At 45.2% G+C, this 576716-nt stretch overlaps 1 protein-coding gene across 1 annotated transcript; it reads left to right on the plus strand.

The window, feature by feature from the left end:
- The first annotated feature begins 9891 nt into the window (after positions 1-9891).
- On the plus strand, positions 9892-447287 carry GPR78 (G protein-coupled receptor 78). The gene is made up of 3 exons (XM_069632029.1): positions 9892-11249; positions 18015-18128; positions 441684-447287. Exons 1-3 carry the CDS (start codon positions 10582-10584, stop codon positions 441919-441921), a joined length of 1020 nt encoding a protein of 339 aa, XP_069488130.1. The 5' UTR covers positions 9892-10581; the 3' UTR covers positions 441922-447287.
- Positions 447288-576716: the final 129429 nt, after the last annotated feature.

A 576716-nucleotide genomic window follows, 5' to 3' on the forward strand; every position in this document is an offset into this window, starting at 1 on the left:
CAAATTCCTAGGGAGTGGAGGCGGTCCAGGAGGATTGAGTGATTGATTGTGTCAAAGGCGGCGGATAGGTCAAGCAGGATTAGCGCTGCGCATCCCGCAGAGTCTGCTGTCCTTTTAAGGTCATCCCAGATTGAGGTTAGGGTGGTTTCAGTTCCGTGACGGGCTCTGAAACCTGATTGTGCGGGCTGTAGGAGATTGTTGGCTTCGACTAAGGCATTTATTTGGGAGTAGGCGGTTCGGTCAATGAGTTTGACAAGGAACCTACTGGTTGAGATGGGGCGGTAGTTTTTGGGCTTGAAAGGGTCGAGGGAAGGTTTTTTAATAAGAGGTTTGACATGGACTGTTTTGAATGCTTTGGGAAAGATACCGGAGGAAAGGGAGGCATTTATGATGGATCTTGCGTGTTCTCCTGCGCAGGTGGAAGCGAAAATATCTTTGAGGGTTGTTGCTGGGCAAGGGTCTAGCGGAGAGCCAGATGGTTTGCGGGTGGATAGAAGTTTGAGAAATTGCTCTAGTGATATTGGACTAAAGGATTCGAACGTTGGTTGCATAGCGGTTGCAGCTGGTTGGCAGTTCAGTATAGGGGGAGTATTGCCTGGTGGATGTAGGAGCGTCAGTTTGGTAGCTAAAGTATTTGGTCTTTCGGGAGCTGTGGTGTAAAAGTGGAGGGAGAGTGAGTCACACAGTGATTGAGAGGGGGTCGGGACGGTCATGGTGCAAGCTGGTTTGGTGAACTCAGAGATGATTTTGTGGAGTTCTTTGCTCGGGTTTTTGCAGTTTAGGATGCAGGAGTTGTAGTGGGCTTTTTTTTGCTTTGCAGATTTCTGCCTTGTACTGATAAAGGTGTCGGGCCAAGGTGGCCCGGCTTTCCTGGGTTTTGTCTTTCTGCCATTTGCGTTCTAGGTATTTATATAGTTGTTTAGCGGTCTTCAACTCAGGGGTGGACCATTTGGGGTAGAAGCCACAGCGGGTTGATGGTTTGCAAGAGGGTGTGAGCCGCATCAGAGATGCGTTGAGCCGAGAGTCAAAGGCGTCAGGAGTAAGTTGTTTACTGAGTTGGCAAGTAGGTGGGGGAGACTGGAGGAGCACGTCAGCTAAGTCTGGGACGATAATTAGTTTTTTCCAGCATTTGCGTAGACTCAGAGGTTCGGATTCAAGTACGGGAAGGGGGACGGGTGAGCGAATGGCGAACGAGAGAATGAAGTGATCGGACCAGATGATAGGGGTGCAGGGTTTAGATGAATCCAGGTGTTGGAGCTAAGGATGGCATCCAGAGTGTGCCCTTTATAGTGAGTCGGGCCATTTATGTGGGGTTGGAGGTTAATGGCGTCTAGACCGTCAACCAGAGAGTGTGTCATAGGGTTGGTGGGAATGTCGAGCCATATGTTGAAATCTCCAAGAAGTGTGAGGTTGGGATGGATTAGTTGAAGGGTGGCAATTGAGTCTCAGAGGTTGTTTGTGAATTGCCTATCGTAGCCAGGGGGTCTGTAGATTATTAGGAAGCTGAGTGAGAACGAGGCAGAGAGGGATAGTTTAACGAGGAGGGATTTGCAGGAAGGAATGGAAGGTTGGTTGTCGATGATGGAGGCGTGGAAGAGAGTCTTGAAGACGAATGCCACTCCCCCTCCTCTGGAGGGACGGTTCAGTGGGATGAGGGAGTAGTCAGTGGGGAAGGCTTCACTAGCGATTGGGGTGAAGTCGTCAGAGAACCGAGTGTTGGTGATGAAAACCAGGTCTGGTTTGTCAGAGGTGAGGAGATCAAAGATGCAACGTCAGTTTTTTGCTATGGATCAGGCATTAAATAGGATGCAGTTGACATCGGCAGGCGAGGTTGGTCTTGGAGCTGGAGAGGAAGTGGGTGGTGGTGGAGAGAGCGGACGGTGGAGAGGAAGAGGGGTAGGGAGGGTGATGATCGATGGGAATAGTGGGCGAGCAGAAGTATTGGCAGGCTTCGTGTGTAAGGATGATCAGGTCTGGCTTGGGGGATTTGAAGGTGGGGTGAGAGCGGTTGGGAGTTTCAGTTGCAGTTGATGAGAAATCGAGGGAGAGGGGTTTCAGGAAGGGTGAAGCCACGGGGAAGGAGGAGAGTGGGGGAATGCAGTGGTGGGTCAAGACAGGAGAGGCGAAGAGTGCTGAGAGATTGTGGGGGACCAGGTGTGTTTCCTCTTTAGCTTCTTTGTTGCGATTGGAGTGTGAGAGAGTGTAGGGGGGTCAGAGGGCGTGAGGGATGCAGCTTTGGTTCTTGCTAGGGCTAGGCATGCAGGTTTTAGGTAGGGAAAAGGGTGCGGTCGGGGGGGAAGGTGGCCGGCGTTTGAGGACAAGGCGGCGGGTGGATGCTTGCAGGGCGTGGTGTGCCAGGTATGGTAGTGAGGGGGGCAGGCATGGTTAATGTTGGCTGGTCGCTGGTAGGGTTCAGGGGAGGAGTGGTCTTAGGCTGGTTGGCTCACCATCGTGCCCTTCTGGCTTGGTGTTTGGAGAGATGAATGGCGGGGAGTGCGAAGGAGTGTGGGGTGATTTGGGAAGGCGGGGACGGGAGGGAAGGCAGATCAGGGAGTGGGGCGGTCCACGGTAGTCGTTTCCGACAAACTGTGGGTTTGTGGGTACACTCATGCTTGCTTGGTATAAGCTTTTAGGTGGATTCAGGAGGGCTTTCTGATTGTAGTTCTAACTTCAGGTACACTTCCATGTTTAGATTGCTCAGAGATGATATTAGGCTATTAGGTACTATTAGGTACACATCTAGGTTCAACTGTACACAGAGATATTAGGTCTAGCTCTGGATTCAATTTTGTATAGAGGGGATATTAGGTTATTGGCACAGTCCTAGATTCAACGTGACACAGATATACTATTAGGTATACTAATATGATCAATTAGGGTATTTAGGTATGCTTCTTAACTTCAATGCTGCCGTGGACACTTCTAATTTGAACTAGGCGCAGAGAGACTATTCTGGACACTAGTCAGTTCAATCATGGCACGCTAATAGGTGCACTTCTGCCACTTCAACTTTATACAGGGGGGGTATTAGGTGTGAATCTAACTCAACTTTGCACAGAGAGGTTATTAGGGGGATTAGACGGTTCCGCCCGCATGGTATTAGAATATTAGGATAATGGGCATACTTCAAAATTCAACTTTCGCAGAGAGGCTATTGGGAACAATTCTAAATGCAATTTTCACAGAGAGGCTACTGGGTGCCTCCTACATTTAGTTTTCGCTCAGAAGTTATTGGGCACACTTCTAAATTTGACTTTCACAGTGAGGCTATTGGGAACAGTTCTAAATGTAACTTTCATAGAGAGGCTATTGGGCACACCTCTAATTGCAACTTTCACAGAGAGGCTGTTGGGAACAATTCTAAATTCCCAGAGAGGTTCTTGGGCACATTTCTAAATGCAACTTTCACAGGGAGGCTATTGGGCACACTTCTAAATGCAACTTTCACAGAGAGGCTATTGGGCACACTTCTAAATGAAAATTTCACTGCAAACGTTGAAGCTTTGTTAGATGAGTGGTTGGGTAGTATGGAGTGATTGCCACTGGCCCTGCCCTTCCCATACATACTTTATTGTTGGCTTCTTGCTTCTCCTGCGGATACCTGCAGATACGACCTGGAGTTGTCTCTGTAAGCGTCGTTCTTTGCCTCGGGTCCTTAGCCGCAGGGGCTGCATGGGCAGAGGGCTGCCCTGGGAGGGTTGGTATTGGCGTGACCCCACGGGCACCAGGCCAATCAGGGCACGAAGGGCAGGTTGGGGGGTGGGAGGGAGTGACTCAGGAAGTAGGCCTGGTGTTTAGATCCTCAGCACCAATCACACGCAAAGCAGGGACCGTGAACAGCCTATGGGGAGGGAGTGAGGGCGGGATCAGGATAAACAAGGAAGTGGGTCGGGTTGAGGGAGGAGGACTGCACGGGGCTCAAGGGGGCATGTGGGGACCTCAGGCAACGCGAAAAGGTGCAAGATGGCGCTCGGGCACTCAACAAGGGGGCAAACACTCACTTGAAAGCAGGTTTTCAAATGCCATGGGTGAGTGCAGCGCGGGCCGGTAGGCCTGGTGTTTAGATCCTCAGCACCAATCACATGCGGTGCAGGGACTGTGAACAGCCTATGGGGAGGGAGGGAGGGAGAGCGGGATCAGGAGATACAGCAAGGGGGCAAACACTCACCTGAGAGCGGGTTATGATGCTCAAGGTGTATCCCCAACGCAAAGGCAACTCACAGTGCTTTGTGCTGAACGGTGTGTTGCAGGGGACACATACACAGCACAAGGTTTTGGGATTTGCGGATTTGGATTGCCCAATGTGCATACCAACAGGCATTCTGTCTTTTGTTGATGGTGCCGCTGGTGGCATGCATTTGTGTATGACTTTGTATGTGTGGGACGTTGTTGGTCAGTCATTTCATCTGATTCCATGTCAGGTGTAATTGTCTCAGGCCTGTTTCCATTTATCACGTGGCACTTCATGACAATTTTGTCATGTGTTGTGCATTTGGTTTGCTCTTTTGCTGCTGCATGCCATGTCATGGTGTGGACGACGAGGGTCATCGGTGTTGGGAGCGTTTGGGTGATATACCAGTGATTTGCATGGCCTTTTTTTGCAGGGGGGTGGTGCGATATGCACCTTGCATGTGTTCCTTTTGGTCACACGGGATTGGTTATGTTTAAGTAGCTAGGGATGCACACAATGTAGCACTTCCATGGAAATATTCTCAGGGTGGTAATGTTGTGACAGTTGACTGTCCCTTTGTCATCGATTGTCACCTGGTATGTGCCATGCCTGTGTGCACTCCGCAGGGGTGGGAGTTTAGGGGCAAAATGTGGCCACAAGCTGGGTCCGGACTGCCTCACCACATGCCCTTTCCCCTCCCATGCGCACCGCCTGTTCCTGTGTTTGGGGATGTGGGGGCACCACCATGTCCACAGGTATGCCCCGCTGTGTTGAAACATTGTGCAGGACACATGCTGTCACAATGATCCTGCACACTAATGGGGGTGCATATAGTAGCTGCCCGCCAGAGCAGTCGAGGGATCAGAAGCGTGACTTGAGCACTCTGAATGTGCGCTCCACTATGGCCCTGGTTGCAATATGGGCTGCGTTGTATCTTAACAGGGGTGGTGTGGTGGGGTTTCGTATTGGCATCAACATGTGCGTGCTCAGAGGGTAGGCACTGTCCCCTGGGGAGGTGATGATGGTTGTCATTAGTTGGGTTTGTGTATTTGTCTGTGTGTGAGATGCATGCATGTGCACATTCATTTGTACTCACCAATGAGCCATGTGTTCCCATGCTTCCCAGCTTTCAGGGCCCTGCTCAGGGCAGATATTCTGTATATAAAACTGTCATGGGTAGACCCAGGATAGTTTGCATAGACAGAGCTGATGATTCCTTGGGCATCACATGCAACCTGTACGTTCGTGGAATGCCAGTGCTTGCGGTTGCAGTAGATGTTCTCAGTGGCCCTGGGTGGACGTAGGGCCACATGTGTGCAATCTATGGCACCGAACACTTTGTGAAAGTGTGCCACCCTGTAAAAGTCCTGGACCATGGCCTGCCCTTCTTCGGGTGTCCTGGGCATGTATATGTGCCTGCGGACTGAGGGGCGCGCAGTCATGATTGCCAACACCTGGTGTAGGCAGTGTGACTGCGTGGCCTGTGAGACACTGCCAACTATGACAGTTGTCCGCTGAAATGACCCAGTGGCCATAAAATGCAGGACATTGAGCACCTTTTCCAAGGAGCTCAGTGGTTGGGAGCACAAGGTGGGTGATGTGAGGTCATCCTCCCACTTATTGACCAGGTCTAGGATGATATGAGGTGGAAACCTATGCCTGCCGTAGACCTGGTCATCAAGCATCCCAAAAAGGCTGGTCCTGGGCAAATAAATGTGGGGCCTGGCTATTCTCCTCCTGCTGCGGTGTCCCACGATCACTGCTGCATGAAATGGGACATTCATCATAGCTTAGGTTGTGTTGTTACCCAATCAGTATTATAATTAGTCTTTTAGTTCTTTAGTTATAGGTCAAAAACGCACCACAACATTTAGATATTTTTCCCAATAACCCTGTTAGGCAGAATCCTGTGCAGTGCCCTTAGGGACCACTACACACAATTAAGACTACAGGTGGCAATACAAGTTTTACCTTTGGTACAAGCCCATACTACTATGTTAAAGTGGTAGCAGTAGCGGAGCAGCCAGGCTTATCTCAAGAGCATATGAGCAGTAGCAGAGATTACACAAAGGGACCACAATAACTGTGACTCAAGCAAACACTGACTCAAGGTCTGAGGTAAAAAATATAAGTACATTTATTTTTAAACCGTTTGTTATAAACACAACACTTCTATTAATTCAAAATCACACGTAAAATACACTAAAACCAACCAATTCACTTTGGTACACTCTAACTCAAGGTAAGTACTTTATGTTTTAATTGACCGGTGTTGTGAAACAAAAGACGTTACCAGGAATACGTATGCGATCACTTTTTGGCAGTAATGACAGTTCGGTCTTACTAAAGAAATCCGTATCCGCAGCAAGAAATGTTACCGGGGGGAAAACACACTTAGAACCTGAGTTAACCAGAGAGGGTTGAGGGAAAAAATCATAGGCAATACTTTTGTCAAGGCAGACAGAATCAGAGATCTCTCGTTGACAGAAATTCAAGAGTCAATAGGCCGGAGCCAGTGTCAAGTGGAACCGGGTTCCTGTTGTCGAGGATCACACTGTCGGACGGTTCAAGGTTCAACATTGCCAGGATTACTTAGATATTGTCAACTGAGGAAGCAAAAGTTATAAGAAGGAGGTGAAGAAAAGGGATTCACCATAATTCCTCAAGCAGAACACAGTACCTTATTCAATGAAGAAGCTGGTGCCACGGCAGTTGTTCCTGGTAGTTTCCTGCAGACCCACGGTTCCTGGAGCTTCGGTACGAAGGAGGACGTCTGGAGGGGTCTGCACCACACAGGAATGAGGTCGGCAGTATCGACAGTGAATAAAAGGTGCACTCCTTAAAAACAGGAGAGGCTCTTCAGATGGCTATCCGGACCACTACAGCAGTGTGCAGAGGTTTCGACCAAAAAGAGGATCCTCTGTCTGTGGAAGAAGACTCCGGACTGGATCTTCTCTGGTCGTCGAAGGGTAGATAGCTCAGGACTGCAGCAGGGCTTCACCGGGACGGGGTAGTTGCAGCAGCTGTCTTCTTCTCTGCTACTGTTCGGTTCCTTGTAGTTCCAGTGGTGACTCTGACTTCTAGCCCAAGAGACATGCCTTTTAATGCGAAAGTACCCCATTCACACAGACTAACTGTCAATCACGCAGCAGGGGGTTTGTCCAGCCCGGACAACCACCTCAGCCAATCATGGCAAAGTGTGATTACACCCCTCCCTCACATTCAGCCCACCTAGACACCCAGGCGCCTGGAGGAGGGCTTCTTGGCAGAAGCGTGCCAAAAGACAGTGAACAAAGAAGACAAACCTGGTTTGCTGCGCAAAGTAAAACACAAGAAGGACTTTAACAAAAAGAAATGGTGAATAAACCCGACCGGAGCCAAAAGAAAAAGTATTTGGTCAAACGGGTTTAAGTTCAAGGCTAATATTATAGCCTAAAACAATACCACGTTTATATAGTATAATCGCGGTAGAAAAGTTAGGATAGATACCACTGCTACTAGCCAAGTCTAAATGTTAAAAGAGCGAAACAATGCTCTAGGAGGTACAGATAAAAGGGCTAAGGATTAACCCTTTCCAGTACTTCATGTAAGATGGGGTGTACTGGATCTGTGGTTAAATGACTAAGTAAAGTTATTGGCAACTTTACCCTTTTCTGGGGGACAGTAGTCAGCCTCAGAAATGGAGTCGTGGGAAGTCTAAAAGACAACCCTGTGTCACTGCACTGAAGGTGCTGTGTAACACACAAAAGAAAGGGGCTACTGAAGTGGTGTACTCCAGAGTCCACAATCACAAAATCAGATGAAATACACATGGCAAAAACACAGGTAAGAGTGGGAAAAAGAGGCACACTCTTACCAAGTGAAAAAAATAACTCCAGAAATCCAGCAAAGCTGCTGGGGGACTCACTAGGTGAGGGGAATTAGCCATAAAATGAGAATTCTCCCTAACAAACCCAAACACAGCTAATAAACTAAACCCATCCCTCTATTAAGTGTTTAAGTGTGCATCTACACCAACTCACAAAGCCATTCACAATTCCCACAACCACACAAACACCCTCTCACATTCCTCCTTCCACTCACAAAGCAAACCATCCACAGGAACACACGGAAACACCCATACATCCCCATTAGACACAAGAACTGTGTATGTACTTGTGTTGTGTGTATGGGCAAGTTCATTGCTAAATGAATCAGTAGGTTTGTGTGTGCACGTTTTGTGGGATGATGGAAGAATGCAGCCATCAATTCACAACACACACTTTACTTTACTTTATTTGCTTTATTTAATTTATATAGCGCACCTGGCGACCCAAAGGCTTAAGGACGCTAACAAAACAGACAACATAAATACAAACAGGAAACTAAAACCAAATATACTACATTCAGTATAAGAAATTCAAAATTAGTTCAGGAAGTTTCAACAAACTCAAAAAACTGAGATTCAAAAGTCCATAGCTTTGATGGTAGGCAAGGAGAGCACAGAGGTGCACCCTAACGTGCATCAGAGGATCAATTTACAGATCGAGGGCCCTCTACGGAAATATTTACAACAACTGAGAAACGCAGGTAGGGTGCTGTCCCCACAACCCACTTAAACACAGTCGCTGTTAGGCTGAGAACACCAGTCACTCTGGTCCATTCTGCGCAGGATTTTTAAATCAGTGAGTCTAACCACACCAGGACCAGATCTCTGCCGCAACCAAGCAAGGACCTTATTGCACAGACCATCTCTAGTCTCTTTTCCTTCTATTTTCCGAATGTTGGTTATAACAAAGTTTCTTTGGTCCATGATGAAATCATGCATATTCGTGTCCTTTATTGTTGGCATTTGTGACTTTTTTAGGGGAACGTTCCATGTGGGTATAGTCTCACATTTAGCTTTCCTCGTTGTGGGAAGTTTGGTTGTTTTTTTATCAGATTTCTGCTCAGGGAGCAATGAGGGGAGCGTTTTATCCTGTATTAGGCTCTTGGAGGCCAAATTGGGAATTGTTATTTTCTCCCTGCTGTCCAATACAGACATGGTGGAGTTACGTTTAGTTTGTACAGCTTGATCTCTTATCACCTTTGAAATATGGACTTGACAGGCATTGTTGACCTTTAATATCTGAGGAGGGGCTAGAAGACTGGACAGCCCGTCTGTCTGTGAAGCAGTATTCACTTTAGGCGGTCACATGTCCGCCACCCAATTATTAAGGGTGTCAGCCAGTAAACCAAGGTTGAAAGGATCCTTACATAAAAGTAACTATTTGGCTATACTGCCATGAGAGCAGACCATTGTGAGGGGTCAATGTGCTCAAATTGAACTAAAATAGGCCTGACCCGGCCTTGGGGGACCTGGACTGGATTATTCCCAGTGTGGTTCATACATTTTCCCAGGCATGGGGATTTGACTGAGGTTAATAATGGCACCACGTAGCACAATTCCATGAATAAGGGTTCGTGTCAGTGCAAAGTCACTTTTCAGTAGTGCAGAGTCACTTACAGCCTTGCAGAAAATGCCATGAATCGGGCCTTGAGTCTGTTATGTACCATTGTCTGAAGGGCAAGCAGGTGCTTACTCGAGGTGTATTTAATGTTTTTAATGTAGTGGGTCTGACTGCCAGTAGTTACCATTGACAATGGTTTCGCATTACACTCACTACTACTAACATTGCAGCTCCATAAAATGACTTGGCACGATTTTTGCGTTTCCATTCAGTGCCGTAAAACCGGCAAAGGCTTTGTCATTAACTTTCATCTCGTGCTGTCTCACTCTGTGCGGATACAAAGGCCAACTTTCTTGCTGACGAGTTGCTGCCGGAATCCGAGCGAAAAGTAGGTCATGTGCCTCCGTCTTGATGCTTCACGAAACGCATTTCTTCCCGGTACGCACCCGCTGAGCTCCGTTCTCCCGCGTGTGCAGTATGGTGGGGAGTCATTGGAAAAAACCAGCGCAACGGAATGGTCAGAAAAGGCTTGGGTCTCCTACAGTCGCCTCTTCACACACGCATCTCCATTTGCGCATGAGTCATGGCTGGAAGCTGAGATGAAGGTGTGCCTGTTTCAGCCTCTGCACAGACCTGGAGAATGAGCAGAGAGCAACATTGCAGCCAGCCCAGTTCAGGCATCGTCCGTGTCTGCAGGAAGAGAGCAGGAGGCGCCGTGAGAGACTCTTTCCGTGAAACGCAGAGGCGCATGTCTCCTCGGATGCTGGCATGTCCAGCAAGGGTTGGCTGGAGGACCAAAGTTTCAGCACTCTGGACAGCTACCTGGCGCTACTCAGAAAGCACGATTCCCCGAATCTTGGACTGAAAGATGCGCACGGCGCTAGGCTGCCCAAACTGTCCCACACGAGCGCTGGAATTTCCAAATTCTTCCCTGAAGCCTACACTGGTGTGACCAAGGGGCTCATGGATACCTGTTAAGAGATGCACCTGGCGGAAATCCTGTTGGCGCTGTTCCTCGGTCTGGTTCTGATCGTGTCCCTTCTCTCCAACCTGCTGGTGCTGGTATGTTTTATTTACAGCGCCGACCTCCGCAAGCAGGTGCCGGGAGTGTTCTTGGTGAACCTGTCCTTCTGTAACTTGCTGCTGACCATCCTGAACATGCCGTCCACCCTTCTGGGCATCCTGCGCGGCCAGCAGGCTTTCGGGGACTGCGTCTGCAGGGCGCTGGGCTTCTTGGAAACTTTTCTGACTTCCAACGCCATGCTCAGCATGGCGGCGCTCAGCATAGACAAATGGATCGCCGTGGTCTTTCCCCTAAGCTACGCCAGCAAGATGCGCTACAAGGACGCCGTGCTCATGATGGGCTACTCCTGGGCGCACTCCCTGACTTTCCCCTTGGTCTCCCTCTTCCTCTCCTGGGTGGAGTACAGCAGCGTGTACGCCTCGTGCACCCTGCACACGAAGGAGGAGACGGAGAAGAAGCGCTTCACTGCCTTCACCATCATCTTCCACGCCTCCAGCTTCATGCTCTCCCTGTTCATCTTGTGCTTCACCTACCTGAAGGTGCTCAAGGTGGCCCGGTTCCACTGCCGGAGGATCGACATCATCACCATGCAGACGCTGGTGCTCCTGGTGGACATCCACCCCAGGTAACGCACCTGTGCACTCGGCATGCTGCATGCTGCTCACACGTGGTGCAGTGCGTTGGAGTGCATGGGCATCATATGCATTCAATGCCTTGCTTTTGAGTACCTGGCCTTGGGATGGTGCTAAATGGGAATATGATGGCAATAGCTGGTATGCTAGGGGGATGGCAAGGCGTGTAATAGCTGCTGTCAGTGTGTGTGTTGGCTTGTGAATAAGGTATGTTGTCAACATTTGCCCTGCATGACCATATTATGCCACCATCTGACGCGTGAGTGAAACCCTTGCAGTATGAGGGGGCTACGTGGGCATGTGCAGGTACTGGGTAACAGGGCGCCAATTATTTACACATTAAGAATACCTAATCATGCACTATGATATGGCTACCCGGGCATGTGTAGGGGAATGCAGGTAACATAAAGCAATTCTGTATATCTTCAGAATACCTCATCCGGCACAATGATGTCGCTACTTGGGCATATGTGGGGGAAAGTCAGGTAGCAGAATGGAAATTCTTCACATGTTCGTAATAACTAATCATGCACTATGATATGGCTTCCCGGGCATGTGTAGGGGAATGCAGGTAACATAAAGCAATTCTGTATATCTTCAGAATACCTCATCCGGCACAATGCTGTCGCTACTTGCGCATATGTGGGGGAAAGCCAGGTAGTAGAATGCCAATTCTTCACATGTTCATAATAACTAATCATGCACTATGATATGGCTTCCCGGGCATGTATAGGGGAATGCAGGTAACATAAAGCAATTCTGTATATCTTCAGAATACCTCATCCGGCACAATGCTGTCGCTACTTGCGCATATGTGGGGGAAAGCCAGGTAGTAGAATGCCAATTCTTCACATGTTCATAATAACTAATCATGCACTATGATATGCTACCTGGGCATGTGTAGGGGAATGCCAGGTAACAAAAAGCAATTCTGTATATCTTCAGAATACCTCATCCGGCACAATGATGTGGCTTCTTGGGCATATGTGGGGGAAAGCCAGGTAGCAGAATGCCAATTCTTCACATGTTCATAATAACTAATCATGCACTATGATATGGCTACCTGGGCATGTGTAGGGGAATGCCAGGTAACAATCTTCAGAATACCTCATCCGGCACAATGATGTGGCTTCTTGGGCATATGTGGGGGAAAGCCAGGTGGCAGAATGCCAATTCTTCACATGTTCATAGTAACTAATCATGCACTATGATATGGCTACCCGGGCATGTATAGGGGAATGCAGGTAACATAAAGCAATTCTGTATATCTTCAGAATACCTCATCCGGCACAATGCTGTCGCTACTTGCGCATATGTGGGGGAAAGCCAGGTAGTAGAATGCCAATTCTTCACATGTTCATAATAACTAATCATGCACTATGATATGCTACCTGGGCATGTGTAGGGGAATGCCAGGTAACAAAAAGCAATTCTGTATATCTTCAGAATACCTCATCCGGCACAATGATGTGGCTTCTTGGGCATATGTGGGGGAAAGCCAGGTAGCAGAATGCCAATTCTTCACATGTTCATAATAACTAATCATGCACTATGATATGGCTACCTGGGCATGTGTAGGGGAATGCCAGGTAACAATCTTCAGAATACCTCATCCGGCACAATGATGTGGCTTCTTGGGCATATGTGGGGGAAAGCCAGGTGGCAGAATGCCAATTCTTCACATGTTCATACTAACTAATCATGCACTATGATATGGCTACCCGGGCATGTATAGGGGAATGCAGGTAACATAAAGCAATTCTGTATATCTTCAGAATACCTCATCCGGCACAATGCTGTCGCTACTTGCGCATATGTGGGGGAAAGCCAGGTAGTAGAATGCCAATTCTTCACATGTTCATAATAACTAATCATGCACTATGATATGCTACCTGGGCATGTGTAGGGGAATGCCAGGTAACAAAAAGCAATTCTGTATATCTTCAGAATACCTCATCCGGCACAATGATGTGGCTTCTTGGGCATATGTGGGGGAAAGCCAGGTAGCAGAATGCCAATTCTTCACATGTTCATAATAACTAATCATGCACTATGATATGGCTACCTGGGCATGTGTAGGGGAATGCCAGGTAACAATCTTCAGAATACCTCATCCGGCACAATGATGTGGCTTCTTGGGCATATGTGGGGGAAAGCCAGGTGGCAGAATGCCAATTCTTCACATGTTCATAGTAACTAATCATGCACTATGATATGGCTACCCGGGCATGTATAGGGGAATGCAGGTAACATAAAGCAATTCTGTATATCTTCAGAATACCTCATCCGGCACAATGCTGTCGCTACTTGCGCATATGTGGGGGAAAGCCAGGTAGTAGAATGCCAATTCTTCACATGTTCATAATAACTAATCATGCACTATGATATGCTACCTGGGCATGTGTAGGGGAATGCCAGGTAACAAAAAGCAATTCTGTGTATCTTCAGAATACCTCATCCGGCACAATGATGTGGCTTCTTGGGCATATGTGGGGGAAAGCCAGGTAGCAGAATGCCAATTCTTCACATGTTCATAATAACTAATCATGCACTATGATATGGCTACCTGGGCATGTGTAGGGGAATGCCAGGTAACAATCTTCAGAATACCTCATCCGGCACAATGATGTGGCTTCTTGGGCATATGTGGGGGAAAGCCAGGTGGCAGAATGCCAATTCTTCACATGTTCATAGTAACTAATCATGCACTATGATATGGCTACCCGGGTATGTATAGGGGAATGCAGGTAACATAAAGCAATTCTGTATATCTTCAGAATACCTCATCCGGCACAATGCTGTCGCTACTTGCGCATATGTGGGGGAAAGCCAGGTAGTAGAATGCCAATTCTTCACATGTTCATAATAACTAATCATGCACTATGATATGCTACCTGGGCATGTGTAGGGGAATGCCAGGTAACAAAAAGCAATTCTGTATATCTTCAGAATACCTCATCCGGCACAATGATGTGGCTTCTTGGGCATATGTGGGGGAAAGCCAGGTAGCAGAATGCCAATTCTTCACATGTTCATAATAACTAATCATGCACTATGATATGGCTACCTGGGCATGTGTAGGGGAATGCCAGGTAACAATCTTCAGAATACCTCATCCGGCACAATGATGTGGCTTCTTGGGCATATGTGGGGGAAAGCCAGGTGGCAGAATGCCAATTCTTCACATGTTCATAGTAACTAATCATGCACTATGATATGGCTACCCGGGCATGTATAGGGGAATGCAGGTAACATAAAGCAATTCTGTATATCTTCAGAATACCTCATCCGGCACAATGCTGTCGCTACTTGCGCATATGTGGGGGAAAGCCAGGTAGTAGAATGCCAATTCTTCACATGTTCATAATAACTAATCATGCACTATGATATGCTACCTGGGCATGTGTAGGGGAATGCCAGGTAACAAAAAGCAATTCTGTATATCTTCAGAATACCTCATCCGGCACAATGATGTGGCTTCTTGGGCATATGTGGGGGAAAGCCAGGTAGCAGAATGCCAATTCTTCACATGTTCATAATAACTAATCATGCACTATGATATGGCTACCTGGGCATGTGTAGGGGAATGCCAGGTAACAATCTTCAGAATACCTCATCCGGCACAATGATGTGGCTTCTTGGGCATATGTGGGGGAAAGCCAGGTGGCAGAATGCCAATTCTTCACATGTTCATACTAACTAATCATGCACTATGATATGGCTACCCGGGCATGTATAGGGGAATGCAGGTAACATAAAGCAATTCTGTATATCTTCAGAATACCTCATCCGGCACAATGCTGTCGCTACTTGCGCATATGTGGGGGAAAGCCAGGTAGTAGAATGCCAATTCTTCACATGTTCATAATAACTAATCATGCACTATGATATGCTACCTGGGCATGTGTAGGGGAATGCCAGGTAACAAAAAGCAATTCTGTATATCTTCAGAATACCTCATCCGGCACAATGATGTGGCTTCTTGGGCATATGTGGGGGAAAGCCAGGTAGCAGAATGCCAATTCTTCACATGTTCATAATAACTAATCATGCACTATGATATGGCTACCTGGGCATGTGTAGGGGAATGCCAGGTAACAATCTTCAGAATACCTCATCCGGCACAATGATGTGGCTTCTTGGGCATATGTGGGGGAAAGCCAGGTGGCAGAATGCCAATTCTTCACATGTTCATAGTAACTAATCATGCACTATGATATGGCTACCCGGGCATGTATAGGGGAATGCAGGTAACATAAAGCAATTCTGTATATCTTCAGAATACCTCATCCGGCACAATGCTGTCGCTACTTGCGCATATGTGGGGGAAAGCCAGGTAGTAGAATGCCAATTCTTCACATGTTCATAATAACTAATCATGCACTATGATATGCTACCTGGGCATGTGTAGGGGAATGCCAGGTAACAAAAAGCAATTCTGTATATCTTCAGAATACCTCATCCGGCACAATGATGTGGCTTCTTGGGCATATGTGGGGGAAAGCCAGGTAGCAGAATGCCAATTCTTCACATGTTCATAATAACTAATCATGCACTATGATATGGCTACCTGGGCATGTGTAGGGGAATGCCAGGTAACAATCTTCAGAATACCTCATCCGGCACAATGATGTGGCTTCTTGGGCATATGTGGGGGAAAGCCAGGTGGCAGAATGCCAATTCTTCACATGTTCATAGTAACTAATCATGCACTATGATATGGCTACCCGGGTATGTATAGGGGAATGCAGGTAACATAAAGCAATTCTGTATATCTTCAGAATACCTCATCCGGCACAATGCTGTCGCTACTTGCGCATATGTGGGGGAAAGCCAGGTAGTAGAATGCCAATTCTTCACATGTTCATAATAACTAATCATGCACTATGATATGCTACCTGGGCATGTGTAGGGGAATGCCAGGTAACAAAAAGCAATTCTGTATATCTTCAGAATACCTCATCCGGCACAATGATGTGGCTTCTTGGGCATATGTGGGGGAAAGCCAGGTAGCAGAATGCCAATTCTTCACATGTTCATAATAACTAATCATGCACTATGATATGGCTACCTGGGCATGTGTAGGGGAATGCCAGGTAACAATCTTCAGAATACCTCATCCGGCACAATGATGTGGCTTCTTGGGCATATGTGGGGGAAAGCCAGGTGGCAGAATGCCAATTCTTCACATGTTCATAGTAACTAATCATGCACTATGATATGGCTACCCGGGCATGTATAGGGGAATGCAGGTAACATAAAGCAATTCTGTATATCTTCAGAATACCTCATCCGGCACAATGCTGTCGCTACTTGCGCATATGTGGGGGAAAGCCAGGTAGTAGAATGCCAATTCTTCACATGTTCATAATAACTAATCATGCACTATGATATGCTACCTGGGCATGTGTAGGGGAATGCCAGGTAACAAAAAGCAATTCTGTATATCTTCAGAATACCTCGTCCGGCACAATGCTGTCGCTACTTGCGCATATGTGGGGGAAAGCCAGGTAGTAGAATGCCAATTCTTCACATGTTCATAATAACTAATCATGCACTATGATATGCTACCTGGGCATGTGTAGGGGAATGCCAGGTAACAAAAAGCAATTCTGTATATCTTCAGAATACCTCATCCGGCACAATGATGTGGCTTCTTGGGCATATGTGGGGGAAAGCCAGGTAGCAGAATGCCAATTCTTCACATGTTCATAATAACTAATCATGCACTACAATATGGCTACCTGGGCATATGGGGGGAATGGCACTGTGCAATACTCTACATGTTCCGAATACCAAATCATGCACCCTATTGGGGCTCACTGCGTAGATGTGGGGCATAGCAGGTAACAGAAGGCCAATTGTTCACATGCCCAGAACATCTCATTATATTTTAGGGATACATGACTCCTACGTTATGAAGCACTTAGCTGACATGCGTGTGAAGCACCTGGCCATACGATGGCACTACTCAAGCCTACCTCGGAATTATGACATAGCAATATCTGCTGAGTCCACTATGGAACACTCCTGCCATACTCGTATGCACTCGCACATGCAGAAATCGTGCATACAAAAAACTCTGTGCCCACAAGAAACACGGTCATACGAGTTTATATCCCAGAATACACGACCATCGACTTGATTAGAATTTTTAGACTACGTATTAAAAAATTGAAAGGTTGATTAATTTAACCAAATCAATAAAAAAAAGAAAAAAATACTAGTGCTTGCTTTATGTAGTCAATATGGGTTGCATTGCGTTTCTTACCTCAAAATGATGGCTAAGACAAGAACATATGAAACCTTAATTGTAGATGCGTTCAAAGTAGATTTTGCGATAGGAAGAGATGCTTCTCTGGTGTGCCTCGCGCAGCGATGCATTGCCATACAGCTTACAATAACAGTCACGTGATAACATGGGTGATATTGTTACCCAGCCACTGCGAATACAGCTCAACAATGGTTTAAGAATGAACGTGCAAGACGTTCGTATTGTTCTGGCATTACGGCTCGCGTGGGGTGTGTTTGCTGTCCACACGGCGAGCCGTGCCGTGTTCCCGCAGAAGCCGTGCTCCAGATTGCTCCACTACAGAGTGCCTTGTAAGCACTCAAGTCCTTTCTTCTCATATCTGCCTTTACCCGTACGCTTTGAGTCCAGTGGTGTAAACTCTGTGGTTGTGTATTATTATTTCCAGTTTGTAAAGCCTTCTCTCTGCACTTTTCCCTGAACTCACCTCTCTGCCTTTCACTTTCAGCGTGAGGCAGCGGTGCCTCAGTGAGCAGAAACGGAGGCGTCAGCGTGCCACCAAGAAAATCAGCGTGTTTATAGGCTCGTTCGTGGTCTGCTTTGCTCCATATATCATCACAAGGTCAGTGTCACGCAGTAAAGATCTCCTCGTTGCTTTGCACAGTTTTCTGGACAAATGCACGCTACCAGAGAGGCAATGTATGGCCCGCATATGCAAATACGCGCCCTTCCAATCGGGAGCTGGGGCAGTGCTTTTCCAGGCTTGCCATACCTAGTTTACCTTTGCATTCTAGGACTTGTAATTGTGGATTTGTGATGGGAAATCCAGGACTACAAGTCCCAGAATACAAAGCAAAAAAAACATTTCTGGCCAAACACCACCTAATGGAATAGGGCTTGTTGGCATGTATGCAATCCTGTTTTTAGAGGTTGGGGTTTACAACCGTGTGTTCATAAGAAGACCCGAATTGAGTGAAAAGTCTGTCGATCAAAGGATGCCTGATCACGTGATCAGGACGATGTATGCATCACCTCTTTCTCTGGTCATTAGTTGAGCATTAAAAAGTGCATGCATTGATATGTGTTTGAATGGCTGAGATTGATAGCGTTTAGCGTGGTTTTCTGGTGTCTGGATACAGAATGTTCAAATATATATAATCCCCCACACCACCCCTCTCGGTGGATAGATACCATTTCCATCATAGGTGCTTATTGCTATTTAGGACTTGCAAGGGTTAAAGTGCATTAACGCAGAGGCAGCACTCGTAGGGACCACATTTTGGTCAATCAGATGCGAGTGCTCCAGTGTGTTGTCTTAACACGTCACAGCGAAGTGCAAACACCTGTCAGCACACCATGTATGTGGGCAATGCGAGGGCCACGCCTACTCCGCCACTTCTCTGCGCATGTTCTCTGCACATGCGCTGGTGCGTGTCTCCTCGTGAGGCACGCTCTGCTTCAAGGGGTGCGAGGGGAGCATCTTGTGGGACTCGCGGATTCTGGTCCGGAGGGGGCCCTTTCTTGTCGCGGTGGTATTAAGGTTTGGAGGCACTAGTTCAGGTTTCCCCATCGGAAGAGCAGCAGCACACGGGGGTGTATGTAGATCCGATGAGGGGCACCGGTGCTCTGCATTACATTTTTAAAAATGCAGATTTTAACCTGAATCTGTCATATAGCTCGCAGCCGCTCCAGGGATGTTCCTGGCTGCACGTTGCTTTCGAGGACAGTATCCCCATGCCCGCTGTAAGCGCGTGTATCCTGCTCGTGTCTATCAGTACTCACGCTTTTTTGTGGAACGTTGTATATACTCTTTTTGGGCACGGTTATTAAGCCCTGGCTACTTAGCAACCACTGTCTCGGGCCAGCCATTTGTACATCTGCCACCTACACTGGGGGCATACATTTAGGTGTAGTCGAAAGTACATTTAAACAATGAGAAAGTCATTTGCGCATGCTCTGCTACTAGTGGCAAAGACTCCATTATGCCGCAGGCGTCGAAGGTTGGTCTAATAGTAATGGCAGTGGCAAATTACGGACAGAAAGTGAAGCTCACGGCCATTGGCCAAATATTAGATGCCCACTTTCCACTCTAGGGACAAGAGCCCAGGTGCCTTCAATCACAATGTGTTTTTTTGTTTTTGTTTTAATAGATGGCACAACCTTACATGTGAAGCAGTGAAGCACTGTAACATGGTATAGGGTGATATGATACACTAATATTGATATAATTACAAGGATAGACTATTCAGAGTGCCATTTTATTATTATTATTATTATTATTATTCGTTTATTTGTTGATCGGAGACCTAGCTTGGAGAAGCAAACGAGTGCTTAACAACCATAGGGAAAAGAACATGGGGAGGGGAGCAGAGAAACAGCAGAAGGTGGGGAGCTAGCAACAAGGGAGGAGGAAGGTGGACAATTTGTCAGCAAGGGATCTACAAGCAAACAGGGAAGAAAACCGTGGGGATCAGATCACACAGACCTAGGTAGGGTGGGTAGTTGAGTTTGGGAGGACCCATTCCTTGAAAATGAGAGAGGGTCCTGAGGTCCTTCCTGAGGTCCTACCTGAACTATAGAGGCGAGGGGGCGAGTCTGATATTGACAGGCAGGAGATTCCAGAGTCTTGGGGTATAGACAGAGATGGTTCTTTCTTTGATGCACCGGCCGAGTTCAATTCTGCACATGTCCTTAAATCTGGATAATCGCAGGCCTCCAGCTTTGGGACTTCAGGCTAACAGCCTTGTAAATGATGCAGCTGGATTTTAAGATGACACTGCCAGTGCGCTCGATGCAGGTTGTGGTGAAGTGGTCAAATTTGAGGAATCATTTGCAGCATGAGGACACACCTCAGGCGCCCCACGGTAGTTATCGGAAAATACCTTTGAAAGGACATTGCCACCATCCAGGTGGGAGAGGACCAAAGGCTTGAACAGCAGATCTGAAGCTGTTTTCTGAGATTAAGGGCTTGAATTTCCACAGAAGATAAAGTTATTACCAAGCTGTTTGTGCCATCCTTTAGATGTGCTGTTTAAGGAGAGGTGACTGTCACTGTCAAACTGAAGGGACATGTCATATGTAGCTATCTGGGGTTATAAAGCCCTCAATGTGTATACCAGCGAGCCAGGTGTGGATGTCAGGGTGTTTGTGTTATTGGTCAGGAGTCGAAATACAGTCTTGGAGAGGTTGGGCTTCAGGCATGCACTGGACATCGATGACTGGATCAATGAGAGATAGGACTTGAGGCAGAGGTGTGTGTCATCTGCGTGTTGGTGGATGTGGATGTTGTGTGGAGCAAGGAGGGTTGCAAGTGATTTAAAATAAAGTTTGAAGATCCACAGGGTAGGGGTAGAGTTGGTGATCAAGAGGAATCCATTAGTACAAGCTGGTAGCGATTAGTATGGTGTGGTGTGAACCAGCTGAGGACTAACTCGAGGATCTATATGCAGCGATGTAGATTGTTGGTGGGTGCTTGGTGGTCTACTCTGTCAAATGTTGCTGAGAGGTCAAGGAGAAGCAGAGGGGCAATGATGGGCATCATCAAGGATTGTAAGGGCATGTTGATGCCTTAATGGTAGCTGTTTCTGTTCTGCATCTGGGCCTGAATCCACATTGGTAGGACTGAAGGAGGTTGTTGGCTTCTATGTGTGGAGTAGTTGCATGGCTACTGCTTTCTTAAGGGTCTTAAGTAGGAAGGGAAGATGGGTGATTGGGTGGTAGTATCAGAGATAGTAAGAGTTAAGTTTTGGTTTCTCAAGAGACAGGAGGATTTGTCCAGTCTAAAGGTCGAAAGGTTCCTTGGGTCAGGGAGCTCTTGAGGACTGTTAGGTAAGGGATGAAGTGCTTCACTAGGAAAGGTCTTAAGTATGAAACCACAGAGAATGACAACCCCCATATGATGTGGCCTTGAGGGATGCTAGGGTGGCAATAAGGTCTTCCATATTGTGTGTCTTGAAAGTTGTCTGGGTAGTTGTGGTTTTGCGAGATGGTTTGTGTAGTGTGCTGTCATTTGTAGCATTTTTGCCTATGTGTTGATGAAGACAACATTGATGGTGGATTCTTCGATGGAGTGTGGTACGGGTGAGTTGGGCAAATGGTTGATGCAGAGCTTGATGGCTTTGAGGTGTGCTCTGCTTTCATTATTGGAATTGGCTATAATATTTTAGTAGTAGTTGGCCTTGGGAATGGTGATCAGTCATCTGCGTGTAGCACAGAGTTCCTTGAGCAGGGCAAGGTAGGAAAAACTGTAGGATTTCTTCAAAGTTGTTTCTTAAATTTGATGATTTGTCTATTGAAATTCAGTTCTTGATTATACCAGGGTGTGGATGGTTTAGGCTTCAGGGTACATTGTTTTCCTGTGGTATGGCGGTTGAGGTTGCTTGTGAAGGTCATGTTAGGTTCTTGGAGAAACGAGTTGCAGTCCTGGTTCGTCAGAGGTAGATCAGCTGATGTGAAGTAGAGTTTGACAAGACTTTTGTGAGAGCCTCCATTGGCAATTTCTTGAAGGAGCTGAATGCTTGCTTTCCTGGATTCCAATAGGATTGCTTGACTGGTGTAGTGTGACTAATGTCAAAGGGGGATTGCCAGATGGTCTGACCAGTTGTTTGGGATTGGAGAGCTGTGATGGAGGGTGGCCAGGGCACTGATGAAGAGGTTGAGGCTATTAACATTCCTGTGAGTTGGGTCTTAGGTGTGCTGTGTGAGGATCAGAGTGCCGAGAAGGCAGTGGAGATCTTCCTTCATTGTCTTGGTTGCTTGAGCATGAAAATAAGTACAAGTGGCACTACTTAACAACTGCAAGGCTTTTGTGAAATAGCTAAACCGTTGTAGCAAGATGCATGTAAGTAGATGTTTTTAGGTTGGGAATCAATTGAAGGTAATGCGCATAGGACATACTGGTTGAGGCATGAATCAGGGGCATTGAGTGCATTTACTGAAAGTCTGTTGGAGGATTATTGGCACATGTGGAAGGAAGCGCATCACAAAGTTGCAAATTGATGTATTACGTACATGAAACATTCAGGGGAACATGACAAATGTGTAAGAGTATTTCAATATGTACATTTGCACAGTTTTTTCAAGTGTATCAATACTGTCAATAATAATCTTTTATTCTATGGAGGTTGATTAATTATATTGAATGGCTGCATTTGACAACTCGAGTTATTGTAATAACATTATAGTATATTGAACACAGTAAAACTACATATTTTAATTGAAAGTTATGCTCTCGTTAATAGGTAGATATAGGTGTGCATTTGCAATTGCAAACAATGTTAATAACAATGAGTGATGTTGACATGAATAATGGAGTTGATCAAGCCGGAAGGAGTAAACATTTGGAGGAGTTGAGAGTGATTAAGTAGAAAATCTATGCAATAGATGGGTGGATGAATGGCTAGATAGGCCGACCTGCTCATAGATTGATGGCTAGTTAGGTGATAGATGGGCAGATAGATTAATACCCTTGTCTTGAGTGGTCAACAAGTGACGCTTCCTGATTTGTTGAGCAAATTGTGATCGTGGTTGATTTCAGGTTTCTGTGCATGCGTATCAATTTCCAGGTTGACATCTTCAAGGAGGAAAAAAGGAAGCTGGTTGTAAATGTTCTCAGGAATAGGCCCTGAAAGAATGTCTATTTTTGATTTTAACATAGTCAATAAAAAGTACAAGTGATCTACTGTAAATGGAATGGAATAGTAAAAATATGTAAATGCTGAAGGAAGGAAATTACCACACTGATTGGCTTAACAGTTGAAATATTCAGGACATCATTGAAGATCCCGTCATGGGTTAACAAGGCTATACCTGACAGATGTCTGCTGGGGGGACTGTGAGTTTGTGGGCAGGTTACATTCGATGCACTCAGCACAGGGTGCTGTGTGCATGTGTACGTAAGGACGGCCAGTGAGCGTGAGCCTGCTGAGTCTGGTGAGCCTTTTGCTTGGCATGGTGGCTCTTCCTGGTTGTCTTCAGTCCGGTTCTGGTATATCTGAGAGTCAGGTTTGTTAGAAGCTCACGCTTATCTTGCTCTGTTGTGTGCTTCATATTCCGTGGTATGTTTTCCCTATTAAAGCCTTCAAAGACTTCCTTTTTATTTTAATAGGAAGCAATAACCCGCATCTCTAAACCATCCTACTATCTGTCCCTGCAGACCTTGGATTGACTGAAAGCAGGATATACACTGTAAAATTATTTTAATTCATCCATATAGGTGTTTTCATTGGTGGATGTAAGTGGGGCTCCTTTTCTCTCACCTCTCTGTCTACGTGTGACCTAGTTCGCTGCACTCAGGAGATCTTGAGAGAATGCCTATTACTAGAGCCTATGTGTCGAAAATCAGGTTTGCACATGTAGCTGGTCGCGTCCCTCTACCTAAGGTCACTGAAGATGGGACAACTAAGGGTCTTGTATACAAAGATTCTAAAGTGGGGACTTTGGAGCAGGACTCTTGTGAGCAGGCTAGTCCCAGTATGCCCATAAAGCTGAGTGATAGTCATTGTCAGGGGTCCTGGTCAGAAGTGCCTGAAGAAGACTTCTAACCGTATTGAATTGTTCATGTTGCCTATTGTTAGCTGTTTTTATTGTTTTTGTGTAGCACTCAGAGGCCTTTGAGCGAGTTGGTGGTTTATAAAAAATAAATTCAATTCCATTCAACAGATATTCACATAGAAAACAAATCACATTAAAATAACCTTTTGTGACATCCACTTAGCACTAAATGGGTAAATTGATGACTGAGTTGGAATTAATCCTAAGAATAATATATGGAGACAATTTTGATATGTTTCAAGTGCTGCAGGAAAGCCTTGTTAACTTGACCACTTAAGTTGTAGATATTAGAAACCTGGGTGGGTGAATATGCCTTTCCCATTGGTCAATTTGCAGGCTATAAGAAGCAGTATGGCTCACAGTTTTCTGACAGCCAGCACATTTGTACTTTTCTTTCTTTTTCTCCAAAATCTGTGCACTATAATAGTGCTACACCCACCTCTAGTGGCCTTATTTAAAATGGCATTTTCCTATAACTACTGTCTTTTTTGTTTTGGCACTTTGGCAGCATAAGCCACTTAATCGCTAAACCATTGGTACTGTAAATGTAAAAATAAAAACAAGGAGAAAGGGGAGCTCAAGAGGAGTGTATTGCATTGGCATGGCAACTGGCCGATGCTGGCAATGAAATGGCCGAAGCACCAGCCGGGCCTTCACCCTCTAGCTTGAGTTGGCAGGCCTGCTGCTGTTGTCGGGGAGCTGTTTGTGCTACCAAATTAGGAGAAAAATGACAGAACTTAACTAGATGCACATTAGATTTTCATTTCTATGCACCAATGCTTTTTGTCAGATGAACTCCTGTCAGACTATGTTTAAAGTCTAAGCGGAGTGATCTGTTGGCAGACGGAGACTGAGGCAGCCAGGCAAGCCTCTGATTTACGAGGCAGGCGAGCTGCCTTTGTTGTCTTTTGCATAGCTGTGAAGTTGAATTGAAAGCAGGATTATTCTATCCCGTGGAAGCAGGCATGCTGCAAAGGGTGCTTTTTGGGGTTGTTTAGATTTTCTGGTTTTAAAGCCACATTCCTCTTTCTCCTCGGAACTGCAGCAACCATGTTGCACTGGGAGTTGATCTCTGTGCTACCTGACTCCTTGAGGGATGGTTTTCAAAGTGAAGTAGAAAGTAGGTCCTGCATTAAAACAACACCTCATTAAAACCGCCTGTGCTTCCTCGTCTCCAGGACATTCGCACGTTTCAGCATTGAGCTAGTGCTTCAGTGTTGACACTTGCAGTGGCTGGAAACGGATTGCAGCCCTCCCTGCCTTGCCACCATAGAGGAATTTGAGCAAAGAAATACAAATCTAATGAAGGAGTTGTGTTTATTTTTAGTCAGCCCGATTTTCTCTTGCTTCAGAGAGGAGGGTAGCCTGTTCCATCAGGTCATTTACAAGGCTCTAGCTTTAATTTACTGGAAAGTAAAGGGTTCCAGCTCACCATGCAAGCAGTATCTCTCCGGAGCAGTTTCATATAAATGACCTCCAATCAGATCAACCCCTATCCACGGTGGCACTCTATAAGGCACAGTGAGGTAAAGTCACACAATAATAATAATAATACATTAGCATTTACATAGTGCTACGAACCCTCAGGTATCTGCACTTTGCTTTTTATTATGCATGGTGCAGGGGGCTCATTTATCGACCTTGGAAGGATGAAATGCTGAGTTTGGCCCTGCTGGGATTCAAACCTGCATCAGCAGGCTCTGCACAGATGTCAAAGCGTGCGCGCTACTCACTGTGCTATCCAACCGACAATATCCCATTAATTTTTAAGTCGCCTCTCACCACCGCTGCAGACTCAAATCCTTGGAGATGCCACACACCTCCTCCTGCTGTATTATTACCTGTAAAACATTCAAAAGTAATGTTATCATTGCATTGGATCAACCTGCACTTTAGATGTTTTTTGATGTGGAATCCTGCAAAGGACCAAGTGCTGAAATAACAATTTCTATCCCACTCTCTGTACCCCACCCAACCTACCCCGACTCTCTCTATCATACCGCCACTCGCTTAACCACAACCACCCTACCCCCACTGATCCACCCTACCATTATTCTCTCTATGCACCAACCCACCCTACCCCACTCTCTCTAGAACCTCACCCACCCTTCTCCCACTCTCACTACTACCCCCACTCTATACAATACCCCACCACCACTCCCTCTACCCCCACCCACCCGAATCCACCCCTACTCACTCTACCAGTACCCACCCACTGTACTCCCACTCTATCTACACCATCCGCTATATCCCCTATTCTCTTTACCAACACCCATCCTACCCCCACTGTCTCTATTCTCACCCACCCACCATATCCCCACTCTCTCTACCCCCACTGCCCCTACTCCAGCCCCACTCTCTCTACCCCATCCACCCACCCCACCCCCACTCTCTCGACCAGCACTCACCCACCATTCCCCCACACTCTCTACCAGCACCCACCTATCCTTTCCCAACTCTATACACCAAATACCACCCTACTCCTACTCTCTCTACCCCCGCCTAACCACTCTACCACTACTCTCTGTTCCCCATCCACTCTATCCCCACTTGCTCTACCCCATCCACCATCCCTACCCCCACTCTCACTACCATCAAATGCCCCACTCACTGTACCCCCACCTTCCCACCTTATCCCCACTCTCTCTACCCACACCCACCCTACCCCACTCTCTCCACTGCCACCCACCCTACCCCACTTCCTCTACCCCCACAAAACCCTACCTTACCGCTACTCTCTCTACCCCACACCCAACCCTCACTCTTTCTACCCCCACCTATCCCCACCTTACCCCATGCACTCTACACCCACCCACCCTACCCCCATACACTCTACCCCCACCCACTCATCCTACCACCACCCACCCTGGCAACCCCCTCCCACACTACCCCGACTCACCCTCACTACCCCCAACAACCCTAACCACACTCACCCACTCTACCCCCACTCACCCTCACTCAGCCTCCCTATTTCCACCCACTCACACTCTCTACTGCCACCCACCCACTCTTGCCCCCACTCTATCTACACCCATCCACCCACCCTACCTCCACTCTCTCTACACCCACCCACCCTACCCCCACTCTCTCTACCCCTACCCCCACTCTCTCTACCCCTATACACCCACCCGAGCCCCACCTCTCTACCCAAAACACCCACTCTCTCGTCCTGGACCCACCCACCCCACCTATTCTACCCAGACTCACCCACGCTACCCCCACTCTCTGTACCCTCACTCACCTACTCGACCCCCACTTTCTACACCCAGCAATCCACCAGACCCCCACTCTCTACAAACCCCCACTCTCTCTTCATGCACAACAGACCCCCACTCTCTCTACCTACCCACTCTACCCCCAATTTCTCTACCCCAACCCACCATACCCCCACTCACTATAATCGCACACAGGTACATTCTGTTCAAGTCCCATGTTCCTATGAGCTTGGGTTCAGAAATGACAACTTATTCGCACTTTTGGTGGCTTTCTCAATATTGGTTCTGCACCAAATTTTACACAGACATGCACACCCTCTCTGAGCATATTACTGTAAGTTCTTATGTTCATAGCAACAACACAGCTGCAATATTAATAAATCCCAGAGTTTGGTCTCAGAACATCACCCAGTGTCCAGCTTAGTCTTAAATTGTGAGCGAATTTGTCATTTTAAGAATCCCAAAGTTTCATATTTTTGTCAGCTTGTTACAATATTTTAGAACCATTTTCCTTAAACATATATTTGGTGCAATGTTAAATCCACATCCCAGTCTGGTCTGCCCCCAGAGCTGGGTGAGTCAGATGGTCACATGGCCTGCCTTCCAGCTAGAGCAGTTGTTGACCAGGCACACCCAAATCAGCATATCCCTACTCTCTCTACCCACACCCATCCCTACTCTCTCTACCCCACTCACCCACTCTAACCCCACTCTATTTACCCCACCCTACCCCCACTCTCTCCACCCCACCACCCACCCTACCCCCACTCTCTCTACCCCATCACCCACCCTACCCCTATTCTCTTTACCCACACCCACTCAAGCCCTACTTGCTATAGCCTCATCCACCCCAACCCCCACTCGCTCTACCCCACTCACCCCATACCCTTGCTCTCTACCCCCCACCCTGCCCCACTCTCTCTCTACCCACACCCACCCTCTCCAATCTATCTACCCCCACACACCCTAACCCCACTCTCTCTACTCCTGCCAACCCTACCCCCACTCTCTCAACCCCCACCCAACCCCTGCTCTCTATCCCCACACATCCTACCCCCGCTCTCTACCCCCCACCCCAGCCCACCCAAGGAACCCTACTCTTTCCACGCCATCCACCTATCCGACCCCACTATCTGTATTCTATCTACTCAACTCCACTATCTCCACCCCACCAACCCTACCACACCCAACTCTCTTTAAATACCCATCTCTCTCTACCCATACCCCATCCAACCTACAAACCCTCTCTACCCCCACCCACCCAATCTACCAACTCTCTCTACCCCCACCCACCCTCACTCTCACCCTTTCTCGCTCATATTTCCTCTTGCTCAGCATCAATAGCACCCTTTATGCATGGCCTCCTCCTTTTCTCTGTTCTCGTTCTCATTCTATTACACACCTGTACCCTTTATGACATCCCCCTTTTTTAAAATGTGCACTATCCTCCTTGCACCCTGGTGCCTATAAATGCAAAATGCAAAGAGCTACAGTAAACGCCAAAGCTATTGGCATTGCCAATGCGTGTTTCCTTTTTTAAATTAAATTAGTGAAAAGAATAATTTACTAAAGATTAATTTACTATAAATCATCAGGACTCACATTTTTGTCATGTTAGTTTTACATGTTGTTTTTAAGGTTACGTATTCCACATGGAATATTTAAGTCCCAAGAAACAATATCATAATCAAACAAATATGTTTCCATGAAATAGATTCTGTTTGGCCATGGTTTCTGATAGCTTTATAGACCTCGCCCTCATGCCGTACCATCGTTATGAGCCCTCAAACCTTGTTAAAAGCCCACTCTGTCTTTAGTACACATAACTCCCACATAGTTCTATAACGCTATAGTAGACACCCCTACAGAATGTCTTTGCATTTAGGGTACTAAAAGCACAAACACATTCAGGTGTCCATGCACTCTAGGAGACTACTAGAGGTTTCTAACACAATGTAGAGTATTAGATGTTTCTATCACAAAGCAGAGTACTGAACAATGAGAACAGTTGAATCAAGACACATTATATGCTAGAAAGAAAAAAAAAAACCTTAAGAGATTTGTATTCTTAATCAAGCTGTGACAGACTCAGTGTAAACAATATTGTGACTGGTATAGAATGCAGAGACAACTTGCTCCTCAGATTCAGTAAGGTTACAATAGTCAGTGTGCTTTTAAAAATGAGAATAGGGCAATTCGTTGAATGTTGTAAATATATAATAAATGCATTGCACTTGTTCAATATATAAATATATATTCTTATCAAATGAATAAAACGAATGCCCTCTTTTTGGGATGACAGCACAGAAAGCCTATTGCATCTCTTGTGCATGTACTATGTGTGTACCATGTGGTAATTTGCCAGCACTGCCCGTCCTAATGTGTGTGGGAAATTAGCCACCATGGACTGAGTTTAGCGTACAGTATTCTTCTTCCCCGATGGTGACTGAGGAGGGATCTTGCCAGCTCACTGTCTCCCCAGGTATGTGTTAAATTATTCCCAGATGACTTCAAGCATGCCATGCCTCCTCAGGACTCAGTTTACCAAAATGCATTGCCACAAGATCTAGCTGCTGCTAAGGACGTGGTTTACCAGGCAGCAGTAATATAAGCACATAGCTACTCCTTAGACCTCAATTTACCGGAATGCATCACCAAGGGCTATAGCATCTCCTGGAAAAGAATGGCTGGTTTTTACAGCAGAAGGAACTCAAAAGTGTTAAACCCCAGATTTCACGGACACCTGGGAAAGAATATTTCCAATTTACCAGACGTAACATGAGTTAAAGAGTCATCCAAAAACCTGTGTTCATTCACACAGACCCTCGTCCAGCAGACTGGGAATGGGAGAGACCACAGATGCCACAGAGCTACTCCCAGCAGTAGAAGTGATTTCAAGAATGTGTTGCATGGTGCAGATGACTTTCAAGCCTTGCGACCCTGTGTTAACCATCAGATAGACCTTTCAGGTAATTAACCAATGCGATGAATGGGCTAATGATAACATGATGAATGAAGTGAGATATCTTCAATGGATTAACCAGTCACCAAACAGAATTAAAAAAAGAAGGGAGAATAACCTATCTGGTGAACGGTATGAGAAATCTCTTCAACCCAGAGTAAATTATAGGCGTTAGGAGAGACCATACAGTGAGAAGATGGTCCTGTAGAGTGGAGTCATACTGGATGCTGCTCTTTTGATATAAGGGGCTAAAGCCGAGGAGATGAATGTGCATCTGGCCTCTCCTGAAGGCCTGTACTCAAGGACTAACTCCCTCTCTACCACTCTACGCCGAGACCGCATGACCCCGAGTTGCAGTGAACATGATACACTCAAAAGCGTACATCTTCTCCCATGATGAAGGTAAGCCAGTCTCCATTCACACAACTAATGGCTCTGTTTTAATACAAATGCCTGCCTCTGTCGCTTGCATATCTATCTGCCTTACTTGTACCTCTGTGATCCTGCTCCCGGCTCCAAGCACCTTCCAGCCTTCCTGTCCGCATAAGTCTGCAAGTTCCACCCCCACCTATCTGGCTGCACCCTACCCTGAGACCAGCATCCAGTGCACCCCCTGCCCATCCCATTAGTGACAGTGACACATGCTGCCCAGGCGCATTCCAAAACCAGACAAACATGCACAGACTGGTCCTAGGTGACCAGCACTCCTCAGCGCTGGTTACCCATATCCACCAGCAACCCCTTACATCAAACGCACAGCCGCCAGCCAAACAACTCTGTGCAAGCCCGATAGATCTAAACTGTCGCCGCACACGACCACCAAGCTAGGTTGCCCCTCTAGCACCAAGACATACTGCATTCTACAGGAAGCATTTAACGTGGGCCTCTCCACATCAGCTCATACCACCCTCAGAAACAACAGTCTACGCCAGAGAACTTGCTGCCTGCCCCCCATTTACATGGGCAAGAAGAAACACCTGACTAAGAGCACACAAAGGTGCTACCCCAGCAGGCACCTTATCTGCCGCCCACCCATTAATGCCACCTAGAAGACCACCATCAATAAGTATGCCTTGTACAAGAGACCACGACTGTGAACAAGAGAGATTGCTACCCTGCCCAAAGCACTGCACTGCCTTCCAATGAGGATACTGAAACTAGCCAACCCACACCCGGTGAGCCAGCCATACATGATGCTCGCTCCCCCACCCCATCCACCAGTAGATTACCCAAAACGTCTCTGCCACCACTAAAATGGGCACTGATTAATGCTAGATCCATTCTGGTGCATATCCTGGACATTAAGGACCTCAGCACGACAATGGACTTAGACATACTTGCCATCACTAACACGTGGCCACATGCAGCCTCCGGCCCAGCTCTGTCCCTAGCAATTCCTGCAGGATTCACTTATTCAGATGTGACAGCCCTGATGTCAGAGGAAGAGGTTTTGCAATGACTACAAAATACTCCCTTCCTATAAGATGATACAATATTGCAATGGAGGGAACTGTGAATTTCTATCTGGCAAAGTTGCAACCTCGTCTACAGAATCCATGTCCATCCATGTGGTATATCGCCCAACAGTCCACCCTCCACCTTCGAGGAGAACCTCCTACACACCATAGGCTGCAACATGAAGCCTGCCACTAAAACCATTCTCTGAGGGGACTTTGACCTGGGCCTCAATGACCCATCTGACCTTAACGCTACCTCAGTGGCAAACTCACTCAGTGCCTTAGGCTTTGAACATTCTGTCAGTGTCCCAACCCACACCAAAGGTCATACCCTTGACTGGATAGCTAACCTTAACTTTCTCAACTCTACCCTCCCGCCTGTGGTCTGACCACCACATTGTGTCATTCAAAACTTCAACCTCCATGCCCACCTCCTATTCTTCTCCCCCTCTGCCACCCACTTGGGCCAACAGCTTCTGTAAACTCACTAAAGATTGTATTTCCGCCCTGCTGACGGCATTCCATTCAGAACACCTTGACTCGAATAACGCCAGTACATTGGCCGACCTCTACTTAAAGATGCTGACAGTAGCAGTAGACACCATTGCCCCACTAGTACCCTCAAAGTCAAACCTTCTGGTCACATCAACTTCTGGTTCACACCTGACCTCCAAGAGCTTAGAGCTAAAAAGCAGTAGGCAGAATTAAACTGGAAAAAAGGCACCCTTGAGACCAGGAAGGTGCTGTTGTTGACGGCCTCCAAGCAATACAAACGAGCCATCATCCTGGAAAAATCCACATCCTACATTTCTAGAATTACCAAGTCCAACACCTGAGAGATATTCTCAATTCTTAGGGAGCTAGAAATTCCTGTCACCCCGGCTTACTATTACTAGAGACAAGGTGTGGTGCACAAATATTCAAAATGCCATGCTTGATAAAATTGACTCCATACACAAGAAAATCCTCCTCACACAATATCTACTCAAAACCCTGCAGCATCTAGCCCCCCCCATACCACTAGAGGCCACTGACCAGGACACTCTGGTGTTTCACTTCTGCAAGATCTCAGAAACCGAGGCTGCAGCCATCCTTAAGAGCCTAAAACCATTGAGGTGTAAATGCAAAATTTGCCCAGCCTCCCTAATCAAGGACTGGTCCAATGCTCTGGTCCCGTTCATAACCCAATGTATTAACGCCTTCCTCTCCTCAAGGGTAGTCCCTAACAGTCTTAAGGAAGCCTGGGTACTGCCACTGATTAAAAAACCTGCTTTAGTCCCCTCAGTCCCCAGCAAGCTTCCAGCAAGGCCATTGAACCGAATTGACCCTGCTGGATTTGAAGAACCGGCTAAATGATATCAGAGATGCAGGGAAGCCTGCCCTTCTTCTTCTCTTGGATCTCTCAGCTCTGTTTGACTTAGTTAATCATACAATTCTATGGTACCATCTGACCTCTGCTGCAAAATTTCTCACCTGACACCACTACTTGGGTAACATCCTTTCTAGAGAACAGATCAAAAAGTGTTTGCTGAGACTGCCTGTGTTCCTCCAGCACACATCTTGTGTGGTGTGCCAGAAGGGTACTGTGTATCCCTGACCCTCTACAATGTATTTACCAAACCTCTATTTGATTCGATTTACTAGACTCCATCAGCATATTTTACACTAACTATGCAGATGACACCCAAATCCTCCTTCCCCTCTCTTGTAACCACACTAAGACTCAAACTGTAAGTGACTTCAATCCAGCAATCCAACTAAGTCAATGCCTAGGATGGGATGCCCAATGGAAGCCCTTATTTATATATTTTTATGTCAAAGTTCGTTAAATCTGGATGATGAACCCTTATATAACGCCCCTCTATTTGAATCCCCCTGATCTCACTGAGCCAAGAAGTAGGTTTGCTTTGCAAATTAAAAGATTTATTTGAAGAATTAAACAATATATACATCACACTTTATGAACCAAATAATATTTGAATAGCACACTTATGAAAATGGACGGTAATCAACAATGAGTAATATTACAAAATTGACACTCTCTTTAATCACTTAGGAGTATGACTATGAAGGATACTGTAGCAGAGAATACCTTATATGATTCAATAAAATGCAATAATGGGAAATAATGCAACACAGGAATAAACTTGATATGATTTCAACAAAAGATAATATGATCACTTTTTCCCCTGTGACTACTCACTCCCCCCCTATGCAATATGAATAGGTGGAAATGAGGGCACACAGGTCTCATGAATACAATCAAGAATGCAGTTCAATTCCAGTTCCCCCCAGCAAGCTTAGAGAAAACATGTATGATTTTAAAACAGGCAAAAACGCTTAAGAAAGTGATTGCAATGGATGGGAAAATCTGCTAAATTGTTTTTAATTTACTAAAAGAGATTCAGGATGAGTGATAGTTACTTGAGATTGGTTCAGGTCAACACTAGCAATGATTCATTAATGATTATTGTAAGAGGATTCAATTCAACACTACAGCTAAGTCAATGCCTAGTCTGGGATACTCAATGGAAACCCTTATTGATATATCTGTATGTCCAGTTCATGAGTTCTGGATGACTACCCCTATATAACACCCCTCTCTTGGAATCCCCCTGACCCCACTGAGCCAAGAAGTAGTTCTGTTTTGCAAGTTAAAAGTTTTATTTGAGAATTTAAACAATATATATATATATATATATCACACTTTATAATAAATTAATAATTGAATATCACACTTAATCTGAGCAGTAATCAATAATGGATAGTCTGGCACTAGCACACTTCTTTATAATCAATGATGAGTGGTTGTAGGATGGATAAGATAGCAACAATACTTTTATGGTTTCAAATAGATGCAAGGTGGAATGAAAATGCAGTACAGAAAATAACTTGATAGGGTTTCAGCAAAAGACAATGTAATCACTTTCTTGGACAATTCACCCCCCTGTAAGGATCTGTTCTTCTCCTGCATCCTAGTGGAATCTGGAGTGAGTGCTATGAGTGACATTGGAATGTTACTGGATGGAATGTTTGTGTATGACTGGTGTTCTCTGGAGGGGAGTTGAAGATGTAAGCCTGAGAGAGAGGATGCCGGTGCTTGCCTATGTGAACTGGAATCTACTATCTGATTAATATGACTCTAGAAACTGGATGTTAGGCTTGGAAACATAATAAAGAAGTCACTCATCCATACCATGATGTCAGAGTCATTCTACATGAACCCAAATTTCCACATTGGCGACGAGGATGCTGGCTGTGCTGGGGGGACAGCACAGAAGAAGAGACAAGCACCGCCCCCCAAACCATGGAAGACCCTCTCTCTCAGGTAGGAAGAGCGCTTAATGCTATAGGGGCAGAAGCGCCCAGCGCAAAGGGCACAGGCGCAGAAAATCAGGAAATATGCCAAAGCAAGGGGGCCAGCTGGTCTGTCAGTAGTTAGACAGGTCAAGCACAGAGAGAGTCAAGAGACTTTGGCAGTGCTGAGGGCCCAAAGACTGTTTTAAGGGGTTGGTAACCCAAGCTGCGACATGGAGGGCTTGGTGCCCAAGGCAGTAGCGATTTGAAGAGGCCTGGGGGTCTAAGTTACGCCTAGATTATTAGGAAGCCATGCTGCGCAGCTGGGGGCTTGGAGCCCAGGGCAGCAGTATTAGAAGAGTTTGGGAACCTAAGCTGCGCCTAGAAGTGACAGAGAAGTTGGATGAAGAAGCTGAAGAAACTTGTGGCTCATGTGCAAGGCGCCTGCAGCAGAGGAGGGTCCTGATGGCCATTCCAGCGCTTGGAGGGGTTTGGAGCCTGTGAATGGGCTTATAAAAGGGCTCGGAGCCCATTTGCAGCAACACCATAATGAGTTGGAGCCCACAACAGTAGCGTCTTGTGGGGCTGGGAGCCTGTGCAAGTGGGTTTGAAGGAGCTTGAAGTTTTTTGCTACGTTCTGCTGGCATTGTGAATTCGTGGTTCAGCACCTGTGAGCTTTGATTGGACTTGAAGAGAGCTTGGAGTTTGTGATGTGCCTAGGAGGGGCATGGTGTCTCTTGCCAGATAGCAGAGGGGCAGTGTCTTTGCCTATGGTGGAGAACTGTGTGCTTATTGTTTTGGGAACTGCGTTATACAAGAATCCCCAGAGGTACTTTTGACTGTAAAAGATGCTGCCACGAGGAACAGTAAAAGAAGAAAATTGAGTTTTGCTTTTGATGATTTTGGTTTAAGCAGTCAATTTTAGTTGTTGATTTATATGTCATTGTCATGTGAGGCTTGTTGATTAATTGGTCATTTCTGTGTGAATGAATTGGATAAAATGGAGTGAAGGTAGAGTGCATGTAGTAGCCGCTGTGCTTTTAATCGGTATTTAGCAAAATTATGATTCTAGGTCATTGGCGTGTATAACAAATTGTTTTTCACACAGATGGTCTCAAAAGTGAATTACAGTGTTGATTGACCAGGATGATAGAGATACCTGGCTCAAGTTGATATGACACGTGTTTGCTGCACTAATAATTTTCTTTTCCAGGATGGACATTTTAGTTGAGAGTGGAAAACACTGATGTTTTAAATTCAAATGCTATGACTTGACTAATATTTTAATATTTCAGGTGGATCGGTTTATACATGCTAGAGTTTTAAGAGTTTTAAAGTAGTGTTACAATGTTGTTATTAAGTGCAATGTTAGGAACATTATATGTGAAGATTAGGTAATGAGTATAACATGAGGGATTCTAGTGATATGTGATACACTAGTGGTATGTATGTAGTGTAGTACTCCCGGAGTTAGGTTTTTGTGTGAAGAGAACTTTCAACACGGGCAAATGAGGGGTAGTGGGGTCACTGAGTTTGTGAAGTAGTTACCCGAGTATTAGATATACTCAGCCTGGTTGGAAGTGGTGTGTGTTTAGGCACACCTGGGTCTTGTGATTGTAGGGTGTAAGGGAGTTAAGTGTGTGTTCTATTGTGGGATGTTGGAGTTAGGATTGGTATGAGAGATGTGGGTGCCTCTATGTGTGGAAAGTTTAGTTATGGTATTTCAGTAGTCGGAGGTGCCTCTTCTTCACTTAGCAGAAAGGGGAAGGGGCATTGTTTTAAAGTGTGTCCCACGGCTGTGAGGACGTTCATTGGTGTTGGAAAGTTGTTAGCAGAATGTCCTTGTTTGGTGAGATGATGCATGTGCATTAAACGTGTAGGTGTCTGTGTGTGTGGGTGTTTTATATAGCTGTCATGCTGAGTTAGCTGGTCGTGTTTATGATATCTCTAAGGAGGGGAGATATGTAAGGATCTGTTCTTCTCCTGCATCCTAGTGGAATCTGGAGTGAGTGCTATGAGTGACATTGGAATGTTACTGGATGGAATGTTTGTGTATGACTGGTGTTCTCTGGAGGGGAGTTGAAGATGTAAGCCTGAGAGAGAGGATGCCGGTGCTTGCCTATGTGAACTGGAATCTACTATCTGATTAATATGACTCTAGAAACTGGATGTTAGGCTTGGAAACATAATAAAGAAGTCACTCATCCATACCATGATGTCAGAGTCATTCTACCTGAACCCAGATTTCCACACCCCCCTTTTATGCAATGTAAGGAGATGAAGATGAAGATGACACAGTTCTTAGCAATGCAATCAAATAGAATTCAGTTCAATTCCCCCCCAGCAGCTTATACAACAGATAGGAGTTTTGAAACACAGGTAAAATGCTTTGAATATGGTGACAATGCAGTGAGAAATATGCTGAAAATGCTTTTAATTCCCTTCAGGAGGTTCAGGGTAGTGGTATCTAGTTAATATGAGTTCAGGCTCACTCTAGCAATGATTCAGGGATGGTTCTTAAGAGGCAAACGAAATTTAGCAGTTCAGGCAAAAGCAGCTATCTTTTTACAAGTAAAGAAATCGGGCCAAATCGCAAATCGCGGCAAAATTCGTGAGTGTGAGAATCGTGATTACGGCAAAAGTATAAGGAGTAGCAAGTCGGTTCTAAGCGTATTGAAAAGCTGAGATTCGAAGCTTTCCGAGGAAAGTTAAACCAAGTTCCTAGCACAAACGGTTCCAGAGATACGGACGATTAAATAAAGGTAATTTTTCGGATTTGAAATTTTAAAAGTTCAAAGCGACAGGTTACAGCTTGCAGCTAGAAAATGACAGGTGACAGCTTTGCAAATGACAGGTGACAGTTAGGAGGCAGTTCTGGTTAGATTAAAATAGATTGAATTATATTATTTTAACTAAGGGATTGGTTCTGCACAGTTCTGCTAGGTACTCACAATATATTTTGAAATAGGCCTCCCCACGGATCTGGTCAGGTTTTGGACTGGACTCCGGTTCTGGTCTCGGCACTTCACAGTGATCTGGGTCAGCTCTCTGGTTCTGCTAACAGCGGTCTGGGTCACTCTGGATCTCTGGCCTCTGGTTCTGGATACTGCTCTGCTTTCTCTGGGTACAGCACTGCTTCTGAATCTTTCTGCACAGCTTTCTCTGGACCCAGCGCTGATCTGCACGGCTCCTGGATGCTGCTACCGCTGTTAGGTTTGCTGGATGCTGAGACCTACTGAGAAGAGTTCTCAGTTTGTGGGTTTAGGCCCTTGCTTTGAGTTCTGAATCAAGTTCTTTGGAGTTTTAAAGTCTAAGTGTTGAATCTGGTATCTTTTGGATGTTGTATGGTCCGGCAGAGCGCGTTGCAGCAACTGGTCTTGAATGTCCCTACCTGTCCCAGCAGTGTCTTTTTATGTGTTTTGAAAGTGGGTGTGTGTGCAGCATCACTAGCCAGCCCCTCTCTCAACTGCCCATTGGTCAAGCTTTCCGCACTGCTATGATTGGGGGAAGGAAATGTGTGTCATGGTGATGCTGTAGGTTTTATGGGTCAGAGGATCCTTTCCTGGTCAGTTTGCCCACAAATCTATATTTGACCAAAATACACATTTCTCAAATACATAGTGGTTTGTCATTGCATGTACATATTACCTATCACATGAGGTATACTCTGTTCAAACTCTGCTCTTCCTGAGGGCTTGCATTCAAAAATGGCAACTTATTTTCGATTTTAGTGGGTTATGCAACCTTGGTTCTTCATTAAAAATTATACAAATATACACGGCCTGTCCATACATACTCCAGTAAATTCCCATATCTCTAGTTTAAACACAGAGTCGGTAGTATCAATAAATGGCGGGGTTTTGCCCCAGAACATCACACAAATTGGAGTTTGGGCTTGAATCGAAGGTACATTTTTTAAATTAAGGCTCTCAAAGTTATACATTCCTGTCATTTGATTACAAATTTTATATATTTATATATATATTTGTATTTTTATAAACTATATATTTTGCTTTCAATTCAGTTCTCAGAGTGATGGAGTCCACCTCCAAGACTTGGGTGGGACAGTGACCATGCCTCTGCTGGCAGGCAGGCCTTTGTTGACAGGAAACAGTCAAAATCAACATATTCTATTCAAGTGCAAGAGCCTATTGTGTGGTCTCCAGGAGGCTGCCAGCCAGTCTGCCTTCTATCAATCAAGAGGTCATGTGAGATTCTGACCCCTGGTGTGAATCTCTGGACGTGAGAGGTTTCCCAGCCTTTGGCCTGTTAATTAAATCAGATTGACTTCTAGGAACAGCATGTGGTTAAGATTTTAATTAACTCCCAGCCTTTGATGTAAAGGCCTCTCCTGCAACTCCTGACATGCAGTTTCCCTGTCAGAGTTTAGACCGCTAGCGCCACCCTCAGTCAAAAAGCGGGTACTGCATGCAATTTTTTTTATCAGTCTTGAATTCAAGCATTTCAAACAAGAAATATTACATGGAAGTATAACAAATGGCATTGGTGTAGTTCTGCAGTAAAATAATTTTGTGCCCATAAATTAGCCATGTTTGACCTGAAGAAAACGAATTCCCACCAGTTATGGGTTGCTTTTGGCAATCAGCATTGCCCCTTTTACAATGGTTTTAGGCTCTGTGCCCTTCTGTGCTCACAGCATAGGCAAAAATGGGTGGCAGCCTATTCTTCCTGCATTTGCCTGTGCATTTTCTGGGAAGTTCTGGCCATCATGATGTTTTCCATGCCACTACTGCACAGTTTTTGTGGTAGGGCTCGGATGCATGGGTAAAAACATCCCACATTATCAAATTGGTAACGAAATTCAGCAGTGGAAAGCAAGAAGCTATATTTACAAGTGGTGAAATTGAGCTAAATTGCAATTTTCTGCAATTTTTCCGCGTGCGTAAATCGTGATTATGGAAAACTATAATGAATGGGAATGTCGTTTTGGGTTTGTTGGAAAGCTTAGGATCTTAGCTCTAAAATGATAGTTACATTTCGCTTATAGGACCTGCGGTTCAAAAGATACAGATGTTTTTGTGAAGGTAGATTTTCAGAAATAAAGTCAAGATTTCAAAATGACAGATGGCGCTTTACAGATTTGAAATCAACATGATGAACACAGGATTCTATAATGCAGTTCTGGATAGGTTGAAATGAATGAAAGAGGATTACTTTAAATTGAGAGATTGGTTCTGTACAGTTCTAGACTAGATACTCACTCCTAGTTTTGGAATGGAATGCGCCTCGTCAAAGATCTGGTCAAGGGGTTTGGCTTCACTCTCGCCACCGGACAGGTCTCAAGCCCTCTGGGTTCTGCTCTCAGCACTGCACGGCGGTCTGGGTCTCTTGAACTGGATCTGATGGGTCTGGATAGAGCACTGCTCTCTCTGGTTCCGGATCTGGGTTCTAGCACAGGGTCCTTAGCTAGAAGCAAACAGCACGGCCTGGCTGTTGACTGGTTTGGTTAGGCCCCGTGGAAGTTTAGGGGTTAGAATCAGGTTGCAAAAGATTCTGAAGGCCTGCTGTGAAGGATTCAGCTTGTGAATTAAGTCTTTGCTTCAGGGTTCTAGAGCTTGGTTCTAGAGTCTGGATTCTAAGTTTTGGTCTCTGGATCTAGATCTTGAGTCTCTATCTGGATATTGTCTGGATCTGGTCCGGCGGAGTGCTTCACAGGAATCGCCGAGTAGTGGAAAAAATGAGTCCCATATCTGCCCTAGGCAGTCTCTTTTTATGTGTTTTCAAAGTGGGTGTGGAGGCTGATTCTACATGCCCAACCCCCTAAGGATTTGATAGGTCAGAAAATCTCCTGTCCCCTGACTGGTGAAAAGAGTAGTGTGTCATCCTGTGTCATCAGGTGTCATGTTTATGGCTTAAGGAAAGAACACTCCCCTTTGCTTTTACTTAGAAAATCAATTTTTCATAACAAACATATTTCCCAGATACACAAGTTGTTCCTAATACATACACACATCACATATTACTTAAGGTACATTCTGTTCAAGTCCCATGTTCCTATGAGCTTGGGTTCAGAAATGACAACTTATTCGCGCTGTTGGTGGCTTTCTCAATATTGGTTCTGCACCAAATTTTACACAGACATGCACACCCTCTCTGAGCATATTACTGTAAGTTCTTATGTTCATAGCAACAACAATACAGCTGCAATATTAATAAATCCCAGAGTTTGGTCTCAGAACATCACCCAGTGTCCAGCTTAGTCTTAAATTGTGAGTGAATTTGTCATTTTAAGAATCCCAAAGTTTCATATTTTTGTCAGCTTGTTACAATATTTTAGAACCATTTTCCTTAAACATATATCTGGTGCAATGTTAAATCCACATCCCAGTCTGGTCTGCCCCCAGAGCTGGGTGAGTCAGATGGTCACATGGCCTGCCTTCCAGCTAGAGCAGTTGTTGACCAGGCACACCCAAATCAGCATATTCTATTCAGTTGAAAGAGTCTATTGTCTCTTTCCTCCTGCCAGCAGGGGAAATCTCCTCCTCTCACAACAGCCGTAATTAACATTTCCATGCGATATCCTCTCCTGTTGGTAGGAAGGCCGGCTGTGAAGGATTCCCATGGACAGAAGGCCTCTTGAAGTTTTAATAAAATCAGACTACCTTCTGATCAATTGCACAGAGTTCCTTGTGAAAAAAAAACATACATTTATAAACTTAAAATAAGCAATATATCTTTAAATCAAGTCTTTTTCAGAATGAAATCACTGTGTGGCACTCTATATGGCATTTTGATGGAATTCTCTTGCAGTAGAATAATGTGGAACACCCAACAAGGAGGTTCGATCTTTATGGTGATTTGGGCGCTATGATTTTAGCACATTTTGACAATCAAGAAAATGAATTCCCAAACAGCTCTGTATTTCTTTTGGCAATCAGTATTTCTATTTCCAAGTGGTTTCAGTCTGCTTTGTGGATGGCCCAATGGTGGTGTTAGGCAGTGATCTCCTGTGCTCCCTAAAATAGGCAAAAGTGATGGCAGCCTATCTTTCAGATTTTTACTGCGCATTTTTGGCTGGTTTTGAGCGAGCAGCAAGCTTTCCAGTGGCCATTCTGATGTTTCTGCTGCCAGCAATGCCTAATGATGTTGCAGGGCTTGGATAAGTGGGTTAAGACATCCCACAAAACACCTTAAAAACGGTCTACATGATGATCCAAGCCTGTATGGCCACACATCGCCTCTAGCTGAATGATGAAAAAACAAAGACCTTGCTGGTAGGGCCCCCAGCAGTGATTAAGAAGCTCAATTCCCAATACGCTGACTTCAACACTGATCCTCAGTGATGACCCTGGGTGTCCACTTTGATGCCACCCACTCACGCACCAGATGAATGCCATTGCCTCATTGGTGGCCTACAGTACAAAGCTGATTAATGCATCCAGACCATTCTCATACACAAACAGCTGCTTCACTATTGGCCGAACCGTCATTGGGTGAAGGCTTGATTGATGTAATGCCCTCTTTGCTGGCACCTCATCACACAACATATGCAAGATGCAGTTGATCCGAACAATGCCCTCTGTGAGGCCCTCAATATTCCTAAACAAAATCATATCTCAGCTGCAAGAAGAGATGCCTACTGTCTCCCGATTTGAGAAATAATAATTTTTAAAACTCTATACATTAGCCACCGATGCCTCCCCAACTCAGCTTCTGCCTACTTCGCAAAAAAATCATGAAATCTCACTCTTCCAGGCCAATGAGAGTGGCTTACGCAATCGACTGGTCCAGCCTAAATTCAAACGAGGCTCAAGCTTCCCCACTGTGGCCGCAAACCAAAGGAATGCTCTGCCACCCACCTTGAAAGCTGAGCAATCATACTGTGCCTTCAGAAAAACCCTGAAAACATGGCTTTTTGCTTAATGCCACGTGGGTCTTCCCAAGTTCATGGACTTCAGATGCAGTTGATCCGAACAATGCCCTCTGTGAGGCCCTCAATATTCCTAAACAAGATCATATCTCAGCTGCAAGAAGAGATGCCTACGGTCTCCCGATTTGAGAAATAATAATTTTTAAAAATCTATACATTAGCCACTGATGCCTCCCCAACTCAGCTTCTGCCTACTTAATGCCACGTGGGTCTTCCCAAGTTCATGGACTCCTTCTTGACATTTCTTGTGTGTAATTAGGTTTTGCAAACATGTCTTGATGCTATAGGGCTTGGCACTCTTTATAAATGAAAAAATACATTAAATAAATATTTATTTTAATAATTAATATTTTGCATGCCTGGCAAAAGGCTGAGTTGTCGAACATCCTTAAGAAGACTAACCTGAAAAGTGTGTTGGAGGACATAGAAAGTTGCAAGTCAATGGAAGACCTGAAGTGATGGACTTTCCTGAGGTACACCTAGGTACCTCCAGAAACACTGTGGGAATTTGTAAGGCACACACTAAGACCTCTCACAAGCAAACCCTGGGAAAATTGTAAGAGAAACCTGACCCATGGCAGAAGAGTGGCATAATTTTGACTCCTGAAAAGGACACTGAATGTGAGGTGCAGTAATATCCATTAGCCTGTGGTCAATCCTGAGTTAACCCCAAGGTCCAGGTGGAACCTGTTGTCAATTCTAATATAACCCCAAGGTCCAGGAGGGACCTGTCGGGAACTCCAAGAGTTTCAAATGCCCACAAGAGAATTATTGTGAGAATTGAGCAACCCAGGGCCTAGGTAAAACATTCCAAGAATCCTAAAAAACTGAGAGTGGAAACACACTTTAAGTGAGCATTTCCAACTGTAGAAATGTCTAAATGAGAGAACTGTTGCACACCTGGAGGTGACCTAGAACATGCAGTGAAGAAAGAGAGGAAGAAAGTCCAGTCTGTTAGTAACGTCTGAAGGAGCCCTCACATGCACTGTTTTTTGTTTTGTTGTGATTGGCTTAGGAATTGGCTTGAGAATAAAATGTGAGAATTGTTTTGTTAGCCTTCCTTTGGAACATCTGTGTTGGTGACTTAGGATAGCCAGGCCACTTAAAGGCTTGCTAAGATTCGTTTTGAGACTTTTTCTGTTGGGCCATCCTTTGGAAGATTGACAAGCCTTTATTGCTTGACTTGATAGCCGGGTTCATCCATAGAAGAAATTAATTGAATCTGCTTGAACCCCCAAGGCCTCCACTGAGATGGCTCAGAAGTTGAATGGATGAATCTCTGATTCGGCTGAAATTGGATGACTCAATTCAAGCCATTTGTCACTTTTAAAATCCATGTGGATTTTATAAAATGATGGGGCAGATTCTCATTTTTTTCCGGATCATGTAACGGCCTGCATTTGCGCATCTCATTGCTTGCACCAAATATGCCTTACACTCTATTCTCTTTACACCCTTTTGCACATTTGCATTTCAAAGCACACCCAAAATCCACAAATGGAATGCTCTTTGAAATGAGTAGAACATAGTCACATTCCCCTGCAACTATTTATATGTGCAAGACATTGCACAATCATTACTGACCCTGTCCCACACTTTCTGCTTCTTTTTTAAACTCTGTTTAATTTTCAACAGCCAAGATGCAAGTTGAGAAAACCCCCCTTCAATTTTGTAAAACATTACCAATTCCCCTCCCTTCCCTGTCCCACTCCCCTCAACTCCTTCTCTCCCCCTGCAGGCAGTTACAAACATGCAATCTTGAAGAATTATAGGAGAGTCCCAGCATACCGCTTACCTTTAGTCTAGCAATCTACGGCAAAGAGGGCACCATTGGGCTCGAAAGTCCTTGAGAAAGGTGAGGATTTGTTTCCCAGTCTGAAGCGAAGCGTGTTAAGTTATTGTTCTTTGCATACGTTGCCCACTCAAGTGCCACAAACTCCCAGACTTTTGTTAGTTAGTTTTGCACAGTGGTAGTGTCTGCCCTCTTCCATCTCTGCACTATCAGGAGAATTACCGCCAAGGTAAGACCTGTTCTGTCCTTCCTCTGACCCCTGGATCCCCTCTTCATCTACTCCCAGTATTACTTCCTTTGGGGGCACCCTTGTCTCACCAAAAATTCCCTCCATAGCCTCCCGTACCTCCCTCCAGAATGAATCAATTTCAGGGCATCTACACCATATGTGGGATCAGGAACCACCCCCAGTTTGTACCAACAGTCCTGTAGTTGAGAGGCCTTGACCACCTTGGGAACCAGTGACCACAACCTTTTCCAGTCGCTCCTACCCAGCATCCTCCTGATCATCTTCTCCCAACGTCCCATGTAGGGCCACACAGCACGTGGGGTGGTCGCTACCAATACTATGTAAAGACTCGAGATAAGGCCCCTTTCCCTGTCATGTGTTGTTAGATATTTCTGAAGCTGGGCGAACGGGTGCGTCGCTGCCTCCTTCATCACTGGGTCTAGCAGCCAATACCTCAACTGGAAGTATGGCAGCCTTTCGCTTTGCCCCTCCCCAATCATTGTTTTAAATAGAACAGCAACAATATAAACCACTGCTATCACATTTGTATTTGTAATCCACAAACAAAGATATCAATTTTTGTTTATTCAACATTTCAAAATGACCAACACTTTGAGGGCCTGTTATTGTGGAATGCTCTCCCAGCTTCCACATGGGTGATGGGAATCTGTTAGAGTATCCTGGCTTGCAACATTATGTGTTACTACTGACTTCTGCAATTGTATTCGCTCTCCACTCTTGCTTCTCCACTTTTTTTGACTGCTCACTCTCTTTTCTCTCCTCCTTTCGCTTCTCCCTTTTCCTATCTCCTCCCCTTACTTTCTACTATGCACTTACTCTATCAGAATTGTCCCTGGACCTAATATGATAGTAACCTCGTCTGTTTCCTACACCCTCCCATTACTGTTTTTTTCCTCCCCACCACTCCTCCAGCACTATCTGAAATGTCGCCAGGCCTAGTATGATAGTCGCTTGTTTTGGTCCTCACCTCCCTTTCTGCACCCCTCTCCCTCACCTTTTGTTTTTCTCCGGTTCTACCAGAAATGTTGTCAGGCCTAGTACGGTAGTCGCCTGTCTGTTTCCATTTCCTTCCCACTCTCCCCATCCCTTCCTTATCTATGTCTTAGCTCTTGCACTATCTGAAATGTCGTCAGGCCGAGTACGATAGTTAATTTCACATCCTTACTGTTCATGGCCTGTAAGAATGTGGTTGTATTTTGCCTTGTTCCCTCCCTTGCCTTGAAGCGCTTTGAAACACGTTGTGTATAGGCGCTATATAAATAAACAATCATATCAGAGATTAGCAAGGGTAGGGCTCGTGCATCATTTCTGTTGTTCCCCCCACCCACTGAAATGTGCAGATCAGCTTTGTAGATATATAATGAATGCAAATGCAAGAAATAAATCCTCTAGATTTTTCTATTTACATGTATTTCTATGTCCCTAGTGTATCATTTGCTTAGCCACCAGTAATACTGAATTCTAAGAATGGGCCATGTTGAACCATGAAATACTCGTAACTATATGAGCAGCTCCACTCTGGTTTCAAACTTTCGGAACATTTCTCAGCTCTAAATGGTTCAAATGTTTTGAGGCGAGTCGAACCCCATTGTTAAGATAGGCTCAAATATGTTTCGTGCCATATGATTCAGAATAGTGGATTACTAAGTTGTTGAACATGAAGAGAGGCCCCACTTTTGATTGATGCCTCCTTGGCACTGTTTGGCCTTAGAAATGCGTTTTGGTTCTAGAGAAAACCCTTAGACCCTGTAGGCATTTGGCCCAGCGCCTCCTTAAGGAATTAATAATAAAGTCCCCTTTGGTGAAACACCATAAACGTTGTGTCAAGTGTTTCCTGCCACAACCTACCGCAATCGGTACATACTGTGGGAACTTAACCAGTGCTTCCTTGCGAGACATTCAGTAATCCTGTACCCCACGATGAAATCATTCATTCATACAACCGAAGAAGCTCCACAAAACATGCAGTTGCTCTATTTTCTTATTACCTTTACATTGTCATGACCCCAAATCTGATCGAATAGGGACCCCCAAATAATATGTCTGACTATTATTTATCTGCATATGACATCCATTGGCCTGACCACGTTAGATATATACTAGCCAACGATGCATTAACTGTTTTTATATTACAGTAACATTCCCGCCAAGTACACCGTAGCCCCGAAGTCATCATTATTTATCACACCATCTACTCATTGTGTGAAAAATTAGAAATATTCGCGAATGCAGTTGCTGAATTATGTATTACCATCTGTCATGTGCACTCGGCCTGCCTACATTTGAATCCGCTGAATTAAATATATGCAGAAAATGTGCTTCCACGAAGAAAGGCCTTGACTAACATGCACAAATACCCAATGAAATGCAAGGGAAGTAATTGCTCGTGAAGTATGTCTTCCAAATGTCAGTGTAGAGACTGAATAGAATACAGTATGTGCCACTGCAAGAGATTATTTTTCTAAGAAATCTGGCAGAGTAATTGTTTGGGTAAATTAAGGTAAAATGCAGGGTGAAGAAAATCAGTGTCAACAATCACTGTCATACTGTTATGTTCTCAGTTTTCGAATGGCCTCGTGGAGTACACGTTCTCCAATGTAAAAGAACACAGCATATATTTGAATAGCAGGAGGTGAAATTAAAGTGTGCTTTGTGAATGATGAGATGTACAATCTGAGGTGCTTTCGTTCTTTTTCATCCTCTCTGGATCAAGCCATTGTCATGTGTTCCATATAAAGTTTTGTGGTTTATGTTATGCCCCCTTTTCCTGCAATGGGCCTCATTACGAGGTTGGCGGTCCGGGAATAACGGAGCCAATAGGGCAATACCATTACCGGGCCATAGTATTATGACCCTAGACGTCGGTCCTACCGGCATCGACAAGGACCCGCTTTGGCCGTGCACCACCGTACCGGCATGCAAGCAAGGAAGAGGACATCACGAGTCGCACGGACATGCACATACCGGCATCCGGTAAGAAGGGCCACCTTGATGCCGTCAATACCGGCATCGCGGATCACCCGTTAATAGGAAACAGCTGTGCATCCAACTGCCACAGGTGCACACAATCAGCACAGGTAGAGGCAATGGAGCCAGGCCCTGCACAAAAGGAGCACACCCACACACCACACCTCTTCCAAGACCAAAATGATACCATTTGCACTTACCACACTGGAGCTGGAGAACATGCCTGCACTGCTACTCCTTGAGAGGGCAGTACAACAGGCAACACAGAAGAGACGCAGGAGGAGGAGGAGGGTGAGACCGGCCCAGCAAATCCCACCAGTGCAGGCAGTTGTTCCCCACAGACAGCCATCAATTCCACGTGTAAGGGCCAATCCATTTGACTTAACCCCAGCACAGATCCACACCCTGTACCGCCTGGACAGGGACACCATCACCACCATAGTGGAATTAATACAGAAAGACTTGGTCAGCATGATCAACATCCGCACAGCCATCCCCCCTCTGCTGAAGGTGGCATCTGTGCTCCACTTCCTGGCCACAGGCACCTACCAGCACACAGTGGGCCAAATGCATGGTGTGTCACAACCATGCTTCTCTGTTGTGCTAAACCAAATGCTGGATACACTACTAAAGCATGCAAGGGCCTACATAGCTCTACCACGGACACCACAGGAGGCGAATGCCATCAAAATAGCATTTCATGCACTGGCAGGCATGCCCAATGTCATTGGTGCCTTCGACGGCACCCATGTAGAGTTGGTAGTCCCACATGTCGTGGAGGTGGTGTTCCGCAATCGGAAGCTATAACACTCCATCAATGTGCAGATGGTGTGTGATGCCAGTAAGATGATAACACATTGCTGTGCCAGATACCCAGGATCCACTCATGATACCATGGTGCTGCGGAACTCCTTGCTACCCAGCTACCTGGAAGGAGTCGTCGTACGATGTGGCTGGCTGTTGGGTGAGTCTGCCCTCTGGGCCATGGGAGGAGAGGGTTGGGGGGGCTACATGCATATCCAAGGGGATTGCCCTCTCGGCCATGGGAGGAGAGGGTTGGGGGGCCTCCATGCATACGCAAGAGTAATGCCCTCTAGGCCATGGGAGGAGAGGGTTGTGGGGGTATATGGGCACAGTGCACTATAAAGCAATACATTTACACACACCAAAGAAGCAATGTCCACTCATGTGAGGTTTTTACACAATGGGTGTATTCAAGTGATGGTTTGTACAAAATGATTTAACACTCCACGCCCCCCAAGCATCCCTTCTCCTTCCCCCGACACCCCCCACACACCCCCTACACAACTACCAACCCCCCACACACCCCACACTCCCCCTAATACCCCAAGACATCAATGGCACAACATCTGTCCGGATGCGGTGCAAATCAAAATGTGCAGGGTGGCCCTGCTACTGTGGACCCCCCTTCGGAGGTGGGGGTTGCATCCCTGAGTGCTGCACTCTGCACAGGGACTTGCGCATGGGGCTGGTCTGTGTGGAACTTGTTGGTGTGGTAGATGCAGATGAGGCAGATGGTTGTGTCCCGAAGCCGCTGTTTGCAGCTGTTCCATACTGTCTGCAATCCTGGTGAGAATCTGGCCCACAGCAATGGATCCATCGTGGACACGCTTTGTGTTACAAATTGATGGCCTTGATAACGGCCGCAGTAGTGTCACGTATTACACGGCGTGTTGCCTCGTCTTCTGCTAGGTACTGTTTTACATAGACATGCATCTCCTCCTGCCGGCCCTCCATCCTGGACAGACGTCCTTTGAGGTCCAGTATTGCAGTGGTGGTGGTGGATGGTGGGTTTGGTGGTCTGTTTGCAGCCAATACGGGGCTGTGCAATATTGGAGACCACTCTCCATGGTTGCCCTGTCCTACTGAATCCTGGTGAGGGGTGCTGTGTGAGGTGACCTGCGGGCTTGGGCTTTGACCTACATCCTCTGAGTGGAGGACTCCTGCATTAGTGTTGTCCTCATGGACCCCGTCCTCGTCGCAACTATGCTGTGCCGATGCAGCCGTCTCCCCTATTGGGCTTGTGGCAGCGGACTGTGAGCCCTCATTCTCAATATCAGCATATGTGGCGTCACCCTGTGTGGGTTGTGTCTCCAGGGGTGCAGGGGCAGGTGTCTGCTGGTCCTGTGTAGGTGGCTGCATGACTGGTTGGGCACTGGTTGATGTCTTGTGTGCCGATCGGACCATCCTTGCTCCCCTCAATGTAGATGGCCTGGTGCCATCATCTTGGCCCCTGGGCCTTATGGCTGGTGTCGTGGCTTGGGCACTTCCATCAGGTTCCTCAGTGTTTGCATCCATACCTGTGGGGGACAAAGAGTGGCAGGGCATCAGTGATGGTGGTGCTTGCATCATGCATGCATTGGTCTTTGTGCAGTTGGCGCCATGTGATCAGTTGTATGCCTGGTTTTGTGGTGGGCTGGGTACGTGCAAGGTTGGGGGGTGAGTATTGCAATCCCTCAGGTGATCACATGTTCACCATGGTGTCTGCTGTGGAGCCTACATGTGTGTTGTGTCTTGCGTGGTGTGTGACACATGCAGGTCATCTGTGTGTCGGGTGTGTATTTGTGTATGGGAGCGGCATGCAGCATGCATTTGGATGTGATAGTGGTTTGCCCAGCCTGTGGACAGGGATATGTGTGTATGATGGGCCATGTCTTGGCTTTCATCGCTGTCACATTTGGTGGTCAACTGTGATGAATGGTTGTCAGGTGTTTGTAGGGACACTCATCTTCATCTGCCGATGATGGCACTCCAAACCCCGCTCCACTGACTCTTTCAATGGACTCCACATCTATCAATGTGCTGCAAGATTCCTCCCATCTAGCCAATTTGATAGGTGAGTGAGGTCCGCCACCTGTTGCCAGCCCCTGGCTCCGATTGGCCGACAAGATATTCCTCACTCTCAGCCTCAGATCATCCCAGCGCTTTTTGAAAATTGGGCACTGTGCGTGCGGTGGTGCCAACTGCACTTACTTACCTTGCCACTTCCTCCCAGATAGCCTTCTTTCTGAGCTGTGCTGGACACCTGAGGTCACTACAGAAAACCACATCTGCATTCTCTACAAGGGTATCTGCGAGCATGTTGAGCTCCTCATCCTTAAATCTTGGTTTCCGCAGGCGGGCAGTGCCTTTCTGGGTACCCTTTCACATGTTGTCCGTGGTGTGCTTGGAGTTTTGACTGTGAAGGTCCAGTCTGTGGAGGACGGCAATGGATTGTGTTTTTAAAGATGGCCGCCAATGCATTTCCTGTTCCGGCGCCTTGACGTTACTTCCAGGTCCAGTAATGACGGGCCCGTTCTTACCACTATGTTAATAGCGGTACCGCTATTTGGGTTTGCCGATGGCGGAGGTGTTATGTGTGCATTTGATGATGCCACTATCTGGTGGTTTAAGGGTTGTTACTGCCATGCCGGTATGGCTGTTACCGTCATGCAGGGGTGCGGGTGCTCGCACTCTCGTGATCAACCAATGTTTGCGTGATCAATCCTACACAAACATGTTATTACAGGCATGCCGGTAATGTGAGAATTTTAGCGCCATTCTCGTAATGAGGCCCAATGCGACTACTCTCCAGCTAGGCCATGCTGCTGTATTTCACTTGCTTTCAATCATTTTACAGTATCTATTAGCTTCACATATAGTGAGGGGGAGGGAGCCAGACTTACTCAAAACAATAAGCGAAATCAGACACACATTAGGAGCAAGTGGTCAGCTCATGAAAACAGCATTCTAAATCAAGTTTACTTCAATGTTAAAGATCCTTAGCAAAACCACAATATTATTCAATTTCCCCAAAGAAACACCACCGAGAGTCATCCCAAAAAAACGTTCCTGAGCAATTTTGTTATGTTATGTTACTTTGCATTTATATAGTGCCTTATGTATCATTGGTATGGTCTCAAGGCGCTGGTAGCTTGAGCGCCCTCGGTAGCCGAAGTTCAAGTCAGTAGAGAAAATAGAGAGAGTCAAAGGTGCATGTGAGTACCGGATATGTGTGCAGCTGGTGTGGCATTCGTGTGATAGCTGCTTCTTAGCGGTAGCTGTGGTGTTTGAGAGATCAAGAGTATGTGTTCGTTCTGGTAGGTTTTTATCCAGACCAATTCTGGCTGCGTTAGGCCTGAGGAGAACGCCTAGGCTGGAGGGTGTGTTACCAGCAGTGTTTAGTTAGGGTGATGGGGAGTATGAGGCAAAATGATGGTATGAGAACAGCTATACCGAATGGTGTCATAGTATCGCTATGTTCTAGTTGAGTGGTGATGTAAAGAAGAGAGTAAGCGTGGAGATGTGATATGGTGATTTATCTTAGGTGTTTGAGATCACGCTCACTCCAATAGTTCCATGTACTCCGTCTGTTCCATGTACTCTGCCTGTTCCATGCATTACAAACGTTTCAAGTACTCAACACAGTTCCTTTCAATGCTCTTTCAAATGTTCCATGCACTCCAAACCATTCCATGTAAGTCACGCCATTCTATGCACTCCAATCTGTTCCATGCACTCCAATCTGGTCCATTCACTCCAGTCCGTTCCATGCACTCCAATCCGTTCCATGCACTCCAATCCGTTCTGTGCACTCCAATCCGTTCCGTGCACTCCAATCCGTTCCGTGAACTCCAATCCGTTCCATGCACTCCAATCAGTTCCATGCACTCCAATCCGTTCCATGCACTCCAGTCAGTTCCATGCACTCCAGTCCGTTCCATGCACTCCAGTCCATTCCATGTACTCAAAGCCATTTTATGCACTCCAACCATTTTATGCACTCCAACCATTTTATGCACTGCTCCTTTCATTCGTTCTGACACGATATCCTTTCTCCATGCATCATCCATCCACATACGTCATCTTCACACGTTCCATCCACTTCACTGGTTCCACCCATTTCACATGTTCCATCCACTTCACCCATTCTACCAATTCACCCGTTCCGACCTACTTCACCATCCTACACCCGTTCATCTGTTCCATCCACATACTTCATCCGTTCCTTCTACATATCCATCCACATACTTCACCCGTTCCATCCACATACTTCACCCGTTCCATCCTCATACTTCATCCGTTCCGCCCTGTTCATCCGTTCCGCCTTGTTCATCCGTTCCACCCAGTTCATCCATTTTCTCCCATATACTTCACCCGTTCCAACCCCATACTACCTCTGTTCCAACCACATTTTTCACTTGATCGATCCACTTCACCCGTTCCATCCACATACTTCAATCGTTCTATTCAATATATTTGACCCATTTTGTCCACATACTTCACCCGTTACTTCCTCATACTTTACCCATCTCATCTATATACATCACCCGTTCTTCCAGATCCATCCTCCGCTCCTACCACCCACTTCACCCGTTTCTTCCCCTTCGTTCATTCATCCTGCATTATTGGTGTAGCCCATGTCACTTGTCGTACGCACTCGAACCGTTCCGTGGTCTCCATCTGTCCCATGCACTACACCCATCTCATGCACCGCACTCGAATCGGCTATTCTGTACTTTCCAATTATACCATGCACTCCTACATTCCATGCCATCTATCTGTGCACTCATCCATCTCCTGTATTCATCTTTCCATCAATTTTGGTGAGAAATGCCAAATCCACCTCCAGTAGTGATTATAGAAGTAGTAAAACAATAAATTGAGTGCAAGGTAATTACCAGTGGTCTCCCAGGTGCTATGACAAACAACATAGATATACATAATCATGTATCAAATATATTAGAAAAGTACTAATGTCAAAATATGCAATACAGAATAAGACAATGGGGGTCATTACAAGTTTGCCGGTCCTGGAACTTCAGTACTGGTAAGCTTGCCGGTACCGTAGTTCCCGGTACGGCAAACTACGAACTTTGCTTGCGGGTGCCATTACGGCCATCAGGTCTGTCTTGGCGGCCGTACCGGCACCCGCGAGCAGAGCATGTCGGATGTACCGGCACCATTCAGAATGGTGCTGGTGCCTCCAACCTCCCCATTCCCATTGAGCCCCATGGGGCTCTATGGGAATGGGGAGTAAAGATTTACGGCCCCTGGCAATGGGGAAATACAGGGTCCACTAGGGTCGTAATGTCCCTGTATTTCTGCATTGCCAGAGGCCGGTCAAATTTGCAAGTTTGGAAGCAGCCTGCCGGTTTTAACGGCAAGGATTCCGCCAAACTTGTAATTTAGCCCTATATGTCTTACTTTAACATAAGAAACAGGCATCCCCTACACATGTACTGCTCTAAGGAACACTGGTAGGACCAAGCACATCTCGTACATTACTTTTTATCAGCATTTGCTATCTTGATCAACACACAATACCTATCCTGTTGCTTAGCATTAGACACTTCTGTTCGCAGTAACACAATGTTTATTTACCTTTGTGAATAAAAAGAGAAATGCAGTATTGTGACCAAGAAAGGGAGGGTTCTAGTGTTAACTGTGCAGATTGCTCTGTGCTTGGCATGTGGGCTGGTGCCATCTTCATGAGGGACACTCCACATCTGAATGGCAAAGCCTGGTGAAGGTTGCCATTTGTCTTGAGCCACGGGAACTGCTCACTTAGGCAAGCATTTTCAATGAAGAAAGAGAGCATATTTCCAAATGCTGCTCTAAATTACACAACATGCCAACATGCTCCCTGTCATTCAGTAGGTGTTCATCCAGGTCTGGGCTTTTCTTTAGTCCTCGATTTAGAATGGAAACATAAACATTCCAATAGTGTTAAAATAAATAGGACTGGATGAACATATTCTAAAAGTCATGGGGCATGTTGCCATTCATGAACCCTTGCACCTCATAACAATTCTCATTTTCAATGAGAGCCATACCACTACCTACCACCTAGCTAAAGATGTTCTCAACACATGCAGTTCAAACACTTCACCATTGAATTCAGGCTGAGGGTAAGCACATTCTGAGCTTACACTTTTCAGCTCCTACTTCAGAACAAGCTGTTTGATTATGGAACTGTGGGCTGGAATGGCATGCGCAGGTTTGTCTTGTGTAGAAGTAACAATTGCATGGTCTAATTGCTCAGTCTAATGTCATGTGCATTTCCTGATCTCTGCCAAGAATACAGGACAATAATATGTGGCCTATAATACCTACTGGTAATAGAAGATGTGGTTTAACTGGTGCAGTTTCCACCTTGTGATAGTTACATTTGACACTTACGCTGGTTGCTAGCATGGATGAACACTATTTTGCTTGCAAGGGTAAATCTCTGGAATGCGGTTCATACCATTTGCTCTTAGTATTGCTCGCTTTCACACATAGTTATTTTTTTGTGGTATGTTTTCATACTTTTTGCCGGGCCATCAAAACAAATTCAGCAATTTAGTTGCACATAACTGTTTATAATTATACTGGTTCCTTCAATACATATGTGAGCAGTGATGAGGAGGTATACTTATATGACAGAACTTCTTAAATGTGCAATTATTAGCTATACATTACTGTATAGCTAATATAGAAATAGTGGTCTATAAGACAACTAGCCTATTGCCCACTTTCCTACAAAGACCATTCTACCTAAGTGCAAACTGCTTCATTGCTGGCCAAGTGAAGTAGCCTATGCTAATAGAACACAAACTACTTACTTTACCATCCATGTATAGCATTGAGCTCCTACTTGTGAAAACATCACAACCTAACTAACTTCACGTGCACTATATACGCCTCTGCCTTACAGTCCATCACACAGTGGGTCCTACTGGCACTAGTACTAGACTTCATAGACCCATATAATACTCCTGCTCTTGACCTTATCACTATTAGTACCATGACAGTTACCTTAGATGATACCTGTACCCCATTGGCACCTAGCAACCGTGGCCAACGACAATTGCCACTCATTGCTAATCGCACCCAGAACCCACTTAGAACTAATATACCCTGCCACTTCTCGTCCAGAAACAGTAGACTCTGTTCCAGACTAACAAAATTGTTCGAACCCCCTGCCAGTGCAATAACCAACAGTGGCCTTATGAAAAAATGCCATAGTAAACAGGGGTCAAGCCGGCGGAAAAGGAAAGAAAAGGTTCACTCAAAGGACAACGTCCAACCGTGAAGAAAGGGAGAAAGTCCCCTAAACTGCAGTTCAGATCACCATACATGAAACAAGCAATAGTTTAAAATACTATATTTATTTATTTCAATTTTAAATCTTTTAAAAAAAATATTAAATCATCTAAAGTGCTGATACAACATACAAAAATATATATCACACAACTATAAAAGAGTGCATACTGTGTTAAAGTGCTAGTTTCAAATATTGGCTGCTACAGGAAATCACACAAGGATGAATCACATTAATCCTAAAAGTTAATCTGGGCATGCCGTAAGGGGTGCCTCAAGCGAGTGAAGGGGATCACTCTAATGAGGAAACCCCCAGTTGCCCTGACCAAACTAAATATATAGCAAACAAATTGTATATCAATGGCATAACCTGAACAATATTAATGACCAAGGAAACACCAAAATAGTATTGATATTAATAATTCCAATAGTCAATTTAGAAGCAGACAATAAACTAGAAAAGAATTCATATTAATTCAAAGGAAAACAGTAGAGCACACACACTAAAATAAAACTATGGGATGCTGTGCTGTTCAGGTTATGCCATTGATATACAATTTGTTTGCTATATATTTAGTTTGGTCAGGGCAACTGGGGGTTTCCTCATTAGAGTGATCCCCTTCACTCGCTTGAGGCGCCCCTTACGGCATGCCCAGATTAACTTTTAGGATTAATGTGATTCATCCTTTTGTGATTTCCTGTAGCAGCCAATATTTGAAACTAGCACTTTAACACAGTATGCACTCTTTTATAGTTGTGTGATATATATTTTTGTATGTTGTATCAGCACTTTAGATGATTTAATATTTTTTTTAAAAGATTTAAAATTGAAATAAATAAATATAGTATTTTAAACTATTGCTTGTTTCATGTATGGTGATCTGAACTGCAGCTAAGGGGACTTTCTCCCTTTCTTCACGGTTGGACGTTGTCCTTTGAGTGAACCTTTTCTTTCCTTTTTCGCCGGCTTGACCCCTGTTTACTATTGTTTGTTGCTTCCCTTCAGCCAGCGAAGTAGGGGAAACCCATCCATTGTTCTGTTGTTATGAAAAAATGCCACCACAACAAGTATATTACCTTAACCAATAATATGATTCCCAACTCCCTATCTACGCCTAAGATTAACAAACCCCCCCATAGAAAATACAATCAGAACAAACTCCACTTAATCACAACGACGGATGAAGTCAACAACTGCACCTCACCTGTACCCTTATCCGGGAGCCATGTTCCAAACCTTAAGGGGACCCTATTAAACTCCAGTTCCTTGGTTGCTCGTGCAACTGAGATAGTTGACTTAATCCAGGCAGAAAACTTTGACCTTCTTGCCATTACTGAATCCTAGCTACATGCAGCAGCATGCCCTGCCCTTATCCTCGCAATACCAGCCAACTACACCATTGTTAGAGCAGACAGAACTAAGACTCGAGGAGGAGGCATAGCTCTCATAGCTAAATCTAACCTAGCCTTGAGACTAGTACCCTTCCCCAGACGTTAAATCCTGTGAATCACTCACTGCCAAACTCCCCATCTCTGACTCCCAAACGCTCACCATTCACCTAATTTACAGACCACCAGGCACCATTGCTGCATTCTAGGAGGATATCACCTCCGTTCTCTCCGACAACCTAAAAAATACCTTGCAAGTTCTCCTACTTGGGGACCTCAACCAGGGAATGACCCCAAAGACCAGCAAGGAGCAGTAATAGCCAATGTCCTCTCTGAACTCGGCTTCACTCAGAAAGTAAAACTACCAGCCCATAACAAAGGTAGAACACTTGACTGGGTGGCAGATTACAATTGTAATGCCTCAATCACTGCCACAACCCCACCAATATGGACAGACCACCATCTGATAGCATTCACACTAGATGCTAAAACACCTCTAACCAAAAACAACCTAATCGCTCCCCCACCTCAACTAAGAATAAAAAGAGCATTACCTCAGACAAACTCCTACCCCTAATACTACCAATACTCAACTCTCTGCCAGATACCTCTGACCCCACCACCCTAGTTAATGAATGCAATAAAACTATGATGCAAGCTTTACACAGGATTTCCCCTCTAAAAATGAGAAAAAGTCAAACCCAGAGCACATCTGAACTCTTGGTTCACCCCACACCTCAAAATCCTAAGAAAGGAAAAAAGAAAATGCAAAGGCATCTGGAGGCAGACACCTTCTGACGCTAATAAAGCGAACCTTAAATACTCTGCACCAAGCAGGAAACCTACAATAACAGGATCTTGCAAGCCAAATCAAGTACAAAGGAACTTTCTATCATCCTAAAAGAACTTGAAGCCCCAATCCCTGTGCCTGACAACTGTGTAAACGACAAAACATGGTGCTCTGATATACAGAAGGCCCTAACTAACAGAATTGCCACTCTTCAGGACAAAATGACCAATAAAAACTCAACATACCTATCAGGACTACTTAGGTTAGCACCTCGTTGCCACCAACTAAACCAGCACAACGCTTTAGATTCACTAAAGTCTGAATCTTAGAGGTTGAAAAAATCATCCTCTCTCTCAAACCGTCTAACTGCCAGGGAGATATATGCCCAGGCCAAATCATTAAAGATGCAGCCAGAGACGTGGCGCCCTTCATTTTGAAGTTAATCCATGCTTCATTCACTACCGGCACTATCCCAAGCAATCTAAAGGAGTCCTGGGTACTGCCACTCCTCAAAAAACAGTAATTAGATCCTACTATACCCACCAACTATAGGCCTATACCAACAGGGCCATTCCTACTAAAAATCCTAGATAGGGTGGCATATCTCCAAATACAGGATTACCTGGAGACCAACCAACTACTAGGAGCCCGGCAATCAGGATTCAGGCCCCAACATGGCACAGAGACTGCACTGATTGACCTCAAGGCCCAGATAAACGAGCTGAGAGATGGAGGGAAATCAGCCTTACTGCTTCTCCTCGATCTCCCGGCAGTGTTCGACCTGGTGGATCACAAGGTCCGATGTGATCACCTTGACTCAGCAGCGCACTTCTCCCAGAAAGGCCATAGTCTGGACCCAGTCCTTTTTAAGCAACAGGACTATGAGAGTCTTCTCACTAACAGCAGCAGCAGACCCTATTCCCATCACTTGTGGAGTGCCTAAGGGCTCATGTGTGTCACACACAATGTATAACATATTCACTAAGCCCCTTTTCGATGATCTGGATTGTCTTGGTATCACCTACACTAACTATGCAGATGATACCCAGATTCTCATTTCACTTACTGGGGATTATGATAAGGATTTGGCCTTGGTAAATAAAATGTACCTCATCATCCAGGTATGGATGGCGGTCCACGGTCTATGCCTAAATGATGACAAAACTGAACTCATCATTCTGGGAACCAAATCCAATTTCAATAAACTTGGCCACAAATATACCTCCTTTAATATCGATGGCAATACTATCAAGGTCGCCAAAGAGGTAAAAACATTAGGTTTTTGCATAGACTCTACCCTAACATGTTAACTCCATGGCCTCTGCTTCAGGTTATACGTGCAAGTTGAAGAGAGCGGGCAAACCATTTCTTTCCACTAACAGCTGTACCATACTGGCTCAAGCTCTGGTGCTGTCCAAATTGGACTACTGTAGCGCCCTATACATAGGAACCAATAAGTATAGCGTCAGAAAAATCCAGACTCTTCACAATAACACTCTCAGAGCAGCACTAGGTATGGCTAGGAAAGAGCACATCTCCGTAGTAAGAAGACATAACAATTGGCTCTCCACTAGCGACAAAATGCAGCTCAAAACGCCTCACTAACTCACAAGTGCATAACCAACGCTGCACCCTGCTATCTCATAGAGAGATTTAATAGAGCATCCTCCATCTGGCCTGCCAGAACTGCCAACACAAACTGCCTGATCGTACCAAGGTTCAAACTGACAAAAGCTGGAGGAAGCAGCTTCCCAGTCAAAGCCGGACAACTTTGGAATTCCCTGCCCCCTGCTTTGAGGGCGGATCAAACCTACTCGAACCAACATCATCAACTGGTTCAAAGAAAATGACCACTAAATCCACTTCAGTCACCATCCTAATACCCCCATCCCTTTGAAATGTAAATAGACACCACTAGGCATACAACCTTTTTATGTATTTACTATGTTTCTGTGTGTATATAATCTGCTACTGTTTTTGAACCTCTGAATGTATCATATTTGTGTATTTGTATTATATGTATGTAACCATGCAACTCTGTAACCATAAGCCGAAAATATTCCTGTACCCGGTGCCCTGATACCCTCGGGTCTGGCGCGCATTAGAAATAAAGAAAGAAACAAACAAACAAACAATTCAGGGCAACTGCTTTCACATTTTGGAGACATGAATCACAAAAATGTGTTACACTGTAGCAACGTCTTAGTGCCACAAAAAAGTATTACACCACATGTCAATTTATAAAGAAAAATTGTTGCTAAACTAAACAGTGCAAAGTAAAATGTTTAGCGCTGTAAACTCCCACAATGCTCTCCAGTACACCCAACACTGTGCCAGGGATCCAGATTGTCACCCAACAATTGAGCTAAGCAGGCAAAGGCAGTCAATAAGTGGTGCCATCATATTCAAGGTCTCAACTCACAACATTCCAACACAGGCCAACAAAGCCACTGAGGGCCTCTTACTGGGTGCACCTGACTCAAAATGAACGGTTGTGCTCTTCTAAACTTTGACTTATCTGGGAGTATACGCCTTCGTCCCAGGAATTGCTATCTCGTGCCTTCTCTGCAACATTATGACCCTCCCCTAATTCACAGTAACCGTGGCTTTGGTTACTAACTTCTGCCTGGCCCCTGCACAGGTCTGTATTTCTGTGGTTCTAGCATGTTGTGTTATCTTGAAGCCTTGAGGCCTTTGTCTATCTGAAAGCATGCTGTAGCTTCCATTTGGGAAAGATGGCTATTCATTACTCTCTTGTTTCTATGTCAGTGAGCCATATTCACATGCCGTTTATGTTGCATTCATTTTATAATTAAAATTATACATTATTTATATTAGTATTCTTCATGTTTTATGGATGCTGTGTTAATATTCTTCATGTATAAGAGCATATATTACCTAGTGTTCATGTTCTTCATGTTGAGAGCACGTTTGCTTCGTTTCTCATGCATGCACATATATTGCACAACATTAGTTTGCTTATCCTTGCCATCTTCATCCTAAATTATGTCTATTTCTAGCTGTACCTGCCTGGGATAAGGGTAGTACAGTTGTCTTAGTGAGTTTCTTACTTTTACGACATTGGGCCAGGGGAGAGACAGAGGCGATGGATGACAAATTCATCTGACACTAAACACTCCACTCTCTGGTCAAGTCCTCGCCCACACTCTCCTTTCTGCTCTCCACACATAGTGCTCTTGGGTTATCCAAATCTTAGTCCCCCCATCCCAAACATCCTGTGTGTCTAACTTGTTTGTCCACACTCCAGGTCATATAGCAGCATTCCCCATTGGAATCACAATATACCCAGTGGTCGGTGTAATTGTGAGGGTCCTGAGGGCAAATACATTTAGATCCTGAGGGTCAATAGGGCTTTCCATTCCTCAGGGAGGTTATCTGTTTGGGCATACTCATGTACGTGAGCATCCACGTTTATTACTTTTTTAACTCCTACAGCTTTTTCGGCAGTCATTTTGCATTGATGTATTGCAATGTTTAGAACACAGAAGGAGCATATTACTAGTACTTTAGTACTGGCCGTCAGTACTTTGAACATATGAGCCAACCAGAAGGGGATCCATGAGACCAGGTAATTAAACCATCATCATCGGCAATATATTGTCTAGCTCCTCCACCATTCTTGTGTGTATGTTTGTCAAGGTAGCTATTGCTTCCATGATGGTGTCATTCTCCACATAGTGGGCGGGTATGTACTTGTATTAGGAAGCACCAATTTCTGTGCACATGCCACCCTCCATGGCTGATTTCAAATCAAGAATGTACCTGTCCTGGAGGGTCATGTGTCTTATGGCCTACAGCTCTTCTCATGGCGATAAAGACTTTCACAGTTGTATTTATCTGCAATAGATCCCATAGGGTACTTGCAGACATTTTGCATTCATATTTGTTTGCAATCCAGGAGTAAAGCGGGATGTAAAGAACATCTCTATTCTACTAAACAATGTAAGCTCATCTGGTATGTTGTCATATGCACTTGCTATCTTTTCCAAGTTATAATTCCTTATTCTTGTGCGCTTAAGTGTAAGGGACCTCTTAAATCTTCTTTGGGAGTGTTCATTGTGGGGAAATTGCCAATCTGTACTTCTCTGTGGGGTACTACCAAGGCTGGCGTACTGATTGTCACTAGGGAGCACACTCCTCCCCAATTTGGAAGGAGCTACATAGAAGCCGTTGAACCACAGGCCAAATAGTGGTCCATTAATATGGTGGTGCCTATTTTCATATCTGGCACATCAAAATGCATTTCCATCCTTTTTTTGCCCGCTACTTTCCCTGAGCCAGTATTCCTGAAAGCTAATGTGGCATTTTTCACACATAGTATCGATAGGGGACTTGCATTCTTTGAGACTTATATCATTTGCATTTTTCACCAAATCTACTGGTACTGTCAGGAGTGCTTGTGCTTTGCATCCCATAATCTCTTAACAAAGCCTTCTGAGGTAAATACCTGTCTGTATATTAGTAACTAGGGTCTTTCCAAGCACACATGCATATCCTTCCCTGTGGCATTCATGCATTGTAATAACTTATGGTCCATTATGTTAACTTCTCCTCTATTCGGGCCCTCTAATGTATATTGCACCACTTTGTTTTTACTTCAGGATCATCCATCATAGCCTTTTGTTTTATGTAGCTATCTCATAAGGGAACGTCTTGTGGGTCATACATCTCAAGGTGGCCCATCTTCCTCGGAATTGACCCTTAGTTGCACAAAGTGCTAAATGCATTAGGCAGTGTCCTCTATGTGCAAATATTTCTGTAGCCACGAATGCTTGGGAATCGCTCATGGAGTAGGGAATGAGGGAACACACATAACAGCTCTCTTCAGTCATTTCTCTCCCTAATTTTCTCATGTGCTGCTGGTACCACAAATTGTTAGTGCTATGGGCAGAATCAGCAATATATTTGCCTCGGGGCCTAGAGTCATCCTGCACTCATGTTTACTGGTCTAGCAGTATTATAAACGCTAATATATCTTGCTGTGATAGAAATAATTATATAAAGACTACACAATGTTAAAAAAAATTGCTTTTGTCAATATTGCTAGGGTATCTACCTTATGCTAATATCTGCTAGTAAATTCTCTTCTAGATGCTACAAGTGAATACCTTATATTATTCAACATTTGCATTCTTGTATCAGGAAAAGCGTTTCTTTTTTATCCTTAAAAAACAAGTGTTCACAAGGAAAACCTTGTCAAAATTGAAGGAAAGTTCCTTTCCAACACTATTTAAGTCTTTAGATTGAATGTAATACGGTAATGCAATTGTTTCATGCTCCTTAAAGGGATATGTGTGCATGATAAAGGATAAGACCAAGACAAATAAAATTGCTATAGGAAACATCTGTTATTTTGGCTTCACTGCAGAAGTATCACGCTTTATTCTAGGTGAACATCATTGAAAAAATAATGTGTGTTTTATTCTTCATGCTGCTGATTGGTTCTCATGGACCTTGTTTGGGTTCTTCTTCAATTTTGTGCACAATGTTGGCAGACAGAGGGGAGTCTCTCCGTTGTAGAGTTTGATGTCGCTGAGGTGTAACCAGGTACGCCTTCCTTGGACCCACCTCACAGCAGAAGATGGTCCAGGTGCATGGTGCCAGCCTCCAACATGGCGGCCTAGCGTTAAACCTAGCAGAACCGTCGAATATCCAGCTGACCATGGCTTCAGTGGCTAAATGCACTTTGGAGGTGCAGGGAGAAATGGCCTGTTGGGATCGCTGAGATCAGAGATCGCAAATCACCGGCCGCTTGCAGGAGGAAGAAGAACGGATTTCTATGCTTGAATGTAGAGTGGAAGGTCTTGAGCATCTACGAGGCAGAGTCTTTGAGATGAAATGAGTTTAAATGAGTTGGAAGACAGAAATAGGAGGAATAAAATTCAAATTCTTGCCATCCCTGAAGTTACAGAAGGCTCTGATGTGGTGGTGTGGCTGCAGTGCTGGCTTCCAACCTTTTTAAATAGGACCCTCTCCCCATCATTGGAGCTACAACAAGCACATAGAGTGCGACCCCTGGAGCCTGCCCTTTAATCCCCTCATTTCCTGCCTACTACATCATAACCAACTTGTCCAAGTTCTTGGCACAGTGATAAAACCCGGTGGAAAACTGTCCCTGTAGAACCATCCCATCTTTATAGCACATTACTTCTCCAAGCAAACAATGGCTAAGAGGAGGTGGTTTCTAGAGTTCCATCCAGAGCTGAGACAAAGAACCTTCAGATATGGTCTACGTTCCCCAGCAAGAATAAGAATCTCCAACGTGGCAGGGCTAGCCACATTTATTGATGGCCCTGTGGATTTGGATTTGTACCAAAAACCAAAATGGACGTGGTTACCACTAGTTATGAGAAGATCGCCCTCACTTTTTCTGAATATTATAAAACATGATACATGCCTGAATCGCCTCCATCAACAAGCCAAATGGAATTTTATGTGATCAGTACTCCACATCCCAAGAAGGGAAACAATCCAGCATCTGCAGATCTGTGTTGGGAGAGTTCACTCAATGAGATTAAATTGGCTATGACCAAATTAAAACCGGGGAATGCCACTGGCCCAGATGGACTGCTGTAGACGTCTTTTGCACCTTTATAGATATATTAGCCCCCAAATTGGTGGAAGCCTTTCTGAAATTGCACTCAGGATGAGAACTCTCGGGGGAAAATGTTTTGAGGCCATGATACATGTGATACAGAAGCCGGGCAAGGTTCCCTCATTGGTGAAGAATTACCGGCCTATTTCGTTAATCAATGAAGACGCAAACATTTTCCCAAAAGTCCTGGCTATTTATCGATGTTGATCCATAAAGATCAGTCTGAATTTGTTAAAGGTAGACTAGCAGCTGCAAATACTCTCCAGTTATGTGACATAATTTACTTGGAGGAGAAAACAGAAAGGCTCTGATCGGCGGTTAAGTTAGATGCTGATAAGGCCTTTGACCAGATAGGGTGGGCATTCCTGGCAGTGGCTCTGAAATGGCATGGATTTGACGCCAAGTTTTGATCCTTGGTTTTCACCTTATATCAGCAACCCAGATTGGCTTTATTTGTCAACGGCACTCTCTCCATTTTTCCCACTATATCAGGGCACAAAACAAGGTTGTCCTTTATCACCCCTCCTTTTCATTCTCACACTAGCACCCCTGCCTGTGCTCCAATGAATCAGGGTTAATGAGGTGATTAGAGGCATGTGTCTTGACCACTGAGAGGGGGCACAAGTTGTGCCACAAGCAGGCTCCCACAGAACCCTGAGGGCCTTAAAACCATTGCAAAAGGGCTCCTGGAGCCAGTCCTGGCGCCTTTGGCAGCAGGCTCATATGTAAGAAGGAAGGGCTGTTCAAACTAGGTCCCATTTATGTACATGGGCCTTTAAATCCAACATGGAAGCACCCACAGAGCCTAGTTCTAAGAACCAAGCCATGCGGTCTAGTGTTTTGGGTGTGGCAGGCCTGGAACTACTTTCCCTGGTACTACTTTACCTGGGCTATATAAACTACATCCTGACTGCAGAACATGCTTCGTGTTATTCTGCAACCAGCAGCGTGACGCTCACCGTGTCCAGCTCCTGGCCTTCAGAATCTTCCTGTAATCCTGCAAGAACAAGAACAAGATTATTCTGTTTTACCTGAGAAAACACCATCCAGCACTCAGCATCTCAACTGGGCTGCAATCTGTGGAAACCGAGAGAAGAAGAAACATCACTCACCTGTGAGTACTAGCTTAAGGACTGCCGGTGAACTGCTACCACAGCTGCTGTTCGAACATTGCGACCTGCAATAACGAGAAAGAGAAAAACAATATTAGAACGCATGCTTCCAAAACATCGAATTCCATCAGTCTTACGTGAATTCCATCGCGCTACACCACGCTTCCATCCGGAGCACCACAGCAACATCTGCAAAGGAAAAGAGACATATTCAGGTTCGCTTTCAATATTAAACAACCGCAAAGTGCTGTACTTACCTTAACAGATTTCGGGGGCCTGTTTTTCATCGCGCTCTCATCCACTCGCAGCATCACAGCGGCCTGTGAGGACAAGAAGAAGAAAACACAGGTTAGCTTCAAAAGACAATAAAGGCGCTGCGCTTCACGCTTTCTCTTGCCTAGAAACGTGCCTCTCCTCCTGCACGCCAGCATCAAGACCTTCGCACCCGAAAAGAAGGAGATAAAGACATTAATGAATTCACACCATAAACAGAACAATAACTTACAATTAACAAACCTACCTGCCTACCAGCAGATTCGGGGTCACAGCAGGCCTGGGCCCAAGGAAGGCGTACTGCACCAGTGAAGCAACTCGGGCAGCTCGCCAACAAACGTCAAGCGCCCCTACACAAGAAACACAGGACGGATAGCTCACCCTACAAATAACTAAGGTGAGAAAAGAACCCAGTGGGAAGGAAATCGGTCAGAGGGAGGTGGGAGATTCACCCATTAGAGACTTTTATCACAAATCTTCCCTTCTGTAATTGCAGATTCATTATTCAGCACTGGGCAACTACGCATCCAGGGTTCCAGATCTCAGAGGCTTCCAGACGCCCCCGGGGATATCAGGTGAGCGTAACAGCATGGGGACCTGCAATTCAAAGATCAAGGCGGTTGCATACACATATGCCATTTTAGCCTTACTTGAAGATCTGAATAGGTCCTTAACCCATTTTCTGTGCAATACTCTGCAGTCTCTACATTCAAATTGAATGCGGACAAGACATAACTCACGCCGTTGAATACATTTTGTTTTAGAGCACAGTGGGATGAGTCTGGTTTCCTTTTTAAACCACACAGGATTAAATATCTGGGTATCAATTTTTCAAATTACATCCATAACATCGTACAAGTCCACGCTGATGCAATCATATCAAATGTGGAACCCCTGCTCTCTAAATTGACCACACTCCATCTATTGCGGTGGGGTAGGTTTGAAACAATCGAAATGTTGATTTCCCGAATGATTATGTATGCTGCCCCATAGAATACTTTTTCAATTCTTATGGGGTAAAAAAGAAGTCCAGAAAGTTTCTACTCAGGCTCACAATGCATCTCTCGCAAGGGGGAGTCAGCTTCCCACCGTTCTTGATTTATCTTGATGTATTAGACCAAGGCACGGATTTGCTTGTTTCTCTGTTCCTACCCAGCATAACGCACCTAGGTGGCTGGAGGTGGCGGTGGACCTGGCTGCTGCCTTCTCATCTTATGACATCCAGTATTTGACTGCTAAGCCAGCACTACAGAACATGTCCACAATTATCAATACCTGCAAGAACTACAAACTTTGGTTAAAACTGCTACATGGCCCCAGGGAGCAGATCCCCCCAAAGCCAATAAGGTATAATGATGATATAAAGGTGAAAAGCAAATAAATATATTGGCCGACATGGGTCTCTGCGGGATATTAGGTGATAAAGCCTGAGTGGTTAGGTAATATGCACTTACTCTTGATTTCAAAAGATCACTAATGCAAAGGTATCCTTATACCATGTGTGGTTATCATTGTTGTGCATTCATCATATATACATGTTTTACGTATACCCTCCAAAGTATCTCATATATACTTGTTTAGTAAATTGCCTTCAAAGTGCCCTACATGCATCCCATATGCATATGCATGTTTGGAGTGCATCCGCAATAAATATTATGCATCCGCAATAAATATTAGTAACACTCTGGTTAGTACGAATTAATTTGTTTATTGTTGGTGTTTTTCTTGGCTGGTTCATTTCATAGATACATGTGTTTTAAGAAACACTATTTTGAACTTGGTGTGCATTGCATTTTAGAGCACACTTTTAAAAAAAAAAATGGGTAAAAAGCCAAACAGTTTGCAATTGGCGCTGGGGGGAAGAGGGGGCAGGCTTGACATTCTTTACTGGACATCTATGACAGATGTCCAGTAAAAAGATACCATACCTGTCCCCTAAGACCCATAGTGCCTAACACAATCAACATGATTATGTGTGCATGGAAGGCGCTGGGGGGCCCAGGGGGAAAGCATGATATTTTTGACTGGACATCTATGATAGATGTCCAGTGAAAAAACACCACCCCTGCCCACTGGGCTCCACAGCGCCTCAGAAGGAGAGCTGATTTTGGCAGGTGGGTAGGGGGATTGTGCAACAAAGGCATTTTTAAAATCACTTTTTTGTACAACCCTCCTTCCCCCCAATTGCCACAATCAGCTCCACGGACCAACACAAACACACACACACACATTCACACAGCATTCATGCAGCAAGCACTTTAATATTCACAAGAGCACCCATCATCGTACACTCACTCATAACACAAGCATACATGCATCCATTCATTTATTTAAATATAAAATAAAGGAAGATAAACTTAACTCCTGCCCCCGTCCGTTTCATCCCCAGCGCTCTATCTCCTGCATCATGAACAGGAATCTGGAAGCAAGAGCTTCCCGGTTCCTGCACATGCATGCAGGGGCATGCACGTGGTTGTTGGAATGCCCCACTCCAGGCTACTCTGTCAGTATGTGAGAGGAGGTGCAGGATCTCCCCTACAGCCATACAGACATGCAGTTCCCCAGCCAGCATGTCCAATGAGCTATGCAAGGCTTGCGAAGCAAAACGCCAATGAGCATGTGCTGCTGGGGAACTAAACTGTCAAAGGAAAACAGTATTTTCCTTTTTCAGTTCAGCCAGCCCAGGAGCAATCTCTAAGCTGGCAAAATCAGCTGTGGGAGTGCTCAGTGTTTCACTGGGCTAGCTCCTTGACTCCTCCATAATGGGTGAGGGGGCCACTGAGTCAACGCCCTCTCGCCCACTAAGGATGAGCCACCAGGCTCGGGCTGTCCTGTAGGGCAATAGGGAAATGCCCAAACCAAAAATGAAAAAGGCTAGTGTGGGACAATTTTTTTGTTCTAAATAGGACACTTTTTTGGCCATTGTATGCCAGTTTGATGAGTTACTTCACTACGCAGCTAGTAGTTTTGACGATTGTTGCTGAATAAATATTCCTTAAATATCAGAATTTGCTTACATTTTAGCAAAAAACACTACCTTGGGTACTGTTCACACAGTCTGTCACGAAAAGGAATCAAGTGCAATTTGCAACTGTGGACCACTTTTTCATTGGTCCCCAAGACAGTTTTATGCTCCAGTCCGACCCTGTGAGCAGCCCCTGCCCATTTCTTCCCTTAAAAAAGGGTTGTTTTTCTTTTTCTTTCTTTTTTTCTTTATTACAGGGTGGGGACTCACACCACCCAACCCCCAGGAATGCGGTCATGCCCCACAGTTTGAAGACCTCTGCTTTAAGTTTTTGTTTGGTCTAAATATCTGTCATTATTTGTTCACATTATTTATAGAAATCTAAGCTAAATACCTGGCGGGGTTCTTAATATTGTGCAGCATCTTTCACAAATTGATTCTTTAATGGTGGTCCAGCAAAAAAATATAGTTCGTAGTTGTGAAAAATTGGATGTTTGATGTGCTGTCAGTTGTGTTGTTGGCGACCCTGTGCTGGTGGACTCAGATATCTTGTACAAGATTAAAGATTTGATGTTGTTAGTTTTGTAGTCGGAGTATGGTATGAGTCAGTTGCAGAATGGCATGATGCTATGCCTGACTTTCTTTACTTGTTGGTCTTGGACATGTTGATTTGGCAGTATTTAGGTCAATCAGTGGTAATGAGTTGAAGTCATGGCGCAAGGTGTTGTTGGGGTGAGTGAGAGATATTGCAATGATCGAGTATTTAAAGCCTATAATGAAAGGGTAGTTGGGCTTGGGTGTTCATTAGATGATGTTGTAGCTGATCGAGTCCTTTTGCTGAGAACGGGAAGTGGTGGGGGAGTAGTTTTAAAGGGACAATTGTGGGGATGTACATTTGGGTGCATTTACATGCAGCTATGTGACTGATGGGTAGGAATCTTTCATTTTGCTTGAACATGCTCTTAATAAAATTCTGTATGATTTGGGGATGAGGACATCTCAGATATGGGTGAAGGTGAATGTCATACAGGTCTAAGTCATGAAGATGGTGGACAGGGTGTGTGTGTCATTGTTATATTTGATGTGGGCTGTGTGGACGGTTGCTGAGTGGACATTTTGGAACATCACTTATCATGTAGTGGTGTATGTTTCATTACAGCTGGGGCATCTGGTGATGTGTGTGATGTGGTAGTGATGCAATGTCCATGATGTTGTCTGTGAGTGCTGTTATTGCCAATTAGTGGAAATGGTGTTTTTGGAATGGAGGGCGACATATGTGTGGAAATAACTGTTACAATGAGCCCACCTGATGTTTGAGAATCATGGGTCTGGTATTAAGTCCTCCTGGTACAAAGCGGTAAACAGAGGAATTGTCCTAACCTTTGAAGTTCCTTCAGTGAAATGCCTGGTGATCTAATGGTTAAAAAAGGGGCTGATGTAGGTGGCAGAGTCAGGTGACAAATTTGTGGGGTACTCTGCCTGGCTACCACCTGCTTGAGACTGGTCAGAGGGTCTTCTCTGTTTCTGATTTGATTGGTTAGTGGGAGGTGTATTTTTAGGTCCCCCATTTCTAGGTCCAAAATGGGGGTAACTTTCACCTCTGCCACCTTGGCAGCACCGGCGGTGTTGGTTTGTTTGGGGTTTTTGGGAGGGTTGTTATTTTCTACTGGTTTTTGCACCTCATAGATCCGGGCAGTTTGCTCTATTACCCAGTCCAGGGTCCTTTCATCGTGGAAGCCCCTAACAAATTATATTATGTTATAATGTATTTATGAAGTGCATGGAAATAGGTAGTGATGAACTCCCTATTGTTCGTGCGCACCCGCCTAGTGGTTTGTTCAAATGCCCGCTTCAATTCTGAACAAATTCTCTCAGGGTCTGATCCTCTACGCACTGCAGGTTGTGGGCCTCCTTGCGAGATACCGAAGGGTTTCTGTGCGTGGAGAAGTGCTTCAAGATGGCTGCCTTATAGGTAGACCACCTTGAATGGTTTTGATCCTCCAGTCCAGCAAAGAAGCTGGAGTATTCTGCGGAGAATGTCCATTTGGCAAACTCCATAGAATTCTGATAATTTTTAATGCCAAATGATGTCATCATCTGGTCATACATTTCCAGATGCTGCCTGACTGAGTACTTGGCGTTTTTGTGGTAGAGGGTCATGAAACCTCTAATGGCCTTGATCTCTTTTTTTTGGCAGCCTTCTTTTTCCGCTGCACTTCCATTAACCCTCAGACTCAGAGCTGCTGCTATTTGAGGTCCCATCCCTATTCTCTAGGAGCTCCCTGATTTTTTGAGCCTGGGTGTCTCTCCCAGAATGATGGGGCCTAGTCTCTTCTCCCCTGTTGTATTGTGGGCTCTCTCAGTCACTTCCCTTGGACTCCCTCTTTTGCACAGGGGAGTAGTCATCTGACTGCTCCCTTCTTCTGGGGTTGTTGGAGAACTCCTGCCACCTCTCTGTATGGGTGTAGGTTTTCAGGATGCTGTTTTGGGGCCTAGACTCCTTTTTACCTGCAAAGTGGACCAGGTGGTTCCTTTGTAGTTTATGTTTCTGCCAGCCTAGCTCCCTGATTTTCTCTTCATAGGAGTCTTCCTGGTCAGATAAATGGGCCACAATATTGTTTAACCTGAACAGGGATGCATGTACACCAATATCTGATGGACGCTGGCCTGCCGGCTCAATCATGCTCGGCCTACTTGAGTCTGGCTACCTCATGGTTTCTGGTACTTGTGAACCTGTGGACATGAAGTTAGCAGCACCTTGTGCATATAGGGTGGTAAATTGGCTTGAGGCCCTTGTTACAGATGGCATCACACTGTGATCAGGGGTTTCCCCACCACTCTCTAACTGTTCGGGGTTCCTCAATCCTTATTTGACCTAGCACACTCTTTTTCTAACCTCTCACATTTCTGTTTCCCAGTCCCTATTTCTTGATAGTATGCAAAGGCCTGAACCTTGTGCTCTGCTGTCAGGGCTTGATTGGCCTTTCTGACCTTCCCTTATGCTGCTACTTGGCTCTGGAGTCCCCTGTTTTCATCACCAAGGTCTTCATTTTCTTTCTGGGCCTTTTATTTTGTCTGGGAGTACTCAGACCATTTCTGCTGCAGGAATATATCTTCTCACTCTGAGCATTTTGTGTCCGTATTTTCTGATCCAGATCATGTTCTATTTGCCTTATGTTCCCCATTAACTTTTCATTCTCTACCTTTAGGTTAGTCAGTTCCTGAAAACATGACTCACTTCTCTCCAGGTCTGTCTTTAATTTGCACACTTCCTGACCAATTGCATCCTTTTCTTGATACAGGGTGCCAATCTGTTCTGTCATGTTATCTCTCTATTGTTTTATAGTTCAGAGCTGCTGGCGTTCCTGGTCAAAATCTGTTTCGGAATGGACCTCTTTTATGATTAACTTACTATTCTCCTCTTCCAATTGCTTAATCTGATTTTGTAATCAATCATATCCTCTAGCAGGTTATATTGTATACCACTTGTTGGTTCAATTTTAGTTGACTCTCTTTAAGGGAATAAACATTTTCCTGACACCCCTCTTTCAGTGCAGACAATTGGGCCACCTGCTTTGAATTATTTTGTTGCTGAGTTGCCAACTCATTCTTTAGCTGCTGAATGGTATTTCCTAAATCTAACTCAGAGTTCTGGTTATCTTGCATTTTCTCCTCTGCCTGCATTAACTCACTCTGTATTTGATTTAAAAGCTCAGATTCATTTTACACAGAGGTTACACTTTCTTGGTATTTTTCTTCCATGACTATCATGTGGAAGTACATATACGCAGTGAGTTGGACCATCTTAATCTGCTCATCTTTGATGTTCTGAGTCATATATAACTCAGTCGCGGCTTGATGTAATAGGCCACTGCCACGCCACACATTCATGCTCATTGAGGTCACCTGTTACATCATACCAGATATCCAGGTTTCATGTTTTTGTTCTGCCTATTCCCCTCCAATGAATAATTTGAACAGAAGGTGCTGCCTAGCCATATTAATTTCCACTGTGCTCATTATGAAGAGTGTCCTTGCTTTGGTTATCTATGCAAGCACAACATCTCTACCCTGCTCTTGCCTAGCTTAGGTTACACATTTTATTTTGAGACACAGGCTTCATACCGAGGGTACAAGTTTTTGGATGGCGCCTTACAGTGTAACTCAGTTTACTAGCCACTAAGAGTAACACTACCTTCAATGGGTTAGTCTGCTGTGTTGGACTGTCATGGGTGAAAACCGTAACCTCAATCATGGCACAAGCCCCCACTTTGTGACGGTTTTATAACACAGCACACTCTAGCCAGGGACTCCATACCCAACAATGAACGTGGCGCACAATAAAAAAGCTTTTTATCTTTAATAAACCACAGATCTGTTTTGAATAGACCTCCTACCCGTCTTGCACCTACCTTCACCAACACCCTGTGTCACAATGGACTAGGAACCAGGCCGGTGTGCATAAATAAGATATTTATTAATGTATTATTTAATGGAAAAAGGAAAAATATTCAAAATACTATTTTACAATAGCCACCAATGTTGTGGCAACACAAAAGCAATGATGCCTACAGAACAATGGGTTCAAAAATTCTAACACAGTACACATGTACCTTTAATAACAAAACAGGAAAAATAGTTCTGACACAAGAGATAGCACCAAGGGTAAGCACTATTCCTGCAACACTCACCCTCAAACATCAGCTAACTTAATTCCCTTTGAATGGAAGGCAGTGGCAAGGAGTAAGGATAGGAAGAGAAAATCGAATTTTGAATACAATCCACCACCCCAAAATGGGAAGCCAGAAAATAAAGTGGAAACCCTTTTTTGGAGCAAAATGGCAGAATCGGATTTGCTTATTACTCGCACGGTCACTCACAACTGCTAGGGACAGCTAGAAAAGACATTCGGGTTGCTACGCTTGAAGAGATAAGGAAGCCTAAAGACTACTAATCAGCACACCTGAGCAATGTGGCAACAAGGTAGGAAAATCGATTTTGGAGAGAAAGTAAATGCAAAAGAAAAATACACACAGCAAAAGGAAATTCGTTTTACACAGCTTCTGTAATGACAGGTGGCTAAGGAAAGGGATTAGAGGTCAAACTCGGTTTTAAGGACAAGGACAGAGGCAACTAACAGATAGGATTCTAACAGAATGGGATTGCTCTCAATGGGACTATGGTTTGGTTTTTTTCAATGGGAAATATGCAAATTAGGAATTCGTAGGAATGCACACAATACACAGACACATTCGGTTTTCAGTGCCAAGGAGACTAACTCTGTTGAGGCTATACTTTAATGACTATAGTTAGTAAAGGCACTCAACAGAATTGTTGATTTCGAATGGCAACAATATTGAACGTGAACTTCAAGAGGGGAATTAATTGATTTATTTCAAAATTATGCTAAGGACTTATACAGACAACTGAAAGATGTATCAAAGGGATACATTAACATACACAGGCTAATACAGATTCTTCTATGGAAATGTGAATGAATTATACTAGCACTTTGGGACTTTCAATGGCATTTTCACTGGGATTTTCTGTGGGATTTTCTATGGGATTTATGTTACAAAAGGAGAGGTTTATGCAATTTGGGACTGGGTTTTTTTCTACTTACAAAGTAAGCCGTGGTTTGGGATTCTGGACAGTCAACTGGATCTCAGTACCCTCTGGACAGCTAGGCAAGGGTCTGGTCTCTGCACTCTCTTCGATGGGATCAGCTAGGCAAGTGTCTGGTCTCTGCACCCTCTTGGATGGGATCAGCTGGCTCTGTCCTCTTTCTCCTGTCACCCTGGATTATTGTCTGTGTGTGCGTCTGTCTAGTACAGTCCCCCCTTACATAGCCCATATGACATCATTAACTTTACAATCTGGGGGAAGAACCATAGAATTACTCCAACCCAGGGATAGTACAGCCTACCATTCTTCCCTCCACCCCCTGGCGTCAATGGTTCAAGGGAGGGAGCACCATCTGTCTATTCGGCATTTATGTCACGCTCACCTGATTCCCACGGAGGCGCAGGTCTGGCTTCGAGTGCTGATGCTTCTTCAATGGTGAAGCGCAGGACTCTGAAGATGGACAGGTAGGGCCCCTCTACTCTGGCTTCTCTGGCTCGTAGGAATATTCCCCTGTGCGTGAAAAGGGAGTATTACCTACTGACGGAATAATGCTCAAGCCTCCCACTTCCTTCCAACCCTCCACGATACCCTTCCACGATTCCCCGTGAAGTCTCACCTTAGGGTCTAGAAGCATGAGTTCTCCATCCTGCTTCTGATGCAGGGGCGCGTTGAAACCCAGTTACTTCACTGGATTGAGGTTTGATGGAAGTTGCTATATAAGCTTGACTATTCAGGTAAGGCGCTGTAAGAGTTCTGTTGCAAGTTCAAAAGTTCAAGCTTAATAATAATGTTCATTGTCTTATTGCAGCAAGCGCTAACGCTTATGTCTTTTTCCCCTTAGGGGCCGGGGTTCGGAATGCCGGAGATATGGCGCCGACCCGAAGTGAAACGTGCAGTTCCAATAAATGACAGGTAAGTTCTGGATGAGCGTTCGGGTAATGTCTCTGCATTCGCTCATTCAATGTCTTTGTCTTTTTTCCCCATAGGGGCCGGGGTCCGGAATGCCAGGAAGCGCCAGGACCCGAAATGAAATGGGAATGACCCAACTGGTAAGTCTTAGAAGGAAACTGAGCTTTTCCTATTCCCTTCCTTCCCTCACCTTGTGTTCTTGTCGTTTTCTCTGTAGGCACTGGGAAGTGGCTGCGGATCCGGATGATCGCTGCTGAAGATGGAGGTGCCCAGGAAAGGTGAGTAAAATGCAGCGCTGCAGCGATCGAAACGAAATGCTTTTAAAAATGATGTCTTCTCTTTCAGGATTGTCGGTGTGATGTCTCCGTGATACAGCTTTAGCAGGTAAGGTCTTCTTTCTCACCAATTCTCTCTTATCTCCCTTTGCAGGTGACCCAGGATGCTGACAGGCGTGGCTGAAGTCCAGATGCAGGAGCTGACACGGTGAGCGTCCAGCTGCGAGGAGCAGGACAACGCGAAGCAAGAGTTGCTGATCGGGCGTGGTTTAAATAGCTTTGGAAGAAGTTCCAGGTATGTATCCTTCCACCGATCAGGTATGTATCCTTCCCCGACCACACCCAGGTGGAAAGTAGTCCCACAGGTAAAGCAGTTCCATTCAGGCCTCAAGAGGGCCTGGATGTAGCAGCATGGTCTGCCTCAGGTAAGTGCACATTGAAAGACTTGAACACATGTCTAGCTTTATGAGCCTGGCGCCTTAGGTGCCAGGACAGGGGTCCAACATGAGCTTGGGCCCGCTGGCACTTCCCTGGGGGGAATGATGCCTGCCTCTGGGGTTGCTGGGTCGGACTCGGCTCCTTGGAGGTAGGCATCATGACAATTTATGACAGTTCTTTGTTCTCCTAGCCAACTTTTTAGCAAAACTGAGTTATGTATCATAACTTTCAACTTATACTAGACACCACCATAAGAAATAGATAGGTGGTTTCAGGGGTTCATAGGGAATTAGGCAAGCCGATCGCTGAATCTGTGCGAGGTAGCATGGCCCCTTGGCACCTTTTTGTCCTTTCAGGAAATGCATAATAGTTATCACTCTGCAATTGATTAAGCATTTTCATAATGTAGATCTCCATCTTTCCACCAACTGTCATATTTGTCCCATTTTAAAATCAGCCAGAAACAAGTCTTGACTGGCCATTTCATTTTACAAAGTCCTAGTAACATGCATTTAGTCTCTAAAAATCTGCCTGGAAATCACATGGAAAATATCATAACACAAAAAAGATTTCTTATTCTGAGTGCTGGGGAAAAATGCCTAAAATGCATAAACGTGTTACTGTCAATTTGGAGGACCTGTCACATATGGGAGGGTGGTGCTTCCCCCCCCACAGACAAATGTCTCCCCTTGGCTAAGGTGGCAATGAAAGAATTTTAATGCACCCCTTGAAGTTTGTCAGTTTGTCCTTGGGAGTGGGTGCAAAAGGAACTTGCACTTCTTAGTCAAGCACTAGCCACACTTGCTTCCTTTGTCTTTTCTGCCAGTACTGCCTTCTAGTCTGGCAGAACAGATGATCATCACGCCCTCCGCCACATCACATATCATTGTGGAATGGTTCACTTATTAATATAACTTCCAGTGGTAGGCCAGGCTATCAATTGAGTTTTATGCCTGAGCCCGAAAACTGGTTTTACTGGTACTCTGGGTCTTTTCCCAAGGTGACTGCAATCTTGTGGGGACAAACAAAATGTACATTGTGCAGCTAACTCCCCACCCACACACTGACATTTCTGTGCAAGCAAAAGCCACCGTCTCACATTGGCTTTTAAATGTAATTTGTCTTTATTTTCTTTCCCACGTGTGCAAGACGTATTTCATTTAATGTTTGAAATGCGGTTTTGAAGGTCATGGGATTTTCTTTTAGTTTGACCTTTTGAGTGGGTTTGCATTACTGTTGGTTCATGGACACAGAGGGATACGGCACAGGGTTCTTTGATGTGACATGAAATGAAAAGGAAAAGCCAGGCTGTTGTTTCCATTTGCAGTGTTTTGAGCACTGTGGTTTACATGAAAGGGAAAACAACATCTGTGTCGGGTTGCATTTTGGATGAAATCCTTGCCCCTCATGTGAATTAACTGTCAGACAAGGCTGTTTTCTGATGTAGTGCATAACTTTTTGTGATGCAGATTAAATAACTCAGGGCCATTTTTCAATGTAGTGCATAACTTCTTGGTATGCCAATGAAAGAGAAGCAACCATCCAGATGAACTACATCAAACGCAGGGCCATTCTTCAATGCCTGGTTCAAATGCTTGCCACACATGTGCCAGGGAACAAAGCACAGCCATTTTTGGTGCAATGTCTAATGTGTTTCAGGTGACAGGGATTTCTTTTAGGGACTGTAAATGCACCCCACAGGATATGTATAAATACCCTCAGCTTTCTAAACTACATACAATGACATCCTTTGAGAAATGCCCAAGAGCTAAAATTGGGAGACAATCCTGACCAAACATGTGACATGCTAGTATACATGTAGGTGTGCCAAAGGCAAATCTACACATTTACCAACACCATTTGCCATGTGTCATAGACACCACTAACTAAAATATGTGCATGCCTCCAGCACAACACGCACTATCACAGTGTGTCTGCAGAGCAACAGCTGCATAGGCACATCATTTTGCCAAGGAAAACTCACAAAACAAAACAGTACATGTGGCTCTGCCCGAACCCCTCAACATATGTAATTACACCCTGTCACATGGCACATGCATATTATCTGAGTTATCGCAACTTAATAGAAGCATGAACATGCAGATGACAATCCACAGTGTCTAGATCAAATGATGCATGACATATTCTAAACCATGTGACCTGCATCGCAGGTATGTAGCCACTAGCATGAATATGTAATAGAAATGCTGTGCCAGGAACTACACTGAACATTAGTTCAAAGTCATGCAAAACACATTTTATGAAGAACAAAACAAGCACCTGCAGGAAGCACACAATGATGCATGGACACATACTTGAGTGCAGCACAAATTGTGGCTGAAACATCTACATACGAACATAAAAGAGTACCTCATAAAAGTGGCATGATTGAGCCCAGCATGTTTGTATCTTTTGCATGTAAGGGGTGTATCAATGTTTAGCAAAGATTTATAAACTCATGCTGAGACAAAGCCATTGCATCACATGCCAAGCTGAACCAGCGGTTACTAATGTCTCAAACTGCCTCAACTCCTGATCTTACACTGTGTACCATCTGAAATGCATAATTCAAATGCTGCACTTGCGCCGCACCAAGCACTTGATTCAACCCGACTAGAAGGCAGCTCCGCACTTGACTCAGCACTGCTTGCGGCACCCAAACCTGGTTTGACCCTCACTGCAGCACAGCTCCAATCCTATATCGATACTGTGAAACACCAAAGAACAGCAGAAAGGTACTATTAATGCATAACTGCCCCCTGATCCCTCTTTGGGCCATAGAGACTGGCCCGGTCACTTTTGCACGATTTTTCACTGAGAGACATGGGCCTCATCACGAGTTGGGCGGTATACGGGCAGTAAATATGTTGGGATACCGCTAAACGCTATTAGCGTTACTGCAACTCAGTCCAATGCAATTTCACCAGATACTGTGTTGCGATGGCACTGTTAATCCCCATTTCTATTCAGTCTATAGGACTCTATGGGGCTTTTCAGCAGTATTACCACCAGCGGTAATAGCACTGGTTGTAATAGCGCCGAAAACTCAGGATTGGGCAGAGTGGTAATGCAGCGGTAAAAACGTTACTGCTGCATTTTGACGGCTTTGCCCAACCCCTGATGAGGCCCATATTCTTTTATTCATTGTGGTTGCTTCTTGCCTTTTTCCCAGTTTCGTTGACTAAAGTATAGCTATATGGAGTGTTGAGTAAACCACTGGTCATTCTTAGCAGAACAATCAAGGCAGGAGATTCCATGGATTACCTGCTGTTATTATATGAAAGGAGAAGGATTCTGGCAATTGACGAAGGACTGGAGGAGGGGACTGGTTACTGGGGGTCTCCCTTTCCTATGCCTGTTTACCTGCCTGAAAACCTTAACAAGGCAACTGTTATCACTGTGCCTCATCTGTCTCACAGGTATTAAGTATTTATATTTCATATAACCTTGACTGTACATTCCTTTTATTTTGAACTGTTTGTACTTTGCTGTTTGGGTTGCTACAGAATCACATATATACCCCTTATGAGAGTCTAGCCTTCCCTCTGCCTGTGCAACCACAAAAGGTGAAGGAGGTATAACTCTTGGCTGTATCTGTTTTAACGTATGATTGGGATTGCTGTTAGTTTATAGACGCATGGGCGCTGTGTAGGCAACTTAGACACTACCCATCCGTATACTCCTGTAGAGCAAAAGTCATTTTGTCACACTCCTTCCCACCATCAGTGTCATTGCCTTTCTCCCAGCTTCTCCTCTCTTCTTCTGCACATGATATTGGAGTTCATCTTGCTCCTTTCTATCTTTTTCTGTATTTCCAAGATTGGTCCATCATGCAACTTTCGTTTATATAACATTATCAAAGTAGCACCTTGTAATCATGTCATGCTGCGAAGCTGCACAGATCCTCAATATTGTTTCTCTTCTTGACTATTGATCAGCCCCTCCACTTGGTCTCATAGCTGTGTCACTAGGCCTTCTCTATTCTATCTAGAACTCCTCTCCCTACATGTTTGTCTTTCTCCTAAAGATTTTGTTTCCACCTCTTCTGCCTCACTACATTGGCTTCCCTCCGAGTCCCATCTAGTCTTCATCTTTCTCTATATCATCTGTGCGTACATTAATGGCCAGGCTCATCTTTACCCCACTTCTGGTTATTCTCCAGCCTACTCTTTACTGTCTGAATCCCATATTTTTCTCACTCCTCCAAAGCCTCCTTGGTCTCAGTCTCTGTGTATTTCTCTTTTGTAGCCTAAGCATTGGAATCAATTACTGCTAGATCCTTAGCATCAGTCTCAATCGTTCGTTCATGACTAAAAGAGCACTACATTTCACTCTTAGTTTGTTAGATTATTGTAAGCTTGTATCCTGACTCTGCTTTTGAACCAATTTGGTTTGTTCAGAGTCGTGGCATAAGCACTATACAAACTCAATAACACAAATACAATAACGTGTTTTGGCATCTGACACAATGGAGTCATGCAGATTAGTCCTTAGTGGGCACTTGGGCATGCCTCTCTGGAAATCATGTATACGTATAGATCAGCTAAAAGGATGACAGTCTTCGGATCCCTTTTTTTCAGAGTATCATTGCAATATGTGCTGATACCGGCAGGAGAGCTTTTGTCAACATTGCGATTGCTGCAAATCGCGTTTATAGCAGACACTGGGGCACCCAAGAGATGTTCGACCAAAAGGAACGAACATTAGAGAGATTCATGTTACTTCTGCTCTGCTTTTCGTTTTCTCAGGGCTTGATTGCTCATACTTGGCAGGGGTGATAAGGAAAAACAAATATCAGGGAATTAAAACGGTGTACCTATTTTGTTCCTATAATAACACCTAGCGTGATTATGGTCTGAGCATAGGTGGCTAGTTGTAACTCTGGCTAAAAGAGAGTTGGCACAGAAAACGCTTTGGGCCCACTGTTTTAATTCATGATCAGAAATATAACAGTGTTAAAAGCAAATAAAATATAGGTCAATTTGTGTTCAACCACCATGTCTCTCATGCTGGAAATGTAATGCTCCTGTCAGGTCAAAAACAGTCACTTAGCAGGCGCACCTGATTGCACTTGTCCAGTGTTCCTGATAAACAGGAGAGTGCATCATTTGAGATGCAGGTGGTCCTTTTTGTTGTTAGAGAAGGGACTAAAAAGGCCATTCTCTAACATGGAATGTTTGTCCATTGCCTTTTCGGGCAGGTATACTTTATTGGGATGTTCTCTTCTTTGCACAGGAGCATACCCTTTTCAGATGAGGGAAACTGATTTTCTGTGTACATGCATCGAAAACGAAACCATGCACACAGGCGAACAAGCCTACAGATGGTACACACTCATTGCGCAGCCTCAGCAGTATTCTCTTTAATGGGAACAGAAGGACTCTATGGTGACGCCATGGAGTTTGGGGATTTGCATAACAGCTTTCTTTCTTTAAAACCGGCTTTACTTCCTAATTTGACCCTCAATAACGTACTGTCAAATTTAATGAGAGTCAGAGTTACTCTGCAGGGTTTAATTAAGCTGTGCTGCTCTCGAGTGCTGTATTTGCACTTGGGTGCCACTTTTAATTTGGATAATGTCTTCTAGAAACACAGCCAAATGCAACTGAGACGTTTTAAATTCGGCTGCTGGTGCAAACATCACAATGCATTTTGCAGTAGTCGAAGTGGGTGGGAGAGTTTGGGAGCGGTACGCCTCTACTTTCATTATTGTTTTAATGTTTTAGTGTTCCAATACTTTTATTTTAAAAAGAAACCATTCCATTTAAAATAAAAGTGTATGAGGAAGTTGAAACTTGTACTTCAGTGCACTGCATTTAACATTCCCTTAAACAGCAGGTGTGTTTGTTTGCGGGTTTGTATTGTGCGTGGAAGGGGGTGACGCGATGGAGATTGTGCGGGCCTGGGGGCAGGCCAGCAGGTAACATAGTTCCACTACTTCTTTTCTTACTCTCTGATCACAGGAAATGAGGGTTAGAACGAAAATAATATTTAGGAGCAGATAGCCTGCAAGGTATTCTAGTCTAAACTGCTAGACTCATGTTAAGATACATTGGCGCTCATGTTCTGTAATGAGTAACATAAAATGAATGTGTAAAAATAATGCATACACATTTTACAAATACAGGAGGCCCGGATAGTAATGTAAAATCTTCTCCAACATCCAAATACTCCAGCATTTACGGCAGCATGAATTTTGCTCACTGGCTTAAACGCTGTGGATTCCCATTGAATATGCTTACTTTTTACACCAGCAAAAAACAGGCAGACTCCATAGAATCCCATTGTAAACACTGCCTAAGATGTAAACCGCAGCGAGTGTTTAATCACTGTGCCGTGTGGACTGCAAAAGGCGGGGGTAAAAGGCAGTTATCGTCTTCGCTTTACATCCTTTTTTTGCACTCCACAGTGCAGTCGATAAAAATGACTGGCGGGGACATGTTTGCATCGAAATGCAAACGTATACAGTCCCCTCCTCGTAATCTTTTGGAATTTCAGAAATGACCCCCGCTGCGTTTCAGCAAGTGGGAACAATCGATCAGAATTTGGACCAATAATCAATTCCTTTTTTCCGTCCAATGAATTACAGACTTTATTTGTAATTAATGTGGGAATTACAGTTTATTTGCATGAACGAGTTGAAATATAAGCTTTTAAATACATGCTGTAATTGATGCATTGCACCTAATATATAAAGAACATTGGTAAGACGCTCAGGGGACATTTATCATAAAGTGGAACATGAAAGGAAAGTGTAAAAGCAATTCACGGTTTACTTTTAAGCCTTGTTTCGTTATTCATCCGCCCTGAGGCGTAAGAGAGCAGCAAAGCGGAGACAGCATCTGCACTTTGCTTGCATCTATCGTCACAGGAGGGCTCTTCATTTTACGATTCACATGCAGGCGTAAACCGAATGGTTTCCAATGGAATATCCCTCATATTAGCACCTGCTAATGAGCAGGCAGATTCCATTGATATCCATCATAAAACACCACCTGCAAAGAGTAAAAGTAAAGAGTAAAGCCAATTTTGCCTCGCTTTACCTTTTACTATTACATTCCCCTTCAGTCTGTTAAAAGCTGTATGCAACACGCAAGTGCAAGTGTTGTTAGTCCCCAGTCTGCAATTACCATTTCATTTAAAATGGCTCCACGGTGTTTTGGTTAAAATAAAAAGTCAAAGAGACAGTTGTTTGAAAATCTCCATGTGGATAAATAACCCATATATCTGGAAGCATCTTGTTATATAGATCCCAAAAAACCATTCGTGTTGCCACATAGTGAGCTGTGGATATGGCCACTTAAAAGAATAATTGGTTGATTGAAGGACAACATCATCTTCCATAAGGGTTCAAAGGCACAAGGCTGCTGGACCTTAAATTCCCTAGGAATGTCCCCCAAAGAAGAGGAGGTCATCTGAAAGGGTGCTTATAAGAAGAATAATTGAAATCATCCAAAATGCTAAGAACTTCTCCATGGACATGCTCTGTCATAGTTCCTGGAGAGGGTGAATTACTGGCCAGCCAGATACATAAGATAGTCCCCGACATTCCACAATGCAATCCTGCTTTGATAAAATCCAGAATTTCAAACCCACATTGCTCCCAATTATACCTCTCAAAGTGCAACTTGTTTCGAAGCATGGCCAAGGGAGAGAAATTCATTCACATGCGGAAGATCGCTGTCCTGGCAAACCTTCTTCAATATACATCATAAAAAGACCCTCAATGTATTCATGTAGAATCGTTTTCATTTGCATATACAGATGTATGTGTATATACATTAATGTCAGCAATTATTTGATCATTCTTTCTTCTCTTAGCTTCCTGGGCAGTTTTCCTTATTTTCTTAGGTTGTTCAATGTAGGCATTGTTTTAAGTATCTTCTGAGTATTCGGTTTCACTTTATAAGATTGCAGCACATTGTTACATGCACTCAGTACTTTATTGATTACATTGTTATGCAGTCATTCCGATAATTTATTTATATATGCCATTAACTTAGAGATATTTTTGTTTTCTCAAGTGCACCATGCAATTCACATGTGTGTATAGGTGTTTTCTATTATTTCAATGTTGCACAGCAAATAGCACAAGTAAGCAATTTATCGGATGCAATTGTTCATGTTTTTACATGACTTGATTTCAATTTAGTGGGGTTTTGTGATACCTTAGAAGTACATCTTGCACTATGCGCTTTATCTTGAGGTATAGCCATTTTACATATTGTATTTGAATATTTTTTACACTTCGCATTTTTGCACAGATCCTATTTACTCAATGGGTTTCAACCTTTACTTTAATATCTAACTGTCCATTGGTTGCTAATGTTTACTAAGCGTCAGAAGTTTGTGCGCATGGTATGGTATTGTTTATTTATAAAGTGCCTATACACAGGCAAGTGTTTCAAAGCGCTCAAGCGGGGTGGGAACAGGGGGGAAAAACTGTCGCATAGAGCCCTTGAAATTCTGAGACGATAATAGTCTACACAGGCAGAGTAAGTGCGTAAATACATTTAACAGTTTGAGATACAGCAAATAGGCCTGACAGCGATTCTGCAGTTTTACCAGTGCAATTAAGGGGTGAAGACAAGGGAGAACAGACAGCCAATCTTCGGCACAGTGTGTACGGATCGTGGAAATGCACACAGTCACTGGGAGGGGGAGGTCCAAGTGCACCCGGTCGGTGGAGACTAGGGTAAGTGCAGAGAGAGCCACTCACTTGGGTTAATTTGCAAGTGCAGTGAGTGTGGGTGGGGTGTAGGGCCCTGAGGCAAGTCCGAAAGAGGACTGGCGGGGGTACCAGGGCCTGTGAGACTCTGAGGTACGCCAGGCAGCCAGTCCGCAAGCTGTAAGGAAGAGGAGGGAGAGGGGGAAAGAGCAGCAAACTAGGTTAGCAGGGTAGAGGGAAAGAGAAGGAAGAGGAGAAGAGGAAGGTCTTGAGGAGTTTCCGGAACTTAAGAAAACCAGTCTCAAGGTTGAGGGCAACAGAGAGGCCATTCCAAAGGGAGGCACCTGCTAAGGATAGGGATCTCCCTCCAAATCTCTGCTTGGAGAACGGACTCACTCACTGAAGTTTGGAGGTAGATGAGGGGAGGGCTCATGAGGGACAGTATTTAGGTAGGCAGTGTTGCAGATAAGTAGTTCCCAGGCCCCAGAAAGCCTTGTGAATAATGCAGTGGGTCTTCAACTTGATCCTTGAAGCCACGAGGAGCCAGTGAAGGGATTTCAGCGCCAGAGAGATGCGGTGCCTGGGCTTGAGGCCAAGCATAAGTCTTGCTGTTCTTTTCTGGATGAACTGCAGAGGGTGCAGGTCAGAAGAAGGGAGGTAGAGGAAGAGGCTGTTGCAATAGTCCAGCCTAGAGAGAACCAGGACTCTGGAGACCGATTGAGGTTTACTCATTAAAAATGGCTGCTTTATTTGTGTATGTTTAGAGGCGGGCCATCTGGATGGATGTGATGTCTTGTTTGGGCCAGACATGGAGGCAAGCATTAAGGTTCCACAGGAAATATTCAGAGGTGTGTGATCTGTCAACCAGTGTGGGTGCGAAACGTGTTACCTTTTCTCCTCTCTCACAGCCTATGAGCGTTTTAGCAGTAAACCTCATGTGTTGGACTGCGATCATCTACACCTTGGCATTATTTTTGAAGTGCAGGAGAGTGTGATCCCAACACCATGAGTACAGTTTTGGTGTTCTTTATATATATTTATATTCAAAACAAATACTTGAGATGCAAGGAAGGTGAGAACTTAATGCAACAAAATCCTGGAAATTCAGCTAAATCCACCTTAACTTCACGGCACCTGTTGCATAAACTATGACCACAATGATGACATCACAGAACACATATAATGGGAATCAGGCCACACTTTAAAAAAAAAAAAGCTTTACAAAACTTTGCAGTCTGGGGGGCACAGACATTTAATCACTTTCGAAATTACAGACAAATAGGTTACTCGAATCAAAAGTTATTAACAATAGAATGTGGAGGGGTTCTTATGGGCCTGGTTGACAAAAGCATTTTACAATGGTGATTTTCCCATTGGAAAAGGCTCTGTGAATCAGGCCCCATGTGTGTCCAACTCACCTTAACTATAGGGCGACTATCACTGCCCTATAATAATTTTATATATATTACATACATTTCATAAATTACTCACAGTTATCGTATTTTGGTAGGTGCAGAGTATTGTACTTCTTGTTTTCGAAGTTTGAAAAAAGGGATGTCGACTGACCGTGTTTGTAATATTATCCCTAGTGTACCCCTGATCCTTCACGTGTCAAGGTCCCTCTGATTATTTATTTGTTTCTGACCAGAGGGAGATAAGTGCATGCATGGAGATTAGGTACGTTTTGATGAGGTGTGAAACATCTGTGATTTACCCAAGAACCTTTAACTCCAAGAGGGGATGAAGGGTGGTGCTGTGAATCTAAGCAGATACAAGCATAAGAAATACAATAACAGTGAGTAATGTATGCCTTCTGAGGCTTGTGGATCTGCTTCAAATCACATGCTTTCCATAGATTAGCGAGCAGTACTTGGAGAAGGAGGCAGGCTATTTGAAGGTAGTGCAGTAAAATATGTTTTAACACCGCCTGACCCACCCGTGTGTCACCTTTAGAATGGGTATCTAAACAGTAATGTTGTGTGAAAGCATGAACAGAACTCCAAGTGGCAGCTTTGCAAATGGAATCCAAAGGTACATGTGCTATGAAAGCTAGAGTGGCCCCTGTTCCCCATGTTGAGTGTGCTCTGGGCTTGAATGTTAATGTTCTTTTGGCAAGAGAATATCAAAGTTGTATGCATCTGCCAATCCATTTAGAGATAACCGATTTGGAGATTGGATCACCCTCTCTTCCTGTGGCTAGAGATTCAAAAAAAGTTCTGTTTTTCTAAGAGGTTTATTCTTTTAAAGATAATACATGACAACCCTTTGAAATCTGGGTTATATAGGCTTCTCTCTGCTGCATTTTTGGGGACTTGGAAGAAAGCAGGAAGTCCTATAGACGGATTTACACAGAACTTGGAGATGAACGGTGGAGAGAAGAAAAGATGTGCTCAGTACCACCTTGTCCTTGTAAATAATGACAAAAGGATCTTACACTGAAAATGCTTTTAATTCACTTACTCTAATAGAAGTAATAGCAACAACGACAGCAGTCTTATAAGTTTGATGTTTAAGACTGGCTTTTTGCATTGGTCCTAAAGTGGGCATCCATGCGCCTTGTAAGAACAATATTCAAGTCCCAACCGGGAATTGGATTTGAAATTGGCGTGTATAGCCTCTTATCACCTTCCATTAATGCTTTAACCACATGCACACACCACCACAAAACATTATTCTGTGATGTGTTATAGGCTCAGAGAGCAGTTAGGTGTACTCATAAAGAACTGAAGACTAAGCCTGAGTCTAGAAGATGTAGTAGATGGTGTAATATATGTGAAGGTGGACTGATGGTACAAAAGACAACACGTTTCCATTTGTTGAAGTAACTGTGTCTTGTATTTGGCTTCCGTGCTTCCTTAAGGGTCTCCACACATGTTTGGTCTAGGTTCAAATGGCGAAACTCTATGATCTCAGGAGCAAGCCTGCTAAGTTCAACGTCTGAGGGCATAGGTGGAGTGTTGTTCCCTGGTTCTATGACAACATGTTCTATGGGTATGGTAGTTTCATTGGAGGACAAAGAGACATCATTTGTAGGTGTGAAAACCATGTTTGTCGCACCCACATAGAAGTTTCTAGGATAAGGGTTAGTTATTCCTGGTGTAGCTTGTGGACTATCCTGTTGAGAAGTGGTGTTGAGGGAAATACATACGCATACGCATATGACCAATTCATTAACAGAGTGTTTCCCTTGGGTTCTGTCTGGGGAAACATGTAATTGTAATTGTTTATTTGTAAAGCACTTATACACAAGTGAAGTGTTTAAAGCGATTGATGCAAAGTCTTGGCATTGTGTGTTCTGTTGCACAGAAAAGAGTTCTAAGTCTGGAAACCCCCAGTTTGAGAGGACATTGTATATGATATCAGCATGTAACTGCCATTCGTTGTGTTTTGGTGCCCACAGTCAAATGTTCTGTGCTAATCTGGACAGCCCTGGAGAGTGTGTCCCTCCCTGTTTGTTTAAGTAGAACATGGCTGTAGTACTATCTGTTAGTATGATCACTCTCTTTTGTACTAGCTGTCGTTTGAATGCTCGAAGAGCTTTCAACACTGGTAGCAGCTTCAGAAGTTTTAAATGTGTTTTTGTTAATGCTTGTGTCCACACCCTGTGCATAGTTTGATGGAGAAAATGAGCTCCCCATCCTGTTTAGCGATTCGTCTGTAGTGAGAGTGACCTCTATAGCTGGGGTGTTGAAGGATTTTCCGTTTTGAAGGTTTTCCTTGGTCCACCACTGCAGAGATAGAAACAGAAGATGTGAAACCACCACTAGATCATCCCAGAGACAGCTTGCTTGTAACCATTAAGGGTACACTGGGATGGACCGCCTTTTCAGGTGTGAGGCTACTACCTCAAGTACCTTTGTCAACACTCAAGGTGCTGAGGCAATAGTAGCACTTTGAAATGGTAGTGTTCCCCACTTTGAATCGTAGGTATTTTATGTGTGCTGACAACACTGAAATATGAAAGTATGCATCTTTCATGTCTAATGTTATGATATGATATGGTATTTTATTTGTATCGCGCTCACACACAAGTGTTGTCATTTAATCCCCCTGTTTTAGCAGAGGAATTGACTCCTGGAGCATTGTCATCCTGAATTCTTGTGTTTGCAGGGTGCAAGTCCAAGACTGGGCATACTGTTAGATCTTTCTTTGGAACAAGGAAGTACACTGAATAAATACCTTGGTTCTCTTCTATATTTACAACATGTTCTATTGCACCTTTTTGTAATAGTATGAGAATTTCTTCTTGTAGACTCAAGTGATGCTCTGGCAACATTCTTCTTGATTGAGGAGGATGGCGGTGAAGTGATTCTATGAATTTGATCGAGTAGCCTTTTTCTAAGGTTGTCAGCACCCCATGATCCAAGGTTATTCCCTCCCATGTGTGGGTGAAAGATGTTATGTGACACCCCTACTGGGGATGCATGGGAGGACGCCTGAAGTAGAGTGTCATTTGCTGGTGGGGGAAGCTGTGCCCTTAGAGGCTGTAGCTGTGCCCCAACCTTTTCCTCTTCAAAATCCTCTTTGCTGGATAGACTGAAAAGAAGATGTTTGTCCTCGTGGGTTATAGAGGAAGAGGAGGATGCTCTGAACCCAGACTGCAAGGCATTTGAGAAACCTTGGCTGCGAATAGACTGTTCTGTGTTGAAGGTGCCTGGATGGACAAATGGCTTATTTGTAATTTGTCCTAAAATGTTCAATTTCAATCCTTCCTTTAGTCATCACTAAGTGTTTGTCAACTGCTTTACCAAAAAGTACTGCATCTTCAATCGGCATATTGATTAAAGTTGCCTGAGGCTCCGGTTTAAATCCTGAGTCCCTGAGTCAAACATGACGTTTGAGCAGGGTGCCCTCAGCTATTACTCTCCCAGAGGTGTCAGCTGAAATCTAAAGTATTATTTAGGATATCCTGGGAAACATGTTTGCCTGCAGTAGAGATTTTAAGAAGGTGGGACATAACTGGCTCTGGGACAGAGTCTAGATGGTTTTGTATCTTGTCCCACTGTGTGTTGTTATATCTTGCAAGCAGAGTTGTTTTGTTTTGCAATGCATGTTAAATCGGCCCTAGAGGTGGTTACTCTCTTCCGCAGGGTATACAATCTCTTACACTTCTTATTGGAAGGTGCCTCAGCACTAGAGACATGCCCTTTTTCAAGTGGTGGTGACCACAAGAGAATCTGGCTTTACATGTCCTCTAATATAAAGGCAGGAGATAGCTTAGAGACTATTTCAAACATATGTTTAGCTATATCGAATAAGCAGTTTGCTGTTTGATTTCTGTATAAACACACATTGACAATTTAAATAGGTATTATAGATTTATGTAATGTTGTGAATATGTTTGGGTTTATGTATAATCCTGGTCGGTAAGATATGAACATAAGTGAGAGTATGAATGAATAATGTATTGAATGGTGGTGTATGGATGTAGATGTAGTAAATAATCTTTTGCATAAAAAAGACATGGTGCATGAAAAAATATTGCAAATGTGTATAGAAATAAATATATGTTTTTGATACTGACAATATTTATGTTTTCCATTTGAAGAAAGGTTCGTATCTCATTTGCCAAGGTCCACTATATTGTTGTTTGATATATATAGCCTAAAGGATCTGTGGTTGATCGGGCACCCTTATTTTTGACACTGGGGTTGACTGCCCAAGTTAGTGAAGGTTTAGTGAGGGATGGGGAGACTATTTTATTTATATATTGTAAGAGTGGGACGGCCTGACTGATGGATTTCTTCTCTTTCAAGATATCCTCAACAAAATCTGTGCCCCCACCGTTTATTTATTTACTTCTAGCACACCAAAATCCCCCAGGCATCGGGGCGCAACACATACACATAAGAACAGAACATGAAGAAACTGTTTCTTGAGTGTGAATTTTGAAGTGATTGGCAGCCTTTTGAATAAGTCTTTGAATAACATCTGGTTATCAGTAGGGAATGTGAGCAATCTTTGGTGTAACAAAATCTGTAGAGTCTATAATGGAAACATCAGTGTCATCCTTATCAAATTCGTCTCGGTTATCCTCAGGATAATTTTGACCGTCATACCACACAACTTCATCTGCTTCCTCTTCGTCCTGGAAAGAGTCATGAGAGATGTCCACAATAATGTGTGTGGAAGATTGTTGACATCTTGGTGATTTTAATAAAGATTGCCCTATCTCCAGACGTTGCCCCTTTCCAAATCTAAAGTTTTTTGCCTGATTGTGTATTTCTCCATTAATGGAACAAAGGAGGAGACTTTGTCCATTGTTTCTTAAAACCATTCCCTAGACCAAGTACCTGCCTTGGGTGTTTCAGGCCGCAGGAATACAATAGCCGCTGGGTCTTCACTCTAGGCCTCTTTTTGTGAAGAGACTGGAATAAAGAGCAGTTGAGATCTTTGGCTTTTTTATGGTGTTACTCCCCGCTCTACTGTTTTTTTTTTCCAGCATTTATTTTGGTGTATTGGAAAACTCCCATTGAGGGACTTTAAAGCATACCTGGTGGTGCTTGTTTTTCTTTCTTGCCTTGCGCTAAACGTGGATGCAGAGGCACAGTGGCCTTTAGGTGCAGTGGATCAGTAGGCTGCAAGGTGCCATATGCCTGTGTACAGCCTTCTTTCGATGCATCCGTTGAAAGAACGTCACAGGGTTGTTGTTTTCTGTGTTTGCATGTGTGCCCTTGTCGCCAGCAGTTTTCCCCATAGCAGCATGCTGCGACTGCTTTTCAGGGCTAGGGACCAATGTGTGGGAGCCAGAAGGTTCTTATGAAAAGTCTTTGGCCTTCGTAGCCGAGCCTTCGCTGTCTTGGCCTTCCTCGTCCGACTCAAAGGTACAGGTAGGGATTTCAGAATCGGCCATCATAACTTGGGCCACCCACCATTTGGTGCATCATTCTTTTGGGGTTTTGGGACGAAATAATTTACACAATGCACAACGTCCCTCTGGGTGGTCTTGGGGAAGGCAGTGGTTGCACACTCATTGGGTGTCTTTCCATGGATAGTTTCTGTTTCAGTTGGGACAGAATTTAAATGGAGTTCTCTCCATGGTTCCTGAAGATAGTAAAGGGAGCTAGTCAAGGGTAGTATGTATAGGTAGTGGAGGTATGTATTCTCTGATAAGGGTAAATTAATCAGTCCCCCCCACTCTCCCCACTGCAAGGCCAAGGCCTGGTGTAAGCCGAAAGCCTGTCGCTGATTCAGAGGTTCATCTGATTGGCAGTCGTTAGGTCTTGAAGCTGTCTGTCGATAATGTGTGTTGAACAGCGACTGTCGAAGAAGTTAGTCAAATTCATAGCTATGAAAATATAGCAGCGCTACAGACTCCGCGTAATACCTCCAAGCATGATAGCAGAAAGAAATAATCTGAGGGACCTCAACGCGTGCTGGATTATGGGAACAATAGATGTCACACTAGGGATAATATTACAAACACGCCCAGTCGCCAACCCTTTTCGAACTTCGAAAAAACAAGATGTGCAGCACTCTGCGTCTGCCACTAGATGTCGGCCTATATAAAGTATTTGATTCTAAGCAGATCCGCAAGCCTCAGGAATATATTTATTGATTCAGACATTTATAGTTTCTGCACCTTATTAAAATGTGACACAGAAGCATCAATTTCTGTTCAGTATTTTGCTGGATAATACAGTAGATATACAGTTCTAGATGTTTAACTGATGAAAGTTCATCTGTGCTCCTAAACATTTGTATTTAATCTCACAGATTTTCAGCGTTCGTTTCATGTCTACACGTTAGAACTATTGAATAATGAGGAGGGAACAGTTGCACCTCAAAGCCCATAACTATAACTGTCTGGGATAGAACCATGAGCCTAATACATAAGCAAATCAAAGAGTATACCCACTCAACAAAATACAATTAATGTCCTTGCTTATCAAAACACTATTTCTGCATGCAAAGGCTGCTGGTATAGTGAACAGGATATTGAAACATCTGCAACATCTAAGTACACCTGTTTTGCGGTAGCTAAGATTGCAGCGGTTTTTTGTTTGTCCTGCTTTCAATATTGGGACCGTTTAAAATAGGAAAATTCACAGATCTGATTGAGGGTTTGTAGATAGCAGGAGGGATTATTTTCCATACATTCCGGCAAGGAAAGTTCTGCAGTATGCGGTTCAGGGTATTTGAACTATCCCCTCAAGGAGGAAGTTGAAACACAAATACTACGGAGACGCTTGAAGATTGTTGCACTCGCACACCTCAAAGATGCATGGTGCCCTGTTGTTCCCTTTGTCCACTCTTTATGTGTGCAACAGTGGGACCTAGAGCCAAGGCAAACCTTTAGCGGACAATAGGCAACATCAAATCCAATATTGGAGGGTATTCAGGAAGGTTCAAATCCACATCCAGCCTCTCTGTGTTTAGGCAAACGTGAGAGATGAAGAGAGTTTTATTTGCAAGTTGTTGGGAAACAATCATTATCTTCCCTATAAACTGTAGTCAGGCCATTTCAAAATGTGGTTTCAGCAGCGTGGGAGTTCACGGTACAGATGGGGAGGGTTATCACTCCAAACATAGCACATAAGAAATAAAGGTAGTCCCTGTGATGAGCCAAACTCTCTTCTGTGCTTATATTTTTTAAATTGTAGCAAAGGTTCATATATTGTGCTATTTTGCGTTTTAAATATTTTAAATATTTATTACTAAGATTCTATTTGCGTTCTCAATTTGGATACAATGGACCTGATTCACAGAACGTTTTTAAAAGGGGATTTAGCCATTTTATTTTTTATTTTTTTATTTACTTGATTTAATTGCATCATAGACAATGTTTACAAGAAATCCTATTCGTCATAAAGTTCCAGTTAAAATAATGTTTTCGATCATTCGCTGCCAAATTTATTGAAGTTCAACAAGTTGTTTTCAAAGAAAAGTTAAGTTTCGTTCTCAGTTCATTCAGGTATGAGTTTTTGCTCATGTTTCCTGTTCCAAGCCGATGTTCTGAAGAATCAGGGCTGCAGCTATGACCAGAGATGGTTTATTGCTGCTTATTATTTTAGGCCACCAAACTTCTTCCTCGTGGATGTAGGCGACCCGCAGATAGTGGCCCAGGTAGGTACTTCTTATTTTGGCTATGCCCGGGCACGCCAATAGCAGGTGTCAGATTGTTTCTACCTGTTCTTTTTTTTTGCAATGTCGACAGTTGTTAGAAGTTGATGTTCACCGGATTGCTAAAATCTCATTCGTTTTTAAAACGTTCAGACAAGCTTTTCAGAATGTAGAACGCATTGTTCTGTCAGGGAATTTTGGCAAGTTGTCATCACTTGATTTACTCTTTGAGTCTTTGGTGGTAAATGTGTGGTTAACATGTTCTTTGACGCTGCTTCAAGAGACTGTGGGCCTCATTACGGGTTTGGAGGTAGCCATGGTGCTATTAGCCGAGGTCTGTGAATGAGGAATTACCGGGTAACTCCAACCTTGGAGGACCAGGTAATTCCTCATTCACAAAACCATTCCCCATTCCCATTCGAGCCCCCATAGGGCTCACTGGGAATGGGGATGGAGCTAATAACAGGCCCGTTAAAAACCGGCCCGTTATTAGCTCCTTGGTCCCCGTGTGGGACCCGCAATGGACTTCTGGTCTGACCAGATGTTCTGTGCCGGACCCGCAAGGGAACCTCGTAATAGGGCGGAATGGGTTTCCCGGCACTGGCACCATTACCGGTGCCAGTAAACCCATTCCGCCAACCCCGTAATGAGATGTCTTTCCCCAGGTAATATGCTTTAACAATGATGCAGACATCCACTCCATTATCTGTGATCTAAGCGGGAGCACAAGCACATACATGCAATGTTTTACCATAGTGGTTTGTGTGACTGGAGGATCGTTTGAACATTTTTCAAGACGTTGGTCTTGCGAAATGTGTAAAAAGCCTGAGGGGATTTTCTGAAATGACTTTTCAGTAGCAGACTAATTACCAGTTCTTCACTTACACTTCCCACAATATTTGTGTGACAAAATCCTCATAACGCCTGCAGTTAGAGAGTCTGTCTTCCTGACAAAGGCATTCATTCAAAGCACGTTGAAAGTATAGTTTTGTAGCGACATTGCAGACCTCTACACGAATTTGAAGCTTGATATTTTGAAAAAAATTATTAACTTATTTGGATGACTCTAGATAGCTGTAGAGTAGATCTATTTTAATTAATTATTATTTGTTTCTCTGTTGGAAATATCTGTTAAATTAAAATGTATTATTGATTGTGTTTTGAATATTGATCGTCTCATTAGTTTTGAATTCCTTAAACAAGGATTATGTATTAACTATTATGATGATTAGTGTTATGAATTATTAATATACTGTCTTTGAATTTTGATGTACAATGTCCGTCTTTTTTTTTTGAGAGACCAGCATCTTGGCTGCAACACACTTTCCAAAGATATGTCTGGAGGACCTTGCCAAACAAATCATCCTAATGACAGAAGAAGTAAAAGGGGATGCAAAAGGCCTGTGTGAACTATGCTTAAACTTTAGCAATAACTTGGCATAGAGGTTTTTTATTCTTAAAGTGTAAACAGTTCAAAGGATTTAGCACACCTACGTTGGTAACAAGGGCATGGTTAGACAATACCTAAAGAGATGTGATTTGGTAGCAACGGTTTTCAAACAATACGGTAACTACCAAAATAACAAGTATGATCAAGCGAGGCTCTACAAAAATAGCAATATTAAAGTTAGGAAACACACAAATTAAATACCTCTTTAAAGGAAAAGCGTACAGGAATATAGTGTGGTGAAGTGATATCACCAGTTTAAGTGGACACATTGCATACTGTCACACCTGTTTTACCTCTGTTGAGCAAGTGGAAAATCAAGGGAACAATGTTGAGCGAAGAGTAGCCTTAGGAAGACGTGAAACAAAATGTTAAGCTGGAGGTAGATGAAAACAACATGAAAGACCATTACATGGCTGAATCCATGAAACTACAAATTAAGCTACCAGGCCTAGGGGCAGGAGCTCAAATATGCCAGCTGTACTGCATGTAGAGAGTAATATCTGAAAGTTCGTTTTTCCTGAGAAGATGAAGCCCCTACATTATTGTACACTTCAGCATGGAACATTCGATCCTACCACACACTTCGGGCCTCATTGCGAGGTAGGTGGTAAGGGATTACTGGCACCGGTAAGGACACCGGTGCACATAATCCCTTACCACCCTATTCCGAGGTCCCTTAGTGGGTCCCTTCCTTAACACCTGGTCTGACCAGGTTTTTAAGGATGGGACCCGTTAAGGGACTTCAGAGCTAATAACTGTACCACAAATTGCGGTACCGTTATTAGCTCCATCCCCATTCCCATTGAGCCCTATGGGGGCTCGAATGGGAATGGGGAATGGTTCCCGGAATGGGGACTTACAGGGTCCTCCAAGGTTGGAATGACCCGGTTAGTCCCTATTTCGGGAACTCTGACCCAGAATGCGGTAAGGGGGTAGCAATGGTGCTGTTAGCTCCTACCTAGTAATGAGGCCTTTAATCAGTTAAGAACAGTTCGCAAATCTCATTTGTTGCAATCTGATTTTTCTTAAACCTTGTTCCTAGCTAAAAACAATTGATTTGTGAGCTATTTTCGAGGTTCAGGCCAGTGCCTCTTTTATTATTGTTGTGCAATACATTCCTTTGTTCAATGCATTTGATAAACGAGTTACATAAGTAATGTAATAACATCAAATTAAAATAAAGAATCAGAGAGTGAGGATCAGCATGCAGGCAGCTCTGAGAAACAGAGAGAGTGATGCCAAGAGAGCATTGCATACTAAGTTGCAGTTTAGAAGGAGACATGTATGGTGCAGAGAACTCAAGTAATTTATATACTGAGAGTTCCACAGTCAAACATGGGCCAAGAAAGAGAAATAAAACCTGTGATAGTGGCTTATTGGGCATTGTGGTTCCAACAGTTCACATGCCAAAATATATGGTTTTTGAAAATCTCAAAGCAAAATGTTTGCAGGAAATGCTGAAGGAGAGAAATTAAACAAATGTGGACGTATGCTTTGAACACTGCACAAAACAGAGTGGGCCTCATTACGACCCTGGCGGAAATCGTGGCGCAATATGCACCATGGAGCACGGCGGAAAGCTGCCGATAGCGCCATGGGGGTTGGCGGATTTACCGCCCCATTCCGACCTTGGCGGGGCGGTAAATCCCCATTCCCCATTTTACCCTTCCCCATTCCCATTTTTGCCCCATAGGGTATAATGGGAGTGGGGAAGGCGTTAATTGCGCCACCGTAAAATACGGTGGCGTAATTAACAACAAGGTCCCGTAGCGCCATGGATTTCTCCGCCCGGAAAAACCAGGCGGAAAACGCTCCATGGCGCTACGGGAACTCGTAGTAGGGCGGACGGGTCCGCCGCGAATAACGCTGGCGTAAACCCACTCCGCCAGGGTCGTAATGAGGCCCAGTGTGTGTGACTGTAAACTCTAAATGTAACCAAAGTGCAATATGTTCACCAGTCACTCCCGAACATTGCTCGAGAGTTGCAGAGAATGAACGATCAGTCATGTGTAAGGAAGGCATGGTATCAACAGTGAGACAGGCACAAGTGAGCACAGTTCAAGGGTATTTATTGAACTTCGAAAAGGGTTTGAAAAACACCTATCTAATCCTAAATCTAAAGATGGGACCAAGCTCCTACCATCAAATAATAATAACACAGGCCTAGTGGTGTCTGTCAAAATAAAAGGGCCTATACTAAAAATAACTTTTGCCAATCTTTATCTCTAAATACAAAAAGTGTGGGAAACAATGTTATGTAAAAGAAAGAAGTGTTCAAGAAATGATATGTCAGGATTTTAAGGCCAATGGCCTCCCTTCTCCATGTTTTCAGCACGCGACATGGCGGCACAGTAGAGCTTAGCACATTCTCTGGCTTCTCTAGAACAACGGTGCAGTTCAAACATTAGCATAGGGCCGTCTGTGCCAAAGTCTCTTTGCCTTTCAAAGTCTCTTATTTCAGAGGGCCTGTTGCGACAAACAAATGATAAGCTATATTCCTCTCAGGATTTCACATGTACCCAATTTCTCATGTGATTTACTATTCACCTCAGATCCTCCTCAGGCAGACTCAGACCCGTTTTAACACAATGGGCCTCATTACGACCCAGGCGGAAAACCATGGTGCTAATAGCACCATGGTCCATGCTGGAAACTTACCGACTCCGCCATGGAGAAAGGGGGAATTACCACCCCATTACAAGGTTGGCGGGGCGGTAATTTCCCCTTCCTCCATGGCCCTTCCCCATTCCCATTTTTGCCCCATAGGGCTCAATGGGAATGGGGAAGGTGCTAAGTACGGTACCGCAAATTGCAGTACCATACTTAGCACTAAGGTCCCTTTGCGGGTCCCTACTTTAAAGGCTGGTGTAGACCAGCCATTAAGGTCGGATCCCGCAAAGGGACCTCATTGTAAGGCGCTAATGGGTTAACGGTGCCGCAGCCTTTTACGGCGACGTTAACCCATTAGCGCCAGGGTCGTAATGAGGCCCAATGTTCAATCAGACTCCCTCTGCCGACCTCAGACCAAATTAATTCACTCTAACACAAACTTGTTTTAAACCAAAAGCTTTTAATTGATCTCCCTCTTTCGGGATTCGATCAACTTTATCTACTTTATCATCAACTTCCAGGCAGTATCAACATCAAAGACTTTTGATTGTGCACAGGTTTTTGCTTGACCCCTTGCAGGACCACTTTGATGAACAGTTCTATGCCACTCTTTCACCTTTTTCAAATCTCAGTTGGATACCTTACAGAGACCTTTCGAATGAGCATGCAGGCGATGCTGCACCACCTTGTCAAAGGTATTTTATCATGGTTTCAAAGCTGAATCACACATTAATTTAACTAATGGTGGTTATCACACGTGTTTCATACTCTGGTCACCTCAGTGCTCTGCATACAATGTTGCCACTTGCAATCTTGGCTTCAACACAGACCGGTCTGGTATTGGTCTCCCCAACTCACCTATTGTGTTGATTTCACTGGCACTGCTTTGTTGTAGGAGCTAAGGACAGTATTACGGCAGCAGGCGATTCTCCACGACTTTATTATCGATACAGGAGGGCCCTGGATACCTCCGACACACAATGCAGGATTCCTCAGCCTCGTTTCCTGGTCTTACACTTTCTGTTCTTGAGGTTTCATGAAAGTAATGGTTCCTCGTCGAAAATTTCAAGGGCATTTCCCTCCTTGCGACCCCCTTCTGTTTCGCTGTCTTTCTCCTCATGTTAAACTGCCATCTTGGGACTGCTGCATCCTCGTGTGCTTTACCTCACTCTGAGTATGCGCTCGTGCTCTATCTTTTATCCATGTGTGTCAGTGGAATGGATGTCAGGTGTGTGTGATGGTAAGTAATTACCTGACCCTGGCTGACCATTGTATTCAGACATGTCAGCTATACGGCTCAGGTGTTAGTCCATTTTCTGTTGTGTTTGTGTTGTGAAGGGGCAGGGGTTAAGTTCCTAAGTATCCTACTTGGTAGGATGGGCTAAAGGTGGTACAGGGAAGGGGATCTCGTGTCTCGCCATCCGGTGTCCCACTCCCACTCTCCGAAGACCCCTTACCCAGGTCTATCCCCAGGAACTGGATTCAAAAGTGAAGGCAGTGTCCTGGCTACCTGCATGACATATCCCTGGGGACCAGCGGGTGAGCCACCTCAGGTTTCTCACACATGTCACAACACAGTGAAAAAGAAAAGAGAAATCCAATATCTAAAGCAGATGCAGCGTGAATGGTAGGTAACCTATAATGATAGATATTTATAGAAAAGTCCAGCTGAATGACAGATTCAGAAAAGTAAGACAGATAACAGGAGTCCCAAGGAGAACAAAGGTACACCCTTATTGTATCCCAAAGAAAATGCAAGTTTTAATTGTATATATGTGATGTGTGCCATCATCATTGGATAGCTACAGTAGGTACTTAAAGCGGTATGATTAACTGAGAATTGCACTTTAGTTAACATGAATAAATAGACAAAATGTATAAAGAACGAAAAAACAAAGTAACTCATAAGTCTCAGCTTAGGTATGAAATAGGGACCAGCCAAGGTTTTCATGCCCCATGTAACACTAGGCGGTCAGGGCGCCTATAATGCTTTTCAAGGACACCTAGTTACAAAGTTCTCTACCTTAGAATCTTGAGAATTCTCAACACACTTGAGCTTGTTTTCTAAGCTCCTCCTGCCGGTTTGAGCTGTGGATTAAAAGTGTCAAGCGTACTCTATGGTATTTGAGCATTGTTCAGTGCTGATTGTGTGTTGCTTAGGAATTGTGGCTAAACCCTTAACGCCTGATTCACACTTTAACGCCTGCTTTTTGCAGGCGTTAAAGTCCAAGGCGCTAAGCGACCTTGGTGCTAATTACGGCACCGTAATTTACGGTGTCGTAATTAGCGCCTTCCCCATCCCCATTATGCCCTATGGGGCAAAAATGGGAATGGGGAAGGGCAAATGGTGAATGGGGAATTACCGCCTGACTTGTAATGAGGGCCTATGTCTCTGAGCAGGCATGGTTTGTTAGCCTAAACAGGAATTTCGATCGGGGGGGGGGGGGGAAGAATGCTTGATACAAATGTCTTGAAGTTGGTAAATGGTTCAAAGATGCTTGATGCAAGCATGGGCATCTTTAAACAAGGATGGCTGAGATGACTTCTCAGCAACTCAGCAAGCATAGCAGTAGCTTGATGCTCAGATGGTGGTTATGCACATGCAAAATATAGCAGCTTGTTTAAAGTTTGCCATAGATTTACAGCTCAAAATAAACTGGAAGTGCTATATTTGTGTACTGAGCTACAACATTTGCCAGAGTTAATGCTTCTGGACTGATATCTCCTTCAGATACAGAGATGCAGAGGTCACTGAATGTAGTTTATCGTGGTGTATGTGTATGTTAAGGGGCGACTGTTGCATTGGGCCTTTTGCCCCCATGTCCCCTGATTTTTATTCCATTGAACTATCATGTCAAATGTCTTTTTTAGAGAGGGTTGTGTGACCTTGCAGAATCGTAGCTGTGGCTGCTTTTTGAGTGCCATTTACCAACAATTCAAAACAATAGATTCTGGAATGTTCACCTGAGTAGCAGCAGCTTGAGAAGGGAGCTCCTCTTCACCACCCTGGTTGACCATTGGGCATTCAAAAACATACTGCAATGTCAGACAAAAAGAAGGTTGAAACCTATGACACCCTTTCCTCCAACAAACCCAACAGCTCCAAGATGACTTGGATGCTACTGGGGAGGCGCCCAGCCCGTCAGATGTTTTTACCCTTCTAAAGCAAGTTGCCAGCAATGTAGTGGATGTTAAAGCTACCCTCTATGACTTATCTGGTAAGGTTCACAATCTGGAGGGACGGGTATTGGATGTTGAGACCAAAGCTTATAATTTGGAGGGAGAGGCTTCTGGTAGCTAAAAAGCCTACAAGCATCTGAAGGATGAAACGTCCAGACTTCACTTCAAAAATACACAGGTTGAAATGATGGAAAGAACTAACCTGCGCCTCCTGGGGATACCTGAAAATCTGGATGGTGATCTGATTGAACTCAATTTCCAAATTCTGAAAGGTTGCCTGCTTGATGATGAGCTGCAAAAGCGCGATATAGATGTGGCGTTTGGGGCTGGCAGATTGGATACTGGCAAACCAGGGCAAATCATTATCACTTTCGTGAAGACTTCTAATAAGGAGGCCATGCTACAAATATCCATAAAAATGGGGTCCTTGTACTGGCGTGGAAATGAGGCTCAAGTCTACCCTGACTTTCCCAAAGAAGTGACTGCAAAAAGAAGAGCCTTTGGTATGCAAAACGTCTGGCAAAAGAGCATGGAATTAGAGTTTCCCTGATGAAACCTGCTTCGCTTATGGTACACCTACCTAATGGAGTGAGGATCACACAGGACCCTGTACAAACGTGTGACTGGCTTCATGGATGTCCTATTCTGTCCAAAAACTGATTCACTGACCCAGTTTCAACATCAGAAGACTAATTATATTGTAGCGGTGTGTGCTGAGATTGAGATCAATATTCATATTGTGCCTGTATAGTGCCTACGCTGCTTGTTTGTTGTGCTTTTATACATTGCAGTTCATTGCTTGTTATGACAAATAAAGCCTGTGGTAGGGTTCGGTGAACAAGATTAAATAGACAAGAAGGATGGTAAAACCGATGAACTGTGCAATCAGGGGTTCATTATGGCCCATTGCTTGATTGGCCCCCAAAGTAACTAAGTCAATGAGCATTGTGGGTCTGTGCATATACTTTTAGTGGATACACATCGGTAGTTGGTGAGTATGTGAACTGAGGATAACTTAAGTGCAGATTTGTGCCCTTGAACATTTTTGCTAAGTTGGCGTACAGAGGGAGTTAATGGGTTACAGCTCAGCAGCGAAAAGACATCTGGTATCAGCCATGGCTGAAACCTGTACTCTGGTAACCCTGGTATCATTCCAAGCAGGAATCAATGCTTGTTTATTGAGTCTGCACTTACCTGGCCGTGTGGCCTCAACCTCTTTGAATAAACATCTGGATGGCACTGCTGGCATTTGTGGCCCTATCTCGGTTCGCTTGTTGCCCTCTTAATAAGGCAATTATCTGGCACACATGCATGCTAGTTCCAATGGAAGTCATTGTGACTTGCCGTGAGTAAGCTATTAGCTTCTGGGCAAGCTCAGTTGCTCCTTGTGTTCCTTGAGACACTGTTCCTATGAACATACATCTGCAGGGGAACTCATGGTGTTCACCCTTTTTACGGGTTGCAAGAAAATCATATATACTGCTCCTATTTGTATAATTCTGTGTAGAGCATGATTTTAAGTCTCGCCACCATGTGGGACTGTTTGGATGCAATGCATGGCTGAAAGATAGGGGGAATTATGATCTTAATTGTAGTGCATGCTGGTGGAGCAAAGAGAGTTGCATCTTGGGAGTTGGAGTCCACATTATAGGGTGGAATTGCTTACTTGAAATCCAGATGGCTGGTGGGGAGGCATGATGGTGCAAATTATAAGCGAGGACCGGATAGTTGGCAGGGTTCCGTTTGCACAGCAGAAAGAACCCTCAGATTAGGGTGCTTGCCTGATCCTGAAGGGTGGTGAGAAGGCTTGCTGGCATAGATTGATAAGCTGGAGCCTGGCCATCTCCAGGGGTCTGGGTACATTGCTTGGCGGTTGTACATGTGACGTTTGCCTGGTCAGGTAATGTTAGATAACGTAGGTCCTCAGGTTTCCCTCAGGTACGGTAGGTTCAATCCAAGGTCGGACTTGGCATGCTGGGGATGGACGTATGGAGTCTGGTGTGTGCTAGTGGCTTGGTCTGGCTCATGGTGTGAACCATGTGGGTAGTTCAAGAAGTAGGGAATCTTTCTTTGGTCAGGTGAAGCTAGGGTTGGAATGGAGGTCCATGTGGTGGCTAGTATCATGTGGGATGTTTTTACCCATGCATCCAAGCCCTACCATAAAACTGTCCAGTACTGGCATGGAAAACATCATGATGGCCAGAACTCCCCAGAGAGTGCACAGGGAAAACATGAAGAATAGGCTGCCACCCATTTTTGCCTATGTTGTGAGCACAGGAGGGCACTGCCTAAAAAAACCAGTGGGCTACACACACAGTAGCCTGAAACCATTGGGAATGGCAATGCTGATTGCCAAAAAAGCAACTCAGAACTGTGGCAAATTAATTTTCTTAATCTCAAAAATGGTTGCATTACCAGTACTCACCACTATCAGAAAGCCGGCGTTTTAAAACCACCAGACTTTTGTGTAAAACTGCACAAATTAAACAAAACCAGACCAAGGAAAGACTTGCTAAGAGGTGGATACAATGTAAAACTATATTCTGAAATGACGTGAAGGAAGTAATTATTTGATGTATATGTAAACATTGTCAGTTTGATTTGAATGTAGAAAACTGGGAACAAAAAGTGACATTTAGCTGAAACCTGGCTTAATGAAACTGGATTCTGCCTGACAACTACCCCCGACAGGAGTTGAAACCTGTTCAGCCACTCCCCTTGCCAAAAGGAGTTGTCAACTCTCTGATTAGATTAGGGGTGGAGCAGCTGGGGACTAAAGGGAGTTGAACAAAGGGCTGTCCTGGACTCAGGCAAATGTTATATTGGGGGGCCGTAAAGTGGCTTCCTCTTCGGGGAAACTGGGAGGGGCAGTGCCTCTGCTAGCAGCTGAGCTTGGGGGAAGTGGATAAACCAGTTATTTCACCCTGTGATGTGGGAAGCCACACCCCTTTTTGACTAGGGCATAATTTTAAAAAGATAGATAACTCATAGTGCAGACTTGTCAGAATTATATAAGTAATATCATTATTTTTGTGATTTTTCTGTGAACATTTTGAGAGGCGTTAGGACCCTGTGGTGTATTCTGGGGGGTTGCTAGCGGAAAATAGGGTCTCACTCCAAATGTCTGCATGTTAAAAATCTGACACTTCATCAATTAATGTCCATACTCCTTGCGCACATGTGTGTATTTTTGGGTAAATGTCCGATATTGCAAAACCAGTTAAAAAGTGCAAAATGTTGTCATTTTTAAATGCAAGCCCCCAGGAAGATCAGAGGCGGACAAACATGGACCATAAGGAATATATAATGTGCACATGTAATTTCAACAAATTGTATATCTGGGAAGGATGTATTTGAATCAAATATAGCTTTGTGGGCAAACTGACCAGGGGAGGATCCTCTGACCCATAAACAGACTTCATCACTCTGACTCACATTTCCTTCCCCCAATCATGGGAGAGGGGAGGATTGGGCCAATGACAAGTGAGAGGGGCAGGTTTAGTTATGACTAACGCACACACCCACTTTCCAAAACACATAAAAAGAGACTGCTGGGACAAGTAGAGACATTCAATTCCATTTGCTGCGGAGCATGCTGACCAACGACTTCACATCCAGAGATCCAGACTTCAAATCCATCAATCTCCAGAACCTGTAGCAGTACCCAGAAAGCAGTGTTACATCCAGAATCCAGAGAGGCTAGACCACTGTGAGCAGAACCAGAGAGCTGACCCAGATCACTGTGAAGTGCCGAGACCAGAACTGGAGTCCAGTCCAAAACCTGACCAGATCCGTGGCAAGGCCTATTTCAAATTTATATTGTGAGTACCTAGCAGAACTGTGCAGAACAAATCTCTTAGTTAAAATAATCTAATCCAAACTATTTTAACCTAAGTACAAAAGCCTCCTAGAAATCGTGTCATATGTCATTTGTAAAGCTGCACAACTGTCACCTGTCAATTCTGAAGCTGCAAGCTGTCATCTGTCATTTTGAGTTTACTTTAAATCCGAAAAACTACCTTTATTTAATCGTCCATATCTCTAGAACCGTTTGCTACTCCTTATCCTTTTGCCGTAATCACGATTCACGCACTCACGAATTTTGCCGCGATTTGCGATTTGGCCTGATTTCTTTACCTGTAAAAAGATAGCAGCTTTTTGCTTTCCTTTGCTAAAAATTTGTTTGCCTCTTAATAACCATCCCTGTATCATTGCTAAAGTGAGCCTGAGCTCATCCCAAGTATCTCTCACTCACCCTGAACCTCCTAAAGGGAATTAAACACATTTTCAATATATTTCTCACTTCACTGCCACCATATTCAAAGCACTTGGGCCTGTGTTTTAAAACTCATACCTGTTTTCTCTAAGCTTGCTGGGGTGGGAACTGAATTTCGTTTTGTATTTGATTGCATTCCTGAGAACTGTGTGCTCCTCTTTCCATCTCCTTCCATTTCTTACATTGCATAGGGGAGGGGGGTGAATTGCCAGAGAAAAAATGAATATCTTATCTTTTGCTAAAATCATATCAAGTATTTCTGTACTGCATTTTATTCCTCATTGCTTTTCCCTTGAAATCATAAAAGTATTTTTGCTACTTTATCCATCCTATACTAACTCCTCATTGATTGTAAAGAAGTGAGCTAGTGCCAGATTACCCATTGTTGATCAACATCATATGTCTAAGTGTACTATCAGATATTAATTTAGTATAAAGTGTGATATCTATATATTGTTTACATTCTCAAATAAACCTTTTAATTTGCAAAACAAACCTACTTCTTGGCTCAGTGTGGTCAGGGGGATTCTAAGAGGGGGGTGTTATACAAGGGTTGTCATCCAGAATACTGAACTGAATATAAAAATAAATCAATAAGGGTTTTCCTCAGCATCCCAGACTGGGCATTGACTTAGCTGATTGAATATCGCTTACAAAAGTGGGGGCTCGAGCCGGCATATTCTGGGTTAGATTTACCACTTGTGCAGATTAATACAGTGTGCCAACTGACCAGATAAACATATCCGGTTAGATCACCACGCTGTTTACACTTGGAAAGCATCCCTCAAAGGAACGCTCTAAGGAAACGGTCTGTTTTGCAAAATAAAATACAAACTTCTGTAAGTCAGGAAGGAACTCAAATTCCAGAATGACGACCTTGGTAGATATGAAAATAGCCAGAGAGCACTTCTTACATAAGCTATTTGTGAGAAGTGAGTGGACTCATCAGGACCAAACGGTCTGGTTGCAGGCAATCGCGCAACAGGTCACTGAAACAGGGTCAGATATATGGGGAGATCAGGGTCCCCTACATGTGGCCCTGAGTGAACTATATATGGCCCCTAAAGCCAAAGATGAACATAATTAGATTGCCAGGATAGCGGCATATTTGTATCTATATATGGGAGCCATGCAGGACAAATGTGCTGAAGGCCAAGATCTGGCAAATAGGCAACAGATGGCGTTAGAGAAGGCCCAATCTGATCTGGACTCTTCTGAGTAGAGGCTGCAGAGGAGCCAGGAGTCAGAAAATGATAGCAGACAGTACATCACTAAAATAAAAGAGGACATGGATAGACTGCAACAGGAGAAGGCTGACCAGGATACCAGATTTCTGGCCTTGCAGAAGGAGTACCAAGAAGGTTTGGACTCCCTTCTGCAGAGCCAGAAAAAGCTGGAGCAACAACTGGACTTCAACAGGGCATGCACATAGCAGGTAGCCACCCTGCAAATTCGATTAGACAGAGAGAAAGAGGAAAGCAATACATTGATTCTGAAAGACCTGGATACCCAGGCAGAGTTTGATCAGGAGCGCCAGAAAGCTGGTGCCTTCCAAAGGCAAAGGGACCTCCTGGCGGCACAGATGCAGGCTCTTAGTCAGGAAAGGGATACCTTAGGCCAGGAAGTCTGCCACTTAAAAAGGAAAATGGAAGAAAATCACCTGGCCCTCCAGGGACTGGGTGACCTCCAAAAAGAACACCAGAACTTGTTAGAGCACACCAGGAGGGTGGAGGATGCTCTGGCAAGAAAGGAGCAGGCCAATAGGGACACAGCTCAGGAGGTAACCCTCCTGCAGCAGAGACTGGCCCAGTACTCCAGGACCAATCAGGAGGCAGAGAGAGAAAATGAGGCTCTCTGTCAGCACAATGATAGGCTCCAGCAACAGGTAGCGATGAAGGAGAGACTAATAGAGTCTAGTAAGGCCTTAACTGAGGAACTGAAAGCGCAGGCTCTTGCATTGCAACAGGAAGCAGGGGCGGATAGAGATGAGGTTCGCTGGGAAAGAGAAACTCCTGAGCATAACCTCAGGAGCCCTAGTACCAGAGGCCTTCATCTCTCCCAGTCCCTGGACTCTGCCACCCCCATGTCCCCTCGCGCACATGAGCCCAGCGTCACGGAGATGGCAGATTACTATCCAGCTAGAAGTATGGGGCTCATAGGCCAGTACCTCCCAGGAATCGATGGGCGGGCATCCGGGTATCGGCACCCAAGCACAGTGCAATTTAGTGGGGAACCCCAGGAGAGTAGGCCCATTAAGGGCAATCTGAAAACCTCTGCCCAGTTAGGTCAGTGGGTGGGGGGGTACCCATCAAATCCTGGCATCAAGGAGGGATCTGAAGACTCCTCTGAGCATTACAGGACACAGGAGACCAGTTCCCCACATTCTGCCAGCCATTCCCAGGCTCGCAGAATCCGGGAAAACCTGGAAGATCAGACGGGCACCTCTGGGAGCAGTGCTTCTGAGTCAGAGGATGAATGGACCAGGGTTACCCAAACCAAAAAGGCCAATAGGCAAAAAGGGCCTTGCTTAAGGACCCATTGAAACAAATAAAGGCAATAAGGAGTGTCATCACGCCTTATCATAAGAACGCCAAGTATTCTGTTTGGGAACACTTGGAGCTCTATGAGCAAATGATGGAGACTTTCCATTTGAAGGACAGCCAAAGCTGCATCCAGTACGTCAAATGGACATTCTCCCCAGAATACTCCAGTTTCTTTGCGGGGCTGGAGGACCAAAATCTTTTAAGATGGTCCACCTACAAGGCGGCCATCTTGAAACATTTTTCTGTTCACAGAAATCCTCAAGAAGCTCGCAAGGCAGCCTACAATTTGCAATGTGGGGAGGATCAGGCCCCACAAGAGTTTGTGCAAGAATTAAAACGTGCTTTTGCGCAGACCACCAGAAGGGTGCGCACGGATAGCAGAGAATTTATCAATACGTTTTTCCATGCCTTACCCAAATACATAATGACCCAGCTTGTGAGAGATTTTCATGAGAAAAGATCTTTAGACTGGGTAATTGAACAGGCTACCCGGATCTATGAGGTGCAGAAGCCCGTCGAAAATAAAAATAATGTGCCGAAAAACCCCAAAACCAACAGCACCCCTGCTGCTGCCAAGGTGGCAGAGGTAAAGGTTGCCCCTGTTTTAGATTTGGAGATGGGGGGGCCTAAAAACCTGCCTGCACCAAATAATTCACAGCCCAGAAGGCCCTCGGGCCAGTCACAGACAGGGAGTCGAGGAGGTAGTCCCACAATTGGGGTTCCCCGCTCCCCTGACTATGTAAGCCCCCGCTACAAGGGAAACCAACCAATCCTGGGTTATGTGTGGACTCCTCCAGCCCAAGGGGGGGGATCCAGCCAAGCACCTGACCTGGGGAACTTCCCTCCTAACTTCCCCCAGGAGGGCAGAAATTCTCCAAATCCTGGGCAGAACTTTTTACCCAGGTATCCGCCCAATTTCCAGCCCCAAAATCATCCATCCTTCTTTCCCCAATTCCCTGAGCCCAGACAACCGAATCCGGGAGAGGGGAGGCCAAGGGTGGAGGGGTACCAAAATCTTCCCAACCAGGGGTACTACCAGAGAAGGGATAGATACCCTTCCCGGGATCAGCCCAGGGGAGAAAATAGAGCCCTGTATCAGCCTGAGCGGGTTTCACAACTTGAGCGCCAGGTCCAAAATATGGCACGAGATCTGGGTCACATACTGAGGGCTCAAAAGAACCCTCAGATGAGCATGCCACCGCAGAATGCCCCAAACTCTGGACCTGGTGCTCCAGAACAATGACGGGGGCAGCACCCCGATAACCCACCGGTTCCCAGGGAGGAGGCACAAGGGGAAGGGGTGTGTAAAGCCTTGGAGGAAGCTTCCTTCCCAACTTGTAAACAGCCCCTGGAAAACCAGGAACCGGAAACAAAATCTCCTACCCCTGAAAGTCTGCCACCCAAGGAGCAGAGAGGAGGTAGGAGAAACCAAGTACCCAAACAGACCCAGTTTGTGGAGGAGGTACAGATCTTCCAATTTGAGGGAGAGGGATTTAGAGATGGGGGAACTCCTCCCAAGGAAAAATGGGTCCCAAGGGACGCCAATTCAGACTGGGGAGATGTGGAGACTGAGCTACCGCCGCCCATCATCTCATCCCAGAACCCACAATACCGAAAACCCCTGGTTCAAACCCATCCTGGTGACTGCCTCCAAAAAGGGGGGGGGGCCCAGAACCGGAAACAGGGGAACCCACAATGGCTCTGATCTCCAGTTGCCAACTTTTTCTTTCAGATTCCCAAGACTCTCCACAGAATTTTGCCCAAATCTCTTCTCTCGCCATGTCCAAAACCAGAAAGTTAGCCCACCAGTTGTCAAAAAATGTGCATTATCTGTGCCCCCTTGAGGAGAAGGAGGGAAGATACTATGCCCCGGTACAAGTACAGGGGCAGGGTACAATTTTGGCACTGGTGGACACTGGATCCCAAGCTACCCTTCTGTCCAAAAGGGCCTTTGAGGAACTAAATGCAGGAAGGGGGGAGAATTACCGAATTCCTCTCACCTCCCTTCCTGGACAACTGCAGAACTTTGATGGGAAGGAAATTCCCGTTGAGGGGACTGCAGACTTGGACATTAAAATTGGGCGACACAAGGTGAAACACCCGGTCATAGTAATGACTCCAGAGGGCGCCTCTTGTTTACTAGGGAATGACCTCCTGAGAAGGTTGTCACCCCTAATAGATTGTGTAAATAAGGTCCTCTGGACCCAGACTAGCCAACCAATAAAATTAAAACAGAGTGTCAACCATGTTAGTTTAAACGGCACCTGCCACATGGTTGAACAAAAATCTGACCAAGTAGAATTTCACTTCCAGAACAACCAAACTCCAGACGTGACAGTAATAGCAGTAGGACACCAGACTGGTGATGGGGGGTCCTCTCTATTTCTGAAAATCAACCTTCCTTCCAGTTTAAGGTGGTATTACACACTGGAAGGAAACACCCTGAAATTCTTTACTAATCCACAATCAGAAACTCCCACTCCTATAGTCCAGAAAGATGTGAAATCAGCTCAGAGCCTGGCTGATATTCAGAAAATTGGAGAGCAGTTGTTCATCCCTGTTCAGTTAAATGATGGGAAGGACTCTGTTCTCGCTCGAGTGTGTGTGAACAACGGTAAGAGCTTCATCAGCGAAGCCATGTTCCGCCAACTCCCAAAAGATCCAGCCATTCCCACATTCAAACTGATAGACAAATGGGAAATGGACCTGGAAGCACCTAATTCCAAACATCTCCTGCCAAGCAGGTGTATGCTCAAAATCTCCATTGGCAACAAGAGCATAGTCCATAATTGTTGGGTCGTGCGAGACGTCACTGCCGCCTTTTACTTAGGCAGTGACATTCTCAATCGCTTTGCCATTAGTTTGGACCTAATAAACTTCAAAGCTTGGTCCCGATTAGCGGATAATCCCATGGGCTTTGATGATCCAGAAAAAGCATTTAGGTCAGCTCAATTGCTACCTTATGCAGTTGAAATTCAGATTAAAGAGGAAGTCACCATCCCAGAAAGGACCCAGACAATTCTCCCTGGGAGTGAAAGCTAAAAAAGGACAAAAATTGAAAAAACCCTGATGCTTATATTCATCTAAATGCTTCTCTCCAACAGCAAGGGTTGGGGGTAAACCCAACACCATTAGTCAACATAGAACATGACACCATTCCAATAGAGGTGGATAACAGCGACTTAAAGAGTATTACTCTAGCCGCAGGCACCATTATTGGAATGGCGGTTGATGACCGACATTTCTCCATTGATTTAGGAAATTAACTGTTAGGGCCAATCCCCAAGGACTGTTTTGACAGTGACAGTGATGACGACACAACACCAGACAGGATTTTCACCCGGCATGGGGGGAACTTCCTGGTGTACACTTCTTGCCCTTATGGTAAGGAAGATGTGACTTGTGACTTCAGGAGGGATGAGGTGATTTTCCAGGTCCATGAGGACTGCCTTTCCCACCTGAAGTCTCCAGTCCAAATCAGCACTCTGACCAGGGACTTCTCCACCCAGCTAGAGGAGGCCGCTGAGATAGCCAAACCAGAAGTCGTTCCAGGCTTCAGGCAGATGGTGGAAGAGAGAGTCAACCTAGCTGATGCCTGTGTGACTCTGGAACAGAAGCAAAAGTTGAAACAAGTTTTCTTGGATTTCCAAGATCTCTTTGCGGTAGACTCATATGACTGTGATCGCACCGACATCCACACAACAACAATTCCCACGTACCCTGGAATGACTCCAGTGTTTGTGAAGCAATATCGTTTGCCTCCCGCATCCATGGAGTCCCTTACTGAAATAATTAAGAACCTTGAGTCCCGGGGAATAATCCGTCCAGTCCACAGCACTTTCAATAATCTGGTGCTGGGAATATTGAAGCCAAACGGCCAGTGGAGACTCTGCGCTGACCTTAGGGAGCTCAACAAACGGGTCCATACTTCCCGATGGCCTCTGCCCTACATTGACCAAGGGCTGGCCCAGATTCAGGGGTCACAGGTATTCACAGCAATAGACCTGACCAATGGATACTGGACCATGCCTGTCAGTAGGGAGGACCAATATAAACTGGCTTTTACCTTTGGGGTCCAGCAGTACACCTGGACCCGGACTCCCTTCAGATTCCTCAACTCCTGCAATGAATTCAACATTTTCCTACATAAGGCCATGCCCGACCTGGGTGCGAGGTGTAACCTGGTTTATGTAGATGATGTCCTCATCAACAGTTCATCTGTGGAGGAACACATAGCGGAGATCCGTTATGTTCTGACACAGTTGAGGACCGCCGGAGCAAAACTTTCATTTCAGAAAGCACAGTGATGTAGAACCTGTGTTAATTTCTTGGGGCATGAGATTACTCCTCAGGGTCTCTGTCCCCAAGAAAAGAAAGTGGAAGCACTCCAGAAACTGAAAGACCCCACAACTCTGCGGGAACTAAGGAGCCTCCTTGGACTGATTAATTACAGCAGAAAGTTCATTGAAGGCTACGCAGAGATCACTAGACCCCTGATTCATCTCTTGAAGGGGGGGTCAAGTGGGAATGGGGTCCAGAACAATCCGAGGCAGTAAGCCAACTCAAAAGAAGCCTCTCACAAGCGCCTTGCCTAGCTTACCCTGTCAGAAACAAGGAGTTCTTCCTGGAGACAGGGTTCTCTAATACGTGCTTGACGGCAGTATTATACCAAAAGCATGACAAGGTCAATAAAGTAATCTCCTATTCGAGCAAAACTTTATCCTCTGTGGAGGAAAAATTCAACGATTGTGAGAAGGCACTCCTGGCAACGGTGTGGGCATTGAACAATTACCGCCCGTTTATCCAGGGGGAACACATCATAGTGGAGACTCCACACCAGCCTCTGCAATATCTCCAAAGTGACAGTATCCGGGCCGGAAATGTGAGTAATTCCCAAATTACTTCCTGGATTCTGTCAATGCAAGGCTTTCCTGTGGAGGTCAAATATGGCCAAAACAAGAAGAGTCCCGTCGCGCAAGGTCTGGCTGACTTGCATGATTGTGCCAGAGAAAACTGTCTTGAGGACGAAAGTCTAAAAATCAAGGACAACATGGAGGCATAACTTAATTCCCCACACAAAGTCTTTGAAGAAGACAAGTGTGAGGGAATGCCCACTGTCTATGTGGATGGATGCTCTTACCATGTTGACAACGACGGGGAGAAAGAACGGGTGGCTGGCATAGGGAATGCATGGGTGAAGGAGTTCCCAGAACCCTCCGCTGGATACAAAATTGGTCCCCGAAGTAGTCAGGTGGCAGAATTGATGGCTGTGCATCAGGCCATCCTCACTGCTGTCCAGCATCAACTGCACAAACTGGTCATAATCACAGATTCGGATTATGTACGGAACCGGTTTGTGGAGCACCTGGTCAATTGGAAAACCAGAGGCATGTTATGTGCTAATAACAAACCCTTGAAACATGGGAAGTTACTCCAAAACATTGATGATCTGGTCACATCGAATGGGATGACCATCTACTGGAAAAAGATCAAGGGTCATTCCAAAGTAGAGGGACCAGACACAACTGGAAATGACTTAGCTGATCAGCTGGCCAAGACCGGGGCCATCCAAGGGGATCTAATCGAAATAGAGTCCCTGTTGGGGGAAATCCAGGTCACCGCTATCACTAGGTCCCAGACAAATGCTCACAATGATCTTTCAACTGCACAATGAAGTAAGGAGACCCCTGATGCTGATTTAATTACAGCTCAGATGGGGGATCCAATTATTGGTAGGTTTTACCAACACCTTGAGGACCCTGAGAACTTTCCCCTGACAGATACCGATTACATTGGGAAAGAGGACCTAAGAGTGTTGATGAAATGTCCAAAAATGTTCCTAATCCAAGACGGTTTGTTGGTAAGGAAATCCCAAGCTTGCCATGATCAGTGGGTGGTTCCTACCTCATTCCGAAGCCTGATGTTAAGTCACGCCCATGATGCGGCCACCGCCTGTCATAGGGGGTTTCACACAACACTGGAAATCTTAAGAGAGGTTGCATACTGGCCACACATGGGGCAGGACCTCGACCAATACTTGAAGGGGTGTCTTGTGTGTGCACAATTTCAGCCATCATCCCTCACACACCATGCACCTCTCCAAAAGAAGGGGATGACACTGCCATGGTCAGATTTGCAAATCGACTTTGTAGGCCCTGTGATTCGCTCGTCTAGAGGAAACAAGTACATGTTGACCGTTACATGCTTGTTTACCAAGTGGGTGGAATGTCTCCCAGCCCCAAACTGCAAGGCAGAAACAGCAGCTACCCTGATGATTAACCACATCTTTTCCCATTTTGGTCTACCTCAAAGGATTGAGTCAGACAGGGGTAGCCACTTCACCAGTGAAGTAATGACAAAGATGTGGGAGATACTGGGGGTCAAAAGAAAGCTACATATTGCTTACCGGCCAGCTTCTTCTGGAGCAGTAGAGAGATATAACCGTACCATTGTGAGCATCTTAAAAAAGTTTGTGGCAGATTCTGGGCCAAGTTGGGATATCCGATTACCTCTGGTCCTAATGGCCATCAGATCTACCCCTTCATCTGCAACCAAAATGTCACCATTTGAGTTGATGACGGGACGCAAGATGGTGCTTCCCCAGCATTTGCTCTACAGGACCCAAGAGCAGACACTTATAAATGCCTCCACAACTCATGAGTATATGGAGAATTTAAGGAAACACCTTCAACCTGCTTTTGCCTATGCTCAGCGGAATCTAGAAAGATCAGCCGAGAGCATGAAGACCCACTATGATTTAAAAACTACCCGAAAGGAATATAATGTGGGTGATCGTGTCTATCTAGACAATTTCCAAAGGAGCCAGGCCAAACAGCAAAAATTCTTGCCTACATGGAAGGGACCGTTTGAAATTATAGACAAGATCTCCCCTGTTGCATACAAGATCCTCATCCCCAAAGGCAGTTTGGCGGAAGGGGAAGACAAGTGGGTACATATAAATCAGCTAAAGTGTTGCCATCCCAGGCACACTCTGCAACAACTGGAGGAATCCACTGGATTCCCAGAGGGGGCCGCTCCAGAGTAATTCAGTTCCAACCCTAAAATATTCCACATATAGCATATAAAATTCTGTGATCCGTGTATATATACATGTTCTTGTTTCATAATTGAAAAAGGAAAATGCATATGTTCATATCTTCTGATTCATAAAATGTATATATTCGCCACACCATTAATAGTGGTGAAGAAATGTCTACGAATAGGTATTGCCGCTTTGCTTTATCATCCTAGGAGAGATGAAACCTGGAGACTGGCCAAGGAGGACGATCCGGAGACCAGGAGCAGAGACCCAAGGGGCCCAGGGTACTGCCCAATATTCCCATCAGGACCGGCGAGGAGAACCGATCGATCCAACCGGAGGGAGGAAAAGATGCTGAACTGTGCCATCCATGGAATTGGAAGAAGAGGAGGCGAACATCCCAGATCTTGCGAGTTCCATCAGCGAAAGGACAGAATGGCCATCGCAAGAGGGGGGGCTTGTGGGATGTTTTTACCCATGCATCCAAGCCCTACCATAAAACTGTCCAGTACTGGCATGGAAAACATCATGATGGCCAGAACTCCCCAGAGAGTTCACAGGGAAAACATGAAGAATAGGCTGCCATCCATTTTTGCCTATGTTGTGAGCACAGGAGGGCACTGCCTAAAACCACCAGTGGGCTACACACACAGTAGCCTGAAACCATTGGGAATGGCAATGCTGATTGCCAAAAAAGCAACTCAGAACTGTGGGGAATTCATTTTCTTAATCCCAAAAATGGTTGCATTACCAGTACTCACCACTATCAGAAAGCCAGCGTTTTAAAACCACCAGACTTTTGTGTAAAACTGCACAAATTAAACAAAACCAGACCAAGGAAAGACTTGCTAAGAGGTGGATACAATGTAAAACTATATTCTGAAATGACTTGAAGGAAGTAATTATTTAATGTATATGTAAAAATTGTCAGTTTGATTTGAATATAGAAAACTGGGAACAAAAAGTGACATTTAGCTGAAACCTGGCTTAATGAAACTGGATTCTGCCTGACAACTACCCCCAACAGGAGTTGAAACCTGTTCAGCCACTCCCCTTGCCAAAAGGAGTTGTCACCTCTCTGATTAGATTAGGGGTGGAGCAGCTGAGGACTACAGGGAGTTGAACAAAGGCCTGTCCTGGACTCAGGCAAATGTTATATTGGGGGGCCGTAAACTGGCTTCCTCTTAGGGGAAACTGGGAGGGGCAGTGCCTCTGCTAGCAGCTGAAACCAGTTATTTCACCCTGTGATGTGGGAAGCCACACCCCTTTTTGACCAGGGCATAATTTTAAAAAAGATAGATAACTCATAGTGCGGACTTGTCAGAATGATATAAGTAATATCATTATTTTTGTGATTTTTCTGTGAACATTTTGAGAGGCGTTAGGACCCCCTGGTGTATTCTGGGGGGTTGCTAGCGGAAAATAGGGTCTCACTCCAAATGTCTGCATGTTAAAAATCTGACACTTCATCAATTAATGTCCATACTCCTTGCGCACATGTGTGTAATTTTGGGTAAATGTCCGATATTGCAAAACCAGTTAAAAAGCGCAAAATGTTGTCATTTTTTAATGCAAGCCCCCAGGAAGATCAGAGGCGGACAAGCATGGACCATAAGGAATATATAATGTGCACATGTAATTTCAACAAATTGTATATCTGGGAAGGATGTATTTGAATCAAATATAGATTTGTGGGCAAACTGACCAGGGGAGGATCCTCTGACCCATAAACAGACTTCATCACTCTGACTCACATTTCCTTCCCCCAACCATGGGAGAGGGGAGAATTGTGCCAATGACAAGTGAGAGGGGCAGGTTTAGTTATGACCAACACACACACCCACTTTCCAAAACACATAAAAAGAGACTGCTGGGACAAGTAGAGACATTCAATTCCATTTGCTGTGGAGTATGCTGACCAACGACTTCACATCCAGAGATCCAGACTTCAAATCCATCAATCTCCAGAACCTGTAGCAGTACCCAGAAAGCAGTGTTACATCCAGAATCCAGAGAGGCTAGACCGCTGTGAGCAGAACCAGAGAGCTGACACAGATCACTGTGAAATGCCGAGACCAGAACCGGAGTCCAGTCCAAAACCTGACCAGATCCGTTGCAAGGCCTATTTCAAATTTATATTGTGAGTACCTAGCAGAACTGTGCAGAACCAATCTCTTAGTTAAAATAATCTAATCCAAACTATTTTAACCTAAGTAGAACAGCCTCCTAGAAATCGTGTCATCTGTCATTTGTAAAGCTGCACAACTGTCACCTGTAAATTCTGAAGCTGCAAGCTGTCATCTGTCATTTTGAGTTTACTTTAAATCCGAAAAACAACCTTTATTTAATCGTCCATATCTCTGGAACCGTTTGGGCTAGGAACGAGATTTCCAAAGAACCTAGAACCGACTTGCTGTAATCACGATTCACGCCCTCGCGAATTTGGCCACGATTTGCGATTTGGCCTGATTTCTTTACCTGTAAAAAGATAGCAGCTTTTTGCTTTCCTTTGCTAAAAATTTGTTTGCCTCTTAATAACCATCCCTGTATCATTGCTAAAGTGAGCCTGAGCTCATCCCAAGTATCTCTCACTCACCCTGAACCTCCTAAAGGGAATTAAAAGCATTTTCAGCATATTTCTCACTTCACTGCCACCACATTCAAAGCACTTGGGCCAGTGTTTTAAAACTCATACCTGTTTTCTCTAAGCTTGCTGGGGTGGGAACCGAATTTCGTATTGTATTTGATTGCATTCCTGAGAACTGTGTGCTCCTCTTTCCATCTCCTTCCATTTCTTACATTGCATAGGGGAGGGGGGTGAATTGCCAGAGATAAAGTAATTATCTTATCTTTTGCTAAAATCATATCAAATATTTCTGTACTGCATTTTATTCCTCATTGCTTTTCCCTTGAAATCATAAAAGTATTTTTGCTACTTTTTTCATCCTATACTAACTCCTCATTGATTGTAAAGAAGTGTGCTAGTGCCAGATTACCCATTGTTGATCAACATCATATGTCTAAGTGTACTATCAGATATTAATTTAGTATAAAGTGTGATATCTATATATTGTTTAAATTCTCAAATAAACCTTTTAATTTGCAAAACAAACCTACTTCTTGGCTCAGTGGGGTCAGGGGGATACTAAGAGGGGGGTGTTATACAAGGGTTGTCATCCAGAATACTGAACTGAATATAAAAATAAATCATTAAGGGTTTTCCTCAGCATCCCAGACTGGGCATTGACTTAGCTGATTGAATATCGCTTACAATCATTGGGGCAGGGGAATCATGTCAGATCTAGCAATTCATGACATGCTGAGTTTTTATCCATTGCACATTGCAGGTTGCAGATATTTGTTTTTTTAAACAAAGACATTTAGTTCATAGTCTGTGTTAAGACCATTGGTGAGGTTTCGGAAGCGGCAGATAAATCTTGCTTCTTGCTGTCTCAGTTTCAGTTTGTGGTTTCTGCCTCTTGTGCTGCACATTGCTGTTTGCAGTCCAATACATCTTATATTCTTCATTTCACCCATTTGGTGTTGAGTTTGCTTGTGAAGAGACAGTGGCAGTTTTGGCTCTTGTGATTCTATGATATCTTCGGTGTTCTCTGATCCGTACACGGAGCTCTCCGATTGTGCTGCCTGAGTTGGCCACTGTGGATTTTCAATAGGGTTCATTTATAATTTTCTCATCTGAAACCTGTATGGTAAGGTCCAGGAATTATATCTTTGTTAAACTTGCATGACTCTTGAGTTCAATGCCAACGTTGTTATTGTTTATGCAGTTAACACATTTTTCCAGTTGGTCTTTGGTTCCCTGTCATATTAGGATTATGTCATAAATAAATCGGTGCCAGTGTTTGATGGTCTCCTTGAAGCATTCATTAGTTAATGGTGTGATGTCTTATAAAGGTGCATAAAGCTATTTGTCAACGCTGAGGCATAGGTAGCTCCCCTTGCTATTCCCTTTGTTTGGTGGCAATAATCTTCTTTGAACAGAAAGATGTTGTTGTGCAGTGAAAAATGTAACTTTTTTTTATCATCTCCAGGTGGCAATAGTGTGAAGCTGATTTTCTTTTTAAAATATGTTGTGAATGCTGTCCAGGCCTACTTGGTGGTCAATTGAATTGTATAGTGCTTTTACATCAAGTGTCGTGAGTAGGTAGTCTGATTCCCACTTGATATCTTGCAACATTTGCAATGCGTGATTGGTGTCACAAAGGTAGGCTGGTATGTTGGATACCTCTTTCTGAATTACATTGTTTATGTATTTTGATATGGGTTCCGTTAATTCCCCTATTCCACTCATAATTGGTCGCCCCTCCAGTTCAAAGTTCTTGTGTACCTTTGGTAGAAAGTAATTGTTGGCATAATGGGGTGTGCCATGCTTACAAATTTAGTTTCTTCATCCATCAGCATCCTTTTGCTAGAGAAATTTTTCAGTGTCATATTGTAATCCGCTAATATGGTCTTTGTGGGATTGGAGCTTAGTCTACTATAGCATCATGGTGTACTTAAATGATGAGTTGTCATTTGGATATATTCTTTTTTGTTTATCAATACAATATTGCCTCCCTTATCAGCTTTGCTTTCTTATTAGGTCCAGGTCTTTCTGTAGGTTTTGAAGGGCTAGTAGTTCAGGTTTGTTGAGGTTGTCCCTAGTACCTTGCTATGGTGTCCTTGTATTTTCTAATTTATGGAGGTCGTATATCACTGCTTGCTGGGTGTACATTTGAATTTCATTCTGAGTTCATGGATCTTCATTGGTACTTCCTCAATATCTGGATGGGCCATCGCATCTTATCTGCTGATCAAAGTTGGGTCTTTCAATGATACTAGTAGATGTGTATCAAACTGATTTTGTAATGTAATGCTGCTTGGAGTTGATACTTGTGGCGTTTTCCTATAGTTATTGGGTTTGGTAGCAAAGAATGTTTTGAGTTTGCATCTCTGTGTGAATTCGAATAGAGATCTATTTGCTAGTTCACAAAGTTGTTAGTGCTTGTCAGGGAGAACGATAGTCCACTGTTGAGTAGGTTGATTTCTGCATTGGTGAGTTCCTTTGATGAGAGATTCATTACGAGGTTTGGGAGTTCAATTGTTCCATTTATTTCTGTGAATGTGATACTGTCATTCTTTTTGCTCTTTCTTTTTCTAGTTCGTTGTTGCTGTTTTCCAGCTCTCTGGCCTCTCCCTTGCCGTGTCTCGTTGACGTACTGGTTAGGTGGTCTAAAAAGTATACATGTTTTGTTTATTTTGCATGGTTTGCCATCTTGTGCCGTGGCATTTGTTCTAAAAAACAGAATTTAGCTTGTTTGGTTGTACCACTGCCTGTAGAGGTAGTTGTGTTTCAGGTTCACTGTTGACAACCAAGCTTTCAGGTGAATTGTTTGGTATTCTTTCTCTGGATCGTGTTGCATCATATTTCTATTGAACCTGTAGACTCCATCATCTCAATAAACCTGATCGTCCCTGAAGAATTTGCATAATTTTCTAATTTTTACTTCATCTTGTTGATCCTTCATAATCCGATAAATGGTTCTGTAGTTCTTTTCCTTAGTTGCGCTTGGGGCATCGTATTCCTCAATTTCAGTTTTCATTGGTCAATCTGTAATATCAATTGATTGTGTGCCCTTTCTGCATGTTCTACCAAACGTGTTTGTACTAGGTCTGTATCTTTTATATCATCAAAATCGGGCAATATCAGTATGCGTAAACCTCTTGATTTTTTTTCCTGATCTGCCTATTATCGCATTGTTTTTTTCCCCAGAATGTATTTATCTCCTTGTTGAGACTTTCTCCAGTTTCATATATTTGTGTCTTAAGTCCACCTTTATTTTTGTCATAGGTTTAAAGGCATGATCCGTGGAACCTCTCAGGGGAAAAAAGTGCATGGATGTCATCTTATCTAGATAATAGGTATTCTGCATATTGGTTTTGAGTGTCCAGCACAGGGATTCACTAGAAAATTACTAGATGAAGTGTTTGGACACTAGGGTTTTGAGTCCACTTGCGCTACACTGGGGTACTTTATGGTTTATTTATTTTGAAATATTGATTTTGTATTTTTACTAAATCAATACCTTCAAATATACACATCAAGAAGTACCGTACTGTTGCACAAGTGGATTCAAATCCCTAGTGCCCAAACACTTCTACTAACTCACTATAACTAGTAAACAGCTAGAAGATTTAAAATCAGGGGTCTCATCTATATTTGTTCTGTGTTTTTCAACATGCAGAAGCTTTACTTAATCAGAAGGGGGCTAGAGGTTGATGCCCTGGCTGTAGGATTTGTTTTGATTTACATATTCATATATGGGTTTCACACAATAATTCTGAGCAAGAAAACAAGTGTTATGCACAAAAAGCCATTTTGTTTTAATAGTTGATTTATAGGTGATCCCCAAACTTAACTCTGGGGAATTAACCATAATGTTACATACTAACAAGAATGTTGGCCACAGAAAATGAAACTACCCTGCATACATGAATCTCATTGTTTCTCACACATGCATCAATTTCCATTATCCTTTATATACAACTTAAGACATTCTAGTTTCAGTTACAAAATAATCAAATAACTTTGCTTTCCCAAATAACATTATAGAATTATAGAATATGAGAACTGTTGCATATCTCCCACTTCCCATGTAGACTTGAGCTGTGGGTTGCTACCTTGTGTGCAGTTTAAATAGGTTTACAATAACTTGCGCTAGCATTCGCCAAGGTTTGGTTCAGGGAAGTAGTGTTATTGCACAGAATTCACTGATTTTCAGTTCTACAACCCAACCTGAAAGAGTGCTTTTAGAATTCTATTACACATGTACATGTACCTCACTGATATAGCCCACTGTTCAGTTGTATGAATGAGGAGTATGCAGGATTTACATTTGTATATTCTTTATCAGAGCAGACATTACTCAATTAAACTTGCTCTAATCTTAGCTTATTAAATAGCTATGGCATTCATAGAATACACACTATCAAAACACTATCAAACATATGTTATTACGCTCAAAGTCCAATGTTAATTACTTATGTAAAAACGATTTGTGTACAAATTATTGAGATCTTTTTTTTTTAAAGGGTGGCACACCAATCCTTCAGATGTGCTATTGATATCATTGTGCACACAAATAAGAAAGGTATTTTAAGTTGGATTGAATTGACATCTCTTTTAATTTTAAATACAGTGAGATTGCACTGTTTATTTCCATTTAAATCAATGTATTTTGATAGCACCTTCCCAAACCACTGACCTTTCGGGACATATAAGGACAATACTTCTTTTGGGGAAATCTCATACTAGTCCTTCGAGGCATGAAGCCATGAGAAATTCTCATGTGTTCCCAGGGGAGAATCAGTCATCATCATGTTCCTTTCTGCAGGTTCCCTTGTGGACAGGAATCATACCCTGGAACATGAGCATTCCCTTATGCAGTCCTTAAATTGGTCTTTCTTGAATACATATAATAGGAGCAGATGGTGATTTTGTCTGCATCTCTTCCTAGTGTCAGTAAGCTCTCCTCACACTATATTTAAAGTGCCCAAAATTCCCACACATGTGTCATAATTATGGCACACTGCATGAATGACCAATTTCTTCCAATGACCTACCCCATAGTTAGAGACTACTATTGAATACATGCCCCAATCTTCATTGAATGATTAACATTTTTATACTTGTCATCAAAAAATGGCGGGGACCAAAACTACTCCTAAATACTTTACATGCTAAATTGTTTTTCTAACATAATTCAGGGTAGCAAATGTGAACTCAACGCATCAAAGATTATTGGAGTCTGTGCTTGGAGACCCAATCTTGGACATGTGACATTACAATTTGGCATATTACTTCATATGGTTATGATTTTTTCTCATTTTAATAATTCCTGATTAAGGTATAAAGTTAAAACTTGGAGGAACATTAACAGAGAGATTATGATCTTTGGAACACAATAACTGTCATGTTCCTAGGTCTTGCAGTCCCAGAATTATGAATGATATTCACTTTTAGAGTTAACAGTATATAACAACTGGTGTTTACAACAAGGGAAATGTACATGCCTAGACTTGCCCTGTAATCCAACTTGGAGTGCCATGGCCAGCATGGCAGTTATATAAACAGTTATTGGTGAGGCCTTGATTAATTATTAATATGATTCAGTTGACAGGCCTCTTTAGTTCTGATCACATTAGACTACATATATGGGTTTCATTATGATGGATGCTTCAACAAGTCATGTAAAGTGCAATGAAAATGTTTGACGCTGGCAATAAAAACACACAGATATTTACCAGAAGATGATAATCTCTAAAACTGTAATTTCTATTTTCCTTGAATGTTAGAGTATGTATTTAACACTCTCCCATGGCAGATTCCCAAAGGTGTGAAGTCTAGCTGGCTCTGATTTGAAACCTAGTTCAACTTGAACTCAGCACACTATAAGGCTGAATCAAACACACATGCATCTCTCCTTTTTTACATATTCATACCACAGAATATTAAGTCCACTACATTATTCTAAATTGTGTACAATAATCTGACTGTTGAAAAATAATACATTACATTATTATATACTCTGAAAGGATGATGATTCCTATTCTTAATTTTGATTCCCAGTAAGAATTCATGCACATCCAATTAAAAACAACTTCCCACTGGAATTTTATTATGTTAAACTTTATGTTTCATAGACCATGTTCTCCAGTTTACTGGATTATATTTTCCAAAAGATGTGGGCATTTTCATAACTTTTGAAATAAAGTTCCATTTTAAACTGGTACATTCTGCATCTTCTGTGTTCACTTGACATTGTTAGCAACCCAGTATTTTTGTGGAATATACTTGAATTCCCAGTGTATTGAGTGTGATCTCTCAGGTGCACAGGTGATTGATTACCTGCTTCTGACAGGAGCACACTTGTCATTGTAGAAAGTAAGATACAGAACTCATAAATAATATGATGCATTTGTATGTTGTCTCTCTTACTTAAACTTGAAACAGCCACAATTGTTCTTTTATTCTCCCTACACTGAGTCATCTGTCTCACACTTTATAAGGATTAGCATAGCTCACAGTTTTTGGGCATCAGTTTGCTTTGAGGAAACAGTCCTGGGTTCCATTTACTTTGACACACTGGCAGCCACCAACTTCCTCAAACCCTCTTAATGAATGATATTTTAAGTAACATGAAAACGCACTGGGCTTCCAGGGTAAACCGTGTCCTTCATGATAAGGCCTCCTAATGATACGGTTAATGGTAGGGCAGTGGGTTCTAGTGGTGCAGGCAAGTAGAAAGATAAAGTAGAAGTCAGAGGAGGCACAGAGAGGGAATGGAATGGTGAGATTGAGTGCAAAGGAGGATCCGAGGGTATGAAATGGTGAGTAAACTGAGGTACAATATGATGGGCACTGACGAGTAAGACCATTGATAGATTTGTAGACTAGGAAAAGGAACTTGAAAAGGGAGTTGCTGTACATGCAGAGCCAACAAGCAGGTTGTTGGTAGGTAAAAGTGTGAAGCTTCTGGGTAGGCTGTTGAAAGTGGGGGTAGCAAATTTGAGGATTTTGTCTAGAGGGAGGAATGAGTAGAGAGGTAAGCCAAAGAGTAGGGTTGAGTATTAGTCCAGTTTGCTGAGCACAAGAGTAGAGGTTAGATTTTTTGTAATGTGGTTAGTAAGAAAACGAAAATGTTTCAGAATATTGAGGAGGTTGACACAAGCCGCAGAGTCAGTGGTAGTGATGAATGGTTGCAGTCCTAGGTAATTAGCAAAGAGGACTCCAAGATTGTGAGCCTTGGATGAGGGAGCAAGAAGGTCTGGTGGGAATGAGAAGGGAGGGTAGGGATGAAGTTTGGAGATTGGAGAAAGATGATGAAGTGCAGTGAGACTGAGTTTGTAACCATACCAAGATAGCTAGAGTGAAGGCAGGAAAGAAGAATATATTTGAGAGTCATCAGCAAAAAGGTGATAGCAAAAGCTAAAGAATGATATGTCTTTATAGGGCACAGGAATAGAGGGTGAAGACCAGAGGTCCAAGGACTGATTTTTAGGAGACGTTGACAGGTAGAGGGTTGGAGTTAGAGCTTTGGGAGTTTCAAGACATTGGAAAGGACCAACCTCCCAGGTCGAATGATATCCAGGCAAGAGAAAATGTGCAAAACCCTAGATCTTATAGAGAGAGGAGTAGAGAGGAGTGGTTCACAGTGTGAAATGCAGCAGCAAGGTTCAAAGGGATGAGAATAGAAGGGAGTTTGGAGTGGTAAGATTTAAAAAAAAGTTGGAGACATGCATGAGTGCATACTCACTGAAGTGATTACTATGGAAGCCACATTGATGTGTATTTCCAATGCCATTGTCCTCAAGGTACTTAGTGATTTGGTCATAGACCACCCACTCAAGGACTTTTGAATAATTTATTTATTTATTTATTTGTATATGTTTGTATAAACCTTTACAAAAGTAGAATCACAAGATAAAAAAAACACAATATACAGCATAAAAAGCATTTTAAAATCAAAAACAGTTCATTATCATCACAATTCATCTAAATTCGTATATATGCAGATAACTAAGGTTTTAAGATCTCGTACTAAACATTTCATTCCAAAACACAAAAGTTCTTTAAAAAGGCAATAATTCTTATTTTCAAGACCGTGGAGCTGTTGTGACGTATCTGAAACTACATCATTTCCGTATTAACAGAGTGTAGATGTACAATAAATTGCTCGAAGTATAAAATACGTTCTTTCAATAAAGCTGGGCACAGCAAGATAAGGTGCATGAGGGTGTCTTCCACCCCTTCTTTCTTGCAAAACCTACACCAGCCCCAAGCATCTTTTAACATATTCCATCTTTTCAAGACATGATTTGTTAAAGCGGAATCTCATAAAAGAGTTTCTAAATTTTTGTGAAGGGTATTTTTCCAAGTAGAATTCCAACAGTGGTTTAAATTTCCAGCACGAATAGGCTTGACTCACAGTTTTGGATTGTGCAACTGCATTAAGAGTTTGTTGCCAGTCATTACATTTCAGTATGTGTTTCACTTTTAAAGGATTGGTTGATAACATCTCTGGCGAAATGCCTGCTTTCCCCAAAATCACATCAATGTACACTTTCAGTTTCATACAAAAATCATTAGATGGTTCTTTGCCAGCTATTGTGTATAATGATTTAGAATCGTTGACCAGACATTTACTCCACACCAACATTTTATTCCAGATAATAATAGATCTCAACGATTGTAGACCAAATTTGTATCTGATTACTTCTATTGGTGTATTCTTCGGAATGAAATATAAGACACCTTTCCATATTACACTTTCCAGTTTTTTCATAAAACCAATATTGTCAAGCTCATAAAATTCCAAGCCGTATACCAATTTAGGGATACATGACATCGTGTAAAATTGTTTCAACGGAATCGCGCTGAATCTACCAAGTTTGCTGTCGATTTTGCACATCTGTCTCCGTAACATGTCAGCTTTAACCCCTAGCTGTATTTTCATAATCACAACAGAACCATTACCTGAAAAATGCTACCCTAGATATTTAAAAGTTTCTTGGCAGATAATTCTTTTCCCTTGACAAACCCAAGTTAGCCGAGATTGATTTCTCATGGTCTTCCCTAGACGTATTATAGTGGTTTTGTCTGGGTTGATTTTTAAATGTATGCTAGATATAAAAACTACAAAAGCATTTATTAGTCTCTGCAGCCCCACCTTAGTGCAGTCTAAAAGTAAAAAGTCGTCAGCGTATGCTAGCCATACTATCGGAATTCCCCCCAATTTCGGTGCGACCAAACCTTTACCTTTCATCTCCTTGCCCGCATTACAAACATATAAATTAAATAACATAGCAGCTAACTTGCATCCTTGTCTCAGACCATTTGGAACTAACTGTTCCGATGTAAGACGTCCTTCGGAATTAAGTCTGATTTTGATTTTATTATTAGAGTATAAATCAATAATCATTTCAAGAAGATGGCTAGGGATCGATAAGTCTCTTAATATTCCCCATAAAGTGCGATGATCGACCAGATCAAAGGCTTTGGAAAGGTCCATCGCTGCCACAAAAATTGCAGAACCTTGTTTCAGGAGGACCTTAGATTGCAAGCAGAACAAGACCTCTGCAATCAGTGCCCAACTTTTTCTTAAATCCGATTTGTTTAAGATCGAGGGCATCACGACTACTGATCCAGTTGTCCAGTTCTTTAAGAATAATAGACGTGAACATTTTATAATCAGGGTCAGATATTGCAATAGGTCTGTAGCTTTCTGCTGCAGACCTATGGCCTTTTTTTATATCGGAATCACGATGGCTAACCTCCACGAATCTGGTATCAATTTGTTCACAAGTATGTCGGCAAACAGCATGTGTAAAATATTTCCCCACAGAATAGCATCAGTTTCAGGATTAAGTTTGATAAGTTGCTAGGACCTGGACCTGCAGACTTTTTAGATTTCACAATCAGACTGGTTATATTGCTAGGGGAGAGATCCAAGTCCCAGTTACATTTTTGGAAGAGTTTCTTATACACATCATTAAGAAAGGAAGAAGAGAAACTGGGTATTAGTTCACTGGGATTTTAAGTCAGCAGAGAGTTTCTTCAATAGGGAAAAAGATAGTTCCAGATTTGAAGGAAGCAGGAAAGAGTCCTGCGGAGGGAGAAATGTTGAAGAGCTCAGAGAGATATGGGCAAGTGATTGAGTCAAAGTGCCTGATTTGTAGAATTGTTTGCTTGCTGAAAAGTGACTTTGCACACTTATCAGCAGACAAAAACCCTTACATCAATTCACAGAGGTGTCTTTGCATGCTGTTCTGGGAACTTGCAGGGATTTTGCGCAGGCCATCACATATTTGCGTATAGTCAGGCACTCTGAGCAACACTCCACGCAAAGTGTGGGACGGGTTTATGCAAGGAAATAAATAGGGGATAGAACATGCATATTCCCTGTTCCCGACGTTGAACGAGATAGGACAATGAATTACGTGGGCATGGCAGGGATGGCCTACGCAAAGAAATTGCACACCCAGCAGTGAGCAAACACAAGCATATTCGTGGATCTGACCGCCCATTGTCATGTCAGGTGAGGAATCATGCAAAACCTGCGATGGGCCGGCAAAGTACCAATCGCATTGGAACCAACTTGCAAAGGTAAGGTGGGATCAAGAATGTAGGTGTGCATGCACACAGTTGGGGTGCCGATTTTAGTTAGGGGTGTTGATATGCAGGCTAGCGGGGTTCAGCCTTGATTTACAGGGGTTTGCTTATGAGCAATGGTACGCATATTGTCGGGGTGCAGTTAGGAGTTACGGGGGACCCTATGCAGTGTCACAGAGGTGCTGCCTTGGATGCGGGGGGAATGGGCCACAGTATTGCTGAGGAACATGATGCTGCAGTTGTGGAAAGCGAAAATGTCGGAATATGTGGCTGGATTTCTTTTGTGTGGGGGCATGTTGTGGGCATTCCATGGGAAAATCGAATTTCTTTGGGCATTGGGTTATTATGCGCCTCCATGAATACGTGGATCATGCAAAGAAAACTGTGCATGGAGGGACGTGCAAAGTCAATTTTGGCACAGGGTCTTTGCAGGATTTTTGAACATTTTCTATATATCAGGCCCAATGTCTTTGACCATTTGGGGAAAAAAGAGTCGATAGGAGTGCAAGATGCTTTGGCACTCTGAAGCGTGCATGTTTATTCAATTTGAGAGGTAGAGGAGAAGTAGTCAAGTGTAGAGGAGGTGTGAGAGAGGTGGTGGAGAGACGGTTTGCTGGGGAGGGAAAGAGAGGAAGGTTGTGAGTGTCATTAATTATTTTGAAAACACGTAGTGAGCAAAATCATTAGCATAAAGGGAGGAGGCAATGCAGATTACGTGGTAAGTATGAGCAAAGATTGGAGGGTAGATGAAGGGTTGTGGCAGTGATTGGGAAGGAAGGAGAATATGTTTGTGAAGTCGGATGATTTCCAGTGCCGCCAGCAAATCTTTGTTGGGGTAGGCATAGGGAAGGTATCTATAATTTGCGCCAGTGTTGTATGTCACTGTGCATTTTTTTTTGAGGGTCTGAATTTCAAAGGTGATTCAGTGCTGAGGCTGGGGTTGTGTGAATGTGTGTGCAGGATAGTGTTGTTCAGATTAAGTCATAAGTGCATAGTCAAAGTCTGAGAATAGCATGGTCAATGGATGAGGCATGAATAGGGGAAGACACAGGAGAGAGTTCCTCACATCATCAATGTAAGGGGCAAGAGATTCCTGCCTGAATTTCCTCTAATTAATTTGAAGAGGGGAGATGAGGTGTAGAAGCTGGAGAGTCCATGGTATTAAAATGAATAATGATGTGATCAGAGGGAGAGAGGTCAATTGAGAGGTCAGAGGAGTAAAGTAATTGGAGAGACAAGACAATGTCAAGAGAGTTGCCACCAGAGTGAGTGGGCTGGTTATGGAGAGGGTTGAGGGAAGGGCATATAGGAGGGATTTAAGTTCAATGCAGGTGACTGCAGAGAACTTGGGAAGGTTAAAATCCTGAAGCATGGCAACAGTGATGTTGGTAGGAAGTGACTCAAGGAGAACGATCAGTGAAGGAGTTCAGAGAAACCGGGGTTCAATAGCGAGCCATAACAATGAGAGGAGAAGGTGGGAAGAATTGAATAGTGGCATATTCAAAAGAGAAAGATTTGATGTCAGAGGGGAGAGGCAGTGTTGAGGGCCATATTGATGAAAAATCCCACAATGCCGCACTTCACAACAGGTCTGGGAGAGTGGCAGAAGGTAGCAGAATCAGTGTGGGAGCTTCTAGTGTAGCACAGCCATACAGTGAGATCCAGGTTTATGTGATAGCAAGAACTGAAAGTTGAGGGTGATGAGAGTCAAAGTGGCCAGTGATGTTGGAAGACTTGTTTCAGGGGGCTTGTCCATTCCAGAGGTCAAGTGAAGGAGTGACAGACTGTGGGGTGAGGGGCAGGTGTTGTGCGATAGGCAGGGAGGATAAATGAGGCTGGATGTCCTGGGAACACGACAGCCTCTTAAATGAGGGTTGCAGATGTAGCAGGGAAGGTGAAAGATTGGGAGGTTGGAGACTGATACAGATATTACACCACGTTCAGGCTGACTGCTATGAGAGAAGGAACGCAAAAGAGTTAGTATAACAAAGGGTACTGCTGAAGAAAAAGGGAGAGCAGGTGGGTAAGCAGCCAGGGAAGGGGTGAATGGCTGGCTGAAAAGGTGTGAATTCTAAGTTGGCCTTGAATGTGGTTATAGGTAACCAAATTGCAGTTAACAGACTCAAAAAATCAGTTTTCCTTGGAGCAGAGTGGAGCCAAAATGCAAAACTACTTTGTCCTTTTTGTTTGTGGTTTTTCGCCCATCTAGCAAACTGTTCTACTATTGTCGGAGCTCTTGTCGTATAGGTCAATTGTCTATTATTGTCACGTCCCTCTCTGTCTCATCTGCTTGTACCCATCTGTGTGTCCTCCTCTAGTGTCTTCCCCCCTCCCACCCCATCTTCCTCTCTCCTCTCCCCCACCTACTCTATGGTGCTCTCTGTTTCTCCTATCTTTTCTTATTGCCTCTTTATCAATAATCCTGCCCTTCTCACTAAGTCTGGTAGGAAGAAGTTTAAAAAGGACATCCTTGTCTCCAACCCAGGCTTCCCTACTGCAGACACCTATACCAATGCTTCCTACAGACAAACCCTCACTGACATCCTCTTTGACATTCCCTCGCCAGACCTATGGACTCTTCATATGGTCTCTGTGCTTGTTCCTTTCTCTTCTTCTCCCATTAATGTTGGCACTCGGTGGAAGAGTCTCCTGGCCCCCTTCCACTCCTCTAAGTTAATCATTAATGTTTACCTGAATGGTACCGTCCTGGTCCAAGGCTCTCAGGACAACCTTCTCCTCTTTGATAGACGCTTCCCGTGCCTTATCAATTTCCTTTCTTCTCCTGCTCTCCCTTCTCTCCCTTCCACGGCTTCCTTGCTGCCACCCTCTGTCTCCTCCTTGGCTGCCTTGCCCTCTCCTCCGTCCTTTTCGGCCCCCACCCCTTCTATACCTCCACAGGGAGTATCTCAACTATCGCCCATGCTGTCAAACACTCCTCTGACATTTGCCGGCTCTTGGAAGAACTTGACCTCAATGTCCTTGGCCTCACCGAGACATGGTTCATGGCCAGCTCTGTCACAAGCTTTGACACTCTCCTCCCTGATGGCTACACGATGCTCTCCACTCCAGGATCCAACTGTTCCAGAAGGGGTGTAGCACTGATCTTCCCAGAGTGCATTCCTGCCTCTGTCATTCCTACGCAGGCCTGCTCCTTTTTCAAATGCCTTTTCTGCAGGCTTTTTCTCTCTCTCTTGGGCACTCTCTTACTGTGGCTACCATCTATCGGCCACCTGGTCAGATCTCCTCCTTCCTCTCTGAGTGGGAAGTCCTCTCCTTCTCCCTCCTGGCCTCAACCACTGAACTCCTCCTTCTTGGAGACTTTAACATCCACCTGGATGCTTCCTGTCCTTCCTCTGGAATCTTGTGCGACCTGTGTGACTCCCTCTCTCTTTATTTTCTCCCCTCCAGGCCTACTCACTCTGCAGAGCACACTCTGGATGTTCTGATCTCTTCACACCTTCCCCTCTCTATCCCTCTCACGACTCCTCTCTCCTGGAGTGATCACCTTCTCCTTTCCTCCCATCTCACGTTCTCTACCCCTCAGGTCAAGCCAACTCCAGCACTACCACCTACCATCTTGGTTATCCCACATATTAAGCAAGTTTCAGTAGAGGGTTTCGCTGCCACTTTCTCACCCCCTCCTCCTCCTCTGGCTGACTCACATCCTGACACAGCCTTTCCATGCTCCACTCTGCTATCTATGATACTCTTGATGGTCTTGCCCCTATCATGAGGATCCACTTGGAGCCCGAAGCCAAGTGCAACTCCTGATGTGACTCAGACCACATCACCCTTAAACGCTAGTGCAGGGTAGCTGAGAGGAAATTACATATTTCCTGTGCATTCTCTGACAAACTGGCCTGCCGCCTGCTCCAAAGGCTCTCTGTCAGTACCAAGAAGAGAGCCCACATCCAAGCCTGCGTCTCTGCAGCATCCAACAACTCAGCCGGACTCTTTGAAATCTGCAAGGAGCTGGCCAATCCTGCTGCAGTCTCTAGCTCTCCTGTCCACTCCCAGGCCCTCTGCACGGCCCTAGCTTCTCATTGCATCTCTAAAACTCAGGACATCCTGTCCTCTCTCTCGTCCTCTGCCCCTCCTCCCTCTACTCTCTGCTCTTCCGCTGGCTCCCCTGTGGCCACCTCTCTTCCCTCCTTCAGACTTGTCTAGAAACCTTGTCGGGGTAGAACAGAGGAAAAGCAGATCCTCTGTTCTCCCCTGACAACGTTTTTAGACAAGTCTGATCCTTGAAAGTCTTGTCAAAACAGGTTCTCCCTTGTTCTTCCAAAATCATCAAGGACCACATTTCCACCCTTGCTCCTGCCCTGTCTGACTTCTGCAACCACTCCTTCACCACTGGAGCCTTACCCCCCCCTGAAACACTCTCTTGTGCACCCTCTTCTTAAGAAAACCCTCAGCCGACCCCTCCTGCCTGGCTAGCTATCTCCCAATCCCCATCATTCCTTTCCTGGGCAAACTCCTAGAAAAGGTGGCCATCTCCCAGGTTAATCTTGAAACTGAATCTGTTGGTTGTCTCCATGACCATCAGTCTGGCTTCAGAGCAGCCAGAAGCACAGAAATTCCTCTCCTGAACATCCATGAAGACCTGCTCTCCAACCTCGAGTCTAATAACCCCTCTGTCCTCATCTTACTCCATCTCTCTTCTGCCTTTGGCACGGTCAACCATGCCACCCTGCTCAACCAGCTCCTTGATAACCTTGGTATCACTGATCAGGCCCTAGCCTGGCTGAGCTCTTTCCTCTCCAATCAAACCATCCAGGTCCAAGTAGGGTCCTTCTTCTCCTCTCTCTCTCGCTCTACCTGTGGTGTTCCCCAGGGGTCTAACCTCTCTCCCTGTTCAGCCAATACCTGGCACCTCTTGCTGACTGCAATGCTGCTCTCTGCCCCAACTTTCAGTGCTAATGCGGATGGCACTCAGCTCGTTTTCATGCTCTCTTCTGCCACCTCTTCTCCTTCTCTCATCTCTGACTGTCTGCTATCCAGGAGTGGTGTGCCGCCAATGATCTCTGCCTCAATGCCAGTAAGACAGAGATTCTCCTTCTCAGCACACCTACTCCCTCCTTTTTGGTCACTCTCTGGCCGTCCTCCCTTGACCCTCTTCGTGCTCGCACATTTGAGGCTAAGAACCTTAAGGTCATCTTCAACTCCACACTCACCTTTTCTCCTCATATCTCTCACATCTATAGGAAGTCAAACTACCAACTGCACCTCTTCAGAGGTATTCTTCCTTTCCTCTCCTTACCCCAGAAGCTCACAGTCTCCAGAGCTATGGTTCTCTCTAGGCTGTACTACTGCAACAGCCTCTTTCAAAATCTGCCTGCGTCTGCTCTTCGCCCTCTGCGCCTCATCCTGAACAGGACTGAAAGACCTGTCTTTGGCCTCAAGCCCAGGTGAAATCTCTGCAATGGCTCCCAGTGGCTGCGAGGATTAAGTTCAAGACCCTCTGCATTGTCCACAAGGCCTTGTGGAGCCTGGGACCTCAATACCTCCAACTCTCTCTTCGTAAATATCTTCCTACTCAAGCTCTTTGCTCCTCCACCTCTAACTCCCTCGGGGTCAGTTGGTGGTATATCTTTTTCTTCTGCTGGGGCCTCCCTCTGGAACAGCCTCCCTGCCTCTCTGAAACTTGAGCAGAACCATCTCCGGTTCCGGAAGCACCTCAAGGCTTTCCTCTTTGCTTCTGCCTTCTCTCTTCCTCTCCCCTGCTGAATTCCTGGCAGAAACTGAAACTGCACTGGTCACCTGGCTACCCTCTGACCTCAGGCCCAAGTCCCCTCCCCACAAGTTACACACCTGCACTGCCCTCTGGCAACCTTTGAACTTGGGTCTGTATTGTAACCCTACAGTCCCCCTAACTGCACTTTGGACACCTGCTGTCTGCACTTACCCTTGCACTTGCCACCAGCTGGCCGCATTTCTTTTATTGTTTGATCCCATGTACTGCACTGTCCCCTCTCCTTTGACGCACTGTACTGGTGGACTCTGTGTTCACGGCACTTTGAACAAAAGCACTGGTGCTGGTTGCTGCACTACTCCACCACGTTGATTATTGCATGCATTATTGCATGCATCCTCCACCAGCTCAGCACTGCATCATAACCCAGCCAAAGCTTGTCACATGGTAGTCCTGAAGTGTCTGATTATTGCCGAAACCCAAACCACATAATGGAGAGTCACATACCAACTCTAACCACAGCTCAGTCTAGCAAGTCCTTGAACTGCCACCTCACTTATCGCACATGGACACACCCAAGATCACCACTTTGATGACAATCGTCTGGCAACTCGAACCATTGGAGCAAAACTCATCAACCCCTCCCAGCGGCTAAAGCCTGGCCAACTGTGAAATGTTCCTGGGACTGTCCGACCTGCAAATTTGGCAGTTGCCCTTCTACCACACAGAACACACCTTCTACACATGTTCACCCCTACTCAATGCCCATTTTCTGTTTAGGCCTCCACGATTCGACTTGCCCAAATTGACTGTCAGAGAACCAAGAACTGAAACCAGGTACTGTTGACTCTGAACTGCCCCCTCAGTCAACTTGGTCTCTAGAGAATGGTTATGTCATGATCGCTCCTGTTTTCACCAACATATCCTTTTTTGTGGTTAATATTTTACCTGCCACCCCTGGAATTACGCTCAGAGTGTTACTTTCTCCAGTCCGTCTCATCTTCTCTGTTCTTTGGGTTGAATGTTTGTATTGCATTATCTATTCATTCTATGTACAGATGGTATGTTTAATTAAAGTGTTTATATTGTTTTTAAAACCTTGACTGGACATTTCCATTGTTTTGGATTGTGTTACTGTGTTGTTTGGGTCACTACTGGTTCACCTTCATCCTCCTCTTGAGAGTATAGACTTCCCTCAGCCCGCACTACCAGAAAAGGTGAAGGAGGTATCATCCTAACTCTTAAGAATAATTCACAACCCATCCCTCATCCAGACAAGTTCATTGACCAGTTTGGCACTGCCAAGTAATGAGTACCTTTTAACCTTACAGCATGGTACTGGCAGGTCAACCTAACCAATCATACAAGAGAGAGGTCTGCATTCTCGACCACAGATGGGTATTACCACATCACTGTTATGCCTTTCGGATTAAAGAATCCCCCTGCCACCTTCCAGAGGATGGTGAACCAGATCCTAAAGGGGTTGGAAGACTTCATTTTCGCCTACCTAGACAACGTGGCAGTATTAAGCAAGACCATGTATCCCATCTGGAACAGGTGCTTTAAGCCATGAGGAAGGCTGGCTTGATTATTAGACATCCAAGTGCCAGACAGCACAGGGTACTGTGACTTACCTGGGTCAACAAGTAGGTGGCAGTACGAAACAGCATCTCCATGCTATAGTCTAAGCGGTGAAAGATTGGGATATCTCCACCACACAGACACAATTGAGGGCCTACCTTGGCATCACAGGTTGATACCAGCCTTTTATTAAGGGGTGTGGAGCCCTATCCCTTGCCTTAAACAATGCCACATAAAAGAAACTGCCCAAGAAGGTCACCTGGACTGCTGCCTGTCAGTCGTCTTTCCAGAGCTCAAAGGAATGCCTATGTCAGGCCCCAGTTATATAGATCCTGGATTTTGGGCAAGAGTTTATTATCCAGACAGATGGTTGTGAATTTGGCATCAGTGCAGTATATGAGCAACTGAACTCTGAATGGGTTTAATCACCTTGTGCGTACTCAAGTAGGAGCTTGACCAACCGAGAGCGCAACTGGGCAACCATCAGGATTTATTATAGTTTGGGAAGTATGCAAGTTGAAACATACATATTTGAATCTCACTTCACTATCCAAACCAGCCAAATACCTCTACGGTGGTATAGTTACTGTGTTGGGCCATAGCCCTATATGGATTGGACATGGACATTCTAAACAAATAAGGGTCACATCACTCCAATGCAGATGGCCTAAGTCAGTAATTTCACCAGGAGGATGAACCAGACCCCTACAAGGGTACGACTCGACCTTTGTGGCTTGGTGGCAAGAGGGTATGAGGGATTGCCATCAGGCAAGGATGCAAAGCCTTGGCTTTTTTTTTTATTGACAAATTGAATAATGAGGGTAATTTTGTCTCCGAAACGGTTAATATGCCACCAGATTCCCCTTTTATGCCGACACCATGCCAGACGCAAAGTGCCCTACGCCCTACCCTATCAGTTGCCTGATTCACTGTACCTGCTCTACTTGTGGCCCAGAGCAGGGTCAAAGGTCAGAAGATGCCCACTTGACAATCACAAAGACAGGCCAAGTCATTGCAGCGCAGAGGTGGAATTTAAGGCATATACCCCTGTACCCAAAACAATGATGATCATGAGTCACCTATGCTTATGGCAGAGTAAACTTTAAATAAAAGCTATGCCTACATTTAGGCATAGCGCATGGTGCTACATATGCTCATTAATGCCACATCCCAATTTATATTTCACATGTGTCAGCTCCTGTGGGTTAGCTCCACTCTGGAAGCTGATGTGTATTCTGGTCTGCAGCCCACCAAATGGTGGGCTGAGAACATGGAGGGCCGCGCCTCATCGTTTACCTCTTTGTGAGAGTAGGTAACACCCTCGCCTGAAACAGCTGCACAGCAGGCAGCTGTCCTAGACCCGGGAATCAAGGCAGTATGCACATTCAAAAGATGTTGCCTCACACAGTGGTATGGCATCTTTAAAGGCCTTTGTTCTCAGTAAGAAGGGAAGTGGGCAGGATTATGATAAGCAGGATGCAAAGCCTTGGCTTTTTTTTATTGACAAATTGAATAATGAGGGTAATTTTGTCTCCGAAAGGGTTAATATGCCACAAGATTCCCCTTTTATGCCGACGCCATGCCAAACTCAAAATGCCCTTAGCCCTACCCTATCAGTAGCCTGATCCACTGTACCTGCTCTACTTGTGGCCCAGAGCAGGGTCAAAGCTCAGAAGATGCCCACTTGACAATCACAAAGACAGGCCAAGTCACTGCAGCGCAGAGGCGACATTTAAGGCATATACCCGTGTACCCAAAACAATGATGATCATGAGTCTCCCATGCTTGTGGCAGAGTAAACTTTAAATAAAAGCTATGCCTACATTTAGGTATAGCGCATGGTGCTACATATACTCATGAATGCCACATTCCAATTTATATTTCACATGTGTCAGCACCTGTGGGTTAGCTCCACTCTGGAAGCTGATGTGTATTCTAGTCCGTAGCCCACCAAATGGTGGGCTGAGAACATGGAGGGCCGCGCCTCATCGTTTACCTCTTTGTGAGAGTAGGTAACACCCTCTGCTTGAAACAGCTGCACAGCAGACAACTGTCCTAGACCCGGGAATCAAGGCAGTATGCACATTCAAAAGGTGTTGCCTCACACAGTGGTATGGCATCTTTAAAGTCCTTTGTTCTCAATAAGAAGAGAAGAGGGCAGGATTATGATAGGCAGGATAGCTCTGGCCAAGGGAAGGAGGCTTCCAGCGTCTCGATTATCACAGTCTCTCTCTCTTTCCTATCCCCTCCACTTCCTCTGGAGCAACACACTTTGGGTGTCACATCAACAGTATAAAGCCCACTCCATTCCCGAACAGGGATTGGACCACTAAGGCAAGCTAACTTTAGTCCACTCACCTGAGGAGTGAAGCCTATAAAAGAATTCATTTTCCATCCCTTCAACAGATTCGCTCAGTTCCTCTTGGATCATTTAGGCCACAGATTTATTCTAAAGATCTCACTGGAATTCTTTGGGAGAGGTGCACTTTCCCAATCCCTCCGTCTGAGGTGAAGAAGGAATCATCCAAGACAGAGGGACGATCTGTTCCCTTGCACACCCAGGGCACACCAGAAGTAACAGCATATCCTGAGCTGGGAGAGCAGACCCTGAATGAAACCATCATATACTCAAGTACAGTTGAGTGAACTTTACAGCAACTGGAGGTCCAATGCACCCGAAGCTCCCTGTCACTGCACTGAACTGGTTTCTCTGTATTCTGTGCACCTGAAATAAGTCAGTGCGCTGGTTGATGTGCTCCTCCACTAAATTGAACATTGCCTGCATCTTCAACCTGCTCGACTTTTATATTGTGTCCCAGCCAAAGCTTGTCACCTGGTAGGCCTGAAGCGACTGCTCAACATCAAAACCAAATCACCTGAGAGTCAGAAGACAGCTCTAACAGAGTGTTACAAACATGGCTCACATCAGCTATCTCTTGATCTGCCGCCTCATTGATTGTACATCAACGCACCCAAGATCACCATTTTGATGACCATTGCCCACAGACTAAACTGCTGGAGTGTCAATCATCGACCCCTCCTGAGGGTTAAAGCCCATCTCAGCCTCACCAACTGTGAAGAATTCCAGGGAACGCCCTAACCCATATCTTTGAGAACCACCCTTCTAGCACACAAAGCACCCGCATTCGCCTCTACTTAACACCGCTTGCTATTGGGGCCTCCACGATCCTATGTGCCCGAACTGAGCCTGATCAGCTTGCACCTATGTTCAACACAAGGTCTGACTGTGTCAGCCCACTAAGAACTGAATCCAGGTACTGTTGACTCTGAAATGCGCCCTCAGTCCACTTGGACGCTTGATACTGGTTAGGTCACGATCGCTCCTGTTCTGACCAAAATATTCTTGTTGTGGTTAGTACTTTATCTGCCACCCTTGTACCAACAGTAAGAGGGATGCTTTCTCCAGTCTGTAACATCTTATCTGTCCTTCCTTTGTGGTGGGTTTTTGAACTGCATTCTCTATTTGTTCTATGTGCAGATGGTGTGTTTATTTAAAGTGGTTTTATTTAAACAGAACCGTGCTTGGGAATTCCCTTTATTGTGTACTCTGATACTGTGCTGTTTGGGTCAATACTGGTTCACCTTCACACCTCTCTTGAGAGTACAGCCTTCCCTTTGCCCACGTTACTACGAAAGGAGAAGGAGGTATATCTCTTAACTGTCCCTTTTTAACTTTATCATTGGTTCGTGTTCTGGTTTAGAGAAGTGTGAGGGGTGAGTGGACCATTTTTCCCCTACTCATCGTTGTACTACTGTGGGGCAGAATCCAATTCCTCACAATAATACACTGAATGAGTGTGCGAATATGCCAGATGCTGTGGACATATTACCAGTAGAGTATTGTGATCATCCCTTACCAAATGATTGAGATTTGAATTCAAAGTGGCGTTGGGTACTAAACTGCTCATATAATAAAAAAGCTATAAAGGTAAATAGATTGAAATATGAACTAATATCATGGATATTGTTCACTGTATTACTCTCTGCTTAATGTATTGAACATACAGCTACTGAAGAGGAAATATACTGTAGGATAGCTGTTTAAATAGAATATTATTTAGAATATCAGAAACCAATAAGGAGCTATGTGTGAGTGCTAAAGCTAATGTTAAGGCTTGAGAAAAGGGTAGTGTGTATTTAAATAAACAGTGCCAATGATATAGAAAGCCCTACATTTACAACTGAAAAACAAGAATGTAAAGTCCAATAAATGGCTTCCGGAGATCACTAATCATACTTTCACGAGATCCAGGTACTCGTTCAAACTCTCCTATCTTGCATGAAGTAAGACGAACGCAGAATTCCTCGATTTCCATCACAGCCAAAACACTGTTGACTTTATCACCGGTGTTAATGAGGCTCTCTCAAGGTCTTATTTGTATGTTGTTTTTTTGGAATCTGGTTTCCCATTTTAAACGAGGATTGCATTGAATAAGCAATGCATGGTGCAGCATCATTTGAAAACAATTTTAGAACACTTACATATGACAAGCTTCGAAAATGTAGTGTCTTTGCCATTTGTATGGGTTGTGGAAAAATACAGATACATCGTTTATATATTTAGGTAGGCATTGATAGAATACAGGTAAAGGGCATGCAGCTTTGAAATTACATTATTTTCTGTTCAATGCAAATCATTATCTTGTTTCAATTAGTTCATGGATTTGGGCACTTCAAGAGAAAGATATGCGTGTCGTGTTGGGTGTTCTGACCCACGTTTGGACTATTATGCTACAACATTTGGTGCTGTGGGCTTAGGAAATCCAAGATGGCCGAAAAAGCCCACATGTGCGCCAAAATCTATGAAAACCGCGCAGTTTGTGCGCACACCAAAATGGTCGCCTGACTTGCCAACCCCCGGTGCGGGTGTGCTGGGTCAGAAGAGCCATGAGTGAAATGGGGTGCCAAAGAGAAAAACAGCAGTGCCTGTTCGCTAGAAAGCACTTTAAAAATCACCCTTTGTTTCTCTGAAGGCAAGCTCAGAATGCCCATTTCAAACCTTGCAGAATATCCAACAATCTCACTGAACACCAGCAGACATTTGACAGAATAAAGTCTTGTGGGCATACAAAATCTGGAAAGAGGATGAGCCTAAAATAATGTTCATAGTAAAACTGGCTGAGCTGTGGATTTCAGCAGTTTAAGTACATTTGGACTGAAAGACACTAAAAATCTAAATGTTTAAAAGAAATGAATGACCTACTTTTGAGTGTCACATAGGTTTCAATTGTTTAAATGTCATAGTTTTAAACTTAGAATCAGCATTCTAGCTGCATGCGTAAAAATTGGAAGTTTGATTTGGACAGGAAAACTGGCAGCCAAAGAGACATTTAGCTGAGGCCTGGCTTAAAAAGAGAGGGAATTTGGCCCACCAGCTACCCCCGACAGACAGGAGTTGAGACTTGCACAACAGCTGTGTCCCCAGGCATAGCTGCCTTTTGCTGTTCCCACCAAAAGGGATATGACACTTCTCTGATTGAATTACCTGGGCTCTGCAGGAAATTGAACAAAGCCCTGTCCTGACTCAGGCAAATGTTTTATTGGGGGGGGGGGTCGTAAAAGTGGCTTCCTCCTGGAAGGAAAGGGGAGGAGCACTGCCTGTGAGAGCAAGCTGGCTTGGCAGAACTGGAAAAACCAGACATTCACCCTTGTGCTGGGGGGAAACCACACCCCTTTGGGGCCAGAACATAAATCTAAAAAGATGGATCATTCATAGAGTGGACTTGTGAACATTTTATAAGTGATATCATTATTCTTGTGATTTTTCTGTGCACATTTGAAGACGTGTTAGGACCCGGTGATATGTTCAGGGGGGTTTTTAGCGGAAAAGAGGATATTACTCTAAATGTATGTATGTTAAAAATCTGACACTCCACCACCTAATGCCCACATGCTTTGCGAACATTTGTGTAAATGCGGGGACAAATCCAATATTGGTAACCCGACCAAAAAGTGAAATATGTTGCCATTTTTGAACCCAAGCTCCTAGAAACGACAGAATTGGAACAGGGGCTACCATCAGTAAATGCATGATGTGTATATGCAATGCCAAACAACTGTTTATCGGGGAAGTATGTATTTGGATCAGATATAGATTGTGTGCAAAGTTGACAGGGGTGGGTTCTCTGTATCATAAACAGACCTCATCATGATGACACTTCATTTCATTCCCCCAATCAAGGGGAAGAGGAGGAAGTGGCCAATGACAAGTGGAGAGGGGTAGGGCCTAGAAAAAAGCTAGCCTCTCCACCCACTTTCAAAACACATAAAAGCAGACAGTCAGGACAGATAGGGACATTCTATTCCATCTGCTGCGGGACGCTCTGCCGGGAAAATCCATACTTTACCTCCATCAACCTCCAGAGAGCCAACACAGAGACTCCAATCTATCCACCTTCAGAGACCAAGACTTTACTTCAGAATTGGTAGCAGAGAGGTCAACTACAAGCTAAATCCCTCTTTTGCAGGCCTCAAATCATTGTAAACTATTCACAGCCAGGCGAGCTGTTTTGAATTCTTTGCAAGAACTCTTGCCATTTGCCAGAAAGCAGTGTTGTATCCAGAGAAAGCTGTGCAGAAAGATCCAGAAGCAGTGCTGTACCCAGAGAAAGCAGTGCAGTATCCAGAACCAGAGGCCAGAGATCCAGAGTGACCCAGACCGCTGTTAGCAGAACCAGAGAGCTGACTCAGATCACTGTGAAGTGCCGAGACCAGAACCGGAGTCCAGTCCGAAAACCTGACCAGATCCGTGGCGAGGCCTATTTCTAAATATATTGTGAGTACCTAGCAGAACTGTGCAGAACCAATCTCTTAGTTAAAATAATATAATTCAATCTATTTTAATCTAACCAGAACTGCCTCTTAACTGTCACCTGTCATTTGCAAAGCTGTCACTTGTCATATTCTAGCTGCAAGCTGTAACCTGTCGCTTTGAACTTTTAAAATTTCAAATCCGAAAAACTACCTTTATTTAATCGTCCGTATCTCTGGAACCGTTTGGGCTAGGAACTTGGTTTAACTTTTGGAAGCTTAGAATCTCAGCTTTTCAACTAGCCTAGAACCGACTTACTACTCCTCATACATTTGCCGTAATCACGATTCTCGCACTCGCGAATTTTACCGCGATTTGCAATTTGGTTAAAAATCCAGCCACGTGTGAAAACAGCAGCTTCATTGCTTTCCTTTGCCAAAAATTCGTTTAACCTGCTAGTTACTCCTAGATCCTTGCTAAAGTGAGCCTGAACTCATCCCAAGTATATTTCACTCACCCTGAACCTCCTAAAGGGAATTAAAACCATTTTCAGCATATTTCTCACTGCATTGTCACCATATTCAAAGCATTTTGCAAGTGTTTCAAAACTCCTATCTGTTGTATAAGCTGCTGGGGGGGAATTGAACTGAATTCTATTTGATTGCATTCCTAAGAACTGTGTCATCTTCATCTCCTTACATTGCATTAAGGGGGGGGGGGCTGAAATCCTATCAAGTTATTTTCTGTACTGCATTTCATTCCACATTGCATCCATTTGAAACCATAAAAGTATTGTTGCTATCGTATCCATCCTATAACCACTCATCATTGATTATAAAGAAGTGTGCTAGTGCCGGACTATCCATTATTGATTACTGCTCAGATTAAGTGTGATATTCCATTATTAATTTATTATAAAGTGTGATATATATATATATATTGTTTAATTTATCAAATAAACCATGTAAACTTGCAAAACAGAACTACTTCGTGGCTCAGTGGGGTCAGGGGGATTCCAAGAGAGGGGTGTTATATGGGGGTAGTCATCCAGAACGCATGAACTGGACGTAAAGATATATCAATAAGGGTTTCCATTCAGTATCCCAGACTAGGCATTGACTTAGCTGTAGTGTTGAATTGAATCCTCTTACAGTCGCCATTTATAGAAGTGTCAGATACACTAATAATAATAGTAATAATAATAATAATAATAATTATAATAATAATTATAATAATAATAATAATACTGATACAATTATGAAGACGATGATACCAATTATATTAATACACTGCTTGACCAATATCAGTCGCAATCTATCCAAAACATGACGGAGGTGAATCGCCAACACAAACATGACTTGTAGATATGTGATTCAGTTCTCATTTACATGTATGAACCTACAAATGCAAGCTATGCACAGCCATCTGAATCGCACCAGCAAATTTGATTTAAAACATGTTTGAAATACCTACTTCCAGATAAAAAACAGGCACATGAAAAGTGGACACACTATGTAAGACAGAGGGACGCCTAGAAAGTCACATGTTTCAATCAAAGCCAGCATTAAAAATGCATAATAAAGTAAAACAAAGAGTCAATGCAAAGAGCGTTATCTGATGTTAGAGAAAGAGCTGCAGGATCCATCTTGTAATGTGTGGTACATGCTAGTAAGTACTACAACACATCCTACTAGGTAATTAAAACTCATATAGCAGATGCAATTTCACTGACCTGTTTTCTACTTATTTATTGTCCAAACACAAGCATAACATACGTAAGTGGAAATAAAGTTTGGGATTCGAAGACCTAGACCGTTTACTTTGATTCTTTAATTCACTTATAACAAAAGCCAAAGTGTTGGATATAGGAGCCAAAACACGATTATATTATCTGCTTTCCTTCAACAGAAATATAGCTACTCTGCTTTTAGAAGATTGCTAAAGGGATCATGTATTTATGTATATATTGGTTATTTATAATGTGCCTATACACAATATGTTTCAAGACGCAAGAGTAAGAGGGGGGAACAGGGATGACAAGACAAAAAATGATCCTAATAGTCCTTGTTACATTCGGATTGTGCAAGTGCAGTAACGAGAGATGCAGGGGAGAGCAGGGGGGAGAAGTGCTAGACAGGGCGTAGGGGCTTAAGAGTTAAGTGCCAGAGGAGGCCATGTGGACAGAGCCAGGGAAGGCAGAGAGTGCAGGGCAAGTGGTCCACAAGCAAGTGCAGGGAGAAGGGCTGGAAGGGCTAAGGGGTGGAGGCGCATCCAGGCTAGTGCAGGGGGAAGGGGCCTGGTAGGGAAAGTGCAGGAAGGGGGTGGGGGTTCAGGAGAGATCAAGTGCAGGGATAGACCGGTCAAGAAGGCGCTGGTGCATTGTAAGAGTCTGAAGGAAGCAGGCAGTGGGAAATTAGCAGGGGAGAGTGAGAGGGAAGGAGTAAGAACAAAGGAGGGCCTTGAGAAGCTTCTGGAACTTAAGGAGATCTGGCTCAAGTCTGAAAGAGGCAGGGAAGCCATTCCAGAGGGAAGCACCTGCAGAAGAGAGAGATCTACCCCCCACTCCCTTCTTCTGATCTGCAGAGAGTTGGAACTAAAAGATTGAAGGGCTCTAGCAGGGAGGTATTAAGGGAGAGTGAGTTGGATGTAGCGGGGTCGGAGGCCTCAGAAAGCATTGTAGATGATGCAGAGGCTCTTGAACTTGATCCTCGCAGCAACCGGGAGCCTGTGGAGAGATTTTAGGGCTGGAGACATGTGGCCCCTGGGCTTGAGGCCAAAGATAAGTCTTGCAGTTCTATCCGGGATTAGTTGAAGCGGCTGAAGGAGGATTTAGGCAGATTGAGGAGGGGCTTTTATGAGAGAGAGAAGTTGGAGATGACACCAAGGTTTTTTTCCCCACCGGAGGGTGAGGGGAGGGTGCCAATGGAGTGTGGCCTGGGTGAAGGTGGGAAGGGGGGAGCCTGGGACTCAATGAGAAGTCTCTCAGTCTTACTGGCATTAAGGCAGACATTGTTAGCAGTGCACCATGCCTGAATAGCAGACAGACAGTCAGGATTGAGAGAGGGAGAGGAGGAGACAGAGGAGGGAGGCTTGAATGAGAGCTGAGTTGCATCTGCATAACACTGGAAGTTAGGAGAGGAGACAGAGATCAAATGGGCTAGAGGGGCAAAGTAGATGTTGAAAAGACATGGCGAGAAGATAGAGCACTGAGGGACACTACAGGTGGAGAGTGAGATGAAGGAGAGAAAAAGGCCCAGTTGAAGCTGGGAAGGTCGTTCAGAGAGGAAAGATGTCAACCAGCTCACTGCCAGGTCTATGATGCCAAAGTTATCACGGAACCATTGTATAAGGGTGGCATGATTTACTGTATCAAAGGCAGAGGAAAGCTCAAGAAGGTTCACAGGTGTTCAGGAGAGCGGTTTCCATGCATCTGGTAACTCTGTATCCAGACTGGTGGTCATGAAGACAACCAACAGATTCAGTGTGGTGGATAAGGTGGGAGATGGCAAGTTTCTCCAAGAGTTTGCCCAGGAAGGGGGTAATGGAGATATGGCACTAGTTAGCCAGACAGGCAGGGTCGGCAGAAGATTTTTTGAGGCAAGGGTACACAAGGGAGTGCTTCAGGAGTAACAGGAAGGATCCAGTGCCAAAGGAGTGATTGAAGAAATCAGCCAAGGCTGGATCAAGGGAGGCAATGTTGTCCATGATTGTTCTAGAGGAGCAGGGGAGACCTTCATAGGGCTTACTTTTCTAGAAACCTCATCAGATGAAATGGGAGAGAAAGAGGAGAATAGGATGGGAGGAGGGATGGGGGTCAAGGGACGCCTGAGAGCGGGTCATTGACAATGTTGCATCAACAAGAGAGGGCAATAAACAATGGTAGCTGAAAAACCTTTTCTTCAAGTGCATAAACGTGTCCGCTGAAATGCTGTAATGGTTCATAGTATGGACCATAAACTTTACTGGGATGGTTTGTGAGGGTTCTCCCCCGACAACATTATTTTGAATAATGGGTTTAAAATGGTGCATTTTACAACATATTTTCTATGAGAAGATGGACAAAAAGAATGCAGTTTACAATTGTTCTGTTCTTGTAGAGTAACAGAAGCAACATCACATACAGTGCAAAGGGATATGTTCACATGCCTTTGACCACAATATATGCCAGTATTATTTCAGTGAAAATAAGTATTTTCATGCTGGCTGCAGGCATAAATGTGCATAGTGGATGGATCAATATATGCCAGTATTCCCACATAAGAACATACTCATGTTTACTTCGCTGCCACTCTAAGAAAATAGACCTATGTGCTTCTCCACAGTAGGCCAGTATTTAATGAAAAACATTACCCATATTTGCTTTGTCCATAATGATGCTAAAAAGGTCCATGGCACTGTAAGAAAACATTCATCCTAGTTACCCCAATATAGCCCCCTACCCTTGTAAGAACACTCATCAAGTAAGCTTTGTCAAAATGCTTTACAATGTCCCAATCCACTATAGGAAAATGTTCATACTGGCTGCTCCAATGTAGGCCAGCATTCCACGTAAGAACAGGCATCTGGTTGGTTTTTCCCATAATGCTAATAACACATGCCATTTCACACAAAGACAATGTCCATGCTAGCTTCCCAATGTTGTCCCCCCCCCCCGCCTGTTTCTAAGGATCCCAATTCTGTACCTTCTGTAAAATACCAGCAAATCAAACTATGCCACTGTCTATACTCACTGCTCCAGTGTAGGAACGTATGACACATTAGAACATTTATCGTGTCCACTTTATCCATAATTACAGTAATACATGGAAAGACACTGTAAGGTCATTTGTGTGCTGGCTGCCCTAATATAGCTCTCCTTGTAAGAGCACTCATTAATGTGGCTTGCCTATAGTGCCAGAAAAACAAGCCATGCCACTCTAAGACAATGTTTACACTGGCTGCTGAGATGTGGGTCAGTACTCCACATAAGAACATTTCTCATGTTGACTTTTCCTATAATGCCAGTAACATATGCCATGCCAAAATAAGGAACTGTTCTGTCCCAATGTATTTCTTCCCTTGCAAGAAAACCCATCAAGTAGGCATTTCCCATAATGAGAGTAAAACAAGCAACACCTGTAAAGAAAACTCTCCAAACTGGTATAACCCTCTTTCCCTCTTTCCCCTGCCTGCTTGCCCAGTCTCACTCCCCAGCCGAAAGGTGCACACAAACTTTCTTACCCATTAATACACCTGTACATGCAACTATACAGTAGACACAAGTGTCCCTCATTGAAAGGTACCCCCCCCCCCTCATCCATACGTACGTCCATTCAACACATGTACTCTAACAAAAATGCAGTTTCTTACCTACTCCAGCTACACACTGAATACTACCTCCACGCTGCTCTCCATTCTTCCCCAAGCAGCATGCTGGCAGAACCCAGGAATTAGCGGGAGGCCTTACTTAGTTTTTGACATGTGCAGAGGACCCAGAGCACCAGACACCACTTCCCAGCGCCACTCTAAATGTGTGTGTGGGAGCAGGAACAACCCTTACACACATTTCATCATGCAGTATACCAGCCTACTTACCCAGAGGGCCATGCAGGATTAAGATGGCATTGGCATAGGTCATTGGGCAAGCACGTGGGGAAACTGTAAAATGTAAAGGAAAAGCACATTTCCCTTCTTTTGCAAGCTCGGTTCACAGTGGCGCCTCCATAATGGGTGGCAGATTGTAGCCCCATCTCCCATTATGGACAATTCACCACTGGTATTCGAGGAATGGGCCACAGGAAAAGACACTTGTAAGACGTTTGTAATGCTATAGGGAAAATAACAGTGAATTAACGTCTCTTAAATGCCCCTGGAGTACCCTGATTATCTTGTTCAAACTGCAAAATGCAAGAGCATACATGTGTTACTAGCATATACTTAGTGGCAAAATAAACTAACAATATAAAGATACAATCAAAACCATTTTGTGAGAAATTAGTCGTTTGTAGTGAAGGAACCCGAGTTAAGACACTCTTACAGTGAATCAGTTCATTTCAACACAACCGTAGAAAGTCAGTGATTACATTTTGTTAGAATTGACGTTAAGGTGCCAGTTTAATGTATCAAAACGTATGATATTAGGCAAGTTTTGGAATGTGAACCACTCTAATTCTGAGCATGTTGTGCAGCCCTTGAACACACCAATGGAATTCCACATTAAATCACGGATGACATTGCAATTGACATGTATATAACGTTACTGATAAGCACTCGTCAAACTTAAACCTCTTGATTTCTTTCTCGATTCATGAAATTCTGTCTATGTACATTTGGTGCATAGCAATCTACCTTGTTTGAATATTACGAATACACATTTTCCAGCATTAAAAACAATGAGACTATCTTTTAGAAAAAAAATCCATCCAAGTTATCTACAGTTGTATATTCACTAGAAAGATCATAATTTGAATCATTGGAGTAGATAATATTTCTTTGGCTTAACCAAGTTTTCAATACCTTTTCACATGGTCGGAGCATACCTTCTTCTTGGTCCAAATGACAGTTTCTGAAAAGTGTACCTTCATATTCATGTTGCCATCCTTTTCTGGACTTCTGCAAAATGATGCTTACACTACTCACAACATCTAAGCATTTTTCACCAAGCTCTGACATACTACAATGTGCAGTTCATTGGGTGCTTGTTTCAGTCCAGATTACTTTTAAATCTATCCTGCAGCCCAAAGTTACTGTTCTGAATTTTCAAACTAGTAGACGCTGTTTTCATGCCAAATTTACCATTTCATGGATAGAATTTTGAAGGAACTACATACTATCTGACTGACCTCTATTTACATATTATAGTTTACAAGTAACAGTATGTCTAGTCGTAAATTGAACACAAATATTGCATTCTATATCTATTATTATAGGTGCATTAAGTGCATTTCACCTGTTATTAGCACAATCACTACAATGATGAAGAACTGATTTTAAATGAGCACACACATGTCAACTCTCTAACATCGTTAGAGAATTAGACATACCTTACCTTATTTAGTGCAGCTATTTTTCTGTTTTTGTCACGTGTGGAGTAGGTAATATTAAAAAATTAACTAGAAATAACATCTAATAGAAAGGAGTAATGTCACATTCAATATGCAATTAGTGTGCTATTAACACTAATCAATGTCATTACATTCATTTTAGGTAACATGAAACAATAACAAGAAGAATATACGTAACCCAGCAACCATCATATCAGACATTACATTACCAAAGATTAACATTACTTGCATATTACAATATTTTTTAAAAAAATTAATGCTTTTGAAAATGCTTGATATTGATCAAAACCTAAAAGTCCACCTGGGCCGACACCAGGGCCTGCAAGTACCATTGTGCCTCCTTCCTCAACGTACCATGTGTGTTCCTCCTTCCCTCTTCCTATTAGCAGTTTTGCAGGACAGCAGAGCAGATAGCATCCCAGATGAGGGAACCCCTGCAAGCCCTCCATGAAACAACAGAGGCCCGCTTGTGATTGGAGGAGGTGGAGGGGCAGTCGGCCTTGGCTGAGGCATTGTCTGAGTTCTCAATGGACAAGCTCACTGACTCATGTACATAGTTCAGTAGGTGTAGATTTTTCCAGGACACTTATTCTCCTTTCTTGTATGTACATAGTTAGTCTTCATTGCATTTTGATTTCATGATTCAACCACACCGTTTGCCATCTTTTTGTCCATATGCACCTTTTGTTTGACCATGTTCTCCAATTGAGTATGTCCTATGTCTGTCATGTGTGTTTTGGACACACACTGCGGGTCATGTTGCTACTGTGCTGTTTGCTGGGGGACATGTGTGCATGCTTCATATGGTTTTGATGTTTAGTATTTTGCATTCATGATCGATGAACGTATGTGGTCTATTGTAGATGTTGGGAGCTGACATGTTTTAGGAATCACGTGTTTCACATTTTTGTCATGTGCATCTGTTGTTTACCTACTTCTGTGCACTGCAGTAAAGGTATGTTGGCCGATTGTATACATGGTGCCCGTGTATGTGTGATACATGCATGCTGTCATTGACATGGCACTTCATTTGCAAATATGTTCATGGGTATTGGGCAATGTTATAGGTTTAGGATAATAGAAGTGGTGAATGTCAAGCAATGCCCCCACCCTTCTATCATCAATAAATACAGAACAAAGTGAAGAATTAACAGTGAGACCTGGCTGCAACAACCTAAGAGAAGATGCCATTCATCAAGCTGATCTAAAACAAAGGTTGGTTTCAGAACAAACAATTAGGCAGAGTGTGGAAAGTCTAATCTACTATAATACAAATATATGAAATGAGAGAAGAAAATATGTATAGTTTGCAATCATGTTTATTATATAGGTATTGCATTCAATATACTGTAAGTAATCCTAATATTATTAAACCAATTTGTACGTAGTCCAAAATGTAATTCTGTACATAGTGTTAGGTAGAATTCTCATAAATGTGCTAATTCCCTTCACCTTAGAGACCCCCAGTACCTTTGCTGGATTTTGATGTGTGTTTTAGATAACTCCATAGGCATCATCTTTTCATGTGTGTCACACAGCACCCTCAGTGCAGTGACACAGGGTAGCCTTTCAGGCTGTCCCAAGGTTTAAATACCTTCTCTGGCACAAACTACTCTTTCCCAGAGAATGTAAAGTTAAATTGACTTTACTAGTCTTTTTAAATGCATAGACCCAGCACACACTATCTTACAATGGAGTGGTGGAGGGGTTACTTAGTATACCCTGTGTCTAGAAACTCATGTAGCAGTCAAATGCTACCCTTTAATATGAAATGTGTGGTGGGAGTGGTTTTACAACGAAGTACCATGATTTTTCTCAACCGCGGACACCAGTAGCTAAAAATCATGGGAGCCATGTTTTTCAAGATGGCGCCTGAGCCCCCTTTGTTTAAACAGGTCCCGGTCTTCTTTTTTTGCCATTTCTTCATGGAAAGTTCCTTCTAGTGTTTGTCTCTGCGCACCAAACTAGGTTTGGTCCCTTTGTTTCTACGCCTTTGATGGGCATCAGGACTGAAGACCGCCTCCGGTGCCCGAGTGTCTGGGGTGGGCAGGAAGTGAGGGAGGTGCTTGAAAATCCCTGTGCTTTGTCTCCTAGGAGACCCAAATGCACTCTGGTGTGATTGGCTGGCTGACTGTCTGGCAAGGACAGCCACCCTGCTGGGTGAGTGGCAGCTAGACTGGTCTCTTGGACTGGAAAGCAGAGTCAACCACTGGAACGAAAGAACCAAAGACGATCTGGAAGACGACAGCTGCTACAACTACTGGACCGTTGGTTTGCCCGGTGGAATCCTGCTGCAGGTCCGAATCTGCAAGTTCACCTCGACAGAGAAGCCCTTCAAGGACGACTTCTTCCTTTGAGTTAGTAGGACCAACCAACTCATTAGCCACCTGGATACCATTCTCAGAGCTGGTTAGGATTAACCAGGATGACGGACACCAGCTTGCGTGTTTGAAGAACAGCCACCGTAATCGAAGATTTGCCAATTTGCCAGCTTTGCGACCAGTACCCGTGCAGTGCAGGAGTCCCCCGATGTCCTCCCTCTTGTCCCCACGACTGAGGCTCAGGAACAGCGTGCTCTGCAGGAACTGCCAGGAACAGAAGTCTTCAGCTGCATCTTTTTCTTCAACCTAAGGTACTCTGAAACCCGACCGAGAGAACTTACCTTTCACTGCAAAAGAGCATACAACTTTGGCACTTTGCAGGCCTAGTCAGCTTGTGACCCGACTTTTGAACCTTTCTTCCCTGAACCACTTCTGAGAACCGTGGCAAAGACTTTCCGTTTAAATACCAGAAGCATTTTTACCTATACAACACACCAGTCCATTGACCTTGGCCTATCTATTGCATTGAATCAACTCCTCTGGTGAACTAAAACTATTTGTACTGTTTTAAAGTAACTGTAATATTTGTTATATCAAAGTATACCTTTTTGCTCCTACTTCAATGCTATTTGGCTCCGACTTCAAGGGAGCTCCATTGCATAGTCATCAGTATTGTAGTATATTTTCTTGTGTGATATTGGTTGCCTCATTTAGAGAATGCTTTTTAAATGATTGCGTAATAAATTAATAATTGTTTTACCAAGTAACTGTGAGTGTAAATGTCTATCTGAATACTTGTATAGACCTTTGTGTAACACCCTTACAAGCTCATATTCCCTCTTGAGATAAGCCTGGCTGCTCATCTCTCTACCAAAAACTGTGTGGTACAGACTTATACCAAAGGTTGGTTTTGCTTACACCTGTAGTCCTAGTCCTGTGTAGTGTGTAGTGGTCCCAGAGGGTACTGCATACAAACTTTGCCACACATAGCTCAAAGGCCATGTATTACACTCACCATCCTAATGAAATTAAACCAATGTGTACATGGTCAAAATTTCATTCTGTACATAGTTCCAATGCCTATAACTTGTCTTCAAAATGAAAAACATTGTGTTTCAAGGTGAATTGCAGTAATTCTTTTAACATCTGTAGATGCAAATCATATTAGGCAGATTTCTTCTGGTAAAAAAGGTCTATTGTAGTCAGTGCTAAATCATGATCTATGGATGTGTAAAATGCTTTAATGTCTGTGGCTGCCAAAATAAAATGTGTCTTGCTATTCTACTTGCTATAAATTCTCTAGCACATGCATGGTGTCTTTAATATGAATCAGGTTTATAGACTTCTGGTCTCAGAATGCAATCAATGTACTTGCATACATTCTCTGTTGCTGAGCCATTGCCAGTCACTATAGGTCTACCCTCCAGTAGATGTCGATATTTCTTATGAAACTTTGATAAGAAATGACCTCTCATCATCCGTAATGATTTGTTGCTGGTGCCATTTTACAACCAATTCCGTCAGACCCTTAATGGACTGATGGATTGTTTGCTATTTTGATATAGTTTGATTTATCAATCCCAACAGTATTCCCACTCTTTAATCACAATACCATTGTATGATTTTACTCTTTTCCAGGCCTGAAGCTAGTGATAAAAGGAGCGTTGTGTCTGGATTATCCTGAATAGCCAATGGACTAATCTCAGGGGCTTGCTCTCGTTCCATAATGTTAGGCTCAAGATTGTGAAAAAAAAATTTAAGTTTTAATTTCCTTATAAATGGGTAGAAATCAATCTGAATATTTACACAGTCATTGGCAATGGTAGGCATGAAGGAACGTTCCATGTTCAATACCTGTGTCTGAAATGTATCCAGTGATCTGGTTGAGAGATTAAGAACTAGATCTATCTCCTTTCTAATCTCTATTATCTGTAATCTCAATGCATTATTATCCTGTCGTCTCCTGCTCTTGGCCGTTACTCTTCCTCTCCCCCTGTTGCCTCTGGTGTTGATATTTTTGAAATATCTGTGTGCAGAGGATTTTGAAATCGTACTTGTTTTATATTCTGCAACTTGTTGCCTCTCTAATACCGCTTGATTTTTTAACCCTAGTTGTCTTGTGGTAGTGTCATGACTACTTCATTGTCTTTCACTGTCACTATCAGTATTGGAGCTCACCGGTGAGTGCCCAGGTGTGCTTTCTCTAGATGATTGTTTACCCTTATCATCATACTTAGGCTGGAAAGTATATACCCTATCCAGTCTATAATCCCTGCCTTCCCTGAACACTTTAAGTGACTTCCTTAAATTCATCTCGTCTTGATGCTGTTTCAAAATACAATCCAACGTTTTAGTGGCCTATGCTGCATCTATATACGCAATCTCTTTCTCTATTGACTCAATTTCATTCTCGATTATCTTATGTTCTCTATCAGCGTGTACAATCAGTAATATGATCATTTTTTGGGACTCTAATAGCTGTGTGTTGGCATATTGATGAATGTGGATGTTTTGAGTGGCTAGGAGGGCTCCCACTGGCTCCATATTCCCATCCTTATCTGCCTCTTTAATCACAATATCAGTATATGATCTACTGTTTTCAAGGCCTGTAGCTCCTCATATGAAAGATTACCATGAGTGGATCAAAGACATTCACAGAATTATGGATAACAAATCCACCCTGGTCCGACAGAATTGGTGGTAACATGGCACCAGAAACAAATAATTACCAATGATGAAAGGTCATTTCTTATCAAAGAAGAACACAGAACGCCTACCATATATTTCCTACCAAAGGTTCATAAGAAATGTCAATGTCTTGTGAGTGGCAATGGTTGGGCAACCGATCATTTATGCAAGTACATTGATTGCATTTAGGGGCCAGAAGTCTATAAACTTGATTCCTATATTCGAAACAACATGCATGTTCGAGAGAACTTACAGCAAGTAGAATGGCAAGAAAATTTCATTTTGGCAACCATGGACATTAAAGCACAATACACATCCATATATCAAATTTTGCACTATCTAGAATAGACCTTTTTTAACCAGGAGAAAACTGCCATATTTTTTTTCATGTACAGATGTTAAAACGATTACTGAAAATCACCTTGAACACAATTTTCTTTCTTTTTGAAGTGAAGGCATAGCAATGGGAGCATGGTTTGCACCAGGCATTGAACATTGTACAGAATGACATTTGAACCATGTACAAATTAATTCAATGTGGTTAGAATTTTTCACATTATGGTGAATGCAATATATGGCATTTGAACTATGAACAGAATTACATTTTGGACTATATACCCATTGGTTTAATATTATTAGGATCACTCACATTATTGTGTCTATAATAAATATGATTGCAAACTATACAAAACTTTTTTTCTCATTTCATTTATTGGTAATGTTCTAGGTTGTTTGTAGTAGGCATAGTGATGTTACTCTGATTGACTTGGACATGTGGACATGTGTTTCACATGTAGGGGAGGACCATCACACAGATAAAGGTGGCAAGGGATGGTTGTCTGATGCCATTCCTTATGCAGGGACACTGCATATTTGGTGTTGGTGTCTCCGTTTTGGTTGAGTGAGGTTTTGATTGCGTGTCTAGTGGTGTCAATGTGGGGATGCATTTGGTGATGTGTGATATGTTTAATGATTGTGCTTGTAGTCTCTTGTTGGGGATGGGTTCTAATTTTTTCATGTGGCTTGCTAGATGTTTCACAAAGTACAGGCTCACAGTGTTGACGCTTGTAAGATATCAACTGGGTGTGGCTTTATCGTTCCTGTCACTAAACCATAATCAGATGTAGCATATTATTAGTGTGTACCCTGGTATGAGAGGGATAAGGCTGCAATGATTAAATTTTGGATGGGAGATTGAGAAGTTAAATTACAGGCTCTACAGCTGTCAGACAACTGGTGCAACAAAACCACATGTATGTACTTTTCTCTTGACATGGATCTTTATGAATGGGTGTTCTAATTAACAGCCCACCCTTTAATAAACAAAATTACCATCTTAATTTTATTTATTTAATAAAAAAACAAAAAAGCCATATCTTTCACATCCTCTTCATGTGGCAATATATAACAGAAGTGTAATTATCCACATTGGCATTCCTGCAAAGAAAATGTTCCCACCTCGTAATGTGCTCCATATCAGTTCAATATCACTATGAAGGTGCCTCATCGCAGCTCCATCATTTATTTTTTACTATTCACTATTATGCAAACCACAATTGTAAAATATTATAGGACTTGATTGCAGCTTCCATTCATTTAATTGCCTGTAAATGCTGGTTTGTGTAAACTCGACAATGCACTTGCCCGTTAGACACTCATGCAAGGTATGTGCAGTTAATAATACAAAGCTTGTATTGTCCATCTAGTGCTGCCCCCACTACCTCATGGCAAGGAGATGTTATCTTTTCTCTGATCTCTAAACCACAGCCCCCAGATATCATAATTAGTCTGCAATGATAAAGGTTCATCATTTTCATAATTATTTTATTTATTTGAAATTTTGTTTAGCGCTGGCCCTACCCAGAGGATTTCAGAGCACCTTACATAGTTCAAATATTGAAAAGGTGGGAGTTTAAAAAAGAAGTAGATGAGGGCAGGATTATGTTTGGGGAAATAGGTATGTTTTGAGACTCTTTCTGAAAGTGGTTATGGAGGATGCAGTGTGCAGTGTGTATGCGGAGAGGTAGGGTGGTCCATGACCTGGGTGCTCAGAGGGTAAATGCTTATTTTTGTGTGCATCTGAGTTTACAGAAGGTGTTGGCTTGTCTGGTGTTTGTGTGGGTGATGGGTTTGAGTCTGTCATGAAGGGAAGATGGAGTTCTGAGGTGGATGCAGTCATTTGAAGACAATTCTATGGGTTATGGCAGCCAGTGGAGCTGGACATTAGTTGGGGAGTGTTTGGTTAGGTGGAGGATGAGTCTGGCTGCAGTGTTTTGTATGGCGTGCAGGGGGCAAGGGTGTTGTTGGGAGTCCATTTTGTATGGCTGGCAGGGGGCAAGGGTGTTGTTAGGAGTCCAGTGAGGAGAGCATTTCCATAGTCCATCTTAGAGCGGGCTAGTTCTTGGAAAGTGGTGTGGAAGTCGTCAAATGGAAGGATATTTTGCATAGGAGGTGTGGTTGTAGAGTACTTGTTTTTGTGACAGCAGCTACGTGGTGTACTAAGGAAAGATGGGGGTCAAAAGTGAAGCCAAGAGATCTGACAGGTGTGGAGAGGGATATGAGTGTGTTGTCCCTGGTGAGATCTTGATCCAGGGGCTGAGGTTGGATTTGTGCCTTGAGGGCGGTGGGGGAGATGCAGAGGAATTCTGTTTTGGAAGGATAATTAATAGATTGCAATCTAAAAAGTGTATTTAAGAGCATGCTTTTCTAAGGAACCATTAGGGCAAACCAGTGTCTGTAGCAACCTTTAAAGAGCAGAAGGACCAGGTTTTACATGTTGGGTACGGTCATGCAGTCAAAACCTTAAGCACACCAATGTACCTTTAATTGTTATTCACGCTACAGTGTAAATAGACGTGGAAACTATACTTGAAGGTTATTTTTTGTTTTGGCAGAGATGCGATTTTGCAGTGCTTGGAACCAACATCAGGTGCACAACTGGGTCTCAAGAAATGTAAGCCCCTTGAACGTGTTATTCTAATGGTGTGGACCCAGCCACTCACTTCTTTTGGCCCAAAGGTTAATAATTAGCTGCTGCAGCAGAGCAGGCCATGCCCCATGGCACAATGTCCATTATTATTCCAATGCAATGATTTATAAACATTAGGCCCATATCTTTTTTCTCTGTGACAGCATATTTACATAATAGCACTTGCGGTTATGCAAATGCTCCAAAAGACATAACCTTCAGCAAAGTGATGAATCAAGCCAGTTTTATCTTGAAAAAGCAGTGAGACAAAAATGTACACTGATGTCATGTTCTCACAATGAAAACAAAATCTAGGAGTGCTTCGCTTGCAGAAATGAAGCTCCACCGTTAGAAGACACGTATTATATACATTTTTCAAGTTCATCAGGTGTCCGTTAGTTGCAAGTTTTTCTCAAGAAGCCTCACTTCATATTGGAGTAAAATCAGTTGTTCATTTCAATATGCTAGCAGGAATGTGAGAGCCATCCATAATGTTCTCTTTAGTTTGAGCTATTTGGTGTTGCTCGCTTTAACCAAGCCCTACCATCAAACTTTGCACTTGAAGTGCCTGCCAGTGTTTTATCAAAACTTTCCTCTGAGAGTTATGACTTAATTGGAGTTGGAATCCCGCTACTGGTGTAATCAAAATATCTTACCCGGTCTACCTTCAGCTACTCGATTTATTAGCACTAAGCATGTCCTTCACCAAAGTCTTGTTAAAAACAAGCATGCAAAGTCAACATTATTGGTTTGTGTATAAGTATTAGGCATTTGCCAGGCACTGCTATCAGATGCCCAGGTACTCGCACCATTTTGCACCATCAATGGCCAGTTAATACCACTAGGGCTGTGTCTGGCAAATACCTTTCCTATGCCTAAACAAAAGCCCAAACGGTTGGCACTGCCAATGCTTGTTTAGAGAGTTGTGATAGCACTTTTCCTTGCACACATACTGGGCATAACAGTCATTTGATTCAAAGATGTGGTGCCCCAAATGCCCCTGAATCACTGATATTTTACTAGTGTGAATGGAGAAACCATCTCCCTCAGTTTGCAAGAGCTGAGTTTAAAATGACTTTTGCCCTGCAGGAGCACAAGGATGACTAGTGCCCCACACTTTTACAAATCAACACTGATCCCAATCATAAAGGTAAAACAGGCACAGCCAAGAGATATACTTCTTCCCCATTTTTGGTAACATGGGTACCGAGGGCGGGCTACACTCTTAAAGGGGTGTCAAAGTGATCACAGTAGCAATTCAAACGAACCACAGTACAACCATCCAAAATAAAGGAATGTCCAATCAATGTTTCATAAAAATATATGTCCATTATTTAAACACACCAATATGAAATCAAATTTGTACTACACAACACTAACAAAAACCCACCCCTCTAAAGCAAGACCGGGAAATATAGAATCTAAGAATGCAATCACTTACGATATTCAACAGGTAGGAAAAGGGAATATATCACTTCAATGTTGTTGAAAAGTATAAGGGCCTCATTACGAGGTGGGCCGAATGAGATTAACGGCGCCGGTAATGGTGACGGCACTGTTAATCCCATTCCGCCCTATTACGAGGTACCCTCGCGGGACCCGCTCTGGATGTCTGGTTTTACCAGATGTCCATAGCGGGTCTCGCAAGGGGACCAGGGAGCTAACAACAGGCCCGTTATTAACAGGCCTGTTGTTAGCTTCCTCCCCATTCCCATTGAGCCCTATGGGGGCTCGAATGGGAAAGGGGAAGGACCGGGTCCAGGTTCCCTGAAGGAGGAAATACCGGGCCCTCCAAAGTCGGAATGGCTCGGTATTTCCCCATTCAGTGAACCCGGACCCAGAACACGATTTTGGAGGCAGCCATGCTTTTATTAAGTACAGGATGCCCTTATTAAGGGCATGGCTACCTGCAGAGTCGTAATGAGGCCCTATGTCTCTGGCAAAATCCGGCAAAAGGGGTTTAACCAAGCCAAGGGATCCCAATAAATGGACCAAGGAGGCTGGGGGCTTTCAACAGTAGCAGTGTTATTTTGTGGTGTTTTGAGATGATAGTGACAAACTAGACTCTTATCAGTGTGCAAGTGGATTGAAACAGATTTCTGATGCAGCGACTGTGTTTGATCCAGTTGTGGAGCAGGTGTTGAGTCAGGCTCAAACTGGAGCTTGTTGTGGTTTGATGCAGCTTTTAAAGGCTGCAGGTCGAAGTGGACACAAGGGTCACTTCGTAATTTGACCTTGGTTTAGTGATGAAGATGCTGATGGTCTAAGTAGCTGTTCAAAATGTGGTGGTTCGAAGAATTGCACATCAGCAAGCTTCTTGTTCAACCCATGCCAATGAACACACTCAGATGGTGTGTTGATGTAGGGAACTGGTTCAAGGAACAGCAACAGAGGTTTGAGGAAGTTAAAAAAAGTGCCAAAGCTAACAGCATGTGTAGTGTTAATTAGAAAGGTGTTTGAACATGCTTGACAATGGTTCGTGGTGGTTCATTGTGGTAGAAATGCAGCAGGCCAGCTGCTTGGCTTCTTCAGTGCTGTGATTCCCAATCTAGGGACTCAGGGACAACATGAGTCCTGATTCTCATTCTCCCAACACGTGGGAGTCTGGCTCCAGTGAGGCCCAGTGTACCAGTGTATCTTGTAGATAGGCAGGTGTTGTTCCAACATCCAGCAGCCATTAAGCCCCAGTGTACCTTATTGCATCGTACCCAAAGTGCTTTGCTATGCATTCTGTCTGGGAGACAGGATCGAAAGAAAGGGAGACAGAAAAGCTAGGATGGAGGAGTCCTTCATCCCTTTGGATCTGCTCTGTCCGCCTGTCTAAACGCACCCCCTTCTCTAGCCTTCACTTCAAAGGCATTTTGGTATGCCACAACATGGTGTGAGGCTGGCCCTTTTGTTCATGATGCGTCCTTTGAAGCCTATTTCCCAGGGCAGTTCAAAATTAAATAGAGGCTCAGGCTTTCCTGCTCCTCATCCAATTTATACTTTCAGATTATCCTGCCACGAGGTGGGCAGATTATCATAATATATTGGTTTTGGGACAGAGGTGCAGATTTAAATGCAGCCCTTGTGTTGCAGTGATTTTGCTGTCACAGCAGCTGCCAAACAGGGCACCAGTGACATCTGAACCCCTGCTGTGATACTTGAGAGCAGTAGCTACATAACAGGTGACTTCTTCAACAGGACACAGGTGAACACTGTGCTTCTGGCATGGAGTTTAATGAAAGGAGGGTTCTGGTTAGCAGACCATCCTTTTCTGAGATGGAATTACCTGTATCATTGTATTTGTTTATAAAAACACAAAACCAAAAGGGCTATGTCAGATGGCAACTGTGCACTGGTATTCCTCTATTTTATTTGCTGATATTAGTGTGTTGCCCTCCCCCCCAGTCTCCTGCTGATTCTCTCCTGGTTTCCCTTTAAATGTAAATGATAAACAGCTATATTTTAACAGTTCGCGAAACAGAAGTGCATGAAAATGCACTGTCAAAGATATGCCCCTAAATCTGAGACTTTTATAATAGTCAAAATGAATGACATTAGAAACATTGCCACATGGAAAAAATCTCCTCACACCGAGCTAATTTGTGCTTGCACATCAGGCCCTTATAGAAAAACATACATTATATTTTGTAATTGGGTCCACAAACCTTCACCCACTGCCCTCAATTACAGCACGTGACATCACAATCCACGCCCAATTTCCATAGCACAAATAAGTTAGTTCATTAAAACATTTGAGATGACCAGCAGAACTTTAATCAACTGCCCTGACACCTCTTCTTCGTTCAAACGAGAAGTGCTTACCATAATGTCACCATCAGAGCCTTGAACCACGGACGTGCTGAACACACATTTGGCATATCATGGACACGCTAACCATTTTTCCAGGGTAAATGTACTATGGGGCAATTTGAAAACACTGTGGTTCTATTCGGCTCCCTTAGAAAATCATATTTTACAAGTCATTTTGATTATAAAATGGTCATGAATTCATTATTCGTTGGCGGAACCAGCAAGCTCAGATCTATGACCTTGAAAATTAAAAACCATTGTACACTTCCTTCAGTACTGGCCTGGGATCACAGACTCTGCACTAAGTCAACAGCCACAGCAGCTTTTGCCACACACGTTTTCTGCAAAAGCAATCTTTTAATGTTTATTTACTGCATTTTGTTCTACCAATAAGTTTGATTATACTTGCCTGTGCCCCTGTATTTATGAATTTAGTTTTAGTATGGATTGTATTGGATTTCATTTCAGAAACATCAGAAAGACCACCCTCCCCTTTTACAGTGCTACACTTGCAGCTGATAAGTGCTTTCCTTTTTACTGCATTGAACTTGCATCTTTATTACATTATTCCCACATTTTATTAATTTATTAATAACTAAATCTTTTTGGGCCTCCTGTTCTTTTTTAGCAACTTCATCTTTATGTATTCAAATGTTTTCCAATCTTGTCATGTCTACCCCAGTCTCCCACAACCATTCAAATCTTCCCCGACCCATACACACCCTGTCCTATCCTTTAGACATTGAACCCAGAACTCTTTATAATTTTCTACGCCAGCAGGCTGTGCAAAAACCCATCCATCAGGATCCTCCTCTTAATTTCCCCCCATTATTTTGTCCCACTCTTCATTCTGAAACCTTTTTTGTGAACATCAACTGTCCTTTTAGCTTGCTAAAATATACTTTAAGAATGTTCTTAATAATGCAGAAGGTGATGAGAATGTGAACCAACATAGGGACAGTCACTCGCAACAATCTGTAAAGCCAGGTGCGTACCCATGTGAAGATGCTGTCCAGCCATTCTTTTGGTTGCACTCCATTAACCTTGCTTGTCATCTTTCCCTGGAGTGTCTGTATCTCTTGTATGGATGCATTTAATGTTCAATTTGAGGCATCACCATCAGGCATGGACGTACAGTAACTTGTCCCAAGCTTGGTTCAAACCCCTCCTTCGATGGCTGTTAGGAGTCTAGCACAAAACGGTTTTGAAGGGTCACCAAGCGCAAAGCCCTCATCTCCTCTTTAATTGCATTCAACCTGCAGTCAGCTTCAGCGATTTCGAGTTTGCTGTAGCCTGTATTCCTGGAAGCAACAATGAATTAAAGAAGATAGCAGCCGTGCAGAATAAACAAAACTCATCTGGGATAAGCAGCCAGGTGCTCTGCACTCTTTTTTGAGAGAAATGTACTTTCTTGTTTCCTTCTCCTTGTTATCATTTGCTTCTCATTTTGCTGTGCCATTTTATCATGCAGTGAAATCTTCATGACACTGCTATTTCGAGGCACCACTAGTGCAGGGCTGAGCAAGGTGACAAGAGCAAACACTCCACTCCAGTCAGGTGGAAGCTGGGCATATGCTTTGAATCCACAGGCCCAACAGATATCCATCACTGCTGCTGTTCCCTGCGTCAGCGCTGCATTCTTCACCACCTTGGCACAGCCCGAATTAGTCCCCAGGAAAATTGACCCACTTGACCTGAAACACAAAGGGAATTGTATAAAGCTCTTTATGTAAACTGGTTGATGTTTTTCATGTAGCTAGGTTAAGGCATGCACATATTTTCCCCAAGTTGTTTGGCAGCTATCATTCACCTTGGCTGCCACATTTAGGTCAAAGGCCACCAGTCCTTCGGCATGACACGGCATTATTCCCCCCTCCCACGTGTCCACATGCCATACTGCACTGTAATATTTGATGGTCTCTTATTTCTAATTCCCCCTCTCACATATTCTATTCCCTTTTATTGCGTTCCCTTTTTTTCCATCATTTTTATTAATTTCACAAAATTATCTTCATATACCTGTGCCCCTTCATCCACCCACTGAACTATTACCTTTTTCTTCCTGAAATAGACATCTAGTTCTACAGAGTGACAGGTGCATTAGGCATTCCGACTTCTCATAGGGCACAGCTTGGGGTAGGAAAAGTTTGGACACTGTACTACGTGTGGAATGAGAGAGCAGACATAACATGTGCCACTTACTCTCACTCTTCCCCCATTTACCATATTTCTTTTTTTCATTTTTCTTTTTTCATTCATTTGTGTTTCATTGTTGTCTTTAAATTCAAATAAAACGAAAGCATTAATGCTATACTAAACATATTGGCAAGCTAAACCTGTTAGACACTAACAGGTTACCCAATGATGCACTCCTGTGAGGAAAGCACCTCTATATAATTTCGCCACAGGTGTTGTGGATATTAAGTACAGAAATGTAAGTCCCTAGTACATTGACATTCAAGTGTAACACTTCAAACGTTGCTTTGTGAACAAATTGAAGGGTATCAGTATTGCCTGATACCATATTAATGTTCTTTTCATAGAGTTGTACTTAATACAAATTAATCCGTAAAAGAATATCACATTTTAATCGACAAAAAAAACAGTGCATAGCTCCAAATATGTACATGGATGTTCACAAATGTTATTACACACATGGTTGTCATAGAAACAGTGGTTGTGTTAATATGTCACACCCCACAGTCCTTCTCATATGCAAAACAACATTTACAAAATTGTTGTGTCGAAAACATGACTTCATTTACATTTAATAGGCTCCTTGGAGGATGAAAACGTTTTGCCAATGCGTTTCGGATTTTAAAGAATCCGTCTTCAGGGCTTGGGTGCCTATTATTTCATGAGCTATAGTGCTTCAGGTATCCATAACGCGGTCCGAGGAGAGGACCTCTGGGCCACATCAGTGGTTGGAAGCGTTTCTCAGGATTGCATAGTATTTGCCAACAGTCAAAAGTCCAGTAAAAAGAATACCGACTTGTACGTTATGCCGTTCGTCATGGATCCATGTATCCCAGTTACCATGTTACCCACAGCTGTAATGAGGAGGCAATCTCCGTGTTCGGTGTCTGCAGACGACTGGGAATCGCTACTAAAACTTATTAACATCATAACACTACAGAAAACTGAAAATTGTATTTTCTTTGGTACACATTTTCCACTTTTGCTGTTTTATGTACATTTTACTGGCTGTAAAAAAATGTAAAGAAAGTTCAGAGATGCTCCCCATTATATGGTGTTTTGGGAGACAGTGCTCTTGTCTTTGCGAACGGTGTGTCGGCCGGTGAAGCGGTCCTTTTTTCCAGTTTCTAAGATGGCCTCATAGCCTCAGAGCTTCCCTCTGAGGCACAAGAATACAGCAAAATCAACAGTTACACTTGTCATTGGCCAGCCAAGAATAACATCCCTGGTAAACGGAATGTGTTTGCAGAGCAGAGCTGCAAATTAGAATCTCCAAAGTCCTGCCAGTGAAGCACATTTTCCAAGCAGCCTCCAGAACAAAGCAAGGCTGTACTCAGGCTTCTGAAACACCAAGAGTGATGTGTCGGAAAGTGGCTAGGAAGACTTGTGCAGTGCACCAGACCTTAGCGCAGCATGATGGCAGTGCAAATACAGGAAAGTACTAAGCTCTGATCCATGTTTGATGGCTGTGCCCGCCGGGTGCACGAAACACAGGCGCAGCTAGCTGTAAGGGGGGAGGAAGAGGCCACAACGGGCAGCCACAGCATGAGCTGCGTAGCCGTTCAGAGCAACTGCAATCTCTGCCCACCTGTACGAGCTTGGATGCATCTCTGCTGGCGCTCGTTGGTGCCCGCTGTTGCCGTACACTCCAAAACATACTCACCTCACCACCACCCTGTGACTATGTTTATACCAGGCAGTCCGAGTACTTGCTGCTGCTGTGTGAATCTTCTGGCAAGTCACTTCCATCTATATCAAGCTTCCTACCCTCCTTGCAGTGCATCAATGGACAACCACTCATCTAGACAGGGTTGCTTCATGAATTTCCTGACTATTGCCTCCTTCGACTGCCACACCTCTCCTGAGGGGAAATCACCATCCAGACCCTGCAGTGCAATGTAATGTCTTCAGCATCTCCTGCTAGCTCACTCATGAAACCACCACCAAGCAAATCATCCCTTGACGCATTGCTGCACCTTATATGTTGCTCACTCTACCGTGCATGACTTGCCGCCTGACCCCCCTAACGGACCGAAATCGTCTGCATGTAATATTTCTGTTTCAGGTACTGCTACACCTTGTCTACATGATTTGATCTTTGACCTGCATTATATCCGTAAGTTGCTCTGATCTTACCAGATCCAAGCTCTGCTCCATTATGTACATGCAGCACTTTCCACCGATCGTGTGAATTTTGCCTCATGATCCATTATGTACACTACTTGATACCTTAAACTTTTCAATATCACCTCACGCTGTACATGTACGATACCTGGAACCTAACTGGCTAGGATCCATCTGCCTATCTATTCTGTCTGCATTTAATCTGATACCACCTGCAGCCTTCTGCTAACATTGTATCTTGGTTATCCACAACCCACTGCTTTGGCTTGTCTTTTGCATTATGCATACTTGATGCAGCCGCCGCATCATGAGGTGCTGCCTTTCAAGACTATTTACCTACTTGATTTTATTCCTGTGTTTAAACATACCGTAGGTACCTGCCGGCAACATGAGGTGTGGCTCCAATCTAGGTACTTACCTGACTGGACTTTTGAATTTTGCATACCCAATGTAGCCCCCCGCAACATGAGGTGTGTCTCTTCCAAACTATGTACCTACCTGACTGGACTTTTGCAATACGCATACCGCTGTAGCCCCCCACAACATGAGATGTGGCTCTTCCAAACTATATACCTAACTGATTTGACTTTTGCAATTATGTATAACAGATGTTTTCCCCTGCAACATGAGGCGTGACTTTGCCTGATAATGCTTTCATTAACTACCTGCTTGATGTGACCGTATGCTTATTCTTGCTTTTGAAGAATTGTCATAAGCATTTATTGTAACTAATGCCCTGATACCTGAGGGTTTGGTGGGCAGCTATAATTGCTAAAATAAAATAAATAAATAAATAAATAAATAAATAAATAAATAAATAAATAAAGTGTCTGTTTAGGTCATCTGATTGTCCAGATTGGTATGAAGGCCTCGTCTGCAAGGATATATATTGATGGGATTTGGTAAGTTCTTTGAGATACGTATCAAATCCCCCCGCTCCAGAATAGAAGAAGCAGAGTGTGTGTTAGAGATGTACGTGATGGTGTAATAGGCGATGGCGGAGAATAATGCATTCACTGCCCTGTAACAATCTCATGAGGAATCAGGTGGTGATTCACTCCACCTGATTACGCCTCCAGACGTATTTCTCAGCGCAAACAAAGAGAGAAGCAGTGCACCCATGATTTGTCAAGTGTTTGCATAAGCTTAGCCAATCACATCTTCAGCAGTCCAATCATCTTTTCTACCAAACCATTGGCTTGAGGATGATAAACCATGCATAGTTTATGCTTTATCCCCACAAGTGTTGTTATCTCCTTTATTAAATCATTAGCAAAGTGCTGGCCATTATCAGAACAAATTTCATCTGAAATCCTCCATCTCGGGAACACCTCCTTCACAAGAAATGTAGCCACAGAGTGGGCATTATTATGGCAATGGGGCCAGCCTCAAGCTAACGTGAGAATGGACACACAACCACAAGCAGGTACTTGTAAGAATACATCTCTCTTGCATATCACATAGTCAGCATGTGAGCGCCGGAAAGGGCATCCCGGTTGTGGCAATGTTCCCTGTACAACTCTCAATGTGTCATGCAGTTATTTACAAACTCTGCAACATACTCATACAAATTTGACACAAAACAGTCTTCACTTATCCCTGCAGCCACATGCTCTTTTCATATGTGGGCATGGTAGTGAAGCTGTTCCAATGCCAATTGTGACCATTTTTTCAACAATGTTTCCTGTGCTATCATGTCACCAGACCAAGTCAGCAGGGAACAATGAACATTCTCGCCTCTTCCATAGATCGTTTTCAGTATCTGATGCTTCACCCTGCAACTCAATTATCTGCAATATTGGGGTTAAATTAACATTTTCTGGCAATGCATATTTTTATTTGCTCACTTTTAATACTGCTATTAGATGTATTATTTCATTTTCGCCAGGGAACAGCACATGTGACCCCTCTGGCAGATGTTCTGCCTCTTATGCAGCTGTGTCTGGTGTTTCCTAGTGAGATACAATTATTCCCTCCTGTATGTGCCTTGCACTTTGTTAATGCTAACTCTACTGGGAGTGGTAACATTTGTAGTAGTTTACTCAGTAATTCTGCATGCTGAACAGGAATGCCATCACTTGTTTAAACACTCTTCTTTCCATCTTGCTAACCCAGAGTGCACTGTAGAAGTGACATAGGCCAAATCAGAGAAGATGTTCACTGATTGGCCCTCTGACATGTTTAATGCTTTAAGCAAGGCCACCATCTCTGCTGCTTGTGCAGAGTAATGGTTTGGTAGTCCCGTCTGTGAGTACACTATCAACTCCTACCATTTGTGTGCTCCTTGTCAATGCTCCACTGCGCAATCTATATATCAAGACCAATATAATCATGTCTTTTTGTACCACTACTTCCTCGAGGTACATTAGTGTGTGTGTGCCTGAACTAACAGAGGAAGGAGCCTGAGGTCTGAACAAAAATTAGTTGGGCAGCTGAAACACCTTCACCGCAATCCCTGGCAACCATCCCAACAACATGTGCACCCCATGCAGGAACACCTTCATGTGTGTGTGGGTACATCTCATAATACTGTGTGCATAGTATGCCTGAATCAGTGCTGCCACCAGAGGTGGATACATTATGGGTGTGGGGCACACCATCCCTTTCTCTGAATAGGTCCCTCCCCAGAATGTTGATGAGGTGTCTTTGAATACAGTAATGGTGCTACAATATGGTGAGTCCCTATTGTCAGGTGTAGATCTTTTGTCGGAGGGACTTTCAAAATTGTCCCCAGAAAACCTTGTGTGTCCAAACTTTTATTAGATAATGGAAATCATTCTTCCCTAATGCATGATCTGGTTGCTCCAGTATCTATAAGAAAGGAAAATCTCCTTTCTCCTATCTGAACTGCTACCTCTTGTTCCGCCTCAGGGTCTTTAATTACTGCTAGAAAAGGACACACTCACAATCCTTGTGGGAACCCATATTGGGAAAATGTGTTTGTGGATGATGTAAATGGGTTACTGCCCACCACTGTCACTCCTGTGTATTGGGGGACATTATCCCAGTATTGTTACCCCTTCTGGTATTTGTGTCTGCACTGGTGCCTGAAGTACGCTCACTGGGATGTGCATTAAGAGAACATAGACGAAAATCTTTTCTTGTCCCCTGCATTGTTTCTTGTATGCAGGGGACACACCTGCAGCCCCTGAACCCAAAAAATACCAAAGTAGGAGTGCAGGGGGCACCTTTACAAGCCCCGCTCACCTACCTTGGTATTTTCGGATTCAGCATTTTATACCTATGCTGAATGCGGCAAAATTGTATCTATGGCCCTCTAGAAATGATCTTTTGGGTCAATACCCCCTCACTGTACTTAGAGTTCCTGCCACTTGCCCACCTTGTACCTGCACCCGTCCCTGGGTAGAAATAACTTGTGTTTGTTTGGGCTGTATCTGTAGTTTCTGTTGCTGTGGCATTACCTGCACCTGTTGAATGGTCTGCTGCATGTATGTCTGATGTTGTTGCCCTGCTTGTACAATAAGTGGGCATGTTCATGAAAAATGTCAAAAATTTCCCAAATGTGAAGCACTGTACTTCAAAACGTGGTGTCATTCCCCTGTATCCCATTCCCCTTCCATGTGCATAATATACTCTCCCAGTCTGATACTTCCCATGTACCAATTTCCTCTATCTGCCTGCATGACCCCTGGCTGCTGCATGTTTATGAATGCGGGCTGTGGCTGCATCTGTACCATTCCCTGCTGCTGGTTGGGTGGCACCTGAGTGTAACCTCCTGGCTGTATTTCTGTGGGCACTGGAAGCCCTCCTTGCTGAGCTTGTAGAACGACAACTGGCCCTGTGAGTATTTTTTCATCCCATGACTGTTTATTTTCCTGTGTGCACATTTCTTGTATAGATCATATGTATTCCGCCAGGCCCTCATCATACTTCACTTTACAAGCCAATATAGAACCCACATCTGAGATATCTGGCTACAGCTCCCTTTGGGCCTTCCAAACATGTGCTCGATAGATAGTTGTTGTTGTTAAAGGGTGCTCCGTCATGTATATTAGAGCTTAATTTTACCCAGCATATCCAGTCTGTTGCCATATTTTGTCACTTCTCTCTCTGACCAATAGCAATAAAACTTTTATATCTCTTATGGCAAATGGTAATCCTGCTGTCTCCTTTTCAAAAATATAAATCCACATGCTACCCCCTGCCATTACTGAAGGTAACCTGTAAACTAAATTGTCCTTGTCCATTGTCTGCCATGGTATGTTGTAAACCTCGCCCCTCGCTGTCTGTAAAAGGGACATCTGTGTGCAAACTCTGCATTTATTGCCACGTTGTGGGCTTTTGGTTACTGCTATTCTTTTCCTACTCCAAAGCCTATTTCCCGAGTGACCCAGCAACTCTTCTCTTTCCTCCTCTTCTCTCTCATTTCTTCTCCTTTCCCTTCTCCTGTCTGTCAAATTGCATGTATCTGTTTCGTCATCCCCATGATCTCTGTCACCACTGTCTTCCCAGTCCGATATGGTGTGCCCTTCTTCCGTCAAATCAGTTTCACTATTGTCTGAGTCCTGTCCCCAATTGTCTATTTTAAATTGTATGTGTTCTGCTGTGCATCCCTGTTCATTAGCTCCCTTCCTGTGTTACTTTGCTTTCTCCTCTATTTCCCTTTCCATTGCTTTTTCTGCTTCCTTGAACACGCAGTCAAGTTGCTGCTGCATGCCCTTTTTTTGTCATTTAAATATTTCCACATCCCTTTCTCGTCCTTGCTAATAATGCTTATGTCACCCTCCTCTTTCTTTTTATGTGTTCCTTCCATGTCATGAGGCACTCTTTAGTATTCGTATAACTTTTAGCTGGTTCTAATAAAGGGTATGCAGTATAGGGAGGGGGCGGTGCACTTCCCTGCTCCTCCTCCTCTTACCCTCTGTCTCTTTTTCCATTTCTTGGTACAATTTCCAAAGCACTAGAATATCCTGTCTCTTTTTAAGCTTTGCCCCTTTGTATGTAGCTGCCAAATATGAATACATTTTACTCTTTCTATAATACTTTTATCAAACGTTCCCTATCCCTCGTCATTCTTTAAAACACGTTCTCTCTGTGCCATGTACCCACTCAAAATGGCACTTTTATATTTTATCATGATATTGGGGCAATGTTCTCACTCCCTTTTCAATCAGTCCTACTCACTCAATGTCATACTTACCAATTCACTCGATCCCCTTATTTTCATTCCTTCTGGCCTTTTCTGCAGGCCCCGCCCTTTCACACTTCACACTCACTGCTTGAACACAATGGCCTTCTCCACACATCCGCCTTGTTATATTGTATAAGTACAGAAATTGCCTTCTTCCCAGGCCCACTATCATAACAACGATATCCTATGTTAGTATGTTTGAAGAATCGGTTACTCTTCTCAATCGACTGCATCATTTACTTGCACTATGTGGCTCTGGAGCTATTTACGAGTTATTTCAGCTCTGGCTCTTCCGTTTTTTCCACAGCCACATAAACAAACACTAGTACCACTTTCTACAACACTAAAGCAAACTGCTGCTACTCCCAAAACATGTACATGCAAATTCCTTAAAAGAATTCTTACCCCAAAAAATGAGTGAACCATACCAATTGCCTGCACTATGCGCAACTTTTGTCTAACAATGTCTACCACATACTACCCAATATATATTAGGAGACAAAGCTAGTAAACAGATGCTAGAGTTTAAAACTCGGGTGAGGGAGGGACCAATCGTAGTTAAAAGATCAGAATAAATTTTAATAGTTAGTTTTAAAAGTTAAAACATGTAATTAAATTTGATGGTCCACAATACAATACTTAACATCCAATACAAAACAGGGGATACGTAACAGGCTTGAATAGCAAGTTAAAACAAGTTCACAGAAAAAACATACAAAATTGGTACTCATAAAACAAATAGTTGTGTACCATGTTCTATTAAAATTAATGTATCTTAGATTTATGTCTCTGTTTTTAGTCCAGAGAATTGTCTCGACATGTTTCTGTTCTTAAAACATAAATGTAGAACATTCATCAGGAGGAAGTATTTATTACAACATGACCTAATTCTAATTGGATTATAAATACAATCAGCGTCTGTCTCATAGCATCTGTGGGGTTAAAAACACATAAAACAAAGGGTTAGCTTGTGGATAGCTAGATACTTTGAAGAGTTCAAATAAAAGAACTAGGGCACTGAATGAATAATTAACTAGGGACAATTACCTTATATGGTGCTGGTGGGGGCTCTCTACTTCCGCCGGTAAGTACGTGTAGGAGGATGAATCAGCCCTACAGAGTATAAATTACACTTTAAGCATCATAAATAGCTTGTAAGAATAGAAGCCTAATGTGTGCTCTAAACACACTTGCAGTATCAGTAGGCTATCCCGCTGTGAATAGCTAAATAGTACAGTAGGACAGAATGGCTTATAGTCACGCTTACAGAAGGGTGAAAGTTCCCCCACATACTACACAACCCTCTGCTCTAATGCAGATGTGACACTGTCTACATGCTCACTATCGGAAACGGCAGACCCAACATGTAAGACTTGTGATGCTTGACAGCAAAATTTCATCTTTGTCTTTTATCTTTTGAAGCAGTGGGTAGCAGATATGTTTAAAAAAGTATAGCCTGTTTTCAATGTGTGTGCAACTCCGTAACATAAAGTTGTTAGTTCACTTTCGAACAGGAGGTAGAATATGTATTCTACATTTTGTGTGAATCTGGGGTCTTCAGAATAGATTTGTAACAATCAATATTTTGATTCTGTTATTTGTGTGGATCTTTCATTATATTTTCCTCCTTTTCCTGTAGGCAAGAGTAGAGGAAAGGAACGTGCTTCTAGACTTTTCTCTGATATTTTGATTGGAGATCCTTTGGCTTGATACATTTAAAATGTTTCTAATACATTGTCTATGGTGTATTTAGAGTGCATTGGGTGAATTGTATACTGGTCCAAAATTTTGGCTGCAGTAATAGGATCTACACGTTCAACTTCGCCAGTTGGTGATGATTCCTGAATTATTTGGGTGGTTTCTCTTAAGTTTTCTTCTAAGTATATATCTTTGTAGTATTCATTGTTTCCTTTTAGATATTGTAGGGCTTTTCTAACTTTGTTTAAGTCAACTAGTTGTTTCCAAATCTGTTGTCTTTTGTTCGTACACCATTAACTAGGATAATCAAAGATTGATCTATTGGCCATTGCACTCTTAGAGTTTCTACATTTTTGTTAAGATCTATTGGCAAATATACTTTTTGCCACAAATGCTTTTTAATAATTCAGAAAGAGGATATTTGGCTGTTTTGGGTTGAAGGCATATTATAGCTTGAAATGGGTGTAATGTTTGGATTATAATGCTCTCATACAAATTAAGCTGTTTCAGAGCTTTTGGAAGTGGGCATATTTTCAAGTTATTAGTGACAGTACATTGATGGCATTTGGTTATTATCAACCTTTGTATCGCAATATGTGCAAAGTATTGAGGGGTCACGATTTTGTTTTTACTTTCTGTTGTAGGATATAAAGCTAATTGGAACGATTGGGGTTCCTCATTGTCATATCTACAATTTTTATAAAATGTACTGTGACAACAGACACATACTTGGTTTGGTATTTCAGCAGATGTGCTTTTAAACTTTGCTATTTCTTTTTTGGATGCGTATGTTAGAAGATTGCTGTTTGTTTGTTTTTCGCTAATGTTTTCTAAATTTACTGAATTTTCGAAGTCATTTTCACTTCCAAAATATTTACTTTGGATGTGTTCTATTTGTTGAAGGAGTTCTTTGGCTGTTCCATGTAGGAGAATGTTATAAAAATGTTGCAGTTTTAAAGCAGGACGTTTTGCATAGTACAGTCTCTGCAGAAGATTCCGTATAGTGGAATGGTGTGTTCCTAACATTTTGATGTGGTGCAAGGTGCTTTTGCAAGCAGTTACCAAAATACTATCTAATGAATGTCCTGGCAGTCCAGTGTATTTGCGCACTGGACAGGAGTCCATGATTTGTAAAACTTTTATTCTAATGTTGTCTTTTACTTTCACATAGGGATTGTGGAATTGTAAAGATTTGAAGGGTTGTTGGCATATGTTTCACATTGAGCTGCATGGCCGTTTGTAGATGGACAGATTGGTTGGGTGAAAGGAACAGTTGATTGCAAGTTTGTTGCAGATGTTTTTTGATAAGGGTTTCTTGTGCCATAATGGTGTTTTATACCATTTCATACCCTCTGCCATTACTATGCATGACAATTGGGTTGTTCTGTTCTTGTTTATAAGCCTTTTTATTGAAATATGGTTCTGTACTGCTTGTGCGAATCCATTCACCTTCACAGACGTTTGAAAAGATATCTCATGTTGATATTGTGCATGTTTAGAAGTACTTTTCCTTTTACGCAGAATTGTGCTGTCAATTAGAGCTTGCAGGATTAGTCTTCTGCAGTAATTTTTAAGGGTAGAGGGAGACTTTTCAGCTGTTTTCATAACATTGTTAAGTACTCTACGGTGGAAATTTTTTTCTAAAATTAATTTTTGGGAATCCTTAACTGTGGCTATGTTAAATTTGTTAGATATCATGGTAGGGTCATTAGCAGTTTTCTTCTTCTTTATACATTTATTTTTTGTAGAGGGGCCCTAGTTTTTTTAGTGGTTGCCGGTTTAGTTTTGTTGACTGATTGTATTAGTAGTTTTGTTTGAATACTTGCTATACATTTGGCTATAGGTGGATAAGTATTTGGCATGCTTTTATTTTTATCTGCTCTATTCTTTCTTTGTTTTCTACAGAGTTGCTTTTTAGTAGGCATTCTGTTCTGTCTATTGAAAAAAAGGAAAGTGTGGGTTTGAAAGTTGTGGAATATAAAGTGTGGGTTTGAAAGTTGTGGAATATATATGCATGTATTGTGAATGAGTGTGTGAATGTGATGGCAGACATAAATAGAGGTCTGTGTGATTGTGTAATGGGTTCATAGTTGTGGTTGGTAGAGTAACTGTGTTTGTAGATGTATAAAGGGCTTGGGTTAGTGCGAAAGACAGTGGTAGTGTCAATGAATAAGTAAGGTCATTACAATTTTTACAGGATAATAGTGGGTGTTATAATAATGGTGTTTAGGTGAGAATAGAAAGAGTGTACATGTTGAGGTGTAGTGAGCAAGAGCTAAATAAATGTTGATTTGAAAGAAACGTTGTAGGCTACTATGCAGCAAGACTATACTGTACGAGTAACAGAAAGAATACTACTACAGTAATGCACTTACTTTGTAGGATGTGAAGAATAGTTTTCTTCAGGTTGTCTTCCTGGAGGTTGTTGTTCACTGCAATTGCAAAATAAGAAAATTAGTGGGTACATATGGTAATGGTGGGCCTCATTACGAGTATTGTGGTGACCCGGCCGGTGCTACAGATGGGTTGCCACCAGATTCCTAACAATTTTTCATCACCAAGTTTCCCGGTACCACCAGGACATCACAAGTCCCGTTGGCCTGGAAAGTCAGATGCTGGAAATTGTTAGTCCCTATTCCCGTGGAGTACCATGGGACTCTACGGGAATGGGGACATGCGAGCACTGGCTCTATTGCTAATGGGGCCGTTGGTTCCTAACAGGCTGCAGCAAGAAAGTTTGACATGTTTATACAATGCTAAATGGAAAAGCTGAGCGTTTGAAAGGCTGACCTTTCTGGGAAGCTGTACATGAAAGTTAAAACATGGTTTTGTGGATTTATAGTAGCATTCTGCGTAACCTGAAATGGAGATGGAAAATATTTGTAGAACACATTTAAGTGCCACTTATGTGAAAGTTAATTATGTTGTCAGTACATGCATACTTGTCAATGTGATGCATTCCAATGTGTAGTTACTTATTAAGTTATGGTTCTTTTGTTTATATTATGGGAGTTGTGGTTGCACTTTTTGCATTAGAAAAGGTGCACTACAAGTCCCAGAATGCAGACAAAAATGTAGGAGCCAATAAGCATGCACAGATTAGAAAGGGGAATGTTAGCAGGTATGCATGTGCGTCCAAGTTAATAAAATTGCACACATTATTTCAAAATGTTGCACACATTATTTTCATTACCTTTCAATGTATTTTTAAAAAATTGCACACAATACTGTTGTAAATGTATACATGCATTTATTAGTTGTACTTGAAATGATGCTGAAAAAAATATTTTTAAACACATTGGGCCTCATTACGACTTTGGAGGGCCCGGTAATTCCTCCTACTGGGAACCTGGCCTGGACCTTCCCCATTCTCATTTGAGCCCCCATAGGGCTCAATGGGAATGGGAGCGGGAGCTAACAACGGGCTGATTCCGACCGGGCCATTGTTAGCTCCCTGGTCCCCTCGCGGGACCCGGTAATGACGCCTGGTTTTACCAGGCATCCTTACCGGGTCCCGCAAATGGACCTCGTAATTTTGCGAAATGGGTTTAAGGGGTCCGACTCCATTAGCGGAGCCCGTTAACCCATTCCGCAAAAGTCATAATGTGGCCCATTGCATTTTGCCATTTTTCACTCTATGTAGATGCCATGCTTTAGTAGCATACATGCAGTTTTCGTTTTGACTTTGGATTGTGAGAGTTTTAGTGTAACATTGTTAGTGGGAGAAGTGGTATTAAAAGTGTCAGAATGAAAAGAAAAAAATAACACTTGGTAGATTATAATGGGTCATATGGGCCAGTATGCATGTACTGTCAATATATTGAACTTTGAGAGAAAATCTGTCATTTGAACATGCTGAAGAAATGTTTTAAATGTGGTTTCTTTTCTTTCACAAAAAGGACACAGTCAGTGCTACTGGAATTGCAAATATGTGCTTTTAAACTGTTATGAACACATTGTAACCACACAGTATTGTTAGTAAATGCCAGTCAGGAGGTGGGATAATGGAGAGTATGATTATTGAGTAGGTTTGTAATTTGTAAAGGAGTTGGAAATATAATTTAAAAAATATATGTACACCTGTACTTTATCTAGACATATGTGGTAGAATCTGCAAATAGAAATCTTGGAGATTGATGCAGGTGCTCGTGAGGAGACATGTACTCTGAGAGTTCAAAGGTAAATCTGACGTGTTGAACTATGATCACAGTGTTAGATGTAGAGTTTTTGGATGTGATTGGTGGATGGGTGTGTGACTGCTTGAAAGTAGCCAATGAGGGAGTGCTACAAAGATTAAAGTGTAAAGGGAAGAAGGGCTGCTCTGTGTTATGGGGTCCGTGGACATAGCGTGCCACATCCGGATCTTTTAAGGATGGCTGGCATGGAAAGAGGACTGTGGGGATTAGCCAATGAGGTGTTCCGGTTGTGGTTTATAGGAAGAGATGGTAGCAATTCTTTTCTTTGCTATGTGTAGGAAAGCTGGCTGTGGTTGTTGTTATGAGAAGGCTTACTGGGTGGATGGTGGGAGATTGTTGGAAGCTTAATCTGAAAAGGTACATAGATATGTGTGGCATTTCTGGTAACATTGTTATGCTATGTTATGTGATGTTATGCATACTTGTAAAGTGCATTGTTCACCCAAGGGCATCATGGTGCTACAACTGCAGGCAACAGACAGACCAGAAGTCGAAGAGTACTAGAAGAAAAACTTTTTTTTAGCGCCCGTCGGAAAGGAAGATGGACCTCAATGGCACGCAGCCAGATGGCAAGTGAATTCCATGTCTTTGCTGCCACCACAGAGAAAGCATGACCCCTGACTCAAGAAAGTCTAATCCCAGGACGCTGAACAGTTTTCAAGGATTGGGAGAGTAGGGACCTGAGGGGCATATAGGGGGAAAACTGTGTTTGAAGTTATTCTGCCCCTTTTTTGTAGAAGGCTCTATAAACCAGACATACCAATTTGAACTTAACACGCTGTTCAACTGAGAGCCAGTAAAGATGACAAAGAAGCAAAGTTATATGGGTGCCGAACACGGGGTGGAGTTCTGCTCTTGCTGCCACATTCTGCAATAACTGCAGACGATGGAGCAGATGGCGCAGAAGGGCCAGATAAAGCACATTGCAGTAATCAATATTACTAATAACCAAAGACCATACCAGCGGAGCATGGAATTCGGACGGAATACAAAGAAGCACTTTCCGTAGGGTGCACAATTTAAAATGCGCCTTCTGACAGGATGAGGAAACCTGCTCAACCATAGATAAAGATGCTGTCATTTTGACCCCTAAATCCTTCATCGAAGAGACGGGAAGGGAAAAAGGACCAAGACTCTCGAGCCAAAACAAGGAAAGGTTCACCATACCAACCACCAACACCTCGGTTTTCTCTCTGTTCAACTTAAGCTAATTCATGGACATCCAATCACCAATTGCCGGCAAGAAGCTCCTAAAACGACCATCGGTCTCAGACTTAGTTAAATCAAGACACACAATATTTTGCGTGTCGTCGGCATAGGATTAGCACCGAAAGCCGTGTGCGTGGATAATGCCAAGAAGTGGCTGAATGTATAAGTTGAACCAAGTACGGGACAGTGAGGTGGTAGGGAAATGGATTAAGACCACCTGACAAAATGAAAGAGAACCAGGCCAGAAATTGACCAGAGAGACTGCTATGGCAAGGCGGCTGATCAGGGTCTGGTGGTTTATGGTTTCAAATGCCGCTGACAGATCGAACAGAATCAGGGCACCCACAACCACCTGATCAACCAACCGGGCCAAGTCATCAACAACTAATACCAAAACCGGTTCAGTGCCTTGGTCAGGGTGGAAACCCCATTGAAAGTGATCAGAGAACCCAGAGGATTTCAAAAAGGTACTCAGCAGTGGGGCGACCCGAGATTCCAACAGGTTCATTAGAAAGGGAAGCAATGAGATTGGACAGAAGTTGGACAGGATTTCAGGATCCCGGCCTGGCTTCTTCAGCAGCAGAATTATAAGTGCATGTTTAAAGTCACAGCCCTGTCGAAAAAGAATCATTGACAGTTGTTGCTAACCACAGAGCAATGTCTCCAGATGCCTTTTCTGGAACGGGAAGCAGGATAGAATCACTGGGCGACGCTGACTTCAAACTATTTATAGCAGTCAGAACATCCTGGTCTGAAAAGACCAGAAAAGAAACAGTGGCTAGCTACTGTGTCCTGAGTGATGGAAGAATCAAATGATGGCTTTGACAACACCACCCTAGGACAGTAGCAATCTTATCATCAAAAAAAGATGAAAGTGAATCACAGAGTTCCTGTGAAGAAGGGGTGGTAGGCTGAGATTTGGCTTGCACAGTTAATGATTTCACAGCCGCAATTAACGCTTTAGGTTGATTAATGGCCTGTTCAATCTTGGTGCTAAAATAGCTTTGTTTGGCCACCAAAAATGCTTTATGGTAATTCGCAGTCCAGAAGACAGTAAGACACTCTATCAGATGGCAGATAGGCCAATCTCTATTTCCTTTCCGCCTGTCTGCGTTGAAGTTTAAGAGTTTTAATTTCCACAGTGATCCAAGGCTCAGAGTGAAGAGACTTCACAAAGCAACATTTGACAGGTGCAAGGGTATCCACAACTGACTGAAATGTCTGCGAAACTGTGACCAGTGAGGTAGGTTAGTACAAGCCTCCAAAATCAAACAGCTGAGATTATGGAGAGAAACAGAATTCCAGCAGTGCTTCATAATAACCTGCCGAGGACAAGGGGAAGTGAAAACCACCGAAATCGTAGAAAAAGGGACCACCATATGATTGGACCAGACAATAGGAAATGCCAGGAAGACAGACAGAGCTGCAGGAGGGGCACACATAGGATCAAGGATATTTCCCAACTGATGCTTAGTATAGGTAATCAGCTGGGAGATACCCAAATACAACATGGTTGCCAGAAATTGACTGGTGAGTAGACAACTAGATTTTTTTGTTGGAAGATTAAAATCTCCCACAATAATCAGATTGAAGTACTTCTGACACAGGGTAGCAACGAGGGCAGGAAATTCATCACAAAACTGGTGATCACAACCCAGAGGGCGGTATGCCAAAAGAACAAATGAAGTGTTAGTAGCGGAGAGTGGGATACGAACAAGTAGTCTATCCATATTTAAAGAATGCTTAAATGGAATGGAAACAACCTTAAAATCTGAATAGAAAATGACAGCAACCCCTGCTCCCAGGTGTAACAAGCTGCTATCACAGTGCAAAAGCTCATAGCCGGGGGGAAGGATTTGACTCACTGACAGTTCAGTGTGGGCACCAAACCAGGTTTCTGAGATACATCCCAGATCTGGGTAATGGTCAACAATAAGGTCTTTGCAATTTTGAGCATGTGCCATCAATGAATACGCATTGACAACAAATCCATTAATAGTGCAATGTGAATTATATTTAGAAGTTGTGGTCTCTGCAGACGCTCTAAGGAAATTGGGTGGAAATTGAGTGGCCTCTGGGGCCAAACCAACAAGTTCAGCCCGTGACATGTTAAAAGCAAGGGATTTAAAACCAACCTTATTGGGTACGGAGTCCCATGGCCCGGCCTGCACCTGGTCGAGCACAGACGAACCTGGACTGTGGCACGACTTCGGTGCTCAAGGCCCTTACCTGCTCGCCCATCCGCTGCGCTTCCGGGACGTCTCACCTTTAAATAGACAAATAGTATTGTGATAGCCAGAGCCCTCCCCATCAATAACTGAAAGAGACTGTGTAGTGTGTCTGTCTCCGGAAGCCAGGCAACTTCCAGCCGACAAACGACAGTACAAGGAACACAATGTAAAAGCACCCAATTAAAATACTCTCTGTGTAATGAAAGGGCGTCCAGTAACCCGCCATGCACAGAATGTGCTAAAAGGAAATCAAATTAGGATCAAAGTAAAATTAGACTCAGCCAGCTGGGCGTACCTGCAGCAATCTTCTGTTAGGCAAAGTCACACTGCTAAAGAGCACACAATTCCAGAGCCCTCCCCCTCAATAACTGAAAGGGAGAATAGACAGCGTAGCGTGTCTGTCTCCAGAAGCCGGGCACCTTCCAGCCGACAAGGGCCAGTACAAGCAATACAATGTAACAGGTTTTAAAAGCATGCAAGTATAATACTCTCCATGTAATGAAAGGATGTCCAGTCACCCGCCATGCACAGAATGTGCCAAAAGGAGATTAAATGAGGATCAAAGTAAAATTAGACTCAGCCAGCTGGCCGTACCAGCAGCAATCTTCTGTTAGGCAAAGGATTGGAGGGAGTGTAGGTTTCTTGGTATAGTGGCATGGCCAAAACTAGGGGAGTTTAATTTCATTTTGCAAAAGCATGTCTCATTTTCAGTGTCCAGACTTGATTGTGGTACATTGTGGAGGACATGGGTTGGGCTACATTAGTTCAATATCTTTGCAGATTTCATTGAAAGATATACTGCAAGCATTAATTGAACTATTTCCACATGGAAAGATTATCTCTTCACACATACATCGTAGCGCAGTATGAAGATGCACCAAATTGTTTTGTTCCCTACAAGAAGCAGGAAGGCACCTTGTAAACAAAGGGTTATATACATTTTTGAATGGGATGACAATTTTTGCAAATGAGAACGTTGTGTGGGATGGTGCACACAATTCTTTGAGGGATGGCATGACTGTCACTGATTTTGGAAATCAAATATTTCTCCAAAACATTCAAAATGCACTCAGAAAGTTCCTGTAAAAATGATGTAGAGTGCATGTGAAAAGATTTCTAAGTAGCTTTGGGGGAAAAAAAGAACAAAGCTCCCAAAACAATCCAAAACTGAAAAATAGGTTCTTTTAAAAGCCACCATTGTACACTACATTTTTTAAAGTGTAATCCGCTCACCCCCTTGAATTAGGTGTTCTGTCCTTAGACACTGTGGTAGTCTGTGGATGGCACATGCCACATCTGGGTTTTTTGAGGATGCCAGGCATGTAAATGGCACAGTGCTTCCCAGGGGATTAGCCAATTAGGTTTCCTGGGTGGGTGTGGAATACAATGAGAGAGTTTGGCAGAAGCTTTGTTTGCTGAGAGGACTGCAGATGGCTATGGCTATGGTGATGTCTTTCAGGAGGCAGAGTGTATGGATTTTGGGGGACTTGTGGATCCATTAGCTGAAGGTGTATACTGAGCACTGTGGAGTGGATGAAAATATTGCATTTGATGATTTTCATGTAGAATGGTATGGCGTGTGCGGAATGAAGTGGGTGGACTTGCTCCCATTTTGTGTAAATATGGTCACACTGAACCATCCGGACATTATCATTGTTCATTGTGGAGGGAACAGTTTAGAGTATGTGACTGGAATGTCATTGCAGTTTGCAGTAAAGGAGACATTCGGAAAATTGAAGGAAATGTTCCCCAATTCAAGACTGATTTTTTCTTGCATTGCCCAGAGTGGATGCACTCGAGTTCATTTGGTCCACAAATGAAAAAACAAGGTGCAGTGTCAAGAAGGCTGTGTGTGCATTTTTGGGAGATGTTGGCATGACGTCTTTCCATAATGAAAATATACAATTTTACATTGCCACTATTTTCTGCAGAGTTGGAGTACATCTTACTGATGTGGGTAATCATATGTTTCTGTAAATATACAAAGCATTTTTCAGTAGGAGGAAAAAAATACAAGGAAACACCAGGAAATCAAACTGCCTACTTTTTTGTAAGTTTAATGAAATAGTTGAGTTTAGTAGAATGTGCTTTTGTTTACTTGAAAAATTGAAAAAAATATATAAAAACTAAAAATACAAAAAAAGATTCTTTTCAGAGCCACCACTTTTCAATGCAAAAGAGTTAAATGTTTTGATGGCACCACCACACACATTTTTCTGATGTCCATGTACTACCGTACTGTCCGTGGACTCCACAGGCTGTATAGGGGCCTGTAACATTTTGTTGTTAGTTCTATTTTTCAACTGTGAAAGGTGGCTCATAAAGGAACCATTTTGTTTGTGTTTTTTGTGTTTTATATTATTTGTTGGCTTCTTTTGATTGCAGGAGAGGCAAGGGAGTGGAGGGAAGGGAGGGGGCACCAACCACAGGGACGAAGGGTAGGTAGAGAGAGGAAGATGATGGGTGGGCCTTAATTAGGTAGTGGACAGTGTATCTCATGCTCCGTAGCCGCCACCTCGAAAGCACTCCAAAACTGCCCCACCCTACAGAGTAGTGTGTTGCAGTACGTACACAGAACTGTGACCCTCGAAAGGTAAAGGCTGACAGAGTTATGTATGGCCTACGAGACTTCAGCTAGGATCCTCTGTCCCCAGGAATGCCTCTTGTGGTGACAGGAGAAGATGATGAGGATGAGGTAGAGGGCATCAGCCCTTTTGTCCCTTCGAAAAGGTACCACCTTTCTCACTGCTCCCTTGTGATTCGACTTGAAGTGGTGCCACATGGAGGTGGTCCTGTAGGAGTAAAGACCCCGTTTTCCGCTACTGAGTACAATCTTGCACTCAGTGCATCAAACCTTGTCTGCCAAAGCCTTTGGTACATCCCCTACGGTGGTAAACAGCTGCCACACCAATGACTCACGATGGGAGCTGGAGAGAGGAACTTCCAGTATTTCATCTTCATCTTCCTCTTGATCCTCCTCTGTATCACCATGACTGTTTCCCTGTCCAGGCCCTCAAGATGGTGGTGGTTGGGGGGGCTAGAGTGGCCATACCAGATGCCATTTTGTCTCCAACAAATTGTCTGCAAAGAAATCTAACAGATGCTCTCTCCTGAACAGCTAGATTAAGAATGTGGACCAGTAATGCGTGGGTCCTTTTAGAGGGGCTATCTGCAGTCTGCGCAACTGGCCGTGGACTATCAAGCCACAAAAGGGGATTAAAAAGTTATACAAAGTTGCTAGATCAACTACAACATAGTCTAGGAGCTATACAAGGGTAAAGTTTATGCTTGAAACACCCTCAATTGGCTATAAATACAGTTTTAAACTGTCTGGGGGTATGGACAATGTCCACAAATACATCTGTTGCACCACACGGGTGCGGTCATACGATGACACATCTGGATGTCCGGGGATACGACAGCTGTCCTGTGGACACCGATTGGGCAGGACGCGATGTGCGCATGTGTGCCAGTGTCCACAGGACAGGGGCTGTGCCCTGAACTAATTAAAAGTGCGCCACACACAAGCGAATATGTCCGGACCGGTGCAGTGTCTGGGGGCACAGTGAGATGAGGTGCGCATGTGCACCACCATCTGCAGAACAGGGGCAGAGTCCCTGAACTAATTAAAAGTGCGCCACATGAGAGTGGACATTTTGTGCACCTCTATTTTGGTTGCATACATCCTGGACAGTCGTGCAGTCCGCGGACCTATAATTGGTATTTTAAAAGAAAAACGGACAACAAGACTACACACACACACATATTTATTGGAAAAAAAATGCATTCAATTAACAAAGAGATGGGGAATTGGAATGCAAAACATACATGGGAGAATTGTTATTTTCTATACAATGTTCTTGAGGGGTGAAAGAGATTAAGGTGTCATCATAGTGTCTTTCATTCACATTCAGGGAATTTGATGGGGATGATTGGTTAGGACAAGTTGAATGAGTACAGGTAGGGCATGATATTGAACATTTTCCTTGACATGATTTTTTACAAATGTCATCAACTGCATGAAATTATTAATTAGTTCATCAATTTTTGATGATAGCTTCATCAGTTCAGTATGTACAGTTGGGGTTAGGTGCTGTCTGTGCACAGCTTAATGAGCGGATGCCAAACCCCAAGGGAAGTGCTTCTATAATATACAAGATGGTTAACGTCTATATATAGCACCTTTTCCATTTATACATTCTTTCTGTCAGTGAACATGACCAAGTGGCCCAGATGTGTGATGCCATCAGTGAAGTCATCAATGAAAATTGTGATGTCATCTTTGATGTACTGGGTGTTAGTCTTAGCAGTGCACGGTGGTGGCGAGGGTTATGGTTGCTTACCTTACCATAACTGGCAAATTTCTGGAGTTTTTTTATTTTTTTGTAACCATACAGTCCGTTTAAGAACAGTTTTTTACTGAATTTGATAGGTTTTTATTAGTGCAACTTAACCATAACGTCCCTTTAACAAAGTTTTTTTCACTGAATTTTATTAGTGCAACTTAACCATAACATCCGTTTAACAAAGCTTTTTTTGACGAAAAAATAAATATATATATATATATTCAGTAAAAATCTTTGTTAAAGGGACATTATGGTTAAGTTGCGCTACTAAAAACATATGAAATTCAGTGAAAAGAACTTTGTTAAAGGGAAGTTATGGTTCCAAGTAAAACCGAAAAAACCTCTGAAATTCACCAGTTACGGTAATCTAAGCAACAATAACCCGCGCCACCACCGCGCACTGCTAAGACTAACACCCAGTACATCAAAGATGACATCACAAATGCCATTGATGACATCACAGATAACATCACATGTCATTTACGTTTCATGAAAAGTCTGTACAAGGGATTCTTATTGTAATGTTGATTAAAAAAAGTGTCAAGGATCATTGTAATAAATATCATGAGGTACGTAGTGCATTAAGCAATGCATTGATACAAATAGCATTCTATTATGAAGTCCTTTCCAGTATACTAAGCTACTCATGTAGGCATTGTGTGCAGCATACATGATGGAGGTGCAGTATTCATAATCTTGCCATGTTGCATAGCAAAATGATAAATGCTTTCCTATTAGAGTTTTGTGTACTATGAAACATTTAATAAGTAGCTAATAAAACCCACTTACTACATAATTACATTATTGCAAACAAAACACAAACAGACAACACTGCATACAATTATGAGCATATACAGGGAAAATGAAGGAAACAAAAAAACTGCAGTATTACCAAACAATCTTCATAACCTAACTGATTATCTTCATACACAGAAATGATTGCTCTGCTTCAAAGCTACTACTGCCTTATGTATAACTATCACATAATGTGACTAGACCCTAAGGACAGTAGTGTGAGTACAATGTGTACAAATATGAGCATATCCAGGGAAAGTACAGTAATAAAAGAACAGCAGAACTATAAAAAAGTGTTGATAACCTTAGTGATCATTTTCATACATAGAAAGCATTGCTGTCTTCAAAGTCTGTGTTTTCCCCCATGTATATGTTTCATATGCTGTGAGTGAACCCCAAGTGAATTACTGTAAGAACGTATTTGAAGTATAATTCTATAAATATAGTACTTTTTGAATTTTTAGTTCCTGACTGTTACTGGCCTGCATATATCAGTAAAGGAAAAAAGAGGGAGCCAGACATGATGTCATCAGTGATGTCATCAATGACATTTGTGATATCATTTTTGATGTCCTGGGTGTTAGTCTTAGCAGCGCACGGTGGTGGCGCGAGTTATGATTTCTTAAGTTAGCATAACTGGCGAATTTCAGGGGGTTTACGGTTTTACTTGGAACCATCACGTCCCTTGAACAACGTTTTTTTCACTGAATTTCATAGGTTTTTAGTAGCGCAACTTAACCATAACGTCCCTTTAACATCCAAGATTCAGCCACAGTATGGGAGAATGCACACATAAAGAAAAATGCAGAGAGGTCCAAAATTGTATCACGTGTCAACAACACAATGTGGGGAAGGGAACGGTGACTCCAACAGGCAATTTTGGCCCTCCCTCTATGCCTTTTGAGGTAATGCATTTTGATTTCATAAAGATGGAGGGATGCCAAAACTTGAAGTATGTCCTAGTGGTCATATGTGCATTTAACAAATGGGTGGAAGCATATCCATTAAAAGACTGCACTTCAATGAGCACGGCAAAAGTAATGTTGAAGGAGTATTTCTCCCGTTTTGGCTTGCCCCGTGTCATATGGTCAGACAACGGTCCACATTTTGTGGGCACAGTAATATTACAGATTTGTGCAGGTCTCCAGATCGATAAGCGATTCCATTGTTCTAGACACCCCATGTCTGCCGGTCTTATTGAACGCCACAACGGTATCTTGAAATCCAAGATAAGCAAGATATGCGCAGGAAGCAAGTTAAGCTGTGTAGATGCATTACCGCTAGCATTACTGTGCATGCACACATCTGTGCAGGCAAGAACTGGGCTCTCCCCATACGAAATCATAATGGGGAGACCGGCGAATGTTTGATGTGCACCTCAGCTGAAAAGGCTGAGGGAACTTGAATACCCTGTGCTCAGCATTTAATCCAAAAATTGCGTTTGATTCATCAGCAGGTGGAGGAGGCATTACCAATAAGATACACTGGCCCGGGACACGCCTTGGAGCCAGGAAACTGGGTGCTAATTAAAAACTTTGAGCGAAAGACATCGTTAGCACCCAGATGGCATGGACCCTATCTGATCTTCCTAACTACGCAAACGACAATTCGTGTGGATGGACGAAATGCGTGGATTCACGCAACCCACGCCAAAATGGTCCCGTCACCATCTGAAAAACTGCTTGATCGAGATGACCAAAAAGAGACAGCGGTCCCAGAAACGAAAGAAATGATTGCCAGTTCTTTGCCACAAAATCTGCCTGATCCTGAAACAGAGCCTGAAAATATTGCTGTAAAAGAGGAAGGGCAAAGAGTGCCCCAACGTTGTCCAGCAGAACCTGCATCCGCGCTATTCATTGATCACACGATATAATATATAGGCAATATAATTTGCGGCCTCGGAAGAAGGAGTGATCAAACCTACATTTCTGTTGATCTTTTTGTTGCCTCTGTTTCCTATTCTCGGATGAAATAGGAACCGGAGGCCTAGAGGAGAGTGGTGTGAGGGTTATGCAAATCGGAATGCCCAATAAACGAGGCTCCTTGGTGCTAAAAAAGAAATCCATGTGTCCTGAACCCGTGCGAACGAACGGGGTGCACATGGTACAAAGGCAATTGATAACTGCTCTGGAGTTCTTTGAGCAATGTGCAGACGCACAGAGATCTTGCCCAACGTAAAGCGATTCAGGCTGCTGAGAACTGGAAGAACAAACTGTTGACATTTATCAAACTTTTTGACATTCCAACGAGTGCAACAGAGAGAGATATTCATGACGAACTCTGCTGAAGAAGAAGAGCCGTGAGAGAAAAATGCCAGCTTTTGCACCCCTCCTGCACTGCTGCTGATAATGAATTAAACATAGAAACTGGAAAATTACACAAAAAGAGTTACCAAAAAAATGGTATGCTGATCTTACAATAATTATGTGATTAATGAGTATAATAGCCCCGATAACAACTGCACTGGTATTATAGTACTTGGAAGAAATGCAGCCTTTAGAAATTCTCTTGCCCGTGAAAAACATCTCCACTACTGAAAGCCCTGTTCATGTAATTACTTACACTCTGTCCCCAATGGAAGAAAGACACAGGGAAGGATATGGTAACAATACATTATTGCAAATAATGAATATGACACATACAATTCTGAGAAAGAATAGTTGTTGGGTGTGTGCCCATTTGCCACAGCATGGTGGAAAAGGAATAGGTTGGTACGTGCAGCCATTGACATTGAGGTCTGCATGCAGTGCATCTCTGAGTACATCATATTTTGTGAAATGGAATAAAAGTAAAACGGGTCAACTAGATAGCACAAACATGAATTAATTTGAGGAGATAATCATGAGAACTGTAGGCTGCTCTATATTTCATAGAGCAGGAATGATAATGCCAAAAGCTACGCCCAAACCAATGCCACGAAATAGATTATTCGTGCCACATAAATCATCTGTAATCACGTTTCATATGAGATTAGAAGGAAATAAAGATGCAGTGCCTCCATCCTATACAGTAAACTACAGCCCAAGTTCTGTTCCTTTTTGCTTAAAAAAAGAAAAGCTCTTATTCTGTAGGGACATTCACTAGATACATGAATATAGCGATTCTTGATAGGGAAGTAGAACCTGTATGTGTAGGTGTTCCTGTATATTTTATATGTGGAGAAAAAGCGTATCCCTGGTTGCCTAGAAACTGGGGAGGTTCTTGTTATCTAGGACTTTTGTTCCCAGGAGTGTTTCTTTTAAAAACAACAGACATAGCCAAAATATCTAGATCTAGACCACAGAGGAGTAATGAAGACGGATTAATAGTAGAAGACGTAGAAAATCATTTATACCATTTATGGCCCAAGCAATAAATTCCTATAATATACGACAACTATCCAGAATCTTAGAGAAAACAATAAATGGAGCAACAAATATATTATATAACATGACATTAGAGGAGAAAGGGATTAGATTAATGACTCTGCAAAATAGGATGGCTCTTGATGTAATCCTGGTTGATCATGGTGGTGTTTGCAAAATCGTGGGGTCAGTGTGCTGTGTATTTGTAAACGACTCCTCTCGTACGATTTTTGAAGCGATAAGAAAGGTACATGTCTTGAGCTCTGAACTCCATACCCAAGAAGGGGGTTGGGATATAGACTCCTGGTTCTGGGAATTATTATATTCATGGGGATGGAAACTATTTGCAATCCTAGTAGCAGTGCTAGGGATATTCATGACATGTTGTTGTTGCATACACTTCTTACCTATAATATGCACTGAGATAAGTGAAGAGTGTGTACAGATGAGAGACAAAGAGAGCACTATTAAATCAAACACTCACGGTAATGATGAATCAAAGACAGTAAAATAATTCATGTCAATTGACATTGATGACAAGGAAGATGAGACCAGTAGTGTGCAAGATACAGAATCTGAATCAGATACTGGGTCAGAAGAGGATGCAATGTACGGATGAGACGTTTGGCATACGGCCAAAAGGAGGGTTTGTCGATCTAGAAAAAGTAGACACCCCTCGATCATAAGGCTATGTACTATGTTGGCCGAAGACCAACCGTCTCATGCATTTATTATTAGAAATATATAGCCATAAACTTGACTAAGGTGCAGCCATTTTAAAGCGACTGAAATCGCCATTTTGTTTTCTCTAACGTTTGCTTTTTGCCTTCTGTTAAAATGCTTTGCTGAAATATTATTTTGCTTCACTGGTGCACAATGCAAGGCTGTGAGAGGCATGTTGAAACATAACGCAGTAACCTAGACAGACATGCCGGGTCTCCTCCTTCACATATCCTTGGAGAGTGAGCAGCAAGGCATTCTAATCAGTACAGCAGGTGGCAGCTAGTCTCGGTAACACAGTAGAAATGCTAGAAGCGAACATTAGATGACTTGAATTATGCTCTTCTTTGCAGCCCCCCTTTCCAGAGCCCAGTAGAGCCCTGGAGAGCAAGTTGACCCCCAGCACACGAATAGAAACTAGGAGATAGCAAGGCCTGGAATGTGTCTCTCCCTAGCACAGCTTGCTTGCAGAAACAGAAGCATTGTGTTCTTTAAAACAAAGACTTATGTCTGTGGGCTTACATAATTGCAAACTGTTACTAAATGTATGTTTGAAGGTGCCATACTCGTCACCATTGTCAATCATCGTGCCTAGTTTAAAGGAAATGCAATAGGGGCGGTATAAGTTGTGACACTACTGATTACTAGATGCTTGTTTTGTATATATGTAACTGTTGTACGAATTTCTCTTGCTCTTGCGTCCCCCAAGGTCTGGTAGACACATGTCGCGGGGCGTGGGACCAGTTGGCCAACTGAGACTATTTGCTTTGCAATAAACCCTAGATTTTGGGAATACAACCTCGTGTCTGGCGTATCAGTTTGTGTGGTGATTGTGCCTTGTTTCCACAAACGAGGGTCCCTCACGGGCCCCTTCACCCGGACACCTAAAAAGTGTTTTTTTGCACAATCCAAGGTATTTTCCTGGGACAGTTCACCCTTGCACATGTTCCAGACCATGTCCCTTATGATCTGCATACTTTTTGGAAATTTCTGAGCACTTTTTTGGTGTTTGAAGTGTACAAAGACAACGCGGGTGTCCGGAAGCCGCCCAGCACCCCTATAAAAGGCCACACCCCAGAGCTGCTCCTTATTCTGTTTTTGGGCTTTCAGGATGGAGACTGCTCCTTGTTGCATTGGATTGCACTTGCTCTTTGAAACAGCTGTCCTGATGGCATCCATGGCTGCTGGTGCTACTGCTGTCTCAACACCACACCTAACCCCTCCACCACCAACACCTCCCCAAGGACATGCAAAGGGGAACAGGCGTGAAGATACAGAGGAGAGTGATGAAGAGGATGAAGAGGATGAAGTAGTAAGTCCCTACTACTAGTTCTCACCATGAATCTTGGGTGTGGAGGTTATTTACCACTCTTGATGGAGTACAAAAAGCATGATCAAAAAAGGTGACCTGCAATCAGTGCAAGGTGGTCCTGAGTCGTGGGAAACCGGGCTTGTACAGCTATGGTACTACCTCAATGAAGCAACACCTAAAGTCGTTCCACGGTGGGGCTATTCGTAAGGTTGTACCGTGCGATAAATGTAGTAGATTGAGTTCCCCTGCAGCATCCTCTGTTTCCGCTCCTGCCACCACAAGAGACACTCCTATGGGTCAGTGCATCCCTCCAGCTGCCTTGCAGGCCATACGTGATACTGTTGATCCTTACCTTTCGAGGGTCACAGTATTGTGCACCTACTGCAACGCTGTACTCTGCAGGGGGGAGAACCTTCGAAATGCTTTATAGATGTACATACAATTTCCTTTCCATACATTCTGCATATTTAACATACATTCTATAATTTCAACTTCCTTTACAAATGATTATAATAATAATCAGACACAACACACAATGCTATCTAACAAAGTGTCATTTCACGTTAAAAGATGAGAGAAATTTTTATTTTTATTTTACATTTATATAGCGCTCAGACAGCCCGCAGGCATCGAGGCGCTGTTACAGGAATTAGTTGCGTAATTGTGCTTTTTTTTTTTTTTGTCTTAGTTACGTATTTATAACGCGCTTAAACACCCAGAGGTTTTTAAGCGCGGACCCGGGGATCGAACGTTGTTGCTTCGTGTCGTCTTGCTTCCAAGACGCGCACGCTGCCGCTGAGCTATCCTCCCGGGCAAATAACAGTATAATTATGGAAAAAGGATTTCTAGCCTGTTATAAAATGATAGACAGCAAGGATGAGTACATGCACCTTTATTTATGCACAAAGATAGCCAAGATCATTTGAAAGGCGCCCAGCTGAAACAACACCACTGCCTCTACAACTGTTCTTCCAATCTAGACAGCTCTCTCATTCCAGCTGGTTGCCCATTCCGTTCTAGAATTTACAAAGCATTCGACTATGCACAGGTGCAGTCATGTCTATCACATCATCTACAACTATGTACAGTGTTGTAAAGCTAGTCATACAACATATCCTCCCTTCCCTTCAGTCTGCAACACAAGCACCATATCCTTCCTTGCAACCCTTAATTTATTTCAGACTCTCCCATCTCCGAGCACCACAGAATCACCCAGTACTTTGGTAATTACCTACTGAATAATAAGCTGCTGACCCCAACACATCCTTCTGCTTTATTTCCCACACCTTCACAAATGCATACATTGCATACTTTTCTGTATATTCCTGCCATTTACCTTCTTAAAAATAGCAAACAAAGCATACAATTATTTCTTCTATCTCCTAACATCCAATAACACCGCCTGTGCTTTGTACGCTTACTATTGTCATCATTTCTGAAGCACATTCAACTAACAGATTCTAAATGAAATATACAGAATGCACATAGGCAAAGGAAAGTACATGTACATGTTATGCACAGTTGTCAGAAAGCACTACTACTGCAAAAACAAAGAAATCCATGTCGCTATCAACAACAGTGCTATTAACACACATATTTACTATCTTCTTTGTTTCACAAATGCAGTGAAGACCACTCCCCTGAAAAGCAGCAGCATCTGAAGTATGTAGGAGAACTCAGAAGAAACCTACTCTTCCCATCCAAAAAAGTAAGTGCAATACTGCCATAATGTTCTAATTGTTACTCAAACACTGTAGAATTCTAGTATTCTAGAACAAACAATTGTATTAACCCTGCAACATTAGATTCAGTATTAGTGCTTCCCCTTGCCAGCTCCATACTTTGTATTGTAATATGAACACTATTATAGTAACACACAAATACAAGAATACCCTTCCCAACCTGATGTAGCAGCCCATTGCACAATCACACACCTCTACATGCATTCTTACCATCATACTCAGACACTCATGCACAAAGCACACATACACTGCACAAGATCCCAGCTCACACTTTCTTTTTTTCTACAACAGACCCCAAACAATGCCTACCAAAAACCAACTCTGTAGAAAGCAACGCAAAAGTAAACAAAATCAAACTAAAACTCTCCAAAATAAGCATCCGCCTCTAGCAGAATTTGTACAAAAAGTTCAAACAAAACAGTTAATACAGTCATTTAGTGAAACAAAACAAGCTCCCAGTACAGAAACGTTGCCTTCTCTTTCAAAATGTTAAATGAAACAGAAAGTGATTAACACAACTGCAGCTACCATTAGTCCTAACACTACACCTATAATTCTTGATGTAGCAGCAAGTAAGCATACCAAAAGATTATTTTACAAAAAGAATTCCGCCACAGAGTGCTTCAGAACCTTATAAAAACAGGAGAGACATCACGCACAACCCTTAAAACTTACCGTAGAAAATGTATCCTACAAGCTCTCATAGACAGTGCAATCCTTCTCAAAAGAAAATTATTTATTTTAGTTTTAAACTTAATGAAACCACTAACAAAACTAAGTATTAAACTACAAAAAAGACTTCTCAATAAACAGAATATCAACAAAGATAGCTTCACAAACATCTGTAGAGGTGAATTGAGTCACACCACAGGTGAATTGAGTCACAAGCTGCTGCACAATATGGACTCCTGTCCAGTGCGCAAATACACAGGACTACAAGGACATTCTTTAGCCTGCATTTTTGGACCAATTTGCAAAAGCACCTTCCATCATATCAAAATGATATCAACGCATCATTCAACCTGAAGAAATCTTGTCCATAAACTGTACTATACCAAAAGTCCTGCTTTAGCACTAGCCAATTTAAATAACAATCTTCTACATGGTACAGCCAAACAACTACTCAAAAAAATAGAGCATATCCAGAGAAAATATTTTGGAACTGGAAGCCACTTACAAAGTGCAATAGGTTTACAACAGAATAGCAACAACTGTACAGATGGCAACCTTCTATTACACACACACAAAAAAGAAATACTAACATTTAAAAGTACATCTGCTTAAGTACCAAACCATTTGTGTGTGTGTTGCCGCAGGACTTTTTATAAAAATAGCACAAAAACTGTAGACATAACGTATAAAATAGAAGACAATGAAGATTCCAAATGGTTCCAATTAGCTCTCTATCTTATAGCAGAAAACAAATACAAGATTACTGACCCCTTAATACTTTGAAGTTAATGCACTGCAAAACTTGACAACAACCAAACACCTTCACATGCTCTCACAAATAACTTGGAATTATTCTCAGTACCAAAACCCCTGCAACAACTCAACTTATATGAGACCATCATAATTCAAACATTGCACCCATTTCAAGCAATAACATGCCTTCAAACAAAAACAGCAAAACTACCTCCCTCTGATTTAGTGAAAGGCATTTGTGGCAAAGTAGTTTATTTGCCATTAGATCTCAAAGAAAATGTACACACTCTGGGAGTGCAACATCCAACAGATCAATCTTTAATTATCTTACAAAATGGCGTACCTACAAAAGACAAAAGAATTTGGCAACAACTTGTAGACTTACATAAAGTTAGACAAGCCCTGCAATATCTAAAAGACAACAATGAATACTACAGAGAAATTAATATTGAAGAAAACCTGAGGAAAACCACTGAAATGATTCAATAATCATCAGAAACTGGTCAATTTCAACTTCTAGATAATGCTACAGAATCGAATATTTTAGACCATTATTTAATTCATCGATTACACTCTAAACACACCATAGATGATGCACTGGAAACGTACCAAACGTGACAAGCCAAAGGATCGCCAATCAGCATATGGGAGAAAAGTATAGAAGCACGTGCCTTTCCTACTGGGAAAGGAAGAAGGTACGATGATAGACCCACACAAATAACAGCTTCAGAATACCGCTCTTTAAGAATGTATTCTGAAGACCCCAGATTCAGACACAACATAGAATACATATTCCACCGAAAGTAACTAGCAACACTATGCTACGGAGGTGCACACACATTGAAATCAGGAACCCATTTTCAAAATATGTTAGCTACGAAATTACCACTAAAAGTGCAAAAAAAAGATGAGATTTTACAGTCAAGCATTACAAATCATTTAGCAAATATGCGTCGTACAAAAGAATACTGATTCCAACATCACAGAGATGTACGCTGTATGATAAGAAACCTTGGCCCACTCACTTTGTGACATTCAGGGGCCGATTCATGGAACAAACGTGCGCCGAAAATCTTCGCGCAAGCAGGCGCAAGCAGGCGCAAGCAGGCGCAAGCGGAAAAAAACAGACGCACGCGCATGCGTGCGATTCATGGAAGTCCCTGCGCGTGTTCACCTCGGGATGTACGCCAAACCCGTGCATGGCGCACAAGTCACTGCAACATCCCGAAAGGCGTGCGCGACGCGCACAGTGAAAGCGCACAACCTCGGCGCATACACCAGAAAGTGGGCGGGACACGGGGCGTAACGCGCGGAATGGGGAACAACGCGCGAAAATAAGGGCGTAACTGGGGATGTACTGCAGGGAAGCAGACGGAACGCCCACACGCACTCGAACCACGCGTATTCATGGAATCGAATAGGGCAAAGCCACGCACAGCCCAAGACACGCACAAGCTGAAACATGTCCGCCACACAAAGGCAGGCGGTAGAGTCCCAGCGCATCACAAAAGTGGCAACTTACAGCAATTGGGCCTGTGGGAGCGGGGCACGTGTAATGCAGGGGTGCGCGGGAAGCAACAAACGCGATCGAGTGGGGTACGGGTATTTCGGGGGCGCGCGGGAAGTTACACACGCGATTGAGCGGGGTACGTGTATTTCAGGGGTGCGCGGGAAGGTACACACGCGAATGAGCGGGGTACGTCTATTTCGGGGGTGCACGGGAAGTTAAATACGCGATTGAGTGGGGTACGTGTATTTCGGGGGTGCGCGGGAAGTTACACACGCGATTGAGCGAGGTACGTGTATTTCGGGGGTGCGCGGGAAGTTAAATACGCGATTGAGCGGGGTACATGTATTTCGGGGGTGCGCGGGAAGTTACACACGCGATTGAGCGAGGTACGTGTGTTTCGGGGGTGCACGGGAAGTTACACACGCGATTGAGTGTGGTACGTGTATTTCGGGGGTGCGCGGGAAGTTACACACGCGATTGAGCGGGGTACGTGTATTTCGGGGGTGCGCGGGAAGTTAGATACGCGATTGAGCGGGGTACGTGTATTTCGGGGGTGCGCGGGAAGTTAGATACGCGATTGAGCGGGGTACGTGTATTTCGGGGGTGCGCGGGAAGTTACACATGCGATTGAGCGAGGTACGTGTATTTCGGGGGTGCACGGGAAGTTACACACGCGATTGAGCGGGGTATGTGTATTTCGGGGGTGTGTGGGAAGTCACACACGTGATCTCATCAGGGTACGTGTATTTCGGGGTGCGGGGGAAGTATCCCACGCAACATCAGCAGGGTACATGTATTCCAAGGGTGCGCGGGAAGTTCCATACGCAATTCCATCAGGGTACGTGTATTACAGGGGTGCGCGGGAAGTTCCACATGCGATCTCATCAGGGTACGTGTATTACAGGGGTGCGCGGGGAGCAGCACACGTGAATTGCACGTGTGGGTCCTCCCAGGTGTTCCCTCTACACCCTCCACGGCCCCTGCAGGTGGCTCACACCACAGGGGCCTACCCAGCACATGTCCTGCAGGCACCCCATCCACCATGGCCATGCCCACCAGCCAACCCACATGTCAACTTGCACTACTGCCCACCAATGCATGTCCCCCTGCACCCCCAGCCACCAGGGGCAGCCTCCACCAGGCCCCCACCCATGTCTCCCACCACCCCCACCCCCCAGCCACCAGGGGCAGCCTCCACCAGGCCCCCACCCATGTCTCCCACCACCCCCACCCCCCAGCCACCAGGGGCAGCCTCCAACAGGCTCCCACCCATGTCTCCCACCACCCCCAGCCCCCAGCACTGTGGGGTACCTGCCAGCAGGCCCCCACCCATGTCCAACTCATGTTCCCCACCACCCCCAGCCACCAGGGGCAGCCTCCACCAGGCCCCCACCCATGTCTCCCACCACCCTCACCCCCCAGCCACCAGGGGCTGCCTCCACCAGGCCCCACCCATGTCTCCCACCACCCCCACCCCCCAACACTGTGGGGCACCTGCCAGCAGGCCCCCACCCATGTCCAACTCATGTTCCCCACCACCTCCACCCCCCAGCCACCAGGGGCAGCCTCCACCATGCCCCCACCTATGTCTCCCACCAGCCCACCCCCCAGCACTGTGGGCCACCTGCCAGCAGGACCCCACCCATGTCCAACTCATGTTCCCCACCACCCCCACCCCCCAGCCACCAGGGGCAGCCTCCACCAGGCCCCCACCCATGTCTTCCACCACCCCCACCCCCCAGCACTGTGGGGCACCCGCCAGCAGGCCCCCACCCATGTCCACCTCATGTTCCCCAGCACCCCCACCCACCAGCACTGTGGGGCACCTGCCAGCAGGCCCCCACCCATGTCCAACTCATGTTCCCCACCACCCCCACCCCCCAGCACTGTGGGGCACCTGCCAGCAGGCCCCCACCCATGTCCAACTCATGTTCCCCACCACCCCCACCCCCCAGCACTGTGGGGCACCCTCCACCAGGCCCCCACCCATGTCTCCCACCACCCCCACCCCCCAGCAGTGCAGGGGCACCCACCACCAGGCCCCCACCCATGTCTCCCACCACCCCCACCCCGTAGCAGTGCAGGGGCAGCCTCCACCAGGCCCCCACACGTGTCTCCCAGCACCCCCACCCCCCAGCCACCAGGGGCAGCCTCCACCAGGCCCCCACCCATGTCTCCCAGCACCCCCACCCCCCAGCAGTGCAGAGGCAGCCTCCACCAGGCCCCCACCCATGTCTCCCACCACCCCCACCCACCCAGTCACCAGGGGCAGCCTCCACCAGGCCCCCACACATGTCTCCCAACATCCCCACCCCCCAGCCACCAGGGGCAGCCTCCACCAGGCCCCCACCCATGTCTCCCACCACCCTCACCCCCCAGTCACCAGGGGCAGCCTCCACCAGGCCCCCACCCATGTCTCCCACCACCCCCACCCCCCAGCCACCAGGGGCAGCCTCCACCAGGCCCCCACCCATGTCTCCCACCCCCCCACCCCCCCAGCAGTGCAGGGGCAGCCTCCACCAGGCCTCCACCCATGTCTCCCACCACCCCCACCCCCCAGCCACCAGGGGCAGCCTGCACCAGGCCCCCACCCATGTCTATTGGTAGTCTTCATGACCATCAATCTGGCTTCAGAGCTGCCAGAAGCACGGAAACTGCTCTTCTGAACATCCGTGAAGACCTGCTCCTGAACCTCGATTCCAACACTCCGTGTGTTCTCATTCTGCTCGATCTCTCCTCTGCCTTTGACACTGTCAACCATGCCATCCTGCTCAACCGTCTCCGGAAAACCTGGGTATCACTGGTCAGGCTCTGGCGTGGCTGACCTCTTTCCTTTCAAATCGACCCTCCCAGGTCCAACTGGGGTCCTTCCTCTCCGACATCTTTTTCTCCACCTGTGGTGTCCCCCAGGGATCTAATCTCTCTCCCTGGCTGTTCAACCAGTATCTGGCTCTCCTTGCCCACCACATCGCCGCTCTCTGCCCTAATTTCCAGTGCTATGCGGACGATACCCAGCTCATTTTCAGGCTACCCTCAGCCTCCCCCTCTCCTTCCCTCATCTCTGACTGTCTGTCTGCTATCCAAGAATGGTGTGCCGCCAATGACCTCTGCCTTAATGCCAGTAAGACTGAGATTCTACTCATCGGTACTCCCACTCCCTCCTTCCCTGCAGCTCTCTGGCCTGCCTCCCTTGGCCCCCTCCCTGCTCCTACCTGCAAGGCAAAAAACCTTGGGGTCATCTTCGACTCCACACTCTCCTTCTCTCCTCATATTTCTGACGTCGCCAAGAGGTCACACTACCAGCTGCACCTCCTCAGAGGTATTCTTCCCTTCCTCTCCTTCCCCCAGAAGCTCATTGTCTCCCGAGCCCTGGTTCTCTCGAAGCTGGATTACTGTAACAGCCTCTATCTTAATCTGCCTGCCTCCACTCTCCGCCCTCTGCAACTCATCCAGAACAGAACTGCAAGACTTGTCCTTGGCCTCAAGCCCAGGGACCGTATCTCTCCAGGACTGAAATCTCTACACTGGCTCCCAGTGGCTGCGAGGATAAAGTTCAAAACCCTCTGCATTGTCCACAAGGCCTTCTGGGGCCTGGGTCCTAAATACCTTCAACTCTCTCTTCCCAAATATCTTCCTCCCCGAGCCCTTCGCTCATCCGCCTCCAACTCCCTCATGGTCAGCCGCTTCTCGAAGCAACGAGCTGGGGGTAGATCTCTCTCCGCGGCAGGGGCCTCCCTCTGGAACAGCCTTCCTGCCTCCCTGAAACTTGAGGAGAACCACCTCCGGTTCCGGAAGCACCTCAAAACCTTCCTCTTTGCTTCTGCTTTCTCTCTCCCTCTCCCCTGCTGAACAGCTAATTAATTCTTCACTAAACTGCACTGATCCTGCAACTGGACCACTCTAGACTGCCTTCGGTCCTGGTCCCAGTCACTGATCCCCTGGAACCCCTCTGCACTACGGGACTGTCTCTGTATCCCTACAGCCCCCCCCCTTCCCCAGCACTTGTACTGCACTTACCTTGCACTTGCCACTAGCTGGCCCTTTATTATTTATTACTTACGCCACTTACCTTTACTGCACTTCCCCCCTCCCCTTCCCCTTGCACTTTTTCCCCCCTCCCCCACCCCTGCACTTGCGCGATCTGAATGACACCTGGCCTAGTAGGATCGTTTGTTTTGTCTCCCCTTGTTCCTCCCCTCCCTGCCTCGTCGCGCCTTGAAACACCTGTGTATAGGCGCGTTACAAATACCATATCATATCATATCATATCATATCATATCATATCATACCCCATCCCCCAGCACTGTGGGCCACCTGCCATCAGGCCCCCACCCATGTCCAACTCATGTTCCCCACCAACCCCACCCCCCAGCCACCAGGGGCAGCCTCCGCCAGGCCCCCACCCATGTCTCCCACCACCCCCACCCCCCAGCACTGTGGGGCACCCGCCAGCAGGCCCCCACCCATGTCCAACTCATGTTCCCCAGCACCCCCACCCACCAGCACTGTGGGGCACCTGCCAGCAGGCCCCCACCCATGTCCAACTCATGTTCCCCACCACCCCCACCCCCCAGCACTGTGGGGCACCTGCCAGCAGGCCCCCACCCATGTCCAACTCATGTTCCCCACCACCCCCACCCCCCAGCACTGTGGGGCACCTGCCAGCAGGCCCCCACGCATGTCCAACTCATGTTCCCCACCACCCCCACCACCCAGTCACCAGGGGCAGCCTCCACCAGGCCCCCACCCATGTCTCCCACCACGCCCACCCCCAGCAGTGCAGGGGCAGCCTCCACCAGGCCCCCACCCATGTCTCCCACCACCCCCACCCCCCAGCCACCAGGGGCAGCCTCCACCAGGCCCCCACCCATGTCTCCCACCACCCCCACCCCCCCAGTCACCAGGGGCAGCCTCCACCAGGCCCCCACCCATGTCTCCCACCACCCCCACCCCCCAGCCACCAGGGGCAGCCTCCACCAGGCCCCCACCCCTGTCTCCCACCACCCCCAACTCCCCAGTCACCAGGGGCAGCCTCCACCAGGCCCCCACCCATGTCTCCCAGCACCCCCACCCCCCAGCCACCAGGGGCAGCCTCCACCAGGCCCCCACCCATGTCTCCCAGCACCCACACCCCCCAGCCACCAGGGGCAGCCTCCACCAGGCCCCCACCCATGTCTCCCAGCACCCCCACCCCCAGCACTGTGGGGCACCCTCCACCAGGCCCCCACCCATGTCTCCCACCACCCCCACCCCCCAGCAGTGCAGGGGCACCCACCATCAGGCCCCCACCCATGACTCCCACCACCCCCACCCCCCAGCAGTGCAGGGGCAGCCTCCTCCAGGCCCCCACCCATGTCTCCCACCACCCCCACCCCCCAGCCACCAGGGGCAGCCTCCACCAGGCCCCCACCCATGTCTCCCACCAAACCCACCCCCCCAGTCACCAGGGGCAGCCTCCACCAGGCCCCCACCCATGTCTCCCACCACCCCCACCCCCCAGCCACCAGGGGCAGCCTCCACCAGGCCCCCACCCATGTCTCCCACCACCCCCACCCCCCCAGTCACCAGGGGCAGCCTCCACCAGGCCCCCACCCATGTCTCCCACCACCCCCACCCCCAAGCAGTGCATGGGCACCCACCACCAAGCCCCCACCCATGTCTCCCACCACCCCCACCCCCCACCCACCAGGGGCAGCCTCCACCAGGCCCCCACCCATGTCTCCCACCACCCCCACCCCCCAGAAGTGCAGGGGCAGCCTCCACCAGGCCCCCACCAATGTCTACCACCACCCCCACCCCCCAGCACTGTGGGGCACCTGCCAGCAGGCCCCCACCCATGTCCAACTCATGTTCCCCACCACCCCCACCCCCCAGCACTGTGGGGCACCTGCCAGCAGGCCCCCACCCATGTGCAACTCATGTTCCCCAGCCAACATGTCATCACAATCTAGATCCTTGGTCCCTATGGTCAGCCTCCAAATGCAAAACACCCACCCGAGTATTGCATCCACCCACTCATAATTTGCAATTACATCACAGAACACCAATTGCAAGTTCCGAAACAAACACATCTCCCTCACATACACCCAATGGGTGTCAGTGAATCTCAAAACACATATCATGAAATGCATGAAACCAATGAGATACCACACATTGAAGTTCACCAAAAAAAATATGTATTAACGGAAACATAAATAGAATAAAAAATGAATAAACAGAAATGTGAATGTACAAAAATTAAAAGAAGCATGTCCGTGAAAAAAAGCAAAACCAAAATTAAAATTCCAAAGTAATGTTCTCCAAAGTCAATGTCCACAAAACAAAATCCAATGGGAAATGAAAAATAAAGCCATTGCTCCATGGTTAAAAAGTGAAAAAAAAATACAATCCAACAGTGAACTATGTACATGGAACAAGCCAGGGTCCATTATCCCAACAAAAGAAAGGAAACCTATCTAACTACACTAACTAATAAAATAAACTATATACAAAAATGTGGCCAATGTCCGAAAGGTCCAAATAAAATAAAAAAAAATGAAACCTAACACTACCTACATAACTATGTACAAGGGCAGCGGGCTACTTTCACGGCTCACTTGTGGATGTCCCGGGCCAGGGCATCATCGAACTCCTCCTCCATGTCCCCGAGGGTCCGCAGGGCCGTCGACGTCTCCACCTCCAAACCCCTGCGGATTGTCTCGAGGCACTCGGCCCGCCTCAGGGCCCTCCGCATGGAGTTCTCCGCCCTGACCATTGTGAGCCGTGCCTCTTCCGCCCGCTGCCGCTCCGCATCTATGGCGTGGCCCAACCGCTGCCACACGGAAGACACTCTCTGTCCTGGGTCCTCCTGCCCTCCGGCCGATGCCTGCCCCTCCGATGTTGAAGGCCCCGAGCCTTCATGGCTCCCACCACGTTGCTGCTGCTACTGTGCCTCTGCCTGTGCACTGCCTCCTGCTGCCTGCACATCCTCCGCCGGCTGGGGTGCAGTCGTAGATGTGGCCACCCCTGCTGGACGTCCGACTCCCGACTGTGGCAGGGATGCCTCCTCCACCAGCCTGGCCGCACCGTCACAGGCAGCTCCACAGGGCACCCAGGTGACTGATGGGTGGGAAGGTGGCACGGAGGACGACTGGCGCGTAGGGGGCCAGTTGAGGAGGGGGTCGTAGCAAGCCCCATTAGACGGAGGAATCCGGCCTGGGTGACCTGTCCCAGCAGGCTGACGTGGTCAACGAGCCATTCGAGATGACGTGCAGTCTCTTCATGAAAAGACTGCAGGTCACCTCGCATGGCCCGTTGACACAACGCCACACCAGCCAGGACAGGCTCAACCCGGACCTGGATAGCCACGTCCGCAGGCAGAGGAAGGGCAGTTGAAGTGAGCTCATCCCCTGCCTGAAAACGGGTCTGGACGTAGGCATCCCTGCTGGTGCAAGATGATGCAGGGACAGGATCAGGGATAGGATTGCACACAGGCACCTCCGCGGCGGCCTGTGCTGCCTCCTGTCCCTGGTCCTGCACTGCACCACTAGCACCAGTGGGATCCCCACCTCCAGACCCCGTCTCTGGTGCTTGCACGGCCTCCTCCTCCACCAAACCCCCCACCAACCTGGATGACTCCGTGCCATCTTCCCCTGTTGGGCCCTGTGGGGTCTCAGCTGCCCCTTCTGCTGCCGAGGAGTCCAACTCCAACCTCCGCCTCTTGGACCTCCCCCCGGCAGCTGCGGTCTGGGACGCGGCACCGGACTCCTCACTCCACGACGAGATCACAACATGGGAGGGGAGCCGGGCCTTGCGTCTCCGGCTGGCGGTGGGATCCCCGCCGCTGTGCTCCACAGCACCTTCTCCGCCCTCTTCATCAGTTGACGCTGCAGACAGGGAGAAACAAAACACAGGCATCAGGGAACTGTACAATGGACACATACACACATGACAGTTGTACATGAGTGGCATTGGCAAACCTCAGACATTTCATCACAATCCCCAACACACATGTCATTACAACTCGCACACATGAGCCATACCACAGCCATATCGCAACTGCCACCACCATCCATACACATACAACAGCATGAGCAGCCAAAGGTGAGCCAGACATCACATGCAACACAGGAAGTGCACCACACATGTACACACACCACCACACTTGCATGCATGTGTACACCTCTGCCAAGTGTCGCAGTGTTCAGACGGGCATTCATGTCACATCTGCCAATCAGGCTTCCACATACCGCTGTCACATGCATCCATGTTGCATCACTGTTGCACCCTTGTCAAATACACACACATGCACATGTACACAGTGCTGATACATGCAGCCGAAAACAACATACATGCGTGACATCACGGACATGTCTACTTACATACACATTCATCCAAACATGTGTGCCCACACAACTGCATTTGGCATGCAAGCCTACACACACAAGCACCATCCATGTCTCACACATTCCAGCCCTCGCATGTGTCAGCCCCACGGCCCTGTACACCCCCACCCATACTCGACCCCATACAAACAGATGTGCAACCTGCACACTACTGAATAATCACCACACGCACTGCTCACAATCAGGATGCATGTACACTCACCGCTCGACTCCAGACGGGTCTGCCTCTCAAGGACCTGGACGTGGAGCGCTGGGGATATGCGTTCCAGGACCCTCATCTGTTCTTCCGACAAGTGGCCCCGGCGCCCCTTGGCATCCGCTGCCTTCAAGAGGCACCGGGCCTTGTTCAGGGTCCTGGACCTGAAGTCCTCCCAGCGCTTCTTGACATGTTGTAAGTCGCGGACTGCCACCCCCTCCGCGTTGATGGCAGTCACGATGTCAGTCCAGATCCGAGTCCGTCCTTCCTTGTCGGTGCGGGAACTTCCGAAGAGGGCATCATACTGCCCCAGGACTTGCTCCACCAGGACACCAACTTCGGTGGCACTGAAGCTGGTGCCCCTCTGCCTCTCTGGCCGGGGGTTGTCAGTGGTCTCAGATGGTGTTTGCCCCGACATGACAACCCCAGAGGCAGGAGTGGGTGGGCAACTGGGTCCTGGGGCTGGGCTGTGGAGCGATGGAATCCCAGTCGGGAGTCTTTGGTTCCAGCAGGGGTGGTCACAGCAACAGCACCCCTGGCTGATGTGCAGGCAGCAAATGGCAGGGCACGTGGGCAGCAGGCAGTCAGGCAGCAGCAGATGGCAGGTGGGAGCGTGCTCGGGGCTCTGGGGGGCAGTAGTTCGGCCTTCTGTGCAGGAGCGTGGTCTTCCGTGTGCTTACGCTTGGCCAGCTTGATACGGAGTGATTTGGCACGTGAAAAATCTGCACGTCAGCGTGTAATTCGAGGAAAGGCCCTTAGCGCATAAGCGCGTCTGCACACATACGCATTTTCATTGGACAGAAGGCCCCTCAAGCGCCCCTGTGACGTGACGCGTACAGACGTGCCTGGGCATTTCACCGCGCGTGGAAAACTGCACGTCCGCGTGTAATACGAGGAAAGGCCCATATGCGATTTCATTGGACCAAAGGCCCTTAGCGCGTGAGCGCGTCTGTGACGTGACGCGCGCAGGTGTTTCCCTCGTTGCAGTTGATGACAGAACACACGTGGATTTCCACCAATCGCGTGTGAAAGTTCCCGGCACCCCGGAACACACGTACCCAGGCTAATCGCGTGTGGAACTTCCCGCGCACCCTGAAACACACGTACCCAGGCCAATCGCGTGTACGCTCACTCCCCTCAGATCACACGCGATGACACTCGGACCTACAGTCTTACCACGTATCCGAATACGGGAAACCCGCGCACGGCAAAAGACGTGCACAGGCGTCAACGCGTCCGCCCACACGAAGGCAGGTGGAGGCGTCCCCGCGCACAGCATAAAAGTGCGCGCAAACAACAAACGCGTATATACAGCTACGATGAATACCCCATTTGTCGCTGCACTGATCGTGGGACACCGCAGGAGGAGGAGAAAAGCCAGGGCACGCATTTTCGCACCACGGACAAGCCTTTTTGGGATGCCTGACGACCAGGTCTATGGCAGGTATAGGTTTCCACCCCATATCATCCTAGACCTGGTCAGGGAGTGGGAAGATTACCTCACATCCCCCACCCTTTGCTCCCAAGCATTGAGCCCCTTGGAGAAGCTGCTCAATGTCCTGCATTTTTTGGCCACTGGGCCATTTCAGCGGACCACTGCCATAGTGGAGGGGTCTCACAGGCCACGCAGTCACGCTGCCTACACCAGGTACTGGCAATCATGACAGCACGCCCCTCAGTCCGCAGGCACATATACATGCCCAGAACACCCGCAGAAAGGCAGGCCGTTGTCCTGGATTTTTTCAGGGTGGCACACTTCCCCAAAGTGCTCGGTGCCATAGATTGCACCCATGTGGCCCTACGTCCACCTAGGGCCATTGAGCACATCTACCGAAACCGCAAGCACTGGCATTCCATCAATGTACAGGTGGTATGTGATGCAAAGGGAATCATCACCTCTGTCTATGCAAACTACCCTGGCTCCACCCATGACAGTTTAATATACAGAATGTCCGCCCTGAGCCGGGCCCTTGAAGCCGGGCAGCATGGCGACACATGGCTCCTAGGTCAGTACAAATGCCCTTGCACATGCATGCAAGTCACACACAGACAAATATCCAAACCCTAATAATCTCAACTACCTCCCCAGGGGACAGTGCCTACCCTCTGAGCAACCACATGATGACGCCAATCCGGAACCCCACCACACCACCCCAGGTAAGATACAACGCTGCCCATATTGCAACCAGAGGCATAGTGGAGCGCACATTCGGAGTGCTCAAGTCACGTTTCCGCTCCCTTGACCGCTCTGGTGGGCAACTACTCTATGCACCACCAGTAGTGTGCAGGATCATTGTGGCAGCATGTGTCCTGCACAATGTTGCAACACGGCAGGGCGTCCCGGTGGACATGGTGGTGCCCCCACATCCCCAACCACAGGCACAGGCGCTGCCCATGGGAGGGGACAGGGCATGTGGCGAGGAAGCCCGGACCCAGCTTGTGGCCACATTTTTCACCTAAACTCCCACCCCTGCGGAGTGCACACAGGCCTGTCACATACCAGGTGACAATCGATGATGACAAAGAGACAGTCAACTGTCACAACCCTACCACCCTGAGATAGTTGCCATGGAAGTGCCACATCGTCTGCATCCCTAGCTACTTAAACACAAGCTATCCTGTGTGACCAAAAGGCACACATATGACATATGACATGATATGGGCCATACACAAGTATTCCAAGGCGCAATGAGGCAGGGAGGGGGGAACAAGGGAACACAGAGAACGGTACTACTAGGCCAGGTGTCATTGAGATCATGCAAGTGCAGGGGTAGGGGGAATGGGAAAAGTGCAAGGGGAAGGGTGGGGGGGAGTCCAGTACAGGGGAAGTAGCCCAAAAAAATAATACATAGGTCGCCTGGTGGCAACTACAAAGGTAAGTGCAGACAAGTTCTGGGAAGGGAGGGCTGTAGGGATAGAGAGACAGTACTGCAGTGCAGGGGTTGCCAGGGAGGCAGTGCAAGTGGAGAGTGGCTGGGCCAGGGACCGAGGTCGGTTAGAGTGCCCAGTTGCAGCTCCTGTGCAGTTCCAGTGAAGAATTCTGCAAGGGAGAGGCAGAGAGTAAGCAGAAGCAAAGCGGAAGGTCTTGAGGTGCTTCCAGAACTGGAGATGGTTCCCCTCAAGTTCAAGTCAGGCCGGAAGTCTGTTCCAGGGGGAGGGCCCTGCTGCGGAGAGAAATCTACCCCCAGCTAGTTGCTCTGAGAAGCGGATGACCCGGACATGCAAGGTGTGCATCACACACACCTGCAAAACAGGCCATGTCACTCAAACCCTCCCAAACATCAACATGACATGGCAAGCAATACCCATACACCAACGCAGTAACGATAAGGTACACATTGTCATGTCCTAAATGTATAGTGGCATCGGACAATGATGCCTGACCCGGAATCAGATGAAATGACAGACCAACAAAATCTCCCACCCAAAATAAGTCATTTCCAAATGCATTACAACAGTCGTAGATGTAACATCACAATGAATGCCTGTCTACATGCACATTATGCATTGCAAAATCAACACTGCAGCTCATGTGTGCAGTGTCCTACTCCTGCATCACACTGCTCAGCGCACAGCACATTGAACAGCCATTCTGTGTGATGCACACCCTGAGCATCACATCTAAGTGACAGACCACATCAAACATCAAATTAGGCATGTACTGGATCCATAATCGGTCACAGAACATGTGCTGCCGGGACACAGTGGGCACCAGAAGGCAAACAGTGTACACGTGGATATGCAAGGGTGGGAGTACATGTAGTGCCTCCGATTGCAAGTGTTTGGTTCTGCAAGGACATGCACTCCACATATGCATGTTCACTCAAGTGACCATCAGTGTTCCCTACACATCACATGTGAACATCCACCATGTCTACACCCCAGCATGTCAAACCATAACTATCCCCTCACACCTGAAAGGAAAACACAACACATGAACAGGCATTGATCAGCAGAACACAACATGTACATAGGATACCACCATTACTATGTCAGAGGTCCCATCACACTGCAGGGCAAGGCAACTATCAACAAACCCCCCCCCCCTCCCTCACAAATGACCATGACCCACTGAACAACTGCACCTGGGTCATGGAGCCTCCAAACCTCAATTCCACCTGGCCACAGGATGACCTTTACCCTTCGTCACCATCTCCCACCTTGTGTGTAAAAAGATGCCTGAACCCTCAGAATCCACACTCATTTCCAAAATCACAAAATCCAAGGCATAAAAACGAACCCGAACACCCTCCAGTAGATGACTTGACGTAGCAGTACCTCACAAAGGCCAAGTACTACCACAATGATGCAACAACCAAGGTAGCACAGCAAAACAATGTCACGACAGGATGTGAGACATGTGTGGTACATGACATAGGATGATGCACCATGAATGGATGTGTACTGTCACAGGTCCCCTGTACAGGCGCGGGAGTGTCACGAAACAACCACCCCCACCATGTCCCGGGTGCCTGCAAGGTCAAACTCACACAGGCCCCTGAGACCCTGGTGGGGAATGAGGTTCAGGGATATGCAGTCGGGACAGGTGTTGACACACTGGATGACTGGAATGAGTGGCAGGAGAGGGGAGGAGGAATGACACATGAAACTAGGGAATGCATGAAAATGTACAACCTGCATGAACACATACACAATCCAAACAAACTTGGACATCATTGTCATGGCCTTCTGTAGTCCAGGCTCAGGAGTGGTACGAACCAACCACCCCATCTAGGGTTTTGGCGCCTGCAAGTTCGGGGCTTACACAGGGATCCACAACCCCAGTGTGGAAAGAGGGTCAGGGAACGTTGCTTGGATAGGCACGGGAAGCAGGAACTCCGGGTAGAGGGTACAGGTTTCAAAATTGCATAGAATCACGGGTGATTGGGGAGAAAAAACATACCAAATTGAACCACACATACATCCATGCATCAGTACACTCCCCAGCAAGCCTATGCAGAGCAGTTCGAAAGAAAAACAACAAGACACTTAGCTCTGGTTTTGAGTGCTGGCCTCCTGCCTGCGCACTCTCAGGTCCGGTTACAGGAGCACTGCAATGCTGCAAAGAGAGCCACAGTCAACAACCTGTACGTGCCAATTACACAAAAACACAACACCAAACATGCCCCATAGCAACAAACTACTCTACAAACAGACAATCTGTGCTCGATGCTTCGTACCCATATATAACATCACCCCTGTGACGGGTCATACACAGTCAATGCAGTAAGTCAGCCGCTGGTGGGTGCGTGGCAAATGGAACACCAATGTGTCACAATTCACACAACATGCAATGTTCCCTGGGTAAGCAGACAGACCCATATAGCAAGCCATGACTACAGAGCAAGTTGCGTACCACCATGACCGAAACAAAGTTGGCAGTGCATTTATCATGAAGTATGTGGAAAAGACATGCACTGCACCCGAGTATGTCCCTTGCTGTATGTCCCTGTGAGCTGCCCCTTTCCATGTCTCGGAAGGCTACATGGTTGATACAAGTGCCTCAATGGACCTTGGTGTACCGGAGGGTATATGCCACTGCCCCTGCATGTGTCCCAGACAACCCTACTATCAACAGCCATCAGTCCACAAACACATCTGAGCTGCATTGTGTGCTTCAACACCAATATTCGTCTAAGCTCACCCTCAGTGCTGTGACTAAGCCTGCATGTGCAACTCGCCTGGTGCAAGCTTTGCTGTGTCGTGGCCCCCCTGTGATGCTCACCTTGCCTGGAGTTCCTTGGAACATGTCAGCAGTTCTAGGATGTGGGTCTGCAATCACTGTGCCTCTGCTTGTGCACACATGTGCATGTGGGCACCAACAAACGGGTCCAGAATTCCGTCGTCCAATGGGCCATGTCTGCTGGCAAAGGTGCTCTGGAGGCTCATCCCCCTGCAGAAAGGGCATGAAACACATGATTAATGCTTTAAAGTCATCTGTGTGTGTCTCATCAGGCATCTCATTACTTGACCATGTCAGAGAGTCACATCACAAATCACACCATCAGTCCGTCTTTCACCTCCAAAGTGTGGAACACTATCTACAGCATGAATTGCAACAAGCATGTGTACAGGAAAGATATGAAACATACTACACAATGCATAGCAATCAATGTCCACATTAATCATGACACACCCCATCTAGCAAAAGCTGAACAGTGGACAATGACACCTAAATCATCCCCACTAGGGGTGTCAACACAAGTCACACAGCACCAGACATGCCACAGATATGACAGTCCAAAGCCCTTGTGTAATATTCTGTAACACCGAACCATCCTTGCGAGCCCATGGATAAGGGAGGCAGGAGTGGCATATGTGAGTCAAGGACCCCAAGCAGCAAACACATACACAAGACAACCATGAAGGGCCCAGCTGGAACAGACAGTGGATGCCTTCAAAAGCCACAAAGCACCGCACCGTCACATGAAAGCACAATAGACTAGCAATTTTAAACTAACTCAACTATTAACTAATTACACTAACTATGGAAAACCTACATTACCAATTTAAACTAACTATCAAACAGAAACTTAACTAACTAAACTAAAAGAAAAATCAAAAATGGCCACATACGACCCGGGGGGGAGGGGAGGCACCCAGGAGGGGGGAGGTACAGGGTGCTGCTCAACATCCACATGCGATGATGCTGAGCCAAAAAAAAAATCCTCCATGGGCTCAACGCCTGCACAGCACGACCTATGTGGGAGATAGATGGTCGTCCGAGTCTGGCTCATCCTGTAAAGGAGGACGTGGCACAGTAGCCTGGCCACGCCTAGCCGCAGCTTGCCCCTCGTCGGCAGCAAGTCTGCCGGACGGGTGAGCCTGGTTCTGTGTGGCGATGTTACATAGGTCTGCATGCAGAACCTCACGTGATACACGTGCTTCCTCTTGCAAGGTAGCACGTGTAACACAGAGTTCCTCCTGCAAGGCCTGGCTGGACAACCGCTGCACCTCCCGGCAAGCCTGTAGCTCAGCCGAGATGGTACGCTCAAGCTGTGCAAACCTCTCCTCTGCCTGCTGCCTCTGGGACATCATAAGGACACCCAGAGTGGATCTGAGGGAAGCATACTCCTCCCTCAGGGCATCCCTGTGCGCCTCTGCGTGAGCAGCAATTGCTTGACGCAGAGACGACATTTCAGCCTGGCGTGCCCTGTCTGAGGCCGCCATGCCCAGCCTGAGCGAGCGGGCCGTGGACCGTGCCGCCTGCTGCTGGAGAAGCACCTGCCTAGCAGGGGGGAGCACAGATCGGGCCACACGCTCCATGCTCTCAGCGATGTTCTCCATTGCTGCCCCCTGCCGTTCGGAATTGGCAGTCATGTCTTGCTCCCACTCAGTATACAGCGGTTGCGCGCGGCGACCGCGTTGCCGGGCTTCACCCCTGCGGGACCCAAGGACCGGGGGTCCTCGCTGTGTTGGCACCGCCTGCGGCTGCACAACTACATGCCCCCGTCGACGTGATGTCCCAGGCACATCAGTGACTGGTGTGGAGGGTGACCCTGCGTCCCGATCCACCACGGGCGGAGGAACCAAGACTGTCTGATCCCTCAGTGCAGGTGTCGCAGACAGAGGAGTGTCCACATCAGAATCACTCACCCCTGACACATAAACTTGATGCTCATCCAACTCAACATGGACGTCAGAGTCGTCATCAAGGCTGGACTCATAGGCAGCCAGAGACAAGATGGACTGCAGCACTTGGGGGTTTTCGTGGCATACCACCCTACAACCCCCACTAGTGCCGGGTTGATGTGGTGTTACCAACCCTGTGTCTGGCATGACAACACCATCCTCCGCCTCCATTGCGTCATCACCTGAAAAATAGAGAGAAAAAGGTCACTACACATGTCAGAAGCACACGACACATACACACACCGACAGCAAAGGCATCCGGCAGACATATGACACACAACATATGACCTGGCATGCATGCTGGGTCTACTTTGAATAGCTTCTGTGATCAGACCTGGTGAAAGGTGGCAGTTTCCATGGAAGTGGGTCTATGCAGTGCAGAAAATGTGTACGCCAACTTTTTCTTAAATTCGATTTGTTTAAGATCGAGGGCATCACGACTACTGATCCAGTTGTCCAGTTCTTTAAGAATAATAGACGTGAACATTTTATAATCAGGGTCAGATATTGCAATAGGTCTGTAGCTTTCTGCTGCAGACCTAGGGCCTTTTTTGTATATCGAAATCACAATGGCTAACCTCCACGAATCTGGTATCAATTTGTTCACAAGTATGTCAGGAAACAGCATGTGTAAAATATTTCCCCACAGAATAGCATCAGTTTTCAGGATTAAGTTTGATAAGTTGCTAGGACCTGGAGCTGCAGACTTTTTAGATTTCACAATCAGACTGGTTATATTGCTAGGGGAGATATCCAAGTCCCAGTTACATTTTTGGAAGAGTTTCTTATACACTTCATTAAGGAAGGAAGAAGAGAAACTGGGTATTAGTTCACTGGGATTTTAAGTCAGCAGAGAGTTTCTTCAATAGGGAAAAAGATAGTTCCAGATTTGAAGGAAGCAGGAAAGAGTCCTCCGGAGGGAGAAATGTTGAAGAGCTCAGAGAGATATGGGCAAGTGATTGAGACAAAGTGCCTGATTTGTAGAATTGTTTGCTTGCTGAAAAGTGACTTTGCACACTTATCAGCAGACAAAAACCCTTACATCAATTCACAGAGCTGTCTTTGCATGCTGTTCTGGGAACTTGCAGGGATTTTGCGCAGGCCATCACATATTTGCGTATAGTCAGGCACTCTGAGCAACACTCCACGCAAAGTGTGGGACGGGCTTATGCAAGGAAATAAATAGGGGATAGAACATGCATATTCCCTGTTCCCGACGTTGAATGAGATAGAAAAATTACTTACGTGGGCATGGCAGGGATGGCCTACGCAAAGAAATTGCACACCCAGCAGTGAGCAAACACAAGCATATTCATGGATCTGACCGCCCATTGTCATGTCAGGTGAGGAATCACGCAAAACCTGCGATCTTACTGCCACATGAAAGGGCCGGCAAAGTACCAATCGCATTGGAACCAACTTGCAAAGGTAAGGTGGGATCAAGAATGAAGGTGTGCATGCACACAGTTGGGGTGCCGATTTTAGTTAGGGGTGTTGATATGCAGGCTAGCGGGGTTCAGCCTTGATTTAGAGGGGTTTGCTTATGAGCAATGGTACGCATATTGTTGGGGTGCAGTTAGGAGTTACGGGGACCCTATGCAGTGTCACAGAGGTGCTGCCTTGGATGCGGGGGGAATGGGCCACAGTATTGCTGAGGAACATGATGCTGCAGTTGTGGAAAGCGAAAACGTCGGAATATGTGGCTGGATTTCTTTTGTGTGGGGGCATGTTTGGGCATTCCATGGGAAAATCAAATTTCTTTGGGCATTGGGTTATTATGCGCCTCCATGAATACGTGGATCATGCAAAGACAACTGTGCATGGAGGGACGTGCAAAGTCAATTTTGGCACAGGGTCTTTGCAGGATTTTTGAACATTTTCTATATATCAGGCCCAATGTCTTTGACCATTTGGGGAAAAAAGAGTCGATAGGAGTGCAAGATGCTTTGGCACTCTGAAGCGTGCATGTTTATTCAATTTGAGAGGTAGAGGAGAAGTAGTCAAGTGTAGAGGAGGTGTGAGAGAGGTGGTGGAGAGACGGTTTGCTGGGGAGGGAAAGAGAGGAAGGTTGTGAGTGTCATTAATTATTTTGAAAAAACGTAGTGAGCAAAATCATTAGCATAAAGGGAGGAGGCAATGCAGATTACGTGGTAAGTATGAGCAAAGATTGGAGGGTAGATGAAGGTTTGTGGCAGTGATTGGGAAGGAAGGAGAATATGTTTGTGAAGTCGGATGATTTCCAGTGCCGCCAGCAAATCTTTGTTGGGGTAGGCATAGGGAAGGTATCTATAATTTGCGCCAGTGTTGTATGTCACTGTGCATTTTTTTTTTGAGGGTCTGAATTTCAAAGGTGATTCAGTGCTGTGGCTGGGGTTGTGTGAATGTGTGTGCAGGATAGTGTTGTTCAGATTAAGTCATAAGTGCATAGTCAAAGTCTGAGAATGGCATGGTCAATGGATGAGGCATGAATAGGGGAAGACACAGGAGAGAGTTCCTCACATCATCAATGTAAGGGGCAAGAGATTCCTGCCTGAATTTCCTCTAATTAATTTGAAGAGGGGAGATGAGGTGTAGAAGCTGGAGAGTCCATGGTATTAAAATGAATAATGATGTGATCAGAGGGAGAGAGGTCAATTGAGAGGTCAGAGGAGTAAAGTAATTGGAGAGACAAGACAATGTCAAGAGAGTTGCCACCAGAGTGAGTGGGCTGGTTATGGAGAGGGTTGAGGGAAGGGTAATATAGGAGGGATTTAAGTTCAATGCAGGTGACTGCAGAGAACTTGGGAAGGTTAAAATCCTGAAGCATGGCAACAGTGATGTTGGTAGGAAGTGACTCAAGGACAACGATCAGTGAAGGAGTTCAGAGAAACCGGGGTTCAATAGCGAGCCATAACAATGAGAGGAGAAGGTGGGAAGAATTGAATAGTGGCATATTCAAAAGAGAAAGATTTGATGTCAGAGGGGAGAGGCAGTGTTGAGGGCCATATTGATGAAAAATCCCACAATGCTGCACTTCACAACAGGTCTGGGAGAGTGGCAGAAGGTAGCAGAATCAGTGTGGGAGCTTCTAGTGTAGCACAGCCATACAGTGAGATCCAGGTTTATGTGATAGCAAGAACTGAAAGTTGAGGGTGATGAGAGTCAAAGTGGCCAGTGATGTTGGAAGACTTGTTTCAGGGGGCCTGTCCGTTCCAGAGGTCAAGTGAAGGAGTGACAGACTGTGGGGTGAGGGGCAGGTGTTGTGCGATAGGCAGGGAGGATAAATGAGGCTGGATGTCCTGGGAACACTAGAGCCTCTTAAATGAGGGTTTCAGATGTAGCAGGGAAGGTGAAAGATTGGGAGGTTGGAGACTGTTACAGATATTACACCACGTTCAGGCTGACTGCTATGAGAGAAGGAACGCACAAGAGTTAGTAGAACAAAGGGTACTGCTGAAGAAAAAGGGAGAGCAGGTGGGTAAGCAGCCAGGGAAGGGGTGAATGGCTGGCTGAAAAGGTGTGAATTCTAAGTTGGCCTTGAATGTGGTTATAGGTAACCAAATTGCAGTTAACAGACTCAAAACATCAGTTTTCCTTGGAGCAGAGTGGAGCCAAAATGCAAAACTACTTTGTCCTTTTTGTTTGTGGTTTTTGTCTTCTTAGCAAATCGCCAATCTAGCAAACTGTTCTACTATTGTCGGAGCTCTTGTCGTATAGGTCAATTGCCTATTATTGTCACTTCCCTCTCTGTCTCATCTGCTTGTACCCATCTGTGTGTCCTCCTCTAGTGTCTTCCCCCGTGCCACCCCATCTTCCGCTCTCCTCTCCCCCACCTACTCTATGGTGCTCTCTGTTTCTCCTATCTTTTCTTATTGCTTCTTTATCAATAATCCTGCTCTTCTCACTAAGTCTGGTAGGAAGAAGTTTAAAAAGGACATCCTTGTCTCCAACCCAGGCTTCCCTACTGCAGACACCTATACCAATGCTTCCTACAGACAAACCCTCACTGACATCCTCTTTGACATTCCCTCTTTGACATTCCCTCGCCAGACCTATGGACTCTTCATATGGTCTCTGTGCTTTTTCCTGTCTCTTCTTCTCCCATTAATGTTGGCACTCGGTGGAAGAGTTTCCTGGCCCCCTTCCACTCCTCTAAGTTAATCAGTAATGTTTACCTGAATGGTACCGTCCTGGTCCAAGGCTCTCAGGCCAACCTTCTCCTCTTTGATAGACACTTCCCGTGCCTTATCAATTTCCTTTCTTCTCCTGCTCTCCCTTCTCTCCCTTCCACGGCTTCCTTGTTGCCACCCTCTGTCTCCTCCTTGGCTGCCTTGCCCTCTCCTCCTTCCTTTTCGGCCCCCACCCCTTCTATACCTCCACAGGGAGTATCTCAACTATCGCCCATGCTGTCAAACACTCCTCTGACATTTGCCGGCTCTTGGAAGAACTTGACCTCAATGTCCTTGGCCTCACCGAGACATGGTTCATGGCCAGCTCTGTCACAAGCTTTGACACTCTCCTCCCTGATGGCTACACGATGCTCTCCGCTCCAGGATCCAACTGTTCCAGAAGGGGTGTAGCACTGATCTTCCCAGAGTGCATTCCTGCCTCTGTCATTCCTACGCAGGCCTGCTCCTTTTTCAAATGCCTTTTCTGCAGGCTTTTTCTCTCTCTCTTGGGCACTTTCTTACTGTGGCTACCATCTATCGGCCACCTGGTCAGATCTCCTCCTTCCTCTCGGAGTGGGGAGACCTCTCCTTCTCCCTCCTGGCCTCAACCACTGAACTCCTCCTTCTTGGAGACTTTAACATCCACCTGGATGCTTCCTGTCCTTCCTCTGGAATCTTGTGCGACCTGTGTGACTCCCTCTCTCTTTATTTTCTCCCCTCCAGGCCTACTCACTCTGCAGAGCACACTCTGGATGTTCTGATCTCTTCACACCTTCCCCTCTCTATCCCTCTCACGACTCCTCTCTCCTGGAGTGATCACCTTCTCCTTTCCTCCCATCTCACCCTCTCTACCCCTCAGGTCAAGCCAACTCCAGCACTACCACCTACCATCTTGGTTATCCAACATATTAAGCAAGTTTCAGTAGAGGGTTTCGCTGCCACTTTCTCACCCCCTCCTCCTCCTCTGGCTGACTCACATCCTGACACAGCCTTTCCATGCTCCACTTTGCTATCTATGATACTCTTGATGGTCTTGCCCCTATCATGAGGATCCACTTGAAGCCCGAAGCCAAGTGCAACTCCTGATATGACTCAGACCACATCACCCTTAAACGCTAGTGCAGGGTGGCTGAGAGGAAATTACATATTTCCTGTGCATTCTCTGACAAACTGGCCTGCCGCCTGCTCCAAAGGCTCTCTGTCAGTACCAAGAAGAGAGCCCACATCCAAGCCTGCGTCTCTGCAGCATCCAACAACTCAGCCGGACTCTTTGAAATCTGCAAGGAGCTGGCCAATCCTGCTGCAGTCTCTAGCTCTCCTGTCCGCTCTTAGGCCCTATGCACGGCCCTAGCTTCTCATTGCATCTCTAAAACTCAGGACATCCTGTCCTCTCTCTCGTCCTCTGCCCCTCCTCCCTCTACTCTCTGCTCTTCTGCTGGTTCCCCTGTGGCCACCTCTCTTCCCTCCTTCAGACTTGTCTAGAAACCTTGTCGGGGGAGAACAGAGGAAAAGCAGATCCTCTGTTCTCCCCTGACAAAGTTTTTAGACAAGTCTGATCTATGAAAGTCTTGTCAAAACAGGTTCTCCCTTGTTCTTCCAAAACCATCAAGGACCACATTTCCACCCTTGCTCCTACCCTGTCTGACTTCTGCAACCACTCCTTCACCACTGGAGCCTTACCCCCCCCTGAAACACTCTCTTGTGCACCCTCTTCTTAAGAAAACCCTCAGCCGACCCCTCCTGCCTGGCTAGCTATCTCCCAATCCCCATCACTCCTTTCCTGGGCAAACTCCTAGAAAAGGTGGCCATCTCCCAGGTTAATCTTGAAACTGAATCTGTTGGTTTTCTCCATGACCATCAGTCTGGCTTCAGAGCAGCCAGAAGCACAGAAATTCCTCTCCTGAACATCCATGAAGACCTGCTCTCCAACCTCGAGTCTAATAACCCCTCTGTCCTCATCTTACTCCATCTCTCTTCTGCCTTTGGCACGGTCAACCATGCCACCCTGCTCAACCAGCTCTGTGATAACCTTGGTATCACTGATCAGGCCCTAGCCTGGCTGAGCTCTTTCCTCTCCAATCAAACCATCCAGGTCCAAGTAGGGTCCTTCTTCTCCTCTCTTTCTCTCTCTCTCTCTACCTGTGGTGTTCCCCAGGGGTCTAACCTCTCTCCCTGTTCAGCCAATACCTGGCACCTCTTGCTGACTGCAATGCTGCTCTCTGCCCCAACTTTCAGTGCTAATGCGGATGGCACTCAGCTCGTTTTCATGCTCTCTTCTGCCACCTCTTCTCCTTCTCTCATCTCTGACTGTCTGCTATCCAGGAGTGGTGTGCCGCCAATGATCTCTGCCTTAATGCCAGTAAGACAAGATTCTCCTCATCAGCACACCTACTCCCTCCTTTTTGGTCACTCTCTGGCCGTCCTCCCTTGACCCTCTTCCTGCTCCCACATTTGAGGCTAAGAACCTTGAGGTCATCTTCGACTCCACACTCACCTTTTCTCCTCATATCTCTCACATCTATAGGAAGTCAAACTACCAACTGCACCTCTTCAGAGGTATTCTTCCTTTCCTCTCCTTACCCCAGAAGCTCACAGTCTCCAGAGCTATGGTTCTCTCTAGGCTGTACTACTGCAACAGCCTCTTTAAAAAATCTGCCTGCGTCTGCTCTTCGCCCTCTGCGCCTCATCCTGAACAGGACTGAAAGACCTGTCTTTGGCCTCAAGCCCAGGTGAAATCTCTGCAATGGCTCCCAGTGGCTGCGAGGATTAAGTTCAAGACCCTCTGCATTGTCCACAAGGCCTTGTGGGGCCTGGGACCTCAATACCTCCAACTCTCTCTTCGTAAATATCTTCCTACTCAAGCTCTTTTCTCCTCCACCTCTAACTCCCTCGGGGTCAGTTGGTGGTATATCTTTTTCTTCTGCTGGGGCCTCCCTCTGGAACAGCCTCCCTGCCTCTCTGAAACTTGAGCAGAACCATCTCCGGTTCCGGAAGCACCTCAAGACTTTCCTCTTTGCTTCTGCCTTCTCTCTTCCTCTCCCCTGCTGAATTCCTGGCAGAAACTGAAACTGCACTGGTCACCTGGCTACCCTCTGACCTCAGGCCCAAGTCCCCTCCCCACAAGTTACACACCTGCACTGCCCTCTGGCAACCTTTGAACTTGGGTCTGTATTGTAACCCTACAGTCCCCCTAACTGCACTTTGGACACCTGCTGTCTGCACTTACCCTTGCACTTGCCACCAGCTGGCCGCATTTCTTTTATTGTTTGATCCCATGTACTGCACTGTCCCCTCTCCTTTCCCATCACACTTTTCCCCACCCCTCTCCCCTGCACTTGCACAATCTCAATGTCACCTGGCCTAGTAAGATCGTTTTCTCTGTCTTCTCTGTGTATAGGCGCATTAAAAATGCCATATCATATCATATCTACCATAACAAATTGCCAAGCAATCTTATCTTTGTTGTGCTGACTTAGACAGTTTTAACTCCGAAGTGTTATTAGTCTTAGTTTTATTTTTACCATTAGGTAATTCACAGGGGATATCTTGGAATGGTTCTATTGACTAAAAACCCTATTTAACGGATTATGCTCTCAGATACCTAAGTCCCCATTTCCAATTCAACCAAAACACACACATTCTTTGATCATTTCTTCCTGTTCCTGTTTAATCGCATGGTTTCCTTCCTTTAGATCCAAACAGTGTGTCTTACAATGAACTCATACCTGCAGTATACTATGAGATATAGTTGTGAGGAATAGTCATCGGGTAAGAGGGCAATGCCCTTGTTTTTTTTAATTTTTATTAAGAAATAGAATGATATGGGTAATTTAATCTCTAAAAGGGATCATCTGCCAACCCTTTTCTGTCACCTCCATGCAAAAAAGCTTAGTAAACTCATGCCCTGCCCCTTCAGTAGCCTGTTTCATGGCTCATTCGCTACTCATGGCCCAGAGCAATGTCAAAGGTCACGACAGGCCCACTTGACAGCTGCAGAAACAGCCATGGCACAGAGGCAGCATTTAGGACATGCCTATCCGGTGCCCAAAACATTGATGATAATTAGTCCCCCATTCTGGTGGTAGGGTAAATTCTAAATAAAATCTATGACTACATTTAGGCAGAGTGCACAGTGCTACTTAAGGTTATGATGGGTTAATTCCAATTAATATCACATGAATCCTGTAAATCAGCTCCACTGTCTAAGGTGATGTGTATTCTTGCCAGCCAGGTGTAGCCCACCAACTGGCAGGAAGAGAACCTGGAGTGCCGGACCTCATCTATGATCTCTTTGTGAGGGCAGGTAACACCCTTGACCCTAGACAGCTGCACTACAGGCAGCTGTCCTGGGCCCGGGACTCAAGAGTACACACCAAATCAAAAGGAATAGCCTCACACCCATGTTCTGCATCGCTAAAGGCCTTTGTTCCCAGTAGGATGGGGTGGGACGGTATTAAGGTAGGCAGGAGGGCTCTGGTCAAGGGAAGGAGTCATCCATCATCTTGATTATCACTGTCTTGTCCACTTCCTCTGGAGCAAAGCACTCTGGGTGTGACATCAACAGGACAAAGTCCACTCCTTTCCAGAGCAGGGATTGAACCACTGAGGCAGGGTTGCTTTTGTCTAATCACCTGAGCACTCTTGCCCTTAAAAGAAGGGGTCTTCTACTCGTTCAGCAGATTTGCTCACTTGCTCTCAGATCTCACTGGACTTTCTTTGGGAGAGTTGTGCTCTCCAAAGCCCCCAACCTGAGGTGAATAAGGATTCATCCAAGACATAAGGAAGAGAGGATCTGTGTCGTACCACTCCCTGGGCACATCATGAGTAACCTCTGCTGTGGATCAGGACCTACCACTGTGCATCGGAATCTCCAGAGCGGCAAGAGCAGACAGTGAATGGATCCATCCTATCCTCAAGTCCCCATGAGTGGGCCTTGTAGCAACTAGAAGTGCAGACCAGCTGAAGCGCCCTGTTTGACGCACTGTACTGGTGGACTCTGTGTTCACGACACTTTGAACAAAAGCACTGGTGCTGGTTGCTGCGCTACTCCACCACGTTGATTATTGCATGCATTATTGCATGCATCCTCCACCAGCTCAGCACTGCATCATAACCCAGCCAAAGCTTGTCACATGGTAGTCCTGAAGTGTCTGATTATTGCCGAAACCCAAACCACATAATGGAGAGTCACATACCAACTCTAACCACAGCTCAGTCTAGCAAGTCCTTGAACTGCCACCTCACTTATCGCACATGGACACACCCAAGATCACCACTTTGATGACAATCGTCTGGCAACTCGAACCATTGGTGCAAAACTCATCAACCCCTCCCAGCGGCTAAAGCCTGGCCAACTGTGAAGTGTTCCTGGGACTGTCCGACCTGCAAATTTGGCAGTTGCCCTTCTACCACACAGAACACACCTTCTACACATGTTCACCCCTACTCAATGCCCATTTTCTGTTTAGGCCTCCACGATTCGACTTGCCCAAATTGACTGTCAGAGAACCAAGAACTGAAACCAGGTACTGTTGACTCTGAACTGCCCCCTCAGTCAACTTGGACTCTAGAGAATGGTTATGTCATGATCGCTCCTGTTTTCACCAACATATCCTTTTTTGTGGTTAATATTTTACCTGCCACCCCTGGAATTACGCTCAGAGTGTTACTTTCTCCAGTCCGTCTCATCTTCTCTGTTCTTTGGGTTGAATGTTTGTATTGCATTATCTATTCATTCTATGTACAGATGGTATGTTTAATTAAAGTGTTTATATTGTTTTTAAAACCTTGACTGGACATTGCCATTGTTTTGGATTGTGTTACTGTGTTGTTTGGGTCACTACTGGTTCACCTTCATCCTCCTCTTGAGAGTATAGACTTCCCTCAGCCCGCACTACCAGAAAAGGTGAAGGAGGTATCATCCTAACTCTTAAGAATAATGCACAACCCATCCCTCATCCAGACAAGTTCATTGACCAGTTTGGCACTGCCAAGTAATGAGTACCTTTTAACCTTACAGCATGGTACTGGCAGGTCAACCTAACCAATTATACAAGAGAGAGGTCTGCATTCTCGACCACAGATGGGTATTACCACATCACTGTTATGCCTTTCGGATTAAAGAATCCCCCTGCCACCTTCCAGAGGATGGTGAACCAGATCCTAAAGGGGTTGGAAGACTTCATTTTCGCCTACCTAGACAACATGGCAGTATTAAGCAAGACCATGTATCCCATCTGGAACAGGTGCTTTAAGCCATGAGGAAGGCTGGCTTGATTATTAAGACATCCAAGTGCCAGGCAGCACAGGGTACTGTGATTTACCTGGGTCAACAAGTAGGTGGCAGTACGAAACAGCATCTCCATGCTATAGTCTAAGCGGTGAAAGATTTGGGATATCTCCACCACACAGACACAATTGAGGGCCTACCTTGGCATCACAGGTTGATACCAGCCTTTTATTAAGGGGTGTGGAGCCCTATCCCTTGCCTTAAACAATGCCACATCAAAGAAACTGCCCAAGAAGGTCACCTGGACTGCTGCCTGTCAGTCGTCTTTCCAGAGCTCAAAGGAATGCCTATGTCAGGCCCCAGTTATATAGATCCTGGATTTTGGGCAAGAGTTTATTATCCAGACAGATGCTTGTGAATTTGGCATCAGTGCAGTATATGCGCAACTGAACTCTGAATGGGTTTAATCACCTTGTGCGTACTCAAGTAGGAGCTTGACCAACCGAGAGCGCAACTGGGCAACCATCAGGATTTATTATAGTTTGGAAAGTATGCAAGTTGAAACATACATATTTGAATCTCACTTCACTATCCAAACCGGCCAAATACCTCTACGGTGGTATAGTTACTGTGTTGGGCCATAGCCCTATATGGATTGGACATGGACATTCTAAACAAATAAGGGTCACAGCACTCCAATGCAGATGGCCTAAGTCAGTAATTTCACCAGGAGGATGAACCAGACCCCTACAAGGGTACGACTCGACCTTTGTGGCTTGGTGGCAAGAGGGTATGAGGGATTGCCATCAGGCAAAGATGCAAAGCCTTGGCTTTTTTTTTATTGACAAATTGAATAATGAGGGTAATTTTGTCTCCGAAACGGTTAATATGCCACCAGATTCCCCTTTTATGCCGACACCATGCCAGACGCAAAGTGCCCTACGCCCTACCCTATCAGTAGCCTGATCCACTGTACCTGCTCTACTTGTGGCCCAGAGCAGGGTCAAAGGTCAGAAGATGCCCACTTGACAATCACAAAGACAGGCCAAGTCACTGCAGCGCAGAGGCGGTATTCAAGGCATATACCCCTGTACCCAAAACAATGATGATCATGAGTCACCTATGCTTATGGCAGAGTAAACTTTAAATAAAAGCTATGCCTACATTTAGGCATAGCGCATGGTGCTACATATGCTCATTAATGCTACATTCCAATTTATATTTCACATGTGTCAGCTCCTGTGGGTTAGCTCCACTCTGGAAGCTGATGTGTATTCTGGTCTGCAGCCCACCAAATGGTGGGCTGAGAACATGGAGGGCCGCGCCTCATCGTTTACCTCTTTGTGAGAGTAGGTAACACCCTCTGCCTGAAACAGCTGCACAGCAGGCAGCTGTCCTAGACCCGGGAATCAAGGCAGTATGCACATTCAAAAGGTGTTGCCTCACACAGTGGTATGGCATCTTTAAAGGCCTTTGTTCTCAGTAAGAAGGGAAGTGGGCAGGATTATGATAAGCAGGATGCAAAGCCTTGGCTTTTTTTTTATTGACAAATTGAATAATGAGGGTAATTTTGTCTCCGAAAGGGTTAATATGCCACAAGATTCCCCTTTTATGCCGACGCCATGCCAAACTCAAAATGCCCTTAGCCCTACCCTATCAGTAGCCTGATCCACTGTACCTGCTCTACTTGTGGCCCAGAGCAGGGTCAAAGGTCAGAAGATGCCCACTTGACAATCACAAAGACAGGCCAAGTCACTGCAGCGCAGAGGCGACATTTAAGGCATATACCCGTGTACCCAAAACAATGATGATCATGAGTCGCCCATGCTTGTGGCAGAGTAAACTTTAAATAAAAGCTATGCCTACATTTAGGTATAGCGCATGGTGCTACATATACTCATGAATGCCACATTCCAATTTATATTTCACATGTGTCAGCACCTGTGGGTTAGCTCCACTCTGGAAGCTGATGTGTATTCTAGTCTGTAGCCCACCAAATGGTGGGCTGAGAACATGGAGGGCCGCGCCTCATCGTTTACCTCTTTGTGAGAGTAGGTAACACCCTCTGCCTGAAACAGCTGCACAGCAGGCAACTATCCTAGACCCGGGAATCAAGGCAGTATGCACATTCAAAATGTGTTCCCTCACACAGTGGTATGGCATCTTTAAAGTCCTTTGTTCTCAATAAGAAGAGAAGAGGGCAGGATTATGATAGGCATGATAGCTCTGGCCAAGGGAAGGAGGCTTCCAGCGTCTCGATTATCACAGTCGCTCTCTCTTTCCTATCCCCTCCACTTCCTCTGGAGCAACACACTTTGGGTGTGACATCAACAGTATAAAGCCCACTCCATTCCCGAACAGGGATTGGACCACTAAGCAAGCTAACTTTAGTCCACTCACCTGAGGAGTGAAGCCTATAAAAGAATTCCTTTTCCATCCCTTCAACAGATTCGCTCAGTTCCTCTTGGATCATTTAGGCCACAGATTTATTCTAAAGATCTCACTGGAATTCTTTGGGAGAGGTGCACTTTCCCAATCCCTCCGTCTGAGGTGAAGAAGGAATCATCCAAGACAGAGGGAAGATCTGTTCCCTTGCACACCCAGGGCACACCAGAAGTAACAGCATATCCTGAGCTGGGAGAGCAGACCCTGAATGAAACCATCATATACTCAAGTACAGTTGAGTGAGCTTTACAGCAACTGGAGGTCCAATGCACCCGAAGCTCCCTGTTCACTGCACTGAACTGGTTTCTCTGTATTCTGTGCACCTGAAATAAGTCAGTGCGCTGGTTGATGTGCTCCTCCACTAAATTGAACATTGCCTGCATCTTCAACCTTCTCTACTTTTATATTGTGTCCCAGCCAAAGCTTGTCACCTGGTAGGCCTGGAGCGACTGCTCAACATCAAAACCAAATCACCTGAGAGTCAGAAGACAGCTCTAACAGAGTGTTACAAACATGGCTCACATCAGCTATCTTGATCTGCCGCCTCATTGATTGTACATCAACGCACCCAAGATCACCATTTTGATGACCATTGCCCACAGACTAAACTGCTGGAGTGTCAATCATCGACCCCTCCTGGGGGTTAAAGCCCATCTCAGCCTCACCAACTGTGAAGAATTCCAGGGAACGCCCTAACCCATATCTTTGAGAACCACCCTTCTAGCACACAAAGCACCCGCATTCGCCTCTACTTAACACTGCTTGCTATTGGGGCCTCCACGATCCTATGTGCCCGAACTGAGCCTGATCAGCTTGCACCTATGTTCAACACAAGGTCTAACTGTGTCAGCCCACTAAGAACTGAATCCAGGTACTGTTGACGCTGAAATGCGCCCTCAGTCCACTTGGACGCTTGATACTGGTTATGTCACGATCGCTCCTGTTCTGACCAAAATATTCTTGTTGTGGTTAGTACTTTATCTGCCACCCTTGTACCAACAGTAAGAGGGATGCTTTCTCCAGTCTGTAACATTTTCTCTGTCCTTCCTTTGTGGTGGGTTTTTGAACTGCATTCTCTATTTGTTCTATGTGCAGATGGTGTGTTTATTTAAAGTGGTTTTATTTAAACAGAACCGTGCTTGGGAATTCCCTTCATTGTTTACTCTGATACTGTGCTGTTTGGGTCAATACTGGTTCACCTTCACACCTCTCTTGAGAGTACAGCCTTCCCTTTGCCCACGTTACCACGAAAGGAGAAGGAGGTATATCTCTTAACTGTCCCTTTTTAACTTTATCATTGGGTCGTGTTCTGGTTTAGAGAAGTGTGAGGGGTGAGTGGACCATTTTTCCCCTACTCATCGTTGTACTACTGTGGGGCAGAATCCAATTCCTCACAATAATACACTGAATGAGTGTGCGAATATGCCAGATGCTGTGGACATATTACCAGTAGAGTATTGTGATCATTCCTTACCAAATGATTGAGATTTGAATTCAAAGTGGCGTTGGGTACTAAACTGCTCATATAATAAAAAAGCTATAAAAGGTAAATAGATTGAAACATGAACTAATATCATGGATATTGATCACTGTATTACTCTCTGCTTAATGTATTGAACATACAGCTACTGAAGAGGAAATATACTGTAGGATAGCTGTTTAAATAGAATATTATTTAGAATATCAGAAACCAATAAGGAGCTATGTGTGAGTGCTAAAGCTAATGTTAAGGCTTGAGAAAAGGGTAGTGTGTATTTAAATAAACAGTGCCAATGATATGGAAAGCCCTACATTTACAACTGAAAAACAAGAATGTAAAGTGCAATAAATGGCTTCCGGAGATCACTAATCATACTTTCACGAGATCCAGGTACTCGTTCAAACTCTCCTATCTTGCATGAAGTAAGACAAACACAGAATTCCTCGATTTCCATCACAGCCAAAACACTGTTGACTTTATCACCGGTGTTAATGAGGCTCTCTCAAGGTCTTATTTGTATGTTGTTTTTTTGGAATCTGGTTTCCCATTTTAAACGAGGATGGCATTGAATAAGCAATGCATGGTGCAGCATCATTTGAAAACAATTTTAGAACACTTACATATGACAAGCTTCGAAAATGTAGTGTCTTTGCCATTTGTATGGGTTGTGGAAAAATACAGATACATCGTTTATATATTTAGGTAGGCATTGATAGAATACAGGTAAAGGGCATGCATTTTTGAAATTACATTATTTTCTGTTCAATGCAAATCATTATCTTGTTTCAATTAGTTCATGGATTTGGGCACTTCAAGAGAAAGATATGCGTGTCGTGTTGGGTGTTCTGACCCACGTTTGGACTATTATGCTACAACATTTGGTGCTGTGGGCTTAGGAAATCCAAGATGGCCGAAAAAGCCCACATGTGCGCCAGAATCTATGAAAACCGCGCAGTTTGTGCGCACACCAAAATGGTCGCCTGACTTGCCAACCCCCGGTGCGGGTGTGCTGGGTCAGAAGAGCCATGAGTGAAATGGGGTGCCAAAGAGAAAAACAGCAGTGCCTGTTCGCTAGAAAGCACTTTAAAAATCACCCTTTGTTTCTCTGAAGGCAAGCTCAGAATGCCCATTTCAAACCTTGCAGAATATCCAACAATCTCACTGAACACCAGCAGACATTTGACAGAATAAAGTCTTGTGGGCATACAAAATCTGGAAAGAGGATGAGCCTAAAATAATGTTCATAGTAAAACTGGCTGAGCTGTGGATTTCAGCAGTTTAAGTAAATTTGGACTGAAAGACACTAAAAATCTAAATGTTTAAAAGAAATGAATGACTTACTTTTGAGTGTCACATAGGTTTCAATTGTTTAAATGTCATAGTTTTAAACTTAGAATCAGCATTCTAGCTGCATGCGTAAAAATTGGAAGTTTGATTTGGACAGGAAAACTGGCAGCCAAAGAGACATTTAGCTGAGGCCTGGCTTAAAAAGAGAGGGAATTTGGCCCACCAGCTACCCCCGACAGGAGTTGAGACTTGCACAACAGCTGTGTCCCCAGGCATAGCTGCCTTTTGCTGTTCCCACCAAAAGGGATATGACACTTCTCTGATTGAATTACCTGGGCTCTGCAGGAAATTGAACAAAGCCCTGTCCTGACTCAGGCAAATGTTTTATTGGGGGGGGGGGTCGTAAAAGTGGCTTCCTCCTGGAAGGAAAGGGGAGGAGCACTGCCTGTGAGAGCAAGCTGGCTTGGCAGAACTGGAAAAACCAGACATTCACCCTTGTGCTGGGGGGAAACCACACCCCTTTGGGGCCAGAACATAAATCTAAAAAGATGGATCATTCATAGAGTGGACTTGTGAACATTTTATAAGTGATATCATTATTCTTGTGATTTTTCTGTGCACATTTGAAGACGTGTTAGGACCCGGTGATATGTTCAGGGGGGTTTTTAGCGGAAAAGAGGATATTACTCTAAATGTATGTATGTTAAAAATCTGACACTCCACCACCTAATGCCCACATGCTTTGCGAACATTTGTGTAAATGCGGGGACAAATCCAATATTGGTAACCCGACCAAAAAGTGAAATATGTTGCCATTTTTGAACCCAAGCTCCTAGAAACGACAGAATTGGAACAGGGGCTACCATCAGTAAATGCCTGATGTGTATATGCAATGCCAAACAACTGTTTATCGGGGAAGTATGTATTTGGATCAGATATAGATTGTGTGCAAAGTTGACAGGGGTGGGTTCTCTGTATCATAAACAGACCTCATCATGATGACACTTCATTTCATTCCCCCAATCAAGGGGAAGAGGAGGAAGTGGCCAATGACAAGTGGAGAGGGGTAGGGCCTAGAAAAAAGCTAGCCTCTCCACCCACTTTCAAAACACATAAAAGCAGACAGTCAGGACAGATAGGGACATTCTATTCCATCTGCTGCGGGACGCTCTGCCGGGAAAATCCATACTTTACCTCCATCAACCTCCAGAGAGCCAACACAGAGACTCCAATCTATCCACCTTCAGAGACCAAGACTTTACTTCAGAATTGGTAGCAGAGAGGTCAACTACAAGCTAAATCCCTCTTTTGCAGGCCTCAAATCATTGTAAACTATTCACAGCCAGGCGAGCTGTTTTGAATTCTTTGCAAGAACTCTTGCCATTTGCCAGAAAGCAGTGTTGTATCCAGAGAAAGCTGTGCAGAAAGATCCAGAAGCAGTGCTGTACCCAGAGAAAGCAGTGCAGTATCCAGAACCAGAGGCCAGAGATCCAGAGTGACCCAGACCACTGTTAGCAGAACCAGAGAGCTGACTCAGATCACTGTGAAGTGCCGAGACCAGAACCGGAGTCCAGTCCGAAAACCTGACCAGATCCGTGGCGAGGCCTATTTCTAAATATATTGTGAGTACCTAGCAGAACTGTGCAGAACCAATCTCTTAGTTAAAATAATATAATTCAATCTATTTTAATCTAACCAGAACTGCCTCTTAACTGTCACCTGTCATTTGCAAAGCTGTCACTTGTCATTTTCTAGCTGCAAGCTGTAACCTGTCGCTTTGAACTTTTAAAATTTCAAATCCGAAAAACTACCTTTATTTAATCGTCCGTATCTCTGGAACCGTTTGGGCTAGGAACTTGGTTTAACTTTTGGAAGCTTAGAATCTCAGCTTTTCAACTAGCCTAGAACCGACTTCCTACTCCTCATACATTTGCCGTAATCACGATTCTCGCACTCGCGAATTTTACCGCGATTTGCAATTTGGTTAAAAATCCAGCCACGTGTGAAAACAGCAGCTTCATTGCTTTCCTTTGCCAAAAATTCGTTTAACCTGCTAGTTACTCCTAGATCCTTGCTAAAGTGAGCCTGAACTCATCCCAAGTATATTTCACTCACCCTGAACCTCCTAAAGGGAATTAAAACCATTTTCAGCATATTTCTCACTGCATTGTCACCATATTCAAAGCATTTTGCAAGTGTTTCAAAACTCCTATCTGTTGTATAAGCTGCTGGGGGGGAATTGAACTGAATTCTATTTGATTGCATTCCTAAGAACTGTGTCATCTTCATCTCCTTACATTGCATTAAGGGGGGGGGGGCTGAAATCCTATCAAGTTATTTTCTGTACTGCATTTCATTCCACATTGCATCCATTTGAAACCATAAAAGTATTGTTGCTATCGTATCCATCCTATAACCACTCATCATTGATTATAAAGAAGTGTGCTAGTGCCGGACTATCCATTATTGATTACTGCTCAGATTAAGTGTGATATTCCATTATTAATTTATTATAAAGTGTGATATATATATATATATATATTGTTTAATTTATCAAATAAACCATGTAAACTTGCAAAACAGAACTACTTCGTGGCTCAGTGGGGTCAGGGGGATTCCAAGAGAGGGGTGTTATATGGGGGTAGTCATCCAGAACGCATGAACTGGACGTAAAGATATATCAATAAGGGTTTCCATTCAGTATCCCAGACTAGGCATTGACTTAGCTGTAGTGTTGAATTGAATCCTCTTACAGTCGCCATTCATAGAAGTGTCAGATACACTAATAATAATAGTAATAATAATAATAATAATAATTATAATAATAATTATAATAATAATAATAATACTGATACAATTATGAAGACGATGATACCAATTATATTAATACACTGCTTGACCAATATCAGTCGCAATCTATCCAAAACATGACGGAGGTGAATCGCCAACACAAACATGACTTGTAGATATGTGATTCAGTTCTCATTTACATGTATGAACCTACAAATGCAAGCTATGCACAGCCATCTGAATCGCACCAGCAAATTTGATTTAAAACATGTTTGAAATACCTACTTCCAGAAAAAAAACAGGCACATGAAAAGTGGACACACTATGTAAGACAGAGGGACGCCTAGAAAGTCACATGTTTCAATCAAAGCCAGCATTAAAAATGCATAATAAAGTAAAACAAAGAGTCAATGCAAAGAGCGTTATCTGATGTTAGAGAAAGAGCTGCAGGATCCATCTTGTAATGTGTGGTACATGCTATTAAGTACTACAACACATCCTACTAGGTAATTAAAACTCATATAGCAGATGCAATTTCACTGACCTGTTTTCTACTTATTTATTGTCCAAACACAAGCATAACATACGTAAGTGGAAATAAAGTTTGGGATTCGAAGACCTAGACCGTTTACTTTGATTCTTTAATTCACTTATAACAAAAGCCAAAGTGTTGGATATAGGAGCCAAAACACGATTATAATATCTGCTTTCCTTCAACAGAAATATAGCTACTCTGCTTTTAGAAGATTGCTAAAGGGATCATGTATTTATGTATATATTGGTTATTTATAATGTGCCTATACACAATATGTTTCAAGACGCAACAGTAAGAGGGGGGAACAGGGATGACAAGACAAAAAATGATCCTAATAGTCCTTGTTACATTCGGATTGTGCAAGTGCAGTAACGAGAGATGCAGGGGAGAGCAGGGGGGAGAAGTGCTAGACAGGGCGTAGGGGCTTAAGAGTTAAGCGCCAGAGGAGGCCATGTGGACAGAGCCAGGGAAGGCAGAGAGTGCAGGGCAAGTGGTCCACAAGCAAGTGCAGGGAGAAGGGCTGGAAGGGCTAAGGGGTGGAGGCACATCCAGGCTAGTGCAGGGGGAAGGGGCCTGGTAGGGAAAGTGCAGGAAGGGGGTGGGGGTTCAGGAGACATCAAGTGCAGGGATAGACCGGTCAAGGAGGCGCTGGTGCATTGTAAGAGTCTGAAGGAAGCAGGCAGTGGGAAATTAGCAGGGGAGAGTGAGAGGGAAGGAGTAAGAACAAAGGAGGGCCTTGAGAAGCTTCTGGAACTTAAGGAGATCTGGCTCAAGTCTGAAAGAGGCAGGGAAGCCATTCCAGAGGGAAGCACCTGCAGAAGAGAGAGATCTACCCCCCACTCCCTTCTTCTGATCTGCAGAGAGTTGGAACTAAAAGATCGAAGGGCTCTAGCAGGGAGGTATTTAGGGAGAGTGAGTTGGATGTAGCGGGGTCGGAGGCCTCAGAAAGCATTGTAGATGATGCAGAGGCTCTTGAACTTGATCCTCGCAGCAACCGGGAGCCTGTGGAGAGATTTTAGGGCTGGAGACATGTGGCCCCTGGACTTGAGGCCAAAGATAAGTCTTGCAGTTCTATCCGGGATTAGTTGAAGCGGCTGAAGGAGGATTTAGGCAGATTGAGGAGGGGCTTTTATGAGAGAGAGAAGTTGGAGATGACACCAAGGTTTTTTTCCCCACCGGAGGGTGAGGGGAGGGTGCCAATGGAGTGTGGCCTGGGTGAAGGAGGGAAGGGGGGAGCCTGGGACTCAATGAGAAGTCTCTCAGTCTTACTGGCATTAAGGCAGACATTGTTAGCAGTGCACCATGCTTGAATAGCAGACAGACAGTCAGGATTGAGAGAGGGAGAGGAGGAGACAGAGGAGGGAGGCTTGAATGAGAGCTGAGTTGCATCTGCATAACACTGGAAGTTAGGAGAGGAGACAGAGATCAAATGGGCTACAGGGGCAAAGTAGATGTTGAAAAGACATGGCGAGAAGATAGAGCACTGAGGGACACCACAGGTGGGGAGTGAGATGAAGGAGAGAAAAAGGCCCAGTTGAAGCTGGGAAGGTCGTTCAGAGAGGAAAGATGTCAACCAGCTCACTGCCAGGTCTATGATGCCAAAGTTATCACGGAACCATTGTATAAGGGTGGCATGATTTACTGTATCAAAGGCAGAGGAAAGCTCAAAAAGGTTCACAGGTGTTCAGGAGAGCGGTTTCCATGCGTCTGGCAACTCTGTATCCAGACTGGTGGTCATGAAGACAACCAACAGATTCAGTGTGGTGGATAAGGTGGGAGATGGCAAGTTTCTCCAAGAGTTTGCCCAGGAAGGGGGTAATGGAGATATGGCACTAGTAAGCCAGACAGGCAGGGTCGGCAGAAGACTTTTTGAGGTAAGGGTACACAAGGGAGTGCTTCAGGAGTAACAGGAAGGATCCAGTGCCAAAGGAGTGATTGAAGAAATCAGCCAAGGCTGGATCAAGGGAGGCAATGTTGTCCATGATTGTTCTAGAGGAGCAGGGGAGACCTTCATAGAGCTTACTTTTCTAGAAACCTCATCAGATGAAATGGGAGAGAAAGAGGCGAATAGGATGGGAGGAGGGATGGGGGTCAAAGGACGCCTGAGAGCGGGTCATTGACAATGTTGCATCAACAAGAGAGGGCAATAAACAATGGTAGCTGAAAAATCTTTTCTTCAAGTGCATAAACGTTTCCGCTGAAATGCTGTAATGGTTCATAGTATGGACCATAAACTTTCCTGGGAGGGTTTGTGAGGGTTCTCCCCCGAGAACATTATTTTGAATAATGGGTTTAAAATGGTGCATTTTACAACATATTTTCTATGAGAAGATGGACAAAAAGAATGCAGTTTACAATTGTTCTGTTCTTGTAGAGTAACAGATGCAACATCACATACAGTGCAAAGGGATATGTTCACATGCCTTTGACCACAATATATGCCAGTATTATTCCAGTGAAAATAAGTATTTTCATGCTGGCTGCAGGCATAAATGTGCATAGTGGATGGATCAATATATGCCAGTATTCCCACATAAGAACATACTCATGTTTACTTCGCTGCCACTCTAAGAAAATAGACGTATGTGCTTCTCCACAGTAGGCCAGTATTTAATGAAAAACATTACCCATATTTGCTTTGTCCATAATGATGCTAAAAAGGTCCATGGCACTGTAAGAAAACATTCATCCTGGTTACCCCAATATAGCCCCCTACCCTTGTAAGAACACTCATCAAGTAAGCTTTGTCAAAATGCTTTACAATGTCCCAATCCACTATAGGAAAATGTTCATACTGGCTGCTGCAATGTAGGCCAGCATTCCACGTAAGAACAGGCATCTGGTTGGTTTTTCCCATAATGCTAATAACACATGCCATTTCACACAAAGACAATGTCCATGTTAGCTTCCCAATTTTGCCTCCTCCCCGCCTGTTTCTAAGGATCCTAATTCTGTACCTTCTGTAAAATACCAGCAAATCAAACTATGCCACTGTCTATACTCACTGCTCCAGTGTAGGAACGTATGACACATTAGAACATTTATCGTGTCCACTTTATCCATAATTACAGTAATACATGGAAAGACACTGTAAGGTCATTTGTGTGCTGGCTGCCCTAATATAGCTCTCCTTGTAAGAGCACTCATTAATGTGGCTTGCCTATAGTGCCAGAAAAACAAGCCATGCCACTCTAAGACAATGTTTACACTGGCTGCTGAGATGTGGGTCAGTACTCCACATAAGAACATTTCTCATGTTGACTTTTCCTATAATGCCAGTAACATATGCCATGCCAAAATAAGGAACTGTTCTGCCCCAATGTATTTCTTCCCTTGCAAGAAAACCCATCAAGTAGGCATTTCCCATAATGAGAGTAAAACAAGCAACACCTGTAAAGAAAACTCTCCAAACTGGTATAACCCTCTTTCCCTCTTTCCCCTGCCTGCTTGCCCAGTCTCACTCCCCAGCCGAAAGGTGCACACAAACTTTCTTACCCATTAATACACCTGTACATGCAACTATACAGTAGACACAAGTGTCCCTCATTGAAAGGTACCCCCCCTCATCCATACGTACGTCCATTCAACACATGTACTCTAACAAAAATGCAGTTTCTTACCTGCTCCAGCTACACACTGAATACTACCTCCAAGCTGCTCTCCATTCTTCCCCAAGCAGCATGCTGGCAGAACCCAGGAATTAGCGGGAGGCCTTACTTAGTTTTTGACATGTGCAGAGGACCCAGAGCACCAGACACCACTTCCCAGCGCCACTCTAAATGTGTGTGTGGGAGCAGAAACAACCCTTACACACATTTCATCATGCAGTATACCAGCCTACTTACCCAGAGGGCCATGCAGGATTAAGATGGCATTGGCATAGGTCATTGGGCAAGCACGTGGGGAAACTGTAAAATGTAAAGGAAAAGCACATTTCCCTTCTTTTGCAAGCTCGGTTCACAGTGGCGCCTCCATAATGGGTGGAAGATTGTAGCCCCATCTCCCATTATGGACAATTCACCACTGGTATTCGAGGAATGGGCCACAGGAAAAGACACTTGTAAGACGTTTGTAATGCTATAGGGAAAAACACAGTGAATTAACGTCTCTTAAATGCCCCTGGAGTACCCTGATTATCTTGTTCAAACTGCAAAATGCAAGAGCATACATGTGTTACTAGCATATACTTAGTGGCAAAATAAACTAACAATATAAAGATACAATCACAACCATTTTGTGAGAAATTAGTCGTTTGTAGTGAAGGAACCCGAGTTAAGACACTCTTACAGTGAATCAGTTCATTGCAACACAACCGTAGAAAGTCAGTGATTACATTTTGCTAGAATTGACGTTAAGGTGCCAGTTTAATGTATCAAAACGTATGATATTAGGCAGGTTTTGGAATGTGAACCACTCTAATTCTGAGCATGTTGTGCAGCCCTTGAACACACCAATGGAATTCCACATTAAATCACGGATGACATTGCAATTGACATGTAATTTATAACGTTACTGATAAGCACTCGTCAAACTTAAACCTCTTGATTTCTTTCTCGATTCATGAAATTCTGTCTATGTACATTTGGTGCATAGCAATCTACCTTGTTTGAATATTACGAATACACATTTTCCAGCATTAACAATAATGAGACTATCTTTTAGAAAAAAAATCCATCCAAGTTATCTACAGTTGTATATTCACTAGAAAGATCATAATTTGAATCATTGGAGTAGATAATATTTCTTTGGCTTAACCACGTTTTCAATACCTTTTCACATGGTCGGAGCATACCTTCTTCTTGGTCCAAATGACAGTTTCTGAAAAGTGTACCTTCATATTCATGTTGCCATCCTTTTCTGGACTTCTGCAAAATGATGCTTACACTACTCACAACATCTAAGCATTTTTCACCAAGCTCTGACATACTACAATGTGCAGTTCATTGCGTGCTTGTTTCAGTCCAGATTACTTTTAAATCTATCCTGCAGCCCAAAGTTACTGTTCTGAATTTTCAAACTAGTAGACGCTGTTTTCATGCCAAATTTACCATTTCATGGATAGAATTTTGAAGGAACTACATACTATCTGACTGACCTCTATTTACATATTATAGTTGACAAGTAACAGTATGTCTAGTCGTAAATTGAACACAAATATTGCATTCTATATCTATTATTATAGGTGCATTAAGTGAATTTCACCTGTTATTAGCACAATCACTACAATGATGAAGAACTGATTTTAAATGAGCACACACATGTCAACTCTCTAACATCGTTAGAGAATTAGACATACCTTACCTTATTTAGTGCAGCTATTTTTCTGTTTTTGTCACGTGTGGAGTAGGTGATATTAAAAAATTAACTAGAAATAACATCTAATAGAAAGGAGTAATGTCACATTCAATATGCAATTAGTGTGCTATTAACACTAATCAATGTCATTACATTCATTTTAGGTAACATGAAACAATAACAAGAAGAATATACGTAACCCAGCAACCATCATATCAGAGATTACATTACCAACAATTAACATTACTTGCATATTACAATATTTTTTTAAAAAATTAATGCTTTTGAAAATGCTTGATATTGATCAAAACCTAAAAGTCCACCTGGGCCGACACCAGGGCCTGCAAGTACCATTGTGCCTCCTGCCTCAACGTACCATGTGTGTTCCTCCTTCCCTCCTCCTATTAGCAGTTTTGCAGGACAGCAGAGCAGATAGCATCCCAGATGAGGGAACCCCTGCAAGCCCTCCATGAAACAACAGAGGCCCGCTTGTGATTGGAGGAGGTGGAGGGGCAGTCGGCCTTGGCTGAGGCATTGTCTGAGTTCTCAATGGACAAGCTCACTGACTCATGTACATAGTTCAGTAGGTGTAGATTTTTCCAGGACACTTATTCTCCTTTCTTGTATGTACATAGTTAGTCTTCATTGCATTTTGATTTCATGATTCAACCACACCGTTTGCCATCTTTTTGTCCATATGCACCTTTTGTTTGACCATGTTCTCCAATTGAGTATGTCCTATGTCTGTCATGTGTGTTTTGGACACACACTGCGGGTCATGTTGCTACTGTGCTGTTTGCTGGGGGACATGTGTGCATGCTTCATATGGTTTTGATGTTTAGTATTTTGCATTCATGGTCGATGAACGTATGTGGTCTATTGTAGATGTTGGGAGCTGACATGTTTTAGGAATCACGTGTTTCACATTTTTGTCATGTGCATCTGTTGTTTACCTACTTCTGTGCACTGCAGTAAAGGTATGTTGGCCAATTGTATACATGGTGCCCGTGTATGTGTGATACATGCATGCTGTCATTGACATGGCACTTCATTTGCAAATATGTTCATGGGTTTTGGGCAATGTTATAGGTTTAGGATAATAGAAGTGGTGAATGCCAAGCAATGCCCCCACCCTTCTATCATCAATAAATACAGAACAAAGTGAAGAATTAACAGTGAGACCTGGCTGCAACAACCTAAGAGAAGATGCCATTCATCAAGCTGATCTAAAACAAAGGTTGGTTTCAGAACAAACAATTAGGCAGAGTGTGGAAAGTCTAATCTACTATAATACAAATATATGAAATGACAGAAGAAAATATGTATAGTTTGCAATCATGTTTATTATATAGGTATTGCATTCAATATACTGTAAGTAATCCTAATATTATTAAACCAATTTGTACATAGTCCAAAATGTAATTCTGTACATAGTGTTAGGTAGAATTCTCATAAATGTGCTAATTCCCTTCACGTTAGAGACCCCCAGTACCTTTGCTGGATTTTGATGTGTGTTTTAGATAACTCCATAGGCATCATCTTTTCATGTGTGTCACACAGCACCCTCAGTGCAGTGACACAGGGTAGCCTTTCAGGCTGTCCCAAGGTTTAAATACCTTCTCTGGCACAAACTACTCTTTCCCAGAGAATGTAAAGTTAAATTGACTTTACTAGTCTTTTTAAATGCATAGACCCAGCACACACTATCTTACTATGGAGTGGTGGAGGGGTTACTTAGTATACCCTGTGTCTAGAAACTCATGTAGCAGTCAAATGCTACCCTTTAATATGAAATGGGTGGTGGGAGTGGTTTTACAATGAAGTACCATGATTTTTCTCGACCGCGGACACCAGTAGCTAAAAATCATGGGAGCCATGTTTTTCAAGATGGCGCCTGAGCCCCCTTTGTTTAAACAGGTCCCGGTCTTCTTTTTTTGCCATTTCTTCATGGAAAGTTCCTTCTAGTGTTTGTCTCTGCGCACCAAACTAGGTTTGGTCCCTTTGTTTCTACGCCTTTGATGGGCATCAGGACTGAAGACCGCCTCCGGTGCCCGAGTGTCTGGGGTGGGCAGGAAGTGAGGGAGGTGCTTGAAAATCCCTGTGCTTTGTCTCCTAGGAGACCCAAATGCACTCTGGCGTGATTGGCTGGCTGACTGTCTGGCAAGGACAGCCACCCTGCTGGGTGAGTGGCAGCTAGACTGGTCTCTTGGACTGGAAAGCAGAGTCAACCACTGGAACGAAAGAACCAAAGACTATCTGGAAGACGACAGCTGCTACAACTACTGGACCGTTGGTTTGCCCGGTGGAATCCTGCTGCAGGTCCGAATCTGCAAGTTCACCTCGACAGAGAAGCCCTTCAAGGACGACTTCTTCCTTTGAGTTAGTAGGATCAACCAACTCATTAGCTACCTGGATACCATTCTCAGAGCTGGTTAGGATTAACCAGGATGACGGACACCAGCTTGCGTGTTTGAAGAACAGCCACCGTAATCAAAGATTTGCCAATTTGCCAGCTTTGCGACCAGTACCCGTGCAGTGCAGGAGTCCCCCAACGTCCTCCCTCTTGTCCCCACGACTGAGGCTCAGGAACAGCGTGCTCTGCAGGAACTGCCAGGAACAGAAGTCTTCAGCTGCATCTTTTTCTTCAACCTAAGGTACTGTGAAACCCGACCGAGAGAACTTACCTCTCACTGCAAAAGAGCATACAACTTTGGCACTTTGCAGGCCTAGTCAGCTTGTGACCCGACTTTTGAACCTTTCTTCCCTGAACCACTTCTGAGAACCGTGGCAAAGACTTTCCGTTTAAATACCAGAAGCATTTTTACCTATACAACACACCAGTCCATTGACCTTGGCCTATCTATTGCATTGAATCAACTCCTCTGGTGAACTAAAACTATTTGTACTGTTTTAAAGTAACTGTAATATTTGTTATATCAACGTATACCTTTTTGCTCCTACTTCAATGCTATTTGGCTCCGACTTCAAGGGAGCTCCATTGCATAGTCATCAGTATTGTAGTATATTTTCTTGTGTGATATTGGTTGCCTGATTTAGAGAATGCTTTTTAAATGATTGCGTAATAAATTAATAATTGTTTTACCAAGTAACCGTGAGTGTAAATGTCTATCTTAATACTTGTATAGACCTTTGTGTAACACCCTTACAAGCTCATATTCCCTCTTGAGATAAGCCTGGCTGCTCATCTCTCTACCAAAAACTGTGTGGTACAGACTTATACCAAAGGTTGGTTTTGCTTACACCTGTAGTCCTAGTCCTGTGTAGTGTGTAGTGGTCCCAGAGGGTACTGCATACAAACTTTGCCACACATAGCTCAAAGGCCATGTATTACACTCACCATCCTAATGAAATTAAACCAATGTGTACATGGTCAAAATTTCATTCTGTACATAGTTCCAATGCCTATAACTTGTCTTCAAAAAGAAAAACATTGTGTTTCAAGGTGAATTGCAGTAATTCTTTTAACATCTGTAGATGCAAATCATATTAGGCAGATTTCTTCTGGTAAAAAAGGTCTATTGTAGTCAGTGCTAAATCATGATCTATGGATGTGTAAAGTGCTTTAATGTCTGTGGCTGCCAAAATAAAATGTGTCTTGCTATTCTACTTGCTATAAATTCTCTAGCACATGCATGGTGTCTTTAATATGAATCGGGTTTATAGACTTCTGGTCTCAGAATGCAATCAATGTACTTGCATACATTCTCTGTTGCTGAGCCATTGCCAGTCACTATAGGTCTACCCTCCAGTAGATGTCTATATTTCTTATGAAACTTTGATAAGAAATGACCTCTCATCATCCGTAATGATTTGTTGCTGGTGCCATTTTACAACCAATTCCGTCAGACCCTTAATGGACTGATGGATTGTTTGCTATTTTGATATAGTTTGATTTATCAATCCCAACAGTATTCCCACTCTTTAATCACAATACCATTGTATGATTTTACTCTTTTCCAGGCCTAAAGCTAGTGATAAAAGGAGCTTTGTGTCTGGATTATCCTGAATAGCCAATGGACTAATCTCAGGGGCTTGCTCTCGTTCCATAATGTTAGGCTCAAGATTGTGAAAGAAATTTTTAAGTTTTAATTTCCTTATAAATGGGTAGAAATCAATCTGAATATTTACACAGTCATTGGCAATGGTAGGCATGAAGGAACGTTCCTTGTTCAATACCTGTGTCTGAAATGTATCCAGTGATCTGGTTGAGAGATTAAGAACTAGATCTATCTCCTTTCTAATCTCTATTATCTGTAATCTCAATGCATTATTATCCTGTCGTCTCCTGCTCTTGGCCGTTACTCTTCCTCTCCCCCTGTTGCCTCTGGTGTTGATATTTTTGAAATATCTGTGTGCAGAGGATTTTGAAATCGTACTTGTTTTATATTCTGCAACTTGTTGCCTCTCTAATACTGCTTGATTTTTTAACCCTAGTTGTCTTGTGGTAGTGTCATGACTACTTCATTGTCTTTCACTGTCACTATCAGTATTGGAGCTCACCGGTGAGTGCCCAGGTGTGCTTTCTCTAGATGATTGTTTACCCTTATCATCATACTTAGGCTGGAAAGTATATACCCTATCCAGTCTATAATCCCTGCCTTCCCTGAACACTTTAAGTGACTTCCTTAAATTCATCTCGTCTTGATGCTGTTTCAAAATACAATCCAACTTTTTAGTGGCCTATGCTGCATCTATATACGCAATCTCTTTCTCTATTGACTCAATTTCATTCTCGATTATCTTATGTTCTCTATCAGCGTGTACAATCAGTAATATGATCATTTTTTGGAACTATAATAGCTGTGTGTCGGCATATTGATGAATGTGGATGTGTTGAGTGGCTAGGAGGGCTCCCACTGGCTCCATATTCCCACCCTTATCTGCCTCTTTAATCACAATATCAGTATATGATCTACTGTTTTCAAGGCCTGTAGCTCCTCATATGAAAGATTACCATGAGTGGATCAAAGACATTCACAGAATTATGGATAACAAATCTACCCTGGTCCGACAGAATTGGTGGTAACATGGCACCAGAAACAAATAATTACCAATGATGAAAGGTCATTTCTTATCAAAGAAGAACACAGAACGCCTACCATATATTTCCTACCAAAGGTTCATAAGAAATGTCAACGTCTTGTGAGTGGCAATGGTTGGGCAACCAATCATTTATGCAAGTACATTGATTGCATTTAGGGGCCAGAAGTCTATAAACTTGATTCCTATATTCGAAACAACATGCATGTTCGAGAGAACTTACAGCAAGTAGAATGGCAAGAAAATTTCATTTTGGCAACCATGGACATTAAAGCACAATACACATCCATATATCAAATTTTGCACTATCTATAATAGACCTTTTTTAACCAGGAGAAAACTGCCATATTTTTTTCATGTACAGATGTTAAAACGATTACTGAAAATCACCTTGAACACAATTTTCTTTCTTTTTGAAGTGAAGGCATAGCAATGGGAGCATGGTTTGCACCAGGCATTGAACATTGTACAGAATGACATTTGAACCATGTACAAATTAATTCAATGTGGTTAGAATTTTTCACATTATGGTGAATGCAATATATGGCATTTGAACTATGAACAGAATTACATTTTGGACTATATACCCATTGGTTTAATATTATTAGGATCACTCACATTATTGTGTCTATAATAAATATGATTGCAAACTATACAAAACTTTTTTTCTCATTTCATTTATTGGTAATGTTCTAGGTTGTTTGTAGTAGGCATAGTGATGTTACTCTGATTGACTTGGACATGTGGACATGTGTTTCACATGTAGGGGAGGACCATCACACAGATAAAGGTGGCAAGGGATGCTTGTCTGATGCCATTCCTTATGCAGGGACACTGCATATTTGGTGTTGGTGTCTCTGTTTTGTTTGAGTGAGGTTTTGATTGCGTGTCTAATGGTGTCAATGTGGGGATGCATTTGGTGATGTGTGAGATGTTTAATGATTGTGCTTGTAGTCTCTTGTTGGGGATGGGTTCTAATTTTTTCATGTGGCTTGCTAGATGTTTCACAAAGTACAGGCTCACAGTGTTGACGCTTGTAAGATATCAACTGGGTGTGGCTTTACCGTTCCTGTCACTAAACCATAATCAGATGTAGCATATTATTAGTGTTTACCCTGCTATGAGAGGGTTAAGGCTGCAATGATTACATTTTGGATCGGAGATTGAGAAGTTAAATTACAGGCTCTACAGCTGTCAGACAACTGGTGCAACAAAACCACATTTATGTACTTTTCTCTTGGCATGGATCTTTATGAATGGGTGTTCTAATTAGCAGCCCACCCTTTAATAAAGAAAATTACCATCTTAATTTTATTTATTTAATAAAAAAACAAAAAAGCCATAGCTTTCACATCCTCTTCATGTGGTAATATATAACAGAAGTGTAATTATCCACATTGGCATTCCTGCAAAGAAAATGTTCCCACCTCGTAATGTGCTCCATATCAGATGCCACCTCTTTTACCTTTGCCTACACACTTGTAATGAGCCCCAACAGTCTTTTTCAAGCTTCCTATTCTTAGTAAAACCCTCATGCAGTTTCATCAGTTCAATATCACTATGAAGGTGCCTCATCGCAGCTCCATCATTTATTTTTTACTATTCACTATTATGCAAACCACAATTGTAAAATATTATAGGACTTGATTGCAGTTTCCATTCATTTAATTGCCTGTAAATGCTGGTTTGTGTAAACTCGACAATGCACTTGCCCGTTAGACACTCATGCAAGGTATGTGCAGTTAATAATACAAAGCTTGTATTGTCCATCTAGTGCTGCCCTCATTACCTCATGGCAAGGAGATGTTATCTTTTCTCTGATCTCTAAACCACAGCCCCCAGATATCATAATTAGTCTGCAAAGATAAAGGTTCATCATTTTCATAATTATTTTATTTATTTGAAATTTTGTTTAGCGCTGGCCCTACCCAGAGGATTTCAGAGCACCTTACATAGTTCAAATATTGAAAAGGTGGGAGTTTAAAAAAGAAGTAGATGAGGGCAGGGTTATGTTTGGGGAAATAGGTATGTTTTGAGACTCTTTCTGAAAGTGGTTATGGAGGATGCAGTGTGTATGCGGAGAGGTAGGGTGGTCCATGACCTGGGTGCTCAGAGGGTAAATGCTTATTTTTGTGTGCATCTGAGTTTACAGAAGGGGTTGGCTTGTCTGGTGTTTGTGTGGGTGATGGGTTTGAGTCTGTCATGAAGGGAAGATGGAGTTCTGAGGTGGATGCAGTCATTTGAAGACAATTCTATGGGTTATGGCAGCCAGTGGAGCTGGACATTAGTTGGGGAATGTTTGGTTAGGTGGAGGATGAGTCTGGCTGCAGTGTTTTGTATGGCGTGCAGGGGGCAAGGGTGTTGTTGGGAGTCCATTTTGTATGGCTGGCAGGGGGCAAGGGTGTTGTTAGGAGTCCAGTGAGGAGAGCATTTCCATAGTCCATCTTAGAGTGGGCTAGTTCTTGGAAAGTGGTGTGGAAGTCGTCAAATGGAAGGATATTTTGCATAGGAGGTGAGGTTGTAGAGTACATGTTTTTGTGACAGCAGCTACGTGGTGTACTAAGGAAAGATGGGGGTCAAAAGTGAAGCCAAGAGATCTGACAGGCGTGGAGAGGGATATGAGTGTGTTGTCCCTGGTGAGATCTTGATCCAGGGGCTGAGGTTGGATTTGTGCCTTGGGGGCGGTGGGGGAGATGCAGAGGAATTCTGTTTTGGAAGGATAATTAATAGATTGCAATCTAAAAAGTGTATTTAAGAGCATGCTTTTCTAAGGAACCATTAGGGCAAACCAGTGTCTGTAGCAACCTTTAAAGAGCAGAAGGACCAGGTTTTACATGTTGGGTACGGTCATGCAGTCAAAACCTTAAGCACACCAATGTACCTTTAATTGTTATTCACGCTACAGTGTAAATAGACGTGGAAACTATACTTGAAGGTTATTTTTTGTTTTGGCAGAGATGCGATTTTGCAGTGCTTGGAACCAACATCAGGTGCACAACTGGGTCTCAAGAAATGTAAGCCCCTTGAACGTGTTATTCTAATGGTGTGGACCCAGCCACTCACTTCTTTTGGCCCAAAGGTTAATAATTAGCTGCTGCAGCAGAGCAGGCCATGCCCCATGGCACAATGTCCATTATTATTCCAATGCAATGATTTATAAACATTAGGCCCATATCTTTTTTCTCTGTGACAGCATATTTACATAATAGCACTTGCGGTTATGCAAATGCTCCAAAAGACATAACCTTCAGCAACGTGATGAATCAAGCCAGTTTTGTCTTGAAAAAGCAGTGAGACAAAAATGTACACTGATGTCATGTTCTCACAATGAAAACAAAATCTAGGAGTGCTTCGCTTGCAGAAATGAAGCTCCACCGTTAGAAGACACGTATTATATACATTTTTCAAGTTCATCAGGTGTCCGTTAGTTGCAAGTTTTTCTCAAGAAGCCTCACTTCATAATGGAGTAAAATCAGCTGTTCATTTCAATATGCTAGCAGGAATGTGAGAGCCATCCATAATGTTCTCTTTAGTTTGAGCTATTTGGTGTTGCTCGCTTTAACCAAGCCCTACCATCAAACTTTGCACTTGAAGTGCCTCCCAGTGTTTTATCAAAACTTTCCTCTGAGAGTTATGACTTAATTGGAGTTGGAATCCCGCTACTGGTGTAATCAAAATATCTTACCCGGTCTACCTTCAGCTACTCGATTTATTAGCACTAAGCATGTCCTTCACCGAAGTCTTGTTAAAAACAAGCATGCAAAGTCAACATTATTGGTTTGTGTATAAGTATTAGGCATTTGCCAGGCACTGCTATCAGATGCCCAGGTACTCGCACCATTTTGCACCATCAATGGCTAGTTAATACCACTACGGCTGTGTCTGGCAAATACCTTTCCTATGCCTAAACAAAAGTCCAAACGGTTGGCACTGCCAATGCTTGTTTAGAGAGTTGTGATAGCACTTTGCCTTGCACACATACTGGGCATAACAGTAATTTGATTCAAAGATGTGGTGCCCCAAATGCCCCTGAATCACTGATATTGTTTTTTACTAGTGTGAATGGAGAAACCATCTCCCTCAGTTTGCAAGAGCTGAGTTTAAAATGACTTTTGCCCTGCAGGAGCACAAGGATGACTAGTGCCCCACACTTTTACAAATCAACACTGATCCCAATCATAAAGGTAAAACAGGCACAGCCAAGAGATATACTTCTTCCCCATTTTTGGTAACATGGGTACCGAGGGCGGGCTACACTCTTAAAGGGGTGTCAAAGTGATCACAGTAGCAATTCAAACGAACCACAGTACAACCATCCAAAATAAAGGAATGTCCAATCAATGTTTCATAAAAATATATGTCCATTATTTAAACACACCAATATGAAATCAAATTTGTACTACACAACACTAACAAAAACCCACCCCTCTAAAGCAAGACCGGGAAATATAGAATCTAAGAATGCAATCACTTACGATATTCAACAGGTAGGAAAAGGGAATATATCACTTCAATGTTGTTGAAAAGTATAAGGGCCTCATTACGAGGTGGGCTGAATGAGATTAACGGCGCCGGTAATGGTGACGGCACTGTTAATCCCATTCCGCCCTATTACGAGGTACCCTCGCGGGACCCGCTCTGGATGTCTGGTTTTACCAGATGTCCATAGCGGGTCTCGCAAGGGGACCAGGGAGCTAACAACAGGCCCGTTATTAACAGGCCTGTTGTTAGCTTCCTCCCCATTCCCATTGAGCCCTATGGGGGCTCGAATGGGAAAGGGGAAGGACCGGGTCTAGGTTCCCTGAAGGAGGAAATACCGGGCCCTCCAAAGTCGGAATGGCTCGGTATTTCCCCATTCAGTGAACCCGGACCCAGAACACGATTTTGGAGGCAGCCATGCTTTTATTAAGTACAGGATGCCCTTATTAAGGGCATGGCTACCTTCAAAGTCGTAATGAGGCCCTATGTCTCTGGCAAAATCTGGCAAAAGGGGTTTAACCAAGCCAAGGGATCCCAATAAATGGACCAAGGAGGCTGGGGGCTTTCAACAGTAGCAGTGTTATTTTGTGGTGTTTTGAGATGATAGTGACAAACTAGACTCTTATCAGTGTGCAAGTGGATTGAAACAGATTTCTGATGCAGCGACTCAGTTTGATCCATTTGTGGAGCAGGTGTTGAGTCAGGCTCAAACTGGAGCTTGTTGTGGTTTGATGCAGCTTTTAAAGGGTGCAGGTCGGAGTGGACACAAGGGTCACTTCGTAATTTGACCTTGGTTTAGTGATGAAGATGCTGATGGTCTAAGTAGCTGTTCAAAATGTGGTGGTTCGAAGAATTGCACATCAGCAAGCTTCTTGTTCAACTATGCCAATGAACACACTCAGATGGTGTGTTGATGTAGGGAACTGGGTTAAGGAGCAGCAACAGAGGTTTGAGGAAGTTAATAAAAAGTGCCAAAGCTAACAGCATGTGTAGTGTTAATTAAAAATGTGTTTGAACATGCTTGACAATGGTTCATGGTGGTTCATTGTGGTAGAAATGCAGCAGGCCAGCTGCTTTGCTTCTTCAGTGCTGTGATTCCCAATCTAGGGACTCAGGGACAACATGAGTCCTGATTCTCATTCTCCCAACACGTGGGAGTCTGGCTCCAGTGAGGCCCAGTGTACCAGTGTATCTTGTAGATAGGCAGGTGGTGTTCCAACATCCAGCAGCCATTAACCCCCAGTGTACCTTATTGCATCGTACCCAAAGTGCTTTGCTATGCATGCTGTCTGGGAGACAGGATCGAAAGAAAGGGACACAGAAAAGCTAGGATGGAGGAGTCCTTCATCCCTTTGGATCTGCTCTGTCCGCCTGTCTAAACGCACCCCCTTCTCTAGCCTTCACTTCAAAGGCATTTTGGTATGCCACAACATGGTGTGAGGCTGGCCCTTTTGTTCATGATGCGTCCTTTGAAGCCTATTTCCCAGGGCAGTTCAAAATTAAATAGAGGCTCAGGCTTTCCTGCTCCTCATCCAATTTATACTTTCAGATTATCCTGCCACGAGGTGGGCAGATTATCATAATACATTGGTTTTGGGACAGAGGTGCAGATTTAAATGCAGCCCTTGTGTTGCAGTGATTTTGCTGTCACAGCAGCTGCCAAACAGGGCACCAGTGACATCTGAATCCCCGCTGTGATACTTGAGAGCAGTAGCTACATAACAGGTGACTTCTTCAACAGGACACAGGTGAACACTGTGCTTCTGGCATGGAGTTTAATGAAAGGAGGGTTCTGGTTAGCAGACCATCCTTTTCTGAGATGGAATTACCTGTATCATTGTATTTGTTTATAAAAACACAAAACCAAAAGGGCTATGTCAGATGGCAATTGTGCACTGGTATTCCTCTATTTTATTTGCTGATATTAGTGTGTTGCCCTACCCCCCCAGTCTCCTGCTGATTCTCTCCTGGTTTCCCTTTAAATGTAAATGATAAACAGCTATATTTTAACAGTTCGCGAAACAGAAGTGCATGAAAATGCACTGTCAAAGATATGCCCCTAATTTGAGACTTTTATAATAGTCAAAATGAATGACATTAGAAACATTGCCACATGAAAAAAATCTCCTCACACCGAGCTAATTTGTGCTTGCACATATTATAGAAAAAAATACATTATATTTTGTAATTGGGTCCACAAACCTTCACCCACTGCCCTCAATTACAGCACGTGACATCACAATCCACCCCCAATTTCCATAGCACAAATAAGTTAGTTCATTGAAACATTTGAGATGACCAGCAGAACTTTAATCAACTGCCCTGACACCTCTTCTTCGTTCAAACGAGAAGTGCTTACCATAATGTCACCATCAGAGCCTTGAACCACGGACGTGCTGCTACACACATTTTGCATATCATGGACACGCTAACCATTTTTCCAGGGTAAATGTACTATGGGGCAATTTGAAAACGCTGTGGTTCTATTCGGCTCCCTTAGAAAATCATATTTTACAAGTCATTTTGATTATAAAATGGTCATGAATTCATTATTCGTTGGCGGAACCAGCAAGCTCAAATCTATGACCTTGAAAATTAAAAACCATTGTACACTTCCTTCAGTACTGGCCTGGGATCGCAGACTCTGCACTAAGTCAACAGCCACAGCAGCTTTTGCCACACACATTTTCTGCAAAAGCAATCTTTTAATGTTTATTTACTGCATTTTGTTCTACCAATAAGTTTGATTATACTTGCCTGTGCCCCTGTACTTATGAATTTAGTTTTAGTATGGATTGTATTGGATTTCATTTCAGAAACATCAGAAAGACCACCCTCCCCTTTTACAGTGCTACACTTGCAGCTGATAAGTGCTTTCCTTTTTACTGCATTGAACTTGCATCTTTATTACATTATTCCCACCTTTTATTAATTTATTAATAACTAAATCTTTTTGGGCCTCCTGTTCTTTTTTAGCAACTTCATCTTTATGTATTCAAATGTTTTCCAATCTTGTCATGTCTACCCCAGTCTCCCACAACCATTCAAATCTTCCCCGACCCATACACACCCTGTCCTATCCTTTAGACATTGAACCCAGAACTCTTTATAATTTTCTACGTCAGCAGGCTGTGCAAAAACCCATCCATCAGGATCCTCCTCTTAATTTCACCCATTATTTTGTCCCACTCTTCATTCCGAAACCTTTTTTGTGAACATCAACTGTCCTTTTAGCTTGCTAAAATATACTTTAAGAATGTTCTTAATAATGCAGAAGGTGATGAGAATGAGAACCAACACAGGGACAGTCACTCGCAACAATCTGTAAAGCCAGGTGCGTACCCATGTGAAGATGCTGTCCAGCCATTCTTTTGGTTGCACTCCATTAACCTTGCTTGTCATCTTTCCCTGGAGTGTCTGTATCTCTTGTATGGATGCATTTAATGTTCAATTTGAGGCATCACCATCAGGCATGGACGTACAGTAACTTGTCCCAAGCTTGGTTCAAACCCCTCCTTCGATGGCTGTTAGGAGTCTAGCACAAAACGGTTTTGAAGGGTCACCAAGCGCAAAGCCCTCATCTCCTCTTTAATTGCATTCAACCTGCAGTCAGCTTCAGCGATTTCGAGTTTGCTGTAGCCTGTATTCCTGGAAGCAACAATGAATTAAAGAAGATAGCAGCCGTGCAGAATAAACAAAACTCATCTGGGATAAGCAGCCAGGTGCTCTGCACTCTTTTTTGAGAGAAATGTACTTTCTTGTTTCCTTCTCCTTGTTATCATTTGCTTCTCATTTTGCTGTGCCATTTTACCATGCAGTGAAATCTTCATGACACTGCTATTTCGAGGCACCACTAGTGCAGGGCTGAGCAAGGTGACAAGAGCAAACACTCCACTCCAGTCAGGTGGAAGCTGGGCATCTGCTTTGAATCCACAGGCCCAACAGATATCCATCACTGCTGCTGTTCCCTGCGTCAGCGCTGCATTCTTCACCACCTTGGCACAGCCCGAATTAGTCCCCAGGAAAATTGACCCACTTGACCTGAAACACAAAGGGAATTGTATAAAGCTCTTTATGTAAACTGGTTGATGTTTTTCATGTAGCCAGGTTAAGGCATGCACATATTTTCCCCAAGTTGTTTGGCAGCTATCATTCACCTTGGCTGCTACATTTAGGTCAAAGCCCACCAGTCCTTCGGCATGACACGGCATTATTCCCCCCTCCCACGTGTCCACATGCCATACTGCTCCCTCTATTCTCATCAGAGGCCTTGTAAGACACCACGGGACACTTTGTCCTTCTTTAGTTATGCACTGTAATATTTGATGGTCTCTTATTTCTAATTCCCCCTCTCACATATTCTATTCCCTTTTATTGCGTTTCCTTTTTTTCCATCATTTTTATTAATTTCACAAAATTATCTTCATATACCTGTGCCCCTTCATCCACCCACTGAACTATTACCTTTTTCTTCCTGAAATAAACATCTAATTCTACAGAGTGACAGGTGCATTAGGCATTCCGACTTCTCATAGGGCACAGCTTGGGGTAGGAAAAGTTTGGACACTGTACTACGTGTGGAATGAGAGAGCAGACATAACATGTGCCACTTACTCTCACTCTTCCCCCATTTACCATATTTGTTTTTTCCATCTTTCTTTTTTCATTCATTTGTGTTTCATTGTTGTCTTTAAATTAAAAAAAAACGAAAGCATTAATGCTATACTAAACATATTGGCAAGCTAAACCTGTTAGACACTAACAGGTTACCCAATGATGCACTCCTGTGAGGAAAGCACCTCTATATAATTTCGCCACAGGTGTTGTGGATATTAAGTACAGAAATGTAAGTCCCTAGTACATTGAAATTCAAGTGTAACACTTCAAACGTTGCTTTGTGAACAAATTGAAGGGTATCAGTATTGCCTGATACCATATTAATGTTCTTTTCATAGAGTTGTACTTAATACAAATTAATCCGTAAAAGAATATCACATTTTAATCGACAAAAAAATCAGTGCATAGCTCCAAATATGTACATGGATGTTCACAAATGTTATTACACACATGGTTGTCATAGAAACAGTGGTTGTGTTAATATGTCACACCCCACAGTCCTTCTCATATGCAAAACAACATTTACAAAATTGTTGTGTCGAAAACATGACTTCATTTACATCTAATAGGCTCCTTGGAGGATGAAAACGTTTTGCCAATGCGTTTCGGATTTTAAAGAATCCGTCTTCAGGGCTTGGGTGCCTATTATTTCATGAGCTATAGTGCTTCAGGTATCCATAACGCGGTCCAAGGAGAGGACCTCTGGGCCACATCAGTGGTTGGAAGCGTTTCTCAGGATTGCATAGTATTTGCCAACAGTCAAAAGTCCAGGTCAAAGAATACCGACTTGTACGTTATGCCGTTCGTCATGGATCCATGTATCCCTGTTACCATGTTACCATGTTACCCACAGCTGTAATGAGGAGGCAATCTCCGTGTTCGGTGTCTGCAGACGACTGGGATCGCTACTAAAACTTATTAACATCATAACACTACAGAAAACTGAAAATTGTATTTTCTTTGGTACACATTTTCCACTTTTGCTGTTTTAGGTACATTTTACTGGCTGTAAAAAAATGTAAAGAAAGTTCAGAGATGCTCCCCATTATATGGTGTTTTGGGAGACAGTTCTCTTGTCTTTGCGAACGGTGTGACGGCCGGTGAAGCGGTCCTTTTTTCCAGTTCCTAAAATGGCCTCATAGCCTCAGAGCTTCCCTCTGAGGCACAAGAATACAGCAAAATCAACAGTTACACTTGTCATTGGCCAGCCAAGAATAACATCCCTGGTAAACGGAATGTGTTTGCAGAGCAAAGCTGCAAATTAGAATCTCCAAAGTCCTGCCAGTGAAGCACATTTTCCAAGCAGCCGCCAGAACAAAGCAAGGCTGTTTTCAGGCTGCTGAAACACCAAGAGTGATGTGTCGGAAAGTGGCTAGGAAGATTTGTGCAGTGCACCAGACCTTAGCGCAGCATGATGGCAGTGCAAATACAGGAAAGTACTAAGCTCTGATCCATGTTTGATGGCTGTGCCCGCCGGGTGCACGACACACAGGCGCAGCTAGCTGTAAGGGTGGAGGAAGAGGCCACAACGGGCAGCCACAGCATGAGCTGCGTAGCCGTTCAGAGCAACTGCAATCTCTGCCCACCTGTACGAGCTTGGATGCATCTCTGCTGGTGCTCGTTGGTGCCCGCTGTTGCCGTACACTCCAAAACATACTCACCTCACCACCACCCTGTGACTATGTTTATACCAGGTAGTCCGAGTACTTGCTGCTGCTGTGTGAATCTTCTGGCAAGTCACTTCCATCTATATCAAGCTTCCTACCCTCCTTGCAGTGCATCAATGGACAACCACTCATCTAGACAGGGTTGCTTCATGAATTTCCTGACTATTGCCTCCTTCGACTGCCACACCTCTCCTGAGGGGAAATCACCACCCAGACTCTGCAGTGCAATGTAATGTCTTCAGCATCTCCTGCTAGCTCACTCATGAAACCACCACCAAGCAAATCATCCCTTGACGCATTGCTGCACCTTATATGTTGCTCACTCTACCGTGCATGACTTGCCGCCTGACCCCCCTAACGGCCCGAAATCGTCTGCATGTAATATTTCTGTTTCAGGTACTGCTACACCTTGTCTACATGATTTGATCTTTGACCTGCATTATATCCGTAAGTTGCTCTGATCTTACCAGATCCAAGCTCTGCTCCATTATGTACATGCAGCACTTTCCACCGATGGTGTGAATTTTGCCTCATGATCCATTATGTACACTACTTGATACCTTAAACTTTTCAATATCACCTCACGCTGTACATGTACGATACCTGGAACCTAACTGGCTAGGATCCATCTGCCTATCTATTCTGTCTGCATTTAATCTGATACCACCTGCAGCCTTCTGCTAACATTGTATCTTGGTTATCCACAACCCACTGCTTTGGCTTGTCTTTTGCATTATGCATACTTGATGCAGCCGCCGCATCATGAGGTGCTGCCTTTCAAGACTATTTACCTACTTGATTTTATTCCTGTGCTTAAACATACCGTAGGTACCTGCCGGCAACATGAGGTGTGGCTCCAATCTAGGTATTTATCTGACTGGACTTTTGAATTTTGCATACCCAATGTAGCCGCCCGCAACATGAGGTGTGTCTCTTCCAAACTATGTACCTACCTGACTGGACTTTTGCAATACGCATACCACTGTAGCCCCCTACAACATGAGATGTGGCTCTTCCAAACTATATACCTAACTGATTTGACTTTTGCAATTATGTATAACAGATGTTTTCCCCTGCAACATGAGGCGTGACTTTGCCTGATAATGCTTTCATTAACTACCTGCTTGATGTGACCGTATGCTTATTCTTGCTTTTGAAGAATTGTCATAAGCACTTATTGTAACTAATGCCCTGATACCTGAGGGTTTGGTGGGCAGCTATAATTGCTAAAATAAAATAAATAAATAAATAAATAAATAAAGTGTCTGTTTAGGTCATCTGATTGTCCAGATTGGTCTGAAGGCCTCGTCTGCAAGGATATATATTGAAGGGATTTGGTAAGTTCTTTGAGATACGTATCAAATCCCCCCGCTCCAGAATAGAAGAAGCAGAGTGTGTGTTAGAGATTGTACGTGATGGTGGAATAGGCGATGGCGGAGAATAATGCATTCACTGCCCTGTAACAATCTCATGAGGAATCAGGTGGTGATTCACTCCACCTGATTACGCCTCCAGGTGTATTTCTCAGCGCAAACAAAGAGAGAAGCAGTGCACCCATGATTTGTCAAGTGTTTGCATAAGCTTAGCCAATCGCATCTTCAGCAGTCCATTCATCTTTTTTACCAAACCATTGGCTTGAGGATGATAAACCATGCATAGTTTATGCTTTATCCCCACGAGTGTTGTTATCTCCTTTATTAAATCATTAGCAAAGTGCTGGCCATTATCAGAACAAATTTCATCTGAAATCCTCCATCTCGGGAACACCTCCTTCACAAGAAATGTAGCCACAGAGTGGGCATTATTATGGCAATGGGGCCAGCCTCAAGCTAACGTGAGAATGGACACACAACCACAAGCAGGTACTTGTAAGAATACATCTCTCTTGCATATCACAAAGTCAGCATGTGAGTGCCGGAAAGGGCATCCCGGTTGTGGCAATGTTCCCTGTACAACTCTCAATGTGTCATGCAGTTATTTACAAACTCTGCAACATACTCATACAAATTTGACACAAAACAGTCTTCACTTATCCCTGCAGCCACATGCTCTTTTGATATGTGGGCATGGTAGTGATGCTGTTCCAATGCCAATTGTGACCATTTTTTCAACAATGTTTCCTGTGCTATCATGTCACCAGACCAAGTCAGCTGGGAACAATGAACATTCTCGCCTCTTCCATAGATCGTTTTCAGTATCTGATGCTTCTCCCTGCAATATTGGGATTAAATTAACATTTTCTGGCAATGTATATTTTTATTTGCTCACTTTTAATACTGCTATTAGATGTATTTTTTCGTTTTCGCCAGGGAACAGCACATGTGACCCCTCTGGCAGATGTTCTGCCTCTTATGCAGCTGTGTCTGGTGTTTCCTAGTGAGATACAATTATTCCCTCCTGTATGTGCCTTGCACTTTGTTAATGCTACCTCTACTGGGAGTGGTAACATTTGTAGTAGTTTACTCAGTAATTCTGCATGCTGAACAGGAATGCCATCACTTGTTTAAACCCTCTTCTTTCCATCTTGCTAACCCAAAGTGCACTGTAGAAGTGACATAGGCCAAATCAGAGAAGATGTTCACTGATTGGCCCTCTGACATGTTTAATGCTTTAAACAAGGCCACCATCTCTGCTGCTTGTGCAGAGTAATGGTTTGGTAGTCCCGTCTGTGAGTACACTATCAACTCCTACCATTTGTTTGCTCCTTGTCAATGCTCCACTGCGCAATCTATATATCAAGACCAATATAATCATGTCTTTTTGTACCACTACTTCCTCGAGGTACATTAGTGTGTGTGTGCCTGAACTAATAGAGGAAGGAGTCTGAGGTCTGAACAAAAATTAGTTGGGCAGCTGAAACACCTTCCCTGCAATCCCTGGCAACCATCCCAACAACATGTGCACCCCATGCAGGAACACCTTCATGTGTGTGTGGGTACATCTCATAATACTGTGTACATAGTATGCCTGAATCAGTGCTGCCACCAGAGGTGGATACATTATGGGTGTGGGGCACACCATCCCTTTCTCTGAAAATGAAATTATGGCATTAAATTTGCTGAATAGGTCCCTCCCCAGAATGTTGATGAGGTGTCTTTGAATACAGTAATGGTGCTACAATATGGTGAGTCCCTATTGTCAGGTGTAGATCTTTTGTCGGAGGGACTTTCAAAATTGTCCCCAGAAAACCTTGTGTGTCCAAACTTTTATTAGATAATGGAAATCATTCTTCCCTAATGCATGATCTGGTTGCTCCAGTATCTATAAGAAAGGAAAATCTCCTTTCTCCTATCTGAACTGCTACCTCCTGTTCCGCCTCAGGGTCTTTAATTACTGCTAGAAAAGGACACACTCACAATCCTTGTGGGAACCCATATTGGGAAAATGTGTTTGTAGATGATGTAAATGGGTTACTGCCCACCACTGTCACTCCTGTGTATTGGGGGACATTATCCCAGTATTGTTACCCATTCTAGTATTTGTGTCTGCACTGGTGCCTGAAGTACGCTCACTGGGATGTGCATTAAGAGAACATAGACAAAAATCTTTTCTTGTCCCCTGCATTGTTGCAAATACCAAAGTAGGAGTGCAGGGGGCACCTTTACAAGCCCCGCTCACCTACCTTGGTATTTTCGGATTCAGCATTTTATACCTATGCTGAATGCGGCAAAATTGTATCTATGGCCCTCTAGAAATGATCTTTTGGGTCAATACCCCCTCACTGTACTTAGAGTTCCTGCCACTGCCCCACCTTGTACCTGCACCCGTCCCTGGGTAGAAATAACTTGTGTTTGTTTGGGCTGTATCTGTAGTTTCTGTTGCTGTGGCATTACCTGCACCTGTTTAAGGGTCTGCTGCATGTATGTCTGATGTTGTTGCCCTGCTTGTACAATAAGTGTGCATGTTCATGAAAAATGTCAAAAATTTCCCAAATGTGAAGCACTGTACTTCAAAACGTGGTGTCATTCCCCAGTATCCCATTCCCCTTCCATGTGCATAATATACTCTCCCAGTCTGATACTTCCCATGTACCAATTTCCTCTATCTGCCTGCATGACCCCTGGCTGCTGCATGTTTATGAATGCGGGTTGTGGCTGCATCTGTACCATTCCCTGCTGCTGGTTGGGTGGCACCTGAGTGTAACCTCCTGGCTGTATTTCTGTGGGCACTGGAAGCCCTTCTTGCTGAGCTTGTAGAACGACAACTGGCCCTGTGAGTATTTTTTCATCCCATGACTGTTTATTTTCCTGTGTGCACAGTTCTTGTATAGATCATATGTATTCCGCCAGGCCCTCATCATACTTCACTTTACAAGCCAATATAGAACCCACATCTGAGATATCTGGATACAGCTCCCTTTGGGCCTTCCAAACATGTGCTCGATAGATAGTTGTTGTTGTTAAAGGGTGCTCCGTCATGTATATTAGAGCTTAATTTTACCCAGCATATCCAGTCTGTTGCCATATTTTGTCACTTCTCTCTCTGACCAATACCAATAAAACTTTTATATCTCTTATGGCAAATGGTAATCCTGCTGTCTCCTTTTCAAAAATATAAATACACATGCTCGCCCCTGCCATTACTGAAGGTAACCTGTAAACTAAATTGTCCTTGTCCATTGTCTGCCATGGTATGTTGTAAACCTCGCCCCTCGCTGTCTGTAAAAGGGACATCTGTGTGCAAACTCTGCATTTATTGCCACGTTGTGGGCTTTTGGTTACTGCTATTCTTTTCCTACTCCAAAGCCTATTTCCCGAGTGACCCAGCGACTCTTCTCTTTCCTCCTCTTCTCTCTCATTTCTTCTCCTTTCCCTTCTCCTGTCTGTCAAATTGCATGTATCTGTTTCGTCATCCCCATGATCTTTGTCACCACTGTCTTCCCAGTCCGATATGGGGTGCCCTTCTTCCGTCAAATCAGTTTCACTATTGTCTGAGTCCTGTCCCCAATTGTCTATTTTAAATTGTATGTGTTCTGCTGTGCATCCTGTTCATTGGCTCCCTTCCTGTGTTACTTTGCTTTCTCCTCTATTTCCCTTTCCATTGCTTTTTCGGCTTCCTTGAACACGCAGTCAAGTTGCTGCTGCATGCCCTTTTTTTGTTATTTAAATATTTCCACATCCCTTTCTCGTCCATGCTAATAATGTTTATGTCACCCTCCTCTTTCTATTTATGTGTTCCTTCCATGTCATGAGGCACTCTTTAGTATTCGTATAACTTTTAGCTGGTTCTAATAAAGGGTATGCAGTATAGGGAGGGGGCGGTGCACTTCCCTGCTCCTCCTCCTCTTACCCTCTGTCTCTTTTTCCTTTTCTTGGTACAATTTCCAAAGCACTAGAATATCCTGTCTCTTTTTAAGCTTTGCCCCTTTGTATATAGCTGCCAAATATGAATACATTTTACTCTTTCTATAATACCTTTATCAAACGTTCCCTATCCCTGGTCATTCTTTAAAACACGTTCTCTCTGTGTCATGTACCCACTCAAAATGGCACTTTTATATTTTATCATGATATTGGGGCAATGTTCTCACTGCTTTTTCAATCACTCCTACTCACTCAATGTCATACTTACCAATTCACTCGATCCCCCTATTTTCATTCCTTCTGGCCTTTTCTGCAGGCCCCGCCCTTTCACACTTCACACTCACTGCTTGAACACAATGGCCTTCTCCACACATCCGCCTTGTTATATTGTATAAGTACAGAAATTGCCTTCTTCCCAGGCCCACTATCATAACAACGATATACTATGTTAGTATGTTTGAAGAATCGGTTACTCTTCTCAATCGACTGCATCATTTACTTGCACTATGTGGCTCTGGAGCTTTTTACGAGTTATTTCAGCTCTGGCTCTTCCGTTTTTTCCACAGCCACATAAACAAACACTATTACCACTTTCTACAACACTAAAGCAAACTGCTGCTACTCCCAAAACATGTACATGCAAATTCCTTAAAAGAATTCTTACCACAAAAAATGAATCAACCATACCAATTGCCTGCACTATGCGCAACTTTTGTCTAACAATGTCTACCACATACTACCCAATATATATTAGGAGACAAAGCTAGTAAACAGATGCTAGAGTTTAAAACTCGGGTGAGGGAGGGACCAATCGTAGTTAAAAGATCAGAATAAATGTTAATAGTTAGTTGTAAAAGTTAAAACATGTAATTAAATTTGATGGTCCACAATACAATACTTAACATCCAATACAAAACAGGGGATACGTAACAGGCTTGAATAGCAAGTTAAAACAAGTTCACAGAAAAAACATACAAAATTGGTACTCATAAAACAAATAGTTGTGTACCAGGTTCTATTAGAATTAATGTATCTTAGATTTATGTCTCTGTTTTTAGTCCAGAGAATTGTCTCGACATGTTTCTGTTCTTAAAACATAAATATAAAACATTCATCAGGAGGAAGTAGTTATTACGACATAACCTAATTCTAATTGGATTATAAATACAATCAGCGTCTGTCTGATAGCATCTGTGGGGTTAAAACACATAAAAAAAGGGTTAGCTTGTGGATAGCTAGATACTTTGAAAAGTTCAAATAAAAGAACTAGGGCACCATATAACTAGGGATAATTACCTTATATGGTGCTGGTGGGGGCTCTCTACTTCCGCCGGTAAGTACGTGTAGGAGGATGAATCAGCCCTACAGAGTATATATTACACTTTAAGCATCACAAATAGCTTGTAAGAATAGAAGCCTAATGTGTGCTCTAAACACACTTGCAGTATCAGTAGGCTATCCCGCTGTGAATAGCTAAATAGTACAGTAGGACAGAATGGCTTATAGTCACGCTTACAGAAGGGTGAAAGTTCCCCCACATACTACACAACCCTCTGCTCTAATGCAGATGTGACACTGTCTTCATGCTCACTATCGGAAACGGCAGACCCAACATGTAAGACTTGTGATGCTTGACAGCAAAACTTCATCTTTGCCTTTTATCTTTTGAAGCAGTGGGTAGCAGATATGTTTAAAAAACTATAGCCTGTTTTCAATGTGTGTGCAACTCCGTAACATAAAGTTGGTAGTTCACTTTCGAACAGGAGGTAGAATATGTATTCTACATTTTGTGTGAATCTGGGGTCTTCAGAATAGATTTGTAACAATCAATATTTTGATTCTGTTATTTGTGTGGATCTTTCATTATATTTTCCTCCTTTTCCCGTAGGCAAGAGTAGAGGAAAGGAACGTGCTTCTAGACTTTTCTCTGATATTTTGATTGGAGATCCTTTGGCTTGATACATTTGAAATGTTTCTAATACATTGTCTATGGTGTATTTAGAGTGCAGTGGGTGAATTGTATACTGGTCCAAAATTTTGGCTGCAGTAATAGGATCTACACGTTCAACTTCGCCAGTTGGTGATGATTCCTGAATTATTTGGGTGGTTTCTCTTAAGTTTTCTTCTAAGTATATATCTTTGTAGTATTCATTGTTTCCTTTTAGATATTGTAGGGCTTTTCTAACTTTGTTTAAGTCAACTAGTTGTTTCCAAATCTGTTGGCCATTGCACTCCTAGAGTTTCTACATTTTTGTTAAGATCTATTGGCAAATATACTTTTTGCCACAAATGCCTTTTAATAATTCAGAAAGAGGATATTTGGCTGTTTTGGGTTGAAGGCATATTATAGCTTGAAATGGGTGTAATGTTTGGATTATAATGCTCTCATACAAATTAAGCTGTTTCAGAGCTTTTGGTGGTGGGCATATTTTCAAGTTATTAGTGACAGTACATTGATGGCATTTGGTTATTATCAACCTTTGTATCGCAATATGTGCAAAGTATTGAGGGGTCACTTATTTTGTTTTTATTTTCTGTTGTAGGATATAAAGCTAATTGGAACGATTGGGGTTCCTCATTGTCATATCTACAATTTTTATAAAATGTACTGTGACAACAGACACATACTTGGTTTGGTATTTCAGCAGATGTGCTTTTAAACTTTGCTATTTCTTTTTTGGATGCGTATGTTAGAAGATTGCTGTTTGTTTGTTTTTCGCTAATGTTTTCTAAATTTACTGAATTTTCGAAGTCATTTTCACTTCCAAAATATTTACTTTGGATGTGTTCTATTTGTTGAAGGAGTTCTTTGGCTGTTCCATGTAGGAGAATGTTATAAAAATGTTGCAGTTTTAAAGCAGGACGTTTTGCATAGTACAGTCTCTGCAGAAGATTCCGTATAGTGGAATGGTGTGTTCCTAACATTTTGATGTGGTGCAAGGTGCTTTTGCAAGCAGTTACCAAAATACTATCTAATGAATTTCCTGGCAGTCCAGTGTATTTGCGCACTGGACAGGAGTCCATGGTTTGTAAAACTTTTATTCTAATGTTGTCTTTTACTTTCACATAGGGATTGTGGAATTGTAAAGATTTGAAGGGTTGTTGGCATATGTTTCACATTGAGCTGCATGGCCGTTTGTAGACTGGACAGATTGGTTGGGTGAAAGGAACAGTTGATTGCAAGTTTGTTGCAGATGTTTTTTGATAAGGGTTTCTTGTGCCATAATGGTGTTTTATACCATTTCATACCCTCTGCCATTACTATGCATGACAATTGGGTTGTTCTGTTCTTGTTTATAAGCCTCTTTATTGAAATATGGTTCTGTACTGCTTGTGTGAATCTATTCACCTTCACAGAAGTTTGAAAAGATATCTCATGTTGATATTGTGCATGTTTAGAAGTACCTTTCCTTTTACGCAGAATTGTGCTGTCAATTAGAGCTTGCAGGATTAGTCTTCTGTGGTAATTTTTAAGGGTAGAGGGAGACTTTTCAGCTGTTTTCATAACATTGTTAAGTACTCTACGGTGGAAATGTTTTTCTAAAATTAATTTTTGGGAATCCTTAACTGTGGCTATGTTAAATTTGTTAGATATCATGGTAGGGTCATTAGCAGTTTTCCTCTTCTTTATACATTTATTTTTTGTAGAGGGGCCCTAGTTTTTTTAGTGGTTGCTGGTTTAGTTTTGTTGACTGATTGTATTAGTAGTTTTGTTTGAATACTTGCTATACATTTGGCTATAGGTGGATAAGTATTTGGCATGCTTTTATTTTTATCTGCTCTATTCTTTCTTTGTTCTCCACAGAGTTGCTTTTTAGTAGGCATTCTGTCTGTCTATTGAAAAAAAGGAAAGTGTGGGTTTGAAAGTTGTGGAATATAAAGTGTGGGTTTGAAAGTTGTGGAATATATATGCATGTTTTGTGAATGAGTGTGTGAATGTGATGGCAGACATAAATAGAGGTCTGTGTGATTGTGTAATGGGTTCATAGTTGTGGTTGGTAGAGTAACTGTGTTTGTAGATGTATAAAGGGCCTGGTTTAGTGCAAAAGACAGTGGTAGTGTCAATGAATAAGTAAGGACATTACAATTTTTACAGGATAATAGTGGGTGTTATAATAATGGTGTTTAGGTGAGAATAGAAAGAGTGTACATGTTGAGGTGTAGTGAGCAAGAGCTAAATAAATGTTGATTTGAAAGAAACGTTGTAGGCTACTATGCAGCAAGACTATACTGTACGAGTAACAGAAAGAATACTACTACAGTAATGCACTTACTTTGTAGGATGTGAAGAATAGTTTTCTTCAGGTTGTCTTCCTGGAGGTTGTTGTTCACTGAAATTGCAAAATAAGAAAATTAGTGGGTACATATGGTAATGGTGGGCCTCATTACGAGTATTGTGGTGACCCGGCCGTTGCAACAGATGGGTTGCCACCAGATTCCTAACAATTTTTCATCACCAAGCTTCCCGGTACCACCAGGACATCACAAGTCCCGTTGGCCTGGAAAGTCAGATGCTGGAAAATGTTAGTCCCTATTCCTGTGGAGTACCATGGGACTCTACGGGAATGGGGACATGCGAGCACTGGCTCTATTGCTAATGGGGCCGTTGGTTCCATGATAAGTATACCTAACAGGCTGCAGCAAGAAAGTTTGACATGTTTATACAATGCTAAATGGAAAAGCTGAGCGTTTCAAAGGCTGACCTTTCTGGGAAGCTGTACATGAAAGTTAAAACATGGTTTTGTGGATTTATAGTAGCATTCTGCGTAACCTGAAATGGAGATGGAAAATATTTGTAGAACACATTTAAGTGCCACTTATGTGAAAGTTAATTATGTTGTCAGTACATGCATACTTGTCAATGTGATGCATTCCAATGTGTAGTTACTTATTAAGTTATGGTTCTTTTGTTTATATTATGGGAGTTGTGGTTGCACTTTTTGCATTAGAAAAGGTGCACTACAAGTCCCAGAATGCAGACAAAAATGTAGGAGCCAATAAGCATGCACAGATTAGAAAGGGTAATGTTAGCAGGTATGCATGTGCGTCCAAGTTAATAAAATTGCGGACATTATTTCAAAATGTTGCACACATTATTTTCATTACCTTTCAATGTATTTTTAAAAAATTGCACACAATACTGTTGTAAATGTATACATGCATTTATTAGTTGTACTTGAAATGATGCTGAAAAAAATATTTTTAAACACATTGGGCCTCATTACGACTTTGGAGGCAGCCATGGCGCTATTAGCGCCATGGCTGCCTCCAAAATCGGGTCTGGGTCCGGGTTCCCTGAATGGGGAATTACTGGCCCATTCCGTGTTCGGAGGGCCCGGTAATTCCTCCTACTGGGAACCTGGCCTGGACCTTCCCCATTCCCATTTGAGCCCCCATAGGGCTCAGTGGGAATGGGAGCGGGAGCTAACAACGGGCTGATTCCGACCGGCCCATTGTTAGCTCCCTGGTCCCCTCGCAGGACCCGGTAATGACGCCTGGTTTTACCAGGCATCCTTACTGGGTCCCGCAAATGGACCTCGTAATTTTGCGAAATGGGTTTAAGGGGTCCGACTCCATTAGCGGAGCCCGTTAACCCATTCCGCAAAAGTCATAATGAGGCCCATTGCATTTTGCCATTTTTCACTCTATGTAGATGCCATGCTTTAGTAGCATACATGCAGTTTTCGTTTTGACTTTGGATTGTGAGAGTTTTAGTGTAACATTGTTAGTGGGAGAAGTGGTATTAAAAGTGTCAGAATGAAAAGAAAAAAATAACACTTGGTAGATTATAATGGGTCATATTGGCCAGTATGCATGTACTGTCAATATATTGAACTTTGAGAGAAAATCTGTCATTTAAACATGCTGAAGAAATGTTTTAAATGTGGTTTCTTTTCTTTCACAAAAAGGACACAGTCAGTGCTACTGGAATTGCAAATATGTGCTTTTAAACTGTTATGAACACATTGTAACCACACAGTATTGTTAGTAAATGCCAGTCAGGAGGTGGGATAATGGAGAGTATGATTATTGAGTAGGTTTGTAATTTGTAAAGGACTTGGAAATATAATTTAAAAAATAAATGTACACCTGTACTTTGTCTAGACATATGTGGTAGAATCTGCAAATAGAAATCTTGGAGATTTTCATATTAGTTTTTGATGCAGGTGCTCGTGAGGAGACATGTACTCTTAGAGTTCAAAGGTAAATCTGACGTGTTGAACTATGATCACAGTGTTAGATGTAGAGTTTTTGGATGTGATTGGTGGATGGGTGTGTGACTGCTTGAAAGTAGCCAATGAGGGAGTGCTACAAAGATTAAAGTGTAAAGGGAAGAAGGGCTGCTCTGTGTTATGGGGTCCGTGGACATAGCGTGCCACATCCGGATCTTTTAAGGATGGCTGGCATGGAAAGAGGACTGTGGGGATTAGCCAATGAGGTGTTCCGGTTGTGGTTTATAGGAAGAGATGGTAGCAATTCTTTTCTTTGCTATGTGTAGGAAAGCTGGCTGTGGTTGTTGTTATGAGAAGGCTTACTGGGTGGATGGTGGGAGATTGTTGGAAGCTTAATCTGAAAAGGTACATAGATATGTGTGGCATTTCTGGTAACATTGTTATGCTATGTTATGTGATGTTATGCATACTTGTAAAGTGCATTGTTCACCCAAGGGCATCATGGTGCTACAACTGCAGGCAACAGACAGACCAGAAGTCGAAGAGTACTAGAAGAAAAACTTTTTTTTAGCGCCCGTCGGAAAGGAAGATGGACCTCAATGGCACGCAGCCAGATGGCAAGTGAATTCCATGTCTTTGCTGCCACCACAGAGAAAGCATGACCCCTGACTCATCTAGTCTAGTCTAATCCCAGGACGCTGAACAGTTTTCAAGGATTGGGAGTGTAGGGACCTGAGGGGCATATAGGGGGAAAACTTTGTTTGAAGTTATTCTGCCCCTTTTTGTAGAAGGCTCTATAAACCAGACATACCAATTTGAACTTAACACACTGTTCAACTGAGAGCCAGTAAAGCTGACAAAGAAGCAAAGTTATATGGGTGCCGAACACGGGGTGGAGCTCTGCTCTTGCTGACACATTCTGCAATAACTGCAGACGATGGAGCAGATGGCGCAGAAGGGCCAGATAAAGCACATTGCAGTAATCAATATTACTAATAACCAAAGACCATACCAGCGGAGCATGGAATTCGGACGGAATACAAAGAAGCACTTTCCGTAGGGTGCACAATTTAAAATGCGCCTTCTGACAGGATGAGGAAACCTGCTCAACCATAGATAAAGATGCTGTCATTTTGACCCCTAAATCCTTCATCGAAGAGACGGGAAGGGAAAAAGGACCAAGACTCTCGAGCCAAAACAAGGAAAGGTTCACCATACCAACCACCAACACCTCGGTTTTCTCTCTGTTCAACTTAAGCTAATTCATGGACATCCAATCACCAATTGCCGGTAAGAAGCTCCTAAGACGACCATCGGTCTCAGACTGAGTTAAATCAAGACACACAATATTTTGCGTGTCGTCGGCATAGGATTAGCATGGAAAGCCGTGTGCGTGGATAATGCCAAGAAGTGGCTGAATGTATAAGTTGAACCAAGTAGGGGACAGTGAGGTGGTAGGGAAATGGATTAAGACCACCCAACAAAATGAAAGAGAACCAGGCCAGAAATTGACCAGAGAGACTGCTGTGGCAAGGCGGCTGATCAGGGTCTGGTGGTTTATGGTTTCAAATGCCGCTGACAGATCGAACAGAATCAGGGCGCCCACAACCACCTGATCAACCAACCAGGCCAAGTCATCAACAACTAATACCAAAACCGGTTCAGTGCCTTGGTCAGGGTGGAAACCCAATTGAAAGTGATCAGAGAACCCAGAGGATTTCAAAAAGGTACTCAGCAGTGGGGCGACCCGAGATTCCAACAGGTTCATTAGAAAGGGAAGCAATGAGATTGGACAGAAGTTGGACAGGATTTCAGGATCCCGGCCTGGCTTCTTCAGCAGCAGAATTATAAGTGCATGTTTAAAGTTATTCGGTCACAGCCCTGTCGAAAAAGAATCATTGACAGTTGTGGCTAACCACAGAGCAATGTCTCCAGATGCATTTTCTGGAACGGGAAGCAGGATAGAATCACTGGGCGACGCTGACTTCAAACTATTTATAGCAGTCAGAACATCCTGGTCTGAAAAGACCAGAAAAGAAACAGTGGCTAGCTACTGTGTCCTGAGTGATGGAAGAATCAAATGAAGGCTTTGACAACACCACCCAAGGACAGTAGCAAACTTATCATCAAAAAAAGATGAATGTGAATCACAGAGTTCCTGTGAAGAAGGGGTGGTAGGCTGAGATTTGGCTTGCACAGTTAATGATTTCACGGCCGCAAATAAGGCTTTAGGTTGATTAATGGCCTGTTCAATCTTGGTGCTAAAATAGCTTTGTTTGGCCACCAAAAATGCTTTATGGTAATTCGAGGTCCAGAAGACAGTAAGACACTCTATCAGATGGCAGATAGGCCAATCTCTATTTCCTTTCCGCCTGTCTGTGGTGAAGTTTAAGAGTTTTAATTTCCACAGTGATCCAAGGCTCAGAGTGAAGAGACTTCACAAAGCAACATTTGACAGGTGCAAGGGTATCCACAACTGACTGAAATGTCTGCGAAACTGTGACCAGTGGGGTAGGTTAGTACAAGCCTCCAAAATCAAACAGCTGAGATTATGGAGAGAAACAGAATGCCAGCAGTGCTTCATAATAACCTGCCGAGGACAAGGGGAAGTGGAAACCACCGAAATCGTAGAAAAAGGGACCACCATATGATTGGACCAGACAATAGGAAATGCCAGGAAGACAGACAGAGCTGCAGGAGGGGCACACATAAGATCAAGGGTATTCCCCAACTGATGCTTAGGATAGGTAATCAGCTGGGAGATACCCAAATACAACATGGTTGCCAGAAATTGACTGGTGAGTAGACAACTAGATTTTTTTGTTGGAAGATTAAAATCTCCCACAATAATCAGATTGAAGTACTTCTGACACAGGGTAGCAACGAGGGCAGGAAATTCGTCACAAAACTGGTGATCACAACCCAGAGGGCGGTATGCCAAAAGAACAAATGAAGTGTTAGTAGCGGAGAGTGGGATACGAACAAGTATTCTATCCATATTTAAAGAATGCTTAAATGGAATGGAAACAACCTTAAAATCTGAATAGAAAATGACAGCAACCCCTGCTCCCAGGTGTAACAAGCTGCTATCACAGTGCAAAAGCTCATAGCCGGGGGGAAGGATTTGACTCACTGACAGTTCAGTGTGGGCACCAAACCAGGTTTCTGAGATACATCCCAGATCTGGGTAATGGTCAACAATAAGGTCTTTGCAATTTTGAGCATGTGCCATCAATGAATACTCATTGACAACAAATCCATTAATAGTGCAAAGTGAATTATATTTAGAAGTTGTGGTCGCTGCAGACGCTCTAAGGAAATTGGGTGGAAAATGATTGGCCTCTGGGGCCAAACCAACAAGTTCAGCCTGTGACATGTTAAAAGCAAGGGATTTAAAACCAACCTTATTGGGTACGGAGTCCCATGGCCCGGCCTGCTCCTGGTCGAGCACAGACGAACCTGGACTGTGGCACGACTTCGGTGCTCAAGGCCCTTACCTGCTCGCCCATCCGCTGCGCTTCCGGGACGTCTCACCTTTAAATAGACAAATAGTATTGTGATAGCCAGAGCCCTCCCCATCAATAACTGAAAGAGAGAAAAGACTGTGTAGTGTGTCTGTCTCTGGAAGCCAGGCAACTTCCAGCCGACAAACGGCAGTACAAGGAACACAATGTAAAAGCACCCAATTAAAATACTCTCTGTGTAATGAAAGGGCGTCCAGTAACCCGCCATGCACAGAATGTGCTAAAAGGAAATCAAATTAGGATCAAAGTAAAATTAGACTCAGCCAGCTGGGCGTACCTGCAGCAATCTTCTGTTAGGCAAAGTCACACTGCTAAAGAGCACACAATTCCAGAGCCCTCCCCCTCAATAACTGAAAGGGAGAATAGACAGCGTAGCGTGTCTGTCTCCAGAAGCCGGGCACCTTCCAGCCGACAAGCGTCAGTACAAGCAATACAATGTAACAGGTTTTAAAAGCATGCAAGTATAATACTCTCCATGTAATGAAAGGATGTCCAGTCACCCGCCATGCACAGAATGTGCCAAAAGGAGATTAAATGAGGATCAAAGTAAAATTAGACTCAGCCAGCTGGCCGTACCAGCAGCAATCTTCTCTTAGGCAAAGGATTGGAGGGAGTGTAGGTTTCTTGGTATAGTGGCATGGCCAAAACTAGGGGAGTTTATTTTCATTTTGCAAAAGCATGTCTCATTTTCAGTGTCCAGACTTGATTGTGGTACATTATGGAGGACATGGTTTGGGCTACATTAGTTCAATATCTTTGCAGATTTCATTGAAAGATATACTGCAAGCATTAATTGAACTATTTCCACATGGAAAGATTATCTCTTCACACATACATCGTAGCGCAGTATGGAGATGCACCAAATTGTTTTGTTCCCTACAAGAAGCAGGAAGGCACCTTGTAAACAAAGGGGTATATACATTTTTGAATGGGATGACAATTTTTGCAAATGAGAACGTTGTGTGGGATGGTGCACACAATTCTTTGAGGGATGGCATGACTGTCACTGATTTTGGAAATCAAATATTTCTCCAAAACATTCAAAATGCACTCAGAAAGTTCCTGTAAAAATGATGTAGAGTGCATGTGAAAAGATTTCTAAGTAGCTTTGGGGAAAAAAAAGAACAAAGCTCCCAAAACAATCCAAAACTGAAAAATAGGTTCTTTTAAAAGCCACCATTGTACACTACATTTTTTAAAGTGTAATCCGCTCACCCCCTTGAATTAGGTGTTCTGTCCTTAGACACTGTGGTATTCTGTGGATGGCACATGCCACACCTGGGTTTTTTGAGGATGCCAGGCATGTAAATGGCACTGTGCATCCCAGGGGATTAGCCAATTAGGTTTCCTGGGTGGGTGTGGTATACAATGAGAGAGACTGGCAGAAGCTTTGTTTGCTGAGAGGACTGCAGATGGCTATGGCTATGGTGATGTCTTTCAGGAGGCAGAGTGTATGGATTTTGGGGGACTTGTGGATCCATTGGCTGAAGGTGTATACTGAGCACTGTGGAGTGGATGAAAATATTGCATTTGATGATTTTCATGTAGAATGGTATGGAGTGTGCGGAATGAAGTGGGTGGACTTGCTCCCATTTTGTGTAAATATGGTCCCACTGAACCATCCGGACATTATCATTGTTCATTGTGGAGGGAACAGTTTAGAGTATGTGACTGGAATTTCATTGCAGTTTGCAGTAAAGGAGACATTCGGAAAATTCAAGGAAATGTTCCCCAATTCAAGACTGATTTTTTCTCGCATTGCCCAGAGTGGATGCACTCGAGTTCATTTGGTCCACAAATGAAAAAACAAGGTGCAGTGTCAACAAGGCTGTGTGTGCATTTTTGGGAGATGTTGGCATGACGTCTTTCCATAATGAAAATATACAATTTTACATTGCCACTATTTTCTGCAGAGTTGGAGTACATCTTACTGATGTGGGTAATCATATGTTTCTGTAAATATACAAAGCTTTTTTCAGTAGGAGGAAAAAAATACAAGGAAACACCGGGAAATCAAACTGCCTACTTTTTTGTAAGTTTAATGAAATAGTTGAGTTTAGTAGAATGTGCTTTTGTTTACTTGAAAAATTGTAAAAAATATATAAAAACTAAAAATACAAAAAAAGATTCTTTTCAGAGCCACCACTTTTCCATGAAAAAGAGTTAAATGTTTTGATGGCACCACCACACACATTTTTCTGATGTCCATGTACTACCGTACTGTCCGTGCACTCCACAGGCTGTATAGGGGCCTGTAACATTTTGTTGTTAGTTCTATTTTTCAACTGCGAAAGGTGGCTCATAAAGGAACCATTTTGTTTGTGTTTTTTGTGTTTTATATTATTTGTTGGCTTCTTTTGATTGCAGGAGAGGCAAGGGAGTGGAGGGAAGGGAGGGGGCACCAACCACAGGGACGAAGGGTAGGTAGAGAGAGGAAGATGATGGGTGGGCCTTAATTAGGTAGGGGGCAGTGTATCTCATGCTCCGTAGCCGCCACCTCGAAAGCACTCCAAAACTGCCCCACCCTACAGAGCAGTGTGTTGCAGTACGTACACAGAACTGTGACCCTCGAAAGGTAAAGGCTGACAGAGTTATGTATGGCCTACGAGGCTTCAGCTAGGATCCTCTGTCCCCAGGAATGCCTCTTGTGGTGACAGGAGAAGATGATGAGGATGAGGTAGAGGGCATCAGCCCACTTGTCCCTTCGAAAAGGTACCACCTTTCTCACTGCTCCCTTGTGATTCGACTTGAAGTGGTGCCACATGGAGGTGGTCCTGTAGGAGTAAAGACCCAGTTTTCTGCTACTGAGTACAATCTTGCACTTAGTGAATCAAACCTTGTCTGCCAAAGCCTTTGGTACATCCCCTACAGCTGCCACACCCATGACTCACGATGGGAGCTGGAGAGAGGAACTTCTAGTATTTCATCTTCATCTTCCTCTTGATCCTCCTCTGTATCACCATGACTGTTTCCCTGTCCAGGCCCTCAAGATGGTGGTGGTTGGGGGGGCTAGAGTGGCCATACCAGATGCCATTTTGTCTCCAACAAATTGTCTGCAAAGAAATCTAACAGATGCTCTCTCCTGAACAGCTAGATTAAGAATGTGGACCAGTAATGCGTGGGTCCTTTTAGAGGGGCTATCTGCAGTCTGCGCAACTGGCCGTGGACTATCAAGCCACAAAAGGGGATTAAAAAGTTATAAAAAGTTGCTAGATCTAGGAGCTATGGTAAAGTTTATGCTTGAAACACCCTCAATTTGCTATTAATACAGTTTTAAACTGTCTGGGGGTATAGACAATGTCCACAAATACATCTGTTGCACCACACGGGTGCGGTCATACGATGACACACCTGGATGTCTGGGGACACAACAGCTGTCCTGTGGACACCTATTGGGCAGGACACGATGTGCGCATGTGTGCCAGTGTCCACGGGACAGGGGCTGTGCCCTGAACTAATTAAAAGTGCGGCACACACCAGCGAATATGTCCGGACCGGTGCAGTGTCTGGGGGCACAGTGAGATGAGGTGCGCATGTGCACCACCATCTGCAGGACAGGGGCAGAGTCCCTGAACTAATTAAAAGTGCGCCACATGAGAGTGGACATTTTGTGCACCTCTATTTTGGTTGCATACATCCTGGACAGTCGTGCAGTCCGCGGACCTATAATTGGTATTTTAAAAGAAAAACGGACAACAAGACTACACACACACACATATTTATTGGAAAAAAAATGCATTCAATTAACAAAGAGATGGGGAATTGGAATGCAAAACATACATGGGAGAATTGTTATTTTCTATACAATGTTCTTGAGGGGTGAAAGAGATTAAGGTGTCATCATAATGTCTTTCATTTACATTCAGGGAATTTGATGGGGATGATTGGTTGGGACAAGTTGAATGAGTACAGGTAGGGCATGATATTGAACATTTTCCTTGACATGATTTTTCACAAATGTCATCAACTGCATGAAATTATTATTCAGTTCATCAATTTTTGATGATAGCTTCATCAGTTCAGTATGTACAGTTGGGGTTAGGGGCTGTCTGTGCACAGCTTAATGAGCGGATGCCAAACCCCAAGGGAAGTGCTTCTATAATATACAAGATGGTTAACGTCTATATATAGCACCTTTTCCATTTATACATTCTTTCTGTCAGTGAACATGACCAAGTGGCCCAGATGTGTGATGCCATCAGTGAAGTCATCAATGAAAATTGTGATGTCATCTTTGATGTACTGGGTGTTAGTCTTAGCAGTGCACGGTGGTGGCGAGGGTTATGGTTGCTTACCTTACCATAACTGGCAAATTTCTTGAATTTTTTGATTTTTTTGTAACCGTACAGTCCGTTTAAGAACATTTTTTCACTGAATTTGATAGGTTTTTATTAGTGCAACTTAACCATAACGTCCCTTTAACAAAGTTTTTTTCACTGAATTTTATTAGTGCAACTTAACCATAACATCCCTTTAACAAAGCTTTTTTCGACGAAAAAATAAATATATATATATATATTCAGTAAAAATCTTTGTTAAAGGGACGTTATGGTTAAGTTGCGCTACTAAAAACATGAAATTCAGTGAAAAGAACTTTGTTAAAGGGACGTTATGGTTCCAAGTAAAACCGAAAAAACCTCTGAAATTCACCAGTTATGGTAACCTAAGCAACCATAACCCGCGCCACCACCGCGCACTGCTAAGACTAACACCCAGTACATCAAAGATGACATCACAAATGCCATTGATGACATCACAGATAACATCACATGTCATTTACGTTTCATGAAAAGTCTGTACAAGGGATTCTTATTGTAATGTTGATTAAAAAAGTGTCAAGGATCATTGTAATAAATATCATGAGGTACGTAGTGCATTAAGCAATGCATTGATACAAATAGCATTCTATTATGAAGTTCTTTCCAGTATACTAAGCTACTCATGTAGGCATTGTGTGCAGCATACATGATGGAGGTGCAATATTTATAATCTTGCCATATTGCATAGCAAAATGATAAATGCTTTCCTATTAGAGTTTTGTGTACTATGAAACATTTAATAAGTAGCTAATAAAACCCACTTACTACATAATTACATTATTGCAAACAAAACACAAACAGACAACAACGCATACAATTATGAGCATATACAGGGAAAATGAAGGAAACAAAAAAACTGCAGTATTACCAAACAATCTTCATAACCTAACTGATTATCTTCATACACAGAAATGATTGCTCTGCTTCAAAGCTACTACTGCCTTATGTATAGCTATCACATAATGTGACTAGACCCTAAGGACAGTAGTGTGAGTACAATGTGTACAAATATGAGCATATCCAGGGAAAGTACAGTAATAAAAGAACAGCAGAACTATAACAAAAAGTGTTGATAACCTTAGTGATCATTTTCATACATAGAAAGCATTGCTGCCTTCAAAGTCTGTGTTTTCCCCTATGTATATGTTTCATATGCTGTGAGTGAACCCCAAGTGATTTACTGTAAGAACGTATTTGAAGTATAATTCTATAAATATAGTACTTTTTGAATTTTTAGTTCCTGACTGTTACTGGCCTGCATATATCAGTAAAGGAAAAAAGAGGGAGCCAGACATGATGTCATCAGTGATGTCATCAATGACATTTGTGATATCATTTTTGATGTCCTGGGTGTTAGTTTTAGCAGCGCACGGTGGTGGCGCGAGTTATGGTTTCTTAAGTTAGCATAACTGGCGATTTCAGGGGGTTTACGGTTTTACTTGGAACCATCACGTCCCTTGAACAACATTTTTTTCACTGAATTTCATAGGTTTTTAGTAGCGCAACTTAACCATAACGTCCCTTTAACATCCAAGATTCAGCCACAGTATGGGAGAATGCACACATAAAGAAAAATGCAGAGAGGTCCAAAATTGTATCACGTGTCAACAACACAATGTGGGGAAGGGAAAAGTGACTCCAACAGGCAGTTTTGGCCCTCCCTCTATGCCTTTTGAGGTAATCCATTTTGATTTCATAAAGATGGAGGGAAGCCAAAACTTGAAGTATGTCCTAGTGGTCATATGTGCATTTAACAAATGGGTGGAAGCATATCCATTAAAAGACTGCACTTCAATGAGCACGGCAAAAGTAATGTTGAAGGAGTATTTCTCCCGTTTTGGCTTGCCCCGTGTCATATGGTCAGACAACGGTCCACATTTTGTGGGCACAGTAATATTACAGATTTGTGCAGGTCTCCAGATCGATAAGCGATTCCATTGTTCTAGACACCCCATGTCTGCCGGTCTTATTGAACGCCACAACGGTATCTTGAAATCCAAGATAAGCAAGATATGCGCAGGAAGCAAGTTAGGCTGTGTAGATGCATTACCGCTAGCGTTACTGTGCATGCGCACATCTGTGCAGGCAAGAACTGGGCTCTCCCCATACGAAATCATAATGGGGAGACCGGCGAATGTTTGGTGTGCACTTCAGCTGAAAAGGCTGAGGGAACTTGAATACCCTGTGCTCAGCATTTAATCCAAAAATTGCGTTTGATTCATCAGCAGGTGCAGGAGGCATTACCAATAAGATACACTGGCCCGGGACACGCCTTGGAGCCAGGAAACTGGGTGCTAATTAAGAACTTTGAGCGAAAGACATCGTTAGCACCCAGATGGCATGGACCCTATCTGATCTTCCTAACTACGCAAACGACAATTCGTGTGGCTGGACGAAATGCGTGGATTCACGCAACCCACGCCAAAATGGTCCCGTCACCATCTGAAAAACTGCTTGATCGAGATGACCAAAAAGAGACAGCGGTCCCAGAAACGAAAGAAATGATTGCCAGTTCTTTGCCACAAAATCTGCCTGATCTTGAAACAGAGCCTGAAAATATTGCTGTAAAAGAGGAAGGGCAAAGAGTGCCCCAAAGTTGTCCAGCAGAACCTGCATCCGCGCTATTCATTGATCACACAATATAATATATAGGCAATATAATTTGCGGCCTCGGAAGAAGGAGTGATCAAACCTACATTTCTGTTGATCTTTTTGTTGCCTCTGTTTCCTATTCTCGGATGAAATAGGAACCGGAGGCCTAGAGGAGAGCGGTGTGAGGGTTGTGCAAATCGGAATGCCCAATAAACGAGGCTCCTCGGTGCTAAAAAAAAAAATCCATGTGTCCTGAACCCGTGCAAACGAACGGGGCGCACATGGTACGAAGGCAATTGATAACTGCTCTGGAGTTCTTTGAGCAATGTGCAGACGCACAGAGATCTTTCCCAACGTATAGCAATTCAGGCTGCTGAGAACTGGCAGAACAAACTGTTGACATTTATCGAACTTATTGACATCCCAACGAGTGCAACGGAGAGAGATATTCATGACGAACTCTGCTGAAGAAGAAGAGCCTTGAGAGAAAAATGCCAGCTTTTGCCCCCTCCTGCACTGCTGCTGATAATGAATTAAACATAGAAACTGGAAAATTACACAAAAAGAGTTACCAAAAAAATGGTATGCTGATCTTAACAATAATTATGTGATTAATGAGTATAATAGCCCCGATAACAACAGCACTGGTATTATAGTACTTGGAAGAAATGCAGCCTTTAGAAATTCTCTTGCCCGTGAAAAACATCTCCACTACTGAAAGCCCTGTTCATGTAATTACTTACACTCTGTCCCCAATGGAAGAAAGACACAGGGAAGGATATGGTAACAATACATTATTGTAAATAATGAATATGACACATACAATTCTGAGAAAGAATAATTGTTGGGTGTGTGCCCATTTGCCACAGCATGGTGGAAAAGGAATAGGTTGGTACGTGCAGCCATTGACATTGAGGTCTGCATGCAGTGCATCTCTGAGTACATCATATTTTGGGAAATGGAATAAAAGTAAAACGGGTCAACTAGATAGCACAAACATGAATTAATTTGAGGAGATAATCATGAGAACTGTAGGCTGCTCTATATTTCATAGAGCAGGAATGATAATGCCAAAAGCTACGCCCAAACCAATGCCACGAGATAGATTATTCGTGCCACATAAATCATATGTAATCACGTTTCATATGAGATTAGAAGGAAATAAAGATGCAGTGCCTCCCTCCTATACAGTAAACTACAGCCCACGTTCTGTTCCTTTTTGCTTAAAAAAAGAAAGGCTCTTATTCTGTAGGGACATTCACTAGATACATGAATATAGCGATTCTTGATAGGGAAGTAGAACCTGTATGTGTAGGTGTTCCTGTATATTTTATATGTGGAGAAAAAGCGTATCCCTGGTTGCCTAGAAACTGGGGAGGTTCTTGTTATCTAGGACTTTTGTTCCCAGGAGTGTTTCTTTTAAAAACAACAGACATAGCCAAAATATCTAGATCTAGACCACAGAGGAGTAATGAAGACGGATTAATAGTAGAAGACGTAGCAAAATCATTTATACCATTTATGGCCCAAGCAATAAATTCCTATAATATACGACAACTATCCAGAATCTTAGAGAAAACAATAAATGGAACAACAAATATATTATATAACATGACATTAGAGGAGAAAGGGATTAGATTAATGACTCTGCAAAATAGGATGGCTCTTGATGTAATCCTGGTTGATCATGGTGGTGTTTGCAAAATCGTGGGGTCAGTGTGCTGTGTATTTGTAAACGACTCCTCTCCTACGATTTTTGAAGCAATAAGAAAGGTACATGTCTTGAGCTCTGAACTCCATACCCAAGAAGGGGGTTGGGATATAGACTCCTGGTTCTGGGAATTATTATATTCATGGGGATGGAAACTATTTGCAATCCTAGTAGCAGTGCTAGGGATATTCATGACATGTTGTTGTTGCATACACTGCTTACCTATAATATACACTGAGATAAGTGAAGAGTGTGTACAGATGAGAGACAAAGAGAGCACTATTAAATCAAACACTCACGGTAATGATGAATCAAAGACAGTAAAAGAATTCATGTCAATTGACATTGATGACAATGAAGATGAGACCAGTAGTGTGCAAGATACAGAATCTGAATCAGATACTGGGTCAGAAGAGGATGCAATGTACGGATGAGACGTTTGGCATACGGCCAAAAGGAGGGTTTGTCGATCTAGAAAAAGTAGACACCCCTCGATCATAAGGCTATGTACTATGTTGGCCGAAGACCAACCGTCTCATGCATTTAGTATTAGAAATATATAGCCATACACTTGACTAAGGTGCAGCCATTTTAAAGCGACTGAAATCGCCATTTTGTTTTCTCTAACGTTTGTTTTTTGCCTTCTGTTAAACTGCTTTGCTGAAATATTATTTTGCTTCACTGGTGCACAATGCAAGGCTGTGAGAGGCATGTTGAAACATAACGCAGTAACCTAGACAGACATGCCGGGTCTCCTCCTTCACATATCCTTGGAGAGTGAGCAGCAAGGCATTCTAATCAGTACAGCAGGTGGCAGCTAGTCTCGGTAACACAGTAGAAATGCTAGGAGCGAACATTAGATGACTTGAATTATGCTCTTCTTTGCAGCCCCCCTTTCCAGAGCCCAATAGAGCCCTGGAGAGCAAGTTGACCCCCAGCACACGAATATAAACTAGGAGATAGCAAGGCCTGGAATGTGTCTCTCCCTATGCACAGCTTGCTTGCAGAAACAGAAGCATTGTGTTCTTTAAAACAAAGACTTATGTCTGTGGGCTTACATAATTGCAAACTGTTACTAAATGTATGTTTGAAGGTGCCATACTCGTCACCATTGTCAATCATCGTGCCTAGTTTAAAGGAAATGCAATAGGGGCGGTATAAGTTGTGACACTGCTGATTACTAGATGCTTGTTTTGTATATATGTAACTGTTGTACGAATTTCTCTTGCTCTTGCGTCGCCCAAGGTCTGGTAGACACACGTCGCGGGGCGTGGGACCAGTTGGCCAACTGAGACTATTTGCTTTGCAATACACCCTAGATTTTGAGAATACAACCTCGTGTCTGGCGTATCAGTTTGTGTGGTGATTGTGCCTTGTTTCCACAAACGAGGGTCCCTCAGGGGCTCCTTCACCCGGACACCTAAAAAGTGTTTTTTTGCACAATCCAAGGTATTTTCCTGGGACAGTTCACCCTTGCACATGTTCCAGACCATGTCCCTTATGATCTGCATACTTTTTGGAAATTTCTGAGCACTTTTTTGGTGTTTGAAGTGTACAAAGACAACGCGGGTGTCCGGAAGCCGCCCAGCACCCCTAAAAAAGGCCACACCCCAGAGCTGCTCCTTATTCTGTTTTTGGGCTTTCAGGATGGAGACTGCTCCTTGTTGCATTGGATTGCACTTGCTCTTTGAAACAGCTGTCCTGATGGCATACATGGCTGCTGGTGCTACTGCTGTCTCAACACCACACCTAACCCCTCCACCACCAACACCTCCCCAAGGACATGCAAAGGGGAACAGGCGTGAAGATACAGAGGAGAGTGATGAAGAGGATGAAGAGGATGAAGTAGTAAGTCCCTACTACTAGTTCTCACCATGAATCTTGGGTGTGGCGGTTATTTACCACTCTTGATGGAGTACAAAAAGCATGATCAAAAAAGGTGACCTGCAATCAGTGCAAGGTGGTGCTGAGTCGTGGGAAACCGGGCTTGTACAGCTATGGTACTACCTCAATGAAGCAACACCTAAAGTCGTTCCACGGTGGGGCTATTCGTAAGGTTGTACCGTGCGATAAATGTAGTAGATTGAGTTCCCCTGCAGCATCCTCCGTTTCCGCTCCTGCCACCACAAGAGACACTCCTATGGGTCGGTGCATCCCTCCAGCTGCCTTGCAGGCCATACGTGATACTGTTGATCCTTACCTTTCGAGGGTCACAGTATTGTGCACCTACTGCAACGCTGTACTCTGCAGGGGGGAGAACCTTCGAAATGCTTTATAGATGTACATACAATTTCCTTTCCATACATTCTGCATATTTAACATACATTTTATAATTTCAACATCCTTTACAAATGATTATAATAATAATCAGACACAGCACACAAAGCTATCTAACAAAGTGTCATTTCACGTTAAAAGATGAGAGAAATAACAGTATAATTATGGAAAAAGGATTTCTAGCCTGTTATAAAATGATAGACAGCCAGGATGAGTACATGCACCTTTATTTATGCACAAAGATAGCCAAGATCATTTGAAAGGTGCCCAGCTGAAACAACACCACTGCCTCTACAACTGTTCTTCCAATCTAGACAGCTCTCTCATTCCAGCTGGTTGCCCATTCCGTTCTAGAATTTACAAAGCATTCGACTATGCACAGGTGCAGTCATATCTATCACATCATCTACAACTATGTACAGTGTTGTAAAGCTAGTCATACAACATATCCCCCCTTCCCTTCAGTCTGCAACACAAGCACCATATCCTTCCTTGCAACCCTTAATTTATTTCAGACTCTCCCATCTCCGAGCACCACAGAATCACCCAGTACTTTGGTAATTACCTACTGAATAATAAGCTGCTGGCCCCAACACATCCTTCTGCTTTATTTCCCACACCTTCACAAATGCATACATTGCATACTTTTCTGTATATTCCTGCCATTTACCCTCTTAAAAATAGCAAACAAAGCATACAATTATTTCTTCTATCTCCTAACATCCAATAACACCGCCTGTGCTTTGTGCGCTTACTATTGTCATCATTTCTGAAGCACATTCAACTAACAGATTCTAAATGAAATATACAGAATGCACATAGGCAAAGGAAAGTACATGTACATGTTATGCACAGTTGTCAGAAAGCACTACTACTGCAAAAACAAAGAAATCCATGTCGCTATCAACAACAGTGCTATTAACACACATATTTACTATCTTCTTTGTTTCACAATTGCAGTGAAGACCACTCCCCTGAAAAGCAGTAGCATCTGAAGTATGTAGGAGAACTCAGAAGAAACCTACTCTTCCCATCCAAAAAAGTAAGTGCAATACTGCCATAATGTTCTAATTGTTACTCAAACACTGTAGAATTCTAGTATTCTAGAACAAACAATTGTATTAACCCTGCAACATTAGATTCAGTATTAGTGCTTCCCCTTACCAGCTCCATACTTTGTATTGTAATATGAACACTAGTATAGTAACACACAAATACAAGAATACCCTTCCCAACCTGATGTAGCAGCCCATTGCACAATCACACACCTCTACATGCATTCTTACCATCATACTCAGACACTCATGCACAAAGCACACATACACTGCACAAGATCCCAGCTCACACTTTCTTTTTTTCTACAACAGACCCCAAACAATGCCTACCAAAAACCAACTCTGTAGAAAGCAACGCAAAAGTAAACAAAATCAAACTAAAACTCTCCAAAATAAGCATCCGCCTCTAGCAGAATTTGTACAAAAAGTTCAAACAAAACAGTTAATACAGTCATTTAGTGAAACAAAACAAGCTCCCAGTACAGAAACGTTGCCTTCTCTTTCAAAATGTTAAATGAAACAGAAAGTGATTAACACAACTGCAGCTACCATTAGTCCTAACACTACACCTATAATTCTTGATGTAGCAGCAAGTAAGCATACCAAAAGATTATTTTACAAAAAGAATTCCGCCACAGAGTGCTTCAGAACCTTATAAAAACAGGAGAGACATCACGCACAACCCTTAAAACCTACCGTAGAAAATGTATCCTACAAGCTCTCATAGACATAGCAATCCTTCTCAAAAGAAAATTAATTATTTTAGTATTAAACTTAATGAAACCACTAACAAAACTAAGTACTAAACTACAAAAAAGACTTCTCAATAAACAGAATATCAACAAAGATAGCTTCACAAACATCTGTAGAGGTGAATTGAGTCACACCACAGGTGAATTGAGTCACAAGCTGCTGCACAATATGGACTCCTGTCCAGTGCGCAAATACACAGGACTACAAGGACATTTTTTAGTCTGCATTTTTGGACCAATGTGCAAATCAAAATGATATCAACGCATCATTCAACTGTAAGAAATCTTGTCCATAAACTGTACTATACCAAAAGTCCTGCTTTAGCACTAGCCAATTTAAATAACAATCTTCTACATGGTACAGCCAAACAACTACTCAAAAAAATAGAGCATATCCAGAGAAAATATTTTGGAACTGGAAGCCACTTACAAAGTGCAATAGGTTTACAACAGAATAGCAACAACTGTACAGATGGCAACCTTCTATTACACACACACAAAAAAGAAATACTAACATTTAAAAGTACATCTGCTTAAGTACCAAACCATTTGTGTGTGTGTTGCCGCAGGACTTTTTATAAAAATAGCACAAAAACTGTAGACATAACGTACAAAATAGAAGACAATGAAGATTCCAAATGGTTCCAATTAGCTCTCTATCTTATAGCAGAAAACAAATACAAGATTACTGACCCCTTAATACTTTGCAGTTAATGCACTGCAAAACTTGACAACAACCAAACACCTTCACATGCTCTCACAAATAACTTGGACTTATTCTCATTACCAAAATCCCTGCAACAACTCAACTTATATGAGACCATCATAATTCAAACATTGCACCCATTTCAAGCAATAACATGCCTTCAAACAAAAACAGCAACACTACCTCCCTCTGATTTAATGAAAGGCATTTGTGGCAAAGTAGTTTATTTGCCATTAGATCTCAAAGAAAATGTACACACTCTGGGAGTGCAACATCCAACAGATCAATCTTTAATTATCTTAGAAAATGGCGTACCTACAAAAGACAAAAGAATTTGGCAACAACTTGTAGACTTACATAAAGTTAGACAAGCCCTGCAATATCTAAAAGACAACAATGAATACTACAGAGAAATTAATATTGAAGAAAACCTGAGGAAAACCACTGAAATGATTCAATAATCATCAGAAACTGGTCAATTTCAACTTCTAGATAATGCTACAGAATCGAATATTTTAGACCATTATTTAATTCATCGATTACACTCTAAACACACCATAGATGATGCACTGGAAACGTACCAAATGTGACAAGCCAAAGGATCGCCAATCAGCATATGGGAGAAAAGTATAGAAGCACGTGCCTTTCCTCTACTCTTTCCTACTGGGAAAGGAAGAAGGTACGATGATAGACCCACACAAATAACAGCTTCAGAATACCGCTCTTTAAGAATGTATTCTGAAGACCCCAGATTCAGACACAACATAGAATACATATTCCACCGAAAGTAACTAGCAACTCTATGCTATGGAGGTGCACACAAATTGAAATCAGGAACCCATTTTCAAAATATGTTAGCTACGAAATTACCACTAAAAGTGCAAAAAAAAGATGAGATTTTACAGTCAAGCATTACAAATCATATAGCAAACATGCGTCGTACAAAAGAATACTGGTTCCAACATCACAGAGATGTACGCTGTATGATAAGAAACCTTGGCCCACTCACTTTGTGACATTCAGGGGCCGATTCATGGAACAAACGTGCGCCGAAAATCTTCGCGCAAGCAGGCGCAAGCAGGCGCAAGCAGGCGCAAGCGGAAAAAAACAGGCGCACGCGTGCGATTCATGGAAGTCCGTGCGCGTGTTCACCTCGGGATGTGCGCCAAACTCGTGCATGGCGCACAAGTCACTGCAACATCCCGAAAGGCGTGCGCGACGCGCACAGTGAAAGCGCACAACCTCGGTGCATACACCAGAAAGTGGGCGGGACACGGGGCGTAACGCGCGGAATGGGGAACAACGCGCGAAAATAAGGGCGTAACTGGGGATGTACTGCAGGGAAGCAGACGGAACGCCCACACGCACTCGAACCACACGTATTCATGGAATCAAATAGGGCAAAGCCACGCACAGCCAAAGACACGCACAAGTTGAAACACGTCCGCCACACGAAGGCAGGCGGTAGAGTCCCACCGCATCACAAAAGTGGCAACATACAGCAATTGGGACTGTGCGAGCGGGGCACGTGTATTGCGGGGGTGCGCGGGAAGCAACACACGCGATCGAGCGGGGTACGTGTATTTCGGGGGCACGCGGGAAGTTACACGCACGATTGAGCGGTGTACAGGTATTTCGGGGGTGCACGGGAAGTTACACACGCGATTGAGTGGGGTACGTGTATTTCGGGGGTGCGCGGGAAGTTAAATACGCGATTGAGCGGGGTACGTGTATTTCGGGGGTGCGCGGAAAGTTACACATGCTATTGAGCGAGGTACGTGTATTTTGGGGGTGCGCGGGAAGTTAAATACTCGATTGAGCGGGGTACGTGTATTTCGGGGGTGCGCGGGAAGTTACACACGCGATTGAGCGAGGTACGTGTATTTCGGGGGTGCGCGGGAAGTTACACACGCAATTGAGCGTGGTACGTGTATTTCGGGGGTGCGCGGGAAGTTACACACGCGATTGAGCGGGGTACGTGTATTTCGGGGGTGCGCGGGAAGTTAGATACACGATTGAGCGGGGTACGTGTATTTCGGGGGTCCGCGGGAAGTTAGATACGCGATTGAGCGGGGTACGTGTATTTCGGGGGTGCGTGGGAAGTTACACACGCGATTGAGCGAGGTACGTGTATTTCGGGGGTGCGCGGGAAGTTACACACGCGATTGAGCGGGGTACGTGTATTTCAGGGGTGTGCGGGAAGTCACACACGCGATCTCATCAGGGTACGTGCATTTCAGGGTGCGGGGGAAGTATCCCACGCAACATCAGCAGGGTACGTGTATTCCAGGGGTGCGCGGGAAGTTCCACACGCAATTCCATCAGGGTACGTGTATTACAGGGATGCGCGGGAAGTTCCACACGCGATCTCATCAGGGTACGTGTATTACAGGGGTGCGCGGGGAGCAGCACACGTGAATTGCACGTGTGGGTCCTCCCAGGTGTTCCCTCTACACCCTCCACGGCCCCTGCAGGTGGCTAACACCACAGGGGCCTACCCAGCACATGTCCTGTAGGCACCCCATCCACCATGGCCATGCCCACCAGCCAACCCACATGTCAACTTGCACTACTGCCCACCAACGCATGTCCCCCTGCACCCCCAGCCACCAGGGGCAGCCTCCACCAGGCCCCCACCCATGTCTCCCACCACCCCCACCACCCCCAGCCACCAGGGGCAGCCTCCACCAGGCCCCCACCCATGTCCCCCACCACCCCCACCCCCCAGCCACCAGGGGCAGCCTCCACCAGGCCCCAGCCATGTCTCCCACCACCCCCACCCCCCAGCACTGTGGGGCACCTGCCAGCAGGCCCCCACCCATGTCCAACTCATGTTCCCCACCACCCCCACCCCCCAGCCACCAGGGGCAGCCTCCACCAGGCCCCCACCTATGTCTCCCACCACCCCAACCCCCAGCACTGTGGGCCACCTGCCAGCAGGCCCCCACCCATACCCAACTCATGTTCCCCACCACCCCCAGCCACCAGGGGCAGCCTCCACCAGGCCCCCACCCATGTCTCCCACCACCCCCACCCCCCAGCACTGTGGGGCACCCGCCAGCAGGCCCCCACCCATGTCCAACTCATGTTCCCCAGCACCCACACCCACCAGCACTGTGGGGCACCTGCCAGCAGGCCCCCACCCAGGTCCAACTCATGTTCCCCACCACCCCCACCCCCCAGCGCTGTGGGGCACCTGCCAGCAGGCCCCCACCCATGTCCAACTCATGTTCCCCACCACCCCCACCCCCACCCCCAGCACTGTGGGGCACCTGCCAGCAGGCCCCCACCCATGTCCAACTCATGTTCCCCACCACCCCCACCCCCCAGCACTGTGGGGCACCCTCCACAAGGTCCCCACCCATGTCTCCCACCACCCCCATCCCCCAGCAGTGCAGGGGCACCCACCACCAGGCCCCCACCCATGACTCCCAACACCCCCACCCCCCAGCAGTGCAGGGGCAGCCTCCACCAGGCCCCCACCCATGTCTCCCAGTGCCCCCACCCCCCAGCCACAAGGGGCAGCCTCCACCAGGCCCCCACCCATGTCTCCCAGCACCCCCACCCCCCAGCAGTGCAGGGGCAGCCTCCACCAGGCCCCCACCCATGTCTCCCACCACCCCCACCCCCCAGTCACCAGGGGCAGCCTCCACCAGGCCCCCACACATGTATCCCAGCACCCCCACCCCCCAACCACCAGGGGCAGCCTCCACCAGGCCCCCACCCATGTCTCCCACCACCCCCACCACCCAGTCACCAGGGGCAGCCTCCACCAGGCCCCCACCCATGTCTCCCACCACCCCTACCCCCAGCCACCAGGGGCAGCCTCCACCAGGCCCCCACCCATGTCTCCCACCACCCCCACCACCCCCAGCCACCAGGGGCAGCCTCCACCAGGCCCCCACCCATGTCTCCCACCACCCCCACCCCCCAGCCACCAGGGGCAGCCTCCACCAGGCCCCAGCCATGTCTCCCACCACCCCCACCCCCCAGCACTGTGGGGCACCTGCCAGCAGGCCCCCACCCATGTCCAACTCATGTTCCCCACCACCCCCACCCCCCAGCCACCAGGGGCAGCCTCCACCAGGCCCCCACCTATGTCTCCCACCACCCCAACCCCCAGCACTGTGGGCCACCTGCCAGCAGGCCCCCACCCATACCCAACTCATGTTCCCCACCACCCCCAGCCACCAGGGGCAGCCTCCACCAGGCCCCCACCCATGTCTCCCACCACCCCCACCCCCCAGCACTGTGGGGCACCCGCCAGCAGGCCCCCACCCATGTCCAACTCATGTTCCCCAGCACCCACACCCACCAGCACTGTGGGGCACCTGCCAGCAGGCCCCCACCCAGGTCCAACTCATGTTCCCCACCACCCCCACCCCCCAGCACTGTGGGGCACCTGCCAGCAGGCCCCCACCCATGTCCAACTCATGTTCCCCACCACCCCCACCCCCACCCCCAGCACTGTGGGGCACCTGCCAGCAGGCCCCCACCCATGTCCAACTCATGTTCCCCACCACCCCCACCCCCCAGCACTGTGGGGCACCCTCCACAAGGTCCCCACCCATGTCTCCCACCACCCCCATCCCCCAGCAGTGCAGGGGCACCCACCACCAGGCCCCCACCCATGACTCCCACCACCCCCACCCCCCAGCAGTGCAGGGGCAGCCTCCACCAGGCCCCCACCCATGTCTCCCAGTGCCCCCACCCCCCAGCCACAAGGGGCAGCCTCCACCAGGCCCCCACCCATGTCTCCCAGCACCCCCACCCCCCAGCAGTGCAGGGGCAGCCTCCACCAGGCCCCCACCCATGTCTCCCACCACCCCCACCCCCCAGTCACCAGGGGCAGCCTCCACCAGGCCCCCACACATGTATCCCAGCACCCCCACCCCCCAACCACCAGGGGCAGCCTCCACCAGGCCCCCACCCATGTCTCCCACCACCCCCACCACCCAGTCACCAGGGGCAGCCTCCACCAGGCCCCCACCCATGTCTCCCACCACCCCTACCCCCAGCCACCAGGGGCAGCCTCCACCAGGCCCCCACCCATGTCTCCCACCACCCCCACCCCCCAGCAGTGCAGGGGCAGTCTCCACCAGGCCCCCACCCATGTCGCCCACCACCCCCACCCACCAGCACTGTGGGGCACCTGCCAGCAGGACCCCACCCATGTCCAACTCATGTTCCCCACCACCCCCACCCCCCAGCACTGTGGGGCACCTGCCAGCAGGCCCCCACTCATGTCCAACTCATGTTCCCCACCACCCCCACCCCCAGCCACCAGGGGCAGCCTCCACCAGGCCCCCACCTATGTCTCTCACCACCCCACCCCCCAGCACTGTGGGTCACCTGCCAGCAGGCCCCCACCCATGTCCAACTCATGTTCCCCACCACCCCCACCCCCCAGCCACCAGGGGCAGCCTCCACCAGGCCCCCACCCATGTCTCCAACCACCCCCACCCCCCAAGCACTGTGGGGCACCCGCCAGCAGGCCCCCACCCATGTCCAACTCATGTTCCCCAGCACCCCCACCCACCAGCACTGTGGGGCACCTGCCAGCAGGCCCCCATCCATGTCCAACTCATGTTCCCCACCACCCCCACCCCCCAGCACTGTGGGGCACCTGCCAGCAGGCCCCCACCCATGTCCAACTCATGTTCCCCACCACCCCCACCCCCCAGCACTGTGGGGCACCTGCCAGCAGGCCCCCACCCATGTCCAACTCATGTTCCCCACCACCCCCACCCCCCAGCACTGTGGGGCACCCTCCACCAGGCCCCCAGCCATGTCTCCCAGCACCCCCACCCCCCAGCAGTGCAGGGACAGCCTCCACCAGGCCCCAACCCATGTCTCCCACCACCCCCACCCCCCCAGTCACCAGGGGCAGCCTCCACCAGGCCCCCACACATGTCTCCCAACACCCCCACCCCCCAGCCACCAGGGGCAGCCTCCACCAGGCCCCCACCCATGTCTCCCACCTTCCCCACCCCCCAGCCACCAGGGGCAGCCTCCACCAGGCCCCCACCCATGTCTCCCACCACCCCCAGCCCCCCAGCAGTGCACGGGCAGCCTCCACCAGGCCTCCACCCATGTCTCCCACCAAGCCCACCCCCCAGCCACCAGGGACAGCCTCCACCAGGCCCCCACCCATGTCTCCCACCAACCCCATCCCCCAGCACTGTGGGCCACCTGCCAGCAGGCCCCCACCCATGTCCAACTCATGTTCCCCACCACCCCCACCCCCCAGCCACCAGGGGCAGCCTCCACCAGGCCCCCACCCATGTCTCCCAGCACCCCCACCCCCCAGCACAGTGGGGCACCCGCCAGCAGGCCCCCACCCATGTCCTACTCATGTTCCCCAGCACCCCCACCCACCTGCACTGTGGGGCACCTGCCAGCAGGCCCCCACCCATGTCCAACTCATGTTCCCCACCACTCCCACCCCCCAGCACTGTGGGGCACCTGCCAGCAGGCCCCCACCCATGTCCAACTCATGTTCCCAACCTCCCCCACCCCCTAGCACTGTGGGGCACCTGCCAGCAGGCCCCCACGCATGTCCAACTCATGTTCCCCACCACCCCCACCCCCCAGTCACCAGGGGCAGCCTCCACCAGGCCCCCACCCATGTCTCCCACCACCCCCACCCCCCAGCAGTGCAGGGGCAGCCTCAACCAGGCCCCCACCCATGTCTCCCACCACCCCCACCCCCCAGCCACCAGGGGCAGCCTCCACCAGTCCCCACCCATGTCTCCCACCACCCCCACCACCCCAGTCACCAGGGGCACCCTCCACCAGGCCCCCACCCATGTCTCCCACCACCCCCACTCCCCAGCCACCAGGGGCAGCCTCCACCAGGCCCCCACCCACGTCTCCCACCACCCCACCCCCCCAGTCGCCAGGGGCAGCCTCCACCAGGCCACCACCCATGTCTCTCAGCACCCCCACCCCCCAGCCACCAGGGGCAGCCTCCACCAGGCCCCCACCCATGTCTCCCAGCACCCACACCCCCCAGCCACCAGGGGCAGCCTTCACCAGGCCCCCACCCATGTCTCCCAGCACCCCCACCCCCAGCACTGTGGGGCACCCTCCACCAGGCCCCCACCCATGTCTCCCACCACCCCCACCCCCCAGCAGTGCAGGGGCACCCACCACCAGTCCCCCACCCATGTCTCCCACCACCCCCACCCCCCAGCAGTGCAGGGGCAGCCTCCACCAGGCCCCCACCCATGTCTCCCACCACCCCCACCCCCCAGCCACCAGGGGCAGCCTCCACCAGGCCCCCACCCATATTTCCCACCACCGCCACCCCCTCAGTCACCAGGGGCAGCCTCCACCAGGCCCCCACCCATGTCTCCCACCACCCCCACCCATCAGCCACCAGGGGCAGCCTCCACCAGGCCCCCACCCATGTCTCCCACCACCGCACCCCCCAGTCACCAGGGGCAGCTTCCACCAGGCCCCCACCCATGTCTCCCACCACCCCCACCCCCCAGCAGTGCATGGGAACCCACCACCAGGCCCCCACCCATGTCTCCCACCACCCCCACCCCCCAGCCACCAGGGGCAGCCTCCACCAGGCCCCCACCCATGTCTCCCACCACCCCCACCCCCCCAGCAGTGCAGGGGCAGCCTCCACCAGGCCCCCACCCATGTCTCCCACCACCCCCACCCCCCAGCACTGTGGGGCACCTGCCAGCAGGCCCCCACCCATGTCCAACTCATGTTCCCCACCACCCCCACCCCCCAGCACTGTGGGGCACCTGCCAGCAGGCCCCCACCCATGTGCAACTCATGTTCCCCAGCCAACATGCCATCACAATCTAGATCCCTGGTCCCTATGGTCAGCCTCCAAATGCAAAACACCCACCCGAGTATTGCATCCACCCACTCATAATTTGCAATTACATCACAGAACACCAATTGCAAGTTCCGAAACAAACACATCTCCCTCACATACACCCAATGGGTGTCAGTGAATCTCAAAACACATATCATGAAATGCATGAAACCAATGCGATACCACACATTGAAGTTCACCAAAAAAAATATGTATTAAAGGAAACATAAATAGAATAAAAAATGAATAAACAGAAATGTGAATGTACAAAAATTAAAAGAAGCATGTCCGTGAAAAAAAGCAAAACCAAAAATAAAATTCCAAAGTAATGTTCTCCAAAGTCAATGTCCACAAAACAAAATCCAATGGGAAATAAAAAATAAAGCCATTGCTCCATGGTTAAAAAGTGAAAAAAAAATACAATCCAACCGTGAACTATGTACATGGGAACAAGCCAGGGTCCATTATCCCAACAAAAGAAAGGAAACCTATCTAACTACACTAACTAATAAAATAAACTATATACAAAAATGTGGCCAATGTCCGAAAGGTCCAAATAAAATCAAAACAAAAATGAAACCTAACACTACCTACATAACTATGTACAAGGGAAGCGGGCTAGTTTCACGGCTCACTTGTGGATGTCCCGGGCTAGGGCATCATCAAACTCCTCCTCAATGTCCCGGAGGCGGTCCTCCTCCATGTCCCCGAGGGTCCGCAGGGCCGTCGACGTCTCCACCTCCAAACCCCTGCTGATTGCCTCGAGGCACTCGGCCCGCCTCAGGGCCCTCCGCATGGAGTTCTCCGCCCTGACCATTGTGAGCCGTGCCTCTTCCGCCCGCTGCCGCTTCGCATCTATGGCGTGGCCCAACCGCTGCCACACGGAAGACACTCTCTGTCCTGGGTCCTCCTGCCCTCCGGCCGATGCCTGCCCCTCCGATGTTGAAGGTCCCGAGCCTTCATGGCTCCCACCACGTTGCTGCTGCTGCTGTGCCTCTGCCCGTGCACTTCCTCCTGCTGCCTGCACATCCTCCACCGGCTGGGGTGCAGTCATAAATGTGGCCACCCTTGCTGGACGTCCCACTCCCGACTGTGGCAGGGATGCCTCCTCCACCAGCCTGGCCGCACCGTCAGAGGCAGCTCCACAGGGCACCCAGGTGACTGATGGGTGGGAAGATGGCACGGAGGATGACTGGCGCGTAGGGGGCCAGTTGAGGAGGGGGTCGTAGCAAGCCCCATCAGACGGAGGAATACGGCCTGGGTGACCTGTCCCAGCAGGCTGACGTGGTCAATGAGCCATTCGAGATAACGTGCAGTCTCTTCATGAAAAGACTGCAGGTCACCTCGCATGGCCCGTTGACGCAACGCCACACCAGCCAGGACAGGCTCAACCCGGACCTGGATAGCCACGTCCGCAGGCAGAGGAAGGCCAGTTGACGTGAGCTCATCCCCTGCCTGAAAACGGATCTGGACGTAGGCATCCCTGCTGGTGCAAGATGATGCAGGGACAGGATCAGGGACAGGATTGCACACAGGCACCTCCGCGGCGGCCTGTGCTGCCTCCTGTCCCTGGTCCTGCACTGCACCACTAGCACCAGTGGGATCCCCACCTCCAGACCCCGTCTCTGGTGCTTGCACAGCCTCCTCCTCCACCAAACCCCCCACCAACCTGGATGACTCCGTGCCATCTTCCCCTGTTGGGCCCTGTGGGGTCCCAGCTGCCCCTTCTGCTGCCGAGGAGTCCAACTTCAACCTCCGCCTCTTGGACCTCCCCCCGGCAGCTGCGGCCTGGGATGCGGCACCGGCTCCTCACTCCACGATGAGATCACAACATGGGAGGGGAGCCGGGCCTTGCGTCTCCAGCTGGCGGTGGGATCCCCGCCGCTGTGCTCCACAGCACCTTCTCCGCCCTCTTCATCAGTTGACGCTGCAGACAGGGAGAAACAAAACACAGGCATCAGGGCACTGTACAATGGACACAAACACACATGACAGTTGTACATGAGTGGCATTGGCAAACCTCAGACATGTCATCACAATCCCCAACACACATGTCATTACAACTCGCACACATGAGCCATACCACAGCCATATCGCAACTGCCACCACCATCCATACACATACAACAGCATGAGCAGCCAAAGGTGAGCCAGACATCACATGCAACACAGGAAGTGCACCACACATGTACACACACCACCACACTTGCATGCATGTGTACACCTCTGCCAAGTGTCGCAGTGTTCAGACGGGCATCCATGTCGCATTTGCCAATCAGGCTTCCACATACCGCTGTCACATGCATCCATGTTGCATCACTGTTGCACCCTTGTCAAATACACACACATGCACATGTACACAGTGCTGATACATGCAGCCGAAAACAACATACATGCGTGACATCACGGACATGTCTACTTACATACACATTCATCCAAACATGTATGCCCACACAAATGCATTTGGCATGCAAGCCTACACACACAAGCACCATCCATGTCTCAAACATTCCAGCCCTCGCATCTGTCAGCCCCACGGCCCTGTACACCCCCACCCATACTCGACCCCATACAAACAGATGTGCAACCTGCACACTACTGAATAATCACCACATGCACTGCTCACAATCAGGATGCATGTACACTCACCGCTCGACTCCAGACGGGTCTGCCTCTCAAGGACCTGGATGTGGAGTGCTGGGGATATGCGTTCCAGGACCCTCATCTGTTCTTCCGACAAGTGGCCCCGAAGCCCCTTGGCATCCGCTGCCTTCAAGAGGCGCCGGGCCTTGTTCAGGGTCCTGGACCTGAAGTCCTCCCAGCGCTTCTTGACATGTTGTAAGTCGCGGACTGCCACCCCCTCCGCGTTGATGGCAGTCACAATGTCAGTCCAGATCCGAGTCCGTCCTTCCTTGTCGGCGCGGGAACTTCCGAAGAGGGCATCATACTGCCCCAGGACTTGCTCCACCAGGACACCAACTTCGGTGGCACTGAAGCTGGTGCCCCTCTGCCTCTCTGGCCGGGGGTTGTCAGTGTTCTCAGATGGTGTTTGCCCCAACATGACAACCCCAGAGGCAGGAGTGGGTGGGCAACTGGGTCCTGGGGCTGGGCTGTGGAGCGATGGAATCCCAGTCGGGAGTCTTTGGTTCCAGCAGGGGTGGTCACAGCAACAGCACCCCTGGCTGATGTGCAGGCAGCAAATGGCAGGGCACGTGGGCAGCAGGCAGTCAGGCAGCAGCAGATGGCAGGTGGGAGCGTGCTCGGGGCTCTGGGGGGCAGTAGTTCAGCCTTCTGGGCAGTAGCGTGGTCTTCCGTGTGCTTACGCGTGGCCAGCTTGATACGGAGTGATATGGCACGTGAAAAATCTGCACGTCAGTGTGTAATTCGAGGAAAGGCCCTTAGCGCGTAAGCGCGTCTGCACGCATACGCATTTTCATTGGACAGAAGGCCCCTCAAGCGCCCCTGTGACGTGACGCGTACAGACGTGCATGGGCATTTCACCGCGCGTGGAAAACTGCACGTCCGCGTGTAATACGAGGAAGGGGCCCATGCGCGTAAGCGCGTGTGGAAAACTGCACGTCCGCGTGTAATACGAGGAAAGGCCCTTAGCGCGTATGCACGGCAGCACGCATATGCGATTTCATTGGACCAAAGGCCCTTAGCGCGTGAGCGCGTCTGTGACTTGACGCGTGCAGGTGTTTCCCTCATTGCACGTGATGACAGAACACACGTGGATTTCCACCAATCGCGTGCGAAAGTTCCCGGCACCCCGGAACACACGTACCAAGGCTAATCGCGTGTGGAACTTCCCGCGCACCCTGAAACACACGTACCCAGGCCAATCGTGTGTACGCTCACTCCCCTCAGATCACACGCGATGACACTCGGACCTACAGTCTTACTACGTAACTGAATACGGGAAACCCGCGCATGGCAAAAGACTTGCACAGGCGTCAACGCGTCCGCCCACACGAGGCAGACGGAGGCGTCCCCGCGCACAGCATAAAAGTGCGCGCAAACAACAAACGCGTATATACAGCTACGATGAATGCCCCATTTGTCGCTGCACTGATCGTGGGACACCGCAGGAGGAGGAGAATAGCCAGGGCACGCATTTTCGCACCACGGACAAGCCTTTTTGGGATGCCTGACGACCAGGTCTACGGCAGGTATAGGTTTCCACCCATATCATCCTAGACCTGGTCAGGGAGTGGGAAGATGACCTCACATCCCCCACCCTTTGCTCCCAAGCATTGAGCCCCTTGGAGAAGCTGCTCAATGTCCTGCATTTTTTGGCCACTGGGTCATATCAGCGGACCACTGCCATAGTGGGGGGGTCTCACAGGCCACGCAGTCACGCTGCCTACACCAGGTACTGGCAATCATGACAGCGTGCCCCTCAGTCCGCAGGCACATATACATGCCCAGAACACCCGCAGAAAGGCAGGCCGTTGTCCTGGATTTTTTCAGGGTGGCACACTTCCCCAAAGTGCTCGGTGCCATAGATTGCACCCATGTGGCCCTACGTCCACCTAGGGCCATTGAGCACATCTACCGAAACCGCAAGCGCTGGCATTCCATCAATGTACAGGTGGTATGTGATGCAAAGGGAATCATCACCTCTGTCTATGCAAATTACCCTGGCTCCACCCATGACAGTTTCATATACAGAATGTCCGCCCTGAGCCGGGCCCTTGAAGCCGGGCAGCATGGCGACACATGGCTCCTAGGTCAGTACAAATGCCCTTGCACATGCATGCAAGTCACACACAGACAAATATCCAAACCCTAATAATCTCAACTATTATCACCTCCCCAGGGGACAGTGCCTACCCTCTGAGCAACCACATGATGACGCCAATCCGGAACCCCACCACACCACCCCAGGTAAGATACAACGCTGCCCATATTGCAACCAGGGGCATAGTGGAGCGCACATTTGGAGTGCTCAAGTCACGTTTCCGCTCCCTTGACCGCTCTGGTGGGCAACTACTCTATGCACCACCAGTAGTGTGCAGGATCATTGTGGCAGCATGTGTCCTGCACAATGTTGCAACACGGCAGGGCGTCCCGGTGGACATGGTGGCGCCCCCACATCCCCAACCACAGGCACAGGCGCTGCCCATGGGAGGGGACAGGGCATGTGGCGAGGAAGCCCGGACCCAGCTTGTGGCCACATTTTTCACCTAAACTCCCACCCCTGCGGAGTGCACACAGGCCTGGCACATACCAGGTGACAATCGATGATGACAAAGAGACAGTCAACTGTCACAACCCTACCACCCTGAGATAGTTGCCATGGAAGTGCCACATCGTCTGCATCCCTAGCTACTTAAACACAAGCTATCTTGTGTGACCAAAAGGCACACATATGACATATGACATGATATGGGCCATACACAAGTATTCCAAGGCGCAATGAGGCAGGGAGGGGGGAACAAGGGAACACAGAGAACGGTACTACTAGGCCAGGTGTCATTGAGATCGTGCAAGTGCAGGGGTAGGGGGAATGGGAAAAGTGCAAGGGGAAGGGTGGGGGGAGTCCAGTACAGGGGAAGTAGCCCAAAAAAATAATACATAGGTCGCCTGGTGGCAACTAGAAAGGTAAGTGCAGACAAGTGCTGGGAAGGGAGGGCTGTAGGGATAGAGAGACAGTACTGCAGTGAAGGGGTTGCCAGGGAGGCAGTGCAAGTGGAGAGTGGCTGGGCCGGGGACCGAGGTCGGTGAGAGTGGCCCAGTTGCAGCTCCTGTGCAGTTCCAGTGAAGAATTCTGCAAGGGAGAGGCAGAGAGTAAGCAGAAGCAAAGAGGAAGGTCTTGAGGTGCTTCCAGAACTGGAGATGGTTCCCCTCAAGTTCAAGTCAGGCCGGAAGTCTGTTCCAGGGGGAGGGCCCTGCTGCGGAGAGAAATCTACCCCCAGCTAGTTGCTCTGAGAAGCGGATGACCTGGACATGCAAGGTGTGCATCACACACACCTGCAAAGCAGGCCATGGCCATCACTGTCATGTCACTCAAACCCTCCCAAACATCAACATGACATGGCAAGAAATACCCATACACCAACGCAGTAACGATAAGGTACACATTGCCATGTCCTAAATGTACAGTGGCATCGGACAATGATGCCTGACCCGGAATCAGATGAAATAACAGACCAACAAAATCTCCCACCCAAAATAAGTAATACCAAATGCATTACAACAGTCGTAGACGTAACATCACAATGAATGCCTGTCTACATGCACATAATGCATTGCAAAATCAACACTGCAGCTCATGTGTGCTGTGTCCTACTCCTGCATCACACTGCTCAGTGCACAGCACAGTGAACAGCCATTCTGTGTGATGCACACCCTGAGCATCACATCTAAGTGACAGACCACATCAAACATCAAATTAGGCATGTACTGGATCCATAATCGGTCACAGAACATGTGCTGCCGGGACACAGTGGGCACCAGAAGGCAAACAGTGTACACGTGGATATGCAAGGGTGGGAGTACATGTAGTGCCTCCGAGTGCAAGTGTGTGGTTCTGCAAGGACATGCACTCCACATATGCATGTGCACTCAAGTGACCATCAGTGTTCCCTACACATCACATGTGAACATCCACCATGTGTACACCCCAGCATGTCAAACCACAACTATCCCCTCGCACCTGAAAGGAAAACACAACACATGAACAGGCATTGATCAGCAGAACACAACATGTACATAGGATACCACCATTACTATGTCAGATTTCCCATCACACTGCAGGGCAAGGCAACTATCAACAACAACCCCCCCCCTCCCTCACAAATTACCATGACCCACTGAACAACTGCACCTGGGTCATGGAGCCTCCAAACCTCAATTCCACTTGGCCACAGGATGACCTTTACCCTTCGTCACCATCTCCCACCTTGTGTGTAAAAAGATGCCTGAACCCTCAGAATCCACACTCATTTCCAAAATCACAAAATCCAAGGCATAAAAACGAACCCGAACACCCTCCAGTAGATGACTTGACGTAGCAGTACCTCACAAAGGCCAAGTACTACCACAATGATGCAACAACCAAGGTAGCACAGCAAAACAATGTCACGACAGGATGTGAGACATGTGTGGTACATGACATAGGATGATGCACCATGAATGGATGTGTACTGTCACAGGTCCCCTGTACAGGCGCAGGAGTGTCACGAAACAACCACCCCCACCATGTCCCGGGTGCCTGCAAGGTCAAACTCACACAGGCCCCTGAAACCCTGGTGGGGAATGAGGTTCAGGGATATGCAGTCGGGACAGGTGTTGACACACTGGATGACTGGAATGAGTGGCAGGAGAGGGGAGGAGGAATGACACATGAAACTAGGGAATGCATGAAAATGTACAACCTGCATGAACACATACACAATCCAAACAAACTTGGACATCATTGTCATGGCCTTCTGTAGTCCAGGCTCAGGAGTGGTACGAACCAACCACCCCCTCTAGGGTTTTGGCACCTGCAAGTTCGGGGCTTACACAGGCATCCGCAACCCCAGTGGGCAAAGAGGGTCAGGGAACGTTGCTTGGATAGGCACGGGAAGACGGAACACCGGGTAGAGGGTACAGGTTTCAAAATTGCATAGAATCACGGGTGATTAGGGAGAAAAAACATACCAAATTGAACCACACATACATCCATGCATCAGTACACTCCCCAGCAAGCCTATGCAGAGCAGTTCGAAAGAAAAACAACAAGACACTTAGCTCTGGTTTTGAGTGCTGGCCTCCTGCCTGCGCACTCTCAGGTCCGGTTACAGGAGCACTGCAATGCTGCAAAGAGAGCCAAAGTCAACAACCTGTACGTGCCAATTACACAAAAACACAACACCAAACATGCCCCATAGCAACAAACTACTCTACAAACAGACAATCTGTGCTCGATGCTTCGTACCCATATATAACATCACCCCTGTGATGGGTCATACACAGTCAATGCAGTAAGTCAGCCGCTGGTGGGTGCGTGGCAAATGGAACACCAATGTGTCACAATTCACACAACATGCAATGTTCCCTGGGTAAGCAGACAGACCCATATAGCAAGCCATGACTACAGAGCAAGTTGCGTACCACCATGACCGAAACAAAGTTGGCAGTGCATTTATCATGAAGTACGTGGAAAAGACATGCACTGCACCCGAGTATGTCCCTTGCTGTATGTCCCTGTGAGCTGCCCCTTTCCATGTTTCCGAAGGCTACATGGTTGATACAAGTGCCTCAATGGACCTTGGTGTACCGGAGGGTATGTGCCACTGCCCCTGCATGTGTCCCAGACAACCCTACTATCAACAGCCATCAGTCCACAAACACATCTGAGCTGCATTGTGTGCTTCAACACCAATATTCGTCTAAGCTCACCCTCAGTGCTGTGACTAAGCCTGCATGTGCAACTCACCTGGTGCAAGCTTTGCTGTGTCGTGGCCCCCCTGTGATGCTCACCTTGCCTGGAGTTCCTTGGAACATGTCAGCAGTTCTAGGATGTGGGTCTGCAATCACTGTGCCTCTGCTTGTGAACACATGTGCATGTGGTCACCAACAAACGGGTCCAGAATTCCGTCGTCCAATGGGCCATGTCTGCTGGCAAAGGTGCTCTGGAGGCTCATCCCCCTGCAGAAAGGGCATGAAACACATGATTAATGCTTCAAAGTCATCTGTGTGTGTCTCATCAGGCATCTCATTACTTGACCATGTCAGAGAGTCACATCACAAATCACACCATCAGTCCGTCTTTCACCTCCAAAGTGTGGAACACTATCTACAGCATGAATTGCAAAAAGCACGTGTACAGGAAAGATATGGAACATACTACACAATGCATAGCAATCAATGTCCATATTAATCATGACACACCCCATCTAGCAAAAGCTGAACAGTGGACAATGACACCTAAATCATCCCCACTAGGGGTGTCAACACAAGTCACACAGCACCAGACATGCCACAGATATGACAGTCCAAAACCCGTGTGTAATATTCTGTAACACCGAACCATCCTTGCGAGCCCATGGATAAGGGAGGCAGGAGTGGCATATGTGAGTCAAGGACCCCAAGCAGCAAACACATACACAAGACAACCATGAAGGGCCCAGCTGGAACAGACAATGGATGCCTTCAAAAGCCACAAAGCACCGCACCGTCACATGAAAGCACAATAGACTAGCAATTTTAAACTAACTCAACTATTAACTAATTACACTAACTATGGAAAACCTACATTACCTATTTAAACTAACTATCAAACAGAAACTTAACTAACTAAACTAAAAGAAAAATCAAAAATGGCCACATACGACCCGGGGGGGAGGGGAGGCACCCAGGAGGGGGGAGGTACAGGGTGCTGCTCAACATCCACATGCGATGATGCTGAGCCAAAAAAAAAATCCTCCATGGGCTCAACGCCTGCACAGCACGACCTATGTGGGAGATAGATGGTCGTCCGAGTCTGGCTCATCCTGTAAAGGAGGACGTGGCACAGTAGCCTGGCCACGCCTAGCCGCAGCTTGCCCCTCGTCGGCAGCAAGTCTGCCGGACAGGTGAGCCTGGTTCTGTGTGGCGATGTTACATAGGTCTGCATGCAGAACCTCACGTGATACACGTGCTTCCTCTTGCAAGGTAGCACGTGTAACACGGAGTTCCTCCTGCAAGGCCTGGCTGGACAACCGCTGCACCTCCCGGCAAGCCTGTAGCTCAGCCGAGATGGTACGCACAAGCTGTGCAAACCTCTCCTCTGCCTGCTGCCTCTGGGACATCATAAGGACACCCATAGTGGATCTGAGGGAAGCATACTCCTCCCTCAGGGCATCCCTGTGCGCCTCTGCGTGAGCAGCAATTGCTTGACGCAGAGACGACATTTCAGCCTGGCGTGCCATGTCTGAGGCCGCCATGCCCAGCCTGAGCGAGCGGGCCGTGGACCGTGCTGCCTGCTGCTGGAGAAGCACCTGCCTAGCAGGGGGGAGCACAGATCGGGCCACACGCTCCATGCTCTCAGCGATGTTCTCCATTGCTGCCCCCTGCCGTTCGGAATTGGCAGTCATGTCTTGCTCCCACTCAGTATACAGCGGTTGCGCGCGGCGACCGCGTTGCCGGGCTTGACCCCTGCGGGACCCAAGGACCGGGGGTCCTCGCTGTGTTGGCACCGCCTGCGGCTGCACGACTACATGCCCCCGTCGACGTGATGTCCCAGGCACATCAGTGACTGGTGTGGAGGGTGACCCTGCGTCCCGATCCACCACGGGCGGAGGAACCAAGACTGTCTGATCCCTCAGTGCAGGTGTCGCAGACAGAGGAGTGTCCACATCAGAATCACTCACCCCTGACACATGGACTTGATGCTCATCCAACTCAACATGGACGTCAGAGTCGTCATCAAGGCTGGACTCATAGGCAGCCAGAGACAAGATGGACTGCAGCACTTGGGGGTTTTCGTGGCCTACCACCCCATGACCCCCACTAGTGCCGGGTTGATGTGGTGTTACCAACCCTGTGTCTGGCATGACAACACCATCCTCCACCTCCATTGCGTCATCACCTGAAAAATAGAGAGAAAAAGGTCAGTACACATGTCAGAAGCACACGACACACACACACACCGACAGCAAAGGCATCCGGCAGACATGTGACACACAACATATGACCTGGCATGAATGCTGGGTCTACTTTGAATAGCTTCTGTGATCAGACCTGGTGAAAGGTGGCAGTTTCCATGGAAGTGGGTCTATGCAGTGCAGAAAATGTGTACGCCACTCACTACCTACATGTACAAGCACTCCATGGTGTGTGCCAGGAAATGTGAAGGCAGTGCAATGTCAAATTCAGACATCACGTGCATTGTGCATTCAATGTGTACCATGTCTAGAAGCCAAGCACCCCTCCACCCCAGTACCAAAGCAGGGATGCCTAGCATGGTATCAAAAGGCTGACCATACACCTGTGTATTGACAGGCAGTGTTGACTGGCATCAACAGCTTAATGTGATACAAATTACAACACTGCAAATGATGCTGGGACAGTGGGCAGGACACATGATGAAAACTCCGGAGGACGCCCACGTGTGAAGAAGTCACAAGAGTTGGACAGAGTCATTGGCCATTGAACAGGCTGAGGCCTGTGAGCCACACAGATTGTCAGGGCCTAAACATGCTTGCAACGCAGGACTGAGCCACAGTTGACATGGGGAGGCCGATGAGATGGCAGGCAATGTATGTGACCAAGGACTCATATTACAGTGATCATCCAGTCAAGGACACATAGGGGCATGCGTGCAATGCACATGGAGCATGAATGGGCACTCATGTCCCTGCGGGACATCTGACCCATGCACAGTACAAGTGAGATACCCTGCATCGAGTACTAAGGCTGTACCACGCTGGAAATTAGCATCTACACAGGACACATGAACAAGAAACTACACATTGGCAAGATTGAAGCAGACCAGTGCAAAGGTGGGACTGGAGTGCAGAGTGGCGGAGGAGGGGCAAGGGAGCATGCCCACATGGAGTCCCGCATGCAGGCAGAGGAGACATGCATGACGGTAGCATTGCATTACTTACACATCAGAACCATGTACATGTCACATGTAGCAGCAATCATGCACAACACATCCCACAAGTGAAACACACACGTCCTCAACAAACATGCATCAACACTCACTGGACTGGGCATCAAAGTCCAGCATCTCTCCCACTCCTTCGACCAATTCAGGTGGTATGAACTCCGCAACGAGAGCCTCATGCGGAGTGAGTTCTTCCTCCTCTGGTCCAGGCCCACCGCCAGTCACCAGAGTCAAGTTGTAATTTGAGGCACGCTTGGCCTTAGTGCTGCGCTTGATGTCATTCCAACGCTTTTTGCACTTCTGCGCCGTGCGCACCTCATGGCCGAATGAACTGACATGTTCCGCAACATGCTTCCAGTGGGTGTCACGTTGGGCACCCGTAGTCTGACTATTGGCACCCACTAGCATGTCACGGCTGTGGCCCCGCACGTAGTCCACGAGGAAGTCCAGTTCCTGCTTACAGAAAGGCTTCTTCCTCGACGTGCAGGAGGTCGTGGCTGTGTGTGGGGTCCCAGCCTGTGCTGCAGGTGCAACCTTCCTCCTCTTGGACTGTGGCGCAGACCCTGGCTGGCTAATGCCGCCCTGACCAGTATGGCCAGTGGGTTCGGTGGATTGAGCCAAGGGAGTGGCAGGTGGAGGGATGACCAAAGGCCTGACTTGTGTCAGTGGCAGCTGGGTGCCCACTAATGGACCCTACGCAGCAACATCAGCTGTGGCAGGGTCATTGACCGCAACGGTCCTGGTTGGCAGACTCACAACCGGGGTGCTGTTGGGTGCATCTGCCCCTGCACTTGCCAACACCCGGCTGTTCGGGACAGCAGATGACATGACTGCCCCAGGGACACGTGTCTTGGTCTGAGCAGCCTGGCGTGCCCCTATGGTTTCCCCCCTGGCCTGTTGGAGATCTACCAAGGGCTCTTCAAGTGCCAACGCAGCCTGCGCTGGCAGACCCTGAGCCTGGGTGGCGGTGTCCACAGCTGCACCTGCAGCTCCACTACCCTTGGGCCCGTGGCAGTCGATGGAACGGACTGCCGGGTCATAGGGTGCCAGTGCCAGATGCAGGAGCTGCATCCCCCGGAACCACAGGGGGTGGTGGCATGGCTGCACCGACACATGGCACAACATTGTGCTCAAGTGGCGCACCCCTGCCTCTTCCCCCTCTGTGGCTGCCCTGGACACCCTGGAGTCCCCCTACTCCCTGGTCACCACGGCCACGTCCCCGACCACACCCGCCACGAGGAGTACGCCCAGCTGAGGCTCCCCTCACCTTTGGTGGCCTCCCAACCATGGCACAGATGTAGTAGTGCTGGCACAGATGGAGTGGTGCCAAAGGGAGGTGTACACCACAATTGACCTGGGCAATTGGGGTGAAGGGGGTGGGAAGCAAGATGTTAACAGCCCCCCTGCACCTGCAAGGCTGTATGTGACCCTGGTGATGTGGTGACGGGTCACGCAACACTCAGGCACCCCAAAACTGCAGTAAAACCGTGCATGCAACCCTGCAGCCTACGTGCGTGGATTCAACTTCCCGCAGTACGCGGTGGCACCCAGTAACACGAATAACGCGTACGCGTGGGACACACAGGCTACTATGACATTGAAAATGGGTGCGATACACAGGGGCACCCGCAGTGGGAAAAAGAGCGTGTGGGACTCACCGTCTGACTAGCGCGATGCAGAAAAACACGCGTAGCCAATACCCCCGCCAAAAGAAGAGATACGTCCTTGATAGCTGTGAAGTTGTGATGGCGCGCGAAACAACAGGAAGCAGCAACACACGTCGGTCTCCACGAAAGGCACGTACAGCGAACTGCTGGGCCCGCTCACCTTTAACCTGTGCTGAGGGAAACGCACGCGCGCGTCACGTCACTTACGCGCATGGGCCCTTTCCTCGTATTACACGCGGACGTGCCGTTTTTCACGCACGCTTACGCGCATGGGCCCTTTCCTCGTATTGCACGCGGACGTGCAGTTTTTCACGCGCGCTTACGCGCATGGGCCCTTTCCTCGTATTGCACGCGGACGTGCAGTTTTTCACGCACGCTTACGCGCATGGGCCCTTTCCTCGCATTGCACGCGGACGTGCAGTTTTCCACGTGCAGTGAAATGCCCATGCACGTCTGTATGCGTCACGTCACAGGGGCGCTTGAGGGGCCTTCTGTCCAATGAAAATGCGTATGCGTGCAGACGCGCTTACGGGCTAAGGGCCTTTCCTCGAATTACACGCTGACGTGCAGATTTTTCACGTGCCAAATCACTCCGTATCAAGCTGGCCACGCGTAAGCACACGGAAGACCACGCTCCTGCCCAGAAGGCCGAACTACTTCCCCCCAGAGCCCCGAGCACACTCCCACCTGCCATCTGCTGCTGCCTGACTGCCTGCTGCCCACGTGCCCTGCCATTTGCTGCCTGCACATCAGCCAGGGGTGCTGTTGCTGTGACCACCCCTGCTGGAAACAAAGACTCCCGACTGGGATTCCATCGCTCCACAGCCAAGCCCCAGGACCCAGTTGCCCACCCACTCCTGCCTCTGGGGTTGTCATGTCGGGGCAAACACCATCTGAGACCACTGACAACCCCCGGCCAGAGAGGCAGAGGGGCACCAGCTTCAGTGCCACCGAAGTTGGTGTCCTGGTGGAGCAAGTCCTGGGGCAGTATGACGCCCTCTTCGGAAGTTCCCGCGCCGACAAGGAAGGACGGACTCGGATCTGGACTGACATCGTGACTGCCATCAACGCAGAGGGGGTGGCAGTCCGCGACTTACAACATGTCAAGAAGCGCTGGGAGGACTTCAGGTCCAGGACCCTGAACAAGGCCTGGCGCCTCTTGAAGGCAGCGGATGCCAAGGGGCGCCGGGGCCACTTGTCGGAAGAACAGATGAGGGTCCTGGAACGCATATCACCAGCGCTCCATGTCCAGGTCCTTGAGAGGCAGACCCGTCTGGAGTCGAGCGGTGAGTGTACATGCATCCTGATTGTGAGCAGTCCGTGTGGTGATTATTCAGTAGTGTGCAGGTTGCACATCTGTTTGTATGGGGTCGAGTATGGGTGGGGGTGTACAGGGCCATGGGGCTGACACATGCGAGGGCTGGAATGTGTGAGACATGGATGGTGCTTGTGTGTGTAGGCTTGCATGCCAAATGCAGTTGTGTGGGCACACATGTTTGGATGAATGTGTATGTAAGTAGACATGTCCGTGATGTCACGCATGTATGTTGTTTTCGGCTGCATGTATCAGCACTGTGTACATGTGCATGTGTGTGTATTTGACAAGGGTGCAACAGTGATGCAACATGGATGCATGTGACAGCGGTATGTGGAAGCCTGATTGGCAGATGTGACATGGATGCCCGTCTGAACACTGCGACACTTGGCAGAGGTGTACACATGCATGCAAGTGTGGTGGTGTGTGTACATGTGTGGTGCACTTCCTGTGTTGCATGTGATGTCTGGCTCACCTTTGGCTGCTCATGCTGTTGTATGTGTATGGATGGTGGTGGCAGTTGCAATATGGCTGTGGTATGGCTCATGTGTGCGAGTTGTAATGACATGTGTGTTGGGGATTGTGATGACATGTCTGAGGTTTGCCAATGCCACTCATGTACAACTGTCACGTGTGTATGTGTCCATTGTACAGTGCCCTGATGCCTGTGTTTTGTTTCTCCCTGTCTGCAGCGTCAACTGATGAAGAGGGCGGAGAAGGTGCTGTGGAGCACAGCGGCGGGGATCCCACCGCAAGCCGGAGAGGCAAGGCCCGGCTCCCCTCCCATGTTGTGATCTCATCGGGGAGTGAGGAGTCGGTGCCGCGTCCCAGGCCGCAGCTGCTGGGGGGAGGTCCAAGAGGCCGAGTTGGAGTTGGACTCCTCGGCAGCAGAAGGGGCAGCTGGGACCCCACAGGGCCCAACAGGGGAAGATGGCACGGAGTCATCCAGGTTGGTGGGGTGTTTGGTGGAGGAGGAGGCCGTGCAAGCACCAGAGACGGGGTCTGGAGGTGGGGATCCCACTGGTGCTAGTGGTGCAGTGCAGGACCAGGGAAAGGAGGCAGCACAGGCCGCCGCGGAGGTGCCTGTGTGCAATCCTGTCCCTGATCCTGTCCCTGCATCATCTTGCACCAGCAGGGATGCCTGCGTCCAGACCCGTTTTCAGGCAGGGGATGAGCTCACGTCAACTGGCCTTCCTCTGCCTGCGGACGTGGCTATCCAGGTCCGGGTTGAGCCTGTCCTGGCTGGTGTGGCGTTGCATCAACGGGCCATGCGAGGTGACCTGCAGTCTTTTCATGAAGAGACTGCACGTCATCTCGAATGGCTCGTTGACCACGTCAGCCTGCTGGGACAGGTCACCCAGGCCGGATTCCTCCGTCTGATGGGGCTTGCTACGACCCCCTCCTCAACTGGCCCCCTACGCGCCAGTCGTCCTCCGTGCCATCTTTCCACCCATCAGTCACCTGGGTGCCCTGTGGAGCTGCCTCTGATGGTGTGGACAGGCTGGTGGAGGAGGCATCCCTGCCACAGTCGGGAGTCGGATGTCCAGCAGGGGTGGCCACATCTACGACTGCACCCCAGCCGGCGGAGGATGTGCAGGCAGCAGGAGACAGTGCAGGGGCAGAGGCACAGCAGCAGCAGCAACGTCGTGGGAGCCATGAAGGCTCAGGGCATTCAACATCGGAGGGGCAGGCATCGGCCGGAGGGCAGGAGGACCCAGGACAGAGAGTATCTTCCATGTGGCAGCGGTTGGGCCACGCCATAGATGCGGAGCGGCAGCGGGCGGAAGAGGCACGGCTCACAATGGTCAGGGCGGAGAACTCCATGCGGAGGGCACTGAGGCGGGCCGAGTGCCTCAAGGCAATCCGCAGGGGTTTGGAGGTGGAGACGTCGACGGCCCTGCGGACCTTCGGGGACATGGAGGAGGACCGCCTCCGGGACATTGAGGAGGAGTTCGAGGATGGCCTGGCCCGGGACATCCACAAGTGAGCCGTGAAACTAGCCCGGTGCCCTTGTACATAGTTATGTAGGTAGTGTTAGGTTTCATTTTTGTTTTGATTTTATTTGGACCTTTCGGACATTGGCCACATTTTTGTATATAGTTTATTTTATTAGTTAGTGTAGTTAGATAGGTTTCCTTTCTTTTGTTGAGATAATGGACCCTGGCTTGTTCCCATGTACATAGTTCACTGTTGGATTGTATTTTTTTTTCACTTTTTAACCATGGAGCAATGGCTTTATTTTTTATTTCCCATTGGATTTTGTTTTGTGGACATTGACTTTGGAGAACATTACTTTGGAATTTTATTTTTGGTTTTGCTTTTTTTCACGGACATGCTTCTTTTAATTTTTGTACATTCACATTTCTGTGTATTCATTTTTTATTCTATTTATGTTTCCTTTAATACATATTTTTTTTGGTGAACTTCAATGTGTGATATCTCATTGGTTTCATGCATTTCATGATATGTGTTTTGAGATTCACTGACACCCACTGGATGTATGTGAGGGAGATGTGTTTGTTTCGGAACTTGCAATTGGTGTTCTGTGATGTAATTGCAAATTATGAGTGGCTGGATGCAATACTCGAGTGGGTGTTTTGCATTTGGAGGCTGACCATAGGGACCAGGGATCTAGATTGTGATGACATGTTGGCTGGGGAACATGAGTTGCACATGGGTGGGGGCCTGCTGGCAGGTGCCCCACAGTGCTGGGGGGTGGGGGTGGTGGGGAACATGAGTTGGACATGGGTGGGGGCCTGCTGGCAGGTGCCCCACAGTGCTAGGGGGGGTGGGGGTGGTGGTAGACATGGGTGGGGGCCTGGTGGAGGCTGCCCCTGCACTGCTGGGGGGGTGGGGGTGGTGGGAGACATGGGTGGGGCCTGGTGGAGGCTGCCCCTGGTGGCTGGGGGGTGGGGGTGGTGGGAGACATGGGTGGGGGCCTGGTGGTGGGTGCCCCTGCACTGCTGGGGGGTGGGGGTGGTGGGAGACATGGGTGGGGGCCTGGTGGAGGCTGCCCCTGGTGACTGGGGGGGTGGGGCTGGTGGGAGACATGTGTGGGGGCCTGGTGGAGGCTGCCCCTGGTGGCTGGGGGGTGGGGGTGGTGGGAGACATGGGTGGGGGACTGGTGGAAGCTGGCCCTGGTGACTGGGGGGTGGGGGTGGTGGGAGACATGGGTGGGGGCCTGGTGGTGGGTGCCCCTGCACTGCTGGGGGGTGGGGGTGGTGGGTGACATCGGTGGGGGCCTGGTGGAGGGTGCCCCGCAGTTCTGGGGGGTGGGGGGGTGGGGGTGCTGGGAGACATGGGTGGGGGCCTGGTGGCGGCTGCCCCTGGTGGCTGGGGGGTGTGGGTGCTGGGAGACATGGGTGGGAGCCTGGTGGAGGCTGCTCCTGGTGGCTGGGGGGTGGGGGTGCTGGGAGACATGGGTGGGGGCCTGGTGGAGGCTGCCCCTGGTGACTGAGGGGGTGGGGATGGTGGGAGACATGGGTGGGGGCCTGGTGGAGGCTGCCCCTGGTGGCTGGGGGGTGGGGGTGGTGGCAGACATGGGTGGGGGCCTGGTGGAGGCTGCCCCTGGTGACTGGGGGGTGGGGGAGGTGGGAGACATGGGTGGGGGCCTGGTGGAGGCTGCCCCTGGTGGCTGGGGGGTGGGGGTGGTGGGGGACATGGGTGGGGGCCTGGTGGTGGGTGCCTCTGCACTGCTGGGGGGTGGGGGTGGTGGGGAACATGAGTTGGACATGGGTGGGGGCCTGCTGGCAGGTGCCCCACAGTGCTGGGGGGTGGGGGTGCTGGGAGACATGGGTGGGGGCCTGGTGGAGGCTGCCCCTGGTGACTGGGGGGGTGGGGGTGGTGGGAGACATGGGTGGGGGCCTGGTGGAGGCTGCCCCTGGTGGCTGGGGGGTGGGGGTGCTGGGAGACATGGGTGGGGGCCTGGTGGAGGCTGCCCCTGGTGACTGGGGGGTGGGGGTGGTGGGAGACATGAGTGGGGGCCTGCCTGGAGGCTGCCCCTGGTGGCTGGGGGGTGGGGGTGGTGCGAGACATGGGTGGGGGCCTGGTGGAGGCTGCCCCTGGTGACTGGGGGGGTGGGGGTGGTGGGAGACATGGGTGGGGGCCTGGTGGAGGCTGCCCCTGTTGGCTGGGGGTGGGGGTGGTGGGAGACATGGGTGGGGGCCTGGTGGAGGCTGCCCCTGCACTGCTGGGGGGTGGGGGTGGTGGGAGACATGGGTGGGGGCCTGGTGGTGGGTGCCCCTGCACTGCTGGGGGGTGGTGGGAGACATGGGTGGGGGCCTGGTGGAGGGTGCCCCACAGTGCTGGGGGGTGGGGGTGCTGGGAGACATGGGTGGGGGCCTGGTGGAGGCTGCCCCTGGTGGCTGGTGGGTGTGGGTGCTGGGAGACATGGGTGGGGGCCTGGTGGAGGCTGCCCCTGGTGGCTGGGGGGTGGTGGTGCTGGGAGACATGGGTGGGGGCCTGGTGGAGGCTGCCCCTGGTGACTGGAGGGGTGGGGGTGGTGGGAGACATGGCTGGGGGCCTGGTGGTGGGTGCCCCTGGTGGCTGGGGGGTGGAGGTGCTGGGAGACATGGGTGGGGGCCCGGTGGTGGGTGCCCCTGCACTGCTGGGGGGTGGGGGTGGTGGGGAACATGAGTTGGACATGGGTGGGGGCCTGCTGGCAGGTGCCCCAGAGTGCTGGGGGGTGGGGGTGGTGGGGAACATGAGTTGGACATGGGTGGGGGCCTGCTGGCAGGTGCCCCACAGTGCTGGGGGTTGGGGGTGGTGGGAGACATGAGTTGGACATGGGTGGGGGCCTGGTGGAGGCTGCCCCTGCACTGCTGGGGGTTGGGGGTGCTGGGAGACATGGGTGGGGTCATGGTTGGTGGGTGCCCCACAGTGCTGAGGGGGTGGGAGTGGTGGGAGACATGGGTGGCGGCCTGGTGGAGGCTGCCCCTGGTGGCTGGGGGGTGTGGGTGCTGGGAGACATGGGTGGGGGCCTGGTGGAGGCTGCCCCTGGTGACTGGGGGGGTGGGGGTGGTGGGAGACATGGGTGGGGGCCTGGTGGAGGCTGCCTCTGGTGGCAGGGGGGTGGGGGTGGTGGGAGACATGGGTGGGGGCCTGGTGGAGGCTGCCCCTGCACTGCTGGGGGGTGGGGGGTGGGAGACATGGGTGGGGGCCTGCTGGCAGGTGCCCCACAGTGCTGGGGGGTGGGGGTGGTCTGGAACATGAGTTGGACATGGGTGGGGGCCTGCTGGCAGGTGCCCCACAGTGCTGGGGGGTGGGGGTGGTGGGAGACATGAGTTGGACATGTGTGGGGGCCTGGTGGAGGCTGCCCCTGCACTGCTGGGGGGTGGGGGTGCTGGGAGACATGGGTGGGGGCCTGCTGGCAGGTGCCCGACAGTGCTGGGGGGTGGGGGTGGTGGGGTACATGAGTTGGATATGGGTGGGGGCCTGCTGGCAGGTGCCCCACAGTGCTGGGGGGTGGGGGTGGTCTGGAACATGAGTTGGACATGGGTGGGGGCCTGCTGGCAGGTGCCCCACAGTGCTGGTGGGTGGGGGTGGTGGGAGACATGAGTTGGACATGGGTGGGGGCCTGGTGGAGGCTGCCCCTGCACTGCTGGGGGTGGGGGTGCTGGGAGACATGGGTGGGGGCCTGGTGGTGGGTGCCCCTGGTGGCTGGGGGTGGGGGTGGTGGGAGACATGGGTGGGGGCCTGGTGGTGGGTGCCCCTGGTGACTGAGGGTGCAGGGGGACATGCGTTGGTGGGCAGTAGTGCAAGTTGACATGTGGGCTGGCTGGGGGTCATGGCCATGGTGGATGGTGTGCCTGCAGGACATGTGCAGGGTAGTCCGCGCACCCCTGTAATACACGTACCCTGATGGAATCGCGTGTGGAACTTCCCGCGCACCCCTGAAATGCGCATACCCTGCTCGCACGGGCCCAATCGCGTGTGGAACTTACCGCGCACCCCTGGAATACCGTACCCTGATGGAATCGCGTGTGGAACTTTCTGCGCACCCCTGGAATACACGTACCCTGCTGATGTCGCGTGTGAAACTTCCCCCGCACCACGGAAAACACGTACCCTGATGAGATTGCGTGTGGAACTTCCCACGCACCCCTGAAATACACGTGCCCTGCTGATGTTGCGTGTGAAACTTCCCCCGCACCCCAAAATACACGTACCATGATGAAATCGTGTGTGGAATTTCCCGCGCACCCCTGAAATACACGTACCCTGCTGAAATCGCGTGTGGCACTTCCCATGCACCCCTGAGATACGCGTACCCCCAATCGCGTGTGGAAATTCCCGCGCACCCCTGAAATACACGTACGCTGCTGAAATTGCGTGTGGCACTTCCCGCGCACCCCTGAAATACGCGTACCCTGCTCGCACGAGCCCAATCGCGTGTGTAAATTCCTGCGCACCCCTGAAATACACGTACCCTGCTGAAATCACGTGTGGCACTTCCCACGCACCCCTGAGATACGCGTACCCTGCAGAAATCGCGTGTGGAACTTCCCGCGCACCCCTGAAATACGCATACCCTGCTCGCACGCGGCCAATCGCGTGAGGTACTTCCCATGCACCCCACTGATACACGTAGCCCGCTTGCCGTGCTGGTACAGGGTTAGCGCAGCCCTTTGCGCTGGATTGGGTATATTGATGGCTTTTCCCTGCGCGAGAGGCATTCTTGGGGGTGTAACTGGCGCTGCTGCAGGGTCGCTGCGCCACTGTGCGCCACGGCTGGTTTTGGTGGCTGGAATCCATGAATATGCTGTGCGCGGAAATGGATTTTAGCGCACGCGGCTGGCGCAGGTTTTCGCACGCGCACACTGTGCGCCAGCCCCGTGCGCCACTTGTGCGCTGAATTCTATGAATTACTCCCTAAGTTGTGCAGAATATGCATGGGAAGATTTACACAATTTCCTGCGTATAGTAAACAAAAAACAAAACAAACATAGATATAAAACCACCAGGAGAACTCTGCTCTCTAGATCCTGTAAATGTATCAAGATATTTCCATCATCGCTTCATTGCTATGCTACACTTCCTTTGTAATAAAACTGTTCCTCGCCTCGGAGAAGTGCAATACCTCTTTTGGAGAAAAGAATACCAAGCCAGAGGAGCACCACACATCAACATATTTTTGTGGATTAAAGATGCTCCTAAATTTGGTCAGGACAGTGATGCCACTGTTTTGCAGTTCATCCAAAAATATGTCACATATGAAATCCCTTCACAAACAACACATAGTGACTTTCATGCACACATTTTATAATTTCAAAGACACAAATGTGGGAAATATTGTCATTGCAAATATAAAAACAAAGGGAAATACTACAACAAATGCTCCTTTGGTTTACCTAGACCAGTTTCAACAACAGGTCAAGTAAACAACTTCATTGTCTTCAGTTAGACACAGTGTCAAAGGTATATCACTTAAGAACACATATTACATTAAAAAAACAGAAGAATCAAAATACATCAATGATTACAATGCAATCATTGCCCTCCTCTGGAATGCAACCACAGATGTGCAGCACATTGCAGACAATTCCACTACATTTGCACAATATCTTACAACCTACTTAACTAAAGAAGAGAAAACAGAGCTTCAGGACCTCTGGGATGACATATCATCTGACAGAACACTATCACAGAAATAGCACAGCTTAGGCCTAAAAATGCTCGCTCATAGAGAATGTGGCTGCTATGAAGCTGCAGAACGTTTAACCGGTACTGCCTTGTATGAACAATCTGACAATATAGAATGGCTAAGTCTTGGCCCTGCTAGATCTAGAAAAATAGTTCTCAAATCATATGAGGACATTGGCCCTCATTACGACCCTTGCGGAAATTGACTGACCGGACCGCAACAGCGTAAATAGCGTTTCCGCCATTGCACGAAGGAGCAAAGTGCGGCTAATTACGACCCATCGGGCACGAGCATTACGCCATGGCGGAATCCGAAAGGCTGCGATGGCGGAAATGACCCCAAAACGGCCCTTACCGCCGCCGTACGCTGCACCAGGTGCAATACCGCCACCCATCTTAGCGGTCACCGTAATGAGCGGGCACCGTAATGAGCGGGCACCGCAAATTACGGGCACCGTAAATATACGGAAACGGAAGTAAAAGCATGTGGCCGGAACGGGAAACAGCACGCCGCACAACTATAAAATCCGAATCCCAACACAACCATTAAAAATCCGACCCTGACACACATCCCAACCCGTTAGCAACCCCAGTTAAAAAAATAAATATGGGAAAGGTAGCCAAGAAAGCGTGTGATCGCAAGCGGCAGGTCCACTTCTCCCGAGAGGAACTGACCGTGCTGACCGAGACCCTGCAGGAAAATGCCGCCGTCGTCTTCTCCAGTCAAATGACCAGGACGGCCCTTGCCAACAAGAAGGCCATATGGGCCCTTGTGGCACAGCGCGTAAGTGCGGTGGGGACAACACCCCGCACGCCACAGCAATGTCGCAAGCGGTGGGACGACCTGCGGATCCGCGTACGCAGCATACTTTCTGCGAACAGGAACATCGCCACAGCTACCGGGGGGGGATCAGAGTCGCCCATCAAGTTGACCCCCTGGGAGGAGATCTGCGCCTCCACCATAGGAATGGAGAGCATAGAGGGAGTCGGAGGGATGGAGAAAGGAGTGCCGACATCCGGAGAATCAGGTAGGTTTGCCAAGAGAAACAATGCGAAATCCACAAACCACGAACCTGTGCAGTACCATGTGACCCCATAGTGCAATACATACTTTGCCCTGACAGCGCCCTCTAAAAGTCAGAATGAATAAACAAATTAATCAAGATGCCATAAACAACCCCTACATGTGCAGCATGCACCCCCTAACTGCAGGCAGCCAAATGAATGCATCCTCAATCCACACGAAAATGAGACCACCTCCAAGGCCCAGTCCCATATCAGCCTCATGTACCACCCCAATGCATTTGATACGTTGCCATTCCAAATCCGACAGACCCATAACTAACGCTCGCCCCTCTTTACTCCACCACAGGGTCCGATACCAACGACGAGCTGCAGGACACCCCTACCAGCACGCCTGCAAAGAGGGCCAGGACCAACGTCCCAAGAGCCTCCACCTCAGGTGCAAGGATCAAGACACGGCAGCAGCAGGAATCAAGTGCCAGCACACTGGAGGGGACTGCAACAGGCACCCCAGCAGCCAGCAAGTCCACAACCCCAGCACCACAGGTCCCCCCAAAGAACGTATCTGATGGCACTGCCTCTGGTGGTAGCAGCACCATAGGTGACACAGCTGTCATGCCAGCATGCTCCGACACGGAAAACAGTGCTGGCGACGTAGGTACCATCCATGACCTTTCCCAATCCCCCTGCATGTTCCATCCCCTACACCATGACGAAACCACGCAGGGGCACCCTGAAGACGACGACTGGCCAACCCCCACAAGTCCTGTGCCAAGGCAACATGTGTTGAGCAGCCCCCCTGTCACACCACCGCAAATGTCCATGGCCCAGCAGAGGCAACAGTCCCTCGACCTGCTGATCGAGCAACAGCAGGAAGCGTCCACGCTACTCAAGGACCATGCAAATGAATGCGGGGGTTCCAGGGCAGCCATGGAAACATCCACCGAGACACTCAGGGCACAAATAGAGAAAAGTAGTGAGAGCCTCAGGGGAGAAATGGAGAGAAGCACCGAGAGCCTGAGAGCACAAATGGAGAGAAGCACCGAGAGCCTGAGAGCACAAATGGAGAAAAGCACCGAGAGCCTGAGGGGGGAACTGCATGCGACGTCCAAAGACGTTTGTGCTGAACTTGCTGCTGTGCGCCGTGTGCTCTCGGAGCTCTCACAAACCCTCAGAGACATGCATGGACGCGAGCAGGCAGAGACGTCATCCGTGGCAAGTTCCGTCCAGGGCAGCCCCCAACGCAGATCTGGCAGGAACCTGCGCTCCACGGGCAGGGGTGCCCCTGATACCCGTAGAGGGGGCTTGCAATAGCGTCTACCCACGGGCAGCATGCATATCTGGACACTGGTGTTGGGGGGGGAGGAAGTAGGGTGGAGGGGGTGTGTTGGGCTTCACTGGGTGGCGGGTCCATAGGGTGTATGAATCAAATCACATTAACAATACAGCACTTCATTATCATCCAATGACATGTGTGGACATTGATATTTGCGTACGAGGCCTTCATAGGCGTACAGTCCACTATGTGCCTGTACTACACACACACAGTGCCACAGGTCCCCTTTCCGTGTAATAGGCACCATGCGTGGTTGCTAGAAGCATGCATCTATGATGCTCTGTCGGATTGCACGTGCATCCTGTGCCTCATGGACTCCCTGGGGTGCCTCCACATCCCCACCCTCATCATCATCATCTTCAGGTGCATGCAGTACAGCGTCAGGGGGCATGGGCACATTCCTACGTATGCACATGTTGTGCAGCATGACACATGCCATGACCATCTTAGAAACCCTCTCATGGCTGTACATGAGTGCCCCGCCAGACCTGCTGAGGCTGCGGAAACGAGCCTTCAGTAGGCCGAATGCCTGTTCAATGACCACACGGCTACGTGAGTGGGCATGGTTGTAGTCCTCCTCATGCTGGTTCTGTGGGTTCCGGATTGGTGTAAGGAGCCATCTCTTCAGTGGATACCCGGCATCACCTGTATGGGACGAATAAAGGGTGTCAGTGGAATGATAGTGCTAAGTAGCCCCCCCCCCCTCCTGCAAGGTCATTGACGCATCAAATGGGCCACGATGTCATGCATGGAATGAGACTCACCGAGTAGCCAGGATCTGTGCCCTGCGTGTCGCTCCATGTAGCGTGGTATTCTTGTGTTCCTCAGGACCATAGAATCATGGGTAGATCCTGGAAATCTGGCACAACAATGCGTAAAGATCTTGTTGGAGTCACACACCATTTGCACATTGATTGAATGAAATTGTTTCCGGTTGCGGTACTGGACCTCCATGGCATGTGGGACAACCAATTCAACATGGGTGCAGTCGATGGCACCAATGCAACCCGGGATGCCGCCAAGTGCATGGAATCCCACCTTTGCGTTGGTAATCTCCTGGTACGTGCGTGGTAGTGTGATGTGGTCGTCGGCGTGCTTCAGGAGGGCATCGTGCACTTGGGAGAGTGTCCGTGAGAACAGTGGCTGTGAAATGCCATGCAACTGTCCCACTGTGTGCTGGTAGGTGCCTGTGGCCAGGAAGTGGAGTACAGACACCACCTTCAGTAGGGGTGGGATGGCGGTTGGGCTATCTATCATGCTCACGAGGTCAGCATGTGTCATGTCCACAATGGCGATTATGGTGTCCCGGTCCAAACGGTAGAGGGTGTGGATCTGCTCAGCAGTGAGGTTGAACGGATCAGCTCGGAGGCGTGGGATTGCGGGCCGCCTGCGTGGTGGTAGTGGCAGTGCTTGTGGGCCTTGCTGACCCTGCCTTGCCCTCCTCCTCCTCCTTCTCCTCCGTCTCCCCTGTGCGCCCGGTTGTTGTACCTGTTGTTGTTCGTCGTCTTCTTGTAGTTGTAGCACTTGCAGTGCTATCTGGTGCCCCAGGCCCAACATCGCTAGTCCTGCCGGTAGCATTTTGGAGTGGGAGTGGTTGTGGGAGGGGTTTGGGTCTGCTATATATGTGCTGTCGGCCTGTATGGCCTCCACCTGTGCTGATTGAATGAATCTGTGGCAGATGCAATCCCTTCTGGCCGAGCACGTCCCGCACGTAAGGCTGCATTTGGCCGCATGGCATCTTGGGATTGGAATCATGTATCAAATCCCGATGGCAGTGTGATGTACTTTGACTGATTTTCATGCTATGCTCCCATTGTTACACATGCTATGATTGCAGCCGCTTACATACCTGTGAAGAGTCAGTGGTATGTAGGGCTCGATCGATGGCCGACCCTCATGCAGCACAGTATCGTACTTCACCGACGGGCGTGGCGTCCCATTTGTGATTGCAGCCAGTTAGCATTATGACACACAGCCGCACTACATTGATGTAATTGTGAATGCAAGCGTTCACAGAAGCCTTTTCGACGTAATGTTGCAAGTGAGGAATTCGAAGGCCAGGATTTTTGGTTGCGAAGTAGCGGTGAGGAGACGCCCACAGGTCTGCCTGGAAATGTAACGTTCTATTGTTGAATGTCCTTGGGACAGGGCCCATAACGAGCAAGCAATGAATGACATGAATTGAATGGGATGCGCAATAGCGTAGTGGACGATAAGGCAGGACGTTCCCAAGTCCATCTAGCTTCACGACACTACAGATCCGGCCAGGAGCACAGTGGTTTTTGCAGACTGCATTACGCACAGACGCGATGGAAGTTTCACATATTATGTGAGTGAATGTTCATGCGTTTTCATTGCGGGATGAGGGAATGATGAATGGATGCATGGACAGATGATTCCATTTAGGGTCTGCCATGTACATGTGTTTTTTGATTCAATCCCCTTCCCCTGCGCTATGTGATGCAAGGCTGCCATAGTGGGACTTACGTCTATCTGCCCTTGTCGGATCCTCCCTGTCTCGACGCGCCTTCATACACTTGTGTCTAGGCACGTTACTAATCCCATGTCATGGGTTCTATCTTGACGGACGCATGCACAGTAACCGACGTTGCCAATGGTGTATTAACCTCGATTGGTTTCGTTATGTATCGATACTGATTTAGGGGTGTGTATATTCCTTTGGAGTGGGCTAGCATGCATATGGGTGTGGATTTGGTGTGTTGAATGAAGATAGTGATGCATCATGTGTCATGTAGTGCAATCGGTTAATTTGTGTTTCATTTTGGTGACAGGTATCTCCTGCCCTATTGCAGATGCCATCTGTACGCCACTCCTCCAGATGGTTTTTACTCTCGACACCTGCAGCTTCGGGTGAATCAGTGGAGCAGCATTACGATCTTATGGGACGATCGCCAATGGGCCACATGCCCTTACGCTGTTCTGGTGGCTAGGTGCAACATTTCGGCCTTTCAGCTGGACTAGTGCCTGCCTCATGGGACGGACCTGCGGTTCTTGCCGCTTCCATGTTGCCTTTTGGAACGTTGATGTTGGCCCTGTGTGCCATGATGGTACAGGGCGTCACACAAGTGGAAGCTGGTCAATTATTGCAGATGCAGCCCTCGGTGATGATGGATGTTTTGGTGTTATTTTACAAATTGCTGTGAGGCCTTTGTCATTTGGATGTGCATTTAAATTGTATTCCGATATTTGGCGTGTTGCGTTATTCTTTGCAGGTGATGTGGCGATTTTCGATTTGTGGCGGTATGTATTGCGAGATGATCTGCATTGTGTTCCGCCTTCTGAGTTGAGTTGTGTGGTACAGTACTGGCCGCTTTTGCCTACGTAGCACAGTGTGGTCACGGATAGGGGCTGCCATTGTGACTGTTTACATGATGTGCTGTTCAGGGGCGGGGGATTGGCTTTTGGCCGACTGGTGCCTGTCAGCCAGGTCGATTGATGGTATGATGGGATGTTCAGAATGTGGCTGGTCACAGGTGCCTGTGTTTGCGTGCGTTTGTTGGAGGGGGACTGGGGTCATGTCCATTGGAATAGCTTCTGTATTCATGCCATCTGTGCCCTGCAGCTCCCATCGGCCCCTCTTGGGATGTGCCTGGCTGCTCAGTCACTCTGCCAACTTGTGTGGTACATGCTTCTGCTGATGGTTGGTTTGTTTACTGGCAAGAGTACAGGTCTGGTGCAATCCCCCTCAGGATGCTGTTTTGGATGTTGCCTTGCGCTGGTGGCAAGCGATGGGGGACTACTGTTGTTTTGTGTCATGTGTTCTTGATTTCCATTTTGATGTCTTGTACCTTCACATGCCTGTGCTGCATCAGTACGGCTATGGTGAAATGCCGTACATGGATGCCCACTCACGGGGCGCTTCGAACACCTGCATGCATTTCTACGTTGGCATGCATGGGTGAATTGTAGATTTCACTGGTTGCATGGTGTGAGTACATTGCGCCTGCCAGGAGTTGTGCAATGTGGCCAGGGAGTGGAGTACAGGCACTCAGTGGGCCATTTACGGTTGGTTCACGATGCCGTATTTCTCGCCATGGCGGAATGGTCCATTCCGCCATGCCTGATGGCGTTAGGTACATGTCCGCTAGGGTCGGAATTGGCGTACCGTTGCACCATGGTGGTGTTTGCGGTTTGGCATGGTGCGCGCGCGCGTGCTTAGTGCAGTTAGCGTTGGCGTTCACTACGGTGTCGCTAATGGCTTCGTACTTTGCGGTGACGGGTCATAGTCGCACCGAGCGCTTTTCGATGGCGGTATTGCATTTCCGCCATCGTTTTCCCCTTTCCGCCAGGGTCGTAATGAGGGCCATTGAAACAATAGCCAAAAATTATCCCAACAGCCAAGACATTTTGAAATACAATTTAATGGACACATACTACCCACATAGCAGTACCACTTTGGAAACCATGTGTTTATACCACGTAGCCCAAAACTTCACGTACAAAAATAACACTAAACCAGATGAAAAGAAAGGTAGATACAGAGTAGCAAATTGTGAAGGCAGCTTAGTGAAACTTATCAAACGCAGCTTAATTAATCATATTAAATTGTCATTAAAAACTCCTCAACATAAAGAACTGTATTACATGTCCATGCTACAATTTTTTAAACCATGGGGAAAAGAAGAAGTGTTACTAGATACCTATGACTCCTATGAAGATGCTTTCAAAGCAAATGAAAATACTATAACAGATGTAAACTTTACACAGTACCAAAAAATGTTGCACAATGAAGAGCAACATGACAAAGAACTCCAGGCCCAACTAGATGTGGACACTCCTGACAGAAGTCAACCTTCTGTAACAGGAAGCTAAGAACTGTCAGGCTGAGTCTTGTCTGATGATCTGCAGAACCTGCTGAACCCCGACAGACCCTCTAAGGTGTGAAACACTCAACCAATAATTTCCACAGCTAAATATTCCACACCTCGGGGGGAAAGGGGATGTGGAGAAAACACCAAACAACAGACTCCTTCCAGACCTCTGGACCCTCAGGATTTCTGCAGCAAGGAAGGAAGCAGAGATTATGGCAGTCAACATGCAAAATCAAACTTTAACTTTGGCTTCAAGAAATAATGAATTGCTGGATAACTCTTGTACCTGTTAATCCTCTGCTACTTGCCCAGAGGATGGATTCATTAAAAGCTTTACCAAATTAGAAGAAACACAGCTTGAACAGCGTTTTCTTGAGTGGCTGAATGACTGAGTTCACAAGACATCAGTCTGTCTTTACTCCAAAAATCAAAAAAGACATGCACAGAAAAATGTCTGCTCTTTAAGCACTGTTTTACTACCTCTGTTCTTTACACTTCCTGTCCAAGACAAATAGTTTTCATAGACCTGGATGCAAGCAGTTTACAGAGTCTTCTGCGCTCCTGTCTCCACTGAAAGGTAAATAATCACCACGTTCATCATAGTCTTATAACTAGCTCATGCCTTTAAATCCTGCCTCTAAAACCTTTAAGCCACTGTTTAATTATTCACTGTTTCCACCTATGCTGCATAACTGTTTTATAATCTATTAGCTATCACTCTTGTTAGTTTAACACTTATCTACCTTTAATATATTTTACTAAACTAATGTTGCCAGTTTCTACAACCAAATAATTAACTCCAGGCTAACTTTCTGCTGCCCTTCTCATGTGCTTGTGAGTGAGAAGGGAAAACGTTTGGTGTGGTCAGCAACCGCAACCAAATAAATAAATAAATTACAGTTTCTTTTAAACTTTAGTTTACAAGAACCGGCGCCCATGAGTGAACAGCTGATTGCTGTCAATCGAAACACACTTTGGTTGTTGTGCGGCCAGAAAAAAAAACATTAGCGTCCTATTACGGAAAGAAGCGCAGTGTTTATTCAAAGATTGCACACGCGAGCAAGCAGCTGACAGCTGGTGATCGCTACGTACTGCAGTCGATTCCCTCAGTGGCTGCTGAGGATGTGATTTATGGGCATACAGAAGTATTTAATGCTACGCTACGCCAAAGACACAGCCAGGCCGATTCATGTAATTAATGTGCGCTGAAAATGTACGCGCAAGCGTGCGAAAGCGTGCGAATCGCAGCACAAGTGCGAAAATCGCAGTAAAACCCACGCACAGCGATTCATGGAAGTCTGTGCGCGTGTAAATCCATGGATGTGCGCCAAAATCCTGTGTGGCGCACGCTGGCACACACGTCTTCAAACAGCATGCGCTATGCGCACAGCAAAAGCACACATAGCGCAGCGCACACAACAAAAGTAGGCGTAACACAGGGCGTAACACAAGGAATGGGGACCAACGTGTGAAAATGTGGGCGTCACGGGGGAAGTACAGAAGGCAAATGTGCGGAACGCCCACACGCGCACCTACAACACGTATTCATGGAATCGAACGGGGCTAATGCATGCGCCAAAAAATGACGCGCTAATCCGGGAATATGTACGCCAGCAGGAAGAAGGTGTACGTGGAACCGCACAGCATAAAAGTGCGCGCAAACAACAAACAAGCGCAGACGCTAAGATTAATATACCGTTCCTTGCAGCAATGATCGTGTGATACAGCAGGAGGAGGAGGAGGATAGTCAGGCCCAGAATTTCTACACCCAGAACCTGCCTTTTTGGGATGCCTGATGACCAGGTGTATGTGAGGTACAGATTTCCACCTCACACAATACTCGACCTGGTGAGTGAGTGGGAGGATGACCTCACATCACCCAACCTGTAGCCCCAAGCACTGAGCCCCCTTGAAAAGGTGCTTAATGTACTGCACTTCTTGGCCACTGGATCATTTCAGCGGACAAGTGCTATAGTGGGGGGGGTGTGACAGGCCACGCAGTCACGCTGCCTACACCAGGTCTTGGCCATCATGACTGCACGACCATCAGTCCGCAGGCACATATACCTGCCCAGAACACCTGCAGAAAGGCAGGCTGCCATCCAGAATTTCTACCGGGTGGCACAATTCCTCAAAGTGCTAGGTGCCATTGATTGCACCCATGTGGCTCTACGTCCCCCCAGGGCAACGGAACACATCTATAGAAACCGCAAGCACTGGCATTCCATCAACGTGCAGGTAGTATGTGATGCCAAGGGAATCATCACCTCAGTATATGCCAACTATCCAGGGTCCACCCATGACAGTTTCATTTACAGAATGTCAACCCTAAACCGGATCCTAGAAGATGGGCGGCATGGTGATACATGGCTGCTTGGTGAGTATAAATGCCACTGCACATGCATGCATGTCAGATACGGAGTAATGTCACAAACCCACTAATGATACCCATCACCACCTCCCCAGGGGACAGTGCTTACCCTCTGAACACCCATATGATGATGCCAATTCGGAACCCCACCACACCACCCGAGGTAAGATACAACACAGCCCATATTGCAAACCGGGGCATAGTGGAGCGCACATTCGGAGTGCTCAAGTCACGCTTTTGCTTCCTTGGCCGCTCTGGTGGGCAGCTGCTATACGCTCCCCAAGTAGTGTGCAGGATCATAGTGGCGGCATGTGTCCTGGACAATGTTGCCACACGCCGGGGCCTGCCGGTGGACATGGTGGATCCCCCACGTCCCCAACCACATGCACGGCTGCTGCGCATGGGAGGGGAAATGGCACGTGGTGAGGCAGCCCGTACGCAGCTGGTGGCTAATTACTTCACCTAAAATCACACCCCTGTGGAGTGCACACAGCCCTGGCACATACCAGCTGACAATCAATGATGATGACATAAGGGACAGTCAACTGTCACAACCATACCAACCTGAGATTGGTCACCTGGAAGTGTTACATTGTGTGCCTCCCTACCGACCGAAACACCACCAACGCTGTGTCATTATAAGACATACATCTATGCTGCTAAATTGATTACCCCCTTGCAAAATACAACATGAAAACAGTGCCATGTCACCCAACCCCTCCCCAGCTCCGCCACCCAACACACCATCGCATGTTATGCAATGTGAAACCAAACAAAGCAATGCACAAGACCTGACACAAGTGTCACAAAGTGCTCTGTCCCAAATGGAAACTGCCCACAGACAATATGCTCCCAGTAATCAATAACAAACAGCACACATGAACAAATACTTACCACCAACACAATACAGGAACACACCATGAAACATTGCAAAAACATGACAGTACTAAGTCAAAGTAGTGGTAGTCTTACAACCTGAATAAGCCAGCACATCGACCCCTTCCAACTGTAGAGTGTTGCTGCCATGCAAATGTGTCAGTGTACTGCATATAACATGAACTCCATCTGCAAAGGAGATGGCCTTGTGAAGACATGAGGAAGGAACCTGCAAATTAGGAGGAAGACATGGATGCACAAGCACATATCAATACACCATGCAGTGTATAATACAACAACAATACCCACTAGGGATGTCCACACAGTATTGACTACAGACTCCCCACACAGCTCATGGGAGCCCAGTGTCACTGTGTAAGTCACTGTCACTTGGTCACACCCTTTGCAAGCCCATGGAAACGGGAAGCAGGAGGGGTGTGTGTGTCACAACCCCAAGCATCTAACCCAAACTCAGGACAAGCCTGCATGTGCCCAGCTGGAATACAGTGGATGCCCATGGGAGTCACACAAGGCAACACACTGTAAAAAAAAAAACTAAAAAAAAATGGCCACCATGTGGGGGACAGGGGGGGGCACCCAGGAGGTTCGAGGAGAGGGTTCACACCAACACCCACCTGTGTGGATGTTGCGGGAAAAAAAATACCTCCATGGGCTCATGGCCTGCACGGCGATGCCATTGTGGGAGAACTGTTGTCGCACTCTTCACCCTCCGCTGCTACATCAGGAGGTGGTTGCACTATGGGAGGCAGCCCACGCAATGCCCTGGTATGGTCCTCCATAGCAGCAAGCATGCAGGTCTGGAAGGTCTGATTTTGGAGGATCAAAGTGCAGAGATCCACATGCAGGACCTCACGGGTTGCCTGCACTTATGCACACATGGCCTCGCGTGATGCCCGGATCTCCTCACGTGTTGCCTGCAGCTCAGCTGAGAGCGAACGTGTGAGATGCTCCAGCTGCTGTTCTGCCCTAACATTTTGGGAAGCCACAAGTTCAAGCAGTCTCTGCCTGAGGTTATGGAGTTCTACCCTCAGGGCTTCCCTGTGGCCCTGTGACTCTATTGATATGAATTCACGCAGAGTCTCCAGTGCCATCCGTTGGTCCCTGTTGGACGCCAACATGTCTTCCCTGTGTGATTGGCAAATGGAGTCTGTTGCCTGCTGTTGTTGCTCCATCTGCCCTTCAGGGGGGATAATGGAAGTGGCCACCCTCTCCATTGCCTGAGCCATCATGTCTACTGATGCTGCCTGTTGGGTTGCCATACCGTACATGGAGTTTTCCCATACAGTATTGCCTGGTGGGGCACGGCCACCGGGTCGACGGGCACCACACCTGTTTGGGGCAAGGCAATCTGCACCTTGCTGTGCTGGCACTGCCTGAGACTGCAGGACTGCATTCCCCCTCTGATCTGCTGGCCCAGGAACAGGATCAGATGCTGTGGAGTGTGACCCTGCATCCGTAACCACCAAAGGCAGACCTACCAACACTGACATCCCCATAGAGGGTTCTACCCCTGGTGCAGGTGGGTTGGACAGAACAGAATCCATGCCAGAAGCACTGACCTGCGACAGCACATAAGTCTCATCATCCGACTCAGCACCTGAATAGAGGTCTGGGGAGCTGCACCCAGAGACACCCCACGACAGTATGGTCTGCAGTACCAAAGTGTTTTCACCCACCACCACACCACGTCCCCCACTGGTGCTTGGTCGTGACTGAGAATCTTCCTGGGTCTGCACCATCTCCTGAACCTCACCAGCATCAAGTGCGTCATCACCTGCAAAAACATGAAATACAAGAAATGGAAACAGGCATGAGCACCATAGCACACACATAGGCCTGACAAGACAGAGATCCTGTACATGGTTTACACATGTCACACATGACTATGACCCTGGCATGCATGCACTGTCAATGAGTTTGAAGGGGAGTCAAAAAGGCAGACAATGAGGACACCAAGATGGAAAAGCAACACATTCGCAGCATGTTGTGTAGCACTGGCATCACACATCAGCCTGTGAGTGGCATGTCCAATACACATACATGACACATGCCAGCACACAGAGGCAATGTAGCATAGCCATGGTAAATTAGACAACTACAGCGATATGTCAGTAAATGAGTACTGTCACACATCGATGTCACATGGACATGATGAGAAGATTAATGCAGAATAGTGTTGCAAAATATGCATGTGCCACACACTGCAACACATCCAGTGTACAACAATACAGTGATTGTAGGCAGATATACACATCAATGGTTGCTCACTTCGCAGGAAAACAGGAAACAACTGTCATGTTCCACATGCAAACAGGCCCTAAAAATAAATTTCAGCAGGCCAATACTCCCTCGCCCTGAATGGTCTAATCATTCACATAACCAGGTAACTAAAGTGGCACAATGTGGGGTGTAAACAATGACAGAAGCATGTCACATATCTGGCATTAGGGATGAAAAAAGCATATGAAAAATCTAAACAATCAGCCTGAATGAACACAGAAAAAATCAGAACAATGTTTTTGCAAGACGATAGTTCAAGGGCAACAGCAGTAATGTGGGGCTAATTGGCTACTGTGGGCAGAAGGGATACTGTCATACCCAAATCAAAGGCACGTGAATGTATTGGAGGAAGCACATGGGTGACCCATAACACTTAGGAGTACACACCCTCACCTGGCACTCAATCAGAACCTAAACAACATATACATGGATTACACACACATGCATGGGCACTCACCGGACAATGCGTCGTAATCAGGTAGGTCTCCCACGCCTTAGATCTGTTCCTCTGTGACGAAGGTCCCAGCAACAGACTCATGTTCAGTGAGTTTGTTGTCCTCTGGTGGAGATCCACCGCCAGTGACCAGAGTAGCAGCATGATTTGAGGCCAGCTTGTTCTTTGCTCTGCGTTTCAGGTCATTCCACCGCTGCACCTCACAAATCCAAAGGCACTTATGTGGTCCGCGATGGTCTTCCAGTGTGCCCTACCTTGACCAGGTGTGGTCTTGCACCCTGCAGTCACCACCATTTTGCGGCTTAATGTGCCGACACATAGGTCACAAGTGCATCAAGTTCGGGGTCATTAAAGCTAGGCTTCCTTGACGTGCTGGAGTGTGTAGCCGTGTCTGGGGTCTCAGCTTGTAGTGCTAGAGCACCCTTCTTCCTCTTTTTCAAAGGTGGAGCAGAGCCTGAGTGGCTTACGCCGCTCTGGTCAGTAGGGGCAGAAGCGCCGGTGGACTGGGTACTAGGAGTGTGCGAAGGCACAATGACCATAGGTCTTGGTGCAGGCATTGGCTGAAGTGTGATGTTGGCAGGGGCAATGTCGGTTTGATGGACTTGGACCGACACTGTCCCGGCTGGGAGACTCAGAGCTGGGGTGGATAGAGCTGCAGCTTCCCCTGCAACCTCCCCACCCTGCCTACTTGGGGCAGCAGATGACATCACTGCCCCAGATCCACGTGGCCTGGTGACACCAACTTGCACAACCACACGTGGCTTAGACTTACCTACCTGGAAGTCAGCCTGGGAGTCATCCTGTGCCGGGTCAGGTGCCACAATGGGCTGGTCCAACAAGGGCTGAGCTGGGATGGTATCAGCTACGTTTCCCACATCCATGGGGGGGGGCATGGGTGTCCCTGATTGGTCCTCCACACATGGGGGTCTAGGGGCACCCTGCAAATCCTGGCCACGTCCCCTACCGTGCCCACCACACACACCTTTTGGAGGTCAGCCACCTTTGCCTCCCTTACCACTTGGTCACCTCCCAACCATGGCACTGATGTTGTTGTGCCTATGGGAGTAGCAGTAAACGATTGTCCTGGGAAATTGGTGGTGAAAGGGTTAGGGTACTAGATGGAATTTGTGCCCTAGTGCTCTAGCAAGTCTGTCTGTGACCCCTGGGGGAAGATGACGGGTCATGTAACGCACAGGCACCCCGAAAACAAAAAATAACGTGCATGCAACCCCTCGTAGACCACGTGCGTGGAAAAATGAACCCGCACTACGCTGTGGCACCCAGGAACACAAAAATGAGCGTACATGTGTCACACGCAGCCTACAATGACCTCTGAAGGGGGACGCGACACACAGGGCAATCACAGTTGGCAAATACGTACGCGACTCACCTTCTGCCTGGAAAAAGAACATGAAAAAGACGCGCGTGTGCGCGTTGTCAACACCCCAGCCAAATGAAGAATTGTACGCTGTCTGTGGAGACAGGACAAAAGAAGAAGTGAACGCTGTTTGAGGAAACAGGCCCAACAAAAAAAATGAACGCTGTTAGAGGTAACAGGGAGTACGAACTTGAAACGCTGTGAAGTAATCGCGTGTGAACCGACAAGAAGTACAGAATTCACCCACTCGCACTACACGAAAAGCACGTACAAGGAAATGGGGTCCTACACGTACCTTTTAAAGCGGCCCACACGTACAACGTCATTTACGCGTGTACGTGCTAAGGCCCTTTCCTCCAATTACACGAGCTGAAACTCGGACATGCAGTTTTTGGATGTGTACGATGAACATGCACTCTTGTTGAGGGAAACGCCCACGTGTGTAACGTCACATACGTGTAGGCCCTTTCCTCGGATTACACGCATTCACACGCAGACGTGCAGTTTTTTCACGCGCCATGAGCCACTATGCCCATGTCATGAGGGAAACACCCGCGCGCGTAACGTCACAGACACGCTTACGCGCTAAGGGCCTTTCCTCGAATTACACACAGACGTGCAAGATTTTCACGTGCCAAATCACTCCGTATCAAGCTGGCCACAACAACACACAGAAGACCACACTCCTGCCCAGATGGCCGAATTACTGCCCCCCAGAGCCCCAAGCATGCTCCCACCTGCCATCTGCTGCTGCCTCCCTGCTGCCCACGTGCTGTGCTATTTGGTGCCTGCACATCAGCCAGGGTAACAGTTGCTGTGTCCAAACCTGCTGGAACAGAAGACTCCCGACTGGGATACCATTGCTCCACAGCCCAGCCCCAGGACCCAGTTGCCCACCCACGCCTGCCTCGGGGGTCGCCATGTCGGGGAAAACACCATCTGAGACCACCGGCGACCCCCAGCCAGAGAGGCAGAGGGCCACCAGCTTCAGTGTGAAGGAAGTTGGTGTCCTGGTGGAGCATGTCCTGGAGCATTATGATGCACTCTTCGGAACATCACGCACCAACAAGGAAGGACGGGAGAGGATCTGGGATGACGTAGTGGTTGCCATCAACGTGGAGGGGGTGGCAACCCTCGACATGAAGCACGTCAAGAAGCGCTGGGAGGACTTCAGGTCCAGGACCCTCCACACGGCCCGGCGCCTCACAGAGGGGGGCCCGGTCAGCATGAGTGACATCCAAATGAGGGTCCTGGAACACGTATGCCCAGTGCTCCACGCCCAGATCCTTTGGAGGAAGATCCGTCTGGAGTTGAGCGGTAAGTGGCCAAGCATTGGTGTGTGAGACAGAGCATGTTGCAGTGTGCTGGTAGTCTGATACTTGCCTGTATGTGTGAGATGGGCCATGTATGGATGTGTGTGTGCAGGGACATCATGGTCATGCATTTGAGACTAGTAATGTGCGAACCACATGGTTGGTGCATGAGTTCCAATGCAACATGGGGAGCTGTATGGCAAATGCATACATGAAAGCATGCCAGTGTCTGTTCTTGCACATGGTGGGGGTGTGAGGGATGGTTGCTGCTGTCATGCACATGTATGGTGCACATGTGTGTGTGTCTGAGAAGTGTGTATGTGACTTCGATACACCATGGATTCATGACACATGTCCGAGATGATGTGTACATTCACTCATGCAGTGTGTTCACCGTTGTATGCACTGTGTCTATCCACTGTGTCTGTGGTGTACAAGGCATGATGCATGACCCTCCGGTTATGTGTGTGCATGGGATCAGTGTGAGCTATGATGCATGTAAGTTTGAAGGCAACATTTTGATTATTAGAGGCCCTTGTACATGGATGCTGATGTTGATTGCAGGCGCCATGCCTGTTTATGCATGTGTGTTGCGTGCATTCACCCATGTGTTGTCGAGGGACAGGATGGAAGTGACGTTAGACACTGCCACTCATGTGTTATTGCTTCATGTCTAGGGGAATATTGTACTGTACCCTGACGCTTGTGTTCTATGTCTCCCTCTACTCAGCGTCAAGTGAAGAAGAGGGCGGAGACGGCGCTGTGGAGCCAAGCGGCGGGAATGCCTCCACTGGGCGGCGATGCAAGGCCAAGCCACCCTCCCAGGACTTGCCATCATCCGGGAGCGAGGGGGCTGGTCCTGCGTCTGCCACTATGGCTGTGGCGGAAGGGCCAGGTGAGCACCCACAGGGGCTTGCAATGGCGGAAGATGGTACGGAGACATCCAGGTTGGTGGTCTCCACAGAGGAGGAGGAGCCCGCTACTGAGCCGCACATGGGGCCTGGTAGGGGTAGTACCACTGGTGCAAGTGTGCAGTCCAGGGCCAGGGTCAGGAGGCAGCACAGATCACTGTGGAGGGGCCTGTGCATGTCCCTGTCCATGACCCTGTAACTGCACCACCATGCTCCAGCAGTGATGCCCCATCCCAGGCCCGTCCGCAGGTAGGGGAGAGTGCCATGTCATCTGCCTCTCTACTACCTGCGGACGGGGGGTCCAATGAACGTATGGGCTCCGTCCTGATTGGTGTCGCGTTGCGCGTGCGTGACATTTGTGATGACGTGCTTTCTTCCTGGGCGGAGAATGCACGCCATCACGAACAGCAGCGTCGCAACGTGACACTGTTGGGAGGGGCCCTGGTTGGTGGGTTCCTACATGTGAAGCGCACTCTGGCGGACCTCTCCTTCTCTGTGGAGACTATGCGCCAGTCGTTCTCCCTGCCGTCTTCCGGCCCAGATTCCACTAGGGCCCCCTGTGGACCTGGCCTGCCCAACACAGCCAGCTTGGTGGAGATCTCATCCCTGCCACAGACGGGAGGCCATCGACATCAGGGGAGCAGGCATCGGCCAGAGTGCAGGAGAACCCTGGAATGTATGTATCTTCCGTGTGGCTGCGGTTGGGCCAGCGTATAGGTGCAGAGCAGCGGTGGGCGGAAGAGGCGCGGCTCACCATGGTCAGGGCAGAGTTCTCCATGCGTCGGGCGTTGAGGCAGGCAGAGGGCCTCGAGGCGACTCGCAGGGAGTTGGAACAGGCCATGAGTGCCTCCCTACGAGACCTCGGGGCCAGGACAGAAGTCCGCCTCCAGCAAATAGACATGGAGTTCGATGATGCCCTGGCTGAAAACATCACTGAGTGACCCGCAGGACTTGCCCGTCGCCAATGTAAATAGTTTATAGTGTTAGGTTTCCTTTTATTTCATTTTTTATTTTGGGGCTTTTGGACTATGTCCACACTTTTGTAAATAGTTTTTTTGTTAGGTAGGTTATTAGATAGGTTTCATTTGTTTCGTTGGGCTCATGGACCCTTGAAAATTGTATTGTACATAGTTGGATGTTGGATTTATTTGGACATTTTAATTTCATTTCACCATGGATCAATGGATTTACCTTTTTGCGTTTCATTTGGATTTGGTTTGGTGGACAGAGAGTTTTGGCCATTTATCTTTTGGATTACTTGGGTTTTTTTGAGGATTTTTTTTTTTTTTTATTTGGACTTGCATTTCATTTCATGTTTGCTATTATTTTATGCTTTAAGTACTTTCAATTGGTTTTCATGTTAATACATTTTGATCTTTTACTTCAATGTGTGGGATTCACTCATTGGGTTCATGCATGTTGACATGTGGGTTTACTCAATCAATGGCAACCTGTGTGTGACGGACATGTGTTGATGTACATAGTTGACTTTTGGTTTGTGTCATGAGATGGGCATGTCACTGCTGGGTGGGTGAGTGGGTGGGGGGACATGAGTGGGTCATGAGTGGGGGCCTGCTGGCAGGTGCTCCTCACTGCTGGGGGGTGGGGGTGCTGGGGGACATGAGTGGGGGCCTGCTGGCAGGTGCAACTCACTGCTGGGGGGTGGGGGTGCAGGGGCAAATGAGTGGAGGCCTGCTGGCAGGTGCCCCTCACTGCTGGGTGGTGGGGGTGCAGGGGGACATGAGTGGGACATGAGTCGGGGCCTGCTGGCAGGTGCCCCTCACTGCTGGGGGGTGGGGGTGCAGGGGGACATGAGTGGAGGCCTGCTGGCAGATGCCCCTCACTGCTGGGGGGTGGGGGTGCTGGGGTACATGAGTGGGACATGAGTGGGGGCCTGCTGGCAGGTGCTCCTCACTGCTGGGGGTGGAGGTGCAGGGGGACATGAGTGGGGGCCTGCTGGCAGGTGCCCCTCACTGCTGGGGGTGGGGGTGCAGGGGGACATGAGTGGGGCCTGCTGGCAGGTGCCCCTCACTGCTGGGAGGTGGGGGTGCTGGGGGACATGAGTGGGACATGAGTGGGGGCCTGCTGGCAGGTGCCCCTCACTGCTGCAGGGTGGGGGTGCAGGGGGACATGCGTGGGGGCCTGCTGGCAGGTGCCACTCACTGCTAGGGGGTGGGGGTGCAGGGGGACATGAGTGGGGGCCTGCTGGCAGGTGCCCCTCACTGCTGGGGGGTGTGGGTGCAGGGGGACATGACTGGGGGCCTGCTGGCAGGTGCCCCTCACTGCTGGGGGGTGGGGGTGCAGGGGGACAAGAGTGGGGGCCTGCTGGCAGGAGCCCCTCACTGCTGGGGGGTCGGGGTGCTGGGGGACATGAGTGGGGGCCTGCTGGCAGGTACCCCTCACTGCTGGGGGGTGGGAGTGCTGGGGGACATGAGTGGGGGCCTGCTGGCAGGTGCCCCTCACTGCTGGGGGGTGGGGGTGCAGGGGGACATGAGTTGGTGATCATATTGCAAGGTGACAAGTGGCTTGGCTGGGGGGCATGCCCATGGTGGATCGGCTGCCTGTGGGACATGACCAGAGGTGCAGGGTATTCCCCTCTGGTGTGGGCTGCCTGCAGGGACCGTGGAGAGGGTGGAGGGGACACCTGGGAGGAACCACACTGCCAATGCACGTGTAGGACTCCCCGCAAACCACACTGGATACACGTACCCCACTCTGACAGCAAAATCACGTATGAAACTTCACGCGCACCCCCGAAATACACATACCTCGCGCGCACAGGGTAATCGCGTGTGAAACTTCCCACGAACGCCAGTAATACACGTAACCCGCTTGCACAGGGCCAATCGCGTGTGACACTTCCTGTGAACCCCAGTAATACACATACCCCACTTGCACAGGGCCAATTGCGTGTGACACTTCCCGCGAACCCCAGTAATACACGTACCCCGTTCGCACAGGGCCAGGCCAGTCGCGTGTGAAATTTCCTGCGAACCCCAGTAATTCACATACCCCACTCGCACAGGGCCAATCGCGTGTGACACTTCCCGCGAACCCCAGTAATACACGTTCCCTGCTCGCATAGGGCCAATCGCGTGTGACACTTCCCGCTAACCCCAGTAATACACGTACCCCACTCGCACAGGGCCAATCGCGTGTGACACTTCCCGCAAACTCCAGTAATACACGTACCGTGCTCGCACAGGGCCAATCACGTGTGAAACTTCCCGCGAACCCTAGTAATACACGTACCACGGTCACACAGGGCCAATCGTGTGTGAAACTTCCCGCGAACCCCAGTAATACACGTACCCCGCTCGCACAGGGCCAATCGCGTGTGAAACTTCCCACGAACCCCAGTAATACACGTACCCCGCTCGCACAGGGCCAATCGCGTGTGAAACTTCCCGCGAACCCCAGTAATAAAAGTACCCCACTCGCACAGGGCCAATCGCGTGTGAGACTACCCACGCAGCGGGGTACGTGTATTCGGAGGGGTGCGTGGGGCATTTTCGAGGTTGTGAGCCTGTGCGCCATGTATGGGATTTGTGCCCTGTACATGGCACACGGGGAGGGGTTGGGGCGTAACTGGCGTTGCTACAGGGTCGATGAGCCACTCTGCGCCACGGCTGGTTTTGGATGTTAAGCCAGTCCATGCCCACCAAACAGGGCCCTCTACTGGATTTTCAAAATTACTTGACTTGCTCAGCTGATGGTAGACAATGAAAGGCAGTTGAGCACTCCTTCCAACTGAACAAAAGGAGTTCTCAGCCAATCAGATCACGGCTGTGACCCTCCATCTTGACTTGGGATTCTATCAACACTCTAAATGATAGAGTTAAGGCCCAACCAGCACACAATGAAAGAATGCATAGCAAAACTTGACTAATCATACTCCCAATTAACCACCATCACAGAATAAGACCCAGTGAACCCTGACAGTACCCTCAGTGTCTCAGGGCCAGGCTTACATGGAAATTTTCTTTGAAAGTTAGCAATCAATAACAGAAAATGTACATCTCTAGCCTCCTCCCAGGAACGTTCTTCTGGACCAAATCCTGCCCAATCAATGAGATACTACAAGGACCCTCTAATCTTCCTAGAGTCCAAAATATATTTAACCTCAAACTCCTCTGAACCTCCCTCCACCTGAATTGAACTCCCAGGAATTCTCAGCCTAGTTCCTTTTTTAACAGGCTTCAAAAGACTTAGGTGAAATGTAGGATGTACTTTTAGACCTGCAGGTAAATACAATCTCACCGCCAACAGATGTATTACTCTCACAACTTCAAATGGACCTACATATCTAGGACTGTACTTGTTTTTCCCTTTAAGTCTTAAATATTTAGTTGATAAGCACACCAACTCCCCAACTTTATACTGAGGACTCAATCTACGTTTCATATCTGCATATCTCTGATACTTCATTTTGTTCCTCATTAGGACTTCCTTTGCCCTCACAAAGTTTAAATCCATTGACTGGAGTCGCACCACCACCGCTGGATTATCATCCTCCTTTCCTAAAAAAATCAGACAAGAAATGAGGATGAAATCCTCTGCCTAAAAAGAAAGGAGACATACTCGTGGAATCCTTTTCACAATTACTGTAGGTGAACTGCGCCAACCAAATGAAATCTACCCAGGCCCTCTGCACTGCACTGGCCTCTCACTTCATCTCTAAAGCTCAGGACATCCTGTCCTCACTCTCCTCCTAACACCTCCCTCCCTCTCTTCCCTGCTCTTCCTCTGGCCCTTCTGTAGCCACCCCCCCTCCTTCTCTGCCTTTCCCCTTTTCTCTGCTGACGAGGTTTCCAGACCAGTCCGATCTATGAAAGTCTCGTCTAAACAGGTTCACCTCTGTTCCTCCAAAACTATCAAGGACCACATCGACTCCCTGGCACCTGCCCTGGCTGACTTTTGCAACCACTCCTTCGCCTCTGGAGTCTTCCCACCCCCCCTTATGCACTCCCTTGTGCACCCTCTTCTTAAGAAACCCTCTTCCGACCCCTCCTGCCTGGCTAACTATTGCCCAATCTCCATCACTCCCTTCCTGGGCAAGCTCCTGGAGAAACTGGCCATCTCCCAGCTTAACCTCCATGCTGAATCTGTTGGTAGTCTTCATGACCATCAACCATCATCACCAAAGCTATCAATGAAATAGCACCACTCGATTTGAAAAAAGAGAAGAAATCCCTACACACCAACTCATGGTTTACTGAAGAACTGCACTCAATGCGATCCCACAAAAGAGCAGCACTAAAAAACTGGCAATCTGACCCCTGCACCAATACCAAAAACAAATTCAATTTAATCTCCCACCAATACAAGATAGCTATCACCGATGCCAAAGCCAACGCTTTCAACACACGCATCTCCAATGCCAAATCACACTCCAAAGAGATCTTCGCCATTTTTAATGAGCTCATCTCCCCCCCTAATACACCGGACGAAATAATCAAAGATGAAGCCTGGTGTACCAGCATTCAAGCTGCCATGCTACACAAAATTGACCTTCTCCAAAAGAAAATCAAAGACCACTGCAAAGCACTTCCGCAACAGACAGAAACTAAACCTACCAGCACCCCACCCACCTTGCCCAAGCCCACCATACCTGACTTCTCCTTCAGAGACGTCACTGAATCAGAAGTTATCAACCTACTAAAAAATCTCAAACCCTCCCCCCGTAAAGGCGACATCTGCCCACCAAAACTCGTCAAAGACTGCGCAGACTGCTTTGCGCCGCTCTTCACGGCATTCATCAACACGTCTTTTAAAACAGGCATCATCCCAGCTAACCTCAAAAAGGCCTGGGTCCGGCCTCTCTTAAAAAAATCTACTCTCGACCCCCTACAACCAAACAACTACAGACCAATAACCACAGTGCCATTTCTGCTGAAATTACTGGACAAAGCTGCTCACTGCCAAATCCAACACTTTCTGGAAACCCACTCCATCCTCGGGACCAGGCAATCAGGCTTCCGGAAAGGACATGGCACAGAAACACCCTTGGTAGATCTGAAGAATCAGATCACCCAAATCATGGACAAAGGCAAGCCTGCTCTTCTGCTCCTTTTAGATCTCTCAGCCGCTTTTGATCTGGTTGATCACAAGACTCTCACTTCACACCTCACACACTCAGCAAACTTCTCCAAAGAAGCAGCCCGCTGGATCACTTCCTTCCTAGAGGGAAGAGCCATGAAAGTCTTCTCGGACATCGCCAACGCCACTCCCACGACAATCCACTGCGGGGTCCCTCAAGGATCTTGCACTGCACCCACACTCTATAACTTGTTCACCAAGCCCCTCTTTGACAAACTTGACTCATACGGCATCACATACACAAATTACGCGGACGACACACAAGTACTTCTACCCCTCTCAGGATCATACAACGAAGACGCCAAGGCACTCCACACAATCTACTCCGTCATCAAGGCATGGGTGGCAGTTAATGGCCTCTGCCTCAATGGTGACAAGACGGAAATCATGATATTAGGTCAACAGAACACCCTAGACAAACTTGACAAACTGTACGCCAACTTCTCCATTGACAACTCCATCATCCCCGTATCCACAGCCGTAAAGACACTGGGAGTATACCTTGACTCTTCACTATCTATGACTAGACAAGTCAGCGCAATCACTTCCGCATCCGCACACACCACCAAACTCATAAACGCCATTAAGCCCTACCTCTCTAAACCCAACTGCCTCTCTATAGCAAGGGCAACCATTGGAGCCAAATTGGACTACTGCAATGCTCTCCTAGCAGGCACATCAGCTAAAAACATAAATAGACTACAAGTCACGCAGAACAATGCTCTCTGAGCCGCTCTTAGTATCCCAATAAGAGAGCATATCACCCAGGCCAGGCACTCAGCCCAATGGCTCCCGGTCAAAGAACGGATCACTCTCAAAATCCTCACCCTCACTCACAAATGCCTCTCTCTCTCCGCCCCATCCTATCTATCAGAAACCATCCTCAAACCTTCCTCCTCCCGTCCCACCAGGACGCAATACTCCAACCTAATCTGCATCCCACGCATCAAAAAAGCCAAAGCCGGAGGTCTAAGTTTCCCCTACATTGCAGCCAAGACCTGGAACGCTCTCCCTGCAGATATTAGAGCTGAAAACGCACTCCCCATTTTTCGCAGGAAACTGAAAACCTCATTCCTTGCAAAATAATTGGGAAACTCTCAGGAATCCATTTAAATATACTGCATTGCGAATGTATGCATGTCCACTGTAAATTCTGTATTGTATGTAATTACTGTATCCTATGTAACTAAGATATTGTCTGTAACAAGCGCCACGATGCCCACGGGCTGATGTGCGCTCTACAAATCTGAATAAATAAATAAATAATCTGGCTTCAGAGCTGCCAGAAGCACGGAAACTGCTCTCCTGAACATCCGTGAGGACCTGCTCTTGAACCTCGACTCCAACATTCCGTGTGTTCTCATTCTGCTCGATCTCTCTTCTGCCTTTGACACTGTCAACCATGCCATCCTGCTCAACCGTCTCCGTGATAACCTGGGTATCACTGGTCAGGCTCTGGCGTGGCTGACCTCTTTCCTTTCCAATCGACCCTCCCAGGTCCAACTGGGGTCCTTCCTCTGTGACATCTTTTTTTCCAACTGTGGTGTCCCCTAGGGATCTAATCTCTCTCCCTGGCTGTTCAACCAGTATCTGGCACTCCTTGCCCACCGCATCGCCACTCTCTGCCCCAACTTTCAGTTCTATGCGGATGATAACAAGCTCATTTTCAGGCGACCCTCGGCCTCCTCCTCTCCTTCCCTCATCTCTGACTGTCTGTCTGCTATCCAGGAATGGTGCGCCGCCAATGACCTCTGCCTTAATGCCAGTAAGACTGAGATTCTACTCATCGGCACACCCACTCCCTCCTTCCCTGTAGCTCTCTGGCCAGCCTCTCTTGGCCCTCTTCCTGCAAGGCAAAAAACCTCAGGGTCATCTTCGACTCCACACTCTCCTTCTCTCCTCATATATCTGACGTCTCTAAGAAGTCACACTACCAGCTGCACCTCCTCAGAGGTATTCTTCCCTTCCTCTCCTTCCCCCAGAAGCTCACTGTCTCCCGAGCACTGGTTCTCTCAAAGCTGGACTACTGTAACAGCCTCTATCTTAATCTGCCTGCATCCACCCTCCGCCCTCTGCAACTCGTCCAGAACAGGACTGCGAGACTTGTCCTTGGCCTCAAGCCCAGGGACTGTATCTCTCCAGGACTGAAATCTCTACACTGGCTCCCAGTGGCTGCGAGGATTAAGTTCAAAACCCTCTGCATTGTCCACAAGGCCTGCTGGGGCCTGGGGCCTGAATACCTTCAACTCTCTCTTCCTAAATATTTTCCTTCCCGAGCCCTTCGCTCATCCGTCTCCAACTCAATCAGGGTCAGCCGCTTCTCGAAGCAACGAGCTGGGGGTAGATCTCTCTCCACGGCAGGGGCCTCCCTCTGGAACAGCCTTCCTGCCTCCCTGAAACTTGAAGAGAACCATCTCCGGTTCCGGAAGCACCTCAAAACCTTCCTCTTTGCTTCTGCTTTCTCTCTCCCTCTCCCCTGCTAAATTCTTCACTGAAACTGCACTGAATCTGCAACTGGGCCACTCTCACCGACCTTGGTACTGGGCCCAGCCACTCTCCACTTGCGCTGCCTCCCTGGCATCCCCTGCACTGCGGGTCTGTCTCTGTATCCCTACAGCCCCGCCTCCCAGCACTTGTCTGCACTTACCTAGCACATGCCACCAGCTGGCCCTATTTTATTTATTTTATTCTACTTACCTTGTACTGCACTTCCCCCCTCCCCTTCCCCTTGCACTTTTTCCCTTCCCCTTACCCCTGCACTTGCGCGATCTAAATGACACCTGGCCTAGTAGGATTGTTGTCTGTCTTCCCCTTGTTCCCCCCCTCCCTGCCTCGTCGCGCCTTGAAACACTTGTGTATAGGCGCATTACAAATGCCATATCATATCATATCATATCATATCATATCATATCATATCACTCTGAACTCTCATTCAAATAGCACCTCAGATATGTTTCCAACTCTTGGTTGACCCTCTCAACTTGCCCGTTAGTTTCCAGATGATAGCCTGAAGTCAAACTGACCTCCATCCCTAATCGTTTACAAAACGCTCTCCAGAACCTGGAAATAAACTCAGATCCTCGATCAGAAATGACCTTACTAGGCAACCCATGCAATCTGATGACCCCTTGAAGAAAGTACCAAGCCAGCATCTCTGCTGTAACCTTCCCCTTTACAGGAATAAAATGTCAAAAGGTCAACCACTACCAAAATGGAAGAACAACCGTGATCTTTAGGCAGGTCAGAAATGAAATCCAAAGCTACAGTATGCCAGGGCCGAGGCGGAATCGGAAGAGGCTCTAGTAAACCCATTGGCTTTCCAGTTTGACTTTTCACTTGTGCACACCCGGGCAAGTTTTCACATAATTCAAAGTATCTTGTCTAATTCTTTCCCACCAGAACTCTCGTCTGATTAACTCAAGGATCTTTCGGAAACCAGGATGACCTGACAACTGAGATGCATGGCAATCCTTGTTAGGCAGAAACCTGTGCAGTTCCCTCTGGGACCACTGCAAAAGATTTAGGACTACAGGTGTTTGGCAGTAAACCCACTTGGTAGCAGTCTGTACCACACAGATTCACTTGGTAGCTGTGGCTGAGCAGTCAGACTTCCCTCAAGAAGAGTTAGGCCGTATTTGGAGTATACAGGATAGGGCAATTTACACAGTAGAACAAGCAGACACTGATCAGAGCTCGGGTGTAAAGATATATAATTATTTATTTAAAAACACATCTCTGGAAAACACACTGGCACTAATATGGCAAACAACTTCAATCACAGTTACTATAAGTATATATCAATCCCATAACAATATTTCGACAAGTCTAGGTTCAACGGCACCACTTATTTTCAGACAGAGGTGAATGCTTTAACCTAGATGGCACTCTAGTATTCGTTAGAAAGGGAGAGAAAAAGGCAGGGTATGAAACCAACTCAGTACCAACACTTTTACGAAACAAATGCAAGGCGAGCAAGGCAGGGTCGACTGTAAATCACAAAGTTCAGAGGCCAGGCCCACTCGGAGAGAGGCAAGTCTGTATGTCCCAAATGTATCACAGTGGAAATGCACTTCAAGTCTTTATAGCAAAATGTCACAGAAAGGTTGGACCAGTTTAGAACAAAAGTTTAAGAAGGTCTGGGGGCGACCCAATGGGAAGGTAAGGATTTAAAACACCTCACGCTAACTGTTTCAAGGGAAGCCAGGCGGACACAGTACCTTGAAAGTGAAGAGACATCTCCGGCGGGGGCAGTTGTTCCTGGTGGTGGATGCAAGTCGGGGCTTTGCCAGAAGATGAGATGATCTCGTCATCGAGGAAAGTTGAGGATCGTTGCACATACAGGAAAGAGACCAGCCGCGGAGTGCTCAATCACAAGGCACCACCTTTTGGTCGCGGTACAGTGGTTAGTGGCTATCCGGTTGCCGGGATGCTCAGCACGGGCAATTCGACCACTAGATGTCCTAGAAGCGAAGAAAAGCAAGGGACTGGTTGTTCCCACCAGTCAGGGGAAGAAGACTCTCCAGCAGGGAGATCTCCTCTGTCGTTGGGAAGTGGTGAGTTGCTTCAGCAGGACTCCACCGGAGGTGTCGTCGTTGCAGGTCGGCTCAGCTTTACCCTCGTCGGATCCTTAGGTCCTGTGGCGACTTCTGAAGTTCCAGTCCCAAAAGGCCCTGCTTTTATGCAGAAAACCCCCATTCATTCAGCCTAGCTGTCAATCAAACATGCTAAGTGGTGAGCGGGGCGGCTCACCACTCGGGCCAATCACACAAGAGTGCGACCGGAGTTGGCAAGGCAACTCGGTCCAGGGTGCCTAAACCCCCTCCCACACCCCTGTGGTAACCCAGACAGAATGGCACCACTTTGGAGGGTCTCTGTACAGAGCCCACCAAAAGTGGAACAAAGGGCTCAACCTTTGGTTTAGGAGTCACAGAGACGAACATGGACGCCATTTTTAAAAACTGAGTTCTGGCAGAAAATACCATCCGATAAACCTATTTAAGATAAGTAGACCGGTGGTACGTTAGAAATTAACGAGAAAAAGTATCAATCTCTAACAATGGGACGGATCCCATAGGGTTATGTTCGGGGTCGAACATAACAAGTAGTTTCCACTGCCACCAGCCAAAACTCGACGAGGGGGGACGGGACAGTGCCGCCTCGAGTAACAGATCCAGGAGTAATCAAATTACCCCTACTAGTACGTCCACAATAAGATGGTTTGTACTAGTTCTGTTAGTAAATTTAGGTCTAGTAAAGCCAATGGTGACTTTACATGCCCGGGGAGACAGTAGTCAGTCCCCGGGTATGGAGTCTATGGTGGAGGTCCGCTAGGATGCCCCAGTGTTACGGCAGGTAGGGTGCGGTGTAACACACATAGAAAAACATATGAGACCCTATGGAGTAAAAAACCCCATAGCCCATAGGACACATTGCTATTCAAAGGAATTACACACATTAATGTCCAAGAGTGGGAGGAAAAGAGTCTCACTCTTGGCAGGATGTATAAAACAAACTCCAGAAATCCAGCAAAGCTGCTGGCGGACTCACTAGGTTAGGAAATTCAGCCTAAACAGAGAATTCTCCCTAACACTCGCCCCCCCCCCAGACTAAGGGACAGGAGGATTTAATCCACTCCTGAATGAATCTCATACCTCTAGTCGATGACATACATCCTAGAGAGACCATCAGCATTTTGGTGGTGACATCCTGACCTGTGCTCAATGGTGAAATCAAACCCTTGCAGGCAGATCGACCATCTCAATAGTTTTGGGTTTTCCCCTTTCATTTGCATTAACCATCTCAAGGGTTTGTGGTCAGTCTGAATGACAAAAGTAGAACCATACAAGTACCGCCTAAACTTCTTCAGACCCCACACGATAGCAAAGCATTCTCTTTCGATTGTTGCCCACCTTGTTTCAGGATCCTTCAGCTTGCGGCTGATGAAGCAAACGGGGTGCTCCCTACCTTTCCCATCCAGTTGACTGAGTACGGCACCTATCCCTACATATGAAGCATCTGTCAGCACAATGAAGTGTTGGCGGTAATCAGGAGCTCTGAGTACTGGGGCTTGGCAAAGAGCCTTTTTCAGGTTTTCAAAAGCCTGATTGCACTCCTCGTTCCATTTAACCGTTTTAGGAAATTTGGGCGAGGAGATGACATTCAGTGGAGAAGCTATGGTCCAATAGTTCTCTATGAAATTCCTGTAATACCCAGTGAGGCCTAGGAAGGCTCTCACTTGGGTTTGAGTAGTAGGTGTTGTCCAATTATGCACAGCTTCAATCTTACTGAGCAAAGGCCTTATTCCTCCACCTCCTACCTCATGTCCAAGATAGACTACCTTACTCTGTCCAATTTGGCATTTACTCACCTTTATGGTCAGATTGGCTCGTCCAAGAGCCTGCAAAACATATCTCAGGTGGGTTACATGTTCTTCCCAGGAATTGCTGACCACTGCAATGTCATCCAAGTATGCCATGCAGAAGTCCTCCATCCCATTCAGAACCTGGTTTACCATCCGTTGAAATGTAGCAGGTGCATTCTTCAATCCGAAAGGCATTACCTTAAACTGGTATAAGCCAACGGGGGTAGAAAATGCAGTTTTCTCCTTGGCATGGTCTGTCAGGGCTATTTGCCAATAGCCTGACGTCAAGTCAAATGTGCTGAGGAACTTGGCGGCGCCAAGTTTACCCACCAACTCATCTGTTCTCGGCAAAGGGTGGGCATCAGTCTTGGTGACTGCATTAAGAGCTCTATAATCCACGCAGAATCTAAGTTCTTTAGATCCGGCCTTTGGTACTAACACAACTGGGCTAGACCATGGACTAGTAGAGGGCTCTATTACCCCAAGATCAAGCATCTTGCTGACCTCACCTTTGATGTGGGTTTGTACGTTTTCTGACATTCTGTATCCTCTGCTTTTGACTGGCAGACAGTCACCAGTGAGTATGTCATGCTGGCCCGAAGGGGTCAAGCCTGGTGAAAGCGAGAACAGAGAGGCAAACTGATTCAACATGGATTTGCACTCTTCTTGTTGCTCGGGTGTCAGATTGGAGGAGAGATTTACTCCTTCAATTTGTTCGTCTAAAGGTAAGCCTCTGAGGAGATCCGGAAGAGCTGCACGCTCTTCTTCTTCCTCGGATGATGCTAGAAGCAACGCTCCTACATCAGGTCGTGAGACATACGCTTTGAGGCGGTTGGTGTGGAAGACTGTCGGAGCCTCCTTGGGATTTCCCAAGTCCACCAGATAGTTAACCTCTCCGAGTTTACCCACAACTTGGAAGGGTCCCATCCACTTATCTTGCCTTGTTGGGATCATAACGAGAACGAACTGGTCTTGAGCGAACTCAACCATGTTAGCCTTTTGATCGTGCCAGTGCTTGATCAATGCTTGTCCAGCTTTCAAGTTATCGCTTGCTTCCGTCATCATGTGCGACATTCTCCTCCGGAGACCTATCACGTAGTCAGTCACTCTGACTGGCTTGGGGGAAGCAGCACTCTCCAACCCCTCCTTAATCAGGGCCAATGGACCTCTGACGGGATGACCATAGAGAAGTTCGAAGGGAGCGTAACCTACTCCCTCCTGAGGGACTTCTCTATAAGCAAAGAGAAGGCATGGCAGTAGAAGGTCCCACTTACGCTTAAGGGGTTCTTCTAAGGCACCTATCATGCTCTTCATCGTTCCGTTGAACCGTTCTACCCATCCATTGGTTTGTGGGTGGTAAGCTGTTGAGAACTTGTAAGTAACTCCACAGGTTTTCCACATGGCTTTCATGTAGTGGGACATAAAGTTTGACCCCCTGTCAGAGATTACTTCCTTAGGAAACCCGAACCTAGTAAAAATACCAAGGAGGGCCTTAGCCACAGCCGGAGCTGTAACAGTCCTCATAGGAATTGCCTCAGGATACCTAGTAGCATGGTCTACTACAACAAGTATAAACCTGTTGCCTGAGGAGGTTGGAGGATCAAGGGGACCAACAATGTCAATCCCTACTCTCTCAAACGGGACTCCCACAACTGGGAGAGGCACTAAAGGTGCCACATTCTTGGAGCCAACCTTACCAGAGGTCTGGCAGGTGTGGCAGCTCCTGCAGTGTTTTTCTACTTCGACCCCCATCTTTGGCCAATAGAAGTAGAGAGAGAGCCTTTCCTTAGTCTTCTTGAAACTCAAGTGACCAGCCAAAGGAATCTCGTGGGCTAACTGCAACAACTGTGGTCTGTTCTCTTGGGGTACTACAAGTTGTTTGTAGTCTCCAGGTGCAGACTCGGTTGGTTCGCTGTAGAAGAGGCCATCTTCCCAGTGCAACCTGTATTTCCCAGGCTCTTGCCCTTCAGCCTGAGCTTCTGCCTGGTGGCGAAGACCTTCCAGAGTTGGACATTCTCTCTGTCCCTTACTGAAGTCTGCCCTGCTGGGTCCACCTTCTGCCAGTAAAGACTGCAGTTCAGGATGGTCAACAGGATCCAGATCTCCAATGAGTTCCTGGCCTTCCATTAGCTCTTCCTCAGAGTCTAATTCTACCACACAGGGTTGTACCTCCCTCTCTGCCTCAGCTGGAGGTGGAGTTACGGGTGTAACTTTGGACAACCGCGGGGAAGTCCGTGTTGGCTGCACTGAAATGCTGGCTGCTGGTTTCGGGAGAGAAGTCTTAGGTTTCCCTTTCGCTTCTGTTTTCTTGGAGACAGCTGCCGACAATTCCAGTGGAGCAGGAGTGATTTCCTTCTTCATCATCTCCTGGAGAGTACCGCGCATGGTCCTCTCTCTTGCGGGTCTGGTTAGCTCCTGTAACCGTTTACTAGGAGGTCTGGGAGTATGCGATACAACTCCGAGAGTTTTCAAATCGTTACCCAACAGTACGCGTCCTGGTACCTCACTCTGTATGCTGACAGGTATCTTTACAGTCATGTCGTTACACTGGATGAGAACTGGTAATTGGGGAAGCATCTGCACAGGCCCTCCAGCTAACTTGGTGAGGCGATTGGGTGCCTTAGCACCATCCTCAGCCTGAAAAAACGATTTATCCACCACAGTTATGCTGGCCCCAGTGTCCCTAATGGCAGGAGTCTCCTGACCATTCACCTGGACACTGTCCTTATAATACTCTTTAGTATTATCGGGGATAGAATTATAGACATCTAAATTCTGTTGTTCCCACAACCCCAGAGATACTAAAGAAACGCTGGCTGAGACTCCAATGGGTTCATCAGCTAGCAGTAGAAAGTTTCCACTTGCCATTTGGACTTCCTCCTCTGGAGAGAAGGCTAAGGAGACAAGCTGGACCCCTGAAGGTTTACCCTTACATCTGGGATCTCCTTTCACGTGATCAGTCGAGCCACAAACAAAGAATTTACTGAACGCTTTTTGGAATGGTGGCTTGTTCTAACCTCCTTCCGGTTTGGCACCAGAAGACACACTATTCTGCTGTGGCTTTCCCGGTGGCTTACCCTTCTGGTTTTGTTTGGGGCCCTCTTTAGAATTTGAGTGATTCAAATTCTCTTTTGAGTCTTTTTTAGGCTGTCTTCCCTCATCCTTCTTCTGAGTTGCCCCAGAATCCTTATGAGTAGCCTGTTGGCAACCCATAAGTCAGCAGCCTTGGCTAGCGTCCGGGAATCCAATTCCTTCGAATCAGCCAAGTGCTGTCTGAGCTCAGGAGAACAGGCATCATAAATCGACTCCAACATAAAAAGATTCTTCATACCCTCATAAGTGTTCACTTTGTAACCCTTAATCCATCCCTCTAAGTTTTTCAACCCTTCACTCACCCAGGTAGCCCAAGGGGTACCATCATGCTTTTTGAGGGTTCTAAACCTCTTAAGATACTGGGAAGGGGTCTTCCCGAATCTAGCTATTAAAGCTAGTTTCACACTTTCGTAATCCGTCTTATCCGCCTCCCCCAACTCCATTACCACATCAGTCGCAACAGGAGGGAGCCTAGAGAACAACCAGGGAAGTAAATCATTCCCGGTGATGTCCTGGAGCCCATGATTGTACTCAAACAGTTTTAACCAATCCAACACATCCAATCTCGGTTCATACATACCCACTAATTCCTTCGGCATCCGGGGTCTTTTGGGACTGGAGCTCCTAGAGAACCAGAGGAGAGAGAAGCATTTTCGATAGACAACTTTTTCATCTCTAACTTGTGATTAAGTTCTATTTCCCTGAGTCTTAACTCAGCTTGCTTCTGCTCAGCCAAGGCATTCATCCGTCTGAACTCGAGCTCTTGGTTTCGTTCAGATTGAGCCAAGAACCGTTTGTATTCTAATTTGAGCTTCATTTTTTCAAGTTCAAAATAAGCAGGGTTACTTGTGGGACCTGGTATGGGCCCCGTAGGCACAGCGGGTAAGGCAGGTAGAGGAGCAGGGGAGACAGTTTTGCTAGCCTCTCCGTCCTCGTCAGCCTCTTCAGCGCTATCATCAGAATTACGATTCAGATCAACACCATCACTTTTATCTAAATTTGCTGGAGAAATTGGTTCCTCTGAACCAGTACCCAGACTGTGGTTCGCCAGCAGGCTCTCTATTAATTCTAACTTCTTGCCTCTTACAGAAAGATTCTCTTGCCTACAGAGAGCTCGCAAACTCTCAGTATTTTCACCTGACAAGGATTCTTGACTGTAAGTTTCCATCGTAGACATGTTTTTGAAAGTTGCTTTTTAGTGCTAAGTTTTGTGGTTATTTATCCTAAAGTGTCGAAAAGCACTCTAAACTCTATACTCGATACAAATCCCACCGCTGTACACCAGTGTTAGGCGGAAACCTGTGCAGTTCCCTCTGGGACCACTGCAAAAGATTTAGGACTACAGGCGTTTGGCGGTGAACCCACTTGGTAGCAGTCCGTACCACACAGATTCACTTGGTAGCTATGGCTGAGCAGTCAGACTTCCCTCAAGAAGGGTTGAGCAGTATGTGGAGTATACAATATAGGGCAATTCTTCACAGTAAGACAAGCAAACACGCAACGAGACTCAGTGTTTAGATATTCAGGTATTTATTTATAACAGAACATGTATGAAAAACACTATGGCACTATCACGGCAAACACTTCAATCACAATTACTCTACGAAGAAGAGACAATCAATCCCTCTAACAATATTTCGACAAGTCTAGGTTCTACCAGCATCACTTATTTGCAGACAGAGGTGTATGCCTCAACCTAGATGGCACTCTAATATTAGTTAGGACGGAAGAGAAAAATAGGCGGGTTACGAAATCAACACAGTTCAATACTTCACGGGAAAAATGCAAGGCAAGAAGGAAAGAACCACAATAGATCATAAAGTTCAGAGGCCAGGCCCACTCGGAGAGAGGCAAGGCGATATGTCCCAAAAAGTCTCTAGGGGAAATGCGTTCTAGTCGTTGTAGCAAATTGTTATCGGCAGATTGAACCAGTTCAGAACAATATGTGAGAAAGCTTGGAGGCGACCCAACGGAAAGGAGAGGATTAAGACACCTCACTCGAACCGATCGAAAGGGAAGCCAGGCGGACACGGTACCTTGTTTGTGGAGAGACAGCTCCGGCGGGGGCAGTTGTTCCTGGTGGTGGATGCACGTCGGGTCTTTGCCAAGAGTAGAGATGATCTCGTCGTCGAAGAAAAGTGAAGTCTGGTGCACCACCAGGGAAGAGACCAGCCGCGGAGTGCTCCGTCACAAGGCACCACCTTTTGGTCGCAGTACAGGGGTAGTGGCTATCCGGTTGCCGAGGTGCTCTGCACGGGCAATTCGACCACTGCGTCCTGAGGCGAAGAAAAAGCAAAGGGGACTGGTTGTTCCCACCAGTCAGGGGAAGAGACTCTCCGGCAGGGAGATCTCCTCTGTCGTCGGGAAGTGGTGAGTCGGTTCCGCAGGACTCCACCGGAGGTGTCGTCGTGCAGGTCGGCTCAGCGTTACCCTCGTTGGATTCTTAGGTCCTGTGGCGACTTCTGAAGATCCAGTCCCAAAAGCCCTGCTTTTATGCAGAAAACCCCCATTCATTCAGCCTAGCTGTCAATCAACACATGCTAAGTGGTGAGCGGGAAGGCTCACCACTTGGGCCAATCACTCCAGAGTGCGACCGGAGTTGGCAAGGCAACTCGGTCCAGGGTGCCTAAACCCCCTCCCACACCCCTGTGGTAACCCAGACAGAATGGCACCACTTTGGAGGGTCTCTGTACAGAGCCCACCAAAAGTGGAACAAAGGGCTCAACCTTTGGTTTAGGAGTCACAGAGACGAACATGGACGCCATTTTTAAAAACCGAGTTCTGGCAGAAAATACCATCCGATAAACTTATTTAAGATAAGTAGACCGGTGGTACGTTAGAAATTAACGAGAAAAAGTATCAATCTCTAACAATGGGACGAATCCCATAGGGTTATGTTCGGGGTCGAACATAACAAGTAGATTCCACTGCCACCAGCCAAAACTCGACGAGGGGGGACGGGGCAGTGCCCCCTCGAGTAACAGATCTAGGAGTAAACGAATTACCCCTACTAGTACGTCCACAATAAGATGGTTTGTACTAGTTCTGTTAGTAAATTTAGGTCTAGTAAAGCCAATGGTGACATTACATGCCCGGGGAGACAGTAGTCAGTCCCCGGGTATGGAGTCTATGGTGGAGGTCCGCTAGGACGCCCCAGTGTTACGGCACGTAGGGTGAGGTGTAACACACATAGAAAAACATATGAGACCCTATGGAGTTAAAGACCCCATAGCCCATAGAACACATTGCTATTCAAAGGAATTACACACATTCATGTCCAAGAGTGGGAGGAAAAGAGTCTCACTCTTGGCAGGATGGAAAAAACAAACTCCAGAAATCCATCAAAACTCCTGGGGGACTCACTAGGTTAGGAAATTCAGCCTAAACAGAGAATTCTCCCTAACAACAGGGTCTTTTGAAGCCTAGGATGGGAGGGTAGGATAACATGAGCCAGGCAGATGGTCCTCGTCAGGTGATGATGGAGAAATTAAAGTTAAGAATAGGTGGGGGCTATTTTGAAACAGAGGGGCACATGTGAAACATTGGCTGATTAACATGGGATTACATTTTCCTTCATAAAAAAGAGCATTGTGTGGTGGGCACTACACTCCACATGTTGTGGTTATGTGGTAAAATACAATTATTCTGGGATGGTGTTTTCCAGAGGATGGAGTTGGTTCTGGATCTCTCTATACCCAGAGATCCACTTGTTGCTGTGTTAGGTTTACTGCCTTCAAATATTGGTTTAACTACAAGTAAACTATTTTGGATATATAGAGCTCTTTTGCTAGCCAAGAAGCAGATTTTGAAATTTTGGAAAAGTGATACCTCTCCTAACATTGATGACTGGCTGCAAAGTTTGTCGCTTTTGTCCAAGAGGGAGAGAATATCCTTTAAAGCAAAAGATCAGCTTGATAAATATGAGAGGATGTGGGGTGCATTTAATGATCTCTATGCTTAAAATATTTGATTGTGTTCTAGGTTTCTTATTTTGCTTTGTTTTTATTTTTTTCATTTTATTTCTTTCCTTTACCTTCCGTCACCTTTCTCCCTGTATTCAGTTCCCCTCTGTTACTTCTTAAAGATTTATTTAGGACATTATGGGTGAATAAGTATCACCTTGTGCATTTGAGGTATTGTATTATGTTCTATTGCTTCTGTAAAGTTCTAAATGTATAAATAAAGTTTTGAAAAAAAAAATATAAAATATGGGTTAGGAAGAACATTATGATTCCAGCCTTCTCATAATTCAGATAAATTGGAACGTTGGTGCAGTGCTAGAGGGGGAAATTAATATTTGAATCTTGAAGTGATGGATTTGTAAATATTTCGCCTCAGGAGCAAATCTAAAAAATGGTAGCTCTTCCCCGGAAGGTCATGCTGAAATAAAATGAGTATTTTCTGACTGACCATAAAATATAGAACTCACATATATATATGTGCCTGGATTTATCTGAAAAATTAGGCTAGCTGCCATTTTGGGAGATATTTAGGAACACTAAATGTTAAACCCACTTTGGGATGATGAACTTTCTCCTCCCTCAGCCTCCATCATCCACACTCCGAACTCCTTGTCCTATCAGCAGGCATTGGGCATATTGGAGGGAGGGAAGTGAGAGAGCTAGCAAATCCATATTGTGGGAATTATGATAATAATGGAGCGTCACCAGCCCCATTAGAGATCAGTTTTCAATTTGAGAGGGATTTTTGGCTTGACTTTTCAACTCTATTCCTGGCGGTAGTCTATTTATGGACTCTTGAAAGGAACAACTAGAAGAGAGGCAAGAGTAAACCTTGCCACAAGAAGAGCTGGTTACCTGGACAGGCCCTAAACCTTGCATGGGAGACAGAGACTGGGAAACCTAGGCACTAGCTGAGCAGCCATTTGAGGAGCCAGAAGAGGGCTGGGTTGCTGGGGACTAACCTAGACCGAAGCCTTTGACCAGATCTGTGCTGTCCTCAGAGAAGCCCTGCTGGTTCCCTGGATACCCCATAACAAAGGCCTCCCATGTAAGTGGATTAATCAAAATGCCAACAAAAGTGTGGAGGGAATCTGTCAGCCTGAATCTTCATCTCACATAGCGGTATGGGGTGGAACTGGGGAGACCCTTGGCACATTTTATTAAATAGAACTCAAATTAATTCCCCATAGAAAACCACCCTATACATTTAAAGGGAATTGTGTGGAGAACTGCCTGACTTAATCCTTTCCATTAAATTGTGGGATAGGGGTTGAAACTGTGTAGACGCTTAGCGCATTGAATTAAAGTTCATTTAATTAATTCCCATATAGAAAAATTACGGGATGAGTGTTGTTAAAGTTTGAAACTAAGAAAGTTCATGCATCCCAAAGCAGAATCTTAACGCCCTGCATGCTATTATATTTATGTTTATGTTTATGTCTATTGAGTTTTTATAGCGCTTTACACCAAAGCACTTTACAGAATAACAACAGGTACAGTAATGAATGAAGCATAATTTACAAACATGAAATAAAACAGTGATACAGTATTTAGAACAATTTACACAGAGGAGCGAGGGGGGAAGGCAGGTCTGGAAGGGGGGACCGGGTGGTTACAGTGTCCAAATTGGGGTCATCTGGGGAGGGGGAAGTGAGTGGGGGATGGAAGGGGAGCAGGCATATGAGAAGGGAGAGAGGTAGGGAAGGAGAGTCGGGGGGAGTGGAGAAGAAGGGCTTTGAGGGAGGAGATGAAAGATGGGTAGGTAGGGGTGGAGCGGATAGAGAGAGCTAGGGAGTTCCAGTGGAGGGGGCTAAGAGTTGGAAGGAGCGGCATCGCGAGGAGGCACAAGGGGCTGAGTGTACAGCGAGAAGGTGGAGATCGGCTGATCGGAGAGAGCAGGAGGCAGGATGGGGGGGCCAGGTTGTGGAGAGATTTGTAGACAAGGCAGAGGAATTTGAATTTCAATTGTGAGAGGAAGGGGAGCCAGCCGAGTTGAGAGAGTGAGGTAGAGATAGAGTCTTGATGGCCAATAAGACATAGAGTGCAGATAGAGGAGTGGTAGATGGATTTTAGGGGAGTCAGGTGAGAGACAGGGAGTCCAAAGAAAAGAGAGGAGCAGTTGAAGGGACGGGAGAAAATAAGGGAGGATATTAGGAGTTTAGAAGCGTGAAAGGTGAGGGAGGAGCAGATCTTACAGATGTTGAAGAGGTGGTGCCGACATGCACGAGAGGTTAGGGAGATGTGGTTAGAGAGGAAGAGAGAGGAGTCAATATGGAAGACAAGGTTGCGGGCGTGGGTCGAGATGGGGAGATTGGAAGGGGGAAATATTCAAATAAAACGACCAACACGGTTTTCCCATTGAGTTCCTTTCCTAAACATTGCCTTACAAATAAAAATCCCAAAACGAGGTTCCCATTGGAGTTCCTTTTCCAAACCTTGCCTTTCAAATAAAAAGCCCCAAACAACTTTCCCATTGGAGTTCCTTTTCCAAACATTACATTTGTAATTAAAAAAGCCAAAACGATGTTTCCATTGTATTGCCACTCCCTGTACCTTCCCTTCAACCCAGAGGTGTGATATCTAATTGATACCTGGGGTGGGGGTTGCTGGGAGAAAAGAACAATATAACAAAATAAGCAATCAATGTGTGAGTTATATTGTTCTATGGGTGAAATTGCAAGAAATCTGATGTAATGTGATGACTGCCCATCTCAAAATTTTACCTGTTTGTTGTAGTATCTGTAAATCCATTAGAAATAAAAGTCAGTCAATTGGTGCAAGTAATTTGAAATTGTATATTGTGTAGTACCACATTGTTGGTGGCTGATGTTTTGGTTGTTCTAGTATTCTTTCACAAACCTTAAATAAATATATATTCTTACCATATACGACCTGCTTCCTAGCTCATTGGTGGTAAAGAGGATATTTGCTGAATGTCACGAGATAGGTTGGAGGCCTCACTAAAGTTGGATGGACCCTATGGCATCGCCGCACCAGACAGAATTGGTCCGGGCATGTGAAATCACCCTCTCCTCTGCCCCTGCTCCTTCGATAGGGTGGGTTGGCATCCATCCACCCCTTTACTGCCTGCAATCTTTGCCGAGCTACACCTGACAGTTGCGGCCTGGCTTGCCCCTCCGTCCTCGTATTTGGTTGCTTCGAACTAGCTTGTTCCCACAACCGTTAACAGGCAGCTTTATTTTTTTGGAGGAACATAATAGCTTAGACCACACCCTCAGGCCGTACCAGCAGTTAAGGGCCTTGAAGACCTAGTTAAATTCCCATGTAAGTCAGCATCTGCAATACCAGACCGTAGATATGTAGATTTAACAGGCATTAATGAATTAATGAATCGTTTAAAGCTGCACTTGACATATAATGGCATGACCTGAACGTGAGGTCTCATACCTTAGCAAATGTCCACAATACTCAGCAAATGATAGCATTCTTTGGGTATTTGTGGCTGCAGTTAACATATGACAGCAAAACCTTTTCACTGTGGCATTTTGTGTTTTTCATTGTAAGGTTACACATTTAAACCCACACTCTTTTATGCAATGATATACTGTAGTCATACGAACACAAAGACGTGCAATCTAACTCTGTCTTTTTAGTTTAGGATGCAGAACATGCTTTGTCCACTTCCCTTGCAATATGCAGCAAAACGTATTTTTTTAACGGAATAATGTCAATTTCCCTTAAGCAACCTACTGTATATGCTCAATAATACTGCGGCTGCCTTCGTCCTTTGCTGGCATTTAGATGGTGGATTATAGGCATAGCAGGTGTATTAATCCGAAGTCTTTTCTCAAGCAGATATGATTGTGCTAACGCCAACGCCTCTTATGCATCACACGGGACAGGGGAATGCTTGCACATGTTAACTTTGACCGTACAATGTGATAGATGTTGCTGGAACGCGGCGAACCTCCCTGTTCCACCATCTGTCATACAGACATAGTTTCTGTCTAACCGAGGTGATTCCCAAAGGCTCTGCCACTTTAATGGTTCTGATAAAATCACTGATTTGTGTTTTGAACTGGCAAGACATCTTTTCACAGGTTAGGCCAAAACATGACAGTTATAATGGCCAAAGTGGTGAGACAAGCTAGGTCTAATGAATGATGTGCACCGCTAAGTAAAAATGTCATTCGTATCTGCTCTTCGTCAACATTTTCCTCCAGATGCCCAAACTCTCACTTCGCGTTTCTCCGTGAACTTGTTTAGCTACCATCAGACTGTGCTTGTGTTTACATGATCAATATTCTCTCTGGTACACGGATCTCGTTCAATTAGAACATAACCGTGTGCTGCTGCTCCTGCTCGAGTTTCCTTGTATCCTCCTGTTGAGTCTCTCTGGATCTCCTCCAGGGCTTGTTCAGGTCGTGGCTTCCCCGATGAGTGGCTGTCATGCTCGGACTGGCCTACAACATATGAGGATGTTCAGGTCCAGCCCACATGCGAGACAGGCCCAGTTTGATGGTTACTGATGTAATTTGCCTTCATATACACTCATGTCTGCACATTTTACCAACATGTTCTTCGAATTAAGAATCAGACACTTTGGTGTGAAAATAATTACATTATGATTTATGATTTTGACGCCGTTTTTTGCTTCTTCTTTCATTTGAAAGGTGGTCACAATGGCTTAAATAATAGCACATTCAAACAATATACATGAATAGAAAATAATTCACCCAAAAATGTCATAATTCACACTAATAAATTAGATACATATTTTATCTATAATCCCGTGATTTAAAATCCAAAATGCCCATGCCTTTCAGTAATATATTTTTTTCAACATGGAGCATGTCCTGCAATTCTTGTCGCTCCCCATGTTTTCCAGTTCTTGAGTAGTACTGCTGCCGACTTTACTTTGGTTGGTACATGTTCACATATGTCAATAGACAATGCAGAATGTCCTGGAAATGACTAACATCTCTTAACTTTGAAAGGCAGGTTGTCGAAGAGGGCTCACTGGGCGGAGCATAATTCAGGACAAGCAATCTGCGCCTCGCGTTATAGAACTTTGCAGCAATACGTATAACTCTAAACAGTATCACGTTTATTTGCATATAACTGACACACAGAAGGCTTTTGAGGCAAGGAGACAGGTCACTGCCAATATCTTGAAAGTATTCTGAGGTCGGCCTAAATTACAATCATCTGGTAACTTTTGGGATTCATGACATAGGCTATGAAAAAAACGCCTAGTAAGAAGGCGGAAAGGCACGTTTCTCAGCATAGACAGCAGCTTGGAAGCTAGAAGGGCATCCACAAGAACTTTCAGGGAAATATGATGTGATCTGTGCAGAATTAGAAGCAGCAGCATTAGCAGATGACTCAAGGCTTTCTGAAGAAGTGTTTCAACAATGCAGGCGCTGATAAAATATGAGAAGGCATCTGTTCCCAATTTAAGCACAGACCTGGGTGAATACCTCATTATCTTGCAAGAATGCTGGTCAGTGGACTTCGTTTAAAGGGGCGTGAGACAACTTATAACCAGATTTGATTGAATCGAAAGCACAATGCCTGGCCTTCTCCCTGGAAGGATGTAAGGAAACTTCCCTGGAGACAAGCCAAGACTAAGGGGCCGATTCATGGAACAAACGTGCGCCGAAAATCTTTGCGCAAGCCGGCGCAAGCAGGCGCAAGCGGAAAAAAACAGGCGCACGCGCACGCGTGCGATACATGGAAGTCCCTGCGCGTGTCTTCCTCGGGATGTGCGCCAAACCCGTGCATGGCGCACACGTCACTGCAACATCCCGAAAGACGTGCGCGACGCGCACAGTGAAAGCGCACAACCTCTGCGCATACACTAGAAAGTGGGCGGAACACGGGGCGTAACGCGCGGAATGGGGAACAACTTGCGAAAACAAGGGCGTAACTGGGGATGTACTGCAGGGAAGCAGAGGGAACGCCCACACGCACCCGAACCACACGTATTCATGGAACCGAATAGGGCAAAGCCACGCACAGCGAAAGACACGCACAAGCCGATACACGTCCGCCACACGAAGGCAGGCGGTAGCGTCCCTGCGCATTACAAAAGTGGCAACATACAGCAATTGTGCGAGCGGGGCACGTGTATTTCAGGTGTTCGCGTGAACTTCTTCACGCGATCGGGCCTGGGGGAGCGTGCTACGTGTATTTCAGGGGTGCGCGTGAAGTTTTACACGCGAATAGCCTGGGCGCGTGTATTTCAGGGGAACCCTGAAATACACGTAGCCCGCTTGCCGTGCTGGTACAGGGTTAGCGCAGCCCTTTGCGCTGGATTGGGGATTTTGATGGCTTTTCCCTGCGCAGAAGGCGTTCTTGGGGGCGTAACTGGCGCTGCTGGAAGGTCGCTGCGCCACTGTGCGCCACGGCTGGTTTTGGTGGCTGGAATCCATGAATACGCTGTGCGCGGAAATGGGTTTTGGCACACGCGGCTGGCGCAGGGATTCGCACGCGCACACTGTGCGCCAGCCGCGTGCGCCACTTGTGCGCTGAATTCTATGAATTACCCCCTAAGAGTCTCATGCCAGATGGAGACCCCACTGATCTGCTTTAAATTGGGTAGATTGAAGGTACCTAGTTTTACATTGTTGATGAATGCCATTTGCCATCTCACACATTTCAAGAAGAGACATAATTTTGTCTTTCTTTAAAATTGACAACATCCACCCTACATCTTAATGCCCTACCTTACTTATTGACAGCTCCTCCAAGCTTTTCAAGAAAGTCATATACAATGATATGATGTCTTGGCTTGAAGGCGAGAACACTGTGTCTGTCACCCAACCTGGGGGGAGACATGCGGTCATGATATGATATGATATGGCGTGTATAACGCAACTATACACAAGTGTTTCAAGGCGACTATACACAAGTGTTTCAAGGCATGACGAGGCAAGGGAGGGAAACAGAGGGAAGACAGACGATTGAGATCACGATGCAGGGAATAAATCCGCTGGCAGTCATTTCCAAGATTGACACGGTCCATGGCGGCTTACTTTATGCAGTCTTTATGCTACTTATGTCGGCTTTTGACTTTTCAGAAATTATGGGCCACACCACAAAGTTTACCCAGGATGATTTTAGATTTGTTGGTTAAACTGTACTTATACTAATATCTTCCGGGAGAGTTTTGGAAAAAGGTTTTGACTTATCTTTTCCTCTCCCCTCAGTGAGAGGGGTTAGATAAGGACCTATTCTCCTTTTTCCTTTGTATACTAACTAAAACCCTGGAAGAAGTAACATCCTATCTACCACATTTGGTTGGATGCAGGTTTTCCATTCTCCTATACGCTGACCAAGCAGGCCTTATGCCACAAACCTCATTAGGTCTCCAGGGCCTAATCACAGCATATACTCATTATATGGCAGAAGGTGGTGTAAATGTATTGAAGGGAAATCTCAAGTCATGCATCTGGGTAATTGTGCAAAGCAGGTTAAGACATTATTCTCCGGGGTGGCCACTTAACTCAATTTAAAGCTTCAACCATTTGGGTATTAAAGGATTGCATGTCTGAGGCATGCAGCATGTAAAACATGTGCATGTATGATGCAGTTTGTGCAGCACATCCATTTACGATACGAAGACAGTGCACAACATCATAGGAAGAAAGGCAGAGAGGCGGGGCCAACAGGCATTAGCAGGAAGTGGGATCAGATGAGCTGCTGGGCATGAGAATGCACGGCCAGGAGGAAGACTTGGGAGATGATGGCTGGTTGAGGGTAAGGGATTGTGAGTTGTGAGCTGGAGGAAGGTGAACATTGATGTTAAGCAGCTGTTCACTTAAGTGGAAGTGAGTGTGAGTTGAGGGGTCATGGGTTGCTAGGGGTAATGGGGACAAAGTAGGGCAAACTAATTGAAAGGATCATACACTAAGGGAAGAGAAAGACACGTGGATGGGGTTGAATGGGTGGGAATCCCCTCTCAAGCAAGCTTTTGTTTCAGCACAAGAACCCAACTGATTTAAAAGGGACAAGGGAAGGACGGGTGTGGCAAGAAAACTGCACCAAAGACATTGAACCAATTCTAGGATAATCTGTTTCAAGCAGACCATCAATATTGGAAGGTGCCCCATAGGGACATTATTAAAGGTTTATCAGGCAAAATCAGTAGCTCTATATGGAATCCATATGCAGATGGACAATGAGTGAACACTTACAGAAAGTACAAAATGCATTTAAAAATTGCTAGGTGTCCCCCAGACAACTTCAGTTTTTGAATGAACGGAGGATAGCACAGAGGCAGCGTGCTGGTCATGGAAGCAAGATCATGCAGGGCAACAGAGTTTCGAATCCTGAATCTGTGCTTGGAAAGCAAACTCAAGTACTGTATTAGGCGCGTTATAAAAAAACAATAAAATAAATAAAAACCCATGAGGAATTTAACATGTCTTTTCTGAGAGTCATCAATACTGTAAAACCTTTGGAGGTGTGGCTATCAATTTGGTATAATGACAAGTCTGTTCTCTGGAGCTGTGGGCATCAGTCATAAAAGATGTTACAGCCTGTGACAGACAGAAATGGGACGCCTGGCTTCGGTATGTAGTTCAGGAACTACAACAAATTCGTCAAATATGTTAACAGAATACAATTATAATGAAGACCAAATTGCCTTGATACACGCAAGACTCTGGCATTGTAGAACATGAAATCAATTTCATACTTATCAAAGTTTGCAGGGTTGGGCTGTACATCTTACCTGAAAAGGTGCCACAATATTTAAAGGTGATTACTCCTGTCCCGGTTCAGTATTTGATTGCTCAAGCTGAAGACACTTACGGGAGTATGGAAGGCCCAACAGCAGCTGGAATATGTTTGTTGTTGCAGTAATACTTCATTGACAACCACAATGACCACAATGCATTTCATATTCTTTTGACCTCTCTATAAGGACTTCAGAGACAACATGATTGCTCTGCTAGTTTGAATAAACAATGTGTACAATGTTGACTGGCCCTGTACTTTTATGCCAATACTTTCTGAGATAGCTACATGATACACTGCAATAATTTTAAAGACAAGTGTTAGATTGAACACAATGTTGTATGGCTCGGGGTACTACAATGTGACTTGCTCAATACAGTGGGCCTCATTACGAGTTTGGCGGCAGCCATGAAGCTATTAGCTCCATGGCTGCCACCAAACTGGGCTCCTTTACCGGGTTCCCAGAATGGGGAATTACCGGGCCATTCCGAGTACGGAGGGCCAGGTAATTCCTCCCTCTGAGAACCCGAGCCCCGGCATTCCCCATTCCCATCTGAGCCCCCATATGCCTCAATGGGAATGGGAGAGCGAGCTATCAACGGGCCGATTACGAGCGGCGCGTTGTTTGCTCCCTCTTCCCATCGCGGGACCCGGTAACGACGCCTGGTTTTGCCTGGTGTCCTTACCGGGTCCCGCGAGGGGACCTAATAATTTCACGGGACGGATTTAATGGGTCCACCTCCATTAGCGGAGCCCTTTAACCCAATCGCGAACCTCGTAATGAGGCCCATTGTCAGGACTGGGCCTCCCAAACAAATACACTTGCTTGATGAAACAAGGTTTGTTTTATGAATGTTGAACATTTTATTATAGTTTAACACTTTAGTTATATGTTATGTGTAATTATGAAATTCAGTGCAATTTAATGATGTATAGTTTTTCTTTTTGTATGGAAAGTTTACAAATTTGGAACATTGAAACAAAGACAAATTGCCATCTCTCGACTGGTTAAACTCCCAAAACACAAACATTTGCATCAGTCTGAGTTACTGTAACCCACTTACTTGCTCAAAGACACCATCCCAAACTCTCCAATCACTAGACACTCTAAAATATGTGTTCTACATTTTGTTCCATAAGATGACATGTAGGATAGTTTGCATCAATCTCTGGATAACGCTGACTTCTTTTTTCTGGATATCGTTTATTTTATTTTTCTGGGATATGATACATTTGAAGGACACATTTAATAGGCTGTAATCTGAAGTTACTTACATGGTAGAAATATCTTATCATGAGCTTAATTACTAATCGACCCTTACTATATAGTTGTATGTTCTTCCATTTACTCACTAGTCCCATGGGGACTGTGTCCCAATGTGTTGTTTTCAATAGTCACAGATATCTATTTGACCACTTTTTGGTTGTGTATTGATTTCTATCTTTGGATTGGAATGATTTTAAATACCATCCTCCCCAACGCCAGACCCACTACGACAATCTCAGCCCAGAATCTTGGATAAAACACAGGATGTTTTTAAAATCAGTATTCTGTTTTATTAAAATCCTAAATCAATAAATTGAAGGCAGTCATCAAACTTTAAATGCCTAGTAAGTCCACCACTATAGTTGAAATTAATAAAGACAGCTTTTCTAGAGAAAAGAAGGACTTCTTGCCTGCTATTATCTCACTAATGTCGACATAAATGCAAAATTAAATCTAAATAACTATTTTAGACAAAATAATAAAATCCTCTTCAATATGAACTTAGAAATGGATATCGTTTGTTCGATCAAAAAACAAAGCCATTATTAGAATAAACTTTAAAACAATACAAAATCACTTAGCTTTCTCCGAAAAGCTTGAAAAGTGATGGCAGTCAAGGAAAATATTGGCTGATCATAATACTGACTCAACTCCAACATGTTGGGCATGACTGATTTTTCATTATGTACGTTGATAAAAGAACGTTTGATAGGGGTAACTTGGTTGCCCTTATTATCCAGGTTTGGGTTCAGGGTAGAAGCTTTTATTTGGAGTGCAACACATCTTGATATATTAAAGGGTCACATAACCATGACATTATAAAATTGAAATAGAAGAGGAATCAACAACTTCATTTAAATTGGCATTAGGAGTTCCTGGATGGTAGAATCCTCTTTCTGGACTATGTTATTTGGAAATAAAATGACATTGGTTATTTAAATTGACCATATTTTCTTGGGAATGAAAGAGAGAAACCAAACTCCAATCTATTCCACTTCGAGCAGTAATAAGCTCAGTGCAGAATTTTCCTTTTCTGCAAACTATGATTTTTCAAAGTTAAAGAAGTTTATGAATCCATGAGAATCTGTGAGATATATTGTACACTGTGTTCACAAATCCAGATATAATTTGTTCAAATAAAAACCCTGCAAATTTAAATAATATTATTTACTGTCAGATACAAATGTGCACTGCACAATTTTGGATTCTAGGGTACCTTTAAATATACTTCTAAAAAGTTTAATTTACCGGCCAAGTCCTCCTTTAGTGACATAACATGTAAGCAGTGATCCCTACAATGCATTCAATTACTATCTGGGATTTAGATAATTGTTGGTACACTTAGCTAATGTCTCTGGGGTTGTTATACTTATTTCTGGTTTGTCTTTCACAGGCAAAAGGCAGGTAGGAACATCAATAGCTCAAGACAAGTCTGCTAGGCAAGTTTTTCCTTTCACTCTGTCTACTAGTGCTCACTTCCCACTCAGACAATATTGTCTGTCTTGCAACACACTTCTGCAATCACTTCCCTCTTGAAAATGTGTTCTGAAGGAGAATTTCCGTCAGCTCATTCCAGTTGGAACCCCAAATCGCTTTTCACTTGTTCGGAAATGTCTCTTCCTATGCTGCTTAACTTAAATATTTCCCTACTTCCTTTGTGTTTGACTTGAAATACCCAAAAAAGTATTTGGTGCAACAATTTTGGATTTAACAGAGCCCGTGAGAGATTCCCCTCACTAAATCATACTCACTACGATCCTCCATTTTGCTTTGATTGGTCCATTGTATTGTAACATGTCATACGGGGAAGTGCTATCTGTGCTACGCTCGAAATTGACTTAAATATGTGTTCTCTTATAATCCCTTGTATGGACCTGTGCGCTTATTTTTAGTTATTTATTGGTCATTTGTAGGCGCTTATGCAATTAGTAAACACTGTTTCGAAGTGCTTAATATGAATTATATAGTCAGAATTGTAAGAACATTCAAAATTTAGAGACATCCTTTTTATTTAGCTGTGTCCATAATACAGTTATTAAAACATGACCATTTATTTATTTGTATACCTCTTATATGCATGTGATTGGAGCCCCTCTGCTGCATTTAAATCTATTTTCTTTTTTTTTTAAAATCAGACAAAGGGATCAAAAATTGGAGCTGATAATGTATTTATGATGTGTTATAGTGTTGCTAATGCTACACAGATTTGCTTGTTTTGTTGTGGTAGTGATATCCACAGAAGCCATCTGCTGCCTTGAACAAAAGGCATCTTTTATAGGCTCCTTACAAAAGACGTTATGGCCTGACAGGGTTCAGGATCTGTTCAAGGGCTCTACTGTTTGAAGCTGCCACTATATATAATTCATAATTTCAGGGTGGCAATCCTGCTAAATTTAAACATTATGACCATGGAAATACAGAATTTAGAATGTATTTAGGTTATTTTACTTATATTTTACATACAAGCTTTTGTCATTGATGAACACAAAAGTGTCAATACAGTGTTTTTTGATGGTTTCATCGAAATGGTTGCTAATAAGGCCTGCTTTCAAGAAAACTGATGTTTTTATTCCTGATGGTAATACATCTTCACATGAACATATCATTTGGGTTTAACCAGATTTCAAGCTAAATTGCCCATTTTGCGGTAAGATGTAAATGAAAAAAGAAATGTGTTTTTGCAATGTTTACTGGTAATGATAACCTAATAAAGTGTAGGCCTGTCAACACATTTAACTCAAGCTATCATACAGTACACATTCTGACTATCTTCCATTGCAAAATATTGAAATTTGAGTGCACCGTTTGCTATAGTCCTCTTGCAGCAATGGAGCTATACGCACAGACACTCACTTTCATTAGCTAATTTGGCCTTTAAATAAAATAGCTGTTCTTTTTGTGTTTAGCATTAGTTTACATCATAACTAAATTCAAAGCCATTCAGGAAGCACCTTGTTTAATGAAACGTATTATATCTGATGAAACCATTGCTACTGATCCACCCTCTGCGCTTTCATTTCTGGAGTTAAAAACAACAAGAAAAGGGGATTTGATCCTTTGTTAAAACCCTAGTCAAACTAGCGACAAGGACGGGGTTTCTTCATCTTCTGTTCCTATTTGTTTCTTTTTCTTGTATATATGTGCTTTCACTGCCCCCACTCAGACTTGAGGGTGTTGCTTCTTCTGTTAGTAAGGTCCCTCTGACACCAGCAGCTTCTGGATTTGTCAATATTATGCTGTTGTTCATCCTCCCTCCATACACATTAATTTCTCCCCATGCTGAGGGAACTTTTTGATGCTATTCTGCTTTTACAGAGATGTAAGAATTCTGGTTTAGTCTAAAGAATAGAACAGAGGATATCTGTACTTCCTACTCTCCATTGCACTTACTTATTCATGTATTAGGGCGCAGTTAGATTTTTTGTGACAAGAATGTTAAAGTGTTTGCATAGTGCCCCCCCGTGGAGTGCCTTAGTTTGCATTTTGATAATTGGAAAGTTTCGCCTCTAGAGCAGCCCAGATGTATGTATTAATTATACATCGCTTTGCAAAGAAATTAGAACTATATCTAAGCATGGCTTTAAATGAAGCAATATGTATAGCAGAAACATCAGCATTATTTGAAGAAAGCATAAGGGCAGGCAATGACAGATGCAGATCAACATAAACTTTAGAAAACTAGCAGTAGTCAAAGAACGCACAGCAGGAAAACTACATCCCCCAGCAGCACCAGCGTTTTACTAGTAGGTGTCCAGGTGCACCTGAGAGTCTGAGACAGAACTGGTCTTCACCGGTGTACATACTGTTCCTTTCTCCTAATCACTCATAGACAGTTAATCTTGTTTGTAGTGTGCTCATGAGTTTTGTCCTCGCTGCTCTGAGTGAATAAACAAGGTCCACGTTTTTTTTTTTTTTTGTTTAACCTTGTTAGTAACCATAGTTAGTGTTTATGAGCAGGACTTTTTGTTCTTTATTTTGAAATATAATTGTGGACTTTGTCTTTTGTACCCCTATGCTGCATGCGACTTGCTGGAAACTCACTTTTTAAGCAGCTTTTTAACTAGAAATCCAGCAGTGTCCATAGAACGCAAGACAAGGAAACTACATCCCCCAGGAGCCCCATCGCTTTACTAATAAGGTGACCAGGAGCACCGATGCACCTGTGACAAGCCCGGTCTTAGCCGGTCATCGTCCGGCATCGGCGGCTCATAGGGAGATGTGGGCTTTGTAACTGGAGTAAGTCTAAACTGCTATCGCTTTTACAGTGTGAATACACCTTGTGGGCTGTCACTTAAGGTCGAACTCTCACCACCTCTGCCTGATTCAAGAATGGTGTGCTGTTGCATCACAAGACTTTCAGGTCGGTGCTGGATGCACGCTGCATAAATGGAAGTGGTGACTTGCTTGCGTTCATTGTTTCGTTTTGACCCAAAGCCTGTTATGGGTTATTCATCTTGCTCTTGGCGGCACAAAAAGCAGCAAGACTTGCTAGGGTAACCAAATGCCTAACATTCAAAATTGATGGGATTTCTTCATCCCCAGCCAATAACCTGACTGCGACAGTGTCTATTATGGACTCCTGGTTTCAAGATGCATTTCAGATCTCACAATGGTCAGTGAAATCAAACTTGGCTAGCCCAAGAGACTCAGTGAATACAGTTGTAAAATCCCCTGAGCCACAAACACATGTAGATGTAAAAGCTCAAAACGTTCTCATATCTCGGAAATAGGAGTTCAATGTCACAACTCTTTCAGGATGTCCCACAAATTTGATCGAGGCCTTGATATAAAAATTGCCCTATTGAACACGAGATCATTAAGCAAGCACGCCTTGGTCGTTTATGACTATTTTATCCTTCATGATATTGACATCTTCTGTTTGACTAACAAATGTGAGTGGTCCAATACTTGATATGGCAATTCCAGAGGAATACTTCATCATTTGCAAAAACCGAGCCCTAGGTCATGGGTCGAGTGGCGGTTATTGCAAAAAAAACAATTTCAATTTTTGAAAAGCCCAAGTTTCTGCGACAGCTGCGAGATATTACTTCTGAAACATACTCTTACCCCTTGTAGCAGGTTCAACTTTATCATGGTGTACCATCCACCACATGAAATGGCTTACTTTAGGGAGGACTTTCTCCAGCTTCTAAAAACCACTATCGGTCCAAACTGATCGACTCTCATGGTGGGCGATCTCAACAGTTGGCTTCACGACCCTAGAGCTAAAGAAGCTGTTGCCCTTGAAATTGATTTTAAGGTTGAGAATAATGAACCAACAGCAATTTCAGGAAATATCCTGGACTGGGTGATTTCAAGAAACCTTAGCGTGGTTATGAAAAGCAGCTCTCCATGTATATGATCCGATCATTGCATGATCGAGTCTACTATATATTCAGAAGACAACACAAAAAAAACAATCATAGATGTGTACAATCACAACTTTAAAATGATTAAACCTCACCACCTCACCACCTCTAGAACTGCCTTGATGAAATGATATCCACAACAGACAGTTCGGACACCCCTGAGCCACTAGTTGTGGCATACAACACCGCCCTGACTAGAATGTTGGATAAAGTCACCCCTATGATGAAGAAATTAATGCGAGAAAAGACCAACCATTAGAAATGGTATACCCCCAATCTCACAATCTTGAAAAAAACAGAAGTACTTAACAAATTTGGCTAAAACACCCCATAGCCCTTAATAAGGAACATTGGAAGTCACTCGAGTCAGCCTATAAACTCAAAATCACTGCCCCAAACAAAAAGTTCTTCAAATAATACATTTTATGAGATAAAAAGAACTCCAAGAAGCTCTTTAGGATCTTGAAACTTCTGGAGAATCCAAAGCCTTAGCACACCACATCCATCCATCAAATCAAGACTGTGATGACTTCCAGCAAGCCTTTGCTAATAAAATCAAAATAGTCTGAGATAAAATTCAGAAAGATCTGGAAAACGGCTTGGCAACTTCATCTTTAAACAAGTTACACATCTCCATTTTCTTCTCAATGCACCCAACTTCATGCTGGTGAAATTAATACTGGACAACAAAAATGTATTCATTCCTTTCCTTTCTAGATGTGTTCACTCCTCCTTTGATCACAGTCTAGTTCCGGAAACTATTAAAGTTGTCACGATCACTTCCTTGGTGAAGAAGGCTGACTTGGACCCCAAAGTTACAAACGACTTAAGGCCAATAACCAATACTAATTTCCTGCTGAAATTGTTGGATAAAGTAGCCACACACCAACTGTAGGCTTGGCAACCAGGCCAGGCCTGCTTTGACTTGCAAACAACATAAAGGACAATCCAACTTCATCTTTAAAAAAGTTACAAATCTCTGTTTTCTTCTCAATGTACCCCACTTCATGCTGGTGAAATGAATACTGGACAACAAAAGATAATTCATTCCTTTCCTTTTCTAGACTTGTCAACTCCTCCTTTGATCACAGTCTAGATTCACTGTAAAACATCGGGATTCAGAGTGGACCACAGTACGGAGAAGGCTCTTTTTGATCTGCGGACTAACATGCTAGAGAAGATGGACAAGGGGACAAATGTGCTCCTGGTCCTCTGCAAATTGTCTGCATCTTTTGACCTGCTTGATCATTACTGCCTGATCCACACTCTTTCGGACATAGAAAACTGTGCTCCACAGGCCTTGAGTTGGATTAAATCATTTCTGATGGGCTGGCAATCCTCAATATGCTGGGAAAGTGCATCCTTAAAATCAGCCCCCATTTACTGCGGAGTCCCTGAGGGGGCTTGCATTTTGCCTACCCTTTTTAATTTGTATGTTAGACCGCGTTGTCATCTGTTAGAGACCCATGGAGTATCTTTTACTAACTATGCAGACAACACCAAGCTAATTTTGGAAAACAGCAGGGATCATGAAATTGACACTAGGAATCTGAACTGTATTTATGGGGTCATTGAACAGTTGATGACGGAAAATGTGCTCTGGCTCAACGGAGCAAAAAACAAACTCCTATTATTTGGCAGCACAGGGCCAGAGCGAAATTGGAGAAAGAATACTTCCATATCTACATTAAGGATTATCCCATCGTAGTGGCAGGACCAGTCAAGACACTGGGGTTATTTCGTAACTCATCTTTTGGCACTGAGACTCAGACCAGCTACATCTCTAAAAACTGCAATTACTACCTGAGACTCAGAATTTGAAGATAAACATTTACACAAACTTCACTACATATGAGAATGATATTAAACAAAGAAAACAAAGACAATGTTTACATAATAAAGAGGATTATGGAAATGGTTGAGTGTACACATTTTCTGTAAAATTAAAAAACCTATGAAAAACCATCATAAGAGAGGAAGCCACAGTGGATATAAGTGAATTAGATGAACAATCTTCCTTTATGGCAGAAACATCTGAGATTGAGGTATTTATTTATTTTATTTATTGTTCATTTACACCGTGCTTAATACCAGTGAATGGTTTCTAAGCGCAGGATCGGGATTCAAACCAGTGTTGTGCCGCATTATCTTGCTTCCAAGACAAACGCATTGCCCCTGAGCTATCTTTCCTCCCCAGGTAGAGAGCACACCGATTAGATTACATTTTTTTTAGAAGGGATGCTGATCATCAAGAATGCAAACAAACAAGAGGAAGAGGAAAATCACAAGTGAATTAAAAAAAGGACACAGAGGCAAAAGGAGAAGCAAAAAATGTGAACAAAAAGAAGAGATGGCACAAGAGAGGGAAACAATTTCTGGGAAACAGTAGGCACGAACACAGAAAAATTAACATAAACAATAAAAGACATACAACTGTCAAATGAACAATTTAAGGATGATGAAATACAACTTTTACAGAAGGGCACTAACGTCTGCCTATGTTACAAGTCAAATAGATTTTGATAATTATATTTGCAAAATAAAACTTGTTACATTGTTTGCTTTACATGCCAAATAAAAAGAAAACAACTACATTGTCTGTGGTGAAAGCATGTTTTAAAAAAATATATACTTTATTTAACAAGTGGCATCAGTGTACAAGAGATACAATCAGTCATATATTACACTTGTGCTGTGTTTCCATTGCATGCATTACGTTACAGTCGTCTCTTGGTTATAAACATTTACTTTTGCATACATGATTAGACCTTAAATCTGTTTTAGAATCTTACACTTGATATTAGTTTTAGGTTGTCTTTTCCATATGCGTTCGGTATGGGGGCCGTATGTCTTTTGGCCGTGACGTTGTTACCACAGTCTGTACGTATCCCTCCTCACTGTCATTCACATATACCATTTCAGTAAACCATTGTTTCAGTGTTGGTGCCTCACTTGCCTTCCATCTAAGTAGTATACATTTTTTAGGCGATTATGCAGCCTATGTTGGATAGTCTACGGGTTTTAGTGTCTGTCTTGCCTATATCACCCAGGAGAGGCATCAGGGGTGTATCCACCATTTCATATAGCTTTTGTGCGATTCATTGCCAGAAATCAGCTACGGGAGGTGTGAAGGGGGCAATTCCAGGACATGTGTATCATGTCCCATAGAGTCTGGGCATCTATGTCCATAGTGAGGGGAAGGTCGGGGGTGTACCATATTTGGATGTTCCTGCTGTATGAGTTTGTGATTTTGACTCTTGCCATTGTGTGCCTCCAAGCGTCCAGTGTGGCGTGCAACGGGCCAAAAGGGCAGAGGTCTACCCTAAGTGTGCATATCAGAGTGGTTTTTCTGTCATTTGGTGCTGATGATCGCTTTTCTAGATCGATATGTGAGTATTTGTTGTCGGGGCCATACCACAGGCCTGAATAGTGGGCTTGAGCAGCCAGACAATACAGCTCAAAGTCGGGGGCAGCTAGGCCTGGCTCAGTGAGGGCGTCCCATCTTGCCCGGGCAGTGTTTCCACCTCATATGAATCCCACTGCTACCTTACGGAGTGTGTTGAAGTATTGTCGACCTGGCCAGATCAGTATAGCATTAAAAAAATCTAGGAGTTTTGGAGCTATTATCATTTTCAGGATGGCGTCCGCCTTTCAGTGAGAGCGGGAGCTTACCCCATAGATTCAGTTTCTTTTTCAGTGCATTGAGGTAGCTTGCATGATTGTGTTCGTATAGAAGTTTGTGTGACCGTGCAACTCTGACCCCCAAGTATTTCACAGTGTCCCTTGCCCACTTCATCCCATGCAGCTCTGCTGGTTTAGTATTTTTATCATTAAGAGGAAACAATTCCGATTTGTTCTGTTGATTCTATAACCAGAATATAGGGTACATTTGTCAACTTCCGTGAGGATCGGTGCTATGTTTTCTTCAGGGTGTTTCAAGTATATTAGGGTATCATCTTCATATAGTGATATAATCTGCAGGGGCCCCCATATGCGTATTCCCCTATGACTGTGGAACTCACAGATTCTACTTGCAAAGGGTTCTATTGTTAACGTGAATAACATTGAGGTGAATGGACATCCTTGCCAGGTCCCTCTAGCAAGTTTAATAGTATTGGAGTAGTTCCTATTAGTTTGTAACTTGGCTTTAGGGTCGGTATATAGTAGTCTTACAAATGTATTAAATCCCTCACCTAGCCCCATGCATTTCAGGACCCCGAATAAGAAGTTCCACAACACCGAATCGAAAGCTTTTTCCGAATCCAGTACCGTTGCAGCCGAAGGAATCTCAGGATTTATCTGTGCCGTAATGCCAAATAGTCTTCTCAGATTCAGGGCCGCTGCTCTTCCAGGTATAAATCGTGCCTGGTCCAGATGCACTAACGTAGCAATCTATTGGCTTGTATTTTTGCAAATATTTTTGCATCCAAGTTTATTAGAGGACATACCTTTTGAGGGTTTTCAGGTTTTCCTGATTTTGCGAGGACCGTTATTACCGCCTCCCATACTTTGAGTAGTTTAGGGGCTAGGATGTCTTTGTAAACTTTGTATAGCTCGATGCCAATGCCATCAGGGCCTGTGGCTTTGATTGACGCTAGGGAAGTTATGGCTTCATCGATTTCTTCTACTATTATTGGGCTGCTTAGTTTGTCGCTGGACATATTATCCAGTGTAGGTAGTTAAGTATGTGCCAGGTAGTGTTTCATCTCCTCCTCCATCACCATGTCGTTGTTTGAATACAATGTTTGATAGTACTCCTTAAACATGTCATTTATTTCATCAGGTTTGACAGTTGTTAGCCCATTCGGTTTTGTGATCCCGCTAATGTGTTGTGCCTCGCATTCCCCTTTAATTATCCCGACCAGGAGCCGGCCGGGATGATCCCCTTCACCATATCGTCTACCCTGCACTTTCTTTGCCATAAATCATGTTTCTCGATCAGAACTTCAGTCTGTTACCTTTAATTAGGCTCAATAAATCGTGAGTTCTCATTTTCTGTGAAGAATATTTCAATGTCGATTCTAAGTGTCTCCACTAAGGAATAGTCCAGTAATGCATTGGGGGCATTCTCCATATAAATGTTGGTCTGGTTGTATAGTCTTGTCCTGTTTTGAGTACAATAGGTGATTGGTTGGACCATGTGCATGTTAATATTGTGGTTTCACTCACTCCGTCATCCCAAGATTCAGATTCAAGTCAGAGGTCAATTTGGGAGTGGACATCATGTACTGTAGAGTAGTATGTGTATTCCATGGAGGTTTGGTGCTCTGCCCTCCAGATGTCTACTAATCTGTATTGAGACATAATCTGTTTTAACACGAGGGAGGCTTTGGTCATGTTTTCATGCTTAGTGCTTGATCTGTCCATGGAGAGGTCCAGTATTGTAATAAAATCCCCCTCCAAACCCCCATAGTATTGGGACATCAGGGATCTGGCCCATCAGAGCTGCCAAAGTAGTATAGAATGCAGGGTCTTCCGTATTAGGACCGTATGTGTTCACTAGGATCAATGCTTTGTTATTGATGGTGCCTGATACCACAACGTACCTGCCCTCCGGGTCTATATGTGTTGATCCAATCCTAAAGTCAATATTCTTGTGTATAAATGTTATCAATCCTCTCGCCTGTGATGAGTTATTAGTGTATAATCTTTTCTTTCCCCACTTATGCGTCATCTGTCTATGAGTGGCCTCTAGAGTGTGGGTTTCTTGGAGCATTTCTTGGAGCATTACTATGTTGGGTGCGTTGCGGTCAAGCTATCCCCAGATCTTTCTTACTTTTATCAGATTGTTTAGACCTCTCACATTCCACTAAATCAACTTAAGTTGGTGAGCCATACCGTAGCGCCATCTTCATCATCCCTTTTCTCCCCATTGTTTCACAACTCGTTTATCAATGAATGTAACCGAACTTGCATAACCACTGCTACTCTGTTCCTCAACTTTTCTCCCATAACTACTTGGCTGCTATCGGCCTGGTTTGCTTGAACATTGAACAATTATAAAACCCCCCATTCCTCCCCTTCCCACCCCTCTCCCTCACTATCAAGCCAACTAGATGGTGTGACCATTCTAAACTTTTGGTTAAACCCTGGAGGACTATGTTGACAGCCTTCACCGTCTGTCTAGCTCAAAGTGACTACAGTCTTCTTAGTTTTTGTCTGTCGCTATTACTGTTGAGTATCGAAATGTTCCGAATCAGTTTTGTGAACCTTCATCATTTTCAATCATTGTCATTTTCATGTTCTTCCTCATTGTTGTGCGGTGCATTAGCATCTGTGTGCAGTTGCCGTGTGGGCATAGGTATGGATGCCTCCACATAGGACATTGCTTTTGCTGGATCCTAGAAGAAATGGGCCATGCCCCGTGCTTAATTCTCAGTTTGGCTGGAAACATTAGAGAGTATGGCACTTTTCTGGCCTGAAGGTGGCGTTTAACGGCAACATAGGATCTTCTTTGCCTTTGTACACCAATTGCGAAGTCTGGGTATATGTGTACGTTGCTGGATTCGAAATGTAATGAGCCTTTTTTCCTCGCGAGTCAGAGTATTGTGTCTCTGTCCCGGGAATTTAACAATCTAGCAATCTGGCAATTTTTGTCCTTGGGGGGGGGGCTCCTGGAAGTGGGTGGGGGGAGTGTTTGGTGCACCCTCTCAACAAGAAATCACGATGAACATTTGGAGGGATCAAAGAGTGTTTTTAAGAGGTTCTACATGAATGGTTCCATGGGGCCTTTGCTTGCCGTTTTGGGAGTTCCAATCACATGGATGTTGTTGCGCCAAGATCTTGATTCCAAATCATTGCATTTATTCAGCATTTTCTTTCATTCTGTTTGAATGGTGTTCAGTGTGCGGTCATGGCACCATATCGTATCTTCATGTGCGCTTATTGGTGCATCAGCCTCTGTGATGTGCCCACTTTCTTTTTCTATCTTCGCTTTCAGGGAACCTATTGTACTTACAATTTCGTCTAATTTGACGCTAATGGCCATAAAGCTGCTTTGCATTGTTTGTAATAGTTGATCATCCCTCGAGTTATCTTCCTCTCCTTGTATTGGTGAGATGGTGGGAGGTGGGGGGTTTCGGAGGTTGAGGGTTTCTATTAATCCTCTCTATGTTATTGTTTTAATGGTGTCTCCCTATCGCCCAGTATTCGTTCTGTGAATGAGGTATCTACCTCTGCCTTGTGTTGTTACTGTGAGTTGTTGTATAGTTCACGTTCGGGTCTGAGGTGTGCTGGGTAAACTCTAAGTAGGTCTGATTTGCCAATATTTTCTCTAGCTTCTCTACTGTTGCTTTTCCGTTGTTGCAGATTTGGCGAGGGACTCAAATCCTTTTCGGTCTGAGTGCGAGGGCTCTGATAGGTACAGAGCCTAGTGGAGTTGTTCTGCAATGTCCGCAATGAGGGTGCTGTGTCCTGTTTATTGCTTTGGTCTTGCCACGTGGGCAAGTATGTGATGTAGTCCACTTTAATTTGTTCCTAGTGCCAATTGAGTAGTGTGGTTGACTTGGATTCTTGGGTATGGGCCTGAGGTGTGTCCGTATCTTCACCCTTTTATCAGCCCCAGGCAAGGAGGTCGAAGCCTGTTCAGCGGGTTCTGCCCATAATGCCTCCTGTCAGTGAGTGCCTGCGATTAGCTTGACTATAGTTCGTATCGGGGAAGGCATGCTGCAAGCGAGCCGTTTTTGTTGCAGTGTCACTGAAAGTCAGGCAATTGAGATATGCTAACGGAGGAGGTAAGTTTGAATGTCCTACCTTGACTCCATATTTGGATTTTGTCAGATTCCAGGTTCGATGGTCGGAGGCATCCGCTTCGTAGTAGCGTTGGTTGTTGTAGCGTATTGTTCATGCTAATCTTCCATGAGCTGTGTCTATGGGCTCATGGTCTGGCCTCGCTCTGGAGTGCAGATGGGGCAGGGCCCTGGGTGACTGTCCATTAGGGTGCCTTCTCACTCTCTTTGCCTGCACGGCCACCATCCACAGAGCTTTTTGGTCCGGCGAGGCAATAGGATCAGAGAATGCATCCCTACCAGCACACCAGGTCCTTCGCCATGCAGGTAATGGCTCTGCACGCCCGCTGATCACGACAGTTCTTTGTGTTCATGGGGGGGACACTTCCCATCTGCCTCCACCTCACCAAAAACACTTGGAGGATTGTATTGTCTTGCGGTGTGGCCTGCTGGTTGCTTCCACGGAGGTACGATATCCTGGGCAGGCACGGGCCCCTCCTTCAGCGGGCCACCTGCGCGTTCCACTGTAGCCGGCTCAGGCGAATCCTCCGATCAAGATATCTCTTGTTACAGTTGGCGATTTCTCTCTCCGTTTTTTGTCGAGGGATGCACCACATTTTTCTGCACCTTGTCATCTGGTTTAGTTCAAGTGGGTAGATGCGGCGACTGATATAATTTTTCAGGATTAATAATTGGGTGATGGTGCCTCATGTTCAGGTGGCCATCTTGTTTGGCTGCTCAACAGCGCCCCCTGAATTAGGTCAAAGCATGTTTAACCATTGGTGAACTATCTGACATGAAGGATATAGCAACTTTTAATGATCCAACCAACATGGATGTTTCTATTGACTTTGACACTCTGGTATTGCTCCTGTGTGGCCATCTAATAGTTAGTTGGGTAGAACATCTCATTTTAATCCTCCTTTGACCATGTTTGGATGTATAGATGTATTTCATGATCTCGCGATTGATGACATGAAAACATTAAATCTGTCTAATGACATCAATAAAGACAACAACATGAGAAAGGAAGATCGGAATATCATGAAAAAGGTTAAAGTAAATGAGAATTTGGCACTGAAACTATCTGATAAATAAGGGAATTTAGTACTGAAGACTGAAACTTAATATAGAAAAGAAGCATATAGACAACTGAGGGATACCAGTTGCTATGCCAAAATTTCAGGAAGACCCGACTGATACTATCAAGACACTTTTTTATCTTCTATAAAATGAATGGTATATGGATGGCCTAATAGATGATGAAAAAATATGTCTGCAACATTATTTTGTGGAAATGCCTACCATATGTATTTCTTGCTGAAGGTGTATACACATTTGCAAAAACCACCAGGGAGGACTACTGTTTCATTTATTGATTATATATATATGTACACACAGTATCATTTCAACAATACCATTTGCACATTCATCCTGTCATCTAAGCATCCTTACGTATCCTTCTAATGCAGATTCCATTTCGAACCAGAGGTTACCACAATGGGTTCAGATCATTCTTCTATTTTTCTGAGAATTAAATGGGGAATGGCATGTCTTGAGCTGTTTGATGTGGACCTAGGGATCCCCTGTCTGCTTCCTTGCAGTATTTTTATTTTTGTCTATAATTTCAAAGGCTCCTTTCCAAGTAGGTAGGAATGTACACTCTTTACATTGGTTTATTTGGAAGTTCTGCAGATAGACTAGGTCACCTATTTCAGAGTGGAAGGTTAATAGGTGGAGGAAGATGTGAATCCTCAGATGTTCATGGGTGCAGACTGGAAATGTACATCCCTGCATTCCAGTATATTCTAAATGGTTCCTGATATTGACACTAGCTCTATTTATTATATCTAGACATGTTAACCATGAGAGCTGTTTGTCTTGAGGATATAAGCTGAGTGAGGTAAGTGGTAGGCATGTTGCGAAAGCATGCAAGAAAAATTCCAACCTCTCTAGTGAGGTGCTGAAGGGCAATCACAGGTGGTAGGCTCAAATGTATATGGGGAAAAGCTACATTTTAAATAGGTCAGTGGGGGATAGCCCCCTTTTGATGGTATTTATCATGCCACATCAATGAGGTGGAGCGATCTTGATGTCTGAAGGCGTTTCCATAGTGAGTGGCGTGATTAAGCAGGTAATGTACAGCCAAAATGTTAGTACTAACATGACATTGTGATAGAAGAGAGGACTTCTAATCCTATGTCGGATTTGCAGTATGTCAGAACGAGTCACTGCCAATTGCAATGGTCTTTGTGTTTTGGTTGCCTTAACTTAAACCCTGCTTGAGCTTATGCTATATTATATTGATGTCCTGTTTCTGTTATAGTCGGCATGTGGACAAGACTGACCTGATTGAGTATGGCCTTGGGAGTGCCCATGTCCACATCAAAGAGGTCTTGGAGAACCTAGTTCACAGTGAGATGTGCGAGTGAGACTAAAAAGACTTGGTCTGGCCTTCGAGAATGCATATCAGATATGTTTTTGTTTTTGTGGTCTGGTGAACAGCCAGAACTGATCAGATTTCCTGAAGTTCATGTGGTTGTCTAATCTGTAAGCTTGTGTTTCATAGGTTGTGTGCCTGGACTAAGAACGAGGACCATACTTGTCTTTTAGTGTAGCGTTTGGGACTAATAAAAAATTGCATTGCTGGATTGAAGCATTTTGATAGGCTTGCATGGGATTAACCTTTTACAGTAGTTTATATGCACCTTTCTGGAAGGAATGATGGGAAATGCACAGGGTTTTTACATGAATTATGTGTTTGACTGGGAACCAATGGAGAGTCCTGTGTGCTAGGCTGAGGTGTTCTTAATTTCCCGTGTTATGTTGAGTCTTTCTGCTGTGTTTTTAACTTTTTGTAAATGGTTCATTTTTTAGATCTGGGTAAAGATTGGCATAATTCAGTTGAGGGATCACTGGGGCAATGATAACCATGCTCCTATGTGGGAACCTATGCTATGCTAATCCAGAAGATGACTCTTAATTGAAACATGCAGCCTCTAACTTTGTCTTTTAACCTGACATTCAATGGTTAGAGGGTCATTCATGTTCTTGACAGTGGAATTTGGGTGAGGACAAGTTCCCAATTCTTCTCATCAATGAATCGTCATGGCATGAGTTACTTTGAAGTCACTGATGAATAGCGCAGCCAATTTTAGTTGGGCTGAGTTTAAGTCAGTTGGTCATTCTCCATGCATTTATCCCTGACAGTTAAATGCTGTTTTTGTGAGTTGTGGTTTGAGTGATTGTAGCCTTCTGTCTATAGAAGTACAGTCCTGGGTTGTTGATTTCCAAGCGTGTAGGCCTGTAGAGGATGCAGAATACTGGTGACAAACCTTACCCTTTGGGTTGCACCTTCTTTCAGTATATGAGTTATTCACTGCTAGCTCATTGATAGGTTTTCTGTTGTCATCGATTGACTGTCCCTGCATCATATTTCTCCCCTTTCTTGTGTGGGTCCCTGGCTCTTGGGTATGGATTTGTGTTTGTAAATGAGGCTCTTACAAGGGTGTTTGCTTTGTGCCAGCTTTTCTATACTGTAAAATATGAGTTAGATGCATGTATGCCATCTTTCTTGGACTTAAACAAACCCTGTTCAATTAACAAATGATACAATAGTGGTAAACGAATATGAAGCTGGGAATTTTAGATATGCAAAGGATGAACCTGCAAGTAGGCAAATGTACGTATATTTGAAACACAGGTGAGATTTAAAAACCTTCATTAAATAAACTACCAACAAATATTCTGTTACACAAAGCCGAAAGTTACACTTGTGGGTGAACTTTAAAACATCTTTGTAAATCGTGTGGATGCACTTAATCCACAGGCAAGATCTTCCAGGCATTTCCACCCCTAAAATATCACAATACTATCATTTGTAACTTCAACATTGTACAACTTGAAATAATTGGTTGCTACTTTTTGTTCAACACCCGTATCTTCAAGGAGCTGCACTGGCTTATCTTTAAAGCACGCTATATGTTCAAGGCCTCCAAAGCAGTCGTAACCAAAACACCACATTAACTGAACAAGAAACTCATCATCCAAAGAGAAAAGAGCACTACCAAAGGCCACAACATTGCCAGACTATAATTAACAAAAAAACTGTAGATAGAATAAATTAGGAAACAGGCTGTGCACCCTGTCTTTGGAACATGAAACCAATGAAATTAAGACTCCCTTACTTGATCCAACTCCTCAAAAAACAACTCACCAATTGCTCCACTAAACCCTACTCCACCTAGACCCAATTCTGCCCCTCCAGATCTCACCTGCCTCTACTACTCCCCTTACCATTTGCAGTTCGTCCTCTGCCTCATACCCCTACCTGTAACCCACTTTGTACGTTCCCTATGTACATCCCTCCATGGGCTTCCAGCTATATTTGTGCGTAATAAATGCCAGACACACACAGCAGACTGAGACACCATTTTGTATTGCTGCTACGGTAAAAAGCTTGAGAGCATCAACTTGTTAAATCATGTGTATTCTAGACCTATGTCATTACAATTTATGGATGATGAAAATGTGAGAAAATGCTACATTATGCATGTACAGAATAGTTACATGAAGAAAATTAAATGAAGGAGGAATGGACTACATAAGGGGAACAAGAAATATGCAGACAGTAGCACATCTACTTATGTCAGTTTCGTTGATATATCTGCACTTATGTTTTGTCATCTAGGTTGTCTCTGCATGAACTCTGTGTTACCTCTCAATCATTTTATGATACTTGAATGTGATGGGCTTGCAAAGCAATCTGGTTCCCTGGTGACACTCCCTTGGTAGATGTGAGTGGGAAAAACATACTGGCCAGGACCCCAGCTTTCAGTCAGGGATGCTTATTTCAAAAGCAGAATCTCCTTTTCATATGAACTTTGTCCTCCCACGAATTCCTCATCTTTGATAAACTCCAATATCCTGCTGGCAGCTTGGAAATGTTTCTCAGCAGAGGGCGCTGCGTGTCATCATCGTTGACCTTGTGGCCTTCAAGGGCCTCCGTCCTCCTTGTGTATGAAGTTGATACTGTTATATAAGGCACACACTGCGCCGTTGCCTTAGTCCCATTGTTCCGTACAGCTGCTTGAAATGGTTCTTCACCTCAGAGTGTCCGATAACTGCGTAGTTTGCATGTTTTATCTGAAAATTTACCGAGTGCATCATCATCTTCATGGATATTCAAGGCTTGTGGAGTTCCATGACTACACTTTGTGGCTTTCTACTTTTTCCCATTGGTGTCCCATCTAATGGACTATAGCCAAAGATGTTGTACAGCACATAAACCACTTCCACATAGACAGACATTTCGGGCAATGGGATTTGAGCTAAACATGCCCAATAGTGAGGAGAAGTGTGTCCCAAACCATGAACGTTTTGTAGGATGGAACACTGGAAAACAGACAAACAAATGATAATCCTTTAAGGAAAAATGCTTGGTGCACCTCTTACCAGGATAACAAAGTTTTATTTCCCAAATAAAGTCATAACATGTCAGTAGGGGCATTCAATCCCAACTGCCATGGAGCGCGCACTGGTTACTATGGAGCAAAGTAGTATTTTTTAAGGAACTATGTTGTCACAAGTGATGCAAACAATATACAGTGTTGGTTTCCCCTGCCCATGGGCCCTCCCTTATATGCATACCACTCACTGCATATAGTCTGACATGTGATTGGTTTGAATGGGTTGTGTTTCCCCCCAAGTATTCCTCATTTTATGATGATTATCTCTCCAGCTTTGCTGCTTTGGAATTTTTTTGTGACAGAGGCTGCTGTGTTCTGTGTCGTTGAGTCGATGTCCCTCGAAGGCCTCCGTTCATTGGTCAACATCACTATTAGTATAAATAGCGCCCGCAGCGCCCATTTGCTTCAGTTCCATTTTTCTGAGCTAAAACTTTGAGTGAATTATGGTGTGTTCCAGAGAAAGATTTTCGTTAGAAATGTTTTTCTTCTTCTTCAACTCCATCGACACCCAAGTCAGGTTTAAAAAATTGCCAGGACTGAGGGTCAAAAATGTCGATTACTGACCCCCACCACATGTGTATGTGGTGTCTGGGCTCTGGGCACCATACCACCGACTGTTGTTCCTGTCAGGCTATGACCGAGAATGCTCTCAGGGAGCATAAAGGTAAACTGGCCGTGGGGAGGTTAGCGTCAAAGTCACCTTCAAAGAGGGAGAAAAAGACTGATGAGTTGAGGGATTCTTCCCAACAAATAAACAATCGATGAGTCGATTGCGCCACTCTTCGTCTTCTTCCTCTAAGAAGGTCAGGAGGTGTCACATGTCACCTTCGACCTCCAGAGATTTCTCGACAGAGTTAATCAGGTGTCCTATGAATCCGATTCCCCTGCTAAGTGGGACGCATTCCGTAGAGAGATGATGCACATCTTTGAGAATGCGGCCTGACCCCCTTTAATGAAAAGAAAAAGAGCCATGCCCTAGTCACTCCACATAAAGATGATAAGGGGAATTCGAAGACTAAGGGCCTCATTACACGGATGGCGGTAAGGATTTACCGGTATCGGTGTTTTACCGGTACCAGTAAATCCTTACCGCCTTACTACGAGGTCCCCTTGCGGGTTGGGGGATTTAACGCCTGCTTTTTGCAGGCATTAAAAACCAACCCGCAAAGGGACCCAGGGAGCTAATTACGGTACCGCAATTTGCGGTACCGTAATTAGCGCCTTCCCCATTCCCATTATGCCCTATGGGGCAAAAATGGGAATGGGGAATGGCAATGGTGGAAGGGGGAATTACCGCCCCGCCAACCTTGGAATAGGGCGGTAATTCCCCTTTCCGCCAAGGCGGTGCCGGTATTTTACCGGCATGAACCATGGCGCTAATAGCGCCATGGTTCTCCGCCATCCGTGTAATGAGGCCCTAAATCTTTAAAGCCGAGCTTAAATCCAGCGTTACATTGAGAAAGTTCTCGATCTGACAAAAACTCATCAAGAGCTTCGACAAGTCGAGAACCAAGCCCATCAAGGTTCCATAGAAGAAGCACAAGGCATCAAAATCTTCAACGCTTTTGTCGACCCCGTCGACACCGAAACTGAGGTCGTCGCCCATTAAGCCGCCACCGGTTTCAAAGCCATCGTTGACGACTTCAATGACTACTTCGACATTGTCGAAGCCATTAGCAGTACAAGACAAGGTTTACAAGTCTTTACCTAAAAAATACTATTTTAAGTCTCTGTCAGATAAAGACGAGGACGACCAACCCTCTGATGACAATTCAACACCTTTTGGTCTGCAGTTTGGCAACCCCAATGTTCCATAGGAACTTATAGCTGACAAGTCTAGGTTAAGAGATTTGTATGATAATCTCCAGTCTGCTAGTGGTTTGGATACCTCACCAGAGTTAGAGTTTGGCAGGCCTGACCCCTATGAGCATGCTGTCTCATCGTACAGAAAACTGATGGGGAAGGTTATTGAATTTATGGGATGGAGTAGACCTTCTCCATCCTATGAGCAAGATGATATGACTGACATCTTGAACCAGGGTCCTCAGAAAGACCCAATTTTACCTTTCCACATCGCACTACAGAAAGAATTCTCCGCTAATTGGGAGATCCTGGAAACTGAGGCTGCAGCAAATAAAAATGTTGCAAGGAAGTACAGACCTTCCAGCAGTGACCCGGAATATCTTACCAAGCATCCCACAAAAGAAAGCTTGGTGGTTCAGGCAGCTACGTCTACCAGGCAGTGAGCTTACCCATCCATCCCTCCTGACAGGGATGACAAGAGAGTGAATGCCTGGGCGTGAAAGTTTTTCACTGCCGGTATGGCTTTGAAATCCACTAATGTGACTTGTACATTGTCTACATTTACGTTTACCCTGTGGCACTGTGTTGCTATGGCGGCTGAACACATCCCAGAAGGTGGAGAAAGAGACGTCTACCTGGTGATCATTAAGGATGGTAAGGAAGCAATGAGTGAATGTCTCCAGTCAAGTTTGGATACTGCAGACAACAGCATCAGCAGACCCATGGCTGCTAGCCTGGTTTTATGCAGATTTGCGTGGTTGAGAAAGTTGGGGTTTGCACCAGATGTGCAGGCAAGACTACCCAACATGCCCTTTGACGGCTCGAGGTTGTTTGGCAGCAAGGCGGATGAGAGTTTGTAGAAGCTGCAGATATCAAAGGCAGCACATTAATCCCTTAGTGCTGCCATTAGATAACCTCAACAACACTATTCATCTTCTTGGAGTGGTAAGTCCTTTCTATTCTACTCCTCAAGTGGAAGAGAAAGAGGATAAGCCGGTCAAAGGGGCCAGAGAAGATTCCCTCATGGTGGACGAGGGAGAGGTGCTAAATCAGCCCAAGCAGCAGCAACCTTGCCCTCAGCCTCTGCTTCAGCCACCTCTAACACACTTTGAGGCCTTGACCCACAAGACCCCGGTGGGAGGCAGACTTTCTCAGTATCTGAACAAATGGTGGGGCATTGCTTCAGATGCTTGGGCATTGGAACCTGTGGCCCACAGTTAGTGCCTTCCGTGTGCAAAGAAATCTTGACCCTGCTAGAGAAAGGTGCAATAGAACATGCACCTGTAGCAGAGAGGAACAAGGGTTGATACTCCCTGTATTTTCGAATCCCCTAAAAAGAAGGAGGTTTGAGACCCATCTTGTACTTAAGAAACTTGAACAAGTTCCTCAGGAAGGACAAGTTCAAGATGGTTACCCTTTATCACATCCTTCAGGCTCTCCAACACCACGACTAGTTGGTATAATTGGACCTTCAGGATGCTTACTTTCATGTGCCAATCCATCTCAAGCACAGAAATTACCTGAGGTTTGGGGTTGGCGGTTCTCGCTTTCAGTTTTCAGTTCTGCCATTCGAGCTGATCTTCACCCTGAGGGTCTTCACCAAGTTGATGGCGGTGGTGGCAGCGATTCTCAGGAGTGGGGGGATTCACTTCTACCCATACATGGACACGGTTTATCAGGGCTCATTCACCCAAGTAAGCCCGGGAACATCTCAGCGTAACCTGCCACTCACTCCACGGACTGGGTTTCTCCCTCAGTTTCGAGAATTCCCACATGATACTATCCCAGAGACTTCAAATTATTGGAGCAGTCCTGTATACATCCTCTGGGAAAGCCTTGACACCCATGGTGAGAGCTCAACACCTTCTGCAGATGATTACCAAATTCCAGAGTGCCCAGCATCTTCCAGGGTTCGATTTTCTGAGGTTGCTCGGTCTCATGGCATCCTGCATATTCCTGGTGCCAGAGGCTCACCTGAGAATGAGGTCCCTCCAATGGGCTGACAGGACTCAGTGGTCCCAGTTTTCAGGCAAGATTTCAGACCACCTGCAAGTTCCGGGCAGAGTTGCTCAGGACCTTCTTTGGTGGGCTTGCAAAGACACTATTCTCAAGGGAGAATCTTTTTGCCAGTCACGGCCAGAGATAATGGTAGTGACGGATGCCACACTCATGGGGTGGGGATCCCGAACCAACAATCTGACAATCAGTTGTCGTTGGTCTCCATCGGAGTCCAAACTACATATCAACCTTTCTGAGCTGAGGACGATCAGACTAGCGCTGAAAGCCTTCCTGCCCTCTGTACGTGGAAAGAATGTCTTGATAATGACAGACAACACAGTGGCCATGTACTTCCTCAACAAGAGAGGAGGTGTAGGGTCACCACCACTGTGCAGAGAGGCAATGCAGCACTGGTTCTGGGCGATACAAGAAGGAATATCTCTGTTGGCGGTTCACCTGGCCGGAGAGCAGAACATGATGGCGGATGCTCTGAGCACGCAGAACACACTCTCCCATGAGTGGGAACTAGCTCAGGAATTACTTAAAGAGATCTTGACTCTTTGGGGTACCCCTCAAGTGGACCTGTTCGTGACCAGGGTCAACCGGAAGTGCAAACAGTATTGCTTTAGGGAATTTCCCCAAGAGGAGCTATAGGAGATGCGTTTGTGGTGGACTGGGATTTTCCTGTATGCGTTTCCTCCAGGTCCTGTCATTCCTCATGTGAGCAAGAGATTGACAAAGTTCGAGAAATCCATGATCCTAATTGCTCTGGATTAGGCAAGGAGGATGTGGTACCCAGACCTTCTTGACTTGGCCATCTGCCCTTCAATATGTTTTCCACAAAGAGAGAATCTTCTCTCGCAAGAGGAAGGTTGGATTCTCCATCCATAAGACAAGACAAGACACTGAGCCTTCACTCATGGTTTCTGAAAGGCTGAGATACAAGGATTGGGACCTCCCAGATGACGTAATGGAGATTTTTCTTTCAGCCAGAAGGCCAGCAACTGTTGCCGTTGGAATAAGTTTAGCAACGGGTGAAGGGACAAGAATGTGGATCCATGTCTATGTGACACACCTACAGTCCTTTCCTTTCTTTTCCATTTAGCAAATCTGGGGCTCCAGATTGGAACTATGAAGGGTTAAATAGCCACTTTTTCATATTCAAACACTCCTCAGAGGAGCAGTTATACTTTAAGATTCCTCTGTAATGTATATCCACCAGTTCCATTCAATGTACCTGTATGAGATCTCAATCTTGTGTTGAAGTTTTTAACATGTATTCCCTTTGAGCCCTTACACTCATGTCCTTTAATACTCTTGACATTGAAAACTGCTTTGCTTATTGCAATAACGTCAGCCCACAGGGTAAGCCTCTTTCTTGCAAACCTGCTCATACTGAGTTTCATAAAGACAAGGTTATTCTCAAAGTAAAGCCTTCTTTTTTACGGAAGGTAGTCTCTGACTTCAACTTCACAAAAAATTACCTTACCAACCTTTTATCCACATCCTCACCCATGACAGGAGCAGAGGCTATATACACTGGACCCAAAAAGGGCTCTGAGTTTGTATATTTCCAGAATGGCTAAATTTAGCCTAGATGACCAAATATTTATTGGCTACTGTTCCTTGCAGTTACTAAATAAACAATGTCCAGATGGATCATCCTGGCTATTGGCGAATGCTACAGATTAGCGGGCAAGGACTCCTCGGAAGGCCGAAGGGCGCATTCCACAAGGGGCATGACATCCTCTGGTGCTCTTCAAAGAGGTGTCCCAATCAATGACATTTGTTCAGCGGCCACTTGGTTGTCTATACATACATTTATAAAGCATTACTCTCTGGATTCCTCTTCCAGTCAGGGAAGACTTTTTGCAAAAGCCCTCCTCCATTTGGTCCATGATTAGATATCATTTAATTAGTACACCCACTTCCAAATTACTACTGCTTTGTGATATCATAAGATGAGGAATACATAGGAGGACACAATCCATTCAAAGAGCAAGTAACTTACCCCTGGTAACGTTCTTTCAATTGGATGGTCCTCCCACATGTTAGTCATCACCCCTCCCAGCCTACCCAGCTGTACAATTTACGTGTTCTTAAACTTTACGCTTTCTGAGAGCCTACGGTCTAGGGTACGCCTGGTAATTCCTCTTCAGAAAGGTGAAAAGACAGAACTGAAGACAACGGGCGCTGCGTGCACTATTTATACTGATGGTGACGTCGACCGTCAAACAGAGGCCTTCGAGGGACATCGACTTGGCGACACTGCACACAGCGCCCTCTGTCGAAAAAAAGATTCTGAAGCAGCAAAGCTGGAGAGATAATTATCTTAAGATGCGGAATACATGGGAGAAACATCCAATTGAAAGAACGTTATTATGTGTAAGCAACTTGTTCTTCTCAGGGTATTGTGTCAATCCCCTTATACGTGGTCTTTGGCCTTGCCACTCTAGGTTCCTGAAATATAATTGGATCCCCAATCATGAACACTTCTCTCGCCATGAACAGCTCCTTTGATGTGCACCTGGTAGTTGGACAGGAGTTCAGTGGATACTCCCAAGATCAAATTGGCCCTCTAAAATGTGAGGAGCTTTGTTGGATCCCAGAAATGCAGGCGCCCTACCATGCTTTCTCAGCACTGACCTAGATTTGCTATTACCACTCCGTGTACCTCGCAGACATTTTGCTCTTTATTCCCCCCTTGGCAGCAGCCCCCTCCCTGGGCATTCACCTGGGCTCTTCCGGGACCATACCAATCAGTCACTGTGTGAGGGATCTAAGAGTTCTAATGGTGAGCATTTGGTAGTTCAAACAGTGATGAGTCTCATGGGGGCACTGGGTCCATAAATCTGAATGGGGCTGTTTTGGCAGCATAAGACCTCTGCCCTGGCTACCAGGAGATTGACTTTCAAGGACAGGCACAGCCCTGTTTGTGCTTGACTATTCACATTACTTTCTAGTTGAATAGCCCTGCCGCGTGAGACAATGGAATGGTCAAATCTGTTGGGTGGGAAGGCCGTTTTGTCTGTCGCCTGTGCTGGGTGCGGGAATGGGAACGTCTGTTGGTGCTGCACTACTACGATGTACTACTGCTAGAGCATGTCCATCCTAGGCCTCAATATTAAAATGGCAACTGAATGGCTTGCCTACCCTTTATTATGATGTACTATGATATTCTTTAGCCCCTACAGGGCAATCCTTCCCCCCTACAACAACCCTTCTGTGTTCCCGTGTATCTTCAATAGATCTTCCTCAGGCTAAACCGCCTTGGGGGGCAGGGGACCTGGATATGCATCCCAACATTGTATCTATTCATATACATCTTAGAGAGTTTCGCATCTTACACACATTACCATTGAGGCTAATCTTGCCTCAGTCACTACATTAAGCAAGGCAGCACCAGGGCATGCCTGAAAGTTGGGAAGACCTGTTTCTCTCAGTTTTACCATTTCATTGTATGGTATACTTTTCATTCCAGGCTATGTTTTGCCTCCATCTCACATACTGATTTTAAGGGGTACTTACTACACACATAATAGCAACATAGCTAGAATGTTCTTATCTTTGTGTCTGCCCTGAATCCTCGCAAACATTCAGAAATTGATACTTTCTACAATCGGCCTCACCAGAAATAGGCAAAACCCTGGTCTTCAATGCTTCAAAAGACTGAGATCCCAACCTAAAGTTAATACCACGTTTTACTACATTGCTTGATGCCAGGTTCCTTATCTTTTCAATAATGAATGTTACTATTAACTGATTTAATGACACCCAGTGTTTCTACCTCAAAAACTATGAAATGCTGTGTTTACCTCTCCATGATTTACATTGGAAACCAGCAGGGTGAATGCAAATATCCAGGGCAAGTGCTTAACTCTTTGAGCTATCATGAAGGCATAATTCAGTGAACTCATTATAATGCCACAGGATACTCAGGGTCATTCAGGTGGGTGCCTTTCAGAGTAATCAATGGCTGTGAAGGATGGCTGTGTGAAGATGAAGTATACATTGGTAGTTTGGCTTCATTAAAGTATACCACATGGACCTTTGAGCCCTGCACACATTCTTATGGGCTCACGTGCACTACATGGCATAGGTGAAGTAGTTTCAGATTAGCCCAGTGAATCACTAGCGGCCTGTTGGGGCATCACCTATACTGAATTACTGTACAACCATTCATACGATGCAAAAAAATGACCACCAACATATAAAAGATAGGCAAATAGTGTATGACAAGCATGATCATGCGCGAACATGAGTCAAAGTAGAACGCGTGGTGTGTCCATGGTGTTTCCTTTTCTCAGGTTAAGCTTCTGGAAATCGCATCGAGCCCTGCTACAAACGGATCCCTTCTATACAGACTAGATGTCAAGAAGGTGACTCGTATTCTATTTATTGGGTGGCTGGCTATGAAACGTCTGGCTATGTCGTGCTTCTTCCACTTGTAGGACACACAATCGAGTTTGGGAAAAGTGATTCAAGTCTGACAAGTGAGGCCGTGTAAAGTGGTTCATCTGTTATCTGTACAGATGTAGCACAACTTCATCCAGCACAAGTCCTAAATTCCATAAAATACCACAACAAAGGCATAATGCCATAAAGGCACCATATGACCTTAGTAGCCCGTGTAATCAGACGCAAATTTACCCTACTCAAATTGGCATATTAGTGACCGTTGGAGTGGAAGAATGCGAATTCTCAAAATTCTGCTAATGAAATCTCATTTTATGAATGTGAAATTGACATTGGCATTAGCCCAAATGCAGTGCCGATGTGATTGCCTTGGTGGTAATGCGCATGCACAACATGTCTTTCCACACGCAGAATATTTGTTTGCGGTCACCAAATTCATCATGACACTTCCCTGCTAAACCGATCTATTACGGAACAAGTAGGATAGCACCGATGGGAAATGTATCATATGAACCCCCTGCTAAGAACAGACCCATTGTTTTCATAACTTTCCTTGAAGTGAGAAGAAAGGAGAAGATACCCCAGGGCACTGAGGACTCGCAGCTGCCTGATAATCCAGCACCCAAACACATAGGAAACAGCAAGTTGGCAAAAGGACAGCCTGATCCAGATTTTCACTACACAATGTTTAACCACAATAGCCTTCACCAAGGGTTTTCAGTGCATCAGAGAGATAGATTCAATGGGAAAGATCTAGGCCACCTTATTCAAGGGCTGAAAGCATGAAAGCAGTAGTTTAACAAGGCCACAATTATATCAGTACAACCCCAGGAGGCAGAACATCCCAGCATGGCGATAGGGGCACTCCTTTATTATACTGCAAAGTGTCAACAGAAGGACAGGAGGACTGCATGGTGTTTGAGATGATGCATATTATAGAGTTAATTGCAAGAATCCACACAAGGGGTACCCTCGCCAATTGTGCAGTGAAAGGAAGTCACAGCTGATAGAATGCTGGTGATTAGTGCTGCTACCTTGCTCTGTTAGTATATCTTTGTCTCCAGCGGAGTAGATCTGACTCTGCGCTCCCTGCACCCCCAAGCCTACTTTCATCTTGCTTTTTGAACTTGGTGGTGGAAGCGGTTTTAAACTGTTAACATTGCTAAAAGTGCACTTGAAACACACCAATTACGTTGATTTAGCAACAGCACCCACTCTACCTAAATCCCCATCTCCAGCACTGAGCACACCTTTTCTCACATTTATCATACAAAGACTCGCTACCGCATGTATCAGGTCTGTTGTTAATTGCCTCATCTGTTCTTTTGCTTCAGACGAGAAATCCATAGGATTCCATTGAGTTAAAAAGGTTTCAAAATAATTAACAGTACATCTAAAATATGCACTTAGCTTAAATATCTTGTGGATGCTAGACATTTTACGTCACGTGCTGCTCTGTATTTAAAGCTTATTAATTCATTTACCATGATTGTGCCATCTATCACAGTTTTTCAGACACCCAGGGTTATTAGAAGCTCTGCCACAAAAATCTATTTTAAAGAAATCTAGCAAACCCTCTTAATAGTTTGGGCCTAATAACGAGTTGGGCGGTCATCTTTGATGTCCTGGGTGTTAGTCTTAGCAGTGCACGGTGGTGGCGCGAGTTATGGTTGCTTAGCTTACCATAACTGGCGAATTTCAAGGGTTTTTCATTTTTACTTGGAACCATAACGTCCCTTTGACAAAGTTTTTTCACTGAATTTCATAGGTTTTTAGTAGCGCAACTTAACCATAACGTCCCTTTAACAAAGTTTTTTCACTGAATTTCATAGGTTTTTAGTAGCGCAACTTAACCATAACGTCCCTTTAACAAAGTTATTTCATTGAATTTCATAGGTTTTTATTAGTGCAACTTAACCATAACGTCCCTGTAACATTTTTTTTTAACTACATTTTAAAGGTTTTTATTAGTGCAACGTCACCATAACATCCTTTTCAATAGATGAAGACCGCTAACATCTTATGTCCTCAAAGTGGGAACGCCGGGTGGTGAAAAAAACAAAAAGATTTTCCTACCTACAGGAGGAAAATCTTTTACCAAGATGGCCACCATGGAAAGGGAAGGCAGGGTGTATAAAGAACACAACAGGGCATGAGCGGGGAGTGGGGGGAACAGGGGAGACACATGGGCATGAGAGGGGGGTGAGAGGGAACAGGGTACAAACGGGGCATGAGCAGGGGGTGGGGGGGAAAGGAAGGAAACACGGGGCATGAGCGGTGGTGGGGGGAACACGAGAGAGACACGGGGCATGAGCAGTGGGTGGGGAGGAACATGAGGGAGACACGGCACACACGGGGCATGAGCGGGGGGGTACAGGGCACACACGGGACATGAGCGGGGGTAGGGGGGAAAGGAGAGAGACAAGGGGCATGAGCGGGGGGAGGGGGAACACGAGGGAGACACGGGGCATGAGCGGGGGGTGGGGGGTAACACGAGGGAAACATGGGGCAGGAGCAGGGGGTGGGGGGAACACGAGGGAGACACGTGGCATGAGCAGGGGTGGGGGGCAACAGGAGACAGACATGGGGCATGAGCGGGGGGTGGGGCCAACAGGAGAGAGACACGGGGCATGAGCGGGGGGTGGGGAGAACAGGAGACAGACGCGGGCATGAGCAGGGGGTGGGGAGAACAGGAGACAGACATGGGGCATGAGCAGGGATGGGGGGAACAAGAGACAGATACGGGGCATGAGCAGGGGGGTGGGGGTCAACAGGAGACAGACACGGGGCATTAGCGGGGGGTGGGGAGCAACAGGTGAGAGACACGGGGCATGAGCGCAGAGCGGGGGGTACAAGAGACAGACACGGGGCATGGGTGGGGGCAACAGGAGACAGACACGAGGCATGGGTGGGGGGAACAGGAGACAGACACAGGGCATGAGCGGGGGGTGGGGGAACAGAAGACAGACACGGAGCATGAGCAGGGGGGTGGGGGGCAACAGGAGAGAGACACGGGGCATGAGCGGGGGGTTGGGGGGGTACAGCAGACAGACACGGGGCATGAGCAGGGGGTGGGGGCAACAGGAGAGAGACATGGGGCATGAGCAGGGGGGTTGGGGGGTACAGGAGACAGACACGGGGCATGAGCGGGGGGTGGGGGGCAACAGGAGAGAGACACGGGGCATGAGCGGGTGGGGGAAGGGGAGAGAGACACACGGGGCATGAGCGGGGGTGGGGGGAGGGAGAGAGACACACGGGGCATGAGCGGGGGGTCTGGGGGAGGGGGAGAGACGCACAGGCATGAGCGGGGGGTGGGCGGGAGGGGGAGAGAGACACGGGGCATGAGTGGGGGGGTGGGCGGGAGGGCGAGAGACACACGGGGCATGAGCGGGTGGTGGGCGGGAGGGGGAGAGACACACGGGGCATGAGCGGGGTGTGGGCGGGAGGGGGAGAGACACACGGGGCATGAGCGGGGGGTGGGTGGGAGGGGGAGAGACACACGGGCATGAGCGGGGGTGGGCGGGAGGGCGAGAGACACACGGGCAGCCGCAGGGGTGGGGGGAAGCTAGAGAGACACATGGGGCATGAGCGGGGGTGGGGGGGAGAGAGACACACAAGGCATGAGCGGGGGGTGGGGGGAAGGGGAGAGACACGGGGCATGAGCGGGGGTGGAGGGGAGGGAGAGAGAGACACGGGGCATGAGCGGGGGTGGGGGGAAGGGGAGAGACACACGGGGCATGAGCAGGGGTGGGCGGGAGGGGGAGAGACACACAGGGCATGAGCGGGGTGGGAGGGGGAAAGACACACGGGGCAAGAGCGGGGGTTGGCGGGAGGTGGAGAGACACACGGGGCATGAGCGGGGGTGGGGGGGAGGGGGAGAGACAAATGGGGCATGAGCGGGGGGAGGGGGGAGGGAGAGAGACACACGAGGCATGAGCGGGGGGTGGGGGGAAGGGGCGAGAGACACGGGGCATGAGCGGGGGTGGAGGGGAGGGAGAGAGACACACGGGGCATGAGCGGGGGGTGGGGGGAAGGGGAGAGAGACACGGGGAATGAGCGGGGGTGGAGGGGAGGGAGAGCGAAACACAGGGCATGAGCGAGGGGTGGGCGGGAGGGGGAGAGACACATGGGGCATGAGTGGGGGATGGGGGGAAGGGGAGAGAGACACAGGCATGAGTGGGGCATGGGCGGGAGGGTTAGAGACACACGGGCAGCCGCGGGGGTGGGGGGGAGATAGAGAGACACATGGGGCATGAGCGGGGGGTGATCGGGAGGGGGAGAGACACACGGGGCATGAGCAGGGTTGGAGGGAGGGAGAGAGACACACGGGGCATGAGTGGTGGGTGGGCGGGAGGGGGAGAGACACACGGGGCATAAGCGGGGGGTGGGCGGGAGGGGGAGAGACACATGGGGCATGAGCGGGGGATGGGCGGGAGGGAGAGAGACACACGGGGGATGAGCGGGGGGTGGGGGTGAGGGGGAGAGACACACAGGGCATGAGCGGGGGGTGGGCGGGAGGGGGAGAGAGACACGGAGCATGAGCGGGGGGTGAGCGGGAGGGGGAGAGAGACACGGGGCATGAGCGGGGGGTGGGCGGGAGGGGGAGAGACACACGGGGCATGAGCGGGGGTGGGCGGGAGGGGGAGAGACATACGGGGCATGAGCGAGGGGTGGGTGGGAGGGGGAGAGACACATGGGCATGAGCGGGGGGTGGGCGGGGGGGCGAGAGACACACGGGCAGCCGCGGGGGTGGGGGGAGGGAGAGAGACACTTGGGGCATGAGCGGGGGTGGGGGAGAGAGACACACAAGGCATGAGCGGGGGTGGGGGAAGGGGAGAGACACGGGGCATGAGCGGGGGTGGGGGAGGAGGGAGAGAGACACACGGGGCATGAGCGGGGGTGGGGGGAAGGGGAGAGACACACAGGGCATGAGCAGGGGGTGGGCGGGAGGGGGAGAGACACACGGGGCATGAGCGGGGGTGGGAGGGGGAAAGACACACAGGGCAAGAGTGGGGGTGCGCGGGAGGGGGAGAGACACACGGGGCATGAGCGGGGGTGGGGGGGAGAGACACACAGGGTTTGAGCGAGGGTGGGGGAGAGGGAGAGAGACACACAAGGCATGAGTGGGGGGTGGGGGAAGGGGAGAGAGACATGGGGCATGAGCGGAGGTGGAGGGGAGGGAGAGAGACACATGGGGCATGAGCGGGTGGTGGGTTGAAGGGGAGAGAGACACGGGGCATGAGCGGGGGTGGAGGGGAGGGAGAGAGAGCCACACGGGGCATGAGCGAGGGGTGGGCGGGAGGGGGAGAGACACACGGGGCATGAGCGTGTGGTGGGCCGGAGGGAGAGAGACACACAGGGCATGAGCGGGGGGTGGGCGGGAGGGGGATAGACACACGGGCATGAGCGGGGGGTGGGCGGGAGGGGGAGAGACACACAGGGCATGAGCGGGGGGCGGTCGGAAGGGGAGAGAGACACACGGGGCATGAGCGGGGGGTGGGCGGGAGGGGGAGAGACACACGGGGCATAAGCCGGTGGTGGGCGGGAGGGGGAGAGACACACAGGGCATGAGCCGGGGTCGGGGGGCGGTTTAGAGACACACGGGGCATGAGCGGGGTGGGGGTAGGGAGAGAGACATACGGGGCATGAGCGGGGGTGGTGGGGATGGAGAGAGACACACGGGGCATGAGCGGGGGTGGGGGGAGGTAGAGAGACACACGGGGCATGAGCGGGGTTGGTGGGCAGGGAGAGAGACACACGGGGCATGAGCGGGGGTGGGGGGGAGGGAGAGAGACACACGGGGCATGAGCGGGGGTGGGGAGCAGGGAGAGAGACACACGGGGCATGAGCGGGGGTGGGGGGAGGGAGAGAGATACACGGGGCATGAGCGGGGGGTGGGGGGAAGGGGAGACAGACACACGGGGTATGGGTGGTGGGGAGGGAGAGAGACACACGGGGCATGAGTGGGGGTGGGGGGAGGCAGAGAGATACACAGGGCATGATCGGGGGTTGGGGGGAAGTGAAGAGAGACACACGGGCATGAGCAGGGGTGGGGGGAGGGAGAGAGACACACGGGGCATGAGCGGGGGGTGGGGGAGGGAGAGATACACACGGGGCATGAGTGGGGGGGTGGGGGGAGGCAGAGAGACACACAGGGCATGAGCGGGGGTTGGGGGAAGGGGAGAGAGACACACGGGGCATGAGCGGGGGGTGGGGGGAGGGAGAGAGACACACAGGGCATGAGCGGGGGGTGGGGGGGAGGGAGAGAGACACACAGCGTTCGTGTGCAGGCGGCAGATCCCGCTCCTCGGCCCTCCGCTGGCCACCGTGTGCCGATGGCATGAGCGGGGGGCTGGAGGAACAGGGGAGACACGGAGCATGAGTGGGGGGGACAAGAAGGACACACAGGGCATGAGCGGGGGTGGGAGGAACAGGAGACAGACAAAAGACTTACTGTGCAGGCGGCGAGGCACAAAGATGGCTGGCGTCTCTGAAGCCAGACGCACTGCACGCTTTCACCGCATCCAATGAGAGAGCACGTCAGATGTCCGCGGACATCACGCAAGCTGCTTGCCCAATCACCGTCCTGTCCGCGGAGCGAACAGGGAAGTGTGTCCACGAAGCGAACACAGATATCTCTAATTTTTTCCACTTACAGTTTTGTCATTTTTTTAAAAACTACTGGATGGATTTACACCAAATAAAGCAAAGCATGCTTTCAGGACCAAGCCGCCGCTCCTGCCGCAAATTTGGTGTAAATCCATCCAGCGGTTTGGGCCGTAGACGTGAGCAAAGTTTTTTCCCATTATGTCTATGGGAAAAAAAAAAGTTTTGGGACCCCCCTATAACTTTGCCCCCCCTGGACGAATCCTCACCAAACTTTGCAAAAAAATTCAGAGTGACCCAAATCCTTTTTTTTGCAAAGTTTGGTGAGGATTCGTCCAGGGAGAGTGAAGTTATAAGCCGCCCAAAAAGTGCTCTTCCTATGGAAACACCAACTTAACCATAACTACATGGCCACTACTGTGGCCATGTAATATATATATATATTTTTTTAAAGTAGTGATATCTCTTTTTTTTTTTTATGCAAGCTCCTGGGCTGTAGTTAGCGCCATGTGGCTCTTTGCTTCTGGAGTGGCTGGCTTTCTTGTTCAGGCCTCTTTAAATAAAAATAAATTTAAAAAAACGGGTTCCACAAGTCTAACACTTTTAGCAACTTAAATAAGAAAGAACAGGAATACCAAATAACGTGCCTTTCTGGAATTCTATACAATAATTGCTAGGCTCATTAAAGGTTTATTTCAGGCACACTTCAGAGTGTGAGTCACTGATTAATAGCCTGATTCATGGAATTATTTGTGTGAAAAATGCAGATTTGCCCGCCTTTCTGCCCGAAATTACCTGTTTGTAGTAGGGGGATTTTCGGGCAGAAAGGCGTGCAAATCTGCGTTTTTCACGCAAATAATTCCATGAATCAGGTGGTTAGTCTGTTCTTAAACACCTCAACTCAACCTTTCATCCTTATGAGGTTGATAAATAATTATACCACTTTGCTTTGTAAATAGCTATGTCTCATTTTTATACTTTGTGTTAATATCCTATGATCTGTAACTGTCATTGTGCCGTAATGGCCATTTGAATGTATGTTATGTTATGTTACTTTGCATTTATATAGAGCCTCATGTATCATTGATATGATCTCAAAGCGCTGGTAGGTTGACGCCCTCGGGAACAGTAGTTCAAGTCAGTTGAGAGAGAGAGAGAGAGAGAGAGAGAGAGAGAGAGAGAGAGAGAGAGAGAGAGAGAGAGAGAGAGAGAGAGAGAGAGAGAGAGAGAGTCATAAGGTGCGTGGGTACACCGGATATGTGTGCAGCTGGTGTGGCAGTTGCATGGTAGTTGCTTCTTACCAGTAGGTGTGATGGTTGGGAGTTCAGGTATATGTGTTCATTCTGGAGGGTTGACACCCAGACTGATTTCTGGCTACATTAGGCCTGAGGAGACGCTTAAGCTAGTGGTGTGTGCTCAGCTAGCTATGTTTAATTAGGATGATTAGGAGTATGTGGCGGGTGTTAGGATGAGAACAGCTATACCAAATGTGTCATGTGTGAGGGGCTGTTGTTTTGGATAAGAGAAGCAAAGCGCTGGTGTGGGCGGCCGCTCATGGTCCTGTTAAGCCCGCAATGTCACTACTTAAGAACTTGAGAACATTGAAAACCCACGGTCCACCAAGGAAACCCACCACCGTTACCAGCTCCTCCACCTTTCCCCCTGCCTTTGTTTTGTCCGAGTTTGTCCCGATGCTGCCGGCCAAGAGAGTGGACTCAAACACAAGCAAAAGGTCCTGGTTGTGAAGAGGCTACGTTCCCAGGATCAAAAGGGAGTGCCAGTTAAAGCCCTCATTTTGGATGCTCAAAACACTGACTTAGTACCTGGGGGTGAGCCCCTTACATGTTCCCCACCAACCCGACAAGTGAGCAAAGATCGGGGCTGTCAGCTGCCATCAGGGAACAGTATGGATGCCGTTCAAGGGATCAGGGAAGGATCAATACCTACCAACCGAGGCAGTTTGTCTGATCCATGCGATGGAGGGGGTCACATTGCAAAGTCTCAGGAGGCCCAGGCTATCATAGGCTCCAACGGAGGAAGTCATCCAGGCCCGTTGACCCATCCATCTACTGCTGCCGAGCTCTCTCTCTCTCTGTCCAAACCTTGAGTTTCAGTCCCCCGAAGGTGCTTTCTGTCCCCAGAAATCTCTGTCCTGGAACAGAGATGTTGGTGTCCAATTAGAGCGACATTGCTGGTGACACTGCAAGAATTGGAGTTCTAGTCAACAGTTATCCCTCAGTGAGCTCCACCCTTGCAAGCAACACTGCAGTTTCCACCCCGCCATCGGGCTCTAACATTGGTTCCGGCCGGGAACGGCTCTATCTAGCTCTGCCTTGGTCTGCCAGATTTATTGACGACCTTGTGCGCAATCTCCCCCTGTGCAACAGAAGCATCAGGATTGTGCCTGTGCCTACAGTGTGCCCATTGGTCAGCCCCTCTCTTCACCTATCCCACCCAGGGTGTCTAAGCAACAAAAATTCAAAACCTCCCCGGCTGCAGGTCTGGTTATTAACCCCCCATTCGAGGATGTTCTGTCACTTGGGGGGTGTAAGTGCTACCAAGTCTTGGCTGAGTTGGTTGCCATTAGAAATTTGCTTGCAGCCCTTATAGCCATTCAGGGGAAAGAGCAGAGGGAGGGAGAGCCCTTTCTTATTCCGACTGTTTGTAAGGGACACACTGTCTCACCTCTGGCACATCCTAAGAACCAAGACCTTTTGAGACCGGAGATTATAGTTCCAATATCTTCTTGCCCTATGATGTCTGGGAATGTACATCTGGCCATTGGAATAAATCCCAGTGCAGGAGGCTTCAAGCACAGCGAGTCCATTGGGGTGGCAGACTATGCCCCAAGTCAAGCAGTTCTAAAAAGCCCTAATCTTGGGGGGAAGAGTGCCTGTGGTTTACGGCACAGAGGTGGTCCATTCCAGCCTCTTGTTCAAGGCCGGACTGGATGAGCTATTGTGTATCTTCACGGGGTACCACAAATGGAAAGGAACATGCAGGATTCCCGGGAAGGCCTTGTAAACAAAAGCTTACACTGGCTATGGTCCGTGAGAGGATGCTCTTTTGTGTCCAGGGAAACTTTGGCAGGTTGCCGTAGATTGGCCACTTTGGGTAAGAGTTCGCAGGATATAATGGAACTGGCCTTCTGGGACTGGAGACTGGTGAGCAGGGTCCTAGGTTAATGGGGGGTGGGAGGGATGCCCGGGATCGGAATTCTAATCAGTCCACTTCTGCATTTAGGCTCTGAGTTCCCCGCGAGGCCATTCAGGAGGTCCTACCCCCTGTCTGGGGCAAACCTCATTCCCCTGGGCCGCGATCGAACAGGCTCCTCTGGGTCAGGCCCAGGCAGGGGGAGTTATCTAGAGGGTGATGGGGTCCTATGCTTCACCTTTCTTTCCTTTAAGTGACTCTTTGATGTACCACTCCTTGATATGGTCTATTGATTGTAATTGATTTTGTATGATGTTTTTGCTTTGTGTTTAATGGATTTTTTAAAATCCAAATAAACTTGTTGACTGACTGACTGAGTATTGCTGTGTTCTAGTTGAGTCGTGGTGCATAGGTGAGAGTAAGCATGGTAGTGTGATGTGGTGGTTATCAGTAAGGCGCTTGAGATCGAGCACTCCATCTGTACCATCTATTCTATCCGTTTTGTTCACTCTGTCCGTTCATTCCACTTCGTCTGTTCATACATTTCATCTGGTTCGTCATTTAATTTACTAGACCTTCCATCCATTCCATCACTCAATCCTTCATCCACATGAACTACTCCATCCATTCCGTAGACCATTTCATCCTTCCCATCTGTTTAGTGTGTTCCACCCATTCCATCTTTCCTATTCATTCGATCCACTCTGTGTGTTCCACCCACTCCATCAGTTCCATCCGCTTAATCCGTTCCATCCACTCTATACATTTCATCCGCTCTATCCATTCCATCCACTCCATCCGTTTCATCCATTCCATCTGTTCTATCCACTCCATCTGTTCTATCTACTCCAGCTGTTCCATCCACTTCATCCGCTCTATTCGTTCCATCTGCTCTATCCGTTCCATCCAATCCAACTTTTCGATCCACTCCATCTGTTCCATCCACTCCATCTGTTCCATCCATTCCATCTGTTCCATCCATTGCTTCTTTTACATCCACTTCATCTGTTCCATCCACTCCATCTGTTCCATCCACTCTACCTGTTCCATCGACTTCATCTATTCCATCCACTCCATTTGTTTCATCAACTCCATCTGTACTGTCTACTGTATATCTTTCATCCACTGCATCCGTTCCAATCATTCGATTTGTTCCATTTGTTCCATTTGTTAAAACTACTCATCTTTCCATCTGTACAATCTGCTCATTTGTCTCATCTGTTCAATCCATTAATCCGTTCTATTTGTTTGATCCCTACCATCCACTCCGTCTGTTCATCCACTCATCCGTTCCATCCCCTCATCCATTCCATCCACTCTATCCGTTTCATCCGCTCTATCCATTCCATCCACTCCATCCGTTCCATCCATTCCATCTGTTCTATCCACTCCATCTGTTCTATCTACTCCATCTGTTCCATCCACTCCATCTGCTCTATTTGTTCCATCTGCTCTATCCGTTCCATTCAATACAACTTTTCAATCCAATCCATCTATTCCATCCACTCCATCTGTTCCATCCATTCCATCTGTTCCATCCATTCCTTCTTTTACATCCACTTCATCTGTTCCATCCACTCCATCTGTTCCATCCACTCTACCTGTTCCATCGACTTCATCTATTCCATCCACTCCATTTGTTTCATCAACTCCATCTGTACTGTCTACTGTATCCCTTTCATCCACTGCATCCGTTCCAATCATTTGATTCGTTCCATTTGTTCCATTTGTTAAAACTACTCATCTTTCCATCCGTTCAATCTGCTCATTCGTCTCATCTGTTCAATCCATTAATCCGTTCTATTAGTTTGATCCTACCATCCACTCTGTCTGTTCATCCACTCATCCGTTCCATCCACTCATCCATTCCATCCACTCTATCCGTTTCATCCGCTCTATCCATTCCATCCACTCTATCCGTTTCATCCATTCCATCTGTTCTATCCACTCCATCTGTTCTATCTACTCCAGCTGTTCCATCCACTCCATCCGCTCTATTCGTTCCATCTGCTCTATCCGTTCCATCCAATCCAACTTTTCGATCCACTCCATCTGTTCCATCCACTCCATCTGTTCCATCCATTCCATCTGTTCCATCCATTCCTTCTTTTACATCCACTTCATCTGTTCCATCCACTCCGTCTGTTCCATCCACTCTACCTGTTCCATCGACTTCATCTATTCCATCCAATCCATTTGTTTCATCAACTCCATCTGTACTGTCTACTGTATCCCTTTCATCCACTGCATCCGTTCCAATCATTTGATTAGTTCCATTTGTTCCATTTGTTAAAACTACTCATCTTTCCATCTGTTCAATCTGCTCATTTGTCTCATCTGTTCAATCCATTAATGTGTTCTATCCGTTTGATCCCTACCATCCACTCCGTCTGTTCACCCACTCATCCGTTCCATCCACTCATCCATTCCATTCACTCCATCTGTTCCATCAATTCCATCCGTTCCATCCACTCCATCCGTTCCATCCACTCCATCCATTCCATCCTTCCGTCCCACTCCTCCTGTTCCATCCACTCCTTCCGTTCCATCTACTCCTTCCATTCCATCCACTCCTTATGTTCCAACTAGCCCGTCTGTTCTATCCTCTCCACCCGTTCCATCCACTCCACCCGTTCAATCCACTCTGCCTGTTCCATCCACTCTACCAGTTCCATCCACTCGGTCCGTTCCATCCACTCCGTCCGATCCACACGTCCATTCCATCCACTCCATCTGTTCCATCGACTCCGTCCGTTCCATCCACTCCGTCCGTTCCATTCCACTCCGTTCATTTCATCCACTCCGTCCGTTCCATTCATTCAGTCCGTTCCATCGACTCCATCCGTTGCATCTACTCCATCCGTTACACCCATTCCATCCGTTCCATCCACTGCATCCGTTCCATCCACTCCATCTATCTGTTCCATCCACTCCATCTGTTCCATCCACTCTACATGTTCCATCGACTTCATCTATTCCATCCACTCCATTTGTTTCATCAACTCCATCTGTACTCTCTACTGTATCCCTTTCATCCACTGCATCCGTGCCATCCATTTGATTTGTTCCATTTGTTCCATTTGTTAAAACTACTCATCTTTCCATCCGTTCAATCTGCTCATTTGTCTCATCTGTTCAATCCATTAATGTGTTCTATCCGTTTGATCCCTACCATCCACTCCGTCTGTTCATCCACTCATCCGTTCCATCCACTCATCCATTCCATTCGCTCCATCTGTTCCATCAATTCCATCCGTTCCAGCCACTCCATTCGTTCCATCCACTCCATCCATTCCATCCTTCCGTCCCACTCCTCCTGTTCCATCCATTCCTTCCGTTCCATCTACTCCTTCCATTCCATCCACTCCTTATGTTACAACTAGCCCGTCTGTTCTATCCTCTCCACCCGTTCCATCCACTCCACCCGTTCAATCCACTCTGCCTGTTCCATCCACTCTACCAGTTCCATCCACTCTGTCCGTTCCATCCACTCCGTCCGATCCACATGTCCATTCCATCCACTCCATCTGTTTCATCGACTCCGTCCGTTCCATCCACTCCGTCAGTTCCATTCCACTCTGTTCATTTCATCCACTCCGTCCGTTCCATTCATTCAGTCCGTTCCATCAACTCCATCCATTGCACCACTCCATCCATTCCACCCATTCCATCCGTTCCATCCACTCCATTCGTTCCATCCACTCCATCCATCTGTTCCATCCACTCTACCTGTTTCATCCATTCTATCTGTTTTATCTACTGGATCTGTTCTATCCACTGCATCCATTCCATCCATTTTATCTGTACCATCCATTTCTTCGGTTCTATCACTTCATCCGTTCTATCCACTTCTTCAATTTTTTCCATTCCCATCTGCTCCATTTGGTCCATCAATACCATCCGTTCCATCCACTCCGTCCGATCCACACGTCCAGTCCGTTCCATCTTTTTTGTCGGTTCCATTGGCTCTGTTGGTTCCATCCATTCCGGCCAGTTCGTCCACTCCAGCTAGCGCTCCGTTCCATCCCCTCCAGCCAGTATGTCCACTCTGTTCCATCTGTTTCATATGCTCCATCCGCTCTGTCTGCTCCATCCACTCCATCTGTTCGTTCTGACAAGTAGACTAAGTCCAACCAGCTCTCCGTTCCATCCTTGTATTCACTCTATCAGTTTGATTCACTCAATCCTTTCCATCTGCTCTGTCCGTTCCATCCGTTCCTTTCGTTCTATCCATTTGATCTGTTCCATCTACTCCCTCCACTCAATTCAATCACCCTTTCAAACCATTTCATTCCTTTATCCACTTTATCCGTCCACTCCATCCTTTCCACACATTCGATCTACTTTTCTGTTTTGTTTACTTCATCTGTTCTTTATATTTCATCCATTCGTTATATTTGATCCGTTCGTTACATTTCATCTGTCCAAGATACTTCTTTTATTCCATGTTCTTCTGTTCCATCCAATTCATCTTCCATTCCAGCCAATTCTTCTGTTCCATCCACTTCTCCCGTTCCATCCACTTCTTCGTTCTATTCACTTCATTCCGGTTCCATCCACCTCTTCCGTTCTATCCATTTGTTCTGTTCCATCCACTTCTCCCATTTCATCCACTTCTTCCATTCCATCCACTTCTTCCGTTTCATCTACTTCATCCGTTCCACCCATATCATCCGTTCCATCCGCTTCATCCATTTCATCCGTTCTATCTACTTCATCCGTTCCATCCACTTCATCCGTTCCATCCACTTCATCCGCTCCATCCACTCCATCCATTCCATCCACTTCATCCGCTCCACCCACTTCATCTGCTCCATCCACTTCCTCCGTTCCATCCACTGCATCCGTTTCATCCACTTCATTCGTTCGACTCAGTTTTTCCGTTTTATTTACACTGGCAGTTTTAGTTTAGTTTAGTCCATCCACTTAATCTTTTCCATCCACTCCATCTGTTCCATCCACTCTACCTGTTCCATCCACTCTACTGTTCCATCCACTTCATCTGTTCCGTCCAGCTCCATTTGTTTCATCAACTCCATCTGTACTGTCTACTGTATCCATTTCATTCACTGCATCCGTTCCATCCATTTTATTCATTCCATTTGTTCGATTTGTTAAAACTACTCATCTTTCCATTGGTTCAATCTGCTCATTCGTCTCATCTGTTCAATCCACTCATCCGTTCTATCCCTACCATCTACTCCATCTGTTCATCCACTCATCCGTTCCATCCACTCATCCGTTCCATCCACTTCATCCGTTCCATTAATTCCATCCATTCCATCCACTCTATCCGTTCCTTCCACTCCATCCATTCCGTCCTTCCGTTCCACTCCTTCTGTTCCATCCACTCCTTCCATTCCATTCACTCCTTCTGTTCTAACTAATCCGTGTGTTCTTTCCACTCCACCTATTCCATACACTCCACCCGTTCCATCCACTCTGCCCATTCAATCCACTCTGCCCGTTCCATCCACTCCATCTGTTCCATCCACTCTGTCCGTTCCATCCACTCAGTCCGAGGGTGCGAAAGAAGTTCAGTGTTGCCACACACCATGATTTCAGTTTTGGTGGGGTTTAAAAGGAGGTGGTTTGTGGTCATCCAGTGATCAATGTCAAGGCGGCAGGCAGCAAGGTCAGGCTGGCAGCTGGGTTTTGAGTTGTAACAGGTTTTGTCTTTTTGGGGCAAATTCAGAATTTGGAAGGATTTTCTTACCGTGATATTTTGGAAGTAAACTGGCCTTACCATTAGAGATAGTTCAGTATTACCCTATTTTGGTGATAATATAGTGTTAGCTTGTGTTGGCAGTAATTTTTAGTGGTATCTTACTTTTGTGGTATTGTCAGAATTACCTTATTTTTGTGGTATAGTGGTGAGCATATCTTTTTTATACTACCACCTGATCATAAAACAAACCTTTCCTCTCGCCTGTAGAGAACTCCCCAGACCTATCACCCATTCAGGGAACACAGTGAGTTTATTGAGAATGCCACCTATTTTATATGGCTTGTATTACTGGCTTATTTATATCCAGTAACCTATGTGTCTTATCTGACACTGCCTTCTTTTCTGCATGCAAAAAAGGACTCATTCACACCCACACACCGCATCCCGCAGAGTCTGCAGTGTTTTTAAGGTCATCCCAGATTGAGGTCAGGGTGGTTTTCGTTCTCTTTCGGGGTCTGAAACCTGACTGAGCAGGGTCTAGGAGATTGTTGGCTTCGACAAAGGCATTTAGTTGGGAGTAAGCTGTTTGGTCAATGAGTTTAGCAAGGAACCTGGTGTTTGAGATGCAGTGGTAGTTTTTGGGGTTGAGAGGGTCGAGGGAAGATTATTTTAGAAGGGGCTTGACATGAGAAGTTTTGAACGCGTCGGGAAAAATTCCAGAGGAGAGGGAGCCGTTTATGATGCTTCTCGCGTATTCTCCTGCACAGGTAAATGCAAATATTTCTTTGAGGGTTGAGGCTGGGCAGGGGTCTCGCGGGGAGCCGGATGGTTTCAGGGCGATAAGAAGTTTGAGAAAATTGGTCAGTTGATATTGGGGTGAAAGAGTCGAAAGCCGGATGGGTTGCAGTTGCAGGCGGTGGGTTGGCAGGTATGGTGGGTGGATGGTATGGTGGGTGCAAGAGGGCCAGTTTGTTGATGAGAGAAATTGTTCTTTCGAGAGCAGAGGTGTAAAAGTGCAGAGAGAGTGAGTCGCAGAGTGATTGAGAAGGGGTCGATTGGGTGGTGGTACATGATGGTTTGGTGAATTCAGAGATGATTTTGTGGAGTTCCTTGCTGGGATTTTCACAGTTCAGGATTCGAGAGTTCTAATGCGCTTTTTTTGCTTTCCGGATTTCGGCTTTGTAGTGGCGATGGTGCCAGACCAAGGTGGATCTGCTCAGGGTGGTTTTATCTTTCTGCCATTTGCGTTCGAGGGATTTATATAATTGTTTTGCAGTCTTCAGTTCTGGTGTAAACCATCTTGGAAAAGGGCCATGGCGAGCGGATGATTGGCAAGTCGGGTTGAGCGGGATTAATGAGGTATTGAGCCATGAGTCAAAGGCGTTGGAATGTTAAGTGTTCATTGCGTGGGGATGTAGGGGGTAGGAGACTGAATGAGCACTTTGGCTAGGTCGGGGAGGATGTTTAGTTTCTTCCAGCATTTGCATAGATTTGGAGGTTCTGGTTTGGGTACGGGGAGGGAGGTGGGTGAGCGAATGTTGAAAGGGACAATGAAGTGATCGGACCAGATGATAGGGGTGGCGGGGTTTAGATGTATCTGGTCGTGGGAACTGAAGATAGCATCAAGGGTGTGTCCTTTGTAGTGAGCTGGGCTGTTTATGTGGGTATGGAGGTTAATCACGTCTATGCAGTCGACCAGAGTGGGTGATAGGGTTGGTGGGGATGTTAAGCCAGATATTGAAATCTCCTAGAAGAGTGAGGTGGGCTGGTTTAATTGAATGGTGGCTATTGAATCACAGAGGTTGTTTGAGAATTGTCTATCATAGCCAGGAGGTCTGTAGATGAGTAGGAAGCTGTGGGAGAATGTAGGGGGGAGGGATAGTTTGATGAGAAGCGATTTGCAGGAAGGGATGGTTGGCTCGCTGTCGATGATTGAGGCGGAGAAGTGTGACTTGAAGGCGATTGCTACTCCTCTTCCTCTAGAGGGTCGGTTGAGTGGGATGATGGAGTAGTCTGGGGGAAAGGCTTCATTGGCAATGGGGGCAAAGTCACTGGAGAACCAGGTTTCCGTGATAAATACTAGGGGCCTCATTATGAGTCACCCGGTCCGGAAATAACATTGGCGATAAACCCGCCGCCATTGTTGTTTCTGGACTGAGTGATCTCGAATTCTGCAAGTGGGAGGTGTCATTCCCACCAGGTCTGAATTGGCGGGTTTAAAACCACCTGCCTGCACAGGCAGATGTGGAAACACTGGCACCATTACAAGATGGTGCCGGTGTTTCCACTTCCCCATTCCCATGGAGTCCTATAGTCCTATAGGACACCATGGGAATGGGGACTTACAGAATTCCGCCTCTGGAATTCCCGGGTCACCGGGGTTGTAATTCCCCGGTAATTCCAGGAATCACGGAGGCGGAATGGAAATACGAGTCTGGCGGTAACCGAGCCAGAAAAACTTGCAAGTTACCGCTGGACTCATAATGAGGCCCTAGGTCTGGTTTGTCTGAGGCGAGGAGGTCAAAGATGCTGTGTCTGTTTTTTTCTACAGGTCCTGCATTAAAAAGGATGCATCTTACTTTGGTAATGGAGGATGATGCGGAGGTTGCAGAGGTGGAGGATTGGGGAGAGGAGTAGTGGGTCGGAGGGGTGGTGGGGGGCTGGCTGGAGGGGGTGTGGGGAAAGAGTGGAAACTGGGGGGGCGAGAGAGTTTTATTAAGCTGTCTGTAACCTCGCCGTGATACCTAAGGGTTTGGGTGTGTAACAAATGCAATAAAAAAAATGTTAAAAAAGATACCAACACAGTTTGGGTGATATTGTATGTATATTTTTGCTACATAAAGCGCTTAAGCGTAAGTGCTATATAATAACACATCATTATCATTTGGCCATGGATGTCTGCTTGCATTCACAGTAATTTGGTAATATGGGCCTATAGACACTGATCTTAATGATACATATTGTGATCCTTTCTTCTATGAAATGTATATCGCATTATAGAGATATCATACCCATATTTTTCATAGTGTACTTAGGAAAAATGCTATGTGATGCCACTTCCTAGTTTGTCAAGGGGTGAACGGTCGTGTTCCATCGCTTCCCGCGATATCACTTCGGGGTGGGGCCAAATGACATCATTTCCTGTGATGTCATCAGAGGTCAAGGGTCGTGTGGTGTCACTTCCGCTACCCCAGGCATTTTGGTGAATTGATATCCCTGTACACTTGCATAGCATTATCCAAACCTTATGCTTTTATCTAGGAGAACAGTAAGACAAATGATACCTCTTTATTTATTTATTTGGATGTATAAAGCGCAATCGCCCGGGGACATCGTGGCACTGTTACATGATACTTGCTTGTGGTACAGTTTATATTTACATTTACATTGTACATTAGATTACATTCATCAGCAAACAATCAATTCGGAGGGTGTTGGCCCAGTCCGGTGATAATTTTACATAGGTGGTTTAGTATACAACATAGAGTACAGCATGGATGCTAAGTTAGTGCAGGGGGTACAGATTGCGTTTACAGTGGTATGTGGATTGCAAAATTCTCCTAGAACCAGAGTGGTAGAGACAGGTCTAGTGGTAGGGTGGGACATCCTTATATCCTTATTGGAAGAGTTGTGTTTTGACACCTCTGAAAATAACAATTCAATTCTGCCCCATATCTTAAAGGGTGCCATATTTAAATTACTGATTATGAACATAATGCATTACCTCCAGAAGGCTGAACCCTTTATATCGTCCAGACTGGCAGCACATTCTCCTAAATAATTAATATACAGGTATTACAACTTTTCATAACATGTCATAAAATGTCTGGTGGTCTCAAGCAGATATGGAAGTTTGCACAGTCTACATCCTCGTTCTTCCGTGCCTCTGCGCAGCCCTAGAACTTCTAATGTATGGAGTTGTTTTAGCGGAGAGAGCAGTATAAACATTCTCAATGCTGGTGCAAGGCTCTAAATCAAGTATTTTTTAGGATTTAAGTAGTGGATATGACAATCCGTAAATTCATCATAAGTTTTCAATCCAAATAAATTAGCATAGTTTTTCCCCAGTCCCATAATAATAATTTATCAGTGAACTCTCTTTTTAAGGTAAGCTCATCCTTCTCCCACTTAGTTGACCATCCAACCAGATAAAATAATTTGCACAGGTAGTGTTAAAAGACATAGGGCCTCGTTACGAGCCCGGTGGTAACCGTTACAATGCTACCGGCGGGTTGCTGCCGGACTCCTTATATTTTACTGTTGCCTGACTTCCTGGTGCCACCAAGCTATTCCAAGTCTGGTGGCCCGGGAAGTCAGGTGCTGGTAAAATGTAAGTCCCCATTCCCATAGAGTCCCATTGGACTCTATGGGAGTGGGGACTCGGAAGCACCAGCACCATTGTTAATGGTGCTGGTGCTTCTGTGAAATGTCTGCCTACCATGGCCGCAGCACCCAGCGTGGTCAGGAATTACGGTTGGAGTTAGGGCTCACTTCGCTGTTTGGTTCTGTATTATTAAAGCAAGGCCTGTTGTATATGAAAGCATTAAAGGAACCAAAATGCTCTTTTTTAAAACTCCTGGGAGATGGGAAAATCGTGCTGACACTATGGGCCTCATTATAAGTTTGCCGGTCTGGAAACAAGGGTGCCGGTGAGCTCACTGACACCCTTGTTTCTGGACCAGCAAACTACATGGCACCCATTCCCTTTTTAAGGCCATGGCTGCCTCCATACTCGTAATGAGGCCCATAGTGTTTTTAAGGCCCCTATCTGTATGTATTTCAGTGGTGCAGGTTCCGTTGCTATCCAAACTAACCTGAACCCTAGTGTTTGTGTGAAAATCTCAGAGAATCTGCAATGGATCGCTGAGAAAGCCCAAATCTTCAATTTTTCCCAAAGCCTGGCAAGCTTCACTATGTCGAAGGCTGACTTTAAATGGACACATAACAGATGCAACATGGGATTTCCATGCATGCAAGCTTGTATCATCAGTTTATTTAGCAATAGTAAGTTATGAGAGGTGCTTGACCCAGCTCTAAATCCAGTCTGAAAAGGACTTAGGGCCTCATCACGAGTTAGGCGGTATTAGCCCTACCGCCAACCCCCCCAGTGCTATTAGCGCCGGAACACAGGTTTGGCGGTAATGGAATTCCCCATGCCCCACTGAGCCCATTCGGGAATGCCCCATTCCCCATTGGGCTCAATGGGGAATTTTGGCGCTCTTACCGCCGGCGAATTTCCCGCCGGCGGTAATAGCGCAATATTTTGGCGGATTTCCCTGCAGCTCAGAGCTGGGGAGAAATCCACCAAAGCCCTGATTTGGCGGACCCTTAAATCCGGCAGTATTAGCACGACCGCCGGATTTAAGGGTTACCGCCAAACTCGTGATGAGGCCCTTAGTATGTTGTTTTCCTCCGCCCATTGTTTCAGTTGCTGCAATACCAGTGCACCAAAAATCTTCCCATAAGCATCCAACATAGACAATAATCTATAATTTGATGGATTACTACGTTTAATCTTTTTGTATTTTGGTACTAGCATGGCCTTTCTCCAGCTATCCGGGATATGTCCTTCTTCACAGACCTTAGTAAACAGTACCGTCAAACTATCCCCCCATATCTTGGGGTTTTGTTTGTATACTATATTTGCGTACCCATCAGGACTATGAGCCCTAGACCCCTTTAATCTTTTTATTTTAGCAATTAAATCCTCACGAGTAAAGGTAAATGCATAGTCTCACCCAGAATTATTGAAACTAGTGCCCTGACGCCTGACTGTTTGGTGCGCTGCTATAAATGTAAAATACAAAAATAAATAGAAAATGAGATTGGTCATAACTAATGGTCCCGATTTTCTACCCATACAATTTTTAAATATCTAATACAAGCTTTTAGAGTCTGTCTGTACAGTTATTCCCAACATTCTCTCCCATTGCACATTCTTGTTACTGGATTTACATCTTTTCAACCAATTTCCATGACAGTTTGTCTATGTCCATATACAATCCATACAGCGTGTCAAGTCAGGGACTGATTTCCTAATATATATGATGCTTTTTCTAAGTTGCCTTTTCTTGTCCCTAATACCTATGTGAAGCATGTTAGGTTTCTCATTACTATGAATATGTGTTCAAAATGTCCCTTAGGAACCAATTGTGACATTAACTGCTCCAGCCACATATCAATTTGTTCTGCTGTGTCATTGGATCTACTCAGCCACTCCTCTTTGTTTACACTATCCATGCGCTTTTTTTATTTAGGTTAGATTTTTTTCATGTCCATGTTATTCTGTTCTTCCCAGAGTTCATAGCTACATTGTTGATTTTTTAATGATGTGACATACGCCTGTCCTGAGATTCATTGTCAGTGTTAGCATGGGTGAAGCTGATCATCAGGTCCTACAAAACATCAATGGTTTCTCCACTTATGAAGTAATACTCTAGCATTGCCACAGCTCCACTACCTTTCCACGTGTACTCACCAGGAACATCTCCATGAGTACAACCATAAGCATTAACATGCCTCATTATTTTGCATAACTTAACCACATAAATACCTGTCGATTAGATAGGGCCTGTTTCATAACACAGTATGACTTCAACATCTTGGTTTGCTCAACCCCCTGCACCTTCATAGAGTGCGTGTTAAAGTCCACACCAATCCGCGCCATAGAGTTCCCAATTTCCATCTTCCACTCCAGCATAATTGTACCAGTAGTATCAAGGATGTCCACAGTGAGCATATTACCTGGTAGTGAATATATATTAAATAATAGCATTTTCTTACACCTACTACATTCATATCAAGTTGTTTCAACTGCTAAAATGTTATCCCTACAGTCCATCATTACCAATTTCCTTGACACATACAGTTTAGATAAGGCAATTATCAAGCCCCCTTTTGGTCGACCCATTAAGCCCTTTAACACTGTTACTTGTTACAGCATATACCCATCAACCATGATATCCTGCAACAACCACGTTTCTTGCAAAATAAAGATGTCATGTTCAAATAATAGCTTATGACCACCCTTGTTATCCAGTATTTGGCTGTGACCTCAGTTATTTCAGCAAAGAATCTTAAATATCCAAGGTTGCTGTAACTAATTTACCGGCAAAAAGCCAGAAAGCCATGCCCACTGCTGCATTTCTACCTTCTGATTTCCATCAGAATGCAAAGCTGCCACCCTTCTTCCTTGATCAGTAACTGTAACTTGACGAACATGCCCTTCTGCACTTTCACTCGCCCTGGATCCATGGGGGCCTCTACCACTGGCTCTGCCTCAGTGCAGTGCCCAAAATGTACTGTGTGTCAATTGACTCTGTCGGTGTATCCAGAGGACGCCAAGCTTCTCCTGTCTTCTTGTGACTAGTCAAAGCCTCCTCCGAAGTCACCGTCTCCTTTCACATTCCTTCTCGTGAGGATTCTCCTAATGCCTAAAGCTTCCCCATTGAATAAAAGGTTCAGCAGTATGGCATGGTCTGGGTCCATAAAACAGCATAAAAACAATACAACGTTTCTCACTCCTCACTTATCATGAAGAAATACTCCTCCTCCTGCCAGGATAAATGCAGCCCCTTCCCCTCTCCTCACACCTTCGTTCCATTCACCTTCCAAATACACAGCCTAAAAAGAGAGCACCACAAGCCAGTGAACCATGACAAATTAAACAAACCCTGAAAACACAAAAAAAGTGAAACCAACCATGAGAACCAAGATGAACAACCAACAAAACAAGTAAAGCAATTCTACCAAACAAGTCAAGTAAGGTAAATGTCCTTTCATACAACTACATTACTAATACAAACAACACTAACAAAAAACACACAATCAACACAGAAGCAAGTGAGGTGAGCAGACAATGATGAAAACAAAAAGGGAGGGTGACGTTCTTACAAACATTATTGCTAATTTTTTTATGGGCGGGTTTATGTAGGATTTTACAAGGGAAAAGTAACTGGAAAAGGGAGTGCATGTTGAATGTTGGTAAACTGATACACTTACTGTTACAAAATGACTTCTGCTCTTTGGTGTGCGTTTGAGCTGATTTGCAGTTGCAAGCGTGTTGGTTGGATGGTGTGGTTGAGTGGCAAAAGCAACACTGGCAGGTCCCTATGATTTAATGGCAGTAAACACAATTTGAATGTGTTCAACTGGATCAATGAGGCAGAACAAATGCTGTGAAAACCTCTCCAGAGCCTCTAGGATTGGAAGAGTCTGTTCAGGGTGCACTCTCCCAGCCTAAGAAGGTTTGACACAGAGTGGCAGGTCCTGGTCGAAAGCAAGAGTTACCCCAATGTGCCTCTGACTTCAAGTGCTCCTTCTTAACCTAATTGGCAGAGCTCCTTGTAAACATCAACTCTGCCAAAAGAATACTTCCTCAGGTGTTTGTCCAAGAGCAAATTTGTGAAGGAGTGGGACACCCATTCATATAAAGTTAAAAGTCTACAGGTGATTGGACTAAAGCAGGCCTGTTTATGAACCCTATCCCTGTCCTTGGGACAAGTGGACTTTTTCCTTCTGACATCATCCCCAAAGATCTTTGGGTTAAAGAAAGTGGAGGGGATAGAAAGGGAGAGAGATAAATTGAGAAAGCAAGATGGTATAATCTTCCTCCAGCTGGTCTGAGGACCTGAGTCTATACTAACTACACCCCTTACCCTGTCAATAGCATCAGAGGGTCTGGTGGTATGCAGCACCCTGGTGTGAGAATAGTACTTTTGGGATGGGTGTGCCCTTGGATTCCTGTTTCCCGGACCAACTCCTGCTCTGAATGCAAGTCTGACTCACTAGAGAAAGGTTTTACCTGACCTCCCAATGGATCAAAGGAGAGGCATAACAATCCAGTCTCCTGATCTCTCATTTTGCAGGACCAGCCTGTCTGACCAGCAATACGCATAAGCCTTTCACAGCTCAGCTGGGATAACAATGCTCGCGCATGTAAAACTGATGTGGCTTTAATAAGTATGAGAGATGTCAACTGCCATACCCTAACTGGGGTACAGAGCATATTTAAAGTTTATAAATGACACCAAGATAGTAACTCTCATAGTTATGTGGTTTTGGGAACAGAGGTGAATATCTTAAATGCCGCCCGTGCTCTGTAATGTATTCGCTGCCAATGCAGAAAAACATAAAACAAGGGGGAACATACCTTTGCATCAAAAACACACTACTAAAACAAAAACAGATCGTGTTCAATGGCAGTTACTGATACTTTGTGATACATGAGGTAACATTTTAGTTTTGGAGAGTTAAGAAGAGACAAAATACTAGATGCATTGTTAGAAATACTAGCAGGGAGATTACATCCAATGGTTTTTAAAGAGACTGGCAACTTTAAATTTTTGTGTTGCATAAGTCAATATAGTAGTTGTGAAGATTTGTGGTGATAAACATTCTAGGTTAAAAATAATAATTAAATAATTGCTTTGAGACAGATTACATGCACTGCCTTTAAGTAGGTGTGCAATGGTTTTGGAATGTATGAGACAAAATGTAATTGTGAAGATTTGTGACAAGTTAAAATATTATTTACCACATTAAAAAAAACAAATTTTATTGTTACAAAACAGGAAATCACATTCACTGCTTGTGAGTATGCGTGAGTCAAGAAACCTAATGCAATAATTATTTGTGATGAGACAAAATACAAGGCGGAAGAAATAAATGATATCATTGTTGCCCCATAATGGATTACATTCAGTAGTTGTTACTGAGTGTTGTACCTTTTTGTGATAGATGGGATGCAATCCTATTTGTGAACAAAGATAATAATCTTTAGAAGTAGGAGATTAGATATTGTGGTTCTAACTAAGAGTGGCAAAATGTTCTGATAAATAATTACAAACAGACAAAATCATATCTGTTTTTGAGTGCTGGAGACTATTTTCAGTGGATGTTACTAAGTGTGCATATTATTCATCAATGGGTATACTCTTGCAAAACATTTATTGTTAGAATCACATGACAGAAAGAACTTACAAAGAGTAGTTGTAACTGAGTGTGTTGAATTGTTGTGATGGATTAGACAAAATAGAAGTTACAAGATTTTTGACGAGACAAAATGCTACTTGTGAAGAAAACATCTTTAATTGTTTGAGGCTAGGGAGATTACATTTTGGGATTGTGATTGAGTGCCCCAACTTTTTGTCATGGACATGATGAAAGGCAAATTGCAAATAAAACCCTTAACAATGTTTAAGGTAGAAGATTACTTTCAAGGGTTCTAGTTTTTACTTTATTTCTTTTATTTGAAATTTTGTTTAGCGCTTGCCCTACCGAGAGGGTCTCGGAGTGCCCTACATGGTTAAAACTTTGAAAAGGTGGAAGTTGAAAGAAGAAGTTACAACTTCATTTAAGGAATGGATAGCAAGACTAGGATTGACAAAGGTAGCAGTGGAGGAGGTCGGGGCTATGTGCGGGGAAAAAGGTATGTTTTGAGACTTTTCCTGAAAGTGCTGATGGCGGATGTAGTGCACAAATGAAGAGATATTGTGTGCCGTGCACTGGGGGCCCAGTGGGTAAATCCTTGTTTTTGTGTTCATGTGAGTTTGCAGAGAAGAATGTGTAGAAGGTGTGTACTGGCAGTGTTTGTGTGGGTGATGGATTTCACTGAAAGATGAAGATAAGATGGAGTTTTTAGTTGGATGACTTTGAAGTCTGTTAAAGGCTATTCTTTGTGGTATCCTGCATTTTGTATGGCCTGCCGGGGGGCAAAGGAGTAGTAAATGGGGCCCCCTTTTTTGCAACGTTACATTTTGTACACATGGGAACACCCTCTGCTTCTGGCCTTAGTCCCGCCTTCTGTTTAATATGATTTTTTATAGCAATTTAATATCCGATGTATATCAAAAATTGATATTTCTTGATATAAAGTATTTATGTAGTTTGATATGATGTTGAGATGATTTGATATACAGTGAATATAAAGTTTATATACAAATGTGGGCGGGGAGCGCTTGTGGGTGCTGCTGCATGTTTGAGGGCGAAGTGAGTTGTAAAGAGCGAGACAGCGAATGCTGGGGTTTTGTCATGGTGACGCATTGATGACGCAGGAGTGTGTTTGGATTTTAAATATAGTGCTGACGCCATGTTTTTATAATATGCTTTGTAAAGATATAATATAAAGATAGGCAGAGTGGGTGATTGTGATGCTGGAAATGCATTGGAAGGACAGGGCCTATCTGTCCTTGTCCTGTAGTCCTTTTTCATTTGTGTTCTGTATTGTTTTCAGCCCAGGAGTCCATATGGGACTCCTGGCAGTGCAGCTCTTCCTGTTTTTTGTTTGGTGTACAGACCCATGTGATACCCTTATATAACCCATGGGTGGGGATGCAACCATGTGCCCCTAGTGTATGTTTTTGGGCACCTGTGTGTGGCCCACACAGCAGGGTATGGGCTGGTGGCAGCTCCATGCTCCGAGTATCTTCCATTTTGGGATATCCAGGCCCTGTCATTGGAATCAGTTGATTCCTGATACGAGACAAGATGGCCCCTGTGGCCTCTGGATTTCTATTGCTTGTTACCTTGTTTTCCCAAAGTCCTGGGAAGCCCTGACTATGTCCCTTCCCACTGACTGGCTGTTGGGTGGAAGTTCCATATATGGTGTTGTTGTGAAGTCCAGGCCAGACTGGCTGGAGCCTTCCCAGTGACTGTATGTTGTGGGTACACCCTGTGAGTGGGACCTGGGTGTGACGAATACGCATTCTGTGTTGTGGATCTCTAGCATCTGATGTTTGACACAATGACTGATACAGCCCTGCCCAAAACTGGTATGAAAGTAGTGTGGAGTGTTGAATGGCTGGGTACTTGTCCCAATACACATACATTGTTGTGAGTGTCTGGAGAGAAGTGAATGGCCTGAATGCACTATGCACATGATTGGATGCCTGCCTGCATGAATGCCCTTCTGAGCGATTGGTTGCCTGAGTTTGACCCAGCAGAATGAATGGGAGATCAACTAGTATATTTGAGGGCCTCTCACTGCTAGAATTCATGTTCAGAAGCTGAAGAGAAACTGGAGTTGAAACTGAAGCTTAACCTTGAAGCCCTGCTGGAAGAGAAGTCTTGCTGTTGCTCTACTTCCTCAATCTGAAAGCTGCTGTGTCTCCAAGGACTGACCCAGAGAGGACCAGGTAAGGCGCCCTCTTCCTGAGCTACGAGGGACCATTGTGCACCAGATGGTTTTTGCCAAAGCTCCATGGTAGACAGACCTACGTAAGGCTGCTGACCTGAAATGGGGACTGCAGCGAATCCCAAAGAGAAGCGCCAGGACTGTTGTCGCAATGAGGAGCATCCGCCAGTGGGTTTTCCGCCACCCAAAGACCACAGAGAAGCTGATGGCTCGACGCCCTTGCTGGGCCACAGTTCTTCAAACTCTTTGCGGTCCAGAACTATCGACATCGAAGGTGCCCCGCACGCCTCTTCCTTCCCCATCGACGAGCACCGCTAAGAACGAAGCTGCCACTTCACCGCCGTAGTTCACTGTGTTCATCGCCGGATGTTTGATGATCCGTGGCTCCTGCCTTAAAGGGAGTGCACTCAAGAAGGGCCGTCGATTTCCCGATAAGGAACTCTACAACACCAGGTACTTTGGGTTGCTGAACTATTGGAAAGATTCTTGTGAACAATATATGGACTGGGCTTGTGATATATCTTTATTCTACAGGTTGCCCAGGTGGGGGGATCTCCACACGGAACTGTGTCTAACGGTAGATGCCAGTATTCTGCCTATTGTTCTCATCATCTTGCTTTCCTCCTATATCTATTCTTGGTTTCCTTTACAAACTGATTTGTGTGACATTTAACCGTACAGTTGATGCACTTTACTGAGATCTAATATCAATAGTGGTACCACGTAGAACTGTATATTTGCCATTGTAGATAACTGAGCATAAAGTGAGTTATCGTGATATTGTACATAACCTTGAACATTAATTATATAAAGACTGTGTTTTAACTAATACAGTGTGTGCACATTCCTTTGTGTGTGCTTGGGAACTACACTGTACTTAAGAACCAACCTGCATCACCTCCTGAGAAGCTAGGCCTTGATTGCTCATCCATTGCTACCACAATAGAGAATCTTGGCTGGGGTCCTCTGTGCCTCTCCTCTACCATATAGAGAGCAGAAGTACAGACAGCCCCCTCCAGTCTTAACAGTGACATCATTATTTTATAACTGTTTTATATAGATTTAATATAAAGATTAAATTTGGTGTCATCCCGACTTTATAACAGAATTTATATAAAGTTGGAGTACATTTGATAAGAAACGTAATAATGTTGCCGAACAGGCAAGCAAAAAACTGCCTTCTAAGAGCTAGGCTAAATCTGCTTCCAACAAACAAGATCAAATTTATCAGAGGCTTATCAGTTACCAGCGACTGTAGACTTTGTAAAAAGCCAAGCGAAAAGGAAACAGTAAGGCACCTTCTCCTCAATTGCACAGAAATTGGGAAAGTTAGGTCTAGCTACATGCAACATTTTGCTTCTGATCTAACGCTTGAACCCGAACTATGCTGGTGGTCAAGGATGATTAGTGGAGATAGATCAACCTGGCTAACCGCGACTACTAAAATACTTCAGTATGCTCTGAGTAAACTAGAAACCAACTCAGCATAAAACGGCAAATTCAAAGGGCCACTAGTTGGCTGAAGATTCTAGTGAATTCGAATAAAAACTTTGAAATCTTAAAACACAGAAAATAACTTGACACATCGACAAAAGAAAAAGTTTTGTAAAAATCATTTGTTTGATTAAAAAATAAAAATAAAAAAAATAATAATAATTTTATATAAACATTATATGTAGCATATTATTATTATTATATATAGTGGGTGGACATTTGATACAAGATTTAATACATTTTATATAAAATGTATATAATTCAAGAATTTAAAGAATGTTTGATATGAATTTTCATTGTAAGTGCTGGCTTAAGACTTTGACGGTCTGGTGGGTTTTACAACTGAGATATATAGCTTTTGCAGTGGGTTGGAAAACACAGTGCATTTGGAGCTTTACAGGGGCTATTCAGGAAACAGCTATCATGAACAGCTACAGTTATGATGAGGGGAGAACATCCCCTGGAAATCCAAGGGGTTCCAAGGATAGTTATACCCCTTATTGTTTTATGGAGAATGATGATGATCTGGAGGTTACCCAGTACTTGGCGAGACCGAACAGAACACATTCTCTATCGGTAGCGAATCAGTGCTTACTGTTACGGTTATGGGGGAGTCTTGTATTTAAAACATTAAGGAGCAGGTCCCGTAACATTTCCTAATCTAGAAATGGCAACCTGGAATGCGGATGATGTGGGTTTGGAGCAATCACCTGCAACTGATGGGGATTCTGAGGACTGTGGATATGAATCTATGGTTTTGCACGCGGAATGCCACCATGACACCGGAGATTGAGTATGTTCCATTGAGCCAGCAGCAAAAACGGGGGGCCAAGCGCCCCTCGTATTGGATGGCCTATTATCCGGTGAGTGTATTTTAATGCACACATGTGTATTTTATAGGGCATAAGAACTAGCTATAGTTAAAAATATGCATATTTGTTTTGTCTACAGCCTCTAGCCAATAAAGTGGATGGCGCTGAGGACATTTACTGTTCAAACCAACTTGAAAACTCAGGGGATTCTGAAAATATCTTGGATAAGGCCTGTGTTTTGATTATCGAAACCGAGAGCCTTAAAAATCATATGGTCACACCGTCTGTGACCTTGATCAATATTTTGGCCTATGAAGGTTTTATGGCCATTGTTGTGAAAGCATATTTAAAATAACATGTTTAAAATAACAATTGAACAGATATGATATGACAAGTCACTTATAATGCGCCTGTACACATGTGTTTCTAGGTGCGGCAAGACAAGGGAGGGTACAGAGGGAGGTCAAGACAAACAATCTTACTAGGCCTTGTGTCATTCAGATTGTGTGGAACTGTAAAGCTCACCTGGTATCCACGGGGGCGCCACCCAGTCCAAAAAGTTTCCCCCCTGGACCTCTTCCTTTGGACCCTCGTGCGACTGGAGACCAGGTCTGAAATACAGTAGTTAGATTTTAGCTTGGTTGTCTTCTTTTGCCCGGGACCCATCTCCCATATGGCCCAAGAACCCCCCTGGCACACTTCTCACCTTGCTTCTTGATAAGGTACGCTCTCCATCCTGCCACTCGGTGCAGGGGTGCATTGGGATTGGCTTGTCACTGCCTAGTTACTTCACTGGAGCGACTCTACGGAGACCAGGCCTGCTGCAACTCCGTTTTCAGGTAAGTCTGTATTGACTGTGAGTTCTTTGTTTTTGTAATAGTCTCTATTCAGTTCTTCCTTTGTATATAGGTATGTACGCTGTCCTCGTGATGTTGCGCAGTTGTACGAGATGGTAAGAAAGTGCGAAGCGCAGCGCTATATACTGTTCTTGTGCTAACCTGTTATATTGTCTCTCTTGCAGGTTGCGGTGTTGATCCGGTTACTAGTGCCAAGAAGATGGAGAGAGGTGTGTAGAGGTGAGCGAACCGCTTACTGGCACTCTAAGTTGGAACCAGCCCTTCTGTTCTTTTGCCAGTGTTGGAAGCCATTCTATGCAGGTAAGCAAGTGTTTTTTGAAAGTGAAGAATAAACGCTTACTGATGTTTCTTTTCTCTGTTTCTTTTCCAGGTAGCTTTTTTCTTGATGGAGCGAGATACGCCGAGATGGTGGGTGTTCAGGATCCAGGAGCAGAGTACGATCGCTGATTCCAAAAGGTAAGCGAATACTAATGGTGTTTTCTCTCTTTGTTCTTGCAGGATCTGGCCCGGCGTGCGGAGGATGATTCCAGCTGACCGCGGTGAAAGTCACGCTGCAGCAAGCAGAGCAACGCGAAGCGTGTTCTGCAATTCGGGCATGGCTTATATAGCCTGCAGGTATCCCAGGTGTCCCTGGGCCTGCCACACCCAAAATGCTAGACCGCATGCCTCAGTTAAGGAACTGAGCCATGTGGGAGCATCCATGTTGTTGTACAAATGCCCTTATGGTCCCAGATTATTGGCTTTTCATATGAACCAGGCGCCAAAAGCACCAGGACTGACTCCAAGTGAGTCTGGGGCAAATGTCCAGGACCTTAAGGCCCTGATGAAGGTATTGGGTGCAGCCCACATGGTCTGACACCCCAGGCCAGGGGAAGGAGTCCTGACAGCAACACAAGGTGCAGGGGGCACTCAGTGCTCGGTGCACAAAATTGACGACCCACTGACAGGATGCTCTGGAATGTTTGGAAAAAGCTTACACAGAAAAGTTTCAGCGTAAAATATGTCCTAAACACCTTGAGGAAATGATGCGTGTTATACAGTTGCTGACACAACAAAGGGCTGGTCTAGGGACTGAATGATTCATATCTAAAACATCGTGGGTTATACAAATGGTGAATAACTCCCTTGTATCAATTTAGACAAGTATATCAACGACAGTATGGTAGAGCAATATGCGTGGAACCCCGTGAACTGACCTACGAAGATTGAAACTGTAGAGTTGTTCACATGTATTTGCGCTTATTTTCAGGAAATAAAAAATGAACATCTGCTGGAAAGTGATCAATTTAATGTGAAGCCTGCCATTGGATTTGTACAATGATTATTGCTGGGTTTACTTAAAGAACATTTGGGTACTATAGGCCCATGGCTATTATGTTATCATGAGGCACCACCAGTTATACAGAAGAAAATGTAAAATTGTTTTATGTATCGCAAACATATGCGTCAACACCAGCCAACCGCCAATGGGCAACTACTGGGAAAAGCATTATAAAGGAGGTTTTGGCGATTTAAGGTTGCTGGTGGGGCTGTCATTGCGAGTGAAGATGGCCAACCTGCAACAGAGTTTTCACTGCGTTAAAGGCCAGTGGCTGTTTGACAGGGATCTTTATGAATTTGTGTCAATCATTTCTTTAGTATGTATGCTTCTTATCGACGTGGGTAAGGACAATCTGTGTATAAAGTAATTGTTGATACATCAAAATGTGTATCCGAGAAGATTGTTGGGTAACATTTGACCTCCCAAGCTATTTAGTGTGAACAAAATGTTTTAAATGTCAATACAAAATGTGTTTTATAAAAACTGGTTGTGTCTCTAGGGGTGTTAAGAGGTTGTAGCATCATATGTGTACGAAGTTCTCAATTTACACCATAGGAGTAAAAACTGTTTCTTTAAACATTGTTGCCCCTGTGACCGCCCATCATTAGACGTATGAATTAAATAAACCTTAAAAGTGATGTGGTTTATTATACATTATCAAAAGGACTGCATAATAAAGAGTCAGGCAATTTTATAATTTGTGAAAATATTTCTTTATATAAAAAAGTTATGCATAACAGCTTAATACAGAAAAGGCAAACGTTTAATGGAACAAAAATAAACCTGCAAATTCAAATACCCAATGCACAGAAAAACAGGCAGAAGGACATGTCACGTATGTGACCTAGATGCTTTAGAGGTCGTGATATGCCAGGTGCACTGTAGAATAGTGAAGGGGCTAGTAAAGATTAACATTATAATATGTAATAGCCATAGCTGTGCATCAACGCGCCTGGTACCAATGTACTTTTATCAAACACACCACTGAGCGTCTTTTGTAGAGTGATGGTATTAATATCCCAATGTTTTCTATTGCGCACTATACCCGGATGTGTAGCGATGATAGACTGTGTGGTGTTACACGCATCTTTGTGTTCAAAGGACAGTACCAGCTCTTTTAAGCTGTCAAAATGTATTGTAGCTGTGTTGTTAACATGTATTGTTAAACCTTTTACTTTCTTGCTGACGGTTCCTAGAGATATGCGATAGGTGCATGTTTTGGGTCCAACGGATACTCCACAATGTATTCTTCAGGAGCTAGCTCAGAAGTTAGATCCCCTAGATAATTGCCTGTGTGTGGGTTGACATCCCCAGGGAGGCTGACACAAATAATGCTATTGGTACTGTAATATAGAACTTGTTCTTCAAATTGATCCACCTCAGCAGATTTAAGCAACGTGAGTGGCTGTGAATGCCACTATGAATATGTTTGTGTTGTGTGAAGTTGTTGGATGTTCCATGGTGTAGCGCTAGCACATACAAGCCGTTCTATCAGGTGTATAGTGATCATTTCTAAAACCCCCTTTTTGACATTTTTTTCTGTTTTACCCATTTTTTTTATTCCCAGACTGTCATGATCTCTGCTTCCAAAAGGCCAGGACTTACCCAACTCCCTTGGAAGACCCATAACCCAGGTTCCGAGTGCCAGCCAGTCCCAATTGGGACTTTTGGACCCTGTCCTGGCGCCAGTGGCGCGAGGCTCATAAATATGCCCAGTCCCAGCGCTGCAAGCGCCGGGCTCATAATGCTTGGGTGGACTTACCTGCAGGAGATCATGCTGCTTACTTACCTGCCAGTTGAACCCCTGATCCTCTTCTGTTTGGGACTACTTTTCCTGTTGGGTGAGGCAGGAGCCACTCCCTAGGTTCAGAACACTGGAACTCTTCTGGAAAGCAGGAACTCTTTTCTTACCTAGGCGTGGCTGTGGAAGGAGACACCTAAGCACTACAGGAGGCTATTTAAACCACACCCGATGGATGAATCTTGCTTTGCGTTATTCTGCATCCCCTGCAGCAGAACGCTCATCGTGTCTTCTGCATCTGATCCTGGGCCTAAAGGAAAGAGGCTTACCATCCTGAATCCAGTCTTCAGCAACATCTATAAAGACAAGAAAGAACAGGTTAGCACTACGGTCTTCAGTGACAGCTCATCTCTTACCTGGTCCATCGGCTGTCATCAACGCCTCGCGCAGCATTCCTGCATCTGAAAGACAAAGGCTTACCTACTCTTCACGCGCTCCGGAGGTCATCGCACTGCATTCCGGCATCTGAAAGACAAAAGCTTACCAACTCTTCGCACGCTCCGGAGGCCTTCGGCGCTGCATCCCGCATCTGTAACACAAAAGAAGGTGCGTTTAAAGACATTGGGTAACGTTAAATACTCACGTGCCATTACTCCATCCACGCCGAACTCAGGGGGCATTCCGGCATCCTTCAGCAGCTCCGAACTGGTACCTGCAAAATAAAAGGACAGTTAGTGCGCATCGTGAAGCAAGCAACAAGCGCTTACTTACGCGCTTCCAGGTGCTTCTATTCCGCATACGGGTCCATCCTCAACTCACTTCAGCCAGTCAACCGCCATCGCCGGAACCCTGCAAAATAAGAGACAGCATTACAAAAGACTTTTGAAGACATTTGAAATATTCGGAACTCACCGTTCGTGAAGTAAACGACGGACAGCAGTCCTCTGAAGTCAAGAGGCCTGCGCTACCTATCCAGTGAAGAAACTGGTTACAGCACCCTGCCCCGAGGCAGATGGAGAGCTCGGCGTTCACTTACCTAAGACATCTTACTCTTCGAGTCAGGCATACAGTGCACAGAGGTCCAGCCCAAAGAGCCAACCGGGTGCTACACATCACTTTTGAAGATACGGTAGTCGCCCAGTCAAGACCGGCGCCTCTGCGAGAATCAGGTGAGCGTTACAGAACGCAAAGCCTACCGCAAAACTCTCGCCCAGGCGCTATGGAAACCTCGGATACCGACCACCTAGCCCGGTTACTTGGGGAACTAAGGGCAGAAGTGCATGCAGCTCGTCAGGAAACGGATGCTCTAAGAAGGGAACTAATTATTTCCAAGGAGCGAACAGACGATCGTGCTAGACAATTGCTACAGTCACAAGCCGGACAGACCCCGTTACCCGCATCAGGGGCAAATCTTCCTTCAACATCCCCTATGAATCCAGTGCAGATCAACCTACCTGGGAATGTACCTCTGGCTCCGCCCGAATGATTTTCTGGTGACCCAAAGAGGTTTGCAGTATTTATCAATCAGTGCCGGTTGCATTTTTTATGCCGGCCAGCAGCCTTTCCAACTGATCAAGCTAAAGTAGCATTTGTGCTTTCGTACCTTAGTGGCAATGCGGCAGACTGGTCGATCCCTCTAGTTAATCAAGATGATCCGGTTCTCCATGATTTTCAAGCCTTTCAGCTTAGTATGGAAAAACTGTTCGCAAGACATTCACAGGGGCAGGCCTTGGACAATGAGCTTCTTTCGTTGCGACAGGGTAATCAAGACCTTTTGGCTTATATTGCATCTTTCAACAGACTAATAGTGGAAACTCAATGGCCTGAGGACAAAAGGATTACGCTGTTTTATAGAGGTCTACGTGGAGAGCTCAAAGACGTTTTAGCCCAAGTAGTGAATCCCCCACAAGACTGTTCGGATTATATAGACTTAATCGTTCAAAAAGATCACAGACTGCAGAACAGGAAGGCCGATCGTTCCAAGTTTGATGCTCGAGTATTTTCCAAACCACCAACTCCTTCCAAAGGAGTAGACTCCGGGGAACCCATGCAAATAGGGGGCCTGAAAGGACCACTAACACAAAAGGAGCGGGAAAGGAGAAAACAGTTGCAATTATGCCTCTATTGCGGAAACTCAGGGCACTTTCTTCGAGACTGTCCGGTGAAACCAGCCAAGAAGGTGGTAGGAGCTGCAGTTACCAAGGTCACAAACTCTGAGCAGGGAAACGACCTCGCCCGACAAGAATAGAGGTCCTCTTGCCGAGCGTTAAAACCAGTTCCGTGACCTCGCATTTTGTGATACCTATGGTCCTCATTAGCCCTGATCATCCGGATCGATTACATGCGATTGAAGCTTACGTCGACAGCGGTGCCATCGGCAATTATGTGGATCAGGAAATGGTTTTGAGGATGAATCTAACTCTTTGGCCCAAGGCTGTAAAGGACGTCATTACTACGGTGGATGGTACGGAGATAGCCTCCGGACCAGTAACGCATACCACTCAAGAAGTGACGCTAGTAAGTCAAGATGGACACCATGAGAAGATCGTGTTCGATGTGATCAAGGCCCCTCAGTTCCAGATTATTCTAGGGATACCTTGGTTAGAGAAACACAATCCTCGGATCGATTGGCGAGCAAGAAAGGTTCAGTTCCCAGAATGTGTCTCTACTTGTCACCCTCCACCTGGTGTTTCTCTAGCAGCAATTTCTTCGGAGACTCCCCAGTTACCTCCCCAATACCTAGAATTCCAAGATGTTTTCCGGAAGGATCAGGCTAACTCTCTAACTCCTCATAGGTCCTATGACTGCCAGATAGACCTGATACCTGGATCTACTCCTCCGTGTAGCAGAATTTATGCCCTCACCGAGCCTGAGAACCTTCACCTCCGACAATACCTGGATCAATACCTAGCGAATGGGTTTATTCGTCCTTCTAAGTCCCCTGCTTCTTCAGCTTTGTTCTTCATTCCAAAAAAAGAAGGGGACCTTAGAACTTGTATAGATTACCGTGCCCTGAACCAGATCACCGTTAAGAATAGATATCCGTTACCTTTAATCCCTGAACTCCTGGACCAAGTCAGAAGAGCATGCATATATACAAAGCTGGATCTTAGAGGAGCCTACCACTTGGTATGAGTAAAAGAGGGCGATGAATGGAAGACGGCCTTCCGCACCAAGTATGGGCTATTTCAATATCAGGTCATGCCCTTCGGACTTTGCAATGCCCCGGCCGCCTTTCAATATTTTATGAACGATGTCCTCAGAGAACTCATAGATGTATGTGTTGTCGTTTACATTGACGACATCCTCGTTTATTCTTCATCGGAATCTGAACATCGGAAACACGTGAAAATGGTCCTCGAGAGGTTGCGTCAACACAGACTTTTCGCTAAGTTGGAAAAATGTGTTTTCAACGTGACTGAAGTTGAATTCTTGGGATTCATATTATCACCTAGCGGAGTGCGTATGGATTCAAGGAAGGTCGATGCAATTCTCAAATGGCCATCACCATCCTCCGTAAAAGGGGTTCAAAGCATGTTAGGCTTCGCCAACTTTTACCGCAGGTTTATCCCCGAATTCTCTCGAATAGTCCAGCCCATCACCGCCTTGTTAAAGAAAAACAAACGTTTTGAATGGTCTACCGAGGCGGAACAAGCTTTCCAGAATTTGAAGACAAAATTTATCTCTGCGCCAATTCTAAAACATCCTCGCCCCGAACTCCCCTACATCGTTGAAACTGATGCTTCGAGCCTTGCCATGGGGGCAGTTCTATCACAGAAGGACCCAGTAACCAATCAGTTACATCCCGTGGCATTCTGGTCTCGCAAATTCTCGCCTCCTGAGATCAATTACACTATTACTGATAAGGAACTTCTGGCTATCAAGTCTGCCTTTAAGGCTTGGCGGCATTATCTTCTGGGGGCCCGACACACCGTTACTGTGATTACGGATCACCGAAACCTGCAATATTTGAAAACCGCAAAAGCCCAATCCTCTAGACAACTCCGTTGGGCACTATTCTTTGCCGAGTTTGACTTCATAATTACCTATCGACCTGGTACAAAAAACGGTAAAGCTGATGCCCTTTCTCAGATGGGAGTGGAGGAACACTTGACCAACCCTAAACCTGTACCTATCATTCCCGAACAAAGAATTCTGGATGTAATAACCACACAATCCACAGAGGAAATTAAGGATTAAACCAGGCAACTTATAACTCCAGCAGAAATACAGAATTGGCATCTGCAGGGAAAGGACTTTGCAGTAAAGGACAACTTATTGTATTTCCAAGAACGATTATACCTGCCCCGCACAGATTTACAGAAAAAAGTGATCTCTTGTTATCACGAGTCTCTAATGGAAGGACATCCCGGTATGGCCAAAACCTCAGAAAAGATCAAGTGCTACTTCTGGTGGCCGTCTTGGAAAAAAGATATCAGAGACTTTATAATGTCCTGTGGAGTATGCGCCCAAAACAAGAGTCAAAAGGAAAGACCAGCCGGCCTCTTACGCCCTATTGACATCCCACCTCGCCCTTGGCATACGCTTTCTATGGACTTCATCACCAACCTACCTCCATGCTCCGGATACAATACGATCCTGGTAATCGTGGACTTATTCTCCAAGATGGCGCATTTCATTCCACTCAAAGGCTTGCCAACAGCAACAACTCTGGCCCGAGAATTTCTCGAAAACATCGTCCGACTGCACGGTTTTCCTTCAGTGCTAATTTCGGATCGAGGTAGTCAATTTATTTCTCATTTTTGGCGAAGTTGTTGTCGGTCGGCTCAAATTGATGTGAGATTATCGACCAGTCACCACCCTCAAACCGACGGACAAACCGAGAGGACCAATCAAACTCTGGAACAGTATTTACGCTGCATGCTGCAACAAACTGAAAAAACTTGGAAAGATATCCTTTGGATAGCCGAATATGCCTACAACAACTCTGTCCACTCAGGAACTGGGAAAACCCCGTTTTTTCTTTTATACGGCTGTCACCCACGAACCTCAGAGTTGGATCCACCCCAAGATCTTGGAACACCAGCAGTAGACTACCTGCACTCTACTATCACCAAAGCTTTTAAGGAAGCCGTTTCTCACCTTCAAAGGGCTAAGGAACAATACAAGAAAGGAGCAGATCAACATCGGAAGGAAGCCCCCCAATATCAAGTAGGAGATCAAGTCTGGTTATCCACCAAATATCTACCTCTAAAAGGACCACGCACATTCAACCCAAGATACCTTGGTCCCTATTCCATCACTACCATAGTAAACCCAGTAGCGGTCAAGTTGGACTTGCCCCCTCACATGAAGATACATACGGTCTTCCACGTCTCTCTTTTAAAACCCGTGCAACCTCAAACCCGACTAACTAAATCCCCAAAACCTATCCTAGTTGATGGAGAACTCGAGTTTGAAGTCAAAAGCATCCTGGACTCCAAGATCTCCAAATCTAAGCTATTTTATCTAATTGACTGGAAAGGCTACAGCCCTCAAGAAAGATCCTGGGAACCTGCAGAATATGTCCACGCTCCTCGTCTAATCAAAAGATTTCATCAAACATTTCCTGACAAGCCAAAACCCCCGGGGAAGCCCGGTTTGGGAGGGGCCTTGAGGGGGAGTACTGTCATGATCTCTGCTTCCAAAAGGCCAGGACTTACCCAACTCCCTTGGAAGCAGACCCATAACCCAGGTTCCGAGTGCCAGCCAGTCCCAATTGGGACCTTTTGGACCCTGTCCTGGCGCCAGTGGCGCCAGGCTCTTAAATATGCCCAGTCCCAGTGCTGCAAGCGCCGGGCTCATAATGCTTGGGTGGACTTACCTGCAGCAGACCATGCTGCTTACTTACCTGCCAGTTGAACCCCTGATCCTCTTCTGTTTGGGACTACTTTTCCTGTTGGGTGAGGCAGGAGCCACTCCCTAGGTTCAGAACACTGGAACTCTTCTGGAAAGCAGGAACTCTTTTCTTACCTAGGCGTGGCTGTGGAAGGAGACACCTAAGCACTACAGGAGGCTATTTAAACCACACCCGATGGATGAATCTTGCTTTGCGTTATTCTGCATCCTCTGCAGCAGAACGCTCATCGTGTCTTCTGCATCTGATCCTGGGCCTAAAGGAAAGAGGCTTACGATCCTGAATCCAGTCTTCAGCAACATCTATAAAGACAAGAAAGAACAGGTTAGCACTATGGTCTTCAGTGACAGCTCATCTCTTACCTGGTCCATCGGCTGTCATCAACGCCTCGCGCAGAATTCCTGCATCTGAAAGACAAAGGCTTACCTACTCTTCACGCGCTCCGGAGGTCATCGCACTGCATTCCGGCATCTGAAAGACAAAAGCTTACCAACTCTTCGCACGCTCCGGAGGCCTTCGGCGCTGCATCCCGCATCTGTAAAACAAAAGAAGGTGCGTTTAAAGACATTGGGTAACGTTAAATACTCACGTGCCATTACTCCATCCACACCGAACTCAGTGGGCATTCCGGCATCCTTCAGCAGCTCCGAACTGGTACCTGCAAAATAAAAGGACAGTTAGTGCGCATCGTGAAGCAAGCAACAAGCGCTTACTTACGCGCTTTCAGGCGCTTCTATTCCGCATACGGGTCCATCCTCAACTCACTTCAGCCAGTCAACCGCCATCGCCGGAACCCTGCAAAATAAGAGACAGCATTACAAAAGACTTTTAAAGACATTTGAAATATTCGGAACTCACCGTTCGTGAAGTAAATGACGGACAGCAGTCCTCTGAAGTCAAGAGGCCTGCGCTACCTATCCAGTGAAGAAACTGGTTACAGCACCCTGCCCCGAGGCAGATGGAGAGCTCGGCGTTCACTTACCTAAGACATCTTACTCTTCGAGTCAGGCATACAGTGCACAGAGGTCCAGCCCAATGAGCCAACCGGGTGCTACACATCACTTTTGAAGATACAGTAGTCGCCCAGTCAATACCGGCGCCTCTGCAAGAATCAGGTGAGCGTTACACAGACCCCAAAATAAATATATAATAAAAAATATTATTGTTTCGACATTATTGTCTTTCGATTTTTTTTTTTTAGAAATTATGACTGACCACCGTTCCATCATCTATGAACATGCATTAGCTAATGTCATAAGAATTATCAGGGTCTGTGATGATGGATGTGTTGTGTGGGATGTTTTTATCCATGCATCCGAGCCCTACCTCAAAACTGTGCAGTACTGACATGGAAAACATCATGATGGCCAGAGCTTCCCAGAAAATGCACAGGGAAGTGCATGAAGAATAGGCTGCCACTCATTTTTGCCGATATTATGGGCACAGAAGGGCACTGCCTAAAACCACCATTGGACTACCCACACAGTAGTCTGAAACCATTGGGATTGGCAATGCTGATTGCCAAAAGCAACCTAGAATTGTGGGGAATTCATTTTCTTAAATCCCAAAAATGGGTGCATTACCAGTACTCACCACTATCAGAAAGCCGGCGTTTTAAAACAACACCAGACTTTTTTTTTTTGTGTGTAAAACTGAATAAATAAACCAAACGCAGGCCAAAGAAAGACTTACTGAGAGGTGGATACAATCTAAAGTTATATTCTGAAGTGACTTGAAGGTTTATAACAAGACTGGCTGAGCTGTGGATTTCAGCAGTTTAAGTAAATTTGGACTGAAAGACACTAAAAATCTAAATGTTTAAAAGAAATGAGTGACCTACTTTTGAGTGTCACATAGGTTGCAATTGTTTAAATGTCATAGTTTTAAACTTAGAATCAGCATTCTAGCTGCATATGTAAAAATGGTTAATTTTATTTGAATGCAGAAAACTGGGTAACTAAAAGTGACATTAGCTGGGGCCTGGCTTAAGGAACTGAATTCTGCCCACCAGCTACCCCCGACAGGAGATGAGACTTGCACAACAGCTGTGTTCCCAGGCCTAGCTGCCTTTTGCTGCTCCCACCAAAAGGGATATTACACTTCTCTGATTGAATTACCTGGGCTCTGCAGGAAATTGAACAAAGCCCTGTCCTGACTCAGGCAAATGTTTTATTATGGGGGCCGTAAAAGTGGCTTCCTTCTGGAAGGAAAGGGGAGGAGCACTGCCTGTGAGAGCAAGCTGGCTTGGCAGAACTGGAAAAACCAAGAATTCAACCTTGTGCTGGGGGGAAACCACACCCCTTTGGGGCCAGAACATAACTCTAAAAAGATGAATAACTCATAGTACGGACTTGTCATAATTATTTAAATGATACCATAATTCTTGTGATTTTTCTGCCCACATTCTAAGAGGTTTTTAGAACCGGTGGCATGATCTGGGGGCAAACTAGCAGTTAAGAGGGTATTACTTAAAATGTATGCATGTTAAAAATCTGACACTTCATCAAGTAATGTCCATACTCCTTGCGCACATGTGTATACATTTGGGGTAATGTCCGATATTAAGAAACCAGTTAAAAAGTGCAAATGTTGCCATTTCTGAATGCAAGCTCCCAGGAAGAGCAGATTTGGACAGGGTATACCTCCTGTGATATGTGATGGGTGCATGTAATTTTAAACAAATGTGTACCTGTGAAAATATGTCTTTTGGGTCAAAATATAGATTGTGTGTAATTTGACAGGGGTGGGTTCTCTGTATCATAAACAGACCTCATCATGATGACACTTCATTTTATTCCCCCAATCAAGGGGAAGAGGAGGAAGTGGCCAATGACAAGTGGAGAGGGGTAGGGCCTAGGAAGCTAGCCTTTCCACCCATTTTCAAAACACATAAAAGCAGACAGTCAGGACAGATAGAGACATGCTATTCCATCTGCTGCGGGACGCTCTGCCGGGAAAATCCATACTTTACCTCCATCAACCTCCAGAGAGCCAACATAGAGACTTCAATCTATCCACCTTCAGAGACCAAGACTTTACTTCAGAATTTGTAGCAGAGAGGTCAACTACAAGCTAAATCCCTCTTTAGCAGGCCTCAAATCATTGCCATTATCACAGCCAGGCGAGCTGTTTGAATTCTTTGCAAGAACTCTTGCCATTTGCCAGAGAGCAGTGTTGTATCCAGAGGGAGACCAGCTGAACCGGAGACCGCTGTATCCGGACCCACAGACCTGATCAGAACCAGAGACCCAGACCAGCAGAGTAGAGCTGACCCAGACGCTGTGCGCAGAGACCGTCCGTGGCGAGTGAAGAAAATCTGACCAGATCCGTGGCGAGGCCCATTTATTTCAAAAATATATTGTGAGTACCTAGCAGAATTGTGCAGAACCAATCTCTTAGTTAAAATAATATAATTCAATCTATTTTAATCTAAGTAGAACTGCCTCCTAACTGTCACCTGTCATTTTGCAAAACTGTCACCTGTCATTTCTAGCTGCTAGCTGTCACTTGTCACTTTGAACTTTTAAAATTTCAAATCTGAAAAACGACCTTTACCATATCACTCATATCTCCGTGACCGTTTGTCTTAGAGACTTGCAGTAACTTTCCTCTGAAAGCTGGGAATCTTGGCTTTTCAACGAACCTAGAACCGCATTCCTACCCCCTACACTTTTGCCGCAATCGCGAAAAACGCACTCGCGAATTTGCCACGATTTGCAAATTTCTCCACGTGTGAAAACAGCAGCTTCCTTGCTTTCCTTGCTAAAAATTTGTTTGCCTCTTAAGAACCATCCCTGAATCGTTGCTAGAGTGAGCCTGGACTAATATTAACTTGATACCACTCACCCTGAACCTCTAGAGGGAATTAAAAGCATTTTAGCATATTTTTCACTTCATTGCCAGCACATCTAAAAGCATTTTGGGCCTGTGTTTCAAACTTCTGTAGTCTAAGCTTGCTGGGGTGAACTGAATTACATTTGATTGCATTTCTGAGAACTGTGTGCTTTCCTTCCATTTCCTTGCATTGCATAAAAGGGGGGGTGAATTGTCCAAGAAAGTGATTACATTGTCTTTTGCTGAAATCCTATCAAGTTATTTTCTGTACTGCATTTCATTCCACATTGCATCCATTTGAAACCATCAAAGTATTGTTGCTATCTTATCCATCCTATAACCACTCATCATTGATTATAAAGAAGTGTGCTAGTGCCAGACTATCCATTATTGATTACTGCTCAGATTAAGTGTGATATTCAATTATTAATTTATTATAAAGCGTGATATATATATATATATTGTTTAAATTATCAAATAAACCCTTAAACTTGCAAAACAGAACTACTTCTTGGCTCAGTGGGGTCAGGGGGATTCCAAGAGAGGGGTGTTATATAGGGGTAGTCATCCAGAACGCATGAACTGGACATAAAGATATATCAATAAGGGTTTTCATTCAGTATTCTAGACTAGGTGTTGACTTAGCTGTAGTGTTGAATTGAATCCTCTTACAGTTCGAAAAATGTACTCTTTGCGCAAACTTACTCCACAACGAATTCAGGCACAATTTTGCCAACTGCCGCCGAGCTGGGTTGTCCTCAATGTGTTCCATGTGCAAGAATATGCCATAGTGTTTATGTTAATCATCAATATAAGCCTGTTTAGCGTCATGATCCACGCAGTCTGCAGGAAAGCCAGATGCTTCCTGTTTTTCTTGTAGGAACATGTAAACATAATCACAGAAGGGTTTGAGGGTTATTGTTTTAAAAAGTCATATTTTCTGTATGTGACCTAGATGATAGCCATGTTTCTGAGCCGCCTGTAGCTCTGGTCTGGTACTGGTCATGCATCGCTCATCCGTGTGCTCACAATGGGCCTGTTTTGTCTTAACGCATGTCCGGCAAAGCAGAAACATTAGTTTACTGTTACATCTATAGGGTAAAATGGGTATGTAAAGACCTCGGGGTGGATAGACCGCACATCTGACTATGCCAAAATATTGGTCTATATCACCAAAATTGTTACAGATGATCTGGGGATGTCCCACGGGGTAGAGTTTGTCATAATTCACAGAGGGGTGTAGCCTGATAAAATCTAGATAGTGTATTTGCTCACCGTCTCCGACGTGGTGGTGTAACTTTAAAGCATTTGTGCAGCCACCATATAGCGCATCTCAGGGGTACAGATTGTTGGGCAGATTAATTTTTTTAATAAAATGGCCCACTTCAGGATTGTTCTGCACCATCGAGTACCACTTGTGTTCCCAGATAGTGATGACGCAAACCCCCTGACTGGCTAGAAAAGTCTGTTTTAATAGAGGGCGTCTATATAACTGGTATGAGTAGTGCCTGTCTAAGTGTTGAAAACCCTGGTGGGATAACAATCGGGACATCCATGATAAAAGCAGCTGTTAAATTCATAGGCTATTTCCATTCCCTGAACCACCACATAGCCATCCAACCAATATTGTCCTTAGCCTTTCTTTATCCGTGCCAGTTAGGGCGTGCTGTATATAGATGTCTGTTTGTGAGATGTATAGGAGCCACTGAATAGATGGCGTAGAATGACGTTTTTGTCATCCGTGATATGAATCATGGGAAAGCAGCATGATTTTTTCAGGTTTTAGATATATCTGTCTGTAGATCTGCATACAACAACTAGCCAGCATGATATTTTGAAAAGGATCAACATATGACACGTGTATCCCACCCTTTATAGGTGTTTCACGGTGTGTAATTTGAAACATCCCATCTCTGAACAAATTACAAGCTTGTGTTAAAATGTTGACATCTTCTTGACAGTAGGCCATTAAATCTTCTTGAAAGTCAAACACACTGTGTTTATTCGCCTTATACCACACCATAAATGGGTATTTCTTGCTAGGCATCATGTATTGAACACCGTATTGGTCCGGGTTGGAATCTGCTTATGTAGTTTTGTTTAGCAGCTGTGTTGAAAAGATGGGGAACAAAGCCCTTTGAACCGGGAAAACTAAAATCTTTTGGAAGCCAATAAAGCGTATCTGTAGAGCTACCACAAAGATCCCCATCAGCTTGGCAATTCATGAACCAATTCACTCATCACAAAGTACCCATCATAGGATTTGGATTTATGTGCTAGAAAGGTCTAGCCCTTGAATTTGCTCATTGCAAAACTGCTTACAAAGTCAGCCACACAGGAGTCTTCTGTAAATGTCCAATAGCTGTCACCTGTTAGATTTCCGGCATAGATATAGTTTGGTTGGTGGGTGACATTTTCTCGACAGACCTCCATGTCATACACTATGTAGTTCTCTGTTTTATTTTGAGGTTGCCCGGATGTTATGTAACACAAGTGTTCAACAGTGTTGACAACAGGACTTTACACCTCCTACAGATTATACCGGTACAGTTGTGAATCCATGGAAGACAAGTTTTGCAGGTGGGACAGTCAATGCGCAGTGCGCACATGACCGCCCCCAGTGCCTCTTTCTAAATGCGTGTGTCCAGACAGTACACAGACCTTGCGAACGTGTGACATTTGAAACTCCTCTCTTAAACACAGACTACAGTGGTATTGACAGCTGTGTCTATATTTGTGTTTGGAAATGTGATGGCAGTGCTGACAGAGATGTGTGTCAGCCAGGAATCCTATTAGAATGAGCATACCATAGAAATTATTGTTGTGTTGAAAAACATAAAAAGTGTTTCTGGCTGTTTTAGTCATTAGTGGAAAATATTGCCACACCCCATTGTTAATATAGAGTATCAAAATATTCCTCAAAGAGAGACAGCTGTTCAAACCCTACCAGAGTATCTGTCGTGATCCCCAGCTCAGCATGTACTGGCAGAGCTTTTGCACGTATATCAGCGTCGGTTATGCTAGACACCAAGCAGAGATTTAAGGACCCATGATCAAAATTTAACGACCAAGTGCCTTTGTATTTTAAGAAGTGGCCGTGCAGAATTTTGCTCAAAGGTTTATAAGCACCTCCGGAGCATGGCCTGACAATTAGCGCCTCCATTTTAGTGGTGCAAAACACAAAATCTCATTCATACTCTGTAGAAGCCTCCAAATGATTTTCAAAAAACTGCAAAGCAAAGAAAGTATCACAAGGTGATCCCTTGTAAACAATGGTCTGTTTAAATCGTCAGCCCCCATTCCAATTTGAACAAAATCATTGGGCCCAATAGTTTCTCCAATATCTGACGGACTGGTGTTTCCACAGCATCCTTTATGACTGTTAGCCCATGATCCAGGGAGCATAACTAGTTCAGATTCACAAATCTAAATACCTTGTAATGCTCCATGGCCGAGAAGGTTTTATAATGTGTTTGATGTGTTCACACCCTTTCAAAAAGAAACTGCTAAATCCAGTGTCTGGGGGGTTGGTGCCTGTGGGGTGCTAGGCCTATCACATCTAGATTTAACCAATCATGCCTTCGTTAAGAATTTAAATAGACACTGCCTCTGAACTCGAGATCTGGCACACTCTAAGTTTTGTCTCCTGTTTTTAGAGCTCTGTCGAAACGAATATCCACCCCCGTTTTCAACAATTAGCCATTGGTAACAAGGGGTCTGACAATGGCTGCGTTTTTAATCGGTCTCTCAGAGCAGATGGCTGTGGGGCTTGTCTTTGAGTGTTTTTTTGTTTTCTAATAGGGATGGTCTGCACAGAGTCATTAGTTGCTAGTCATAACTGTTTGTGCTTGTCTGATATGGGTGGTATTTCCAGAGTGGTTGTTGACAGTGATCTGAATATATTAGTCCCCGCAAATGTTTTTGGAATATCAGCTGAGCAATCGGTTGAGAAAACATTGATGGCTAGTGCGCTGTGTTCAATGGCTGAAACTGTGTCTAGCGCTGTAGCGGGCTGCACCACTGTTAATGTTTCATTAAATGCATTACAAGACCCATATTTAACTGATGTGTTATGTTAAACAACCACCTCACAAGCTAACCCAGTATCTGACTGCAACACTATGGCTAATTCAAAAGCCTCTGCCACTAAAGTGCTAGTATCATCTGTCAGAAACCTGAAGGTATCTCACTCACTAGTCCCCAAATATCTGTCATCCAGGTGGCCAGGAACATTAAGAAGATAAATAGACAAGAAGTATTTTGTGAACTTGGTATCATAGATAGAGTGGTCCAGTGCCACATGGTCGCTCAGTCAAAGGTCTGTGACTGGTACCCCGCTCCTGAACAAAGAGACTGTGTTGAACATTGTTAGTAAAGAAACTACAAGTACCAAGATGCCATAGGGAAGGCCGGTTCAAGGTGTTATGTTGGTCATACAAGAGTCAAGCCAAATCCCTTGTACAATCAAAAGTCCTTCACACATTGCAGACGTTTTGACAGTTGTATAACAGGCATTTGCTCCCGGGTGAGGCGAACGCTGTGCGAGTGTGGAGTCAGACATGTACCCTGCTGAGGGGTATCTGCAAATTGGGGTGAACCCTAACACTCCCTAGAACCTTTTGTAAATGGAACTGTTTGAAGAGTGACTGGAGGCTTAAGGCAAAAGCGTTACTGGGGGCTGAGACCCGCACTTAGGAAAAGGGAAGAACCCAAGAGGTCTAGTAGGACTTATTTGTTGAAATATGAACTGTTGCAAATGTGAACCCGATGGAGGGATGCTAAGAGAAAGCTAGGGCAAGGGAACCCCTGCTTTCTGATGAGATATGGAAAGTGTGAACCCGATTGAGGGAATTGTGAAACTGGTGTTTGCACCTGGCTGTGGGGAACGTCATGCCAACTGTGATGGTATAAATCCTGCGCTTGCCGTAGGTCAACAGAGTGACCCAGCGAGACGAGATTGCCCTTCGAAAGTCTCTGTGTAACTGTTCAAGTGCTCTGGTTGATCTGAGCCCAACTGAGGGAGGCTGATGACTCAGAGAAGGATCAGAGTGCAGCTGAGGGGGATCCAAGTGTGAAGGGTTATCACCCTGCTTAAAGTTTAACGGAAGGAACTTTTGTTTTGTTGTTTTGCCGTTTCAAGTCCTCTGAAGCAAGAGACTTTGGGCCTCATTACACGGTAGGCGGAGAACCATGGCGCTATTAGCACCATGGTTCATGCCGGTAAAATACCAGCACCGCCTTGGTGGAAAGGGGAATTACCGCCCCATTCCAAGGTTGGCGGGGCGGTAATTCCCCCTTCCACCATTGCCCTTCCCCATTCCCATTTTTGCCCCATAGGGCATAATGGGAATGGGGAAGGCGCTAATTACGGCACTGCAAATTGCGGTACCGTAATTAGCTCCCTGGGTCCCTTTGCGGGTTGGTTTTTAATGCCTGCAAAAAGCAGGCGTTAAATTCCCCAACCAGCAAAGGGACCTTGTAGTAAGGCAGTAAGGATTTACCGGTACCGGTAAAATACCGGTACCGGTAAACCCTTACCACCTGCCGTGTAATGAGGCCCTTTTTAATGAGAAGGCACATGGGCACAGAAAGCACTGATACTGAGAAAAGAAACTGCAAGTTTGTGCTGGAGAAGCCCAGGAGTGTGCTGTGCTCGAGTGTCCCGTCTTGTCCTGTGCTAAAAACGTGGAGAAGGGAGACCACCGCCATAACATCCTGACTTATCATTTTGTGAACACTTCTTTCTTTTTGTATGAATATTATCCTGCAGTATATTGTAACACAGCGGTAAGGATGGCAATAGGTTTCTTAGTATAGGCCCCTTTATTTGACTAGACTCCATTTGGATTGTATTATTATTATTAGTATTATTATTATTATTTGAGGGTCGTAGCTTGCTCCCATCATAGATTTTATTTTAGATTAGGCATTCATCTCACCCATTTTACAGTTTATTAACATCCTTGAACTGTGATCACTTGTGTCTGTCTTACTTTGATGCCATGTCTTTCTTAAACATCACTCAAATATTTTAGTAGCATCAAAACAGCCCCTTCCACATTTTCAAAAGCACTTTCAACCATAGATTGTCCAATCGTCTTTTTTTTAAGTATGGCTTTACACTTTTCACAGTGCTAAGCAAATTGTTAAAGTGGGCCTTCCCATCTGATTTTTATGACTTTTTCTCAATCTCCTGAGGTCTTTTCTCTTTTTGTTCTTTTAAGTAACATGGGTATATCTGCATGCACCCTCAGTATCTTTACGGTAATAACACCAGCGCCACAGTCATTTGAAGTGTTAATGATGTCAACACTGTGCCCTGACCCCACATTATGACCACTCCATTTAGAGTGTCTGCATCACTATCCAGAATTAGGATGGGGTTATTAGGAGGTGTTTCAAAAGCTGTATCACTGTTACTGTGTGATGGTGATGCAAACACAGGGGGAACATGGACCTGTGGTTGAATACTTAATGCTAGGTAATTTGTAATATTGATAACCTCAGTATTTTACATCTCCACATCGTTGTACCCAGCCCCCTTTTGAACATCATCTAAAACAGTATTATTAGAAACACCAGCGCTGAACATCTCCCGATCAATATCTACAGCCTCCTCATAAATCGCAACGGGAACAATGTTAATATCACCCGCATTATAGAGCTCCCCATCGTTGTGCCCACCCTCCTCTTGAACATCAACATAATTAGTATTCGGGGCACCAGCATCTTGACTAGCAACAGTATCAGTACATGCACCTGTTTAATCTGTGTTATTAAAAATGTATGTATTCTTGAGAATAGCCCCAAGAAGTAAATGGTTGCTAGTAGACCTAGTGCCTGAACGCAATGGCTGATGTAGTGAATTGTGCCCTATTTCTCTGCATAGTGCTCATTAGCACTTACAGCTCGTTTATCGTGTCATTATGAGTAACATCAGTAACACCCTGTTGTAAATAATACACACCTCCCTCATTTACCACCGCCCATGTGTCATCCTGCAAAGGCATTACAAGCTCACCTGAATGCATACATAAATTGCAGACCAGGTGTACTGCTGCATTAGCTAGGTTATCCAACTCCAGATCGTAGCCTTAAGAAGGTGTACTGACTAGTACCTCCTGTGCTGGATCCTCGTCGTCTTGATAACTCCCCTGAAACCTTTAAGATGTTTACATGGAACATTGCAGGACTCGCTAAGCATATGATGGACCCTGATGGGATCACTTTTATTTACACCCTTGATATATAAACCACATGCAAGAGATATGGTCAATTGAGTCCTTGGAGCTCCATGGTGTTGGGTCCTATGTAGTTCCGGCAGTGAAGGTGCGTAGAGGGAGGCCTAATGGTAGAATATATGGACTTTATGGACCTGCAACACCTGGTAGTTACCACCTCTGTGGGCAAAATATTGATAATATTTAATAAATATTATTACCCCTATGGTGATGTGTCATCAAGTAGTTTAATAAGGATGCAAGATCTTGTTCAAGAGAATAGAAGGCAGAATTTGGAAAGTCTCTCTTAACCTCCCTATGAGTACACCTTGTTGGAACTTGCAGTTTTAACTAGGTGTTGTCTCTTTGGAATGCCGTGCAGAATGGAAATGTATTGCATTACACAGAGAGATAATGTGTCCCAAACCAGGCTCCCTGTATGAAAATATCAGAGGTCACCTGGAAGGTGCAAAATCCAGAATCTTGGGAGGGCTGGATTCAAAAGCAAAAAACATATTGGAAAGAGTAAATGTAGATCTTGAAACTCTGATAATCAACCCTCTCAAGGAAAAACGGGACTTGGAGATGTAAGACTGGATCGAAACTATTTCCTTGGTGAGAAGCTCTAAGCTGCTTAATGCGTTCCTGACGGCAGAAAAAAACATAGGCCACCTGCCACGCTATTTAGTAAAATATCCTAACCCCAGAATAAGATCTAATTTTTTAAGGGTGAGATTGAACCTGGTTCCAACTGGGGAGGTCTTGGCATTAAGAAAGCAGGAAGAGCTTGTGACCAAACTATGTAAAGTATGCTCCGATCTAAGACTCCAATCACTTTGACATATCCTTATGGAGTGCGGAGGGACTTGGCCCTTGAGGCTAGCGAAATTAAGAAGATTTACACATAAGGTGCGGGGCCTTGTCTCGGAGCATCTTTGGGAAAGAATGATTGCAGGCCAAGAAATTCAACTAACGGCAATATTGGTTGAGATATTGGGAAATCTGAACATGTTTATTTAATTATGTTGGGAAATGACTTGGTTACGGGCTGAGGGATTGGCAGGTAGCTTGATCCACATTAAGAAAAAATAGATTATGTGAATATTATTGTGGAATGTTGGGTAAAGAGGAAGGCCAAATGTATTCTTTTATTGCTGTTCGGAAAATAATTTGCAAACAAAAGGAGAGGGGGTAATCATCCCACGCTGTGCTCCAAGAAGTGTGGAGATTGGACTTATTTTATTGAAATTAATGTGTGTAAATGGTTATTAATTCCTTTTTAATTATTTTTATTGTGTCTATTTTCCCAATTTTTGTGAATGTTAAATGGTACTAGTGATACATAATTTGTAAAGGTTCTAATGAATTGAAAAATGGTCTTTTCTTTTTGTGAGCCAAATACGATTAAAAAAACAAAAAGATCTTGTTCAACTATGGGGAAATCTAACCAGACTATCCCCTGCATTCTGGCCATAGGCTATTTATACCTTCAATTTGAGCCCCTAAGAGACCTGGCAGGCTTCTGGGATTAACAGGATGTTGAATGGGGTATCCCTGCACTGGAGGCCGTCCACCCATGCAGGGCATACCCACAGGCGATAGATGCTACCAACATTATATATGGCTTGAACCTCTTTGCTTGCAATGAAGGATTAAATCACGATCAACTATCTAAAAACACCTATCTTGGGCCAAAGGCACCTCTGGAATTGACTATATCATCATTAGTGCTGTGACCTGGGATTTTGTAGAGCAATTGGAAGTCCTGGACCATTGTGCTAGTGATCATAAACTATTCATGAGCATTATTAGAGGTGGGGAGTCCAAAAGGGAAATAGAGCTGGGTAGGTTTTCTCAAATAGTGTTAAGTGGACATTCAAGGCACACAGTGAAATGGACCAATATTCACTTACCTGAGAGGAAGTCAGATATGCGTGATGCCATCATTAGTAACATCAAAGTAATATGAAAACCTATGAGCCGAGTACAACACGAACATACTGATAACTTGAATCCCTTGTGGACTGTGTGTTTGTTGGAGCAAGATGGTTTTGCCATTACAGTAAGCAAGGTGGAAGTGCCAATTTGGGCATTGATTGGCGGGAAAGCACCAGGCCCAGACAAAACTTCGTTTGACATTTATAAGGACAAACGTATGATTTGGGCACCAGAGCTGTGTCTTTAACACCAGTGCCAACATTGGAACTGTGCCTTCTACAGGATGCAGAAATAATACTTATTTTTAAAAAAGGGTGCAAGGGATCTACCACAGAATTACTGTCCCATATCCCTCTTAGATGCTGCAGGCAAAATATTTGCCAAATTCTTTCTATTTCACCTGCAAAGTTGGGTGGACCATTCAGATATTGTTAATCATTTACAGACAGGTTTCCAGCAAGGAACCAGCACCATTTATCAGGGTTTTATATTCCAATTGATTTTAAAATAAGTACGCTATTTTAAATAAAGCAATAATTTATGTGGCTTTTATTGACCTTAGGACTGCTTTTGACTGTGTACCAAGGCATCTTTTATGGCAAGTGCTGGTTGAAAAACATATTCTGCTTAGCTTACTGGCAACAATCCAGCTTTTATATTCTGAAAATAAGGCTAAAGTCAGCAAGGGTCTTGGAGGAGAATTAACAGATCCCATAGATGTGATGAGAGGCGTTTGACAGGGGTGCGTATTGGCACCACTCCTATTCCGTGTCTATATTAATGAAGTCATAGAGTTGGTTGCACTTTGCCTTGATCCATTTAGGATGTGTTATGATTAGTACCCACTGTTGTTTTTTGCAGATGATGCAGTTCTGTTGGCTACCTCTTCAATGGGCATTTTTCCAAATAGTGCAATGAGCTTCGTATCGTGATAAATAGAGAGATAAATAGAATGAAAACCAAGACCATGGTGTTCAGGAATCAATGTGCCAGTCAAGCCTATATTCACCTTGACTTTGAGGGTATTAAATTGGATCAACTACTATCTATTATTACCTGGACATCAGGTATACTGAGAATAACCTGCGGACACAACAGGTGGAGAGAGCCTTAATAACCCTCAAGAGGAATAGCCAGGGTATTAGGATGTTCCTTGTCAGCCAGGAGGACCCACTACACCAGTGCTCCAGCTTTACAGGTTGCAAGCTCTACTATCTGCAACATATGGTGCTGAAATTTGAGCTATTCTTGAACAAATGCTCCACAGAACATATGGTTTTAAGACTGATTTTGATTTTTTCAGTCACCAGAAGCACTAAGTGCCAGCCTGCATCTGGAGTGTATTCTGTGTCCTTTTGAAGACTATATGATCTCAAAACCATTGCTCTATTGGGTACGAGTTTGGTCTGTTCCATTCTTGTCAAAATACAGAGAGGCATTAAACCATTTACTGATTCTTCAGGGGTTGAGATGAATCTTGCGGAGTCCTCACAAAGACCCTACCTAAAGTCTCCTCCAAGGTGGCATGGAGAAGGCAGCCACTACCTGATCCTGACCCTGCGTTTGGTATTGGCCTGGAGGATCAGCTGGGAGCAGGAGGGACCCAGGGGAAGACGAGGACTCTGGTGGGTGTGACACAGTATTTGTCTTCCTAAAAGAATGAAATATCAGGGATGCCAAAATATGTAATGGCTTGCTGTAAGAGAGAGTTTTCATTCCCCAAAGCTAACTATGTGAATGTGGGTGAAAACAATCACAACCAGTTATGCATTGGGAGTAAGAAAATAAATTTTAAAATTCTGACATACGCTGAAATGAAAGCTCCTATGAAGAACGGGGAACTATTAAAGATGCATCTTTATTTATTGCCAAATTAGATTATGAAGCCCATAATTCCCTTGTCAAACTGAGCTCTTGTGAGAGAAAACTACTGTCAGAATGTGGTTAATGTGGAAGTGGGGAAATACCAGTGGCAGAAGAGCTGTCATGTCCTTCGAACAGAAGGTATTCAGGAGGTGTGGAGCATGACCTGCATTGTATTTGACAATCACAAGTGTGTAATGAACAGCACCAATGTGTGTCTTGTCTTCTCTGGCGAAATATTGAAGCTTGGGGTTGAAGCAAAAGACTTTAGTAATTTGTTGGAAGCTAACCTTTACAACAGAAGTACTTTTAGTTAGTAGTTTTATTCTGGCCTGGCAGGATACTACACCAGGACAGTGAACCTTGTCGTAGTAGGCCTGGCAGGTGAGCGGACCAGGTGGAAAACATTGAAGTGCTGTGGTGTGGTCAAATATCTCAAAGAAGAAGTGGCAGAACCATTGTAGTATTTTTGTGAACTGTTGCAGAAGTATCCTAAACAAGATAGTTGTTGTTCTTAACAAACTGTGGAAGTATCCTTGCTTTATGCAAGGAAGGTGCTTTAAATTGGATATCACAAGTGGAAAGAGGAAAAAAGTGTTGAACATTTTTGAACTGTTGATTGAATTCAAATTTTGAACAAAAATAATTGCCTTGGAATGTTGTTGCAAGACATGATTTCCTGATCCTTTTGGAACTGTTGAAAAACTATTGTTGGAATCTGGGAAAGGGGAATTCACCCAGATTATAAGGAGAGACTGTTACTACGTTGTAGGCATAACTGCTATTTTTGTTGTGTTTGAACAGCCATATATTACCTTGTTGAGTTGTTGTATGTACAAGCCGCAGGGACTAACACTTTTTATTATAGTGGTTCCTTTAGTTTATTTTAGGCAGGGAAGTCTTCATCAGGGTAGTGATAGTGAGGCCTTTTGAGTTAATAAAACAGCATCCATCTCACATTTCTGAAGCCTCACAGGGTTCAAAGCACTACCATGGACGTTGAATGGTCATCATGACTATTAAAACTTAACCTAGGCCAACTCTGGGACTCGCCACAAGAAATGTGCAGGGGAGTGAAAGAGTTGGCGAAGAGAGCTAGTTTAGAGTGGGCAAGATATGGTATGCAGAAGGCTTGTATGAAACAAAGTATATGTCACCTTTATTTGAGAACTATTTGGATGTTATTACCCCTTGCTATGCTCGTACATTATAGGTTGAGTTTCTTATTAACACATTAAAAATAGCTGGTTTTATGAAAATCTGGAACTCAATCAACACAGCAACTTGTAAGGCCTGTGGGGCATCAGAAGAGCCTGTGGCCCATTTCTTGTTGCTCTGTGTAAAATATAAGGATTTAAGAGCCCACTACCTTGAACCACTATTTAAGGTGGCTAATATCCAATTGGTTGAGGAAGTGCTATTTTACTGCAGGTTCACTGGTGACTCTCACATTTTTTCTTTGGTTAAACGTATCCATTGGGCTTGGTTGAGGCTTCTTAAAAAAGAATGAACATAACTATCTAGCTAAAACGATGCAGATGATTACTTGGTACAATTTATGATCTGTGTGTGACATGGGCAACATGTTTAAAGTTTTTTGTGTGCTTTTATATGTGTATTATCTTGATCTTAATGAATTGACCATGTATTTTAAAATGTGATGTACTTTGATAGTTTTACAACCAACTACAGTTGGTTTGATGATGATGACTATATGCATTTGCTCTAACTTAGTGTGCCCACATTTTGTGATGGCAGGGGAACACATTCACTAGATGTTCGAACAATTTTGATAGTTAAAAGTTACTATTAGCTAAGACAATGTCTATTAATTGTTTGATGGCAGTAGATTACATGCTTCAGCTGTAGCTGAGCGAGCCAACCTCGTATTATTCATGACACACAACACTATTCAAAAGACAAAATCATAGAATTGTTTGGAAGCAGGAGATTACAGTCAGTGGTTGTAAAATAGTGTTCTACCTTTTTGCAGGAAATGGCACAAAATATTAACAGTGAGTATAAAACATCATAGGATTGTTTGGAGGCAGGCTATTACATTAGCTGCGTGCACCGACTTGTGACAGAGGAGACAAAAACTACTTGCCCAGATAAAAGCTTACAAATATTTGGAGGCAGTAGATTTGCTAAGAATATTTTTCCACAGTCTTTTGGGTGCATCTTTTCTAATGGACCTAACTAACCAGACTAATCTCTCTTATAAGTAGCTGGGGCATAGGGGCGAGTCTTTAATGAAGGTCAGGGAGAAAGCAAGAGGACGGGTGCAGTTTTCCCGATAGCTAGGCTAAGAGAATACATCACACAAAATACATCACACAGGTATACCAAAATATACACTTTATTACATAGTCAGGCAATGTCTGTAGAAGTTACATAAGTACTATCAGCTTAGGACAATATGCACAGTAAAACTAAGTGCAGGTACAAACCGTAAAAGAGCACGATTTGGGCCCTACATGCTCCTAAGGCTAAATGGAAGGTCTACCCTAGGTAGCCAAAGCAACATATTATAATACTAAGAGGTGGGGAAAAAAAAGGAATCGATAGACAACAGTAAATTACATTATACAGTAATGATCATGAACCAAAATTGCAGTATACGAAGAATCAAGGTATTTGGTCCTGAACATGATATGATATGATAGGTCATTTATAATGCGCCTGTACACAAGTGTGACTGTGAAATGTAGTTTACTGTTGCCTAGGGATTCCTTTTTCTTACCACCTCTTAGCATTAACATGTATAGGTTTAGCAATCATGGGCGCCAAACCTATATATTAATGAATGTTGATTTTTCAACATGGGTCAGTTCTAAGCATCTCCTGTCATCAGATGAAATAGACACAGCATCACTGAACACTTGCTCTGGCTCTGCATTGGCAGAGGGCAGCTTAGAATATCTAAGAGCAAGTCTTTAGTGATGCTGTGCCCATTGTTGATCAATTAAAAAATTAATTAATATAGACGAACACTGCATTGAGGAAGTCTGTGGCAAGGCAAGGTATTTAATGACATGTACAGAGTGTTTAACTGCCATTGGGATGTTCATGACATGCTGGAGTTGTGGGTGAGTGCATCACACATGCTTTTAGGAGAGAGATTTATGAGGGCCGTGTTTCGACATTGCATTCCATAATCAAGCAGTGCCTTTAATAACAAAGACAAACTAATTAGCATAGATAACTATACACATTCAAAGTTTGCACTATTGAAATTTACTGTGTGTGATGTGTGGGATTGTTAAACCAGTTTAGGTATAAGGTAAGGGATGATCATTCGCAGGTAATGTATTTTTGCCAAATGCAGCAGTAAGCGCCTCTCAATAATGTTTATGGAAGTACATATGCTCTGGTCTTGGTGAGAAAGGAACCTGGGGGGAGACGTATGGGTCCAAAGAAAACTAACTTTTACTATTATGCTGGTTATCTAAATAGCATAATCATGTTTATTGTAATCCTGTTGAATAACATTAAAAAAAGAATGTCTCCAAGACTGCACTATTTTTCAAGTGTGAATTGTGTTATCTTGTGAGGGAGCGTTCAAAGAAAAGGAAACATCCTTGACATGCTTTCAAAAAAAAAAAAACAAGGTTACCCTTATTATAAAACAAAAATCCTTCCTTAAGATATCAAGTTTAACTTTGCAAATAATGATTTCAAAACACACTTTTTTTTGCTTTTGGGTTTACAGCATGGTGTTCTGCTGAAAATGAATTATGAATGAAGAACTGCTTCCATTGCTATTAAATTATGCAATGCCACCGTCTATAGGAAGATTTATGACACAGCATCACTGTGCAATTAATTTGGATGGTATTATGGGAAATTCTCCTCTCAGCCAATTAGCAAGAGATATGTGCCATGTGGTCTTGAGATGTGAGGGTCGGACGACATTATGATAAAAGATTTCTTAGGGCCTGATTTACAGAAATGTTTTCCATGGGAATTTTCCATATTAAAACTTTTTTATAAATCAGGCCATAATCTTTTAAACTAGTGTATTACTTTTACAAGCAATATATGTGAATCACCTCTATGCATAATTACGTTGTTTTGATTTCAGTAGTTAACGGCCGACCTCTGGAATATATTATTTTATTTGATAAGATGCCCAGACATATCTTTCATTGAAATCTGAAGATCTTAACAATCATTTTGTGTTTCTATTTATTCAGATTGGTTGAACTCCTTCCTTCAATGAAAATTAACTACTATTGGGGGATAGCCAGCAAGTGCCTCACCTACAGTAAGGCCGCATCAGACCCTTTTGTCTACTCTCTTCTACGTCAGCAGTACAAGAAGGTCCTCCTCCATCTTCTAAACAGGATTCTTAAAAGAGATTTGTATCCATCGTCCGGCTATAACAGTTCTCTCGACACCGAAAACGACTACTGCCTTCACCGGACAAATTAACGTACATTATTTTGATTGTCATTCCAGCTAATATGTATCTTGGCCTCTACAACAGGGGATGAAAACACAACATGCATATTTCACAGACCAGTTTTTATGAAAGCATAACCAAAGCCAGAAGGTATGTTTTACCTATAAATAATGCTTTGCAAACAATGCCCCAGGTGTCAGCATATTTATTTTAAGTCTATAACCTGCCCTCCAGTTGGACTTACTACTAAACCGAAAGCGCAATATACTTGCCCTTTCATGGACAAAACCTGTGTATTAATGTTCTCTCCCAACCTATGGTAAAGTAGTACAGGTGTATTCATCATATGGAAGGCAATAGACCACTTCTTTTTGAATTAAACATTTGAAGCCCCAATGGATCAATATTGAAAATCGAAATGGTTTTCAAAGGGAGTTATGGTAAAAGAAACTCTGTGAAGTCATTGGCAGGACTACCCGATAGATGTATCAGGCACTTACTTTGCTAAAAACGTTATGCTCATTTGATCTCGCACTCTAACCCTTACCTTGTTTTTAATGTATGTATTATGTATGTAGCATAGGTACGGTATTACAGAGCTGTTCCTATGTTACGTTCCTAGGTGAACCATGCCTAGGATTGTATTTTTTCAGCCATATTGCCATGTTGCACTCCCTAATCTTTCATCTAACAAATTGATACCTTTATTGCTATACTCTCTTTAGTATGGTAACATATTAATCAGCACAGTTAATTCGAAGAGGAAGGGAGCCAATACAACCCATGAAATAGCTGTCTTTTTTACAACAGCGGTTCATTACACCGTCATTTTCCATTACCATTTAAAAGATGATAACTTGAAGGAGAGACCATTTAGTAAAGCTGAGCCGGACAGCCCACCAGTAGTTAAATCCAGTTCAATTATCAAAACATCTTCAATGAATAGCTGTGAGAACAATTTACCTGTAACAGTGTTTGTTGATGCAACACTTAAGACTTTCTTTTATGTTATCCAAACCCAGATGCAGAAAGTTGAGTGCCTGAGAGTCATTGGCATACATATGCAGTTGTCCTAGCAGAATGGAGCCCGCTGGAACTACATAGTCAGTGTGGACAAACCATATTCCTACAGAATGTTTCCAGTGTCCATTGAATGAAGTCCCTGTGAGAGAGGGAGGGCTACGTCCATCCCACATAGTGTCTCATAACGTGCCTCACAGTCCTACTGAGCCCTGAGAGGCGCTCACAAGAATTGTTTGCATGTTACACTTTTTTTTACGTCCAGAGCTCTTTCTCTGGATATTTCAAAAACATGACGAACATTCTTACCTTGCTGTGGATGGGAGGGAAAGGATATGGAGAGCAGAGTGGGGACCAGAAAGGGCCTGTTGGCACCACCAAAATCAACATGCCGAATTTTGGGTTAGTTTTGGGATTTCTATCATGCCTACTCGACAGCTGATAAGTACAGTACTAGGCTAGAGGCATAGCAAAGGTACGGCCTGGAAGGTTCCTCTAAAAACAAGCATAAGCCAGTTATGTTTAATACCCTGACATTTCCTTGCATTGCACAACCAAGAAAGATGGCATGTTAAGCAGCACTCATGATCAGCGGTGTCAACATCTGCAGAGAACCCTTCTAATAATAACTAGAGACACCACAACTTCTTAAGCCTATTTTTAACTTGTCAGGAAAAGTTCCATGTGAATGAACGGTAGAAGAATTTCCAAAGAATCTGAAGCTAAAGTTTTCAGAAAAGGGAGGGATCCAAAGATAATATGATAGCAATACATTATGGCACTATAACAAGAGAAATATTGTCACAAACTGGCATCTATCTAGGAAGTACAAGAGGAATGGGAATTATTCAGTTTTACTAGAACATTTTGATTAAATGAGATCTAAAAATGCATTTAATTAAAATCCATTTATCACTCAAGGGATTGACTAACAGTGAAGAGATTGGATATCCCAGTGAAACAAACACAATTGAAGAGATTCTTTGATGGAATTAAGGCAGCAGTTTTCTTGGAGGCATAATATTTATGATACGTAGAAATGGCATTAGTTACTAATGGCTTACAGTGGCATCAAGCTGATTTCGTTGTTATGTTTTTCTTATTTGCATATTTGACATGTTTTTTTGTAAATCCTGAGAAAACAAGGGATTTGAAGATCACGTTTTCATCATCAAGTTTATTTGGATTTGCATCTAAAAACAATCCATAAAACCAGTGCAAAGTACAAAAAAGAGAAAAAGAAAAAATGCATGCAATTATATCACAGTGAGAACATACCCTCTTAAAAAACCACAGCAGAAACAATAAACAGGAAAAATTCAGTTCTTTAGGTACGAGAGTAACAACTAGCCGATTTGTGGCACGTTTGTTCATAACAGGTAAGGTATAGCTGGCCTATATTGTACAACGCACCTTTCGCTAAGTAGTGGTCGCATGAGCCATTTTCTCTCCTGTGCATACGCAGGGCAAAAGATAAGAAAGTGTGCCAGGTCGTCGTAAGAGCTTTGCAAATTGGGCAGGATCTGTCTGCACGCATCCCAGCCCATGCTGCCACCACAGCCTTTAGGCAGATGCAGTTAAACCTTTCCTTAGATACGAGCACACGATCCTTGGGAAATTCTGCCCATAGTAAATAACGCTGAATGCCCGAGGACATGATTGTCATCAGCCCGCAATTCTTTGCTTTCATGATTTCTCTGATTTGGTTTCATGATGTCTCTGCTTTCTCTGCGTTCTCTACATGTACACAGGCTCATAAAGATGAGCATTCCATCGATTAAGTTTGCCCCCGGAGGGCATAGTACTGAGTGGATACAGATGTGTGCAATGTATCCCCCTCAACAGTTTCCTGATATAGGCCAACCAGGGGATCTTGTCTCCCGGGTCCTTGACTATCAGAAAGATTATCAATTTGTGGGTAAATCACATCCTACCATTACCCGATAGCCTAAGCCAGTGTAGTACCGGTTGCAGGAAGCTTGTGTCACTAATTGTTGTACAACCCAGTTCCATTAGAACTCTGAAATTCAGAGCCGAAGCTGGGTGCCCCAACAGCTCCATCCCAAATTTAGAAAGTGAAGGCAGATTCCCCTTATACCACTGAAGGCAAGGGGCTATTGCCTTTGCTTTAAACATAGACATGACCCTAGATACCCCACCAAAAGCCTGCTTGAACTGCAGGACGTTTTCATATTTTGAAGAAAGGACCAACTTTGTTCATCAAAATCAGAAATGTCCTGGTGATAGTTCAGGACAATAGCAATATCATCCTCCTTTGTCGTAGACACAGCAACCAAGGGAAAGTTTTTTGTAGTAGTAATATTTTAGTATACAGACGGTTTGCAATCTTTCTAGAGCAGGGTGGACCTACTTTAATATAGGAGCTTATCGATTGCTTAGTGAGTTAAATAGCTTAAAGGAACTAACAAAATGATCTGTCAATCAGCGGTAAGTGGAAATGCTGCATTAAGTAAGGTAGGGAATATTCCAATTCATTATTTCAGTTAGCCACACTGCAAACTCTCTTCTTTAAGGTGACACATTGTTGTGCTCCTGTGATGTCCAAGTTTCTGTTTTAATTTAAATATTAGTTTCAGTGTAAGGTGTTAGCATATTACGGTGATACTATATACAGTCCTACTTTGTAAATATATATTATTACCCCTTATTATGCAGCTTTACATGTATTGGGCATATTTCTTGCATTAGGAAATCTATGGCTGTGATTTAAAAATGTTCCTGTTGCATATATCTAGGGTAAAATGTCATGGGACTTTCACATGCAGACCAAATCCTTGATATGTGTTTATCAGTATGTGAACTCTGTAGGAATATCAATATAACCACAGGCAATGGTCTTCCAGAGTTCTGCCTGTTATATGGCCTTTAAATAGTTGTTATATGTAATAGCCAACAACCTTGTTGTTTTATTTAACGTATTCCTCCACAAACCATAATGTTTTCATATCAAAGGCTTGTGTAAATGCTATTTCTAAACATTAAATGCCCTCCAAATTGTATGTGCAGTTGATATGTCTTGATCAACAACGCAGGCAAACACAGACGATGAACTATCATTACCCTTAATAGAGCTAATATAATTTGGTTACAAGGAGCAGCTGTGAATCTCAAAATATGATACAAAGTAGACTACACAGCTGACTAGTAGGTCTGAATCACTCTAGTCCAAGGATCAACAACATGTCACTATAGAAAATGCAAGTATATAATACATGTAGTGCTACATTTATTTCTTACATTGCATGTTACAAGATATCAATCTCTGAAAACAGGATATTTCTGTTTCTTAAATATGTTTTGGCAGGATAAAAACAGTAATCCTGTATTACATATATGTTGAATACACATCGGTTCATAACACTATACAGGTTTGAAAATGGTTGTGGTCAGCGATACAACATTAAGGATACCTGTAATAAACTGCTGAATTATTCTTTTATCTATAATTTACATCAAATAAATCTTGATAATGCTAATACATCAATGAAGATGGATATTATCTCCCTCCAGCAACAGAATTAAAGAAAGAAGCATATCTAGTTTCAATCAACCAACACAATCAAAAATCATACAGTTAGGCAAACTCTGAGTGTCAAAGAGTGAAGGGAGATAGATGAAACCTGTGTTCACGTGAAGCAGGGTCTTGGTGTGTCAACGTTTTGCAAGGAAATTGCTGGTAATACATGTACATTTTTTTCAAATGTTGTATCATGGAACACTCCATTGTCTAATAGGTAAATAAATGTCATAAATGAATGAAGAATGACCAACAACACTGCATTATCATACATGGTTTAAAAGAAAACATTGAAAATATGTCTATCTCAATATTGTTAGAACAAATTGTTCCTGCAATTCGACATGGCAGAATCCCATTACAGTGACAACGTAAGTGATTTTCGTTTAGGCAATACGATTTTCAGAGAACTGTTTTACTTCTTTAGCAGCAATTTCCTATGTCTATAGGTTTTAAAATGCTGTAACTAAATGAAAGGTCAATACTAAAATGAATGTATTGTTACAGTAACTTTCTGTCTTATTTAGTATGACGTTTGCAGTCTTTATTTTATGTACATAAATCCAAAAGAGTATGTGTATACACATACTTCATTTGAATTTTATTTTACAATTCACACTAAAATAACTCTTGCAGGTTTCTTCTGGAAGAAGTGATACTTGTAAACTGTTTTAGATTATATTGTTTTGTGCCAAAATACTTTTGATAACTTATAATTATTACTGAATATAAAGAATATAGATATGTTATTTATGTAAGTTAAAAAGAATGCATAGCTGGTCTAGAGTTTAAAAAAATTGAAAAAGATTTTAAAGTAATATATTTTAAATGTAGTTTTACGTGTTTACAGCTGTCTTTTAAGATGTTTATTAAACAATAAAGATTGTATTTAAGTGTTGCATAGTTTCATTCCTTTAAATGCATATTGCTTTCTCGAACATCAGTAATACATACAAAAAAATTAAGTTTTCCCTCAATGTCTGTTTGTACTCAACAGTGTGTGGAGTAGGCCAAAAGCAGAACCTCTTTTCCAAATACACAACCAATTTCCTATGTTGTGGTGATTAAGAAAGAGATTGAACAAACATCATTCACAAGTAGTTAAATGCAGTACCTTTGCCCATAAAGTTACCCTTGATAATACAAAGCCTCCATCAGTGGCCTCTCACTCAACCCCCATAATCTTGCACCAAGCAGATTAAGAATTAAGGTGTACAGATCACAATAAAATGTAAAGGTTCCAAAGAAATGATGGCGAGCCAACTTTTTAAAGGATATAAGAAGCATTATATGCAAACAGAAATAGTGTCTTTCTAGAATTCTCTCCCATGGTCATGTCCACTGATATCTGCTTTGGGGTTCTATTCAGGTCATTAAAAAAAGTATTTAAACGTTGGCACAAAGACGCAATCATGGCAGACTTTGGATTCAATGAGAAAACCACCCCCTTGATGCCCCACCAGAAACACTGTTTTTTAGTTTTAGTTTATTGGGGCTTTGAATAGTGCCCAATCACAACATAAACGTTTTAACAGTCCAAGGGGAAGAGATGAAATAGGGTTAGTGCATTCAAAAAGTATGCTGCCATTTTGGACTATTACCAAACAGTCATTTCAAAAGGAAATACTGAATGTTCATCATCTCAGCTTATATTAGAGTTGGGGAAGGCTCATTTAGCAGGTTATCCTGAGCTAAATCGAGGGCGAGGTTGATGCTGAAGTGACTCAAGTGAGAATTCGGTGTTTGAGTTGGCTGAGTAACTCCGGGTGTTTGATATAGGCTCTGCAAAGGCTGCCTCTAAGAAGGTTAATTTAACACATGTTTTAATCTTTTGTACTTGATTTGAGTTCTAAGAGAGGTTGACAGTTCATTTGTTGAGGGCAAATTCAGTAAAGGTTCTTCCATGTGTCTTATCCTTGGGGGGTTTCAAGATGTCATGTCCATATGACCTGAGTTTCTTGGTGGGTGAGTAGGAGGTCAACACATAGGAGGCAGGAAGAAAGAAAATAGGAGAAGATAAGGACTGTAGAGATTTGAGAACATCTGGGCCAGATGCAAAATGGGTCTTCCAAGATGGCCCATAGATCATACTTCGAGAAAAGGGCAGAGTGAAACACTTGTTGATGGATCTTTTCATGGTTCCTGTTCCCACCCATTGCTGATCCTCAGTGTCTTACTTCAAATTTGGTTAGAGCCTGTGGCTGCCCATTAAACCCTCTTCTGTATTAGATTATTGTCCTACTTTTGTTTTTCTCTTCCTTTCCTATTCCTACTCGATTTTCTCTCTCTCCTGCTTTGCTCTCTTCTTTCCTCTGACCCTTGCTTACATATTACATTCAAAGCTGTCTACACTTCTTAGGTGCCACTGCAGTTACACTCACCCCTACATTCAGGAGTGCCACTTCTGTACACAACATTTTCATCTACACTGCTACTCCTATATAGCATGTCCTCCGGTCCTGAGCACAATTTGAATCAAAGTGCACTCACTTTCTAGTTATCAACTCTATGCTCCACTTTCTCCTCTGTGGAGAGCCTGTACTCCACCTGACAGAACTCAGTGTTTCACTGGCAGTATTTTCGTTGTCCACAATGTTTGGTTCTGCCACTGCTCTTTGACTACAAGTAGATGGACAGGGCAGGTTCATGTTCACATGGCATCATTCCCCCACATGCTCTCTACCAGAGAAGTTCTCTAGTGTCTTTTATGAATGGTGTCCTATGTACTTCATAGTAATAGCTAACCAGTCTTCTGTTCTTTCGCAATTCCCAGGGATCCGGTCAAGATCCTGCCCTCTCTGTTCTGTTTCCCCCTACTTCTGGATGATGGGGTCCTAGGGTGTGGCATTCATTTGGGACATTAGGAATCAGGGGGAAAGAAAGATTTGGTGTCCGAGTCCACATAACCTCAGTAATGACAAGATTTACATGGTGAACTCTTTCCTTACTACCTTCGTAGATGGCGGACAAAATCTTAATCAGAGATTCATACAAATGGCCTCCACAGAAGAGGTCATTCCACAGAGTCAACATATGTCTGGATATCTATGAAAGCCATGAAAGTGGTGCTATTTTATTTTTAAAAAAAAAACATATTTGGAGGCAGTTAATAACATAGCTCTGTTGTCCCATTCATAAGTAGAATTCATCCTGGGCTGAGAGAATAACGCTTATCTCCATCAACCACACCCCAAACATGGACACAATAATCTTACTGAATAACTTCACTGCACCATCTAAAATGGAGGATGGACAATATACTCACTTCTCCATTTTTAAGTATATTAATGATAAGTGAAGATTGACAAGAAATGGATTTGGCCGCAAACAGCCTAGCATTAAACCAGCAAAGGAGCACAGGCACACAGGTCAAATGCTCACTCTTAAAGTGAGTCATTGTTATGAAATCAGGGTCAAATGTCATATTTCTCTTCTTCAATTTCACAATTTTTCCTTCTTAATCATGTAACCACATTTGGCCACTAGCCTATAATGACGACCCCTCCTCGGCCCTTGTGAAAACAGCCATTGCTTTAATCTCTAGAAGGGAACTGTTCGTCTAATACAAAGTATCGAAAATTGGAAAACTAGGCTTCTGCATTTATGTTTCGGTTCTTCTTGATTGTAAAAATCATATGTTCCCCGGCAGCAAGCAACACACATGTATTTAAAGCAGTTAAAAGCTTCTCCCTTTTTCATTTGAGCAATTAATAGTTTATAGGAAGCTTGATTTAGAGCTATCACAGAGTGCTTTTAGAACCCAAATTACTCCTTTCCAATACTTTTAACAAAGTTGAATTTAGCATGGTGGCACTAAGAATCAAACAAAGTATGTGGCTTAAAATATATCGGACCCTTTAGGGATCCAGGCCCACCTAAAATTAGATCATCACAACAAACACAAAAAAAGTAATAACCTTGGCAAAGATGGCAGGTCACATGATGTTCCCAAAGCAATAACGGCAACAGTCTAGGAAACTTATTTTGACCACCAAACAGCCCTGTATTTGTCGTAAGGTGCCAAGAAGTCGATAATAATAATAATAATAATTTGGCATTTATATAGCGCTACGAAACCTTAGGTATCTGAGCGCTGCTTATTATTACCCACGGTGTGTGGTGCTTATTTATCGACCTCGGAAGGATGAAACGCTGAGTTTGGCGCTGCCGGGATTCGGACCTGTGTTCGCAGGCTCTGCACTGATGTCAAAGCGAGCGCTCTACTCGCTGTGCCCGGGTCTTAAGGCTGGGAAGATAGCTCAGTGGCAACCCACTTGTCTTGGAAGCAGGATAATGCTGAGCAGCAAGGTTTCAAAACCTGGTTCCAGTTTTAGAGGCTAAACTCTAGCCAGAAGGGCTCTGGGTACATCAGTAATCTCCAGCCCAGATAAGAGATGTGGCAATAGGGTTACGGTTGTTCCCCAGTCTTCTTCATCATTGTACCAGTCACCTAGAGTAGGAAAGAAGAAGAAGAAGAAGAAGAAGAAGAAGAAGAAGAAGAAGAAGAAGAAGAAGAAGAAGAAGAAGAAGAAGAAGAAGAAGAAGAAGAAGAAGAAGAAGAAGAAGACATGCTATAGTGTCTCTGTCACCAGGAATCCAGTTTTAGAATTTCAGAGTGTTTGGTAACTGGTATTATTTTTTTCATTTATTGCAACCCAACATTGTGATACTCAATTACTGACCTCAGAAGAATGGAAGCGTGAGTTGGCCCAGATGAAAAACAACCCCTTGATGTGCATAGTTCCACCTAATTAGAGATGCTCGTGATAAATGTTGAGCTATTCGATTTTCCCTATATAAAACACAAGACGCACACTCTAACTGTAGCTAAATATGGCCAAAGTGGGAATATCCAAGGTGATCCAGACAACTTACTGAATAGATTCTCCAAATGTCATGCAATGCACACCCAGCCTTAAATATCATAGAGACTTCACCAATCATGGTGGTATATCCCTGGCTGAATTCGCTCCGAAAATTCTCTTCCTCAAAACATTCTTACAGGTAATGATTTTGTTAAAGTTACCCCAAATAACTAAATGAATGGAAGACTAGAAGCAACCCTCCGGGGAGAGAGAGACACACACGCATGCATGCACGCACGCACGCATGCACGCACACACACACACACACACACACAAACACACACACACACACACACACACGCCCCCACCCCCCGACTCCTTTAAGGCTGGGTGTGCATTGGTTAAAATTCGACTAGTCACGGTTTATTATTTATACAAAAACATCATGATGAAGAAAAACAATATATCAAATCAGATTGAAAGGAACAGATATATAAAATACATGATTTCACAATATTTGCACACAAAAAATGAGGAGAAAAAAAGAAAAAGGAAAGGAAGAAAGGCTACAACTTTAAAAAACCAAATGAGTCAAACAAGTAAGCTATAGAATTGGTTACACCTTGCCTAGTTTGAAATTGAGCAGATGAAAACTCTCAGTTATTCATACACTCTCAGCAGATTCCACTGTTTAAATGGTTTAACCACTTTGATAGTGAGAAAGAATTCCTATCCTGATGCCAACCTTTTCCAGAAACAATCAGTTTCCAACCACCAATCATGAAGAGCAAATCTTGCCAACCTTTGTGTTCTTTGTTCTACAGTTTCTGAGCATTTGTACATTAGATGTTTAAGTGATTGGATTTGTTGGCTATCACATTTTTGACAAGTGGGAACAGATGTTTCTACCATGTTTCTAATATGTTTGATTTCCAGAGTGGGAAGTAACAATGGAATTGTGGAATTTCTAATGATGGAATTGTGGAATTTCTTCAGGTAAGTTGGCAGTGAGTTTCTAGGTTGGTCTGCAGGGGTCATTGCGGCACATATCTTAGATTTTCTCATAGTTGCAATTGTTCTTATCCAGTCCATCCTTTCAACTTGTTCTTTAACTTTCAGGGGGTTCTGAATCAGAGTTTCTTCATGACTTTCTGATTCAGCTAAGATCTTACTGGAGACCCTCTTTAAATTGTTTAGGTAAATATTCTTCTGGTCTTGTAGGGTGGATAGGGCCTCCTCGTACAAGGAAAGACAAGATGGAACCAAAACCTGTCTGTATAGGGAGATCCACTTTCAATTCAGGTGTGCTCTTAAAGATTGCAGGCTTAGCTCGTATCTCAGGCTTGCAATGGGCACACAATTAGGCGGATTCAAGACTCTTCTCCACACACATCCCTCTAATCACTCCAAATCAATGGAATGTAATTGGGGGTTTGTATCGTAACCGAGGAGCAGGGCTGGTATGATTTTGCCAGTATAGTATTTGATAATTGGAAGAATAGAGAACTTGCAGCTTTTCTTATGCATTTTTTTCAATTGCGATCACAATTGGACAGTCTTTACACCCAGGTTGGCAGAGGCGTGTCCCTTTGTAGAAAATGATCTGACCACGAAACCCAGGTAAATTGTATCTTTAACTATTGGAACTGCATAGTTATCTAGCTGCCAACTAAAGGGCTTGGTCACTCTCAATGGATGTTTAAAGATTAAGATTTTAGATTTATTGGGATTTATCTTTAAATCATTTAGTTCTGCATATTTCTGGAAAGCAGACAGCAACCTCTGCAGGCCGATCTGTGCGCGATCTAAAAGCACAATATCATCAGCGTAGGCAAGCAAATTGATCTTTAAGCCAACAAGTTTCGGACTAGCAAAGGCCAATTCCAAAAATAATTTCACCAGATCGGCCAAGTAGAGGTTGTAAAGGAAAGACGCTATCAGACATCCCTGTCTCACGCCCCTTCCAGTTGTAATCCATTTAGAGAGATTACTCCGCCTATTCAACCTGACTTGCAGCTCTGAGTTATTACGGAGCTCAATCAGAATGGCCAACAAGCTCTCAGGCAAGCCCAAGTCTCTCAGTTTTCCCATAAGGTGGTCCCTATTGATGGTATCAAATGCTTTGGACAGGTCAATCCATGCCCCAAACAAAGTTTGGCCACTTTTGGCGAATGCCTCCGAGCTCACTGAATGCATCACCAAAATTGAAAGATGTTGAAACCTATTTGATGTTTTGGGAAAATGCTCTGTGCCTTAGCCAGATTTCTAAGCCCCTAAGGACCAGGCCAGAAAAGATTTTCTCATCCGCATCCAATTGGGATATTGGGTGATAATTAGCGGGGTCTAAACACTCACCCCTCTTGAAAATGGAAATGATAATCGCCCTACTCCAGGTGCTTGGTATTTGTTTGGAGTAAATTATACCCTTAAACAGGGCCACTACAACCCATGACCACATGTCAGGATCTCATTGCTTATGCAGTTGGGTCCAGGAGATCTAGAGCTGGAGCTTTTCATTATAAGTTCTTTTATATCATGTAGAGAAAACACCAACGACCATAGTGTACCATTTGCGATCTTCACCTTTTCCAGACATGGAACTCCGTACAGCTTAGAGAAATGATCGGTCCATACATACTCCTGGGTAACTCCATCCTGGCCAACACTTGCCGGATTATCCATTGTGCTGGTAATGGACCAAAAAGTCTGTGAGTTGTTTTGGCAGATATCCCTCAGGATTATTTTTCCCTCCAATTGTTCTTGCATTGGGCGATGGGCTCTGGACCAACTTCTAGGGGTATTTCTCATGATTTTCACTTGCTTAGTGTATTCTATTCTATCTACGGTCATGAATTTCAGGCTTCTCATTTGCCTCCTCATTTCTCTCTTCCTTTCCTCCTTTCCCTAGCCGGGATATCAAAATGATGGGGATGTTTGATATGTACAGACGGGGTGGACTCAGCCGAGGGATGAATGTCCCAAAAGAAATCTACAAAGGTTTTTGGCCTACAGATCTTCTGTAGGCCTAGTTCGGATAAGGAATGGGTCACCTTCCCCAGACAGTCAACTAATACCCGTCCACTCTTTTTGAATCGTATCACTCTGTTTCCCCCATTGTTGACTATCACGTCTAATGGTAAATGTTGAGATATTGCCTGGGTTTTTTTGTTTTTTACTAACACTGCCTCCAAGATATCGTGATTGCTGGGGTGGCAATTCAAATAAAATGGAGGCAGCTTTCAAATAGGGTCCCGGACAGGAATAGGTAATCAACAGCAGAGAAACTTTCTCCCATCTCCAAGTAGGATCCGGGGTAATATCCCCGTCAATGGAACCATTGGCCATCATAAGGTCCCACCCTGTTAAGAAAGTCATCCAGCATCCCTCCCCCCCATTATCTGTGGGGTGCTCGAGGTGCACAGACCCCAGGGCGCAACTTTCTATACATTGGGGAGTTCAGCTCTCCCATGAGCAATAATTCATGGCGAGGGAACTGCCCCGACCAAAGGAGAAGATCTGCCAAAAGGTGTTGAATAGCTAAGAGTCCACCCCTCTTCGGGTTCCAGTAAATGTTTATAACAATCCATTTCAAATCACCATTATCCTGCCCCAATTCACCTTTGACGGGCAAAATACCCATCTCCTTATTGAACAGCAGTTCACAACATCAAAAGATGTAATTTCTGCAAGCAACACAATAGACCCCTGAGGGCCGGCCTAAGTCCTCCCCTTCTGCCAATTGATGTTTTTAAATACTGTAAGGTAGCTTTATGCTTTTTTCGGAAAGGTTCACTACATTTTTCGATTATTTAATATTTTGAAAATGTTTTCTCATAATGACTACACAACACAATGTTTTGTTCTTCTTGAAACTCACGCTGAAACGTATAACTGTATATGAGAACAACATGGAGATTCATGAGCATCATGATGGGTGGCATGATGCCGACAGTGCAAACAGCTATGGACCTAAAGTTTAACATTACCAAAATACATGTTCATTGTAAGCATTGTTAATAAATAAAATGTTTTTTTTCCAGTTGGAGCAAAGATGTACAGCTGATTTGGGGAATCCACTCTAGAGAACACAGCATATAACTGCCCCTGGGAGAAATATGGAGATTCCAAGTGGATACCAGTGACTGGCCCTGTGCCATGTTGATCATGATACCTAATGCCAGCCTGACCGGGAACTCTAGGAACTTGAAAATGTACAGCATGTCTGTCGGAATGAGTGGCATGCGGGGGATGAATTAATCTTCTACTTTTCCCTTTCCAGTCAACACTGTTGCTTCAATTACGTTGGGCAGCAATTTTTTAATGCACAGCTTTGTGCCATAACACAGCCTACGTGGGTCAAGATTGCGAAGCAGCATGATGGGTGACCAAACTTCAGCATTGATGTGGTGGCATTCCCGGGGCAGGGGGTCGAGTGAGTTAAGGGAATTCTGTTGGATAGTTTATGGCTTCGTCGGCATCCACCACCATATCAATTGAGCTGTACTCAGTAACTGTACCTAGAAGCATATCCTGAATATGATGATTTATTTCATTGTCAGAATAATTTTTTGCAGCAAGGATGACTCGTTTGGGCAGGCACTCATGAAATAACACTTTAGCACTATTTGTGAAAGAGTAATAGAAATGCCTCTCGCACCTCTTTATATAGCAAGACATCGGATACCTATGGAATCCCACCTGCCTTCACATTCGCCACTCAAGTCCATTTGCCACCCATGCACCTTGCAATCCCCTCCCATACACCTTCGCCTTTCGCCTCTCATACGTCTTTCTTTGCCTCCCATACACCACTTCTTTGCCAAACCACAAAACCACACACAAAAATGTTTTGACTTGTGTGTGTGTATATATATATATATATATATATTCAGTAAAAAAACTTTGTTAAAGGGACATTATGGTTAAATTGTGCTACTAAAAACCTATGAAATTCAGTGAAAAAACTTGGTTAAAGGGACGTTATGGTTCCAAGTAAAACCGGAAAACCCTTGAAATTTGCCAGTTATGGTAAGCTAAGCAACCATAACTCACGCCACCACCGTGCACTGCTAAGACTAACACCCACGACATCAAAGATGACATCACAAATACATTTTTGTATTGTGTTGTACTTAGTTTCCGTTTAAAAAAAAAAACCAATGTAGGTGTCCGCGGACAGCGCGGGTGTTCTGAAATGTTCGTAAATAAATGAAAATGGAGGTGTCCTGAAGAACACTATACCTGTCCGTGGAGTTCGCTAGCAAGTTAAAACTTTTCTAAGAACACAATTGCTGTTCTGATATGTTCGTAATTAAACAAAATGGAGGTGTCCTAAAGAACACTATAACTGTCTGTATTGTTCGCTAGCAAGTTAAATCTGTTCCAAGAACACAATTGCTGTTATGAAATGTTTGTAAATAAACAAAAATGGAGATGTCCTGAAGAACACTACCCCTGTTCTTGGTGTTCGCTATCAAGTTAAAACTGTTCTAAGAACACAATTGGTGTTCTAATATGTTCGTAAATAAACAAAATGGAGGTGTCCGAAAGAACACTATACCTGTCCGTATTGTTCGCTAGCAAGTTGAATCTGTTCTAAGAACACAATTGCTGTTCTGAAATGTTCGTAAATAAATGAAAATTAAAGTGTCTTGAAGAACACAATACCTGTCCGTACTATTCGCTAGCAAGTTGAATCTGTTCTAAGAACACAAGCAGTGTCCTGAAATGTTCGTTTGCAGTGTGAAGCACTTTTAATTACTTCAGGACCCGAACAGTGTCCGTTGAACATCAACGTGCATGCGCAAACCAATGTCGGTGCATTTGGTGTCCTGCGGACAGGCGCTTCCTTCGCGGACATGTTCGCAAAGAGATCATGTGACCGCCCCCACGCTCATCGTGTGTTCTGAATGCAGACACTGTTCGTGTCCCCGAACAATTAAAAAGTACATTTTCAAGTAATCCACAATATTTTTTCCATAAAAACTCACCATAGCACAAGTCCCACATACTAATCATGAGTTTCTACATACTTTTTGAAACTTTTTTAACCTTTTTTTGTGTTCGATCTGTCCGCAAACCGCGTACAAGCACCCCTATAAAAGACCACGCCCTAGAGCTTATTCTCATTGTGTTTCTGGCTTTTCTACAGAGCACAGCGAATTTTGCTGCCAACTGCGAACTGCAGATTTCCATCTCATCTTTGATGGCATCCATGGCTCCACTGCTGCCACCTGGTGCTGTATCTGCCTCAGCACCACCCCCAACCCCTCCACCACCACCACCTTCCCAGGGGCCTGAAGAGGGGAACAGGAGTGAGGATGCAGAGGAGGAAGAAGAGGATGACGAGAATGAGGTAGAGGAAATCCCTACTACCCGCACTAGGCGTGAGTCTTGGGTGTGGCGGTTGTTTACCATTCATGGGAATGTTCCTAATGCTCGGGTGAACCATGTCACCTGCAATGAGTGCAAAATGGTACTCACTCACGGGAAGCACAGTTCGTACAGCTTTGGGACCACGACCATGAAGCAACACCTGAGGTCATTTCACTCTGAGGCTATTCGCAAGGTTCTTGCGAAGAACGTAGTAGGTTGATTTCCTCTACTTCATCCTCCGTTTCTGATCCTGTCACCACAAGGACCACCTCTGTAGGACAGCGTCTTCCTCAAGCTGCCTCACTGGCCATACAGAATTCTAATGACCCTTACCTTTCAAGGGTCACAGTTGTATGTATGTACTGTGACACAGTACTCTGCAGGGGGGAGCGACTTCGGAGTGCTTTTGAGACTATCGTCTCAGAGCACGAGAAGACCTGCTCACTACCCAAGTAAAACCCACTCTACATCTTCCTCTCTCTGCTCGCCCTTTCTTATCCCTGTGGTTGGTGCCCCCCCCTTTACCCTCCTTTCCCCTCCTCTCCTAGTGTGCTGTGTATAAAAAAACCAAAGAAAATACAAAATAAAAAAAAAATAAGGCTCTTTTCAGAGCCGACTTTCACAGTTAAACAATAGAAGTGAAGATAAATAAAGCAGGGCCCTTTGTATTTCTTAAAAGTCTGCGGACAAAAAAATTGGGGTGCTACCGTAATGCAACCATTGCTTTTTTCTCTGGGAGGAAGTGGCGGCTCTGAAAAGAGCTTTTGGGAGGTGTTTGTATGTCAAAAAGTATAAATACTTAACACCTACATCAAAATGGATGCTGTATTTCTAAAAAAGGTCGCAATGCATTTTGTACATTTCTCAGAAAAATCTGATTGCCAGAATAAGTAAAATGGACTCCATCTCAGCGAAAAAAGTATGTACTATGAAACATAATATTTTCATTGTGAAAAGAGGACATGCCAAAATCTCTTAGAAATGCAAAAACAGCCTTATTAACATTGCGCCTTGCTTTTTCCATTTGTGGACCAAATGAAGAAGAACAAAGCCACATTTGTCTCTGCGCAATCCGTGAAAATATTACTTGAGAATTAGGAAACATGTCCATGACTTTCCCAAGTCCTTCTTTCATAGCAAATTGCAAAGAAATTCCAGACACATGTCCTAAACTGTTCCCTCCACAATGAATTACAATTATGTCTGGATGTTGCTCTGTTTACAAAGTAGCAAAGAGAGTTAGCAAGTCCAACCACTTCATTCCACGTACTCCATGCCAGTGTACTTCCACATGTGGAAATCCAAGATCTACAGCTACTCCACAGCTTTCTGCATGCACCTTCAACCAATGTAGCCACGAATCTCCCAAAATCCAAACAATCTGTTTTCTGAAACACACAGCCAGAGCTATCTGTTGTTCTCTCAGCAAAAAGAGTATCTGAGAAACTCTCTCCTGGCACAGCACACCCACTAAACTTTCCTGACCAATCCCTTTTAGTGCTCATTCTCATTTGCATGACTTCTGAACCCAAAAATCCCCGGATGTAACTCCCGATGTCCACAAACTACCGCCATGTCCGCGGACATATCATAACATGAACAGCCCTTCTACCATTTCCACTTCACTCTCTGTGCCATTCCCTCATTGGATGCAGCTAAGAAATCACATGACCATGCACCAATCACATTCAAGACCTCTACATCTAACTGCATCATCATAGATCAGCACTGCAAATGTACTGTGAATCTCTCTGAGTACAAGTGTCATATCATTGGCAAGCACCATCTACAATACATACTGTACAAGTCTCCAAGATTTCTACTTGCAGCTCCATGCATATCCATATACATGAACACAAACTACAGGTATGCATATTTTCTGTACAGTACATGAACACATTTTCAAACTGACTTTTAGCTTGTGTAATCTGTAAAATGAATCTACTGTCTTTTTTCCAATTTACTAAAATCAACTATCACTTATAAACCTTTATACTATTTACTTTCTTTATACACACACTATCAAATCATGTTAAACAACATTTTTTAAATGAAATTCATAGACTACATATATTCAAACAAAATTGCATGCATGCACACTCTATGTTCAAATCTAAAAAAATAATACTTATACAATTACATATTTGTATGTATTATTATGAATTTCACAAGACATACTAAAGATATTTTGTTTGTTACATTTACTCATTGCAATACAATTTGTTCATTAAGAACATATCATATGTATTGAACTGCGACGTATCTTATGTGAATAAGATAGTTTTAATGGTTTTTAGGAAGGCGCTGAGGATTTCAATTAATAAAATCAATATCTAAATTAAAAACAATGCTATATACAAACAAAATTACTAATTTGTTTATTTTTCAATTGCCGTGAAGACCATGCTCCTGAAAGGAAGCAGCCGAATTTGAAGAACAAAGAAGAACTAAGAATTAACCTGTTCATTTTAGAAAAAAAGTAAGTAGAATATCACCATAATATTTGTATTATTACTCAAACATACTGTAAAGTTAATTCATGCTATTTCTGTGCCTAAAAATAGAGATTGTGCACCATTCTGTCCAAACATCCCCATGTCTTAAACAGCGATTTACAGCCAGAATGGCACGCAAATTCCTACTTTTGGACACACAAATTACCCAACTCAACTGCTAGAATTTTCATGTTATAGAACAAACAACTGTTTTAATTGTATACATCAGATTTACTATTTGTACTTCTCCACACCACTAGCTTATTTTTTTCTGTCATCTGAACCTGAGTTTAGTAACATATTAATTGAAGAATATACATCCCTACTAGTTGTAGTTCCCAATGCACAATCAGACACCATTACATACATCATCTTACTCAAACACTCAGGCACACAGCATACATACATTGTAGAAGACCCCAACCCATACCTTCTTTATTTTTTTCAACAGACCCTAAAGAATGCCTACCAAAAGTCAAGTCTGTATAAAGCAACGCAGAGTAGAACAAATGAAAATAAAAGTGTCCAACATAAGCATCCATCTATAGCAGAATTTGTAAAAAAAAGTTAAAACAAAACAGCTAATACAGTCATTTAGTGAAACACAAGAAATTTCAAGTACAAAAACTTTGCCTCCTCTATCAAAATGTAAAACAAACCAAAAACAATTAACAGAAAATCAGCTATCACTACAGATAAAACTGCTTCTTTAAATTTTAATATATTTCAAAGTAAGCATACCAAAAAAAGCATTTTAGCCAAAATGTTCCGTCACAAAGTCCTTCAAAATCTTATAAAATCAGGACAGAAATCAGGTTCAATGCTTAAAACCTATCATAGGAAATTAATTTTAGAAGCGTTGATAGATAGTGCTATTCTTCTCAAAAGAAAGTTATTTATTTTTGTGTTAAATAAAATGAAACCACTAACAAAACTAATAACTAAATTACAAAAAAGACTTCTCAATAAAGAAAATGTCAACAGAAAGAACTTCTTAAGTATCTGCGGAGCTCAATGGAATCACACTACGAGCAGAGAACCATACTTTAATGAAGAAGCGTACAAACAAAACCAAACAAATACAATAGCCATACTATCAGGCCCGGGTGGTGATGGCTCCAATACCTGGTCACCCCGCTCCCACTCCTCCTCCTCACCTGGTTCCGATTCATGAATTTCCTGTAAAAATTAGCCAGACCCAAAAACTTTTGTACATCTTTCTGGGAGGATGGAGCGGGCCATTCCAAGATGGCTGTCACCTTCCTAGGATCCATCGATATGCCTTCTTGGGCGAGGATGTAACCTAAGTAAGGAACTGAGGAGGTCTTAAATACACACTTCTCGGGTTTGACCAGGAGGTGTTGAGATTGAAGACGAAGGAGAACCATCTTCAGATGCTGAGCATGTTCTTGGGGAGAAGACGAAAATACCAAGATGTCATCGAGGTAGACAATAGTGTTCACATACAACAGATCAGAAAACAGGCGGTCCATAAACCGTTGAAAAATTGCCGGGGCGTTAACTAACCCGAATGGCATGACCTTGTACTCAAACAAACCAAAAGGAGTTCTGAATGCGGTTTTCCATTCATCCCCTGCTCTTATGCGTAGAAGATGATAGGCACTATGTAGATCTAATTTCGAAAAGATGGTAGCTCCTTGAACGGCCTCCAAAATGTCGGAGATCAGGGGCATAGGATAGCGATCACGAACGGTGACCCTATTAAGGCCCCTATAATCGATACAAGGCCGTAGCTCAGATGAATCACGTTTCGGTATGAAAAAAAGAGGGGCTCCAGCTGGGGATCTTGAAGGCTGGATGAGCACATTGGTTAGATGGGAATCCAGGTAGGTGCGTAGGACCTTCTTTTCTGTGATGGATAACGGAAACATGCGCCTGAAAGGCACTAAGGCATCTGGTACCAACTCTATGGCACAATCCTCCGGACGATGAGGGGGTAGTTCCAGAATTGGATTATCACTGAAGACTCCCCGGAAGTCAGCCAAATCAAGGGGTATACTACATATGTCACATACTTCTTTGCGTTCGGGAGTCAGGATCTGCACAGTCTCTTTAGGTATCCGCGACAAACAACTTTGTCTACAATATTCAGACTCAAAGGCCATAGTGTTCCGTGTCCAATCGATGGCTGGATTGTGTTTCCTAAACCAGGGGATACCCAGGATGATGGGGAAATGGGCTGCCCGGATAAGATCAAACTGTAATTGTTCCATATGTTGAAGTATAAGTACCTTGAGAAGTTCAGTAGAGTGGGTTATGGGACCTGAAGACAAGGGTGATCCGTCTACACCTTCCACTTTTTGGATGTCTTCCCGCTTCAGCAGGGTGAGCCCTTGTTTGTGCGCCCACTGGGTGTCCATAAAAATTCCTGCAGCACCGCTATCCAAAAGGGCCATGGTACGGAGTACTGAGGTTGGAGTTTCCAGTCGGATAGCCACCACCATGAGACGCGAGTCCATGGTGTCAGGGGGCGAGGATATGGTTACCGTGACATAGGGACTAGGAGTTAGACCTCGGAGACTCATCCCCATTAGTTCCGAGGTAGCTCGTTTCCCGGTCTCCTAGGGGGTACATCCGGACAGCTACGAAGCAGGTGAGAATTTGACCCACAATACATACAGAGGCCCAACTCTCTCCGTCTTCTTCTCTCATCTGAAGTCAAGGGCGCTCGGGCCGCCCCTATCTGCATAGGTTCTTCCATTTTACTTCGGGATGGCAATGTAGGCAGGGAGGAGGCACCGGGAGTGTGGGGCACGGGGGGCTTATGCTTCCTTCGTTCTACCCTTCGTTCATTCAGCCGGTAATCAATCTGGAGCACAAGAGACATCAAATCCGATAGGGTGGTAGGTCGGGCTATACGGGCTAATTCGTCCTTGATCTCCTCCTTGAGACCACGACGAAATATGGTATATTGAGCCCGTTCTGGCCAGCCTGCTTCGGTGGCAAGTCTCTTGAAAGTTGAAATGTACGTGAGTAAATCACTAGAGCCTTGCTGAATGTCTAAGAGTTCTTCGGCTGCTACATGCGTGATTTCGGTCTGCTCAAAGGTTTGCCTAAATCGGTTCAAGAAAGCCCCATAATCGTGGGTGACGGGATCATTGTTTAGGACTTGCGGTGTTGCCCAGGCTAGGGCATTTCCCGTCATGTTGGATACCATAAATCCGACCTTGGTATGATCAGAAGAAAATGTCTGGGGGCGAAATGCGAAATAAATGGAGCATGCTTCCATAAATTCTTTCACCTTCTTGGGGCTCCCGTCAAATTTGCCTGAAGACAAGGTCATAGGGGATAGGTCGATCTCACGAGTTTCTCGGGTAGCGATCATCTGTCTTAGAGCGGTGTTGTCAGCTTTAACGTTCAGTAGTTCTACGTTCATAGCCTGAACTGCAGTAAAGAGTTCTTGGATCTGTTCGGGGGTGGCCATTGCTACACTTGGGCGTTGCAATCTATCAGGCCCGGGTGGTGATGGCTCCAATACCTGGTCACCACACTCCCACTCCTCCTCCTCACCTGTTTCCGATTCAGGTCTTGCTCCGAACCTCTTTCGCCACAAAGTTTTTTCTTTGCTGTGCAGATAAGGACGGCCGCGAGAGGAAGCCACCCTGACCCTTTGAAAGGAGGTCCAGGAGGGGCACTCCTTTCGCAGCAGACCGGTCCGGGGAAAAAGCCTTACGGCATAAAAAACCCCTGTCTTGGTGGATTGTAGAGGAGATCCGGATTTCGTGTGTTCCGATGTAGGAGACCCCTGGTCGTTCCAGCAAAACGTGCACAAGGCGGTGGAAGGTAAGTTGGAGGAATACAAGTAACCAAATACGGAGGAAAATGGGGTAGCAGGCAGAAGGAGAGAGGGGAGCACTAGGACAGAGCAGTAGCAGGGCGGGACAGAGCTGTAGCAGGGCGAAAACAGGGAGGAAATACAAGCAAGAGCACGAGCAATAAACAGCGTGTTAACCCGAAAGCCTAAACGCGAAGGGTTGCAACGCGTCGGCTTCCGGGTTGAACGTAAGGAAAAAGGCTTGCGACGGCGTAACCCGAAAGGCTAGACCGTCACAATACGGTGCATGGGAACGTGGCGGCATATTCAATGGCGGCTCATACGCCAACGGGGCCACAACCGCCAGCTCCCACGGTTTGTGACACATACAAAGCAGTGGTCGAGGTTATGAAAAAGTTAATAATACCATAATGGAACAAGAAGTACTCCTTAAAAAAATAAGCCCTGAAAACTTAGAATTACCCCTCCCTGCAACTGAATCAGAACGTCTAGTGTACAATGGCCATGCACGTCAATATGTAACACTCCCAAACAATTTTTCAAGTCTTTACACCAATTCCTCAATCAATATGTAAAAAGCAAAGACAAAATCAAAATTAAACTACTGCAAAATATGGATACCTGTCCAGTGCGCAAATTAACAGGACTACAAGGACATTCATTGGCCTGATTTACAGGACATACTTGTAAAACCACCTTCCGTGATATCAAAAGAATATCAACACATCATTCAACTATAAGAAATCTAGTCTATAAACTGCACTATGCTAAAAGGCCTGCTTTAGCACTAGCAAATTTAAATAACATTCTTCTACATGGTACAGCGAAAGACCTACTTCAAGAAATTGACTATATCCAGAAAAAAATATTTTACAGAATGAAATAGCTTTAAACCAAATTAGCAACAATTCTACACATGGCAACCTTTTGCTAAACACATACAAAAAGGAAATACTAAAGTATGTTGCCGCAGAACTTTTATAAACGTAACACAAAAACTGTAGACCTACCATATAAAATAGAAGACAATGAAGATTCTAAATGGTTTGAATTAGCTTTCTACCTTGTAGCAGAAAACAAATACGAAATAAGTGGCCCCTTAACACTTTGCAGTTACTGAACTACAAAACTTGACAACAACCAAACTCCTTCGCGTGCTATCACAAATAGCTTGGAATTATTCCCACTACCAAAACCCCTGCAACAACTCAATTTATAGGAGAGCATCGTAATTCAAACAGTGCACCCATTTCAAGCAATAATACGCCTTCAACCAAAAACAGCAAAATTACCTCCCTCTGAATTGGTAAAAGGCATTTGTGTAAAAGTAGTTTATTTACCATTAGATCTAAAAGAAAATGTGCATACTCTAGGAGTGCAACGTCCAATGCAGCAATCTTTAATTATCTTAGTAAATAGAGTACCTACAAAAGACAAAAGAATATGGCAACAGCTGGTAGATTTACATAAAGTTAAACAAGCCTTACAATATCTTAAAGAGAATAATGAATATTACAAAGACATTAATATTGAAGAAAACTTGAAAGATACAACTGAAATAATTCAAGAAACACAAGAAGCTGGTCAATTTGAGCTACTAGATCCTGCTACAATATCAAATACTTTAGACCATTATACAATTCATCCTTTGCACTCTAATGACACCATAGAAGATGCACTGGAAACATACCAAATGCATCAAACAAAAGGATCACCAATCAGCATATGGGAAAAAAGTATAGCAGCATGTGCGTTTCCTCTACTCTTTCCTACTGGCAAAGGAGGAAGGTATGATGATAGACCTATTCAAATATCAGCTTCAGAATACCGCTCATTACGGATGTATTCTGAAGATCCCAGATTTAGACAAAATGTGGAATACATATTCCACCTACTCTTTGAAAGTGAACTAGCAACTTTATGTTACGGAGTTGCACACATATTAAAATCAGGATCACACTTTCAAAATATGACAGCTACACAATTATTACAAAAAGTGCAACAAAAGGATGAGGTTTTACAATCAAATATTACAAATCTATTATCAAATATGCGTGGTACTAAAGAGTACTGGTTTCGACGTCATGGAGATGTACGTTGTATGATCAGAAACCTTTGCCCACCCACTTGATTTGTTACATTAAGTTGTGCAGAATATTCATGGCAAGATTTACATGATTTCCTACGCATATCAAAAAAACAAAACAAACATAGATATACTAGCAACAGGAAAACTTTGTTCTTTGGAACCTGTTAATGTTTCAAGATATTTTCACTATCGCTTCATTGCTATGCTAATTATTTTTGTAATAAAACTGTTCCTCCCCTTGGAGAAGTGCAACACTTCTTTTGGAGAAAAGAACACCAATCCAGAGGAGCACCACATATCCACATGCTTTTATGGATTATAAATTTGGTCAAGACAGTGATGCCACTGTTTTACAGTTTATTGAAAAATATGTCACTTGTGAAATTCCATCAGAATCCACAAATAGTGATCTTCATGCACACATTTTACAATTTCAAAGACATAAATGTGGAAAATATTGTCGTCACAAATACAAAAACAAAGGGAAATACTACACCAAATGCCGATTTGGTTTCCCTAGACCAGTTACAAATACAGGTCAAGTGAACAACCTCATGTCTTCAGTTAAACATAGTGTTAAAGGTAAGTCACCTAAAAATACATATTACATAAAAAGAAAAGAAGAAGAAAAATATATCAATGATTATAATGCAATCATTGCCCACTAATGGAATGCAAACATAGATGTGCAGTACATTGCAGACAATTCTACTGCAGTTGCACGATATGTCACAGCAGACTTAACCAAATCAGAAAAAACAGAGCTCCAAGACCTCTGGAATGACCTGTCATCAGATAAAACTGTGTCTCAGAAATTATACAGCTTGCACATAAAAATGCTCTCCTATAGAGAATGTGGATCATATGAAGCAGCTGATCGTTTAACTGGTACTGCATTGTATGGTAAATCTGAAAATATAGTATGGCTAAGTCTTGGTCCAGCTAAATCTAGAAAAAGAGTTCTAAAAACATACAAAGATATAGAAACAATAGTCAAACATGATCCCAACAGCCAAGACATTAAAAAAAAAATATTGGACACAGACTACCCAAACAGAAGTAATACTTTGGAAACCATGTGTCTATACCACATAGCCTAAAACTACACATACAAAAATAATATAAAACCTGATGAAAAAAAAGGTAAATACAGAGTGACAAACTGTGAAGGCAGCTTAGTTAAACTCACTTAACCAAATTTAATTAACCATATCAAATTGTCATTGAAGACTCCTCAACGTAAAGAATTATATTACATGTACCTGCTACAACTCTTTAAACCATGGAGAAAAGAAGAAGAAATACTAGAAAACTATGACTTATATGAAGATGCTTTCAAAGCAAATGAAATCACTATAACTGATGTAAACTTTACACAATACAAAACAATGTTGCACAATGAACAGCAACACGAAGAAGAACTCGAGGCCCAATTAGATAAAGACACGCCTGACAGTAGTCAACCTTCTGTAACAGGAAGCCAAGAACCACTGGGAGAACCACTAATAATAAATGAGGCAGAGTTAGCTATGATAGAAGTAGAAAACACCATGTGTCAGTATAAAGATAAAGAAGACTTAACTATACTACAATCAAAACTAAACAACACACAATGTAGCATTTTTGAAGAAGTAACAAAACAAATTGCACATGCTGTACAACATGAAAATAAAGAATGTTCCTGCCATAATTATAAGCCTATACTACTGCACTTCAGTGGTGAAGCTGGTTCTGGCAAAACATTCCTAATCAAAATCATCAGTAAATTCCTTCAACTATTGACAAACAACAAACTGTCAGCTGTTGTCACTGCCCCCACAGGTTTAGCTGCCTACAACATAGGTGGTGTCACTTTACACCGATTACTACTATTACCAGTAGAACACCAGAACAAATTTGACTATTACAAACTTTCTACAGAAGCTGCAATGGAACTACTAAGAGTATTGAAACAAATGAAAATGCTACTAATAGATGAAGTGAGCATGGTCTCCACCCTAATGTTGGCTTTGATTCACCTCAGATTACAAGAAGTACTGAAAACAAACTATGAAGAGCTCTTTGCAGGAAAACACATTGTTATTCGTATTAGTATTCTTCAATTGACACCAGTAAAAGGTGAGCCTATTTTTAGAACATTAGGACACAAACTCTGCCATAAAACTGTTGGCAGCATTGGAAATGTCAACCTTTGGCAACATTTCCAATACAGAGAATTAACAGAAAACATGCAGCAATCTGCAGATCTCACTTAGGCCAACATTTAAAAAAGCATCAGTGTTGGTGTACTCTCGAAAGAAGCAGAAACAATATTGAAAAACCGACAAATTAATGCACTTCATGGTGATAATGCATTTGCTACAGATGTTATGGAACAATTAGCCCACAAAAATGTCAATTGTATGGCCTTAATGCCAACTCTTGCAAGCTGTTTCAAATTCAATTAAATAATGTTAAGTAAAGAAATGCAACCAATAATGTAAATTAGCGCCACAGACAAACTAGATGTACATGGTATGACACTACCTATGTGTGACCAAGCCACAACAAGACTAACACAGTAATTCATGGAAAATCGCACAAAAGTGGAGCACGCGACTGGCGCACAGCATGCCCGTGCGAATGTCTGCGCCAGCCGCGTGCGCTAAAATCGATTTCCACGCACAGCGTATTCATGGATTTTCGCATCCAAAACCAGCCGTGGCGCAGCGTGGCGCAGCGACCCTGCAGCAGCGCCAGTTACGCCCCCAAGAACGCCCTTGCGCAAGGAAAAGCCTTCAAAATCCACAAATAATCGCAAAGGGCTGCGCTAACCCTGGACCAGTTCACAGGGCTGGCAAACAGCAAACGCCAAGCAGGGAACGTGTATTACAGGGGTCTGTGGGAAGTATCACACGCGATTCCAGCAGGGTATGTGTATTTCAGGGGTGCGCGGGAAGTTCCACACGCGATTTCAGCAGGGTATGTGTATTTCAGGGGTGCGAGGGAAGTTCCACACGCGATTGGGCCCGTGCGAGCAGGGTACGTGTACGTCAGGGGTGCGCGGGAAGTTCCACATGCGATTGGCCCCGTGCGAGCAGGGTACGTGTATTTCAGGGGTGCGCGGGAAGTTCCACACGCGATTTCAGCAGTGTACGTGTATTTCAGGTATTCTGGGGAGTACTACACGTGAATTGGCCATGTGGGTCCTCCCAGGTGTTCTCTCTACAACCTCCAAAGCCCCTGCAGGCAGCCCACACCACGGGGGACTACCCTGCACCCCTGCTCATGTCCCGCACGCAGCTCATCCACCATGGGCATGCCCCCCAGACAACCCACATGTCACCTTGCACTACTGATCAACAATGCATGTCTCCCACCACCCCCAACCCCCAGCAGTGCAGGGGCAGCCTCCAACAGGCCCCCACTCATGTCTACCACCACCCCCACCCCCCAGCCACCAGGGGCAGCCTCCACCAGGCCCCCACTCATGTCTCCCACCACCCCCACCCCAGCAGTGCAGAGGCAGCCTCCACCAGGCCCCCACTCATGTCCCCCATTACCCCCACCCCCCAGCAGTGCAGGGGCAGCCTCCAACAGGCCCCCACTCATGTCTCCCACCACCCCCACCCTCCAGCAGTGCAGGGGCAGCCACCACCAGGCCCCCACCCATGTCTACCACCACCCCCACCCCCCAGCCACCAGGGGCAGCCTCCACCAGGCCCCCACCAATGTCTACCACCGCCCCCACCCCCCAGCCACCAGGGGCAGATTCCACCAGGCCCCCACTCATGTCTACCACCACCCCCACCCCCCCAGCCACCAGGGGCAGCCTCCACCAGGCCCCCACTCATGTCTCCCACCGCCCCACCCCCCAGCAGTGCACGGGCAGCCTCCACCAGGCCCCCACCCATGTCTACCACCACCCCACCCCCTAGCCACAAGGGGCAGCCTCAACCAGGCCCCCACTCATGTCTCCCACAACCCCCACCCCCCAGAAGTGCAGGGGCAGCCTCCACCAGGCCCCCACTCATGTCTCCCACCACCCCCACCCCCCAGCCACCAGGGGCAGCCTCCACCAGGCCCCCACCCATGTCTACCACCACCCCCACCCCCCAGCCACCAGGGGCAGATCCTACCAGGCCCCCACTCATGTCTACCACCACCCCCACCCCACAGCAGTGCAGGGGCAGCCTCCAACAGGCCCCAACTCATGTATCCCACCACCCCCACCCCGCAGCAGTGCAGGGGCAGCCACCACCAGGCCCCCACCCATGTCTACCACCACCCCCACCCCCCAGCCACCAGGGGCAGCCTCCACCAGGCCCCCACCCATGTCTACCACCACCCCCACCTCCCAGCCACCAGGGGCAGATTCCACCAGGCCCCCACTCATGTCTACCACCACCCCCACCCCCCAGCCACCAGGGGCAGCCTCCACCAGGCCCCCACTCATGTCGCCCACCACCCCCACCCCCCAGCAGTGAACGGGCAGCCTCCACCAGGCCCCCACCCATGTCTACCACCACCCCCACCCCCCAGCCACCAGGGGCAGCCTCCACCAGGCCCCCACCCATGTCTACCACCACCCCCACCCCCCAGCCACCAGGGGCAGATTCCACCAGGCCCCCACTCATGTCTCCCACCACACCCACCCCCAGCCACCAGAGGCAGCCTCCACCAGGCCCCCACCCATGTCTACCACCACCCCCACCCCCCAGCCACCAGGGGCAGATTCCACCAGGCCCCCACTCATGTCTACCACCACCCCCACCCTCCAGCCACCAGGGGCGGATTCCACCAGGCCCCCACTCATGTCTACCACCACCCCCACCCCCCAGCAGTGCAGGGGCAGCCTCCAACAGGCCCCCACTCATGTCTCCCACCACCCCCACCCCCCAGCAGTGCAGGTGCAGCCACCACCAGGCCCCCACCCATGTCTACCACCACCCCCACCCCCCAGCCACCAGGGGCAGATCCTACCAGGCCCCCACCCATGTCTACCACCACCCCCACCCCCCAGCCACCAGGGGCAGATTCCACCAGGCCCCCACTCATGTCTACCTCCACCCCCACCCCCCAGCCACGAGGGGCAGCCTCCACCAGGCCCCCACTCATGTCTCCCACCACCCCCAACCCCCAGCCCGCGCACCCCTGAAATCCACGTACCCAGCCAAATTGTGTGTTGAAATTCCTGCGCACCCCTGAAATCCATGTACCCGGGCAAATTGCGTGTTGAACTTCCCGCGCACCCCTGAAATACACGTACCCGGCCAAATCTTGTGTGAAACTTCGCGCGCACCCCTGAAATCCACGTACCCACCCAAATCGCGTGTTGAACTTCCCGCGCACCCCTGAAATCCACATACCCGGCCAAATCACGTGTGGAACTTCCCGCGCACCCCTGAAATTGTCATGATGCCTACCTCCAAGGAGCCAGGCCCGACCCAGCAACCCCAGAGGCAGGCATCATTTCCCCCAGGGGAGTGCCAGCGGGCCCAAGCTGGGTCCCTCTGGAAGCAGTCCTGGCGCCTTAGGCGCCAGGCTCATGTTGGACCTCTGTCCTGGCGCCTTAGGCGCCAGGCTCATAAAGCTAGACATGTGTTCAAGTGTTTTAATGTGCACTTACCTGATGCAGACCATGCTGCCTCATCCAGGCCCTCTTGAGGCCTGAATGGAACTACTTTACCTGTGGGACTACTTTCCACCCGGGTGTGGTCGGGGAAGGATACATACCTGATCGGAGGAAGGATACACACTTGGGACTTCTTCCAAAGCTATTTAAACCACACCTGATCAGCAACTCACTCTTCGCGTTGTTCTGCTCCTCGCAGCTGGACGCTCACCGTGTCAGCTCCTGCATCTGGACTTCAGCCACGCCTGTCGCATCCTGGGTCACCTGCAAAGGGAGTCAAGAGACCTTACCAGCTAAATATGCACCACGGAGACATCACCGACAATCCTGAAAGGGAAGACATTATTTTTAAAAGCATTTCGTTACGATCGCTGCAGCGCTGCATTTCACTCACCTTTCCTGGGTTCCTCCATCTTCAGCAGCGATCATCCGGATACACAGCCACTTCCCAGAGCCTAGAAAAAAAGACAAGAATAAGAGGTGAGAGAAGGAAGGGAATAAGACTTACCTGTTGGGCCATTCCCATTTCATTGCGGGTCTTGCCGCTTCCAGGCATTTTCCGGACCCCGGCCCCTATGGGGAAAAAAGACAAAGACATTGAATGAGCGTATGCGAAGATAGTCCCGAGCGCTCATCCAGAACTAACCTGCCATTTACTGGAACTGGAACTGAACGTTTCACTTCAGGTCGGCGCCATATCTCCGGCATTCCGAACCCCGGCCCCTAAGGGGAAAAACGACATAAGCATTAGGGCTTGCTGCAAAAAGACAATGAACATTATTATTAAGCTTGGACTTTTGAACTTGCAACAGAACTTTTACAGTGCCTTACCTGAATAGTCAAGCTTACCGGAAATCCCATCAATCCTCAATCCAGTGAAGTAACTGGGTTTCAACGCGCCCCTGCATCAGAAGCAGGATGGAGAGCCCATCCTTCCGGACCCTAAGGTGAGACTTCACGGGGAATTGTGGAAGGGTATCGTGGAGGGTTGGAAAAGAGTGGGAGGCTTGAGCATAACTCATTCAGTAGGTAATACTCCCTTTTCACGCACAGGGGAATATTCCTGCAAGCCGGAGAAGCAGAGAGTAGAGGGCCCTTCTGGTCCATCTTCAGAGTCCTGCGCTTCACCATTGAAGAAGCATCAGCACTCGAAGCCAGACCTGCGCCTCCGTGGAAATCAGGTGAGCGTTACAGAATGCAAAGCCTACCCACAATTTCCCACACGGGCGCTATGGAGACTTCCGAGACTGACCAGCTGGCCCAGCTTTTGGGGGAATTACGGGCAGAGGTGCACTCAGCCCGCCAGGAGACTAACGCTCTCAAAAGAGAACTGATCTTATCCAAGGAAAGAATAGATGACCTAGCCAAAAGGTTATTACAGGCCCCGGCAGGGCATACTCCTTTACCTAATTCCGGAGACATTTCCACATCAATGGGTTTGAGTAACCCGGTACAAATTAATCTACCTGGACACATGCCTTTGGCCCCGCCTGAACGTTTTGCGGGGGATCCCAAGAAATATGCCGTCTTTATGAACCAATGTCGTTTACACTTTCTATGCAGACCCGGAGCCTTCCCTAATGACCAGACCAAGGTAGCCTTTATACTATCTTACCTCAGTGGCAGTGCTGCCGATTGGTCTATTCCATTGGTAAATCAGGATGATCCCATTCTCCAGAATTTTCAGGGCTTCCAGGCCAGCAGGAAAGATTGTTCGCTCAACACTCTCAAGGACAGGCCTTTGATAACGAACTGCTATCCTTACGACAAGGTAATCAGGATCTTCTGTCCTACATAGCCACCTTTAACAGACTGGTTGTGGAAACTGGATGGCCAGAAAGCAAAAGGATCACATTGTTTCATCGAGGCCTGCGCGGAGAGCTTAAGGATGTTCTAGCTCAGATAGTAAACCCACCCCAGGTCTGCGCAGACTACATTGACTTGGTGGTTCAACTTGATCACAGACTTCAAAATAGAAAAGCAGATCGGTTCAAGTATGAAAACCGAGCACCGATCAAAACCCACGCTAACTCCAAGAGTACCGATGTATCTGAACCGATGCAAATCGGTGGTGTTAAAGGACCATTAACGCAGAAAGAACGAGAGAGAAGGCGGCAAATGCAACTTTGTCTGTATTGCGGGACTTCCGGTCACTTTCTTCGAAATTGTCCTGTTAAACCACTTAAGAAGGTGGTTGGAGCTACTGATAACGAATTAGTGACACCTGATTCGGGAAACAACCTAGCCCGGGAAGCATAGGGGTCCGCTTGCCGAGCTTGAAAACTAACTCTTTGACCTCGCATTTTGTCATGCCAATGGTGCTCGTGGACCCAAAACAGCCTCAGCAGTTGCATGCTATAAAAGCATACATCGACAGTGGAGCTATTGGAAATTACATAGACCGTGAATTGGCTTCCAGGATTAAGCTTCCTCTCCGCCCGAAAGTAACCCAAGATGTCATTACTACAGTAGATGGAACCGAAATAGCCTCAGGGCCTGTAACGCATTCCACTGTTGAAGTGACACTGGTGGGTGAGGATGGACATCGGGAAGCAATCGTGTTTGATGTGATCAAGGCCCCACAATTTCAAGTAATTCTTGGAATTCCTTGGTTAGAAACACATAATCCCAGAATTGACTGGCGAGCAAAGAAGATAAGTTTTCCTGATTGTGAACCAACTTGTTATCCAAGAAATCCAGCTATGGGTCTAGCCTCAGCAACTTCCACCCCTGTACAGCTACCGTCAGAATACCAACAATTCCAAGACGTTTTTCAGAAAGAACAGGCTAACATGTTACCTCCCCATCGGTCTTATGATTGCCAAATCGATCTGGTACCCAATGCTCAACTACCTTGTAGTAGGATTTATGCTCTTACGGAACCTGAGCACCTGCATTTGGTCAGTATTTAGATCAGTACCTAGCCAATGGTTTTATTCGCCTGTCCAAGTCTCCTGTCTCTTCAGCTCTGTTCTTCGTGCCGAAAAAAGAAGGCGACCTTAGAACGTATATAGACTATCGTGCCCTAAATCAAATAACGATTAAGAATCGTTATCCTCTGCCCTTGATCCCTGAGCTTATCGACCAGGTGAAAGACGCTTGTGTGTACACCAAGTTAGATCTCTGAGGAGCTTATCACCTGGTGCGCATAAAAGAAGGCGAAGAATGGAAGACTGCATTCCGCACCAAGTTTGGGCTCTTCGAATATCAGGTGATGCCCTTCGGTTTGTGCAATGCACCTGCCGCCTATCAGTACTTTATGATTGATGTTCTTCGGGAACTTATCGATGACTGTGTCATTGTTTACATTGACAACATCCTGGTGTACTCTTCTTCAGAATCTGATCACAGAAAACATGTTAGGGCAGTTCTTGAGAAACTGCGCCAGCACAGACTATTTGCAAAACTCGAAAAATGCGTTTTTCATACCACAGAAGTTGAGTTTCTCGGATTCATCCTGACACCTCAAGGAGTCCGAACGGACTCGTGAAAGGTGGACGCCATCCTCAAATTGCCATCTCCAAGCTCGGTGAAGGGAGTTAAGAGCATGCTCAGCTTTGCCAATTTCTATCGAAGATTCATCCCGGAAATTTCCCGAACAGTCCAACCCATCACCGCTCTCCTAAAGAAAAACAAACGCTTCGAATGGACTCTTGAGGCCGAACAAGCCTTCCAGGACCTGAAAACCAAATTCACCTCTGCACCTGTATTGAAGCACCCGCACCCAGATCTCCCATACATAGTGGAAACCGATGCATCCAGTTCGGCCATGGGAGCTGTCCTGTCGCAAAGAGACCCTAAAACTAACCAACTACACCCAGTGGCCTTTTGGTCCAGAAAATGTTCTCCTCCTGAAATCAACTACGCAATTACCGATAAAGAGTTACTGGCCATCAACTCTGCTTTCAAGGCTTGGCGTCACTACCTTCTCGGGGCAAGACACACCATCACCGTAATTACGGACCAAAGAAACTTACAGTATTTAAAAACGGCCAAAGCTCAATCTTCACGACAACTCTGATGGGCTCTATTCTTTGCGGAATTTGATTTTGTAATTACCTATCGCCCTGGCTGCAAGAATGGAAAAGCGGACGCCTTATCCCGGATTGGCATGGAAGAACCTAATTCGAGCTTAGAACCTGTGCCCATCATACCTGAGCAAAGAATCTTAGGCTTAACTTCATTGCAAACTATTGAGGATATCCAAACGCAAGTAAAACAACTTCTAGACTCTTCAACCTTACTGGAATGGAGTCAAAAGGTTCCTCATTACACCGTTAAGGATGACTTACCCTACTTCCAGGAGCGGTTGTTTATGCCAAGTAAAGAATTGCAAGAACTTGTTATTGCCCATCATCATGAATCTTTAATGGAAGGACACCCTGATATCGCTAAAATGGAGGAAAAAATCAAACACCACTTCTGGTGGCCTTCTTGGAGAAAAGACATAAAGTCTTTTGTACTGTCTTGTCCAATTTGCACCCAAAACAAGGCTCAAAAGAAAAGGCCAGCCGGCCTACTTCAACCCTTGGATATTCCACCGGCACCATGGCACACTCTGTCAATGGACTTTATAACAGATCTGCTTCCTTGTGCTGGTTACAACACAATCCTTGTAATTGTGGACCTATTCTCCAAAATGGCCCACTTTATCCCTTTAAAGGGTTTGCCTACAGCTTTCACCTTGGCCAAGGAATTCCTGGAGAATATAGTTTGCATACATGGTTTCCCTTCCATATTAGTCTTGGATCGTGGAAGTCAATTTATCTCACATTTTTGGAAGAAGTGTTGCCAACTAGCACAAATAGATGTGCGGTTATCCACCAGCCACCACCCCCAGACCGACAGACAAACCGAGAGAACCAATCAGACTCTCGAGCAATATCTTCGGTGCATGTTACACCAATCCGAGTTAAATTGGGCAGACATCCTTTGGATCGCAGAATATGCATACAACAATTCAGTGCATTCTGGAACCGGACAAACCCCCTTTTATACTTTGTATGGTCACCATCCTCGGACCTCTGACCTAGATCCACCTCTGACCCTGGAAATGCCCGCAGTAAATCATCTGCATTCCACAATAACCCGAGCCTTCAAAGAAGCTGCAACTCATTTACAGCAAGCCAAGAAAAAGTATAAAGAAAACGCTGATTTGCACCGAAGTAAAACTCCTCCTTACCAAGTAGGAGACCAGGTATGGCTAGCAACTAAACATTTACCCCTCAAGGGCCCACGAACTTTCAATCCCAGATTCATAGGACCTTATCCCATCAAAGCTATAATCAACCCAGTGGCCTTTAAACTGGATCTACCGTCCAACATGCGTATTCATCCAGATTTTCATGCATCACTTTTGAAGCCAGTACAACCAGGAACCCGATTGTCCAAGCCTCCAGATCCAGTTCAAATTGAAGGGGAATTAGAATTCGAAGTTAAAGACATTTTAGACTCCAAGGTGGTAAAGTCGAAACTCTTCTATCTTGTTGACTGGAAGGGATATGGACCTCAGGAGAGATCGTGGGAGCCTAGTAACCATGTCCACGCACCTCGATTAGTACAAAGGTTTCACCGGAGATTTCCGAACAAGCCCAAACCCCCGGAGGGAAGAACCTTGGTAGGGGCCTTGAGGGGGGGTACTGTCATGATGCCTACCTCCAATTAGCCAGGTCCGACCCAGCAACCCCAGAGGCAGGCATCATTTCCCCCAGGGGAGTGCCAGGGGGCCCAAGCTGGGGCCCTCTGGACACAGTCCTGGTGCCTTAGGCACCAGGCTCATGTTGGACCTCTGTCCTGGCGCCTTAGGCGCCAGGCTCATAAAGCTAGACATGTGTTCAAGTGTTTTAATGTGCACTTACCTGATGCAGACCATGCTGCCTCATCCAGGCCCTCTTGAGGCCTGAATGGAACTACTTTACCTGTGGGACTACTTTCCACCCGGGTGTGGTCGGGGAAGGATACATACCTGATCGGAGGAAGGATAAACACTTGGGACTTCTTCCAAAGCTATTTAAACCACACCCGATCAGCAACTCACACTTTGCGTTGTTCTGCTCCTCGCAGCTGGACGCTCACCGTGTCAGCTCCTGCATCTGGACTTCAGCCACGCCTGTCAGCATCCTGGGTCACCTGCAAAGGGAAACAAGAGACCTTACCAGCTAAATCTGCACCACGGAGACATCACCGACGATCCTGAAAGGGAAGACATTATTTTTAAAAGCATTTCGTTACGATCGCTGCAGCGCTGCATTTCACTCACCTTTCCTGGGTTCCTCCATCTTCAGCAGCGATCATCCGGATACACAGCCACTTCCCAGAGCCTAGAAAAAAAGACAAGAATAAGAGGTGAGAGAAGGAAGGGAATAAGACTTACCTGTTGGGTCATTCCTATTTCATTTCGGGTCTTTCCGCTTCCAGGCATTTTCCGGACCCCGGCCCCTATGGGGAAAAAAGACAAAGACATTGAATGAGTGTATGCGAAGACAGTTCCCGAGCGCTCATCCAGAACTAACCTGCCATTTACTGGAACTGGAACTGCACGTTTCACTTCGGGTCGGCGCCATATCTCCGGCATTCCGAACCCCGGCCCCTAAGGGGAAATAAGACATAAGCATTAGCGCTTGCTGCAAAAAGACAATGAACATTATTATTAAGCTTGGACTTTTGAACTTGCAACAGAACTTTTACAGAGCCTTACCTGAATAGTCAAGCTTACCTGAACTCCCATCAATCCTCAATCCAGTGAAGTAACTGGGTTTCAACGCGCCCCTGCATCAGAAGCAGGATGGAGAGCCCATCCTTCCGGACCCTAAGGTGAACTTCACAGGGAATCGTGGAAGGGTATCGTGGAGGGTTGGAAGAGAGTGGGAGGCTTGAGCATAACTCAGTCAGTAGGTAACACTCCCTTTTCACGCACAGGGGAATATTCCTGAGAGCCGGAGAAGCAGCAAGTAGAGGGCCCTTCCTGTCCATCTTCAGAGTCCTGCGCTTCACCATTGAAGAAGCATCAGCACTCGAAGCCAGACCTGCGCCTCCGTGGGAATCAGGTGAGCGTTACAGAAATCCATGTACCCAGCGAAATCGCGTGTTGAACTTCCCGCACACCCCTGAAATCCACGTACCCGGCCAAATCGCGCGTTGAACTTCCCGCGCACCCCTGAAATCCACGTACCCGGCCAAATCGCGTGTGGGACTTCCCGCGCACCCCTGAAATCCACGTACCCAGCCAAATCGCGTGTAATACTTCCCGCGCACCCCTGAAATCCACGTACCCATCCAAATCGCGTGTGGAACTTCCCGCGCACCCCTGGAATCCACGTACCCAGCCAATTTGCGTGTGAAACTTCCCGCGCACCCCGAAATACACGCACACGTTATTTTTCAGTCAGCGGGTGTCCGTGTTTGTGGCTACCCCTTTGCACGTCATTTGTCCTGGAGGGCCACAGTATAGGACATTCATCATAGCTGTATATAGGTGCTATTTGTTGGCGCACCTTTTGGCGCACATTTTTTACAGGCGCAGGGACGCTACCCCCTGCTTTCTTGTGGCGGTCATGTTTGTGCATGTGCACTGGTTTGACCGTGCGCTGTTTTGCCCTATTCGATTCCATGAATACGTGTTGTAGGCGAGCGTGTGGGCGTTCCGTGCACTTGCACCCTGTACTTCCCCTGTGATGCCCACATTTTGGCAAGTTGTTCCCCATTCCGAGTGTTACGCCCCGTGTTCCGCCTACTTTTGTTGCGTGCGCCGCGCTATGTGCGATTTTCGCTGTGGCCTATGCGATTTTCGCTGTGACCTGGCGCACGCCGTTAGATGGCCTGTGCGCCAACATGCGCCGCACACTTTTTTAGCGCACATCAGATTGTTTTTTCGCGCACGCCCTTCCATGAATCGATGTGCGCTGCTTTTCGTGCGATTTTCGCACTTGCACTGCGATTTTCGCAATTCCACTGCGATTCGCACGTTTTTGCCCACTTGCGCCGCGCTAATTATTCCATGAATCGGCCTGTAAATAGTTTAGAAAAATCAATCTCAAACACAGCAGGCTTAGAAAAGATATTAAAATTATCCTTAAATTGCAGAGTAATGCTTAAACGTAACCTTGATGCGGACCAAGGACTAGTTAATGGAGCACTGGGTACAGTTGTTGGCTTTCAAACATACCCACGTGACAAGAAAATTCAGTTTGTCAATATACTATTTGACCAGAAGTAAAAAAGATAGGATGCTCAACAGCTCAATTCCTTCTCTTCAAAGACATGTATGTACGCAGAGAACAATTTTCTCTAACTCTTGCATACGCAGTCACCATTCATAAATCACAAGGTCTTACCCTATACAAAGCAATGATAGACATTGGTAACACAGTCTGAAGGCATGAGCTACGTAGCACTAAAACGCTTTAGGGAAAGTAAACCAGGTACTTTGTCAAAGAAGGAAGACAAACTAGAAAAAAAATCACTCAGATACAGAACTATCTGGTCCATTTAAACTCTCAAATATAGTTGGTGTAGGTTGCTATGCAAATGTAGCAATGAGTATTCTATTTCAATTACCACCAATTGTTGACAACATTTTTTCGCGAACGCTCTTCCATGAATCGATGTGCGCTGCTTTTCATGCGATTTTCGCACTTGCACTGCGATTTTCGCAATTCCACTGCGATTCGCACGTTTTTGCCCACTTGCGCCGCGCTAATTATTCCATGAATCGGCCTGTAAATAGTTTAGAAAAATCAATCTCAAACACAGCAGGCTTAGAAAAGATATTAAAATTATCCTTAAATTGCAGAGTAATGCTTAAACGTAACCTTGATGCGGACCAAGGACTAGTTAATGGAGCACTGGGTACAGTTGTTGGCTTTCAAACATACCCACGTGACAAGAAAATTCAGTTTGTCAATATACTATTTGACCAGAAGTAAAAAAGATAGGATGCTCAACAGCTCAATTCCTTCTCTTCAAAGACATGTATGTACGCAGAGAACAATTTTCTCTAACTCTTGCATACGCAGTCACCATTCATAAATCACAAGGTCTTACCCTATACAAAGCAATGATAGACATTGGTAACACAGTCTGAAGGCATGAGCTACGTAGCACTAAAACGCTTTAGGGAAAGTAAACCAGGTACTTTGTCAAAGAAGGAAGACAAACTAGAAAAAAAATCACTCAGATACAGAACTATCTGGTCCATTAAAACTCTCAAATATAGTTGGTGTAGGTTGCTATGCAAATGTAGCAATGAGTATTCTATTTCAATTACCACCAATTGTTGACCACATTTACTTACACAGTACAAACCCATTGTTTATGCAACTGTTAGTACTTCACATAAATGCAGCAAACAATCCTGACACCACGTATAGTGTTTATGGAATAAAACAACAATTGGACTACTGTGCTGGAATGGTGAAATTCACTATAAAATCATAGGAAGAGCCACAATAATTTCTAATGTACTTACTACAAGTACTGGAAAACAAAAACATACCTATAAATGAAATCTTCCAGATTTCATACATGTGGAAACATACATGCACTCTCTGCAACAATGTGACACAAGAAGAAATCCCCAATGAACGCTTCGTATATATATCAATACCTAATTGTGAATCCATTCCATTTCAGCAACCAAAAAATGCAAACCATGGTAGATTATGTTCTACCTGCAATTCAGATAATCACTCCACGTTAGTAATACAAACACATAGTAAATACGTAATACTAATGCTTCTACGTTACAATGCAGATGGTACCAAAAACAACTGCAAGCTGACTGGATTCACACATGGTCAAATATCCCTTGGTAAGAAAACCTTCACAACAATAGGTATAATCTACCACGCAGGAGCCACAACCAATTCAGGGCACTACACTGCATATATAAAAAAGAAATGTGGATGGTTTGAATGTAATGATAGTACCATTACTCTAAAGCAGAGATTACCAGAAAATCTTACAAACGCTTATTTATTGTTCTTAAAACCAAAATTTGATAACTAAACTGTACTTAAACCTCAAGTATACTTGTAGTAAAACATATAAACTGTTAGAATATTCCAAAAGCTATATAACTGCCCAAAGATTCTACAACAATTAATCAGATAAATGAATACCACTAAATTAGAGCAAAAAATAGACAGTTAGAATATGCCAATTGGTATCTAACTGCCCCAAAATTTAACAATATCCAAACAGATAAATCAATACCACTAAAATATATAAAAAAATAGACAGTTAGAATACGCCAATTGGTATCTATTTAACAATATCCAAACAGATACATCAATACCACTAAAATATATCAAAAAATAGACAGTTAGAATACGCCTACTGGTATCTAACTGCTCCAAAATGTCATAATATCCAAACAAATAAATAATATGTTACTGCTCCAAAAAAAATGCAACAACCCAATGTATAAAGCATTAGCCAGAAACAACAAATGAACACTGAAAACAAACAAGCAAATAAACTGTAGCATAACAGAAAAGTTTTTTTTTAATCCAACATAGATTTTTTTTTCTCCCACAGACCCAATGATTTTAGCAACGAACACAGAAACTGAGCAAATTGCACAGTACTCTGGTATGTAATCTACTAAATATGAGTGTCCAAAAAAAATAAAAATGTTGATTATACAATGTAATAAGTCATTACAAAATACTAATACTAACATGCTATTTTCTTTTATCACAGAAATTAACAAGAAATACATGTACTCAGTTACTAAACCAAACAGTAAGTATATTATACACTCTATGCCATGGCCACAACCATCTCAGCATATCACAACCATAATATCTTAAAGCTTAATTCCTTATGAATTTGTTTTTGACCCAAAGTTTTAAGCAACTATAAGTTTGATATGCTGCGGTGGTTGTGGCCAGGGCATAGAGCTTTGGGTGCATGACCAAATGCCCTGGCCACAACCACCGCAGCAAATCACACCCATAGAGTCATCAATGATATTTGTGATGTCATATTTGATGTCCTGTGTGTTAGTCTTAGCAACGCACGATGATGCAGCGAGTTGTGGTTCCTGAGCTTACCATAATGGGGGAATGTGCAGTGTTTTTTGGTTTCAATGTGAAGTATAACATCCCTTTAACAAAGTCAATAACATTTTTGATGCCATCTTTCATGTTCTGGGTGTTCGTGTTAGCAGTGCACAGTGGTGATGGCAGGTATGGGGGCTTAGTTTACCATAACTGGCAAATTTTAGGCGTTTTTCGGTTTTAATTGAAACCCTAATGAGGATGTAGGAATTTTGTTTTTTAAATGATATACACAGGTTTGTTGGTAGAACAACTTAACCATAACGTCCCCTCAACAAAGTTTTTTTTGTAGTGAATTTTTCAGGTTTTTGGAAGGGGAACTTAATCATAAAATTGTGTCAATGAAGTTGTTGTGTTGAATATACACTGTCATCATGTGATTGTGGGAGATATATAGTATAATGTACATACTGGATATACATTTAACATAGAACATACAGAACCCTCTCCCTATTGATATTAGAAAGGGACCGACTGAGCGCCTGTTTGCGGGCAGGGGGCGGACGGGATGAACATTACCCAAGATGCAAGGGGTATTTGAAAATGTACTATTGTCTTACACAAAAAATCTGCAACGTAGAAGAAGGACATAAAGACATTATAAGTAGTAATAAGTAAATATGGAAACCTAAAGGTGTGAAATGAAAACGACACATTTAATAACCATGTAGAATGAAATGGATGGTACCATAAATAAAAAAGGATGCCTCCATCGTAAGCACTTCAAAGAAACTCTGCAGCCTGGACCGACAGTGGACGGACGCAGTAGGACGAAGGGAAATTACATCAAAATACTGAGTGAGGTCATTTTTTTGTATGTGTGTGTAATTGTTGTAGTATGTGGTGTAGAAATAATAATTTCTTTCTATTGTTTTGACACAGAAATGGCTAGTAGTTTGGAGTGGCTGGAGGAGAATTCTCCACATGAGGACATGTCTGAAGACAGCGACAATAATGGTACACACTACTCTGCATAGGCAAAATACTGATCAGTATTTTATAGGCATTTAATATATGTATTTTTTTTTGTACAGACCAGGAAAGAAAATAAGAAAGGCCAACAAACGAGACAGAAGAAGACATGATGAAAAGGATTGAGCAGAACATGGATGTACTGAATGACAATTTTAAAAGTTTAAGGGAGTTTGTGGAGGACTGTGTGAGAGGAAAAGTATGTTACCATTGTCCCACCTGTACCTGCCCCCCTTCTTCCCCTCAGAAATCTTCTCCTTATAACCAGCCCGTGTTGAATCCTAATTTCCCTATATTTGTGTCAGTATCTGCTTCCCATGCTATTTCTTTAGATTGAAGTGTGTGTGTGTGTGTGTTTGGAATGTTTTTGTATAGTAGTTGTAGTTGAGTTTTGTGGATTTTTTTTTTTTTTAAAGACTTAAAATGTTTGCGAACCTGCCGGTTCGACCTATCCGGAAGGAATGGAATGTGGGTGTTGTAAAGGCAGTACACCTACCCTTACGAATGTCAAGTAAGATGGAGTTGATGTTTGACCACAACATCTGTGCAAGTTGAGCGCACATAAACAGAAGGGGGCGTACTAAGGGCATTATACCTCGCTGTTCCGCTTACAAAAGAGATAAAACATGTTCGTAGAACACACCAGGTGTCCGGGATGGTTGTAAATGAGCAAAATGGGAGTGTGTAAAAGACAGTATACCTGTCCATATTGTCCGCAGCCAAAATGGTGGTGTCCGTAGAACAGGCGCGGTGGCCAGCAAGTTCTAAGTCAAACAAAATGGAGTTGTCCTAAGAACACTGGACCTGTCCGTACAGGGAGCATATCATGTATGCACATGCGCAGTACAAACGTAAGTATAGCGAACATCGTGCCTGTCCCTAACTGTCCCTCTCACTTGTGTCGCACTTTGAATTAGTTTGAGAACCCGAACATTGTCCGTAGGACATTTGCGCGCATGCGCATGTTTGTTACTCTGCATTTGCTCTCCAGCGGACTCCCATTTCTGTCGCGGATGTGTTCAGGACGTCATCATGTGATCGCACCCAGGCTGAGCATGTGGACTAATTTTTTGCGCAGTTTGTGTGCTTCCGCAGCAGTACAAAAGAACGTGTAGACACAAGGCAAAATGTTGTAGAGTGTAAAAATATCATTTCACATATCCCAGACAATAGCTTACCTGAGGACTTGTGTAAAATTTCCGTACCGCCTTGTAAGGATGAAGACGGTCACACGGCACACCCCTCCACCCCTATAAATGGCCACACCCCCGAGTGCATCTTCATTGTCCTTCTAGCTATCGCAGATTGAGGTATATTGCCTTTACACTGCTGTAGTGACCAAAAGGAAAGTAATCGGCATGGCTTCCATGGCTGCTGTTAGTTCATTAGCCTCTGCACCACCCCCAAACCTGCGACCACCTCCCCAAGGGCCTGCAGAGAGATATACGGGTGACGATGTAGAGAGTGAGGAAGAAGAGGAAGAAGAGAATGAAGTGGAGGAACTCCGCACTAGGAGCACACGCCGGGAGTCGTGGGTGTGGCGGTTGTTTTCCGTTTGTGGGAACGTACCAAAAGCATGTGCGAACCTGGTGAGGTGTAACCAGTGCGAGGTGGTGCTGAGTCGTGAGCGACCTGGTGCATACAGCTTTGGTACGACAACTATGAAGCGACACCTCACTTCGTTCCACACGGCAGACATTCGCAAGGTGGTGCCATGTGAAGAGCGTAGTCGTTTGAGTTCCTCCACAGCATCCTCCGAGTCCAATCCTCCCACCACAAGAGACATTCCTGTGGGGGAGCGCCTCCGTACAGCTGCCTCTCAAGCCATTCACAATACTGTTGACCCTTACCTTTCAAAGGTGACAATAGTCCGTATGGATTGTGATGTAGTACTCTGCAGGGGGGAGAATTTTCAAAGTGCTTTCGAGGCTACAGTCACCGAGCACCAGAAGATCTGCTCCTTACCTAAGTGAAGCTCACCCTATATCTTTCTCTGTCCACTTGCCCTTTCTTATCCCCGTGGCTGTTGTCCCTTCCTTACCCTCCTTTGGCCTCCTCTCCTAGTGTGTCGTGTGCTGAGAACCAATAAACGTGAAAACAATAAAAAATTCAGAGCCGCCTTTCTCAGTTTAACAATAGAACTATGAAGTGACCGTTGTAGACCCCCGCAAAGTTGTAGAACAGTTTGTGGACAGTCGTAGGGAAAAAAAAAGGAGGGTGCAACGGGAGCAAACACAATGAAGTGTACGCTGGGAGTAAGTGGTGGCTCTGAAAAGAGCCTTTCGGTGGTGTATTGTGTGGGTCAAAAACTGTGGATTGGAGAAAACGGATCGTCACATAGGTTATTGTGAATCCAAAAGAGGTTGCAATGCATTTTGTACATTGCGGAGAAAAATCTAATTGCCAGCATATGTGAGATGGACTCCATCTCTGCAGAAAATGAAAGCTCTGCGAAACAAAATGTTTTCATTGTGGAATGAGAACATGCCAATATCTCTTAAAAAGGCACAAACAGCCTTATTCACATTGCGTCTCGCTTTCTCCATTTGTGGACCAAAAGCAGAAGAACACAGCCATATTTGTCTTTGTGCAATACGGGAAAAAGTATTTGACAATTTGGAAACTTGTCCATGAGCTTCGCAAGTCCTTCCTTCATTGCAAATTGCAAAGAAATTCCAGAGACATGGCCTAAACTGTTTCCTCCGCAATGAATGGTACCAAGTCCAGTCACCACATGTCTCGCATGCCATGCCAGTGCACTTCCACATGAGGAAATCCGAGATCTGCAGATAAACTGCAGCTTTCTGCATGCACCTTCAACCAATGTATCCATGAGTCTCCCAAAAATCAAGATAATCTGTTTGTAAGCACGCAAAGCCATGGCTGTGTGGTCTCCTGTCAAAGAGAAGTAAGTCTTACTAAATCTCGCCATTCAGAACACATCCACTGAACTTTATTGACCAATCCCGAGGTCCGCTCATTTTCATTTGCATGCGTCTCCACCCCAGAATTCCCATTGGTGATATGCGCTGGCTGCAAACTACCGCCATGTCCGCGGACATGTATAGGATCAGAGCGTGACGATGGTACATTAAAGTATTATTCCCCTTTTTCCCCTTTAAGCTGGGCTCTGAAAAGAGCCGTATTTTTTTTTTGGGCAGATACCTTACAGACATCTGTTATTTTGTTTATTTCTTTGTATTTTCTGTCCTTACTTTACTCCTACAACCATTACAGAACATTCGCTAAAGCAAGCCTTACATTCCAAAAGAACATCGCATTTCCCAAAGAAGATCACACCATCTGCTTCAAAATAATCTGCATTACTTGGAACAATGTTTTCGTGGCTGCAGAAAAACATACCAGCACGTAACATAAACACACGCATGCCGCGTATTAATGATACACCTCCCAATACTTTCATCTGGACAGAAAAAAGAATTGTTGTCCCATTGTACTCTAGGGAGTAAACCAGAAAAAAATACTTTCGCAGTTGGAAAGATGCTCATGAGTGCTTCAATCAACTGTCCCAAATCTGCAAACAAAGTACGTGTAGTCACATAGCCCAAATGGCAAGCACCGTAGTGCAAAATTACCACATGAGGAGAGGTCATCATACGTATGTGTCTGTAAACTTTGGCATTGGCTTCAGTATCAGCGTTCCACACCACCTCCACTCCTCTCACATCGAAATGGTGTGCCACATGCCTACTCTCTGCATAATGTTGTAAGCCATTGACAAAAATGTCTCCAAGCACCCACTCCTCTCACATTGAAATGGTATGCCACATGCCTACTCTCTGCATGATGTTGTAAACCATTGACAAAAATGTCTTCAAGCACCAAAACCCTGACCCTCTCCACCTCTGCCATCTTCAGTGTACGCACCGTCTTTGGACACAAAAGAGTAATGTGAACATCTGATTGGCTGATGCCTACAGTCCCATTTCCATGCAGGATTTGCTGTAGAAACCTGTATGTGACACGCCCTACCCGCAGACAAGTGTTGCCTACGTGTGGCACGCAACTCTTACCCAGTCCTTTCAGCCTTTCCACAGCAGTAGCATATCGAGTCCCTCATTGGACACAACTAAGCAGTCACACAACCATCCACCAATCACATTGAAAATCGCTAAATGTAACTCTGTCATCAACATTGCGCACTGCAAAATTACTGTTGATAATTCTGAATGGAAGTCGCATATCATTGCAAAGCACCTACTTCTGAAGCAAGTGTTGCGAATTTCTACGTACAGCTCCATGCATGCGCACATGCATGAGTATAGAGTACAGGTATTTATATTTCAATCGGAGAACATGTGCAACCTTTATGATTTAATGTAAAACAAATGAATGCTGCTAAATGTGCATAGGCAATACATGCCAACGCTCCCCCTTTTAAGTGCAAGATGTCTGATTTATCCTTGACAAACCGCACGACTTCTTACTGTCTATACAAACGTTGCAAGAACGCCTATTTAGGGTGAAACTCGATTTTGTAATAGAAAATGTTGGAGTTGTATACTGTGTACGACCTACATTACTGCTACTTACAATGTAATCGTATGACAAAAGTAAGCGCTCCCAATTGCTGTGGTGACATCTCCCTCTGAGGGTCTCACGATTATTCGGCAATGTTTTCGCACTATATGCCCTATCGCTTACAAACCTCTCTCCTATTGATAGTACACCTTGTAAAAAACAAGGCATTTTCATAATGTTAGCAATTTTGAAGGACTTACAAGTAACATATTGCAAATAACATGCAAAGCCTGCACAGAGTGAAGTGAAAGGCGCACATGCACTGGGTTCAAATATGAAAGGAGAATGCTCTGAAGAATGATGCACAATTAGTGTGTGCAGTATCAGCACTACAGTAAACACACAAAGTAATTAATTTTGTTTTTTTGAATCGCAGTGAAGACTACTCTCCTGAGAATCAACAGCATCTACACTGCAGACGGCATATCCAAAGAAATCTGGTCATTTTGCAAAAAAAGTAAGTACAGTACAACCTTCATATTGTAACTACTCCTTAAAGAGGCTGCATGGGTTATTTATTTAATTTGGGCACCAAAGCAAACATTGATTTTTGAACCATCTACCTACACATATCCATTTATTGAACAAAGAATAACAGGCAGAATGGCTCACAAATCCCTGTGTGTTGGCAAGTCAAATAACGTACGTAATCCTTAGAAGGTTAGATTTAGAAAAGTAGTTGCTGTTTATGGCATTTAGTTTATTAATAATGCTTCTGGTCACCATTATCCCACTTTCTGGAGTCTCATCTGAAGGACATTGTACTAGTATAACAGTAAAATAGCCTTACCAAATCATTGCAAGAGTCCAATGCACATTCACACACCATAACAAAGAGCTTCCCCATCAGACTCATACATGCATGCACACAGCACACATACATTATACAACAGACCAAAGTATGCCTTCTTTTTTTCAACAGACACCAAAGAATGCCTACCAAAAAGCAACTCAGTAGAAAGGAACACAGAAGTAGAGCAAATAAAAATAAAAGTGCCCAATCTAAGTGTCCATCTGTTGTACAGTTTGTAGAGAATATTGGAAGAAACCAGCTAATGCAGTCGGTTAGCAAAACAAAATAAGCTTCAACTACCAAAACTTTACGTGCTCCATCAAAATGTGTCACAAAACACAAAAATGTTGGGATAAAATCGGCTACCAGTACAGCTAACAATGCTCCTACTAATCCTGATAGTGTAACAAGAACCCATAGTAAAAAAAGTATTTTATCAAAAATGTTTCATCACAGAGTCCTTCAGAATCTACTAAGAAGAGGACCAAAATCATCCTCACCCCTTAAAACCTACCGTAGAAAGTTAATCCTACAAGCTCTTGTGGCCAGTGCAATCCTTCTGAAAAGGAAGTTGTTTATATTAGTGTTAAATAGGATGAAAACACTAACAAAACTAAGTACCAAACTACAAAAGAAACTCAGCAATAAACGGAATGTGAACAAAAAAAAATATTTTAATGTTTGTGGTGGTGAATGGAGTCACACAACAACCACAGAACCATATTTTAATGAAGAAGCATACAAACAAAATCAAACAAACACAATTGCCATCCATAGCAGTGGACGAGGGTATGAGAAAATCAATACTACTATCATGGAACAAGAAACACTGCTTACAAAAGTATCCTCTGTAAACTCACCGTCCAGTATACAAATGGCCATGCACATCAATGTGTGCCATTCCAAACAAATCTTTCAAATCTTTACGTCAGTTCCTCAATCAGTATGTAAAAGGTAAAGACAAAAGTAAAATGAAAGTGCTGCAAAATATGGATATTTGTCCAGTGCGCAAATACACAGGACTACAAGGACATTCATTAGCCTGCATTTCTGGGCCTATTTTCAAAAGCACCTTCCATGATATCAAAAGGATATCGATACATCATTCAAGTGTAAGAAATCTAGTGTTTAAAATATAATATGCAAAATCTCCAGTTTAGGAAATTTAAATAACACTCTTCTGCATGGTACACACAAACACTTACAAGAAGAAATTGTCTGTATTCAGAGAAAGTATTTTGAAAGTGAAAGCCACTTACAAAATGCTATTTAGAAGATAGTAGCAACAATTCTGCACATAGCAACCTTCTATTACACACATACAGAAAAGAAATAGTAAAATTTAAAAGGTTATCGGCTGAAGTACCAAACCATGTGTGTGTGTGTTGCCGCAGAACCTTTTACAAAAGGAACACAAAAAATGTAGTCATAGCATACAAAATAGAAGACAATGAAGGCTCTAAATGGTTTGAATTAGCTCTCTACCTTTTAGCAGAAAACAAATATGAACTTACTGAACGCCTAATATGTTGCAGTTACTGTACTACAACATTAGACAACACCAATACACCTTCACGTGCTATTAGAAATAATTTGGAATTGTTCCCACTACCAAAAATCCTGCAACAACTCAATTTGTATGAGAGCAAAATAATTCAAACAGTTCACCCATTTCAAGCAATTATAGGCCCTTTATCCAAAAACAGCAAAATTACCTTCCTCTGAAATGGTGAAAGGCATTTGTGGCAAAGTAGTTTATTTGCCATTAGATCTAACGGAAAATGTACACACTGTAGGAGTGCAACGTTCAATAGAACATTCTTTAATAGTCTTGGTAAATGGTGTACCACCAAAGGACAAGAAAATTTGGCAACAACTGGTGGATTTACATAAAGTTAGACAACCATTGCAATATCTAAAAGACAATAACGAGTACTACAAGGAAATAAATATTGATGAAAGCTTCAGGGAAACAACTGAAATAATTGAAGAGCCATCAGAAACTGGACAATTTGAACTTCTGGATCCTGCTACAGTATCCACTCTTTTGGACCATTACACAATTCATCCATTGCATTCCAATGAAAGCATAGATGATGCACTAGAAACTTACCAAATGCGACAAACCAAAGGGTCACCAATGAGTATATGGGAAAAAAGTATAGAAGCACATGCTTTTCCACTGCTATTTCCTACTGGCAAAGGTGGAAGATGATAGACCCATTCAAATTTTAGCATCAGAATACCGCTCTTTACGAATGTATTTGCAACATCCCAGATTTAGGAGTAAGTATATTGGCAGTCATTTTCTACACATGCGAATCTACACGTCTAATCTATGGTAGTAATATGCTGCAGTGGCTGGAGGCTGGCCCTTGCATCTTCAGTGTCTAATCTAGGACCTACGCCTTACGACCAAAGTACAAAGAGTATACCTCTGTAGCCACAACCATTGCTGCATATCAAAACCATGGTCCTTTTAAATTAGCTACTTATACATTTACTGTTGGGACCATCGTCTGCAGCCATGCAGCCAAGACATTGCGGCGTGCACACAACTAGCGCATTACACCACTCCCATATTCACTTATTACTCCACTGCTTATGACTTCAGTCTTGGGTGCATGTCCTTTGAGCATGCAGTCAAGACTGTGGGTCCTGGCCACAAACTCCACAGCGTGTCAGAACCATAGTGCCTTCTCATTTCACTATATACAAAGTTGGTTTTGGGAACATGACCTTTGGCCATGCTCCCAAAATGCTATGCCCTCCCCACAACCATCTTAATGGCGTTGCATAGTACAAGTGTACCAATAGCTGTGATATGTTGCAGTAGTTTGCTGCCACAGGCTACAGACGTGAGTTTGAGGCCATAGAATTATCAATTTATGGATTTACAGTTTATAAAATACACAGTTGCTTACAACTGCAGTTCTTATTACTTTGTTCAAATACTCTGCATCCTGGCCACTACTACCACACCATATGACATCCATTGCGGCATATAAGTACACTACATACAAATGTGTTTTTGGGGGACTAGCCTTTGGCCATATACCCATGATTGCAGACCCTCCCCACAGCCGCCTGATTAATGCACTATCACACCATATCACACCCATTGTGCCTTGTAAGTACACTACATACAACTGTTCTGTTTGGTGCATAGCCTGCGGCCATGCACTCATTACTGCAGACCCTCCCCACAGCCACTGGACTGATGTTCAATACTAGGGGTGTCTCTGTAGCCCCGAAATGCTTCACTGTTTGTGGGCATGGCCTAAAATCTTTGGTGTATGTCCATACATTTCAATATATGGTTGTGAAGTGGCTTATAACTGCAGTGCATATATCAAGGAATATCAAGGAGCATGAGAAACACTGCCCCCTAGGGTGGTCAACTCTTTGATAGTCTGTCGCGGGACACTTGGCCACAAGGCGGTGATGACATCACGTCATTCACGTCTGGCCCACCTCTTTTTCCATTTTTTTTCATGGCTCTTAATTCCTGGCTTAATTTAAATAAAAATGGTTTGTCCTGGGGAGGTGATGTTCACGTTTTTTAACTGCAAACATGACCATCATGACCCCAGGAGCACAGAAAGCAGCAGGCGGCAGAGCCGTGCAGATCAGATGGACACTTCAGTTTGCAGAGTGCTTGTGCTGGAGGCAGGTTGTCCGACGCAAGTTGGGACAACCTATGTCCCACACAGCCACTCTGCAAACCGCGGGATGGAGTCCCTAATTGCGGGACAGTCCCACGCAATCCGGGAAACTTGGCCACCCTAATTTCTCCTCTTTGAGAAACATACAAAATGTGGCAACAGGGCGTGTCCATCTTGTACTATTTTTAACCATTGCTGCATCGGCCTAAGGTAATTTGGCATGAAGTCACTAAATCATATTCCCCGCCACTGACCCTCACATAACCAACCCTAGTTATAATGAACACATTTCTCGGTGACGTTCCTCTTCAGCGTAGCCAAATGCGGCCATAATCACCTACGTGACGTGACGTAGAACCCAAACAATCAACACACATCGACTAACAACATACCACGGCACAATTCAAATTATTAAACTGGTCTGTAAAAGAAAAGAATAACAGAATACAATTTTTAAAGTACTTTTATTTCCCAATGAACTCCCACAAATTGTGCTCGAACAGAGCAAGTAGGGACAACCCGTGTCCCGCAGATCCACTCGGCAAACTGCGGGACACAGGCGCCAATTGCGGGACAATCCCGCAAATTACGGGACAGTTGCCCACCCTACCTCCTAATATATCGTATGACTTTCGTGACAAAAAAACACCACTTTTTTGCTTCTTGCTGCCACATCCCCAACCCTCACCTCCCCAGACAGTATTCTATATCTTTGACAAGTGCAATTTTGTGTTTTTCCCTTCCCTGTTCGCTCCGCAGGCAGGACACCGATTGGGTAATCGGGCGTGTCATGTCCACGGACATGTGACGCGTTTGCTCATTGGACAAGTGCAATTTTGTGTTTTTTTATGTTTTTGCGGCGATGTCTGCAGACACAAAACACGGACAAAGATGGAGGGTGCATCGAAACAATCTGACGCACTTCACGCTCTCCACCATCCAATGAGCAAACGCGTCACATGTCCGCGGACATGACATGCCCGATTACCCAATTCGTGTCCTGCCTGCGTAGCGAACAGGGAAATGTGTCCACAGAGCGGACATAGATATCACTAATTTTTTGAGACCTACTTTTTGATCATTTAAAAAAAAACTACTGGACAGATTTTCACCAAATTTACAAAAGCTTTCGGGACCAAACCACTGCTCCTGCCGCAAATTTGGTGAAAATCCGTCCAGAGGTTTCCTCTGTAGCTGTGCGCAAAGTTTTTCCCCCATTCAGTCTATGGGACCCCCCCTATAACTTTTAGCCCCCTGGACCAAACCTCATTAAAAAAAATTCAGAGTGCACCATATAATTTTTTTGCAAAGTTTGGTGAGGATTCGTCCAGGGGGAGCGGAGTTATAAGCCGCCCAAAAAGTGTTCTTCCTATGGAAACAGCAACTTAACCATAACTACACAGCCACTAACGTGTCCGAGAACCCGTACACACTTCACGATAAGATCTGTGATTCACGGACAGTTCAGCACTGCATTTTCTACTCATCTAGGAACTTTCAACTTCGAAACTTCAAAACGTCCCTTGCACAGCTCCAACACCTATTCCTACTCATCCATTAATAATCTAGTAAACAGTACATACTTTTAGCAAAACTGCTATTTATCTTAAAATAGAATCAGCTAATGCCATCCATCCTTCCCAGAAGACAGCACCACTGCTGTAATCAAGGAGCATGAGAAACACTGCCCCCTACCTTAGAAATAACACACGCGCAACATTTCCCCCTGTACACCTGCCCCTCCATATTAGTGTTTGGTGCCTCTTCCCTCATTTCCCTCCCCACCTTTCGTTCCAAGCTCTCCTGCCAAAAAAATGCATCCAAAAACAAAATAAATGTTCCTTTAGGAACCACCTTTCACGATTAAAAAATGGAACAAAAAAAACACACCATCTACTTCATATTTCTCAGTAAAGTACATAGACTCAATAAGATTGTCCAACATTTCCATTTGCATTTTGTGTTATTATAATGAGAATATTGTGACTATCATCCTCCGTTCCAGGTTATCAGCCCAAGCGAAGCGAGGGTGGATAACGAGGTCTCTGGATCATTATCCCCCTCCACTCAAGCCCCTGAAATTGGGGATGAAGGCCATTAGCAACCTAGGTTCCCAAAACTTTAACCCGAGGTGCTAAAAAAGAGAATTTTGCTTCCTCCACCGGGAAGCCTGGAGTCCCAGTGTAGGAAGGAAAATCCTTTTCCAACATGGCCACCATAGAACGAGAAGGCAAGGGTTCCATTCAGGGCCCTCTTCACTTTCCATGGCAGCCTGCAGAAGGCAAACAGTGAACCCAATGACCATATTAACACAAACACATTTTTCTTCCCTTTCAGATCTACCCTAATTTCGAATAACTTCACCACAAAGCCAGTCCCAAGTGGACATGGCCACTTTAATCATATGTTTTGTCCCTTGCGGTCATGCCCAGTAGCCAGATTGTCAAGATCTTGACCTTATTCCATGAACCGGACAATCTGGCCACTGCCCATGGCCACAAGCTACCGCTCAGTCACTAAAAGTATACCGCTATTTTTTGTAACTACATTATGACACTTGTCAAATAATAATACACTGGCACATTTGCAAAACCATGCTTGTAGGTCCTTGCCAATGTGCCTTACGCAAGTTTGCTGGAAATCCACCCACGTTTTATTTTTTCAAAAGTGTCAAATGAATGCACATACAATCATCATATAACCTAGCCCCCACTTCACAAAATCCATTCAGACTTTACGAAAAAATTTATATCTAGATCTAAAATCTTGTTGCAAACCATTGTGTAGATTTGTTAAATGGCATTACATTTATAAACCTTTACATTATTTTGGCACCCCCCCTATAATTTTGCCTCCTCTTGACAAAATCTGAGCAAACTTCATAAAACCATTTATATCTAGATCTATTATCAGTTTGCCAAAAGAAGTATAGATTCATCAAATCTCACCTCATTTAAAAGCCTTTGCATTATTTTGGCACCCCCCCACTAATTTTGCCCCCTGTGGACACAATCCCACCAAACTTCGCAAAAACATTTATATCTAGATCTATTATCACTTTGCCAAATTAAGTGTAGATTCATCAAATAGCACATCATTTATAAGCCATTACATTATTTTGGGACCTCCCCTCTAGTTTTCCCCCCTCACGAATGAATCCCACCAAACTTTATAACCTCATTCGATATCAGGTCAGAAATATCCCATCCCATCCTCATCACCCCTCACCTCGCCAGAGATTATTTGATAAATTTCACAAGTGCAATCCTCAGAAAATATTATTGTCCCAAGGGTTCAGACATGTATTTTTATTCATACGTTGATCCATCGCACAAACATTTCCAATGCACCTTACCTTAGTCTTCCTCTTTTGTAAACATGCAAAATCTGGCAGCGTGGCGCGGCCATCGTGTGCTAATCTTATCCATTGCTGCATCGGCCTAAGGTAAACTGCCCTGATGTCACTAAATCATATGCCCCGCCCCTGCGCCTCACATCACCAAACCCAGTGATATTCTCCACCTTTCTCGGTGACGCTCCTCGTCAGCGTACCCAACATCGCCCATAATCACCTACGTGGCGCGACGCAGAACCTGAAAATCAACACACATTGACTCACAACACAGCAGGTCACAATTTGGTATATTAAATCGTACTTTAAAAGAAAACAACAACACTGTACAATTTGTAAAGTCCGCGCCGAGAACATCCGACTATTGCCATATTCAATCAAATTGCAAACTTGTTTCTTCGCTTGTGATCCAAAATGTTTATCGTGAGTCACGTATTGTTCTTTTTGCTTACACAAGGTGTTCGTTTTCGGTAAAAGAAGCGCTTGGGTCGCACAGTGAATTACAGTGCTTCTGCATCAACTTGGGGCTAGACCACCGTAAAGGATGTTATGTTGCTCCTAATCGCTAGTACACTGTAAGGGCATATGGGCCCTTGGTGATCGTCCCAAAAAAGAGTCACTGTGATCCAGTTGTTCACAAATATGTGCAGCTGCCGGTTAAAAAAGCTGTCAGTTGGCATCTGGAATCTATGACAATCACAGAATGGCAGGATGTACCTGTTTCGAAAACATAACAGAAATGTGTCTCACTAGCCAATCTTTATTACAATTTGAGATGGTCATACATGTCATTTTAATGACATATTAGCATTGAACCTGGGGGAACCAAGTGGTGGTCTATATGCACCTCGATGCTGGTCTCCCCATGTGCATGTTAGACACACAAAGGTTGCACTTGCTTTTCATTGCAACATGCCAAACAGAACAAACAAATAGAATGTAAGCCAGAAGTAATGGTCAGATAATAATATGTTGATACGGGTATACAATCATCGAAAATCAAACTTACATTATATTCACCATTTCCATTCTCTCGGCGTAACTCAGGCCGTAACGCACACTGCGTTCGCAACAACGATTCTTCATAAACTGAATTTACATGTTCCCTAGCCCAGTTTTGGAATGCATAACCTTATCATATCTTCATTATTACAAACCTCCTTTCATTCAATTCCTTTCGGAATGGTCCCTTTATCTCAAGGTCAAAAAACAATTGAACCTCATACTTTATGTCCGATGCGTGGGCTTCACTAGCTCGTAACCAAAAATTCAAAGCTGGTGACCTTTACTCAGAATCAAAATGCATTCTTAGTTTGCAACAACTTGCCTCACCACATCCATGAGAACTGTTATTCTGATCCACATGCATCAGGCACTGCAGGTGGCTGCCTGGGATACCAGGCTCGAGGGGGCACCAGTCTGACTCCATTATTATTTTAATTACTTTTTAACACAGACATCATTAGCCCTTTATCAATTTATAAACATCAAGCATTTTAATTAAGAGTGTAAAATAACCTGAAATTGCTTCTATTTATATTAATAAATATTGGGCAACCAATATAAACAATATAGAGGAACGGGCATTCGGAATGTAGTATTATGTAGTATGTAATACCACAATATAAGGTTGGGGTTGCAGACTGCAGAAGCAACAATCTATGTTTACAAGTCCACAATTCCATGATTATACATCTCCATCCCTTGAATGCCAAAATTCAATTTGTTTCACCTGTACTTAAGGCACATATTGTGGAACACCTCCAAATCTACTGTGTGACTTTCGCGACAAAAAACACCAGTTTTTTGCTTCATGCAGCCATATCCCATCCTCATCACCTCTTACTTCCCCAAAGATTATTTGATAAGTTTAACAAGTGCAGTGTTTTTTTAATTTGTTTTTACCGCGATGTCCGCGGACACCAAACACGGATCCAAGATGGCGGGCGCATCGAAACAATCCGACACACCTCACGCTTCATCCCAGCCAATCAGCGAACACGTCGCATGTCCACGGACATGACGCAAGCCGATTACCCAATCGGTGTCCTGTCCGCAGAGCGAACAGGGAAGTGTGACATAGTTATCACTAATTTTTTGTGACCTACTTTTTAGTCATTTTGGTGAAAATCCGTCAAGCGGTTTGGGCTTTAGGCGTGAGCAAAAAAATTCAGAGTGGGCCATATACTTTTTGGTGTGGATTCGTCCAGGGGGAGCGAAGTTATAACCCGCCCAAAAAGTGCTCTTCCTTTGATGTCCTGGGTGTTAGTCTTAGCAGTGCACGGTGGTGGCGCGAGTTATGGTTGCTTAGCATAACTGGCGAATTTCATGGGGTTTTTCGGTTTTACTTGGAACCGTAAGGTCCCTTTTACTGAATTTCATAGGTTTTTAGTAGCGCAACTTAACCATAGCGTCCTTTTAACAACATTTTTTACTGAATTTAACAGGTTTTTAGTAGCGCAACTTAACCATAACGTCCCTCTAACAATGTTTTTTTACTGAATATACATTTTCATAATGTGAATTTGATATATGATTACTAAGATTCCCTTACTTTATATACATGTAACATAGAACATACTGAACCCCCAGCTAGTGATTTTGATGTCCGCGGACTGTGCACTACCCAAACACTCAGGGGGTATCTTAAATGGTTCTATCATACCATATAAACACTGCACAAATTCAAAAAGCAGCACATACACACATTATATGTAATAATAAATAAACAGTGAAATCTAACACATCAACCATCCATTTAAATACCATATGTAGTAAAATGGAATATACCAAGATATTCCTACAACATAATTACCTCACAGAAACTGCAGAGCTAGAAGCAACAGTAGACCTACACAACAGTACGAATACAATTTACCAGAAACTAGTAAGTAAACTTCATTTTTCTTATATATTTCAAAACTTTTTGTATTAGATACACTACAATTAATATATTTTAGTTTTTCACACAGAAATGTGCAGTACTTTGGAATGACTTGAGGAGAATTTTCCACGTGAGGAAATGTCTGAAGACAGTGATAATAATGGTAGACACTTCTCTATATAGCCAAATTAATAATCATTACTTCATGTGTACTTAACATATATATATTTATTTTTAACATACAAACATTGAACCAAAAGACACATTGGAAAAGACTCTGCAGCAGATGGAACAGAAAATGGACATGCTCAAGGAAAATGTCAATGTTTTGAAACAGTAAGTGGAGGACCACATAAAAGAAAAAAATAAATGCCATTATCCCACATGTACCTGTTCCCCCTCTCCATGTCCCAGTCAACTATCCCCAAACCCTCAATACCAAGAAAAATGTTTTGATGAGACTTCCATCCCTTCATCCCCTCCCATCCATCCTCTCCAAACCCCTAGTTCCCCTGTATTTGTATACGTTTCTGCTGCCCCCTCTCTTTCATAAATTGTGTATCTATATATATTATGTGTCTTTTAATTCAATCATTGTGTCTTATTTTTTTTTTAAAAAGCAGTTAGAATGTCCGCGGTCAGCGCGCCTGTCTGGGCTGTCCATAATTAACAAAATGGGGATGTCCTAAGGACACTACACCTGTCTGTACCATTCACAGCCAAGATGGAATTGTTCCTAGAACACACCCAGTGTCTGGGATGTCCGTAAATGAACAAAATGGGGGTGTCCTGAGGACACTATACCTGTCCGTACCGTTCTCAACCAAGATTGAACTTTTCTTAGAACACACCTGGGCCCTCATTACGAGGTATGCCGGTAAGGCAAAAACGATGGCGGTATGGTAATACCGGCATCGTTTACCGTCCTGTTGCATTCCGACCCGCAAACCCGGTATTATCGGGACACTAAACAATGGTGCCGCTAATAGCGGCAAAGGCACGTACACGCGCACCTTCAGGGAGCAAATACTGGCATGCCGGTAATAGGGGGAAATCCCAACCTACGCAGACATGCAAAACCGGCATCGCAAACCCAGTAATCACGGGCTGCATGATGCCAGCCATACAGGCATTGCGGAACACCTGCAAACAGCAATCAGGACACAAGGCAGCTGCCACAAGTGTACACAATCCCCACATGTGGAGTCAATGGAGGCTGTGCCAGTATAAACTGAGCACACCCACCAACCACACCCCCCCCACCCACAGTGGAAGGCAATGTAGAGTGGCCCAGTACAAAAGGAGCACACCTATACACCACACCCCTTCCTACACCAAAATGCTGCCGCTAGAAGTTGCAATCATGGCGCTGGAGGACATGCCTATACTGCTACAACTACAGCAACAACAACAATAATTACAGCAGCAACAACAGGCAGCACAGAGGAGACGCAGGAGGAGAAGGAGGTTGAGACAGACCCAGCAATTACCACCAGCGCAGCCACTAGTGCTTCTTAGGCAGCCACCAATCCCTCGCACCAGACCCAGCCCATTCAACCTAACCCCTGAGCAGATCCACACCCTGTACCGGTGGACCGTGACACCATCAGCACCATAGTGGACATGATACATAACGACATTGCCAGCCAAATAGAAATATGCACTGCCATCCCCCCACTACTAAAGGTGGTGTCTGTGCTACACTTCCTGGCCACAGGAATCTATCAACACACAGTGGGCCAGCTGCATGGCATTTCACAACCACTATATTCACGCATGCTGAACCAAGTGCTGGATGCCCTCCTGAAGCATGCAAGCACCCATATATCCCTACCATGGACTACCCAGGAGATAACTGAAACCAAAGTAGATTTCCATGCACTGGCAGGCATGCCCAATTGTGTTGGTGCCATCGACTGCACCCATGTGGAATTGGTAGTCCCCCATGCCATAGAGGCGGTATACCGCAATCGCAAGCAATACCACTCCATCAATGTGCAAATGGTATATGACTCCAGCAAGATCATCACCCATTGCTGCACCCGATTTCCTGGATCCACACATGATGCCATGGTACTGCGCAACTCAACGCTACCCCGTCACATGGAGCGACATGCTGGACCACGTGCCTGGTTGCACAACTGTCCCATGGCCGTGCTGTGGGGTACTGATGTGTGCAGATGCAGAAGGGGGGGAATAGTTCACCTGGGTGGGAAAGGGGGGGAATAGTGCACCTGGGTAGGAAGGGGGGGAATAGCGCACCTGGGTGGAAAAGGGGGGAATAGTCCACCTGGGTGGGAAAGGGGGGGAATAGTGCACCTGGGTGGGAAAGGGGGGGAATAGTGCAACTGGGTGGGAAAGGGGGGGAATAGTGCAACTGGGTGGCTATAGCCAGTGAGTGGAGAATGCATGCAGAGCTAAACACTCCTCACCTGAACCAGCCAAACGCAACATGACACATCACTGGGCCACATTTCACAAATAATGCATTTGGATGACAAAAAGTAAGAGGCACAACCAGGCAACCATGGTGACGTCAAGCAATGCATGACTGAATAGGATGCAACTGTGGCAATGTGGCTAGTGTGACCATGGATAGTAAATATAATACAGCATTAATTGGATTCTGAACATTCTTGCTCTACCACAGAACATCTGACTCAGCATGCATGATTACACCCTGCATCATCTATTCAACCCCATCCAGTGTACCACACCTCATTACAGTATACATTGCATCTAGGTGACTATTTAGTACACGTACAGGGACATGTGCATGCCCACACCAAATAGCTGCTGCCATGAATGTGCTCCCTGAAGGTGGCAGGACAGAGTGACACACACCTATTTGTATCTGCTTGTAGGTGTTGGAGGATATCCCTTGAGGCCATGGCTACTTACCCCTGTGTGGAACCCACAGAACAGTCTTGAAGAGGAGTACAATCATGTGCACACTCGTACCCGTGTTGTGATTGAGCAGACCTTTGGCCTGTTGAAGGCGCGGTTCTGCTGCCTAAGCAGGTCTGGTGGGGCACTCCTATATAGGCCAGAGAAGGTGGCAAAGATCACCATTGCCTGTGTCATGCTGCACAACATGTGCGTCCAAAGGAATGTACCACTGCCACCTGACATTGACATGCATGGGCCGGGTGAGGATGAAGGGAATGGAGACGGAGGCGAAGGAGCCACCCTGCCAGTACATGATGCACGGGATGGCCATGCTGTACGCCAAGCACTAATCGACGAATACTTTTGAAACGCAGGGAACATGAAAATAATGTGCCAGTGACACACTGGCTGCATGTGGACATGCACACTTGTTTCGTTAGAAGTTCCCCAATGTACACCATCACACATTAAATGTACATGCACAAAAAGAAGTATGTCCAGCCAATGATTTTCTTGCACACAACGGGTGTATTTTCCAGACACGTGATAATGTTACCATAATCCCCTCACAACCCCAACCCCAACAATACCCAAGTGAACTCCCTCACCCACCCTACATACCCCAACAATACCCAAGTGAACTCCCTCACCCACACTACAAACCCAAAATGTCCACATATGTACAACAAACACTGTTCCCTTGAACAACGTCCATTTTTGCTATGGCATTGTCAGCCCACTCTATTTCTTTTGTATTTTGGGATCCGAGGGTGCCATGTCCAAGCGCTGTGCACTCCTCCGCGTCATCCGCACAAGGCTCAATTGAGCAGAGGTAGAAGGGGTTGTGGCAGTGTAGGTGGCCGGTCCCATGCCTGCCCCAAGGTGTGTGCGCTGCATTTGAGGCAGGTTTGCAAGCAGGGCTTGCGTGAGTGCCCCCAGACACTCCCTCGTGGCACTTGTGGATGCCTCAACTGCAGCAGTGTTGGCAGCAATGGCTGTGGCAATGGCCCTCATAGAGTCATTTCCATCAGCTATTTGTTGCCGCATAAGTTCAAGCATCGACTCCTGTCGTGCCTCAACCCTTGACAGGCGAGCTCCGAAGGAGTCGTTTGCTGGAGGAGTGCTGGTGACTGGGGTGGTGGTAGGCAGGGTGGTGGTAGGCAGGGTGGTGGTCGGCAGGCTGGTGGATGGCACTTGCGTGGGGCCCAAGGTCCGAGTCGTGGAGGCAGGGATCGTCCATGCTCTCTGCCTCTTTACGGGTGGGGAGGCTGGTAATAGGGCTTGGGGTGGGTGTGGCGGGCATGGCCATGTCACCCTCATTCTCCACCTCTGCATCCACAACGTCCACAGTGGTTGGTGGAGCGGGCATGGAAACGCCTACCACTGTTGTGGGTGGCTGCTGCTGGACTGTGGCTGCAGGTGTTTCCTGCAGGGTTACTGCCCGGTGTGGCACACTGCCTGTTACTCTGGGCAGTTTCTGGGGCTGGGGGGGGGTGGCGGTGGCCCTGGTCCCTTGCCGTGCAGTGGATGAACTTGCACCCCTGTCCTGCCTGCCATCTTTCTTATCGGTGCCTGGGGGATAGAAGAGATGCAGGTCAACAGTGATGGTGTCACATGGCAGCGATTATCTATTGCGCTGTGATATGTTCATACATCCATGCATACATTTATTTCAGAGGTGTGACATTTGGTGTTCTGAGGGGGCATGTCGGCAATCAATGCATGGCTGGTGGCATGGTATTGGTATGGTGTCTGTGTGGTGTGTTCCATGGGCATGGTTGGGTCATGTTGCACTTGTGTTGGGATTGGGATTGACAATCAGCATGCATTTGTGTGTAGCAGAGTGTGGCACACATTCTTGACTGGATATGTTGATGTGGGCCTCGAACATGCATTGCCTTGCCTAGTCTCACTACCACCTCACTTGTGCAACATCATGGTTTAGCCTACACGGAGGTGATGAGTCACTTACCTTCTTCTGTGGATGATGCGGCGCCCACCTCCTGGTCTCCGATTCCCTCTATGGATTCTGGATCAATAAAGGTACAGGCTGTCTCCTCCCATGCTGTCAACTTCACTGGGGAGTGTGGGCCCCCACCTGTCGCCATGGCGGACCTCCTGTTCTCTGCAAGGATCTTCCTCACCCTGAGGCGGAGGTCATCCCACCGCTTCTGACAGTCACGCACACTCCTTGGGGTGGTTCCCACTGCCGACACCCTCTGTGCGACCTCCTTCCAGAATTCCTTCTTCTTGGTCTGGGCCGCATGCTTCATGTCGGTGCTCTAGATGGTGTCCGCATGCTGGGCCAGGGTGTCAGCAAGCATACTTAGTTCATCGCCTGAAAAATTCTGTTTGCGCTTCCTGGGGGTCGCCTTCCTGGTAGCCTTGGACATCCTGGTTCTATTCTGCCACAGCACAACACAAAAGGACTGGTAGTTGGGGAGGATAGCAATGGATTGTGTTTTTAAAGATGGCCACCGGCCCATTTCCCGTTCCTGCGCGATGACGTAATTTCCAGGTCCGTTTTTTTGCGAACATGGTATTACCATGCCGATATTACCATGCCGGTATTTAGGGGTTGTTATGAGGCGGTACCGCTATGGATGGGTACCATGATGCCGGTATAGGGGAGTTGGAGGCCCTGTAGTTGCATGGCAGTATTGCCACTACCGGCATGGGGGAATGCGCGTGCTCGCACACTCGTAATCACCTGGTATTAGCGGGTTCATACGTGAACGGACCCGCTCATTCCGTCATGCAGGTAATGAACCCGGATTTACCGGGATTTCGTAATGAGGGCCCTGGTGTCCGAGGTGTCCGTAAGTGAAAAAAATGGAGGAATCCTAAGGACACTATACCTGTCCGCAGCCTAGTTAAAACGGTCCTAAGAACACACGCGGTGTCCGAGACGTCCGTAGTCAAACAAAATGGAAGTGTCCTAAGGACACTATACCTGTCGGTACAGTCTGCAGAACATCTATGCACATGGGCACCACACCCGTAAATCCTGCGAACATCGCGCCTGTCCGTAACTGTCCGTCTCACTTGTGTCGCACTTTTAATTTGTTTGAGGAACCGAACACTGTCCGTAGAACACCCGTGAGCATGCGTACGACCGTTCCCGTGCATTTGATGTCCTGTGGACACCCGTTCCCTTCGCAGACATGTTCCCGACATCATCATGTGACCACACCCACGCTGAGCGTGTGTCATAATTTGCGGACCATGTCCGGTTCCCAACATTTTAAAAGAACTTATACAGACAATCCAAATTATTTTACAGTAAAATTCACCATTGCACATGTCCCAGACAATGACCCTGGCTTTCCACATACTTTTTGTAACTTTTTGAACCTTTTTGGGTGTTCGATCTGTTCACGAAGCGCACCCCTCCAACCCTATAAAATGCCACACCCCAGAGCTGATCTTCATTATACTTCTGGCTATTTGTTACGCTCACCTGATTCCCACGGGGGCGTCAATCTGGTCTGGCCCGCTGTTGCTTCCACCAGAGTAACACGTAGAGCCGAGATGACAGACTGGACAGACCCACTTAGCTTCGTTTGTTGGACTCGTACGAATATCTTTCTGCAATGGAGAAAGGGAATTAACCTCCCGTAATCTGAGCGTTAACCCGCCTTCCCACTCCCCTTGTCTGCCCACAGAACACTCCTGAAGTTCCCTCTTAATCTCACCTGAAGATTTGGAAAGATGAGCTCTCCATCCTGCTTCGGGCGCAGGGGCGCGTAGACGACCAGTTACTTCACTGGCGTGGAGGAATTGGTGAGTTCCAGTATTGAGTCTAAGTCCAATTTTTCGTAAGAGTTCAAAAGTCTGATCTTCACTCTGCCAGATTCCTTACAGGTTGTGGATTTAAACCACCAGAAGAGTTCCAAGTGGCAATTGGTAAGATACAGTCTATTGTGGTTCTCCCCTTTGGGGCCGGGGTACAGCGATGATGCAGAATAAACTGCGCCGACCCGAAATGAGGTGAGTACCCCCCTGTGGTAAATCAGGTAAGTCTTTGGTGTTAGGTAGTATTGTCCTTGTTTTTTTCCCCCTTAGGGGCCGGGGTACGGCGGTGATGTGGAATTGACTGTACCGATCCGAGTTGAGGTGAGTACCCCCCCTGTGGTTATCAGGTAAGTCTTTGGGGGTGATTTGTATTGTTCTTGTTTTCCCCTTAGGGGCCGGGGTGCGGCAGTGATGCAGAATTGACTACGCCGACCCGAGATGAGGTGAGTACCCCCCTGTGGTAAATCAGGTAAGTCTTTGGGGTTAGGTAGTATTGTCCTTGTTTTTTCCCCTTAGGGGCCGGGGTGCGGCGGTGATGTGGAATTGACTGCGCCGACCCGAGATGAGGTGAGTACCCCCCCCTGTGGTTATCAGGTAAGTCTTTGGGGGTGATTTGTATTGTTCTTGTTTTCCCCTTAGGGGCCGGGTGCGGCAGTGATGCAGAATTGACTATGCCGACCCGAGATGAGGTGAGTACCCCCCTGTGGTAAATCAGGTAAGTCTTTGGGGGTAGTTTGTATTGCCCTTGCTCACCTATCTGTTCTTGTCTTCCCCAGGTGTTGAAGAATGACCTGGAGATGCTGGATTCGCGATGGAGTAAAGAAATGCAGCCTCGGTTGGTGAGTTCAGCGCGGCGCTGCGAGGTGCGTGGCCATGCACCTGAGAAGGCTTCTCTCTTCCAGATCGACGATGTGCTGGATCAAGGATTCAGGTAAGGGTTTTGTTCTGACCTCTTCTCCTTCTCCTTTTCTTGTTCCAGGTGTTCCAGGGCTGAAGCGGGCGTGGCTGAAGACTGGAGCTGCTGAAGACACGGTGAGCTTTACGCTGCAGCAAGCAGAAGAACGCGAAGCACGTGTGGCTGTCCGGGTGTGGCTTAAATAGCCTTGGAAGAAGTCCCAGGTAAGTATTCTTCCACAGCCCGACCCGAGAGGAAAGGAGTCCCTGAGGTAAAGTAGTCCCTTTAAGCCTCATTTGGCTTGTGGCTTCGTGCAGCATGGTCTACATCAGGTAGGTATGCAGCATGGTCTGCAACAGGTAAGATTTCTGTAATGAGCCTGGCGCCCATGGCGCCAGGACTGACTTTATTCTTATGAGCCTGGCGCCATAGGCGCCAGGACTGTAGCCAAAGAGCCCCTAACTGGGGTTTTTGGGCATGCTTCAAGTGGCATGATGCCTGCTTCCAGGGATGCTGGGCCTGGTCTGGCTTTCCGGGGGCAGGCATCGTGACAGCACTCCCCCTCAAGGCCCCTCCTAAAGCTGTTCTCCCTCTCGGCCTTGGTTTGTCTGGGAATTCTTGGTGGAACCTTTTCACTAATTGAGGTGCATGCACATGGTCACTAGGCTCCCAAGATCTTTCTTGTGGGCAATACCCTTTCCAATCAATAAGATAGAAGAGTTTTGAACTCACCCTTTCAGAGTCCAAAATATTCTTGACTTCGAATTCGGGTTACCCGTCTATGAGGATAGGTTCAGGTGGGGTGGCTAGTCTAGTTCCTGGTTGCACAGGCTTCAAAAGAGACACGTGAAAAGCAGGATGAACACGCATATGACCAGGCAGGTCCAACTTGACGGCCACTGGGTTAATAATAGCCTTAATAGAATAAGGTCCCAAGTACTTGGGGTTAAAAGTCTGTGTTCCCTTGAGTGGTAAGTACATGGTGGCTAACCATACTTGGTCCCCTACTTGGTATTGCGGTGCTTCACTCCTGTGTTGATCAGCATCCTTCTTGTATTTATCCTTAGCCTTTTGTAAATGTGCAGTCGCTTCTTTAAAGGCTTGTGTGATAACAGCGTGGAGATGGTCCACCGCAGGCATCTCTAAATGCTGGGGAGAATCTAAGTCTGAGGTTCGAGGATGGTGACCATATATGGTAAAAAAAGGGCTTTGTTTAGTTCCTGAGTGTATAGAATTATTGTATGCATACTCGGCGATCCAAAGAATGTCTTTCCAATCCTCCTCAGATTGATGTAGCATACAACGTAGGTATTGCTCAAGAGCCTGGTTGGTTCTCTCAGTTTCACCGTCGGTCTGGGGATGGTGGCTGGTTGAAAGCCTAACATCAATTTGTGCCAGCTGGCAGCACTTCCTCCAAAATTGTGAAATAAATTGACTTCCCCGGTCTGAAATTAACACGGAAGGAAAACCATGTAGACGGACAACATTTTCAAGGAACTCCTTGGCCAGGATTGAAGCTGAAGGTATTCCTTTTAAAGGAATGAAATGGGCCATTTTAGAAAAAAGATCTACAATAACTAGAATGGTGCTAAAACCTTTGCACGGGGGTAAATCCGTGATAAAGTCTAATGACAAGGTAGGCCAAGGAGTAGGTGGTATGTCTAACGGTTGAAATAATCCAGCAGGTTTTTTCTTTTCCCCTTTATTTTGAGTGCAAATGCCACAAGACATGACAAACAACTTAACATCTTTTCGCCAGGTGGGCCACCAAAACAGTTTCTTGATTTTGGCTTCAGTTTTAGCAATGCCAGGATGTCCTTCCATCAAGGTGTCGTGGTAATGAGAAATGACAAGTTTCTGTAGTTCCTCTAGTGGCAAAAATAGCCAGCCTTGGTAATAAGGTAGATTGTTGGTGACAGAATACTCTAGGCCTTTCCTTGCCCAGCCCTGTAAGGCAATCGGAATCAAAGAGTTGATGGACCTTTTCTTGAATGTCCTCCAGAGAGTGTATGGATGTCAGACCAAGGATCCTCTGTTCAGGAATTGTGGGTACAGGTTCTAAAGCTCTTTCTGTTTCTCCCATTCCTATTCAGGACAGGGCGTCAGCTTTTCCATTTTTACAACCTAGTCGATAGGTTATTACAAAATCAAACTCGGCAAAGAACAATGCCCAACGGAGTTGGGGTGAAGATTGGGCCTTGGCTACTTTTAGGTATTGTAAGTTGCGGTGATCAGTGATGACCGTAATGGTATGCCTGGCGCCCAGCTGTTACGCTCACCTGACTCCCACGGAGGCGCTGGCCTGGTTCGCGCTGCTGTGACCTCTTCTAAGGTGATGTGCAGGGTTCGGAAGACGGACTGGACTGGGCCCTCAAATCTGGCTTGTCTGGCTCGCAGAAGTATCCTTCTGTAGGTGAAAATAGGGGATTAACTGTCTGCGGGGTAATACAATCGGCCTCCCACTTTCCCCTCTCACCCTCCTCGAAACCCTTCTGTGATTCCTCGTAGCGTCTCACCTTAGGGTCTGGAAGGACGAGCTCTCCATCCTGCTTCTGATGCAGGGGCGCGTTGGTATCCAGTTACTTCACTGGATTTTCGGATTGATGAGAACCAAACTTGCTTGGCTTCCAGGTAAGTTTTTTGATAAGAGGTTCCCCTTGTGTCCATGCATTAATGTACTAATGCAGGTGTCTTTTTCCCCATAGGGGCCGGGGTACGGAATGCCGGGGAACAGGCACCGACCCGAGATGAGAGGTGAAATCCTTGTAGAAATCAGGTAAGTCTTTAATGAGAGGTTTTTGGTAATGTCTTTTCATTCACTCATTAACGCTGATGTCTCTTTTTCCCCTTAGGGGCCGGGGTCCGGAAATGCCAGGATGCGGCGCGGACCCGAAATGAAGAGGGAATGAATCAACAGGTAAGTCTTAACATGGAGATTTAGCTTTCCTTATTCCCTTCTCTCTCTCACCTTTTGTTCTGGTCTTTTTCTCCCTAGGCGCTGGGGCGTGACTGCAAATCCGGATGATCGCTGCTGAACATGGAGGTGCCCTGTAAAGGTGAGTGGAATGTGGCGCTGCAGCGATCGACACGATGAGTTTTTAAATAAAAGTTTTCCTTTTCAGGATTGTCGGCGAGATGTCTCCGGGATGCGGATTTAGCAGGTAAGGACTTTTCCTTCTTCTGTTCTCTTCTTCTCTTCCATTGCATGTGATCCAGGATGCTGGCAGGCGTGGCAGAAGTCAGGATGCAGGAGCAGACACGGTGAGCATCCAGCTGCTAGATGCAGAACAACGCGACGCACGTGTGGCTGTTCGGGTGGGGTTTAAATAGCCTTGGAAGAAGTTCCAGGTATGTATCCTTCCTCCAATCAGGTATGTATCCTTCCCCGACCACGGCCGGATGGTAAATTAGTCCACAGGTAAAGTAGTTTCTTTCAGGCCTCAAGGAGGCTGTTATCCTGCAGCATGGTCTGCATCAGTTAAGTGCACCCAAGCACTCCCATAATGAGCCTGGCGCCATAGGCGCCAGGACACTGTCCAAAGGGCCCCTATATGGGGTTGCTGAGTCCTTCCTTGGGGACTGGATGTCCGCTTTCGGGGACGGTGCCCCGGGAGCGGGCATCATGACACCAGCAGATAGTGCCGCCAAGCCTTGAAGGCTGAGTTGATGGCCAACAGTTCCTTGTCGGTTATAGCATAATTTCATTCGGGAGCCGAAAACTTTCTTGACCAAAACGCCACTGGATGCAGCTGGTTAGTTTCGGGATCCTTTTGGGAGAGCACTGCTCCCATAGCTGAACTGGATGCATCTGTTTCCACTATGTAGGGAAGCTCTGGGCGCGGGTGTCGTAATACAGGAGCGGACGTGAATTTCTTTTTTAACTCTTGGAAGACGTTCTCGGCTTCTTCTGTCCATGTAAAGCGTTTATTCTTTCGCAATAGTGTTGTAATGGGATGTACAATGTGTGAGAAGTCCGGGATAAATCTGCGGTAGAAATTGGCAAAGCCGAGCATGCTTTGCACTCCTTTGACTGAGCTTGGCGAAGGCCAATTAAGAATTGCGGCCACCTTCCGTGTATCCATCCGGATTCCTTTCGGGGTCAGAATAAATCCAAGAAACTCTACTTCCCTAGTGTGAAAAATGCACTTTTCCAGTTTAGCATATAACTTATACTGGCATAACTTTTCTAGGACTGCTCGGACGTGCTTTACATGATCGGATTCTGATAGGGAGTATACTAAGATATCGTCGATGTAAACGACTACACAAACATCGATGAGCTCTCGGAAGACATCATTCATGAAGAACTGGAAGGCCGCTCGTGCGTTACACAGTCCGAAAGGCATCACCTGGTACTCAAATAATCCGTACTTGGTGCGAAAAGCAGTCTTCCATTCGTCACCCTCTTTGACGCGTACCAGATGATATGCCCCCCGAAGGTCTAGTTTTGTGTATATACAAGCGTTCTTTACCTGGTCTAGTAGTTCAGGGATCAAAGGCAATGGGTACCGATTCTTGATAGTTATCTGATTCAGCGCGCGGTAGTCAATGCATGTTCTAAGTTCGCCTTCCTTTTTTGGCACGAAGAACAAAGCGGAAGATGCAGGGGACTTGGACAGGCGGATGAAGCCATTAGCAAGATACTGGTCTAGGTACTGGCGCAAGTGGAGATTTCCAGGTTCCGTGAGGGCATAGATTCTGCTGCAAGGTGGTTGTGCTCCTAGCATGAGATCTATTTGACAATCATACGATCTGTGCGGTGGTAAGGTGTTTGCCTGCTCCTTTTGAAAGACAGCCTGAAAGTCTTGGTATTCAGCAGGTAATTGTATGGCAGCTGGGATTATTGGGGCCAGTACTGAATTTAGAGTTCTCTTTGGGTAACAGGTGTTAGCACATTCTGGGAAGGTTAGTCTCTTCTCTCGCCAATCAATACAGGGATTGTGTTTTTCCAACCAAGGGATTCCCAGTATCAGTTGAAACTGTGGAGCCTTGATTAAATCAAACACCGTAACCTCTCGGTGTCCATCCTGACCCAGCAAAGTCATCTCTGCAGTGGAATGAGTTACGGGCCCAGAGGCAATTTCAGTTCCATCAACAGTGGTGACGACATCGGTAGTGGTCTTTCCGGTGAGGGGTAGATTCATCCTGGAAGCCAATCCGTAGTCCAAATAGTTTCCTATGGCTCCACTATCTACGTACGCCTTTACCGCGTGCATGCGTGATGGCTGCTCTTGATCTATAAGGACCATGGGTATGGGGAAATGCGAGGTCAGAATGTCCTTCTTTAAGCTCGGCAAGCTGACCTCTACGCTTGCCGGGCGTCATAGTTTCCCGAGTCAGGTTTCAAGTGGTTTTCATCGGCTGCTCCTATAGTTTTCTTGGGTGGTTTTACAGGGGAGTTACGAAGGAAATGACCAGTAGCTCTGCAATATAAACATAATTGCTGTCGCCGTCTTCTTTCCATTTCCTTCTGGGTTAAGGGTCCTCTAACCCCCCCCGATTTGCATGGGTTCTGAGGCATCTACCCCTTTGAGGGTACGTAGGTTTTAACCAAGACCTTGTTTTCAAACTTGGTTCGATCAGCCTTTCTGGTTTGAAGTCTGTGATCTAACTGGACCACAAAATCTATATATTCAGCACAGTCTAAAGGCGGGTTCACGACTTGGGCTAAAACATCCTTGAGTTCTGCCCAAAGCCCTCGATGGAATAATGTAATTCGCTTGGCTTCAGGCCATTCGGTTTCCACAACTAATCTATTGAAAGTTGCAATGAAGATAAAAGATCCTGATTACCTTGCCGTAAGGATAAAAGTTTGTTATCCAAAGCCTGTCCTTGGGAATGTCGGGCGAACAGTCTTTCCATGCTAGTTCGAAAACCTTGGAAATCTCGAAGAATCGGGTCATCCTGATTTACTAGCGGAATGGACCAGTCCGCTGCACTGCCGCTGAGATATGACAGTACAAAAGCTACCTTGGCTTGTGTTAGGGAGAATTCTCTGTTTAGGCTGAATTTCCTAACCTAGTGAGTCCCCCAGCAGCTTTGTTGGATTTCTGGAGTTTGTTTTTTCCCATCCTGCCAAGAGTGAGACTCTTTTCTCCCACTCTTGGACATGTATGTGTATGTAATTCCTTTGAGATGTCAATGTGTTCGATGGGCTATGGGGTCTTTTACTCCATAGGGTCTCATATGTTTTTCTGTGTGTGTTACACCGCACCCTACATGCCGTAACACTGGGGCGTCCTAGCGGACCCCCACCATAGACTCCATACCCGGGGACTGACTACTGTCTCCCCGGGCATGTAAAGTCACCATTGGCTTTACTAGACCTAAATTTACTAACAGGACTAGTACAAACCATCTTATTGTGGACGTGCTAGTAGGGGTAATTCGATTACTCCTAGCCCTGTGACTCGAAGGGGCACTGTCCTGTCCCCCCTCGTCGAGTTTTGGCTGGTGGCAGTGGAAACTACTTGTTATGTTCGACCCCGAGCATAACCCTATGGGATTCGTCCCATTGTTGGAGATTGATACTTTTTCTCGTTAATCTCTAACATACCACCGATCTACTTATCTTAAATAAGTTTATCGGATGGTATTTTCTGCCAGAACTCGGTTTGTAAAATGGCGTCTGTGTTCGTCTCTGTTACTCCTAAACCAAAGGTTGAGCCCTTTGTTCCACTTTTGGCAGGCCTCTGTACAGAGACCCTCCAAAGTGGTGCCATTCTGTCTGAGTTACCACAGGGGTGTGGGAGGGGGTTTAGGCACCCTGGACCGAGTTGCCTTGCCAACTCAGGTCGCACTCTGGAGTGATTGGCCCAAGTGATGAGCGTTCCCGCTCACCACTTAGCATGTGTTGATTGACAGCTAGGCTGAATGAATGGGGGTTTTCTGCATAAAAGCAGGGCTTTTGGGACTGGATCTTCAGAAGTCGCCACAGGACCTAAGAATCCGACGAGGGTAACGCTGAGCCGACCTGCACGACGACACCTCCGGTGGAGCCCTGCGGAACCGACTCACCACTTCCCGACGACAGAGGAGATCTCCCTGCTGGAGAGTCTCTTCTCCTGGCTGGTGGGAACAACCAGCCCCCTTTGCTTTTTATTCGCCTCAGGACTCAGTGGTCGAATTGCCCGTGCAGAGCACCCCGGCAACCGGATAGCCACTACCCCTGTACTGCGACCAAAAGGTGGTGCCTTGTGACGGAGCATTCCGCGGCTGGTCTCTTCCCTGGTGGTGCACCGGACTTCATTTTCTTCGACGACGAGATCATCTCTACTCTTGGCAAAGACCCGACGTGCATCCACCACCAGGAACAACTGCCCCCGACAGAGCTGCCCTCCACAACAAGGTACCGTGTCCGCCTGGAGTCCCTTTCGATCGGTTTGAGTGAGGTGTCTTAATCCTCTCCGTTCCGTTGGGTCGCCTCCAAGCTTTGCTCATTCTTTTATTCTGAACTGGTTCAACCTGCCGATAACAATTTGCTACACAGATTTGAATGCATCTCCACTAGAGACTTTTTGGGACATCGCGCCTTGCCTCTCTCCGAGTGGGCCTGGCCTCTGAACTTTACGATCTATTGTGATTCTTGCCTTCCTGCCTTGCATTTTATCCGCTAGGATCGAACTGTGTTGATTTCGTGACCTGCCTATCTTTTTCTCTCCCATCCTAACTAATATTCGAGTGTCATCTGGGTTGAGGTATACACCTCTGTCTGAAAATAAGTGGTACCGGTAGAAACCTAGAGTTGTCGATATTGCTAAGGGGATTGATCGTCTACTTCGTAGAGTAATTGTGTTTGATTTGTTTGCCGTGATTTGCCTTAGTGTTTTTCATAGATGTTCTGTTATAAATAAATGCCTTAATATCGTTACACTAAGCCTCGTTGCGTGTTTGCCTGTCTTACTGTGAAGAATTGTCCTATTTTGTATACTCCACATACTGCTCAACTTTTCTTGAGAGAAGTCTGACTGCTCAGCCACAGCTACCAAGTGAATCTGTGTGGTGCAGACTGCTACCAAGTGGGTTCACCGCCAACACCTGTAGTCCTAAATCTTTTGCAGTGGTCCCAGAGGGAACTGCACAGGTTTCCGCCTAACACTGGTGTACAGCAGTGAGATTTGTATCGAGTATACAGTTTAGAGTACTTTTCGACACTGTAGGATAACTAACCACAAAACTTTGCACAAAAAGCAACTTTAAAAAACATGTCTACGATGGAAACTTACAGTCAAGAGTATTTGTCAGGTGAAAATACTGAGAGTTTGCGAGCTCTCTGTAGGCAAGAGAATCTTTCTGTAAGAGGCAAGAAGTTAGAATTAATTGAGAAATTGCTGGCGAACCAAAGTCTGGGTACTGGTTCAGAGGAACCAATCTCTCCAGCAACTGTAGATAACAGTGATGGTGTTGATCTGAGTCTCACCTGCTCCTCTACCTGCCTTACCAGCTGTGCCTACGGGGCCCATACCAGGTCCCACAAATAACCCTGCTTATTTTGAACTTGAAAAAATGAAGCTCGAACTAGAATACAAACGGTTCTTGGCTCAATATGAACGAAACCAAGAGCTCGAGTTCAGACGGATGAATGCCCAGGCTGAGCAGAAGCAAGCTGAGTTAAGACTCAGGGAAATAGAACTTAATCACGAGTTAGAGATGAAAAAGTTGTCTATGGAAAATGCTTCTCTCTCCTCTGGTTCCTCTAGGAGCTCCAGTCCCAAAAGACCCCGGATGCCGAAGGAATTAGTGGGTATGTATGAACCGAGATTGGATGTGTTGGATTGGTTGAAACTGTTTGAATACAATCATGGGCTCCAGGACATCACCGGGAATGCGTTGCTTCCCTGGTTGTTCTCTAGGCTCCCTCCTGTTGCGACTGATGTGGTAATGGAGTTGGGGGAGGCGGATAAGACGGATTACGAAAGAGTGAAACTAGCTTTAATAGCTAGATTCGGGAAGACCCCTTCCCAGTATCTTAAGAGGTTTAGAACCCTCAAAAAGCATGATGGTACCCCTTGGGCTACCTGGGTGAGTGAAGGGTTGAAAAACTTAGAGGGGTGGATTAAGGGTTACAAAGTGAACACTTATGAGGGTATGAGGAATCTTTTTATGTTGGAGTCTATTTATGATGCCTGTCCTCCTGAGCTCAGACAGCACTTGGCTGATTTGAAGGAATTGGATTCCCGGGCACTAGCTAAGGCTGCTGACTTGTGGGTTGCCAACAGGGCTACTCACAAGGATTCTGGGGCAAATCAGAAAAAGGATGAGGGAAGACAGCCTAAAAAAGACTCAAAAGAGAATTCTAATAACTCACATTCCCCAGAGGGCCCCAAACAAAATAACCAGGGTAAACCCCAGGGAAAACCACAACCGAATAGTGTACCTTCTGGCCACAAACCAGAAGGAGGTCAGAACAAGCCACCATTCCAGAGAGCATTTGGAACATGCTATCTCTGTGGGGCAACTTACCACATCAAAGGAGATCCAAAATGTAAGGGTAAACCTACTGGGATCAGCACAGTCTCCTTAGCCTTCACTCCTGAGGAGGAAGTCCAAATGACTAGTGCTCACTTTGAAGTCTTTGCTGAAGAATCCTGGGTTCTTCAAGCAAGTGTATCAGTAGAGTCGATGGACCTGGTTAGTAATCAGAATAGGAGTGTGTACGACTCTATACCAGAAAACTCTAAATGTTATTATGTGTACAGTGTTCTTGTCAATGGCCAGGATACTCCTGCCAGGTGAGACTCTGGGGCCAGCAGAACAGTAGTGGACGAAAGCTTTTTCAGGCCTGAGGATGTTGCTAAGGCACCCACAGGTCCCGCTAAGATGTCTGGAGGCCCTGTCCAAATGGTTCCAATTCTACCAGCCCTCATTCCGTGTAATGACATGACAGTGTTGATTCCAGTCAGTGTTCAGACTGAGGTGCCTGGGAGAGTCCTGTTGGGGAATAATCTAAAAACTCTAGGAGTAGTATCCAGTACCCCCAGGCCTCCCAGTATGGAGAAACAGAACCAAACCAAATTGGCTAGGCAGGCCACCTTAAGGAGCCACTCTAAGCCTGTGGGAACCTCTACTGAGAACCCCACTACAAGCCCTGGTGTTGGTAAATTGACCTCTGACCCAGGCAAATTTCAGGCTAACCTGTTAGGGAAATGGGAGCCCCAAACAAGTTCCATCATTGTTCCCCCAGCTATAGAATCTGTGACTCCCCCTGCTTCTAAGGAAGAGGTGGATAGACCTACTGGAACCCTAACTAGGCCTAAGAGAACTGGTAATTCTCTGTGCTGGTGGAAAACCAGAAAAGAAAAGTCTAAGGCCAGAAACCTTCAGACTGTTGGACCTTCCACCGAAGACTCCAACCCAATTCCTAGACTTAAGAGGGAAACTCCTAAAGTAGGTAAGGTAAGATCTCAGAGGAAGGAGAAGCATGTACCTTGCTTGTCTCCATCCCCTCCAACCAAGAGGCCTAAAACTCAACCTTCTCTCAACAGAGAGGTAGGGAAGACCTCTGGAGGCCCCTCTAGATCTAAGGGAATCCTTTATAAGGACCCCTTGAAAAAGCCTAACACAGGTTCAGAAGTTATAACAACTTCTGAGGGACTGGTCAACCAGATCCCCTATAAACTTAAAAAGACTGATGTTCCTAGGAAGGTTTGTAGGTCATATAGCTTACAAAGGAAAACCTGGAAACCCATTGAACATAGGTCAAGGTGTCACCACCAAAATGCTGATGGTCTCTCTAGAATGTATGTCATCGACTAGAGGTATGAGATTCATCCAGGAGTGGATTAAATCCTCCTGTCCCTTAGTCTGGGGGGGGCGAGTGTTAGGGAGAATTCTCTGTTTAGGCTGAATTTCCTAACCTAGTGAGTCCCCCAGCAGCTTTGCTGGATTTCTGGAGTTTGTTTTTTCCCATCCTGCCAAGAGTGAGACTCTTTTCTCCCACTCTTGGACATGTATGTGTGTGTAATTCCTTTGAGATGTCAATGTGTTCGATGGGCTATGGGGTCTTTTGCTCCATAGGGTCTCATATGCTTTTCTGTGTGTGTTACACCGCACACTACGTGCCGTAACACTGGGGCGTCCTAGCGGACCCCAACCATAGACTCCATACCCGGGGACTGACTACTGTCTCCCCGGGCATGTAAAGTCACCATTTGCTTTACTAGACCTAAATTTACTAACAGGACTAGTACAAACCATCGTATTGTGGACGCGCTAGTAGGGGTAATTTGATTACTCCTAGCCCTGTGACACGAGGGGGCACTGTCCTGTCCCCCCTCGTCGAGTTTTGGCTGGTGGCAGTAGAAACTACTTGTTATGTTCGACCCCGAGCATAACCCTATGGGATTCGGCCCATTGTTGGAGATTGATACTTTTTCTCGTTAATCTCTAACGTACCACCAATCTACTTATCTTAAATACGTTTATCGGATGGTATTTTCTGCCAGAACTCGGTTTGTAAAATGGCGTCTGTGTTCGTCTCTGTGACTCCTAAACCAAAGGTTGAGCCCTTTGTTCCACTTTTGGCGAGCCTCTGTACAGAGACCCTCCAAAGTGGTGCCATTCTGTCTGGGTTACCACAGGGGTGTAGGAGGGGGTTTAAGCACCCTGGACCGAGTTGCCTTGCCAACTCAGGTCGCACTCTGGAGTGATTGGCCCAAGTGGTGAGCGTTCCCGCTCACCACTTAGCATGTGTTGATTGACAGCTAGGCTGAATGAATGGGGGTTTTCTGCATAAAAGCAGGGCTTTTGGGACTGGATCTTCAGAAGTCGCCACAGGACCTAAGAATCCGACGAGGGTAACGCTGAGCCGACCTGCACGACAACACCTCCAGTGGAGCCCTGCTGAACCGACTCACCACTTCCCGACGACAGAGGAGATCTCCCTTCCGGAGAGTCTCTTCCCCTGGCTGGTCGGAACAACCAGCCCCCTTTGCTTTTTATTCGCCTCAGGATGCAGTGGTCGAATTGCCCATGCAGAGCACCCCGGCAACCGGATAGCCACTACCCCTGTACTGCGACCAAAAGGTGGTGCCTTGTGATGGAGCACTCCGCGGCTGGTCTCTTCCCTGATGGTGCTCCGGACTTCATTTTCTTCGACGACGAGATCATCTCTACTCTTGGCAAAGACCCGACGTGCATCCACCACCAGGAACAACTGCCCCCGCCGGAGCTGCCCTCCACAACAAGGTGCCGTGTCTGCCTGGCGTCCCTTTCGATCGGTTCGAGTGAGGTGTCTTAATCCTCTCCATTCCGTTGGGTCGCCTCCAAGCTTTGCTCATTCTTTTATTCTGAACTGGTTCAACCTGCCGATAACAATTTGCTACACAGACTTGAATGCATCTCCACTAGAGACTTTTTGGGACATCGCGCCTTGCCTCTCTCCGAGTGGGCCTGGCCTCTGAACTTTACGATCTATTGTGATTCTTGCCTTCCTGCCTTGCATTTTATCCGCTAGGATCGAACTGTGTTGATTTCGTGACCTGCCTATCTTTTTCTCTCCCATCCTAACTAATATTCGAGTGTCATCTGGGTTGAGGTATACACCTCTGTCTGAAAATAAGTGGTACCGGTAGAACCTAGATATTGCTAGGGGGATTGATCGTCTACTTCGTAGAGTAAATTTGTTTGCCGTGATTTGCCTTAGTGTTTTTCATAGATGTTCTGTTATAAATAAATGCCTTAATATCTTTACACTAAGCCTCGTTGCGTGTTTGTCTGTCTTGCTGTGAGGAATTGTCCTATTTTGTATACTCCACATACTGCTCAACTTTTCTTGAGAGAAGTCTGACTGCTCAGCCACAGCTACCAAGTGAATCTGTGTGGTGCAGACTGCTACCAAGTGGGTTCACCGCCAACGCCTGTAGTCCTAAATCTTTTGCAGTGGTCCCAGAGGGAACTGCACAGGTTTCCTCCTAACAGCTTGATCGTTTGGGAAAGCTCCATGTCTACATAAAAAGTGTAAGCGACATTGATTCATGAATATAGCAAACCTTTTAGGGTCTCCGGCAAAGCGTTCAGGCAGAGCCAAGGGAACGGCTCCAGGAAGGTTTATCTGCACAGGGTTACTCGGTGGCACCGCAGCTGGGCTGGTCCCGAGTCCAGATAGAGGTGTTTGTCCAGCCTGGCTTTGTAATAGCTGTCTGGCCAAATCATCAGTTCGTTCTTTTGACACTATCAATTCCCTCCTGAGGGCATTGGTTTCCTGGCGGGCGGAATGCACTTCAGCCCTTAGTTCCCCTAATAATTGGGCCAACTGATCGGTTTACGAGGTCTCCATGACGCCCGGGTGGTTATTTGTGGGTAGGCTTCGCATTCTGTTACACTCACCTGATTCCCACGGGGGCGTCAATCTGGACTGGCCCGCTGTTGCTTCCACCAGAGTAACACGTAGAGCCGAGATGACAGACTGGACAGACCCACTTAGCTTCGTTTGTTGGACTCGTACGAATATCTTTCTGCAATGGAGAAAGGGAATTAACCTCCTGTAATCTGAGCGTTAACCCGCCTTCCCACTCCCCTTGTCTGCCCACAGAACACTCCTGAAGTTCCCTCTTAATCTCACCTGAAGATTTGGAAAGATGAGCTCTCCATCATGCGTCGGGTGCAGTGGCGCGTAGACGACCAGTTACTTCACTGGCATGGAGGAATTGGTGAGTTCCAGTATTGACTCTAAGTCCAATTGTTCGTAAGAGTTCAAAAGTCTGATCTTCACTCTGCCAGATTCCTTGCAGGTTGTGGATTTAAACCACCAGAAGAGTTCCAAGTGGCAATTGGTAAGATCCAGGTAGGTCTATTGTGGTTCTCCCCTTTGGGGCCAGGGTACAGCGATGATGCAAGATAAACTGCGCTGACCCGAAATGAGGTGAGTACCCCCTTGTGGTAAATCAGGTAAGTCTTTGGGGTTAGGTAGTATTGTCCTTGTTTTTTCCCCTTAGGGGCCGGGGTGCGGCGGTGATGTGGAATTGACTACGCCGACCCGAGATGAGGTGAGTACCCCCCTGTGGTAAATCAGGTAAGTCTTTGGGGGTAGTTTGTATTGCCCTTGCTCACCTATCTGTTCTTGTCTTCCCCCCAGGTGTTGAAGAAATGCAGCCTCGGTTGGTGAGTTCAGCGCGGCGCTGCGAGGTGCGTGGCCATGCACCTGAGAAGGCTTCTCTCTTCCAGATCGACGATGTGCTGGATCAAGGATTCAGGTAAGGGTTTTATTCTGACCTCTTCTCCTTCTCCTTTTCTTGTTCCAGGTGTTCCAGGGCTGAAGCGGGCGTGGCTGAAGACTGGACCTGCTGAAGACATGGTGAGCGTTACGCTGCGGCAAGCAGAAGAACGCGAAGCACGTGTGGCTGTCCGGGTGTGGCTTAAATAGCCTTGGAAGAAGTCCCAGGTAAGTATTCTTCCACAGCCCCACCGGAGAGGAAAGGAGTCCCTGAGGTAAAGTAGTCCCTTTAAGCCTCATTTGGCTTGTGGCTTCGTGCAGCGTAATCTACATCAGGTAGGTATGCAGCATGGTCTGCAACAGGTAAGATTTCTGTAATGAGCCCATGGCGCCAGGACTGACTTTATTCTTTATTCTTATGAGCCTGGTGCCATAGACGCCAGGACTGTAGCCAAAGAGCCCCTAACTGGGGTTTTTAGGCATGCTTCAAGTGGCATGATGCCTGCTTCCAGGGTTGCTGGACTTGGTCTGGCTTTCCGGGAGCAGGCATCGTGACACTATTGCAGATTGACTTTTACTACCTTTGCTGCTCTTGCTGAGATTATCTCATCAACCCATATGGCATCCATGGCTGCTCTTGCTACATCTGCCTCAGCACCAGCCCCAAACCCTCCACCACCACCACCTCCCCAAGGACCTGCAGAGGGGAACACGCGTGAGGATGTAGAGAACGAGTATGAAGAGAATGAAGAGAATGAGGTCGAGGAACTCTCTACTACCAGCACTCGCCGGGAGTCTTGGGTGTGGCAGTTGTTTACCGTTCATGGTAACGTACCAAAAGCACGTGCGAACAAGGTCAACTGCAACCAGTGCAAAATGGTGCTGAGTCATGGGAGACGTGGTTCGTACAGCTTTGGTACGACATCCATGAAGCGACACCTAATGTTGTTCCACAGTGCGGACATTCGCAAGGTTGTACCTTGTGATAAATGTAGTAGGTTGAGTTCCTCTACAGCATCCTCCATTTTCGCTCCTCTCACCACAAGAGACACTCCTGTGGGAACGCGCATCCGTCCAGCTGCTTCACAGGCCATTCGCAATGCTGTTGACCCTTACCTTTCGAGGGTCACAAAATTGTGTATGTACTGCGACGCAGTACTATGCGGGGGAGAGTCTTTGAGCTACCTTTCACAGTTTAAAAATAGAAGTAGCAAATAAATAGTGCAGGGCCTTGCGCATTTTTTTGAAGTCCGCGGACAGTCCTAGGACATATAAAATTTTAGGGTGCTGCCCTAGCAAAACCAATGCATTTTTCTCTGGTAGGAAGTGGTGGCTCTGAAAAGAACCTTTTGGTGGTGTTTTTGTGTGTTTGAAAAACTTGGAATCCTCAACATCTACTGCAAAATAGATGACTATACTTCCAAAAAAGGTTGCAATGCATTTTGCATATTTCTCAGAAAAATCTGATTGCCAGCATAAGTAAGATAGACATCGCTGCGGAAAATGTATGTGCTACGAAACATAATATTTTGATTGTGAAAAGAGGACATGCTAAGATCTCTTAGAAAGGCACAAACAGCCTTATTGACATTGTGCCTCGCTTTGTCCATTTGTGGACCAAATAAAGAAGAACACAGCCACATTTGTCTTTGTGCAATACAAGATAAAATTACTTGGGAATTTGGAAACATGTCCATGACCTTTTCAAGTCCTTCTTTCATTGCAAATTGCAAAGAAATTCCAGACACATGTCCTAAACTGTTCCCTCCACAATGAATTATAATTATGTCTGGATGATGCTCTGTCTCTAAAGTAGCACAGAGAGGTACCAAGTCTAGCCACTTCATTCCACGCACTCAATGCGAGTGCACTTCCACATGAGGAAATCCAAGATCTGCAGCTACTCCACAGCGTTCTGCATGCACCTCCAACCAATGTATCCATGAGTCTCCCAAAATCCAGATAATCTGTTTTCGGAAAAAACACAGCCATAGCTATCTATTCTTCTCTCAGGAAAAAGACGTACTGACAAAATCTCTCCTTACACAACACACCCAGTAAACTTTACTGACCAATCCGTACCTCACTCATTCTCATTTGCATGCCTCTCTACCCCAAAATCCCTGTATGTAATACGCACTGTCCGCAGACTACCGCCATGTCCGCAGACATATCGAAAATCTGAGCGTCGTGAATGTACATTAAAATAGTGTGCTCCATTTCCCCTTTGAGGTGGGCTCCGGAAAGTGCCATTTTTTTGGGGGGTTTTGCAGATGCCTGACAGACAGCTGTTATTTTGTATTTTGTTTTTTTTTCTTCTTACTTTACAACTAAAATCTTCACATAACCTCCCCCAAAGCAACCCTTACATTCCAAAACAGCATGGCATTTCCCAAAAAAGATAAAGAAATGCCATCTTCTTCAAAATAAACAGCATTACGCGAATCAATATTCTCATTATTAAAGAAAATCATACCACCTCTAAGCATGAAAGCACACATGCTTCGATTGATTGCACACCTAACAAGGTTTTGCTGAGGACAAAAAACAAACTATTGTCCCATATTGCCCTAGGTAGTAAACCAGAAAACAATAATTTTGCATTTGTAAGGATGTTCATTACTGCTTGAACCAACTGTTCTAAATCTGCCAATAAAGTAGGGGCACTGACGTAGCCCAAATGGAAAGCACCATAGCGCAAAACTACCAGATGGGGGCTGTTCATCCTGCGCATATCTTCACAAACTTGCAGAATTCCCTCTACATTGCAATCAGGCACAGCGCTACACACCACATCCACTCCTTTAACATCAAAATTGTTTGCCACATGCCTGCATTGAGCATAGTGCTGTAAACCATGGACAAACATATCTCCGAGCACCAACACCCTGATTTTCTCCACCTCTGCCATCTTCACTACACACACTCTCTTCCTACACAAATCCACAACATCAACATCTGATTGGCTGATCCCTACAGTCCCCTTTCCATACTGGATTTGCTGGAAACCCCGGATGTGGCACGCCCCCTACCCGTGGACAGCCGCGGTGTCTGTGCAGTACGTAACTCTTAGCCAGCCCTTTAACCCTTTCCACATCACTCTCAGTGCCATTCTCTCATTGGATACAGCTAAGCAGTCACACAACCATCCACCAACCACATCCAAGATTTCAAACAAGAATACTACCACAAAAACATAACAAATCAACGTCTACATTAAAATCAGTGCTATAAACACACCCAATTACTAACTTCTTTCTTTTACAATTGCATTGAGGACCACTCTCCTGAAAATCAGCAGCATCTGACCTACAAACAACATATCCGAAGAGACCTGCTCAATGCACAAAAAAAGGGTAAGTACAATACTACCTTAATATTCTTACTGTCCCTCAAACACACTATGTGGTTCATTCATGTAATTTGCGCACCAAAAGAAACTGCGATTTCTGAACCATTCTGCCCACAAATCCCCATTCATGAAACAAAGATTAGCAGGCAGAATGGCACACAAATCCCTGTTTTTTTGGAACACAAATAACATACTGAACCCTTAGAATGTTAGTACTACAAAACAAAGAATTGTTTTAATTGTATACCATTAGATTTACTATTAATGCTTCTCCTCACCACTAGCTCACTTTCTACTCTCATCTTAACCGCAGTTTAGTAACACACACATAGAATAGCCTTCCCAACTAATTGCAAATGCCCAATGCACAATCACACACCACCACATACATCTTTCCCATTATATTTAGACACTCATGCACACAGCCCACATACATTGCAGAACGGCCCAACCCATACCTTCTTTTTTTTTCAACAGATCCCAAACAATGCCTACCAAAAAGCAAGTCCATAGAAAGCAACGCAGAAATAGTGCAAATGAAAATAAAACTGTCCAAAATAAGCATCCATCTCTACCAGAGTTTGTACAAAACGTTCAAACAAAAAAGCTAATACAGTCATTTAGCGAAACAAAACAAGCTTACAGTACAGAAACTTTGCCTCCTCTATCAAAATGTAAAACTAAACATAAAATGCTTAACAAGAATTCGGCTACCACTACTGCTAAAACTGCTCCTATAAATCTTGATATACTAGCAAGTAACCATACCAAAAAAAGTATTTTAGCAAAAATATTCCGCCACAAAGTCCTTCAGAATCTTATAAAAACAGGAGACAAATCATGCACAACCATTCAAACCTACCATAGAAAATTAATCTTAGAAGCTTTAATAGACAGTGCAATCCTTCTCAAAAGAAAGTTATTCATTTTAGTGTTAACAGAATGAAAGCACTAACAAAACTAACTTCTAAATTACAAAAAAAACTTCTCAATAAACGGAATGTCAACAACAACAACTTCTTAAATATCTGTGGAGGTGAATGGAGTCACACCATGAGCACAGAACCATATTTTAATGAAGAAGCATACAAACAAAACCAAACAAACACAATTGCCATCCAAAGCAGTGGACAATGTTATGAAAAATGTAATAATACCATAATAGAACAAGAAATACTGCTTACAAAAATATCCCCAGAAAACTCAGAATTACCTCTCCATTCGACTGAACCAGAACGTCCAGTATACAAATGGCCATGCACGTCAATGTGTAACATTCCCAAAAAATCTTTCAAATCTTTACGCCAGTTCCTCAATCAGTATGTGAAAGGCAAAGACAAAATCAAAAAGAAAATGCTGCAAAATATGGATACCTGTCCAGTGCGCAAATACACAGGACTGCAAGGACATTCATTAGCCTGCATTTCCGGACCTATTTGCAAAAGCACCTTCCACCATACCAAAATGATATCAACACATCATTCAACTTTATTAAATCTAGTCTATAAACTGTACTATGCTAAAAGTCCTGCTTTAGCACTACCCAATTTAAATAACACTCTTCTACATGGTACACCCAAAGACCTACTCGAAGAAATCAACCATATCCAGAGAAAATATTTTGGAATTGTAAGCCACTTACAAAATGTAATACCTTTACAACAGAAAAGCAACAATTCTGCACATAGCAACTTTCTACTACACACATACAAAAAAGAAATACTAAAATGTAAAAGTACATCCGCTGAAGTACCAAACCATGTGTGTGTGTGTTGCTGCAGAATTATTTATAAAAGTAACACAAAAACTATACACATAACATACAAAACAGAAGACAATGAAGATTCCAAATGGTTTGAATTAGCTCTCTACCTTATAGCAGAAAATAAATACGAAATAACTTACCCCTTAATACTTTGCAGTTACTGAACTACAAAACTTGACAACAACCAAACTCCTTCGCGTGCTATCACAAATAGCTTGGAATTATTCCCACTACCAAAACCCCTGCAACAACTCAATTTATGGGAGAGCATCATAATTCAAAGATTGCACCCATTTCAAGCAATAATACACCTTCAGCCAAAAACAGCAAAATTACCTCCCGCTGAATTGGTGAAAGGCATTTGTGGCAAAGTAGTTCATTTACCATTGGATCTGAAAGAAAATGTGCACACTCTGGGAGTGCAACGTCCTATAGAGCAATCTTTAATTGTCTTAGTAAATGGTGTACCAACAAAAGACAAAAGAATTTGGCAACAACTCGTATGCTTACATAAAGTTAGACAAGCCTTGCAATACATAAAAGACAATAATGAATACTACAAAGAAATAAATATTGAAGAAAACCTAAGGGAAACAACTGAAATAATTCAAGAGTCACCAGAAACTGGTAAATTAGAACTTCTAGATCTTGCTACAGTATCCAATATTTTAGTCCATTATAGAATTCATCAATTACACTCTAATGACACCATATATGATGCACTAGAAACATATCAAATGCGAGAAACCAAAGGATCACCAATCAGCATATGGGAAAAAGGATAGAAGCACGTGCTTTTCCTCTACTCATTCTACTGCAAAGGAGGAAGGTACCATGATAGACCCACTCAGATAACAGCATCAGAATACCGCTCATTACGAATGTATTCTGAAGATCCCAGATTTAGACAAAATGTGGAATACATATTCCACCTACTCTTTGAAAGTGAACTAGCAACTCTATGTTACGGAGTTGCACACATATTGAAATCAGGAACCCACTTTTAAAATATGTCAGCTACGCAAATAATACAAAAAGTACAAGAAAAAGATGAGGTTTTACAATCAAGCATTACAAATCTGTTAGCAAACATGCATGGTACAAAAGAGTACTGGTTCCGACTTAACAGAGATGTACTTTGTATGATAAGAAACCTTGGCCCACCCACTTGGTTATAATAAGTTGTGCAGAATAGGCATGGGAAGATTTACATTATTTCCTACGCATATCAAACAAAAACAAAACAAACATAGATATACTAACACCTGGAGAACTTTGCTCTCTAGATCCTGTTAATGTTTCAAGATATTTCCATCATCGTTTCATTGCTATGCTACATTTTATTTGTAATAAAGCTATACCTCCCCTCGGAGAAGTTCAACACTTCTTTTGGAGAAAAGAATACCAAGCCAGAGGAGCACCACATATCCACATGGTTTTATGGATTAAAGATGCTTCTAAATTTGGTCAAAACAGTGATTCCACTGTTTTACAGTTTATCGAAAAATATGTCACTTGTGAAATTCCATCGAAAGCAACAAATAGTGATCTTCATGCACAAATTGTAAAATTTCAAAGACACAAATGTGGCAAATATTGTCGCCGCAAATACAAAAACAAAGGGAAATACTACACCAAATGCCGCTTTGGTTTCCCTAACCAGTTACAGAAACAGGTGAAGTGAACAACTTCATGTCTTCTGTTAGACATAGTGTTAAAGGTAAATCACATAAGAACACGTATTACATAAAAAGAACAGAAGAATCAAAATATATCAATGATTACAATGCAATCATTGCCCTCTTTTGGAATGCAAACATAGATGTGCAGTACATTGAAGACAATTCCACTGCAGTTGCACGATATGTTACAGCTTACTTAACAAAAGCAGAAAAAACAGAGCTTCAGGACCTCTGGAATAACCTATCTTCAGACAAAACACTATCTCAGAAATTGTACAGCTTAGGCATAAAAATGCTCTCTCATAGAGAATGTGGCACCTATGAAGCTGCAGATCATATAACCGGGACTGCTTTCTATGGAAAATCTGAAAATATAGTATGGCTAAGTCTTGGTCCTGCTAAATCTAGAAAAAGAGTTGTCAAATCATATGAGGACATAGAAACAGCCAAAAATGATCCCAACAGCCAAGACATTTTGAAAAACAATTTACTAGACACATACTACCCGAACAGGAGTACCACTTTGGAAACCATGTGTCCATACCACTTAGCCCAAAACTATACATACAAAAAAAATATAAAACCTGATGGAAAAAAAGGTAGATATAGAGTGGCAGATTGTGAAGGCAGCTTAGTGAAACTTACCAAATGAAGCTTAATTAATCATATCAAATTGTCATTAAAAACTCCTCAACAGAAAGAACTATATTACATGTCCCTGCTACAACTTTTTAAACCATGGAGAAAAGAAGAAGAGATAATAGAAAACTATGACTCCTATGAAGACGCTTTCAAAGCAAATGAAAGCACTATCACCGATATAAACTTTACGCAGTACAAAATAATGTTGCAAAATGAACAGCAACACGAGGAAGAACTCCAGGCCCAACTAGATAAGGACACTCCAACAGTAGTCAACCATCTGTAACAGGATGTCGAGAACCACTGGGACAGCCACTAATAGCAAATGAGGCAGAATTAGCTATGACAGAAGTAGCGAACCCCACCATGTGTCACTATGAAGAAGATACAGAAGACTTAACTGTACTACAATCAAAACTGAACAAAGAGCAGCACACCATTTTTCAAGAAGTAACAAAAGAAATTGCACATGGTGTACAACTTGAAAATAAAGAATGTACTTGTCAAAATTACAAACCTATACTACTATACGTCAGTGGTGAAGCTGGTTCAGGTAAAACATTCGTAATCAAAATCATCAGCAAGTTACTTCAACAATTGACAAACAACAAACTGTCCACTGTTGTAACTGCCCCCATAGGTTTAGCTGCCTACAACATAGGTGGTGTCACTTTACACCGATTACTACTCCATCCAGTAGAACACCAAAACAAATTAGATCATTACAAACTTTCCACAGAAGTTAAAACTGAAAATGCTACTAATAGATGAAGTGAGCATGGTCTCCAACCTAATGTTGGCTTTGACTCACCTTAGATTACAAGAAGTAGTTAAAACAAACTACGAAGAGCTCTTTGGAGGAAAACACATTATTGTTTTTGGAGATCTTCTTCAATTGACAGCAGTGAACGGTGAACCTATTTTTAAAACCTTAGGACACAAACTCTGCCTTAAAACTGTTGGCAGCATAGGAAATGTCAACCATTGGCAACATTTCCAATATGATATGATATGATATGGCATTTGTAACGCGCCTATACAGAAGTGTTTCAAGGCGCGACGAGGCAGAGAGGGGGGAACAAAGGGAAGGCAGACAACAATCCTACTAGGCCAAGTGTCATTCAGATCGCGCAAGTGCATGTGTGGAGGGAAGGGAAAAGTGCAAGGGGACAGGAAGGGGGAAGTGCTGTTCAGGGAAGTAGAATAACAAATAAATAATAGGGCCAGCTAGTGGCAAGTGCAAGATAAGTGCAGACAAGTGCTGGAAAGGCAGGCTGTAGGGATACAGAGACAGTTCCTCAGTGCAGGGGTTGCCAGGGAGGCAGTGCAAGTGGAGAGTCGCTGGGCCAGGACCGAGATAGATGAGAGTGGCCCAGTTGCAGATTCAGTGCAGTTTCAGTCAAGAATTTAACAGGGGAGAGATTACAGACCTGGAGAGATACAGTCCCTGGGCTTGAGGCCAAAGACAAGTCTCGCAGTCCTGTTCTGGATAAGTTACAGAGGGCGGAGAGTAGAGGCAGGCAGATTTAGATAGAGGCTGTTACAGTAGTCCACCTTCGAGAGAACCAGGGCTCGGGAGACAGTGAGCTTCTGGGGGAAGGAGAGGAAAGGAAGAATACCTCTGAGGAGGTGCAGCTGGTAGTGTGACTTCCTGGAGACGTCAGATATGTGAAGAGAGAAGGAGAATGTGGAGTCGAAGATGACCCCAAGGTTTTTTGCCTACAATACAGAGAATGAACAGAAAACATGTGCCAATCTGCTGACCTCACTTACGGCAACATTTTTAAAAGTATTCGAGTTGGTGTACTATCTCAAGAAGCACAATCAATATTAAAAACCTGGCACATCCATGCACTGTATGGTCATAACTCATGTGTTACTGATGTTATGGAACAATTAGCGCACAAAAATATCAATTGCATGTCCATAATGCCAACTCTTGCAAGCTGTTCCAAATTCAATGAAACAATGTTGAATAAAGAAATGCAACCCATTATTGAAATGTGCTCCACAGACAAACTGGACGTACATGGCATGACACTACCCATGTATCAATGAGCCACGAGAAGACTAAATACCTTAGAAAATTCTATCTCCAACACAGCTGGTTTGGAGAAAATATTAAAATTATCCTTAAACTGTAGAGTAATGCTTAAACATAACCTTGACTTGGAGCAAGGACTAGTTAATGGAGCACTGCGTACAGTTGTTGGCTTTCAAACATACCCACGTGACAACAACATTCAGTTTATCAATATTCTCTTTGACAAACTTTCACAAGTAAAAAGGATAGGGCGCTCAACAGTTTAATTCCTTCTCTTCAAAGACATGTATGTATGCAGAGAACAATTTTCTCTAACTCTAGCATACGCAGTCACCATTCATAAATCACAAGGTCTTACCCTAGACAAAGCATTGGCAGATATTGGTAACACAGTCTTTAAAGAAGGCATGAGCTACATAGCACTATCACGCTTACGTACACTTGATGATCTATTTCTAATCAACTTTGATGCAAGTAAAGTAAATGCTGATATTCCTTGCATTTTAGAATACAATAGACTACGTTCACTATACACCCCCATCTAAAAACATATCCTGTTTCACAAAAAGGAAAATGTTGTAAAACATATCCTGTTTCACAAAAAGGAAAATGTTGTAAAAGAAAACTCATTCAAACAGAAATGCAACAGGATCTGACTGCAAATCCTCCAAAGAGAGTAAAAGAAGCTAATACTTCATCAATTACCACAACCAAAGAAGAACCTATTACTCAAAGTAACTCAGGGACCTCTTCAAAGAAGCAACACACACTCCGAAAAAATGACTTGGACACAGAACTATCTGGTCCATTCAAATTTTCAAATATAACTGGTGTAAATTGCTAGGCAAATGTAGCAATGAATATTCTAGTTCAATTGCCTCCAATTGTTGACACCATTTACTTACACAGTATAGACCAATTGTGTTTGCAAAAGTTAGTACTTCATAGAAACGCAAAAAATAATCCTGACAACACGTATAGTGTAGATTAGGTACAGGGCACCTGGCAAAACCCTGAAAAACCCAGGTGGGAATACTTGAATATACTAAACCAAAAATTTCAGGGTGGGAGGTCAGAAAGACAGTTCCAAAAATACCGAAAAACAACAATTGATGATACTGCAGTCCTTTTTACACAATAAATGTATATTTTTAATAACAAATGAATAGTATTAATGGGGATAGAGTAACCAGGATATATTATAGACACAACAATACAAAATGAATGTGATCCAGTATAAACGACTGGAACTCAATGTGATAATACAAAAAGTGCTGTTCTAAATGATTTAGAGACAATTATACAGTCACAAAAACAAAACATAATCCCACATTGATGGACATGTATATAAAAGACACAAAGAAATCAATGCTTCCAATATGCATTGTTTAGATGGAAATATCGTCGACACAATGGTGTTTCGGCCTAAAGGGAGCTGTAGAGTGCAGCTGTGTGAGCAGGCCTTCATCAGGACTTGTGGGAACCTAGAAGGTGGTCCTGGGGTCTCTATCTAAAAACAAACAAATGGGGAATTGTCAGTGGAACTGTGACCTCTAGATAAAATGAATAATTCAACAAAGCTCTCACAAGATGCTGGAGGAATACTCCGTCCTTTCAATAAAAATTAAATATGGACAAAGTAAATGTCGTGTCTTACACCGACGAATATTTTCAAAAATTACTAGGCGTTACACCAGCCTTTGGATCACAAGAAGGGGTTCTTGCACAAGGATCCAACAAAGATGAATACGATGGTATAAACCAACGTAAGAAAAAGCTAATACGGACAGAAATGCATGGCATTTTCATGCTGGAATACCTCAGATCGGGGATCATCCCAGATGGTTTACAGGTAAAAAATATACCTAGAGTATTCATTGACAACCCTAAGTTCAAGAAGAACTTTAGTGGTGTAGGAAATAAATGCAGTAGGGATTGGATCATCCTAATTATAGATACTGCCCGAGAGGAATGTAAAAAACAAGGTGATGAGTTACTCGAACTAGAGAAAAAATTCACAGAAAATGCAGCAATACAAGATGCAAAGCAGAAACTAGAAAAATTGGAAGAAGAAATTGCAAAATTCAAACAAATCACCATTGACAGAAAGATTCAAAAGTTCAGAAAGGACTTGAGCGGCTATGCCGAAGAAAAAACCTACCCTTATCTACGGGAAACCTATTATACGGAATTACAACAACAACAACCTGGCAATCCGTATAGGCGCAATAAGTCTGTCAATTTTTCTGCTAGCTCCGCCTCCTCCAGTAGCAGTGACCCGAGCCTCTCGGGCGGAAGTTCCATCAGCATTCCACCTCAACAACCTTTTTTTCCCCGGGGTGCACAACGGGGGCGCCCCAAGAGACGATCCCACCAACAAGGGCAATATATGAGAACTCGACAGTGGTACTCAAACCAACCATGAGACAACAAATTCCTGTTTTTAATCTTTCCTCACGAATACTTACTCCATCGGAAGAAACTTTGTTGGAAAAAGGCTTATCTTTTGTCCCTTCCGCACGAGCTAACCCCTTCCAAGCTGAAATGGAGCTGAAGAGATTCTTTCGGAACCTTCGATTGAAATATTTCTTTGAAATATATTTACCAGACCATCAAGAGACCATACCAGAGAACAATGAAAAACCTGAGAACACCACTGGGTTTAAACCGAAATCAGTCTTTATGCCTCCACCACATGCTATACCGGCCGAATTTGAAACCTTTGAGAATTTAGTTTTCAAAAGTCTAAAAGAAGGTTTATCCAAAAAAAACCATTATCAGGATAATCTCTCCCGAGATGAAAGAAAATCTTTAGCAGACCTTCACAAAGATCTATCCATCACGCTAAAACCTGCTGACAAAGGAGGAGGCATTGTCATCATGGCAACTACAGACTACAATAACGAATGTCAGCGTCTCCTTTCTGATGCTACCTCATATAAACCTCTCAGAAGGGACCCCACCACTAGACTCCAAGAAGAGATTATCAACCTTACCAAACATGCGGAGCAAGAAGGCTGGATCTGCGAGGGAGAAGGTCAATTTCTTAATAAAACACATCCAAGGATCCCAGCTTTTTACATTTTACCAAAGATCCACAAAAATCCCAGGCAACCACCAGGTAGACCGATCGTCTCTGCCTGTGATTCTCTATTGGAACCTTTGTCCCTCTACACAGATTTCTTCCTTAAACCGTTTGTAACCAAGATGCCATCCTACATCAAGGATTCAACAAACGTGATATTGATATTACAAGATCTTGAATTACCACAGCATTGTATACTGGCCACTTTGGACGTAGAAGCCCTGTATACTTCCATTCCACAAATGGAGGGCTTAGAGGCTCTCAAGGCCTGCCTAAATAGAAGGACAGACATCATCTCTACACCCACAGATTTCATCCTTGAATGTGTACGTCTGGCCATGTCAGAGAATTTTTTCCTCTTCAAGGAACAACTATACCAACAAATCAAAGGCGTCAGTATGGGGGCCACTTTTGCTCCGGATGTCGCTAACCTGTATATGGCACAATATGAAACAGACCATGTATACCATGATTGTAATCCGTACAAGCCTCTCATACTTTTATGGCGACGATACATAGATGACATTCTACTCATTTGGACTGGCACAGAAATCGAGTTGAATTTGTTCCATCTATGGCTAAATCAACGCAATGGATATATTCGGTTCACCATTAATTGGAGTTATCAGGAGGTAGATTTCCTTGATTTACACATCTATAGATCAGGCAATAGTCTCCAAACTGAACTCTACAGAAAACCAACTGACCGCAATACTCTATTGCATTTTTCCAGTTACCATCCCCAGGGCTTGAGATACAATCTGCCTTATGGTCAGTTCCTGAGAATTAGACGAAATTGCTCCAGTAAAGAAAAATATGAACAACATGCAGATGGACTACAACTACGACTCAAGGAAAGAGGATACCCAAAAAAATCTGTGAAACAGGCGAGAAAGAGGGCTCTGAACACTGACAGAACTATATGTCTTACCCCCAAAGATAAAACTGAAACGAATAGATTGGTATGTGTCACCACCTACAGTCCATTAAGCAACCTTATTAAACAAACCATTAATAAACATTGGCATTTGATCAGGAATAAAGGCACTCTTGATAAGAAACCCATTTTTGCCTTTAAGAAAAATAAGAACCTAAGAGATTCATTGGTCCACACTTACATCGAGGACACTAAAACATCTAACACACTGTGGGACCTTCCGAATGTTGTGGGCCACTATCGATGCGGCGCCTGCATAGCATGCCGATACACAAGCCCAACCAAACAAACTCATACCAATTGCAATAGCAAGTTTGTAATTTACGCAATTTTCTGTCCATGCCACATGTTATACATAGGCAAAACTATCAGACCGGTTAAACAACGGATCTCAGAGCACAGATCATGTATCAAAAACAAAATCCAGGACAAACCTCTGGTCGACCATTTTAATCGACTAGGGCATTCCAATGATGATTTAACCTGGACCATTATCCAACAACTTACCCCCCAAAAAAGAGGGGGCGACAGAGATGGCGCTCTAACCAGGTTGGAACAACAACTAGTTCATCAACTCGACACTGTGAAATCAGGGCTTAACATTGCTGTGGAGTGGAAACATTTCTTTAGCCAATAAACTCATGGCTCTCCCTGTAGACTGTTGCAGCCTCTTTGATGTGCAAAACGTACCATAATAATAGAATATGTATGTTCAGGCCACACCGGTGTTTCATTGTTTTCTACACTATATGTATCATTCTTTCGTGTCATTTGGGATTTGCAAATCGAATGTAATGATAGTCTTATGAGACAAAGAGTTTATGCTTGCTTATACACAGCATCACGTCAATATATATAGTACTATCTCAATATTGATGTCTGCTACAAAATCCATTTTCAATTTTCCATAATGTAGTTGCACCTCGTTTATCAATGAACGTGAACTGGGTCACCATTTGCTACATCTTGTTCAATTCAATGTTGCTATTTTACAAGGTTTATGTTTGTTTTTATGTTCCATTTATTGTGACCCTAACATAAACTTCAGCGGCATTTTACAAGCATAGTATGTACCCACCCGTCCATTTATTGTCTTATGTCTAGATCTCTTGACATGCTGGATGAGCTCCGGAATGATTTCACTCACATGCACCCTTTCCCCGTGCGACCGCTCACGCGTCACCGGCGGGGGTGTTGACTTACTTTACGAGGTCCCTCCTACATACAGGTTCTGGCAATACCTTAAGTTTTATTGGTCCACTGTTGAATGACGCTCCACTATTGAAGCGCCTTTTTTGACCAACCGGAGAGTTTGTCGAGTTGTTATTACCCACGATCCCTCGGGACGTTCCCTCACTCGAACAACGTTTGCGTATTTAAACGCATCGCTTTTTCTTGCTCGCGATCCCCAGCGAGACGCTTCCACTCCGGTCACGCTCGCGCACTGAGATGCCCTGCCGTTGAGTTCAGCCCAATTTTGCGCATACCTTCGTAAGTAACCATGGTTGCCATTTTATATATATTGTAATGGTTTGGCCTCCATTGAATTTTTCAATTGTTGAGTGCCTCATACTTTGAACATTCGTACACTATATAGGGCGACAATGAACATTTACTATTACTCTCTTCTGTCGTTTTTTTCATAGAGTTGAGCCTTTTTTGGACATCTCTGACCGTGAAAACACGCTATATAGTGGTTCATTCCACTTTTATGGGCAGAGTTCAATTAAACCTGTCTAGGTAAGACTCCTCCATTTTTATTTTGTATTTCCTGCATTGTGCATTCAGTGATCACGATGTAAGTTTTTTCTGTATAGTAATATCACAGTCTTATCTATATGTCTTTACAGGTCGAAGTCCTGTTCCTTCATGACGCATTTAGTGCCCCCCAGATATCTTGACTCATGACGGATATTTAAGCATATCATTGCATTGGATAAATCTTAGGTAAGATTTTAGGCTCCTAACGTAAGGAGTATTCCTCCAGCATCTTGTGAGAGCTTTGTTGAATTATTCATTTTATCTAGAGGTCACAGTTCCACTGACAATTCCCCATTTGTTTGTTTTTAGATAGAGACCCCAGGACCACCTTCTAGGTTCCCACAAGTCCTGATGAAGGCCTGCTCACACAGCTGCACTCTACAGCTCCCTTTAGGCCGAAACACCATTGTGTCGACGATATTTCCATCTAAACAATGCATATTGGAAGCATTGATTTCTTTGTGTCTTTTATATACATGTCCATCAATGTGGGATTATGTTTTGTTTTTGTGACTGTATAATTGTCTCTAAATCATTTAGAACAGCACTTTTTGTATTATCACATTGAGTTCCAGTCGTTTATACTGGATCACATTCATTTTGTATTGTTGTGTCTATGGTTACTCTATCCCCATTAATACTATTCATTTGTTATTAAAAATATACATTTATTGTGTAAAAAGGACTGCAGTATCATCAATTGTTGTTTTTCGGTATTTTTGGAACTGTCTTTCTGACCTCCCACCCTGAAATTTTTGGTTTAGTATATTCAACACGTATAGTGTTCATGGAATAAGACAAGAATTGGACTACTGTGCTGGAATGGTGAAATTCACTATAAACTCACAAGAAGATCCACAAGAATTTCTAATTTACTTACTACAAGTACTGGAATACAAAAACATACCTATAAATGAAATCTTCCAGATGTCATACATTTGGAAACATACATGCACTCTCTGCAACAATGTGACACAGGAACAAATCCCTAATGAGCACTTTGTGTATGTATCCATACCTAATTGTGAATCCGTTCCATTTCAGCAACTCAGCAACTTGTACAAAATGCAAACCAGGGTAGATTATGTACTACCTGCAATTCAGATAATTGCTCCACCTTACTAATACAAACACATAGTAAATATGTAATACTAATGCTTCTACGTTACAATGCAGATGGTACCAAAAACAACTGCAAGTTGACTGGAGTCACACATGGTCAAGTATCACTTGCTAAGAAAACCTTCACAACAATAGGTATAATCTACCACACATGAGCCACAACCAATGCAGGTCACTATACTGCATATATAAAAAAGAATTGTGGATGGTTCGAATGTAATGATAGTACCATTACTCTAAAGCAGAGATTACCAGCAAATCTTACAAACGCTTATTTAATCTTCTTAAAACCAAAATTTAATAACTAATCTGTATTTAAACATTAACAAAACTTCAATTAAAAAACTATTAACTGTTAGAATACGCCAACAGGTATCTAACTGCCCCAAGATTCTATAACAATTAAACAGATAAATCAATACCACTAAATTATAACAAGAAATAAACAGTTAGAATACGCCAACAGGTATCTAACTGCCCCAAGATTTTGCAACAGCCAAACAGATAAATCAATACCACAAAATTATAACAAAAAATAGACAGTTAGAATACGCCAACAGGTATCTAACTGCTCCAAAAATCTGCAACAAGCCAACAGATTGAACATTAGCCAGAAACAACAAGTGAACACTGAAAACAAACAAATAGACTGTAGCATAAAAAAAAGGTTATTTTTTTCAATCCGACATGGATTTTTTTCCCACAGACCAAATGATTTGAAAAACAAACACAGAAACTGAGCAAATTGCACAGTACACTGGTTTGTAAACTACTAAATATGAGGGTCGAAAAAAACCTGAAATGTCTATTATGCAATGTAATAAGTCTTTATAAAATACATACACTAACATGCTCTTTTCTTTTATCGCAGAAATTGAAAAAGAATATGTGCTCCAGTTACCCAACTCATGAAAAAGATATATCCAATCTCAAAAAATCAAACAGTAAGTATATTCTAATAGAACGCATAAATACTGCTGCATAACAGAACCATTGAAGCAAACATTTAACCATACACCACAATACAAAATGTTCACTTCCATTGATATGTTATAGTACAGTGCTTGTTACCAAACTCTACAATATTAATGACAAGACATAGCCAAAACTTCACATACAAACTATACAAATCAAACAGTACACAAACTGTAGATTTGCAAAAAATGTGATAGATATTTGATTCTATGGGTGTGATCTATGGGTGTGATATACTGCGGTGGTTGTGGCCAGGGCCTAGTGTCTTGGGTGTATGGCTTACGGCCTGCGGCCATGCACCCAAGACTCCAGGCCCTGGCCACAACCACTGCAGTATATCACACCCATAGATCTTACCCATAGAATCAAACATTTTAACTGTCTACATGGGCCCACCCATATCACACTTTCTGCAAAGTTTTGGGAGAATTCATCCAGGGAGAGCGAAGTTATAAGCTACCCATGTTGGCTTATAACTTCAGTGCATATAACTTCAGTCATGGGTGCATGGCCTTCGGCAATGCCCTCAACACTCTAGGCCCTGGCCACAACCACTGCAGCATATCACACCCACAACCACCGCAGCATATCACACCCATGGTGGCTTATAACTTCAGTGCTTATAACTTCGGTATTGGGTGCATGGCCTTTGGCCATGCACCCAAGACTCTAGGCCCTGGCCACAACCACCACAGCATATCACACCCATAGAATAAAACATTTTAACTGTCTATATGGGTCCACCCATATCACACTTTCTGCAAAGTTTTGTGAGAATTTATCCAGGGAGAGCGAAGTTGTAAGCCACCCATGTGGCTTATAACTTCAGTGCATATAACTTCAGTCTGCACCCAAGACTCTAGGTCCTGGCCACAATCACTGCAGCATATCACACCCAAGGTGGCTTATAACTTCAGTAATTATAACTTTGGTCTTGGGTGCATGGCCAAAGTCCATACACCCAAGACTCTAGGCCCTGCCCACAACCACAGCAGTATACCACACTCATGGTGACTTATAACTTCAGTGCTTATAACTTCGGTCTTGGGTGCATGGCATTCGGCCATGCACCCAAGACTCTAGGGCCTGGCCACAAGCACTGCAGCATATCACACACATAGAATCAAACATTTTAACTGTGGCATATGGTCAATTTTTATGTCCGCTGACACCGCGCGTGTCCTTAGAACAGTTTCAACTTGCCTGCGGACAGCACGGACGGGAATACTATCCTTAGGACACCCCTCATTTTCACTAATTACGAACATCCCAGACAGCGCGGGCATGGCGAATACATCAGTAGCACCTGCCACCTAAACAAATGCAGTATCTGACCCATCTCTTACTCCCCAAACCTCCCCAAGCACTCTTGCACACGAAAGCACTCCCCAAAACTGCATTTCGCCTCTGTTCGCCGCAATGCTGTCGGCGGATCCAAGATGGCGGACACATCTGAACAATCTGACGCACATCACGCCTCACTCCAGCCAATCGGTGGACACGTTGCGTGTCTGCGGCATGACACAAGCCGATTAGCCAATCAGTGTCCTGCCCGCAGAGTGAACAGGGAAGTGTGTCCACGGAGCGGACATAGATATCACTAATTTTTTTAGACCTTCTTTTTGATAGTTTTAAAAAAAACTACTGGACAGATTTTCACCAAATTTACAAAAGCACACTTTTGGGACCAAGCCGCTGCTCCTGCCGCAAATTTGGGGAAAATCCTTCCATCGGTTAGGGCTGTAGGCAAAGTTTTCTCCCCATTCACTCTATGGGAAAAAAATAAATTTTGGAACCCCCCTATAACTTTGCCCCCCCTGGACCAAACCTCACCAAACTTTGCAGAAAAATTCAGAGTGGGCCATATACTTTTTTGCAAAGTTTGGTGAGGATTTGTTGCAAAGTTTGGTGAGGATTCGTCCAGAGGGAGCAAAGTTATAAACCACCCAAAAAGTGCTCTTCCAATGGGATTAGCAACTTAACCATAACTACACATCCACTACCGTGGCTGCGTTATATATTATATATATATATATCTTTTGTAGAAGATTTAAAGGCATTAGAATTTTGAATGAATGCAATGCAGAAATGTTCTAAAAGCTGCGGTCTGGTGATTGTCTCTGTTTCAATGTACTTTATCTCCAGAATGTACCTGTCATCTATAACCTGTTAAAAAATTATCAAGTATGTCTATCCTTCTGTTCATTTTCTTTCTTTCAAGGCTTTACGATAATGGAAATAACATGTTAAAAGAATGCATAAGCAGAAAAGAAGAGGGACACCAACTTGACCCCCTAAGTGTTATCCATCTTTATTTGAAATGTAACATGAGTATGTGGTGTGTATTAAGCAGCATTGGATATGCGCCAGTGGTGCCAGCTGGAAGTTGTTTGGCAAGAGAGTGGATGTCCCAATCAGCGTTTATGTATGTACATGTACTTAAGAATGTACCCACTTGAAACTGAAGCATGTGCACATCAGGTTCAAGAATACCTAAAGTCTGGAGTAAACTTGCCTGCTCTTACTAAGAGCTAATACCAAGTTGAAAGGCAATCGATGGGTAAGAGATCTAATATTGTTCTAAGTTTTCTAACCAGGAAAACCTGATTTTTTTGACCATACACTGACCAATGACTGACTGTATTATTAGGTCTATAGACAGTAGTCAGACGTAATTTCTCTAACCTCTAATTTGGGAAATAAAGAAGATGTGGACATATTGCCAAGAAGTTTGAAATCCAGACACTCCACCTCTATTTTTGTCGCTGTCAAATTCAATGCCACTCGCTTTTATGTTCCATATACCAATTCAAACCAATTGAGAGAATCAGGAAGAAACAGGTGAGTCTCTATTTTGCATGTATACAAATGGAAGTACAGCCCTTAATTGTACAGGTGCCCAAAGGTGTAATTTGGCAATAATTGGAGGGTTCAGCATTGTGGGCCCCTAGCGTTCACAAAATACGGCTCGCCAAGGAACTTCTGTAATTCCACAGCTACACATTACAAAAATAAATCGTATTTAAGCTAAGAATGTATTTATTTAATTAATTGTTCATATGCTTTGTTAAGTGTGACAAAACTCCTTGTTTAAATTCAGGTTGTGATTATCCAGCAGTTAAACTTGTAATGGTGGAATTTCAAACCAAGCAGCTGTACGCCCTCATATTATTGTAGGTCTGGTCCCACATCAAAGAGAGTGGGGTGGTTATGGTGATGTTGGCTAGTCAGTTAAGGTTGTGTCTAGGTTTATTAACTTCACAGTTAATTTAATCTATTCAGCACTTGCACGTTCTGAACACTCACAAGGCATAGTCGGTTTGTCTTCCCATTGTCTCTTATATTGTTGTATCTATCATCCTCTGTCCCCTCTCCGTTGCCCTGTGGGCGCTTTGAAACAATATTTGCTTCCTGAAAAACGCCTAACAAGTTAACAATAATTAATTAATTAAATAAATAAATAAATAAATAAATAAATAAATAAATAAAGTTCAATACACGATGCATCCTGTCAGTAAAATAATGCCCTACATTGGGAGGTTGATCTGACTAGTTGATCTTTAGTTTCATCCCATCTAGTATATTGTAATTCAATGTATCTGGGCTTCACACAATTCTAAAACTTCAAACGTAAGCTCATACAAGGTCATGCACCTATAAAGCAACTAGGGCTCAGTTTGAGGGACCCATTTGCCTGCCCTTAGGGTCCTCCACTAGCTTCAATTTGAGCTCAGAATCTGCTTTGCAATGAAAGGGTTTGGTCAGAGAATCTTCTATAATGAGGGCCCCAAATACCTGAGAGCTCTCCTGACACTGTGGGCCTCATTAAGAGAAGTGCGCCAATAACGGGGTCATTACCGGCATGGAGGAACTAGCGGGCCCATGCTCGTATAATGCTGCTAATAGCAGCTGATTACGAGCGCGCGAGTACGCGCAAACCCATATGCTGGTAATGGCCATACTGCCATGCCGCTAAAGGCCCTCCAACCCCCGATAGCGCCATCACGGGACCCGCCAATACCGCCTCGCCATGGAGGCACCCCTTAATACCAACCCGGTAATAACATCATGCTAATACCAGGATCGTAATACCGGACCCAGAAGTAACGTCATCGCGTCGGAACTGGGAATGCGCCGGCAGCCATCTTTAAAAACACAATCCATTGCAATCCTCCCAAACCACCAGTGTTGCACAGCAGAGACTAGGGCCTTCCAAATCAACATGTCTAAGGCAACCAGAAAATCCAACCCCCGCCTGCGCAAGAAGCGTTTTTCTGATGAGGAACTTAACATGTTGGCGGACACTCTTGCTGCCCATGCAGAGGACATAAACACCCATAACCTCAAAAGGGAGGCACAGCAGAGAAAGAAGGAGATATGGGAGGAGGTAGCCCGCAAGGTATCTGCAGTCGGCACCACCCCACGGACATTCATAGACTACAAGAAAAGGTGGGATGACCTCCGTCTTACGGACCGCAACATCCTGGCCAGCAATCAGAGGGAGGCCAGGGCCACAGACAGGGGTGCCCACACCCCGACCAAACTAATGCGCTGGGAGGAGACCTGTAGTATTTTTATCCAGCTGGAGTCTTTCGAGGGCTTCGGTGAGATGGAGACCGGTGCCGCAACATCTGGAGATGGAGGTGAGTGACCCTGCAGACCCCAGTAGGGTAAACCATGACGTAGCACAAGTGATCTGGAATAGAGCCTAGGCCAGGCAATGCATGTCCCAACACACACACATCAACATATCCATGTCCAGATGGTGGCCCACACCCTGCCACACTGAAATGCATGCTGAGTGACAATCCCATACCAACAGACACACAGGGACCATTCCCATGTCATACATCACACAAACCCCAACACAATGGCATGCCACCTGCCATGCAGAATTCCTGAATTGAGACGTCACGGCAAATGCCAAAATGTCCCCTTCAAACTACCCTGTTTGACACACCTGTAAGATTTGAATGCATGATAAATGAAAATCACCACAGCACCATATAATGCATCTTGCATGTAACACCATCACTGATGCTCTGCATCTCTTCCGCCCCCCCAGGCACTGATGGAGAAGATGGCAGTGAAGAACCAGCCACAAGGACATCCACGTTCCGGGCCTAAACTACTGCCACAGGCAAAACCACCTCCGGGGCAGTCTCGCAGCCCACACCAAAAGCCAGGGCGAGTACCTAGGCCAGGCCCGCACATGAGGGCCCCACAGCTACACCTGAGACCGGAACCACAGAGCTGGCAACACCAGCGGAGGGGGAGGCAAGTGGCACCCATTCTGCAGAAACAAGTTCCGTGGGCGAGGCAGCAGCCACAGCCCCACTGAGCGACATCGAAATTGGAGCGGAGGAGTATGTGAATGAGGCAGGCCTAATGCATGTGGCATGTCCCCACAGCCCAGGCCCCCTGTCCACCCCCAAACCCCACACTCAGGCCACACCCTCCAGCACCATTGCAGATCCTGCACTCCACAGTTCCGACCTCAGCACCACCCCGAGGACAGCCCTGCAAATGCACGCTTGGTCGCAGCATCCTCAACCTCTGCTGCTCCCACTGACCTTGAGGCACGGCTATCAAGGGTGGAGGCAAGACAGGACTCCATGCTGGAACTTGTTCTAAAATATGTGGCGTGGGGAGAGGACACAAGGCGAGAGATAGCACAGGCCATTGCAGGGAACACTGCTGCCATAAATGCCTCTACGGTGATGATGCGTGACAGTCTGGGTGCCGTCACGCAGGTCCTGACTTCAATACTGCAGCAAATGCAGCAGCAACAACCCGCGCCAGCCATGCTAATCACTACGGCATCCACCCCATCCACCACACCCCATCCTCCACATCCACGTCCTCTGCACCCTCCAGCCCTATGCATCTGACAAGGCAGAGTGCGAGGTAGTCAGAAGAAAGCATGGAAATAGTGTGGGACAACAATGGGAGTGAGGGAGATGGTGTCAGTGGTGTATAGGTGTATAAGGGGGTGGTCATTGGGGGGTATGGGGAGTTCATTGGGGTATGAGGTGTTCATTGGGGGTATGGGTAGTTTTGGTGTTTTAGGGGGGAGGGGGTAGCACTTTTCTGTAGTTTACATTAATACACCCGTTGTGTAAAAAATCATTTAATGCCTGGACATTGTTTATTTCGTACTGGCAGGGGTGCTGCTTCTCCTCCATCTTCATCCTCATCATCCACAGCCAGTGCATGCGTGTCAATGTCAGGTGGCAGTGGTACATTTCTCCGGACGCACATGTTGTGCAGCATGACACAGGCCATGGTGATCTTTGCCACCTTCTCAGACCTATAAAGGAGTGCTTCACCAATCCTGCTTAGGCAGCGGAACCGCACCTTCAAGAGGCCAAAGGTCTGCTCAATCACGACACGGGTACGAGTATGAACCCGATTGTACTCCTCTTCATGGCTGTTCCGCAGGTTCCGCACAGGGATAAGTAGCCACAGCTTCAAGGGATATCCTCCATCACCTGCATGTGAATGCAAAGAGGTCTATGTGAGTCACTCTGAGCTGGCACCTTCAGGATTCACAGCCATGGCTGCAGCAGTTTGCTGTTGAAATGCACATGTCCCTGTACGTATGCACATATATTATTTAGATGCATTGTATACTGCAATATGGTGTGCTAGTCTGGATGGCGTTGAACAGATGATGCAGGGTGATTACTTGCATGCTGATGCCGATGTACTGCGGATGCAGGGCGATGTCTTGCCTCCCATGATTGCTGTGTATACTACTCTGTGCATAATCACACTAGCCACATTGGCACAGTTGCAATCATGTTTGGTCATGCATTGCTTGACATACCCATGGTGGCCAGGTTGTGCGTCTTACATGTCATTGATATACAGCATTGGTCCAATATGTGGCAGTGATGTGCCATGTTTGGGTTGGGAGGTTCAGGTCAGGAGTGTTTAGTATTGCGTGCATTCTTCACTCACAGCTAATTCTCACCCTGGTGGAGTATGCATCCCCCCATCTCACAACCCTGATGCACTGCCATGGGCCAGTCAGGCAACTCACCAAGCAGCCAGGCACGTCGTCCAGCTTGTCGCTCCATGTAGCGGGGTAGCATGTAGTTACGCAGCACCATGGCATCATGTGTAGATCCGGGATATCGGCCGCAACAATGTGTGATGATCTTGCTGGAGTCACATACCATCTGTACATTGATGGAGTGGTATGACTACCAATTCTATATGGGTGCAGTCGAGGGCACCAATGCAATTGGGCATGCCTGCCAGTGCATGGAAGCCTATTTTGGTGTCTGCAATCTCCTCGGCAGTCCGTGGTAGAGATATGTGGGTGCTAGCGTGCTTCAGGAGGGCATCCAGCACTTGAGTCAGCATGTGTGAGTGGTTGTAAAATGCCATGCAGCTGGCCCACTGTGTGCTGGTAGGTGCATGTGGCCAGGAAGTGTAGCACAGACATCACCTTTAGTAGCTGGGGGATGGTAGTGCGTATTTCAATGAGGCTGACAATGTCATCATGTATCATCTCCACAATGGTGGTAATGGTGTCCCGGTCCAACCGGTACAGGGTGTGGATCTGCTCAGGGGTTAGATTGAATGGACTGGGTCTGATGCGAGGGATTGGTGGCTGCCTATGAGGTACTACTGGCTGCACTGGTGGTAATTGCTGGGACTGTCTCACCCTCCTTCTCCTCTGTGCTGCCTGTGGCTGTGGCTGTGGTTGTTGTTGTAGTTGGTGTTGTTCCTGTAGTTGTAGCAGTATAGGCATGTCATCCAGCCCCATGATTGCAACAGCTAGTGATATCATTTTGGTGTGGGAAGGCGTGTGGTGTGTGGGTGTACTCCTTTTATACTGGGACAGGCTCCATTGACTCCACCTGTGGTGATTGTGTGCAACTGTAGCAGTTGCCTTGACTGCAGGTTGCTGTTTACGGGTGGTCCGTGATGCCTGTATGGCCACCATCATGCAGGCCCTAATTACCGCCTTCGGGATGCCGGTAATTGCATGCTCGCGTGAGTTGTGATGTCCTCCTATTACCGGCATCCCGGTATTTACTCCGCGAAGGGGCGCGTGTACGTGCGCAAGCCGGTATGAAGGGGCACTGTAAGGGCGGTGGCGGTATTGGGGGGTTGTTGGGTAGTAATGGCCCGGACCTGTTAACGATGCCGGTAATTCCATTCCAGCTTCCTATGTTCATTACCTCCATTCTCGTAATGAGGCTCCGTATGTTCCAAATTAGAAGCTGAGATCAGCTGGAAAGAACCATATGACCGCCACAAAATTTAAAAAGCTTTCCCATTGTGGCAAAACATTTCCAACACATTTGAGTAAATACTGCACCAATCTATCTTGAAACAAATATTTGCGGCCCTTCTCAATGCTACCAAAAAGCAAAATAAAGAAAAAGTTAAGAAGTAAGTATTTTGAGAAACAAATACAAGGCTTTGCTGGAAACAAAAAAAGTTTAAATATGTGGAGGATCAGTGGGCTCCATTGCTTTACACAATTCAGACACGAAAAACAAAGGAATTTTGACCTATGGTAAGATCTGGCCCAACCCTAAACAAGGGACCAGCTATGGGCCTTATTGCCCCAGAGGCTTGGGTAAACCATTTTGAACCAATATATTACTCAAACCAGGGTGAATCTCACTTGGTGTTTTGCTTTATCTTGGCCAAATGGGGAGACTCGTGCTTATGCCCCCGATCCCTTGCAAAAATCAATTATTGGACTCAGGTAGGCAAAGAATTACACATAATACGTTTATAATAATGATAATATAAATGGTTCATTATAGGCCGTTTATTCACTCATAACATAAAGAAAAATAAACACATTGTCAGTTATACATAAGACACCTTCAACTCGGCCACTACGACACTGCTTAGTCCGGCAGCAGGTATGCAAAGAGAAAGAGGATGCAACGAGATCTGCAGCAGAGTGTCCTCCCTCTCAGCGAGACTGCAACTCCCGGGGTCCAAATTCGAACTGCTTTCCCAAGAGAGATACCTCTTCTCTTTATGGGGCTACTTTTGTTCCCCCCCTCATGGGGTACCAGACTGCCCTCGGCTGAAGAGCAGACAATAAGCTTGAGGAGCAAAGAGTGAAATATTCAAGCTAGAAGTGGAAAAAACCCAATTTCTCTCCTTGCTTTCATTCCCAGTTCCCTTTCCTCTGGACCTGCCGAGTGCTCCAACACCCTTTCTGACTTGTCCTTCGGCGGACAATACACCATCTATTCTCCCCGACTTGGTCATTATATGTGACCTTGTCTTCACTGCAGAAATACATGTTTACTTGCTGAGCCCACGAAAACGAAGGCTTTCATTGCTGTTTCATTGCGGTAAATGGAAGTGAATGTCCAAGATGGCTGCGCTTCACGCCATGTTTTTTGGCTCATTTTTGCACACACACACTGCAGTTGGAGACAGAGATGCGAGATTCAGTGAGGCTGTGATAAATGAGACACACAAATGTATTGCCCTGGTGGGGCTTATTTTCTTCAGTAGTGAAGTTGAAAGAGCTATCCTTTTACAGCACACTGGTAATGCCCCTGGACCTGATGTTAACCCGGTCAACCTCTGTTATCCAGACCTATGGGTGCCCTTTTTAACAAAATTCTTTAACAAAATTAATGGATCACTTGTCCTCTCATACAGTTGGATGGGAACAACCATAATCCCAATCCACAAAAGGGGAGATCTGGATCTTGTAGGAAATTATAGGCCCATATTGCTGATTTATTCTTTAGCCAAGATCTATGTGAAGAGTTTACTTCAGTCCCTGGAAACCTGTGTTGAAGAATGTTAGGGAGAATTCTCAGAAATGTGCTAATTCCCTCTACCTTAGAGAGCCCCAGCAATTTTGCTGGATTTTGAGGACTTGATTGTTTTAACCTGGAGAGAGTGAGAGCCTTTTTTCCAATCTCTTGTGTATTTTGATATGATTTTGTACACTGTGTTTGTTTTGGTTGTGGAGTCTAACAAACTCCATAGGCATCATCTTTTACATTGTGTCACACAGCACCTTCAGTGCAGTGACACAGGGAAGTCTTTCAGATTTCTCAAAGGTTGAAATACCTTCTCTGGGATAAAGTACTGTTTCCCAGAGCAGTAAAGTGAAATTGACTGTACTTACATTTGTAACTTTCAAGACCCAGCACAAACTTACAATAGGGTGCTGGAGGGATTACTTAGTATCCCCCTTGTTTAGCTTCTCACATAACATTGTTATGTTACCTTTTCCTCACTTAATGGCTGTTGGCAGTGGTTTACTTTTTACTACCATTATGGGATTATGCGTTCGCAGCCACGGTAAAGCACCCATGGGTGTCATTTTTGTCAAAATGGCCCTGGTCCGCTTTTTTCGCCATTTCTTTGAGGAATGGTCTTTCTTGAGATTTGGTCCCTTTGTTCATTGTTCTTTGTGGAAAGGTCCTTCTTGAGGTTTGGTCCCTTTGTTCATTTTGCCTTTGGCGGGCTTCACGAGTGAAGCCCGCCTCTGTCTCCAGGGTGTCTGGGGGGGCAGGAAGCAAGGGAGGTGCCCGAAACTCCCTGTGCGTAGTCTCCTAGGAGACAGGAATACACTCTTAGATGATTGGCCGGCTGGCTGTCCGGCAAGGACAGCCACCCTGCTGGGTGACTGACAGCTAGGCTGGAATGAATGGGAGCAAGCTGCATAAAAGGCAAGGCTTTTTGGCTTGGAAGGCAGAGTTGACCACTGGACAAAGGAATCTGAAGAAGAACTTGAACAGGACGCTGCTGCAACTCCTGGACCATTGGCTTGCCAGGTGAAGCCCTGCTGCTGTGCTGAAACGCCAAATTCGTATCAACAGAGAAGCCCCTGCAAGAACGACTTCTTCCTTTGAGTTGGTGGGACCAATCAACTCCAAAGTAAGACACCTGGACATCCTCTCAAAGCTGGTTCAGTATCCACTGCAGTCGCTGCTGGAACCGTATAGCCAGGGAGAGGAACACCAGTTCATGTGCATTGCTTTTAAGCTGGCCAAGAGCTCCAGGAAGAACCTCCGGACTCCCAGGACGCAGGACTGACCGAGCCTGATCCCCCTCAACAGAGTGCGGGACCCCAGATGCAAGGAAAGCCAATCTCGACAGCCAGGTACGGCAGTGTTGCTATTTGCGGTAGAGGTCAGGGTTGTTGTAGTGCACTCAAAGGGTACTGCATACAATCTTGCCTAAAAACGAACATAATATCTTCTCTGTTATGCTATTGGGCATATGCATAGCGCCTTTTACCATAGGCATGATTCCAAAGCACTGTGGGTTGAACACCCTTGGGGATTGCAGTCCAGGTCAGTGAAGAGAGTAATGTAATAAAACGTCCTTCGGTGCCCTCAGTATGTGTGCAGCCAGTGTGGATTAAGTGGTGTGTAGCTGTATATTAGTGCTAGGTGTGGTGCAGTGGTTGTGTGGGATCAGTAGAATGTGTTCAGCAAGGCCAAATGAACTTGGGTATCTGCATGCTGGTGGCGCCTGAGTTTGTGAATAAGAATTTGTGTGCAGCTATGCCGATTTTGAGGGCTATAGGTACATTCTAAAGACTGTTAAGGTGATTGGGGTGATGTGTAAGCATGTGTGCAGCTGATCCGAATTTATCGAGGCGAATTGCTGCATTCTATTATTTGTTGGAGCTGAGGAAAGAGTTAGCATATTGGTGTGTTTGAGAGTCTGTGTGCTTTCCAAGGGGACCCTGTTCCCTGTTGAGCTTCCACTGATTGTCGAGGGGAAGGTATCTCCCTTTGTTTTGGGCTGTTAGGTTAAGGTCCACCCTCTGTCTAGTTGGGTCAATTGCTTAGGTGAAGATTGACGAGAGTTAGGGCCATTTTAAACACTTTTGGAAACGGGGCACGGACACATTGGGGGCCCCCCTCCACTGAACCAAAGGAATTAAAAGATCCAAAATATCTGGTTGTGGCCTCCTCATCATACTCACAACCCATCAGCGATCAAAATAATCATGGGTACTCCCCTTCAGTCCCGCTACCCACTTAATTCTTGCTGCTGTAATCTGAATGATAAACGAGTAGCATTTCAAGGCCAACATTAGAAGTCAACGACCAGGGTACTAGTGTTCTAGCATAGGTAGAGCACACTTTTCCTCAATAGCAGGCACGAGGAAGGTAGAGTGGCCATAGTCTAAATGCAGAACACAATCATATGAAAAAGGAGCCCATAATCCAGAATAGACAGATGACTCTGATTAGGTGCCTAAAAGAATACAAAAGTGCTCATGCATGCATACAGGAAACCATTGAAAGCAAGGAGAAAGATACAGATACCCTAGCATAGCAAGTGGATGAGGATTAGAAGCTAACAGGAACAAGTCCATATTCAGGCATACTGAGATAAGAAGAGGGACATGGATATAAATACATGTTGCCATTAGAGAGCAAATTAGCTCTGGTGTGCAATATATCAAAGCTCACTATTATTATAGCGGAAGCAACACTAGAGCCAGGGAAACCACGAGTGAGGCTTTTTTGAAGATGACACACTGAGGACAAAATCCCTCTAAAGAGTGACAATTTCCAAAGTTATAGGGACTGGTCATTTTGCCAGGTTAGGCAATACAAGATTAAATGAGATGACCAGGATCACACATTAGTAAAGAGGTGAGGCTAGGATTTGCACCCACTCTGCAATGTCTGCACTTTACTATTTACTTTTCCAGTTCTTACCATGATCTACAATAATCCCATTTGGTAGAACTGACCTGCAAAATACACAATTAGACATGCAGAAAAACCTTTGAATTGTACAAAAGGACAAACCGTTTTTTTGTCAAATAAGAAAGACTTTCAAATATGCTTGCAAGAGTCCTGGGGTATCTGGTCCAGTATCTTCTCTCTAGAACACCGTCCACGAAAGGTGGAATGCTACAGGAGTTGTGCTGCAATGACTACACAAACTAGGAATGCCACAATGAACACAGAAAGCAGAGCAGAATGTACACAACAAATACAAAACAGGCTTGGAGTCTCAGCACCATGCCATAAAAGGTGCCTTTTAAGTTTGGTGAACAATCTAAGTTACTTCTTTAGATACAGCAGTCTTGTGGGGCCCCCTCCAAGGTGGCAGCCTGGGGGAAGTGCCCTTTTGCCCTCCCATAAAGACGTCTCTGACAAGAGGCGACAAGCAGCTCTGACCCAACTCAGATTGATTAAAGCACAGGTGCTAGAGATGCCCTTGATTGGTAGTTCTGCTAAATACATTACCAGATAGTTGGTATTAGCAAAGAATTAGTGCTAGATGGTCCATGGTATATAGTTCCACGTCAGGGATTACCAGATGAGTGGGATAAACAAGGCAAGGAGTGAGTAATGCTAGGCGGACAACTGCTTGTAGTTTTATCAGTATTTGACATTTTATTTTAACAAAAAATACAAATAAAACCTAAATAAACCTACTCTACCAGTGAATTCCCTACCTGCTCTGGGGTATAAGGGAAATCACTAAGCATGCATAAAACTGGCCCTCATATTAAACAACAGAACAGTCAAAACAAAGCATAAACAACATAAAAGAAAGATTACCAAATGGATGACTTCTACTTGTACTGGGTAGATCTCGTTCCCCCATGAATGTCCCAAAGTCAACCTTTCCCAAGCTAATAAAGTTCTCAAATTAGTTCTTGAAAAGTTCCAAAGAAACAAACGTTCACCCAAACGAAAATCCACTGGTAACAGTTCCTCCTTTTGTTTGTTGAAAAAATTCCCTTGAAGCTTACAGATATTGTTTAAAAACCTTAAAACAGCCATTTTCAGAGAAACAGATTTCCCATTCAGGATATTCTGCCACAGATTATCATACACAACCCAGTATAAACTGAGAAGGAATTTACCAAGGTAGGAGATACAATTTTCCATGAGCGTTGGACACATTACAAGCAGATGAAACAAAGTCTTCTTTTCCTGAACATCTTCACAAAATCTACAAGTGCCTGATTCTGACAGATGTCGACTTCTAATGCATAGTATCTCATTTGTAAGACGAACATTCAGTCAAGAGCGCATTAAATCATTTCTAAACTTCTAGCTGAAAACAGCCTCAAATATTGTTCAGTAGTGCTAGCACATTTGTGATGTAAACTTAATCGAACATATAATTTCTCTCGTGGCAACCCAATCATTACACTGTATCATTTTCTTCACTTTATCCGGATTGGAATTCAAAGTTTCCAAAGATAAATCCAAGTTAAAGAACAGCTGAGAGCAGTGGGTGGTAAATAAACTTATGGAACACTTCTTAGACCCACCCCCACAAGTTCCCAAATTCGGCATATAAATTCTGTTTAGAAGATGTTTGAAATATACTATAATGTTCTAGTTGTCGCCAGCATGACTTTAAACATAGTTCATATCGTATTGCTGAGATCTAAGTAATTTAGGGTAAAAAATATAGTACTTTTCTTCACATTAATACTTCATAGGCATTCATCTCTCGTAGCAGCAACCCTGGAAAGATTTCCAGACGATAGATGAACTTTGGAATTACCCTACCTAGGTAGAATGTAGAAAATGTACCATATTTCTTTTCTACCTTACACATTGGGGTGGCTAATATAGCCCGCTTTTTAATGTAGGAAATTCCTGTATGATTATTTAGAAGGATGAGAAACAATAGGATAACCCAAGTACAAGATGCTTTCTCTAACCTTAGAGTGAGGTTTACAGAATATTAAAAAAAACACAGTTTTTACAGGATTAATCGTCAGCTTATTTTCAATGATAAAATGAGTAAAGTCATTAATGAATCTCTGTAAACCAATCAGAGTGCAATCAAATGAAACAAAATCATCAGCATATGCTGTACAAAGCTCCCCAATTTTAGGCGCATCAAAGGAGGCTTTAGATAAAAATCCTCCAACATCATTCGCATAAAGATTAAAAAGGCAGGGGGCTAGAATGCACCCCTGCTTAAGCCCATCACAGGTTCGAATTAATGTAGACATTGCATCTTCATTATTTAATGGCACTTGGGCTGAAGTGACTTCATGTAAGTGGATAAGGATGCTCAACAGACCTTTCGGGAGACCTAATTTATCTAATCTAGCCCACAAATTGGCCAGATCAACCAGATCAAAGGCCATATATAAATCCATTGATGCAGCATATATGGGTAAATAATCTTCCTTCCAGGTCACATTTTGAATGCAAGACATTAAAAACCCTGCACAATCAGTGCCTATCCATTTTGGAACATATGAAACACATTTTTTGAGGCACACCACTCCTCCATTTTCTCTAAAATCCATGAAGTAAACACTTTACAGTCTGCATCCAAGAGTGCAATAGGCCATCCCCCTTTTTGTCTGCTGTTTTCCATGAGGAAGGAGAGGACATGGTGGCAATAACATCCCTGAACAGGATATACAATATACAATATACAGGCCCAAAGCCCAGAATCATTCTTAACAAATGTACGTTACTCACAGAACCAGGGGTTCCAGAGAAGCAGATAAGATTGTTGATTCTGGGACAGGATGGTATTTTGAAGATTATACCTTAACACAGGCCTTCTCACTCGAGGGAACTCTTTTTTTATGATACACCTCTGTGTGGGAGAATTGGTAACCCGCCAGAGGAACAAATCACACAAATGAGCGGGGAGAACATACTGCCATGTAACCAGGCTGCAAGAAAAGACAAGACACTTAGCACACAGTTAGAGCAAGAACAATCCTCCTATATTGGAGAAGGAATTTCTCTTGCCTGGGCGCTGATTTGTTCCAGAATGGATGTGAAGTGTCATCAGAACTGCCTCCCTCAAAGACCTAGAAGACAGTGGTGAGTATTAACCCCCTGAGTGATATGTGGAAGAATACTATACAGAAATGAATGACACTTCCTTACCAGGTTCTTCGGAACCCATGGTTCTGTTAGTAACATACATTCGTATATAAATATGCAACTAGGTGTAGTTGAAAGTGAAGAATCGAAGAACTGAGTCAAAACGACGACAGGGATAAAATAATAAACAGGTAGTTAGTAATGGAGACTTTGCCCGATCGGCATGAGGGCGACACTAGCACCAGGTTGGTTCACAAAGTTGTACCTGCAACGCATACTGGATGTGCACAGTATCCAAATACAAATAGTGTCTTTTCCAGGGACTGAGGATGACAGGGGCTGAGTGTCCAAGTATGAGTTATCGTTGAGAAGGAGGTAGACACAAGGTGGTTGAATCAGTATATGTAAACAGTGAATATCAATATAAGCACTGATATTGCAATATGAAGTGGTGCATATAGGAATCAGAACTCCAGAATGCAGACGAGCGTCGGCAATTCAGGCAGATGCAGCCTGTGTAGCAAGCCGTGTCAGGACTCCGGAATGCAGAGGAGTGCTGGCAATGCAGACAGAGGCAGCTCGTGTAGCGAGCCAAGGTCAGAAAAACAAAATAATCAAAGTGCTTGGGCCAGAAGCAGAGACAGTCTTTAGGGTGAGCTGAGGTCAGAAACCATGTATCACAGAGAAAGCAGAGACCGAAGTCAAAAGGCATTATGTATAACGAGTCGTGTCAGGAACCAGGAATTCAAACAGGCACTGAAACATGAGGCGGAAGGCAGTACGTTATGCGTGCACAGGATTGGTACCAATGATGAGGTTAAGAGTCAACAGAAGTACCAGAGGCAAGAAAAATCTGTATAAACAGGCCGGGTCAATGTGAGGAAGTAATCAATAGGAAACGTACCGGAACACTGGTAACAAGGGAGTTGCTACAATCAGAAGCAGTGACGCATTTAAAGCGTCGCTGGAGGCGGGACCGTCGGCAGCAAGCAGCTGCCCTTGCTCATGTGAGAGCCTTGACACTGTTGTGAAGGCAACACTTCTCCCACATGTCAACATTGCAGTTGCTCAATTGCAGGGCAACTTCCAACGACAGAAAAAAGGAGCGCCGACAAACCGCTTCCTTAAGGTGATGAATCTCATTTTGTGCTGCTGTCGAGTCCTAGGAAGGGGAGTCTTAACAATGTATTAGCTAGATGACTAGGTCCTCTTCCCCAGGAAGGGTTAGTCTTAGTGAAATGTATTTCAATGTCATCCATAGTAAATTTCAAGTTCCAGCCATTTGTGGTGACTGGATGCCAGCCTAAGAGCCACCCATTACCATATAACTTGGTAAAACTGTAGGTCCATATATCTTCGGGAACAGGATTACTTTGGGCAACCATTTCACTCAACTCTAATCCATTAATCAGGGACCAAACATTTCTCGAAGTACCCTTGTTCAGTGCAGCCAGCATTTCCTCTCTCTCTTGTCGATAAGCTTATGTCAGTATGATGTTAAGTGATTTTTTAGGTTTTATTTTGCTGTTTTAATCATAGAGATTTCCACCTCCTTCCCTAAAGAGACCGTTTACATCAGCCAAATGATTTGATGTTTAGACCTTTTGAGAGTGCAAATTTGAACATCAAACTGATGATTAAGGTGTTTCTGTGGCAGTTTCCTCAAACGCCCCTTGTGCAATGACTCAACTACAAGTTCAATATGTAGATTAAAGGACGCAGAGGAATATCTCAATAGCTTTCTTTCATATGTACAATTCCCAAAATCTTGTTATGTTATTTTGTTATGTTACTTGGCATTTATATAGCACTCTATACATCATTGGTATGACCTCAAAGCTCTGGGAGGTTGAACGCCCCTGGGAACCGTAGTTCTGGTTAGTAGAGAGAGATAGAGTCATAGGGTGCGTGTTTGCACCAGATATGTGTGCAGCTGATGTCATTGTCGAATGGTAGCTGCATCCTAGCAGTAGGTGTGGTGCTGAAGATATCAGTTGGATGTGTGCAGTCTGGTGGGTGGACATCAAGACTGGGCTCTGGCTGCGTTAGGCCTGAAAGGTGCATATGAGAGCAACAGGGCTGGAATGTGCTTGGCTAGCTATGTTTTATTAGCGTGATGAGGTGTTTGTGGGGTTGTATTCATATGTGAACAGCTAGGCCGAATTAATCAGGGGTATAGCTGTGTTCTAGTTGAATGATGGTGTATAGATGAAAGCAAGCATAGTGATATGTTATGATGGTTATCTCTAAAGCACCCGAGACCAGGCACGTGAACAGGATGGCAGGAAACAGAGCGAGACACAGACACATCGAGACATGGTCTGGGTTTACAGCGACAGGAGGGGATACAGATATATAGCGACAGCATGGGGAACAGGAAAGCAGGGTACACAGTGATGGACGTGAGGAGCATGTTAACATTTACATTAACATTTCCATCGAGATGTGATTCAGGCTAATGTTCACAGCTGCACCCAAGTGAGGGACATACCAACATTTGCATTTCTATCTAGAAGCGACTCAGGCTAACGTTCACAATCCTGTCAGGTCTGGTGCAGGCTAATGTTCAGACTATAAGTGCTGCATTGCTAACATTCACAATCCAGTCTGGGTCTGGCGCGTGCCTATGTTCACAATTCTAACTAGGGGCAGTATTGCTAACATTCATACATCTATCTAGATGTGTCGCAGGCTACTGTTTACAAATCTAGCTAATTGTGGCATCGCTAACATTCACAATACTATCATTAAGTGACGCAGGCCAATGTTGACAATTCTAACCAAGTGTGGCGTTGCTAACATTCACAATCCTGTCCGGGTCCGGCGGAGGCTAATGTTCACAATTCTAACCAAGTGCGTCATTGCTAACACTCACAATCCTATCTAGATGCGACGCAGGCTACTTTTTGCAAATCTAGCTGTGGCATTACTAACATTCACAAACATGCTGACAATTCCATTCTATTTAGATGTGACTTAGGCTAATATTCACAATTTAATCTCTAAGTGTGGCACATGCTAACATTCACAATTCCATCTAAGTGTGGGACATGCTGACAATTCCATTCTATCTAGATGCAAATTAGGCTACTGTTCATGATTTCATCTCTAAGTGTGGGACAAGCTTTCCTTCATAATTTTATCTAGGTGTGACACATGCTATCATTCACAATTGTATCTAAGTGTGGCAGATGCTACTATTCACAAATCTATCTAAGTGTGGGCCATGCTGACAATTCCATTCCATCTAGATGCAAATTAGGCTAGTGTTCATGATTTCATCTCTAAGTGTGGGACAAGCTTTCCTTCATAATTTTATCTAGGTGTGACACATGCTATCATTCACAATTGTATCTAAGTGTGGCAGATGCTACTATTCACAAATCTATCTAAGTGTGGGCCATGCTGACAATTCCATTCCATCTAGATGCAAATTAAGCTTGTGTTCACAATTTCGTATCCAAGTGTGGCACATGCTAACATTCACAATTCCATCCAAGTGTGGCACATGCTAACATCCACAAACCTATCTAGATGTGATGAAGGCCGAAGTTAACGGTCCCGTCCAAGTGTGGCACATGCTAATGTTCAAATTCTAACTAAGAGCGGATGTGTGGCATTGTTAACATGCATAATCCTGTCTGGATCTGGTGCAGGCTAATCTTCGCAATTCTAAGTGTGGCATTGCTAACATTCACAATCCTGTCTGGGCCTGGCGCAGGCTGATGTTTGCAACTCTAACCAAGTGCGGCATTGCTAATACTCACAGTCTAGTAGGGGTCTGGGAGGCTAATGTTCACAGTTCTAGCTATGTGTGTCATTGTTAACATTCACAATCCTTTCGATAAGTGACGCACGCTACTCTTTAAAATCTAACTAATTGCGGCATTGTAACAATCACAAACCTATCTAGATGCGACGCAGGCTAGTTTTCCCAATTCTAAGTAATTCTACCATTCACCATTTTATACAAGAGAGGCACATGCTACCATTCACAATTCCATCTAATATGTGTGCACTGTCTAGATGTGACACAGTAACAGTAGAGTACTACTCATTAGACTTTGCAGTCATTTCTGGCTGTGCTATCTAGATGTGACACAGTGTTAAGAGGCAGTTGCTATCATTGGTGAATCTGTCTGGGCCTTACATAGGCAAATTTGACAATTCTATCCAAATGCGGTTTAGATGTAGACTAATGTTCTTGACTACCTCCAGGTGTGGCAAAAGATACCATTTAAAGGTCTGTCTGAGTGTGGTACATGCAAGCATTTACAGTTTAGATGTAGGTTAATGATAATGTAGAGTGGTAGGGCTTTCTGGAGTAAAGTAATTGCTCTACTCCCCACCCGTGCAACACTTACATTTTGGTTGCTGCTGGTTGACGCCTGGTCACTGGTTTCACTGGCTTCCCCTGTGGACACCAGCTGACACATTCTGGAGCTGCCCTTTGCCTTGGGACCCTTAGCCGAAGGGGCTGCCAGGCAGAGGGCTGCCTTGGAGGGTCAGTTTAACCAGATGAGTCCACCAATCAGAGGCTTCCAGCGTCGCAGCACTTACCTGCTTCCAGATGGCAAAGGAAGCAGAAACGGCGGTGCACAACACTAGGCTCTAGCCGCAGAGACTATGAGCCAATAGGGATAGCTGGTGGGATGGGAGGCAGGAGCAGGTGTGAAGCAGGAAGTAGAGGAGGCCGTGGAGCAACAGCAAGATCAGGGGGCCTGAGTGCTCCGAAATTGATTTTACCTAAAAAATTGGGGGCACACTATTATGCGCAGCACTCACCTGCTTCCAGATGGCAAAGGAAGCAGGGACGCTGGCGCACAACACTAGGCTCTAGCCACGGAGACTATGAGCCAATAGGTATCAGTGGCCGGGATGGGAGGCAGGAGCAGGGTTGAGGCAGGAAGTAGAGGAGGCAATGGAAAGATGGTGAGATCATGGGTCCTTGGGGCTCAGAAAATGCTTTTACATAAAAAATTGGGGGCACACTATTATGCACAGTACTCACCTGCTTCCAGGTGGCAAAGGAATCAGGGACGCTGGCGCACAACACTAGGCTCTAGCCACGGAGACTATGAGCCAATAGGTATCGGTGGCCGGGATGGGAGGTGGGAGCAGGGTTAAGGCAGGAAATAGAGGAGGCCCTGGAGCAATGGCAAGATAAGGGGACCTGGGGGCTCAGAAAGTGCTTTTACCTAAAGTATTGGGGGCACACTATTACATGCAGCACTCACCTGCTTCCAGATAGCGAAGGAAGCAGGGACGCTGGCACACAACACTAGGCTCTAGCCACAGAGACAATGAGCCAATAGGGATCGATGGGTGGGATGGGAGGCAGGAGCAGGGTTGAGGCAGGAAGTAGACAAGGCTGTGGAGCAACAGCGAGATCAGGGAGCCGTGGGCTCAGAAAATGCTTTTACCCAAAAAATTGTGGGCAGACTATTACGAGAAGCACTCACCTGCTTCCAGATGGCAAAGGAAGCAGGGACGCTGGCACACAATACTAGTCTCTAGCCATGGAAACTATGAGCCAATTGGGATCAGTGGGCTGGATGGGAGGCGGGAGCAGGGTTGAGGTAGGAAGTAGAGGAGGCCATGGAGCAACAGCGAGATCAGGGGAGCTGGGGGCTCAGAAAATGCTTTTACCTAAAAAATTGAGGGCACACTATTACGCGCAACACTCATCTGCTTCCAGATGGCAAAGGAAGCAGGGACGCTGGCGCACAACTCTAGGCTCTAGCCACGGAGACTCTGAGCCAATAGGGATGGGTGGGCGGAATGGGAGATGGGAGCAGGGTTGAGGCAGGAAGTAGAGGAGGCTGTGGAGAAACAGCGAGATCAGTGGGCATGGGGGCTCTGAAAATGCTTTTACCCAAAAAAATTGGGGGCACACTATTACACGCAGCACTCACCTGCTTCCAGATGGCACAGGAAGCAGGGACACTGGCACACAAAACTAGGCTCTAGCCATGGAAACTATGAGCCAATAGGAATCGGTGGGCCGGATGGGAGGCGGGAGCAGGGTTGAGGTAGGAAGTAGAGGAGGCCATGGAGCAACAGCGAGATCAGGGGAGCTGGGGGCTCAGAAAATGCTTTTACCTAAAAAATTGAGGGCACACTATTACGCGCAACACTCATCTGCTTCCAGATGGCAAAGGAAGCAGGGACACTGGCGCACAACACTGGGCTCTAGCCACAGAGACTGTGAGCCAATAGGGATCAGTGGGCAGAATGGGAGGCGGGAGCAGGGTTGAGGCAGGACGTAGAGGAGGCCGTGGGGCAACAGCAAGATCAGGGTGCCTGGGGGCTCAGAAAATGCTTTTACCTAAATAATTGGGGGCACACTATGACATGCAGCACTCACCTGCTTCCAGATGGCAATGGAAGCAGGCACGCTGGCGCACAATACTAGGCTCTAGCCACGGAAACTATGAGCCAAAACGGATCGGTGGGCGGGATGGGAGGTGGGAGCAGGGTTGAGTCAGGAAGTAGAGGAGGCCGTGGAGCAACAGCGAGATCAGGGGGCCCGGGGGTTCAGAAAATGTTTTTTCCTCAAAAATTGAGGGCGCACTATCGCGCTCAGCACTCACCTGCTTCCAGATGGCAAAGGAAGCAGGGACGCTGGCGTACAGCACTAGGCTCTAGCCACGGAGACTATGAGCCAATAGGGGTTGGTGGGTGGGATGGGAGGCGGGAGCAGGGTTGAGGCAGGAAGTAGAGGAGGTTGCAGAGCAATGGCGAGATCAGGTGGTCTGGGGGCTCATAAAGTGCTTTTACCTAAAAATTGGGGGCACACTATTACACGCAGCACTCACCTGCTTCCAGATCTTGCACCATCATTATATTAAATCGCTCAATATTACCCTCATGGCAAGTAAGTCTATTACAGTTTGTATTTATCGATAAAGAAGTCTGATTTTTTGGCAGGAGGTAGTCATATCCATTTCATGCAAATATCAAAACTAACATCCTGTGGTCACTTGATTGATTGGGAACAATTTCAAATTTTATCCATAGGTCCAGTAGAACTTTGGTTACAAAGACATAGGGCCTCATTACGAGTCCAGTGGTAACCGCAGCAGTAAAACTGCCTGGTTACCGCCAGACTCGTATTACCATTCCACCTCTGTGACTCCCGGAAATAGCAGGGCATTACGACCCTGGTGTCCTGGGAATTCCGGACGTGGAATTCGGTAAGTCCCCATTCCCATTGAGTCCCAGAGGACTCAATGGGAATGGGGAAGTGGAAACACCGGCATCATCTCGTGATGGTGCTTGTGTTTCCACGTCCGCCTGCAGGCGGGAGGTGTTCAACCCGCCAGGTCAGACCTGGCAGGAAGATCACCTCCTGCCTGAAGGACTCAGGATCGGGCGGTCCGAAATTAACAGTGGTGGCAGGTTTACCACCACTGTTAATTCCGGACCGCCCGACCTGTAATGAGGCCCATAGTCAATAGCAGATGATCAATTCCATGATTGCCAAGTGGGGTTAGCCTTTACTTTACCTTTTAATAGATCCTTCAACGTATTAAGCCATCAACCTTCCAGTTTTATATACCATTCAATTAATTGGGTAATTTTCATTTGGGCTACACGCTCCCCCTCTGCTATATGAAATTCTAGATCCAATAGCCATGTTGCATCTCAGTCAGCATTGAGGTCCCCAGCCACAATAACCTGTCCCTCTGGAAAGGACTTAAACCAGTCTTCATGTAGTGCATGAAGCTTCTCCATAGTCTGGCTTAAATCCATAGGTGGGCTCCAGTAGATATTAACCAATAACAGGTGTCTAAGAGCTCGTTCACCCCTTTATTAATAACTACATCTAGCACCCCCTTAGAAAGTATAAATTACATACTATACCCGATCCCCTGTCGGATCACAACCATCAATCCTCCAGCCAGGCACCCCTGTAGCCCTTGCAGGCCAGGTCAGACACAATTGTAAACGATGTGGGGATTAACTAGCCAGGTTTCCTGTAAAAGATAATTGAGAAGGTTTGCAAAAAAGAGCAAAGAGTGGCATATATCTAGAGGGCAGAAGACCTCTTAAATTCCAGCAGATACAGGAGAGGGAGTCCACTTTGCTAAGGTTGCCATTTAATGTCTTTGAGTTGCAATATTGCTTCTCTGAAGGTCATTGGAAGCCATCGCCATTCTCCTTCCTCCACACGAGAGATAGTTTTCCCAGAAGGTTCTTCATAATGCTTACCAAACTTCTTGTAACCCTCTCTGTTGGTATCCTTCCTCCCCATCCCCCGAGGAGCCCAGCGACTCTCACTTACAGGCCTACTTTTTGTATTTGTATGTATTGTATTTACATAGCGCTTTGGATTAAAGTGCTGTATAAACACAATAAATACAAATACAATAATCCAAATACTTTATTCATAAGAAGAAAGGACATAGCCCAATGTACATTGGCTAGGAGCTTCATTTAGTAGTACCTCATATGCCATACGAGAGGGAATTTCCAATCTAACTTGGGCGTATCTTGAGGGATGTATGAAATACATTAATTTAATATCCTTTGTAGTGGTTAATCGAAAGGACATGAACCTAATTAAAAAGAGCCAAAAAATGGGTTTTATTCAAAGAGCCTGGACTACCTCTTTCAAGCATATAGTCTGACAACAACACGTTAGACTGGGCAATATTTTTCTGCTTTCCCTCTGGTGCCCTGGAAGGAATATCTGAAAGAGTATTTGTCTTCCACAGAAGGTTACCTCTATTAGATGTTGTACCAGGAGACAGAATGTTCTCTCTCAGGGTCTTCTCTGTCACGTGCCGTACCCCTTGGCGCTTGTGATCTACTTGGCATCTCATGCCCCATTCAAATGTTCCACTACGCTCCCGTTCTTCTGGGAGCGTAGGTCTAGTTTTTCTGTTCTAGCGATCGCTTCCTCTTTATACTCCACCCCTCTTCATCGGCAGTGCATTGCAACCGCTTTTGCTTGTGCTCTGCTACTGGGTTTAGACGCTGCTTTCCCTGTTCGCTTTCTGTGATTGTACTCTCTTCTTCCTCCCTCTGCCGAGATCTAACTTTCTATCCCTCTTTCCTTCTGCTTACCCTGTTTTCTCCACTTCCACCGGTCCGAAGGTCATTTTGTTCCGGTTTGTTTCTGACTTATTCCTCCTTTTGAGCTGGGTCTTGCCTTCCTTCTTGAATCCTTCCTCCTTACCGTCTGACTTTATTGTGTTCCCGGTTTCCTGCTATCCTATTTCTGTAACGGCTTTCGGTATTCCTCGGTTACTACTTCTTGTTTTAGGTCTTCTCTGTCTATGCCCTACAGGTATAATTCTCCATTCTTCTTTCCGGCACCACTTCATGAACTGTGGTTGTTACATTCTCCTGGACAGCCTTGTCTTCCTGCCACTCCACTTTGTTGCGGATATACCTTCCTGGACCTGTTGGACTCTGAGGATTTCAATCTTGACCGAAGATCACTGAATGCAGCATCTGCCATCTGCCTGCTGGAAGATACTGGAGTTTTTTCTGCATACTGCTTTTTTCTCTCTTGGGTGCTCTCGGGAGGAGGTCCTTTGCTTGCCTTCACCTGAAAGGCTGCAGAGTGGCTTCTACTCGAGGGAGGCCTTATTTCTATGAAAAGAAACATGGACCGAAAGAGGAAAGGAAAAAGACCAGAGACTGTAATCACAGATACAGGTGAGAAGGAGGGGAACATTTCTCTAAGTGACGACCCTGGAATCAGTACTGCCATTTGCATACCTGACACTCTCACACATGCTTTGGCTCTGAATGTTCTACCTTTGTTTGACCTGAAGCGTTTCATGAGGTACTACATGTAGTGACACACAGCACTCCATCGGGAGCCCTAGCAAATTGCCCCTCTTCATTTGGGTACTTTTGAGCACCAGTACTTGGGAAGGCTCCCCAGTACCCTGTTCCGGCTTCTCACCCTACAGTGATAGGTTGATATGTCTTTCTTAATGCAGTATATCCAAAATAATCTCACTAATGGTCCTCTCAGTTGGATCCTGATCCTGAGCATCTTGTCTATGTTGTGCCTTAGTTGTATCATGTGCTATTATTCAATGTATCTCCCGAATCTCTCACTCTAGAGTCCCTGCAGACCACCCCTCCCCTCTCAGCTATCTTTTGCCAACTGTTTATATTAAGAATCCCCACATTTTTGCATTAGACTTCCCGCCCTTGATGGCACAGTATGTATGTGTTTCTTGGCAGAGCAATTTGGGTTTATCCCTATTCATAGGCTGGATTGTAATCTGGCATCAGAATATATCATATAGACGGGATCCTTTCCAGGGACTTTTAGAATGAACAGGTTTCTGTCCCTTGTTCAACCTCTAGTGTTTCATGCCATCAAACAGCCCAATCATAGATGATTCATAAGTGCTTCCTTGTCCCTTTTAGGGTTCCTCTTCTCTTCACATCATGAGGATTTATTCATATTTGTATTTGTTATTGTTTCTTTTGTACTAGTCTATTTCTGCTTCTGGTACTCTTACTCGTTCCCGACCTAGCTACTTGTTCTATGGCTATAGATTTGTTCCCCTATGGGCCCTGACTCAGGGGAACATCTGGACCACTTATGTCATCCCCAACTACCCCCGCACTGGACCTCTCATGCAGAAGCAACCATTCATTAGTCCCTCTGACCGACTGTCCTTAACAATGTTTTCCAAAAAGGACAGTCAGCCTGATATAGTCTTTAGGTAGCATGTTTGGTCTTTCAGCTCAAAACACATACTTTCACACAAATTCTGAATGGCCAAAATAATTATCTGAGAGTCTGACTAAAAAGACAGATTAAAACAGGGGTGTACCTGAACCAAATCAGTAATTGACGAAGCAGTAAGAGTCAACCAATAAATTGAATTTGTTTCATGTGTATAGCCCACCTTCAAAGAGGTGAAACAATTGTTTGCAATTTCCTAGAATTGATACAACGACATAGATCGTGGCTCAAAGGGCAGGAGAAGCAAATCACTGCCCTGCACTCGCTGTGACCCATAGAGAGTAATGGCTCAAAGTTTATAGGAGAATAAACCTCACCCCGCAGTCAACATTAGTCTTCCAACCAAGTTGCAAAACAGAGAAACCTTTGAGGTATAATTCAAATGAACACAGGCACTTACTGCAAGAACTTTGTTTACTTTAAATCAGGGTCCAAAAGCCACCAGCAGAGTGTGCCCCAAAGGCAGCAGACCCACGCAACACACAACACACCACAGCACTCTGCACTGCTTTGCTGGGAAGCGGATGTTATAAGCGGAAGGCTCCTCCTGCTGGATAATGAAAACTGAATAAAGACTATAGATCAGTAAAGTCTGTAGTAAAGGGTCAATGGTGTCCAACAGACAAAAAAATCTCAAGCAGTCTTCTACGGTTCACTAGGAAGCGGATGTTATAAATGCAAGTATCCTCCTGCTGGATAATGAAAACTGAAGAAAGATGGTAGAACAGTAAAGTCTTTAGTAAACGGTCCAGGATGTCCAACACACAAAACACTCCTCAGCTTTCCCAAGTAGCGGAGGTTGTATGCAGAAGGCTCCTCCTGCTGTATAATCAAACCTTAAGAAAGACTGCAGATCTGTGAGTCCAGCACACATAACACTCTTCAGCACTCTGCCTTCTGCTTTAATGACAACTCTTCTTCTTATAACCCCTGCAGCGTATTGAATACAGTTTGTCAGAATTCTTTTTCTTAGTGTTTGCTCTCTCCTTAGCAACTCCCTTCTGCCAATGATGCTGTGAAAGCAGGCTCCTTTGCCTCACAATCTATTTCTACTTCAACTACATTTGAAAAGTGCTATGACAAAAGTATAGACAGCCATAGTTCTATTGCTTCTGCTGCATCATGATACTTGTAAATTATTATAGGCAACTTAAACAAGTCTCTTCGACCTCTACATGTTGGCAAGACACTCCTCTTTCTTATGTGGTGAGAAATGGCAGGTGCTTTGTGTTTCCCTTCTGCCTTGCAGCTACCATAAAAGTCTGTTTTGACTTCTAGACTGTTTTTTCTCCCTCAACCTTAACATTCTCAACTTAACAGATTGATGGTTAGTTCTTTTAACAAGCACCAAGCTTGTCTCCCCAGCTTTATATACATCATCATGTTTCCAATAGTAATCCCAAAGCTGTAGTGCCACTCTTCCAGCGTCGGATAACCTTGTCACCCTTGCACCAGAGGACTCTAGCTTCAAAAACTTTAAAGGAATGGAGTTCAGATCTTAATTGGGCGGGTTTCTCCTTAAAAAGGCTCAGTCTACTGGCTTGTGTAACGTGTGTCTTTCTCATGACTTCAAAAACTTCTATAAATACTAAATAATTGTTCTGAATGTTACAAGAGGCAGGTTTCTGTGTAGAAACAAATGTAGCTTGACGCATTGTCTCTTTGATGACTCTCTTCCACTTAAAGATTTGTGTTCCCTTTTTTTTGGGCAGTGTTCTACTGAAGAAGAATCGGGAAACACAGTTTCATACATGCAACCTTTCTTTGATGTTACACAGTCTTGTAACATTTTGGCAAAGTCAGATGCTACTACTTAAAGCTTACCAGCAATGTTCTCATTCTTAATAGGAAATGCACAACCGCTCTGATAATAGTTCAAATACAACAATGGGGAAAAGAAAGGCTTTCTCTTCATGCAAGCACTTTAATTTGGGTGAAATAAGTGCATGATACATTTCCTTTTTTTACAGTGACTTCCCATGACTGCGAACACCTTTACTTGCGTTTACTTACACTCAAGCATCCTCTGGTTACAGTTACCAGCAAGGGATTCCTGATCATATGGAGTACAGAGCTTCAGTCATCAGCTCCAAAATCACAGCGGTTGTGGGCTGCTTACACTTCCCAAATTTCTTGCTGCTGCAGGCACTCTTGGGACCCACACCCCTCTGCAGCACGGGTGTCTCAGTTCCGGCCTCAACAATGGAGAATCTTCCTTTCTCCAGCTTCCCTCGGCTTGCTTCTCCACATGGGACTTGGTCAGATGCACAACTTCAGCTCTGTAATCACAGCAATTAGGCGCACCTGGAAAGACTGCTGGTTTCTCCCAGCATCTTTCAATGCAGCCACCGCTAAACAGGTTTGTGTGCACAGGACCAACTCAGAGCCTGCAGGTGAAATCTGCTCTTGATTCACTCTGGCCTCCCTTCTTTGATCACACTTCCTAGTAAACTGCCAGCCTCATGCTCTGTTTCTTCTTCTGCTACTGCTGCCGACCTTCGAGTTCTTGCTCCCGCTTCTCTCTACTGCTCCTTCTTGCTGCAGCCTTTTATGACCCTCAGGCGGGTTGATTGGCTTTAGGTGCAGGCCCTTAGGGTTAATTGCCTGACCCTGCCAAAAGCTGTTAGGCTTGCCTTCCTGACCTGTATTGGGGAGGATATATGATTTATGGGGTAAAAAAAGACTTGTTCTTTGGGTACAACACTTTGATGGATTATGCCTTTAGAGTTTACCCTCCCATAGTAGGAGGTTGAGATATATCAAAATGAGACTTCAATAATAAGAAATACTGTGTCTCACCCTGAAAAATCTACCCACCACCCCAGGCCTTGTCTCCACACTGGTGATCCTCTCTCAGTACACCATACCCAGGATTTGCATCAGAAAGCATCTGCCCTCTCGTGGCCACCTGGGAGGAGACTTTAGGCAGGGTTTTAGGATTTTAGTGGGGGATCCACAGGTTTCTCCACAGCAAGCAAGGGCATTCCTGACTGATAGCAAAGTGCATAATGCAGGGTAATGATCAAGTTCATACGTGCTATTAGTGCTTGAGTTGGTAGTTCTGCTAGATAGATTCCCAGTAGGTAGTTCTGCTAAATACATTCCCAGATAGGTGGGATTATCAGAATAACTGCTAGACGACCCCCGGTATCTAGTTCTGCTCATGGATTTCCAGATGAGTGGGACTAGCAAGCATGGGCATTTCTTGTCTGATATCATGGTGCTTAATTTCATGTCAGTGATTAATGCCCAGGCAGGGATTCGAAAAGGAGTATCGATTATTGACAAGGCCTTTAGGTTGGATCTTATTTTACAAAGGTTTGTTGTGCTTCAATCATTGCCTATATTACTGACTTTTGTCCATCTCCAAACAGCCTTCGATACTATCCCCAGAAATAAACTGTGGGAAGTAATGGTAGATCTCCAGATTCTAGTGAAACTAGTCGAATCCATTATGGCCCTTTGTACTAGCAACTATGCACATGCAAGATTGAATGAAGGGGAGAACTAACAAATCCGTTTCCAGTCAAAATACGGGTAAGATGCGGGTGTGTCCTAGCCTCCCTCCTCTTTTTATTGTATATCAACTGCTTTGCTGCTGATATGCAAATATTATCACTGGATGTACCAGGGTGTGTGCAGTTAAAAGGAATGTTCTTTTATTTGCTGACCACGCTGTGCTTTTGGCCAAAAGCCCTAAGGACCCACAACAACAACTCCTGTCCTTTGGACTGCTCTCTGTGGCCAAAATGTGACTATAAACCTGCTCTAAACAGACTATGGTGTGTCTTCCCCATTCTGGCCCGAGCAGACCCAAACACATTTTTTAATCTAAATGAGTCCTCTGTGGAGAGCTTTGAGTATCTGGGATATATTTTACAAGGGACTTTAAAAGGGATAAACAACTTGAAAAGAGTATTCTAACAGTGGCCACACAGACTGGTGCAGTGACCACTTTTTGAAGCACGGTTTGGAGGCAGATCAGTGTCCTCAGAGATGACGGTATATAGGACCCAGGCAGTCCCAGCCATAACATATGGTGCAGAAATATGGGGGCATACCTGGACTGATACACTGCAGAAAATGGAAGACACCTTTTTGAAATAGCTATTAGGTCTCCCAGTCAGTGCACCATCGGCCCCAGTGGCCATAGAACTGGGGCATGAAGAAAGTAAGTACGAGGTGATGTTGAAACCACTCTGTATTGGATAAAAATCTTGTCCACGGTGGAGCTGGACTCATATAGAGTGGGACTTGTGGAAGTACTGATACTGGAAGGGTTAAGGGTTACAGAGTAACCACCTTTGAAAGAATGAGAAATCTGTTTTTGTTGCAGTCTATTTGTGATGCCTGCTCTCCTGAGCTGAGACAGCACTTGGCTGACTCAATAACCTATAATTTGATCCTGCGAGTATAGATGGCCAATCGAAAAATCTGTTAAAGATGAGATTCTATCAATGGGCTACCAGAACAACACTGGATATATGCTATGCAGGCAGATTGTCTGCTATTACATGGTGTACAAATGTGATATAGCCATGGAGCCTTACCTTGTGAAGGAAAAAGAAAGCTCTTCCACTTGGGTATTCTCCCACTAGTGAAGTTTACAAGACACTGGGGGACGGGGTTGTCTGCACATTGCCCGGCATGTCCCACCATTGTTGAAGATGATATTTGTGTTAAGCTGTCGTGCCCGCTTTATAAAGCTCCACGTGGCTGAAGCCATCACTATCCGTCATTAATACCAGGAGAGATGCTCTTACTGTTCTGAAGTTATCTCTGTCCATGGCTGCTTTCAAAATGTATAGCTCCGAAAAAAAGAGAGATTCTGATCACAAATTGCTAAAAGAATGGAAAGGATACAATGATTTTTATGATGTGCTTAGATTAAATAAATTGTGATTATGAATTGACATCCATTTAAATGTTTTAATGTTTTTTAAAAATATAATTAATTTCGTTTGTATCATTGCTCTATGTCTATTTTTGATATGCTTAAATGGTGTACAAAAGAATTGAATTGAATTGATAAAAAACCGGAAGTCACAAAAACCCTTTCTACAGGTTGGCTTTCACCAACCTATTAATTGCATAGCTTCCATTCTATGGGGCCCATTTCCCACCAATCCTGAACTACCTTTAGTTGATGCACCCGATGAATAGAAGTATTTACACATTTCATGTTTTATTTTCTGTCCAATCCCATGCATTGGCATTGTATAACCATTTTTATAAGCATGGTTACCTGCTATGAAGTTTGTTTGTTGTGTTCAATAACTAGCCTCATAACCTTCCTCCCTCTACAAGGGCATCCCTCTTGCTGTGAAACAATAGGCATGTTGTAAACTGGCACGTTATAAATCTCAATAAAAATGAACAATAAATAAAAATATCAAAAATAACATGGATAATATGGAAGTGTACAGGTAATATTTGGGGCTCAGAAAATACAGAAATACAGAAACTGGACTTGACTAAATATCAGAGGCCGCAGATTCCAGTTATCCTACAAATTCAAATGCAAGAATCTGCAGGGATTTCATTTTCAGCTCATCCTTTATTTTCAATCACCTATACAATTAGTATACACGCAAAGATTTCACATGTTAGAAAACTACAAGGGGATGTCTTGCATGTTCTCCTTTCTTGCAAAATTACAGGTTGCAGGGGCATTTTGATTGAGGTGCAAAATTACACGGATGGGTAAACACATCAGCTCCTAACATATGCTCACCAATCTGTGCCATGGTACATTCTAAATCTACGCATGTCTCCACTCCATACGGGGAAATCAACAGTATCTCCACTCACTTCTGATTTTGATGTGGGTAGAGAGGCTTGTATTTGTTTGTATTACCATCTGCAAGGCTTAATCCAAAGGGATTTATAGTTGTTTGTATGTGGTGTCCATCATTAAGGATCACCTTTGTACATGCACGCACAGTGGTGACCTAGGAGTGTTAAATGGCTGGGATGATAAAACACTGGGAACGCGGGATCCACCAGGGTCAAAATCCAGCAAAATTTGACCACGGATGCAAACATAGTGTTTGCAGTTGTCTGCTCAGTCGTCTTTTGTTTGTTTTATTTGGCTGGGACTGTAGCCAACAAGGGGTTTTGTACTGAGCTGGGAAAACAAGATTTGAGTGGATAAAAAGAAACGTGCATTTCACGCAGGATTTTAAAGATATATTCCTACATCATGCACAGTTACATTGTGCTTTCTAAGATTTCTAACAATCACAAGGGGTCTTGAACCACATCTGAGATTTATTTTCCTTTAACTGAAGCTATCAAGAGGTTGACATTATTGTGATGTTTTCTTCATGCATGCTTAATAATTTTCATGCACTCTCCTTCAAATCCCAGGACAAATATGGAAAACAACTCTTTTTCAGTATACACATGAACATATGTGGGCAATACATTTTGTAATTAAATATTTTGTTAGGAATGTAGTATGCACTATCAGGCTCATTTTGTCAGTACTGACGGTAAATGTCCCAGAAAACTATCCCCCAGTTTGTCCCCTTACCCATTACCCAAGTCCTTCAATGGGTGGTATTCGACTGGATCACTGAGTATCTTGAGGATAACAGCCTTGCAGGTCCTCTTCAACCTGGCTTCCATAGTAAACACTCCACCAGACTGCATGCAAGTGTGGGAGCCTTCTGGAGTACTGTGACTGGCACTCAGAGGGACATGTGACATACTGCCTTCCTTTTTGCAGTCGTGACTGTGGATCCAGCATGTGCCCCTTCAGCAAAAGACCATAATCAGCTCTTTGTTTGGGAAACAAGGCCAGAGGTTAAGATGAATTCAAAACCTCCCAGCCATCACCTCTTTTGTTTTGCTTTGTTACCCCGAGTGGGACCGGTATACCCAGACGCGGGTCCCGTGCCTGCTGGGCCTAGAGACCCAAGCTTCTCCTCACTGATGAGGCCCAGCAAGGCTGAAACATGTCTGGGGATGCTTGTGGTCTTGTGCAGAAGGAACGTGACCTAGAAGTCTGGGCTGAACTACCCTTTTTGGGGTGGGACCAAGCCTATTTTTTATTTATTATTTATTTATTTAGCTATTTGTATTGCGCAAAGGTTATCAAGGTGCTTTAACTTAAGGATATGGTTACATACAGTGCTAGCATCATACAATTACATGGTTACAGACCAAGCAGACATAGTACCTGAGGAAGTGCATAAAAAACATTTTGGGAGCGCTCGCCACTTGTTACAGGGAACAGCATCAGGGCACATATAAGGAGCAAGTCCGGTGTGTAATACATACTTAGGAAAGCCTGATTTGCATATGGTCTTTCCCCTTTTGTAATGGCTTGCCAGATGAAGAACGATGGCCTGTAGGGTTGCCTAGAGCAATGGCAGAGGTTAAGATTAATTCAAAACCTTCCAGCCATCTAATGTTTTGCTTTGTCCAGCATGGCACCTTCAGCAACAGGCCAGAATCAGCTCTCTGTTTGGGCATGTTGCAGGTAGACAGGGCATAGGGCCTGGTCCCTTGCTCAAGCCAGGGATTGGCCAAGCTCACCATTTACCTGATTTCTGCTTCCACACATAAGGATCCTTCCGACCATTGACTATTCGTTCACTGGAGGGCTTTTGTCACCTCACAGGACCAAGGATCACTGCTGTTTTGAGTCTGTTAACTGTATTTTGATTGCTTATAGCCCCATTCTAGCCCAACTCAAAACCTATACCTCCAACTTCGAAGCCAACCTTCCATTTCCACTCACCCACCTATCCTCTCTCTCTGAGACTGCACCCTTTATCAGTGACTTCACTTTCCCAATTCTTGTACCATTCATCATGCACCATGTCTTTGATCCATTCCTCCTTCTACTCACTGTTCTCCTCTTCTTTCTTAACCTTCAGCCTCAACTTGGTGTAACGTCTGCATTACTCTTTGGCCTCCCCATCTTCCTCATCCCACCTGTGCGCCCAATACTTAAAGAAGATGCTGCAGTGCTCCCAGGATCTCCAATCTCATCTATCTCGACCACCTAACGCACAACACCTGCTCCTCTTCCCACACCCTATCACACTTCCACTTGGTCTCTGGAATACACAATCCCTGCATTGACAGCGAGTCTTCCTACATAACATACCACTAAGACTCTTACCACCTTCAACTTTCACTTCTTACTATCAGCAAAACCTGTATCTCCCCTCGTGACTCTTATACACTAGCAGCATTCCACACTGACTCCAAAACCTTCTCCCATTCTCCCTGACCTATTAGGAAAGCCCTCAACACTGACCCTTTTGACCATCTGATACAACTGCCTTGAATGCAAATTTTTCTTTTCTGACCACTCCCTTTACTCCCGACAAAACCAGCCTACCCACTCTGGTAGGAACTCTCTCAACCTAGTCTTTCTTCTAATTCACACTCCTCCTTGGACGTCTCCATTAACCCCTCTCCCTCTGATCACTCCATTGTTCACTTTAACATTCAGTCCCTCCACCTTCTACTTCTCAAATTTCCTCTTCAATGACTAACATGGAAGTCAAGCTAGACGTTCTTGCCCCTTACCTTTATGATGTGAGTGTCTCGCTCTTGTCCTTTCCGCAATTCATGCATCTTCAATTGAATCTGGTTTCTGTGACTTCTACAATTAATTTTTGACTCCATTTCAGTAACACTATCCTGCTTGCACATTCACACCTCCCTGTCCCCACCCTCAGCTGCAGGTCACTTCTGAAATTCAGACCCTCAAATCAAACATGCCCTGTGACATACAATACTGGTGCAAATTACAGACACCTACCCTACTAACCTTGGAGAATGGTTAGTAGGTTAGACCGGAAGCATAGAGAGTCTAGAAGCATCCTTATCTGCCCCCCTTCTTTCATCGCCACTGTGAGAATTGAGGGGCTTGAAGCACACACTTTAGTTTGTGCTAGTATAACCCCATTTTTAAACAGGATTTTTGAGTTCATTGAAGATAAAACCAATATTTTATCTCACTGGTTTTCATTAATATTTCCATACAATCAAATGAAGGAATTCAAAACAAAATTGAGAGCTGTTAGAGTTGAAAGACCCAGAGTGTGCTGTTGTTGAGAAGCATCAATGAAGTGCAGAGAAAACAGCATGTGGGGGATATATTGACAGGTAGAACCACACTCATCCTCTTTTGACTCATTGAACATAATTGGTGAATTTCTCAAAGAGACACCACAAGCAGCTGAGGGACTAATTTCCTACGGATTAGCTTTCTTCTCTGTAGTTTGCCCAGTGCTGGAAATATTTATTAGCTCCGGTCAAAATTCGGAATTCAATAAGACGTGCATAAGGGCAGTACTCCCAACCTGCAAAGGTTCATTTAAAGGAGTTTTTCCTTTAGGAACCTTGCTAATGCGGGATGCCGACACTTCCTTAGTTCTTATAACAACCAGAATGGATTGCAATTGAGTTTTTGAGGTAGTATCAGATCTAAATAAAGATGTCATTTTGGCCTACAGCGCTGGGGTATGTTGAGGTGCCATCTTGGGTGCAGACAATTGATCACCTATATCCGTGATTGTTTAAAGTGGCCGTGGATGTAGCTAACAGGGTTGGAAATTCCAGTGCAGCAGAAGAAGTGAGAGAGGAGATGGAGGGGCCTGATCTGCTGCAGCACTCGTACATCAAGATTGTCATGCATACACTTTCGAGAAACAGCTCATGTGTGCCTCATACGGCCAAAACCCTGAGAAGAAGCAACCAAATGAGGGGCATTGGATGGCGGGGTATATACGTGCAAAACCCTGCTTTTCGCGGCAACTGAAGGTTGCCATGGAAGCTAGGCAACTCGTTGCTAAGGAGACGCAAAGTTCATTCTGGATCACGACATTGATCATGTGATCCTGGCTATTTAGCCCCGCCTCCTCAGTTGCTCAGTGCTTCTGATCAAGCATTTTGGCGTTAGTTTTCTTGTTCTATGTGTTTTCGGGTATCTTTGTATTTTGACCTAGGATTTGGAACTTACCTGGCTTTTGGATTAACCTTGTCTGTTTAGGAAATTAACTCTGTCTCTCTGGTTACGAACTTTAGCTCTCGTCCTTGGATTCCGCCTTGCATTCTCCTTCGGTTTTGTTTTTTGGCCGCATGATTTACGATCCAGACTGAATTTTGATTCCTTCGGATAGTGATTTAGCTGTGTTTTACTTGGAACTCAAGTAATTCGTTCAGGCGCTCTTTACTTGTTTACGGCATTGTTCAGAGTCCAACGTGTAATTGGGAACAGCGTCCGCTGCACCATGGGACAGCCTCCGCTGCACCTGATGATAAAAAGCCGTCTTTGTTTTATAAAGGATTATCTGATTCATTGACAGATACCCTTGCTATGGTGCCAGTCGTCCCGATTACATTTCCAGAATTACTGGAACTATTTCTCCAGATTGATGCAATAAAGCCGCTAGAAAGGGGAGAAACGTGGTGCCGCACCTGATATCCAATTCAACCCTACACCAGCTACGGTTGCACGAGAACCAATGCAAATTGGGGGGGCTACGCGGGGTCCTCTTTCTCAGGAAGAAAGAGAGCATCGAAAGAAAAACAATTTGTGTTTTTATTGTGGGTCTTCGGAGCATCTATTGAAAGCTTGTACCAAGAAGCCTACTAAGAAACAGGGACACTTGAAAGCTCTGAAATAAAAGGAGTCCAATTGCCGAGCACTAATGTTTCCACGGACTCTAAATTAGTCCAACCTTTTACAATGAAGATGAACTTTAGGTTGCCTCAAGGCAGGGTCGTTCAAGCCACCGCTATCCTGGATTCCTGTGCTACCGGAAGCTATATTGATACCTTGTACGTCAGATACTTGGAATTGTCTATTGTTGATAAGGAAAATCCTGTTGTCGTGAACGCTGTTGATGGATCTACCCTGTTATCTGGTATGGTGGTCCAACAGAGAGCTGATTTGGTAATGGAAACGGTACAGGGACATTCAGAAAACATTTTCTTTGATCTTATTTCTGCACCACAGTTCAAGGTCATTTTAGGAATTCCATGGCTCGGGTTGCACAATCCATCCATCCATTGATTGGCACGCTGGCAGTATCGACTTCTTGTTGGAATATTGTGAAACTTGGTGTTGGGGTGGTAAGGCTCCAACAAATAATCCCTGCCACCCTTTAATGGATACTGCATCTACTATTGGGGCTGTACTGGCAGGTGATTTGCCTACAGAGTATCTTGAGTTTAAGGACGTGTTTGATGAAGTTGGAGGTACTGTGTTACCCCCTAACAGACCGTATGATTGTCCCATCAATTTGGTCCTTGGGGACAAAATTCCATCTGGGGGGATGTATTCTTTAACACACAAAGAAGACATCATTCTAAAGGAATACATTGATCTGTCCTTTAAATCAGGTTTCATACATCCCTCTCATTCATCTGCAGCCTCCCCCTTATATTTTGTGCCAAGAAGGAGGGGGATCTCCTTCCATGTATTGATTACAGGGCCCTCAATTCCATCACTGTGTGTAATCAGTATCCTATACTGATTATTTCTGTACTCTTGGATCAACTGGGGTCCTCCGTCATCTTTACCCAATTAGATCTTCGTGGTGCTTATAATTTGGTAAGAATCTGTAGCGGAGATGAGTGGAAAACCGGCTTCAAGACCAAATATGGGTTATTTGAATACAGGGTCATGCCATTTGGGCTCTGCAATGCGCCCGCTACATTTTAGTATTTTATTAATGATGTTTTCCATGACATGATGGACCATTTCTAGTAGTCTATTTGGATGACATATTGATTTATTCCGCATCTACATGTGACCCATGTTTCTCGCGTCTTACAAAGGCTTTGTGAGAACAACTTATACGCAAAATTGGAAAAGTGTATTTTCCATGCCTCGGAAGTAGAATTCCTTGGGTATGAGATAGCTTGTAAAGGAGCACAAATGAGTCAGTCTAAGGTTAAGGATGTTTTGGATTGGCCTATACCCACGTCCTTGAAAGCCCTTCAATCATTTTTGGGCTTTGCACATTTTTATAGGAGATTTATTAAAGATTTCTCTTCCTTGGTCGCTCCATTGACCACTCTGATAAGCAGTAAAACGACTTTTCTTTGGGATAAAGTCTGTACCCAAGCCTCCCATAGTCTCAAAACTGCATTTATCAGCGCCCCTGTGCTCCAACACCCTAATCCTAATCTATCATTTGGGGTAGAGGCGGATGCATCGGACATTGCTCTT

This window comes from Ambystoma mexicanum, chromosome 6q (assembly GCF_040938575.1).
Source record: "Ambystoma mexicanum isolate Mex_15411 chromosome 6q, UKY_AmexF1_1, whole genome shotgun sequence".
Lineage (NCBI taxonomy): Eukaryota > Metazoa > Chordata > Amphibia > Caudata > Ambystomatidae > Ambystoma > Ambystoma mexicanum.

Coding starts and splice junctions, on each gene's coding strand:
- GPR78 (XM_069632029.1), top strand. CDS start 10,582: ATGCACCTGGCGGAAATCCTGTTGGCGCTGTTCCTCGGTCTGGTTCTG. Junction 11,250..18,014: donor CTGGTGGACATCCACCCCAG/GTAACGCACCTG, acceptor TTTCACTTTCAG/CGTGAGGCAGCGGTGCCTCA. Junction 18,129..441,683: donor GCTCCATATATCATCACAAG/GTCAGTGTCACG, acceptor CTATTTATTCAG/ATTGGTTGAACTCCTTCCTT.